Raw genomic sequence first — 576,716 nt, forward strand, 5'->3', positions numbered from 1 at the left:
AGTACAACTCAAGATACAATGGGGACACTGTCAACCTTAAAAGCAGAAAATCTTGCTAAGATGCAGATAGTACGAAATCACATTCCCTAGAGAAACAGATCAACTGGGATCTTATATTGTGAGAACGCGCAAACGATGTCTCAGAGAAACAGGAGTGTATTGATTGTACTCCAAGCAAGAAGTGAGACTGAGTATGATTAAGATAGAATGTCGGATGGATGGATCCACAATGCATCAGGCAGTGCACAGAGTGACACAACTCTGGCACAGCTGTTACTGACACAGTGCTTCTCCGTAACTTTAGTCCAAAAAAGTTCAAGTGAAATCATGTGATCCGGATTGGGATATCACATTTGCATTCCAGATCCGGAGCTTTGAAAGAGATTCAAATTGGGGGCCAGGGAATGAGGAAAGGGGAAGATGATGGTAATAGTTTTTCTGATGTAAGTAATGAAATTAATATTCCAAACACTACGTCATCCAATAAAAGTAAGTTACAGGAATAGTGTTGACCAAACGTGGTGAAGTTGTAGTATAAGGATATATTGCAAAGGATAATGAAATCACCGATAATGTGACTTGTATATCAGTCTGAGAAATCGAGAGAATAAATCAGACCAGATAGAGCACACGGAGAAAGACACCTTAGATACTTCACTAAAAGGGGTGTATTCAGAAACCTGTACAACACAGATGTAAGTAACAGTGTTTCAGTAAATTAGGACTGGAGATAAGGAGCCATCACTCTCAAGCACTGTAAACATGTAGGCACTTTCAGAGATACTAAGGATAAGTATGCAAACTGCTGGTTGTAATATTACCTTAAAGCATATTTAGGAATCTTCCTATAATGTTTGAAATAACTATTGAAAGTTATTTCAACAGTTATTTCAAACATTATAGGAAGATTCCTAAATGTATGTAGTTTGGAGGGAAACTTGCAGATGGTGATGTCAGAGGAGCCAAATGCAGTGTATCTTGTAGATAGTTTGGGCTGCTGCCCCTGGGCAGTGACGTATGGAGTGGACACTTTCGCCATTTACAATCCGACCCCACCACCCAAGACATTTTTCCATCCCCACCCCTGTCTGCTTTCCGGAGAGACCACTCTCTCCGTGACTCCCTTGTTCGCTCCACGCTGCCCTCCAACCCCACCACACCCGGCACCTTCCCCTGCAACCACAGGAAATGCTACACTTGCCCCCACACCTCCTCCCTCATCCCTATCCCAGGCCCCAAGATGACATTCCACATTAAGCAGAGGTTCACCTGCCCATCTGCCAATGTGGTATACTGCATCCACTTTACCCGGTGCGGCTTCCTCTACATTGGGGAAACCAAGCGGAGGCTTGGGGACCGCTTTGCAGAACTCCTCCGCTCAGTTCGCAACAAACAACTGCACCTCCCAGTCGCAAACCATTTCCACTCCCCCTCCCATTCTCTAGATGACATGTCCATCATGGGCCTCCTACACTGCCACAATGATGCCACCCGAAGGTTGCAGGAACAGCAACTCATATTCCGCCTGGGAACCCTGCAGCCTAATGGTATCAATGTGGACTTCACCAGTTTCAAAATCTCCCCTTCCCCTACTGCATCCCTAAACCAGCCCAGTTCATCCCCTCCCCCCACTGCACCACACAACCAGCCCAGCTCTTCCCCCCCACCCACTGCATCCCAAAACCAGTCCAACCTGTCTCTGCCTCCCTAACCGGTTCTTCCTCTCACCCATCCCTTCCTCCCACCCCAAGCCGCACCCCCATCTACCTACTAACCTCATCCCACCTCCTTGACCTGTCCGTCTTCCCTGGACTGACCTATCCCCTCCCTACCTCCCCACCTATACTCTCCTCTCCACCTATCTTCTTTACTCTCCATCTTCGGTCCGCCTCCCCCTCTCTCCCTATTTATTCCAGTTCCCTCTCCCCATTCCCCTCTCTGATGAAAGGTCTAGGCCCGAAACGTCAGCTTTTGTGCTCCTGAGATGCTCCTTGGCCTGCTGTGTTCACCAGCCTCACATTTTATTATCTTAGAAAGTCAAAGTAGTATGGTCAGGGGAGCACCAAACAGCATTTGAGAGACTGAACCCCAATTTGATCAACAAAACGCTGGGCTGCCCATACTTTGCAAAACCCTCCAAGGTGATGATGCCAGCCACTTGGGGTAGGTGCAGTCCTGCAACAAGAAGACAACTTAGGCAGAGAAAACAATGTGATACCCTTCCAAACAAAAGCCACCGAAACACCAAAAGTGATCATCGACAGTGGTAATATAAACTCTGCGTTAACTACTGGCTCTTAAACATTTTACAGTATATGTCCATTGTCGCTATAATGAAGCATTGGCATGAAACACAGTTCCTTAGTATTTGTAGAAATAAAGTAGAAAGCTAAAAAGACAGGCTGTTTCAGTGGAGTATGCTATTACAGCCCAACCGTTCATGTGGCAGCCAGGCATATCAAGAAAGATGGAAAATTTCATATCATCTTGCAACAAATATGCTATCAGTAGTCAGATTCCAGCGAAGCTATTCACATCTTTAAAACTTCTGATCTTGCCTCAACAAAGAGCATGATTAAATATATTCAAATTCAGAGGGAAGGCACTGATAGATTATTACTCCAAGGGGGCAGAAGTTCCTAGACAATCATTGGCTCTGTTAGATCTGACAGCAGCTCATAAAGTTGGGATACCGGGCAGACTAGTAGAGGAGCCAGTCCTCAGGAGACAAAATTACCATGATTGTAAATTGGTCATACACCTGAAGGAACATTCAGGAGGAAAAGTTGGGCATTGACACTCCTTGGACCAAGAAGAGAGACTGAGTATGACTATCGCAGATATGGGATGGGGCAACACAATGTCAGATATCTTGCAAAATGCTACAGGACTCACAGACATAATGGAAGACCATCACTCTCCTTCAGCAATCAGGCATACCAAGTCAAGGCAAGCAGCCAGAATCTCACAATGTCTGATTTTCAGATCCTGAAGGATGCTGGGAAGGGGGCATGTGGGCAGGGAAAGTGACAATGGAAATAATTATAAGAAATTATTGTAATTATGCAAACAAAGTAGAGAGAAACCTGGGGAGAGATGTAGTATAATGGGAAATAAATATATTAATGATGATACACATGTTGATGCTCGCCTGACATCAGAGAGATGATCTGGGCTTAAGGAAGAGAATAATGGAATCACTGTATTAGAGACATTTATTTAATGTAAACTACAGCAAAATCTGTTTTAACCAGCATCTTATTTTCCAGAACTCTCGATAAAGTGACAAAAATGAGATGCCTCAAATACTTTGTTTACTGCATTATTCTATCTGATTATTTTAGATTTTTATCTTTTTACCTCAACGTAAATATGCTTGTTGTTAAATTGAATGGCCACACAAAATGTCAAAAGTTGAATCAATTTCAAGACAATTTCTCCTTAATTACTGCAATCCACTGCAATGTCTGTGCAGTCAGCTGAGAATGAGAAGGCTCTCTGCCAGTAGGTTTTATTTAGGGTAAAGTTGCATTATTATTTCAGTGATTTATGCTGTAAATAAATTATAACAGGAAGGTGTATAGCCTGCATTATGTTTCGTATACTTAGAGTGTGTTTTTACATTGATTATGTGGACCTCTCGATCAACCATAATATTTGATCAACCAGCACATTCCTGGTCCAATAGGTGCTGTTTAATAAAAAGTTTGCTGTCCATTGAAATATTAATAAACAGTTTACAGGGCTTACTGAAGGTGAGACAAAGTTTCCCTTAGAATTTAAGGTAGAGGTAAAGATGCAGCAGGTTCAGAGTGTAGTCATCTAGCCAGAAAAAGCAGATTCAAGAGTCCAGTTCAGATGCCCAATGACCTGAGAAACCCAAGGTAGATAGAATTCTTGGAGGGTCAGTGATGCAGCCTTAAGTCAATGGCTATATTTACTGGATAAGCTCATTCTCTTAAATAGAGAGGGACAGTACCGGAGAATCTCAGCAGGTCTGACAGCATCTGTGGAGAGAGGAGCAGAGTTAGTATTTTGAGTCCAGTTTGACTCTTCTCCAGAACTGAAACATAAACCCTGTTTGTCTTTCTACAGATGCTACATGGCCTGAGCTCCCAGCATTTTCTCTTTTCACTTCAGATTTCCACCCCCTGCAGTATCTTGCTCTTATTTGAGGCTATTTTTATTCTGACTTGGCCCCTCTGCCACCCATTTGCATACTTCCAGAGAAACTTAGTAAATCTCCTACTGGTTCTGACCACATCCCCACATGCCTCCTCTCTGCCCTTAACCTGTGAGGCTCATTATCCTTTCATTACTAACCAAATACAATCTACTTTTGCTATTCTTAGGGCTATATGTGATATGCAAATTTTTCAGTGAACATTTCTCTGCTAATTCTCAGCTGCCATGATAATAAATAATTTCTCCCAGTCAGAGATTTTTTTAACTGACAAGGAGAGGGGTGGGGTTGGGGGGACCTTGTGCGAATGGGAGCTTTTTAAAAAAATTACATGTTTCAACTTGCATTTGACATTTTACTCAATTTTATTCATGAGTGTTGGCTCTTGAAACCACACAAGTCGTAGGTGCTGTCAGGCGAGCAGAGACTATGGTCGCGAATTTTTGGGCTCTCATTAAGATAAGAGGAGCCATTAGCTGATTGGTTTGGAATACTTCAGTTCACAAGGAGTCCTGCAATGACAGACACTGAATGTGAATGAAGGTCAGCACAATTTTCCACTGCTATAATGTCATTACTTTGATAAATACTCAACATTCCCATTAGAACTGGAATGTTTTTCTCTCGCTGAAATTGGTTTAAAAATAAATCATTGAATGTTAAAGTCAGCCTAAACCACCAGATTTAAAGTTAAGAAGCTGTGCATACCTGAGGACAAATGCAAGGATGTGCATGGAAATAATATTGAACGTTCATTTACGAATTAGGAGCGGCTGTAGGTCATTCGGTCCATCGAATCTGCTCTGCCATTCTGTGAAACCATGGCTGATCTGGTGGCCATCAACTCCACCTTTCTGTTTTGCCCCATAGCCCCTGATTCCCTCCCTGATTAAAAATTCGTCAATCTCAACCTTGAGTATACTCAATGACACAACTTTGACAGGCCCCTATGTTAAAGAATTCTGCAGATTCAATGCCTTCCGAGGGAAGAAATTCCTCCTCATACCTGCCTTAAATGTGTGACTCCTTACTTTGAGATTATGCCCTCTGGCCCCAAATGTGGTTTACACATCTACAGATCTCTGAACATAGTAGGGCGGTTGGATAAGGTGATTAAGGAGACATCTTGGATACTAGCCTTTATTAGCTGTGGTATAGAGCGAGGAGATTAAGCTGATTAGATTCCAGATCAGATTCCCTACAGTGTGGAAACAGGCCCTTCGGCCCAACAAGCCCACACCGCCACTTGAAGCATCCCACCTAGCCCATCCCCCTACAACCCACACACCCCTGAACACTACGGGTAATTTAACATGGCCGATCCACCTAACCTGCACATCTTTGGACCGTGGGAGGAAACCGGAGCACCCGGATGAAACCCACGCAGACACGGGGAGAATGTGCAAGCTCCACACAGGCAGTCACCCGAGGCTGGAATCAAACCTGGGTCCCTGGCGCTGTGAGGCTGCAGTGCTAACCACTGAGCCACCGTGCCGCCCTGGAACTGTTTAAAGTGCTTCTTCGGCCACAACTGGAATAGTGCATGCAGTTCCCTTCACCACATTATAGGAAGGATGTGATTACACTAAAGAGGGTGTACCAGGGCATTGAGTGTCCTGGGGCTTCTTAGCAATGGAGAAAGACTGGATAGGCTGGGGTTGTTTTCCTTGGAGCAATCAAGGTTGAAAGGATGCTTGATAGAGGAGTATATGTTTATGACAGACAGAGATGGGGTCGATAGGAAAGCATTTTGTCCACTAAAGGGGTGGTAGGGTGAGGTCAGTAGGCAGTGGATACAGATTTAAAGCCAAGAGAAGAGTTTATTTCATCCAGGAGTTGATGGGAAACTGGAAGTCACTGCCTGAATGGGTATTTGAATCAAAAATGTTTGTGATATTTGAAGCTTATGGGCAGAGAGCTGTAAATTAGAATTAGTGTTGTCAGATATTTGTTAACTAGTGTGGGTGTTGGTTTGATTTAGTATTGTCACATGTACCTGAGCAGAGTGAAAAGGTTTGTTTTACAGACATAGCATCCATACAAAGATCATAGGGTAATTGAACAGACCAAAGAATACAAATTTAAAGCCGCAAAGAAGGTGGACTAAAGGGAAGATCAACATTAGATTTGAAATTTGAGAATTCCATTGAGGAGTCTACTAACAGCAGATAAGAAGCTGTTCTTCAACCTGTTGGCATGTGGGTTTAACCTTCTTTTGCCTGACAGAAAAGGTTGGAAGAGATTATAACTTGGGTAGGAGGGTCTTTGATGATGTTGCCTGCCTTTCTATGGCAGCAAGAAGTGTAGATGGAGTCAATAGGTGGGAGGTTGGCTTGTGCGATGGACTGGGCTGTGTTCACAATCTTTGTAGTTTCTTACAGTCCTAGGCAGAGCAGTTGCTGTACCAAGGTGTGATGCATCCAGATAGAATGCTGGGCCAAATGGCCTCCGTCTGTGCTTTAAAGGTCTATGAGTCTATGACTCTATGCGTGTCATGTTGCACTTGGCACTACACATTGGGTCTTCACAATGGACACTATACAAATTAATACTCTTCAGCTACAAGTACTTTTACAGTAAGGGAGATTTTAAAGAGCTACGTAGCATAATGGGTAAGTACAATGACTTTCACCATTTAGCATTGGGTTTGGATTCAACCATCCTCTCTTATAAATGTGGGCTCTGATGTATGTGTACTTTGTATTGAACAGAATTCACCTTTAAGGACTGAGTCTGCTGTGTGCCTACTCTGCCTGGACAGTTCATCTGCTGTGGGCTTGAAAGCTGCGCACACATGGAATCAGTTGGTTGTTGGTAACATCTGTTTCATAACTAAGGATGTGTTTCACTGTTTTGAATAAATCAATAGGAATAGGTAATCAATCCTGACAAGCTTTTAGTGACTGAACTGCAAGGTAGTTTCAGTTCATTCACCAGACTTGGGCAGGTCTGGCTGCTCCACCATTTATTGCCTGTCCCTACTTATTACCTGAGAAGGTGGTGGTGAGCTGCCTTCTTGGACCGTTGCAGTTCATGTGCTGCAGGTAGACCCAAAATGTTGTTAGCGAGGGAGTTCCAGGATTTTGATCTGGTGACAGCGAAGGAACGGCGATATATTTGAATGTGAATATAGGTGGCATGGTTAATAAGTTCGCAGGTAACACCAAAATTGATGGTGTAGTGGACAGTGAAGTTCAATGGGACTTTGATCAGATGGGTCAATAGACCGATGAGTGTCAGGTGGAGCTTAATTTAGATAAATGTGAGGTGCTGCATTTTGAGAAGGCAAATCAGGGCAAGACTTACACTTAATGGTAGGGCCTTGGGGAGTGTTGCTGAACAAAGAGACCTTTGGTTGCAGGTTCATAGTTCCTTGAAAGTGGAGTCGCAGGTAGACAGGATAGTGAAGAAGGCATTTGGCGCACTTCCCTTCATTGGCCAGTGCATTGAATATAGGAGTTGGGATGTCATGTAGAGGACACTGATGAGGCCAGTTTTAGGATACTGACAGGATGCAGAAAATATTTAAAGGATATTGCTGGGCTTGGAGGCTTTGAGTTATAAGTAGAGACTGAATAGGATGCAGTTATTTTTGCTGGAACATTGGAGATTGAAAGGTGGCCTTTATAGAGGTTTATATAATCATGAGGGACGTGACTAGGTGAATAGCCAAAGTCTTTTTCCTAGGGTGGGTGAGTCCAAAACTAGGGGGCTTAGGTTTAAGGTGAGAGGGGAAATATTTAAAAAGGACCTGAGGGGTACATTTTCACGCAGAGTGTGATGCGTGTATGGAATGACGGGTCAGAACAGAAGGGTCACCGGAGCCAAAACATTAACTCTGTTTTCGCCTCCACAGATGCTGCCAGACCTGCTGAGCTTTTCCAGCAACTTTGTCTTGGTTATAATGGGATGTCTGTTCATCAAACATGTGTTGGACTAAAGCATCTGTTTCCATGCTGTATGAATCTAAGTTTCTAAGTTAGGATAGTGAGTGGCTTAGAGGGGAACTTGGAGGTGGTGGTGTTCCCGTGTATCTGCTGCCTTTGCCCTTCTAGACGGAAGTGGTTGTGGGATTAGAAGGTACTTTCTTAGGATCTTTGGTGAATCTCTGCATGCTTCTTGTAGATAGTACTCACTGCAGCTACTGAGCTTCGATGATGGAGAGAGTGAATGTTTATGGATGTGGTGCCAATCAAGTGAGAGCTGCTTTGTCCTGGATGGTGTCAAGCTTCTTGAGTGTTATTGCGGCTGCACCCATCCAGGCAAGTGGGGAGTATTCCATCACATTCCTAACTTGCCTTGGAGATGATGGACAGGATTTGAGAAGACAAGAGGTGAGTTATTCACTTCAATATTCCAAACCACTGATCTGCTCTTGTGGCCACTGTCTTTCTGTGGTGAGTTCAGCTGAGTTTCTGGTTGATGTTAACCTCTAGGACATTGACAATGATGGATTCAATGATGGCATCACCTTTGAATATCAAGGGCAGTGGTTAGACCTTTTTTTATTGGAGATTGTCATAGCCTGGTATATATATGCCAAGGAAGCTACTTGTCATTTGTCATCAGCCCAGACCTGGATTCGTCTAGGGCACAGTTGGGCAATGCTAAAATCTCTCAGATGGGGCATGCTCCCCTGGCAGAGGTACGATCCTTCCACTGACTCATCACTGTGCTAACATGAGCACATTCCTGGGATCAGGTCAGCCTGACCTTTCCAGACCAGCTCCCAGTAACCAGGATTGAAGAGGGTTGTTTGGTGGCTGGCTTGCAGAATAAGAAAAGGGGCTTGATAAAAGCTTCACGTGGAAGAATTGATAGATCTCCTTAAAATAAAACCCAAAATGTTGGCAACTTCCCCAAGCAGGCACTGAAAGGTCTGTGACTGTATCAGGTAGGGACGGTTGGAACCTATCTGTCATTTGTCAACTTTTCCATAAGGAGGACATAGGCTGGGTAGAAACAGGGGTGGGGGGAGTGGGAGGATGTTTCTTGTGGACTTTAAGGCTAAACCTTCAGGCTTGGAAGGAGCTCAGAAGCTTGTATTGTCTGAGAAGCAGTGCATTTCCCAAAAGTGGCCTAGTAAGGACTTGAGGCCATACGCCCAAGGAATGTCATGCATGAGAAGCCCACACTTTCCAGCTTGGATATATCCAGGCAAGATGCCATTGTAAGTCAGGGGAGGGACAGGATACCTCAAAAGTGAGGCTGCTGTCCTTCCAGCTACTTGAAGTTTGAAAGCAAAAATCTGGCGCAGTGGGTACGTACCCCACTGTGGGCCAGGGGGACAAAAAGAGGGAACTTGCTGCTGCATGGCCTGAACCGCCATCTGTAGCTGGGAGGATAGAAGGAAGGTCTCTAAATCTACCTGGAATGCTGAATTCCTGTTCTCTCACCTGAGGCCCACCTCTGGGCATCTACTCTGCCTCCCACCAGCTAGAAAATCTTGGTCGGCCTTATCTGATATGTCTGGTCATGTATAAGAAGGGCCACCTGACTACCGACAGCTTACTGGGTGGTAGCCCTGTTACCCCACATAGTCTCACTCTAGAGAAATGGTCCATGGAGGGAGCACTGGACCTCAGAAGAATTGGGTGATAGTGTTATTCTTAGCACATACCTGCCACTGTGCTTGAAACCAATGGACTTTGTACTTCACATTAGGACTCACTCCCGTTGATCAGGATACAACATGTTGGAGTCCAGGAGTAATAGAATCCCTCCAATGAGGAAGCAGGCCAGTTAAACCATTGAATCCTCATCAACCCTTTGAAGAGCTTCCCATCCTAGACATTACAGGAAATGTAGCATGGCTAATCTACCCTAGCCTGCACATCTTTGGATTGTGGGAGGAAACTGGAGCGTCCGGAGGAAACCCATGCAGACACGGGCAGAATGTGCAAACTCCACACAGGCAGTCGCCTGAGGGTGGGCTCATACCCAGGTCCTTGGCGCTGTGGAGGAGCAGTGCTAAACACTGAGACGCCATGTCACCCTGGCTATTGTGTCACACAGCATGGAAACATATCCTTTTGTCCAACCAGTCCATGCCCACCAAAGTCCCAAACTAAACTGGTCCCACCAGCCTGCACCTGACCCATATCCCTCCAAACATTTCTTATTCATGTACTTATCCAAACTTTCTTTAAACATTGTAACCATACCTGCATTCACCACTTCCTCTGGAAATTCATTCCACACACGAACAACTCTGTATAAAAAAATTACCCTCTCACTTTAAAAAATGCCCCTGAGTCATGAAATTCCCCAGCTTGGGAAATGATAACTACAATTCATCTAATCTATATTGCTCACAATTTTATAAACCTCTATAAGGTTACCCCTCAAACTCCTATGAGCTTATCCAGCTCTCCTTACAAGTCAAACCCTCCATTTACAGCAATATCCTGGTAAATCTCTTTTGAACCCTCTCCAGCTTAATAATATCCTTCCTGTAACAGGGCGACCAGAACTGGACACATTGCTCCAGAAAAGACCTCACTAACATCCTGTATGACCTCAACCTGATGTCCCAACCCTTCTACTCAATGGTCAGAGCAATGAAAGCGAGCATGCTTAACACCTTCTTAGCCACCTACATACAATGCGAATTTCAAAAAATTTTGTATCTGAACCCTAAGGTCTCTCTATTCTTCAACACAGCCAAGGCCTTACTGTCAATTACATAATTGTATAAATCTCAATTGTACAAGGCCTGCCCTTGTTTGTTTCTTTTACCAAAGTGCAATACCTCACATTTGCCCAAATTTAACTCTATCTGCCACTCTTCAGCCCATTGACCCAATTGATCAAGATCGCTTTGTAATCTTTGTAACCTTCTTCATAGAAACACAGAAACATTGGAGATAGGAGCAGGAGGAGGCCATTTGGCCCTTCAAGTCTGCTCCACCATTCTTCACCATCATAGCTGATTGTCGAACTCAATAGCCTCATCCTGCTTTCTCCCCAAAACCTCTAATCCCATTCGCCCCAAGTGCTATATCTAGCTGCCTCTTCGTTACATTCAATGTTTTGGCATCAACTACTTCCTGTGGTAATGAATTCCAAAAGCTCACCATTCTTTGGGTGAAGAAATGTCTCCTCATCTCTGTCCTAACTTGTCTACCCTGAATCCTCAGACTGTGACCCTTCTGGACACACCCACCATCGGGAATATCCTCCCTGCATCTACCCTGTCCTGTCCTGTTAGAATGTTATAAGTCTCTCTGAGCTTGCCTCCTCATTCATCTGAATGCCAGTGAAAACAATCCTAACCAAGCCCATCTCTCCTCAGACATCAGACCCGCCATCCTTGGAATCAGCCCGGTAAACCTTTGCTGGACTTCTTTGAGAGCAAGAGCATCCTTCTTCAGAAAAGGAGACCAAAACAGCATACAATATTCTACATGTGGCCTCAGCAAGGCCCTATACAATTACAACGAACATCCCTGCCTCTGTACTCAAAACCTCTCACAATGAAGGCCAACATACCATTTACCTTCTTTACTGCCTGCTGCACCTGCATGCTTACCTTCAGCAACTGGTGCACAAGGACACCCAGATCCCACTGCACACTCCCCTCTCCCAATTTACAGCCATTCAGATAGTAATCTGCCGCCTTGTTTCACTGTCCATGATACCACCAATCTCGGTGTCATCTGCAAGCTTGTAGCCAAGCCTTCTACATTCTCATCTAAATCGTTTTTATAAAGTATAAACAAAAGTGGACGTAACATTGGCCCCTGTGGAAAACTGCTGGTCACAGGACTCCAGACTGAAAATACGGTCTCTCACATATGTCCTAGTGATGACCCGAAGCATAACGCAAGTCCACAGAAACTATTGATGGATTCCCCGTCTTACTAAGACTGTTCTCACAAACAGTCACATAGTTTAATCCGACTGCTTAGTTACCTAAAGCCACTAACCAATATAGATCAGAAAGTCCGGCACTGGATTCTCAGTTTGGGCCTAGTTAGAGTAATATTGGGAGAATATTTGTCTCAGCCTCAGTGCCACAGGCTTAAAGAGCAGAAAGTGAAAAGACTTTGCTCCATTCTTAATTTTTCCAAACAACTCCTGATGCTCGTAGATGACAATCAGTCACATTTCTTGATGTCAACAAGCCCCACTCTCAGATTTGGGTTGGCAAAACATCGTGTTTGGGCTCACGCAAAGAACAATCGGGTGGACAAGGCAATGGAAAATGGTCATTCCTGTTTTCTCACAAGAGTTGAAGGGTCAGAGCATGAGGAAGGCAGAGAGACTGTGTCATGTAAGGTACAGCACCTGCATCAAGCAATACCCTCAAAATGCCCAATGTCAGCTATCTTTCTAAACATGTACCGGGCTGAATACACGATAACACGGTACAGAGCTGGATAATCACAGCAAGCCAAGCAGCATCAGAGGAGCAGAAAAGTTGATGTTTCAGGCCTAGACCCTTCTTCAGAAATGAAGGCCAGGGCTGAACGTATTTCAATTAACCTGCATCGAATTTACCAATGCCACAACACATGCAAGAAACAAGGAATTCCTAGCTCTAACTAGTTAGTATTTGCTTCTAATATTTAAGTGTAATTGAAGAAAGGTACATTTTGTTGAACTATTTTGTCCTGCACTCATCAGGACAATTTGTAAGAATGTCATTGTGAAGGAAAATTAACATTTATACTGTATGAAAAGATCGTGATTAGTATTTTCAACAAAATATGTCTTTATCTCATAACACTTGAGCTATATTCAATCAAACAACTGTTTGTCACGAATACATTGATGCTGGCAGATCCTAAACATTAATCCAATACCGGCTCTAACAAGGTGATGAACTTGAATGACATATTGCATGGATGACTGCAGAATAAGGGCTGAAGTCTGACTTTGTGAGATGCTAAGGAAACACGATACATGCCATCACAGAAAGTGATGTAATGTCAATGATCTTGCTCTCTCTTGCAATCTCGAGCCAAGCCAAAGCCTCAGGAAGGGGATCATTAAATAACGTTAATGCCTTCCTTATCTCAGCAGACTCTGTTAATATTGTCCAGGAGCACAATGGGGCATTGTTGGCGGCAGTGAGTGATAGAGCAATGCAGAAGGTCTTTGTCACTACCGTAAAGCTTCAAGCAGCTGCAGGTTCTGATCAAGCAGAATTGGGGCTGGAACCGGCCCTGATGGTTTGCAAGGTATCACACTGCTCTTGGCCCTACTGTGCTATCAAGCAGTGAGCAGCTCAGTACAGTATTGAATGTATCATATGGCAATACAGACAATATCCTAGTCAGGGTCAACAAAGGCAAAGCTATATATGAAGAAGTATTGAAAACTCTTGATACCCATTTTAATCTGAAAAAAAGGACTCTAGTTAATAAGTGTAAAGTCAAAAGGGACCAAATATCTTTATTTATTCATTTGTGGGATGTGTGTGTCTCTGGCTGGGCCAGTATTTATTACCAGTGCTTTGTTGCCTTTGAGAAAGTGATAGTCAGCTGTCTTCTTAAACCACTGCAATCCCTGAGCTGTACGTACACCTACAATGCTGTTAGGGAGGGAATTCCATGATTTTGACCCAGCAACAGTGAAGGAACAGCGATGTATTGCCAAGTCAGGATGGTGAGTGGCTCAGAGGGGAACTTGCAGGTGGTGGTATTCCAATGCACCTGCTTCCTTTGACCTTCTTGATGGAAATATTTAAGAAATTCCTCCTTGTCATTTTTTTTGTTATTTATGGGATGTTGGGTTATGCTGGCTGGGCCACCGTTTATTGTCTGTTGTTAGTTTTCATTAAGAGGGTGGTGTGGCAAGTTTTCTCATGAACGCTGGAGTTCATGTGCTGTAGGTAGCCCCCATATAAACATCTGTTCTAACCATATAAAAGATTGATATTATTTTCTTATTTTTAGTGGTTTACAACAGAGGAACATGATTCCAGTAAAATGTCATGCTTTAAGTGATCTGAGGTAACATTTTCATGCAATCAGGTCGCATGCTGTGACTAAGTGATGATATCATGAGCATATCTCTTCAAGATATACTAACTGTGAGACTTAACATCAAACCAGTCATAACTCAATGTGTCATGCTATCTTACAATTAACTGTTAACTCCTTTGGAACTCATATTTGTGTAATTTGGGCATTCTAAAATTTGGTTTCAAGATTTTGGGTTGGCTTGCAGGAAAAATTACAGTCACTTTAAAATCTGCTGAAATTATACAGCTGCAATGTTCAAATCTGCAATTTAAATTCATAAGTGCTAAATGTCAGGTTTAAAGGAAAAATGTGTCGTGTGTTTTCAGAACTATTTTCAAAATTATTCATAGCTGAATGTAATGTTGCAAGACAGGCAGAGTCAAAATGGATAATTAGTTTTCAGAATCTTCTGAGTCTCCTGATTGTCCCAGCATTAAGTCTTATAATTTTGTTGTTGCATATATTAAATTGTAAACAGCTAACTACTAGGTAAAATGAGACCAGGAATCAATATGCAGCAAATGTTGTGTTGTAGGTGGGCCGACAGTGTCATTTTGTTCCTATTTTATTTGTCCTTTCGCTAGCCTTATGTGCACAATATTTGTTGACTTGTTGTATTATCAAAGACTATTTGCAGAATCTCCTGAAGTAAAGAAGCTGTTTACTTTATTTAAGAAACACGCATGGTGGAGGTTACATCTCACTGTGGCCACATCTCAGCACAGGGCAGCAAGAGATTGCTAGATGATGTGACATCACCTCACTTCCTTTACAGAGCCTCATTATCCTATCACACAGTTAGCCATCATCTCTTACTCTGCAACATAGATAAGGAAATGTTACAAGGGCTTTGGTTAAATGGGTGAAATTCTGTGCCAGTTTTCAGGCAAGAGTTCCATCCTTCATCAAAATAGCACACTGAGGATGCAGTATTTTCATGTATGAACTGAACTGCATGGTAGCACAAGACTGCTAAACAAAACCTGAGATAAGGCTTCAATGCTATTTTAAATTATGTGACATTTGGGTTAAGCAATGATAGTTATAGGTCTGCTGCTAGTAAGGGAATCTGAGGTTATTAAGAAAGGAAACAAAAGGGTTCAACTTGAAAATACAGCAACAAGATCAAAAAGCTGCTGGAAAAGCTCAGCAGGTCTGGCAGCATCTGTGAAGAAGAAACAGAGTTAACGTTTTGGGTCCTGTGATCCCAATTTGAGGGAGGGTCACTGGACCAGAAACGTTAACTCTGTTTTTTCCTTCACAGATGCTACCAGACCTGCTGAGCTTTTCCAACAACTTTGTTTTTGTTCCTAATTTACAGCATCCGTAGTTCTTTCGGTTTTTATTGAAAATACAGCAAATGTTTTATTAGCTGGCACCGAAAAGGCCAGGATAATCAAGAGTTATGTATAACCACAGCAAACCCTGACCAAGCAAACCTTCAATGCAACAACACCCCCCAAATAAATCTACATAAAAACATTAACCACTTCCTAAAATCAATGTAAAAACATATAGACAGTATCAGTAATGATATATAGAGGGTATAAACATCACTATTATACTTTATTTACTGCATTAAGACTCAGATATCACAGTAGTTTGCGATATTTGAGGCATATAATTTCAGCTGTTTTATCAAGAGTTCCAGTTGACAGATACTGGTTAAAACAAAGATTGCTGCGTATTGATTTCTGGCCTCATTTAATCTAGCAGGTTTCAGGTATGCTTTAATACATACAACAATAACATTGCAAGATATAATACTGGGACAATCAGGAGCTACCCAGAACATTCTGATAACTAATTATCCATTGTAGCTCTGTCCGTCTCAGAATGCGATATTCAGCCGCAAATAATTTTGAAAGTAGTTCTGCAAATGTGCTGCAGATATGCTTTAAACCTGATATTTAGCATTTATGAATTAAAATTTCAGGCTTGAACATTTCAGCTGTATAATTTCAGCAGTTTGTAAAGTGACTAATTTTCCCTATAAGCCAACCGAAAATCTTGAAATCAAATTTGAGGATGTCCAAATTGCACAAATGTGAGTTCAAATATAAGTTAACGGTCCAATATTGATAATTGTAAGATACCATGAATCAATTGAGTTATGGCTGGTTTTAAGTCTCACAGTTAGTACATCTTGAAGAGACGTGCTCATGATAGCACCACTTAGTCGCAGCATGTGACTGGTTTGTATAAAAATCTTTTACTCTATCTTACCTCAGATCACTTGAAGCATGACACTACTGGAATCATGTTCCTCTTTTGTAAACTACTACAAATAAATAAATAATATATATCTACTATAAGGGTAGCCCAGGTATTTATGTGTCAGCAGGTGGCAATGTTTGTACATAATAGTGAGCTGTAATAACATGAGAGTGGGTGAGGAAAGATGGTGGCACTTTCACATTCTGATAATTAATTGTTCATTTTGTCTCAGAATGCAACATTCAGCTATTTTCCCATCTGCGCTGGAATAGTCCAGCAACACACTATAAGGGGCAGTTCCCAGTTTGTAGTGTATAAAAGAGTGTACAGCTCGGGTTTAAATATGGCACCGTATTATAGTATGTGTGTGAGATCACTGGCATCAATGTGTCCTTCTATCTAAATAAGAATCTATCCTAACATTTACTCCCTACCCCAGCCCACTCCCTATTTTCTTCATATAAACTGACATTTTCCCAACTAACATCAGTTCTTTGGAAGGGTCACCAGACCCAAAACATTAACTCGATTTCTCTCCACAGATGCTGCCAGGCCTGCTGAGCTTTTCCAGCAACTTCTGTTTTTGTTCCAGAGTTACAGCATTCGCTTTGGTTCTTTCGGTTTTTATATGTTCTTCTGTCTCTGCTTCTGTGTGACTGCGCAAGGAAGGAACCTTGTGGCCCAGGTCAGAGCTATGGTTGAAAAGCTACTGTGAGCCATGAAGGGACAGGCTGAAATATCACTGAGGTTAAGTATGGGCAAACTCAGCCTTGCATGTCCATGTTTTAGTAGGACAGCCATCCTCTGAAGTAGGAGGAATCCTGGATTAAATTTGAACAGTATCAAACTGTGCTCAACACAGATTAAACACACTGAATCTAACTATGAAATGGAGTTGCCCAGGACATAAAACACAAGATATTTTGAAGATATATTGAATCAAAAAGGAAGGATATGAAGGAACGCCAGTTCTGGGGATACTTGGATGACACAGTGAAATGTGATATTCTAAACTTGCAGTTTCAAAGTGTACTCAAAGAAGAAACCAAAGCACCAGAGTATGAATGTGTAATGTGATGGTAGCCTTACAATTGATATTATTGAGGCAACAAATGGTTTCAATAGGCTCCTCTATAACAGTAATTATGTAGAAACTGCACATGATACACTGAACACTGCAGCAAAGTGAGCTGTCACCAATGTTTCCTAGAGTTTTCTCAATGACCCATAAACACAAGACTGCCTGTGTGCTAACATCTCCCCAATTTATAGAAGGGACCCGATGCTGATTCAGCAAACTGCTGACTTAATTCACTTACTTGTGTTTGCTATAAACTACTGGAACACATCTTCAGTCGTCAGCTAATTTCGATAAGCAGCAGAACGTTGACCTTTCAAACTCTGTGCCTCTCAGAAATCCAGATCAACAGATTTGCAGCTCATCCTTCACCCACATAACCTTGCAATCACACCACTACAGGCCAAGCTAGGGTTGACTTTTCCAAAGCCACATGCAAAATCACTGGGCAAACTCAACCATTCTAGAGGCTGAGAAAATACTAATCAATGATTAGAATGTTGCACACCATACAACAACAGAGTCAAAATGAACTGAGAAGCCCTAAACTGGGAACTCGTCTCCAGCGATTTTCCCCCAAGGTATACTAGCTTGGTTTTCTTCTCTTTGTAGATGAAATTCAGAATGGAACAACCGACCAAATAAGATCCCTCACAAACGACAGTGTAGTTTACACAGCCACTCCTGAAGAAGCAGAAGTTGTCCTCTGGAAAGATCAAAATAATCACATCCACTGATTTAGAATACAAGCAATGACATTTGGCACAGGGAAATGCAAGACTGTGTGATTCACCACCATTTGACATCCATCAGTACCCGTTTACACAAAATGTGGTTTGCCGCTTGAAGTTATCAAAGATTGAGGTTACTTAAGTATCCACGTTCAACATAATTTGATGTGGAATGTTGTTAGAAATTGGGATTCCTTTGAAACCTAATTTCTGTGGTATTTTCTGTGTAGCATCAGCTTTGATGCAACGATGATTTTCTCTCCCTGAACATAAAAAAATCTTGGACAAAAGAAAAGTGACAATAAAAACCACAGGAATTGGCACCACATCCATAAGTACATGCTACAGCTACTGAGCATCAGTGGTGGAGAGAGTGGATACTGATATTCCCAGTGTCTGCGTGGGTTTCCTCCGGGTGCTCTGGTTTCCTCCCACAGTCCAAAGATGTGCAGGCTAGGTGGATTGGCCATGCTAAATTGCCCACAGTGTGCAGGGATGTGCAGGTTAGGAGGATTAGGCCATGGGACATGGCAAGGTTACAGGCTTGGGGAGTGATGTGGGTCTAGGTTGAATGCTTTTCGTGGGGGGTGGGTGGGGACTCAATGGACCAAATGGCCTGCTTCCGCTCTGTAAAGATTGTATGAGATGATCTGTATTGGGTAACTGTGGTGTGCGATTCTAAAAGTGAACACTGGTGCCAGAAGTGGGATTTGCGCAGAAGCAAAACCATAATTGGTGTGAATTTGAGAAATGGCCTTAGTGCTCAGTTACACAGTGAATGGGATAATTTTTAAATGAAACAGGAAGTCGCAATGAAACATTGAAATATTGATTGATAAAATGACATTAAAAATGGAAATTTTATCAATACCATTGAAAATAAAAGATAGTTTAACAGAAAGGATAGGAGCATTGCTGGTGTTGGAATTTGTACAATACATGTTATTTGTGTCCCTGATTGGCCCTCTAAAGAGGTTCTGAAGGAACAACTGAGAGAGAAACAGTCAGGAAACAGTTAGTGCACATCTGTGTGATTTACAGTTGGATAAGGAAGATAAAGACAGAGGGGGAATTGTAGATAACCTGTAACAGGAAGCTGATGGCTGCAGGAGATCACTGCCATCCTACAAAATGCAAGGTGTAGCACAAGGGAAAAGTCTGCTACTATACCCAAACTGGAACTGGATATTGATTTACAGACAAAAAAAAAATTCGTAGTTAGCGCATGAACCAAACGTCTCGCCATGTTTTGCTAAAATCAGACAGCGTCGGGTACAATAGCTCAGTGAACAGAGAGCATCTGTGACTGCAATTTCAAAAACCCAGGCAGATAAACTTAGGCTGCGTTGGAGTATGATTAAAACTGCTTCCCCTGATACTCCACCTCTCTGATGTCATAAGGCAATGTCCACCAGGTTTGGGGGAGGACAGAGGCAGATGGGCGCTGGTGTGGGGGCGCATAGTGCAGTTGCACCCCAGCATAAGTCACTTTCCGCCAGTAAGGTTAAAGAGGCCTCCGTGAACCAAAGTTATTTGCTGGGAAATCCAATGGCAGTTACTATAAGGCTATACCTTAATTTGAGTCGTTAGTACTAAAACACCAAATCCAAAATTCCCTTTGCAGACATCAAAGATTCATAGTAGTTAAACCATTTTGAAGAAAAATCATATCAGACTTGAAATCTTAGCTCGGCTTCTCTCTTCACACATGCTGGGAGCCATTGAGTGTCTCCTGCATTTTCCATTTTGATCTCAGATTTCTGGAATCTGCAGTATTTTATTTTGAGGATTCAGTGTCAGTTTGAGAAGGAAATTAAGAGGAGGCAAAGTGTTGGTGGTATTATCACTGGACTGTCAACCCAGGGACCCCAGGTAGTATTCTGGGGACCTGGGATCGAATCACACCGTGGTACATGGTGGATTTTGAATTCACTAAAAAAAATCTGGAGTTAAGAGTCTTATGATGCCCATGAATCTGTTGGAATTGTTGGAAAATTCCATCTGGTTCACTAATATCTTTTAGGGAAAGAAATCTACCATCCTTACTTGGTCTGGTCTATGTGTGATTCCAGACCCAAAACAATGTGGCTAACTCTTAACTGCCCCTTGGGGAAGCAAGGATGGGCAATAAATGCTGGCCTGGCAAGCAATGCCCTCATTCCATGAATGAATTAATAAAAAGTTTAAAAGTTTGGAAGAACTTGACAATGATCCAAATTGCTGCACAATTTCTGTGCTGTGGAAGCTACAGGCTATGTTTTCCAAAGTGTATTTCTGGATGCCAGCTGAAAGACCAGCATCCCTTGCGCTCGCACCATTTTTAAAAGGCCACTGTGCACCTGGCCAAGCTTTGGCGATCTGGTGCTGCCCTAGGGAACATTGAGTTAGTGCATGATGGTGTAATTTGAATCCAACAATTTGGTGCCTAATGGTGACCATGTAACCATTGTTGATTGTTATAAAAGTCTAACTGATTCTCTAATGTCCTTGAGCGAAGGAAAACTGCCATCTTTACCGGGTCTGGACTCCATGTGACTCCAGGCCCACAGCAATGTTGCTGAATCTAACAGAATTAGACAATAAGACTGCAACATATAGCAGCAGACTTAAGCCATTTGGCCCACTGAGTCTGCTCTACCATTCAATCATCAGGTATGTTTCTCAACCCCATTTTCCTGCCTTCTCCCCATAACCTTATAATCAAAAAGCTATCTATCTCTGTCTTAAATATACTCAATGGCTTGGTCTCCATAGCTCTCCTTGGCAATGAGTTCCACAGATTAACCACCTGAAGAAATTCTTCCTCATCTAATCAAAATTCATGCAATCTTCTTTTATATTCTCAGCTAGCTTGTTCCCATATTTCCTCTTTTTTTATTGCTTTCTGAGTAATCCCCTGATGGTTTTTTACGGGCTCCCAATCCTCTGCCTTCCAAGTAATCTTCAATGCTTTGTATGCTTTTTCTTTTGTTTTCATGCTGTTCCTGACTTCCCTTGTCAGCCTTGGTTGCCTCATCCTACCATTTGCATGTTTCTTCTTCCTTGGGATGAAATCCTGCTGTGCTTCTCGAACTACTCCCAGAAACTCTTGCCATTGCTTCTCCACTGTCTTCCCTGCTGGGTTCTGCCTTCCAATCAGCTCTGGCCAGCTCCTCCCTCATGTTTCTGGCGTTAACTTTACTCAACTGTTATACTGTTACATCTGATTCAACATTCTCCCTCTCAGACTAGACAACTATCAAATTATGGGCACTGCCTCCTAAGGGGTTCCTTCACCTTCGGCACTCTTGTCAAGTCTGCCTCAATATGTATTACCAAAATTCCAGAATTCCCTATTCCCTAGTGGGCTCTGCCACAAGCTACTCCAAAGCCATCTTGTAGATATTCCACAAATTCCTTTCCTTGAGATCCCCTAGCAATCTGAGTTTCCCAGTCCACATGCATAAATGCTGCAGTGCCTTTTTCACACGCTTTGTTTATCTCCTGATTTATTTTCTTCCCCACATCTACTGCTCGGAGGCCTGTACAAAACTCCCATCACAGTCTTCATTCCTTTGAGGGCCCTCAAATTGACCTACACAAATTCTATGCTTTTTGACTCTGTATCACTATTTGCTGTCGACTTAATTAAATTGCTTACTCAAAGGCAACCCCACCCACTTTGCTCATTTGCCTATCCTTCCGATATTTAGTTCCCAGGCCTGATTCACTTGCAGCCATATCTCTGATTCCCACAGCATCGTTCCTGCCAATTTCAGTCTGTACTGCAAGCTCAGTTGCCTTGTTTCGTATAATGCATGCATTTAAGTACAATACAGCTCACCTCTTTGTTTTCTGGCAACTTTAATAATCTCCACTGAGCCCTTCCCCTTTAACCTTTTCCTTATTGTTCCATGCAACTGAAACCGGGCCCCACTATTTAGTTTAAAAGCCCTATTTATGTGTTTTGCCAAGACACTGGTCCGACCATGCTTCAGGTGGAGCCTTCCCATTGGAATAGAATCTGTGTCAATATCCCATGAGTTTGAATCCATTTCTCCTGCACCAATCTTTGAGCCATGCATTCACTTCTCTAACCTTGATGGCCCTGTGCCAATTTGCACGAGGTTCAGGTAGTAATCCTGAGATTATTACGTGTTTGATTCTGTTTTCTAATTTAGCCCCTAGCTGCTCATATTCACTGAGCGGAACCGCTTTCCTCTTTTAACCTGTACCATTGGTACCTACATGGACCACAACAACTGGATTTTTCCCCTTCCACTGCAAGTTCCCTGCAGCCCAGACAAGATATCCTGGACCTGGTAGCAGGCAGGGGAAACACAGCCTTCAGGATTCTCTGTACCATCACTGATGAAAACTACATTTCTCTTAGCTTCCCACTCATGAATGGCTCGCTGCACCACAGTGCTATGGGTCAGTTTGCTCATCCTCCCTGCAGACCCCACTCTCACCCACACAGAGAGCAAGGCTCTCAGACCTGTTAGATAATTTCAAGGGCTGAGGTTCCTTTAGCTCTACCTCCAGGAGCCCTCGACCTGCCTGGCCACTGACTGAATTCAAGATGGTTAGTCTAAGGGGTGTGGCTGCCTCCTGAAACACAGTGTCTGATAACACTCCCACTCCCACTCCCACTCCCACTCCCATTCCCATTCCCACTCCCACTTCACTCCCTAATGTGTCACCGAGTTGAAAACTGACACTCCAGCTCTTCAGCTCTGAGTCAGAGTTCCTCAAGCAACCAACTTTCGGTTGTGGCCACAATAGGGTTTCCCAGCTCCCAAAACTACACATCATCTGGCCTGCCATCTCTACTTTAAATACTTAGTCCTTAACTTGATTTTTAAAAATTTTGTACTCGTCTTTTAATTCGTAGTGTGTAAATATTTCCCTGATTTCCCTTCAGTCAGAAAGTAACCTATAATAAGTAGTCAAATTAGTAGCTATCACCAACCAATGAGATTATGATTTACCTTTAATGTCAGTCTTGTGTGCTGGTTTTTGATTCCTGCCTTCAATGTGGAAAAAAGACTTCACCAACTATGAGCCATAAAAGGAAACAAAAAACACACACCTCTTCCCTTCAACACCGAATTTCCACATTCACTCACATTCACTCATGTCACACTTCAGGTGTGATTTCTCCTTCCTGACCATGCCTTCTGGAGAATTAGGGATTGGTAATAAATGTTGGCTCAGCCAGCAACACCCACATCCTGTGAATGAACTTTAAAAGACTGTAACGCCTTGAACAACCTTCCCATAAACTTTAATCTCTAGATCACAAAAGATTTACGAGTTGCCGGGACTGGAGGGTTTTAGCTATTGGGAAAGGTTAAATAGGCTGGGACTTTTTTCCCTGGAGTGTAGGAGGTTGAGGAGTGACCTTATAGAAGTTTAGAAAATTGTGAGGGGCAGAGAAAGAGTGAATAACTAAGATCTTTTTCCTGGAGTAGGGGAATTCAAAACCAGAAGGCATTGGTTTAAAGTGAGGGGCGAAAGATTTATAAAGAACGTCGGGGGCAACTTTTTCACAGAGAGGGTGGTGCATGTATGGTAAGAGCTTCCAGGGGAAGTGGTGGAAGCTGGTACAATTATAACATTTAAAAGACATTTGGACAGGTACACGAATAGGAATAGCTTAGCAGGATAGGGGCCAGGTGCAGGCAAATGGGCCTAGTTCGATATAGTAAAGCTAGTTAGCATGGGCAAATTGGGCTGAAGGATCTGGTTCCATGCCATATGTCTCTATGACTCTATGTTCTAAAGCATGATTTTGGAAAAGTCTGTTGACTGCCTTTCATTAACATCACTATCGTCTGTTGCCATTTTGCACCTCCTCTGAAAATTCTCAAGTGGGTGGTTATAAAGGGAAGCCTTAACAAGTACCAAGTAACAATTTTCCAAGCAGTATAAGGCCTCCTTAGTCTTCCCTACAGAATTTGCCTGTAATGAAATTCACTTTTCAATCTTCTTAAAGTTTATTAATAACATCGTTGATGCATTGTTCCTTATGCCTAGCATTGCTGGGCTCTGAAGAGAGCCACATGTGAATGAAGTTTCTATAAATTTTTGAGTATTATTGATTTAATGTAATTAGAATGAGTCCAGGTAGAGTGATGTTGAGGTGCTAGTGCTGGACTGATACAAAATCATGGTGGCTGGATGGAGTTAAAATTTGGCCATAATCGAACTGAGTGATGGAGCAGGTTTGAGGAGCTGAAAGGTCTGTTATGGTTATGTCCCAAAGAAAACTGAATAAAAAGGAAACCACTAGAAAGGAATATCTTGGCAATGCAAGATATGCTTATTTCTCAAAGCACTGAGTTCTACTTAGAGCAAATTCACTGCAAGAGTGAACAAAGTTCCAGTAACAGGATCAAAATGTTAAAGTAATAAAGTCCCCTAAAAAAGTGTTTCAAATTGGTTATGGTACACTGAAAGATTTTGTGTGGATACGGACCTGTCTTGTGGTAATCTTAGGACTTGTGTAAAGGGACAGATACTTAGTATTTGCAACCTCGTAAAAATCCAGCCACCTTTTAAGAAGCTTTCAAATGTTCTGCAGATTTGCAAATGTGCAAGATTTTCTTTATTTATGAGATCTGAGGCACCAGGCGCTCATACAGCATGGAGCTGGAGAAACACAGCAATTTAGACCTGATGAAGGGTCCGACCTGAAACATCGTCTCTCCTGCTCCTCTGATGCTGCGTGACCTGCTGAGCTCCTCCAGCTCTACACTGTATTGACTCTGACTTCAGCATCTACTATCTGCCAATGCAATGTCACTTCTTCCCAGTTTTCTCGGCAAGAGGTAAATGAGGTAAGGGCAATAGGTTTCAAATCCCCTAGACATTAGGGATTATTGTAAAAGTGCAGTGATTATGACTTGAAAAATAAAAAGATAGCGAAACCTGGGAATCTATAATTGGTTTACAAGGGCATTATGATTTAATAGCTGCTTCTTGGGCTTTAGAGAACACAAGGAGCGCCATTGCCTTTCACCATCAATTTGTTAACTCACATTTTGGAGGTTAGTTGAACTCATCAACAAAGTTCCCTCGACACTCCCCACACGCCTGATATACAGGTCACAAGGGACTGTTGTATTTTTATCTAGCACGATTAATGAGGAACATCTCAACACCAGATGGTCCTCCAACATTTAGCAAGGAGGTTTGAAACGATCGGTTTTATGGATGTGCTGAATTTCAGCAGCTTTCACCAACTTTCTTAGGCAATGGGGGAGAGAAGGCAATTCATTTACAAAGCAGCAGCCATCAGCTTTCTCTTTGTAACATTAAACAAAACCGAATCAGTCAATCCTTTCCTGATACATATGCCCTCACATTTCTCATATCATCCCTTCGGCACTGGGAACTGCACACAGTTTGCATTCTCTTCAAAAAGGAATGAGCCCCAGCTTACCCATGCCTCTCGCTAAGTGTGACCTTCAAAGTTTCTGGTATCATGCTTTCTTGCAGCTCTTCCAGTGTCTCTATTTTGTTTCGTATACTGTAGTGACCAGTATTGAAAAGAGTTGGTGGTCAGAGCTGTACCACTATGCACTTGGTTTAATTGCTTCCCTATTAATTTGAAAAACCAAAAGACCTGTGGATACCGTAAATCAGGAACAAAAGCAAAGTTGCTGGAAAAGCTCGGCAGGTCTGGCAGCATCTGTGGAGAAGAAAAGGGAGTTAACGTTTCAGGTCTGGTGGCCCTTCCTCAGAACTCTTTTTTTTATTCTTGTGGACCTTGATGCCAGAAAGGAAAAGAGAAAGTTCCTTGTTAGCACGACGAATGAGCCGGAGGATGAAGTGGAACTGCGGAGAGGTGCAGCCTTGAGCCAATGTGTTGCGATGCTGTTGGAGAGGAAGGTTGAGAGTGTGTATGTGACACCGCATGGCACTCAGCGTGGATCTCAGGATGCGGCAAGAGCAGCTGCCCATGGAATATTGAATATCACCGAGATATCTGTGATCCTGGGAGGATATAAAACAGTTCTGAGGAAGAGTCACCGGACCTGAAACGTTAACTCTGTTTTCTCCTCCACAGATGCTGCCAGACCTGCTGAGCTTTTCCAGCGACTTTGTTTTTGTTCTGATTAATTTTAATCCTTTTTAAGTCAATAAGAGTTATAGAATCCTAGAGATAAACAGCACACAAACAAACCCTGTGGTCCCACTCGTTCATGCCAACCAGATACCTTACATTAATCTAGTCCCATTTGCCAGCATTTCACTCATATCCCTCTAAAGCTTTCCTATTCATATACGCATCCAGATGCCTTTTAAATGTTGTAATTGTACCAGCCTCCACCACTTCCTCTGGCAGCTCGTTCCATACATGCACCACCCTCTGTGAAAAATTTGCCCCTTACGACCCTTTAAAATCTTTCTCCTCTCACCTTAAATGTATACCTCCAAGACCTGAACACCACTGCTCTGGGGAAAAGACACCTGCTATCCACCTTCTCTACACTCCTGATGATTTTATAAACTTCTCCAAAGTCACCTTTCAACCTCTTATACTCCAGTGAAAAAGTCCCAACCTATCCCCATAATTCAAACCCCCCATTGTAATGCTACAGAATCCCTGAGCTCGACCATTCCTAATGTCTAGCAGACCCCCTTTTTATTCTTTATTCATTCATGGGATGAGGACATCATGGCCAGGCAGCATTTATTGCCCATCCCTAATTACCTAGAGGGCAGTTAAGAGTCAACCACATTGCTGTGAGGTCTGGAGTCACAAGTAGGCCAGACCAGGTAAGGATGGCAGTTTCCTTCCCTGAAGGACATTAGTGACACAGATGGGTTTTTCCAAAAATCAACAATGGATTCATGGTCATCATTAGATTCTTAATTCCAGATTTTTTTTTTGTTCAAATTCCTCCATCTGCCGTGGCAGGATTTGAACCCTGGTCCTTAGATCATTATTTGGGTCTAAATATTAACAGTCCAGTGGTAATACACAAGGCCATTGTCTTCTCCTTGGCCACTAGGCCATAGTACCACTAGGCCATTGCCTCCCATACTGCCCTCAGACTGTGATGTGGAGGTGACAGTGTTGGACTGAGGGGGACAAGGTCAGAAATCACACAACACCAGGTTATAGTCCAATAGGTTCATTCGTTTTCAAATGCATAGTGTCATGCATCAAGATGCCCACCCACCAGGCTGAGGGCTACCTGGGCCTGTGACAGTGTACACGAGCATGGATCCTGTGAGTGGGCAGTTAGTTACTAAGTGAATGAGCACTCAGAGATCAAACAGCAAGTTAGGTCCTTGTTAGCGAGCTTAAAGTATCTCTGCTACAGCCTTTCAGTGCTGGTTTCCAGCATTTCCTGTAATGCCAGATTGTACTTCCCAAGTGGCCTGCAATTGGGTCAGGGAGTTTGTCAAATACAGGACATCAATGTTCATGCAGTTGTTAGTCACAGACTGGACTTTGGAATTCTGTTTAATCCTGAGGGGCATAGCAAGCCTGCAGATCAAGTGGTAAGCTGAAATCATAGAATCCCTACAGTGCTCAAAGAGTCCATTCAGCCCACTCTGACTCTCTGACTGGCATTCCACCCAGACCAACCTCCACTCTACCCCCTTAACATTTCCCATACTAATCCACATGGCCTGCACATCCTTGGACATTATGGGCAATGTAGCATGGCCAATCCACCCTAACCTGCACATCTTTGGACTGTGGGAGGAAGCTGGAGTACCTGCAGAAAACACACAGTCGGGGGAGAACATGTAAAATCCACATAGACAGTCCCGTGAGGGTGTGATCGAGCCCAGGACCCTGGCACCCTGTGGCACCGGTGCTAACTCACTCCTGATCCCACTCTGATTTCTCAATATCTGGCTTTTGTGGTGCCTTTGGTAAGATTTCAAACGGAATACTAATAAGACAAGTTGGTTTGTTACTAAGAGATAATGGGAACTGCAGATGCTGGAGAATTCCAAGATAATAAAATGTGAGGCTGGATGAACACAGCAGGCCAAGCAGCATCTCAGGAGCACAAAAGCTGACGTTTCGGGCCTAGACCCTTCATCAGTGAGGGGGATGGGGAGAGGGAGCTGGAATAAATAGGGAGAGAGGGGGAGGCGGACCGAAGATGGAGAGTAAAGAAGATAGGTGGAGAGAGTATAGGTGGGGAAGTAGGGAGGGGATAAGTCAGTCCAGGGAAGACGGACAGGTCAAGGAGGTGGGATGAGGTTAGTAGGTAGATGGGGGTGCGGCTTGGGGTGGGAGGAAGGGATGGGTGAGAGGAAGAGCCGGTTAGGGAGGCAGAGACAGGTTGGACTGATTTTGGGATGCAGTGGGTGGGGGGGAAGAGCTGGGCTCGTCCCCTCCCCCCACTGCACCACACAACCAGCCCAGCTCTTCCCCCCCACCCACTGCATCCCAAAACCAGTCCAACCTGTCTCTGCCTCCCTAACCGGTTCTTCTTCTCACCCATCCCTTCCTCCCACCCCAAGCCGAACCCCCATCTACCTACTAACCTCATCCCACCTCCTTGACCTGTCCGTCTTCCCTGGACTGACCTATCCCCTCCCTACCTCCCCACCTATACTCTCTCCACCTATCTTCTTTACTCTCCATCTTCGGTCTGCCTCCCCCTCTCTCCCTATTTATTCCAGCTCCCTCTCCCCATCCCCCTCACTGATGAAGGGTCTAGGCCCGAAACGTCAGCTTTTGTGCTCCTGAGATGCTGCTTGGCCTGCTGTGTTCATCCAGCCTCACATTTTATTATCTTGGTTTGTTACTAAGATGTTTCAAAGCAACAATTTTCTTTGATTGGCAAATGGTCAGTGCCTAGTGAGAAATTCACCTCCCCACTTGTAATGAGCATTAAAGATGAAAGGAGATCCTCTCAACACTGGGAAGGGGCACGCCAGAATTCTCATCTGGTTCTGCCCCAAATCTAAACATAGTTCTTGTCACTCACACTCCTGTAAGATTTTGCCCATGGGTTTTACAGAGAATTTCTTAAGTATTTTACTCAGTGCACGAAAAAGCAATTCCCAGCAGGGTGTAGAAATTATGTCGTGTGAAATTATTCGGGGAAAACCTGGCACACAACCATAAAATTCTTTGCTCTGCAGTGTTAACAGGAAGGTTAATCTGTTTATTTTTAAGTACATTAGAGTCACTGAAACAAGTACAAAGAAATTTCATGGCAACATATCAAGCATCCTACATTCAGATCGCGCTGAGTAATTTCAATCCTAATTAATTTCAAGCTAATTAAATGAAAAAGAAACTGAAGATAAGGACAGGTACTTTTGCATTTATGCAAATCTTATGTATGTTGCAAGCCTACAGAATGCCTGGCTCAAAAAAATGGACTGTTTTTTTTGTTTATTCTTCCTCATTTCTTGCTTGTTTAGAGTGTCTCCTGATTACGATGAGATTGATATCTACCAAAGCAGTTGTATAAATGGCCATTTCTTCTATGCATTTATGAGATGTGGTTGTCACCGAGGCATCATTTATTGCCTGCCCCTAGTTGCCCTTTGGAAGGTGTTGGTGAACTGCCTTCTTGAACTGCTGTAGTCCATGTACGGTGGGTTGATCCACAATGCCCTTAGACAGGCAATTCCAGGATTGCAACCCAGCGACAGAGAGGGAACAGTGATATATTTCCAAGTCAGAATGGTGAGTGGCTTTGAGGGGAACTTGCAGGTGATAGTGCTCCCATGTATCTGCTGCTGTTGTCCTTCTCGACAGAAATGAGTGAAATTCTCACCTCTGTTTCCTATCCCTGGAGTGAGGCCCCTGTCCACATTCATTGCCAGGAAGTTAACAGATCAAAGTGTTTTGACTAGCACTTGGGGTATCATGGTATAAGCGAGTTTTCTCCCACAGAAGTGATCATTTGCAAGTTGCCAAATGATTGAGGAGATGTCATGACAGAAAAAAATCTGAATAAACTTACTTTTCTAGTTTGGCCTAGCAAATAAATCCTGCTGGTTACAGGGGAGCGATCGATATCTTTTATGATTGTGAGACTACCCCCTCACTCCATTCTGCCAATCGTTGGTTACATTGACATGGTGATACAGGACTGTATGAAAATCATGGGTGTTCACTTGAAATCTGTCCACCCAGCTCAAACGGGGCTCTGAAAGACAAGCAGGTTTACTTACTATAGTGATTGTGATACGCTCAGCCAGATGGACCTCAAAGAATATGAGTTCTCTGACTGGGTAAGTTAATGCGGTCCAATCAGGGAGCCCTGGCTGGCAGATATAAACAGGAGTTTCAGAGGTTTTGCTCACTCTGCGAGTTGGTTTGGAGGAAACCTGGCTAGTGCCCAAATAGGCTTCAGATCGGTATGACAGATCGGCACAACATCGAGGGCTGAAGGGCCTGTACTGTGCTGTAATGTTCTATGTTCTATGTACTACGTATGTGTAAATAAAGGGTGACTGGGTGATGGGATACCAACCTCTGATGATTTAATTCATTTACATGCTACCAGTCCTGACTGGCCCTGATTAAGCATGGCTGGTCTCCAGGGTGAATGGTACCTCTATTTAAAGTAGGCAAGAGTCCTTTAAATCCATGTAGATTAGTGATCTATATTGTCAGTAGAATGTGATCACCAGAGGGCCCATATGGCAGTGAATGTGAACAAAGTTGGTTGTCCTGGAAACATTTGGGCATGAGGTTTAGATTCAAAATCCTCAGTCTTTGGGATGTTCCGAGACCAGTCAAAATGTTTATCTGCTGGGAAGCTGGCTCGACACAATGTAATTCTTGCTACAATCTGTTATTTGAACTCTTGGTCACCTTATTTCACAAAAAAAACAGCCTTATGCCTTGTATTTTTATGCCATGAAAAGATCAGGCACTATCCTATTGAATGGTGGAGCAGGATCAATGGGAAAGATGCTTCCTGCTGCTGTTTCTTAAGCTTGTACGTCCTGGAGGATTTACTACTGCAAGGTCAAAGGCTCTCATGCTCTTTCTTATCAACCACTCCTCAATAACACCCTATTCTGCCTCTCACATCCAATTGCAGTCCATCTTACCATGCACTACTCCCGAAGCAACTTGTCACTCAGCAACCTTCTTTAAAAGGCTGGTGTGTGCCCAGGCAAGCAGCCTGGAGCTACCCTGCCAGGTTGTTGAGATGTGCCCTGGACATGGCAGGCTGGGGAGAAGTGAGTGACCCACTTTGTGGGCGTGTTCCTGGAGGTCCTGCTGGGACATGCTCCGACCCCATGGGAGGCAAATGAAAGTCACGGCTCCACGCCAGGCCAGCTTGGATTGAGGTTGCGACCTGAATCAGTGCCACCTCAGCTGTCTGGAGGAACGCCCAATACTGTGCAATGATCTTCTCCACTCTTCCAGGGTAAATGTCACCATCTTCTCTCTCTGATACCTGATAACTTATCACGGCTATTGCATCCACTTCTTGCCAAGTCTCATGCTTCACCTCTCTTACCATTCCCTGTAGCATCTTCCCTTGCTTAATGCCACCTTCTCTAACCCTCTGTGCTACCTACTAACAGTAATAGCTTGACACACGTTTTCGTTTCCTATAATACTTGCCACTCACACTATAGGAACTAAACAACTCAGAATAAATCATCGAAGAATCTGTTTCCTTAAACAACAAGGGAGAATTGAATTAAAAATTTTAAAGGAAGATTTCTGTTGTTACAGAGCAATTAATTACAAACAGCCAATCAAATAAGTCAGAGATAATGGGAACTGCAGATGCTGGAGAATTCCAAGATGATAAAATGGGAGGCTGGATGAACACAGCAGGCCAAGCAGCATCTCAGGAGCACAAAAGCTGACGTTTCGGGCCTCGACCCTTCATCAGAGAGGGGGATGGGGAGAGGGAGCTGGAATAAATAGGGAGAGAGGGGGAGGCGGACCAGAGATGGAGAGAAAAGAAGATAGGTGGAGAGAGTATAGGTGGGGAGGTAGGGAGGGGATTGGTCAGTCCAGGAAAGACGGGCAGGTCAAGGAGGTGGGATGAGGTTAGTAGGTAGATGTGGGTGTGGCTTGGGGTGGGAGGAAGGGATGGGTGAGAGGAAGAACTGGTTAGGGAGGCAGAGACAGGTTGGACTGGATTTGGGATGCAGTGGGTGGGGGGGGAAGAGCTGGGCTGGTTGTGTGGTGCAGTGGGGGGAGGGGACGAACTGGGCTGGTTTAGGGATGCTGTAGGGGAAGGGGAGATTTTGAAACTGGTGAAGTCCACATTGATACCATTAGGCTGCAGGGTTCCCAGGCGGAATCATCCCAAAACCAGTCCAACCTGTCTCTGCCTTCCTAACCGGTTCTTCCTCTCACCCATCCCTTCCTCCCACCCCAAGCCGCACCCCCATCTAACTACTAACCTCATCCCACCTCCTTGACCTGTCCGTCTTTCCTGGACTGACCTATCCCCTCCCTACCTCCCCACCTATACTCTCCTCTCCACCTATCTTCTTTACTCTCCATCTTCGGTCCGCCTCCCCCTCTCTCCCTATTTATTCCAGTTCCCTCTCCCCATCCCCCTCTATGATGAAGGGTCTAGGCCCGAAACGTCAGCTTTTGTGCTCCTGGGATGCTGATTGGCCTGCTGTGTTCATCCAGCCTCACATTTTATCATCAATCAAATAAGTCAGCTTGCTGGAAAAGCTCAGCATGTCTGGCTGCACCTGTGGAAAGGAATCCGAGTTAATGTTTCTGGCCCAGTGACCCTTCTTCAGAACAGTTCAGATGAAGGGTCATTCAACTCAAAACATTAACTCTGATTTCTTTCCACAGATGCTGCCAGACCTGCTGAGCTTTTCCAGCAATTTCTGTTTTTGTTTCTGATTTCCAGCATCCTCAGTCCTTTTGGTTTTTATCAAACAAATGTAGAACATAGAACATAGAACAATACAGCACAGAACTGGCCCTTCGGCCCTCGATGTTGCGCCAACCTGTGAACTAATCTAAGCCCCTCCCCCTACACTATCCCATCATTATCCATATGCTTATCCAAGGGCTGTTTAAATGCCCCTAATGTGGCTGAGTTAACTACATTGGCAGGCAGGGCGTTTCACGCCCTTACCACCCTCTGCGTAAAGAACCTGCTTCTGACATCTGTCTTAAACCTATCACCCCTCAATTTGTAACCAAGCCCCCTCGTACAAGCTGAAGTCATCATCCTCGGAAAAAGGCTCTTATTGTCCACCCTATCAAATTCTGATCATCTTGTACGTCTCTATTAAATCCCCTCTTAGCCTCCTTCTCTCCAATGAGAACAGACCCAAGTCCCTCAACCTTTCTTCATAGGGCCTGCGCTCCAGACCAGGCAACATCCTGGTAAATCTTCTCTGCTCCTTTTCCAATGCTTCCACATCCTTCCTGTAATGGGGCGACCAGAACTGTATGCAATATTCCAAATGAGGCTGCACTAGCACATTAGTTTTGTAAATTAACCACAAGAAGATGGGATGGTTTATTATAATTCTCTCTCTCTCTCTCTCTCTTTATCTGTCTCTCTGGTTCCAGCTCCTGACTGAGGATTCCTCATGGAAGAACAATTTGATTCTCTCTCTGTCTCTGCATCGTCCTGAGTTTCAGCTCGGATTAAATCTCCGACAAACCAAATTCGTCAAGTAGTTGCAAAACTACAGCCAAAGGTGGATTAGAAAAGTTCTTGAGAGCATAGACAAAAAAGTCTGAAATATGGGAGAAAGTCTTTTTGTAGATACACTAATAAGGAGGCTAGAACCAAATTCAAATCAAAACAAACTATTTTTTGGGGCACTATAAGGATGATAAAAAGTGAGAATTACAAAAGCGATGAAGCAAGATAAATGAATGAAAGAGGTAATTCAAGACAAAAAAAAACTTAGCCCAAAAAAAGTATCTCACAAAAATATCAGTAAAGAGTGAATTATTAAATACAGGTTAGGATCCTTAAGATGATAATGAAGAGAAACTGAACTGTCAGTTTTTAAAAATATGTATAAGGAATATGAGTGTTGCTGACAGTTCCAGAGTTCATGTCATTTGGAGTGAATGGCTTTCTAGGCCTTTTAAGAGTTGACCACATTGCTGTGGGGCTAGAGTTGCATGTACACCAGACCAGGTAAGGAAGATCAGATTTCCTCCCCTCATGAGCAAAGAAGATGGATTTCAAATCATCAACAATAACAACATGGCTCATCATTAAGATTAGCTTTTGAATACCTGATTTTTATTAAGCTGTAGTTTCTAATGCTCTGATAACCCTGGGGTGGTATGGTGGTTCACAGCACCAAGGACCTGGGTTTGTTTCCAGCCTCGGGTCTGTGTGGAGTTTGCACATTCTCCCCGTGTCTGCGTGGGTTTCCTCCTGTGGCTCCGGTTTCCTCCCACATTCCAAAGATGTGCAGGTTAGGTGGATTGGCAATGGGAAATGCAAGGTTGCAGGAACAGGACCTGGGGTGGTGGGTCTGGGTAGGAAGCTCCAGTAGGGCAGTGTGGGCTCGATGGGCCAAACAGCCTGCTTCCACATTAGGGATTCTATGAAATTTGAAACCATGTTCAATACTGTTAATCTGTAGCCGTGTGATTACTAGCACAGCAGCATTACTAATACACCATCACCTCCTGAACAACTTCAGCTTTGTGCCAGTGTTCACAAAATGGATGACATAGATCCTGAAATGATTAAAAGCAAGATGAAAGTCATAATAATGGATTAATGACTTTAGTTAGGCCAAAGGAAAATAAAGAAGTGGAACCTGATGGGACACCTCCAAGAATCATGAGGATAATGGGGACGACATAATGAAGACTCTAAAATTCTATTTAATGATCTTGGTAAAATAGATGTGTCCCAGAGGACAGAAGAATAGCCAATATTATAGCTACTTTCAAAAGAGAGGCAGAGCAAAACACAATAATTGCAGGTCAATTAGTTTAGCATCTGTGGTGGAGAAATTGGAGAACCTTTAATGAGGGATGACACCGCTAACTATCCAAATGAAAAAGAAGTAATGAGAAGACTTCAGAGGGTACTGTACATAACAAGACTGATACAGTGATCTACAGAGAGAGGGGGAAATGTGGTGCATTTGCTGTAATTAGAGTCTGAGAAAGCATTTTATAAAACATCTCTAGGAGGATAATGGAGCGATTAGGGGGCCTGGAATGAGAGGCTGGATAACAAATTGGATTAAAAGCTAGTTAGAAGAAAGATAACAGAGCTGGAGTGAAAGCATGGTTAGACGAGGGTAGCAACAGCCCTTATTTATACCAATGTTTTGAATATAGATCTTCAAAAAAATTGATACTCCATACTGCTCATTTAGGAGGTTAATTGAGAAAGTGAGACGGATCAAAAGTTGTGACTGCTAAGAGTGCATATTACATTCATGAAAATATTTCTTAGTGTCAGGAAGCATATATTTCAAACAGAAATCTGAGAAACAGATTTTCTACCTTATCTAAATGTAAGTTATGGCTGATTTTAAAAGTTATGATCGCAGTGGGTGTATACCACAGAACCCAGTTCCCCAAGCATGGCCCTGGAGAAAGTGCTCCAGATATTTGGAGTTTCATTCGTATTTTTATTCATTCATGGAATATGGGTGTAGCTGGCTAGGCCAGCATTTATTGCCCATAGAACAAAACCGAAAGAACTGCGGATGCTGTAAATCAGGAACAAAATCAAAATTGCTGGAAAAGCTCAGCAGGTCTGGCAGCATCTGTGAAGGAAAGAAACAGAGTTGATGCTTCAGGTCCAGTGACCTTCCCTCAGAACAGCCCTAACTGCCCAAAGGGCACTTAAGAGTCAACCACATTGCTGTGGGTCTGGAGTCACATGTAGGCCACACCAGGTAAGATCAGTTTCCCTCCCTAAAGGACATTAGTGAACCAGATGGATTTTTATGACAATTGACAATGCATTCATGGTCATCATTGACTGTTAATTATAGATATTTTATTCAATTAAAATTGTACTGTCAACTGGGGTGGGGTTTTGAACCCAGTCTCCCAGAACGTGATCTGGGTCTCTGGATTAACAGCCCAGTGATAATAACAATGGAGAGGTGTCGTGATTATAACAAGGTCAGGCAGGTGGACTTCATACAGTAAGAGTTACCTGATTGGGGCTGTTAACCGGGTCCAATCAGGGAGCCCTGGCTGACAGATAAGAACAGGAGACTCAGAGGCTCTGTTCACTCTGAGAGCTGGCTCTGAGGGAGCTGGGCCAGTGTCAAGCACTCTACACATGTAAATAAAGGGTGACTTAGTGACAGGGTACTGGCCTCTGTGGGGTTATTTCAGGAGGAGTTGGATGAAGTTGGTCGTTATGGTGGGTGCCCCTGAAAATAGTTTGAAGATTGCTGCATGTGTAGCAGGGCTGTGCATAAGGCTAGCATTGCTACACTTTTCAAAAATCTGAAAAAAGAATAAAGTAAAAACCAGCCTTTCAACCCTTACCCTACTCAACCCATCCATGCAAGCCTCTGCTACTCATGCACCTGTTCAACTGAGAAAGTGTCTCATAGCTGCCAAGCCAGACAAAGCGCTAATACCCACCACTCCATGGACTGTTCATGTCAACCTATGCCATCCATTCAGACTACATTGTTATTTATATCCTGATGCCAAGTTAATGGCAACTCAGGTTTCACATCCCTTTGCCCTTGTACCCACCATGCCAACTCATTAAACATTCACAATGGGAATCATGCTGAGATTAAATAAAGTTCTTAAATATCCATTGACAAGTTCACAATTTCACAAAGGTCTCTCATTTATTGACACACTGACTACTTTTAACATCCCTTAATCCCTTACAATATCAAGCATTTGAATTCAAAAATCCACTTCAAATAGCTCAGAACTGCTCTTAGCTGTCAATCATTCTATGAGCTGACCAGTATCCCACGGTGATAATGAAACATCATGAAATGGATCATTCAACACAAATACTGTAATGATGACCTTCAGACTGATGCCAACAGGGAAAGCAAAAGATCAGACATTGATTTTCTTTTAATATTGCAGACTATTGTTCAAGTATTAAAAGACCAGGATTCTAAATTAAAATATCTAAAGAACCGAAGATGCTGGAAATCAGAAGGAAACCGAAATTGCTGGGAAAATTCACTCAGAGGTCTTCTAGCTAGTAGTGCTGATTTATTTGTGCAGAATTTCTGGCAGAGTAAAAACTAAAAAGGTGACGTAATTTTAAGAAAATGTGAAATTTACCTGGAAATCAAAGAGGCATACTGGTCAGCTACTTGGGATTGGTACATGCTGACTTTCAGGGATAAAAAAATTAACATTACAGCAGAGCCATGAGTTGATTGGTTGATAAGTGCTGGTGTACCTAAATTAGTTATTTACTTTTAGAAAATGTAAGCAAGATTATATTTTAAAAAAGCTAGTGAATTAGATGACTCATAAGTACTTTCCTTATGGGCACAGGAGAAGGAGCTAGTGTTGAATGAAGACAAGTATTATATTTTCCAATTTCTAGTCTCCAGTTTTTCGTAAATAGCCTGAACGTAAGCTAAAGGCATGGCAGGACAGATCAACTGGGTGGATTTTGTTTTCCATTTCAGAACTTGAGCACTTTCTGGAAGTCACTGTGGTGTATCCACAAAGCTGATAAATATGTTGGATAGTGCATTTAAGGATGTAGTCACACCAAGGTTAAGAAGTATGCATCAGCAAGAGCATAGGTGATCCTCAGATAGATGGTACAGGAGTTCCCCAAGTCTGTCTTGCTCAGTAACTGCTTTTCTATTTTAGATACAATCGTCTGTGAAGTACTACAGAGCACAGCATCAAAAGTCGAGTTTATGATACCACAAGTGGCTTAGCTTTGTGTGTGTGTGTGTGTGTGTGTGTGTCTGTGGAGTTGTAGGGTGTGGGGAAGGATTGTGGCAGGGCAGAAGTGAAAGGATGTTTGATAGTTCGGAGAACAGACAGGTATTTTTGCAACTGTGGATATTGGGTCCACTTTTATTTCTCATTTGTAGAAATGGTTTGTCTGAGATTATAGGAGGCATACTTATTATGTTTACAGATGACACCATGAGGATATAATAGACAGTGAAGAGGGTTATTTAAGAATCTAAACAGATCTTGATCAATTCAGTCAACAGGCTGAGGTGTGGCAGATGGACTTTTATTTGGATAACTACGAAGTATTGAATTTTGGTAATACAAGCAAGGACAGGACTTGTACAATTAACGGTAGGGCCCTGGGTAGTATTGCAGAACAGAGAGACCTCAGGATTCAGGTACATAATTTGTTGAAATTTGCATCACAGGCAGACAGAGTGGTTAAGAAGGTGTTCAGTACATGTTTACCTTCAATGTCTTCATTGAGCATAGGAGTTGAGACGTCATGTTGACGTTATACATGATGTTGGTGAGGCTTCTACTGGAGCACCCTGTCAAGTTCTGGTCACCCTGTTATAGGAAGGATATTATTAAGCTGGAGAGGGTTCAGAAAAGATTAACCAGGATTTTGCCAGGAATGGACGGTCTGATTTATAAAAATAGAACATAGAACATTACAGTGCAGAACAGGCCCTTCGGCCCTCGATGTTGCACTGACCTGTGAACTAATTTAAGCCCCTCTCCCTACACTATCCCATCATCATCCATATGCTTATCCAAGGACTGTTTAAAAGCACCTAATGTGGCTGAGTTAACTACATTGGCAGGCAGGGCGTTCCACGCCCTTACCACTCTCTGAGTAAAGAACCTGCTTCTGACATCTGTTTTAAATCTATCACCCCTCAATTTGTAACTATGACCCCTTGTACAAGCTGAAGTTATCATCCTTGGAAAAGGGCTCTTACTGTCCACCCTATCTAATCCTCTGACCATCTTGTATGTCTCTATTAAATTCCCCCTTAGCCTCCTTCTCTCCAATGAGAACAGACCCAAGTCCCTCAGACTTTCCTCATAAGACCTTCACTGCAGACCAGGCAACATCCTGGTAAATCTCCTTTGCACCTTTTCCAATGCTTCCACATCCTTCCTGTAGTGGGGTGACCAGAACTGCACGCAATATTCCAAATGAGACCGCACTAGCATTTTGTACAGTTACGGCATGATAAGATAGACTGGTGGATTTTTTTTGCTGGAGTTTAGGAGGCTGAGGGGTGACCTTACAGAGGTTTATAAAATCATGAAGGGCAAAGGTGAAGCGAATGAGAAGGGTATTTTTTCTTAGGGTGGAGGGTTTCAAGATTTGGCAGCACACTTTTAAGGTGAGAGGAGAAAGATTTAGAAAGGACATGAGGGGCAACTTTTTCACACAGTGGAGTTCGTGTGTGCAGTGAACTGCCAGACAAAGTGGTAGATTTGGGTACAATTACAACATTTAGAAGACATTTGGATAAGTACATGAACAAGAGAGGTTTGAAGGGATTTGAAGCAAGCACAGGCAGGTGGGACTAGTTTAATTTGGGATTATGGTTAGCATGGACCGGTTGGACTGAAGGATCTGTTCCTGTGATGTCTAACTCAATGACTGCAGGTTGATATGTTCCCTGCATGGTGCCTGGCTTCAGAATATCAATGAGGAGCTGCAGGAATTTTCTTCTGGGGAGCATAAAGAGTCAGAGGTCATGGTCCACGTTGACCCTTGTGGAAATGCTGTGGTTTTAAGAAGCGTACTTTGTCCCAGTTTCTTTTAGAGAGAGACTGGGAGACAGGTTACGAACAGTCTATGAGAAGATAAACAACTTGTGAGGCCTTGAGACTTTTTGTTTTGAAGTTGGAACAATTGAAGCAGCCTGAGTTGGTGTGGTCATGCTCTCATGGAACCAGGATTTTTAGTTCGCTTTCAGCAGTTGTTGCTGCGGTCACAGCAGGGTTAGAATACAGTGAATCTCTGCTGGCAACTACACTGTCTCTCTTAGACTGTCCTTGGATGTTCTTTCCTCCCAAATTGGAGAGCTGCATGTGAGACAATATGTTTTCTGAATTTGCTTTTTGCCAAGGGTGTGTTTATGGGATGTTACTATATTGGAACAGTTACTGTCTAGTAGCAAAATAATCTGTTACTCCGTTACATTTTCCAGTAGAGCTTTTATTCCAAGTTCTTTCTTCATCGCATTTTGACTACAGTGTTTGAATGAATTGTGTTTTTCTTAATGCCGAGTAGTTTGACCAATCGAATTGCATCTGGAACACTGCATCTCACACCTACCTTTAAAAGAAGAAAAAAGTTAGGGCCTAGGCTACATTCTTAATATATTTTGAGGGGTCTGATCTAGTCCATAACAACTAACATCAAAGATAAAAAAAAAGATGAGGTATTGAACTCAGAGTTTCAGAGCAGAGGGATGCAATTGACAAACAGGGCACTTGAGGCAGTAATCTCGGGAATCCTCCCAGGAATAGTAGAATAGAACAATTGTATTTGCAGCTACAGGAGGGAGGGTTGCAGACTTCTGGAGCATGGGGAGCAGTTTTGAGGTGGGTGAGGCCGAAACAAGGACTGGCCACAGATTAGCAGATCAAGGTTAATATGCTTGCAAATAGTTCTACTCGTTCTATTCTGATGAGCTAGTTAACTACACTGTTACTGGGATTTGGTAAGTGGAGGATCTGAAATCAGGTTCACCTATCCCAAAGGTGTGTTATAATTTACCAGACCAGGTGGATTAGCAACGTAAAAACATTTTCTCTCCTTTCCTGCGAGCAATCAGTGAAGATGAAAAGAAATGAGCTGATTGAGCCCGTTTCACTTGGTCATAACGCATGACCCAGTGATCTTAACGCAGGCCAAGAGAGTTTAGTATACTGGGTTATGTGAGCCTCCATATGGCATTACTAAGGTGTATTCCTTGGAAGGTTGAGTGAATAGCACTCTAGTGAGCTGACCAGTGATGGCCCAACAAGTTGGTTTGATTTTATTCTGATTTTGATTTTATTGTCATGTGTACCAAAATACAGTGAAAAGTTTTGTTTACGAGCAGTACAAGCAGATCGCAACATGCAAAGGATGTACAGATCAAAAAGACTGACAGACATACAGGTTACATTGCAGATTACATTATTCGCGGCTACAGAGTCCTTTCAACAGTCTGATAATGGCCAGAAAGAAGCTGCTCCTGAACCTGCCTGTGCATGTGTTCAGGCTTCTGTATCTTCTACCTGACAGAAGAGGTTGTAGGAAGTCATTACCAGGGTGCAATAGGTCTTTGATGATGTTGACTACCTTTTCACAGCAGCAAGTAGTGTAAATAGAGTCCATGGATGGAAGGTTGATTTCTGTGATAGTCTGGGCTGTGCATACAACTTCTATAGTTTCTTACTATCCTGGGCAAAGTAGTTGCCATACCAGGCCGTTATGCAGTACGCTTTCAATGGTGCATCTGTAGAAGTTGATTACGGTCCTTGTGGACGTGTCAAATTTCCTGAGACGCCTGAGGAACAAGAGGTGTTGTTGTGCCTTCTTGACTGTTACATTTACGTGGGAAGTCCAAGACAGTCGTCGGTTATTGTCTCTCCGAGGAACTTGATGCTGTTCAGCCTCAACCTCAATTCTGTTGATGTAGATGGTGTTCTCCTCCCTTCTTTCTGAAGTCAATGATCAGTTCTTTAGTCTTGATGACGGTGAGAGACGGATTGTTTTCACTGCACCATATCACCAAGCCCTCTATCTCCCTTCCGTATTTTGACTCATTGTTGTTTGATATCCATTCCACAATGGTGGTGTCATCAGTGAACTTGCAAATGGCGTTTCTTCAGAATTTGGTGACACAGTTGTAGGTGTACAGGGAGTACAGTAGGAGCGAAAGACGCATCCTTGGGGGCTCCAGTGTTGAGTGTTATTGTGCAGGAGGAGCCGTTACCTATCCTCACTGATTGTGGCCTATGAGTCAGAAAACTGAGGAAGCAATTGCAGAGGGCAGAGCCAAGACCAAGGTCACACAATTTTGAGATCAGTCTGAAGGGGATAATGGTGTTGAAGGTGGAGCTGCAGTCAACAAGCAGGAGTCTGATGTAGGTGTCTTTTTTGTCTAGTTGTTCAAGGGATGAGTGCAGGGCTAGGTATATGGCGTCCTTTGTGATCTGCTATGTCGGTAGGCAGACTGTAGGGGAGTGAGACAGGTTGGGAGACTTGAGTTGATGTGAGCCATGACCAGTCTCTTGAATCACTTCACGATTATTGAAGTCAGAGCTATTGGGCAGTAATCATTAAGGCTCAGTGCATATGTTTTCTTCGGTACAGGGATGACGGTGATCTTCTTGATCCAGGTGGGGACTTCGGCTTGTGGAAGGGAGAGGTTGAAGATGGTGGAAGATGTTGAGATGTTGAAATTGGTTTATCATTCATGAAAAAGATGCACAAATGTTGGGGCAATTAGCTCAGTTGGCTGGATGATTGATTGGCAATACACAATGATGCCAACTGCATGGGTTCAATTCTCACACTGGCTGAGGTTACCACGAAAGATTCTGCTTCTCAACCTCTTCCCTTTGCTGAAGAATGGTGGACCTTTAGGTTAAACCACCACCAGTTGTTTCTCTTTAATGAGAAGGCTGCCCTATGGTTCCCCGAGACTAGTGTCTTTACACTATGTCTGAATAAAACACAGCCCTCTAGGAGAAGTCTGCTCATTACAAATCATGCAGTACTGTCCCTGTCCACCTTCTGAACACAGTTACCATTTTAACAATTGTGAATGAATTTGCCCAAACCCATTGCTTGTGCAGGCTGTCTTTGTTTATACATTAACATGGACTCTTTCAGTTTCCGCTGGATAATGGAATGTGATCTGCCTGCCTCTCTGACTGTATTTTCTAAATCGCCAGATATGCATAAACATGAAAACAACAAGTTGTTCTGTGATTTAATTGACCCACAATAGGTAGTCCCCTCAGGAAGGAAGGACACGGCCAGAGTAATTTTGCTTTGTTCAGTGTCTAACATGAATGTGTAATTGGTGAGAGGGAATAGTCAATAGCTGTAATGGCTAGGCTGTCTAGTCAATATTCTGAATGGTTTGTCCATCTCTGGGAGTTGACACTTTGTAAACACAGCCTGATGTAAATGACAGCAAAATACCTATGAGGTCAATTGGCTAAAAGGCCTGAAGATTCAATTATAAGAAAAATAGCAATAGATGGTTTGCACAGGGAGGTGAGTATGTTCCAAGCCCAGGAAAACACAAAATAAAATGACTTAAAAGAAAGATAATCAGCATCTTTCTGTAATTAGATTGTAGGATTCTCTGGCATGATGGGTTGTTCAGAGTTTGCCGTTGCATGCGAAAGGTATATTGGAAGAGAGGAGAGAGGCTCTTGTGGTATGGTGGTAATGTCCCTACCTCTGGGCCAGGATGCCTGTGCTCAAGTCCCATTTGCTCCAGAGGTAACATATCTGAACAGATTGATTGGAAGGTAATCATGGGAAGCTCGGAAGGGCAGCAATCAGGAAAAGGAAGATCCCATGGAATCTGGGGGCGGACCAAGAGTGACCTGTGTTGGAGGTGGGAGATAAACTGTAACATAGTGGAGTGGACTGGAGCAGACAGACTGCAGTTGGGAGTTGGAACCTCGTGATTGCAAGTTGGTTGAATGGCGGGGGAGGTGATCAAAAGGTGCCAGCCAAAATCTGGGCGATGAGATGCTAAAGTCTTTCTCCTGGAACTGCCCATAAGCAGTGCTGGAAAATGTACTGTCAAACAGTGGGGCCATAAGCTACCAAGTTCCATTCAGTGATAATGGGAGCTGCAGATGCTGGAGAATCCAAGATAATGAAATGTGAGGCTGGATGAACACAGCAGGCCAACTTGCATCTCAGGAGCACAAAAGCTGACGTTTCGGGCCTAGACCCTTCATCCTCTGATGAAGGGTCTAGGCCCGAAACGTCAGCTTTTGTGCTCCTGAGATGCTGCTTGGCCTGCTGTGTTCATCCAGCCTCACATTTCATTATCTAAGTTCCATTCAGTGCCCAGATTCTCTGACTCTGGGAAAACTAGCAGCAACAGTCAATTTCAAAGCAGGTATCACACTGTTTGGCAGAACCTGGTTTAAATACTTCAAGAAAATGTCACATCTCTCCACTGAAGAACACTGGCATGTGCCATCACCACCACTGTTGAAAAAATACATTTGGCATACTGAGAATGTGTTTTCTGTATTGAGCATTCCCGACCATATTACCATCCATATTCAGGTGTTAGTATGAAAGCACCCTATTTTTCACTGTGTCTAGGTTAGGATTTCCCCGTAGACACGTTGTTACCCCATGTAACAATTGACCTATGCTAGTTGATGGCATGTTTAACCAGGAGAGAGCAGAACGGTACATTTTTGCTTTCCTTGCTGATTTTTCTCATTCGTCACATCATCCATCATATGGTTTCCCAGAACGATGTTAGTGCCAGTTAGTTACAATTACCTGTCGATTTGTTCTGTAGAGCACAACTGCTCGAAAATTGGATTAATTCTGTCCGAGCTCATTTTGCTTCAGAAACCTGACAGCGAGGGAAGGAATTTGTTCCATTGACTAAGCTTGCACAGGGAACTAAAAATGTCAGTTGAAACCTGTGCTACCTCCTGGATTGACAACTGTGCGATGAGAATGTTCTTGCCCAGCTAGATTGCGTTCAAAGTCCTCATCCCTGCAAAATATAACGGCAATTTTATTCCTTGAATTGGAAAATCCCCTCATTTGAGTTTCTGTGGGCACTATTCATTGCTCAGAAAAATGCACAGCTTTAGCACAATGGCTCGGCGGTTAGCACTGCTGTCTCACAGCGCCAGGGACCCGGGTTCAATTCCACCCTCGGGCGACTGTCTGTGTGGAGTTTGCACATCCTACCTGTGTCTGCGTGGGTTTCCTCTGGGTGCTCTGGTTTCCTCCCACAGTCGAAAGATTAGACGCAGGTTAGGGTGGATTGGCCATGCTACATTGTCCGGCGATGTGCAGGGTTAGCCATGGGAAATGCAGGGTTACAGTGATAGAGGGGGTGGGATGCTCTTTAGAGGGTTGGCGTGGACTTGATGGGCCACACGGTCTGCTTCTGCACTGTAGGGATTCTATGAAATCAGCATTAATAATAATGGAGTCAGTGAGCACTACAACAAAGGGATTGTTTTCAGAATCAGAGACTAGTATGGTGCAAAATTAGGCTATTTGGCCTATCATACCTATACCAGGTCTATCATATAGCCCGGGCCTATCATCTAGTCTGGGTCTATCATCTAGTCCGGGTCTATTGTCCAGTCCGGGTCTATTGTCCAGTGCGGGTCTATTACCCAGTCTGGGTCTATTATTTAGTCCGGATCTATTATCTGGCACCAATCTCCTGCTTTTTCCCTGTATCCCTACTCAATTACATTCCAAAAACAAATCCTACACCTCCTTCAACACCTCAATTGAAACTGCCTCCACCGCATTTCTAGTCAATGCATTCTAACAACTCGCTGTGTGAAAAGGGTTTTGTTTTACTCAAATCATCCTTGTTTAATTTATACATTGCTTTACGTTGCTTTTTATTTAACAACCGTTTTCCTGTTTTTGTAAATGTGAACAGTCAGATGTTAAAAGCGTAAACTGTGCACTGAAAATGTTACCGATCCTGTTTCATTTTACCCAGTTGCAGCCAATCTTTGAAGGAGACAGATCAATGCCTGAGAAAGGGAAGCACTCTTCCAGGTACAAAGTCATAGAGTCATACAATGCAGTAACAGATCCTTCGGCCCAACCAGTCCATGCCTGCCATAATCCCAAACCAAACTGGCCCCACCTGCCTGCTCCTGGCCCATGTCCCTCCAAACATTCCTTATTCATGTACTTATCCAAATGTTTTTTAAATATTGCAATTGCACCTGCATCCACCATTTCCTCCAGAAGTTCATTCCACACACAAATGACCCTCTGTTTAAAAAAAAACTTGCTCCTCATGTCTTAAATCTTTCTCCACTCACTGTAAAAATATGCCCCCTAGTGTTTAAATCCCCTACTGTAAGGGAAAGACACCCGTCATTCATCCTATCCACCCCCCTCATGATTTTAAAAATCTCATTGAGGTCACCCGCCAATTCCTACTCTCCTGTGAAAAACGTCCCAGCCTATCCAGCCTCTCCCTGTGACTCAAACGCTCCCTTTCCAGCAATATTCTGGTAAATCTGTTCTGACCCTCTCCATCCTAATAATATCCTCCTTATAACAGGGTAACCTCACTAACATACTACCTCAACTACCATGCTCAAAGGTCTGAGCAATGAAGGCAAATGTGCTAAATGCTTTCTTAACCACCCTTAGGTTCAGCTGAGTTTGAACAGATAGTTAGGACGGAGACAGGAGTTGACAGTGGTCAATGTTGACATTGGGCACATGCAGAGTGAAAGCCTTGTCTCACATCACCCACATCCTTTGTTGAATGAGCTTCAAATGGAGGTGGAATATTGTGAGAAACTTGCAGCTCACCAACAGCAGTGCAGCCCCTTCTTTGGGCTGTGCGTGTGTTCTCGTTTGGGTGAGAGTTCATACTTCCTTCCACACTGTCCTTATCAGACGGATCGGATCATTTCAATGGCGCACACTTTCCCTTTGAACAAAATAAGCAAATATCACAGTGAGTGGGAGCTGCAAACAATCGCAGAGCTTCTCCCTTCCCAATAAGTTGAGACAGAGTCTCTCAGTCCCTTTAGAACATACATCATAGAACATACATCATAAAACATAGAACATAGAGCATACAACATACAACATAGAACATTGAACAGTACAGCACAGTACAGGCCCTTCGGCCCGCGATGTTGTGCCAAACTTTACCCTAATCCTAAAGTCTATCTAACCTCCACCCCTACCTTATACTATCATCCACATACTTATCTAATAGCTGTTTAAATGCCCCTAATGAGGCCGACTCCACTACCCTCTCCGGCAATGCATTCCATGCCCCTACCACTCTCTGAGTAAAGAACCTACCTCTGACATCGTCCTGACATCTACCTCCACTCACTTTAAAACTATGTCCCCTCGTAATAGCTACCTTCACCCTAGGAAAAAGCCTCTGGCTGTCCACTCTATCTTTACGTCTGATTATTTTGTACACCTCTATCAAGTCACCTTTCATCCTTCGTTGTTCTAAAGAGAAAAGCCCTAGCTCTCTCACTCTTTCTGCGTAAGACCTTCCCTCCATTCCATTTTCATCCTGATAAATCTCCTCTGCACCTTTTCTAACGCTTCCACACCTTTCCTGTAATGAGGTGACCAGAACTGGACACAATACTGCTGACGTGGCCGAACCAGGCTTTGTAACTGTTCCATTAGCTGAGACACTGTAGATGTAATCACAAGAAGTGAAACAGAGTCACTCGATGTAATGCTGGTCTTGCTTTCTTGCAGTCTCTTGGACAAAGGCCCTGTTGGTTAGGGCTGTAGAAAGTGTGTAGGCATGGGACCTTTTTAAATGAATTGATGGTTTATATCTCAGGCCTTAAATAATATTAAACCCCAGAGGTAGAAACATGTCTCCTCCATTCTTACAACCAATCACCTTAAACCTCTGTTCCACTTATAGATACACATAAATGTTATTAATTTTGGTTACACTTGTGCATAGAAGTTAATGTTTTTAGCTGTACCTTGGTAAATTCAATGATATGCTTTAGCATTGCGATTGGACCTAAGATAAATGGTAACAGCTGACAATAGCATAAAGCTCACTCGTACCATAGCACTATAGGTCGCGACATGTGTGTCATAACAGTGCCCCTAATAACCAGTAAATCTCTTTTCACTGGGTGTCCTGGTCAATCGTGGTAAACAGCAGACATTAAAGTTTGGTTAAAAACCAAAAGGATTGCTGATGCTGTTAATCAGAAACAAAATCAAAGTTTCTGGAAAAGCTCAGCGGATCTGGCAGCATTTGTGAAGGAAAAAAACAGAGTTAACGTTTCGGGTCCGATTCGGGTTCTGAGGAAGTGTCACTGGATCCGGAACATTAAACCTGTCTTTTCCTTCACAGATGCTGCTAGACTTGCTGAGCTTCTCCAGCAACTTTGTTTTTGTTGTTGTTAAAGTTTGGTTAGTCGAGTGTGTACTTTTCTGCTCAGTTCTTTATTTCAAGTCACAAAACCAAGAATAGGGACTATATATCTGTCATAAATTCATATACCCAGTCAAATGCACACCCAGTTAATGCCAAATTAATACATGACCAGCACCCTTTTCCCAGATTCCATCTGATCTCATGCATCCCTGGCAGATCCTAGTCAAAGATAACAATTCTGCTTCCATTTCAGGGTAACAGGAGCTCTGAGACTCCTGTTTGAGGTGTTCTGACCGCACTTAAAGGGGTGAGTGGAGTCTTTGAGAGGACTGCAGACATTTCACAGGGGACGGGCATAGTGTGCCTATGGGTTAGTGTGGACCCTCAATGCCTCATTACATCAAGTCCCATTTGTAGCAAAATCTTGCCTGAGTACACGTCCCTCATCGTCTCAATCTGTACTCTGACTCTGTACGGTGACAAAATCTGTCAGCTCATAAGGGGGGCTGCTAACTCAGATCCCATTGCAATATCCTGTTACAGAAATTAAGACAAATCACCACTTTCAGTCATAGAGTCATAAATTCATACAGCTCAGAAACAGACTCTTCGGTCCAACCAGTCCATGTTGACCATGATCCCAAACAAAACTGGCCCCACCAGCCCATGCTTGGCCTATATACTCCAAGCATTTCCCATTCATGTACTTATCCAAATGCCTTTTAAATGTTGTAACTGTACCCGTATCCACCACTTCCTCTGGAAGTTCATTCCACACATGGAACACTCTGTGTGCAAAGAAAATTTGCCACTCATGCCTTTTGTGAGTTGAATCAGTACTTGGAACTACGATGTTGTGGCCATTACAGAGACTTGGATAACACAGGTGCAGGAATGTTTTTTGGATGTTCCGGCGTATAGATGTTTCAAAAGAAACAGGGAGGGAGGTAAAAGAGGTGGGGGAGTGGCATTGCTAGTCAGGGATGGTATCACAGCTGCAGAAAGGGAGGTCATGGAGGAAGGTTTGTCCACTGAGTCAGTATGGGTGGGAGTCAGAACTGGAAAGGAGCAGTCACTTTATTGTGAGTTTTCTATAGATCCCCAACCCCCGCCAATAGCAACAGAGACACTGAGGAACAGATTGGGCGACAGATTTTGGAAAGGTGCAGAAGTAATAGGGTTGTTATCATGGGTGAATTCAACTTCCCTAATTTAGACTGGAACCTCCTAAGTGCAAATAGTTTGGATGGAGCAGATTTTGCATGGTTGTCCAGAAAGGATTTCTGACTGAATATGTAGATAGGCCGACTAGAGGGGAAGCCATATTGGATTTGGTGCTTGGCAATGAGCCAGGACAGGTGTCACATCTCTCAGTGGGAGACCCATTTCGGTGATAGTGATCACAACTCCTTGACCTTTACTATAGTTATGGAGAGGCACAGCAGCAGACGGTATGGGGAAGTATTCAACTGTGGGAGGGGGAATTGCAATGCTATTAGGCAAGAGTTGCGGAGTGTAAACTGGGATCCGCTGTTCTCAGGGAAATGCACAACAGAAATATGGAAGTTGTTTAGGGAGCACGTGCTACGAGTGCTAGATAGGTTTGTCCCACTGAGGCAAAGAAGGGATGGGAAGGTGAAGGAATCTTGTTTGACAAGACATGTGGAAGACCTAGTCAAGAGGAAGAAGGAAGCTTACTTAAGGTTGAGGAAGCAAGGATCGGATAGGGCTCGAGAGTTCTACAAGGTAGCCGGGAAGGAAATGAAGAATGGACTTAGGAGAGCTAGAAGGGGATATGAAAAAGCCTTGGTGGGGAGGATTAAGGAAAACCACAAGGCATTCTATGCTTATGTGAGGAACAAGAGGACGGCCAGAGTGAGGGTAGGGCCAATCAGAGATAGTGGAGGGAACTTGTGCGCAGAGTCAGAGGAGGTAGGGGAGGTCCTTAATGAACACTTTGCTTCAGTATTCACCAGTGAGAGGGGCATTGATGTATGTGAGGACTGCATGAAGCAGGCAGATATGCTTGAACAGGTTGATGTTAAGAAGGAGGATGTGCTAGACATTTTGAAAAACATGAGGATAGATAGATCCCCTGGGCCAGATGGGATATACCCAAGGTTGCTAAGGGACGTGAGGGAAGAGATTGTTGCCCCTTTGGCGATGATCTTTGTGTCCTCACTGTCCACTGGAGTAGTACCAGATGATTGGGGGGTGGCAAGGGTTCAAGAAAGGGAATAGAGATAATCTTGGGAATTGCAGACTGGTCAGCCTTACTTCTGTGGTGGGCAAATTATTAGAGAGGATTCTAGGAGATAGTATTTATGATTATATGGAAAAGCACAGTTTGATTAAAAATAGTCAGCATGGGTTTAAGAGGGGCAGGTCATCCGTCACAAGCCTTAATGAATTCTTGAATGTTGGGACAAAACACATTGAAGAAGCTAGAGCAGTGGATGTGGTGTATATGGATTTTAGCAAGGCATTAGATAAGGTTCCCCATGGTAGGCTCATTCAAAAAGTAAGGAGACATGGGATTCAAGGAAACTTGGCTGTCTGGATATAAAATTAGCTGTCTAATAGAAGACAGAGGACGGTAGTAGATGGCAAATATTCAGCCTGGAGCTCGGTGACCAGTGGCGTTTCACAGAGATCTATTCTGGGACCCCTGCTCTTTGTGATCTTTATAAATGACTTGGATGAGGAAGTAGAAGGGTGGGTTAGTAAGTTTTCTGATGACATGAAGTTTGATGGAGTTATGGACAGTGTGGAGGCCTGCTGTAGGGTGCAACTGAGCATTGACAGGATGCAGAGCTGGACAAAGAAGTGGCAGATGGAATTCAACCCAGAAAAGTGTGAAGCGATTCATTTTGGAAGATCGTATTTGAACGCAGAATACAGGGTTAGAGGCAGAATTCTCAGCAATGTGGAGGAACAGAGGGATCTTGGGGTCCACGTCCATCGAGCCCTCAAAGTTGCTATTCAAGTTGTTAGGGTTATAGTGAAGGCATATGGCGTGTTGGCTTTCATTGGCAGGGGCATTGAGTTTAAGAGCTGTGAGGTTATGTTGCAACTCTATAAAACTCTGGTTAGACCATACTTGGAATATTGTGTTCAGTTCTGGTAGCCTCATTATAGTAAGGATTTGGAAGCTGTAGAGAGGGTGCAAAGGAGATTTACCAGGATGCTGCCGGGACTGGAGGGAAGGTCTTATGAGGAAAGGTTGAGGGAGCTAGGGTTTTTTTCATTGGAGCGAAGAAGGATGAGAGGTGACGATAGAAGTGTGCAAGATGACGAGAGGCATAGATGGAGTGGATGGCCAGAGAATGACTATTATGAGGGCGAAAAATTTTAAGGAGATTGGAGGAAGGTATAGGGGAGATGTCAGAGGTAGGTTCTGCACACAGACAGTGGCGGGTCTGTGGAATCTGCTGCCGGCAGTGGCAGTGGAGTCAGATATTTGAAAGACTTTTAAGTGACTCTTGGATAGGTACATGGATGATAGGAAAATGTAAGGTATGCAGGGTAGATTGATCTTAGTAGAATAATAAGTCAGCACAGCTTTGTAGGCTGAAGGGCCTGTACTGTGCTTGCTGTTCTGTGTTCCCTGTAAATCTTTATCCTCTCACCTTAAAAATATGGACCCTAGTCTTGAAATCGCCCACCCTAGGAAAAAGACATCTATCATTCTCTATATGTCTATCTATACCTGTCATGATTTTCTCAACCTCCATAAGGTCACCTTTCAACCTCCTACAGTCCAGTGAAAAAAATCCCATGCTAACCAGCCTCTCCTTTTCACTCAAACCGTCCATTGCCGGCAATATCCTAGTCAAAGCTCTTCTGAATCCCTTCCAGCTGAATAATATCCTTGCTATAAGCAGAACTGAGCACAAATTCTCCAGAACAGGTCTCACCAAAGTCCTGTACAACCTCAACATGACGTCCCAACTCCTATACTCAACTGTCACTGCCAGACAATTTCTGTTAGACTAGGCTAGTTAATTGGGGTTAAAAGCCAGAAACTTTCAGCTGCTTTCCACCAACATTTGCAGTTTGATACACATCTCATACCTTATCCTGAGAATGGTGCTCTGAATAACAAGAATTTCTCTGTTTGTTTTGAAGATCATGCAGAAAAATAGTCAAAAAGTGCCACATACTAAAATTGCATGACTTAAGTTGTTCATGATTGGAATGCTGTATGTTACTTTGAAATTCAACTAAGCAGTTCGCTCTGATGGGAAACACAGATTTGCAATTTTCACCTGCAAACTGCAAAGGAATTGTTGCTTCTCATTATAAATGTGTTTTGCCTGTCAGTTAGGTGTATGCTTGTTTCTTGATGCAGCAAGTTAGCTCGGTGATGTTGCAAGCAACATTAAACCAAATGTGACACATGAGGGAGGAATTCAATGCAGAGACAGAATCTAGCTTCTTTTCAACTCACCAGACATCAGAAAAACAACTTGAGAATGTGTCACCTGATTAAATCTACCTCGTTCCGTGGGCATATTGCCCGAATTTTCAAGAAAATTCATCTCCCTGGTTTAACTATGTTTTCAAAAGTGCCTTCTACTCAGTTTCAGGAACTGGTGGAGGGTTTATTTGGCTCAATATAAGGCCAGGTACTAGGGTTTCATTCCAGCCTCAGGTGACTGTCTGTGCAGAGTTTGTACATTCTCCCCGTGTCTGCTTGGGCTTCCTCCGGGTGCTCCAGTTTCCTCCCACAGCCCAAAGAAGTGTAACTTAGATGGATTGACCAGGCTAAATTGTCTCTAGTGTTCCTGGATGTTCAGGCTAGGTAGATTAGCCATGGGAAATGCAATGTTACAGGGAAAGGACACGGGGTGGGTCTGGGTGGGACGCTTATATTTGGAGGGTCAGTGTGGGCTTCATGGCCTCTTTCCACACTGTAGCGCAATCTATGAAATGCAGCAAGACTACTATGGTGTAGGGCTCCTGATGCTTGTTACAAACAGAGCTGACACACCCCCTCCTCCCGCCCGATGGTATAAATCATTGACTACAAAACAGAAGGCTGTTGCTCAAGTTTAGGAAATAAATATCTGGAGACAAAAAAATAGCCAGAATGACAAAGGAGAAGGGATAGACTTGACTGTGTAGGATGAAATATTAGTGAGGCACAGAAGATCATGATGTCAAATTAGTCTGGGTCGAGATTATCAATAGCATTAGCCAGAAAACACTGGTTGGAATAGTTATAGGCCCCTAACAATAGATGTACTGTTACAGGGAGTATTAAAAAAATGATTGGAGACTTTAACAAAGGCAGGACTTTAAATTTCAAGCAGATAGAAAAACCAAAGGGTAGTTTAGAAGATAAGCCAACTACAGATAAAGCTATTGTTACAGAGATTTGTTATTGTTATTGTTATAGATATTGTTACAGAAATTTCTGAAGAAGGGTCTGGACCCGAAATGTCAAGCTTTCCTGCTCCTCTGATGCTGCTTTGCTTGCTGTGTTCATCCAGCTTCACACCGTGTTATCTCTTATTATAGATAAAGCTATTTGTTTCAGAGATAGTAGGAACTGAAAATGCTGGAGAATCTGAGATAACAAAGTGTAGAGCTGGATGAACACAGCAGGCCAAGCAGCATCAGAGGAGCCAGGAGGCTGACGTTTTGGGCCTAGTTTTTCTGATGAAAGTTCTAGGCCCGAAACGTCAGCCTTCCTGCACCTCTGATGCTACTTGGCCTGCATTGTTCATCCAGCTCTACACGTTGTTATCCATAGATAAAGCTATGAGGACTTAGTATTGTGTAACGAGACAGCATGAATTTTGTTTCCTTATTCATTAACAGGATGTGGGCATTACTGGCTAGGCAGCATTTATGGCCCAGAGGACAGTTAGAGTCAATCGCATTGCTGTGGGTCTGGAGTCACATGTCGGCCAGATCATGTGAGAATGGCAGTTTCCTTTCCTAAAGGACATTCGTGAACCAGATGGGTTTTCCCCCAACAATTGGCAATGGATTCATGTTCGTCACCCATGCAGACACGGGGAGAATGTTCAAATTCCGACTCTTAACTCCTGATATTTATTCAATTCAAATATCACCATCTGCTGTGGCAGAATTTGAACCCAAGTTCCCAGGATATTATTTGGGTCTCTGGATTAACAGTTCAGTGATTATACCACGAGGACATCACCTCCAATTATCACCTCCATATAAAAAAATCTGTTGGGAAATAGTGATCATAATACAGTTGAGTTCCACATTAGGTTCGAGTATGGTGTGCTCCAATCACAAACAAGAACGTTTTCATGTAATTAGATACTAGAATGTGGAACTCATTACTGCAAACAGCTATTATAACTATATGAGTCATAGACCCTAGGAAGCATTAGATAAACATCTGGACTATGGGAAATATCAAACAACCTAGATAAAAGTTATGGAAATAGAATTAGAACTGATAGCTCATGCATGAGAGCCAACACTTCCACAGCCAATGATGAGCCAAAAGTCATCTCTTGCCCTGAATAATTTTAATGCAACGGAAGGCTTTGAGATCATTTGGTGACTAGTCAGATGTTATATTAAGAGTTCGAGTCATTGAGCCATACGACTTGTAAACAGATCCTTTGGTCCAACTAGTCCACACTGACTATGGCCTCAACCAAACTTGTTCCTCTTGCCTGCATTTGGTCAATATCTCTCCAAATCTTCCCTATCCATGTACGTACCCAAGTATCTTTTAAATGTTGTAACCATATCTGTATCCACTATTTCCTCTGGAGTAAAAACCAAAAGAACTGCAGATGCTGTAAATCAGGAACAAAAACAAAGTTGCTGGAAAAGCTCAGCGGGTCTGGCTGCATCTGTGGAGGAGAAAACAGAGTTAACGTTTCGGGTCCGATGGCCCTTCCTCAGAACTGAAAGTTCTTTCCAGACATGAACCACTCTGTCTAAAAAAAAATTGTCCTTTGTGACATTTTTAAATCCTTCTCTCACCTTAAAAAATACACGCCCTGGTTTTGAATTCCCCCCACCCTAGGGAAAAGCTACTTGTGTTTCATGCTGTAAACAGTTTGATATAAAAGCATTCGGCAAAGGAGGTCCTTTCAATTAATCCTATCCTTCAAGAAAATTAACCACCTTCTTCCCGAAATGGTACGTAACAATTCCTTAAATCACTCAGTTGCCCTGTGCCCAACCCACTCTTGCTGGCAACCTTACCTAGTTAGTATTTGTCTTAAACTTTGGAAAAAAGTGCATCTTTGCATCTCTCTTGGAATACACCCACTGTAATGAAAATGTGTAATTCTCTACCAGGCAGCCAATGTGGTATAACTCTCCCGGAGATCTGAGGTAGATGGGATGCTGGGGGAAAGAAAAAGATCATTCCCCGAAAAATGAATTAAGCCAAAACAGAAGTGCTCACGCAATGAAAAAGATAAATGTGGGACAAAGCAAGATACAGCTGAACAGACACTGGACTGCTTTTTGAGTGAGTGCTGGCATCTTTCACCTTGACGATAGTGTGAGTGCTGCAAAAACTTTGGTGTGGGTTTGTCTGAGTCAAAAAAAAATCAATGTGATTGATCATTTTCAATTCTGCACAAGGGCAAAAAAAAATTGGCAGGTTAAAAATGTAGCTGTCTTTCTAACGCTTGGCTACAAGAAAAAAGATAACAACAGGAGCTCATTTGCACCATGCTTGGCTTGAGGCCATGGTTTGAGAAACAGTTCTACCATGTCACTGCCAATTTTTAAAAGTTATGATTGCTCTCCACGAAAGCGTTAAGAGTGCTTTAGTCTACGGTGTGTAAGCCTGGTTTTCAAATTAGTGTTTTACTGCATCTGACAACATGGATCAATGATGCATTGAGTACAATGTTGCAAAAGAATTTCGAGTTTCCTGATATGATTTAGCCATTTGCCTAGTCAGTTTGGGCCCGTAGAGGCTGTTAGAAAACAGTTTAGACTAGGAAGTAAATATATCCATGAGATTCAGGAGCACAACTAGGCCATTCGGTCCCTCAAGTCTAGAGTTCTGAGGAAAGGTCACTGGACCCGAAACATTAACTCTTCTTTCTTCCCGCAGATGCTGAATTTCTCCAGCAATGTCTGTTCTTATTTCCGACAGTTCTTTGTGTTTTTATTTTGTTTACTATTTAACACATATGCCCACTTTGAAGATGTTCTGCTTCCCTTTCTGACAACATTTCAATTCTAATCTGTCTTTTTGTTCACCATCGATATTTCTGCTGTGGCTCCTAGTGTTTGACACGGCATTTTCCAAAACTCTCTTCCACAGCCACATCACATTCCTCAGTGACTGCCCTTGGCTCAGACTCACCCCACGTGGATTCCATCTCAAATTTCATCCTTCGTGTTTTGAATCCACCCAGGTGTCTCCGTGATGTTCAATGTTCCTCAGACAGCTGCTCTCGCAGCATCCTGAGATCCATACTCAGTGCTACGCATCACCACATGTACACTCTTGATCTCTTTCTTCACTAGCACTGCCTCACTCTGGCTAGGAGCTGCACTGCACCCTAGTTGCAACTCATCTTCCAGCTCATTTGATGTTCTCACAAGAGACGTTTTCTCTTCCTTTCAGGTAGTAAGGAGCACAAGATGCAACAACTCAGAGATACCCACACCCTTCCAGAGCCTTCCTCCGCTTCTTTTCCATCTGTCTCCACCCTCTCTCCCAACCACACCTACTTTCAAGTATTTACGCTCTGGAGAAGGGTCACTGGACCCGAAACATTAACTCTGCTTTCTTTTCACAAATGCTGACAGACTTGTTGAGTTTCTCCAGCAATTTCTGATATCGTATCAAATCTGGTTCACCGTTCGTGGCCGATCTCATAATCCTGAATTGCATTTCCTGCCTTTTCCTTGTAGCCGTTACTGATTAACCATCTGATTATCTCAACCTTGAGTATTCGTAAGATCCAGCCTTGACTGGCCTTTGCATGAAAGAAATCCAACGATTCACTACCGTTTGAGATAAGGAATTGCTTCTCATCTTTGTGGTAAATGGGCGATCCCTTATTCTGAGATTATCTTCTCTGGCCCCCAAAGCTTTCACAAGGGGAAATAACCTTTGCACATCAACCCTGTCAAGTTGCATGTTTGAAAAAGGTTGCCGCTCATTCTTCCATATTCCAATTCATACAATCTTCTCAATCTCTTCTCATGAGGCACTCCCTCTGTACTTAATATCAGCACAGTGAACCTTCTCTGAACTGCCAACGAAGGCATTATCTTTTATTAGTTAAGGATCCCCAAACTGTTCACAGTATGCCAGCTGTAGTCTCAACCAACTATGATCCCAGCTGACGTTATTACTGAACAGGTCGAATCCCATTCTGAGACCTGGCTTGACAGATCAGATTTTGGGACAGGGCAAAGAGGTCACTTGCTGAAAATGCTGCCGCTTACGATTTAACAAGGCTGGAGTTTCATAATAAAGGAAATGAATATAAAATGCATTAAACCAATTCTTTACTATCTAGTATGTGCTCAAACATTTTAAACATGCAGTGACAGTATAATCTCAGGAAACCCTATACACTCCTTTTATAAACTGAAAGCAAAAGCAGGGAATACACAGTGTGGAGCTGGAGGAAGACAGCAGGACAGGCAGCATCGGAGGAGCAGGAAAGTTGACGTTTCGGTTCAATATCCTGCTTCAGTGTGACCATCCTGCCTACCTTCCTCAGCACCATCCCTCCTCTCTCTATTTAACTTTCAGCTCCCTTTCCCTTCCCCATTTCATAAGAAGGTTTCCGTGCCGAAATGTCAACTTTCCCGCTCCTCTGCTGCTGCCTGGCCTGCTGTGTTCCTCCAGCTCTGCACTGTCTTATCTCTAACTCCAGCATCTTACTACCTCTGAAAGCAGAAGTAACTGCTTTTGGTAAAGTAAAGCCAAGAACTGAAGATACTGGAAACCTGAAAGGAAAATAGAAATGCTGGAAAAACTTGGCAGGTCTGGCAGCATCTGTGGAGAGGTGAGCATACTCTGTTTCTGTGTCCACAGATGCTGTCAGACCTGCTGAGTCTCACCAGCAACTTCTGTTTTTGTTTCAGCTTTTACATAGTACCCAAAGCTTGGTGCAGCACCCAAAAACACACCTTGTGCAGGATCCAAATCTACCGTGTGTATAGTCTTACACCAAGTCCTGGTGTGTAAGCTTAGATAAGTTTGTCACTTGTGACCTTATAAGACATAGGAGTGGAAGTAAGGCCATTCAGCCCATCGAGTCCACTCTGCTGTTTAATCATGGCTGATGAAAGATTATAGACTGGAACTGCAGGCGGCTTCTTCCTGAGCTTGAAGGTAGAGAAGGTAGAGAATAGGTAGAGAAGCCACTGTATGTACAATTAGTTGATAACCACGGAACCAGGGAAGGTCAGTCCCACTCAGTTCAATGACAGCAGAGAGCTTTGGGAGAAGGATGCACCAAAGACAGTAGGCAAGTGGAGATGGACCATTGAAGAAAGCTGACTGAGAGAAACTAGAGAATTATGAAGCATTTAGCATGACACCTGTTGTCTGAACACTAATAGTCTACAATTAAAGATACAGTGACTGAGCACGCTGGCCATTTTCAGGTATCCAAAAAGAGCTGACACGGATTTGTAAAGAGTAGATCAAGCCTGATGTATTTGATTGAATTTTTTGAAGCAGCAATGAAAATAAAGAGAAGAGCATCAATCCGTGTTATTGAACTGGTCTTTCAGAAGGTATTTAGTACAGTTCCTCACAAATGCCTGCTTGCTATAATTCCTTGAAGCTTGCATCACATGTAGTCAGGGTCATTAAGAAGATATTTAGCATGCTTGCCTTCATTGCTCAGTCTGATAAATATAGGAGTTGGGAGGTTGTATAGGACGTTGGTGAGGCCTCTTCTGGGGTACTGTGCGTAAAGTTATAGGAAGGATATTATTAAGCTGGAGAGGGTTTAGAAGAGATTTGCCAGGATGTTGCTGGTATGGAAGGCTTAAGTTATAGAGAAAGACTGGATAGGCTGGGAATTATTTTCACTGGAGCATAGGAGGTTGAGAGGTGACCTTGTAGAAGTTTATAAAATAATGACAGGTATAGAAAGGGTTAATGGTAGCTGCCTTTTTCCTGGGAAGGGGAATTTCAAGATGAGAGGCCATATTTTAGAGTGAGGGGAGAGAGATTTATGAAGAGACACAGGGCATTTTTTTTACACCAAGTTTTCCGATGGTCAGTGGTTATTCCAGTGTATGTGAGAGTTGTGCATGGGGATCCTACAGACCTGCTCTGGGCTTAACCTCTCCTTTCACAGCCCCACCTTTCACCCCATTCCCACCTGATTCCCCCAGGACCAGATCTCTGGATCCAACCCCTGGCCCGCCTGATGCACTTTCGTCCACACCTGACCCCCAACCCATGGGACCCGACCCCCCCCCTTCACTAGCTCCAAACTCATTCTACCCTTACCACTTCCGTCCCTGATACAGGCCACGTTCTGCCTACTCTGGACCCTCTCTGGGCAACTTCCGTCTTCATCCTTTTCAGCACAACTCCTTCACCTACTGTAGGCCCATTCCCTCATCCCTTCTCTGCCCCTAACATTCCCCCTCACCCCTCTGCTCCCTTCTGACCCCCACCTCCTTCCATCACTCCCACCTCCCTTTAGGAATCTATTTCTCAGTTGGGCTGGTGTTTGGTTTGGAGGAGAACCTGCGGGGGTACTGTTCCTACGTATCTACTGTTCTTGAGCTTCTTGATAGATATGCTCATGGTGTCAAAATCTTACTTCTTGTTTTCTTTTTATTCACTCATGCGATGTGGGAATCATTGGCTGGCCAGCATTTATTGCCCGTCCCTAGTTACCCCGAAATAAGTTGGTGGTCGTGAGCTGTCTTCTTGAACTGCTGTAGTCCACGTGCTGGAGGTCGACCCTTAGGGAGGGAAATCCAGGGATTCCAGTGAAGGAACAGTGATATATTTCCAAGTCAGGATGGTGAATGACTTGGAGAGGTACGCAAAGAGTTCCCATGTATCTGTTGCCCTTGTCCATGGGTTTGGAAGGAGCCTTGGTGAATTTCTGAAAACTACCTTGGAGATGATACATGCTAGGGATTGGGGGAGTGAATGTTGAAGCTGGATAGGATGCAATCAAGTGGGCTGCTCTATCTGGATAGTGCCAAGAGGATTGTTGGAACTGCACCCATCCGGGCAAGTGGGGAATATTCCAACTTGTGCCGAATCAGTGGTGGGCAGACTTTGTGGAATCAAGAGTTTACATTCTCACTGTTAAGATTTCCTGTGATCTGCTCTTGGAGGTATCATTTTTATTGGGTCCAATTCAATTTCTAACAAATGATTACCTCCGGGATGCTGGTGCATGGGACTGGGCTTTTACCTCTGGAATTATCATTAAACATCAATAGGCATGCTTAAAATGGCCCTTGCCTGAACTTGTGATGTGCAAATATTACTTGCCACTTGTCAGCCTCCGCCTGAATGTTGTCCAAGTCCAAAAGATTCAGATTGACTTTTAGTCAGTGCTCAGGCTGTTGTTGTATTGTCATTCAGTGACTTCTGATGTATTGGTTTAGCCGTGGGCTGAAGACAGTGTTGACGATTAAACAATTCACTGATGCTCCTGTTGATATAGCAAGAGCTTTTACGACAGATATTAAATTTGAAAACATCACACTGGGCTGTGTTTTCTTCTGGTCACAGATGTATTTCTGTTTCAGATAGAACACCTACTGGCTGGATTTCTCAGGTTTTAGGGAATTGGCATCTTAAGAGAAGGTGAGAGCATATGTAACAAGGTGTAGAGCTGGATGAACACAGCTGGACAAGCAACATCAAAGGAGCAAGAAGGCTAAGATGTATCTGACAAGTGGTTGTCTTTCTAGCGTGGTTTGTGGGTCAAGAGAAACAGAACAACAAGACCTTCAAGCCTGCGTTGACACATTTTGCCATTCCATACTAAAACTGTCTTCACTTACAGGATCCATATCCTTCTATTCCCTTCTCATTCATGCATTCACCCAGGTGTTTTCTGAATGCTGCTATTGTGTCTGCTTCCACCACTTCCACTGGCTGCGTGTTCCAGGCACTCACCATCCTTTGTGTAAAAAATTTGTTTCGCTCATTTCTTTTAAACTTTCCACTCTATCCATGTCATTCACAATCTTATAAGCTTCTATCAGGCCGCCACTCAACTTCCTGTGCTCCAGTGGAAACAAACCCAGTCTATCCTTCATTCAGAGCTAAGATCTCCCATATCAGACCATGTCCTGGTAAACCTTTTCTGTACCATCTCCAATGCATCCACATTCTTCTGATGGTGTAGTGACCAGAACTGTATGCAATATTTCCAGTGTGGCCAAACTAAAATTCTATAAAGCTGCAGCATAACTTGTTAATCCTTATACTCAATGGCCCTTCCAATGAAGGCCAGCACACCATTGGCCTTTATTTCAACCTTATTTACCTCTAGTGCCACCTTCAGTGATCTGTGGACCTGAACACCCAGATCCCTCTGCATATCAATACTCGTAAGGGTTCTGTGATTCACTGTATAATTCCCACCTGTACTTGACCTTCCAAAATACGTCACTTCACATGTGTCCAGATTAAACTCCATCTGCCATTTTTCTGTCCATGCCTCCAAGTGACCTGTATCCTGCTGTACCCTCTGACAATCCTCCTCACGATCTGCAACTCCACCAATTTTTGCATCATCTGCAAACTGACAAATTAGACCAGCTATGTTTTCCTCCAAATTATTCATCTAGATCACAACAGCTGCGGTGCCAGCACTGATCCCTGTAGAACACTACTAGTCACAGCCCTCCATTCTAAAAAGCATCCTTCCACTGCTACCCTCTATCTCCTGTGACTAAGCCAGTTCTATATCAATCTTTCCAGCTCACCTCAATATATCTTGTGTACCTTTCATACCAGTCTGCCATGAGGGACTTTGTCAAAGGACTTACTGCAGTCCACGTAGACAGCACCAACCACTTTTCCCTCATCAATCATCTTCATTGCCTCCTCAAAAAACTCGATCAAGTTAGTGAGGCATGACCTCCCCCACACAAAACCATGCTGTCTTCCCTCTCGGTCATGCTGCTAACCTGTCCATCTCTTCATGATTGTGCTGCACAAGGAAATATTTAACCTCTTGACTCACCCTGTTTGTGTTCACCCACCTCCATGCCCATCCCTTCCCCTCCCATGTCTCTAACACCCAACCAATTGCTACAAGTCTGGACTCCATGTAGGCCAGACCAGGTAAGGATTGCAGATTTCCTTCCCTACAGGACATTAGTGAACGAAATGGGTTTTTACAACAATCAATGATGGTTTCATGGTCATAATTCATGATATTAGCTTTCAAGACCAATTTTCTTTTAGCATTATTTGAATTGAAATACCAATAGTTGTGATGAGATTTGAACTCTGATTGTCAGACCATCAAATTGCTCATCCCTGTAAAAAGGGAATGAGCTTTGTTTCTGACTTAATACACACAGAGCCCCGGTTAACTGCTTGTATGCAAGCAGTGCGCTGAAAACTGAGAGTTGTGGGCAGATCTTCATCTGTAACCTGGAAGTAGCTAAATGAATAAATGTCAGACCTTCTCTCCTCTTGAGGAGCACACACAATGCTGTCCTTGCTCTGCTTTAAGGCTTCAATTGTGACAGATTTGAGATTTCAGTCCTCTGTGAACCAAAAATTTCCCAGACATGGCGGCTTGCTGAATTTGTGGTAACTCCTTAATGGCACGACATCCTGTTAACAGCCTTGCTTGCCTCCTCCTCCTTCCTTTCCCATCAGTTCTGTCCTACTCGGTATGACCTCTATCCCTCAACTGAGTTATGTTCAATTCTTAGTGGAAGTTGAGCTGGCCCCTCTTTGCCTGGAATCACGTCCTACCAGAGCAATACGTTAACTGACATTAAAAAAACTCAGCACATGACCAGCGAGGCCATGCCTTTTAGGCTTTAACTAAGAATAGGAAGCTCTTAAAATCTGCAAAAAGAATTGGTAAAGGCTCCATCCTATTATATCACTTGATGTTCTGTTGTATCAGCGGTGGGTATGAAGTTCCATTGTTTCTTGCCAATATCTTACTGTCTTACATTGTTAGGTACCGGAGTGCACATTAAAGACTACCTAGAAAGCTGGCCATGTTATTGGGTCACTTTTTAAGCTAGCTGCACTTTCCAAATCCAGGATATGTCCATCTGGAAGGACAAGGGCAGTTGAGGCATGGGAACCACCTGCAAGATACCATCCAAGCCACTCACAGTCCCAACTTGGAAATGTATCGCTGTTCCTTCCCTCTCACTGGGTAACAATCCTGGAATCCTCTCCTAACAGCACCATGAATCTACCTGTATCCCAGAGACTACAGAACTCAAGTAGGTGACTCACCGGGACCTTCTCAAGAGCGGTTAGAAATGGATGATAAAAGCTGGCTCAATCAGTGTCACCCACAACCCAGGAAAGAATTGAAAAATTACATTCATCCCCCATCAAAATTAAAGACAGAAAATATACTGCCCATGAAAATGAAAAGAACAGTTAAAGCTTGGGGCCGAGATCTTTCATCAAATCTTGCAAAGTGTTTACAGCTCAGAGCATGTACATTGACGCTACTCTCAGAGCTCTGCAGTCTGCTTTTCCCATTCGGATTCTGAGTGACGTTGTTTGGTCCTGCATTCCATTACTGTTGTGTTATCATTTTTTCCTTTTTTATCCAATTATTTTATAATAGACTTTAAATTTGCAAATAAATCTATTCTAAATCTTGCCTTAAATCTTATATTTCAATACATGCTCAAGATCTTTTATAAAATCCAGTGTTATTGAGTCAAATCGGCTTTGAGCATCAGATATGGTGTGTTTGCAAAGTGCAAGGATGAGATTGTTTGGAACAGTGTCAAACTACAAACTAAAGAGTGATAGTCGTTTGGGAGGCAAATACTTCTCAAGGAAGAGCCTTCCAGCTGCTTTTGTTCTCCAAACCTGTAAATCCATCTCTGAATGAGAGAAAGTCAAATTGGTATATTATCTTTTTTCAGCCTGCAGGAGGTGGCTGACCCAACCAGAAGGTTAAACTGGATCTCAAATTCAATAACATTTTGATAAAAGTACAGGCACCACAAAATCTGAGAGACTAATAAGCAAAGCAAAATGTCCATCCTCACACGGGCTATAAGCCTACAATAATGTAATTTAGCTTTAATCTTCATTAAACATCATGCATAAGTTTATTAAAGATTAAATTGCTTTCATATGACAGCGAGACCACAGGGGTTATAACGTTTCTTCATGCACTGAGCTGCCTCACCCAAATTGGGATAATGGCAAATCTTTTTGGATCTTCTGGTCTTTTCTCAGCAACTGACACCTCTGCCGCAACCGTGGAGCGCTTCCTGGATCACTTTTATGGGAGATGCCCAAATCGAAGCCCATAGACCTTAACATGCAGGAGAATAATGAAGCTGTCTGGTCCGTCGAGCCTGCTCTGTCACTTGATCATGGCTGATATGTTTCTAAACCCCATTCTTCTCCTCCTAAACCCTTTAACCCCTTGCTAATCAAACACCTATCTATCTCTGTCTTAAATACAGTCAATAACTTGGCCTCCAAAACCCTCTGTGGTAATGGGTTCCACAGATAGACTAATGCTTTGGGCTGAAAAATTGCTTCCTCATCTCAGTTCTCAAGGGTCATCCCTTCACTCTGAGGCTGTGCCTGTGGGCCCTAGTCTTTCCTACTAGTGGAAGCATCTTCTCCACATCTGCTTTATCCAGGCTTTTCAGTATTCTGTAAGTTTCAATCAGATCCTGCCCCCTAACCCTGCAAACTCCATCGGGTACAATGCCAGTTTCCTCAACCACTCCTCATATGACAAGACCCCCATTCTTGGGATCATTGTTGTAAACCTCCTCCAATGCCAGCACATTCTTCATTAGGTACATGACCCAATATTCCTCAAAATATTTCAAATGCAGTCGTTGGCCAGAGCCTTATATAGCCTCAGGAGTAAAAGAGCCTCCCTCCAAGATGGCCATCCAATTGGAGGCTGGGAGCGGAGGTGGGAGGGTGAAATGAGGAATGAGCTGCCAGAAGAAGCAGTGGATACAGGCATGGTTACAACATTTAAAAGATATTTGGTTGGGTACATGAATAGGAAAGGTTGAGAGGGATATCGGCCGAACGTAGGTAAAGGGGACTAGTTTTATTTTGGGAAACTCGGTCAACATGGATGAGTTGGACTGAAGGGTCAGTTTCTGAGCTGAATGACTCTCTGGCTTTAGGTAAAGGGCAGGGGGAGATTAAAAAACAGAAGGTTAATGTTGCAGGGAAAAATTTTGCCCTCGAGTCAGAGGGCGTAGAAAAGACTTACAAAGATACTACTGCGACTAGAGGGTTTGAGTCATAGGGAGAAGCTGAATAAGTAGGGGTTTTCTTTATAGAGGTTTAAAAATCATGAGGGGCATGGATAGGGTGAATAGCCAAGGTTGTTTTCCCAGAGTAGGGGAATTCAAAGCCAATGCCCATAGGTTTAAGGTGAGAGGGGAAAGATTTAAAAGGGGCCTGACGGGTAACTTTCTCATGCAGATGATTGATTGATTGATTGATTTTATTGTCACGTGTACTGAAATACAGTGAAGGGCTATGTCTACGAGCGGTATGGGCAGATAACATGCAAGATAAGGGTATACAGATCAAAAAGACTTAGAGGCATACAGGTTACATTGCAGCTTACATAATATAAGGCTAGAGTCCATTCAACAGTCTCATAACAGCCAGAAAGAAGCTGCTCCTGAACCTGCCTGTGCATGTGTTCAGGCTTCTGTATCTTCTACCTGACAGAAGAAGTTATAGGAAGTCATTACCAGGCTCCTTGTGGATGTGCCAAATTTCCTGAGATGCCTGAGGAACAAGAGGTGTTGTTGTGCCTTCTTGACTGTTACATTTACGTGGGAAGCCCAGGACAGTCGTCGGTTATTGTCTCTCCGAGGAACTTGCTACTGTTCACCCTCTCAACCTCAATTCTGTTGATGTAGATGGTGTTCTCCTCCCTTCTTTCTGAAATCAATGATCAGTTCTTTAGTTTTGCTGACTGTGAGAGACGGATTGTTTTCACTGCACCATATCACCAAGCCCTCTGTCTCCCTTCTGTATTTTGACTCATTGTTGTTTGATATCCATTCCACAATGGTGGTGTCATCAGTGAACTTGCAAATGGCATTTGTTCAGAATTTGGCGACACAGTTGTAGGTGTACAGGGAGTAAAGTAGGAGCGGAGGACGCATCCTTGGGGGCTCCAGTGTTGAGTGTAATTGTGCAGGAGGAGCCGTTACCTATCCTCGCTGATTGTGACCTAAGGGTCAGAAGATGATGGTGCGTGTATGGCATTAGCTGCCAGAGGGGTGGCGTAGGCTGGTACAATTACAACATTTAAAAGGCATCTGGATAGGTATATGAATAGGAAGGGTTTAGAGGGATATGGGCCAAATGCTGGCAAATGGGATGAGGTCAGTTTGGGATAACAGGTTGGTGTGGATGAATTGGACTCCAGGAAGGGCCTGTTTCCATGTTGTATGACTGTATGACTCTCCCACAAGGAGAAATATCATTTCTGCATCTACCCTGTCAAGTTCAGAAACTTACAGGTTTTGATAAGGTCTTCACTCATTCTTTTAAACCCCAACATAAGCAAAACATCAATATTGGAGGGACCGCAGCGTAAGTTTATTGGGTTCCAAGGGTTCATTACATGGGAAAATTATTTAAACTCGGGTTGTATTCCCTTGAGTTTAGAAGGTTAGTAGTTGGTTTATTGAGGTTTTCAAAATATAAACAGGAACAGGTAGGTTAGCTGCAATTTATTTCTGCTAATTAATGAGTTTAGGACTGCATGGGGGTACAGACTAAAGATTAGAACCAAATTTTTTTTGATAAAAATCACAAACACATCTACACACATAGTTGGTAGAATGTCGGGACTTTCTTTCTATAGTTGGTATTTGATACAGGGACAATTGTTAGTTTAAGTTGGATGTTGATTGGTTCTTGATTATCAGCTCCTTAACCATATAGAGCAAAAGCTAGTATACGGAATAAGGTCATCGAGTAGTCAGAACACCAACAAACAGTGGCAGAAGAGCTTTGAGGAGGTCAATGACCTACTTCCATTCACGAGATATGACAGGAAGTAGACACGGGGCTATGACTAAAAGGCAGGGAGCAGGAAAGTAAGCTCAATACAATGGCACAAGTGTTTCCTGTTGTGTTCTTCTGACTCTAAGATTCTGCCAAGTGACAAGCTTTAGGTCCTTGGGCTTGGTGCCCATGTGAGATCATGAGGCCAGCTTTCAACAGGCTTGTTGCTCATTTACAGGGAACTTTTTGGTTCTTGATCATAGTACATCAAAAATTAGGTAAAGGGCCAAGCATTTTGTAGGTTGTTGAAACATGGCACACTAAAGCCTTTCCCTTCCACGTGTTGAACCAAATTTTAACAGATAAATCAAGTAGTGAAAATGATGAAAGCCAAGTGTTCCTCTACTTCAAGGATTCTGAGCTAATGGTCAGCTGCCCTCAATGCACACAGAAACTGAAATAGACCATACAGATGCTCCAGCTCAATATTTTTAATACTCTGTCATTGGTTAGGCCAGCATTTGTTGCCCACACGTAATTATCCTTGAGACGGCAATGATGAACTTTATGTCTTGAACTGCTGCACTGCACTAGGGAGTGAGTTGACACGCAAAGCTGTTAGCAATGGAGTTTCAGGATTTTGATCCAGTGACACTGAAGGAACAGTAATATATTTGCACGTCAGAATGGTGAATGGCTTGGAGGGGAATTTGTAGGTGGTGTGTTTCCATGTATCTGCTGCCCTTGTCCTTCTAGATGGTGGAGTTTGTGGATTTAGATGGTGTTGTCGAAAGTTGCCACAATGCAATATGCAGATGGTACACATGGTTACCACTAAGCATTGGTGGTAGAAGGTGTAAATGTGGAAGGTGGTGGATGTGGTGCCAATCAAGAGGGTTACTTTGTCCCGGATGGTGCTGAGCTTCTTGAGTGTTGTTGGAAGTGCACACATCCAGGCAAGTGGGGACTATTCCATCAGGCTTCTGTATCATACTTTGTAAATGCTGGACAGATTTTGGGGATACAGGAGGTGAGTTATTTGTTGCAGGGTTCCCAGCCACTAGCTTGCTTTATTAAGCTTGCTAGACACTTTATTTGGATTTGGCTAATGTGGACCGCAGCTCCACTTACCAACTTTCACTCCTTGTCCCTTGACAAATCTAACAAGAATCACTGAATCATGGTATTGCTATGGTATAGGAGGCCATTCAGTTCATTCTGTTTGCACTAACTCTCTGATTGAACATTCTGACCTTTCCCCCTTACTGTGCACATTGTCTTCATTTAAATAAGCTTCCAATATTCCCTTAAATGTCTTGATTGAATCTGCCTTCACACTTACAGGCTGTGCATTCCAGACCCAGGCCGTTTACCATATGAATAACCTTTCTTTTGTAAATCATGTTCGCTTATTTTGCAAAGTGCTTTTCGTCTCTTGTTTTGGTTCCTTTTACAAACTCGAGCAGTTTTTTCGCGACCTCTCCTGATTTTAAAAATTTAAACAAAATCCTCTCTTAGTCTTTTCCTCTTCAAGGAGAAAAACCCCAACTTCTCCAACCTACGTTCATTACAGAAGTTTCTCTTCTCTGGAAGTATTCCTACAAATCTCTTCTGTTCTCTGTCCAATATATTCACTTCCTTCCCAAACTGCAGTGCCTAGGATTGCGCACAGTACTCCAGCTGAGGTCGAGCTAGTGACTTGTACAATTTCAATGTGACCTTCTTTCTCTTGCCCTCTATATGCCCATCTTAATAAAGCCCAGCATCCCAATGCTTTTATTATTTGCCCACTCCTATTGTTCTGCCACTTTCATGGCTTATGTACATATACACCCAGATCTCTCTGTTACTGTGCCCTCTTTAGAAATGTACTGCTCACTTAATATTGCTTTTCCACACCCTTCCTACCAATTTGAATCCCCTCACTCTTCTCTGTGCTAATGCTCTCTTCTTTCTTCTGAAGTTCTACACTGTCCTCCTCACCCCTAGGCTTTTTATCATCTACAGTCTATGAAATTGTCCCCTGTGCACCAGGATCTGGATCATTAATACATATCAGGAAAAGCAAGGCCCTGATACTATCTCTTGGTGAATTCCATTGCAAACCTTCCTCCGTCCTGAGAAACATCTACTAAATATTACTTGCTATGTTTTAGCCCTCAGCCAATTTTTGTATCCATACTGCTACTGCCTCTGAATACCAAGAGCTATGACTTTGCTCAGAATTCTATTACATGGCACTGAGTCGAACGTCTTTTGGATGTCCATATAAATAGCAATATCCTCAGCAAACCTCTCCCTTAACTCTTTAAAAAGAAATCTCTAGCTGCTTAGTTAAGCATGACTTTCCCTGTATAAACCCATCTTTATGATTTCAGTTCTAAAAGCTCCATATTAGCTCCCAGCACCACAGTGGAAGAGGACCACTTCAGAGACCTCTGGAGCAGATGGGACTTGAACCCAGGTAGGTCTCTTGGTTAAAGAAAGGGACAGTACCACTACACCACAAGAGGGCCCCAATTCCCTACTTTAACTACATTTGAGCGAATAAATACCACCTGTGAGCTTTATTATAAGATTCTGTCTGCTAGCCTTTGATTCCTGTATGAGGGGAAATAAATTTTCTGTGTTAACTTAATTGAATAATTTTCTTGATCACCCCTCAATCTTGTATACCTTTAGTCATAAACAACACATTCTCCAAGGATAATATGTATTGTGTGAATGCTTATTCAGCTTTTGCAGTGATTATCTACTGTCGTACAGTTTCATAGTCTTATATCTGGCTTAATTGAGTATAACGTATCTTTCTATAAATGGTTTGAGGGTTGGCTGCATTTAAATTGTCGACTATGTAACCTGCAAATAGTGACCTGCATCTTTCTGGGTTATCTGCTTTGTCTGTTCTATTGGTTCAAAGTCCTTGTCATTACTTCTCTTTATGTTTCAATCATAATGTATGACCGGGTCAATTTGGGTAAAATGTGCTGAGTTTTCTAAACAGATATGAAAGTTCAGGTTCATATGGCTTGCTACAGGCATGTTACTTCAGTATGAGGTCTACTTGTCTTCATAAGAGCTCAGGCTAGAGTCCTAGGTTACTTTAAACACTCTGAGGTTGCATTAAATATAGCTGCCTTGCCACAGAGCAACAAACACCAAGCAGTGGAAGTTCCAAAATTACTGCAGATTGTACATCTGCAGACGTCAACTTGATTCAGAGATTTGTCTATATTCATAAGCATTAGATTTCATCCTCACATATTTTCTCAGCTTCCAACGTTATTATTAACATTTTTGACTAAAGTGTTTCTATTTTACCAAATATATTTCCAATGTCTACTTTGTAACAGTGTTTCCACCACTGATACCTTGTTGTGATTTGGGTTCTTCATATCTTAGTGGGACCTAAGACCAGAGTTCTATGTTATTTTCAAACAACATTTATGAGCCATCTCTGCATAGTGGGAAGTATTACCCAGGAAACCTAACCAGATAAATAGAAAGCGGGACATAATACCAGCGCTTCGTCGGAGGCTCACTGATGATGTTACCTAGAATGGTGACGAAACGGCTGAAAACGAACCTTCCAGCTCAGCGAGCAAACTCACATCCTGAATCATGTACCCATCTAGATGCCTTTTAAATGTTGTAATTGTACCAGTCCCCATCACTTCAACTGCCACTTTCATGGCTTATGTACATATACACCCAGATCTCTCTGTTACTGTGCCCTCTTTAGAAATGTACTGCTCACTTATTATTGCTTCTGCACACCCTTTCTACCAATTTGAATCCCCTCACTCTTCTCTGCACTGATCCTCTGTGTTCTTGTGAAGTTCTACACTGTCCTCCTCACTCCTAGGTTTTTCATCGTCGGCAGGCTTTGAAATTGTCCCCTGTGCACCAGGGTCTGACTCAGTAATACATACCAGGAAAAGCAAGGTCCTAATACTATCTCTTAGTGAATTCTATTGCAAACCTTACTCCAGCCCGAGAACTATCTACTAAATATTACTTGCTGTGTTCTAACCATGCTTGTTTTGAACCATCTATACATAGTAGGAAAGCTTGTTCCACACACACCACCCTCTGTGTGAAAATTAATCCCCGCAGGTCCCTTTTAAATCTTTCCCCACTCACCTTAAACCTATGTCCTTCAGTTTTGGACTCCCCTGGGATAAAGACTTTGGCTTTTCACCCTATCCATGCCCCTCGTGATCTTATATTTGCAGCATCCAGAGTGTTTCAAGCAAATTACTGCTGATATTGAAATATGCTTACTAACATAACAGATGACAAAGGATGCCATATACCTAGCCCTGCACTCATCCCTTGAACATCTGGACAAAAAAGACAACTACATCAGACTCCTGCTTGTTGACTACAGCTCCACCTTCAACACCATTATCCCCTTCAGACTGATCTCAAAATTGTGTGACCTTGGTCTTGGCTCTGCCCTCTGCAATTGCTTCCTCAGTTTTCTGACCCATAGGCCAATCAGCGAGGATGGGTAACGGCTCCTCCTGCACAATAACACTCAATACTGGAGCCCCCAAGGATGCGTTCTCCGCTCCTACTTTACTCCCTGTACACCTACAACTGTGTCACCAAATTCTGAACAAACGCCATTTGCAAGTTCACTGATGACACCACCATTGTGGAATGGATATCAAACAACAATGAATCAAAATACAGAAGGGAGATAGAGGGCTTGGTGATATGGTGCAGTGAAAACAATCCGTCTCTCACCGTCAGCAAAACTAAAGAACTGATCATTGACTTCAGAAAGAAGGGAGGAGAACACCATCCACATCAACAGAATTGAGGTTGAGAGGCTGAGCAGTATCAAGCTCCTCAGAGAGACAATAACCGACGACTGTCCTGGGCTTCCCACGTAAATGTAACAGTCAAGAAGGTACAACAACACCTCTTGTTCGTCAGGCGTCTGAGGAAATTTGGCACGTCCACAAGGACCGGAATCAACTTCTTCAGATGCACCATTGAAAGCGTACTGCATAACGGCCTGGTATGGCAACTGCTCTGCCCAGGACAGTAAGAAACTACAGAAGATGGTGTGCACAGTCCAGACCATCATGGAAACCAACCTTTTATCCATGGTGTCTATTTACACGGCTCGCTGCCACGGGAAGGCGGTCAACATCATCAAAGACCTATCACACCCTGGTAATGACCTCCTTCAAACTCTTCCATCCGGCAGAAGATACAGAAGCCTGAGCACAAAAATAAGCAAGTGCAGGAACAGCTTCATTCTAGCCATCATCAGACTGTTGAATGGACTCTAACCTCAAATAATGTAACCTGTATGCCTCTAAATCTTTCTGATCTGTACATCCTTTGCTTGCTGTAACCTGTCCGTACCACTCGTAAACAAAGCTTTTCACTGTAGTTTGGTGCACGTGACAATAAAATCAATCAATCAATATCTATAAAGATGAAGAATAGTCATCTAGACATTAATTTGCTCTCTCTCCACGGATGTTGCATGACCTGTTGTGATTTACAGCACTTTTTGTTTTTGGTGCTAAGTGTTTTGTTCAGCTTGCTGTTTCTATGATTTTATTTTTGAATGATTTATTGTCACTTTGTATTTTGCAGTGAATAATACAGTGAAATGCTTCAACAGTCACCAATACCTGGTGCCATTTTGAATAGTTTAAGGATAAAGAGATATAATTGAAAGAGAGTCCATCTTCATTCTGCCATGAGCCTTGAGCTCTCTCACCAATGACACCCAGCACCCAACCCACCAAAGTTGAACCCTAATCTTCAAGTGCCATCTCTTCGCCACTGGGACCCCCCATCTCTGCCCCCAATGATGCCTGTGTTGAGTCCCATGCTGGACCCACACTCAGCCTAGGACCAGGGGTCCCTGGGTCTGTTGCCGCTGCCCTCTGGCCAGTAACAGGAAGACCCTGGCTCTGCTGCCATGCCAACATTAGGCATCCCCACTCCCGGGCTACCACAACCTTCCTGTGGGCAACACAGTCCCTGCTTCTCCCGGCTTACAGAAGTGATGGCACTCCAAAAGTATTTACTAGTCTCAAATACACTCTGGGCTGTGACATGTGTGTTATATTCCTTGTACTTATCAACACACTGTAGCTTCATGTCACTCAGAAATTATAACCTCCTTTCATTTACACCAGATTTTGGTATAAAGATATCTGCATGCTCTATTTGCTCATGGGATGTTGGTGTCACTGGTCAGGCTAGCATTAGTTGCCCATCCTCAGTTGCACCAAGAGAGAGTTCAGAGTCAATGAGATTGCTACAGTCCTGGAGACAAATAAATTAGATCAGATAAGGAGGGAAGATTTCGTCCCCTAAGACCATTAATGAGTGGTTTTATTTTACAACAATTGACAGCGGTTAACATTAGGCCAGTTTCTGTTTAAATTCCTGATTGTCTTGGTGATTTCAATGGTGAAATTTGACTCCAAGTCCCAGGGCATTAATCGGGGGAATTTAGATAACTAGTCTAATATTACTGTTCCTCACATATCCCCCACTGGGAAGCTGGAAGAGGTGGAATTACCTGGAAATTTTCTGGATTCAGCAGGATCATACGATTTCTTGGAATGGCATTCAGGCATATGTGGACTAGGACACACCTGCTAGTTATTAAACGCCGAAGCGAAATGCATGCTTTATGCTAACTTCTGTTTTTCTTTCTAGAAATCAATTCAGTGAAGCAAAACAGGGAGCTGCGAAATAGGATTCTTTGCTTTAATTATTGGGCAGAAGGGGATAACTTGTTTTCAGAAGATAAGGAGCCAATGCTAATGGTTGCCTGCCAATTGTTTCTGGCCTTAGAATTCTGTTTTAAAGATCCAGAAGTCATTCAGTGGAAGAGATACCCTGGAAACTATTGTCTCTCCTTAAGTCTTGTTTCTTTGAAGAAAGCTCTGGGAACTTCATCGAGTTTCCAAACTCAAGTATTTCTATCCACCCGGTAAAACTTCAAGCAATGAATTATGAGCAATTCTCAACAAACACAAATTGATTGGAAGCAGATCTACACTTTAATCATTAACCTACAGCAATTCAACTTCATTGACTGGAAATTCCAGCAGCTGTGGGAAGTTAGCACTTTCTTTATCCCTTATTTCCTTTAGGAGGAATTTCTTTAGTCAGAGGGCTGTGAGTCTTTGGAACTCCTTGCTACAGAGATAGCATCTTAAATATGTCTCTTATGATTTTATAAATCGCTACAATCCAGGGGAAAAAATCCCAGCCTCTTTTTAAAACTCAAAGTCTCTAGTTCTGGTAACATTGTTGTAAATCTTTTCTGAACCCTTTCCAAATTAATATCATTCTTCCGGTAGCAGGGTGACCGGAATTGAATGCATTATTCCAAAAGCCTCACCAATACCCTGTACAGTGACCGCATGAAGACCCAAATCCTATTCTCAATACTCTCACCAATGAAGACAAGCATGCCAAATGTGCTCTTCCCCACCCTGTCTCTCGAAATTGAATCAACTGTTGATATGTTGTGTGGCCATTTGTTTGAACAAGTCCGTTTACTTTGAGGTAACTAACTTACAAAAGCTATAATAATTGGCCAGAATAAAGCAGTATTTGGGGTAACAAGGTGTAGAGCTGGATGAACACAGCAGGCCAAGCAGCATCAGAGGAGCAGGAAAGCTGACGTTTCAGGCCTAGAACCGTCTTTATTCATTTCTGAAGAAGGTTCTAGGCCCGAAACATCAGCTTTCCTGCTCTTCTGATGCTCCTTGGCCTGCTGTGTTCATCCAGCTCTACACCTTGTTATCTCAGATTCTCCAGCGTCTGCATTTCCTCCTATCTCCGAAAGTATTTGGGGTGTATAATTTTTGCTGGTTTATCAAAAGTGCCAGTTCATAAGGTGACGGTCGCATCAAAGTTTACACATTTTAGCTCTTTAAGGGTGATCACACAAAGATGCATTAAAACTCTCCAGTAAACATTTGGAGTGCATGAGCTTTCAGGAAGCTTATGGCATTAAATTGTCCATTTTTGCTTAATTTAAGGGAAGCAACAGGAAAACATCATTAACGCATTGCTTAAAAGAAAATTGTTTGCATGCTAATGGACTGTAGAATCATTGCAAGCATGTCCTACCCTGCTCTCAGTCTACCAACCCACGTGTGCCAACTGGGTTTGAACAGCATTAATTGACAGGAGCCCTGACATTTTATCTCCATCTCATGCAGCTATAGGGCATTAGAACTAATTGTAAGGGTCCAACTGCAGCCTGAGATGAGAATAAACTAGCTCAGCAGAAAATGCTGGTTGAACCTGAAGTGTTTGCTGCAGTTTGATTGCATTTAAATCCCCCACCAGGGGAGTTGGGACATCGTATAATAATGGAATAAGATGAACGAAAAGACATGGAACAGAATTCCCCTACGTGTTTCTGAGAGGAGGCGGTTGTGTTTAACTAAAGTAAGGGTCATACACGTTTACCACGCAGTAATCACAACAAAGGCTTAATTAGTAGATGAGTTGTTCCTTCTGACACCTTTTGTAGTAAACCGAATCTGCAAATTGTTCATCTAGGTAAACCTATTTCACACCTCATCATTTCCTAAGTGTCTAACTGTGGGAGAAGTTACATAATTTCCACTGATTAAGAGTGACAATTTGCTCAAGCCTCTCATGTTCTGAAGGCACTTATTTAAACAAACCTTGCTAGTTCTGATCTTTAGAGTACACTGGCATATGTTTCTCTAGCTCGAGTCGTAACATAGATGCTGCTGAGCTCTGGCGTGTAAAACAATTGCTTCTGCAGTAACTGTGGTCAAGCCTGATTTAGCCTGAATAACAAGAGGCACTTACAGACTTCCACTATCAGATTGTTTGTGCTTCGGAGCCATTGCCGAGAGCTGTGTTCAACAACACTAACAATATGTATTTGGGTAGTGCCTTTAGCAAAGCAGCAGGACTTTGGAGAGAGAGGGACTTTGGAGATAGAGGTGGTAATTTGAAAGGAGTGAAGGTCTTAGGAGGGATTGAGATGCTCAAGAGAGATGACCATGAATAGAGGGCTGAATCTAAAATTTAAAAAAAAGGACTGTGGAGTTTGGAAATCAGAAATGAAAACAGAAATTTCTGAGATAACTCAGCAGGTCTGGCAGCATCTGTGGAGACAGAAACAGTGTTAATGTCCAGTGACCCTTCCACAGAACTGATAGTAGCTGGGGAATGGTTGGTATATATGCTAGAGAAAGGGTGGGGATGGGGAGAAGGAAAACACTATGTGGAGATGGAGCCCAGAGAGAGAAAAAACAGTTGGATGCACAAAGGAATGGGTGCAGGTTATCCTGGGAGAATGAATAGCTGCTAATGGGGATGAGTTCGTGGCTGACAATGGGTTGTTCGTGATAGCAGCCCATGTGATGACACGGCCTGTTGTGTGGGGAGGTTGGGGTAAGAACATGGGGGAAGATGCTCAGGCCCCAAAATTATTGAACTCACTATTGAGCCCTGTAGGTTGTAGAATTCCAAGCAGAAAATGAGGCGCTGTTCTTCCGGCTTGCTCTGAGGTTAGGCAAGAACACTGCAGCAAGCCTGAGACAGAGATGCTGGCCAGGGAACTGGCTGATGTGTTAAAGTGGCAGGCAACTGGAAGTGCAGGGTCTTTTTTGGCAGACAGAACGTAAGGGTTCTGCAAGTTAATTACCCAGTTTGTGCTTTGTTTCACCTAAGTAGAGGAGACCACATTGTGAGCAGCAAATGCAGTAGAATCATAAGATTTCATGCAGCTCTACAGTATGGGAACAGAGCCTTCGGTCCAACTCGTCCATGCTGACCAGGTAGCATAAGTTATTCGACTTCCAATTGCCAGCATTTGGCCCAAGTCCCTTTGAATCCTTCCTATTCATATACCCATCCAAATGCCTTTTAAATGGAACTGTACCAACCTGAAGTGTCTAGGCCTGAAACGTCAGCTTTTATGCTCCTAAGATGCTGCTTTGCCTGCTGTGTTCATCTAGCCCCACACTTCTGCACCTTTGGCTAACATTGATCTTTTTTTTTAACAGCAGAACTAATAACTTGGGGATCATTGTTCAACGTTTAAGCATCAATGGCATGTTACAAATCACCTTTGACCAGCATTTGGCCCTTAAGTAGTCTGTGTGCACAGTAGATGGGCAATGAATTGATTGTAAATATAACCAGGATTTTCAAATGGCTCTGGAGTCATAGTATCCCTTGGAAGCAGACTATTCATCCCATTGACTCCAAACTGACTTTCTGAAGCATAGTCCATCCAGACCCACCTCATCTACCCTAAACACACAGGCAGTCCCTCAAGGCTGGAATCAAGAGCAAATCCTTGGTGCAGTGAGCCACCGTGCCACCCCCACTTCTATCTTACTTTGATCTCTTCATGGAGAACTTTCAAAATGACATCGGCTGCCTTAAATTCACTTCTCCCCCTCGCCCAAGTTAATCTGTCTTAGAACATAGAACATAGAACATAGAACATTACAGCACAGTACAGGCTCTTCGGCCCTTGATGTTGTGCTGACCTGTCATACCGATCTCAAGCCCATCTAACCTACACTATTCCATGTACGTCCATATGCTTATCCAATGACGACTTAAATGTACCTAAAGTTGGCAAATCTACTACCGTTGCAGGCAAAGCGTTCCATTCCCTTACTACTCTCTGAGTAAAGAAACTACCTCTGACATCTGTCCTATATCTTTCACCCCTCAATTTAAAGCTATGCCCCCTCGTGCTCGCCGTCACCATCCTAGGAAAAAGGCTCTCCCTATACACCCTATCTAACCCTCTGATTATTTTATATGTTTCAATTAAGTCACCTCTCAACCTTCTTCTCTCTAATGAAAACAGCCTCAAGTCCCTCAGCCTTTCCTCGTAAGACCTTCCCTCCATACCAGGCAACATCCTCATAAATCTCCTCTGCACCCTTTCCAAAGCTTCCACATCCTTCTTATAATGTGGTGACCAGAACTGTACACAATACTCCAAGTGCGGCCTCACCAGAGTTTTGTACAGCTTCACCATAACCTCTCGGGTCTGGAACTCGATCCCTCTATTAATAAAAGCTAAAACACTGTACGCCGCCTTAACAGCCCTGTCAACCTTGGTGGCAACTTTCAAGGATCTGTGCACATGGACACCGAGATCTCTCTGCTCATCTACACTACTAAGAATCTTACCATTAGCCCTGTACTTTGCCTTCTGGTTACTCCTACCAAAGTGCATCACCTCACACTTGTCTGCATTAAACTCCATTTGCCAGCTCTCAGCCCAGCTCTGCAGCTTATCTCTGTCTCTCTGCAACCTACAGCATCCTTCGTCACTATCCACAACTCCACCGACCTTAGTGTCATCTGCAAATTTACTAATCCATCCTTCTACGCCCTCATCCAGGTCATTTATAAAAATGACAAACAGCAGTGGACCCAACACCGACCCTTACGGTACACCACTAGTAACTGGTCTCCAGGATGAACATTTCCCGTCAACTACCACCCTCTGTCTTCTTTCAGCAAGCCAATTTTCAATCCAAACTGCTATATCTCCCACAATTCCATTCTTCCGCATTTTGTACAATAGCCTATTGTGGGGAACCTTATCGAACGCCTTGCTGAAATCCATATACACCACATCAACCGGTTTACTCTCATCTACCTGTTTGGTCACCTTCTCAAAGAACTCAATAAGGTTTGTGAGGCACGACCTTCCCTTCACAAAACCATGCTGACTAGCCCTAATCAATTTATTCTTTTCCAGATGATTATAAATCCTATCCCTTTTAACCTTTCCCAACACTTTACCAACAACTGAGGTAAGGCTCACTGGTCTATAATTACCAGGGTTGTCTCTACTCCCCTTCTTGAACAGGGGAACCACATTTGCTACCCTCCAGTCATCTGGCACTATTCCTGTCGACAATGACGAGTTAAAGATCAATGCCAAAGGCTTGGCAATCTCCTCCCTGGCTTCCCAGAGGATCTGAGGATAAATCCCATCCGGCCCAGGGGACTTATCAATCTTCACCCTCTGAAGGATTTCAACACCTCTTCCTTGTGAACCTCAATCCCACCTAGTCTAGTAACCTGTATCTCAGTATTCTCCTCGACAACATTGTTGTTTTCTAGAGTGAATACTGTTGAAAAATATTCATTTAGCGCTTCCCCTATCTCATCTGACTCCACACACAACTTACCACTACTATCCTTGATTGGCCCTAATTTTACTTTCGTCATTCTTTTATTCCTTAAATACCTATAGAAAGCCTTAGGGTTTACCCTGATCCTATCCACCAACAACTTCTCATGCCTCCTCCTGGCTCTTCTGAGCTCTCTCTTTAGGTCTTTCCTGGCTACCTCGTAGCCCTCAAGTGCCCTAACTGAGCCTTCACATCTCATCCTAACATAAGCCTTCTTCTTCCTCTTGACCAGAGATTCCACCTCCTTCGTAAACCACAGCTCCCGCACTCTACAGCCTCCTCCCTGCCTGACAGGTACATAAATATCTAGGACACACAGGAGCTTTTCCTTGAATAAGCTCCACATTTCTAATGTGCCCATCCCCTGCAGTTTCCTTCCCCATCCTATGCTCCCTAAATCTTGTCTAATCTCAACGTAATTGCCTTTCCCCCAGCTGTAACTCTTGTCCAGTGGTATACACCTATCCCTTTCCATCACTAAAGTAAACATAACAGAATTGTGATCGCAATCACCAAAGTGCTCACCTACTTCCAAATCTAACACCTGGCCGGGCTCATTACCCAGCAGCAAATCTACTGTGGCTTCGCCCCTTGTTGGCCTATCTACATACTGTGTCAGGAAGCCCTCCTGCACACACTGGACAAAAACTGACCCATCTATAGTACTTGAACTATAGTGTTCCCAGTCAATATTTGGAAAGTTGAAGTCTCCCATGACAACTACCCTGTCTCTCTCACTCCTATCGAGAATCATCTTCCCCTGAATTTGGTGCTGTTCTCTCAGGTCTAACCCTGACTCTGTTATCAAACCTGCAGATAAGGTGTATGGCATGCTTGTCATCTGGTGTGCTGACCCCCCTCCTGGCAGAGACGGATTGCCAACTATCTGATACTTCCTCTGATGTCCCCGGAGCATGACTCCACTACTGAACATCAGTCTGTAGTTTCTGTGGCAGTCTCCATTGGAGACCTCCCCTCCACAAATTCCCACGTCTTGGTTCCCCCAACTATGCATAATCTGCTTCTGCCTCATTAAAGATCTGGATAATATCCAGGCTTGGGCTGACAAGTTGCCTGTAGCATTCATGCCACACAAATGCCAGGCTACAGTCATCATCAATAAGAGACAGTATAATTACTGCCCTTTGACATTAAATTATGTTACCACCACTAAATTCCTGCCACTAACAACAACCTTGGAGTTAGCATTGACCAGAAACTCAACTGGACTCACCACATAAACTCAGTGGTAAAAGGGCAGGTCAGAGACCAGGAATGTTGCAGCGAGTAACTCATCCCCTGACTCCCCAAAACCTGTCCATCATCTACAAGGCATAAGTCAGGAGAGTGATGGAATACTTGCAACTTTCCTGAATGGGGGCAGCTCCAACAAAACTTGAGGGGTTTAACACCATCCAGGACAAAGCAGCACACTTGATTGGACCACATCTGCAAACATCCACTCCCTCCACCACTGATGCTCAGTAGTGACAACATGTACTATCTACCAAGATGCACTGCAGCAACTTACCAAAGATCCTCAGACAGCACCTTCCAAACCCATGACCACATCCAGCTAGAAGGACAAGGGCAGCAGACATATGGGAACACCATCACCTCCAAGATCCCGCCCAAGCCACTCACCATCCTGAGTTGGAAATATATCGCCGTTCCTTCATTGTTGCTGGGTAAAAATCCTGGAATTCCCTCCCTAATGACGTTGTGGGTCAACCTACAGCAGGAGGACTATAGTAGTTCAAGAAGGTAGGTCACCACCTTCTCAACAGCAACTAGGGATGGGTAATAAATGCTGGGCCCAGCCAGTGATGCCCACATCCCATAAAGGAATAGAAAAAAAATCCCAAAATCCACAAGCAGGATAACCCTGACATTCCATCGTAGTCAGCATTAACAGTGAATTGAGAGAATTCTTTCTTTGGACTGAGAGGCCTATAGCTGTGAAAGAAATGTTTCCCTGTGATCTTGTTAACAAAGTGTGGAGCTGGATGAACACAGCTACCAAGCAGCATCTGTGCTCCCAAGGTGCTGCTTGGCCTGCTGTGTTCATCCAGCTCTACACTTTGTTATCTCGGATTCTCCAGCATCTGCAGTTTCCATTTCCCTAATGCATTTCTTTGTGTTTGGCTTCCAGACAGCATGCTTGCAAACATTCCCCTTCAGCCTCCATTGCTTGGGCTTTGGCCAGTAGAACTTCTATACACTACTCTCTCATGTTTCCAGGACTGCATTTTTAGCTGGCCGCACAGTTATGTTGTTCACAATAACAGAGTCAAAAATCACATAATACCAGGTCATAGTCCAACAGGTTTATTTGAAAACACAGGCTTTTGGAGCTTCACACTTTCTCAGGTGTTAGTGAGAGAGGTGGCATCAGATGCAGAATTTATAAGCAAAAGAACAAAGGATCATAGAACTGCTGTGAATGTATTGAACAAATCTAAGATGGCTGTTAAATCTTTAATCAGTTAGAAAGAAGATGCAGATTTCAACTGATTATTATGCAAATCCAAGAATTTCTTTTGAGTCACTGCCTCAGATAACAAAAGAATTTATCAGTATACCAGAGGTGACTTCTCAGGTCAGACAATGCATTTTAGGTGCGAGGCCTTGTTTAGAATCTGCCTGTGTTTTAATTTGGAGTCAGGGACCTTATCCAGCCCCCTTGGCCTGTCTGTCCTCCCTGGACTAACCTATATCCTCCCTAACTCCCCACCTACACTCACCTTTACTGGCTCCATCCCCGTCTTTTACCTATCTGTCTCCTCTCTGCCTATCTTCTCCTCTATCCATCTTCTACCTGCCTCTCCCTCTCTCCCCATTTATTTCAGAACCCCCTTCCCCTCCCCCATTTCTGAAGAGTGGTCCATTCCCAAAACGTCAACCTTCCTGCTCTTCTGATGCTGCTTGGCCTGCTGTGTTCATCCAGCGCCACACCTTGTTATCTCTCATGCCTGGTAACAGTAACTGTTTTACTGCTTTGCAGTCTGATTATTCGCCACATTAATAACGGTCAATGGGACATTGATGCTGCAGTCCAGGACTGCTTCACTTTGCAGTCAAGTATCACTGACCTAGCTCCTGTAGGAGTCTCCTTTCATCGTATAACTGGTATCAATGAGGTCCAAATTTCTGACCAACAATATAGAAACATGTACAGTTTGTTTCCAATCACAAATCTGTCATTTAGTGACATGGATGTGCATTTTATTTATTTCTGTAGCTTGACTGAAATTTTATAGAAACATGATGAACTCTCTGTGGACAGATTAGCATTTCTTATCTGGATTGAGGGTATTTCAGTCGTAACAGTGGAACAGTGAGGCTCCTGAAATTCCCTTCATCAAATCGATTAACTAGACACAATTCCATTTAATTTCAGTAATGAATTGGAATTGTCTGAACGGCAGTTGGACAATTGAGTTGGAAATAGTCCATTGTTATTATGATGAAGGTAATGGATTACATTTCCACATGCTTCTAAAAATATTCAGTCATATGGCATTGGATGACATCAAGATTTTGAGTTCTGAGCGTTGCTTCGCAGGATAGAGTCATGCGGCATGGAAACAGACCCTTCAGTCCAACTAATCCATGCCGGCCAGAAATCCTAAACTGGTCTAATCCCATTTGCCAGCATCTGGCACACATCCCTCTAAACCCCTCCTAATCATGTATCCATCCAGATGCCTTTTGAATGTTGTAACTGTACCATGCTCCACCACTTCCTCTGGCAGCTCATTCTATAAATACACCACACTGTGTGAGAAAGTTGCCCTTTAGGGCCCTTCTAAGTCGTTCCCCCTTACCTTAAACCTATGCTCTCTAGTTTTGGATTTCGATACTGAAGAAAAGACCTTGGCTATTCATCCTATCCATGCCCCTCATGATTTTACTAACCTCTGTAAGGTCACCCCTCAGCCTCCGACGCTCCAGGGAAAAATGCCCCAGCCTGTTCGGCAAGTCCCTATAGTTCAAACCCTCCAATCCCAGCAATGTCCTTGTAAATCTTTTCTGACCCCGTTGAAGTGTAACAACACCTTTCCTACAGCAGGAAGACCAGAATTGACAAGGTATTCTCAAAGTACCCTTACCGATGTCCTGTACAGTCACAACATGACGTCCCAACTTTGACCAATGAAGGCGTGCCATACACCTTCCTCGTCACCCTGCCTATTTGTCACTCCCCTTTCAAGGAACTATGAACCTGCACCTTATGTCTCTTTGTTCGGCAACACTCCCCAGGGCCTTACCATTAACTGTGTAAGTCCTGCCCTGGTTCGCCTTACCTCGCATTTATCTAAATTAAACTCCATCTGTCACTCTTCAGCCCATTAGCCCATCTGATCAAGGTCCCAATGTACTCTGAGATGACCTTCTTTTCCATCCACTACACTATCAATGTTGGTGTCATCCACAAGCTTACTAACCATACCTCTCATATTCACATACAAATCGCTTACATAAATGGTAAAAAGCAGTGGGCCCAGCACCGATCCTTGTGACACACCGCTTATCGCTGGCATCCAGTCTGAAAAAGAACCGTCCACTGCCACTGTCTGTCTCCTACCTTCAAGCCAATATTCTATCCAATGAGTTCGCTGCCCTGGAATCCATGCAATCTAACCATGCTAACCAATTTACCATGCAAGATAAAGAAAGTCAGCAAGTATAGAAATAATTTGATTTTTTTGTTTAATGACTCTGTTTCCTGATGCAAGGGACAAAGAAGGCCATTCCTACTCTTCAACAATTATAAATACTGTGATTTCTGCAAAATGGGCAGTTAACTGTTGCTTTGAACAATCCCAGAGAGGTAGGGACAAGATAAAAATTCACCAAAGACATAAATGAGTGTTTTCACATGCTCATGGTGACCGATAACATCTAAAAAGAGATTAATTCTGCAAATGACCAAGTGAGATAACAAGAGAACATGTCATCATCACATTTAAAGATGCTTCTTATAACATAAATAAATCAAATGTTAATTCATAGGCAACCAAACTACAGAAGAAAGGTATTTTATGAGCTAAAGCAACCAAGATAGATTTTAGTACTCCATTTATTGCAAATTGCCCTTCAGGGGGACAAGAGTAAATCTCAACCTGCTCCCAGCTTTCCAAGAGGATCATGTCTTCCTGCTGTGTCAGGTTTAACTTCTAGTTCCCTTGGAAGATTGTTGCACTCAGTCAATTTTATAAGAATGACTTACAGCAGCAACTCCTTTCTCCATAAATCTCCAGAAATCCTGTCTGTTCCATCATCCTTTTCAACAGATATCTAATTCTCACTCAGTCTGCCATCACATTAACTGTACTTTTCAGCTTCTCATGGTAGTAACTGTGGTCTATCTTATTCTCCAAAGTGTCAAGAACCAACAAAGAGCTGTCTCCCCTGTCAAGGTGTGAAATCTGTCACTTGGCCTTCATTAGCTTCCAATTTGGGTTTCATTGCCCGTGGTCACCAGATCACATAGGCCTGTCTCTGGGCAGGTGTTTAAGGGCTACAATCCTCAAACATCCCCCTTATGTCTCTTGTCTTCACCTTAAGTACGACATTTTCTTAGATGCTACGGACTGGTTTTACTAAAGGGTGTGCATCCACATTGTGTCTCTTTGGCTTTTGTTGCCATGTTGAGGAAAGGGAAAATTGCGCTCACTGTCTCAGCTCACAAATAGCGGAGGGTCAGTGGGTGGGGTATCTAGGATGCCTGTGATCAGCCAGTACATTGAGATGGAGAGGATGTTGAATAAAATGAGTCACCAGGCGCGAAACATTTACTCTGCTTTCTTTTCACAGATGCTGCCAGATCTGCTGAGTTTGGCCAGCAGTTTCTGTTTTTGTTTTGGATCTCCGCAATTTTTTCATTACAGTTTGAAGTCACAACTGGTTCTGCAGGAAGATCTTCTATGCTGCTGTATTGAAGTAACAGGCAGCTTATTTATTCATAGCTGTGGATGCACAGCTGTATAAAAACTGGCCTAAAAGTTATTTCCCCATTTGGTTTGATACAAATGTTCTTGGCAGGTGTCACACATACTTCGGGCTTGACACATTGCGTTGACAAGCAGGCTAAAAGTTGGCCATATTTCCGCATAATGTCTAGGTGATCCTGGCCAGTAAGCGTGACTGAGACAGTGCGTTATGTTGCCTTGTGGATCAGCTGTGGAAACATAACTGGCCACACCAAGCTCCCTGCTATGGCTCCTTCATATACTGGTAATTGTATTTACTTCCCAGTCCCCAGTTTTATTCAATATCCTCTCCATCTCAATGTACTGGCTGATCACAGACACCCTACATACCTCACCCACTGACCCTCCGCTATTTGTGAGCTGAGACAGTGAGCGCAATTTTCCCTTCCCTCAACATGGCAACAAAAGCCAAAGAGCCATAGAGTCACACAACATGGAAACAGACCCTTTGGTAGGACCAGTCCATGCCAATGATAGTGCCAAACTAAACTAGTCCCACCTGCCTTCTCCTGGCACATATCCCTCCAAACCTTTACTTTTCATGTACTTATCCAAATGTCTTTTAAATGTTGTAATTGCGTCCGCATCCACCACTGTCTCTGAAAGTATATTCCACACACGATCCACCCACTATGTGAAAAATTTGCTCCTTGTGCCTTTTTTTAAATCTTTCTCCTCTCACCTCACAAACTTATCCCCTAGTCTTGAAACCCCCCATCCTAGAGTAAAGACACCTACCACTCACCTTATTGATGCCCCTCCTGATTTTATACCTCTGTAAGGTCACCTCTCAACCTCATACGCACCAGTGAGAAAAGTCCCAGGTTATCCAGTCTTTCTTCAAAACTCAAACATTCTATACTCAGCAACATCTTGATAAATCTCTTCTGAGCCTTCTCCAACTTAATAATATCCTTCCTATAACAGAGCGACAAGAACTGGACACAATACTCCAGAAGAGGCCTCACCAACATCCTGTAGTTGGCATCTCCTCAATTAAGTATTGGGTGGGAGAGTTCATTTGGGGCTTTCTAAACCCAGCAGCAACTAAGGCCTGGAAGGGCTCAATCAGTTAAGGACTTAAAAGTGCCACTTTCTGGGTCACCGGCCTTCCTATGGAGGGACAGAGGTGGTTAGTTTCCTAACTGAGAAACCACAGAGACAAGACTGCAATGTTGGAGGGGGTGAGGCATCCATTTATGGGCAATTGATGGAGCACGGGAAAAAGCTTCTGAACACTCTGCCTTTCCTTTGCCTCTGATACCGTTCTCCCTGCGATCCCTACCCTGTGGCAAGATTTTAAAAATGGCTTAATTTCTTGCTGCTGGATTCCCCAGGGTACAAGCCTGGCATACTTTAGGACCCAGCGTCAGGGTCTCTGATTGGTTGGCAACTTTTGGTGACCCAGGATGCCAAGACCCAAGACATGCAGAGGACAGAGTAGCCAGCGTTTCTTTGCCCATTTGCTCTTCGGTGGCTGGCTGGCAAGTGGTGAATTAATTAATTAATGCTGGGAATGGCATTTTCGTCCATGTATTCTGTGCAGTTAGAGAAAGGAAACTACAGGAAATTGAACACAAAGGTTTCTTTGAGCGTTCTTTCATAAGATGTGGGTGTAGCTGACAAGGCCAATATTTGTTTCACATCCTTAACTGCTCATGATCTAATTGGTTTCAGTAGCCAGTTACAAGTTAACCACATTGCTTTGGGTCTGGAGTCACACATAGGACTGACTAGGTAAGGAAGACGGAGTTCCTTCCCTAGAGGGACATTACTGAAGCACTCTGGTTTTTGCAATTAATGATGGAGATCAGCATCACATGGCATGGTGGCACAGTGGTTAGCGCTGCCACCTCACAGCGCCAGGGTCCCGGGTTTGATCCAACCCTCGGGCGACTGACTGTGTGGAGTTTGCACATTCTCTCCGTGTCTGCGTGCGTTTCTTCCGGGTAATCCGGTTTCCTCCCATAGTCCAAAGATGTGCAGGCTAGATGGATTGGCCATGCTATTTGCCAATAGTGTTCAGGGATGTGTAGATTAGGTGGGTTATAGGGTGATGGGTCTGGGTGGGATGCCCTGTAGGTCAGTGTGGGCTTGTTGGGTGGAAGGGCCTGTTCCCACACTGTAGGGATTCTGTGATTCATGAAACTAATTATCACAGAATCCTTACTGTGCAGATTGAAACCAATTGCCCCATCAAATCTGTGCTGGCTCTCTGAAGGCTATCCCATCCCAACAATCCCACATTTTCCCATTGCTAATCCACCCAGCCTGCACACTATGGGCAATTTAGCATGGCCAATCCACTTAGCCTGCGCATCTTGGTACTGTGGGGAGAAACCAGAGGAAACCCACACAGACGCTGGGAGAATGTGTCAAACTCCACACGGTCACCCAAGGCTGGGATCGAACCTGGGTCCCTGGTGTTGAGGCAGCAGTGCAAACCACTGGGCTACTGTGCCACCCTATAAAAATTCTGGTTCCCAAATGGGAAGCAAATCAATTCCAGAATTAGTAATTAAGTAGAAATTTCACCAGCTGCTATGTAGGGACTCAAAACCAGAACATTAGCTGAGAGTTGAGGATGATTAGGTCAGTGACATTACCACTGTATTATAGCTTCATGTCTGTGGGAGCCAGTGTGACCAAGTTCAACAAAATGTTTTGAAAGACAACAGAACAGAACAAGAACAGGCCCTTCGGTCCACCATATTTGTGCTGATCATGATTCCATTGTAAACTGATCCCATCTGCCTGTACTCAGTCCATATCCCTCTATTCCCCGTCTGTTCATGTGTCTGCCTAAATGCCTCTTTTTCAATTGCAAACTTTTATTCCAGATTGGTTTGAGGACCTGCTGATCTGTTCAAAATGCTGTCTTTCAGATGAAACATAAGCCTTGCCCACTTTCCTCGGTGAGCAAGAAAGATCCCGTAAGTCAGCAGGGCAAATACTTGTCTGTCAATCCACATCAATAAAGCAGATGATTTGATCATTAGCTCTGCTGCTGGTGGGACCTTTCTGTCTAAAGATTTCAGCTTTACAGCACTTGGGTCTGGGACATTCTGATTCACTGACATACGCTAGATATGAATGGAAGATCTGTCTTTTATATGATATGAATGGAAGATCTGTCTTTTATATCTCTCCTGCCTCGCATGGGAGCTGAGCCTGCATCCTACACGGTGAAAAATGCGAGCAATTGTCTGGCTGTTGTCAGAACCCTCTTCACAAAGGGACTGATGATTTTCCAGGCCACTTGCCCAGAACAGACTGTGATCTCATGCAATAAGAGATAACAAGGTATAGAGCTGGATGAACACAGCAGGCCAAGCAGCTTCAGAGGAATTTCTGAAGAAGGCTCTAGGCCCAAAACATCAGTGTTCCTGCTTCTCTGATGTTGCTTGGCCTGCTGTGTTCATCCAGCTCTACGCCTTGTTATCTCAGATTCTCCAGCATCTGCAGTTCCGACTGTCTCTGTTATCTTGTGCAGTTGTGCTGAGCACACTGACCAACAGGTGGTGCAATGAAGCAGTCTCACCAATTCCATTTCCCTCCCCCATCGCAAAACCACCTACAACCACCCAACTCCTTTCAAGTGCAGTTTATTGTGTATTTTTGTTGTCATTATGCAGTACATTGACAACCAAAAGCAGGTGGGCGGTATTCCACATCTTTTTTCACACTTTGTTCGACATATTTGGCTGGCACAAAGCGCAAATTATTTTTTGCTGTTTTTTGCACCTCTTGACATCTGCCTGCTTCATGCGTGATAGGTCCCATCGGCTGGTCCCATCGAATTGCTGAGCATATTTTGGAAGCATTGGCACGCTTTAAAAATCTGTCACATACAGTGTTAACAAAATGATGGCTGGATCTTGGAGCAATGTGGAGTGGGGAGAGCAAGGCGTTGTCTGAGCCTGTGCCCTGGTCAATATTTAGGCCTCAAGCAACACCCGAAACAGATGACAAAGTGTGGAGCTGGATGAACACAGCAGGCCAAGCAGCATCCCAGGAGCACAAAAGCTGACGTTTTGGGCCTAGACCCTTCATAGGAGAGGGGGATGGGGAGAGGGGTCTGGAATAATTAGGGAGAGGGGGGAGGCGGACCGAAGATGGAGAGAAAAGAAGATAGGTGGAGAGGAGAGTATAGGTGGGGAGGTAGGGAGGGGATAGGTCAGTCCAGGGAAGACAGACAGGTCCAGGAGGCGGGATGAGGTTAGTAGGTAGGAAATGGAGGTGCGGCTTGAGGTGGGAGGAAGGGATGGCTGAGAGGAAGAACAGATTAGGGAAGCGGAGACAGGCTGGGCTGGTTTTGGGATGTAGTGGGGGGAGGGGGAGATTTTGAAGCTTGTGAAGTCCACATTGATACCATTGGGCTGCAGGGTTCCCAAGCGGAATATGAGTTGCTGTTCCTGCAACCTTCAGGTGGCATCATTGTGGCTCTGCAGGAGGCCCATGATGGACATGTCATCTGAGGAATGGGAGGGGGAGTGGAAATGGTTCGCGACTGAGAGGTGCAGTTGTTTATTGCGAACCGAGCGGAGGTGTTCTGCAAAGCGGTCCCCAAGCCTCCGCTTGGTTTCCTCAATGTAGAGGAAGCCACACCGTGTACAGTGGATGCAGTATACCACATTGGCAGATGTGCAGGTGAACATCTGCTTGACATGGAAGGTCATCTTGGGGCCTGGGATGGGGGTGAGGGAAGAGGTGTGGGGACAAGTGTAGCACTTCCTGCGTTTGCAGGGGAAGGTGCCACGTGTGGTGGAGTTGGAGGGGAGTGTGGAGCAGACAAGGGAGTCGCGGAGAGAGTGGTGCTCCTGAGATGCTGCTTGGCCTGCTGTGTTCATCCAGGTCCACACTTTGTTATTTTGGATTCTCCAGCATCTGCAGTTCCCAATATCACCCGAAACAGATGCGTTGGTCATTGTCATATCGTACCCGAGTTCCTCATGATGTTCCCACGTCAAAATCATTCAGTGTGTACAAACTGATTTGGAATGTTCACTAAGGGTGTAGTATAAATGAGAGCTTTGTCACCTTTGAGTTTTGAATTTGTATGGGTGGCACATTGACTAGCACTGCTGCTTCACAGCGCCAGGGACCTGGGTTTGATTCCAGCCTTAGGTGACTGCCTGTGTGGAGTTCGCACATTCTCCCTGTGCCTGCATGGGTTTCCTCTGGTGCTCTGGTTTCCCCCCACAGTCCAAAGGTGTGCAGGTTAGGGTAGATTGGCTAAATTGCCCATTGCGTGCAGGGATGCGTAGACCAGGTGGTTAGCCATGGGAAATGCAGTTACAGGGATACGATGGGTGGCTGGGTCTAGGAGGGTTGGTGTAAACTTGATGGGCCAAATGACAGACTTTCACACTGTAGGGATTCTATAATATGATTCAATGTACTTCCCTCACTACCAGCTGCAGTGACTGTAATGAGGTCAGACATGTGGACCTCGTAGACCATATATTCCCTGATTGGGCTGTTAACCTGGTCCAATCAGAGAGCCCTGGCTGACAGGTATAAACAGGAGTGTCAGAGGTTATGTACACTCTGACCTGGCTCTGAGGGACTTGGGTCAGTGTTATGCACTATGCGCTGGTGAATAAAGGGTGACTTGGTGATGGAGTACTGGCTTCTAGCATTTATTTCACCAGTTGTGTCCAGGATTTCAGTGCAACATCCAGTAAGAGCAATTTGCAGGCACAATGATGGGTACATTGCATACTCACTGTGAGACATAACACAACTGTACCGTAACTCACGTAGGCATGGAAGAAAAGTTGCAAAGGAATATTGATAGATGGCATTTGAATAAATACATGACTAAGAAATGTTTGGAAGGATATGGGCCAGGAGCGGGCACGTGGGTCTAGTTTAGTTTAGGATCATATTCAGCATGAACTGGTTGGACTGAAGGGTCTATTTCTATGCTGTATAACTTCATGAAGTGAGGGGGCAAAGAAAGTTTACTGTGGGAAGGACAAAGAGAAATCAAGGTATATTCTAAAGAGTGGCAACTTAGGAAGTTCAAAGGAACAGAGAAACTTAGTAATCACAATAGTAATCACTAAGATGGTGGTACAAAAAGAACATTTGTTTGGTGCTAGCCTTTGTGAGGTTTGGATTATGATTGATGAAAATCTTGCTCCTGTTCTGGTTAGATCATGCCTGAAGTAATGCTCCATTGTTTGGGATACTGACCTTTGAACTGAAGAGTTTAAATTTCTGAGCAAAGGTCCCTGGAACTGCAACATTTACTCTGAATTCCGTCCACAGATGCTGGGCTTTCCCAGCAATTTCAGTTTCTGTTTCTGATTTGCAGAGCCCCCAGTTCTTTTGGTTTTTATTTAAATTGAACACATCGGTCTTGGAGGGTGTGCAGCACAGATTCACCAGAATTTTGATTTGCTTAATTCTGATACCAGTTACGTCAACTAGAGTTACAAAGTTAAAGTTACTGGGATAGCGATTCCAGAGACATGACAGCAATGAAGTGAAAGCTGGGAACTAAATATTCAGGGGTATGTGACTTTTCAAAGGGACAGGCAGAAAAGAAAGGATAACTTTTTTGATGAAAATTTCAAAAAAAAAACAGGAATGTGTATAACTTTGGAGTAAAAGTTAAATTAGTTTGAGGTTTAAATAGCCGTGATCTAAGGAATGTTACCAAGATTGAAAAGCTGAATGGTCCGCTTCTATTCCTATGTTACTATCATTCTGCCATACCCTTCGCAGCCTACCCCATTCCTTTCGCATCAGCAATATCATTGACCTATTTTGCTGGATCAGAATTATAGTTCACACTAGAGCGTCTCCTGGTGGATCCCAGAGGGAGATTAGAGCCCCCATTTCTGCATCCAGACAGCTGGTGTGGGGCCAGACAGAGCCCAATGGGAGCTAAACAGAACCAGGCTCACAAGGAGAAATTTTTCCCTCCCCACCATTATCTGCCTTCTGGAGGGAGCACTCTGTCTGTGACTCCCATGTCTTCTCCACACTCCCCTCTAGGCCCACCTCACCCAGCACCTTTCCCCTTGTGCAGGAAGTGCCACACCTTTTCCCACAGATAGGCTCAGGGATTCCTTTACACAAAACCTTTACAGGAATTCTCAAGCCCAGTATGGAGGAAAATGCAGGCTGACAGACTGAATGAATTGTTTATTGTCACATATATCCAGGGAGATAACAGGGAAAAGTGTTTGGCCATCGTAATCTGGCACCATTTTGAGGTACACAAAAAGTAAATGAAAGGACTTACAAAGAGTTCAGCTTTATCGAGCTGGGTCCCAAACACGGTCCCTGAACTTCTACAAGAACCCCGCTCCAGGCCTACTACAGCCAGGGGTCCCCACAACGTGCACTGACACTGCCGCTTTCGACAACCTGCCGCTACTGCCCAGGCCTTTGGGAGCCAGGAATCTCCATGCCGCCATCGCTGTAACCGACTCCCCACTGCCACTCCGAGAGTCCATGTGTTGGGCCTATGGTTGCCAGGGGGTCCTCGATGACCACGGCTCCGACCTCCGTGCCATTTCCAGGAGGGTGAAGGCAAGAAAAAGAGAAAAAAAAAGGTGAAAAGGAGAGAGAGAGAGAGAGAGAGAGAGTGAATGTGGCCGCCCTGGAGCAGACAGGCTCAGCACAAGCCCACTCCTCGCTCACCGGGAGGCCCTGGGCTGGGGTGAGGTCATGCCTGGCTCATCCTGGCATTTCTGCTGCTGCTGGAGATGTCCTCGTTCACCTTCTACAGTCCGGGCTTTAAAGAAAGGCAAAGATAAAGTGAAAAAACAAAGAATAGATTGAGAAAGAAAAAGAAAAAAAGAAGGAAAAGGAAAAAGAAGTTAAGAAAGGAAACTAGAAAAAAAAAGAAGCAGATGGGAATGGAGAAGCCCCAGGCTCAGCTCTGCTACTGAGTCGCTATCTTAGTCCACCTCCCATTAGGGCAGCAAGCAGGAGTAGACCTTCCCTTTCCACCCTTTCTGCAGCCTGGAAATGTGGTAGAGGCAGGTCCAATTGAGGCCTTCAAGAGGGCCTGACAGTGATTCACATAGAAATAACACACAACCGTGCTTGACACTAAGCCAAACAGTGCAAACATGATGGGCCAAATGGTCTCCTTCTGCACCAGAAAAAACTTTGTGATTGTGTGAATTTGGTAAAGGATAGTCAAAGAACATCTAGACCAGAATGTTCTAGAATATGGATAACATCACGATGCAAACATGTATGTTTTTTTTAAGTGATGTTCATTAGTAGCAATGTAGTATTTCAGCAAGGTGTTCGATAAGGTTCCCCACAATAGGCTATTGTACAAAATACGGAGGAATGGGATTGTGGGAGATATAGCAGTTTGGATCGGAAATTGCCTTGCTGAAAGAAGACAGAGGGTGGTAGTTGATGGGAAATGTTCATCCTGGAGACCAGTTACTAGTGGTGTATCGCAAGGGTCGGTGTTGGGTCCACTGCTGTTTGTCATTTTTATAAATGACCTGGATGAGGGCGTAGAAGGATGGGTTAGTAAATTTGCAGACGACACTAAGGTCGGTGGAGTTGTGGATAGTGACGAAGGATGCTGTAGGTTGCAGAGAGGCATAGATAAGCTGCAAAGCTGGGCTGAGAGCTGGCAAATGGAGTTTAATGCGGACAAGTGTGAGGTGATGCATTTTAGTAGGAGTAACCGGAAGGCAAAGTACAGGGCTAATGGTAAGATTCTTAGTAGTGTAGATGAGCAGAGAGATCTCGGTGTCCATGTGCACAGATCCTTGAAAGTTGCCACCCAGGTTGACAGGGCTGTTAAGGCGGCGTACAGTGTTTTAGCTTTTATTAATAGAGGGATCAAGTTCCGGAACCAAGAGGATATGGTGAAGCTGTACAAAACTCTGGTGCGGCCGCACTTGGAGTATTGCGTACAGTTCTGGTCACCGCATTATAAGAAGGATGTGGAAGCTTTGGAAAGGGTGCAGAGGAGATTTACTAGGATGTTGCCTGGTATGGAGGGAAGGTCTTACGAGGAAAGGCTGAGGGACTTGAGGCTGTTTTCGTTCGAGAGAAGAAGGTTGAGAGGTGACTTAATTGAAACATATAAAATAATCAGAGGGTTAGATAGGGTGTATAGGGAGAGCCTTTTTCCTAGGATGGTGACGGCGAGCACGAGGGGGCATAGCTTTAAATTGAGGGGTGAAAGATATAGGACAGATGTCAGAGGTAGTTTCTTTACTCAGAGAGTAGTAAGGGAATGGAACACTTTGCCTGCAACGGTAGTAGATTTGCCAACTTTAGGTACATTTAGGCCATCATTGGATAAGCATACGGACGTACATGGAATAGTGTAGGTTAGATGGGCTCGAGATCGGTATGACAGGTCGGCACAACATCGAGGGCCGAAGAGCCTGTACTGTGCTGTAATGTTCTATGTTCTATGTTCTATACTAAATAAACTCAGTGACAGCGTTGCTATTGATGTGGATTAAGAGATATCAGATTATATAAATAATAACTGCGATGGCTGCAACTACTTCCATTTAGGATCATTTGAAAAATATATTCAGTTATCCTGATTTTGATTATAAATGATGAGACTGTGTGGTCAGGTATATCTTAGACCTTTGAGAACAGGGCTCTTAACTGTGCATCTGATGGTGTGAAATTCTTTCTGTTTGTTCTCAGCAGAGTTAGAATAAACTTGGAGATCTTCCACTCATGTCCCAGTATGCATGAGTTCTGAGCACAAAACAGTCCTTGACTTAGCCCCCTCAGCCATTTCCCAGCTGTCTGTTTAACAACTTGAATACAGCTCCCACTTTGACGTCCCCAGCCATTCCATCAAGGTCACTGGTTGAATTTGCCCGACTTCGTGGGAGCATTGTCCACAATTGAGTCATTTTGCAGTCCTGCTTGGAATTGTGCATTTACTGAGCTTTATATCAATGGATTTAAAAATGCTATCCTTCAAATTTATATCACACTCCCTCCACATTGGGATCTTCTAGTCTCACTTGAGATGAACTTAACAATTGAGAGGATGTTTCTGCGTGAACTTGTCACCTTCTGATTCAATTTGTTATCGGTTCTGTTTTCTGAATAATTAAGAGGAAAGGTGAAATAGTGAATAGGGTGTTCAAGCTTATCAGACGTAAATAATGAGTCTTTAGGGTGGCAGGCCAGTCACTCTACCCTCACAATTAGAAAAGAGATAAAATAACTTGGCAGTCAGTAAGCTTACCTACAGATAGGACCTATCTTGTAACCCAGTTTTGGGAGACTGCTAGTCTGGTAACGGTAATAATAATAATAATAATAATAATAATAATAATGTTTTGCTGCCTAAAAATGTGCGTCACTTCTAGCACATTTCAATTTGTTACCAATTTAAATGATTGCCTTCGATTGGCTGCTAGGATCTTGGGGAGCCTATAGTACCTATTGCATTCTGCACCTCGGCCGATCAGAGTTGATTTTTCCAAACAGTATAGGTAGAGGGAATTGTTTGAAACCTGATATTCTTGTACTGATGATTGTATGATGAAAAGCTTAAGTAACATGGATCTCATTTCAGGATATTTATAGGCTCTAAACAAGACTACATGCTACCTAACAATTGCCGCTGTTGATATAAAATAGACACAATTAGAACATCGATCGCTATGTTTGGGGTGTGATACAAAAGGAGACTAGGTGGCTTCCCAAATTATAATGATCAGACCCAGGTGGAGCTTATTGACTAAGAGATCCTTGACTGGGGCTATTAACCTGGGCCAATCAGGGAGACCTGGCTGACTGATACAAACAGGGGATTCAGGGACTGACTCCAAGTTGGTTGGCATCGGCCCGTGTACTGCACACATTATTTTTTTCCCTCCACAGATGCTGGCAGACCTGCTGAGCTTTTCCGGCAACTTTGTTTTTGTTGCTGATTTACAGCATCTGCAGTTCTTTTGGCTTTAATTGTTCATGTAGGGTGACTTGGTGACACGATACTGGCCTCTGTGCAGCTATTACACAAATATATGTCTATCTCCTACGTAGAGGGATATATTTTGTTGGGAGATAATGGAATTGCTGCCCCCCACCCTGTAAAAGAGTACTCGAGTGTGATAAGGATGTTAAACTAATTTTTCTCCAAATTAACAAATTTGTGTACTGTTTGGATGGTGCCTCACAGTTAGATGACCCAACATGCATGCCACTCAAACCCTACTCTTTAACCTCTTTCTGGTATTTATTATCCATCTCTAATTGAGAACAGTTAGGATTCAACCTCATTGCCCTGGCATCACATGTGGGCTAGACCAGAGAAGGATGGCAGATTTATTTCCTCATGGATTATTATGACTTTAACATCAATTGATGACAATCCCATTACTATATTGTGATCACCTCCATTTCCTACCTACTAAACTCATCCTGCCCCCTTGATCTGTCTGCCCTCCCTGGACTGACCTATCCCCTCCCTACCTCCCCACCTATTCTCTCCTCTGCACCTATACTCTTCTATTCATCTTCAGACTGCCTCCCTCTCTCTCCCTATTTATTTCAGAACCCTTTCCCCATCCTCCTTTTCTGATGAAGGGTCTAGGCCCGAAACGTCAACTTTTATGCTCCTAAGACGCTGCTTGGCCTGCTGTGTTCATCCAGCTCCACACTTTGTTATCCCATTACTATATCTCTAGTTTTGAATTCTAGATTTATTAATTAGTTACACTTCACAGCCAACCATCTCCCACAGTGGTATTTGAACCAACGTCAACAGAGCATTAGCCTGAGCCTGTAGATTACAAGGCTAAAGACATTTCTGATGAAGGGTCTAGGCCTGAAACGTCAGCTTTTGTGCTCCTAAGATGCTACTTGGCCTGCTGTGCTCATCCAGCCCCACACTTTGTCATCCCTATCACCCCAATGCTGTTCAGCAGAGCACTGGCTCCATTTACTTCACAAGTGGGTAAAGGAAACAGGACAGAACTGGACATGGCGGTGATCGAACCATAGAGCAGGGAGGCAAGGTACAAGACAAATCACATTATAACTGGCAGAGATATTGGCATATTAGATTGAAATTAGGTGAATGTACATTGCAACTGGACAGTAAATGTATGTACATATTATAATAGGAATTGTAATAAAACAAATGGATGGACACAATGATTTGCATTTAAATGAATGGATGTACTGGCTACATTACATTTAGACTGACAAATAGATATCATATATTTAAAAAATAAACAGACTAATGGAGAGCAGTGCACATTATAATTAGGTGGAAACTCAGGGCACATTAAAATGAGCAAGATATAGACTGGCAACTAATAGACTAAGGCATGAAAGTGATATATAGTGTCAAAACTAATGCGTGACCATTATGTAATACACTTAGAATAATAAATGTGGAATAATGGGTAGAAAGCTGGGTGTGTTATAGTTTGAATAATGATTTGGAACCCTCTAAAGTAAACACTGGCAAGAAAATAATCTTTGAAAGCAGAATGGAAAAAAAAACAGAGAAACCCTGATGGTTTTAAAGAAATCAGTGGATGAAATTGCAGATACTTTAGCGACAACCTTGCAAAGTTTTCCGAGTGCTCTGTTTTCTACTGGAAAAATAGATCAAAAACACTAAGAAATAGGTGCAGGACTAGACCATCTGACACAGCAAGCCTGATCCACCATACAATGCAATCATGGCTGATCTTGAATTCAAACTTTATACCCACTCCCTATTTCAATCAGTTCTCTGAGAGATGAAAAGCCTGCCTGTCCCAGCATGTTTCCAACAATTACAAATATTTTGTGACAATTTGAAAGACCGAGGAAATGCACCTGGTAAATTAGAGGCCTCTTATTTCTCACACCTGTTTGTGAGGAAATGACTGAAATCTACAGATGAAGACAGTGTGACTGAGCACTACAGGAAATTTAAACTGATTACAAAGGGCCCAGCACAGTTTTGCAAAGAATAATTCACGCCTTAATGAAACAAATTTAATTATCTATGAGGAAAGATTGAAAGTAACTGACAGGGAAATGTTGAATGTGTTTTAAAGTGCCATTTGATTGGGTTCTACAGAAAAGAGTGTTAGTTTAAAATTAAAACTCGTGGAATTAAAAGCAGTCTATTGAGCTGATGAGGAGATTGGGCCCTGCAGAATAAGGGGTAGGAATAAAGTTTAAAGATGCAGGAAAGGAGGAAATATGTCATAGTCACAGAGTCATGGAGTCATACAGCACAGAAATAGACCCTTCAGTCCACCCAGTCTATGCCGACCATAATCCCAGATTAAACTAGTCCCACCTGCCTGTTCTTGGCCCATATCCCTCCAAACATTTCTCTTTCATGTACTTATCTAAATGCCTTTTAAATGTTGTAACTGTACCCGCATTGACCACTTACTCTGGCAGTTCATTCCGCACATGAACCTCTCTCTATGTCAAAAAAAGAGTTGCCCCTCACGTCTTTTTAAAATCTTTCTCCTCGCGCCTTAAAAATATGCCCCCTAGTCTTGAAATCCCCGCCCCCCTTAGGGAAAGACACCTGCCATTCACCATGTCTCTACCATTCATGATTTTATAAACCTCTGCAAGATCACTACTCAACCTCTTACATTCCAATGGAAAAAATGTCCCAACCTATTCCAGCCTATTTTTATAACTCAAACCCTGCCTTCCCAGCAACATCCTGGTAAATCTCTTCTGAACCCTTCCCAGTTTAGTAATATCCTTTGTATAACAGGGTGACCAGAACTGGACACAGCACTCCAGAAGAGGCCTCACCAACACCCTGTATAACCGCGACATGATGTCCCAACCCCTATTCTCAGAGCAACAAAGGCAAGTGTGCTAAATGCCCTGCCATGATCGATGTTGAAGTCTCCACTATTCACTATTTTTATGAATGTCTTGGATAACAGCATGGACAGGCATTTATCCAGGTTTGTCAATGACAAAGATTGGTGGCATCATATGTAAGGCAGACAAGATCATAAAATTATAGAAAGATGCTGATAGATTTAATGAATGGGCTAAACTGTGTCAGATGAATTTTACCACAGGTTAAAGTGTGAGGTTATTTGATAGGGACCTAAAACAGATGGATCCAAGCTCTTGAAATGGTGAGTGGTTTAGAACAGTAGAGTGGGTTTCCTCCGGGTGCTCCAGTTTCCTCCCACAGTCCAAAGATGCCACGTTAGTTGGACTGGCCATGCTAAATTGCCCATAGTGTTCAGTGATATGCAAGTTAGGCAGGTTGGCCGTGGGAAATGCAGGATTATGGGGATAGGGTGGGTTACTCTTCAAAAGGTTAGTGCAGGCTCGATGGACCAAATGGCCTGTCTATGAATCTATAAATTACAATCATGAATGGTGGTATTGTGTAGTTATAATAGGGAGTAGCAAACTTACAACTGTCAATGGTAATTTCAAGGATGTTGATCGTGTGGGATTTAGTGATTGTAGCACCATTGAATGTAGAGGGGTGTGATTAGATTATCTCTTGTTGGAGATGATTATTCCCTGGAATTTTGTAGTGCAAATGTTACTTGCCACTTGTCAGCTTAAGTCTAGCCATTGTGTAGATTTTGTTGCATTTGAACATGGATTGCTTCAGTATCTGAGGAATTGTGAATGGTGCTGAACATTGTGCAATCATCAGCCAATATCCCACTTCTGACCTCATGATGGAGGGAAGGTTATTGATGAAGCAGCTGAAGATGGTTGGGCCTAGGACACTAACCAGAGTTGTCCTGAGGCTGAGATGATTGATCTCCAACAACCACAACCATCTTCCTATGTGCCAGGTATTGGCGGGGTATAGATCGTCTTATTCCTCCCCTCTACCCCCATAGCCCTGCAACTTTACTTCCATCAAAAGCCTCACAATATTTCTTGGTGAAATCATTCATTATCATTGCTTCCACCTCTCTTGCGGGCAGTGATTTTAAGATCATTACCATTTGCTGTGTAAGCTAGGTCTTCCTCATATCTCAATTCTATCTCTTATGCAAAACTTTAAAAGCATGCCACTTGTGGGAACAGATTTTCCTTGGGTCATATCATAACCTTGTGTACTTCTATCGAATCTCCTTTCTCTTGATGTGGAATTCACTGTCCTGACAAATATGTCCTCAGCATCCTCTCAAGGACCGTTACGCCTTTTCAAAAGTGTGGCTCAATATTGTAGTTAGAGTCCAACCAGAGCTTCATAAAGATTGAACATGGCTTTGTTGCCTTTGTATTTAGTGTCTCCACTTACAGAGCCCAATAGAATCCTATATGTGTCAATACCTCCTCTCTCAATATGTCCTGCTACCTCAAGAATTCCTGCAGATACTTCCCAGTAGCAGCTGGTCCTGGGAAGGAGCATTGCTGAAAGGTGAAGCAGGACTTGTGTTTTCTGCCAGTTTTAAAGGATCGAGGATGGCCTAGTGGTACTATCAGTGGCCTGCTAATCCAGAGACCCAGATAATGTTCTGGGAACTCAGGTTCAAATCCCACCATGGCAAATGGTAGAAATGGAATTCAATTATTAAAAAAAAGAGAAATGAGCCTAATGATGATCATGAATCCATAGTCGATTGTTGGAAAAAGCCATTTGAGTCTCTAATGTCTTTTAGGGAAGGAAACTGCCTTCCCTACCCAGGCTGGTCTACATGTGACTCCAGGCCCACATCAATGTGGCTGACTCTTAACTGCCCCTCTGGCCAATTAGGGATGGGCAATAAATGCTGGCCTAGCTAGTGATGCCCTCAAACCGTGAAAGAATGAATTAAAAAAAAATATTTTGAAACAGAGTGCAATTCTGATGCTTATATCACTACTCTATACTTGCAATGTCAATTTGGGCCTCTCCGAATTTGCTGCAGTCACTTTAACAGAAGAGTGACAGAGATTCCATTTGCGACTTTTCTGGGAACCTTTTTGTAACCCTTTCACAGGATAAGAGCATTAGCAGCCAGGTCAGAGCTTGTTCTTCATCCCTAATTTGGTGCCATGCTGGCTCAGTGGTTAGCACTGCAGCCTCACAGTGCCATGGACCCCAGTTCAATTCCAGCCTCAGGCAACTGTCTGTGCAGAGTTTGCATGTTCTCCCCATGTCTGCCTGGGTTTCCTCCGGGTGCTCCAGTTTCTTCCCACAGTCCAAAGATGTGCAGGCTAGGTGGATCGGCCATGCTAAATTGCCCATAGTGTTCAGGGATGTGTGGGTTATAGGGGGATGGATCTGGGTGGGATGCTTCAAAGGGCAGTGTTGTTTGCTTGGGCCAAAGGGCCTGTTTCCACAGGGATTCTAATCTTATTGCCTTTTAAGAAGCTGGTAGTGTCTTCTTCTTTTCCTGATGCATTCCGTGGGGTACAGGGGCACCCACTGTGCTATTCAGGATGGAATTCCACGATTCTTTCCCTGCAACAGTGACGGAACAGTTTTGTATTTCCGAATCAGGATGGTGAGTGGCTTGGAAAGGAACTTGCATGCAATAGTATTCTCACATGTCCGTTGCCCTTGCCCTAGGTAGTAATTATTTCAAGTTTGGATGGTGTCGTCAAGGGAGTCTTGGCAAGTGGCTCCAAATCATTTTGAAGATGGTCCATCCTTACTGCCACCTTGTGTCTGTGATGGCGAGAGTGGATGCTGAAGGTGGTGGCTGTCCTACCAATTAGCAGGTTGCTTTATCCAGGATGGTATTGAGTTATGAATAGATTCAAGACCGGCCTTTTCCCTGCTGCTAACAGGTTTTTGAAAGGACCTCTCAAACTTTAACATTAAATGTTGGTCTCGCGCTTTGTGCACCTTCTCTGTAGCTATAACATAGTACTCCTTGCTCTGTTCTATTACTCTAATGTATTTTGTATGGTATGATCTGCCTGTACGGCACATAAAACAAAATGTTCCACTGTACCTAAGTACATGTGACAACAGTAAATCAAATTGAGTCAAAGTTTCTTGAATGTTGTTGAAGCAACATCAGTCCAGTGGAGGATATTCCATCACACTCCTGACTTGTGCCTTGCAGATAGTCAGCAGACTCTGGGGATTGAGGAGTCAAGTTACAATATACAGTATTCATAGCCTCTGGCCTACTTTTGTAGCCACTGCCTTTATATGGATAGTCCAGTTAAGTTTCTGGTCAATGGTAACCTCCAGGACGTCTGCATCACATGATATGGCTAGACTTGACTGGTAGCAATAGAATGTGCTCTTCAGTTAAAAGAGCAGAGAGCGGAATTTGTTCCCAGCTCAATCAGCATCTCTATGATAACACAACTGACATTAATTCAGCCCCTGCGATGAGAGCTCCCAGCTGTTCTAACTCTAATGATAGAAAAAGGTTGCAGCGTCAATAAATACTGACACACTTCCAAGCTCGATGTTGACTGAACTCCTGAGACAGTCTTTTCTTCCCCTTCACTTGAGTGAGATATTGCAGTTGTCGTTCTGTGCTCCCATATTCCTAACGGTGTGAAACACAAGCAGCATTTTCATACACATATGTACACCAATGTACACTCTAAAATGGATGGGATAATGTGCCTACTAATTAAAGCCATCAACAAGGAAGGCAGCTCCCAGAGCAGATGTTAGTTCCAGATGTTAGCAAACAGCAACGATGGTCTGTAGAAGCAGATACATTGGCCTTCATAACTGCAGCTCACAGAATGCCTTCAGCAACATCCACATCGAAACCCTTAACTCAGGAAAGCCCGCTGAAGTCTGAAATCAGAAATGGTGTTGAAGGGTTTGTGATATTTGTAATGAATGAAGCGGTCCATGTACTTGGGCCCACATCAGCTGTTCACACAAAAAAACGGACTTAAATTTAGGGCTTTGTGCATGCCAATGGGTCAATCTAACCACACCTCAGGCTAGAAGAACACACTTGAAGTCACAGCTTTATAACTTTAACAAAGATTAGGAAACATTTAGTGTAAGCTGCTTCCTAATGTCAATTGGAGCTATTAGAGCCACTGAGTCATACAGCACAGAAACAGACCCTTTGGTCCAGCCAGTGCCAACTATTATCCCATCTGCCCATTCCTGGACAATATCCCTCGAAACATTTCCTATTCCTGTATTTATCCAAATGTCTTTTAAACATTGTAACTGTACCCACATCCACCACTTCCTCTGGAAGTCCGCTCCACACACCAACTACTCCCTGTGGAAAAACGTTGCCCCCATGTCCTTTTTAAATCTTTGCTCTGTCAACTTAAAAATGTACACCTAGTCTTAAAACACCCCCACCCTAGGGAAATGATACCTTGCCATTCACCTAAGTTAGGATGGTGATTGGTAGGTGGGGATTGGTCAGTGAGGTGGGTGGGGCAGATAGTTGGGAGAGAAGACCATCAGGTTGTGTCAGGTCAAGGAGGCGGGGATAAGAGGGAGGGTCGGACATGGGATGAGGCTGGGAGAGGGGAGATTTTAAAACTGGTGAATGCCATGTTTAGGCGATCGGGCTGTAGGCTCCCAAGGCAGAAGATGAGGTGCTGTTCCTCCAGTTTGCGGGTGGCGTTATTGGAGGAGGCCCAGGAGGGACATTTCACTCAGGGAATGGGAGGGGGGAGTTAAAATGGTTAGCGGCCAGAAGGTGTTGCCATTTATTGCGTACAGAGCACAGATCGCAGTTTTAAAATCTCCTCAATGCATGCCCAACCTTCCCTTTCAACTCGTCTTCTTGACCTGACACAATCTGTCCAAAGATTCACACCCCTCATCATGAAGAGATTCCACATCAGCTCTGGCCCTAATCCAAGACCGAGAACCCTGGTTCTAGGCTCTTCCAGCTGAGAGAAATAACCTCATGGTTAAGTGCCTGATACGTTTCATTCCGTTTAGTGAAGTTACTTACTATTCGTCTCATCAACAGAGAATATTAACCTATCCTCCTTAGTCTTTACTCTTAGGAAATCTACAAGTTCACAGGAATCAATATATTGACATTTCATTAGATCCAATCTCAGGTAATTATATCCTTGCTTGCAAATTGGGATGCGTGATCAGAAGTGGGTTCAGAAAGGTCATTTTGAATGCATACATTTATGGTTACGAAATGTTGTAATAACCTGAATACGCTGTCCAATGAAATATATTCTCTAAAACTTGCATGGGTTATGATGACGTCAGTCTGTTTCTAATACTTGGTTTAAAAGAAGCTCTTGCAAGGATGACTCTTGAGTTACGGCTTGGTTTGAAAACAATTAAAAAAAACTTGATTAGTCAATACATGGTACAGTAGAAAGAATCAGCAGTCTTATTGACATAATTATCTGGTGTCTTCTATTTGTGTTGAGAATTTGCTTTCCCCGTGTAATGCAGAGTGAAATGGATCATTTATATAGCCAGTACAAGACTGCATAGATACGAGCCAAAAATCTATTCCCTCAGTGAGACATTAGGCAGAACAGTATGGATCAGCACATACAGCAACGGTCAGACAGTCATATAGCATGGAAACAGACCCTTCGGCCCACCTAGTCCATGCCAGCCATGTTCCCAAACTAAACTAGTCCCATCTGCCTGCATTCTTATTGGAAAATTATTGGAAAGGGCTCTGAGAGATAGGATTTGTGATCACTTAGAAAGGCACAGTTTGGTTTGTGATAGTCAGCATGGGTTTGTGAGGGACAGATCATGCATCACAAACATTATTGAATTCTTTGAAGAGGTGACCAAACACGTGGGTGAAGGTAGAGCAGTGAATGTGGTATACATGGATTTAAGTAAGGCATTTAGTAAGGTTCTCCATGGTAGGCTCATGCAGAGGGTAAGGAGCATGGGACAGGGGAAATGTGGCAGATTGAATTCAGAATTGACTGACGCTTAGAAGACAAAAGGTGGTAGTGGATGGAAAATATTCAACATGGTGCTCAGTTATGAGTGGTGTACCACAAGGATCTGTCCTGAGTCGTCTTCTATTGATGATTTTTGTAAATGATTTGGATGTAGGCGTGGAAGGGTGGATTAGCAAGTTTGTGGGCAATATGAAGGTGGGTCACGTTATGGACAGTGCAGAGGGCTGTTCTAGGTTACAAAGGGACATTGATAGGATGCAGAGCTGGGCTAAGAAGTGGCAGATGGAGTTTAAGCCTGAAAAGTGTGAGGTGATTCATTTTGGAAGGAAAAACTTGAAAGCTGATTCCTGGGTTAATGGAAAGATTCTTGGCAGTATGGAGGAGCAGAGGGATCTTGAGGTTCATGTCCACAGTTCCCTGAAAGCTGCCACCCAGGTTGATAGAGCTGTTAAGAAGGCGTGTGGTGTGTTAGCTTTCATTAATAGAGGGATTGAGTTCAAGAGCCGTGAAGTTATGCTCCAGTTATACAAAACCTGGTTCTGCTACCTCTGGAGTATTGTGTCCAGTTCTGGTTGCCTCATTACAGGAAAGATGTGGAAGCATTGGAAAAGGTGCAGAGGAGATTTACCAGGATGTTGGCTGGAATGGAGGGAAGGTCTTACGCAGAAAGGTTGAGAGAGCTAGGGCTTTTCTCTTTAGAACAATGAAGGATGAGAGGTGACTTGATAGAGGTGTACAAAATAATCAGAGGTATAGATAGAGTAGACAGCCAGAGACTTCTTCCCAGGGTGAAGGTAGCTATTATGAAGGGATATGTTTTTAAAGTGAGTGGAGGCAGATATAGGGGAGACGTCGTAGGTAGGTTCTTTACTCAGAGAGTGGCCGGGGCATGTAATGCATTGCCGGAGAGGGTAGTGGAGTTGCCCTCATTAGGGGCATTTAAGCGGCTATTAGATAAGCATATGGATGATAGTATAAGGTAGGGGTGGAGGTGAGATAGACCCTGGGGTTAGGGTAAAAGTTCGGCACAACGTCATGGGCCAAAGGGCCTGTACTGTGCTGTACCGTTCTATGTTCTATGTTAGCCCATATCCCTCCAAACCTTTCCCATGCGTGTACTTATCCAAATGTATTTTGAATGTTATAACTGTACCTGTATCCACCACTTCCCTCTGGCATTTCTTTCCACACCCAAACCACTCCCTGTGTAAAAAAGTTGCCCCTCATGTCCTTCTTAAATCTTTCCCCTCTCACCTTAAAAATATGCGCCTTAGTTTTCAACTCTTCCACCCAAGGGAAAAGACCTTTGATGTTCACCTTGTCAATGTCCCCTCATGACTTCGATAAGGTCACCCCTCAACCTCCTACTGTCCAGTGAAAAAGTCCCAGCCTATCCAGCCTTGCCTTATATCTCAAACCCTCCTTCCCTGACAACATCTTGGTAAATCTCTTCTGAACCCTCTCTCACTTAAAAATATCCTTCCTATAACAGGGAGACCAGAACTGGACACTGTACTCCAGAAGAGCCTCAACAATGCCTAATACATATCAACATGACTTTCCAACTCCAATACTCAAAGGTTTGAGCAATGAAGGCAAGCATGTTAAATGCCTTCTTAATCACCTTATCTATATGTGATGCAAATTTCAAAGAATTATATTCCTGAATTCCTACATCCCTCTGTTTCACAGCACTGTCCAAGCCCACTGTCCATTAGCTGTATAAGCCCTGCCTTTGTTTATTTTACCAAAATGCATTTATCTAAACTAAACTCCATTTGCCACTCCCATTGACCCAACTGCAGTCCTATTCCTTCTTCACTACATCACCATGATACCATCAATTTTGGCGTCATCTACAAACTTACATTCTCATCCAAAGTACTTATGTAAGTGACAAATAAAAGTGGACACAGTAATGATCCCTGTGGAACACTGCTGGTCACAGAACTACAGTGACAACTCAACAAAGACATCTTGCATTTATACAGCTCAACAAAGTTTGCTCTGTTGGACTTCACTGTGGCTTATTCTGATTTGCTTCTAATCAGCTTCTAAGTTTGAATAGATTCCAGCCCAGGATGCCTGGGAAAAATCATTTCATGGAAACGTTGAAAAATCCTCTCCATCATTTTTTTATTCATCTTAAGGATGAGGGCATTGCTGGCCAGGCCAGCATTTATTGCCCACCCTAGAGGGCAGCTAAGAGCCAACCACTTTGCTGTGGGGTCTGGAGTCACATGTGGTCTAGACCTGGTGAGGATGGCAGTTTCCTTCTCCAGAGGCTATTAGTGAACCAGGTGGGTTCAGTAATAAATAGGATGCTGACCTCACAACAATCTCATCCGGAGAATGAATTTAAAAGAAAATATGAAGGAGATGATCTTTTAATGCTTCTGTGAAATGAATTTTTCAGGGATACAGGGTTTGAATGTATTCAAACTTATAAGATAATTAGAAGTAAACCAGACTAGGTCAATCAACAATGGATGCATGGCCCAAGATAAGACTTTTAATTCTAGATATTTATTGAACTTGGATTCTACCATCTGGCATAATAGGTATCGAACCTGGGTTCCCAATATGTTAGTTGGGTTTCTGAATTAATAGTCAAGTGATAATACTGCTTCACTGCAATGCTGACTGCGGGATACTCTTCCCAGACTGCTTCCCTGCGATGCTGACTGCGGGATACTCTTCCCGGGCTGCATCACTGCGTTGCTGACTGCGGGATACTCTTCCCAGAGTGCTTCACTGCAATGCTGACTGTGGGATGCTCTTGCTGGATTGTTTCGCTGCAATGATTACGTGGGATACTCTTCCCAGACTGCTTCGCTGTAACGGTGACTGTGGGAGACTCTTCCCAGAGTACTTCGCTGTGATGCTGACTGCAGGATACTCTTCCTGGACTGCTTCAGTGTGATGCTGACTATGGGATACTCTTCCCGAAGTGTTTCGCTGCGATGCTGACTGCGGGATACTCTTCCCAGAGTGCTTCACTGCAATACTAACTATGGGAAACTCTTCCCAGGGTGCCTCACTGCAAAGCTGACTGCAGACTGTCTTGCCTTAAAAGGATGACAAGAGGGTTGTTTATGGAAACAGAAATATCATCTCAAAAATGTTGAGGAACACAGAATACAGTGACAGTGAGAAACTGAAGGAAATCCATAGTGGTAGAGAAATGATCTTTTCAAATTAATGAGGTTGAAGGCTGTTAAACCTTGAGACCTGAAAGGTAATTAAGGTGTAGTGAGTACATCAAAGATCATTTTTCCAGTTTCTATAGTCTCCCAGAACAGACCCTACAGATTGCAGGGTAACTAATGTGACCTAACTATTTCAGAAACAACAGATTGAGAGGAAACCAAGGATTGGTAGTGGGGATGATGCTGGAGTCTATCATGAATTTTTAGTGGCAGGGCATTTGAAAAACAGTGACAATGTTGGACAGAGTTATGAAAGAGAAATCATGCTTGACAAATCTAGTGGAGATGATAAAGGGGAACCAGTGGGTGTGATTTACTTGGGTTTTCAGAAGGTGTCGATAAGCTCCCATATAAGCAACTAGCATGTAAAATTAAAGCACATGGGATTGAGGTAGTGTGCTGACATGGATAGTGAACTGATGGGCATATCAAAAAACAAAGAGAGGGAATAAACAGCTGATTTTCTGAACGGTTACGCACTGACTAGTGGAGAGCCACAGGGATCAGGACTAGGACCTCAGCTACTCAAAATATGTTAAAGATTTAGATGAGGGAAATTAATGTATTATCTCCAATGTACAAAGCTGGTGAGAGGGTGAGCTGTGAGGAGGGTGTAGAAGTCCTTCAGTGCGATTGGTACAAGTTGAGTGAGTGGGTAAACACATGGCAGACACAGTGTAACGTGGCAAAATCTGAGTTTATCCACTTTGGTAGCAAAGACAGGAAGGCAGATTATGATCTGAATAGTGACACATTGAGAAAGGGGGTTTTGCAATGAGTCCTGGGTATCCACATTCACCAGTTACTGAAGGTAAACTGCAGTTGTAAGGTGGTGATGAAGGCAAATGATCTCCATAACAATAACATTTGAGTGCAGGAGCAGGGATGTCTTGCTGCAATCATACAGGGGCCTTGGTGAGACCACATCTGGAATATTGTGCGCAGTTATGGCCTCCTTATCTGAGGAGGATATTCTGGCTGTAGAGGGAGTGCAACTAAAGTTTACCAGACTGAGACAAGCTGTCTGGAGTCATGCGGTGTCTCTGAAGGTCAAACCACAACAAATTTAAAATTCCGAGAATTGTCTACTCAAACAATTCAGAAAGATCCGATTTCAATCATGTTGACAAAGACCACGTATTTCAAGTGTTGATTGTAAATTGGAAGGTCATTAAATTAATAGTGCGGGTGTAACTCCGAAAACAATCGCTTTCATTTCAACATAAGGGGTTTTAATGTTTCTCTTTGTCGAGAGTTGATGTGCGTGCACATCGCCAAGCCATAGCCAAGCATGTTCAAGCTTTACTGGAAATGTCTATGCCAAGCAGGGGGTTCAGAAGCATCTGGAAATATGATCATGATATGACAGAGTAGTTAAGAAGGCATTTAGCATGCTTGCCTTCATTACTCGGCCCTTTGAGTATCGGGGTTGGGACATCACATTGAGGTTGTACAGGAGATTGGTGAGGCCTCTTCTGGAGTACTGTGTCTTGTTCTGGTCTCCCTGTTATAGGAAGGATATTATTAAGCTGGAGAAGTTTCAGGAAAGATTTACCAGAATATTGTTGGGAATGGAAAGTTTGAGTTAGAAGGCAACGCTGGATAGGGTCACCGCACCCGAAATGTTAACTCTGTTTTCTCCTTCACAGATGCTGACAGACCACTGATCTTTTCCAGTAACTTTGTTTTTGTGCTGGATAGGCTGGGATGTTTTTCACTGGAACTTAGGAAATTGAGGGGTGACCTTATAGAGGTATCTAAAATCATGAAGGGCATAGATAAGGTGAATGGCAGGTGCCTTTTCTGCAGGGTGGGCATATTTTTAAGGAGCGAGGAGAAATATTTAAAAAAGGCATGTGCTGCAAATATTTTTTATACAGAGAGTGGCCCGTGTGTGGAATGAACTTCTAGAGGAAGTGGTGGATGAGGGTACAGTTACAACATTTAAAAGACATTTAGATAAGTACATGAATAAGACATGTTTGGAGGGATATGGGCCAAGCGCAGGCAGGTGGGACTAGTTTAGTTGACGATTATGGACAGCATTGGACTGGTTGGACTGCAAGATCTGTTTCCATGATGTATGAGACTACGACATAATGTGAGCTGACTTAGCCATTTTGTGAGTGTAGGAACATTGTCCATTTTTAATACAAACATAATTCACATGCGAAATTATAGATGAGAACAACAAGGTTAGAGCTTCCAGTCTTTTCAGCATCTGTATAGCTAATTATGCAACTGTAACATCCTCATGATATGTGCTTCTGATGCAACCCCGTTACTGTAAAGCCATGAGCAGCCTGCTGCTACTTCTAATACATATATTCACACATTTATGTCCCTCAGATATCTTCTATATTGTGAGACACCATATTGTGGGGAGTGGCTGGTTATGATTTGGAATGTTCGAAATGCTTTTCAATGAAGAAAGGAGCATTTAAGCAGGTAGGCCCATATTGTTTATGACTGGAGAGGTGATGCTGTTGTAATGTACGGTGAGATGGGTTATAGGATCAACAAAAATCCCTTGTTGGCAAGATACATGGGAAAATCAATATGGCTTACCATTGTAAGCTATTGGCCATTGTGACTAATCAGCCAATAACGCTCCGACAGAGTGAATATTCCAGATTGCACGTTGCAAATCCAACGGAATTAAAAAGTGAATTTGAGCAGAAGTAAGACCAAATCACAACGGATTTTACCTGATTACAGAGCAGAACAAACTGGATAACAATAGATTAGTGAATCTAATGTTAGTGTGGACCAAATCTTAAAATCCGTGAATCAATACCAAGTTAGTGAGCACTTAAGAGTGTGGAATAATGAAGGATAGTAGAGATAAATTTATCAAAGGTGGGTGGTGTTTGGGATAGATGATAGTAATGCAGCTAATGACAACACAGCTAATGTAGTGAGTATAGATTTTCAGAAGGAATCCAATAAAATTTCTTGTAGTAGGCTTGTTGCAGCAAAACAGCTACCATACAACTAATGACTGGCTAATCAAATTGAGCAACATGTTCCTCAGTTGACTGTAATAGACCATACTCAACACTTGCAAAACCCAAAATAAAATGTCTGCTGTTCAATGTTATTCCACAGTTGGCTGATTGATTGTTATATGTACCAAGGTGCAGTGAAAAACTTTGTCTATGAGCGGTACAGGCAGATCATAGTTACCAAAAGATGCACAGACCAGAAAGATTTGACAGAGGCATACAGGTTACATTGCATAGGGCGTGCGCTAGGTGGGCTCAAAGTTAGCAAGATCAGCATTATTTGAGTCTAGAGAGTCCATTCATCTGTCTGATAACAGCCGGGAAGGAACTGTTCCTGAACCTGCCTTGCATGTGTTCAGTTTTCTGTAACTTCTACCTGATGGAAGAGGTTGAAGAAGGTTGTTACCAGGGTATGATGGGTCTTTGATGATGTTGGCAGCCTTTCTGCAGCAGAGAGCCGTGTAAAGACGGAAGGTTGACTTCCATGATGGTTTGGGCTGTAGTTATGAGATCAGTCTGGAGGGGATAATGGTGTTGAAGTGGAGCTGCAGTCAATGAGCAGGAATCTGATGTAGGTGTCTTGGTTTTTCAGATGTTCAAGGGATGAGTGCAGTGCTGGGGATATGGCATCCTCTGTGGACCTGTTATGTCAGTAGGCAAACTGTAGGGGATCGAGGCAGGTTGGGAGACTCAAGTTAATGTTGGCCATGACTCCAGTATCTTGAAGCATTTCATGATTGGGCAGCAAATGTTGAACAATCCTGGGTGTGCCAATGTATGCAATAACAACTGATTTAGCTTAATCCGTCTAGTTCACATTTATGTTTGCTGTAAGTGATGCACATTCATAAGCAGTGTGTTCCACTCTGCATAAAAAGGGTTATGTCTGAGCTTTGATAATGGGACCTGCAGATGCTGTAGAATCCAAGATAACAAAGTGTGGAGCTGAATGAACACAGCAGGCCAAGCAGCATCTCAGGAGCACAAAAGCTCTGATGAAGGGTCTAGGCCTGAAACGGCAGCTTTTGTGCTCCTGAGATGCTGCTTGGCCTGCTGTGTTCATCCAGCTCCACACTTTGTTATTATGTTTGAGCCTTTCCTGTTTGAATTACCCATCTATAAATTGACTCAATGTAAAGATCTAAGTGTAAGAATGTATCCCAGTAAATATGGACTGTCAAGGTATCTGTGCTACCTCCTGGGTGCTAATAGAAAACGAATAATACACTTCACATATAATCAGTCAAGGAGGCCAATATATTAAAAGGCACGAATAGAAGATATACGGTTATCTTACTTCACCTGATCTAGTAAGGCCACTAAATTCTTGCCAGTGATGGTTTGTCGAGTGTTGAGCGCTCTCAGTAGCACTACTGCCATGGTTATCTCCTTTCACTGCTTCTGCGGAGTTAGCAATTCAGCTCTTCATTGTTGTCATAGTCAAGCCTACCATGGAGTTGAGTCGTTGGGTCTGGAGTTGATGGAATGGGGATCAAGAACAATGGCTTTAGCCTTCCCAAGACTGAACTGGAGGGAAGGTAATCAGACAACAGGCTGATTGTTGAAAACCAACACACAGGTCGAGAGACCTGTAGAGCTGGGGGATGTCAGCACTAATATACTACACTCACACCCACAAACCCTCACACGCACACACCTACACCCACACACCCTGACACTCACACACCCTCACATGCACACACCCACACACCTTCACACCCACACACACACACACAGTCATACCCTCACACACACACCCTCACAACACACACTCACTAACACACAATCATCCCCACACAACCATACGCGCTCACATCTACACCCATATAAACTCACACCCACACACCCACGCCCTCACACCCAAAGATACACCCTCACAACCACACAACCTCACACGCACACACCCAAATCCTCACATCCACACTCCCTCACATCCACACCCACACACCCTCCCACCCTAATACCTCATACACAAACCCTCACGCCCTCACAACCATACACCCCCACATGTACACACCCACACACCCTCTCACCCACACACCCAAACACCCACACCTCCACACACCCACATACCCTCACACCCACAGATCCACACCCTCTCAACCTCATACCATCACACACACAAACCCTCATGCCCTCACAACCACACATCCTCACACGCACACAGTCACACCCAGGCACCCACAATCTCAGGCCCACACCCACAACCTCACACCTTCACACCTAGACACACCCTTGCACCCACACACACTCACACACACACACCCTTATATCTACACACCCACACACCCTCACACCCACACAGCCACACATACCTTCACACGCATACACTGACACCGTCACACCCACACACCTACACACTCTCACATCCACAGACCCACACACACTCACACCCTCACACCCATACACACTCACACTCACACAACCACACACTCAAACATACTCAGAGTCTCACACCCACACTCCCACACATCCACACCCACACAACCTCACACGCACACACTCACACCCTCACACCCTTGAACCCACAACCACACCCTCATACCCTGACACCCACACACCCACACACACCTTCACACCCTCACAACCACACACACTCACACGCATACGCTGACACCCTCACACTCACACACCTTCACACCCTCACACTCTCACAACCTCAAACTCTCACACCATCACACTCTCGCACCCTCTCACTCTTACACCATCACACTCTCACACCACCACACTCTCGCACCCCCACATTCTCACACCACCACACTATCACACCATCACACTGTCACACTGTCACACTCTAACACCATCACACTCTCACATCTACACACGCTCCCACCATCACACTCTCGCACCATCACACTCCCACAGCCTCACAACCACAATCGCACGTATTGACACCCACATCATCACACAACACCACATCTACACATCCACACCCTCACACCCACACCTACACATCCACACCCTCACACCCACACCCACACATCCACACCCTCATACCCACACCCACACATCCACACCCTCACATCCACACCCACACATCCACACCCTCACACCCACACCCTCACATCCACACCCTCACATCCATGCCCTCACACATACACCCTCACACACTCACCCTCACACCCACACCTTCACATCCACACCCTCATATCCACACCCTCGCAACCACACTCTCACATCCTCACCCTCACATCCTCACCCTCACATCCACACCCTCACATCCACACTCACACATCCACACCCACACACCCACACCCTCACATCCACACCCTCACATCCACATCCTCACATCCACACTCTCACATACACACTCTCGCATCCTCACCCTCACATCCACACTCTCACATCCACACCCTTACATCCACACCCTCACATCCACACCCTCACATACACACCCTCACATCCACACCCTCACACCCACACCCTCGCATCTACACCCTCACATCCACACCCTCACACCCACACCCTCACATCCACACCCTCACATCCACACTTTCACATCCTCACCCTCGCATCCTCACCCTCACATCTGCACCCTCACATCCACATCCTCACATCCACACCCACACATCCACACTTTCACATCCTCACCCTCGCATCCTCACCCTCACATCCACACCCTCACACCCACACCCTCACATCCACACCCACACATCCACACTTTCACATCCTCACCCTCGCATCCTCACCCTCACATCTGCACCCTCACATCCACATCCTCACACCCACACCCTCACACCCACATCCTCACACCCACATCCTCACACCCACACCCTCACACCCACACCCTCACACCCACACCCTCGCATCTACACCCTCACATCCACACCCTCACACCCACACCCTCACACCCACACCCTCACACCCACACCCTCACATCCACACCCTCACATCCACACCCACACATCCACACTTTCACATCCTCACCCTCGCATCCTCACCCTCATATCTGCACCCTCACATCCACATCCTCACACCCACACCCTCACACCCACATCCTCACACCCACACCCTCACACCCACACCCTCACACCCACACCCTCGCATCTACACCCTCACATCCACACCCTCACACCCATACCCTCACGTCCACACCCTCACACCCACACCCTCACATCCACACCCTCACATCTACACCCTCACGTCCACACCCTCACATCCACACCCTGTATGCACACCCTCACACCCACACCCTCACACCCACACCCTCGCATCTACACCCTCACATCCACACCCTCACGTCCACACCCTCACATCCACACCCTGTATCCACACCCTCACACCCACACCCTCACACCCACACCCTCGCATCTACACCCTCACATCCACACCCTCACACCCACACCCTCACATCCACACCCTCACATCTACACCCTCACGTCCACACTCTCACATCCACACCCTGTATCCACACCTTCACATCCACACCCTCACATCCCTTTTTAAATTCATCAAGGAATCTTCAAAAAATATCTGTCCATATTTCATACAATTAATTTTGGGCTTAATGAATGGCGAGTTATTAACCTACTGATGAGTTTTTTTGGGTGTTGGCGCAGGGTGGCTCAGTGGTTCGCCCTGCTGCTTTACAGCACCACAGGCCCAGGTTCAATTCCATTCTTGGGCTACTGTCTGTGTGCATTTTTCACATTCTCCCTGTATCTGTATGGGATTTCTCTGGGTGCTCTAGTTTCCTCCCACAGTCCAAAGATTTGCAGGTTAGGTAGATAGGCCATGGGAAATTGCCGATAGTGCCCGGAGACTATGTGGATTAGCCATATAAATGTGGGGTTTGGTGATAGAGTAGAGGCACTAGATCTGGGCAGGATATCTTTAGATGTAATACAAGTGTGGAGCTGGAGGAACACAGCAGTCCAGGCTCCATCAGAGGTGCAGGAAAGCTGACATTTTGAGTTAAGACCCTTCTCTGCAGGGGTTGGTGCAGACTTAATGGGCCTAATGGCCTCTATAGGGATTCTATGATTCCATCCAATCCCAACAAGTAACTCATACAGTTTCCTGAAGGAACCTAAACCCATTTGTACACCCACAAAAGGTTCCTAACACTTCCAGAATAATCACTGAAGATAAACACTAAACACGGAGGTGATGGTCTAGTGGTATTATCACTGGACTGTTAATCCAGAAACCCAGATAATAGCCTGGGCACCTGGGTTCAAATCCTGCTACAGCAGATGGTGGACTTTGAATTCAATTAAAAGAAACTGCAATAAAGAGTGTGATGATGATTGTGAATCCATTGTCGATTGTTGGGGGAAAAGTCCATCTGGTTCACTGATGTTCTTCAGGGAAGGAAACTGCCATCCTCACCTAGTCTGGCCTACATGTGACTTCAGATCCACAGCAATGTGATTGACTTTTAACTGCCCTCTGGGCAATTAGGGATGGATCATAAGTGATGCCCTTGTACTGTGAATGAAATAAAAGTAAACCCATGAAGAATTAGGTGCTATCGCTGCTGAGGACTGATGTTGACCAGACGCTGCACTCGATGCTGGAGTCACCACCTTCCCTGGCGAGGGATGCATTTTAAAGTTTTTCCTGGCTGCATGCCCCAGCCGTCTTCTTTTCTCATTTTCCCTTGTCTTTCTCAAGTCGTGTTGACTTTTTCCTGTTGGATCAGGCTAATTTGATCATCACATTGCCCCAAGCCCAAATAAGGCTTTTGCATTATCTCAGGTAACACAGTGTGGAGCTGGATGAACACAGCAGGCCAAGCAGCAACAGAGGAACAGGAAAGCTGATGTTTCCAACCCGAAACGTCAGCCTTCCTGCTCCTCTGATGCTGCTTGGCCTGCTGTGTTCATCCAGCTCCACACCTTGTTATCTCAGACTCTCCAGCATCTGCAGTTCCTACTATCTCTTTCGCATTATCTCACCTTTCTTACTTTTTTTTTGCACCAACTGGTTCTGACTGGCTCAGCCAGCTCCTAGGTCTGGGTTATCCTCAGTTCGCAAGCTGCTTTTTTCCTTACGCCAGCATTTTTTTTAAGCCCAGTATCTCCTGTTAGCAATACCGGCAATTGGTAACCACCCTGTCTCCACCGTTCCTTCTGCGGCCGGTAGTCAGCATCTCCCAGGCAGCGATGCCAGCAGCTTGCCTGCTTGCCCCTCTCTCTCTCTCTGCAGCCCCTGGCTAACTACTCCAAGTCTGAATGTCTTTCAAAAAGTGTGGACCTCTAGTTAGCATTTATCTCCTCGCCAGGGGGTTCAGATTTAAGGTGAGGTTAGAAAGTTTCTTGGAACTTTAGGCAAGTTAAACTGGTTCTATTGGAGAGGCACTGACTAGTTAGTGAGGTGAACTGGTTCAGACTAGTTCTTACACTCCTGCTCCGAAATTGTTTAAATACAGATGCCTCCTTTAAGTGAGTTTGATGGATGGTGAGTTAAGGGGGTGGTGCCTTTTCTCCCTTTTTTCACTACTTTGCTCACCATTCAAAACTTTGCTCCCATTCCGGTGCAGCAGAAGGAGCTGGTTAGCAAGTAACTGGGCAGCTGTCCCACTTTGCAACGATCCAGTTAAAGTACGGCAGGGCAGCTTGGCTGAGTGGAACATACAGCCTATGGGAGGTCCTGAGCGCACCACGTGTGCCGAGAGTGTCACTGCCCACAGAAGCTTGAGCAGAAGGTTGGATTTGTGAGACAGTAGACTTTGTGGACCACTGTACATGTGTGGAGATGTGCTCATACCACAGGCTAGGGATATGCAGGAAGATGAAGAATTGGCAAATGGGGAGAAACGGGAAGATAGCACAGGGAGACAAGTTTCCTCTGAAATCAGATTTTGGATACTGGTGAGGGCAATAGTTTCTCAGAAGAATGGAGACAGAATCAAATCCATGTCACAAAGAATTGCTCAGTTGTACAGAATGGGAGGACAAAGTTGGGGAAGCATTATTGATAGGGGTTTATTTAAGTTAGAGAAACAGTCAACTGCTTCTTTGGTCATAAACATGACAATGGGTACATCCCAGTGCCAACTTTTAGGATATCACAGAGTAGCTGCAGCACATTCTACTGAAGGAGGTGACCAGCCAGAGGCTACGGTCCATGTTGGCAGCAACGCTTTGACTGTAAAGAGCACTGAGGCCCCCAAAGCACAGCTGGAAAGGAGATTGAAACGCAGGACCTCCAAAACAGTTATTCCAGGATGACCTGTGAGCTTGTGGAGATTTGAGCAATTGAGCACATGGATGGAAAACTGATGCCGGAGGGAATGCATCAAATTCTGGAGAAATTGGGATGAGTTCCAAGGGACATCAGCATGGGAGGGGTGGCTTGCACCTTGGCAGGCTAGGGTCTAATGTCCTCAATGGGAGATTTTCTAATGTTATGGGAGAGAGTTTAACTAGATTGGTTGGGGGCGTAGGGGGATGTAGAAAACAAAGAGAGGGCTCGGATTTAAAAGTCACAGAATGCCCATTTAAAACAAAAATGACGAAAAATGTTTTCTCTCAAAGGGTTTTGAGTCTGCAGAATTCCCTTCCTAAGGGCAGTATATGCAGAAGCTTTAAATATTTGTAAGGTAGATAGATTCTTTGTTTCCAAGGGAATGAAAGATTTTCCGGAATATGCTGGAGATGAGGCTAAAATCAGATCAGCCATGATCTTATTGAAAAGTGGAGCAGGCTCAAAAGGGTGAGTGGCCAACTCATGTTCTTTGTTCATTTGTTTGTATGTATCCCATGTCTACAGCCTGACCAGGTTTGGAAAGTGAATAAGGATATCCTACATTTAGGGTAGAGAGAGAGAGAGTGAGAAAGAGAGAGAGAGGGGGTGGGGAGAGAGAGAGAGAGAGAGAGAGAGAGAGAGAGAGAGAGAGAGGTAGGGAGACAGGGAGAGAGGGAGAGACGGAGAGAGAGATAGAGAGACAGAGAAATGGAGGGAAAGAGAGAGAGGAAACAGAGTTAGAGTAGCATTCCTAACAAGAGATCATTACACCATTACATTAGAACATAGAACATAGAACAGTACAGCCCACAATGTTGTGCTGAACATGGTGCCAGTTTAACTAATCCCTTGTGCCTGCCCATGGTCCATATCCTTCCATTCCTTGTACATTTATGTGCTTATTTAAAAGCCCCTTAAATGTGCCTATTGTATCTGCCTCCACCACCACCCCTGGCAGCATGTTCCACACTCCTACTGCTCCCTGTATAAAAAACTTGCCCCTCACACCTCCTTCCAAATTTTCCCCTCTCACCTTAAATGCGTACCCTCTAGTATTAGCCACTTCAACTCAAGGGGAAAAGATTTTGACTGTAAACCTTATCTATGGTTCGCGTACTTTTATAAAATTCTATCATTCTCTCCTAAGCCTCTGCTGCTCCAGAGAGAAAACCCCTAGTTTGTACGCTCTAATCCAGGCAAAGTCCTGGTAAAACTCTTCTGGCAACCTCTCCAAAGCCCCCCACATCCTTCCTGTAACGCAGTGACCAGAATTGAACACAAGTTGATTTTCAATTGAAAGAACAAGTGTTTGAATCATAGAATCCCTACATCATGGAAACAGGCCCTTCAGTTCAACAAGTCCACACTGAACCTCAGAGCATCCCACCCAGAACCATCCCCCTATAACCTACCTAATCTATGCATCCCTGAGCATTATGGGCAGCTTAGCATGGCCAAACCACCTAACCTGCACATCTTTGGACTGTGGGAGTAAACCGAAGCACCCAGAGAAAGCCCACACAGACATGGGGAGAATGTGCAAACTTCACACAGACAGCCGCCCAAGGCTGGAATTGAACCGGGTCCCTGGTACTGTGAGGCAGCAGTGCCAACCACTGTGCCACTGTCTTGACCCTTTGGGTGGGGCTAAGGAAATCAAGTGACACTGGGGGTCTCTGGAGGAGGCTGAGATGGATCATCCACTTCTTGCTACATCCTGGATTACAGTCCTCTTCTGGAGGACTGCAACGAAGAAGCAGCTCTGCATGGAACCTTGACACAGGAACCTTACATTAATGAATGGAGCTCAAGCAATGTCAGGTTAATCTAGTCAGAGATTGTTAAGTGCTGTCTGATTCATGATAGTCCATGCTTCCATCTCCACAACACACAGTAAAGACATCATTGCCTGGAAGAGTATGTTGGTGAATGCTAGCAGAGCAAATCAGTTCCACGCACCTTGCACCCTGACATCTTTGAACATCTTTGTGAATTGTCACCCACTTATAAGAACACCTGTGATTACTTTTGTTTAATGGAGATGGCTGTAGCAATCAAGGACATGTCGAAGACGAGAGATAGCAAGAACTGCCGATGCTGGAGTCAGAGACAACACAGGATGGAGCTGGATAAATGCAGCGGGCCAGGCAGCAGCAGAGGAGCAGTAAAGCTGACGATTCGGGTTGGGACCCTTCTTCAGAAATGGGGGAGGGGGAAGGAAGCTCAGAAATGAATAGAGCGAGGAGGGGTGGGGCTGGAGAATGTAGGTGGGATGGTGATAGGTGAGTGCAGATAGGGAGTGGTGGGGATTGGTCAGTGGGATAGGTGGGACAGATAGGTGGGAGAGAAGATGGACAGGTTGTGTCAGGTCAAGGAGCCGGGGATGAGAGGGAGGGTAAGACATGGGATGAGGCTGGGGGTGGGGAGATTTTGAAACTGGTGAATTCCATGTTCAGGCCATTGGGCTGTAGGCTCCTGAGGCAGAATATGAGGTGCTGCTCCTCCAGTTTGTGGGTGGTGTTATTGTGACACTGGAGAAGACCCAGGAAGGACATCTTGCCCAGGCAGTGGGAGGGGGAGTTGAAATGGTTCACGATCGGAAGATGTTGTCGTTCGTTGCGAACAGAGCGCAGGTGCTCTACAAAGCAGTGTCTGAGCCTCCACTTGGTCTCACCGATGTAGGGGAGGCTACATCAGGAACAACGGATGCAATAGACCACATTGACGAACGTGCAGGTGACCCTCTGTCTAAAATGGAAGGTTTGTTTTCTGCCTGGGATAGGGGTGAGGGGGGAGGTGTAGGGGCAGGTGTAGCACTTCCTACTGTTGCAGTGAAAGGTGTCGGGGATGGTGGGGCTAGTGGGGAGTGTGGAGAGGATGAGGGAGTTGTGGAGAGTGCGTTCCCTACGAAATGTAGATGGGTGGGGAGGGAAATATATCTTTGGTTGTGGGGTTGGATTGCAGGTGGCAGAAGTGTTGGAGAATGATACCACCCCTGGCACCTTTCCCTGCAAACCTTCCATATCAGACAGGGGTTCACTTGCACATCTGTCAACTTGGTCTACTGTATCCAAACTGTATTCTACTGAACATGCTGCAAGATCACGTGAGAAAAAAAATTAAAAATTAGTTTCTGACATAATTTAAGTCGGCACCTTAAATGGTGACATTGTGAGTGATGAGGCAGCTAGGTTCGTGTTGGGAGTTACATCAATAACAATCAAGAAATCAAGCGCTTAAAGCTTTAAGTGAAACAAAAAGAGAGTCAGAGTCATACAGCACAGAAACAGACCCCTCGGTCTGACCAGTCTATGTCAGACACAATCCCAAACCAAGCCAGTCCCACCTGCCTGAGCATGGCCCACTTCCCTCCAAACTTCTCCCATCCATGTACCTATCCAAATGTCTTCCAAACACTACAATCTGCACCCACATCCACCACCTTGCCTGGAAGCCCATTCCACTCTGCGTCAAAAAAAAAATCGCTCCTCGTAGCCCACATAATTGTTTCTCTTCACGTGGTCTGGCTCTAATTCTTTCACTATGTCCCCGAGTTCTAGAATCCCCAACCAGTGGAACGTGTTTATCTATATCTACCCTGTCTTTGTTATTGGTCACTCAGCTGAAGATGGTTGGATCTAGGACACTACTGCAGAGGGACTCGTGCAGAGATGTTTTGGAGCTGAGATGATTGACCTCCAAGAATGGTGACCATCTTCCTGTGTGCCAGTGGAGAGTTTGCCCCTGATTCCCATCGGCTTTACTTTGTCGTTAAAGCAACATTTGGCTAAATATATCAAGATGCCAGTCACTCTCACCACACCTTTCGAGTTCAGTCTTTAGTCCACGTTTAGATCAAGATAGCACTGATTTTCGAAGCAGAAAGTCCCTGTTGGAACTGAGCAGCAGTGAGGAATTATTGGTGAGCTGTATGATTTGATGGTTGATGAATATGTCCCAACAAATAAATGTGAACATATATCTTCGCTGCAGAAAATTCTCTCTTCTGGGTCCATCAAAGGGAAACAATAAAAAGTCCATAAAACAACTTTAAAATATGCAGATCTCCTGTTCATGAGCTGTGGGAGCAAGATACAATGACTTAGCTGTGTGAGAGCCTGAATCTAATGGATTTATTCCCACTGAAATGATGTCTTCAGTGCACACTGTTCCTTAGATTCTTCCTTACACATTCGGACCACTTGCCAAAGGCCCCTTCGCCTCAGCCAAACAGGCTGTGACTATTGTAACTGTGTCAATCAGGGACTCATTTCGATTCCTTTATAAGCAGGTTGCTAAGGAAACGACAATGAAAACCTTAATGCCACATGCAACCTGACAGACTAGTACAGTACAGATGGCTCATCGCCTCTTTAAGCATTACCACTGATTTAGTGAGGCAGCTGCCAAAATAAAATAGAATTGATGTGTTTTGTATTACACCCTATTTCCTAGACCCCTGGACCAGTCCTCTCCATCTCTTTATTTTGTTTTGGCCAGGCTTTTAAAGCTTAAGCTCAGTGAGCTCTCTTCTTGAATTGCCTGAATTCCTAACTCATCCTGTCCTTGCTAGGATCTAGCTCCTCGCACATTGTTCCTTTTCCAGGGGTGCCACAGTGCACTCAGTACTCAGTAGAGAAGTGTTGAATTTTAATGTCTTGATCCCTTGTTTCATGCGCTAGCACTGCATCGAGAGGCCCTGGTTTCCCTGGGCTTACCAATAACCCAAGGCAGCTCTAATAATGAGATGGAACCAAGGTTTGTGATTAAAGCAGAGTACATTACAAACAAATGCTGGGAAGCTTATTTTCTGAAGAAGGGTCCCGACCCCGAAATGTCAGATTTCCTTCCCCCATGATGCTGCCTGGCCTGCTGTGTTCCACCAGCACCACACTGTTTTATTTGCAAAACCCTTACCTCTGCAATCGTCCCTTTTACACGGACTTAGCCAAGGGTCAGAGCAGAACTGTTGATTTGCCTATCCATCCCAAGCTCCAGCTGTTGATCGGATGAGCTGTTTCCTGAACAAACTGTGCTCTGAGGCAAATTTGTTTTACACCGATATTATGCAAAGAAGTTGCGTATTCAAATGTTTCCATTGTCCAGACTCCAACAAACCGATTAACTTATTCGGACTTGCTTGGGTTTCTTTGGAAAGAGGCTTATCTCTTGCTTTTAAAGAACTTTGACCTCATCTTTAGATTGCTCCTGTTTTATGTTGCCAAACAACTTTTTCTCATTCATTCGCAGGAGGTGGGAATCCCTGGCAAGGCCAACATTTATTGCTCATCCCTGTTAAGAGTCAACCACATTACTGTGGGCATGGAGTCACACTTAGGCCAGATCAAGTGTTGTACCTGCATGATGTGGGACCCAACTGTGGTTCAGAGTGACCACATCGGTAACAAGTGTTGGTTGCTTAAAGAACTCTGGCTCAGAGTTGATGAGCTGGAGCCCAAGCTTCAAACACTGTGATGCATCAGGCAGTGGGGAATGAAATCTGGATGCTGTGTTTCAGGGAGCAGTCACTCCTCTTAGGTTAATTATCTTGAGTTGATCTGTGGCCAGGGGCACAAGGGTGTGACAACAAGTGAAGCAGGTAGAGGGACCCTGGATTTAGCACCAGAGGAGCCTCACCTCTTGATTTTGTCCAATATGAATGATGCACTTGCTCCCTGCGTGGATGAGGAAAAGGACAAACTGGCCACTGCACTGTAGTACAGGTGGCAATTCAGGCTGGGGGGAAGCAAAAGGGAGGGCTGTCATGGTGTTTGTTCTTTAATAAATGGAACGGATAGTCAAGAGTCCCATATGATGAGTTGGCACCCTGAAGCCAAGGCGAGGATATGGGACAACTGGACAGGGTGAGCTCTGCCAGCAGGACCAGGAACAGGGTGGGGAGGGTATAGGTGTTGCTGGCAGTATCAGAGATTTGGCAAGGTGGAGGGGTTTAGGGCATGGAATGGCCTGATAATGATCAGCTCAATGAAAACCTTCCTGTTTTGTAAGACATTAATTCTGAAAGGGTTCATGTTGTCACTTGAGTCAGGCTTCAACTAAGATGCCATCCAGTTTTAGGTGGAGACTCAAGGGTCCAGCTCTTAGTACAGATGGGATCAGATATGTCATTCTTAGCTCTACAGAATGTTAGTAATTCCCTTAGTCGCCAAAGTAGTTTGTATCTATTACTATCATGCAATTAACTACATTTCGTTGTTCAAACAACTGCTTTTTCTCATTAAAACTCACTTGGAGCACCTACCGTACCACTGTTAGCCACACAGGTTCTGAGGCTCAGTATGGAATAGAGGATTTTCTGGTCATGTATTTTTGGTTTAATTTTGGTAAGTTTTCAAGTTATTGTTGAACTGGTTGATTTTAGCTTTTGTTACATGGCCCCATAATGGATTATTTAACTGAAAAGACATTGATTGGATGCCTTTTAGAATCAATCTTTTCACAGATGTGATTCTGCACCTCTGGAGCAGTCAGGGTTTGAACCTAGGACTCCTGGTTCAGAGGTAGAGACAATAGCACAGTGCTACAAAAGCCCTCAGGTCCTCATGGTAGTTGTTTTCCAATCTAGAGGTGTTATCATACCTCTGGAGAAGATGGGACTTGAACCCGGGTCTCCTGGTCTAGATGAAGTGACACATCCACTATTTAAAAGAATGGAGGACGGGTGGTTGCACTCCGCCTAAAACATCATCTGGCGTTGGATGGTTCTGCAAGCAAACAACATTCCTGATGACAATACTATGCATTGTCGATACCATTCCACATGTAGTTGTGGACTGCCTTCTCAATCTCACTAGCACTCTCCACACAACTCTCACTCACACCATTATACACCTCTTCCTTGGATAAGTGGTAGAGACGAAAATAGATTAATTTAGAGATAGTAAGAACTGCCGATGCTGGAGTCAGAGATAACACAGTGTGGAGCTGAAGGAACACAGCAGGTCAGACAGCATCAGAGGAGCAGGAAAGCTGACGTTTCACGTCTGAAGAAGGGTCCTGACCTGAAACATCAACTGATTAATTCATATCTGTTTTCACTGAGAAAGAGACAAGAAATCCCAGAACTAAATACTAAAGTATCTGTGGAGAATAAGGAGTTACAAGAGTTGCAGTGAAATGATTAAGTTGCACTGGAGAAATTAATGAGGCTGAAAAATGATATCTCCTCAGGACCTGATTATGTACAGAGCAGAATGAAGGAGCCGGCAATAAAGACTGTTGATGCATTGGTGGCTATCCTTCAAAGCTCCACAGATTCTGGAGATTAGAAATTTGCAAGCACAACCCTGCTGTTTAAGAAGGGAGCTAGGGAAAAAAAAAGGAAAGTACAGCTCAGGAGTGAGGAAAATGCTAGGAACTATTCAAAGTGTGTGATCAATGGATAAGAACGATCTGATTGGATCTGGTCAGCATAGATTTAAGATTGGAAAGTCATCATAGGGTCATAGAATCCCTACAGTGTGGAAGCAGGCCCTTCGGCCCAACAAGTCCACACCGAACTTCAGAGCATCCCACCCTGAGCCATCCTCCCATAATCCAGCTAAATCCACACATCCCTGAATACTCCGGGCAATTTTTCATGTTTGACAAATATTTCAGGGATTTTGATGACATTACTGTCGAAATTGATAAAGAGGATTTAATAGGCAGAATGTATTGGGTTTTCACTAGACCTTTGATAAGGATTCCCTGGAGGATATTGTTCAGCAAAATTAACGCACATGGAATAGAAGGTAATACAGTGGCATCGTTTAATGATTGGTGAACATACAAAAAACAGTGCAGTTGGCAGGCTGTGGCAAGCAGATGAGCTGAAGGGATCGGTATGTAGGCCCCAGCTGTTCACAATATATATCAATGTGTTTGGGGTAGGGACTAACTGTGAAATCCCTAAATTTATGAAAAATACAAAGCTAAGTGGGAATGCATGTTGTAAGGGGGATGTAAAGTCTCCTCAAGGGGATTCAGACTGGCTTAGTGAATGAGCAAGAAGATGGCAGATGGAGTGTAATGTGGGAAAATGTGATTATTCACTTTGATGGGAGGAACAGATATGTAGCCTACTTCTTAAATGCTGAGAGATTGGAAAGATGTACAAAGATGTCAACAAGTCATTGAAGGTGAACATTCAGATGCAGCAAGCTATTCAAAAGCTATTGTAAGAGGATAACCCGTGAAGAAAATCGGGTTCTTTCGACCAAACCAAACCCTCTCAAAGTACATCAAGGAGATAGCCTGGGCGCTGATCTTTATCTTATTTAAAGGCATGCGTAAGGCATTATGATCAAGATGTGAGTTGATTTGTCAAACTACTAGGCTTAAAGCAAAACACACTGTATTCTTACAACACAGTCAAAATACAAACAAAAAAGAATTGTCATAACTTTAACTCTATTGAAATACTGAACAAAATATTATATTATTTAACTTCTCATCATCTACTGTTCCAATATAGCTGCATCCAATAATCACACCCTTGGCAAAGGATTATTCAGCAAAACAGATTTTCTTCACGGGTTATCCTCTTGCAGTCCAGGAGAAAGGAAAACTGACAAAAAAAACAATCTAGCAGCAGAGAGAGAACTCAAGGCCTTTTGCTGCAGCAGAGAGAGAGAGAGAGAGAGAGAGACATCAGTATCTGGAAGCTTCAACCACCAACTCCAAACCCCAACTGAAAATAAAACCAATACTCTGAGTCTGTGTGAGCCTGACTCCACACATGCATGCTTTTTTAATTTGATTTTTAAAAAAATCACTCAGCGAGTACAAAGCTGGTTACCCACCGCTTCTAAAGCAGACATTTCTACATTACTGGCAACACCTCTCTGTAAGAGAAATAGCACAGAACAAATCCCTGTTAAATGCATAGCACAAGTTTTGAATATAAGAGTAGTGAAGTATTGCTTCAATTCTGTAGAAGCTTTGTTGGACCACACCAGGAATATGCAATGCAATTTTCATCTCCTTACCTCAGGAAATATATTATTCCTGTAGAAGCAGTACAATGAAGGTTTTTCTTAGGATGGTGGAACTGTCCTATGAAAAAAGATTGAAAATTAGGCCTGCATTCCCTGGAGTCTAAAAGAATGAGGGATCTCATTGAAAACTATTAAATACTTAAAGACATGGACAAGGCAGATACTGGTATGATGTTTTCCAGCATTGGTTGAGGAGTTTAGAACCAGGGGCACAACTTAAAATTAAGGGGATGCTATTTAGGATTAAGTCTGGAAAAAAAAAGCAAATGGAATTATTCTTTCAAAGGGAAGTTTGGTTGAATGGACTACGGCTCAACCAAACTTGCATTCCACCTTCCTCAGTGCTGATTGGTGGTTTACTGATGGATACCTTCCAAACTACATCTCCAAGCATGGCTCATGATTGGTACAGGCTGCTGTCAATTTTCAGTTGTTACCTAGAGCTGATTCCCTCCCATCTCCCAAGTGCTCATGGGGTTAATGTACAGGGGGTCAAGAGAATACATTGACTCATTACCTGCTACAAATTAGCCCCAGCAACTCAATTCGATCAGCCCCATAAAATTATTGTGTAGTTCTAGTGGCTACTTTCCCCATTATTCTTCATGAGTTACTGCTGAGTGCAAGGTGTGGGAGGGCAGGCCCTCAGTCAAAATAAGATATACTTATTAACATTTTCTGACCTATCTTCTGACATTTTGGGAACATAGCAAACTGGCAAATGGGTTGAAATAAATCAAGTTCAGCCCACATCAGAATTAAAACTGTGGACCTTCTGATCTTTTGTGTCTGGGCACAACCTTTTAAAGTGAAAGGCATGAGGTTTAGAGGGGATTTGAGGAAAAAAAAAACTTTCACCCAGAGTGTGGTGAGGGATCTGGAATGCACCTGTAAAAATTATATGGTAAAGCACTTGAAACATCATAACATTCAAGGTTATAGATCAAGTGCTGGAAAGGGGGCCTAATGTAGATATTTCGGCACAGATGGAATGGGCTGAATGGCCTCTTGTGTGCTGTGTAGCTCCATGGCTCTATCAGGAGACTCTTTAACTAAGGACTTAGCCTTCTGAATGACATGCTTCAATGTCAGTCTTTTCTGTTGCTCTCCTCAATTAGTCTTCAAGTTGCATTTGACAGATTTTGGTCATCTGCATAATTCTCTTTAGCCGGGTGCAGCATACTCAACATCGTCTAGACACTAGTCACATAGACACTGTGACTAGGTCAGAGGCTGGAATTCCTGTGGGGAATAACTCACCTCCCGACTACCCAAAGCCTGTCCTCTGTCCACAAGTCACTTGTGTGGAAGGGTGCAGCTTTAACAACACTCAAGAAGCTTGACAAAGCAGCTGATTGATTGGCGCCTAATCCAACACTTTAACTATTCTTGTCCCCCCACCGCTGATAGACACGGTTCACCTACAAGATACGTTGCAGTAACTTTCCAAGGCTCGTCTTTCCGAACCTGTGACTCAAGAAGGATAAGGTCAGCAGATACATGGGAACACCATCTGCATGGTCCCCTCCGTGCCACTCACTATCTTGACTTGGAAATATATCTTTGTTCCTTCACTGGCACTGTGTCACAATCCTGGAACCCTCTTACAAGCAACTTGGGTGCACTTGCACACAAGAGATTGCAGTGGTACAAGAAGATAGCTCAGCATTGGCTTCTCAGGGGCATTTGGGGACAGGAATAAACACTGATGTAGCCAGCATCATCCACATCTCACGAATGAAGATATAAAAAGAAACCTCCATGGTACAATGCATTATCTCGCAAACAGCCAGACTTTAATTATTAACTTAATTAGTAAGAAAAGAGAGACTAGACATTACACACTAGTACTATAACTGATATATATATGTGTATGTATATATGAAAGAGAGAGAGAGCCAATATTAGACTAAACAGCTCTTTGGTTAAAAATAATATCAATTTATCTGCTAAGATGTTTAAGATTTAGTACATGCAGTGGTTTTTGTCGTGTTTTCTAACAGCAGGATTTTATTTTTGTTCAGGGAATTAGCTTGCCTAACCAGTCATTTCAGTCTGACCTATTCAAATATCATTCCTACAGTTACTGGAGGCTGTGGAATTTAAATAACTGTTCTCGTGATTTGGAAGTAGGTGTGAATTTTCCCCGAGTTAAGTAATTCATATTATCTCCCCAAGTTGCAATTCACCTCACTTGCAGTAGAGCGAAGGGTAGACAGTTCCATGCCATAGGTTCAGGCTCATTGTCCACCACACATATTTTTGGAGCAACTTCAACGGCTGTCTGCACTCAATATGCTCTCATTCGTCACTGCGCTCAGAAAGCTAAGGTGCTGTGCAATAATCGAAGCCACTGTTGCTTCTGCTTTCTGCTTGAGCGTTTTTTTTTATCATTCTGCTCGTTCAGGACTGAAAGATGTCGAAGTAAAAGATGCCCATCTGCAGGCACCGTTGTTGTCTTCTCACACAGCACCTCCCATTGGCCGAGTGCTGGGGATGCTTGTGTAGGTTCTCCATCTCGTTAAAGAGCACAAGTGAAGCAAAAACAAAACTTGTTGGAGAAACTCAGCAGGTCTGTGGAGAGAGAAACAGAGTTAACATTTTGAGTCCGGTGCAGGTCCTCTTCAGGACATCTTCATACCGGACTTGAAACAAGGGGAAGCGAGGGAAGCCTAGTGGTATTATTGCTGGATTGCTAATGCAGAGACCCAGGTAATGTCCTGGTGACCTGTATTTAAATCCCACCATGACACATCACGGAATTTGAATCCAATAAAAATCTGGAATTAGGAGTCTAATGGTGACCATGAATTGTCAATTATCAGGGGGAAAAATCCCATCTGGCTTACTAATGCCCTTTAGGGAAAGAAACTACCATCCTTACCTGTGATAATGGGAACTGCAGATGCTGGAGAATCCAAGATAACAAAGTGTGGAGCTGGATGAACACAGCAGGCCAAGCAGCATCTCAGGAGCACAAAAGCTGACGTTTCGGGCCTAGACCCTTCATCAGAGAGGGTCTAGGCCCGAAACGTCAGCTTTTGTGCTCCTGAGATGCTGCTTGGCCTGCTGTGTTCATCCAGCTCCACACTTTTTATCTACCATCCTTACCTGGTCGGGTCTACATGTGACTCCGGACCCACTCAATGCGATTGACTCTTAACTGCCCTCTGGGCTTTAATGGATGGGCAATAAATGCTGCCCTAGCCAGTGACACTCCCATCCCGTGAATGAATTAAAAGAAATGCTATCTAAGATTACAATAAAGGGCAAATGGCCATGTGGTTGAGACTTTTTTAAAATTCAGGATAAGTAGGCATCACTGGTAAGGCCATTACTTGTGATCCATCTCTGACTACCTTGGTGGATCATGTCAAATGGCAATTAAGAGCCTACATGTAGTCACATATAGGCCAGACCAGTTAGAGACAGCAGATTTCCTTCCCTGAGAGGACATTAGCCAATCAGATGCTTTTTTATAATATTGGCTACCTCTTGACTCTGGAATTCTTCTCCTGAATTCATATTCAAATCCACATCTCCAAAGCATTAGCCCAGGGTTACCAATTACTAGCCCAGGGATGTTACCAACAGATCACCATCTCCCCAGGAAGTCTGGCATTTGTGTGACTTGTTCCCAACAGAAGCAACACGTTTAAACATTTTTTAGAGAAAATGAAATTTGATTGTCTCTCTTAACACTTTCATAAAACATGCTTGGAAACAGAGTGCTCGTTCTAAATAGGAGATGGTGCTAAACCAAGCTTGAAATGCAAATGATTGATTTTGTTATAATATATGAGGACATTTGACTAATATCAAAGAGAAGGATTCACACATTCACACGCATTGTTTATGTCAGTAAATGCCATTGCATCATGAGCACGAAACGTGACTGTGATAGGAAATGTTTGTAAATCTCTCAGCAGCAAATATTAAGATTGCATCTCAGTGTGCTCCTAGTTTAAACAAATAAAATAGTTAAGGCACTTGTGCTATTGAGGTGGGGAATGTCACTTCGAGGGAATGGAGCAATTATTCATTTCTGGCACCCAGTGCATCAGCATTGGGCTCTTCCAGATAAGATGTAGCAATCGAAGTGACACCTTCCTATAGCGCCAGAAACAAAGCGCTTCACAGAAAATCTCAGAGGGCTGTGGCACCAGAGGACATGATGGGGTGAGGCAGTGGAAGGATTTGAAGACAAAGGACAGCACGGTGGCTCAGTGGTTAGCACTGCTGCCCCACAGCACCAGGTACCTGGGTTCGATCCCACCCTTGGGTGACAGTTTGCGTGGAGTTTGCACATTCTCCCCGTGTCTGTGTGTGTGTGTTTCCTCTGGTGCTGCCATTACCTCCCACAGTCTAAAGTTGTGCAGGTTAGCTGGATTGGCTATGCTAAGTTGTCCCATAGTGTCCAATTAGGTGGGTCAGCCAAGGAAAATATAGGGATAGGGCTGGATGAGATGCTATTTGGTGGGTCAGAGTGGATTTGATGGGCTGAATGGCTTGCTTCCACACTGTAGGGACTTTATGAGAATTTTAAAATTGAGAGATTGTTGGACTGGGACCCAATGTAGGTTAGAAAAAGATTGAAATGTTAGAGGAGTGGGGCTAGCTGCCTGGAAACGTAAGCTCTCCATTTACTGATCAGAGTGGCAGTCTCCCACTTCTGGCCCATTCCACCCAGTTCTGTGGGCCCTTGATGATCCTCTTCTTGGCTGGGAGACCCCAATGAACTTTCAATTTCTGTCAACAGCTCTTGGTTGGCAGATATGACAGTGTGACGACTTCCTGTCTACCATGGGGGCTTTTGTTCGCTGTGTTGGCTGGATGACACTGCGGATTGATGCCAACAGGTTGAGTTAAATTCTTACACCAGCTGAGGTCACCATAAAGCTGTGACCTTGTGAAACTTGCCCTGGGTGGGTGGGTGGATGGTAGCCCCAGGTTAAAGTCACCATCGTTGATCTCTGTGGGAAAATTGTAACACACTTTCTACTAATGATGCTATTTAGGTCAATGAATGTAGTAATGTACCTTTGACTTCAGTTTGGAACTGAACATTGCAGAGTGGTACTATTCCAAACCGCTGCCACTCAGCAAGCCCTGTGCTCCACTTAGACTCAGATTTCAATGAGGCAGTTTCCACAAAGCCAGATAGCTAACTCCAGTTTTTAATGAGTGCAAATCAATTGTCTTTAGTTCAGTAGGTTCAATGATAACCTTCCAAACTAGAGACTGATTAGATGCTGGCAGAGCTGGAGACCGGGATAGTCATTTTTTTTTGGTGATGTTGATAGAAACATTGAAGATAGGAGCAGGAAACCTTTTGGCCCTTCGAGACTGCCCCACCATTCATCACCATCATGGCTGACCATTCAACTCCGTAGCCTAATCCTGCTTCCTCCCAATAATTTTTGACCCCATTCACCCCAAGTGCTATATCTAGTCACCTCTTAAATACATTCAGTGACTTGGCATCAACTACTTCCTGTTGTAATGAATTCCACAGGCTCACTACTCTTTGGGTGAAGAAATATCTCCTCATCTCCAACCCTTATCATCTACACCGAGTCCGAAAATTAGTCAGATTACAAGAGCTACTCCCAGGCTCAGGGGCTCCTCCAATTTGCTCCTGGGGTTGATACAATCCAATTGGTGTGCAAACACTGTGCAAGGGCTCAGACTCCATGCAATGACAGCAGAAACAAAGGGAATGTATTCCCTTCTCTGTCAAAATAGCGCCTTCGGTTTCTTCTTTATTGCAAAACATTGTAGGCAAAGCCTCTGTTTAACTTCCATTCATAGGACAAAGCTTCCAACTGCGCTGCATGCCCTACCACACTGCCCACCATCTGTGCTCCAGTATTGGGAATGGGATTTGAACCAACACCCTGCTGCCTCAGAAATGTGTATGACGCCCAGGCTGAACCTTTCCTATCTGTCACTTGGCATCACTGAATCTTACTCCCATCAGGTCAAATGGAAAAATGCCAAGATTTGAATGGCGACAGCACTTTATAGACTGGGGTGTTGATGGTGGGCTCTTGCTTGGTTAAGGTAGAGAAATCAACGGGGTAACTGTGGACTTTCTTAGAGCCCGGATATTTTTTTTAAAAAGGCACAAGTCTTGAACCTATTCCTTTTGTTTGGCAGATGCTGCTTTTCCTGTGTGGAACATATTTCCCTCCCAAATTGCTCATAGCATCCAGGGATGTGCAGGCTGTGTGGATTAACCATGGGAAATGCAGAGTTACAGGGATAAGATGGGCCAGGGGTTGGGGTTCTGTCTGGGTGGGATGCTCTTCATATTCAGAATGGGCCTGATGGGCCAAATGGCTTGCTTCCACACTATAGGGATTCTATGACTGTATATCAAGCAGAAATGAATAACATTATGAGCTTGGCTGGTCATATTAAGTAGTTTGTTAGTATAGCCACTGGGACACTCGGGATTGTTCAGCAGGTTTTACTCAATTGCAGAAGCATATTTCATAATATTCGTCTCCGGTTTTGTGGTTGTGGGCGGGTGGTAACTGTCCTTACTCCCAGCTATTGTAAACACCTGAATAAATGCATTGTTTGATTCCATCAGCCAATCACTGGTATTGACTATCAACTCTTTCTTAGACGAGTTTATTATCTCTTATTTTCTTTCGCCTATTTTGATGGAAATACTGTCAGAATGGAAAGTTATTTCACAGCGATTACTAATTGCTCTACAATCTGCTCAACAAAAAAATTATTTTACATATGACTATATTTGCATTATTCTCTACCTTTTTAGCTGATCTTTCTTCCATGCTCTAGTCCTGCTGGGGTACACATGGTCCTAATACACCCCACTTTACCAAACGTTGAACTTTATGAGTGAGCCCATCGAATCCTTGGGCAGATTCAATTGGGGCATTCAAAAGGACATTTGATGATTATTTAGGTCAAAACTAATCAGCCAGGGCATGGAGGATTTCATTTAGTCATGATGCTCAGTTGAAGAGCCAGTGCTGGTGCAATGGGCTGAATGGACTCCTTTTATGCTATAGCTCTTCTGTGATATCACTATCAAGCCTGATCCAGTCTTCAATTACTCTTATTAGCTCTCCCTTCTCTCAGATGCTGGGAGATGAGGGCACGAGGGGAATGGTGAATGATGAGGGGAGCAGGATGGAGTCAGTGCCCTTATCAGGCCATGAGGGGGCCTGTGTGCTACTTTCTGCTCAGAGCTGGAGCGATAACCTCAGAATACAGGAGCAAGACAAGGCCGTGCAGCTTCTTGTGTCTGCTCTACCATTTATTAAGATCATGGCTGACCTGACCTTACCCTTTACATTCCAGCCTACCCTCTTTACCCCTTGACTCAATCGATAATTAAAATAAACTCTGCACGTGAATATGTTTTATAACCCGGCCTCTACTAGATGGTATTTTCCCAGATCAGCACCTAATGGTATCTTGAGGTATTTGCCACCTCTACCAGCGTGTGGTCATGAGTAAGGGGTGTTTGAGGTCGTTGGCTTTGCTTTGCCTTGGCTGGTGGTAGAGATTCACTGGTGTGGAATATCAATGGAAGATGCACTGTTTTTTGATAACAAGAGGTTCATTGTATGATAACAATAAGTACAACTGTGTTTAGTCAATTACTAGGACCTGCTAATCCCTTTGAAAGCTTGATGAGAACTCATGGTTCCACCCACAGAATACGTAACCAGCAGTGGAATGGGTGTAAGCAATGCCACTCTTAGCAAGTATTTCAGGAAAGTTGAATCTATCAGTTGCGGCGCCTTTAGTGGACAGTCAGACAAATGTGTCCCCGGCAGAGTCTTGCACGTTGGGTCTAAGTAAAGGCGCAGTGACGTTTGAATCAATCCTCCTCCCTCCCTCTGTCATGACGGATCTTCGATCAGTCTGAAATTTTCGGTGGTCACCGCTTTGTGGGCACCCCAGCCGCCGCGATCCATAGCCTGCAGTTGGCAGGCAATGTGGGGCACAGGCAGGGACCCCTCAGGGACTGCTTCAGACCATCACCTGGGACCCCTCTGTTCTGTTTATCAGGGATCGGCTCTCCACCCAACGTGGTCTCGAGCAGGTGACCGTTGCCCATCTGCTCAATGTAACCCGCACGTGCAGTCGGCTGTTTCCAGGATGATCGTGTTTATGACAGATCGCTGCAGAGGCAGTGTTGCTGCATGCCCTCTGGAAGGTGTATGCAATGGTGGTACATGACCTGGCACCCAGTACCAAGCAGAGGATGGTTAGAATGGAGGTTTTGTAAACTGTGCATTTGGGCTGATCTCTGAGGTTGCCATAGCTCCGTACTCATCTGTAGAGTCTGCTAAACACGCTGTTTGCTTTTGTGGTCCACTTCCCTGCCTTTGGTGGCATCAAGTGAGACAAAAATCCCCCACTGGGGGGCACGGTGGCTCAGTGGTTAGCACTGCTGCCTCACAGCCCCGGGTTCGATCCCACCCTCAGGTGACGGTCCGTATGGAGTTTGCACGTTCTCCCCGTGTCTGCATGGGTTTCCTCCGGGTGCTCCGGTTTCCTCCCACAGTCCAAAGGTGTGCAGGTTGGGTGGATTGGCCATGCTAAATTGCACTAAGTGCCCAAGGATGTGCAGGCTGGGTGGGTCAGCCATGGGAAATGCAGGGTTAAAGAGATGAGGTTGTGTGGTATGCTCTTCGGGTGGGGGGGGGGGGGTAGCTGTTGGTGCAGACTTGATGAGTGGAATGGCAACTTCCTGCAGCAGTAGAGATTGCATAAAATAGTGGACAGGTCATTTCCCTCGATGATTATGCTTGGTGGTCCATTGTCATTTTGAAACACTTGATAACACATGGCCTCAGCCTCCTTTCGAGTAATCTTTAGTGCGCAGAGTTGTTGCTCCTCTGAAAAACAGGTCTGACTGACTGTGGATCAGGACAGCGCAGTCATCAGCTAAAGGAAATTCATTGATAGGTTCCTCTTCTGTCTTTGTACGAGCTTCACTCTGAGGGTGAAGAGGCACCCACCACCGCCACCCCCCCACCCCCCACCACCACTATCAGTCCAGATGCAGAGGTAAGCGCCCTCCTCAAGCTCTTCCATTACCTGCTGGAACATCTAGCAGATGGTGAATAAGGTTGGGGCTAGCACAAGTCCCTCCTTCAAGCCTTTGAAGAGTCAGTCTCCACGAATCTTCAGATTTTTTTAGATCTACCCGAGAATGAGGATGACAATGATGGTGCACCCAACAATGCAACATTGCCTCAGTACTGTCCCCATTGTGCAATAGGGCCTGTGACACATTGAGCCAAGCTATTGTACCCTCACCAGCCCCCCTCAGCCACTCAGCCAGCTCCATACATTTGCCAGGAAACCTGCAAGGCCAGAGGGACCTCATTGTTCTCTCTGTGACTGAGTTCAAACATTTTGGAATAAAGCCCAGACTACATTAGGTTGAAACATTCAGTTCAAATCACAGTTATAGCTCCAATTCTGTAATCACTCCCATCAGTAGTAAATGTCAGAGGAAAAAGAACACTTCAATGCATCATGAAAATCAGCCCCATGGCGTGTCCAAATCAGAGCAGAAAATAATGCTATTAAACTAGTCGAGTGACCTTTCCTCAGTTGGACTGTTAAACCTGCTGGGCTATAACCTGGCGTCGTGTGACTTCTGATGTAGTCAGGAAGGTAATGAACCCACTGAGACAAATCTGCCTTTAGCTTGGCACTAACTCTCATCAAATAGCTGACCTCAGATTACAGTGACCAGTACTTAGCAGAAAGTTGAGAAGAAAAATCAGTTGTAAAGGAGTCGGGGTGGGCACTATATGACACTATGAAAAGACTTTTAATCATTATCTAATGTCACTCCATCATGGCTAACGCTAGCTTGAAGCTATCACCTTGAGCAGATAACATTGTGTTCTCCTTGACAAACACAGCCCTCATGTTCATCAGCTGATAAAACAAGAGAAAGCATTGAAGGAATTGCTTCAAGTCACAGGCAGGGAGGAAACAAATATCTCCCTTGCTTGGCAACCTGACTGTTATCTGGATCAAACCTACCGTTTGAGAATTACTCATCACTTGTGGCAGATGTTGCTGCCTGTAAAATATCAAGAATGCACCAATGCTGCTAAGAATTTGTCACGACGAGTTAATTGAATGTAGCAGCAATCTCGTTGTAGTAATTTGCCTTGCCCTACAACTGCATTGGCAGCCAAGTGTCTCATCAACAAAGAGTTCACACATACAGAGTTCAATCTCATCGAAAGAGAAGGTGTTTTGACAACTGCATCTTAGTGAGCTCAAGCCAAAAGGGAAGAAGGGGGATATGCAAAGGGGTGCGGTGGTCAGAATAGAAGTGGGGGGAGAGAGTCAGGAACGTGTTGGGTGTTGGGATGAGAGTGAAAATCATGAGGTGCCAATTCAATGCAGTGTTGACTGATGGCTACACTCTATGTAAAGGCGCTGCCTTTCAGATGAGACTTCAACCTGAAGCCCCATCTGCTGTCTCGAGGGCGTGTAGAAGATTATGGAGCACAGTTCAGAGAAAGCAAACAGGAGACAGCCCTGCAGTGCTGGCCAATAGCTGTCTGTCAATTGTCACTAAAATGGACAATCTGGATGTTAAAATGCTGCTTTTTGAGACACCTTACTGTGTGAAAATTGGCTGCCACGTTTCCTACCACTACATCAGCAACTGATTTTGAAAAAAGCACTTCATTGGCTATGAAATGCTTCGATGTGTTGTGAGTGCAAAATATATATTAAAGCCTAACACCTAATTCACTAATAATATGCTACCAAAAGGCTTGAGTCACGGTTTACCAAGAACTGCATCGCAGTCTTCATACAAAAAAAGCCAAAGAAAGGGTTCAGAAGAGATTCACAAGGATGTTGCTAGGGTATGACCTAGAGGGAGAGACTGAATAGGCATTTTTCAGTATTCATTCATAGAGATGTGGATGTTTTTGGCAAGGCCAGAATTTATTGTCCACCCCTAATTGCACAAAGGGCATTTAAGATTCAACTCCATTGCTGTGGGTCTGGAGTCACATGTAGACCAGACAATTTCCTTCCAAAGGCACGTTAAAGAATCAGATAGGTTTCCCCCCAACAATTAGCATGGATTCATGGTCATCATTAGACCGTGACAAACCAGATATTTATTGAATTCAAATTCCATCATCTGCTGTGGCTGGATTTAAACCCAGGTCCCCAGAAGATTGCTTGGGTCTCTAGACGAACAGTCTGCCAATAATACCAGTGGGCCATTTTCTCTGGAGGATCAGAGGTTCAGGGGTGACTTTATAGGGGTTTATGCAATCATATGGGATGTGGATAGGGTCTTTTTCCCAGGGTAAGGGAGTCTAAAATGAGAGGGCATTAGTTTAAAGTGAGAAGGGTAAGATTTAAAAGAGACTTGAGGGGTAACTTTTTCATGCAGAGGGTGGCGCGTGTATGGAATGAGCTGCCAGAGGAAGTGATTGAAGTGGGTACAGTTGTAACATTTAAAAGGCATCTGGACAGGTACATCAATAGGAAGGATTTAGAGGAACATGGGCCAAATGCTGGCAAATGGGACTAGGTTAATTTAGGGTATCTGGTCCACATGGACGTGTTGGACCGAAGGGTCTGTTTCCATGATGTACATCTTAAGGACCCTATGAGTTTACATGTGAGTTGACAGTGGTTCTACTTGGCCTTTCAGTCACTAAATACGGTGCAAAAAGAAAATGCCCTCACAGAATTGAAGTCAGTTGGGATCAGGGAGGAATACTGTAGCCATGCTTGGTACAGAGAAAATAGTTAGGGTTGTGATTGCTGGAGGTACCTCCCAGGCCATTGCTGCAGGATTTCTGAGTTTTGGTCACCATGGGATTCTTCATTGAGCATCTTCCCTTCATCATCAGTCAAAAGTGGGGATGTTCGCTGATTATTGCACAATATTCAGCATCATTCGTGACACCTCAGATACTGAGAAAAATCAATGCCTGCACACTACCCGAGACCTAAGCAACATCCAGGTTTGGGCCAATGTGAGGCGCGTACGTGCTATAAAAAAGTTGACTTGTTCATTTGTGAGATGTAGGTAAGGCTCAGTGATTGCCCGTTACCTACATGCCCTTGAGTAGGTGGTGCTGAGTTGCCTTCTTAGATCACTGCAATCCATTTGGTGTATGTAGGCCCACATTGCTGTTTGGGATTTTGACCCAGCGACACTGAAGGAATGTCAATACAGTTCCAACTCAGGATGGTGAGTGTCTGAACTTGCATGTATTGCTCTGTGCCTGGTGGCCTTGTTCTTCCAGTTGGTAAAGGCCATTGGTTTGGAGGTTGCTGTTGAAGGAGGCTCAGTGAGCTGCTGCAGTGCATCTAGTTGAATGTACACACTGCGTCTACTGTTGGCCACTAGTGAAGGTGGTGGGTGCCGTGTTGTTTCTGAATGATCTTCAGCTATCTTGAGCGTTTGAGAGCTAATGTTCATTCAGCCAAGTGGAAGGTTGTCCTCCACACTCCTCACCTTCACCTTGCAAATATCATGCAGGCTTTGGAAAGGCAGGAGATGAGTCACTTGCCTCTGACTTGCTCGTGCAACCAGAATTTTCATGTGCCCAGTCTGGTAAAGTCTTCCTCGTTGCTGATCCCTAAGATGTTCATGGTGAGGTCATTGAACAATAGGAATACCATTGAATTCAAAGGATTAGTAGACTATCACTGTTTGGGACTGACCATTGCCCAGCAGATGTGTGATATGAGTGATACTCGCTGCTGAAATCTGGATATATTCAGATCTTGTTGTATTTGAATATGGACTGCTTCAATATCTGAGGAGTCACTGAGGGTGCAATTATCAGAGAACATCCCTACCTCTGACCTTATGATGGAGGGAAGGTCATTGATGAAACAGCTGAAGGTGGTAGGGTGAAGGACACTACCCTGAGGAACTCTTGCAGAGATGTCCTGAACTGATGTTCAACAACCACGACCATCTTCCTTTGTGTCAGGTGTGACTCCAACCACCAGAGAATTTGGGGCTAGGACACACCCCTGAGGAAATCCTTCTGCTGGACTGTCCCAGGATTGACATAATTGGCTTCCATTTTGTTAGATATGACTCCAGCCTGTGAAGAATTTTCTCATTGCTTTCTATTAACTGCAGTTTTATTTGGGCTCCTTAATACTGTACTCATATCTAAAACTGCCTCAATCTCAGCTCACTTCTGGAATTCACTTCCTTTCAGTGTCTTTGGACCAAGATACTGGAGACGAGTGGTTGAATCAGAAACATAACTAAGAGTCATTGAGCTGGATCAAAACCAAAAAATCTGCAGATGCTGTAAATCAGGAACAAAAACAGAAGTTGCTCGAAAAGCTCAACAGGCCTGGCAAAATCCGTCGAGAAAAAAAATCGGAGTTAACGTTTTGGGTCCAGTGGCCCTTCCTCAGAACGGGATGTTGGATTAGCGAATAAATGCCCTATAGCTGGTAGTGGTGTCTTTTTCATTGGATAGTGGCTATCCTCTGAGCTGGGTGCTGTACATTGAGTTCGGGGCGTGTTGTCCATGATCAATGAATAAAGGTGCCAGCCCCTTGTGTTCTCTGAATGTCATAGTGCTTGTTATATGGGCAACCAGAGCTCAGCAGGGCTGTTTCCGTCAGTTGGAGTGTACTGTGTTGAAACTCTGTAGTCTACTTGAATCAATTGCACTTTCTAAAAACCATTAATCACCATAATAAGGGTGAAATTTCACATTTCACACAAAATGTTTTGTGTCAGTATTGCTGATGAGACAAACATTTGTTGCCCATCCCTAATTCCTCTTGAACTGAGTGTCGTCATTTCAGAAGGCCATTAAAAGTCAACCTTAATGCTGTATGTATATTGGACCAGGGAAGGGTGGCAGATTTAGCTCCCTTAAGTGGATTAGGGAGCCCAAAGGAGCTCTAACAACAATCAGTGATAGTGTCACAGTGACTAACTAGAAATTCTGGGTTTTATTAATTGGATTTAAATTCCACCAGCAGTTGGGGTGGGATTTGAACCAGCCACCCCAGAACTTTAAGCCTGATCACAAGTCCAGTGACATTACCACTGTGCTTCCAAAGGAGCTCAGTTGAAGCTAATATTCTGACATTTACATTCACTCTAGACCAATGGTCTTTTTTTACTGCAATCATTACCAGTTAATTAATCTTTCAATCCAATCTTGGATTTCCCCTCCCTACCCCTGTAACAATCCATCGTATTTCTACTGCCATTCAGTTCTGAAGAAGAACCATAGAATCCCCACAGTTTTTTAAGCAGTCCATTTGGCCCCTCTGAAAGAGCATTCCACCCAGGCCCATTCCATCATATTCTATCCCTGCACTTCCCGTGCATAACCTGGTTCCCCCGGCACTGTGAGTCTGCAGTGGTGCCCATTGATCTGATGTGCTGCTCCATAACAATAATATCAGACGCAAAGCATTAACTCTGTTTCTCCCTCCGTAGACACTGCCAGTCCTGCTGAGTTTCGCAAATGATCTCCGTCCTGATTTCACATTCCCAGTGCCTACAGTATTTTGCTTTGTCGAAATCCAACCGTGCAATACTCATGGTTCAACACCCAGATTTGGGAGAGAGAGAAAGAAAGCAGAGACTTCTCTAGAGATTGAGACAGAAACACATACCCAACATGAGGATGATCAGAGGCAACTCATAGACCTTCATCTGAAAAACATCAGTGACAGCTAAGTTGTAAATCTATTTTGTCACACAACAGTGACCCAGACAAATAGTTCTGTGTTTGATGTGTTTGATGATACAAGGTATGTAGGAAATAGGTCTATCTTACGGGAATATTCTGTGTTCTATATTTAGTCCCACCACATAAAATAAGCCAGTTTATTGATTTATGATCTCACTCAAAATCTTTTCTGCGCAATGTCCATGAAGGCAGAACGCCTGGTCGTGCACAATATCATTGTATTCACTGCACACGATGATGGGTTTATGTTACAATCCCTGGGTGATGCTATCAGTTAACTCAATATTGAATGAAAGGAGAAAGAACAAGTGTTCATGTGTTTATAAGGCACCTTCTACCAGCTGTGGCAGTCAGCGAAAGGGTATATGAGGCAGGAGCAGTGTGTTCATGATCTGAAAGGATGCTCAATCCACTCATTCCAATGACAAGCTGGAAGAAGATAACTTGCTGCAGATCTGTACAGTTTATTAAAAGATGTTGCGATTACAACAATGTCTTTGAGCTTCAAACATTGTTAAGAGCTTGAGAACAGGTGTGAATTCAGTGAGGATAGCTGTTCTGCTTTACAGTGTGATATGTCTACTTTGCTGACAATGATAGTGCAGTGATGATGTTACTGGCTTGGTAAGTCAGAAGCTAGGACTAACATTCTGAGGAAATGAGTTCAGGTCTCCACCACAGCAAGTTGGGGAATTGGCATACAATTAATAAATCTGGGCCGTTGATAGAATCCCGACAGTGTGGAAGCAGGCCATTTGGCCTATCAAGTCCACACTGACCTTCGAAGAGCGTCCCACCCAGACCTAGCCCTGTAACCCTACGTTTCCAATAGCTAATCCACCTAATCTGTGCATCCCTGAACACTATGGGGCATTTATGGCACATTCCACCCTAACCTGCCCATCTTTGGACTGTGGGAAGAAACTGGAGCACCCGGAGGAAACCCACGCAGACACAGGGAGAACGTACAAACTCCACACAGGCATTTTGCCCACTCACTTAACCAATCAGTACCTCTCAGTAAATGAATGTAACCTTTTAAACCTGCCTTTCCACCCATTTCGGCATATTCTGCAGATTTGGCTACATTATATTCACTTCCTTCCTCCAAGTCATTAATATATATTGCAAACAGTTGCAGCCCCAGCACTGGTCCCTGTGGAACCCCGCTGGTCATAGGTCATCAACCTGACAAAGAACCCCTTACCCCCTTTCTCTGTTTCCCACCCATGAGCCAATTCTGTATCCACGCCAAGATACAAACTCCAACACCATGGGTTCTTAGCTTATGACTTCACCTTTTCCCTGTTAGGATTGAGCTTCACAGTTCTGGTTGGCACTTCCAATCCCAACTTCTTCAGGAATATGGAATGGAGCTGAAATTCAACAGTTTCCTCATCATGGAGCTAAGTCACAGAAAGTTAAAAGCCACCACCCACGCCCGCAGTCCTTTATGACAACTGTTGCTGGAGATATTTACCAATCAAAGATATTCAGGGATATTATTACACAACTCTGGAAGAGCTCTGACTTGAATCCAGTCCTCTTGGCCAAGAGGTACTGACACTACCATTGCTCCACTACAGCCCAAAGTCACCATTTTGGGAGTTTGTTCTTACAACGGCACTGTGGTTATTTTCATCAATATGTTCAGAGATGTTATAGAACATAGAAGAGTGCAGCACAGTACAGGCCCTTCGGTTATGACACACCTTTGGAGCAGGTGTGTTTTGAAGACAGGCCTCCTGGTTCAGGGGTAGGGGCACTACCATCACACCTCAAGGGCCTCCAGAACTGAAACTCCACCAGCTGCCATCGTAGGTTTCGAACCCTCGTTTCAGTGCGATAGTTTAAACCACTAGATTACAACTCTAACCATTTTACCAACACACAACCATAGAAATGTTTCAATCTGGGAGACCAATGACCTGTCAATTTGATAGCTGCTCTAAAAGAGGGTAACTATGTAGGTATGTGTGGGTTAGCGAGGTTGTTATTTCAGGGGTCAGCGATACCAAGTGAGTGCTGGAGTGCTTAGGGGAGTTTGGAGGAGGTAAGGCGGATCTGGTGGCTCAGGAAGTTGTGTTTTTTAGTCCCCAGGCTGTGGGCTGGTATTGGATCCAGAAGGAGGGTTGGGTCCAACGAGGAAAGGTGTAGACTCCAGGACTTCAGGCCACAGCAGAGTTAGTTCAGGGCCCAGCCATTGTATTGGGTTTGGGGAGTTGCTGGTTGGAGGCAGGAGTTATTGTTGGGATCTGGAAATTGGCAGGTCCAGGGGGAATATCATAGAATCCCTACAGTGTGGAAGCAGGCCAGTCAGCCCATCAAGTGTACACAAATGCTCTAAAGAGCATCACACCCAGATCCACCCACAACTCTATTCCTGTGACACTCCATTTCCTATGGTTAATGCACCTAGCCTGCACATCCCTGAATACTATGGGTAATTTAGCATGACCAATTCACCTAGCCTGCATATCTTTGGACTGTGGAGGAAACTCACACAGACACAGGGAGAATGTGCAAAGTCGACACAGACAGCGACCCAAGGGTGGGATTGAACGCAGGTCCCTGGCATTGGAAGGCAGCAGTGCTAACCACTGAACCACTGCATGTTAGGAATGAGTTCTGTATTCAGTCTAACATTTACCTTAGAACTAGTTGAGGTTTTTAATCCTTTAAAATCCCAGGGGTAGCTATTAGGATTAATTGAGTTGGAGCCCTCCAGATTCATTGGCTCTAATAGACTGTCAGAGGCTTCCGGACACAGGGAGATTGCTTATCAGAATGATCAGTTTTTTAGGCAGTTTTCATGAGAATCTGCTGAGTCTGCAGTTCTTCATGATACAAGTGTATGCTGTTCCAATGATTATCCAGCCACCTGGGCCTCAAGCCTTACCTTCCTCACAGGTGGATTTAGGGAGTCTGTCAAAATCTGTAACATTGTCAGCAAAAGAAAATTGCTAGCTCAGGCACGCTGCAGAAGCTCAGGGCTGCCTGACCCATGTCTCTGTAACATTGAAGGAAGTCAGTGATCTACTCAAAGAGCAGTAGCCACAGACTGTTCTAAACAGGCATCAAGAGGAATGAGCGTGGTCTAACATAGCTGTGGCTCAAAACTCTTGCTGGCAGCCAATTTCCTTCTGGAATTAAGCTCACTTCCAGTGTTGTTGATTGAAGGGCTCCTGGGAGAGAGGATAGAAGCACTACAGGTTACAGTTTACTTAGAAAGTGAACTTGTTAGGCCATTTGGTTACAAAGTTGGCTCAAAGTTAGAAGGCAGACTGTGGTGGTGGAGGATTGCTTTTCAGACTGGAAGCAGCTGATCAGCCGTGTGCCACAAGGATCAGTGCTGGGCCCACTGCTTTTTGTCATTTATATAAATGATTTGGATGTGAATAGAGGAAAATTGGTTAGTAAGTTTGTTCCACCAACATTGGAGATGTGGTGGACAGGAAGAAGATTTATCTCAGAGTACAACAGCACCTTGATCAGATGGGCCGAAGGACTATGAAGTGGCAGATGGAGCTTAATGTAGTTAAATGTGAGATGTTCTGATAAGGCAAATCGGGGCAGGACTTATACATGTAACGGTAGGGCCCTGGGGAGAGTTGCAGAACAAAGAGATCTAGGGGTGCAGGTTCATAGTTCCTTGAAGTTGGAGTCACAGGCAGACAGGATAGTAAGGGAGATGTTTAATATGCTTGCCTTTATTGGTCAGTGCATTGAGTATAGGAGTTGGGAGGTCATGTTGCAGCTGTACAGAACATTAGCCACTATTGGAACACTGCATGCAATTCTGGTCTCCCTGCTATAGGAAGGATGTTGTGGAACATGAAATGGTGCAGAAAAGATTTACAAGGGTGTTGCCAGGGTTGGACGGTTTGAGCTACAGGGAGAGGCTGAATAGGCAGGGGCTATTTTCCCTGGAATGCTAGAGGCTGAGGAAGGACCTTTTAGAGGTTTGTAAAACTATGAGAGGCATGGACAGCATGAATAGCCAAAGTCTCTTCTCCAGGGTAGAGGGCATAAGTTTAAGATGAGCGAGGAAAGATTTAAAAGGGACCTGAAGGGCAACTTTTTCACACAGAGGGGTGGTGAATGCATGGAATGAGCGGCCAGAGGAAGTGCTGGAGGCTGGTGCAATTATGACAGTTAAAGGCTTCTGGGTGGGTCCATGGATAGGAAGGGCAAATGCTGGCAAACGGGGCTTGATGAGTTCAGGATGTCTGGTCGACACGGATGAGTTGGACCCAAGAATTTGTTTCTGTGACTGAAACCAAAAGAAGATGAAAGAGCTACAGCTAGGCCAGTCTTTACAAAAGACAGCGAGGAAGGGAAAAGGAAGGTGAAAAGTGATGACAGACCAGAACCAGGAATGTCACGAACAAACACCGTCACTGTGAATTTAAAGGGAAATCCTCAGGGGAAATGAAGGTGAAGCCTCACATAATGGAAGAGTACAGGTGAGCTTAGAATATCCTAAACCTCCAGCTGATGATTTAAAAGAAAGTGAACCAAGGGAAAAACGTATTCCAAAAATAATAAGAGGAAAGATGAGGTTATGCACCTGACAGCAGGCACTACTGGTGGAGATCACTGGGGGCATATCAGCAAGGGAAGACCTCGGACACCCCCCGGGAAAACTAAGGAACACAATCAATCTCAAAAAAATCAATCAATCCAGTTAGGTTGATGTAGAGTTCAATGAGAGCAGGATACAAGCCCAGACATCCTGTGGGAATCAAACATCAGATTTCCACCCACAACACAAATCAATAGGTTACATTGATGAGAGAACTGGTTAAGGAAGGATTAAAACTCAGCCTGTCAGCACTGCTCAGGAAATAAGTCTGTGTGCCATTTCGAAAGCAGATTTTAAGCCCAGGTTCGGAGGAGCAGAGCGAATGTGGAATGCATACACTATTTGCTCAATTTCTGTTATTGTTATTTCATTCAGACCATATAATGGAACGTTCACTGTAAACCAGACAAATATTGTTTACATTCATTTTATGTGCTGGGGAGATATTAAAATGTGATATTGGCTTCGGAATATCATACCTGAGGATTTCCATGAACTGAAGTTGTTTTAAAAAGGAAACAAATTTAATATAACATAGTGATCAAATGACCACACAGATCACCCAAGTTTTATGAAACCAACATGGAATAAATAAAATTTGCACGAACTGAAATTTATTTTGTCAAAAAACACTGAAACCTGTCCACCGAAGCAAACATGAAAAGTGTCTGATCTCTAACTTTGATTTATGCCGATATGATAAGTTTCACATACTGGAGATGAAAGACATTACCTGTAATTATCAGTCTTGGATAAAGGAATTCAGACATGGGAATACACAAACCATTCCATACTTCAAAAAATATTTGACAAAACAGGAAGGTGGATTTTTATTGTGCAACTAATATTAGCCAGACAAAAGGCACTCAGTGTCTCAGTGGTTAGCACTGCTGCCTCACAACATCAGGGACCCGGGTTCAATTCTACCCTTGGGGGACTGTCTGTGTGGAGTTTGCACGTTTTCCCTATGTCTGCGCGGGTTTCCTCTGGATGCTTTGGATTCTTCTCCCAATTTAAAGATGTACAGCTTAGACGGATAGGCCATGATAAATTGCCCATAGTGTCCAGGGAATTGCAGGCTGGGTGGGTTAGACAGGGGAAAAGCAGTGTTACAGGGATGGAGGTGGGCCTGGGTGGGATGCTCTTCAGAGGGTCAGTGTGGACCCAATGGGTTGAATGTCCTCAGTTAGGGATTCTATGGTTCTTGAAAAGGTGAACTGCCCAGTGAAAGAACAGAGAACTCAAAGGATACTAAAATATTTGCAGCTGATGTTGATTCAACAAACCATTTGACAGTTGTGGCCTCAGGTTAAAAACTTATACCAGTAGGACACCCTGAGGTCTTTAAACCACATGTTCCTCACATCTTCCTTTTATACTGGACATTATCCCTTTCTAATTTGGTGCCTGTCTGTATGCATGCGTGATGTTGTCCCATGTTTAAGGCTTTTAAAAGGAATAACAGATCATTGAATCTGTCCGTCACCCAGGAGAACATTGTAATCTTAGTGATATGATAGTCTTAGGTAACCACATTTCTATTAGGCAGGGGTATAATGTGCTTAACAGATTGTTGTTGGAGCCAACCGAGGAAATTGAAAAGACAAGAGCACTGCTCCGCACCAGGTCGTAATATAGGTGATGCCCAAAATCCAATATATTGGGGAACCCAATGGGCAGGCACAAGAGGGAAGAAAGGACGCAAATAAGGAAATATCCTTTAAGTTTTAAATTAATGTTTCTCAAATATTTTAGCTTCATATTCGCAAGTTAAGGGCAAATATACACCAAGGATGTTCATATCTTAAATGCTTCCATTATTGTTATTGTGCATCGAGATAACTAAAATAGAGAAGATGAAATGTTACTCAGAAAGTAAACGCCATTAATATTGCCAGCCATCGTAAACTGCGACAAGTAGCTGTGTCAATTTTAAGATGTACCTTCAACCAGTGTGTTTGGGAAGGGCCCTTCAACCATGATCCTGGTGACGAGATGAATCCTGACGAGTCATCATGTTTGTGCAGAAGTGGGTGAGTAGGTGGACCAGATGCAACAAGATGATCTTGGTTGGGAAGTCTCTCTATGTTCAAATAACCAGCCAGCAACTTTTTGGCACTTAATTCTCAGATCCACAAGGGGAATGGACGGTTGGAGATACAAAAATAGACTGGAAAAACTGGGGGTCTTTGCACTGGAGTGTAGGAAGTTGAGAAGTGACCTTGTAGAGGTTTATAAGATCACGAGGAGTATATATAAGATCACTGGCAGGTCTCTTTTTCCCAAGTGTGGGGCAATTCAAAACTCGGGGGCATATTTTTAAGGTGAGAGGAGAAAGATTTAGAAAAGACATGGGGGGGCAACTTTTTACACAGAGAGTGATTCATGTGTGGAATGTACTTCCAGAGGAAGTTATGGATGTGGGTACAGTTACAGTGTTTAAAAGACATTTGGATAAGTACGTGACTAAGAAATGCTTGGAGGGATATGGGCCAAATGCAGACAAATGAGGCTAGTTCAGTTTGGGATTACGGTCAGCATGGACTGGTTGGACTGAACGTTCTGTTTCTGTGCTGTACGGCTCAATGAGTATAACTCTGTGAAAGAGACAGTAAGTTCTTAGAAACTACTGCAATCACTAAGTTGTCTTCCAAGACACAGAATATCCTGATATAATTTGCTGGTCGTTCAGTGCCAACATTTTCAACCAAACAAAACCAAACAAAACTTTGGGAGCTTTTTACTGTAGGATCGCAATTGTTCAAAAAAGTGGCTCCTGCTAGCTTTGACATAGTGGCATGGTGGTTAGCACTGCTGCCTCACAGTGCCAGGGACTTGGGTTCAATCCACCCTCAGATGATGGGCTGTGTGGAGTTTATATGTTCTCCCTGTGTCTGTGTGGGCTTCCTCTGGATGTTCCGGTTCCGTTCCACAGTCCAAAGATGTGCGGGTTAGGGTGGATTGGCCATGCTTAAATTGCCCATATTATCCAGGGATGTGCAGGCTGGGTGTGTTAGCCATGGGAGATACAGACAGACCTACAGATGAATAGATGGGTAGGTGCAGACGTGACAGACTGAATGGCCTATTCTGCACTGTAAGGAGTGTACGATTTTTGTGGACAATAAATTCTGGTTTTAACATGCCAGGAATGAATGGATAACAGATGTGAAGAGTGCTCAGCTGAAAGGAGGAGTTTGAGTATAGAAGTAGCATCCCTGTTTCAGGTCCCCGTTGTTAGGAGGAATCTGCCAATGCTTCATGGCTGAGGAATCAGACTGTAACTTTCCATTTGGCAATCTCAGTATTTCTCTTTAAATTAGAATTCGGCCATGCATTCTCACAATCACAAAGGCAGGGGACCAATTAACTTTTCTTTTCCCTAAATGCTTTTACAAACCATTATTTAATTAGCATCAATGTTTGGCAACATGTTTGAAACCAGTATTATATGCTTGAAGGGGAAAAACACTTTTGTTTCAATGTGACAATTCCAAATATAATTAAATAGTTATGAATATGTTTTGATAAACCTTGCTCAGAAATGTTCTTACGCATTTCTGGAACAGTTGGGTCTTGAATCTGGGCCTACAAGTTCAGAGGAAAGGCAGTACCACCATCCCTTAGAGGGCTATATATTCATAGGTTCCGGTGAGAACTCAGTACCTGGCAGTTTTACCTCACTGAAGGAGATTATGTGTGGATATAAGCTGATCATAGAGCTCTCTTATTCAAATGATTTAAATCAGAAAATTGATAGTACTTTTTAAAAAGCCAACAGAATTTTTGAGAGATAGTAGGAACTGCAGATGCTGGAGAATCTGAGATAACAAGAGCTGGATGCTTCGGGCCTGGACCCTTCATCAGAAATGGGTGGGGGGAAGAGGGTTCTGAAATACGTCCCCACCTACACACACCTTTACTGGCTCCATCCCCGTCTCTTTGACTTGTCTGTCACCTCTCCACCTATCTTCTCCTCTATCCATCTTCTATCCGCTTCCCCCCTGTCTCCCTATTTATTTCAGAATCCCCTAGCCCTCCGCCACTTCTAAAGAAGGGTCTAGGCCTGAAACGTCAGCCTTTCTGCTCCTATGATGCTGCTCGGCCTGCTGTGTTCATCCAGCTCCACACCTTGTTATCTAGAATTTTTGAGGATATGTAGACGTAAGATGCCTGATCATTGTATCAAAAAATGACCAGAAAATCTCTCCAAACAGTTGGTTGCTGAGTTCAAGACCCACATTTCAGAAAGCCTTGGCTGAAGCACATTGAGATGCCGTGAAGACATACAGGGAGCTTTCAAAGTACCTGGCTTTCTTTCTTTCACTTTCTCAGTATTTAATTCTCTCCCATTCAAAAATTGCAGGTCTCCACGCAGAGGCTAGATGAACTGATTTGAAGTAATTTTATATTCTGTTTGATTTGGCACCTACAGCACAAAATATGATGGGAGTTATTGATATTCCAGGAACAGTATGACGTCCATCTGGTGGGGAATGTTTAATCTGGGGCATAGCCTAGTGACCATATGTAGGGGAAGTATTTCCTGGTGCACAGTCCAGGGGCTGTGTGGTGGGGAAGGCGTTCCCTGCTGCACAGTCTGGGGGCTGTGCATTGGGGAAGGTGTTCCCTGATGCACGGTCTGGGGGCTGTGCGGTGGGGAAGATATTGCCTGGTACATGGTCTGGGGGCTGTGCGGTGGGGAAGGTGTTCCCAGGTGCACAGTCTGCAGGTTATGAAGCTTGGGAGAAATTGTCCATCTGGACCAGCAGACTTGTTTCCTTCGTCATGTTCCAATCAGACACAGCGTTCTCCCGTCTAATGGAGAGGAAAGCAATCAAAATATTTTTTGTAAGTTCTGAGAAAGATAAATTTTGGCCCATTCCTCAGAAAAGGTGTTTTAATAGCTGAATGGTAGCACTGCTCCTATTATGAGTTGGTGGCTTCTAGAGTGTTGATCGATTATTTATTTCCATTATCCAAAAGGTCTTAAGCCCTGTATTGTGAGTTTCTATCAGGAGAATAAAGAATTAGGAAGTGAAGCCTGATTTCCCTTGTTCCCATGGCCCAGGGCTCCAGTCACTGCCATTGATTGAAACCACAATGAGAGCTGCCCCACTTGTTTGTGTTGTAACAATGAGTTGGGATGGGAAGCACTGTGTGGGCAATGCACAGCAGACAAAATCTTTGCTGCACTTGATGGCAACAGGTTTTGACATTCATTTGATTTGATTTATTATTGTCACATGTACCTAGGCACAGTGAAAAGTTCTGTTATGCATGAAGTACAGGAAGACCACACCATACAAAGTGCATGAGGTTGATAGAACAGAGCGAGGAGTACAATGTTACTGCTGTAGAGAAGGTGCACAAAGACCGAGATTAACCTTTAGATTTTAAATTTGAGACGTCCATTCAGAAGTCTAATAATTGCAGGGGAGAAGCTGTTCCTAAATCATTCGGTACATGTGTTTAAGCTTTTGCATCTTCTCCCGGAAGGAAGAGGTTGGAAGAGATTATAACAAGTAGGATGGACCTTTGATTATATTGGCCACTTTCTCGAGGCAGTGAGAAGTGTGGATAGAGTCAATGGATGGAAGGTTGGTTTACCTGATGGACTGGGCTGTGTTCACAACTTTCTGTAGTTTCTTACAGCTTGCAGAGGAAGAGGAAATGCTCTGAAATGTCACCCTGTAGAAGGGGCAGCAAGTGTTGGAATTAATTGCAAAGTGAGAATGACGTGAGACACAAGTCAGGAAACGATAGCAAGAATTGCAGATGCTGGAGTCAGAGACAACACAGTGTGGAGCCGGAGGAACACAGCAGGCCGGGCAGCATCAGAAGAACAGGAAAGTTGACGGTTCGGGTCGAGGCCCTTCTTCAGAATTTTATTTTCTAACAAAGGGCCCTGACCCAAAACATCAACTTTCCTGCTCCTCTGATGCTGCCTGGCCTTCTGTGCTCCTCCAGCTCCACATTGTGTTGTCACAAGCCAGGTGTCTCCAGTACAATTTTAAAGTTGTGCCACCATTCTAAAGAATAATTCATTCATTCGTGGGGACATGAAAGTCGATGGCAGGACCAGCATTCATTGCCCTTGAGAAAAGGCTGAGAAGTTTCTGCGGGACTACTCAGTGGCTGGATAGACCATTTCCAAGGGAGGCTAACAGTCAGCTGAAATGAAAGAAGATAATGATGAAAATCATCAGCATTACAGATGGAGAGAGAAAAACAGGGTTAACATTTCAGGTAAATTATGTACGTCAGTGCTGGCAAAAGTTAGAGATGTTTCTATGTAGCGTAGGCACCAAATTTAGGACAGATCTGCCACATGGGGCTGTATGGTTAGTGACGCTCATTGACATGTAAAGAAACGAGTTAACCACAAGAGTTTTGTAGCAGTCCTGCAGTCATTACAGATGCTGTTCTGTGAATTCACTGAATTTACTTTCCCCCAGCTAGCATGGTGGGTTTTGAACTCAAGTACCTAGATTGTCAATGTAGGCATCTGGATTGGTACTGTAGGTTATAGTGTGTGGCTGATGTGAGTCATGTGTGAGCAATATGCACCAAAAATGTTGGATTTTTGAATGTATTATGGATTGGAACATAGGATGGAGTATCATTAGACCTCACTTACTGGCTGGAGTGACAGTGAGATCACCCTCCCAGTGAGCTGGGAAAGGAAGCAGCGTACAGCCATGATAGAGTGGGCAAAATCATTGCTGCACCTGATGGCAATGGGTTTTGTCTTTCAAGAAGGAATCAATTTGCAGAGGAAGAGGCAACGTGCTAAAATGCCACCCTGGAGATGGGGCAGCAAGTGTACCGAAATAATGGTGCAGTGAGGATGACCAGAAATAGCAGCCAGGAGGAATTGCTTCCAGTACGTAGCAGAATGAGACACAATGGCGGCGGGGGGGGGATGGGTAGAGGTCCTGCCCACCGAGAGATGCCAGGCCATCCCAGCCGAGCCGGGTCAAAGGTAATATTCGAGGGTGGGGTGGCATTGGCAGAGATTTGTGAGGATTCTTGAGTACAACTACTTAGGAAACATAAAATAGGAAAATAAAAAATGTCCACCATTATGGACATTCAGAAGGAAAAAAAAATCGCAGTAATAAATTAGAAAAGTAAAGAAATAAAATGTTTAGAATAACAGTCTTTCCATGATATTTTAATGAAAAAGAAAGTTTTTAAAAGGTGAGAAATTTGTCCGTTTCACTGTCCTCTGCTCGAGGGCCTGACCCCCCTTCCCGTTGGAAACCTCAAACCCCCACGATGCTGAAGAAAAGTCTCGAGCAGACACAGACCGATGCCAACAAAATCCCCTCCAGCCCCAAAGCCCTCCCCTGTGCCTGACATCCACCTCCACCCACACAGACAAGTCTCTCCACACTGCACCTTCTGACAAAGTTACACCCGCAGACAGGTGCCTGAGAGGCATAGATGAGTAGCCAAGATCTTTCCCCCGGGCTAGCGGAGCCCAAAGCCAGACAAACGTACGCCTGAGGGGAGAGGAGAAATTTTTAAAAGGTTCCAACTTTTTTGCACACAGGGTGGTGCATGTTTGGAATGAGCTGCCAGAGGAAGTGGTAGAGATACAATTACAACATTTAAAAGATATTTGGACAAGGGAAGGAAAGGTTTGGAGGGATCTGGGCCAAACACAGGCAAATGGGGCTAGTTCAGTTGAGGAAACCCGGTAGCATGGACAAGTTGGGCCGAAGGGTCCACTTCCATGCTTTTTGACTCTATAACTCTAAACCATCACCACCTCCCTCTGTGGTTTCGATCAAGCTTTGGAACCTCTTCTGCTACAGGCATGGGGCGTGTGTGCTACATGCTACGATGTAAGATCACGAAAATCAAGGCTGATAACTTTGGATCGAGAGGAGCTGAAGGTGCAGACACCTCTATTTCAGGGTCCTAGCATGCCCGTACTGCTGGCTTTGTTGACTTTAGACTCAGGCTTTGTGCTGACTCGCTGCGCCTGGAGTTTAAAGGCCAATACAAAAGTTGTTTTAGGTGAGTGGGAGGTGGTCTTGTACTCAGTGGCATTATACAGGCTGTAAACTCCATAAAGTGGCCTCTTTTGCTCGCAATAAATTCCCATGGCAACAGAAGGATTCTAAGCAATGATCTGCGTCTTACTGAAACTGGCTTTGATTTTGAAATAAAACTCCAGAGCTGACCTGAATGCTGATTTTTTATTTTGTTTCAAGCAATAAGATGACATTGCACTGTCTACATTTTCTCTTAGCTGGTCTCATCAGCCATATCCTATGATTTAAAAACTGAATCACAGACTTGTTACAGTGCAGCGAGAGGCCATTCATTCAATCAGGTGATGCGTCTCCAGATCTGCAGTTCACTTGATCCTGCTCTCCCACTTTCTCCCCCTAAACCTTGCACATTCTCCTGTCCCAGATAAGCTGCTTTCCCCACAGTCTCAGGCAGCACACTCTAAATCCTACGAATGCATTTTTGTTTTTAAAAATCCATTCACAGGATGTGGAGTCCCACTGACGGGGCCAGCATTTATTACCCATCCCTGATAGTCCTAAAACACATCGTGATGAGTTGTCACTCAGAGATAGTCAGAACTGCCGATGCTGGAGTCAGAGATAACACAGTGTGGAGCTGGATGAACACAGCAGGCCAGGCAGCATCAGAGGAGCAGGAAAGCTGACGTTTCGGGTCTGGGCCCTTCTTCAGAAAAAGTTGTCACTTGGACCATTCTCACTTACTGTGGAGATAACTTTTACACATCACTGTTGCTTGTTTTGCTGTTAATCTTCTATTAATCTGTACCAGCTTGTTCCCAATCCATTCATTATCCTACTCTAAAATAACAAAGTGTGGAGCTGGATGAAAACAGCAGGCCAAACAGCGTCAGCGGAGCGGGAAGGCTGATGTTTCGGTTCTAAACCCTTCTTCAGAAAATAATAATCTTACTCTACCTAGATGCTGGTGAGATGCAATCTTGAAACTCTACTATCCGTGTGCTGTAGGGAGACCCACAATGCCCTTGGGGAGGGAGTTCCAGGATTTTGAACCAACAAACTCTGATTGAATGGAGGTATATTTCCAGCCAGGGTGGCGAGTGGCTCAGAGGGGACCTCAAAGGTGGTGGTGATCAGATGTATCTGCTGCCCTTGCCTTTCTTGATGGAAGTGGTCAAGGTTTTGGGAAGTGCTGCTGAAGGATCTTTGGTGAATTTCTGCAGAGCATCTTGTAGATGGTACACACTGCTGCTACTGAGCATCGGTGATGGAGGGAATGGATGCTTTAGGATGTGGTGCCAATCAAGCGGCTGCTTTGTCCTGGATGATATCAAGCTTCTTGAGTGTTGTTGGGGCTGCACTCATCCAAGCAAGTGGGGAGTATTCCATCACACTCCTGACCTGTGCCTTGTAGATGGTGGTCAGGCTTTTGGGATGAGTTATTCATTACAGGATTCCTAGTCTCTAACCCACTCTTGGAGCCATTGTATTTACAGGGCTTATCTAGTTTAGGTTAATGATAGTCTCAAAGATGTTGATAGTAGGAGATTAAGTAGTGGTAATGCCACTGAATGTCAAGGGAGGATGATTAGTTATTTTCTGATCGTAATTTGTGTGATGAGAACATTGCTTGTCACTTACAGAAACATAGGATCCTTACAGTGCAGAAGCAGGGCATTCAGCCTTTTGAGTCCTCACTGACCCTCCAAAGAGCATCCCACCCAGACCCACTTCACCACCCTATCCCCCTAGCCTTGCATTTCCCATGGCTAATCCACCTAGCCTCCACAACCTGGATACTATGAGCAATTTACCGTGGCCAATCCACCTTACTTGCCCATCTTTGGACTTGTCAGCCCAAGCCTGGATATCTTGTTGCATTTGAACATGGACAGCTTCAGTATCTGAGGAGTTGTGAACGGTGCTGAACATTGTGCAGCTAACCTTCATTTGACCTTATGATGAAGAGAAGGTCATTGATGAAGCTGCTGAAGATATTTGGGCCTAGGACACTACCCTGAGGAACTCTTGCAGAGTTATCAACTCTTTGTCTGACCAACTGCTCTTCTCTCTCATTAGGCTCTATCCTATTGTTTACTCCTGGCCCCATCCCCTCACTTTTTTCTGCATATAAACTGACGTTTTCCCAGCCACCATCAGTTCTGAGGAAGGGTCACTGGACCTGAAATATTAATTCTGTTTTTCCCTTCACAGGTGCTGCCAGACCTGTTGAAATTTTTCAGCAACTTCAGTGTTTTGTTCCTGCAGAGATGTTCTGGAGCTGAGGTGGCTGACTTTCAATAAACACAGCTATCTTCATTATGCCAGGTATGACTCCAACCAGTGGAATGTCTGCCACCTGACACTTACTGATTCCTGTTTTGCCAGGGCTCCTTGATGCCACACTTGGTCGTATGTGGCCTTGATGTCAGAGGCTGTCACTCTCATCTCACGTCTGGAGTTCTGTTTTGTCCGTGTTTGAGCCAAGGTTGTAAGGAGGTCAGGAGCTGAGTGGCCCTGGTTGAACCCAAACTGGGCATCACTGAGCAGGTTATTGCTGAGCAGGTGTTCTTCGATAGTACTGTTGGTGACACCTTCCATCACTTTACTGACGATTGAGAGGACATTGATAGGGTAGCATTTGGCTGGGTTGGATTCTTCTTAATTTTTGTGTGTAAGCCATACCTGGGCAAGTTCCCATATTTTCCTATCTCCAGTAATATAACTGCATTAGAACAGCTTGGATGCTGGGGGGTGTGTTGGGGTTTCGAGCAGAAATTTTTGGAGCACAGGTCTTCAGGACTATTGCTGGAATGTTGTCAGGCCCATAACTGTTGCAGTCTCCTGTGTCTCCAATCATTTTTTCACATCTCATGGAGTGCATTGAATTGGCTGAAGACTGGTATGTGTAATGCTGGGGGACCACTGGAAGAGGCTGAAATGAATCGTCCACTTGGCACTTCTGGCTGAAACTTCTTATGAAACAGCCTTATCTTCTGCACTGATGTGCAGTGCTCTTCCATCATTGAGGATGGGGATCTTTGTGGAGGCTCCTCCTCCAGTGAGTTGTTTAATTGTCCACCACCATTCACAACTGAATGTGGCAGGACTGCATAGTTCAGATCTGATCTGTTGGTTGTGGGCTTGCTTAGGTGTGTCTATCTCTTGCTACTTTCACTGTTTGACATGCAAATAGTCCTGTTTGGTGGCTTCACCAGGTTGACTCTTCATCTTCAGGTATGCCTGGCGCTGCTCCTGGCATGCCCTCCTGCACTCTCCATTGAACCAGGGCTGATCCCCTGGCTTGATGGCAATGGTTGAGTTGGGGATATGCCAGACCATGAGGTTACAGACTGTGCTGGAATATAATTCTGCTGTTTGTGGCCCACAGTGCCTCATGGATGCCCAGTCTTGTGCTGCTAGATCTGTGCGAAGTCTGTCCCATTGAGCATGGTGATAGTGCCACACAACACGATGAGGGTTATTCTCAACGCGAAGGCAGGACTTCGTCTCCACAAGGACTGTGCGGAGTGGCCTTGTGGAGACTCCACAAGGCCACTCTTACCGATAGTGTCATGCACTTGCAGCCAGCAGATTAGTAAGGATGGGGATGAGTATGTTCTTCCCTCTTGTTGGTTCCATCACCACCTGCCACAGACCCAGTCTAGCAGCTATGTCCTTTCGGACCCGATCAGCTTGATCAGTAGTAGTGCTGCTGAGACACGCTTGGCGATGGACATTGAAATCCCCCACCCAGAGTATATTTCATGTCCTTCCCATTCCAATCAGTGTTTCCTCTAATTTTTGCTCAACATTAAGGAGTATTTATTCATCAGCTGAGGGAGGATGGTATGTGGTAACCAGCAGGAGGTTTCCTTGCCCATGTTCAACCTGAAGCTATGAGATTTCATGGGGTCCAGAGTCAATGTTAAGGACTCCCAGAGAAATACTTTCCTGACTGTCTTCCACTGTGCTGCTGGCTCTGCTGGGTCTGTCCTGCATGTGGGACAGGATACATCCAGGGATGGTGATGGTGGTGTCTGGGATACTGACTGTAAGGTATGGTTCTGTGAGTATGACTGGGTCAGGCTGTTGCTTGACTAGGCTGTGAGACAGCTCTCCCAATTTTGGCTCTAACTCCAAATGTTAGTGAGGAGGACTTTGCAGGGTCAACAGGGTTGTTTCTGCTGTTGTCTTTCCCAGTGCCTATGTCAATGCTGGGTCATCCATCCCGTTTAATTCCTTTTCTTCTTTTTTGGTGATTCATACAGAAGAGTGGCTTTTCGGCCATTTCAGGGGGCAGTTGAGAGTCAGCCACATTGTGGTGGATCCGTCAGACCAAGTGAGGATGACAGATTTCCTTCCTCGAAGGACATTAATGAACCAGATGGATTTTTCTAGCAACCAACAATATTTTCATGTTCATCATTAGACTTTTACCTCCATACAACTGAATTCAAATTCCATCATCTGTCATAGTATTTTGAGTCTGAATCCCGAGATCATTACCTGGGCCCCTGATTACTAATGCAGTCACAGAAACATTAGGCCATTCTGTCCCCCTGATTTCAAGACAATTATTATTAATATGAGGGCAAGCACATTCTAAATAGTTTCTGTGTAGAGAGGTTTCTCCTAAATTCCTTCCTGGATTTATTGCTGCTGATTTTACTTTAATAACCCCCAGCTTTGCATTCTCCTGCAAGTGGAGGCATCACTGTTTGTCAGCAGAGATAGTAAGAACTGCAGATGTTGGATAATCTGAGATAACAAGGTGTAGAGCTGGAGGAACACGACAGGGCAAGCAGCATCAGAGGAGCAGGAAAGCTGATGTTTTGGTCCTAGACCATTTCTGCAGAAGGGTTTGGGCCTGAAACGTCAGCTTTCCTGGTCCTCTGATGCTGCTTGGCCTGATGTGTTCATCCAGCTCTACACCTTGTTATCACTGTTTATCAGCAGCCAATTTGTACACAGCAATGAGCAGGGAAGGTGTTATCTTTCTGTTATAAATGTCCTCCTTTTATCAAGTGGATTTCAGAGACTGGGTTCCTGTTCATCCGAGAGCAGAATGTTCTGTCCATGTTCCAGCTGACATTTCATCTTCATTCAACACTGGGAACAAAAGAATCTCGATCAACCCAGAGCACGATTCTCACATTACCAAGCAACACAGAAGCTGGAGGTCAAACAGAAGATTTGTGTTATTGGCATTTTCTGCCTGGAAATGTCACAAGCCCTTTCCTGTTATCTAATAGCAAAACAGCATTCACTAATCAGATTACATCTTACTTTAGAACAGTGCCTACACTTCACAATAGTTCTGAAGTAGTTGGATCTTCCTAAGTTTGTAAAGGTGTTACAAAAATGAAAGAGAGTAAAGACTTGTTTTAGAATAATAATTCAACCATTCTAATAATCTGCTTTATAATGTCAAAGGAAAATATATTATTCTTCTGCATTACTAGTTTAAATACCTCTGTTTACAAAATACAAGATGTCAGGGTGTGCCATTCTCATGTCCTTTCCTGCTCACGGGATAGGCCTAGCGAAGATAGCAGCACAGTGGTATGCAGGCAGGAGGGAATTACCCGGGCAGTCCTTAACACTGACTCCAAACCCAATGAAGTCACATGGCAACTGGGCATGGAAGCCTCTTACTGTATACCACTGACTGCCCACACCCTCCCTGACGAATCAGTACAGCTTCATGTTGAACAACACCAGGAAGAAGCAGAGACAAAAGCAAGGGCAAGGAATGTACCCTGGGTGGGGGATTTCAATGTCCACCACCAAGAATGGCTCGGCAGCAGTACTACTGATCGAGCTAAAGGAAACAGCTGCTAGACTGGGTCTACAGCGGGTGGTGATGGAACCAACAAGAGGGGAAAAACAGACTGCGTCTCAGTCTCATAAACCTGCCTGATGCAGATACATTGATAATATCAGCAACCACAACATAGTCCATTTATAGCCAAGTCCAATCTTCATATCGAGAATTTTTAAAACTCATTTGTGGGGCGTTGGCATTGCTAGCTGGCCAGCATTTCTTGCCCGCCCCTAGTTGCCCTGTCTACCTGTGACATCACTTTCAAGGAACAATGTACCTGAACCCCTAAGTCTCTCCGTAACACTCCCCAGGATCTTACCATTAACTGTGTGAGCCCTGCCCTGGTGTGCCTTATCGAAATGCAACACCTCACATTTATCTAAATTAAACTCCATCTGCCACTCATTGGCCCATTTGCCTAGCTGGTCAAGATCCCATTGCATTCTTAGACAACTTTCTTCACTTGTCACTATATCACCAATTTCGGTGTCATCTTCAAGCATGCTAACCACACTTCCGAGGCTCTTATCCAAATAATTTATTTAAATGAGAAACAATAGTGGACCCAGAAGCAATCTCTGTGGAACACCGCTGGTCTCAGGCCTCTAGTTTGCAGAGGAACCCACCACCACCCTCTCTCTCCTACTGTCAAGCCAATTTAATATCCAATTAGCAAGCTTGCCCTGGATCCCATGTGATTTCGCTTTGTTAATCAGTGTACCATGCAGAGCCTTACGGAAGGCAGATGCTCAAGCGTGTTTTACTACCTAGGCACTGAGTGTAATATAAACGTGAGTTGTCTTTGATAGTCATGCTGTTCCACAAAACTTATTTCTAAAGTAGTTGCTCATTATCCTGTTATTGCAATTCACCCTGCCTCACCTATGCTAGCCCTACCTTGCCTGTTCACCTTCATACAGTCGATGCACACGACAGAAATACAAAATAATGTTCTAATTCTCATCAGCCCAAGGTGAACTTTGTAAAGGTGGATTGACACATATCCTTCGGGGAGCTCCTGCAGTGAGCTGAAGCTTAAGGAAGCAGCTCCTGATGTGAAGAAATTGGAGAAGACATCACAGTCATCTTGCCTCTCATCAGACAGAAGGCAGGAGGTTTGTTCTCCAGGGAAGTGATCTGTGAAAACCGAGGGATAATCTGTGTGAAAATACTGTTGATTTACTAAGCATCCACTTTTCATGTTGGGAGTCACATTGTTGGTGTGACTGCTACTGTCTCAATATTTATATCAGTTCGAAAAGCACAGCTTCAAATAAAGACAGACTGAGGTGGAATGTCAAATCTGATGAAGGACAACAAATGCAGCTCGATCTACATTGTCTGAATAAGGAGAGACTAAATGACAACTTTCCTCCCCCTTTTACCTTTTCGGAGAGAATATTGTGCGGTAATTAATGACAAGTTGCCGTTCCACCTCCAGTTCTGTGGATTGACCCTATCATGGATTGAAGGCTCTTTCTGATGTTCGATTTAAGAATGTACGAAGATATCAATAAAGAGCAGGAAGAGGCCACTCATTCCCTCAAGCTGCTCCCACTATTCAATAATATGGTAGATGACCTGATTACCCCATATTCCCATCCATCTCCAATCATCCCCTAAACTATCCCCATCATGCTTATTAAGAAACTATCAATCTGTGCTTCCAGCATTTTTTCAGAAAAACAGTTGCAAAGGCTCATGACCTGGTGTGTGGAAATATTTCTCCTGTCTCTGTCTCAAATCAGCAACTCTATTTTTAAATAATGACCCTTTAGTGTTCATAGAATAGAATCCCTACAGTGTGGAAGCGGGCCACTTGGCCCATTAATTCTACACCGACCCTCAAAAGAGCATCCAGCCCAGACCCAACCCCTTACCTTATCCCTGTAACCCTACATTTCCCAGGGCTAATCCGCCTGTCCTGCACGTTATTGGCAATTTAGCATGGCCACTCCACCCTAGCCTGCACATCTTTGGACTGTGGGAGGAAACCTGAGCACCCGAAGGAAACCCACACAGACACGGGGAGAATGTGCAAACTCCACGCGGACAGCTGCCTGAGGGTGGAATCAAATTGAGGTTCCTGGCACTGAGCGGCAGCAAAGCTAACCACTGAGCCACCAAGCCACCGTAGTTCTTGTTTCTCCTTCAAGACCAAACATCCTTTGGGCAGCTACTTTGTCAACAAACCTCAGGATCTTATCCATTTAAACTTCAGTAGATATTAAGTCTAGCCTGTTCAACCTTTCTTTGTAAACTAATCTATCCATACCACCCAGTAAACTTGTTCTGAATTTCTCTCCAATGTATTTGGATCCTTCCCTAAATAACTTAAAAAATATTATACACAATGGCCTATATTGGGTCCAATCAATGCCTTGTATAACTACAATGTCATATCCCTAAATAACGAAATGTGAGGCTGGATGAACACAGCAGGCCAAGCAGCATCTCAGGAGCACAAAAGCTGACGTTTTGGGCCTAGACCCTTCATCAGAGAGGGGGATGGGGTGAGGGTTCTGGAATAAATAGGGAGAGAGGGGGAGGCGGACCGAAGATGGACAGAAAAGAAGATAGGTGGAGAGGAGAGTATAGGTGGGGAGGTAGGGAGGGGATAGGTCAGTCCAGGGAAGACGGACAGGTCAAGGAGGTAGGATGAGGTTAGTAGGTAAGAGATGGAGGTGCGGCTTGGGGAGGGAGGAAGGGATGGGTGAGAGGAAGAACAGGTTACGGAGGCAGAGACAGGTTGAACTGGTTTTGGGATGCAGTGGGTGGGGGGGAAGAGCTGGGCTGGTTGTGTGGTGCAGTGGGGGGAGGGGACGAACTGGGCTGGTTTTGGGATGCGGTGGGGGAAGGGGAGATTTTGAAGCTGGGTGAAGTCCACATTGATACCATTGGGCTGCAGTGTTCCCAAGCGGAATATGAGTTGCTGTTCCTGCAACCTTCGGGTGGCACCATTGTGGCACTGCAGGAGGCCCATGATGGACATGTCATCTAAAGAATGGGAGGGGGAGTGGAAATGGTTTGCGACTGGGAGGTGCAGTTGTTTATTGGAATCGAGCGGAGGTGTTCTGCAAAGCGGTCCCCAAGCCTCCGCTTGGTTTCCCCAATGTAGAGGAAGCCACACCGGGTACAATGGATACAATATACCACATTGGCAGATGTGCAGGTGAACCTCTGCTTAATGTGGAAAGTCATCTTGGGGCCTGGGATAGGGGTGAGGGAGGAGGTGTGGGGGCAAGTGTAGCATTTCCTGCGGTTGCAGGGGAAGGTGCCGGGTGTGGTGGGGTTGGAGGGCAGTGTGGAGCGAACAAGGGAGTCACGGAGAGAGTGGTCTCTCCGGAAAGCAGACAGGAGTGGGGATGGAAAAATGTCTTGGGTGGTGGGGTTGGATTGTAGATGGCGGAAGTGTCGGAGGATGATGCGTTGTATCCGGAGGTTGGTGGGGTGGTGTGTGAGAACGAGGGGGATCCTCTTTGGGTGGTTGTGGCGGAGGCGGGGTGTGAGGGATGTGTTGCAGGAAATGCGGGAGTCGCGGTCAAGGGTGTTCTCAACCACTGTGGGGGGAAAGTTGCGGTCCTTGAAGAACTTGGACATCTGGGATGTGCGGGAGTGGAATGCCTCATCATGGGAGCAGATGTGGCAGAGGCGGAGGAATTGCGAATAGGGGATGGAATTTTTGCAGGAGGGTGGGTGGGAGGAGGTGTATTCTAGGTAGCTGTGGGAGTCGGTGGGCTTGAAATGGACATCAGTTACAAGCTCTCAGGCAACCAGCTTGGAACTGATGTCCATTTCAAGCCCACCGACTCCTCCATCTCATCAGTTACAAGCTGGTTGCCTGAGAGCTTGTAACTGATGTCCTGCAAAAATTCCATCCCCTATTTGCAATTCCTCCGCCTCCACCGCATCTGCTCCCACGATGAGGCATTCCACTCCCGCACATCCCAGATGTCCAAATTCTTCAAGGACCGCAACTTTCCCCCCACCATGGTCGAGAACGTCCTTGACTGCGTCTCCCGCATTTCCCGCAACACATCCCTCACACCCCGCCCCCGCCACAACCGCCCAAAGAGGATCCCCCTCGTTCTCACACACCACCCCACCAACCTTCGGATACAACGCATCATCCTCCGACACTTCCGCCATCTACAATCCAACCCCACCACCCAAGACATTTTTCCATCCCCACTCCTGTCTGTTTTCCGGAGAGACCACTCTCTCCGTGACTCCCTTGTTCGCTCCACACTGCCCTCCAACCCCACCACACCCGGCACCTTCCCCTGCAACCGCAGGAAATGCTACACTTGCCCCCACACCTCCTCCCTCACCCCTATCCCAGGCCCCAAGATGACTTTCCACATTAAGCAGAGGTTCACCTGCACATCTGCCAATGTGGTATATTGTATCCATTGTACCCGGTGTGGCTTCCTCTACATTGGGGAAACCAAGCGGAGGCTTGGGGACCGCTTTGCAGAACACCTCCGCTCGGTTCGCAGTAAACAACTGCACCTCCCAGTCGCAAACCATTTCCACTCTCCCTCCCATTCTTTAGATGACATGTCCATCATGGGCCTCCTGCAGTGCCACAATGATGCCACCCGAAGGTTGCAGGAACAGCAACTCATATTCCGCCTGGGAACCCTGCAGCCCAATGGTATCAATGTGGACTTCACCCAGCTTCAAAATCTCCCCTTCCCCCACCGCATCCCAAAACCAGCCCAGTTCGTCCCCTCCCCCCACTGCACCACACAACCAGCCCAGCTCTTCCCCCCCACCCACTGCATCCCAAAACCAGTTCAACCTGTCTCTGCCTCCGTAACCTGTTCTTCCTCTCACCCATCCCTTCCTCCCTCCCCAAGCCGCACCTCCATCTCCTACCTACTAACCTCATCCTACCTCCTTGACCTGTCCGTCTTCCCTGGACTGACCTATCCCCTCCCTACTTCCCCACCTATACTCTCCTCTCCACCTATCTTCTTTTCTGTCCATCTTCGGTCCGCCTCCCCCTCTCTCCCTATTTATTCTAGAACCCTCACCCCATCCCCCTCTCTGATGAAGGGTCTAGGCCCGAAACGTCAGCTTTTGTGCTCCTGAGATGCTGCTTGGCCTGCTGCGTTCATCCAGCCTCACATTTCATTATCTTGGATTCTCCAGCATCTGCAGTTCCCATTATCACATGTCATATCCCTACGTTTGTTTTCGACTCCCTCGGTAACAGCCTGTTAGCTTTCCTAGATAACCCGGTGTGAAGCTGGATGAACACAGCAGACCAATCAGCATCAGAGGAGCATTTAAATAATCTGCTCTTTGTTAGTTTTCCTGTCAAAGTGGACACTCATGCATTTTTCTGACAATGTCCTCCATTTATAACATCTTTGATCAACCCCTTGTCCTCTTGTAGCCTCCTTGTGACCTTTACACACCTTAACCTCCAGCCTATCTTTGAGCATCAACTAATTTGGCACCCATATCTTTGTTACTGATATATTCTGTGAAAGGTTTAGACCTGAACACTGATTTTGAAAGCTCACTACTAATTACATCTTGTCAACCATAATATAACCTAGTTTTGCCTGCTGTCTGTTTCTACTTAGTTAACAATATGTCTACTATCCCAATAGGCTACTCTCTATATGTTGAAATGTTATTAAGCCTACTTTGAGACATGGAAATCATGTCCATCTGCTAGATTCAAAGTTATTTCCTGTTCAATACGAAATGACATTATCAGATTTGTGTAGTTTAATGCCATCTCCAATACTAACCCTTGCAGAACCCATTGCCATAAATACACCCCTCATGCTGTCTCTTTTCATTATTCACATACACATTCGTGTACATAATTACATTTATTATTTACAGGTCCTCCGTCTCTTCCCAAGATTTTGATTTCACAAACCTAAACAAGGCTTTACAATTATTCCAGAATGTTAGCGAGTTTTGAGAAGATTTGTAGCTCAGGTTGAGGTTCTGGATGTGAGTTTGCTCGCTGAGCTAGAAGGTTAGTTTTCAGACATTTCGTTACCATTCTAGGTAAAATTATCACGTGAGCCTCCGGTGAAGCGCTGGTGTTATGTTCCGCTTTCCATTTATCTGTTTAGGTTTCCTTGGGTTGGTGATGCTATTTCCTGCATTGGTGATGTCATTTCCTGTTCTTTTTCTCAGAAGGTAGTGGTTGGGCTCCAACTCAATGTGTTTGTTGATGGAATTCTGGTTGGAATGCCAAGCTTCTAGGAATTCTCGTGCATGTCTCTGTTTGGCTTGTCCTAGGATGGATGTGTTGTCCCAGTCAAAGTGGTGTCCTTCCTCATCTGTATGTAAGGATACTAGTGATAGTGGGTCATGTCTTTTTGTGGCTAGTTGATGTTCATGTATCCTGGTGGCTAGTTTTCTGCCTGTTTGTCCAATGTAGTGTTTGTCACAGTTCTTGCAAGGTATTTTGTAAATGATGTTCGTTTTGCTTGTTGTCTGTATAGGGTCTTTTAAGTTCATTAGCTACTGTTTTAGTGCTTTGGTGGGTTGTGGGCTACCCTGATGCCAAGAGGTCCGAGTAGTCTGGCAGTCATTTCGGAAATGTCTCTGATGTAGGGGAGAGTGGTTATGGTTTCTGGGCATGTTTTGTCTGTTTGATGGGTTTGTTGCTGAGAAATCGGTGGACTGTGTTCATTAGGTACCCGTTCTTTTTGAATAAGCTGTATAGGTGATTTTCTTCTGCTCTTCGTAGTTCCTTTGTGCTGCAGTGTGTGGTGGCTCGTTGGAGCAATGTTCTAATGCAGCTTCGTTTGTGGGTGTTGGGATGGTTGCTCCTGTAGTTCAGTATTTGCTCCGTACGTGTTGTTTTCCTGTAGACGCTGGTTTGAAGTTCCCCATTAGAATTCCTAGAAGCATGGCATTCCAACCGGAACTCCATCAACAAACACATTGATTTGGAGCCCATCTACCACCCTCTAAGAAAAAGAACAGGAAATGACATCACCAACCCAAGAAAATCTAAACAGATAAATGAAAAGCGGGACATAACACCAGCGCTTCGTCGGAGGCTCACTGATGATGTTACCTAGAATAGTGATGAAACGTCTGAAAACGAACCTTCCAGCTCAGCGAGCAAACTTACATGCATCCATTCCAGAATGTGTTCTCAATGGCCCTTGAAGGCTAGTGCATGTTTGATTTGAGAACTATTGGCCATGTAATGAATTTGGCCATGTGTGGACTGCAAAATGCATCTCCGTCAGAGCACCTTTTATCACTCAGATGTCCTTTGGGGAGAAGATCACTCCTACGAATTCTTGTAGTTATTCCATTTTTGTATCTGGAGAACTATCTGCTGAATGAACTTTTTAGAGGAACGATTCCCTATTGAACCGGGTACAGGACATTTAATCTCATAAAATTTCATCATTGAAGAGGCTACATGATGGAAACAGGTATTTTCTTTTACACTGTATCCTGGGTTTCTGAGCCACTTTGAGTTCTTCTTTTTGACAGTATCCCAAACCTGTGGCACTGGTCTAGTTGCCATGTAGGTGTATGCAGCTTATCTCGCACAGTTTAAACAAATCTCTATTCTCATTCTGTTGATCTGTCTTAATAAAAGTTAGACTTGAGTACCAGATATTTTCCCATCCTTAGTCCAGGTATTGGAGGATTGGTGCTTATTTGCATTATTACTGCAATGATAATTGAAATGCTCCCCTTGATTTTATATGCTCTCACCATCTGACGTCAAATCCGAATCTGATCTCCAACAGTTTAAATTGCAGATGCTTTTAGAATCCCCCCCAACCTTGCGTGGGATATACTGCTAATTCAATGGTCAGTTTTTGCTTTGACTCATAAACTTTGCCCATTTGTATCATCTGAAGGTGATGACTAAAATGGAAAATACTCCCACAAGTCTTGTATTGTCACAAGTTTCTTAACAGTCAACAGCACAATGCAATGTTCTCTTGCCAATGTACATAATCTCAATAATTTCTTTATATTATGTCTGGATAGGCAAATTAAATCCTCCTCCAATTGCCCTCTAAACGCCAATAATTTGTCCCTGAATCAATTGTTCTCTGATTGGCTTCCCTTTCCATAGATATGGCAGTTCAGTGTTTCTCTTGATTGAAACTAATTCAACACCTTCAGCTATGCCGAGGACAGGACATACACGCATTCTTAAATGTGAGAAGAGTTGTTTATGAACCACATATAAATTCTCAATTCTGTGTTGCGGAATTATTTGCAGTTCCCTTTAATCTTGAGAATCATACCATTTGGACCATGTACTTCCAACATCTCAGACGGTAGCTTCTATTTTTTAACTGACTTGTGAAGAAAAACTGGATTGATTGGGCTTGTACCCACTTGAATTTAGAATCTCTACGCGTGGAAACAGGCCATTCGGCCCAACAAGTCACACCGCCCCTCTGAAGAGCACTCTATTCAGATCTATTCCCTGTAACCCTGCATTTCCCACATCTAGCCCACCTAACCTAAACATCCCTGGGCACTCTGGGCAATTTAGCATGGCTAATCCACCTATCCTGCACATCTTTGGGCTGTGGGAGAAACCCAGAGCACCTAGCGGAAACCCACACAGATACAGGAAAAATATGCAAACTCCACACAGGCAGTTGCCCGAGGGTGGAATTGAATCCGGGTCCCTGGCACTGTGAGGCAGCAGTGCTAACCATTGAGCATCATTCAAACATATAAAATCCTATTGGGACTAGACACGCTAGATGCAGGAAGCATGTTGGGGAAGGCCAGCACGAGGGGTCACAGTCTAAGAATAAGGGGTATGCCATTCAGGACTGAGATGAGGGAGAATTTCTTCACTCGGACAGTTGTGAACTTGTTGAATTCTCTCCCACAGGAAGCTGTTGGGGTCAGCTCATTAGATATATTCAAGAAGGAGCTGGACATGGCCCTTGTGACTGACGGAATCAAAGGGTACAGAGAGTAAGTAGGGAAAGGATACTGAGATTGCATGATCAACCATGATCATATTGAATGGTAGTGCTGGCTCGAAGGGCCGAATGGCCTGCTCCTGCAACTAGTTTCTGGGTTTTTGTGTTTATATGTTTCAGCCGTGGTATTCAACCTGATAACATAGTGACACTTGCCCCTGCACAATGGTGAGCGATGCATTGACACAAACTGCTTTTGTCAAACTTGAGTTAATTTGATCAGCAATTTTCCAGAAGAATGCATTGGATATCTCATCAAATGTTGGTGATTCTACTACTTGGTAAAAGTAGGCATGCAAGTTTGAACTGCTGTGAACCTCCATCCAAATTCTGCACATCTCCGGGAAGCAATCCGTCATTTCACACATCCAGCATTTTTTTTTTGGCATAGCTGAAATTTGCTGGTGCTTGTGAGTATTCCATTATTTTCCAGTGCTGGCACAGACTCTTAGTATCTGTTATTTGCATTTGTTTTTGCACTGGCTTGTCATGAGTGTCTTAAAAATATTTATATCTGATAATATGGTCGGTTTTGTTGGTTCCCTGTGATGAGGTTGTCCTCATCCTCTGAAGACTTCTCTGTGACTTTCCATCATTTCCATTATCCAGTACAACAATGTTTTCCTCCAATGTCAAATCTACTTTCAAAAAATCCCAAAAAACAATTCTGTCTCTTATGAGTCCTGTTTTCAAAGTTCTTTCATCACAGCTCTCTATTAATCTGAAGAGATCATGAATTACATTTTTATAAATTTCCCCTGAATGCTGAATTCTTCTCTTCTGAAAACTTTGTTTCTTTTTTCTGTGCTTTTGATTGAGGACTGTTTTAAAATCAAGGACTATGGAAGGGGTTACTGCACTTTTTAAAAGTGAGCTATTGTAACTTGTGTGACGAAAATGCAGAGATCCTTCAGCATGATCTGGACATGTTGGGTGACAATAGACAATAGACAATAGGTGCTGGAGTAGGCCATTCGGCCCTTCGAGCCAGCACGACCATTCATTATGATCATGGCTGATCATCCACAATCAGTATCCTGTTCCTGCCTTATCCCCATAACCCTTGATTCCACTATCTTTAAGAGCTCTATCCATCTCCTTCTTGAAAGTATCCAGAGAGTTGGCCTCCACTGCCTTCTGGGGCAGGGCATTCCATATATCCACCACTCTCTGGGTGAAGAAGTTTTTCCTCAAGTCTGTTCTAAATGGCCGAGCCCTTATTTTTAAACTCTGTCCTCTGGTCCTGGACTCACCCATCAGCGGAAACATGCTTCCTGCCTCCACAGTGTCCAATCCCTTAATAATCTTATACGTCTCAATCAGATCCCCTCTCATCCTTCTAAACTCAAGAGTATACAAGCCCAGTCGCTCCAATCTTTCAACATATGATAGTCCCGCCATTCCGGGAATTGACCTTGTGAACCTACGCTGCACTCCCTCAGTAGCAAGAATGTCCTTCCTCAAATTGGGAGACCAAAACTGCACACAATACTGCAGGTGCGGTCTCACCAGGACCCTGTACAGCTGCAGAAGGACCTCTTTGGTCCTGTACTCAATTCGTCGTGTGATGAAGGCCAGCATGCTATTAGCTTTCTTCACTACCTGCTGTACCTACATGCTTGCTTTTATTGACTGGTGTACAAGAACACCTAGATCTCGTTGTGCTTCCCCTTTACTTAACTTGACTCCATTGAGATAGTAATCTGCCTTCCTGTTCTTGCCACCAAAGTGGATAACCACACATTTATCCACATTAAACTGCATCTGCCATGCATCTGTCCACTCAGCTAGCCTGTCCAAGTCACCCTGTATTCTCATAACATCCTCCTCACATTTCACACCACCACCCAGCTTTGTGTCATCAGCAAATTTGCTAATATTCCTTCTAATGCCTTTGTCTGTATCGTTAATATATATTGTAAACAGCTGCGGTCCCAGCACTGAACCTTGTGGTACCCCACTGGTCATGGCCTGCCATACCGAAAGGGACCCGTTTATCACTACTCTTTGCTTCCTGTCAGCCAGACAATTTTCAGTCCAACTCAGTATTTTGCCCCCAATACCATGTGCCCTAATTTTGCTCACCAAACTCCTATGCGGGACTTTATCAAAGGCTTTCTGAAAGTCCAGGTACACTACATCCACTGGCTCTCCCTTATCTATCTTCATAGATACATCCTCAAAAAATTCCAGAAGATTAGTCAAGCACGATTTCCCCTTCGTAAATCCATGCTGACTCTGACCTATTCTGTTACTGCTATCCAAATGAGTTGTAATTTCATCTTTTATAATTGACTCCAGCATCTTTCCCACCACTGACGACAGGTTAACCGGTCTGTAATTTCCTGTTTTCTCTCTCCCTCCTTTCTTGAAAAGTGGGACAACATTTGCCACCCTCCAATCCGCAGGAACTGATCCTGACTCGAGAGAACCTTGGAAAATAATTACCAACGCGTCCACAATTTCTAGATCCACCACCTTAAGTACCCTGGGATGCAGACCATCAGGTCCCGGGGACTTATCAGCCTTCAGACCTAACAGTCCAACACCATTTCCTGCCTAATATAAATACCCTTCAGTTCATCCATTACTCTCGGTCCTTCAGCCACTACTGCATCTGGGAGATTGCTTGTGTCTTCCCTAGTGAAGACAGATCCAAAGTACCTATTCAACTCATCTTCCATTTCCTTGTTCCCATAATAAATTCACCCGTTTCTGACTTCAAGAGCCCAATTTTAGTCGTAACCATTTTTTTTCTTTTCACATACCTAAAAAAGCTTTTACTATCCTCCTTTATATTTTTGGCCAGTTTTCCTTCATAGCTCATTTTTTCTGTGTGTATTGCCTTTTTAGTTATCCGCTGTTGCTCTTTAAAAGCTTCACAGTCCTCCGGCTTCCCATTCATCTTTGCTATGTTGTACTTCTTCTCTTTTATTTTTATACAGTCCTTAACTTCCCTCATCAGCCACGGCTGCCCCCATCTCCCCTTAGGATCTTTCTTCCTCTTTGGTATGAACTGATCCTGCACCTTCTGCATTATATCCAGAAACACCTGCCATTGTTGTTCCACTGCCATCCCTGCTGGGGTATTGTACCACTGAACTTTGGCCAGCTCCTCCCTCATAGCTCCATAGTTCCCTTTATTCAACTGCAATACTGACACTTCCGATTCTCCCTTCGCCCTCTCAAACTGCAGATTAAAACTTATCATATTATGGTCACTACCTCCTAATGGCTCCTTTACTTTGAGGTCCCTGATGAAATCCAGTTCATTGCACAACACCAGATCCAGAATTGCCTCCTCCCTGGTAGGCTCCAGTACAAGCTGTTCTAAGAATCCATCTCGGAGGCACTCTACAAACTCCCTTTCTTGGGGTCCAGTACCATCCTGATTCTCTCAGTCTACCCACATGTTGAAATCTCCCATAACAACTGTAGTGATACCTTTGTGACAGGCCAATTTCAACTCTTGATTCAACCTGCACCCTACCTCCTGACTACTGTTTGGGGGCCTGTAGATAACTCCCATTAGGGTCTTTCTACCCTTAGAATTTCTCAGCTCTATCCATACTGACTCTACATCTCCTGACTCTATGTCCCCCCTTGCAAGGGACCGAATATCATTCCTCACCAACAGGGCTACCCCACCCCCGCTGCCCACCAGTCTGTCCTATCGATAGCACGTATAGCTTTGAATATTCATTTCCCAGGCCCTGTCCACCTGAAGCCATGTCTCAGTTATCCCCACAACATCATATTTGCCAACTTCCAACTGAACCTCAAGCTCATCCACCTTATTTCTTATGCTTGGTGCATTCATATATAATATTTTTAATTTGTTTCTCCCCTCACCCTTCCTATCAATCCCTATTTCACTTGGCCATACTGTACGATCCCTTCTTGAGTTTTCTGCTCTGTTGATTCTGTTGTCCTTCTTAACCTCTCTTATTCTCACTTTCCCTTTAACTTCATTCTTAAATTTCCTGTTTGGCCCCTTCCCTCCATTACTTAGTTTAAACACACCTGTGTTGCAGTGGCAAACCTGCCTGCCAGAAAGCTGCTCCCCCGATTATTGAGATGCAAACCGGCCCTCCTGTACAATTTATTCTTACCCCAAAACATACCCCAGTGATCCAAGAATTTAAATCCTTGCTTCCGACACCAGTCCCTCAGCCACACGTTCAGGTCCATTATCTCCTTGTTCCTGCCCTCTCCAGCCTGAGGAACTGGAAGAAAACCAGAGATAACCACCCTGGAAGTCCTGCTTTTCAGCCTTCTTCCGAGTTCTCTGAAGTCCCGCTGTAGAATGCTCCTCTTTTTCTTCCCGACGTCATTAGTGCCGACATGCACCACCATCTCTGGTTCTTCACCTTCACCCTCGAGGATTCTCTGCCCTCCATCAGTGACGTCCTGGATCCTGGCACCAGGAAGGCAACACACCATCCTCAAATCTCGCCTGTTGCCGCAGAAACCCCTGTCAGTCCCTCTCTTTATGGAGTCCCCTATTACCACAGCTCTCCGTGATGTCTGACTTCTCCGCTCTGCCTCTACAGCAATTTTTGACTCGCAGACCTGTCCACCTGTCGGACTGGCAGTGTCGTCTGTCTCGGCAGTTTCCAAGACAGTCAGCCTGTTTACAATAGGTGCTTCCCCTGGGGTCTCTTGTACTTCATTCATGTCTTCCTTTGTCATCGACATCGCCCTTCTCTCTTCAGGTATCCTCGGTGTAGTGACTTTGCTGAAGGTCCTGTCCAGAAAATTCTCACTCTCTCGGATGAGCCTGAGGTCTTCTAGCTCTTTCTTCAGTGCTGCAACAACCTCCTTCAGAAGCTGAATGTGTACACACTTACCACAGCTATAGGAGCCAGAAACATCATCAGTGTCCCTGTCCTCCCACATCATGCGTGCAGCACACTGAATCAGCTTGGCAGTCATGTCTTCACCCTCTTCAACAGGGGCGTAATCTCTTCACTGAGCCTCTTCACCAAAAACTCGCACTTTACTCACCAGGCACTTCCCTCAGCCCTTAAGTGTTTGCTGTCAGTCTGTGGACTCTTAACTAGGTTAGAGGAGGAGGGTGGGAGGGAGACCCTACCGTGTAGGACCTGGGGCTGAGAACACACCTACTTAAATAGCACTCCGCTGCAAAAAGGACCCGTACTTAAATAGCACTCACTTACCTTCCCAACTGCCTCTCTGCCCTGACCTCACGTCCGCCCGGCTCGCGCCGCTCTCCGCTGCAAAAAGGACCCGCTGGCTTCGAGGTAAGTACTTAAATAGCACTCACTTACCTTCCCAACTGAGTCGGCAAATCAATGGCAGATGCAGTATAATTTGGATAAATGTGAGGTTATTTACTTCAGAAGTAAAAACAAGACAGCAGTTTACTACCTGAATGACTGTAAATTGGGAGAGGGGAGTGTGCAGCGGGATCTGGGTGTCCTTGTGCACCAGTTGCTGAAGCTAAACATGCAGGTGCAGCAGGCAGTAAAGGCAAATGGTATGTTGGCCTTCACTGCGAGAGGTTTTGAGTACAAGAGCAGGGATGTGTTGTTGCAGTTGTACAGGGCCTTGGTGAGACCACACATAGAATATTGAATGCAGTTTTGGTCTTCTTTTCTGAGGAGGGATGCTCTTACTCTCAAAGGACTGCAGCGAAGGTTTACCAGGCTGATTCCGGGGATGGTGGGTCTGAAGTCTGAGGTGAGATTGACAAGATTAGGATTGTTTTCTCTGGAGTTCAGGAGAATGAGGGGACATGTCGTAGAGACTTAGAAAATTATAACAGGACTGGACAGGGTAAATGCAGGGAAGATGTTCCTGATGGTGGGTGTGTCCAGAACCAGGGGTCACAGTGTGAGGATTCAGGACAGACGATTTAGGATGGAGATGAGGAGACATTTCTTCACTTAAAGAGTGGTGAGCCTGTGGAATTCATTACCACAGGAAGTAGTTGATGCCAAAACATTGAATGTGTTCAAGAGGCGACTAGATATAGCACTTGGGGTGAATGGGATCAAAGGTTATGGGAAGAAAGCAGGATTAGGCTATTGAGTTGTACGATCAACTGTGATGGTGAAGAATGGTGGAGCAGGCTCGAAGGGCTGAATGGCCTCCTCCTGCTCCTATCTTCTATGTTTCGATTGTATGTTGTGTTTACACTGCTGCTTATTCTCCTTCAATAAGAGTGACTGCTTGTAGTTGAGTCAGCATCAGGGGCTGTACGCAAAGTGACAGCTACCCAGTAATGAGAAACTTGTGGAGTTGTGGCTAGGTCAGAAGTCACATGACATCAGGTTATTGTCCAACAGGTTTATTTGAAATCACGAGCTTTCGAAGTGCTGCTCTTTCATCAGGTCTTGACCACCCCAGTCCAACACTGGTACCTTCACAGAGCAAGTGTGACTAGTTGTGGAGATTCAAGGCTGCCAGCTTGACACCAGCTATCTGATTGGCTCCTAGGTAGCTGTACAGCTTGTGAGTAAAAATGATACTGGTAGAAACCTTTGGACATCAGGAAGGGGGGGGGGGTGGTTTAATGTGTCTTTCACTACATTAAAATACCTGAAGCCAGAACAACATCAGTCTACTTTTCCTTTACCTATTGCAGTAAGCTATAGGTTTTAACCAGTAATTGCAGTTAATATGCCCAATGCCTGTGTGTCACAAGACAGTAGAAAGAACGTTCAAAAGAGTAACACATCTTGGCAAATAAATTAATCAGCTCAGAGAACACTGTGGGCTGAGGCCATTGAGCTGCTTTTGTAGATTTTCTCTCCAAGCGAACACCAATACCTTTTGGTATCTGCTATCTGTATGTGTAGGAGAATTTTAGAAGGGGGCTAGAGTTTTAATGTGTAGAATTATTTCTTTATAACGATAGTTTATAATTGTTTATTTTTAAATTTTGCTCATTTGTAATAAGTAGTCTTCATTCTTTTTCAGTGTAGAAACCTGGTCAGTATTTTCTGTTAAACTGGATCAAAAAAGATAGAGACATTTTGTGTACTTTGAGAAAAGTGTTAGCTTTTGTGGTGGTTCTATGAACAGTGGGGCTTGATTGGCTATTCCTGTGAGGCTTAACACTGGTGGATCCTACTCTCTCAACAATTTTATTTGTTTGCGGATTGAAACAACTGTCAAAACCTCACAGATCTCCTTCCAAAGTATCTGTGCATACCTCTGCATTTTAATACTTTACTTTGCCATAAGCTGTAGGGACTGCTGAATGCTTGAGTATCACTACTCGTTCAGTTTATGATTTTGGTTTTGAAACAATCCTATATTTTTAGAGCTCTTTCCTCTAAAATGTTCAATTCTTTGTTCTGCCTGGTCCTCTTGATGTTAAATCTTGCAGATAATACTATTTCTCAAGTGGTCCTAATGTAATTACATTTTTTAAGTCAAAAACCTTTAACCTCTGTAGTACTTAATGCTGCTGTAATCTCTTTCCCATGACTCTGGAAACAGAAATATGATCTTATTTTCCTTGTCTTAAAGATTTCAAACTTTGCTTTATAGCAATATTATTTTATGTTCCTTTTAGAGCTTTTAATTTGGTTAAACAATGATGTTTTCACACACACTTATACATGATGCTAGCTGTGTGTTTCTCTGCGTTTTTCCAGTAAAAATGGATGAGTTCCCCTTTAACAACTAAATCAAGAATGAATCATATTTTTCACAAGTTTCCTGATAAAACTATATGCCTGCAGTCTTAAATTCTTGCCACTGGAACTGATTTAAGTTATGGATCTCTCACTTTTATTACAGTGTGAATTTTTTAAAAAAAATTCTTCTGTTACACTTCTGCCTGCTTTAGTTTTGAAATCAGTGATAATGGGAACTGCAGATGCTGGAGAATCCAAGATAATAAAATGTGAGGCTGGATGAGCACAGCAGGCCCAGCAGCATCCCAGGAGCACAAAAGCTGACGTTTCGGGCTGAGAAAATTGTCCCTTTTGCAGCTCAATTCAAATTCACAACATTCCTGGTGCTGTAACGCTGGTATGAAATACTTCTATAGCCCTTGTCTTTCCTATTGTACCCACAGAAGCATGGAAAACAGGAGCGAGAGTGGGCTATTCAGCCTGTATAGCCTGCTTCCCCCATGCAGTATGAAAAAATAGTTGATCATCCAACTCGGCCCCCTGTTCCTGTTTTCTCCCTAAACTGTTTGATCCCTTTAGGCATAAGAACTATATTTAATGCCTTCTTGGAAATATTCACTTTATCCTCAGCTGCTTTCTGTGACAGAGAACCCCTGCGACAGACCACAGCAAGAAGACACAAGACGGCCAGACACACCAGTCACCCGACTGGATATCAGGGACATATGAGAGATAACACAAGAATACACACACCCCTAGGTATCAGAGTAGCCCACAAACCTTCAACTACCCTGCAACAGCTACTGACGAATGTAAAGGATCCCATACCCACAACCAATAAAACTAACGTAATGTACAAAATACAAGGACTGTGAGAAACATTACATAGGCCAAGCTGGAAGAAAACTGACAATAAGGATACATGAACACCAACTCGCCACCAAGAGACATGACCAATTCTCGCATGTCTCAATACACATGGACAAAGAAGGAGACAAATTCAACTGGGACAACACATGCACCATAACACAAGCCAAACAGGGGCATGCCAGGGAATTCCTGGAGGCCTGGCATTCCAACAAGAACTCCATCAACAAACACATTGAACTGGACCCGATATACAAACCACTGAGAAACAGAACCGGAAGTGATGCCATCCACACCAGCAAACCGAGGCGTATATGTAACAAGGGGGACAGAACGCTGATGTTTCACTGGAGGCGCACTGACTATGTTACCGAGCAGGGTGATGGAACGTCTACAACCAAACACACCGGTTGGACAAGCAAGTCTACAACTACCTCCTTTCTTGGCTTTCCCATACTCTAAACTGGCATGTGCATACTTATTTGTAATACCCCTACCTCCTCAAAGGAGGGGCTCCTGATTAGCACCCACTGGCAACCCATGCGTCCCTTCACGTAGCCCTTGCAAAGGCCTTCACCGTCAGTGTATGCAATTCCACCAGCGCCCAGCATGCCTGGTGGTGCTGTTGAGCTGATGACCATTAGATTTGTCACTATGGCAAGTGGAACTCTTGTCCTAGCCTCTGAATGTCACCTGAGCATTAACCGATAGAGTGGAGGCAGAAGTCATTGCCGACTTTTTTACTCACTGGGGACATGATCCCTCGCAGCCCTGGGAATTTCGATTCTGTGTAGTTTCCATTTAGATAGCATCTTACCATAATTGAGCTACTCATACGCTTGATAGAGGTAACACTGGCCAGAAACAGACACAAACAGTAAAGGGAATGAGAAGGTTCTATCAAGATAGCTGTTCATGGAGCATTCACAGATGGAACAAGAGGCAGCCTTGGAACAAAGGAAGCTCCAAAAGCCAGGTTTAGAAAATTGAAATTCTAGTCGCTGTCGCAAGCTAACTGAATATACTAAACCACTTCTAATTATTTTTGGATTTTGGGATTTTTATTGATGCTTTAGATCACATTCAGAAACTCGTGGAATTTTCATGAAAATTGAAAGCTGTTTGAAATAGCTTGGCTTATTATAGATGAAACGCAACAATTACAATCTAACAGATGTTTGACATGAGCTTTTTGAAGGCTTAATCTGTTCATTTCTCATCAGTTGTATTACGAGGTGAAAGGAAACCAAAGAAAATTGAGGTATAGTTATTTTTGTTGTGGTGGTATTAGAAGGTTCTGAAGGCATAAATGATATCTGGTGATGAAAACCTAGTTTCCTGTTGAGTGCTGGGACCTGGCACTTTTACTTGTGGCTTTGTGGGTGTTGCTGACCAGTCCAGCACATATTATCCAGGCCTTGTCGCTATAGAGAAGGTGGTAGTGAGTTGTCTTCTTGACTTCCAGCTCTCCTGAGGGTTGTAGGCCACTCAGATTGTTGTGAGGGAGGAAATTTCAGGATTTTGGCCCAGCAACACTGAAGAAACAGTGATATATTTCCAAGTCAGGATTGTGCAGTTGTTGGTGTTCCCAGGTATCTGCTGTGCCAGTCCTTGACGTTGGTAGAGGAGCCTCAGTGAATTGCTGCAATGCATCCTGAACATTGTTGCTGCTGAGTGCCAGTGTTGGGGGCAGTGAATGTTGAAGCTGGTGGATACAGTGCCCATCAAGTGGGCTACTTTTTTCTAAATTGTACTGAGCTTTTTTGAGTGTTAGACAAATAGAGAGCATTCTGGGATAATTAGATTGTCAACACTTTTTAACATACCGATAACTTTGATGAAAAATCGGAGATCCTCGAATCCAAGCACGGTCACTTGGTGATTAACACTGCTGTCTCACAGCGCCAGGGACCCAGGTTCAATTCCGACCTCTGTTTGGAGTTTGCACCTTCTCCCTGTGTCAGGTTGCACAGAGTGTTCAGGGATGTGTAGGTTACATAGATTAGCCATGGGAAATGCAGGGCTATAGGGATGGAGGAGGAAGGGGATGAGTCTGGGTGAGATGTTCTTCAGAGAGTTGGGGTGACCTGTTGGGTTGAATGGCCTGTTTCCACACCATAGAGATTCTATGATCTATGAAGTCAATAGGATAGGTCAATATTGTAGACCAAATGAGAAAGTTGGTGAAGGAGTAGGAAAAATAAAGTTCCTGTATTGAAATCCTACAGCGTGGAAGCAGGCCATTCGCCCCATCAAGTCTGAAACTACCTGCCAAAGAACATCCCAGTCAGACCCAATCCTATCCTATCCCTGTAACCCTGCATTTCCCATGGCTCATCCACATAAATTGCATATCTTTTGGACTGTGGGAGGAGACTTGAGAACCCGGAGGAAATCCATGATGAGACAAGGATAATAGACAAAAATCCACATAGCCAGTTGCTGGAGTTTGGAATCAAACCCAGGCTCTTGGTGCTGCCAGGTAGACTTGCTAACCACTGAGGCACCATGCTGCTATAGCACTATTCTCTCATTAGAGAGACAGAAAGACAGCTAGTGGTGGTTTAAGCTAAGGGTCACCATGCCTCAGGTGAGAGGCAGGACCTTCATGGGTAACCTGAGTTGGAACAGGAATGGAAGCCATTGCAAACCAGCTGTCCAGCCAAACGAGCTAATAGGACCCCCCTTGCAAAGGGATGCTGCTGACTATAATGGAGTGAGCAAGTCTGTGGCATATTCAAGGTTGATGGAGGGAAGTGTGAGATTATCCACTGTAGATTCATAGAATCCCTACATTGTGGAAACAGGCCCTTCAGCCCAGCAAGTCCACACTGACCCTCAGAGCATCCCACCTTCTATAACCCACCTAATCTACACAACCCTGAACACTATGGGTGATTTAGCATGGCCACCTAATCTGCACATGTTTGGACTGTGGGAGGAAATGGAAGCACCCGGAGGAAACCCACACAGACACAGGGAGAATGTGCAAACTCCACACAGGTAGTCACCCGAAGGTGGAATCGAACCTGGGTCCCTGACGCTGTGAGACAGCAGTGCTAACCACTGGGCCACCGTGTCATGATCTAGAAAAAGTTAAATGGAATATTTTCTAAGTAATGAGAAGCTAGGAACTGTGGAAGAGCAGATTGACTTAGTGGGTACATAATTGCAAAACAGAAAATTAGAGAACAGCTACAAAAGTAATTGAAAAGTTAATGGAACATTAGTTTTGATTTCAGGAGGGTTGCATACGTAACAACATAAGAACTTGGAGATGAGAAGGCATTAGAGTCCCCTGGGTCTACTCCAGCTTTCAAATAATCATAGTTTAATTTGTACATCGACTTTGCATTTTGACTCCATCTCCAGATTCTTTGCTTCCCTCAGTACCCAAGAATCTATCAACAGCAAGCCTTGACTAGACTCACTGATTAAGGAGCCATAACCTTCAGGGATTAAGAATTTCAAAGATTCGCAAACCCAAATTGAAGATATTTCTCTGCATCTCAATCTGAAATGACTGACACCTTATCACGAAGTTATCACCCCTGGATTCGAACTCTCCATTGTACTCGATCTCTGTTCACCCAAGATTATAGAGTCAGAGAGTTGTACTGCATAGAAACAGACCCTTCATTCCATACCAACCAGATATCCAAAGTAATCTGGCCCCATTTGCCAGCATTTGGCCCACATTCCTCTAAGCCCTTGCTATTCATATACCCATCAAGATGTCTTTTAAATTCCACCACTTCCTCTGGCAGCTCATTCCATGCATGCACCACCCTCTGTGCGAAAAAGTTGCCCTTTAGGCCCCTTTTAAATCTTTCTCCGTCTCACCTAAAACCAATGCCCTCTAGTTTTGGATTCCCCTACCCTGAGGAAAAGACCTTGGCTATTAACTCTATCCATGCCCCTCACGATTTTATAGACCTCTGTAAGGTCACTGCTTAGTCTCCGATGCTCCAGGAAAAATAGTCTTGGCTGGCTTAGACTCTCCCTATCGCTCAAACCTTCCAATCTTGGCAACATCTTTTTTGCACCCCTTCAAGCTTAACAATATCTTTCCTGTAGCAAGGAGCCCAGAATTGAATGCAATATTCCAAAAGCGGCCTAAGCAAGTCCCATTAACCCAGTATTCTTTCTAATGGCCTTTCATTACACATCCTCTGTGATCAATATGAACATATGAAATAGGAGCGGAAATTGGTCATTCAGCCCTTCAAGCCTGCTCTGCCATTCAATACAATCGTAGCTTTTTTCTTGGTGTTTCAAAACTCTCAAAACCTTTGGTGTCTTGCCTAATGAGATGTTCAAAGTAGAGAATGATCACACCTCCAACAGCGTCTGAGGCAGAGTTCCAAATCACACACCACGCGGAGAGAAAACAAAAACCAAAATCCTCACCTCTGTCCGAGAAGGGTGGGCCCTAACTTTAAAGCAGTGGCCCATAGTTAAGAAGAGGAAACTACCTTTCCCAGTTTACCTTATCAAGGCCATTCTATGTATGTCAATAAAGTCCGTCCTCACTCTTCTGAATCCAGTGGAATTCGGAGCTGCCTATCCATCCTTAATTACCCCTACCATGCCCTTTCAGGAGGTAACTACAAATCAACCACATTGCTGGAGTAAGGATGTAGTAAGGACGGAAGATTTCCTTCCTCAAAGGACCTTTGTGAACCAAATGGGTTTCTTACAACAATCAGGGATAATTCTAAGGTCACCGTCACTGAGAATAAATTTATCTTTTAGCGATTTGTTAAAAAAAATTGATTGAATTCTGATTCTACCAGCTGCCCTGGAGGAGATTTGAAGCTAGATATCCAAGGCATTTGGATGTTTAGAGACAACAAAGTGTAGAGCTGGATGAACACAGCAGGCGAAGTGGCATCAGAGGAGCAGGAAGGTCGACATTTTGGGCCTAGACCCTTCTTCATTTGGATGTTTAGTCTTTTGTCACTATCACTGTATTCCCAACTCGCACCCTACTCTCCTAAGTGTGGAAAATTGATGGTTGAGAGGGTGATTAAAGAAACTGGTAGAATAGATAGAGAGAAACCACTTGTGCTGATAGGAAGGCCAGAACTAATGGACACAACCTTTAAATTAGAGCTCACCTGTTTTGGGGTGATTTCAGGAAGTGCTCCTTCACACAAAAGATAAGGAGGTTTGGAACGTCTTCTCCCAGAAAGGTGTTGAGGCTGTAACTAAAATTTTTTATTAGCTCAGAGTATTAAAAGTTAAAGAACCAAAGAAAGGTGTTATGATCCCCACAGGGATCAATAACTTTTTGAAAAGATATATTAATTCCAGTGACTAACACAGTAGGATTTAAAGTTTTAAGACTTGCACTGTAATAAACAAACTAAAAGCACCATTGACTAAAACCTTTACTGTAGGCAATCTGTACTTAAAGCTGTAGAAAATATCTCCACATATATATCTGACAATCCCGCACCACAGTTATACTTTAATTTGTCCCTACAATAGCTACTTTATTCTCTTGGGACCAGTCCAACATTTTTTTCTACTCCAGAGGCCTGCTTCATTTTTTTTTATTTTCCAGCTGGTTAACTTTCGACTTTCCTGGTGACTGCTACCTTGGTGATTGCCCCATCAAGTAACGGTCAGGCAAGCCTTCCATCCTTATTTAAATTCTTGTGAACGTGGCCCTTTTTAAGTTCAGGCTTCCGGCTGCCTCTGCATAACTAAAAAAAGAAGTACAGATTTTCTCAGCTTTACCTTGAAGACTGACTTCTTTCATCTCTTTGCTCTCTTCCTTAGATTCTTTCAGATTGTTTAAGGTCTGTGAGGTTCAACCATATCTAGGAAACACTGACTTTCATCCTTTCCCAAAATGTAACTTGTTGGCAATATGTATCACATGGGCCTTGTATCTAAGTTGTGTTCCGCCAGATCCTCAACTCCATTCCTACTTGCAATTAAATACACAACTCCAGGCACAACTGTTTCTGAAAGCTGACGTTGTGAACACAACCTCATGAGGCTTGGAAATGAACAGTGCGCCCACAGTCAGCATGGGTATCTTACGCTTTCAGAGGAAGTATCTTGCCTTAGGGCCCACACGGTCTCCATAGCACCCAGGCTTGTTATCGGTAGAGCAAAACAGACTGAAAGAATTGTGGGTGCTGGAAATCAGAAGCAGTAACAGAAGTTGCTAGAAAAGCTCAGGAGGTCTGGCAGCGTCTGTGGACAGAAAGCAGAGTTAACATTTCGGGTCCAGTGACCCTTCTTGAGCGCTGAAGCCATAATGTTAACTCTGCTTTCTCCCCACAGATGCTGCCAGGACCTGCTGATATTTTTTCTTCCCCCAGTAATTTCTGTTTCTGTTATTGGTTAAATTCAGAGCAGGATACATAAAAACCTTATTTCTTCTATCTGTTGATAAATTACAAAGACATTCCAAAGTGTCTTCTATAAATGTTGAATGGTAGATGGGAGTTCAACTGAAGTTCAGTCATGATTCAACTGGATGCTGGAACAGGATTGAAGGGCTGAATGGACTCCGGCTACAATTGCATTGACATCACAGCTCTCTAAAATAAATATCGTTCAAAATAATCTTGTGACGCTTTGTCATAAATAAGCAGATAATAGGAGAAATGAGATTCAGAAAGTAAGTGTGGCAGGTACTTTCCATTCTCAGCTACTTGAAAGCTCATAACTAAAGGCAGTATGGGAGAGAGACAACATTTGTTGCAAAATAAAACTCCACTCAGATGCATCCAGGTCACAGCTGGTGCTAAAAAAAAGTTATCTCTCCTCTTGTGAGCATTTATCATTTAGCTTTAGCCTTATCCTTTAAAGATAAGGTATTGATTGAGAAAACAGGATTATGGCCTGAAACACATAACCAACAAAATGGAGCATCAGTCTCTGATAAGTTGGCTTATGAAAGTAGTGGAGCGATCTATCCAGGAAATGGGCAAAAGCAACGCATGGAAGCTCCAAAAATATGCAATTGGCGAGCGAACAATTCTTAATTTCTAATTGCTTGGTGCTTGTGTTCATCCTTTGCAGCCCAGAATTGGGTTTGTCCCTATATTCCCCAACAGTCCTTATTGACACCAAGGCTGTTCTGGTTGTCATATCGAAAGCTCAACTACCAAATGCCTTTTCTCAGGTTCAGCCCACCAGTCCTGCACTGGCTCCATGAGGAATATAGCTCACTTCAAAATAGTGTTAACTCACAGTTAGAGAAAGGCTTAAGGTCATAATCCGAGTCCTTACTTGCTCTGTCTCATATGCTACTGCAAGAGTTGATTGTTTTGCCTGTAAAGCGGAATAATCAGGTAGCAAATCAGATTATTAGTTTTGATAATGAAATGTTTAATGAGTTGCAAGCAGTGAAGTCTCAGAAGTAGGAGTTCTCAGAAGTCAGGCTGTGAATTGAAGTGAGCAGATGACTCAATAAAGCTAAAGCCATTCCCAGATCCAGCAGGAGATGAAAGGGTGAAGGCTGAAAGACACAGTCAGAAAGTATAAAAAAAAAGTTTGTGATGAAGCTGGAACAAAGGAAGATGGCGAGGAGAAACAGAGGAATTTGATGGACAGCAGGAAGAGATTGTTCAAATTGAAACGGTGAGGAGAAAGGATGTCAAGTTATTTCAAGAGATAAGCAAAGATAAAGATGTTGTCACTTTAAACTCCAGTGCCATCCACAGAACTTTGTTTCTTCATTCACTCGATCCTGTTGCTAGGCATCCTGACTGACGAAAGGAATAGCAATTGTAACAGCTACCATATGTATTAAGACGAGATATAGGAGATTTTCTATTGCTTTACTAGATGTTAAATGTATTACCTGCTGAGAGCACGAATCACCAGTGCTGTCATACGCTGGCAAATTGATCTTCTAAATGATTTTTTGAAACATCATGCGCGTTGAAATAACTCCACAGAGGCTAGTATTATTTACATCCAGCCTCCGTCAGGGCCAGCTCTCAGAGAGAGCAGGACTTCTCACACTCCTGTTCATGTCTTTCAGCCAAGACTCCCTGATGGGATCAGGTTAACAGCCCCAATCAGGGAACTCATATTCACTGAGGTCCGCCTTGTTACAATCACTATACACAGCACTTTTTCCACATTGAAATATCCACGGAGGAGGCTTCCCAACCATTGATCAAGGTTACCCTATCAAAGAGTAACACTGGCCCTCTGCTGGGGCTACTGTCTAATCAAAACAAAGTCTTAGGGAGATTTGAAAAGAAATTACAGAATGCTGGAGACACTTAGCAGATCTGGCAGCATCAATTGACAGAGAAACTGAGTTAATGCTTTGAGTCTAATATCCAATTTCTAATGAGGAGTCATATCACTTTAACTCTGTTTTTATTTCCTGCACTCTGTCTGCAGTTATGCCAGACTTGCTGAGCTTCTTCTGTTTTAGTCTGTGCTTTTGCAAATGACAGTGAGGAAGTGGTCACAAGTGTAAACTGGGATGTATCCTTTCCCAACTCGGACTATTCCTTCAAGGCCTCACCTGGAGATATTCCATTAAATACTTAGAACATTGCTTTTGTTTCTTTTTCTGTTGACCGCATCCTGTCAACATCCCATGTAGAGATTACAGTCATCTCCACAGCTGCTAATGGTAAGGATGATAACAACTATTGTAAAGGAATCTGTGCAAAAGTAAACCATTAACAGGTAGCAGAAAATAAAAGTTCTTTCATAAGCAAAGATGTGGAAATATCTGTTCCTGATTTACAGCATCCGCAGTTCTTTCAGTCTTTATGTGGAAATAACAGTTAATCAAGTAGTACAATAGATGAAAACTGCTTTCCAAAAATCATTTGGTCCAAGGTGTGAGATTGGACATTTTGCAAATAGCGGCAAAATTACCTGAAATAACAGCCCCAGCAGCAACACATAAGCAACTTGAGGTGAGATCAGTTTCTTTTCAACAGCCCAGGGAACACTCCATATCCTTGTCACCATCGCTCCTTCCTCTGAATGGTGTTCAACATGGAGGAGTACTACTTCAGCAAATGAGGGTGGGAGGTATCTGGTGATCAATGGGAGGTTGCATGCCCATGCTTGACCTGATGCCATGAGACATCAATGGGTCCGGTGTCAATGCTAATGCATCACAGGAAGGATCCCCCATGACTGTATACCACTGTGCCAACAGTGCTACTGGTTTCTTCTGCTCGTGGGACAGGAAATGCCCAGGAATGGGGATGATAATATCTGAGACACTTGGGTACAAATCCCCTGATGTTAGGAAGAAGTCTTTGCAGCATCAACGGGACACCATTGACTTTTCCAGTGACTTGGCCATGTTGAGTGGTTCATCTGATGTTATCCTTTCTTGAACTTGGCTGTGACAGTTCGACACAACTGACTAGCTTACTGTGAAAGGACAATGATAACTCAAAGACATTGTGCTGGATCTATCGTCCAGGCAAGGGAAACTCAAAGGATTAAAGAATCCCACAGACTTATATAACATCCAATAGTTTCAAATGTTTTGGTTCATTCATGAAGGTGTCGCCGGCTAGGCCTGCATTTATTGCCCATCCCTAATTGCCCAGAGGGCAATTAAGAATCAATCACATTTGCTATGGGTCTGGAGTCACATGTAGGCAAGACCAGGTAAGGATGGCTCTTTCCTTCACTAATTGGCATTACTGAGCCAGATGGAGTTGTTCCCAAACTATTGATAATGGATTAATGGTCATCATGAGACTCTTAATTCCAGAATTGTTTTTAAATTGACTTCAAATTCCACCACATGCTGTGGTGGGATTCGAACCCTGGCTCCCTAAAGCATTACCTGGGCCTCTGGATTAACAGATAATACCACTAGGCCATTACCTCCTCCAGTAGTCACTATTACAGGCATTATCTTTTAATTGTAGCTTTATTATCCCATTAAGTCTAAATTCCACCAGAGTCAATTTGCGTTCTAGCACAAACCTGGATCTCTAGGCTGCATTCTAGTGCGATTACCATCACAATCCCGGAGCTGGCCTGGAATTTACCATGCTAATAAGGGTGAAACTCATCAGTCCGCTGAAACTGACAGTGACTTCTCAAGGGTCACATGCACCAAATAAAGTTCAGGAATCACCAACAGTGATTGCCTCCTCAAAAGGCAGCACATCAAAGCACCTGAGAAGTCAAACAATTCACAACAGTATCGCTTTTTGGTGTGAGAGAAGACACGTATTACAGAATTGGGGAACTCTCCTGCCAGCTGAAGATCAGGTGGGAAGCCTGAGCCACAGGAAGACCACACACCAACTGGGCACTTGCAAGGCTACTGGCCCTTCCCTGGAAACTAAACCCAATAAGCAGAGATCTCACTTATCAAGAGCGACTGGCTGATTAGAGGGTGGAAACTCTTTGTACTTGATAGGTACATGAGATGTGAGAGTCACTGGTGAAGCTCCTCTCTAATTGCCTGGAGGAAGTGGTTGGGTGCTGCTTTCTGGAGCCGCTACAATCCATGTGCTGTAGGTAGACTCCAATACCCTTACGGAAGGAGCCTCAGGATTTTGACCCAGCCAAAATGAAGGAACAGTGATACATTTCCAAATCAGGATGGTTGGTGGTTTGTTGGGGAACTTGCAGGTGGTGGTTTTCCCATGGATCTGCTGCTCTTTCTCCTTCCAAATGGTAGGGATCATAGATTTGAAAGCTGCTGCCTAAGGAGCCATGGTGAGTTTGTAGTGTATCTTGTAGATGGTGGAAGGACTGAATGTTTGTGGGTAATCCCAAGCAAACAGGCTTCTTTGTATTGGTTGAGCTTCTTAAGTGTACCCATTCAGGCAAGTGGGGAGTATTCCATCACACTCCTGACTTTTGCCTTGTAGACAATGGACAGGTTTTGAGGAGTCAGGAGGTGAGGTACTCGCTGTGGAATTCTCAGCCTCTGACCTGATTATGCAGTCACTGTGTTTATATGCCTAGTCCAGCTGAATTTCTGGTCAATGTCAATTTTCAGAATGTTGGTAGCGGGGGGATTCAGAAATGATAATGCCATTGAATGTCAAAACTGGCGTTGGAGATGGTCATTGTCTGGCACTTGTGTGATCTGAATGTTACTTATCAGCCCAAGCCCTGTATATTATGCCATCTTTACTATTTAAGGACACAGACTGCTTCAGTATTGGAGGAATCGTGAATAGAGCTGAATATTGTGCAATCATTAGTGAAAATCTCCACTTCTGACCTTATGATGGAGAGGAGGACATTGATGGAGTAGCTGAAGATGGTTGGACCTGAGGAACTCCTGTAGAGGTGCCCTGGACTGAGAAGACTGATCTCCAACAACCAAAACCATCTTCCTCTCTACCAGGTATGACTCCAGCCAACAGAGAATTTGCCCCCCTGATACCCATGGATTCCAGACTTGCTTGTGGTCGTTGATACCACACTCAGTTGAATGCAGCCTTGATGTCAAGGGCTGTCACTCTCACCTCACCTCTGAGATTCAGCTCTTTTGTCCATACTTGTGCTAAATTGTATCTGTAATGAGGTCAGGAGCTGAGTGGCCCTGGCAGAACCCAAACTGAGCAGGTTATTGCTGAGCAGGTGTTGCTTGATAGTGCTGTTGATGATGCCTCCCATCACTTTGCTGATGGTAAAAGCTTGATTTGAGGGATGTGAACCATCAGGTTGGATTTATCCTAATTTCTGTGTAGAGGACATACCTGGGGAGCTTCCTACATTTCTACATAGGTGGCAATGACGGAACCATACTGCAACAGCTTGCCTAAAGGCACAGCTAATCCCGGAGCCCATTTTCACTGTTGGAACATTGCAGGACTCGACGTTTTTGCAGTATCCAGTGTCTCCAACTGTTTCTTGATATCATGTGGAGTGAACCGAATTGGCTGAAGACTGGTGCCTGTAATGGGGGGGGACCACTGGAGGAGGCTGAGATGGATCATCCACTTGGCACTTCTGGCTGAAGATTGCTGAGAAAGCTTCATCCTTATCTTTTGCATTGATGTGCTGGGCTCTTCCATCGTTGAGGATGGGGATAGTTGTGGTGTCTCCTCCTCCAGTGGATTGTTTAATTGCCCACCACCATTCACGACTGGATGTGGTGGGACTGCAGAGCTTAGATCTGATCCTCGCACTTCGGTAGGAGTAACCGGAAGGCAAAGTACAGGGCTAATAGTAAGATTCTTAGTAGTGTAGATGAGCAGAGAGATCTCGGTGTCCATGTACACAAATCCTTGAAAGTTGCCACCCAGGTTGACAGGGCTGTTAAGAAGGCATACAGTGTTTTAGCTTTTATTAATAGAGGGATCGAGTTCCGGAACCAAGAGGTTATGGTGTAGCTGCACTTGGAGTATTGTGTACAGTTCTGGTCACCGCATTATAAGAAGGATGTGGAAGCTTTGGAAAGGGTGCAGAGGAGATTTACTAGGATGTTGCCTGGTATGGAGGGAAGGTCTTACGAGGAAAGGCTGAGGGACTTGAGGCTGTTTTCATTAGAGAGAAGAAGATTGAGAGGTGACTTAATTGAAACATATAAAATAATCAGAGGGTTAGATAGGGTGGATAGGGAGAGCCTTTTTCCTAGGATGGTGACGGCAAGCATAAAGGGGCATAGCTTTAAATTGAGGGGTGAAAGATATAGGACAGATGTCAGAGGTAGTTTCTTTACTCAGAGAGTAGTAAGGGAATGGAACGCTTTGCCTGCAACGGTAGTAAATTTGCCAACTTTAGGTACATTTAAGTCGTCATTGGATAAGCATATGGCTGTACATGGAATAGTGTAGGTTAGATGGGCTTGAGATCGGTATGACAGATCGGCACAACATCGAGGGCCGAAGGGCCTGTACTGTGCTGTAATGTTCTATGTTCTATGATCCATTGGTTGTGGGATCGCTAGCTCTGTCTAAAATTTGCTACTTGTACTGTTTGGCGTACAAATAGTCCTGTTTGGTAGCTTCAACAGGTTGACACCTCATTTTTAGACATGCTTGGTGTTGCTCCTGGCATACATTCATTAAATTAAATTTGATTCCCTATATCCCCCAGTGCCTCATTGATAATCAGTCTTGTCTTGCTAGAGATAACGGGAACTGCAGGTGCTGGAGAATCCGAGATAACAAAGTGTGGAGCTGGATGAACACAGCAGGCCAAGCAGCATCTCAGGAGCACAAAAGCTGCCGTTTCGTGCCTAGACCCTTCATCAGAAAAGGGGGATGGGGAGAGGGTTCTGAAATAAATAGGGAGAGAGGGGGAGGCGGATAGAGGAGAAGATAGGTGGAGAGGAGACAGACAAGTTAAAGGGGCAGAGATGGAGCCTGTAGAGGTGAGTGTAGGTGGGGAGGTAGGGAGGGGATAGGTCAGTCCAGGGAGGACGAACAGGTCAACGGGGCGGGATGAGGTTAGAAGGTTGGAAATAGAGGTGCGGCTTGAGGTGGAAGGAGGGGATAGGTGAGAGGAAGGCAGGTTATGGAAGTGGGGACGAGCTGGGCTGGTTTTGGGATGCAGCAGGGGGAGGGGAGATTTTGAAGCTTGTGAAATCCACATTGATACCATTGGTCTGCAGGGTTCCCAAGCGGAATATGAGGTGCTGTTCCTGCAACCTTTGGGTGGCATCGTTGTGGTACTGCAGGAGGCCCAGGATGGACATGTCGTGTAAGGAATGGGAGGGGGAGTTGAAATGGTTCGCAACTGGCAGGTGCAGTTGTTTATTGCGAACCGAGCGTACGTGTTCTGCAAAGCGGTCCCCAAGCTTCCGTTTGGTTTCTCCAATGTAGAGGAAGCCACAACGGGTACAGCGGATGCAGTATACCAAATTGGCAGATGTGCAGGTGAACATCTGCTTGATGTGGAAAGTCTTCTTGGGGCCTGGGATGGGGATTTCACAAGCTTCAAAATCTCCCCTTCCCCCACTGCATCCCAAAACCAGCCCAGCTCGTCCCCACCTCCCTAACCTGTTCTTCCTCTCACCTATCCCCTCCTCCCACATCAAGCCGCGCCTCCATTTTCAATCTTCTAACTTCATCCCGCCCCATTGACCTGTTCGTCCTCCCCGGACTGACCTAACCCCTCCCTACCTCCCCACCTACACTCACCTCTACAGGCTCCATCCCCGTCCCTTTAAATTGTCTGTCTCCTCTCCACCTATCTTCTCTTCTATTCATCTTCGGTTCGCCTCCCCCTCTCTCCCTATTTATTTCAGAACCCTCTCCCCATCCCCCTTTTCTGATGAAGGGTCTAGGCCTGAAATGTCAGCTTTTGTGCTCCTAAGATGCTGCTTGGCCTGCTGTGTTTGTCCGCACTTTGTTGCATTGCTAGAGCTGTTTGAAATGTTTCCCATTTAGGACAGTGGTAGTACATGAAAAATCCTTAATATGGAATTCTGGCTTTACCTGCTCAAAAACTATGCACTGGTCACACTCACCAATGGGCTAATGAGCAGCTACATCTACCATAGGTAGACTGGTGAGGGTGAGGCCAGATTGTTATCTTTGTCTTGTTGATTCCCTCACAGCAGTAAGTGGTAACCAGCAGGAGGTTTCCTTGCCCATGTTTAACCAGAAGCCATGATGTTTCACAGGGCTCCGGAGTCAATGTTGAGGACTCCCAGAGCAACTCCCTCCCGAATGTATATGACAGTGCCTCTACCTCTGCTGGGTCTGTCCTGCTGGTTTGAAAGAACTTTGAAAGGTCACCAGTAAAGAGGCTGGGCTTGAGGCTGGAAGATGTCCTCAGAAATTCCAGGGCTTCAGAGGACCCGAGGTAGTTGGGGCTGGAGCGAACTTACAGGGTGGAGGTCATGGGGGAGTGAAAGCAGGGGGATCAGAAGCAAGGACAGGGATAGTCTGTCATGGGGCCTATGCCCCCACACTTTTTCTGATACACAATGTCTTTGTCAGGCACTGCATGCCCTTCAGTCAAGAGATGTGCCCCACTCCCTGAGGGGACAAGCAGCCTGCGTGGTTTGATCTGTCACACGGTGACAGCATTGCATACAGTTGTGCTACTACCTGAAACAGCTGGCCGAAGCCCCAAAGTGGCACTTAACTGGCCTCTTAAATGTTTCAGTTGGCGGTGGGGCAGGAATGTTGGCCATTGGTCATCTTGCCTAGAGTTTAATTCTGGTGAAGGCCAGTCTTCCACCAACCCACTGAATTCAGTCAACATCCAGTCTCCAAACTCAGTAGGAGCCAGAAAGGAAGACTTTACTCTTCGACATATCATAGGAAACAGAGGGCAAACTGCAAATTGTATTGAAGGTGATGGCTCTGATGGGGGTTAAATGCTCAAGTTACATTAGCTCACCCATTCTACCAATGTCACAGAAAATGTGTAATGGAGACAAAGAGTTCTAATCTCACTTTCAAAGGGAGCTCTCAGTTCATCCTGATGTGCTTGTGCATATTACTGTCATGCAATAAACTAGCTTATAATCTAACACAGTGCCTCTCCTGTAGATACTCTACAGCAGTGTATCTTGTACCAATAATCTCTAGATAGACACAAAACAAAGCAAAGGAGGGTCGGCAGCAGTGAACTATCTGAAAAAATGCTTAACTATCACCACATACCGTTAGAGGCGGCAAATATCACAAGGTGCTGGCAGTGGTCATCAGGGAAAACATTAGAGTATTCATTGATCTGCAGGAGGCTTAGGAATGGCTATCTTGGGATGAAGTCTGGAGGATGTGTATATAGTCCATGAGAAGTGGAAATGACTTTCAGAGGACATGTGCATGGAGGGCCAAACAACAGTAAGAAGCAATGGGAAGGAACAGTGAAAGTTTTGAAGCCAAGATTTGATTGCACTAAGGATTAATATTGAGCTCCCTTCCTCTTCCTTAATGTTATAGATGTTTTAATTCAGCAATTGATAAGAAGTGCCAAGGACAATATTGTTAGCAGTCGTCATTGAGTTACAGTGAGGATGATGAGTGAAATAAATTCATGAAGGCTGATATCTCGTCACCAAATCACCCTTTACTTCCATGTGACAGTACACGGCACTGACCCAGCTAGCACAGAGAGAGCTTCTAAAGTGAACAGAACCTCTGAATCTTCTGTTCATATCTGTCATCCAGAGCTCCCTGACTGGAGCAGATTAACAGCCCTAATCAGGGAACTCATGTTCTATGAGGTCCGTCTGGCTGACCTTATTCCAATCGCCGCAGAGAGAAGTACGGAATATTCCATGTGCTGGAGAAAAGCTTTGGGAGACAGCTCGTCAGAGGACCAAAGAACCAACTTATAGACAGTGAGCATGAACCAAGGGAAGAGGATGAAAAGACAATAGGTGAACGCATGGGGGAAGGGAATAGTTGCAAGTCAGAATTATGGAAATAGAAATGAAAAGGTAGATCAACCCTGGTCAGTGCATTTAAAAGACCTTGTGCAAGAGAAAAAAATTGCCAAAGTGGAGAGATAGTCCTGAGACCAGCATTGTTATAAATTGTAGATGCTTGGGCAATAGAAAAGAGACAGTGGATGTTCATAAGATACAGACGCTGGAATAGGATGGGGGGAGTGATGAGAAAGGACAAAATCAATGGCTGGCATATCAAGATTTCAGTGACGATTTCAGGAGCATTGAGAAAATGAGTCAAAAAGTACAATGGCAGCTGTTCAGGAGAGAGAGAGAGACAAAAAGAGAGAGAGAAACCTACATGACATACTGCTGGGATTTCATCGGAATATTAGTTATACAATCATCTCAAAACACCCTGCTCAGAATTATTTTTATATTTGTGCAATGTCAATTTTCCTTATTTTAAAAGTTTTACATTTTATAATGTTTTGATAACATTTGTTTATTTTGATATTGTCTATTGTCATCCAAACATAAAATTTTGCTATCTGAAATGATAAATGGAAAGTGAAGGTTAATTGCTCTAACTTGTATTGTGCGTAATTACTGCTGTGTAACTTGTAGCTATCTCTGCTGCTACATGCTAAGAAATCCTTAAGCTTTGATACCATGTTGAACTTGCTGTTGGAGAAAGTGGATACCAAAGTTTCAGAGATTACTGAAACTTTTTGGGTAACTTTGACTTGAATTGATTTAAATTGATTTGAATTATTACTGTCATGTGAGCCAGGTACAGTGAGACATGTTGTTTTACTTGTTTGCTGTCAGATTGTAGTATACAGGGGCATCAGGATAACAGGACAATAATGTTACAGCTACTGAGGAGGTGTAGAGAGAGAGATCAACATTAACATGTAAAAGACGTCTATTTGAAAGTCTGATAACAGCATGAATAAAGCAGTTCTTGAAGCTGTTCATATGTGCATACAAACCTTTAATACCTTCTGCCCAACAGAAGAGGGTAAAAAAAACTAGTCTTTGAGGTTGGTTGCTTTCCCAAGGCAGGGGGAAGTATAGATAGAGTCAAGGGAAGGAATGTTGGTTTGCTTGATAGACTGGGCTATGCTCGCAACTCTCTGTCGTTTCTTTTGAGCTTGGGAAGAACAGTTGCCATACCATATTGTAATTTCATTCAGGTTTAGTGATGAGCACAGTTGCTTCATAGCTTAGAGCAAAAGGTAGCCCTTTGTGTTTCTCTCAGGGTCCATTCATGCTCATGGCAATTCGTTATGTGTGTACAATATATGCTGGTGACATACATGAGCTGAATGGTGGTGTGGAGGCTTTCCTGGTCAATTTCCAGGCTGTGTGCTCGGTATTTGAGTGTGACTGAGTTACATTCGAATGGTGGTTAGCTTCTTGACAGTGGGTATTAGCAAACTATTTAACTGTGGAGAGTACTGTGGATGTTGCCAATTTTGTTCTTACCTGTTTGCTCTTTATCCTACACTTCTTAGTCAACGTCGTCAGGTGGCAGCTGGGCGTGCTTTTCCTGATCAGACTGTTCCCTACTTTGAGACTTTCACATTTAATTCAATTTGTTCACATCCTCATCAGATCGTAATAGAGGGAGCTATCAGTTGCATGTAATGGAGAATGAACTCGGACGTCTGGATTCCTCTGTAGCTTGAGGGTAAATCTTAGTAATCCGTAGTGTTCCAATCCCAGAACAGATTGCCAAATTTCTGTTATAATCTGGCTAGGAACCAATAACCTAAAGTAGATAGAGTGTGGGATCCAAGGGTTTGACTAAGAGAATAAAGTCAGAAGATTCCATTGTTTTGAACAAAGAGCAATTTTAAAAATATATATATTTGTGGGATAATGGCATCTCTGTCTTGGTCACCATTTCTTGCCCATTCCTGATTGCCCAGAGGACAGTAAAGGGTCAACCACATTGTTGTAGACCTGAAGTCATGTAAGGGTGGCAATTTCTGTCCCTAAAGGAAGCAGATGGGCTTTTCCCACCAATTGACAATGGATTCACAGTTATCGTTAGACTCTTAATTGCAGATTTTTATCAAATTCAAACTCTGCCATAGAAAGAGACTGCCATGGTAGGATTTGAACCCAGGTCCTCATAACACTACCTGGCTCTCTACAATGACAGTCCAGGGATAATACCACTAGGCCATTTCCTCCTTGGAGCAATTTTGTCATGCAATATTCAAACAGAAGCACAATCTGCAACACCTGCGTAGTTCCTTGAAAGTGGAGTCACAGGTAGACAGGGTAGTGAAGAAGGTGTTTGATGTTGAGTCAGAACATTGGGATGTCATGCTACAGCTGTGCAGTATATTGGTGAGGCCACTTAAAGAACACTGTAAAATTCTGGTTTGCCTTCTGTAGCAAAGATGTTGTTAAACTTGAAAGGGTGCAGAAAAGATTTACAATGATGTTGCTGGGGTTGGAGGGATGGAGCTATAGGGAGAGGCAGAATAGGCTGGGGCTATTTTCCCTGGAGTGTCAGAGGCTGAGGGGTAACCTTATAGAGGTTTATAAAATCATGAAGGCCGTGGATAGGGTGAATAGCCAAGGTCTTGTCCCTGGGGTGGGGGAGTCCCAAAACTAGACAGCAGAGGTTTAAGGCGAGAGGGGAAAGATTTAAAAGGGACCTAAGAGGCAATATTTTCACATAGAGGGTGGTGCGTGTATGGAATGAGCTGCCAGAGGCTGGTACAGTTATAACAGGCATCTGGTTGGAAATATGAATATGAAGAGTTTAGCAGGATATGGTCTAAATATTGGCAAATGGGACTAAATTTATCTAGGATACCTGGTCGGCATGGACAAGTTGGACTGAAAGGTCTGTCTCCATGCTGAATATCTCTATTACTCCATACATAATGTGTTTATAATCACTGGAGACAATGTGATAAATCCAGATAATAGGCTGCGATTGAATACACATCAAACAATGAATCCTATCAAGACAGATCCCATGGTTTTGTGAGCAAATCGCCCAGACATTTACTGATACATTGGCTTATTACATTTCACAAGGAATTATGATTCTTCACATTTTGCAGATCTGGCCTTGAGACTCCCACTTGTCAGTTTATGTAGATCTACAGCACAGAAAAACACCCTTCAGCTTATCACTCTCTGTGTTGGTCAACAACCACTACCTAACTATTCCAGTCAGGATCCAAACAATCAGCTCTCTCCTCTTATAAATAATCATTAGTTTTTGCCTTAGAGATAGCAGGAACTGCCGATGTTGGAGACCCTGAGATAACAAGGTGTAGAGCTGGATGAACACAGCAGGCCAAGCAGCATCAGAGCAGCGGGAAAACTGACGTTTCGGGCCTAGACCCTTCTCCAGAAAAGGTCCTTTTGAAGAAGGGTCTAGGCCTGAAATGTCAGCCTTCCTGCTCCTCTGATGCTGCTTGGCCTGCTGTGTTCATCCAGCTTCACACCGTGTTATCTTAGTTTGTGCCTTGATTTTGTATTCTTCTGAATTGTCCTGATGAGTACAAGACAAGAAGGTGGGAGAGATGACTAGGGTTTCCACAGAGCAGTCAACGGCTCTTCAGGGCAAGATCTCATTGGTATTCATGGAAGTTACCATGGGAACACTGTGTTCTGCAAGATTATTAGACTGAGGGTAGTGAGGACAGAAGGCAATGTGTTGGAAGTCTCACTTCCTGCATATTTCTTGGAAGAATGTAAGTGTGCTGCAGACCATTGTCAGATCCAAGATAACCAAGTGTGAGGCTGGACGAACACAGCAGGGCAAGCAGCATGTCAAGAGCACAAAAGCTGACGTTTCGGTCCTAGACCCCTCTCTGATGAAGGGTCTAGGCCTGAAACGTCAGCTTTTGTGCTCCTGAGATGCTGCTTGGCCTGCTGTGTTCATCCAGCTTCACACTTTGTTATCTTGGATTCTCCAGCGTCTGCAGTTCCCATTACCTCTGATCACATTGTCAGATCCAGTTTGTTTTGGAATGCCAAATGTAAATCCCTGGGACTACAAGGAGCCTGGTGATATGTGCTTATTGGCAATGATTATAATTAATGTGTCTTTGTTTCTGAGTAACGTAGTTTGTATTGGGGACTTGAGCTTCAAATTTGCAAGATAATTGAAATAGCTAGTGGAGAATTCCTTACTGTGAGCCTTTGTTCCAGCAACTGATGGTTACTGAGAGTAATTGGGGCACCAGTTACAACACCACAATGCTGAAATCAATCAAGTCAACACAGAGTGGGGATTAGACCTTGGAGGCTCTCTGCTGTGAACCGCTTGTTCCCACCACAATACCTTAGTAAACACAGGTATTCTGAGCGTCATGGCAACACTGAAAGCATTATAATTAACTATTCATTTGAGCCCTTCTAAAATTTGGGGCAATTTATTTTTACTTTCGCAATCATTGAAGAAATGTCAAGGCATTTAATGTTGGTATGGCGAGCTGAGAGGAATGTCGAGACAGAAAACAAATACTTCTGATGCAGTTTAACAGCTAATTAATTCTGCAGAAGTGCTTCCTCTCATCTTTCCCGAAAAGTCGGGCCCTAATTCTCACAATATGTCCCCTAATTCTAAACTCCCTAAGCAGTGGAGACAGATTATTCTTACCTACCCTGTATTTTACTGTTAATATCTTGAAGACTTCAAATTAGTTCAGGCCCTAACCTTCTAAACCTCAGGAGAAAACAGGTCTAATTTTTACAAGATAACAAAGTGTGGAGCTGGATGAACACAGCAAGCCAAGCAGCATCTTAGGAGCACAAAAGCTGACGTTTCAGGCCTAAACCCTTCATCAGAGAGGGGGATGGGGAGAGGATTCTGAAATAAATAGGGAGAGAGGGGGAGGTGGACCGAAGATGGAAAGAGGAGAAGATAGGTGGAGAGGAGAGTACAGGTGGGGAGGTAGCGAGGGGATAGGTCAGTCCAGGTAGAACGGACAGGTCAAGGAGGCGAGATGAGGTTAGTAGGTGGGAAATGGAGGTGTGGCTTCAGGTAGGAGGAGGGGATAGGTGAGAGGAAGAACAGGCTAGGGAGGCGGGGACGAGCTGGGCTGGTTTTGGGATGCGGTGGGGGAAGGGGAGATTTTGAAGCTGGTGAAGTCCACATTGATACCATTGGGCTGCAGGGTTCCCAAGCAGAATATGAGTTGCTGTTCCTGCAACCTTCGGGTGGCATCATCGTGGCACTGCAGGAGGCCCAGGATGGGCATGTTGTCTGAGGAATGGGAGTGGGAGTTGAAATGGTTCGCGACTGGGAGGTGCAGTTGTTTCTTGCGAACTGAGTGGATGTGTTCCGCAAAGCGGTCCCCAATCAGTTCCCATTATCTCTGATCTAATTTTTACAATCTCCCCTCATGTGGCCAGGTATCATTCCAGTAAACCTACATTGCAGTCCCTCCAAGATTTCACTTTGTGACGGTGGCAGAGGCTTCAATGTGGTGTTTAATGTGAAAGGTGTTTAATTCTACAGCTCCGATAGCATTAGAGAGTAGAGAGAGGTGTGAGCAGTCTCTGACTGCGAAGAACAGAAATTACCCAATAAAAACTGAAAGAACAGTAGGTCCTGTAGATCAGAAATGGGAACAGAAATTGCTGGAAAAGCTCAGCGGATCTGGCAGCATCTGTGGAAAGAAATCAGAGTTAGCGTTTGGGTCTAGCGACCCTTCCTCAGAACAGAAATTTACTCGCCAATCTCGGAATTTTCTTACTTGGATCTTTAAAATGTCACAAACAGACACAGAAAATAATCACAAAGGCTAATGGAATGTTAGTCTTTCTATTGAGAACTGCAGCATGAGGTTATGCTGCACTAACTCAAAACCCTGGTTAGACCCCACTTAGAGTACGGTGAGCAGATCAAGGCATCACAGCTTAGGAAGGTTATAGTGGCCTCGGAAGGACTGCAATGTAGGTTTACAAGAATGATACCTGGCCACTTGGTGTTAAGTCATCAGGAGAGATTGTACAAATTAGATAGCAAAGTGTGAAACCTGGCTGAGCACAGCAGGCCAAGCAGCATCTCAGGAACACAAAAACTGACATTTCGGGCCCAGACCCTTCATCAGAGGAGATCTTGGCCAGAAACGTCAGCTTTTGTGCTCCTGAGATGCTGCTTGGCCTGCTGTGTTCATCCAGCTCCACACTTTGTTATCTTGGATTCTCCAGCACCTGCAGTTCCCATTATCTCTTGTACAAATTAGGCCTGTTTTCTCCTGGGTTTAGAAGGTCAAGGTCTGAGCTAATTGAAGTCTTCAAGATATGAACAGTAAAAGACAGTGCAGGTAAAAACTAAACTATCGCCATTGCTTGGGGATTTTAGAGCTGGGGGGCACACTGTGAGAATTAGGGCCAGACTGTTCAGGAGAGATGTTAGGAAGTACTTCTACACAAAGAAAGGGTGGTAGAAGCTTGGAACTCACAAACTGCAGTCGATGCTGGATCAAGTATCATTTCTAAACCTGGGGTAGATTCTTTTTGTTAAAGAATGGGATTAAGGGATAGGGGTCAAAGGCAAATATATGGAGTTAGGCCACAGATCAGCCATGATCTGACTGAACGGTCTAACAGGCTCAAGGGGCTGAATGGCTTGTTCCTATGTTCTCACGACACCATGTTTCTCAGCTGACCCAACAGCGTGGAACATGTTCGAAAAGCACATTGAAAAATCCTGGTGGTGATGAAGACATAAAGTCTTTAGATGATCTCTCATCCTTAAGGTAAGGGTGACCATTGACATTCCTTTCAAACAACTTGTCAATCCAAAATTAGCCACACCATTTCTGATACTTTTATATTCGTTAAACCCAATCATCTGCAAATTTGGTCCATTTGAAGGTTGGAAGCTTTGGCTTGTTGAATAACATTTTCACAATGGGGTCGGAGGCTTCTGTGTTGAGGTCTTTCTTAAAGGATTTCAGTCTGTAATCCTGAATGACATCGCCAGCGCTGTTTTCGGAGAGCTACATGCAAACCTGACCTTCTCTCACCTCTCAGGCAGGGGACGGAGATTGCAATGTGCAATATTAAAGTTGAGCAAGTGAGTCCACCCCTCTATCTTGGGTGATGTTTATCCCTCAATCAATGTTACCAGTCTAACTGTCTTTGGGGGCATTAGGAAATATTAAATGGTTTTTATGTTTACAATACACTTTAGGACTCCCTGTAAAAAATATGCCTTTGTCTACAAAATATAGTGAGGTGGTAGTACGTTCCAGTAGATTCGCGAAGTCCAAGTTGTCATAGCAACACAGAGACATGATTACAAAGAAGATCAAAACCAGACATTAAATATTCAGGGCTTTGTGATTTTTGAAGAGCGTTAGCGTGGTATGTGATGGAATAAATGTGAGAGCAAGACATGATCTTAGAATCCCTACAGTGCGGAAGCAAGCCATTTGGCCCATTGACTCTGCACCAACATTCTGTAGAACATCCCACCCAGACCTTCCCCCTACTCCCCCACTCTATCACCCTGCATTTCCCACAGCTAACCCAAACATCTCTGTACATTATGGGGCAATTTAGTATGCATAATCCACCCTAAACTGCACACTTTTGGACTGTGGGAGGAAACCCATTCAGACACGGGGAGATTGAGCAACCCTCAACACAGGCAGTCACCCCCGAGGCTGAAATTGAACCCAAGTCCCTGGTGCGGTGAGGTAGCAGTGTTAACCACTGAGCCATCATGCTGACCTTCTTGGGTCAGACGATGTAGCGTCCAAATGGCTGCAGGTAAGAAAGGGGAAGAGAACACCAATAGCAGTCAGACATAGCACCCCCCTCCCCAGCAGTAGAATATGATATGACAGAAATAATAAAGATATATATAAAGGCAGTACATTACTCAGAGGTGATTTTAATCTTCATCTTGAATTGGGATAGTCAGGTTAAAGTTTTTGAGAAGATTTGTAACTCGGATAGTGGATGAGGCTGTAGACTTGCTCGCCGAACCAGTCGGTTTGGTTGCAAATGTTTTGTGTCCCTGCTAGGCAATATCGTCAGTGCGTCTCTGGTGAAGCGTCAGTGTTCTGACCCACTTGTTGTTTATACGGCTCGGTTTGCTGGGGTGGTTGGCAACACTTCCGGCCCTGTTTCTCAGTGGGTTGTACACCGGGCCCAGTTCAATGTGTTTGTTGATGGAGTTCTGGTTGGAACACCAGGCTTCCAGGGATTCCCTGGCATGTCTCTGTTTGGCTTGTGCTATTATGGGTGTGTTGTCCCAGTTGAATTTGTGTTCAGACCAGTGAGAATTGGTTGCGTCTCTTGGTGGCGAGTTGGCGTTCATGTATCTTTATTGTCAGCAAACTGAGGCATATAAATAACAAGGGGGGCAGAACTCCGACGCTTCACTGGAGGCACACTGACGATGTTCCCTGGCAAGGTGATAAAACGTCTGCAACTAAACACACCAGCAAGTCTACAACCTGAAAGTCACTTTGGCAAAAGAAGCTGCAACAAAGAATTCATCAAGTTTATTCAGGGCAGGTCCCTAGAATAATAAGAGATAACAGGATGTAGAGCTGAATGAACACAGCCGGCCAAGCAGCATCAGAGGAGGAGGAAGGCTGACATTTCAGGCCTGATGAAGGGTCTAGGCCTGAAACGTCAGCCTTCCTGCTCCTCTGATGCTGCTTGGTCTGCTGTGTTCATTCAGCTCTACGTCCTGTTATCTCAGATTCTCCAACATCTGCAGTTCCTACTGTCCCAGAATAATATGTTGTGGATTCAACCAGGGATCAGGCTATTTTGGATGTCGTGATGAAAAATGAGGCAGGTTTACTAAATGGCATCGACGTAAAAGATCCTCCAGGAAACAGTAACCACAGCAAGGAAGAATTTAATATTCAGTTTTGACAGTGAGAAACCTAGGTTAGAAGCAACTGTGCTAAACTTAAATGAAGGTAATTAAACAGAAATGGGATTTTGCTACAGTGGACTGGGAAAGGAGTTCAGCAGCACAGAATGTTGAAGATACATGGCAGATGCTTCAGGAAATGGTTCATGGTTCATAAAAAAAGATATATCCTTGTGGGAAAGAGGATTTCTATGAAGGAGATGGTTAACCAGGGAGGTTTAGGAGAGCATCAAATTGAAGGAAAAAAGAAACACTTTGGTGCAGATTAAGGAGTGAAACAGCTTTAAAAACTGACAAAAGATAACCAAACAAAAATGGAGAAAATAAACTTTAAGGGTAAATTTACAAGCAATATCAAGGTGGTGAGTAAAATTTTCTTCAAATCTATCAAAGAAGAGGAAAGCCAAAGTGGACAACGGGACCCAAGAAAACAAGCCGAGGGAAGTACAATGGGGAATGAGGAAATGGCAGAAGAATTGAATAAATGTTTTGTATCAGTCTACACATTCCAAAAATGCTAAGTAACTGGGAGGAGACAAGATCAGAGGAAACAAATATCATAAGTATCACTGCCAATAGTGTACATGGGAAACTTATGGTGCTTAAAAACTCATTAATCCTCTGGACCCGATGAGATGCATCCGAGAATACTAAAGGAAATAGACACAGGCAGAGTGGATGTACCCGTAGCAATCATCCAGGAATCCCTAAATTCTGGAGAAGTTCCAAAGGATTTGAAAACCACCAATTTATCATTGTTATTGAGATAAAAACAGACAATTATAGACCACGTGTAATTGGGAAAATGGAAGAGTGTACTCTAAAAGATGGAACACCAGAGCATTTCGAAATACGTAATATGATCAAGCAGACCTAATACAGCTTCGTGAAGGGGAAACCATACCTGAAACATTTACTAGAATTCTTTGAGGAGGCAGCAAGCAGGATAGATCAAGGAGCAGCAGTTGCTGCAATATATTTGGATTTTCAGAAGGCTTTTGGAGAAGGTACCATTAGGCTACTTAATTAGGTAAGAGCTCATGTTGTTGGAGCTAGAATATTAACGTAAATAGAAGATTTACTAACTAATAGGAGACAGAGAGCTGGCATAAGGGGGCATTTCCAAGAAGGCAACCTGTAACCAGTGGAAAATCACAGGGATTGGTATGGGGGCCATTATTACTTACTACATGTGTGCACATCTTTATAAATGATCTGATGAGGAAAGTGGATGTGTTTTAAATCAGTCTGCAGATGACAAAAATTGGTGAGAAGGTAAATGGTGAGAATGACATACAGAGTTCTAAGGGGATTAACAGGGTAGATATGGAAATCTTGTTTTGCCTTGTGGGAGAGTCTAGGACCGGACGGCATCATCTCAGAATAAAGGGTCACATATGTGAGACACAGATGTGGAGGAATGTCTTCTCATGCTGTGGAATCTTTTACGCAGTGGGCTGATAAAGTCATTAAGAACATTCGAGGCATAGATAGATTCTGAATTAGTAAGGGTATCAATTAAGTGGAGAAGGCGGCAAGTTGGATTGGAGAACATCAGAGCAGCAATGATCTCAGTGAATGATGGAACAGACTCGATGGACTGCTCCTCCACTTTACGCTCTTGTAATTTCTCCTCTCGAGCTATGAATGTCCGTGATAAAAGCTCCAACTTTCTTGGTTGACCAGGAATCTCTCCTTCTTCTTCTCCTGCCTGCCTTCAGCGTGCTCTGGATGGATTTGTAAGTTGATACTCAGCCAGTTTGGTTATGTTGCATACATTGGCCATCAAGTCATAAAGTGCTACTTGAACTTGGAGATTTTGGTCGATTGATTGGATGGCCCAAACAAATTTTAACCATGCAACTGTTGATGTTGATTTTTTTTAAAGAGGCTGATTGAGTTTTGTGTAATTTTGTCCAATCCCCCCATGTGCAAAGATATCTGGTTTAATTCCTAAAGCCTTTCATTGTTTCTTGATGTCATTGTCTGATTTTGTTGCTTTGTAGCACCCCAGCAGGTTCTGTTTTTTTTAAAAAGAATTAGCGATTCTCTCCCATTCCTGAATTTCAACCATTGTACGTTGAATATCCAACTTGAAAACTTGTAGCAAAACTTGTTGCTGACCAGCTTGATGCAAAGAAAATAAAGGATTCTTTTGTTTAGGAGTGAGAAGGGTGGGCATAGTTGGCACACAGGAGCAGAGTAAGAGGGGCTATCTCCCTCTGTCTCTGAGTGGGATTCTTCATCTTCTTAGATATGTTCAGGTCTTCTCCCTTCATTGTCTTCTAAAAGGACACAATGTTGACTTCAGGAAGCAGAGAGGAGGGCACGCCGCTGTCTGAATCAACGGTGCTGAGGTGGAGAAGGTCAGAAGTGTTGAGTTCCTAGGAGTGACGATCACCAACAATTTGCCCTGCCCATCCCACATTGACGCAGTGGTGAAGAAAGCTCAGCAATGCCTATACTTCTTCAGCAGCCTCAAGAAACTCGGCACGTGCATTAAGTAGCTTTCCAATTTTTATAGGTGCACCCTAGAAACCATCCTGTCTGGATGCATCACAGTGTGATTTGGCAACTGCTCTGCCCAAGACCACAAGAAACTACAGAGAGTCCTGAACACAGACCAGTCCGTTACACAAACCAGCCTCCCATCCATTGACTCCATCTATGCTTTCTCAGGGAAGCAACCGACATCATCAAAGACGTCATCCACCCTGCTTATACTCTCTACCACCCTCTTCCATCAGGCAGAAGATGCAAAAGTCTGCACACACGTATCAACAGATTCAAGGACAGCTTCTTCCCCACTATTATGAGACTTAACGAATATTTTCAATGTTAATGTTGATCCCTCTCAGCCTGCACCTTTTCGGTAGGAGTAACACCGTATCCTGCGCTCTGTTATGTTACCCTGCTGCACTTGTATAGTACAGCCTGCCTCTGAAGCACGTAAAACAACATTTTTCAATGTACCTCGGTACATGTGACTGTAATAAACCAAATCAAAAACAGTGAAACTGGGATTCTTGCCAGTCTCAGATACAACTGACCACGCCCAAATAAAATAAAATAAAAAGACAGACAGAATTAATATGGGGCCACTGGGGGAATGAGGGAGCATCTGAATTCTGAAGTAGTCATGGATATTCAGTTACCCTGGATCCAACGATCATTGGAGACACACCTAGTGGCTAATATTTCTCCTCAGCCCCTTTTAATCAGGTTTCATGGCTGTAATGCATTTCCTTTGAAGAATCTAATTCATTGCAAAAGTTTAAAATGGAAAAGAAAGGAGCCTAATCAGTATGAAAGCAAAACCTTTGTGCTTTGCGACCCGAGACATTTTAGCCATAAAGTTGGCTGATTTATTTAAATAGCTACTCCGTGCTTCTTGTTCCAAAAAAATATTCAGCAAAATGCCTCACAGGAGACAGATGGCTAAAGTGGCTCTTGAGATCCAAGATGAAGTTATAAATTGGATTATTGACTGGATGCATAATGGAAAACTAGAAGTTATAGTTCTACTTCAACATCAGTGACCTGTGCTCCCCATACTGTTACTGTTCGTAAAATTAAAAACTGTAAATGATTGCGACAAAGTCTTTGGTAACTAAATGTTGAAGCTTATAAATATACAGGAAAGGGATATTTTAGATTTGATTTGCACACATTAAGTGCTGGATAAAACAGAAAATACTGGAGATATTCAGCTGTGTGTGCGCATGTATATGTGTCTGTGTGTGTGTGTGTGTGTCTGTGTGTGTGTCTGTCTGTGTAGTGTGTGTGTCTGTGTGTGTGTGTCTGTGTGTGGATGTGGGTGTGTCCGTGTGTGTGTGTGTGTGTGTGTGTGTGGATGTGGGTGTGTCCGTGAGTGAGTGCGCATGTCTCTGTGTGTGTGTGTGTGTGTGGTGAGAGAAACTGAGTTATTCTTCTGATCGATCTGTGTCTCAACCTGTCACCTCTGAGCTGCACTGTTCTGGGTTCAGAGCCCAAAAATCTAAGCTGGCTCTCCAGTGCAGTACTGTTGGAGGGCTGCACTATCAACGACATGGTTTATGTGAATGAATGTTACTCCCCTGGTCAAAGCGCTTTTACACGTACAAACAAATTCAAGAACAGCTTCTGCCCCACTTTGGATAGGCCTTGTTAATGTTAATGTTGATCCCTGTCTCTCTCTGCACCCTCCCAGCAGCTGTAACATTATCTCCTGCACTCTGTTCTGTTATCCTGATGCACTGGTATAGTATGATCTGCCTGTAAAGCATGTTAGGCCACACCTTTCTGTGTACCTCAGTTCACCTGACAATAATAAATCAAATCAAGAGCTATCAGCCTGCCTGGATGAATGTAGAAGATTCCACAGCAGTGAGTTGAAGAGTCAGGAATTTATCCACTGATGTCTTGGTCAATATTTATCAGCATCAGATTACGTAGTGACTATCTCATTTCTGTGTGTGAGAGCTGGCTAGACATATTGGCTGCTAAATTTTGTATCTTCCACCAGTCACTACATTTCAAAGGTACCTCATTGACTGGAAAGCACTATGAAATGTGGTCACATGCACACTTATCCTGAATCAGCTAAGGGCAATATCTCAGTTAGATGCCTCAGTTAGAGGCAATGATCTCTCTCTCTCTCTCTCTCTCTCTCTCTCTCTCACACACACACACACACACACACACACACACACACACACACACACACACACACACACACACACACTCACACACACGTGGACATACACACAGATACACATACACACACAAACAAACACGTACATAGACACAGACATGTACATACACTCACACACGACACACATACATAGAGGTCAGGCGTACACACACACAGAGACACGTGCTCACACACACACATGTGCTCACACTCACATACACGCTCACACAGACACACACACACGCACAAATATACACAGACACTCAGACAGACATTGTAGTGGCTTTAGCTTGTAATTGAAGAAGACGATAGTTTGCACAGTTTCTGAACTATTCTCTAAGTTATCTGCATAATATTGGGTAGTTTATTGGAGGTGAAGTGCAATTATTCAGAGAGGAAGATAAACCATCTGGCTTGCTAAAGTTCTTTAGCGAAGGAAATCTGCTGTCTTTAGTGAATAAATGTGGAGCTGGAAAACCAAAGCCAGTCAGACAGTATCCGAGGAGCAGGGAAGTCAGTATTTCAGGCCGAAACCCTTTGTCAGGTTTTGGCTTTAAACATTGACTTCCCTGCTCCTCGGATACTGTCTGACCTGCTGTGCTTTTCCAGTTCCACATTTACTGACTCAAGCTTCCAGCACCTGCAGTCCTTACTGTCTCCAAGCCTGCTGTCTTGACCTGGTCTGGACTCCAGACCCACAGCAATGTGGTGCACTCTCAAACTAGCCTTTGAAATGGCCGGTAAGTGAATCAGCGTGCGATTAGTCACGGCTGGGAAAGAAATTCTGTCTCTCCCACCGATGCCCACACCCTGTGAATGAATAAAACAAAATCCACCTCCAATTGTACTCGGCCAAACTAGCTACCAATGGGCCCTTCGTGAAATTGGCTCAAAATTTATTTTAACAAACTTGGAAATAAAACAAAAACTGATTTCAGTGAAAGTGATCATGAAACCTCTGAATTGTTATGAACTTACTAATTAAATAATACCATTTAGGAAAGGGAATAACCAGTCTGGCCTATGCACTACTCACTACCACAACTAATTCAGCACTATCATTTACTGCATCCATTTACACTAATAGTGAGAGAACAAAAAGACAGGCAACCATTTTCTCGGGATAGCTTGAGATGAAGATTTGAATGGGTAACATAAGGTATGTGATACCTATCTATGTCAATATCATTTATTTTTGAGTTTGGATTTTGAACTACTGGCATGTGAGTTTTGGTCTCAGTGTGTTAGATGATTCAATGATTAACCTGTAAGTCTTTTTGGAGCCATGTTTTTTTAATATCGCTGCGAGAGAGACAGAATTGCTGCAATAATTCTGGGAGGTTGTTGGTATTGTGAGAGATTTAGTGTTGGACAGAGTAAACATTGAAATGCTTTAGTCTGCCTTTGGTTTAGAAACATCAAGAATCAATTTTTTTTGCTCAGGGATAAAAACAAAAGATTGGAAAACTTTTGAAACCAGTTCAGATAGAAGTTAGATGTAAGAAAAGTTTCTCATGAAGAAAAAAGTTAGTTCAGTACAGTTAGGAAATGGGTTATTAGATTAGATTCCCTACAGTGTGGAAACAGGCCCTTCAGCCCAACAAGTCCATGCTGCCCCTTGGACCATCCCACCCAGACCCAGCCCCCCATAACTCACACATCCCTAAACACTACAGGTAATTTAGCATGGCCAATCCACCTACCCTGCACATCTTTTGACTGTGGGAGGAAACTGGAGCACATGGTGGAAACCCACGCAGACACAGGGAGAATGTGCAAACTCCGCACAGACAGTTACCCGAGGCTGGAATCGAACCCGGGTCCCTGGCGCTGTGAGGCTGCAGTGCTAACCACTGAGCCACCATGCTGCCCCTTATCTTAGTATAACGGTTTTCGTTTGAAATTCCAGGCCAGGAAAGTTTGGTTAGTCCCTTGAACAGGTTATTCGTAGCACAGAATGTTTAAGCTCAGTTGTCCAAATAATCAGCAAAAAGGCTATCAATCTCTGAAGACTGGAAGTTGAAAGAAACAGTTGCCAAACATATTGGTGTGATAGAGAAGGGAGCTCGCTCTGACATTTGAATACCATAATGGTGCTGAATAGATAGGATTAACGTTAACAAGGGAAAAATAATTTCTAACCTACTACTATGCAACATAAACTACGTCTTCAAAACTTCAAATACATTCATTCCCAATTAAGACAGACAAAAGACAAGAAGTTTACTACATACAGTACGGGTGAGAAAGAACCAGACAAAGTTTGCAACATCAAAGTGCGATGTTATATTCTCACAGTCCTTTGGATTCTAACAACAACGGCATCATGTTGCCTGTAGGGCAATGATAGTTCTGCAATTTGTTGCTTGATCCAGTGGATTTAGGTATTTTCCTTCTGTAAAGTTTCTTTTAAGCTTTATTATTTTTTCTGTCTTTTTCTTCAACACTGAATTCAGGGGAGAGAGAGAGTGTGAGAGTGATAGTGAGATTTAGAGAGAAAGAGAGAGAGCTAGAGAGAGCATGAGAGAACAAGAGAGAATGAGAGAGCTAGAGAGAGACAGAACTAGAGAGTGTGAGAGCTAGAGTGAGAGAGTGAGCCAGAGAGAAAGAAAGCGAGAGTGAGAGTGAGAATGAGAGCGAGAGAGAGCAAGAGAGAGTGAGAGAGCTAGTGAGGGAGATAGATAAATAGATAGAGAGAGAACTAGAGAGAGAATGTAACAGCTGGAGTGAGAGCTAGAGAGAGAGTGTGTGAGAGTGAGAACTAGAGAGAGTGCTGGATAGAGACAGAGAGAAAGCGAGACAGAGCTAGAGAAAGAGAGAGTGTGAGAGCGAGAACTAGAGAGAGTGAGAGAGAGTGCTAGAGAGAGACAGAGGGAGAGCAAGAGAGCTAGAGTGAGAGAGAGAGCTAGAGAGAGAGAGAGAGAGAGAGAGCTAGAGAGTAAGAGTGAGAATGAGAGCGATAGCGAGAGTGACAAAGAGCGAGAGCTAGAGAGATCAAGACAGAGCGAGAAAGAGAGTTAGAGAGAGTGATAGAGAGAGAGATTGAGAGAGTGAGAGATCCATATTGATACCATTGGGTTGCAGGAACAGCAACTCATATTCTGCTTAGGAACCCTGCAGCCCAATGGTATCGATGTGGATTTCACAAGCTTCAAAATCTCCCCTTCCCCCACTGCATCCCAAAACCAGCCCAGCTCGTCCCTGCCTCCCTAACCTATTCTTCCTCTCTCCTATCCCCTCCTCCTACCTCAAGCCACACCTCCATTTCCTACCTACTAACCTCATCCCTCCCCCTTGACCTGTCCATCCTCCCTGGACTGACCTATCCCCTCCCTACCTCCCCACCTATACTCTCCTCTCCACCTATCTTCTCCTCTATCCATCGTCAGTCCGCCTCACCCTCTCTCCCTATTTATTTCAGAATCGTCTCCCCATCCCCCTTTTCTGATGAAGGTTCCAGGCCCGAAAGGTCAGCTTTTGTGCTCCTCAGATGCTGCTTGGCTTGTTGTGTTCATCCAGCCCCACACTTTGTTATCTCTGAGCTAGAGAGTGTGTGAGGGTGAGAGCCAGAGAACGAGAGAGAGAGAGAGTGCATACTTGCAGTTTGCTGGGTCTGGGTATTTCTTCTTCTCTGTTACTCCTGGAACTTACAGCTTTGTAACCAGTCTTTAAACCAAATCAAGCAATCAGAGGGCTGTTGTCAGGCAGAATTTCCTGAACTAAAAGTACTGCTCAGTCTCAAATTTTCCCACTTACGGCTTCAGAAAGCAGCATTGTAATGCTCAGCTCAACAATATGCAATACTTAACCTCAGTTGTGGAAGCAAGGTCATTGGGAACATTTAAGAGACTGCTGGACATGCATATGGTCACAGAAATTTGAGGGTGCATACATGAGGATCAATGGTCGGCACAACATTGTGGGCTGAAGGGCCTGTTCTGTGCTGTACTGTTCTATGTTCTATGTTCTATGTTCTATCTGGTTTTCCAACTGTGTCACTACACCTTCCATTTCAGTTTATAATTTCAAGTTTTAAAAAACCTCTTATATAACCGATTGATTTTAGCGTAGGGAACCTAACAATTGAAAGATTTTGGAGGAAACCTGGCTGAGATCAGAGGCACAAAATAAGTCAGAAAAGAGTATAAACAGTTCAGAGGAAAGTAACTAACGTTTGAAGAAAATTAGTTGGAGTAACGTCTGGACTAGAAATCATTGGTTAGAATTGGCAGACTGTGAAAAGACTTTGAAAATGCAAGTTTTCAGAATTGTGAGTTTTTTCACAGATTCTGAGAAAGCAAGTCAATTGAGTCAAACATCAAGATTTAAGGTGCATTGACAATCTCTCTGGATTTGACACTGTAAATTAATGGTGTTGGGAAATGGTAAAAAGTTTTGCTTTGCAGTGTGTTTTACGATTTTTCTAAATTGTGATCTACGTTTAGATATCTTAGTTTCTTTCCTTTCATCATTTTTTCTTTTTATGTAATAAAGTTCTGTTTTACTGTAAAAGAAAATCTACAGCCTTGCGGTGAAATATCAACATTTTAAAGTAAACAAAACATGTTCTGTCAAACTAGGTTTCACTCTGGCATCTGACTTGTTTGGCAGAAACATCAGTTGGGATCATAGCATTGGTGAGAGTTGGCCACAAATCAAGTCTCAAATTGAGGAAAACTAAAAGAACTGCGGATGCTGCAAATCAGGAACAAAAACAAAGTTTCTGGAAAAGCTTAGCAGGTCTGGCAGCATCTGTGGAGGAGAAAACAGAGTTAACGTTTCGGATCCGGTGACCCTTCCTCAGAAGTTCAGTTCCAGCAACTTTGTTTTTGTTCCTCAAATTGCGGAAGCTATGGTCATCAGCACCAGTGTGGGGATTACAGGTGATGGAGGATAAAATGCGAACTGAGTAGAAATGAGGCAAAAGATAGTTCATTTGTTGCCAAGGTGTTCCACGGACAAATGAGCAAGGAGCTAAAGTTGGTCACTAGGCCCTTCCAGCTTGCTCCACCATACAACAAGATCATGGACAGCTTGAGTTTGATTGATTGTTGTCACATGGACTGGCGTACAGTGAAAACTTTGTTTTGCATGGTCTACAGGTAGACCATATCATACAAAGTGCATCAGTGTAACGGTGTGACAATAAAGCTGGTTCTAGTATTTAAAAATTCTGCATCCACTTCCTTTTATGGAAAGGAATTTGAGAATCTCACAACCTTGTGAGAGGTTCTTTTACCCCTAACTTCTGTCATGAGTAGGTGACACCTTATTTGTAAGCTGTGACCCCGTATTCTAGATGCTGCTGCGAGAATAGGTGAAATTACAGCTTCACGTGCAAAGCTGGTGGAGTCAGAGTGCTAAACAGGGTTACAATGTGCTCATTGTATAACGCAGCAACAAGACAATGGCTTTTCATGGGCTCAGCTCCACTTACCCGCTCACTTACTATAGCCCTTAATTCTTTTACTGTTCAAACATCTGACTTTGCCTTAAAAATACTCAACGAGGTAGCCTCAGATGCTTCACTGGGCAGGGAATTCCAGAGATTCACACCCCTTTGGGTGAGGATTAAATTAGCACCAATGTAGAATGGTGATTGGAGCTAAAGTGGATCTGGACGAGAGGCAAACGTGTTTGGTGTATGAGACCATTCAGGGTTGAAAGGTTCCTTCCCGCCAGTGCTACACTGTGGCATGGTTCTAAGAATACCTGAAATTGAGGAAAATTAAAATTGGGTTTGTGGAGCTATCCTACTTTTGGTGGTCCCTACAGAAGTAAAAAAAAAGCTCTATCTTTCTATTTTATTCTTATTCTTAAAAGTATTCGAAATATCGCTGGATCATGGAAAAGTTTTTCACTGTATTTTACTGTTTTTCTCACTGTAAAATGCATATGACAACAAAAACATTCATTATTCACTCACACTGTTCTTCCACAAATTCACAAACTCTCACAAAGGTGCTAGCAAGTGTTGTATTAGTAGGGAAGGGTTAGAACTCAGCACCGCACCCCCCCACCCCCCTTCACCTGACACTACTGTGGGGCTCTCTGTCACATTGCCGTTCCTTTTATCCCTGGAGAATCTAGGATCAGGAGACTCTGCCTGATTTGTTCTGTGCCCTGTCTGAGACCAGCATTCAGGTTAAAGTGGTATTGTCATGTCACAGAATATCCCAGGCCCTTTAGGGTTGATATGCCTCAGAAGTGAAATTTTAGGCAACATAAAAAGTCATCTTATGTTACTAATATTAATCATATTTTCTTTGTTCAATTTGTTCTACACACAATAAGGTTCAAGTTTTGTTTAAAAGAAGCTGGAATCTTCTGTTATTGCAGTTCAGTAAAACAAGGTGTTTGGGTCCCAATCTACTTATTAATGATTCCTACGTGGATTATAATGCTCTGCTTTAACTGATCTCTCAATATGCCCTTTTATCTTCAATGATTTGTGCAATTGAACCCAAAGTTCCTTTATTACAGTTATAAACCTGTTGACCATGGTTGGGAATTTTAAATTTCTAGATGTATCCACCATTGCATCTGCTTAGTTTTTGGCTCAATGTTAGAAGTGAACAGCAAGTTTCCTTTTAGTCGAAGAGTACCAAACGGTGCCATTTAGGCACTTCACAGAAATGACCACAGTCTGTGAAGATTACAAAAGATGCATCATTGCAGATTGATGTCCATTTCTCAACTGAGGACAGTTTCTGATGGAGTTCAGAAAGGCCTTCCTTATTTATTTGAGGTCTCCTCTCACATTACGGTAATCCTTTCTGATAGGAACAGCATTTTTCTCCTCACAGCTGGAGACCATAGGAGGTCCAGCTCAGTGCTATCCACAAACTAATCTACATACAAGTGTCGTCCTGACACACTGCGTCCTCAGCATTGTTGGTCTCAAAGTTCATGAGCCCATGTAACTCATTCAGAAAGCAATGTGTAGCTAAATAAGTTCATCTGTCAGGTGCCAAGAGTGCACAGCAAGCTGCCACAAGCAGTAGGGACAAGGCTGTCTGCTTCAGTGAAGAGTGCTCTGAGCAATGGAAAGGCAGATACAGTCTTGGTTTAATCTCAGCCAGAAAGTGAGTGTATGTCGGTGTGTTTGTGCGAGACCATTTATCTCACTGCATCCCTCTCTGTGTGGCTGCATGCATGTGGGTGTGTGCGTCTGTCTGTTGTCCGCATGTGTACAGTTATGTGTGTGTGTGTGGGTGTCTGTGTGTGTATGTGTGTGCGCGCGTGTGAGAGTGTGTGTGTGGGTGTGGGTGTCAGTGTGTGTGTACTTGTGTGTGTGTGTGAGTGTGTCTGTACGTGTATGTGCGTGTGTCTGTGAGTGCGTGTGTGTGTGTCTGTGAGAGTGTGTGTGTGTGTGTGTGCACGCATGTGAGAGTGTGTGTATGGGTGTGGGTGTCTGTGTGTGGGTGTGGATGTCTGTGTGAGTGTGTACGTGTGTGTGTACACGTAAATGTGTGTCTGTGTACGTGTGTGTGTGTGTGTCTGTACGTGTATGTGTGTGTACGTGTGTGTGTCTGTGAGTGCGTGTACGTGTGTGTGTGTGTACATGTAAGTGTGTGTCTGTGTACGTGTGTATGTGTGTGTGTGTGCATATGTGTGTGTGTGTCTGTGAGTGCGTGTACGTGTGTGTGAGTGCGTGTGTGTGTCTGTGAGAGTGTGTGTGTGTGCGTGTGAGAGTGTGTGCATGTGTGTGTGGGTGTCTGTGTGTGTGTGTGCGCGCATGTGAGAGTGTGTGTGTGGGGGTGGGTGTCTGTGTGTGGGTGTGGGTGTCTGTGTGAGTGTGTACGTGTGTGTGTGTACATGTGAGTGTGTGTCTGTGTGTGTGTGTGTGTGTGTGTGTCTGTACGTGTATGTGTGTGTACGTGTGTGTGTGTGTCTGTGAGTGCGTGTGTGTGTCTGTGAGTGCGTGTATGTGTCTGTGAGAGCCTGTGTGTGTGAGTGAGTGAGTGAGTGAGTGATTGTGAATTATTGCAATCCTTTGGCCAAAGTGCCACTACAGCACAGTTCGTTAGAGAGCAAAGATTACTCGGTTTTAAAACTGAGAGATAGTGATGAGCTTTATTAATGATGTGGATGAGAAATCCGGTCTTGTTTGTGTTCAGTTTGAAGCTGTGTTCCTGGCACAGAGGGCTGTAAAAGATTTCTTGATGGCAATAATTTTACACAGCATTTCAATCCTTCTGCAGTTTCACTAAGATTCACTCACCTCACCTCCTGCCAGGTTCTCTTCATTGTCCACCCTCTGTAGTCCATCAAGACTGGGCACTGCAGGGATTTTGTCTTTGTATTACTTTCCCCATCAAAGAGCTGAGTAAAGCAGACTCTTGTCTTCTCATCTTGTTAAATATGGAGGTGACTCATGTCAAACTCAGGACTCACCCCGTCCTCTCTCCTATCACAAAGTCCTCCCTAGAAGCTTGCTGTACAAAGGTTTGGTGTATTTTGTTTGCCAGGGAGGTGGGTTTGGATTTTGAAATTCAGCAGTGCCCATAACCTAGTTTTACTGTTACAATCTCAACTGGCTTCTCCATGTTGAAGGGGAGACATAACCCCAGATCACATGCTGTATGACCTTCATCATGAAACAGCACTTTATGCTCCCGAGAGAGTTTGGTTGGTTAAAAACACTATTTCTGAACAACTGGTAAGAAGTGGGTTCGATCCCTAGTCCATCCTGCCTGGCAAGTCCCAGGTGGGCAGAGGAAGTGCTTCAGTGATAACCACAAGACCTTACTGGTGCAGTGCGACATTCCCACTCACACCTGGGAATCACTGACCCATGACTGTCCCAAATGGAGGAGGGGCATCCGAGAGAGAATGGAGCACCGTCGGGAAAGAGTGGAAGCCAGGTGAGAACAGCGAAAGGATCGCGCTGCCTCACCAATGCTCCACCCAGCCTGTTCCATGACCATCCTCTGCCCCAAAGTGTAACAGAGCCTGTGGTAGCAGCATCGGTTTGTACAGCCACCTACAGACTCACCCTGAGAGTGGAACAGGGTCCTCCTCATCTGTGAGGGACCCCCGATGATGATGATCTTGCGTTAGTGTGTATTAATTCAGCCGGCTCCCAGGCTCTGTCAGGTTAATTGCTCCTAACTATTCTTTATCACCATCCAGTTACTCCTATCAAATGTAGGAAGGGAATGGAAAGATAAACTCGATTGTAATGTCCTGGTCAAATTCCCTGAGAACACCCTCAGTCCAGACTTGCATGAGATGGGCGAAGAGAGATCATTTCAATTCTTCTAAATTTCTCTTTTCTTGTGTGTCTCTGAGCATTTTTTCCCATTCTGTCCATTTAGAAGCAGGTTCTGGCATGTTTGTGAAAAGCAATTTTTTCAATGACCCATAATAGGCTCCATTTAGAGTTAATCAGGGATAGGGTAGTGTCAACCTTATGCTTTCACACCTTCTTGAACCACTGCACTCCTTGGAAGGATGTTGGGGGGGCGGGGTAGGTTGATCCACTATGTTGCCAGGGAAGGAATTCTGGGATTTTGATCCAGCAACACTGAAGAAACAGAGACACAGTTCCAGGAATATGTTCAAGAAAGGGAGGGATAACCATTTGGACATCAAAGGTATCAAAAGGAGGACAGTGGTAATATGGCATTGGGACAGAGGATCAGTCATGATCATATTGAATGGTGACACACTTTTGAACAGTCAATGGCCTACTCCTGCTAGTATCTATGTTGGAGGGTTCTTTTAGAAGAGGGATCCCAAACAAGCTACCTCCCCAACAGCCATTCCTAAGCAGCTTTTCCTGAGGAGGCATTCCGAATAACAATCCCCAGAAGAAGAGTTCCAATGGCTAATTCCAGTGGCTATGTCCAGAAGGGGGGATCCAGACAGTAATTCGAAACCTACCCATACAGGCCTGTTCCACACCAGGGGAACCAACAGCAACTGACCACAACCAGCAGGCCTAAGAACCACCAAACTCCGAAAATTCCTGACCTGACTGACTTCACAAGGGCTCAGACACATCCTCAGGTGAAAGCTGGCCAGCAAAACCACCAGAAAGTAAGGAAAACCAAGTTCTCACCTAAAAAATCCAATACGCATCCTACCGCAGCAGCGGGCCCAACCCAGACTGAAAGCCTACACCGTCTGAAGTCTTCATCGAGGCACCAGGAACAGTCAGCTGTATTTCAAAATCGTGCTTTTCCCTAGTGGTGAACTTAAACTTACGAGATCCCAAAGTTTCCAACCTCGCTAGCAGGAAGAGGCAGATGAGTGGTGACAGCAGGAACCCCAAGGGTGGGAAGCCTAATCAAAGATTTTATGACAGGAACTGCTGCTTGGCTTCTAATAGTGTTTAACTTGTGTCTAAGTTAATAGTGTATTTAATTAATGTCCTCTGCATAAATGATTGTGTCCATTACACTGTTTATTACATCTGCCTTTTTTCCTACATTATACTTACCATTTTGAATTTAATAAATGCTGAGATTCTTTTGCCCTAAAATACTGTCTATTGCCTTATTCATTTCACATTCCTAAATAAGTCTAGTGTCAAATCCAGGGATCTGGGAGTGATTTGAAGCAGCTAAAAATCAGCAAATTACTGACTGCAAACCAGAAGCCTACGTTCCTCACTAGTCACTGGCTGATACTCAGAAAAAGACCCCTTTATCCCTACTCGTTGTTTCCTGTCTTGCTCCCTCCATGTCTGTGCACTATCCTGATCCTTTCATTTTAATTTTGCTCTGGTTAGAAACTGTTGTTCATTGTAGTGGCTAAAAACTGGGCTCTTAGCACCATTCCAAACATAATGGGCTGTGTTCACTCCCTTTTCTTCTCTTTCCATGCTGGGGAAATGTGCCATCTGCTGGTCTTCTGCGTTTGTGTGGCTGCACTATCTGCACCACGGTGGTATGAGATTCCAGACTGACAATGGATTTGTTTTGTCTCCACTGGGATGCATTACTGAAATGTAGCTAACTTCCAAACATCATGTTCAGTTCAGCAAAATCCATTCTAAAGCAAATAAGGTGAGTAATATTTTTACTGCAATTTACGAGTTCTTCCAACTTCCATGGGCATGAATCTTGAGTGAGTTATAATGAGGGGTACTTACTGAATGATCAATACCCCAGTGAGGAGCAGATCTCCAGGACAGATAGTGAGTAAACTGGGGTAAATAAAAAAAAGAGTGCTCATAAATTCTTGATGGGGAAATGGACTCTGGAAATTTCATCATCTGAATATAATTAGATTGTGCACTGTTGTGACAACTGAAAGCAGATATTAATTTATTAATGGAGGAATATCAAATCTATTCCATACTGGAGAACAGTCTGTCTGCACATACCTTTCAATGAGTCAGTCAGATTGCATCCCCCGATCTCTGATCCTCCAAACATATTGAAACTTTCCTGCAATTCTGAATTCCCTGGTCTCTTCCGTTGTCCTGAATCCTTTGTTGATTTCAGCCCATGTCTACTCCACACCAGAATCAGTAGAGCTTAAATCCCATGAGTCAACCCAACAACTGGATTCATAAGATTTCTGAAGGTCATATATTGAGTAATTTCTAATGGTTAATGAGCTGAATAGACCCACATTGGTCACCAAATGTGGAGCTGGAATACAGAAGGGTATGGACACTGTTCTTCCTCAGAGACTTTGGTAGGAAGTGTAGCAACCCACCCATAGCAACTGGCCCACCTCCACATTTCACCGCAAGGGAGGCAGATTACCACCAAGTCAGAATTGCAATGTGTAAAGCAAACTTATTTCAAAAGGTTTAGTAACATATTGGGAAGTGCTGAATGATCAGGCACGAGTAAAATGCTGTAGTCTGGAATGTTGCTAGAACTTGGGGAGGTGGATGTACTGGAGTACTGTTCTGAAAGATATTAGACCAGTACGCATAGGTTTTACTGGTTTCTGCTTCTGAGTTTGCCAGATCTCAAGCATTCCCAATGTTATTGTTACTTGCAAAAGTTTGGTTCCCTTGACTCCTGCATTTACAGGATTGAAACAAAAACAGAAACTTTTAGAAAACTACAAACGAATCGATTCCAACAATTACCTTGAGTATACAATGTCGTCCCACTTCCTGGAAAGGGGAATCCATTGTCCCAGCTCCTCCCTCTCTGTCACATCTGTTCTGATGATGCCAGCTGCAACAAGGGAGTCTCTGAAATGTCCACCCTCGTCCTCAACTCAGGATTCTCCAGCACTGCAGTTGACAGGGACCCCATCTAGATCTGAACCATCTTCTTGACTTCCGCCATCACCCCCTCTCTTCCTTCCCACAACAGCAATAGGGTTCCCCTCAGCCTCACCTACCATCCCAGCAGCACCCACACACAGAGGATCATTAGCTGCCATTCCTGCCATCTCCAACCAGATGCCAGCATCAGATACATATTCCCCACCCCTTCCTTGTCCATTATCCGCAGGGACCGGTCCCTACAGGACGCCCTGGCCCACTCTTCTTTCACTCCCAACATCCTCCACAGCCTCATGGCACCTTCCACTACAACTAAAGTAGGTGTATACCTCGTCTGTTTCCTCACTCCCTCTTCAGTATCCAAGGGCCCAAATATACCTTCCAGGTGAAGCAGTGCTTTTCCTGCACTTCATGCAATTGAGTCTACAGCATTTCAATGTGGTCTCCTCCACACTGGGGAGACAAAGCATAGACTGGGTGACCACTTAGCAGAATACCAAAAGTCCATCCATAAAAAAAGACCCTGAACATCCAGTTACCTAACACTTCAACACACCTCCCGTTCCCAGGCCAACATCTGTTTCAGTCTTGCTGCAGTGCTCCAGTGAAACTCAGCACAAGCTGGAAGAATGGCACCTTATTTTCCACTTGGGAAAGCCTTCTGGGCTCAATATCAAGTTCAACAACTTTAGGGCTTGCGGCACCTTCTCCCGTGTCCTTACCTCAACCCCCGCACACCGGGCCTTGTTATCACATGATCTGCTAATCCACACTAGTCGCTATTTGCTCTCTCAGGCTGATCATTATCCACTCCTTTTTCTGACTGTTCTCCCTCTTGGGGCTCTATCTCTGCCAACTGTTTACTCTATACCGCCCACCCCACCCCACCAACCTCGCCCCGACCTAGCTTCTGCATATAAACTGATCTTTTCCGAGCTACCATCAGTTCTGAAGAAGGGTCACTGGAACTGAAACGTTAACTCTGATTTTTCTCTGCATACGCTGCCAGATCTGCTGGGCTTTTCCAGCAATTTCCGTTTCCATTTCTGATTTTGAGCCTCCACAGTTCTTTCGGGTTTTTTTTATTCACAGGATTGAAATGAGGCAAAACAAAAGAGTGAGTGTGAAAATTTAAAATGATTGGGAAGCAAACCAGGCTGGAACACACTGCAACTTAACATCTTTCTGATATTCATCAAAAATTCCAATGAGGTAAAATCCCAAGATGACAATCCTATAGAAGTAATGCAGGGAGTAATAACAAACATCTGCCCAGAAATCAGTTGCTTCTAGCAGTGTTGAGCCCAGCATGGATCAGGTCTAAACAAAGATCGAGCGAGTGACCATGGATTCCAAAGAAAGTATGCATCCACTGGATCTCCCAACACATCACTGAAGGAACACCAAGAATCTTGGAGTCAGTGAAGAGGTTTTTCAAGCTGTTGGCACTGAAAGATGTTTAGAAACCTTCACTGAACACGGTGTGGCTTAAAGAAAAAACTCCAACCTGCCTTCAGCATTGGTCTCCCTATAGGAGCTTTTGTGCTCCTGAGATGCTGCTTGGCCTGCTGTGTTCATCCAGCCTCACATTTTATTATCTTGGATTCTCCAGCATCTGCAGTTCCCATTATCACTATCACCAGCCTGCCTTCAGCATTGGTCTCCCTATAGGAATCTCCTCGTACGCTGTCAGGATAAAAACCTAGCAGGAGCTGAAATACGCGATAACAAGGTGTGGGGCTGGACGAACACAGCAGGCCAAGCAGCATCAGAGGAGCAGGAAGGCTGACGTTTCGGGCCTAGTGTTCATCCAGCTCTACACCTTGTTATCTCAGATTCTCCAGCATCTGCAGTTCCTACTGTCTCATGAACTGAAATAAGGAGACTTGAAAAAGGCACACTCTGTCAAGCTGCACTGTTGCACCCCCCACCACGTGTTTATTCAGCTTTATTTAAAACACCTACTGTTTTAACGATGGCTTATATCAAATCCTTTACTGGTGATGCGGACAGCTTGCAGTCATTGGCAGAAACTTTCTGGAATCCGCCCAGGCTATTGAGAATCACTCTCTCTATCAGTGATGCACAATCCTTTTGCAATGAAAATCCCTGATAAGGAAGGGGTGGCAGAGGTGGAATATTGAAACTGTTAGGTGGAGTGAGCCCTTCGACCTTACCAATTTTTTAAACCATCTGCTCACTCACTGACCAGCTCTCCTACATTCAAGTCTAAATCGTTCATATACAGCAGATCTTCGTTTTCACCGAGACCTTGTTCTTACGAAACGGCACTCTCGATAAACCGGCAAATAATACATACCTCAAAAACCGCATTACTGCACTATTCTGTCTGATTATTACAGCGTATTTTTTCATTTACCTCAATGTAAATACTTATTTGTTTTTCGATCGAATGGCCTTGCGAAATATCAACAGCTGATTCAATTACTGTGATGTCCCAGTAGTCAGTTGAGGGTGAGAGTTAGAAGGCCCTCTGCTGGTTAAGTTTTATTTAAGGCAAGATTGCATTATTTGTTTAAGTGATCTATGTTATAAATAAAGTATAATAGTGCTGTGTATAACCCCTGCACCACGTTTCTTCTATTTGGTGTGTGTTTTCACAACGGTTACATGAGCTTCTTGCTCAAGCGGATTATTTGACCAACCGGCGCTTTCCTGGTCCCGTAGGTGCCGGATAATTTAAAAAAGTTTATTTTTTAGCATACACAGCGAGGGGCGCAACACTGATCCCTGCGGAACCTGACTGGACATCGATTTCCAATCTCTTGACTATTACCCTCTGCTTCCGGCCACTCAACGTGGATTCTGGATTCAACGTGCCAACTTTCCTTGGATCCCATGAACTCTTTCAGAGAGTCTCTTATAGTCTCGACCTGAGGAGTGAGAAGAAGACACAATTAACGTTCCGGGTCCGGTAGAACACTTTGTTTTTACTTCCGATCTCTAACAGTGCTTTATTTTTACAGCAGCAGAGTATTTGACTATTTTACAGGTGTAAAGGCATTTCTAAAGGAGGGAGTGCAATGCTGCAAAAGAACTATCAAGCTCTAGATGAGTTGAGTCCTTCCTATGCTTTTGTGTGGATTTGAAAGGAACCCTGAAAGAAAAGCAATAGAGCCCCTCCTTGTCCCCGGGTCAATATTTAATCGTGTGCTAAATCAAAGCTTTCCCTGATCATTATCATATTGCCAATTGTGGGATCTTGCTGTGCACAAATTTAGCAGCGAGAATTTCAACGTGCTGCCTTTCTGCCTCTGAAATGTTTTCGAATGTCCCGAAACCGGTGCCACTTAAATGCAGGTTAAATGTAGAGCTGGATGAACACTAGGCCCGAAAAGTCAGCCTTCCTTTTTAACCTTCTTTTGGGCAAAATGATTGACCCGCAAGTGACAATTATTATTCCGGATTTAAAACTAAAGACATTGCATTGATGTATGACAGTGAGAAAGACTCCCCCCCATGTTACCGATAAACGCGAGCTGCACAAAGTGCAGTAAATTGCTGTAAATTGCTGTGTCCATTAACACCTCTATAAATGCCAATCCAAATAGGTCAGTTTAACACCTCATTAGTCACTAAGACAATCTAACCAGTGGAAATGCCATATCATGTGCATTCTGATTTGAGCTCCTCATTACAACCATAAACTGTTTTTTTAGATGAATAAATTAACTTTTGTTTTGTTGTGCACTTAATACATGTAATTGTTCTGATTAGGGCATCATCCCAGTGGCTAGGGACCCACAGGTGAACTATATCTTTTTTTGAGACTGGTATAGAGAGCTACAGAATTGACGATAATCCATTAGCCATGGTATAATGCACCAGAGCTAATCTGGGATGCAAACCACATTCTGCCATCCTTACAAAGAGCCAGTAAATATCATGCTGTCAGGCTGTTGCATTCAGACAAAAACTAATAATCAGATATATTTACAAACAAGATAATAACACAGGAGCAGTAAATCTCAGCAGGTTGCTCTCAGTGCAAATAAATTCTGAAATTATAATAGAGCAATGGCCTGTAAGCATTTAAAAATAGCTTCTTCCCCAAACTCACCTATAGAAGGTTTGTGCTCATTTCCAAACTGGTATCAAATTGAATTAAGCTGAGATGAATTGGAGTCTGAACTCAAGGCATGTGAGGAGCCTGCATATTATTTTGAAACCTAAGAAAGCTCTGAAAAAAGAGATGCCAATCAATCAAGTTCACCAGACAATGGCGTATTCTGGGCAAGACTCACTTAATGAGGAGCAAATGATAACCGCAGCATATTTATGAAGGCTCTATACCAAGTAGGCTCAGATTAGCACTTCAAACAATGCTTCAACATTCTATCCAATCTAAAGGACAGTGCCTGCATTTTCAGGACAATCAAGCCTCGGGCTCCAGCTTGTATTTTAGTAAGGAAATATGACTTCCATCTTAACTCTTGTCATCGAAATTCATTGCTGCTGTTTAAATGAAGCCAAATAAGGGGAACGAAATACAGAAATCCTTCTTTGAAACACATGAAAGATCTGCTTTCACAGTAATAATGTCCCCATGAAGCACATTCTCCTTCAGGGTAAGTGTGATGCCTTAACACTGAATCTGAAGACACAAATCAGAATATTGTTTTAAAGACTAGTTGCAGTGGGTGTTTATATGCACAGATCACTGAAAGCCAGTACATGGGCACGAAAAAAACAATCAGACCAGCCAATGAGATGTTCAGTTTATACCAAATGTTTTTGGATGTAACACGAGAGTGGAGAAAGTTATACTTTATCTTGTAAGGGTTAAATTATTTTTAAAAACTGATTCCAGAGAACTTAGCTCCTATTCTTGTAAATACAGACGATTGTTGGGCCATCTAATCAAAATGATAAAGTCGTTCAGCATAGTAGATTCAGGGAAGCTGTTTTCACCTTGCAAGGGGAAGGGAACTAAAGCCTGACAAAAAAAACTGAAAGAACTGCGGATGCTGTAAATCAGGAACAAAAGCAGAAGCTGCTGGAATGGTTCAGCAGGTTTGGCAGCATCTGTGGAGAAAAAAAAGTTCAGAGTTAACATTTCAGATCCGGTGATCCTTCTTCAGAAGCTGAAACGTTAACTCTGATCTTTTCTTCATAGATGCTGCCTGACCTGCAGAGTTTTTCCAGCAACTTCTGTTTTTGCTCATTATATATGGAACTCAAACTTTTTTTGTCAGGATGGTGGTGGGAATCTCCACATTTAGGTTGACGTCCTGCCAACTGAATTATTCCCATATCTTTCTTGCAACTCTCAAACACTGTCATGTTTACTGACACATCAATTTGCGCGCACTCATTTACCACCAGCCGTCTTTCTTCACTCCTTCCTTCCCAGACACAGTGTGGACCCATAGACGGTAAAGTGCACAACCTTCAATGCCTCACCCAAATGCTTACTTGTGCCTTATTAGTACAGCATTAGGATCCCTACTGTGTGGGAACAGGTCCTTCAGCCCAACAAGTCCACACTGAACCTCAGAACATCCCACCCAGACCCATCCCCCTATAACCCACCTAATCTGCACCTCCTTGAACACTACGGGCAATTTAGCATGGCCAATCCACCTACCCTGCACATATTTGGACTGTGGGAGGAAACCGGGGCACCCGGAGTAAACCCATGCAGACACAGGGAAAAGGTGCAAACTCCGCACAGACAGTTGCCCGAGGCTGGAATTGAACCCGGGTCCCTGGCGCTGTGAGGCTGCAGTGCTAACCACTGAGCCACCGTGCCGCCCCCATACAATTGCCACAATTGGGCAATTCATGACCTCATTCTAATCACAAGCATCCGAGATATTTTGGGTACGTTTTCCACATTATCTTTAAAAGGTCACGTGAATTAATTTCAATTCCAGGAAGAAAACGAGGGAAAACTAGTTACATTTTACCAGCAGCTTCCACAACGTTGAAGATAGTAAGACCTGCCAATGCTGGAGTCTGAGATAACGCCGAATGGAGCTGGAGGAACACAGGAGGCCAGGCAGCATCAGAGGAACAGGAAAGCTGACGTTTTGTGTCGGAACCCTTCTTCAGAAAATGAATGGCTTTAAATTGAGAGGGGGACATTCAAAGACATCTAGGTGTCCTTGTGCATGAGTTACTGAAAGTAAGCAGGCAGTAAAGAAGGTGAATTGTGTATGGGCCTTCAAAGTGAGAGGATTGGAGTCCCCACTCAAAGCGTCAGCTGTCCTGTTCCTCTGATGCTGCCTGGCCTTCCACAATGTTGAGATGTCCCAAAGTCCTTTGTAGGCAAGGAAGAGCTTTCAGATAACAGACACTGTTTTGTAATGTAGGAAACCAATTTACACCAGGCATATTTTGCAAATGATAATGTGAGCAATGTGATAATGCAAACGCTGCTTTAATGGTGTTTGTTGAGGGGTGAATATTGGTCAGGACATCTTTGTCTCTGCTCCTTTTCAAATTGTACTGAGTTATCCTTGCAACCTGAGAAGGAAGGTGGTGCCTTAGTGAACTGTCCTATCAGACTAAGGATAGACTATTGACTATGGACTAAGGATGGCACCTGTGACATTGTAACATTTCCTCAGTGTTCTGCTGGTGTCGGGTTAGAGCTCAGAGAGAAGAGTCATCCCAGTTAGGGCTAGGAATTGATTTTGGGCAGAAGAGCACCCCAGTCTGTCTTGTGTTTTGCCAGCCCAATGTCAACATTGATGGATTATGCAGTTCGACTGCTTTTTAGTCTTGGCTCACGTTCAGTAATAATTACCCTTTCATTTTATGTCTTGTGGTGATTCACAATTGAATGCACACCCAACAAATGGGTATGCTTGATATTCTTTTAATTCCCTGCTTGGGATATCATTCTTTCCAATCACGTTTTCTGTTTCATTCTTGAAGATTACCAATTGCTGATGTTTATTGATCACACTTTGGGATACTAGTTCCTTTGATGTTCCATTTCTTGTATGGAAGGTATGAGTGATAAGAGTTTATTAGTAAATGTGGGTGATTAAGTCGGTATGGGTTGTTCAGGTAAACACTGGTAATAGAATCAAGGTGACCCAGTAGGATAAGGGAAGGCGATAGGTTTATGATGACAATCTGAGATGCGAATTACAGGTTTGGCTTAATAGTTAAGGTTAAGAGGTATGGTTAGTATTGGAGTTAAGCTTAGGGTTTGGATTACAGGGATGGAAACAAGGTGAGGGTCAAGATTAGTGTTAGGGTTAGGTTAAAGGTCAGATTGGAACTAGGGTTTGGAAAAAGGGTAGAGGTCAGAGTTCGAGGTAGAGTTAGGCTTAGGTTAATAATCAATGTCAGGTCTAAGGATTAGAGTCAGGGGATAGGATCAGGATGATTGTTATAGATAAGGTTAGGGTAGGATTCAATGTCGGGGTTAGGTATTTAGTTTAGAGTTGGCATTAGATTATGGTCAAGATCAGTGCTTGGATTGGAATTAAGGTTAGGGTTGGGATGAAGGGTGAGGATCAGGATCAATGTTAGGTTCAAGACCTTTGATGGGTTAGATTAGTTTAAGCTCAGTTTTGTGGTTAGGTGTTTGGTTTAAGGTCAGGGTTGTAAGGTTGGATGTCGCTTTGATTCTATAGATAAATGGTTCAGGTTGTGAAAATCCATGGCGCGTGGTGTGAGAGCTGCTGAAGGGTGTACTGCTGGCTTAAAGACTGCCCTCTACCTGTCCACTTTCCAAGCGTTTTACAGAACACCTCCTAAACCAGTGACCTCTACCAGTGAGAAGGACAAAGGTAATGAAGATATGGGAAAGCTGTTCGTTGCTGGTTCCCCTGTAAGGGAATAGCTGTCTCTGTGACTGTCTCATAGAGTCACAGAGTTTCATATTACAGAAGGAGGCAGTTTGGCCCATCATATCTTGACCAGCTCACGAAAGGGCTACCCAGATAGCCCTACTCTCCAGCCCCATCTATGTGGCCCTCTGACTTAATCACTTTCAAATATGTCGCCTGCTCCTTTTGAAACCTCCAATGAAATCTCCTCCACCACTCTCCCAGGCAGTGTATTCCAAATCCTAACAATTCTGATTAAAGGAGTTTCTCTTCATCTCACTCCTAGCTCTCTTGCTGACAATCTTGAAATTGTGACCCCTAGTTACTGACATACCAACCAGTGGAAACTCAATATCCTCCTCTACCCTGTCAAAGTTGTTAATCTTTTTGAACACCTCAATAAGTCACTTCTTAATCTTCTCTGCTTCAAGGAGAAAAAAATAAACAATCTCTCTAAACATTCCCTTGTATCTAAAATCCTTTATTCCTGGCATCATCTCAGTAAATCTCCATTGAACTCTCTCCAGGGTTTGAACACCCTTCCCTAAAAAAGGTGCCCAGATCTGAACCCAATACTCCAAATGTGGTCTGACCAATGATTTGTAGAGGTGTAGCATGAATTCCTTGCTTTTATACTCTATGCCTCTATTTATCAACCCAAGGATCCCATAAACCTTCTTAACCACTGGCTCAACTTGCCTGGCCACCCTCAGAGAATTATGTATGTGAGCCATGAGGTCCCTCTGCTCGTATACTCCTTTCAAAGTTTGGATTGTCTCTCCATGTTTCTTCAACCAAAATGCATTATCTCACATTTCTCTGTATTGAAATTCATCTGTGAGGTGTCTACACATTTGGCTAACTTTTATAGTCAGCGTCATCCTCATAGTTCACATTCTCCCTAGCGCAGTACCATCTGCAAATTCGGATTTTGCCCTCAACACTTATCTCCAAATTGTTTATATAAATCAGTAAAAAAAAGTTCCCAACACCGATCCCTGGGGAACACCACTTTCAACTCATCCCCAGTCTGAGAAATGGCCATCTATACTTATTCTCTGTTTCCTATCCTTTAGCCACCTTCAGATCCATACTGCCACACACCCATCAATCCCAAATAATTCTAATTTGCTAACTGACCCGCCATGTGGCATCATAAAAATCTGAAGTACACAACATCCACAGCAGTACCCTGATCTACTGTCTGTGCCACGTTGTCAACAAACTGCATTATATTTGTTAGACATGACCTGCCCTTGACAAAGCCATGTTGACTTTCTAGTATGAGTTGATTTTTCCCTCTTTGTATGCTTACCTTATCCTGTATGATGGCCTCCATCAGTATTCACATTATTGGTGTGAAGCTAACAGGTCTATGGTTTCCTAGGCCATCCTTTGTCCCTCTCTTAAACGACAGTGTGGCTATTACAATCCTGTAGCCTCCTGGGACTAATTCTGTGTTCAGGGACGCTTGGGAAATTTTTGGCAGTGGCCCCACACCTTGCTCCCTTACATCTCTCAAAAATCTGGGACGCCTCCCATCTGGACCTGGTGATCACTCTACCTGGAGTGCTGCCAGCCTTTTTAACATCTCTTCTTTGTTGATCACTGCACTGCTCGGGTGCTCAACACCCACACTCTCACTGTTTCTGATCCTGCCAGTTTTCATCACAACAAGTGCCTCTTTCCACCAAACCATTTGGCCCTCATCCGATCATTCAGTGGCATCACCAGCTGAATATTGCCAATGACAGCCATCAATAGTGAAAATGTGTCCATACTCTGTTGCTGTCCAGTCTGACGTAGTTGAGGTGGAAATCCTCAATTCATTGAAAGGAACCAGGATTTGCACCTCAACCTGCGGGGCCAAGAAAAACATGCTGTTAGGTGGGATTAGAACAGGCAGCTAGTTTATCCTCTCTGATGAAGGGTCTAGGCCCGAAACATCAGCTTTTGTGCTCCTGAGATGCTGCTGGGCCTGCTGTGTTCATCCAGCCTCTCATTTCATTATCTTGGATTCTCCAGCATCTGCAGTTCCCATTATCACAGCTAGTTTATACAGCCAGTACAGACATGATGGGCTGAACAGCCTCTTTGTGTGCTAACGATCCGATACATTAGGAGCCAAACATTGGAGGGAATAACATCTGCTCCAGGACGTTCTGAAACATGAAAGCTTCTGTGTAAAGTGAGGGTCAGACACCACGTGGGGGCGCTGTTTGCAATTTTGGGTGGAGCACATCAGGAAGGATCGATTGGCCAAGCAAGTCAAAGACACCACAATGTTACTTGGTTGCTTTAATAATAAGGACAGGCTGCATAGTCTTGACTTATGAGATGGAAGAGTGATCTTTTTGAAGGTGTGGATACAGAGAAACCATTTCCTTATGAACAAGGCGATATAATCCTTAAATTAGAGCCTCGGCCATTTAGAGTGAGTGAAAAACTAGGAACCTTTTGCCATGGTAATGGATAATGGAAATTTGCAGCTGAGAAAGATACTCTGAATTCTGGGGGAGAATTGGAGCTTTCAAGATGAAACTCATTCGATGAAGAGATCATGAGATAGAGCGTGGCATAAAAACAGATTTGGTGTGCAAGTCAGTCGTGGACTAAGATATGAGAGGCTTAATGGGCTTATTCCTAAGTTTTCATGCTTTTGTAGTTTTAACAGGTCCAAATAGGATTTATTTTCCCTGTTTACATCTGCCCTCTAACACTTGTACATGTAGTTTTTTGGTATTTCCTGTGTAAAATAAACAGGCAACGCGGAGAAAATTCTACAACTGAGTGTCTCTGGTGAGTGGATCAGGAACATGCAGATGCAATTTAGCCCGCATTGTGAACAGACTGGAAACATAACCCCCTCCAGTGAGAGTTCAGTAAGAGAGACAAGCTGCAGGAGTTACAATCAATAATGCTTGTGTAATTTGATTCCCAGGCCATACTTCTTGGATAGGCAAAAATGTTCCAACTGCTCACTCCTTCACAGATTAGAAAGACATTTCTAGAACATAGAACATAGAACAGTACAGCACAGAACAGGCCCTTCAGCCCACGATGTTGTGCCGACCATTGATCCTCATGTATGCACCCTCAAATTTCTGTGACCATATGCGTGTCCAGCAGTCTCTTAAATGTCCCTGATGACCTTGCTTCCACAACTGCTGCTGGCAACGCATTCCATGCTCTCACAACTCTCTGTGTAAAGAACCCGCCTCTGACATCCCCTCTATACTTTCCTCCAACCAGCTTAAAACTATGACCCCTCATGTTAGCCACTTCTGCCCTTGGAAATAGTCTCTGGCTATCAACTCTATCTCTGCCTCTCATTATCTTGTATACCTCAATTAGGTCCCCTCTCTTCCTCCTTTTCTCCAATGAAAAAAGTCCGAGCTCAGTCAACCTCTCTTCATAAGATAAGCCCTCCAGCCCAGGCAGCATCTTGGTAAACCTCCTCTGAACCCTCTCCAAAGCATCCACATCTTTCCTATAATAGGGCGACCAGAACTGGACGCAGTATTCCAAGCGCGGTCTAACCAAAGTCTTGTAGAGCTGCAACAAGATCTCACGACTCTTAAACTCAATCCCCCTGTTAATGAAAGCCAAAACACCATATGCTTTCTTAACAACCCTGTCCACTTGGGTGGCCATTTTAAGGGATCTATGTATCTGCACACCAAGATCCCTCTGTTCCTCCACACTGCCAAGAATCCTATCCTTAATCCTGTATTCAGCTTTCAAATTCGACCTTCCAAAATGCATCACCTCGCATTTATCCAGTTTGAACTCCATGTGCCACCTTTCAGCCCATCTCTGCAGTCTGTCAATGTCTCGCTGCAGCCTACAACAGCCCTCTACACTGTCATTGACACCTCCAACCTTTGTGTCGTCTGCAAACTTGCTGACCCATCCTTCAATCCCCTCATCCAAGTCATTAATAAAAATTACAAACAGTAGAGGCCCAAGGACAGAGCCCTGTGGAACACCACTCACCACTGACTTCCAGGCAGAATATTTTCCTTCTACTACCGCTCGCTGTCTTCTGTTGGCCAGCCAGTTCTGTATCCAGACAGCTAAGTTCCCCTGTATCCCATTCCTCCTGACCTTTTGAATGAGCCTACCATGGGGAACCTTATCAAATGCCTTGCTGAAGTCCATATACACCACATCCACAGCTCGACCCTCATCAACTTTTCTAGTCACATCCTCAAAGAACTCGATAAGGTTTGTGAGGCATGACCTGCCCCTCACAAAGCCGTGTTGACTGCATTTAATCAAGCCATGATCTTCCAGATGGTCATAAATCCTATCCCTCAGAATCCTTTCTCACACCTTGCAGACGACAGACGTGAGACTTACTGGTCTGTAATTGCCGGGGATTTCCCCATTTCCTTTCTTGAAGAGAGGAATTACACTTGCCTCTCTCCAGTCCTTAGGTATGACTCCAGTGGAGAGCGAGGATGCAAAGATCTTCGCGAGTGGCGAAGCAATTGCATTTCTCGTTTCCCAAAGCAGCCAAGGACAAATCTGGTCCGGGCTTGGCGACTTGTCAATCTTAATGTTTGACAAAATTTTCAGCACATCAGCTTCCTCTATCTCTATCCGTTCCAGCATGCACGCCTGCTCTTCAAAGGTTTCATTCACTACAAAGTTCGTTTCTCTCGTAAAGCCAGAAGCAAAAAACTCATTTAGGGCTTCCCCTACCTCCTCAGACTCCACACACAAGTTCCCTATGCTATCCCTGATCGGCCCTACTCTTTCTTTGACCATTCTCTTATTCCTCACATAAGTGTAAAATGCCTTTGTGTTCTCCCTAATCCGTTCTGCCAAGCCTTTCTCGTGCCCCCTCCTGGCTCTCCTCAGACCATTTTTGAGCTCCTTCCTCGCCTGCCTGTAGTCCTCTAGAGCTGAGCTTGACCCTAGCTTCCTCCACCTTATGTAAGCTACCTTCTTCCTTTTGACGAGAAGCTCCACCGCTCTCGTCATCCAAGGTTCCTTTATCTTACCCCTTCTTGCCTGTCTCAGAGGGACATATTTATTTATCACTTGCAACAACTGTTCCTTAAACAGCCTCCACATGTCTATAGTGCCTTTACCATGGAACAATTGCTCCCAGCCTGTCCTGAATGTTGGTGAATTGTGCTGCACCACAAAATTACAGGCAATGGTTTGGGATTCCTTACAGAGCTTTAGAGAAATCCAGGGGTGTGAAATATTCAGTCACAAAGAAGGCACATTCACAAAGCCAAAGGCTTAAATTATAACTTAGTTAAAAGTACACAATGAAGGACACCAGTTTACAGTGGGTGGCCAGATGACACTAAACTTTTTTAGCGTCTCCTTTCTGGTCACAGAGTCATAGAGATACACAGCAAGGAAACAGTTTCTTCGGTCCAGCTCGTCCCTGCCGACCAGATATCTTAAATTAATCCAATCCCACTTGCCAGCATTTGGCCCATATCCCTCCAAACCCTGCCCATTCATATACCCATCCAGATGCCTTTTAAATGTTGTAATTGTACCAGACTCCACCACCTCCTCTGGCAGCTCATTCCACACATGTACCATCCTCTGTGTGAAAAAGTTGCCTCTTAAGTTCCTTTTAAATCTTTCCCCTCTCACCCTAAACCTATGCCCCTCTAGTTTTGGACTCCCCCACCCTAGGGAAATAACCTTGTTTATTGACACTATCCATGCCCCTCATGTTTTTACAAACCTCTATAAGGCCACTCCTCAGTCTCTGATGATCCAGGGAAAATAGCCCCAGCCTATTCAATCTCTCCCCATAAATCAAACCCTCCATCTGTGGCAACATCAGCATAAATCTTTTCTGAACCCCTTCAAGTTTCACAACAGCCTTCTTATAGCAGGGAGATCAGAATTGCATACAGTATTCGAAAAGTGGCCTAACCAATGTCCTGTATATGATGTCCTAGCTCCTATACTCAATGCACTGACCAATAAAGGCAAGCATACCAAATGCCTTCTTCATAATCCTACCTACCTGTAACTCTACTTTCAAGGAATTATGAACCTGCATTCCAAGATCTCCATTCATCAACACTCCACAGGACCATACCATGAAGTGTATAAGTCCTGCCCTGATTTGCCTTTCCAAAATGGAGCACCTCACATTTACCTAAATTAAACCCCATCTTCCACTCCTTGGCCCATTGGCTCATCCCTTCACGATCCTGTTATACTCTCAAGTAACCTTCTTCGCTGTCCACTAAACCTCCAATTTTGGTGTCATCTGCAAACTTACCAACCATACCTCCCATGTTCACATCCAAATTATTTATAGAAATGAAAAAAAAAAAGCAGTGGATCAGCACTTGACTTTTCAAACATTAACAGTTGGGATTCCTATAGCACCTCCACATAACAACCAAGACTGAACAACCAAGGATTACGGTGAGAGGGTGGGTAAGTGGAGCTGAGTCCATGAAAAGATCAGCCATGATATTACTGAAAGGAGGAGGAGGGTCAATGATCCAGATGGCCCACTCCTGTGCCTGTTTCTTATGTTCTTATTTACCGTGAAAACATTGGTTCTATGTGCTTCACCATGAACATAACCATCAAATTAGGATGGGCAGGTTTAAGGGGTGAGTTTGAGCAGATTTTTAGAGGTGAGGGCTCTCAGGAGGGAGTTCTAGAAAGATCTCAGGCTGACGTGGCTTCTCACCAATCAGCGACAAACCACATGCTTACGGTACTATCACTGTATCAGAAATTATGACCTGATGGTACGAAGTTCTCAGACTCCATCTTACTCTGCACTCATTTGTAGCATGGCACCCTACTGGAAGAAGCTTAATCTTAGCCCTGACACTATGTGCCTTAGCAGGGTTTTTTTTGTGTAAGATGGTTAATATCTGGGAAGCCTCATCATTTGTCAGTTCCTTGCAGAAGACCAGGGTATCCTTGTGGAGCATGTAGAGTGAGTATACTGAGGAGAGATTTCTAATGGCAGCTTGGAAACATGAAAGGATTGGTCTTGTTTTTTCTCTTTGGCATTATTTTCTACATTTTTCTTTCCTCAAGTCTCACCAAATGGTGATGCAAGCTGCCTCACTGAAGGATAAGACTAAGTAAAAGCTATTTCATAACAGAACTGTAGTGATTATAATGCATTGAGAATAGGAGCCCACTTCTGAATTTGACCAGTAGACAAGGCCACGCCACCTGATCTTCTGATCGAATTCAGTGATGGGCCCTTATTCTGAGTGAGTTAACATCACTACAAGAACTGCCCTAACATTTCCAATGCAGGGGAGCCCTCAACTGAAGCATTGCTCTGCTTTGTAATGTTGTCTTGCAGTCTCTTGCAAAAAAATACAAGGGTCTCAGGAAGCCAGAATGGTCAGGCAGGATTGTGAAGTCGGAGCTCAAGCAGGAATCTGCTGGATAGGAATTCTCCTAAATTCCAAAAAGCTGGAAGAGCAACTTCCTTGTCATGCCTCTAGTCTCACAGTTTGTCCTGAGAGTAGAGGGCGCTGTGCTTATATCTGTCATGAGCCTTGGAACATATCAGATCCATAGCCTGTGTAATAAAATCCCATCCACACTCTATAGCATCCGAGAGTCTCTGCTCTGGGAATCCTACACCCACTAAGCTTCAGCCATTTCAAACTTATCACAGGATTAACTCTCAGTCAAAGTTGGAGTAAACACAGTCTCATAGATTGTCATTCTGCTTGTCAGAGAGCCTGTTCTGGATAGGCAGAACACCCCTCCACTTAAAGATTGGGAAAATCAAAGCTGTTGGTTTCAGTTCTGTCGTGATTAGAATCAGGACCAAGTGGATCTCGTTGACTATAAGATCCTTGATTGGGGTTGCTAACCTGGGCTAATCAGGGAGCCTTGGCTGACAGATACAAACAGGAGATTATAGGTGGGCACTGCAGCGAATAGAATGCTTTATTTCCCCATCCAGCTGTATTTTGATTTCGCCCTTAACCTCCCCTTTCACATTGTTTCACAGAAGCGTTGCTCTTAGCAGGCTTTGTTTGTTAATGTTTCACTGGCCACGTGGCTGCTTTCCTGGTGGTGGCAGATGTAAAGTTTTAGCACAATGGTGCCTTTTTACCATTTCACGACACATTCACTTACAACCACACAAATGATATGGGGAAGAAAAAGAATAGACGTTACTACTGAGCCCCCTTTGGGTACAGGGGTAGCAAAAAGAAAAGAAAACAGTAGATTCAGATAGCCTCCAGGGACTGGCTCTGAGCTGGCTGGTCACAGGCTGTGTACTGTGCACAAGAAAATAAAGAATGACTGGGTGAGTGGATGCCAGCCTCTGTGCAGTTATTTCAATTTTCCATCGCATTCCTGCGAGCTCTTATTCCCATCGAAAGCTATTGTTGGCCTTTCCTTATCTCCTATTTTGTAAAGTGGATGCTGAAAGGGTGTTTTCCTACCTCAGGGTGTGGATCTCAAACTGGGGAACACACAGCTTCTGTGCACGATGGAGGCGAAAAGGAATTCTTTCCTCGGAAGGCCGATAGTGTCTGGAATCCTCTGCCACTGGGAGCAACGGGAGGCTGGGACATTCGGGATTCAGTTAGATCCATTTCTGACTGACAAGTCGGCCAAGGCTGTGAGAGAAAATAGGGGTAAGGTCACACACATATCAGCAAGATCATATTGAATGGTGGAGCATACTTGATAGTGTGGATAGTTTATTCCTGCTCCTATCTAATGTAATTATCAGTCTTTGGTAAAGGACCTTGGAAGATTTTAACCCAGTAAGGTCATTGTAGAAGTGATGAGTTTGAGTTAATTTTTTTTTCTTGTGTTTTTCATATTTACACAACAGCTGGAACAAGCCCTGCTATTGCTGATTCGCTGCTCTCTGTATCTGCGATCATCAGAGGATCTCTTTGTCCCATGTGTATAAAACAGGAAGCTTCAGAATTGAACAGCAGGTTTGCCAAACTTTGCAGAATCTGGTAAAAGCTTGGCACATTGTTGCCTCCATCATCACTCTCCATCTCGTCAATCGCCTTAGCAACAATTGTTGGGCCATCGCTCAAAATGTGCATGGGGCTGGAAGGAATCTGAAGGGTTAATATTTGACTTGTGTGCAATTAGCAGCACCCACTATGATGATGACAAGAGGACGTTGGTGGGACACCTAAGTACATCATGAAGGTCAGATCTATGGCTAAGTCCTCCAATAAGTCATTATGGTAGAGCTTATTCTGTGAATAGTTGCAGCAGAGATGCAATTAACAACAGCTTATTTGCTCTTCTTGAACTAAAAGGTGCCCGGTCTCAGAACTATACAGGCCCCTAAGGGGCCCACACACTTAGAAGCTGTAAATCACAGCACATACCAACAGCTCTTATTCCCATCGAAAGCTATTGTTGACCTTTCCTTATCTCCTGTTGCCAATAATTTTGAAATTGAATGCTGGCAGTCACTTAGTTAATGGTATGGCCAATTGCCTATTGAACTTCAAGGGAGCTTCAGTTCCATCTTAAAGTATTTTAATGTGTTGCAAGTAAAACATAATCCACATGGACAGTGGGGTTAGGACGGTCACTGAAAAATAATCATATCATTTGAAGATGGCATCTGTAATGAATACAGAGAAGCTGTCTGCCAGGAACTGTTACAAATGCACATGTGTGTGGGGACATCCACATGGTTTGCTCAGTGCTGAACATCTGCTTCCAGTTACTGACTCTAATTTCATATTATTTGTGCAACACCATTTAGCTGAGGGAAGAAACGTTTGAGCACATTTGACAAGTTGCTTTGCGGCAGTTACATCTGTTCAGTGCTTCCTAAATTTTCCAGCAGAAATGACAATTCTTAGGGGAGCTGAAATCCTTCGATTATGGCCCACCTTCCAACCATAACATCTGCTACACGAGGCAGTTAGGACCTGCACGGGGTTAACTAATATCCAAGATAGGCTCCATCCATCAGGGTAGAAAAGGACTGTTGCCAGGGTGAGCTAACCAATGATTAAGCAGTGTGTTCAGTTCAGGTATACTAGTGCTAAATCAATGTACTTAACAGAAATGTACACTTATTCTTGGTAATTTTGCATTTTTGAAGGTCTGTAATGCTGAACTTTCTATTTCTTGATTTCTAGCTTGTTTTCCTAAGAACTTGTACTCAAGAATATGTATATAGACACCTTTGCACTTAAGATGGTACAGTAAGTGGTGACTTGTAAACTTTTCACTGTATTCATGTGACAATAAAGCTAATTGAATTCAATTCGAGTTGAGTCTGATGTGTCACAAGAGACTACTACGTATCTTAGATACCATATAAGTAGTTATTAAGTACTATGTAATGAACATTTACTGTTTATCAAAATTGGTCTTATCTTCTGTGATTAATATTGCTGATTGGCAGTGCCAGTGACCAGAGTTCGATTCCACTATCAGGTGCCTTCTGTGTAGCGTTTACACATTCTTCCCACATCTGCGTGAGCTTCCTCCATTTGAGAGACTATGCCATACACAAAATGGCTGCCGTTTTTCCCACATTACAACAAGGACTTCACTTCCAGAAATTTTCACTGTCTGCGAAGCTCTGAGTTTGTGACAGACATTTGCTAACTGCAAGCTTTTCTTTTTCTTTCTTTAATGTCTTGGGATTAGTCATAAGTTTGTAAGTGATTTGGGGTGGCACAGTGGCTCAGTGACCCACATTTGATTCCACCCTTGGGTGACTGTGTGGAGTTTGCACGTTCTCCCCGTGTCTGCGTGGGTTTCCTCCGGGTGCTCTGGTTTCCTCCCACAGTACAAAGATGTGCAGGCTAGGGTGGATTGGCCATTCTAAATTGCCCGTTAGTGCTCAGGTATGTGCAAGCTGGGTGGACTAGCCATGGGAAATGCAGGGTTATAGGGATAGGGTAGGTGGGGTAATATCTGGGTGGAATACTCTTTGGAGGGTCTGTGAGGACTTGATGGGCTGAATGGCTTTCTGTGGGTTTCTATGATCCTTTCTCTCCCATTGTGCCTCTGAGTTTTCTTGGCTCTCTCTATTTAATGAATGCCTCTGGAGGTCACAGACTGTGTTCACCCTCTTGTAGAGGACAATTTGAGAATTTTTTTTACATATATGATTATTTGAACATGGAATGCTTCGCCACAGCAGGTAGCAAGAGAGGCAGGGATTGTTAACTAACTTTAAAGGTTATTAGATGAGAGTTTCAGAAAAAGTATATAAAGTGTAAATGGCATGAGCTGGGATAAGGATTGATAATTACAGCCCAAGAAGTCAAAATGATGTGCATAATTATAGTAATATCTGTGGAATTCTCTGCTCCAGAAAGTGATCAAGGTCAAAATGTTGAATGTTTTCAAGAAGGCATTAGATAATGTTCTTAGGGCTTAGTTCTTAGAAACTACAGAGTCGTGAACACAGCCCAGAGCGTCAGGCAAGCCAGCCTCCCATTCATTGACTCCACCTACACTTCTCGCTGACTTAGAAAGGTAGCCAACATCAGCAAAGACCTGACGCCCCCAACCCTGTTTGTAATCTCTTCCAACCTCTTCCATGAGGCAGAAGGCACAATAGCTTAAGCACGCGTACCAACAGATTCAGGAACAGCTACTTCCGTGTTATTACTCGGCTTCTGAACGTACCTCTCAAATGTCAAATCTCACGTTGATGTTGCTTTTTGTGCACTTCCTCTGGAATTTTGTACTCCTCGCTCAGTTCTAACACACCCTGAACTTTGTACAGTATGATCTGCCTGTACTGCACACAAAACTAAATGTTTCACTGTACCTAGGTGCATGTGGCAGTAATAAATCAAACTGAATCAGTAGGGCTAAAAGAATCAAAAAGTATGGGGAGAAAACAGGAAAAGGGACAGAGTTGGATGATTATCCATTATCATATTGAATGGGGAAAGCAGGCTCAAAGGACTGAATGGCTCACTCCTGCTCCTATTTTCTATGTTTCAATGTAATTGGTTGGATTCTGTTCTGCTATGCTGTAAATTTAATCTTTCCATTCAACAATAGGCAGTTCTGTCTATGTCACTTGCTGCTTCTCCTAATTTCCAAAGTGATTACTTTCTGCCACTCTAGATCCTCAGTCAAAGTTCTGCCTTGTAATGTTCAATCATCCATGAAGTTAAAGGCCTATATTTAGCCTCCCACCCATAAACTCAAATATTTAAAATTCCCACCTTCATGTTCAACTCCCTCTATGAAAAGACACTGACTGCCTCTTCTAACTCCTCCAGCCCTACAACCCATTGCTCCCCGTGTTCCTCCAGTCTCGACCATCTGTGGCATCCATGGGTACCCGCATGGACACCGGTTATGCCTGTCCCTTGTGGGGTATGTGGGACATTCCTTATCCCAATCCTACTCAGGCCCCCGCCCACAACTTTCAGCCCAATATATTGACAACATCATCGGCGTTGCATCCCTCTCTCATCGGAAACTGGAAAAGCTTTTTTCTTTGCTTCTAATCGCCAAACTACTTGCACCTTCACCTGGCCCATTTCTGACTCCTCCCTTTCCTTCCTCAGCATCTCTGTGTCCATTTCTGGGGATAGACTGGCCACTAATATCCACTAAAAACCCTCCGACTCCTACACATATTGATTATACATCCGCACACCCTGCTTCCTGTAAGAACTCTATCCCATTCCCCAAGTTCCTCCACTTCTGCCACATCTGTTCTGATGATGCCAAAGGGGCCTCTGAAATGTCTGTCTTCTTCCTCAACCAAGGATTCCCAAGCACTGTAGCTGACAGTGCCCTCAGCTGGGACTGACCCATTTCCTGTTCTTCGGCCCCATCTCTTCCCTCCCACAACAGCAATGTCCTCACCTACCATCCCACCAGCATCCACTTCCAGTGGATATTTGATCACCATTTCCATCACCTCCAGTGGGATGCCAGCAAAAGCCATATATTCCCTTCCCCTTCCTTGTCAGCCTTCCGCATGTATCTTTTCCTCTGGGACACCCTGGTCCACTCCTGCTTCATTCCCAACACCACCCCCGCAATATCCCCATGACACCCCAATTCCTATACTTAATGCACCGAAGGCAAGCATATCAAACGTCTTTTCCATTACCCGGTCTTACTGGGATTCCACCTCCAAGATTCCACCTCATTAGCAATGAGCAACCCCTAATTATTTAGAAATGGTGTCTCTCCGCTCTGGGCCACCCCATAAGGGGAGCCATCTACTCAGCAACCAAGATCCCCTCTGAACGTCTGTGTTTCAGTAAGATTTCTCTGAACTCATTCCCCATTTTTCTAAACGTCAGTAAGTAAAGGCTGTGTTTAATCAACCTTATCTCAGGAGAAAAGCTTCCCATGTTTGGAATCAGTCCAGAGCGCCCTCTCTGAACTGCTGCTAGGTGCCTCCTTATGTAAGGTGATCAACAAGAAAGCCAGGTAGTTCTCCAGGGTGATTGTAGCCCATAAGGGTTAAACAATGAGTGCCAAACACGGTTCTTTCTTTGTGCTATTGACGGAAGCCCCACAGCATGGTGTAGCCTATGAGTGTAGTTGCAGAGGCATATCTGGGGTTTAAGAATCTGAAGATTGTTAATGCAATCACAAGTCCACTGTTGTAGTTGATGAGACAAGAAAGTCCATAGAGTTTCATATAAGTCACTCAAATGGGAGCTGTTACTTCAAGTGATTCTAAGGTTAGTTCATAGCACATTTGAGAATTTTGAATCCTAGATCTGCATCTTTTTCATTCTCTCAAGGGACATGGACATTATTGCTCAGCGTTTATTGCAGTTGCCCTGGCGGTGAGCTAACTTCTTGAACCGCTGCAGTACACCTGCTGATAAGGAGGGAACTCTAGGATTTTGACCCAGTGGCAATGCAGGAATGGTATTTTCAAGTCAAGATGGTAAGTGGCTCAGAGGGGAACTTACGGATGATAGTGCTTCCATGCATCTGCTGCCCCTGTCCTTCAAGATGAGGGAGTTGGTTAGCTCACTTGGCTGGATGGCTGGTTTTCAATGCAGAATGATGCCCAGCAGGTGAGTTCAATTCCCTCACTGATGAGGTCACCGTTAATGTTGCACTTCCTCAAACTCACTCCTCACCTGAGGTATGGTGACCCCTCAGGTTAAATTCACCACCAGTCATCTCTCACTAACAAGATGGCTGCCATGGTCTTCTGGGACTTCGGTGTCTACCGTCACCTTCCAGATAGTAGGTGCTGGCTAAAGATCTTTGGTATCTTGTAGACAGCAAACACTGCTGCTGAGCATCGGTGATGGAGGGAGTGGATGATTGTGGATGTGATGCCAGTCAAATAGCTGCTTTGTCCTGGATGGTGTCAAGCTGCTTGAGTGTTGTTGGGGCTGCACCCATCCAGGCAAGTGGGGAGTATCCCATCACACTCCTGACTTGTGCCTTGGAGTTGGTGGACAGGCTTTGGGGAGTCAGGAAGTGAGTTATTTGTTGCAGTCTTCCTAACCTCTGACCTGTTATTGTAGCCACTGTGTTTATGTGGGGTGAGTCCAGTTGAGATTCTGGTGAATGGTAACCTCTAGGATGTTGTTAGTGGGGGATTCAGCGATGGCATCACCATTGAATGTCAAGGGGTGGTGGTTAGTTAATCTCCTTCGGAAACTGACATTTGTATGGCATGAATGTTACTTACCTTTTTTGATTAGATTCCCTGTAGTGTGGAGACAGGCCCTTTGGCCCAACAAGTCCACACCACCCCTTGCAGCATCCCACCCAGACCCATCCCCTATAACCTGCACACCCCTGAACACTGTAGGCAATTTCCCATGGCCGATCCACCTAGCCTGCACATTTTTTGGACTATGGGGGAAAACTGAAGCACCCAGAGAAAGCCCACACAGACACGGGGAGAACGTGCAAACTCCGCACAGACAGTTGCCTGAGGCTGGAATTGAACCCGGGTCCCTGGCGCTGTGAGGCTGCAGTGGTAACCGCTGAGCCACCGTGCCGCCCCAATGTCTGCCCAAATATTTGTCTGCCCAAATACTGTCCAGGTCTTGTTGTATTTGAACGTGGACTGCCTAAATATCTGAGGTGTCACAAATGGTGTTTAACATTGTGCAATTATTGTTGAACATCTCCATTTCTGACCGTGTGGGAACAGCCATTGATGAAGCAGCTGAAGATGATCGTAGCATTCTGTTTGTTAGGAGTAAGGTAACTAAACTGCTTTGATTTATAATTTATCATTTTTTCCCAATCAATTAAATCTGTAATTAATCTTGTTAGCATTTTCTTTTTTTAAATTTTTCATTTTAAGCCTGTGCTCATTTTAAATCTGAAACGGTGAGTTGAAATAAACAACCCCGTTGAGCATAAAAAGAAGCTTTTGAGTGAGTCATCAATTTATTCACATGTAATTCTCCAGCAAAATAAATTATAAACCTGAGTGAACATTTTAAAACAAAACAGAATCATTTATCTCTTTGACCCAGCTCTGATTACCTGTTCGAATGTCTGCTTCATTTGCTCAACCTCAGTTTCTTCTCATCTGATTTCTTGTTCTGCTTCAGGATCCCTACATAGAGGATGTTATATAAATGCAAGTCTTATTTGTTGAGCTGGAATCAAAGACAAAAGCCAGCAGGTCTGTGTTGGCATATTTGAAAGGAATTTTGCTTGGAGAATCTGAGCTGCAATATTAAAGCTCAGCCTCAGAGCTGGACCTCTTCAGGGATAATTTCAATTCTCGACTCACTCACACTGCCGTACCTACACTACCATTCTTTCCCCAGACGCCTAGACTGTTATTCCTCAGATTTCCAGGCTAATATTAGCTTGGCTTATATCAACACTTTCACCTCCGAGCCAGGGTCGCATAATATCCACGAATAATTCAGTTGTCCGCCTCCACCCCCCCCCCCCCCCCCACCAACCACATTGGGACTACTATTTTGTGTCTTGCAAATTGCTTTGTATTAGATCAAACCAGCTGCTTTGTGTAGGATGCTGTTGCAGTTTTTCAGTGTTGTTGCAGCTCCACTCAGTGAGGCAAATGGAGAGTATTCCAGCACACTCTTGACTTGTGCCTTGTAGATGGTGGACAGGCTTTGGGGAGGCAGGAGATAGGTTGGATAAATGCAAAGTGTTGCATTTTTGTGAAACAAATAAGGACAGACTTGTGGTTAAAGCAGGGCCTTGGGTAGTGTTGTAGAATAGAGAGACCTAGGGGGTTCAGGTACATAATTCTTGGAGGTTTGTGTCACAGTTAGACAGGGTGGTTAAAGGGTCATTTAGCACGCTTGCCTTCATTGTTCAGCCCTTTGAGTATAGGAATTGGGATGTCACATTGAGGTTGTAGAGGACGGTGGTGAGGCCACTTTGTGGAATGCTGTATTCAGTTCTGATCGTCCTGTTGAAGGAAGGATATTATTAAGCTGGAGAGACTCTAGAAAAGAATAGAGGATTTGAGTTGTAAGGAGAGGCTGGATAGGCTGGCACTTTTCTCATTGGAGCAGAGGAGGCTGAGGGGTGACCTTATAGAGATTTACAAAATCATGAAGGGTATAAATAAGGTGAACGGTCTTTTCTCAAAAGTGGAGGATTTCAAGACTAGTTGGGCAAATATTTAAGGTGAGAGGTGAAAGATTTAGAAAAGACATGAGGGGCAAATTGTTTCACACAGACAGTAGTTTGAGTGTGGAATGAACATCCAGAGGAAGTGGTGGATGTGAGTACAGTTACAACGTGTCAAAAGCATTTTGCTAAGTAGAAGAATAAGAAATGTTTGGAGGAGTGTGGGCTAAGCACAGATAGGTGAGATTCGTTTAGTTTGGGATTATGGTTGGCATGGATTGATTGGACTGGTTTCTGTGCTGAATGACTCTGTGGCTCTAATTTACTTGCTTCAGAATTCCCAGGTTCTGACCTGTCCTAGTACTAGCAAACTTCCAGACCTGGTTTAGTTCAGTCCTGGTCAATGTACATTGATGGTGGGGGATTCAGTATGGTGATGTAATTTGTTGTGGGCCAGATGAGATCTTTCCCTAAAATACAGTAAGGAGATAGCCTGGACCCTACCTTTCATATTTATTTAAAAGCAAGTGAAAGGTGCTATGTTCCGGAGGTAATCCAAATGGTCCACCACTAGGCTTCAAGCAAAACACACTTTATTCTTACAACATAATTAAAATACAAACAAAATGAAAAATGAGCATAAGTTTATAGAAATACATAACACAATAATATACGATTTAACCACTCATCATCAACTGTTCCAATATAGGCAGCATCCTGTAACACACCCTTTGGCAAAAATGCAATTCAGCAAATTGGTTTTGGTTCTCATGTGCTGTCTCTCTCCAGTCCAGAAGAGAAAAATGACCTGCCCCCTTTTGATTTTTAAGAGGAAGCCTCTCTGCCTAAGATTTCACTCTAACAGTAAGCAATTCAAGCTCTGAGCTCAGCAGCACAGAAAGCATTCACACTAACTGAAAACAAAGCTAGAAACTTTCCTGGGTCTGTGCAAGCCCTGGCCCTGCCTACTCTTTTAAAGAAAAAACTACCAGGGAGAACTCAAAGACTGTTTACCAACAGCCTATTTGACATTCCAGCACCACTGTGGCAACCACTCTGTGTGAGAGAGATAGCACAAACACTTCACTCTTAAAGCACGGCACCGTAACACATTGAATAAGTAGAGCTTGTAGTGAAGTGATAATATCCTTATGCTTGGGCCAGATATTCTAGGATCTAAGCACCACTTTAAGACCTGTTGGCCATCGATGTACATTCATAATATGGTGTGACAGGTCATTTATCAGCCTGTAAATCCTTTCGATATATTTCATTGCAGGCATTATTAATGGGAGAAGCTACTCATCAGCAATCTGCAAAGACAATGGCAAATATATGCAAAACGTGGGCCTTAACAAGGATAAATCTAATGGATAACCAGGGCTAAACCTTTGGAAAATAAGGCAGGAGAAAAGAGAAATAGAATACTATTGAATGTCAAGGGGTAAAGGTTAGGTTCTCCCTTGTTTGAGTTACCAAGTACTTGGCACTTGTTTGGCATGACAATTGGTTGCCAGTTGTCAGTTCCATTCTGGATCTTGTCTGCATTTGGATATATATCTGCTTCAGCATCTGAGGAGTCATGAATGGTGCGGAACATTGTGCAATCATCAGTGAGCATTCCCACTCTGACCTTATGATGGAGAGGAGGTCATTCATGAAACAGTTGAAGATGGTTGGGCCTAGGACACTGCTCTGCTATATTGCCTAGGACTGAGACAACTAAATTACAATAACCATATGCAACTTTCTTTGTGCTAGATATGCCTTCATGAGACAGAGTTCCCATGTTTCCCATATGGTGTCCTTGATGTCACACTCGGTTGAATGCAGCCTTGATGTCAAGGGCTATCACTCTCACCTCACCTCTGGGATTCAACTCTTTTGTCCATGTTTAAGCCAAGGCTGTATCATGGTCAGGAGCTGAGTGGCCCTGGCGGAACCCAAACAGGGTATCACTGAGCAGGTTATTGCTGAGCAGATGCTGCTTGATAGTGCTGTAACTGACACCTCCCATCACTTTACTGATGATTCGTGGGAGACTGATGGGGCTGTAATTGGCTTGAATTTGTCCTGCTTCCTGTAAACAGGACATACCTATGCAATTGTTGGGTAGATGAAAGTGTTGTAGCTGGACTGGAACAGCTTGGCTAGGCATGTGGCAAGTTCTGGAGCATAAGCCTTCAGGACTGTTGCTGGGATGTTGTTAGGGCCTGTCGTTTTTGCAGTATCTGATACCTCTGATCTTTTCTTAATATCACGTAGAGTGAATCAAATTGGCTGAAGTCCCCTATCTGTGATGCTAGGGACCATTGGAGGAGGTTGTGATGGATCATCCACTTGATATATATATATGATATATATGATAATTGTGAGAAGGTATATACATCTTCATATCATTGAGGATGGAGATGTCTGTGGAGCCTCCTCCTCCTCTGAGTTGTTTAATTGACCACCACCATTCACGGCTGGATGTGGCAGGACTGTAGAGCTTAGATCTGATCCGTTGGTTGTGGGATCGCTTAGCTCTGTCTATCACTTGCTGCTTATGCTGTTTGACGTGCAGGTAGTCTTGTTTGGTCGACTCGCCAGGTCGGCCCCTCATTTTTGGGCATGCCTGGCACTGCTCCTGGCATGCCCTCCTGCACTCTCCATTGAACCAGGGTGAACCAGCATTCTTGACTGCCCTTCTCCCAGACACTGCTTCTCAGGTGAAGCAGTAAAATCCGTTCAGTTTCTCAAGAAAGAAGGAACCCGTATCACTATTCAAAAGGAGAACAACAGTTTACAAAGTGTCATGATCAATATTTATCCTTTCTCCAATATTCTTAAGCCAAAGTAAGGGCTGTTTAATTTAATTTCGTCTGTTTATGGGATCTTACTGTGTGTAATCTGGCCACCGAACGGCCTAGCAATTCGGAAACAAAACATTAGCTGTGCATCAAATTGCAGTGCTTTGCAGCTGTGTAAATGCAAGCTTCATTTTATCTCTCTGAATCCATTTGGCTCTTTAAACTTGAGGTTTCAATCACATATCACACCTTCCAGTCTTATTCCATTTCAACTCGACTCAGTTGGCAGCGTTTCTGAGTTTTTTGCCAGCGTGCCGAGGGTGCGAAAACAAAACCTTGTTTTAACATCTTGCTTGCAGTGGATGGGGAAAGCTCCCTGTTGCAACTGATGCTGTCTCAACCAGTATTAACATCTGATCGCTGAACCGCTAATTGCCTGCAAATTGGCAGCAGCCCTAGGTAAAGCGTCATGGGCAACAATGTCCAAAATGCTTCGGGAGAAAATCTCACCATCACGATGTAGACCTTGTAAGAAGTTCGCCAAGATTTTGACGCGTTCAGCAGCGACAATCACATCGCTCAGAGCTAACTGCCAGTTTCAAGCGTCTTTTCTCTTGAGATCATATTCACCCCATATCACCAATCCTGCTCTGTACCAACATAACATTTGACCCCAACCTATAACCTTTTACCTAGCCAACTCACAGTTTAGCGAGATAACACAGTGTGCGGCTGGAGGAGCACAGCAGGCCAGGCAGCATCAGAGGAACAGGAAAGCTGATGTTTCGGGTCAAAGAAGAAGAAGGGCCCTGCCCTGAAACATCAGCTTTCCTGCTCCTCTGATGCTGCCCGGCCTGCTGTGCTCCCCCAGCTCCACACTGTGTTATCTCAGACTCCAGCATCGGCAGTTCTTACTATCTCATGGTTAAGTGAGTTCATTCTTTAGTTACATTAGAGCCAGGAGGTTAGTTAGCTCACGCAGCTGGATAGCTGCCTCTCTTGTAAAGTGACGTCAGCAGTGTGGGGTCACTTCCTACATTGGCTGAGGTTAACAGGAAGGCCTCTCCACCTCAACCTCTTCCCTTGCCTGAGGTGTGCTGTTCCTCAGGTTAGACCACCCCCTCTTTAATGAGACAGCAGCCCTATGGTCTGGGAGGATTATGTTAACTTCACCTTTTGCAGCTGCGGAATAAAGAGCCTGCTGGAATTTGTGAACCGTACACAGACTTGCATAACTATTCAATCATGACAGGCTATAAATGAATTGCCTCAACTTGAATAAAAAAAATTACATTCTTTATACGTTGAAACGGTGGGAGCAGGGCTGGCTGAAAGCAATTTGCTTTGCTCAAATTTACTGGACAGTGAGATGTCTTGTGAACGAATTTTCCACATGGGAGCCCGACTGTTATGAGGATAAGAGACTAAAAACAGACTCTGAAGCTGGAAAGCCAGATCCGTGTCAGTCAATGTTCCCCACGATGTGGACTGATCCTTACATTTATTTATTGGTCGTTTGTGAGTTACACCGAGTTTTCTGGAGGTTTGCTTTTGTTGTGAGAATTTTCTTGCCATATCTTAGCAAATGTACCTCTTTAATGTTGTACCATACTGCCGTGGTAGCCCTCTCATCCCATTTTAGCCCCATCCTGTCATGGTTCACTTCTAGAGGAACTGACCACTCACCATGTGTCTGCCCAAAGACCATCATGCTTTGCATCTGGGCCATCTTTAAAAGATGGCTAAAAACCATTTTAAAACAGAGAAGTTTGTCACATTGCCGAGATACCCAGTCCAAGCTTGACAACAAATGCGGGCCCTGCTAGATGTGTAGGAGTCAGAGAGGAATGAATAAATTCCATGCACACTAGTGAAACTGGTGAAGTCTCATAAAACTCTGAACGATAAAATATACAACAATGCAAGCTAAAATAAAAGCAGTTGTGATTTAGTTGTGCTCAAGTTAGGATCATAAAACAGATTAAAGTTCAGGGAGAAAGACTGGAAAATCAAATTCTGTTCCCTCAAAATAACTGAGATGCAACCAGCAGAAGCCCCAAAATGGACCTTATTCGAAGCTGTTAGCAAAACATTGGGAATTAACACTTTACCTCTTTGCAACTAGTTGCAGGCAAAATCAAACATCTTTGACAACCAATAAATTTGTGCTTGTACACAATCAGTTGGGATCAATATGAGGGTCATTCAAAGCTCTCGATGCTTCTTTTCTTGATATTCATAATTTTAATAGCAGGGATCTGATGGCTATTGAGGAGCAGGTATTACAGAGGAGCTGGGCCTGGGCAAATCAGCCATGATCTTGTTGAAAGGTGGGGTAAGGCTTGAGGGGCAGAGTGGCCTACAGTCACTCCTATTTCTTATGTTCCTATGCTTCTATGACGAAACCAGACATTAGCTGCTCTTCCTCTCCATCGGGATCTGGAAACAAGATGCTTTCTGACTTTGATCCAGCTGAAAATTACTAGTCATCTGCAATGAGGAAGTGCTGTATTGTCAGGTTTGCTTTCTTTTTAATAGGATTATTAAACTGTAACTCCATCTGTCTGATCAAGTGTCAATAAAGATCCCATTTGCAGACTTGAAGAAGGGAGCGGGACGTTGCTATACTGGCCAACATTCACTCCCAACTAAAGCCATCAATTATGGGTCAAATAGTTTCTTAGCCAATCAGTGTTTGTCACAAAATGGCCGCTGTGCTTGCTTGTGCTACAGCATTGACTACAATCCAAATTTTATCCATCAGTCATCCATCACCTGTGATGCAGTTTATGAAATCTTGAGGATGTAAAAGCTGCAATAAAATCTCTTAGTCCCTCCATCTATCCACCCCTTCCTCCCTATCTCTCTCCCACCCTTTTGCCCCTCTTCCTTCCTCTGAATTGTCACCATGATGTGGGCTCTCCCATCACCAGGGTACTTCCATCAGAAACACCAATGCTTATACTGGCTGGCATAGCATTGGATTGAGATGTGGACAAAATGGTATTGAAAGATCCAACAGACATTGAATCCAGCTGCTGGCATATATAACGATTACAATCCCAGGCACTCCAGAGACTCGGCTAATGCCAAGCTAATCAGTTGCAAACAGTAGCATGCTTCCTCCACCATGTCATGTTTCAAGAGACCCAAGTTAAGATGAAGTCTGATACCTTTATACCCTCAGGTCCCATGTTATGATGCAGTCGTGCTCTGTACTGGCTGCAAGACATAACAAAACACTTTCTTTCTCTTCGTCATTTCCTTCCTTTTTACCCCCTTTCTATACTCCCTGCTTCCTTCCCTTTCCTTCCTTCTGTGTCCTTCTCTTTCTTCTGCCCACTTTGTCCCTCACCCTCATTCCCCGGACTCAAGGCTAAGACTAACGGATTTTCCAACTCTGTGGTAATCAAGGTTGATGGGAATTGGCAGAGTTGAAGCTGAGGAGTGGCCATTATGAAAGGACACAAAAGGGGTGACATTACACGCTTTTCTTCCAGTTTTGATACCCCCTTCAGATTATTGAGGTTTCCCAGTGTCTGCTCTGTTGGATATGATCTGCTCTCAATGTGTTCCTGTATTGTACATTCTCTGGGGGAACTTGTTTTGTTTTATTTTCAATAAGGTTAACCTCCTATTTTTGCACGGTGTTATACCCTGCTGGCTTCATCATCTAATTTGCCTTGAGTTCACCAGGGATATCACTTCTAATGATTCTTCCATAATACATGAATGAATGTATTCCCTATTATCTGAATACATGTTGAATGGAAAACATCTTGAGACACAATGCCCATTCATCTGTGGTTATTTCCTTACCTGGGAATCTTTCTCAATGGCAGTATATTGACAGATACCTGTTACAGAATGTGTACCCACATCAGTAATCTTCTAAAGTCAATCCCTTAATTTGTTTCTGTCCCATGAAAGTACACAGCTTGCATTTAGGTAATAGAGATGCTTGGGTTGCCTCTAAAATTCAGCTTCGAAGCTCAACGACACAGTACCTTAAATGGAGTTGTGCAGTGCAGAACAATATTCTGTTTGTTCCAGCGTGCCTGTGCCAGTGCTTTGAAAGGTCCATCCATGAGAGTAGTCTCATTCTCTACCTTGCTCCTGAATACCTGAAAAAATATGTTCCTTTTCCACTTCCCTCTGATGAGAAATGGGCACCCTCACAGGGAGGTGTATTTATAGTCATAGAGTTGTAGAGCATGGAAATGGACACTTTATTCCACCTCGTCCCTGCCAACCAGATATCCTATATGAATCCAGTCCCATTTTCCAGCATTTGCCCCACCGGGGCGGCACGGTGGCTCAGTGGTTAGCACTGCAGCCTCACAGCACCAGGGACCTGGCTTCGATTCCAGCCTCGGGCGACTGTCTGTGTGGAGTTTGCACATTCTCCCCGTGTCTGCATGAGTTTCCCCCGGATGCTCTGGTTTCCTCCCACAGTCCAAAGATGTGCAGGCTAGGTGGATCGGCCATGCTAAATTGCCCATAGTGTTCAGCGGTGTGTGGGTTATAGGGGGATGGGTCTGGGTGGGATGCTTCAAGGGGCGGTGTGGACTTGTTGGGCCAAAGGGCCTGTCTCCACATTGTAGGGCATCTAATCTAAAAGCTCTTCCTATTCATATACCCATCCAGATGTCTTTTAAATGTTGTAACTGTAGCAGCCTCCAACATTTCCTTTGGCAGCTCGTTCCATACACACCACCCTCTGTGTGAAAAATGTGCCCCTCAGGTCCCTTTTAAATCTTCATCCTCTCACATTGGCAATGGTTCCATGGTCATCATTCGACTCTTAATTCCAGATTTTTATTGAATTTTTGATTTTTATTTGAATTATTCATTTTTATTTGAATTCAATAAAAATCTGAAATTAAGAGTCGAATGATGACTATGGAGCCATGCCAATTGTCAGGAAAAACCCATCTGGTTCACTAATGTCCTTGAGGGAAGGAAACTGCCATCCTTACCTGGTGTGGCCTACATGTGACTCCAGACCCACAGCAAAGTGGTTGACTCTTAACTGCCCTCTGGGCAATTAGGGATGGACAATAAAGGTTGCCCTAGCCAGCGTCTTCCTCATCCTGTGAATGATATTTTTTTTAAAAAATTCAAAATCCCTACCCATGACCCTCATGATTTTATAACCTCTGTAAGTCACCCCTCAGCCTCTGACACTCCAGGGAAAATAGCCCCAGCCTAGTCAGCGCCTCCATATAGCTCAAACCCTCCAACACTGGCAACATCCTTGTAGTTTCTTCCTGAGCCCTTTCAAGTTTAACAACATATTTCCTCTAGCATTTGCAACAAGTGGCTTGCTGAGCCATTTTCAGGGGATAGTGAAAATTCGGTCACAATGCCGTTGGCCTGGAGTCACATGTGGACCCAGCTGGATAAAAACAGTAGATTTCCTTCTCTGAAGGACATTAATGAACAGATAGGCTTTTACAACTATTGATGGATATACGGCTGCCATCACTGAGTCTAGTTTACGATGCTAGCTTTATTCATCCCATTTAATTGCAAAAGTGGGGCAGGATTTGAACTTTAAGCACCAATTTTAGCTCAGACTTCGGGTCTAGTGGTTACTGCTACTCACTCTGCACCACCATTTCCCCAGGAAATAACTAATCCGTGCTCCCCATTTGACAACAGTGACGTGAAAGAGATTCCTAACAAGTAAACTAAATCCCTTGGATCCAGAAACAAGGTGCAATGAGAGATGTTAGGAAAGAAGCCTCTGAAAAGTCTCATTCTCACCCACATTGCGCAAGGGGTTATGACTAAAACTCGCCATCACATTGACGCAACGTTACCTCCTCCTTATTGCTGTCCTGCACCTATTGCTAAACTCACTGCTCACACTAACTCTGTTGTGCTATGGCCAGTCCCAGCTGGCCCCTACAATGGGAGCCCATTGAGGGACCAATGGCATGGATAACATTGGACAAGGCACAAACGATTAGCACCAGTAACTGTGAAATACATTATCGGAACCACTGGCTCAAAAGATAACACGTGGCGAGTATTGTTAGGTGCTTGGTAAGCGAGAGGGTAAAACATTGTCGGGATAGATGGGAGCATGAATGTGAGGTTGCAATCAGATCAACCATGGTCCTTTTGAATGGTGGGATAGGCTCAAGGAGCTGAATGGTGTATTCCATTTCCAATTTTTGTACTTTAGAATGAGTCTCAAGATTTGTGGAAGTCCTGTGCAAACAGGCACTGTTCTGAATATGCTCCCACTGTGAGATGTGACTGCCTGGGTTTGTAGCTGAGAGGAGGAAGGCTGGTGACTGGGATAACCCCCAGAAATACCTCCCGTGGAGGCCTGACTCTGGTCACCAAGTTACCCCTTATTTATACACATACAGTACATGGATTCTGACTGGGCTAGCTTAGAGCCGGCTCCCAGAGGCAGTAGAGCCTCTGAATGAGTAAAACTTTTCTCTGAAGCATCTTCCAAGAATGCCCACCATGAGGAAGCTCTTCCTCCCTCCGAATTGGCCTCAGTGGATCTCTCTCCCACAGCAACCTGTGGGCGATCTCCTTCGCCCTGGATCTCTTCCACCTATCTTCCCCCAACCCCAACCTGCATTTGTTTCTGAGCTCTCTGCCCCCTTCCCGGTCCTGATGAAGGGTGTGAACCCAAATGTCAACTTTCCTGCTCCTCCGATGCTGCCTGACCTGCCGTATTCCTCCAGGTCCACACTGAATCAACAGTAACTTCCAGCATCTGCAGTTCTTACTATCTCTGAGAGCCTCTGACACTTCTGTTTATATCTGTCAGCCAGAGCTCCCTGATTGGACCAGGTTAACAGCCCCAATCTGGAAACTCATGTCCCATATGGTCCGCCTTGCTGACCTCGTTCCAATCACTACACCCCCATCCTTGGCTATGATTAAACATGGCAATTTTCCTCTTGCTACATGAGGCCTCCAGACCTCAACCCTTCTGTCACCATGGTTACTGGAGCCGCTGGGGCCATTGGAAGTGATTCTCTTTATGATTCAGGAATTCACTTTAAAAGGGAGACCCCTCTGTTCCACCCATGGCCATACTCAGAGGTCCTTTACAAAGCCAGCAGGACCTGCCTATGCATCAGCTGGTGTTGGGATTGGCCACAATATTCGAGTGATCCCTCCTCACCCCCTCACTAGGGCATTGATTGGCTGGCCACCATGTGATCTGGGGAAGTGCTGGCCTATTACGTAGTTCCCTTAGCTAGTGATTAGCAACAGCTGACCAGCAGCCTGTGGTTACATGTTCAAATCACATCACGGCACATAGTGGAATTTAACTTCAACTTATAAACCTAGAATGTCACACAATAGTCTACGGTGGCTCAGTGATTAACACCGCTGCCCCACAGTACCAGGGAACTGGGATCAATTCCACCCTTGGGCGATGGTCTGTGTGGAGTTTGCACATTCTCTCCATGTCTGTGTGGGTTTCCTCCCACAGTCTGAAGATGTGCAGGCTAGGTAGATTGCCCAATGTATTCAGTGGTGCGTGGATTAGCCATGGGAAATGTAAAGTAATGGGATCAGGTGGAGAGGGGGCTGGGATGCTCTACCAGGATTAGTGCAGACCTGACAGATCGAATGGCCTCTCCCTCCCTGCACTGTAGGAATTTTATGATTCTATTCCAGTCTTACTAATGGTGCCATGAAACTAACATTGATTGTTGTCAAACCCATCTGATTCGCTAATGCCCTTTAAGGAAGGAAATCCTCCATCCTTGCATGACCTGGCTTTCATGTGACTTCAGACGCAAAGCAATACAGCCAACTCTTCAATGCTATCTGAATGGCCCTAGCAAGCCAGTGAGTACAAGATCAATTATGGACCGGAAATAAATGCTTGTCGAGCCAGTGATATCCACATCCCACAAAAGAATATGAAAAATATTTAGTTGTTTGTTTCTGGGGCCTAAGGTGAGATGGCTATTGTGTGTACTGAATCTAACACAACAAATTTACAACCAGACTACAGAGTGTTTTGCACAATTTCCTGGGTTCGACATTTGTCTGCCTAATAATAAAATATAGTTTCTTCATTTGAAAGCAAAACTAATTTGATTGTTTTTAAGACCATAAGACCATAAGACATGGGAGTGGAAGTAAGGCCATTCGGCCCATTGTGTCCACTCCACCGTTTAATCATGGTTGATGGGCATTTCAACTCCACTCACCTGCACTCTCCCCGTAGCCCTTAGTTCCTTGTGAGATCAAGAATTTATCAATCTCTGCCTTGAAGGCATTTAATTTCCTGGCCTCCACTGCACTCACCACTCTCTGGCTGAAGAAATATCTCCGCATTTCCGTTCTAAATTGACCCCCTCTAATTCTAAGGCTGTGCCCACGGATCCTAGTCTCCCCGCCTAATGGAAACAACTTCCCAGTGTCCATCCTTTCTAAGCCATGCATTATCTTGTAAGTTTCAATTAGATCTCCCCTCAACCTTCTAAACTCTAATGAATACAATCTCAGGATCTTCAGCCGTTCATCATATGTTAGGCCTACTATTCCAGGGCAATTTTCAGTGTTACTTGGAAATAAGGACTAGATGACAAATTTCAAAAAGATTTATTCAGCTCAGATTTGATTAAGTCTTTCTTTTCTTAAGATGAAACAGGAGTCTGCGCCTGTGTTTATGATGGTCTAAAAATAGACATGAATTCTCACATTTATCAGTGGGCGAAAATGAACGATGATAAATTGATTGTCACTCTACAACAAACCTGATTTTCTTTCCTATTGACTTCGATTGAAGAACAGTCATAGGTTGTTGATTTGTCTTGTAATAAAAAGGAAAATTAAGCCACAGATAGAGAAAAAATAGCAGTTTCCCTTCATTTAAAATTAGAAATGCACTCTAATTCTCAGAGTGTGATTTAAGCTGAGAGGGGAAAGAGAAACAGGCTATATTTCTTCATTTTAATTTCTGTGCAAATAAAGATTTGTATATTGAACATAAGTAAAGTTCTTTTTGCATTAAATGATGATTTGTAAAATTGTACTAATAGTTAGTGAGGATAAACATTCTCATTGTCAATACATAAGAGCAGAAAAGGCACGGGTAGATAGAGAGGCAAACAGAGAGACAAAGAAAGAGAGAGAAAATGTCGGAAGAAGATAAAGGGATTGACATTTTAGAGGAACAAACATCTAACGCAACACACTTTCCGAAATTTCATAGAGAGTTCTGCACATGCTTAATTCCAGAATATTCCATGGCTGGTCTTTGTTGCTGACAAACATCAATCATCAACTAATAAGCCAACCCTACTTACTACATCAAACTAACAAATATCAAATTCTGAAGAGGAGTCATATTCAACTTGAAGCTTTAACTCTGTTTTTGACTCTATAAATGCTGCCAGATCTGCTGAGTTTCTCCAGCTTTTTGTCTTTGTATTTCAAATACCTAGTTACAACTGTTATCACACTGCACTTCATGGCACAGTGGTTCAATGGTTAGCATTGTGCCCTCACAGTCCCAGCGACCTTGGTTTGATTCCAGTCTTAGTTGACTGTCTGTGTGAGCTTTCATGTTCTCCCCGTGTTTAATTTCCTCCAGATGCTTTGGTTTTCTCTGACAGTCCAAAGATTTGCAGGTTAGTGTGGATTGGCCATGCAAAATTGCTCATAGTGTCCAGGGATGTGCGGGCTAGGTGGATTAGCCATGGGAAATGCGGGATTGTAGGGTTAGGGTTGGGGGATGGGTCTGGGTGGGATGCCGTTCAGAAGGTCAGTGTGGACTCAATAGGCTGAATAGCCTGATTCAACACTGTCAGGATTCTATGATTCTACATTTCAAAAGTGGTAAGTAATAATAATTAAACACAGATGGAAGAAGTATATATATCCAATTTAATTAAATTTTCACTGACAATACACACAGGGGATTTCCTTCCTGACTGACTGCAATCCTTGTGGTTTACTGTTGAACAGACAGAGGTATGCGTTTCTAAACCTCTGAGAATGTGTGATCAATTTAAAATTACCAGCAGCAGATTTTGTGGGCTTGGACTAGATTATTTGTTTGAAAGATATCTCATTATGTCAGTCATGTACCACACGTTCAAGAAATGCACAATTATAGAAGATAAGGCATGATTACAAGAAAATCTGAAATAACTCCACAGAGGCTAGGATTCTGTCGTTGGGACACCCTCTATTTACATGTGGAGAGTCCTTGCCACTGATCCAGCTCTCTGAGAGAACAGAACCTCTCACACTCACAGAGTAGAATCCCTACAGTGTGGAAGTAGGACCTTTGGCCCAACATATCCACACCAACCCTCAGAACATCCCACCCAGACCCAGACCCATCCAAATCCCCCTATAAGCAACATAATCTACACACCCATGAACACTATGGCAAATTTAGCGTGGCCAATCCACCTAATCTGCACATCTTCGGACTGTGGGAGGAAACTGGGGCACCTGGAGTCAGTCAGTCACCCGAACCTCCTGGAGCTGTGAGGCAGCAGTGCTCACCACTGAGCCACCATGCCGCCTCTGTTTATATCTGTCAGCCAGGACTCCCTGATTGGACAAGGTTAATAGCCTCAGTCATGGTACTCATATTTTATGAGGTCCACGTGGTTGACCTCATTACAATCTCCGTAGAAGCTACTTTCCACTGTTCACCTATATATTTCAGATGAGTTCAGATAGCCAGTGCCAGGTGTATGGATTGTGTAGTCTATTGAAGAGTTGACTGTTCAGCAGGCCATGTGGACAACCAATTGTGGTTCTTGTATTAGGAGACAGGTCCAGTCTTTAGAATCAGTCTGGTAGCATTTTCTTCTTGAAAGGCAAAGGTGGAACAGGCTGTGTTTGCAGCTGTTATATTACCCCATTGTTTCGCTGCTGTCAGCCCTACATCTCTGCTTCGATAAAAGTATTTCAGTATCAGAATACCAGCAACACTTACATGATTGACAACATCAGCGTAAATAGGATGTGGATGTTGGTTTTTCACACTTGAGGATAATTAGATGTGCCAGCTTTCCCCCATGACATTATAAACCTGAAGGCCTAATGTACACGAGCCCATTGACTTTGCATTTTAGAGTGAGCTTTGAACAATGACAGGTGCAAATTCTGAAAAGGAGTGCTGTCTGAAATAACTCCACAGAGGCCAGCATCTCATCACCATGTCACCGTTTACTTACACGTGGAAAGCCCTTGACGCTGACCCTGCTAGCCCAGAGCCAGTTCTCACAGTGAAAAGGATGAAGGGTCTAGGCCTGAAACGTCAGCTTTTGTGCTCCTAAGATGCTGCTTGGCCTGCTGTGTTCATCCAGCTCCACACTTTGTTATCTAGGGTGTCTGACACTCCTGTTTATGTCAGTCATCCAGGGGTCCCTGATTGGACCAGGTTAATAGCCCCAACCAGGGAACTCATATTCTATGAGCTCCATCTGGCTGACCTCGTTCCAGTTATTACAGTGTCTTTGCCTGTTCATTTAGGAGAAGATACCCTCTCCCCTACTCCCAAGTGTAGAATAAAATTGAACATGGAACTTTATGGAAGGTTGTCAGTATATATTGAAGTTATAAAGGTCACATGAGCACATGGCAGCCTTATAAACCATCAGTTTCCATTAAAAAAATGTGGTTTTTAAATAAATAAGACTTTCATGCCTGAATTGGGAATGGCACACATTATCCTAAGTGTTGGAATGTAATCCCCAAAAGCAATGATGAAAACAATTTCAGACAAAACTGTTAAATTTAAGTGGGTTTTGAGTCCTTGTCACTTAATTTCCTGATCATTTACCACGAAAGGTATAAAACAGCCTCTAGTAACGAAGAAGCATGCTTCCTGTGTCACCAAATAGAAAGACATCAAAGCAACAAGACATCAGTTTGTATTTTTTAAATATTTAGAGCAACAGTGAGTCACGGAACTATTAACTTGCATTCTCATGCATTATTAAGCGATACCAGTTCATTGAGTTGCCGGGACCGAAGGAAGAATTGGAAAAGGCGAATCAGTCTTATCTTAATAAATTATGAACAAACTCGTTTTCTGGGAAGTATTTTCACAAGCTCAGAGCACCCCAAATGATTTCATATCCCAGGAGCAAACGGTAGTCACTGTTGGAATTTAAAGATGTGCAGCTGTTGGTTTGTACACAGAATGGTTTGCTCAGTCAGCAATAATACAAATGACCAGATATAGCAGGTTTTGTTCATCCTGCTGTGTTCGTCCAGTTCCACACCTTGTTAATATTATGGCCAACTATTTATGGTTTCAGAAGTCGATTACAGGTTCATTATTATAGAGGATGCAGTGAGAATTCTTTTCCCCATTTTAGTAGATCGGGGATATATTATATCCTTGCTACCTCACCTTCATATCAGTTTGAGAGGCAGCAATTGTAAGGGTGCAGTGCTCCCTCAGTAACATGCTGGGAGGCTCAGCCAGGTTTTGTGAAGAAAACAGTGAAACAAGCTGTGCACATCAGCAGGTCACTCAGTTTCTGAGAGAAAAATGCAGACAATGGATTGATTCTTTGGAGAAAGAGCTGAGATGAGCAGCTCCCTGATGCATTCCCACCACTAGAGATGGTTCCAAGTGAGGCTACGAGAGAAATCTGCGACTGCTCGGTTTTTAATCGCTTGAAGCCCCAAGTAAGGGCAGATTTTTGGATTTCATCAGCTGCAGACTTGACATAAATGGAAGCCAGCAGCTAAAATGGGCCATCCATGGTATTCAATTCAAAAACACCTGAGGTCACATGTGATTCACAATCTAAACACATACTGGGATACTCAGGAATTTATGGACATTTATAGGGAGTTTATGGGATGTGACAATCAGTATTTTCACAGAATCCCTGCAGAGTATGTCAGAGGGTCCCTGGAGAAGGGAGTGTGTCGGTACTTAATAGGGCGTCCTCGGCGGTGGGGGGGGGGGGGGTGTCAGTATTTGCAGGGAGTCCCCGGGTTTGCGGTGGGGGGGGGCAGTGTGTCAGTATTTACAGGGGGTCACCAGGGGGAGTATGTCAGTGTTTACAGGGGGTCCCTGGGGGGAATGTGTGAGTATTTACAGCGGGTCCCTGGGGAGGGGGTTGAAAGAGGGGTGAGGATGTCTGTAGTTACGGGGGACCCCGAGGCAGGAGTGTGTCAGTAGTTACAGGGGTCCCCAGGGAGTGTGTCACTGTTTACAGGGATCCTGGGTGAGAAAGGAGTGGTCTCAGTATTTTCAGGGAGTCCTGGGGGTGGTGTCAGTACTTACAGGGTCCCAAGGGGCAGGGGAAGTGTGTCAGTATTTGTAGGGAGTCCCTGGGGACCATCTCAGTGTTTACAGGGGATCCCTGGGGAGGGGAGTGAGAAGTGCGCATCAGTATTTATAGGGGGGTCCCTGGGGGGAGGGGGTGTCAGTACATACAGGGGGTCCCCAGGGGGAAGTTTGTCAGTGTTTACAGGGAGATCCTGGGGACCATCTCAGTATTTACAGGGGGTTCCAGGAGGGGGGGATGGTGGGGTGTGTATCAGTATTTACAAGAGGGTCCCTTGGGGGAGGGGGGGGGTGTCAGTACATACAGGGGGGTCCCTGGTTGGTGGGAGTAAGAGGAGCCTGTCAGTACTTAGAGGAGTGTCCCCAGGGGTAAATTATGTCAGTAATTACAGGGGGTCCCTGGGGATGTGTCAGTAGTTACAGGGTGTTGCTGAGGAGTGTGTCAGTATTTACATGGAGTCACTAAGGAATATGTTGATATTTACAGAAATTCTCTGGGATTGTTTCGGTATCAGAAGGTTTCAGTTTTTAGCGAATCGATAGGAACAGCTTTTCCTGTTGATTGCTCACTGAGAACCTCCAGCTCCACACTTAGGTCTGTTACAGGATTCTACTATATGTGCATCAGTCATTAGAATGATGCTGTCCTTTTAGTTATTATTTAGCGGCCTTCTCATGGAGTAGATTCTCAGTGTTTTCAGCATATCCCTCGAGAGTGTAGCAATGTTTACCTGTGTCTCTGCTGGGGTGTAACAGTATGTGAGCGATATTGATCAATGTCAAGATAGTTGCAGTGGATCCCTGGTCTTCCTTACATCAGAGCGACATTGCCACTGCCAAATTAATAGCTATGTACAGTATTATCACGCGCAGTCAAATATCATCATCCTTTCATCTTATTCAGACTTGTTAGAAAATCTGCACGCATGGGCTGTGATCTCTGGAATAGAACAGGCAGTAGGTCCGCAATGTCAGTGATAATGGGGACTGCAAACGCCGGAGAATCCGAGATAACAAAGTGTGGGGCTGGATGAACACAACAGGCCAAGCAGCATCTCAGGAGCACAAAAGCTCCTAAGATGCTGCTTGACCTGCTGGGTTCATCCAGCTCCACACTTGGTTATCTGGGAATTGTGGGTACTTGGTTCATTGTAATAGACACTACCTGTTGCAACAATATCACAGAGACTTGGTGGGAGAGTAAAGTAGGATCGCATGGAAGACTGAATCAATGCTAGGTTTTCACAGCAGACTTTGTACTAATGGTGGTGGTGAGTTGGCTTCTTGAACCACTGCAGAGGGAGGGAATTCAGGGATTTTGAGCCAGTGACAGTGAAGGAACAGCGATATATTTTGAAGCCAGGATGGTGAGTGGCTTGGAGGGGAACTTGCAGAGGTTGATGTTCCCCTGTGTATGCTGCCCTTGTCCTTCTGGATGGACACGGTTTTGGGTTTGGAAGGTGCTGTCTGAGAATCTTTAGTGAATTTCTGCAATCCATCCGTAGATAGTACCTGCTGCTGCTACTGAGCATTGGTGGTGATGGAGGGAATGAATGTTTGTGGATGTGGTGCAAATCAAGCGGCTGCTTTGTCCTGGATGGTGTCAAGCTTCTTAAGTATCGTTGGGGCTGCACCCATCCAGGCAAGCGGGGAGTATTCCATCACACTCCTGACTTGTGCCTTGTAGGTGGTGGACAGGCTTTAGGGAGTCAGGAGTTGAGTTGCTTGCTGCAATATTCCTAGCCTCTGGCCTGCTCTTGAAGCCATTGCATTTATGTGGTGAGTCCAGTTGAGTTTGTGGGCAACGATAACCCCTAGGATGTTAATAATAGATGTTTCAGTAATAGTAACACCATTGAATGTCAAGGGGCATAAATGATTGCAGAGATCCAACAAACTACACCTCATGCACTCTGCAAAACGGTCCTTGTTAAATCACAATGTGGCTTTCCATACACCTTGAGAACATTTAAGCTCCTAAAGAACTTACTCATTTGGAAGACAGGGTTGACATGGACACAATGTGATGATCAATGTGAGATCTGAAAGTTTGACACAGCAGCAGCAGTCCAGATGGGGAAAACATGCTGTCCACATAGGAGACCTCAAGGGAAACAGATTATTGATTACTGAGGAAAATAGGCCCTCATCATAATTATTATCTTGCGAATTACAATCAATTATTAACCTATTCCAATCCTTTCAGACACATACACAATATTGGCAAGATTTTATTTTTGCTAAAATACATTTCCAGCCCTTAGTTTTCTTTAATATCACGGTCGGGACATTCTGTCTCACATAAAATATTTTCTGTTTGCCAACATTTTTCAGTCTGAGCAGTATCTATGAGGAAATAATAGAAGACGGCATTAGAAAATTTGCACATGGGGCAGTTAAGCTGCAATACGAAAGTTACTTAGAATCTGGAGCTCAGAAACAGGCCGTCGGTCCACTTGGTCTATCCTTAATCTTATATTCTATTAAAGCCTCCTCTCACATTAATTACTTCCTTTCCCCCTGCCTCCGTATCCTTCTGTTTCTGTCTCTCAAACATATGCAGCTAAAGCTTAACTGTATGCGACTCTAATAAGTTGCCTGGGATTTGTAATTTAAACAATAATTATATCCACCATTCACTGGCTCAGAGGAAAATATAAAGCTAAAAAGATAAAACTGCTGATTCAGAACTAGCTTCAATACAAAAGCTGAAGATTTCTTATGAATTCCAACTAATGCTGAGACTTTGTACGTTTTGCAATCAAGGGACAAAACATCTAGAAAATACAAAAAAAATGACCTGATTGTTTCTTTCTACTCCAATTCCTGGCTCCAGCTCCTTCACCAGAACACTGCTCCAGGCTCCTTTACCCAATGACTGTTCCTGAACCCTTCATCCAATCACTGCCCCAAGACTATCCATTCAATTGCTCCTCCCAAGATTCTTCATCAAAATATGCTCCTAAGTTCCCTCATCTAGCCTTTTCTCTAAGTATTATCACCCAATCACTGCTCCCTGTGTACATCCTAGTACTTCTGGCTTCCTTGTCCCCTACATTATGATCCTGTTTCTGATCCCTTATGCTGCTCCTCATTTACCGCTTTATGCCTGTTATGGACCAGACCGAACACCCTTTCAGATATATCAAGAACATAGCCTGGACCTGAACTTTTACCTTATTTATAGACATGTGTAAGATACTGACTTCAAGTTGTGGTCCGTTTGGTTATACCAGTTGACTTTAAGCAAAACACAGTTTATTCTTACCCCATACAGTTAAAATATATACAAAAGGAAGAGGAATTATTATCACTTCAACTCTATTGGAAAACTTAACAGAATAATAGACCATTTAACTACTAAACAACTACTGTCTCAATATAGTAACATTCCATGTACATACTCTAGGCAAAGGCAAATTCAGTTAAACAGATTGTCTCACATATGATTCTGGCAAAGGGAGAGAACCCAAGTCTTTAGCTGTAGCCAAGAGGAATTTAATAGCTTCCACAGCCAACTTCCAAACCCCAACAACTACTGAAAGCTAAACTAAAGCTTTTCTGCTCCTCTGATGCTGCCTGGCCTGTTGTATTCCACCAGTTCCACACTGTGTTATCAAGGCCTCACAAGCTGCTTATTTTGTTAGGCTCAAATAGACAGCTCAGTGCCTCTGCCTCAATCTCTCTCCAAGAACTAACAAGGACAATTATACTTCTTAAAGCTGTAGTATTGTCACTCCTCACTGCTGTCAATCCTGTCCTCCCTCTCCCCTTTCCTGGTCTAACCTGGCTAACGTGCTATTTAACTAAGGTGAACTTCCATCTAAGCCTTTGATTTTGCTCAGAATGTAACATTTCAAAGATCAAGCAAGGCAATGCAGAATGTTCTACTTTAAGTAAAGTGTTTTTCCTTATAGATACCTTTTCACTGTCGAGAGCCTTTGAGACAAAGGGTTAATGCAGTTCCTTGACCTTGGCAGGTAGAAAGATTTTTCTCTGTTTTGCTCTGATGTTACAATACTTGACTCCTTCTGAATGCGTGCTGTGTTTTAGTCTACAGTATCTGCTTTTTGTCATAATCAGTAGATGAATCAGTTTTCAAACCAAGATCTCGTATCAGATCCACAATTCCTGCTTTCTTATCTCTACCATTGTTTCCTTTGCCCATGTTGTGCACATCTTAGTCTTGTAGTTTGCTGCCTTGGTCACTTATATCAATGTTATAGGAAACACACTCATGATTTATTCAATGATCCTTTACCCCACCATATTGCTTTCATTCAAATGAACAATTCTGAAGCCCTTATTGAATAATCAAGATCTCAAATCCACTCTTTCACTCTTCTTTAAAACAACAAGGATTAAAAATCTCTACTGCAAAATCCAAAGCATTCACTTCTTCATTCTATCATTAACAGAAGACATTGTAGCTGTTGTGTGCTGTAAGTGGGAATTAGTGGCCTCCTCAGAATTTGCAGCTTTAGTATGTAGCTGCTGGAACCATTTGGTGTTGGTGGTGAGAAGAGGGACGCGCCTGGGTTATTAGCATCCAGACCGGGGCCAGAGAAACTATGAGGGATTAGAGGCTTGCTCTGAAGAGGCTCTCCCAGAGCATTCTCGAAAGACTAAAAGCATGTCTGAATGTCCTCTGCTTCCCAGATGTCTGCAATAATCACATTTTAGGCTTTGAAATCTTGGAGCACCTAATCTTTAATCTATCTTGGCATTCAGCCCGACCACGTCGGCAATTGTCATACATGAATCTGATTCCCCAGTGCAGCCATGAATGTAGTCCCCTGGAACACTTGCACATACAATTTCTTCCTGGTTAATTAATTCCTAGGTCTAGATTCAGGATCTCAGGATGTAGAATTGGTATGGATGGAGATGAGGAATAAGTCGGGAAAGAAATCACGAGAGCGAATAATCTATAGACCCCAAACAGTAACAACAATTTGGAACAACAAAGAAATACTGGGTGCCTGTGATAAAGAGGCAACAATAATGAAGGTTGATTTTAGTGTACATATGAACTGGAAAAAAAACATGTTGGCAATAGCAGATGGCTTGATGAGGAATTCATAAAATACTTTCCAGATAGTTTGTTAGAGCAGCACACTCTGGAACTAACCAGAAAGCAGGTGATACTAAACTTACTACTGTGTAATTTGACAGCATTAATTATTCACCTCAGACTAAAGGCACATTCACGTAGCATCAATCATAATATTACTGAATTTTACATCCAGTTTGAAAGAGGGGCGATTGGTGCGGACAGCTGATGTTGAAGATTCTCTGGCCTCATACCGAGAGGATACCTCCAAAATGCTGCTGACCTCCGTATCTAGTAGGAAATTTATGCAGGTCTAGGAGAAGGCTGGGCGTGTGGAAAATGGATGTTACATGGCTCTTTGTTTCCCTGGGAACCACTCCCCACCACACCCGCTTCCCCAGAAGGAACAACATGGGGCAGCTGCCCTAATGAGAAATCCCAGCCTCCAAATCCCTCTCTGTTCATCCAGAAACCCTCGAGCCCAAACATTCAGGGAGGAAATTTGAATAATCTTAGCCATTAGTGACTGATTCTCAGATAACAAAGTGTGGGGCTGGATGAACACAGCAGGCCAAGCAGCATCTTAGGAGCACAAATGCTGACGTTTCAGGCCTAGACCCTTCATCAGGAAAGTAACTGATTCTCTACGCTTTCGTTGGAGAGCGTATCGGAGTGGGGTGATTCCTGTGAATCACTGTTGTATTCCCAGCACTCACTCATTGTTTCTGAATTTCAGCCCCACATCCTCTTGTCCAGAGAGCTTTCTGATGGATTTGCGCTGACACAACTCAGAATTTTCTCCTTCCAATTCATGTTCAGATGAAGACGTTTTTCAAGAGAGGGACATTTCTGAAAGGTTGACATGCTGTCATCTAGATACAATACCATTGTCTGTTCTTGATTCCTCCATTATTGTGCTGTAAAAATTCTGCTTTAGCCCTGGCATTGATACTTTAATCTCTCTTTTGGGAGATATCACCAGTTGCGTTTTGGCTTTTAACACAGAGCTGTCTCTATAGGAGCTGGAAGATGCTAAGATACCTTCCAAGCCATGCCGTATAGCCTCTGGTGTCCAGCCCCAGCAGACAACGTTCATCTGTCATCCAACTGAGCCAATGTTAGACAATGGACAGCTAAGTTGGTCTGGCATCATGGGTAAGGAGTCTCGGATAAGCTCTAGAAACTGGTAACAGACTGCAGGAGGTCACCAATGCTTCTTCCATCTGAAAAGACAGAGTCAAGACATCCAAATGACTACCTCTGCTCCTGTTATAATTCATCTGCTGCAGAAAACTTTATCAATGGTTGGACTCTACTATTCTACGGCACCTCAGACCTGCCTCCTAGCCTCCTGAAAGTGGAATTCATCCAGAACTTGGCACCCTTAACCATGCACCTAGTCCCAAAGCAAACAGCAATTTCTTTGCCCTTGTATTGACTTAGCTGACTGTATTCGCTGCTTGAAACGCAATCTCCTCCACGTTAGGAGGGCCAAGTGTGGGTCGCATGAGTTCTTTGGGGATTTTCTCTGCTCAGCCTGCAAGTATAACCCTGTGGCCCACCATTCTAATCCTTCACCACACTGCCTCACTCACATCACTGTCCATGATCTACTGCAGTGTTCCACTTTAAAAATAATACACTCCTGCCAGTTGTGTGACTGCAGTTTATATCATCAGTTGCCAACACTCCTGTCACATCAACCAATTCATGGTGCAGGGTAAGGATGGCTTCATGTAGTTCATCGCCACCAATTACCTTTCTCTTTGCTCTGTCTTGGTCCCATTTAGCAATTAATGGCAAAGGATACACCACCACAGATAGTCTAGAAGAGACAACAAGAGGGTTTGCTGCATGATAGCAATAAGTACAACTACAGTTGGTTAGGTATAATGGCAAGCATTGTAAGCAGCTTGTAGAGATCCACCAGCTCCCGAAGGTCCTTGTTTGTGTCTGCATGAGAATGGGTGGAGCCAGTGTAATATGAATATTAACCATTCGCTTGTACAGCAGCATTGTTCCCTCTGGTGTCTCTCAAGTGTTGATCCTTGCCTTGTTTTGATTTCACATCCCCTTGCTGACATGTTCGAAAGCATGGCATTAGTTTCCATGTGAACTTGGATGACATACAGACCGAGCTCCCCATTACCTCCCATGGTTCCTCTGCTCTTGTTAAATCATCTGATGCTTATCCGACATCCCGTACAGATGTGCAGAAATTCCCTCCAATTAATAATTGGGAAGACTGGCTGTTTTCAGTTGTTCGCACAAACTCTGCCCACTCCATCCCTCTTCCTGGGAACACATTCAGATGAAGCAAGTCTGTTCACCACTTTGGCATCACATTGGATTCTCAGATGAGCTTCACATTTGCATCATCTCTCAAGCTGCCTTTTCCCAACACTGCAATGTCTATTTTGACTTCACCTCTGTCTCAGCTCAGCTGAAAGCCTTGTTTACTACCTTCAGACTCAAATAGTCCTGACTGCCCATTCTTGACTAATCTTTCACATTACACCCTCCATAAACTTGAGATCATCCAAGTCAGGGTGGTGGGGTGGGGGGGGGGTGTGGTGGGGGTTGCTGGTGATGGCCTCTTGATGTTATTGCTGGTCTCTTAGTCTGGAGACTCAGTTAATGCTCTGGGGACCCAGGTTCAAATCCTGTCATGACAGATGGTGGACTTTTAATTCAGTTTTAAAAAAATCTGGAAGTAAGAATCCATTGTTGTTTGTTGGAGGAAAACCCATTGGGTTCATTAATTCCCCTTAGGGAACAAAACTTCCATCCTTACCTAATCTGGCCTACATGTGACTCTAGACCACAGCAATGTGGTTGACCCTGAACTGCTGTTGGGAAATAAACCCAGGCCTAGTCTCATCCTGTAAATAAATAAAGAAAAAAAAATCAAAAATCTACATCCTGTCTTTCAAGTCAGATCAAGTCCCAATCCTCTGTCATATTTGCGTTTACAATCTACACAAACATAATGAAGACTAAAACCGTGGTAATCCCAATTTTCTGCATTTGTCCTATATCCTTGAAAGCTATAATACTTTATCATCCAAATGTTATCAAAGGTTGTAGTATTTCTGGCTCCACAATCTTCCCAGGCAGTGCATTTCAGACTCCCATCACCTGCTAAAAGTGAAAAAGTTTTTTTTCCCCAAATCCCCTCTGAATCTCCCGCCCCTTACCTTAAAGCTAAAGCTGAACAGGAATGCCCCTCACCTTCAACTAAAGGGAGTAGCTGCTCTGCATTCACCTTGTCTATACCCCTCATAATCTTATACACCTCAGTCATGTCCCACTGTCAGTCTTCTCTGCTCAAAAGAAAACAATCCTACCCTATGTAGTGCCTCCTTGAAGCTCAATTTCCCCATCCCAGGAATATCCTGGTGAACATCCTCTGTACCCCCTCTAGTGCGATCATATCTTTCTTGTAGTGAGGTGACCAGAACTGCACACAGTACTCCAGCTGTGCCCTGAGCAACACTCTGTACAACTCCAACATTACCTCATTGTTATTATACTCTACTTATCTTCCCATATGAAGTGCTCACAAATTTCCGAGTCTGTCCTTCATGGAGAGCGGAAAATTTGATGGTTCAGGTCTGGGTTGATATGTAAGTTTTGTTTCAGCAACATTCAAGGACAGTCTGAACAGATACAAAGAGATTGTGGGCGACTTTCAAACCTGATTCAATTACACAGTAGTAGATTATGTACCAGTGGTCATGCATGGCCGTTGGGCTCAGTTTGAACCACAGACGTAACAGAGGTTTCAGACTTTTCCATCCAGATGGTGTTTAGCACTAATATCAGAGGGCGGTTCACCTTTGACGAGGTGAATAGATACTGTCCAGTTGCCTATAGATAGTAAATAGCCTTGTCTTTCACCTCTCTCAAAAGACCACCATTGATCAGGAGATTTAATGTTGATCATTGCAGCAAGTCAGTCTCCTACAAACTACAGCAAGGAGTATTCAACAAAAATATGAACATAGAAAATAGGGCTGGACATAGGTCAGTCAGACTTCCAGGCCTGGCCTACTGTCTACTCTCTCTGCCACCAATGCTCAGTAGCAGCAGTGTGTACTATCTACAAGATGCATTGCAAAAATTCACCAAAGATCACCAGACAGCACCTTCCAAACCCATGACCACTTCCATGTAGAAGGATAGGAGTAACAGATACATGGGAACAGCATCACCTGCGTGATCCCCTCCACCAATTCACCATCCCAACTTGGAAATTTATTGCCATTCCTTCATTGTCACTGGGTCAAAATATTGGGACACCCTCCTTAATGGCATTTTGGGTCAACCCACAGCAGGTAGACTGCAGTGGTTCAAGAAGGCAGCTCACCACCAACCTTCTCAAGAGGCAACTAGGGATGGGCTATAAATGCTGGTTAGCCAGACACACCCATAAATGAAAAATAAAAGATTGGATTATGACTGATCTGTTTGTGCACCGAATTCCACATTCCTGTTCAGTTTAGAATCCCTTGCCTGATCAAATAGCTTTATCTCTGCATTAACAGCATTCAAAGATGTCCATCTGTATTGTCTCACAGTGAAGCACAGAATTTCAAAGGCGCACAACCATCTGAGACTGAAAAAGGAATTCCCCACATCTTGTCCAAAATGGGGAAGTTCTAACTGAAAAAAGAGACAACAGCGAATACCAACATCCCTCTAGACTTCAGAATTTGGCAATCATTCTCCATTGAAGCAATATTCTGTTGTTTAGTTCTCCTTTCCATAGTGAACATCTTCACATTTTCCAACTTTATACTTCACCTTCCAACTCCTTCCTCACTCAACTTAAACTATCTGTATTGATTCCTTGTTACGTCACCATTACAATATAATTTCCCACCTACCTTAATATCTTTGGCATTGTTAACCACCCTGCATTCATTCCCCCCATCGAAGCCATTGACAGTAACTTTAAGGACTTAAGTCTCCAACACAGACCCCTGAATGGTCTCACTTCATATAGTCCCTACAATGTGTAAACAGGCCATTTGGCCCAACAGGCCCACGCTTATCTACCAAACAGCACTGCACCCCACTCAGACCCAGCCCCTAACCCTATATTTCCCATGGCTAGCACGTAACTTCTAGATCCCTTGACACTACAGGGCAATTTAGCATGGCCAATCCACCTAACTTTCCCCATCTTTGGACTGTGGGAGTAAACTGGAGCAGCCGAAGGAAACCCATGCAGATCTGGGAACGAAGTGCAAACTCCATACACACAGTCGCCCGAGGGTAGAATCGAACTTGGGTCCCTGGCGCTGTGAGGCAGCAGTGCTAACCACTGAGCCACCGTGATGCCCCTGGCACTTACCATGTCTTACCAATGTGAAGTAAACCCATCTATATGCAACTCTCTATGTTCTGTAGACCAGCCAAACTTTTATCCTGCTTGTACGTTACCCATAGATCACAAGCTCAAATGTGTGCAATGTTGTTTTCTGTGGCACCTTGTTGGATCCCTTCTGGAAATTCAAGTACATGACATCAATAGTCTCTGCTTTATCACAGCATTCATTATTCCTTCAAAGAACCCCAATAAATTGCTGAAACACCATTTCCCTTTCAGAAAACCATACTGATTCTTACCAGTGATAATGGGAACTGCAGATGCTGGAGAATCCAAGATAATAAAGTGTGGAGCTGGATGAACACAGCAGGCCAAGCAGCATCTCAGGAGCAAAAAAGCTGACGTTTCGGGCCTAGACTCTTCATCAGGTCTAGGCCCGAAACGTCAGCTTTTGTGCTCCTGAGATGCTGCTTGCCCTGCTGTGTTCATCCAGCTTCACACTTTATTATCCTGATTCTTACCAATCAACTTGGATTTTGTCAGGTGCCCAGTTTGTTAATGTTCATTTCTAATTCACTGTCAGATATCAAGTTAACAAGCCTGTGATTTTAATACTTCCTTTAAATTCTTTGGTTAACTACAGTTGATGGGTCCTTCCTTTGGAATGGTTCTATGGTAGGAATGTACTTATGCTGAGGACTCCACATTATCCCATTATTTGTCAACCTATACTTTTCTACTAGCCTAACATCCTAGTTCACTTCCGTTAACTCAGCTTTAAAGCCAATGTAGTTGCCCTTATTTAAGTTTAAAATACTAGTCCTGTACCAGATATTCCCTCTTTAAAACTGGATATAAAATTCAATTATATTGTGATTGATGCTACATGGAGTTGCTTTTACACTGAGGTCAGTAATTAATGTTGTCACATTGCACAATGCTAAGTTTAGTGTAACCTGCTCTCTGGTCAGTCCAAGAATGTGCTGTTTGAATAAACTATCCAGAGAGTATTCTATGAACTCCACATTCAGGCTACCACTATTGCCAGCATGATTTTTCTAGCCTTTGTGTAAATTAATATCAGTCTAAGTTATTGCTATCCCTTTACTGCAAACTCCCAACATTTTTACTTTGCTCCACATGATGGTCACTTTTGTGCAGTGATTTCTGCTTAATTTTTTCCTACATTATTATTCATCTCCATCTATATCAATTCAGCTTCCTAATTTCCTGAACCAAATTCGTCTGTAACCCATGCCATCTTTGATTAAGAATGTTACCCCTTACACCTTTATCTAGCCTTCTATTCATGTTGAATATCAATTCTTCCTCTTCAAGCCTCTTACATTTGCCATCTAGTCTAGTAATGGCTACCATATCAAATTTATTCTCTTCATTGTGCGCTATTGTTACAAAGTTGAGTAGAGTTCTTGTGGATTGGGAGACAGGAAGTTAGAAGTTGGTGTTTGTAAAATACTAGGCAGGGTGGGGGTGGGTGGAAGGATTGCGTGGCCCCTTTAAAAGACGATGTGCCTTTTCTATGCTGACAGATGGATGTCGATGAGCAGCAGCTTAAAAGTTTGCAAATACACAGAGAGCGCCTGAATTAAAACATTTGCATCAAAAGGCTGTACAGTTAGCAGACCAAGCAGCATATTTTTTTAAACAAGGTTTGAATTTAGCCAATCAACTTGAACTAGGCAGTTAGAAATCAGAAACCAACTAAATTTACTTCTGATGGTTTTGACGATATAGGACCAATCGTACTGTAAGAAATTGATATATCATCCAAGGTATAATAGAAATGGACAGCTGGAGAAAGACAGGAGAGCTAACTACCACCTGCCACTGATAACAGCTCTCAAGAGAGACTTCCTGGCTCTCACAGACTCCTCTGTGTCTTAAAGAAAGTACCATTGAAAGAACAAAGCATCCTTGGCACTCCTAGTTAATATTCCTGACAGAAAAACTGACCGAGAAGGCACGGAGGATTCTGGAAGACGTATAACCTGGCTATAATTTTAAGAGACTAAAGTTTATTTCTTTTAATGATTTTATTTTATGTAAGTGGGATTTGTCTTTATTGGAAGAGCATACCATGATAATCTTGTTTCATTCGGTAATAGTTAGTAGTTGGAACAAATTTATTTGGTCTGTTAATAGTTTGGTTAATTTGTTCACTATCACAGAAATAGATTGTTATTTGTTGATTGTAAAGGGAGTGTTGGGGATTTTGTTTTATTTAATCACTAGAAGTTGCTGAAAAGCAGGTTTCACCACTTTTCAGTGATAATGGAAACTGCAGATGCTGGAGAATCCAAGATAACAAAGTGTGGAGCTGGATGAACACAACAGGCCAAGCAGCATCTCAGGAGCACAAAGGCTGACGTTTCGGGCCTAGACCCTTCATCAGAGAGGGGGATGGGGTGAGGGTTCTGGAATAAATAAGGAGAGAGAGGGAGGCGGACTGAAGATGGAGAGAAAAGAAGATAGGTGGAGAGGAGAGTATAGGTGGGGAGGTAGGGAGGGGATAGGTCAGTCCAGGGAAGACAGGCAGGTCAAGGAGGCGGGATGAGGTTAGTAGATAGGAAATGGAGGTGCGACTTGAGGTGGGAGGAAGGGATGGGTGAGAGGAAGAACAGGTTAGGGAAACGGAGACAGGCTGGGCTGGTTTTGGGGTGCAGTGGGGGGAGGGGAGATTATGAAGTTGGTGAAGTCCACATTGATACCATTGGGCTGCAGGGTTCCCAAGTGGAATATGAGTTGCTGTTCTTGCAACCTTCGGGTGGCATCATTGTGGCACTGCAGGAGGCCCATGATGGGCATGTCATCTGAGGAATGGGAGGGGGAGTTAAAATGGTTCGCGACTCGGAGGTGCAGTTGTTTGTTGTGAACCGAGCGGAGGTGTTCTGCAAAGCGGTCCCCAAGCAGCCGCTTGGTTTCCCCTGAGAACGCCCTTGTCCGCGTCTCCCACATTTCCCGCAACACATCCCTCACACCCCGCCCCCGCCACAACCGCCCCCAGAGAATCCCCCTCGTTCTCACATACCACCCTACCAACCTCCGGATACAACGCATCATCCTCTGACATTTCTGCCATCTACAATCCGACCCCACCACCCAAGCCATTTTTCCATTCCCACCCTTGTCTGCCTTCCAGAGAGACCACTCTCTCCATGACTCCCTTGTCCGCTCCACACTCTCCTCTAATCCCACCACACCCGGCACCTTCCCCTGCAACTGCAGGAAGTGCTACACCTGCCCCCACACCTCCTCCCTCACCCCTATCCCAGGCCCCAAGATGACCTTCCACATCAAGCAGATGTTCATCTGCACATCTGCCAATGTGGTATATTGTATCCATTGTACCCGGTGTGGCTTCCTCTACATTGGGGAAACCAAGCGGAGGCTTGGGGACCGCTTTGCAGAACACCTCCGCTCGGTTCGCAACAAACAACTGCACCTCCCATTCGCGAACCATTTTAACTCGCCCTCCCATTCCTCAGACGACATGTCCATCATGGGCCTCCTGCAGTGCCACAATGATGCCACCCGAAGGTTGCAGGAACAGCAACTCATATTCCACTTGGGAACCCTGCAGCCCAATGGTATCAATGTGGACTTCACAAGCTTCAAAATCTCCCCTTCCCCCACCGCATCCCAAAACCAGCCCAGCTCGTCCCCTCCCCCCACTGCATCACAAAACCAGCCCAGCTCGACCCCTCCCCCCACTGCATCCCAAAACCAGCTCAGCCTGTCTCTGCTTCCCTGAACTGTTCTTCCTCTCATCCATCCCTTCCTCCCACCTCAAGCCGCACCTCCATTTCCTACCTACTAACCTCATCCCACCTCCTTGACCTGTCCGTCTTCCCTGGACTGACCTATCCCCTCCCTACCTCCCCACTTATACTCTCCTCTCCACCTATTTTCTTTTCTCTACATCTTCGGTCTGCCTCCTCCATCTCCCTATTTATTCCAGTTCCCTCTCCCCATCCCCCTCTCTGATGAAGGGTCTAGGCCCGAAACGTCAGCTTTTGTGCTCCTGAGATGCTGCTTGGCCTGTTGTGTTCATCCAGCTCCACACTTTGTTATCTTACACCACTTTTCATCCTCCTTTTACAGATTATCGGGTGAGGTGCTTCTCTTTGGGTATTTTGTTTGTAGTTCTCGGGAGGAGGGATTCATCCTCCACATTATAACATGAACAATTCTGTTTGCATTATTATGAATGCCACGTGTGTTCAGATGCATAGGCCTCTGTGAGTGTCTACAGCAATTATTGTCATCACACTCCCATTCTGTGGTGTGATATGGGCTGTCACAGAACCATAGAGTCATAGAGTCATACAGCATGGAAACAGACCCTTTGGTCCAGCCGGTCCATACCAACCATGTTCTGAAAATAAAATGGTCCCACCTGTTTGCACTTGACCTAGATTCCTCCAAACCATTCCTAATGATGCACGTGTCCAAGTTCAAGTTTTAAACATTGCAAATGTACCCAATTCCACCACTCTCTCTGTGGTATAGTAATGGTATCTGTTACCTCTGGGCTGGGAGGCCTGGGCTCAAGTTCCACCAGCTCCAAAGTTGCATGGAGCAAAGTTTGCAAAGTAGCAAATAAAACCAAAAGAACTGTGGGTACTGTAAATCAGGAACAAAAACAGAAGTTGCTGGAAAAGCTCAGCAGGTCTGGCAGCATCTGTGAAGAAAAAAAGTCAGAGTTAATGTTTCAGGTCTAGTGGACCTTCCTCAGATGGGGATTTCAGCAGTTTAACAGATTGTCGATGGTGGCACACTGCAATAACGAGACAGTGTCGAATATTGGCAGCATTCAAAAGGGGAGATCTGACTAAATCAGAAAGTTCACTAGACAGGTGAGTTTGTCAGTGAACTCTAGAGAAACTTCAGCAACAATGCCTTCCCCACATTCTCCTGATTCAATGGGAAGACCATCGAACAAACATTAGTGTCCTTCTTGAAGCCACGTTACAATCATTCAAACAAAACTCTTTCAAAATAAACAACAAATCTGCCCAATGACCGAAAGGTGTTGCCTTAACAGAGGTCCTGTTTCCTCAACTCTCAAATGGCCTGCTTTTCAAGACAGTACTGAAAGAACAGGCTACAGAGATGCTCTGAAACTCACCTTGAAACCAGCTGCATTTAACAATAATGACCGGGAGATGTTCCCTACCCTTGCTTCAAAATGGTGACAACTTGCCCATCAATCTGCATCATGTTTTGAGAAGAGACACCTTAATGATGAGGCAGAAAGGCAGCAGAGGAGAAAAGAACATGAAGCAGATCCTCCACTCCAGATCCTCCTTCCCCCAGGACCATTTTTCCCATGCATTCTGAGTCAAATCGAGCCTTGAATCAAGTGACATCCAGGCACATTGATAACTGTACTCTGGAGAAATTGTCTTCTTCCATTGGGACAGTTTCACAGTCCCTTATCATTTCCACATATTACAGTTCTACAACACTGTCTGTGTTGCCATCTCTAACCTTTACTTATTTATCAGTTGGTAGTAATTCATGTCCAAATCTAATAGAATCACTTGAGACCCATTATTCATTAGTTGGTGGAGCAGTTTGATTTAAAATTAATTCGGAGCTAATTACGCTGCTGATTTATTATTTATGCATAACAGGTACTCATTTAGTGCAAATTCAATTGCTTCAATATTGCTTTGCTTAGCTTATTAGATGTAGCGACCTTTTTTTGCTGGCCAATGTTGTAACCACTCTGCACGCAGTGCTGCCCCATAAACAGCAAGAAGTAATACATCCAGCTGTGTAATTTTAGCTCACAAAGGTGTGTTCCTATGAGAGCCGAAGTTCTAGGAATGATTTTCATCTGATATCTCAGGCTCAAAGAGCCTCTGAGATAGCCAATGTAGCAGTCTAGGCTGTGTTTAGCTCAAAACAGCACACTGGTAGAGAGCTTTGAGCTTGCAATAGGTCAGTCCCAGAAGAACAATAAGAAAATTGACCACTCTTCTTCATTAAATGCTTTACATGTTTTTTTTTAACTCTGGATAGTGCTTCAACTAATGACAGGAGTAAAGAAGCCGTCATTAGTGAGACCTCTAATGCCACACTGTAAGCTTGTGTTCCTAATAGATTGCAAGAGATGACTGGCCATAGGCAGTGTTCAAGATAAAAACAAAGTTAAGGATTGTATTCAGGTTTAGACTTCAAAATAACACTATTTATTGCACATAAATATTAAATACAGTGGTACATGACAAAAACAGATATACCAGGGTCTGATCGTATGATGACTTCTATCTATCTCCTTCACATGCTCATGTTCATTTGCCCTCAGTGTGTCTTTCAGAGAGTATCACATGTAGCCTGGTGGCTACATTGTGTACAGTGTGTTCTAACTCCATCCATACTGTGACATTTATTCTCAGCAATGTGCGGCTCTGTGACATCATCATAAGGTCGCTCCGAGGCCCTAATGCCCATATAAGACAGTGAGGATTCTGAGTACTTTAGCTGGACATTTGCTACTCTGTATACATGACACTATATTGTTCTTGAAAACGGATTTCTCAGATACCTTGGAAGATTTTTGGGACAGTTCATTAAGTTTCCCCAATACCCATGCAATATTTTTATCAGTAACTTTCACAAACCTTCTCTGATTCTCTGGAAAGCAGAAATGTACCACAAATCCATTTCAATCAGCAAATCCTAGTCCTCCTCATCTTCTGTTGCAAAGGTTTTGACATTCCATTGAAAGTGGCGTGATGTAGAGATTCTGGCTTCAATTGTTACACTTTGCCGTCATCACAAATTGGGCATTAGAAGCTTGACTTAATCACCAAGCAATGTACAGGGTTTGAACTTTACAAGTCATCATCAGGAGGTGACCCATATCTCCATACTGGAGAAGCGGGAGTGAAGATCCAGAGGAGAGCTAAATACTTTGCTGGCTTGATAACCCCCTTTGATAGCTCCAATGAGTTTGACAACATAGTTGCATTTATCCACATTTTATCCATATTTATGGCTACTTTTAATTCTTGCAAAAGACACTTGATTTCTCCCAAAGTGTATTGACCTCACCCAAAGGGTACCCTACTTTTCCAAAGACATTGTTACGCTTCTTCCACTAGGTCTGCACTACAATGTGTTCTGCGCGGCTTGCTATGAAAGTACAACCTGACTGAAGAAGTTGCCCTTAAACACGAACAATGGATGTGTAAATTAAAACCTCTCCTATTTCCTGCCCCATGAAAGGGGCAGGAGCTGCCTTCTGGGTCAGGACTTCTAGATTTATATTACCATTGCCATTTCCAAAACTTTTTCATTGACATGAAAAGTCAGGCTGTTGTCACATTCTGGATGGAAAGGGAAATGTCATTAGTCAACTAATCCAATTTAAAAAGGATAAAACTTTGGGCTCAGATGGATTATATCACTTAAACTAAAGGACATTAATGAGGAGACAACGGTTTCTACTGGTTTAATCAGGATAGTCTACAGTGTTAGAGAGCTAACAGACAGCTCATATAATTCTTGTATTTCAAAACAAAAAGAAAAAAAACGTTCAGTGACTTACAGTCAGGATAACTTTCCATAGGTGGCAAGAAAGAGCATGAAAATTTATAGAAAGGTGTAATCGATCTGCAAATTGAAAATATGGTAAGCTTCAAATGGCGGATTTTTGAAAAGAAAGGTTTGGTATGACCAACTTTACAGCTTTATTTGAAAAAATAGGAGCGGGAGAAGGCAAGGATCATTTAGTAGATATAAAATAGTGCAGAAAAATACGATGACAGGGGATGGAAGAGGATGGAGGATGTTCAAGAGGAGAATAAGTACCAGCATACACAAGTTGGGCCAAATGGCCTGGTATGGTGCTACAGCACTAATGTACAACTTCTAGACAATTAACTGAATGCTTTCGCACTTGGGGTGATGCATAGCCTTATCAAATGAAGGAAATGTAATTTTAGATCCTGACAAAGATAGGAATGATCCAGTCTTAGTGAAATTAGCACCAATAATTCCCAGCAAACTGGGACTGGGATCGTCGGCTGATTTTGTTCCTCTCCAGCTTTAGAGGACAGCTCAAACCTCAATATGACCATGATCATTGAAGGCTGGAATTCCACCTACAGTAGTCCTCGTGCTTGATGGGAAGTTACATATGATCTTAGCAGATCTTGCAGAGCCTGTGAAGAGAAAATTAGAGTTAATGATTTCAGTCCAGTAACTCAGAACTGCTCTGACGAAGGGTCACCGGACCTGAAAGGCTAACTCTGATTTTCTCTTCAGATGCTGCCGGACCTGCTGAGTTTTACCGGCAACTTCTGTTTTTGTTCCTGATTTTCGACATCCGCAGTTCTTTCGGTTTTTATCAGGTATGATCTTTTCTAACTCCAGTCGTGTGGGAGTTTCTGGTCAGCTTTGGAAGAGCTGCTCCATTTCCATGGCTGCTGCGTGCCATTGCTCCATGGGTAGAATTGGGGGCCTTGGCAGGGTCAGTATCTGGCAGTGCCAGCAAAGGGCATGGTACTTGCTGGATCTTTCTGTGCCCGGCATTCCCTGTTAGATTCAGCGTGGGATGGGGAGAAGAGCAGTGCTGAGAGGAGGCTGGCTCTGGGTGCCGTTTGCTTTCTATATTGGGCTTGTAGCAGTTTCATCTTTTACTCTCTTTTGAATAACTTTGTTCACTGAATATGCCTGGCATCACTGGAATGAAGAATTGTCACCCTCAATTCAAATTCCACCAGCTGCTCTGGTGGGGTTCAAAGCCAGCTCCTCGGAATGCTATCTGGGTCTCTGGATTAACAGTCAAGCGATAATACCACTAGGCCATTATTGCTCCTTATGTTTTAACAGAAGTTCAGGCCAGTATTATCATGGCTGTTAAGCTACGTTAACTGTTACACTGCACAGTATGCTAAGGCTACAGACTAATATGCACAAGGTCCACCTTCTTTGTAGAACCTTATCAATGAGGTCACCATGACACTATAACTTACCTCAGAAGCTCACGTATGTAATCAGAAAGCTTTGTTTCTCCTGGACACATTGGTTAAGGATGAGGAGTACAGTTCAACTGTCAAAAGCATGCTTTGCAAGAATACCCCTGAGATGGGGGCATCAGGCGTATTATATATCCATATCACAGTAAAATGCAACGCCTTCAAGAGATGTGTGCAGAAAATTGAAGCTTTTTTTTTAAGTATCTCCATAAATAACATCCCTGCCACTGCTACTATAGTCTTACCTTGGAAAATGAAGAGTTGAAATGTTCATCTTGAACTTGCATCATCATCCGACATGCACAAATATCAATGCTGTTAAAATAAATGTAATTGAAGCCAGAGATAGACTAATACTTGATGACTGCAACAGTTATGTACTCAAACACCATCTCAAAAATCAAGCAGATCACTGAACAGGAACTACTGGAAGCAAATATTTCATGTAAGAAATCTCTTACAAATGAGGCAATGGAAAGCTATTTGTCCCTTTTTAAATGAAGTTGAAGCTTAATAGGAAGAAATATCTCTTTGAGATATTGTTGTTCAGGATCACTGACACAAAGTCAAGAATGAGGAGAAAGAACTCAAAAGTTGGCAAGGCAAGAAATGCTAATTTGTAGTTAGTGACTATATTATTGTGTGCTTGGAATGAGGGCAGGTGAATCGCATCAACTATGACTTCCTGCATTGGAGCTGTTAACCTGGCTCAGTCAGGGAGCCCTGGCTGACAGATATAAACAGGAGTTTAGAAGGTTTGCTCAACCTAGGGACTGGCTTTGAGCTGGCCAGCCAGAGCCCATATACAGTGCACATATAAATAAAGGGCAGTGTGGGATACCAACTTCTGTGCAGTTATTTCAGTTGTGCAATATAGGTTCTTCAAAAATTGCTTGTGCAGCATTGAAATATTGGACAACATTGGTTTCCAAGATCAGAGATAATGGGAACTGCAGATGCTGGAGAATCCGAATAACAAAATGTGGAGCTAGATGAACACAGCAGGCCAAGCAGCATCTTAGGAGCACAAAAGCTGACGTTTCAGGCCTAGGCCTAAATCAGAAAAGGGTGATGGGGAGACCGTTCTGAAATAAATAGGGAGAGAGGGTGAGGCAGACCAAAGATGGATAGAGGAGGAGATAGGTGGAGAAAAGAGTATGGCTGGGGAGGTAGGGAGGGGATAGGTCAGCTCGGGGAGGACAGACAGGTCAAGGGGGCGGGATGAGGTTTGTAGGTAGGAAATGGAGGTGCGACTTGAGGTGGGAGGAGGGGATAGGTGAAAGGAAGAACAGGTTAGGGAGGCGGGGACGAGCTGGGCTGGTTTTGGGATGCAGTGGGGGGAGGGGAGATTTTGAAGCTGGTGAAATCCACATTGATACTATTGGGCTGCAGGGTTCCCAAGCGGAATATGAGTTGCTGTTCCTGCGACCTGCGGGTGGCATCATTATGGCACTGCAGGAGGCCAAGGAAGGACATGTCGTCGAAGGAATGGGAGGGGGTGTTGAAATCGTTCACGACTGGGAGGTGCAGTTGTTTATTGTGAACCGAGCGGAGGTGTTGTGCAAAGCGGTCCTCAAGCCTCCACTTAGTGTCCCCAATGTAGAGGAAGCCACACTGGGTACAGCGGATGCAGTATACCACATTGGCGGATGTGCAGGTCAACATCTGCTTGATGTGGAAAGTCATGTTGGGGCCTGGGATGATTCTCTTTTGGCGGTTATTGCCCCCCTCTGCAGCGGCCGAGGCGCCCTCGGCCATATCTCCCACATTTCCCGCACCTCATCCCTCACAGCCCGCCCTCACAATAACCGCCAAAAGAGAATCCCCCTAGTCCTCACATACCATCCCACCAACCTCCGGATCATGCTCCGACACTTCTGCCATCTACAACCCGACCCCACCACTAAAGACATTTTTCCATCCCCACCCTTGTCTGCCTTCCGGAGAGACCACTCTCTCCGTGACTCCCTTGTTCGCTCCACACTCCCCTCAACCCCACCACTCCCGGCACCTTCCCCTACAACCGCAGGAAGTGCTACACTTGCCCCCACACTTCCTCACTCAGCCCCATCCCCAGCCCCAAGATGATTTTCCAAGTCAAGCAGATGTTCACCTGCACATCTGCCAATGTGGTATACTGTATCCACTGTACCCGCTGTGGCCTCCTCTACATTGGGGAAACCCAGCAGAGGCTTGAGGACCACTTTGCAGAACACCTCCACTTGGTTCGCAATAAACAGCTGCACCTCCCAGTCATGAACCATTTCAACTCTCCCTCCCATTCCTTAGACGACATGTCCATCATGGGCCTCCTGCAGTGTCACAATGATGCCACCCGAAGGTTGCAGGAACAGCAACTCATATTCCGTTTGGGAAACCTGCAGCCCAATGGTATCAATGTGGATTTCACCATCTTCAAAATCTCCCCTGCCCACTGCATCACAAAACCAGCCCAGCTCGTCCCCACCTCCCTAACCTGTTCTTCCTCTCACCTATCCCCTCCTCCCACCTCAAGCTGCACCTCCATTTCCTACCTACAAACCTCATCCCATCCCCTTGACCTGTCTGTCCTCCCCGAACTGACCTATCCCCTCCCTACCTCCCCAGCCATACTCTCCTCTCCACCTATCTCCTCCTCTATCCATCTTCGGTCCGCCTCCCCCTCTCTCCCTATTTATTTCAGAACCATCTCCCCATCCCCCTTTTCTGGTGAAGGGTCTCGGCACGAAGGGTCAGCTTTTGTGCTCCTAAGATGCTGCTTGGTCTGCTGTGTTCTTCCAGATCCACACCTTGCTATCTCAGATCGGCTTCCAACCTTTCTTTGCCTGGGTCCAATCTCTATTTTGTTTACGATGGTAGAGAAACACCAACTACTGTGTCTTAACTTGCAGTCGCTCTTGTCTGAGCAAGATGTATTTATTGTATGATAGCAATTCAGTACAACTTGCATCAGCGAGAAAATTATTGTTACTAAAATCATGTGCAAACTTATGGATACAAGATTGTTGTCACTGAAATCCTGAAAATTTATCAGGATGAGTGGAGCTTAATGCAGCTCTCAAAATTAACCCTATCTTACACAGCATCTCCTCCCAAACTTTACTTACATAAGAATATAAGAAATAGAAGCATCCAGCCATCTGGACCATTGAGCCTGCTCTGCTATTCAATAAGATCATGGCTGAACCTCTTGCAGGCTCAGCTCCACTTACCCATCCTCGTGTAAGCCTTTATTTCCTTTACTGTTCAAAATGTATTTTCCTTTGCCTTAAAAAAAATTCAATGAGGAAGCCTCAACTGCTTCACTGGGCAGGGAATTCCACAGATACACAACCCTTTGGATGAAGAAGTTCCTCCTCAACTCAGTCCTAAATCTGCTCCCCGCTTATTGTGAAGCTGTGCCCCCTAGTCCTAGTTTCACCCACCAGTGGAAATAACCTTCCTGCTTCTATCTTATCTATTCCCTTTATTATTATATATGTTTCAATGAGATCCCCCCATCATTCTTTTAAATTCCAATGAGTACCGTACCAGCCTCCTCAATCTGTCCTCATCAGGCAACACTCTCAAGTCCAGAATCAACCTAATAAACCTCCTATTCTTCCGATTGCTGCATTATTTACAACTCCTATTCCCCCAAGACTCAGATTTCACCAATTTCCGTGGTTTGGTGTTTCAAAATTCCTCCAGGACGTAATTCCATCATACTTGAAAGTTTTGTCAGGCTTGAGGCCTGTTACATAAACAAAGTGGCTGGAAAAGCTCAACAGGCCTGGCAGCATCTGTGAAGGAGAAAACAGAGTTAACGTTTCAGGTCCGGTGCCCCTTCCTCGCAACTGAGTTCTGAGGAAGGGTTACTAGAGGTGAAACGTTAACTCTGTTTTTTCCTCCACAGATGCTGCCAGACCTGCTGAACTTTTCCAGCAGCTTTGTTTTTGTTCCTGATTTATAGCATCCTCAGTTCTTTTGGCTTTTACTTGAGGCCTGTTAACCTGCTTCTCTTCTTGACCTTGAGCTGACTGTCAAGTCTCTTTCTCCTGGAGGACAAAACATCTCGAGGAAGTCCTTTGTTCAGGATGACCCGAACCTTAATGATGCTAAACCACGTGCTCAGCGCATTACCTGGAGGGCCCTTAATCTTTTGCATTTCTGCCTACTGAGTCAGATCATTCCCCCATAACAACCTCCACTTTCATGAATTCCCAGTATGTAAGATCGCTCAGTGGTGGAAATAAATATTTTCTTCTTTAGCAGTATGCAGTATTTCTAAACCTGGAAGTTTATTTTTTAATTTCAACCCGACCTTGAATCTACAAACATTGGTCTGGCTCCCATAGAGACATGGGCAGCTCATCTTCATTTTGTGCAGACAGTTTTCTGTTCTCAGCATACTGGTAGGTCTGTGCTGAATTATGTAAAACTCTTTATGTTGGCAATTAGATTAGATGTCTTCATTTGCTGTCTCTTATTGTTCTACTGTACCAGGTATTTTCCCATCTTCAGTATTGGTATTGGAGGATAGATGTTCAGTTGACATTATCCGTGTCACTGGTACTGATAAATGTTCATTAAGAGCTGAAACGTCTCCTCTTGAGCATGCACCATCTGACGTCAAATTCTGATCTCCTGTAACAATATCAGGATCAGTGTATTTACATCAGGTTAGACCTAATCTAGACATTAAAGTTCTACATTGAAGTAAGGCCAATTTTGATGGTATTAGGCAGGAACTTTTAAAGGTTGATTGGAAGACACAACTTAACAAAGTGTGGAGTTGGATGAACACAACAGGCCAAGCAGCATCTCAGGAGCACAAAAGCTGACGTTTCGGGCCTAGACCTTTCATCAGAGAGGGGGATGGGGAGAGGGTTCTGGAATAAATAGGGAGAGAGGGGGAGGTGACATTCCATATATGCATCACCCTCTGTGAGAAAATGTTATCCCTTAGGTCCCGTTTTAAAGCTTTCCACTTTCACTTTAAACCAATGTCTTCTAAGTTTTGGATTACGTTACCCTGAGAGAAAGGCCTTTGCTAATCACCCTCTGCATGCCCCTCATGATTTTGCAAACCTCTAAAAGACTCAGCATCTGACGCCCCAGGAAAAAGAGCCCCAGCTTATTCAGCCTTCCATTATGACCGAAACCCTCCAATCCCAACAACATCATTGTAACTCATTTATGCGTCCCTCTAGTTTAACAGCATCTTTCCTAAAGCAAGAGCTCTGAATTGTGTGTAGTCCGCCTGCCCCTCTCTCCCTATTTATTTCAGAACCCTCTCCCCATCCCCCTCTCTGATGAAGGGTCTCAGCCTGAAACGTCAGCTTTTGTGCTCCTGAGATGCTGCTTGGCCTGCTGTGTTCATCCCGCTCCACACTTTGTTATCTTGGATTCTCCAGCATCTCTGGAAGAGGCAATTCGCGGGCAAGGGGATAAATGGAAAGTGAGGGGCGTTCAAAAATGAGATAAGAAGAATTGAGAGATATCTGCTCCTATTAGTCTGAAGGGCAAAGCTGTTAGGTGCTGGAGTCGCTGGATGACTAGAGATAGTGAGACTCTGGTCAAGAAAAAAATAGGAGCCATACATCAGTTATAGCCAGCTGAGATCGAGTGAATCCAGAGAGGAGTATAAAGGTAGTAGGGGTGTGCTTAAGGGGATGATGACGGGACCTGAAATAGCTTTGACAATTGAGATAAGGAGAATCCGAAGAGGTTCTAGACATATATAAAGTCAAAAGGGTAATTAGGGAGGGAGTAGGCCCCTTAAAGATCAACAAAGCCATCAATGCTCTGAACCATAGGAGTTCACTTTAAAGACAGACACTTTTTAAGTCTAACTTGTCCGCGCCCACTAGATACCCTAAGTTAATCTAGTCCCATTTGCCAGCATTTGGCCCAAATCCCTCTAAACCCTTCTTATTCAAAGATCCATCCAGATGCTTATTAAATGTTATAATTGTACCAGCCTCCACCACTTCTGCTGGCAGGTCATTTCAAACAACCGTCACCCTCTGCATGATAAAGTTGCCCCTTAGGTCCTTTTTATATCTTTCCACTCTTGTTTTAAATGATACCCTCTAGTTTTGGGGACTCCCCTACCGTGGGGCAAAGACTTTGGCTATTCACCCTATCCATGCCCCTCACAATTTTATAAACCTCTATACAGCCACCCCATAGCGTCCAATGTTCCAGGGGAAAATAGCCCCGGCCTATTTAGCCTCTCCCTATAGCTCAAATCCTCCAAACCCGGCAACAGCCTTGTAAATCTCTTTTGCACCCTTTCAAATTTCCCAACATCTTTCCTATAGCAGGGACACCAGCGCTGAATGCAGTATTCCAAAAGTGGCCGAACCAGAGTGCTATACAACTGCACATGACCTCTCAACTCCTATACTCAATTCACTGACTATTGAAGGTGTGTACCAAACCCATTCTTCACTGTCCTGCCTACCTGCGATTTCATTTTCAAGGTACTATGAACTTGCACCCCAAGATCGCTTTGTTCTTTCTAAGCTCTTTCGAGTCCGCACTGCTTCTGTTGCACTTCTTACCCAGTCTGAAGTAAAAGTTTTAAGTCTGAAGTATTGTTTCTCACTGACTGATCTTTGCAAGTTCCTGCTGGCTGCTTAAATAAACCAAGGAATTGCAGACAATGTAAACCTGAAACAAAACCCGAAACTCATGATGCTGGCAGCATCTGTGGAGTGAGAAACAAGAGTTAACCTTTCTGAGTTGAGTGATCAGAGATAATGGGAACTGCAGATGCTGGAGAATCCGAGATAACAAGGTGTGGAGCTGGATGAACACAGCAGGCCTAGCAGCATCTTAGGAGTTTAGTGGTGCCTCTTTATAATTCTGAGGAAGGGTCACACGACTCAGAGAGTTAACTGCAAGAGTGGCTGTTTTTCTCCAGCAATTTCTAATCTTCACTGCTGCCTGCTTTATTTGTTCAAGTACTTATAGCTGTTGGCCGTATGAGTAAGTTCTTAAAATAGTAGTCTTTAAAGCTATGGAATTATTTTTGTAGAGACTTTTTCCCTGTGTTCAGTGGATTACTCACTGCTGTACATTAAAGAATGATGCTCATTGCTGGTCACCATGTCATATTTGCAGTTAGAATGATGCCAGCATCAATCACTTTGTCATCTTCACTGAGACCAGTGACCTATTTGACTTTCAGTGATAGAGGAGCAAGCAGCAGCGGATCTCAAGAAGAAGAGTCTCTTGCATGAACCGTTATGTAATTTACTGTATTAAAGCAATCACATAAATACCAAGCTAACAAAAAGATCCGTATCTATAGGTATGGATGCCATAAGTTCCTAGGATTGTCAGCTTTATTCCCCACCCATTTTTGGAAGACCTCATCAGAGTGGGTGGAGCATAATGCAGTGTCCAGCATTAACCCTTTCAGAAACAAAAACAGGAGTTTCTAGAAAGGCTCAGCAAGCCCGGCAGCATCTGTGGAGAGAAATCACAGATCATGTTTCGAGTTTGACGGCCCTTTTTCAGAACCCTTTCAGGATCATTGCCTCATATTATATTTAAGATGGAAAATTAAAGGCCGATAAGCCTAACCTCGGTAGTTGGTAAAATTCTAGAATCCGTTGTCAAGGATGAGATTTCTAAATTCCTGGAAGTGCAGGGTCAGATTAGAACAAGTCAGCATGGATTTAGTAAGGGGAGGTCGTGCCTGACAAACCTGTTAGAATTCTTTGAAGAGGTAACAAGTATGTTAGACCAGGGAAACCCAGTAGATGTTATCTATCTAGACTTCCAAAAGGCCTTTGATACGGTGCCTCACGGGAGGCTGCTGAGCAAGGTGAGGGCCCATGGTGTTCGGGTGACCTACTGGCTTGGATTGAGGATTGGCTGTCTGACAGAAGGCAGACAGTTGGGATAAAAGGCTCTTTTTCGGAATGGAAACCAGTGACGAGTAGTGTCCCGCAGGGTTCAGTGTTGGGGCCACAGCTGTTCACCCTTATACATTAATGACTTGGATGAAGGGACCGGGGGCATTCTGGTGAAGTTTGCCGATGATACAAAGATAGGTGGACAGGCAGGTAGGACTGAGGAGGTGGGGAAGCTGCAGAAAGATTTAGACAGTTTAGGAGAGTGGTCCAGGAAATGGCTGATGAAATTCAATGTGAGTAAATGTGAGGTTTTGCACTTTGGAAAAAAGAATACAGGCATGGACTATTTTCTAAATGGTGAGAAAATTAGCAAATCAGAAGTACAAAGGGATCTGGGAGTGGTGGTCCAGGATTCTCTAAAGGTTAGCTTGCAGGTACAGTCTGTAATTAAGAAAGCGAATGTAATGTTGTCATTTATCTCAAGTGGGTTGGAATATAAAAGCAGCGATGTGCTTCTGAGGCTTTATAAAGCTCTAGTTAGACCCCATTTAGAACACTGTGTCCAATGTTGGGCCCCACACCTCAGGAAGGACATACTAGCCCTGGAGCGTGTCCAGCGGAGATTCACACGGATGATCCCTGGAATGGTAGGTTTAACATATGATGAACGGCTAAGGATCCTGGGATTGTACTCATTAGAGTTTAGAAGGTTGAGGGGAGATCTAATAGAAACTTACAAGATAATGTATGGTTTAGAAGGGGTGGACGCTCGGAAGTTGTTTCAATTGGGCGGGGAGACTAGGACCCGTGGGCACAGCCTTAAAATTAGAGGGTGTAAATTTAAAACTGAAATGAGACAACATTTCTTCAGCCAGAGAGTGGTGGGCTTGTGGAATTCATTGCCACAGAGTGCAGTGGAGGTCGGGACGTTGGATGCCTTCAAGGCAGAGATCGACAAATTCTTGATTCAGAAGGAATCAAGGGCTATGGGGAGAGTGCAGAGAAGTGGAGTTGAAATGCCCATCAGCCATGATTTAAATGGCGGAGTGGACTTGATGGGCTGAACGGCCTTACTTCCACTCCTATGTCTTATGGTCTTATGGCCTTATACAATAAACATCGGCACACGTGATTTTTTTTACTGTTATAATTATTGAATAGAAAAGAAAGGTGTATTTGCCAGTGATCTCCAACAATGCACTGCCTGTTGTAGAGTAAAAGATTAACTGTATCAATATTCTGACAATAGTTAGCGAGTGCATGTATAAATGCTCTGTTAGCATGCTATCAGATCATGTGGACTGGATCCTGATGGAAGAACGCACTAGTAAAGCATGGCTCTACAATGTTTCTGTAAATCAAGTGTAAGCATTAGTTATGAACAGTTTGTACTAAATTTGAGCTCAGTCATCATCCATCTCAAACTCCAAGAAGTCCCAACGATATTCCCACATATTGGAGTACCAGTCCCAGACCACAGAACTAGCCCCAGGCTCCACCAGACCAAAGCAGAATCTTCTTCGTATTGTTACTTTTTACTCTGTGTCCAGGGTGATTCCCCTTTTATTTCCGGATTGTTTTAAAATTATTTCTGATGTAGTTAAACATCATTCATTACTATGAACCTGTTTTGATTTAGCTCGTGTGCAAAATTTAACTTTTCTCTGCACTCATGTTTAATTAACATGCTTGAATCCTTTGTCTTAGACCTTCTATCAATCTCGTGCTATTTTATTAGGCTCCTATTTCTTACTGCCTAATCTTGTATCATTCACAAATATTGTCAATGTGCACTCAAGATAAAACGTTAGAATGGATCAAACTATGAGTCTTCTGTGCTTATTAATTCCTTTCATGTTGGGTTGTATTTTCCGTAAAACCAAAAGATATTCAAACAAAATTAAGCCAAATGACCCATCTGCTCCACCATTTGATCTTGGTTGATATGCTTCTCAACCCATTCCCCTGTAAATCTCGATGTCCTTACTAATAAAGAAACTGAGTCCAAACTGTAGTGCTTCATTTTTTGTGTGACATTTACTATACAACATCATGTTGTATTAAGTCAGGTATCTAGACATTTATGATCAACTAACTACATACAGTATTATGGACTAGACCAAACCTCCTGAAAATATATTAGGAAGAAAGACCAGACCCTAACTTTTTCTTATTTTAAAAGCAAGTGCCTTGTGTTGTGTTCCAGATATAAATCAATTGGTCAAACTACCAGATTTGAAACAAAACACGCTTTATTCATACACTATAGTTAGAATAGAACAAAATAAAGAAGAAATTGAATAACTTAACCCTATCGGAAAACTTCACAGAATAATAGGCTACTTAACTACTAAACAGTGACTGTTCCACTATCATAACATCCCACAAACACATCCTTGGCAAAGGAAAATTCAGTAAAATAGCTTGTCTCACATGCAATTCTAGCAGCAGGGACAGAACCCCAGCTTTTACCTGTAACAGAGAGAGGGATAACAGCTTCCACATCCAGCTTCAAGGCCTCAGCAACTGCTGAAAGTTAAATATAAAAGAAAAATCCTGGTTATGGGGGAGCTTGACCTACCCATTAAAGCTACTTCTATTGTTCCAACTTCAAAAAAAAATCCCCAAGGTCCCACAATCTGTTTACTTTATTGGATTCAAATAGACAACTTGTTGCCTCATCTTAAAACCTCACTTCAAAAAAAATCAGGACTAAATATATCTCTTAAAGCCATAGTACCATCAAAACAGTAATATGACATTTCAGATTTTTCTATGCGGTCTTGCTTTTGAAAATTCCATTGCGAGAAAATTCTAGTTCATTTCTGGATGACCAGAAAGAATGTGTTTGGTCAGGAAAATGTTGAATGTATTTGTGGTCATCACTTGATGACAATCTGCTTGAGTTGATGTAGCAAGATGTGACCATATCCAGATTGCAGAATCTGTTACACTTGGCGATAACCAAAATGAATGAGGTTACCATGGATACTTCCTTCAAACTCCAATTTGACAATATCCATGTGTAGACACAGGACAATATAATTGTTCCAAGTTGGATTTAGAAGCCTGTTAACAGCTTCAGGAACAGTTATCTGTGAGCCTAGTACACATTGAATTTGCATGCTTGGGTTTTTAATGTACTTATGAGATGTGCACTTGTAAGAGATTTTTGATGGCTCATTTCTAACAGTTTGTGGTTGGCAAGAACAATGAAATGCCTGCCAAATGGAAATTGCTTGAAAAACTCAGCAGTACCAGTGAAGAGAAAGCAGAGATAATGTTTCAGGTTCAGTGACCCTTCTTCAGAACTGGACCCAAAATGTTAACTCTGCATTCTTGCCACATTTGCTGCCATATCTGGTGAAATTCTGCAACAACTCCTGTTTTTGTTCCTGATTTCCGGAATTCACAGTAATTTGATTATTTTCCATTGTTTGGTATGCATGGATCTTTGATATTCCAAAACCTAGAGCAAGAGTTTTCCCTTTTTATATTGGAACAGTTTGCCTGTACTGGGATAAAGGCTTTAGAACCAACGACTTTTTCTGAAGAATGATCCAAACCCGAAACATCAGCCTTCCTGCTCCTCTGATGCTGCTTGGCCTTCTGTGTTCATCCAGCTCCACACCTTGTTATCTTAGAACTTAGAAGTACAATTGTCTTCTCTTCCTGTAACAGGCATCCTCTAGGCCCATTCTGGAATCTATTTCCTCCCAACAGGGTAGGTTTGGAGAAATCATGATATCAAAAAATATGCTTCTTGGAAGATAAATCTTTGTCGATGAATTGAAAGATCATCCTGCCATGTGTGATGCACCTTCAGTAGATAAAGGGCTTCCTCTATGATTCTAAAGATTTTTTGTTCACAAACCACAAAAACACAATGATATAAAGTTGAAGAAACTGCAACACCTTTGTATATCACCTTTGTCTTGTGGTGAAATCATTTCTTGTATATCCTCTTCTTTGGTCGAATCAGGTCCAATACCATTCGAAGAGTATATTGATTTGAAAAAGTTGATTTGACATATTTTTACAGTTGGTAAAATTCCAGATGATAGTCCTACAGTCAAATCTCTGAATGAAACCTGCTTGATAGATTTTTTTTAAAAATTAATCATTTAACATGATAGTTAGTCATTGAGACATAGTCACGTGAGGCTGCAGATTTTGATTCGATTTATTAGTTCACATGTACCTAGGTACAGTGAAAAGTTTTGTTTTGCATGCAGTGCAAGCAGATAGCAGCATACAAAGTGCACTAAGGTAATAGGACAGAACAAAGAATACAATGCTACAGCTGTAGAGAAAGTGCACAGAGTGCGAGATCAGCATTAAATTTGAACTTTGAGAGATCCATTCAGAAGTCTAAGAAAAGTGGAGAAGAAGCTGACCTTGAATTGGTTGGTACATGTGTTTATACTTTCGTATCATCTGCCTGATGGAAGAGGTTGAAAGAGATTATAGCCAAAGTGGGAGGGATGTTTGATGATGTTGGCTGCATTTCTGTGGCAGCGAGAAGTGTAGATGGAGTCAATGGATGGAGGTTTGGCTTGTGTGATGGACTGTGCTGTGTTCATAATTCTCTGTAGTTTCTTCTGGTCCTGGGCAGAGAAGTACCTGGATAGAATGCTTTCTATGGTGCATTTACAAAAATTGTTAAGAGTCTTTCTGAGCATGCTGAATTTCCTTCATCTCCTGATGAACTAGAAGTATTGTTGTGCTTTCTTGGCATCAATGTGGGTGGAGTAGGATTGTCACTCCTAGGAACATGACACTCTTGGCCGTCTCCACCTCAGCACCATTGATTCAGGCAGAGACTTGCCCTCCACATTTCTTCCTGAAACCAATGACCAGCCGCTATCTTTTGCTGACGTTGGTGTTTTCTTGAATTGCTGCAGTTTATTACACCAGAAGAAAACATCTAAATATCGAAATCAATTAGAGTGATTCTTAAACACAGGAGAACCAAGTGTCAACCAGTTTCCAAACACCATCTTTTGCAGAAAGTTAAGTACGAGAAATCATATTACCGTCTCAAATCTTTCAATTTCTACTTCTTGCAATTTATTTTCCTTGCATTGTGGGGGGCTTTCAATAAATTTTTTCCAAGTTTGCTGAGATGAGCTCTTCACAAAGCTGAGTGTCCAATCTTGGTTCTAATAACCATTGGTTTCTAAGCAAGCTTCCTTGGTCTGGAAGCTATACCAACTAAACCCTTCTGCAAAATTAACAAGGTGTAGAGCTGGATGAACACAGCAGGCCAAGCAGCATCAGAGGAGCAGGAAGGCTGACATTTCGGGCCTAGACCCTCCTTCAGAAAATTTTCTGAAGGAGGGTCTAGGCCGGAAATGTCAACCTTCCTGCTCCTCTGATGCTGCTTGGCCTGCTGTATTCATCCAGCTCTATGCCCTGTTATCTCAGATTCTCCAGCATCTGCAGTTCCTACTACCTTCTGCAGAATTGATTGGTATCCTGAACTCCTTCTAGGAGAGAAACTAAACTTGATTTGGATGCCAACTCTGGTATTTTCTAAACTGAACTTTAAAAGAAAATTACTTAATCTTAGACTCTTTGAAACAGAAAGCAAAGCTTATGGCCTTAAATGTTTACCCTACCTATTACAAACCCAACAGTTTAAACACAATTCCACTAACATCTCAGAGGTCTCCACTCACCTCCTTTCTGATAAATATTGGATTCTACCAGGACTCCCTGATATTGTTTTAGTTTTGAAAGAGAAGTTAGCAACAGTCATCTGTCTCTACTTTGAATTGCAAATTGCAAAAGTTAACACATATATATGTAAATTATACACACTTCATGTCAATTTTGAAAGATAAACTTCCTTTTATTGCTGTTTCCATGAGCTATTGAAGGTTAGTGTTATGCTTATTTTAGCTTTCCCTAGAACTGTGCTGTCATCTGTGATATAGAGACCATCTGATAGACTCTCTGTGATATGGCCCCAGGGGTGTTGTTGGAAAAATTTTGATTGATGCATAATCCAAATGGTAATCAGTACCTACTGAAAGGTGTTAAAGTTTTCAGTGTCTGTGGCTTTTGGGGCAAGGAGTATGAACCAACATCCACTTTTGGAAAATGCTTGGCATCTGAGAATTTGAGGTCAAACTCTGCCAAAGTGGGAAGCTTGTGTGGACATCATTTTAGTGCAGTTTGCTTGTAGCTGGATACACAGTAAGTATGCCATCTTACTTCAAAACGCAAGGGATAGAACTGTGCCAGTCAGTGTGGTGCTTAACTTTGTGAAAGATATTGTTTGTACAATGGAATCCATTTGCAGTTTGAGTTCATCCTGAACGAATGCTACATGTGTAAGGAAGTTGGGTGCTGGGCTGGTGTTCATCTTTCAGATGTAACATTGTGATTTCTTTAAAGTTACCTGCGCAATCAACTCTGTCTAAGTAACGGTTAGTCAGGTCATGGAGAGATTCAATGTTGTGGGCTTGAATCTTTAGTATTGAAATTGATGTATAGGTCAATTTGTGAATGACACACTGATCTGTGAATGTCAGTAAATGTCTTTAAGTGTCCATCCCGAGGAACTGTTTTGATGTTTAAGGCGGATAATGCCAGTGCAAAGTAATGCCAAACCCGTTGTGAGTAGTTACAGTACATTATGTCAATATCCTGAGTACATCTTGTGTAAGGCACATAAAAGAGTGATATTTGCAAAACTGCAGTGTTGATTTTAGCACTACTCACGTGATGTGCATTTCTTGTGACAGTTACAACTTGGTTGGAAGTATCTTCAGTTTTCTTTTAACGTCTTGCTGCAATTGCACAAAACCTTGTGGAGATCACATCTGGAGTGCTATGTACAATGTTGATCTCCTTATCCAAAGAAGGATGTACTGGCTATAGAGATAGGGCAACAAAACTGATTCCTGGCATGGCAGCACTTGTGTATGAAGACAAACCAGATAGATTATGACTATATTCACTAGAGTTTAGAAGAGTGGGGAGTGGGGGGCATCTCATTAGAACCTATAAAATTCTAGCAGGACTAGACAGGGCAAACACAAGGATGTTCCTGATGACTAAGGAGTCCTGAACCAGAGGCCACAGTCTAGGGAGATGGGGTAAGCCTTTTAGGACGGAGATGAGGAGAAATTTCTTCACCAGAGCATGGTCAGCCTGTGGAATACCCTGCAACTGAGGCCAAAACAAGAAGGAGTTAAATGTAGTTCTTAGGTCTAAAGGGGTCAAAGTGTATGGAGCAATAATGAGAACAGGGAGCTGTGCTGAATGGTCAGGCATAATCATATTGAATGGGGAAGCAGGGCTGAATGGCCCACTCTTCCGATTTTCCATCATTCTATGTTTGCCATTTCACTGTTTGTTTTTATGTTTTACTTATACCAGTGTTTTTACAGCCATTTTCATTCCTTGGAGCCATTATGTTTATGCTAACCTGCGGTCCTTGATTTTGTACATTGTTGAGGCCTGGGACTTGATTTTTTAAACAGAGGCAGGAAGCCAATGCTTGGATAATCCCAGTATTCCAAGCTGTGCCACATCTGCTCACCGACACCATTTTAAAACTGAAACGTCTTCATTGAGAAGAGGGCCCCGATATGCAGACAAGTGGCATTGTGAACGTCCAGGGGGGAATTGTTCTTACGCTGTGCATTTTTGAAGGAAGGAGCATGGAGTACCTGCACCGAGGAGGACTGAGGGTGGCACGGTGGCTCAGTGGTTAGCACTGCTGCCTCACAGCACCAGGGACCTGGGTTTGACTCCAGCATCGGGCGGATGTCTGTGCGGAGTTTGCATGTTCTCCCCGTGTCTATGTGGGTTTCCTCCAGGTGCGCCAGTTTCCTCCCACAGTCCAAAGATGTGCAGGTTAGAGTGGAATGGCCGTGCTAAATTGTCCGTAGTGTTCAGGGATGTGTAGATTAGGTGGGTTATAGGGGGATGGATCTGGGTGGGATGTTCTGAGTATCGGTGTGGGCTTGTTGGGCCAAAGGGCCTGTTTCCACACTGTAGGGATTCTCTTCTGAGCATGTCTCTACTGGAGGCTTTGTGTGCCCATTGGCTTGAGTATGCAATCCCACCTCTGCAGGTCATACAGAAGTGAAATACTCCCGGTGCTGGAAATCTGATGCAAGAATTCTGGAGAAACTCAGTAGGTCTGGCATCCTGGAGAGATAAACTGAGTTAAAGTCTCGAGCCTGGTCTAAATCTGAGAAACTGACAGTGTTATTTGATTCTGCATAGGACAGCTCCACTGTTGTCCACTTCACCAATGGGCAGCCTGGTGTTCATTTAGCAGCTACAATGAGGTTATTTTCCCCATAACGTTCTGAGGAGCAACCCATCCCCTACCCTGTAATCTTGCATTTCCCACAGACAATCCACTAGCCTGCTTATGCTTGGGCAATTTAACAAGGCCAATCCACCCTAACTTACACATCTTTGGACTGCGAGAGGAAACCGGAGTATCTTGAGGAAACCCACTCTGGCACAGGGAGAGCGTTCAAACTCCACACGGTCACCTGAGGGTGGAATTGAACCAGTGTCCCTGGCGCTGTGAGGGAGCAGTGCTGACCTCTGAGCCAACTGTGCCATGTTGAAGCTGTCCCATTCCTGTAGATGCTTGTGTCTCCAAACCCATTCATCCATTTTTTATTTCTGTCCTTGTACCTCTTTTCTCTCTGTCTCAGGTAAGGTAGGAGTGCTCAGCAAAATCTTTCGCTTTAAGTGGTCATGTCACTCTCAATTTGCATTCAGCTAATCCAGTGCTCATAACCAAAGCTCCACAGGGAGCAGTGTGTAATTATGCAAATGACATGCCCGTGGATGAATCAACTTGCTGCCCTGCTTTGCAGCTACATGCTAATTTCCAACCATTTGAGACCTGTCAGTAACACTACAGTAAAAAAAAACAGCTCCCTCAGTTGTGTTGAAGCCATGTCAGCCTGACCTGGGAATGTTGATTACAACAGGGGCTAACTGAAGTGAGATGTGTTCAACTGCCTGGCCACTATCATCCCTCACATTGAGAGCCATAAACATTAATTGCACAAAAACACGGCCATTAAAGCAAAAGTGTCTTTATTATTTCTAGCGAGGCAGATACAAGAGCAGTTCATTTGCTCTGTAAACTGAGAAAGAAAAAATAGCATGCTGTTTGCCAGCTCATTAAGGCTGAGATTATTGCAGATCATAAATCCTTTCCCATTGTTGAATCAAACCTGCCCTCCCTTATAACACGCATACAGACCAACGGACCGCGCGACTGCTTAGTTTCTGAGAAAGTGAGGCCCAAGTTTGCGTAACTTAGACTAGCCTCAATATTTGCAGATGCTAGTGTGAAATATTCAAAAATCTATGAGTGGGACTTCATTACAGTGGCTTAGCTAATGTCTTCATTCAAAAATGCATAATATTAACTGTTGAAGGTTTAATTCAATTCCCCGGTGCCCATTACCACAATCCAGTGTAATTACCTCAAAAGGAAGAGACCGGTGATCGGTGTGGAGGTTAAGACCTGAAATGTATTACAATGATAGATGTGCATCACACAGACTTGCCCTTCTCCAACATTTTTCTTTACTCCCCAGGACAGATTTGTTCACACAGCACCTGCTTTTCCCTCGAATGCAGCCACTCCACTCAAGACACCATTTTTTATGCCTGAGCCTTGAGCATTATTAATGACCCAGCCTTGACATCCCTCTGTGGGAAGGAATTTTGCAGATTCCCTTCCCCTCTGGGAGAAGAAATTCCTCACCTTTCTATCTTAAATGTGTGACTCTTTACTCTGAGATGATGCCCTCTGAACCCTGACTCTCCTGCAAAGGAGCAACAATCTATTTTGTTAAAAGTCTCCCAGGAATCTTGCATGTTTCAATAAGTTTACCTCTCACTCCTGTTTTTTTTGAACGGAGGCCCGATCTACTCAATCTCTCCTCATAATACATCAGCCTAGTGAACCTTCTCTGGACTGCCTCCAAAACCAGCATTTCTTTCCTTAGATAAGGGGACCAAATCTATTCACAGCATACCAGCTGTGGTGGCAAAACCTTCCAGGTTTTATACGCCATTCCCTTTGAAATGAAGACCAACATTCCATTTGCCTTCCCTATTGCCCATTGAGTTTGGTTGCTAGTTTTTTGTGATCAATAGACGAGGAACTCCCCCGGGAGGCAGCTTTTGATTACCTTCGGTCACTTCAGACTACAGCTCTTGCAAAAATTTGTGTGCAAGTATGGGACTGAACATCAGCTAGCAGCAAAACGGCACAGTGAACTTTCCTTAATATCTGCACATTCAGACAAGGAAGGCCATCAGTTTAACTGGGACAAGGTAACAATAGTAGCCCAAGCCAAACATAGACACACACGGGAATTCCGATTGGCATGATTCTCCACCAGTAATGCAATCAACAAATATATAGAATTGAACCCCGTGTACAAACCCATACAGATCTAAACCAGAAATGACACTACTCACCATAATGCACCAGATAGTATAAATTCCAAGTGGAGTAGAACAACATCACTTCATCAGAGGCCTCACTCATGATGTTATCGAGCATGGTGGTGAAAAGTCTGAGCGAAAACAAGCCAGCTCGGCGAGCAAGTCAACAACCTCATGGGACTGCAGTGAGGATGTATGATTGACTATGGTCATTCAAGTGCAGGGAATCAACAGGAACACTATAGTGGTCGGGGGCAGTATAATTAGGGAGGTAGGTAATTAGTTCGAATGATGACAAAAAGAAAGAGTTAAATTGAGTCACATTTGACCAAATGTGGCATCAAAGAGCCCCAGGGCAGAAATGAGGATGTTCACTAATGCTGTTCAGCAGCTTTTGCGAATGAAGCAGTCTGTGTTCAGGAGGAGCAAGACCTCGGCAATATTCTGGTTTGTGCGGCAAACTGGTAAGGAGCACAAATTCCAGGCAGTGGCCATCTCCAACAAGGGAGAATCTAACCACTACCCCTGAACATCCAATGGCTTTACCATTTCTGAATTCCCCCACTATTAACTTCTTGTGGTTTACCTTTGACCAGAAATTGGTTTGGTTATAGCTGTGGCTGTAAGGGCAGGTCAGAGGAATACTGCAGTGTGTAACTCACATCCTGACTCTCCAAACCCTTTCCACCATCTACAAGACACAAGTCAGGAGTGTGATGGAATACTCCCCACTTGCCTAGATAAGTGTAGGCCCAACAACACTCAAGGAGCTTGGCACCACCCAGGACAAAGCAGCCCTCTTTATTAGCACCACATTCACACCCTCCACTGCCGATGCCAAGTGGGAGCAGTTCAGAGAGAGGATAAAATGAGCATGGTAAACAGTGGTGCATTGATACAGCACTTTATTAATAAAATAAAATGATCCAAAGATGCTGTAAAAAGACACATGTAGAGATAATAGTCAGCCAACCAAAACGGTTTTCTTAATTCTTCTGTGGAATGTTGGTGTTGTGAAGTATTAGGCCTGAATTTATTGTCCACTCCTAGGTAAAGTCACTGACTTCTCCTCTGTGGGTCTCCCGCACAGCTCCTGGTGTCAGGCCTCCTATGGTGACCACAACTGCCAGTGACGCTCCTGGGACTGAAGTGCTCCCAGGTGTTTGATTGGCCAGCAATGCCTGGTCCTGAAAGCTCGGGAAACTTCAATGGAAGACAGCTAATTGAGACCCCCAGAAATGGCCAGCACGGAGTTGCAAAGGAAACAGCACTGCAGCAATCCAATTCACTCCCTGGTTGAACATACTTGGAATATTGCGTTCAGTTCTGGATGTGGGTGCAGAGGAGATTTACCAGGATGCTGCCTGGACTGGAGGGCAAGTCTTATGAGGAAAGGTTGAGGGAGCTAGGGCTTTTTTCATTGGAGAGAAGACCGATGAGAGGTGACTTGATAGAGGTGTACAAGATGATGAGAGGCATAGATAGGATGGATGGCCAAAGGCTTTTTCCCAGGGCAGAAATGACTATCACCAGGGGGCATAATTTAAAGGAAATTGGAGGAAGGTATAGGGGAGATGTCAGAGGCAGGATCTTCACACAGAGTGGTGGATGTGTGGAATGTGCTGCCTGCAGCCGTAGTGGAGTCAGATGCTTAAGGGACTTTTAAGCGAGTCTTGGATAGGTACACGGAGGATAGTCAAATGTAGGGTATACGGGGTAGATTGATCTTAGTAGGATAATAAGTTGGCACAACATCGTGGGCCGAAGGGCCTGTACTGTGCTGCACTGTTGTATGTTCTATATTATAAATCCATTCCTCCGTCAGCAGGCCTGTTGTATGTTCCAGCTTTTTCCATTCTTTGTTCAGAACCCAGCAATTGCTGCATGTTGCTTCTGCACAGATCTGACTAGAATGCTGTGTACAATTCCAATCTAATTGCTTCATCCAAGTCTAGAAATCAATAGGTCTGCCAGCGTAGGGAAGATCTGTGAGACAAGGTGAGGCAGTAGCAGACGGACCTTTGTAAATGTACACAGGATATTTCAAGCGCTGAATCTGCTGGTTAAAAGCTGAACACAGGGCAATGTATTTATTTCGGTGGGACGTAATATGGTAATTCTTGAGCTCACACTCACTGCATCAAAAGGTCATTAAATTTTGTGATCTTGTGCATTCTGTGGACCTGCTGGGAATGATTTTGTCAATGGTGCTGGATAATGGAGCAGTGAGGGGAAACGCTTGTTCTGTGTGAGGGTCTGACAGGGTTAATACAGGCAGTTGCAAATCCGAGATAACAAAGTGTGGAGCTGGATGAACACAGCAGGCCAAGCAGCATCTTAGGAGCACAAAAGCTGACGTTTCGGGCTCAGACCCTTCAGATGAAGGGTCTGGGCCCGAAACGTCAGCTTTCCTGCTCTTAAGATGCTGCTTGGCCTACTGTGTTCATCCAGCTCTACACCTTGTTATCTCGGATTCTCCAGGATCTGCAGTTCCTATTATCTCTGTTGCAAATCAGTTCTGTTCTAAAGTGCACTCTTAAGTCAAGTTGGAACACAATACAATGTAAAGGAGCCGTTCCTATACACAGGAAATATTCCCTTGTCCGATGGTATTATCACTGCACTGTTAAATCAGAAACCCAAATAATGTTCTGAGGACCCAGGTTTGAACCACTCCATGGCAGATGGAGGTGTTTGAATTCAATAAATGTCTGGAAGTAAGAGTCTAATGATGACCGTGAATCCATTGTCGATTGTCAGAAAAGCCCAGCTGGTTCCTTACCTGGTCTGGCCTACATGTGACTCCAGACCCACATGGCCTACATGTTGACTCTGAACTGCCCGCTGGGCAATTAGGGATGGACAATAAATGCTGCCCTAGCCAGCGATGCCCTCATCCTGTGAATGAATAAAGGAAACAAAAGTCAGATCTTTAAAATTATACCCTTGCATGAGATCACGTTTTTCCTTGAGTCAGAGGCTCATAAATGGGGGACCCCCTTGCACTGAGGTGTACTGTAAGCACCATCTACTCTGGTAATAGGCTTGAGGGCAGGATGCTTACAATCTCGAAAGAGTGAGACTTCAGATTCGAGACGGTGGTGGAATAGGACGCTTAAGTCAGAGCTTTTCGCTTCATCCATTTCTTTTTTTGTGTATTTTTCTTTTGCAGTTCTCTTTTTTGCTTCTTTTCCTCTCTTCTTCTTCCTTCCCGACGACATCCTGAACTGCCAGTCTTACCCAGTGAGGTGGTCTCCTGGCCTGGCGCGGCCTCAGCATGGACTTCCAGCCTTGAGGTGATCCCAGAGCAGTTTCCCAGCCTTGGGGTGAAGCCTGGCACAGTCTGGAGTCAAGGCCTGGCGCAGACTGGTGCCTGGGTGCCAGTGCATAGTAGGCTGGAAGGAGTGTTGTTCTGAACTTTTTATTTCTTTATTTTCTAATTTCTTCCTATGATCTGGAATTATGAATGTTTTATTTCTTTATTTTTCCAATTCTTTTTCCCCAAGAACTTGCACTGAAGAAGCTGTACCTGGGTACCTGTACCGAAGGTGGCACAGTAAGTGATGAGTGGTAAACTTTTCATTGTCCTCACTTGAGTACACATTAACAATAAAGCTAATTCCATTCTAAAATCTGCTTTCGGCCACTTATATAAATTGCTTGGATGTGAATGTGGGAGATATGGTTCGTAAGTTTGCAGATGACAACAAAATTGGAAAATAGTGAACAGTGAAGAAGGTTACCTCAGATTCAAAAGGACCTTGATCAGATGGAGCAATGGGCTGAGGAGTGGTAGATGGAATTTAATTTAGATAAATGTGAGGCGCTACATTTTGGAAAGGCAACTCAGGGCAGGACTTGTACACTTAATGGTGAGGTCCTGGGGAATGTTGCTGAACAAAGAGACCTTTGGGTGCCGGTTCATAGTTCCTTGAAAATGGAGCCCCAGGTAGACAGGATAGTGAGGAAGGCATTTGGAGCACTTATCTTTATTGGACAGAACATTGAGTATAGGAGTTGGAGGCCATGTTGCAGCTGTACAGGACGTTGATTAGGCTGTGTTTGGAACACTGTGTAGAGTTCTGGTCTCTGCGCTATAGGAAGGGTGCTATGAAACTTGAAAGGGCTCAGAAAAGATTTACAAGGATATTGCTGGGGTTGGAGGGTTTGTGCTACTGGGAGAGGCTGAATAGGCTGGAGCTATTTTCCCTGGAGCATCAGGGGCTGAGTGGTGACCTTATAGACATTTATAAAATCATGAGGGGTATGAATAGGGTGAATAGCCAAAGTCTTTTCCTTGGGTTGGGGCGAATCCACGAGTAGAGAGCAAGGGTTTAAGGTGGGAGGGGAAAGAATTGAAAAGGAACCTAAGGAGTAACATTTTCACGCAGAGGGTGGTGCGTGTTAGGAATAAGCTGCCAGAGGAAGTGATGGAGGCTGGCACAATTACAACATTTAAAAGGCAGCTGAGTGGGTACAGGAATAGGAAGGATTTAGAAAGAAATGGGCCAAATGCTGGCAAAGGGGACTAGATTAATTTAGGATATCTGGTTGGCATGGATGAATTGGATCGAAGGGTCTATTTCTGTGCTGTACATCTCTGTGAATCTATTGGTTGCTCCTCAAGGTTTCTATAACAATACTGATTGTGACATTGGAAATATACAATAATGGATCGTATTAACTACAAAGAATCTTCTGGTTAGATAAGGAAGTGTTCTCCCCATACCAAACTAGACAATACAGTTCCCTACACCAAAGCATGGTGGTTGGAACCTGCGTTGTGAAAATAGCTCAGAGAGAGCAGCCAGTTGGCAATGCTCACGTTCTCATTTGAGCCCGACAGATCTCATTCAGGTTTCTTAAGGAAGGTCTTAGACATCAAGGTAAACATCAACTGCACCTGGAAGACATCAACTCGGTGAAAGACACTCTTTGGTCTACACAAAATGTATTGGTGTTCCAGAGTACAAGGAGCTGACCTTGAGTGAGTGCGCATTCCAAGGTCCAGAACTATGTGCTGAGGGGCGCCCTAAAGCTTGGGGCAGCTGCTGCTGAGGTGCAATGGAGAAAGACCACTGTCTGAGGTCTTTCTGCCAAAGTACAACGGCTGTCCACTCAGTTATTGGATACTTCAGATACATGTAAATAGTTCCTCATACCTAGCATAATTAAGAAATGCCTTTAGTTTAGTTGTAACTATCGAGAAAGTCAAACCCCAAAGTTGGTTTTCTTCTCACTGTGCAAAAACTGTGTAGATCTGAACTGCTTTCCTAACAGTGTATGTCCACAAAACTTTTGCCTTTTATGAATAAAGTACATTTTTGTCAAAAAAAGGACTTAGATTTTATTTCAGTGCCACTGCCAGTGAAATTTAATGAGAAGTAATGAATCTGTCTTTATAAAGCTAATGGAGTGTGTAAAGGTTATCACTTATAACTGTGGTTACCCCTTCCTGGGTTCACAAATGTCCTTTTATTTTCAGGGAAAGGGAGTCTGCTGACTTACCTGGTCTGGCCTGCGTGTGACTCCAGGTTCACTTCAATAGGATTGGCCCTCAGCTGCCCTCTGAAATAGCTAAGTAAGCCACTCGGTACAGGAGGAGCTGCTCAAGCCAACCTTACCAGTGGTGCACAATTCAAAGAAGGAATAGGATCCTGCAATTGCAAACTTCACATCAATGCTTTGCATTCTGTGTGAAGAACCTTTCCTTGCAAAACTCTGATTCCTCAAGGTTACCCTACTTGGAAATAAGCCCTTGGGATATCTATTCATAGCTCTCCATGAGTTATCTTCCTTCATGACTTGTAGCTGCTTATGCTTCATATCCAATAACAAGTTGCTTCAACTCAAGCATGTTCTCACCAGGAGACAATGCAAATTTATATCGCTGAAGTGTTACTTTTCCATTTCTAAACGTTTTTGTCTGATTGTGTTTTTAAAATACTAATTCCTCTGTCACAGTTGTTGCATCCGGGCTATTATTGTGAGTCTGATGCAATAACAGCTGTGGATTCCTGCTTTAACACTGCGGAGTGCTGGAAAGGCAATAGGAGATTGAATTCTGCAGAAAGTGTAAAAAGAAGCAAAGCAGGATATTCAAAGTTGTGACTGAGGCGCTCAGTTTGGAACAGAAAACTGGGAAGGTGGATTCAAGAAGCTGAAAGATTTTGGTAAATGATTCAAACAGGGATGAAACACAAATGTGGGGCTCAAGTAACAAGAATATATTCAACTCTGAATTTATCTTCATTGAGGAGGAAGTTGTGGAGCTGGGTACAATTACAACACTTAAAAGATATTTGGACAGATACATAGATTAGAAAGGGATATGGGCCACAGGCAAATGGGATTAGTTTAGCTTGGGAAAACTGGCCAGTGTGGACGATTTGGGCTGAAGGGCCCACTTCCATACTGAATGACTCTAAAAGATGATTGAAAGAAGGCAGAATCCAAGTTTTAAATGACTTCTAATCCACTGATTCAGACAGACTATGCCACACCACTAGAGTGTGTGGGACTTGAATCCTGCTCCAGAGTTGGGATCGCTTCACTGCAACACAGGAGCCCCTAACTTATAGAAAATAAGTCAACCTTTCATCTCTTTTATTCGTTCCTGCCCTCCACTAAATTGCAGGCAAACATGTCTTTATTTGTATCACCTCTCCACTTCCCACTCCCCATGCCCCAGTCACTTGATTAAATGCCATTCCGTATCTGAGCCTGAGATAGTAGGGACTGCAGCTGCTGGAGAATCTGAGGTAAAAAGGTGTACAGCTGGATGAACACAGCAGGCCAAGCAACATCAGAGGAGCAGGAAGACTGACATTTTGGGCCTAGACCCTTCTTCAGAAATGGGGGAGGCGAAGGGGGTTCCGAAATAAATAAGAAGAGACGGGGAGGCGGATAGAAGGTGGATAAAGAAGAAGGTAGGTGGAGAGGAGACAGACCGGTCAAAGTGGTGGGGTTGGACCCAGTAAAAGTGAGTGTAGGTGGGGAGTTAAGGAGGGGATATGTCAGTCCAGGGAGGATGGACGGATCAAGGGGATGGGTTGAAGTTGGTAGGTAGGAGATAGGCATGGGACTTGAGGTGGAAGGAGTGGATAGGTGGGAGGAAGGACAGGTTAGGGAGGCGGGGATGAGCTGGGCTGGTGTTGGGATGCAGTGGGGGGAGTGGGAGATTTTGAAGCTTGTGAAGTCCACATTGATACCATTAGGCTGCAGGGTTCCCAAGCGGAATGAGTTGCTGTTCCTGCAACCTTTGGGTGGCATCATCGTGGCACTGCAGAAGGCCCAGGGTGGACATGTCGTCTAAGGGGTGGGAGGAGGATTTGAAATGTTTCACGACTGGGAGGTGCAGTTGTTTGTTGCGAACTGAGTGTAGGTGTACAACAACTATACCTCCCAGTCGTGAACCATTTCAACTTTCCCTCCCACCCCTTAGATGACATGTCCATCCTGGGCCTCCTGCAGTGCCATAATGATGCCACCCAAAGGTTCTCACCCAAAGCATCTCATATTCCGCTTGGGAACCCTGCAACCCAATGGTATCAACATGGCCTTCACAGGCTTCAAAATCTTCCCTCTCCTGACCGCATCCCAAAACCAGCCCAGCCTGTCCCCGCCTCCCTATCCTGTCCTTCCTCCCACCTATCCCCTTCTCCCACCTGAAAACGCACTCCTATCTCCTACCTACTAGCCTCATCCCGCTCCCTTGACCTATCCCCTCCCTAACTCCCCACCTACACTCACCTTTACTGGCTCCATCCCCGCCTCTTTGACCTGACCGTCTCCTCTCCACCTATCTTCTCCTTTATCCATCTTCTATCCGCCTCCCCGACTCTCCTTATTTATTTTGGAACCCCATTCCCCACCCATTTCTGATGAAGGGTCTAGGCCCAAAACATCAGCTTTTGTGCTCCTAAGATGCTGCCTGGCCTGCTGTGTTCATCCAGCTCCACACTGTGTTATCTTTGTATCCGAGTCTTGATGGTTCAGATGAAGGCTCATTGATTGGAATCACCAGTGGGAGTTTGTCCACGACCTTCTCCCTTTTGGGTGAGTTTCCTGGAGCGACAGGGATGCTGGAATGAACCACTGGTGATCGGGGGAATTGAGGTGTTAACCCCTGGCTTTAATAGAGTGCTCCTAACATCACAGCACACGGTCGCCAGTTCAGCGGGTTGCCTAGCGACAGCTTGGTGGAGATGTATCGGTGGGTGTCAGTGATGGTGCCAGGGTAATATTACGGGGCCATGAGTTTGAATCCCACTGTGAATAGCTGGTAGAATCTGAAAATTGATCAGAAATGAAGACCTGCCATAGATAAAAGCGAGTCTCGTGGTGGCTGCGCAGCCATTGTTGATTTTCGTTCAATAAAAAGTCATCTGGTTCACTGACTCCCTTCAGGAAGGGCAATCTCTCATTCTTGGCCTACCTGTGACTCCTCAACCACAGCAATGTGGTTGACTATTAATTATCCTCTGGCCAATAAAGGCAGGCCTAGCCAGTGACACCCACATCCCATGCATTATTCAGGGATAAATATCAACGAGCAGTGAATAAAATGGGAGCATCTGTAGTGACCACAGGCTCAATTGTAACTGAATGTGATCTTGAGAAGGAATTCTCCTTCCAGACTGTCTACAGGCACCATTTTGAGGTGTTGACTAGCCCCATCTCTCCTTCAACAATGCTCACCTTTACTGGTAGATCTGATCACTGGGGCTTCATAGAATCGCTGCAGTGCAGGAGCAGGCCATTCTGCCCACACCGCCCCTCCCAAGAGCAGCCCACCCGGAACCATACCCCCACCCTATAATCCTGCATTTCCCATGGCTAACCCACCAGTTTGCGCATCCTTAGACACTTGAGCAATTTCCCAGAGCCAATCCTCCTAGCCTGCACATCTTTAGAATGCGGGAGGGAACTGGAGCACCCAGAGGAAGCCCTGAGAAAGCATAAAAACTCTGTACAGACAGCCACTTGAGGTTGGAATTGAACCCAGGCCCCTAGCACTGTGAGGCAGATATGCTAACCACTGAGCCACTCCTGCTGATTCTTCCAGTAGCACCATGCTCCTGCCCTGACCTCACTTTTGCTCTCCATTAGATGGTAAATATGAAGGTGGCCGGTTAATTGTTCTGTAGTAGAGCCCTGGATAGTGTTGTCGTACAGAGAGACCTAGGGTTTCAGGTACCTAGTTCTTTGAAATCTGCATCACAGGTAGGCAGGGTCGTGAAGAATGCATTTAGCACACTTGCCTTCATTGCTTAGACCGTTGTGTGCAAGAGTTAGGATGTCATGTTGCAGTTGTACAGGAAGTTAGTGAGGACACTTTTAGATATGCCTACAGTTCTGGTTACCCTGCTATAGGAAGGATATTATTAAAATGGACTGGCTTCAGAAATGATTTACCAGGATGTTGCTGAGCCTCGAGGATCTGACTTATAAGGAGAGCCTGGACAGATTGGGAGCTTTTTCACTGGAGCCTAGGTGGTTGTGTGGTGACCTTTTGAGGTTTACAAAATCATAAGGGGTTTGGATAAGGTGAATAGCAGGTGTCGTTTCCCTAGGGCAAGAGGATATCAACACTAGAGGGCATATTTTATATATCGCTGGAAACTTGCCACCAGGATACATGTACATCCACTCGCAGCAAAATGGCATGACCAACTCTCCCTTATTTCAATACACTCTGACATAGAAGGATATCATTTTGACTGGGACAAAGTTACACTACTAGGACAAGCAAGACAAAGACAAGCGCAAGAATTCCTGAAGGCCTGGTTTCCAACGATCGATGCAATTAACAAATATGGTGAAATAGACACCATCTATGTACCACTACGGTACAAAACTGGAAACAAGACTGTTCACCATGAGAGACTCAACCATAAATTCAGAGTAGGACAGAACAACAGCACTTCAATGGAGGTTACACAGCACTGATGTTGTTAGCTAGAAGAGAAACAAAATGTTTGCATGAAAATCAACTAACTCAGTGAACCGACCAACAGCTGTCTTAAAGGTACAGCTGCCTCTCTCGTCTAGAATCTTTACATTAAGATAATGGTATGGTTCCTGGTTTCGCTCTCCACTGCATCTGGGAACTTCAGTGTGAGCCCATTTATAATTTACCAGGAACACCACCAAGCTTCTTCTATTGCAAGGAAAGTACCCAGGCTATAGAGCCTTACCCAGTAGGTGGTGTAGGCAGGTTGTATTACCAGTGTCTAAGATAAGAATACTGACCAAACTCTAGCAAATATAAAGAATTAGAGAAACCATCCCCACATCATTAAGCTATGGATATGCAGACTGAATGCAATTACGATGAGATTAGGCAAGATTTAGGAAACATAGAATGGGGAAGGAAACTGCAGGGGATGGACACATTAGAAATGTGGAGCCTATTCAAGGAAAAGCTCCTGTGTGTCCTAGATAAGTACGTACCTGTCAGGCAGGGAGGAAGCTGTAGAGTGCGGGAGCCGTGGTTTACGAAGGAGGTGGAATCTCTGGTCAAGAAGAAGAAGAAGGCTTATGTTAGGATGAGGTGTGAAGGCTCAGTTAGGGCACTTGAGGGCTACGAGGTAGCCCGGAAAGACCCAAAGAGGGAGCTCAGAAGAGCCAGGAGGAGACATGAGAAGTTGTTGGCGGATAGGATCAGGGTAAACCCTAAGGCTTTCTATAGGTATTTAAGGAATAAAAGAATGACGAAAGTAAGATTAGGCCCAATCAAGGATAGTAGTGGTAAGTTGTGTGTGGAGTCAGATGAGATAGGGGAAGCGCAAAATGAATATTTTCAACAGTATTCACTCTAGAAAATGACAACATTGTTGAGGGGAATACTGAGATACAGGCTTCTAGACTAGGTGGGATTGAGGTTCACAAGGAAGAGGTATTAGAAATCCTTCAGGAGGTGAAGATAGATAGGTCCCCTGGGCCAGATGGGATTTATCCTCGGATCCTCTGGGAAGCCAGGGAGGAGATTGCTGAGCCTTTGGCATTGATCTTTAACTCGTCATTGTCTACAGGAATAGTGCCAGATGACTGGAGGATAGCAAATGTGGTTCCCCTGTTCAAGAAGGGGAGTAGAGACAACCCTGGTAATTATAGACCAGTGAGCCTTACCTCAGTTGTTGATAAAGTGTTGGAAAAGGTTATAAGGGATAGGATTTATAATCATCTGGAAAAGAATAAATTGATTAGGGATAGTCAGCACGGTTTTGTGAAGGGAAGGTCGTGCCTCACAAACCTTATTGAGTTCTTTGAGAAGGTGACCAAACAGGTAGATGAGAGTAAACCGGTTGATGTGGTGTATATGGATTTCAGCAAGGCGTTCGATAAGGTTCCCCACAATAGGCTATTGTACAAAATGCGGAAGAATGGAATTGTGGGAGATATAGCAGTTTGGATCGAAAGTTGGCTTGCTGAAAGAAGACAGAGGATGGTAGTTGATGGGAAATGTTCATCCTGGAGAGCAGTTACTAGTGGTGTACCGCAAGGGTCGGTGTTGGGTCCACTGCTGTTTGTCATTTTTATAAATGACCTGGATGAGGGCGTAGAAGGATGGGTTAGTAAATTTGCAGACGACACTAAGGTCGGTGGAGTTGTGGATAGTGATGAAGGATGCTGTAGGTTGCAGAGAGACATAGATAAGCTGCAGAGCTGGGCTGAGAGCTGGCAAATGGAGTTTAATGCAGACAAGTGTGAGGTGATGCACTTTGGTAGGAGTAACCGAAAGGCAAAGTACAGGGCTAATGGTAAGATTCTTAGTAGTGTAGATGAGCAGAGAGATCTCGGTGTCTATGTACACAGATCCTTGAAAGTTGCCACCCAGGTTGACAGGGCTGTTAAGAAGGCATACAGTGTTTTAGCTTTTATTAATAGAGGGATCGAGTTCCGGAACCAAGAGGTTATGCTGCAGCTGTACAAAACTCTGGTGCGGCCGCACTTGGAGTATTGTGTACAGTTCTGGTCACCGCATTATAAGAAGGATGTGGAAGCTTTGGAAAGGGTGCAGAGGAGATTTACTAGGATGTTGCCTGGTATGGAGGGAAGGTCTTACAAGGAAAGGCTGAGGGACTTGAGGCTGTTTTCATTAGAGAGAAGAAGGTTGAGAGGTGACTTAATTGAAACCTATAAAATAATCAGAGGGTTAGATAGGGTGGATAAGGAGAGCCTTTTTCCGAGGATGGTAATGGCAAGCATGAGGGGGCATAGCTTTAAATTGAGGGGTGAAAGATATAGGACAGATGTCAGAGGTAGTTTCTTTACTCAGAGAGTAGTAAGGGAATGGAACGCTTTGCCTGCAACGGTAGTAGATTTGCCAACTTTAGGTACATTTAAGTCGTCATTGGATAAGCATATGGCTGTACATGGAATAGTGTAGGTTAGATGGGCTTGAGATCGGTATGACAGGTCGGCACAACATCGAGGGCCGAAGGGCCTGTACTGTGCTGTTATGTTCTATGTTCTATGTTCTATGTTCTATGTTCTATGTAACAGGCACTTAAGTGTTCATGCCAGCAGACTGAGATGGAACCTGGTACATTCTCAGGCTCGTATCAGCCTTGAGACCAGACTACAGAGTATAACCAGATTCCTGCTGTCATGACAAGAAAAATTCCAAGAAGGGAAGATTTCAGTTTATAGCGCAAAAATGAAACATAAAAAATCTGTGTATATCACCTGGGTGGCTTGGTGGCTCTGTTGTTAGCACTGTTACCTCACAGCACCAGGAACCTGTGTTCAATTCCAGTCTTGGGTGACTGTCTGGGTGGAGTTTGCACATTCTCCCCAAGCCTGTGTGGGTTTGCTCCAGTCTCCTCCCAAAGGTTTGGGTGGATTGGTCATGTTTAAATTGCCTGTAGTGTCCAGGGATATGCAGGCTGGGTGAATCTGCCATGCGAAATGCAGGGCTACAGGGATAGGGCAGGCTGCTCCATCCTGGTCTCCAAGCAAAGTGTGGTCTGTGGAGGGTTTTAGCTCATAGGCCTCCCAGCAGTGGTTCGAAGGGTGAAAGGTGTGCCATTAAGTAGAGAGCTTTCATCCCAGATCTCTCAACACTTTAAATAGAATTGGCAACCAAAATAGAAAATATTAACTCTTTTGTTAATGCATCATTTCAGTGAGTCCAATGAACAATGGGCATCATAGCTTCCATCAGTCACTGAGGTACAGGATGTGATCTCGTACTTTCAATCAAACTCAAGACAGGCCAAGTCCCAAGATGCTCCAAATTTGGAATAATTAGCTTTGAAAGGTCTGATGTCCTAAAGCTGGTTCTGTCTGGAAGGTGGCAGTGTTGGTTATTTCCAGAGATCGGATTACCCACGGGTAGCTCAGAGTTGGCAGATATCCATATTTCCTGTTGCCAAGTGACATTAGTTAAAGCAATACAGGACCGAGACCCCCAGGACAGAGGTCCATTTACAGGAGGTTATTTGGAAACACTGCTGAGTCAGCCTGCTAATATATTGTATTATGTTTGAAATCGGGGCAAAGAATGAGAGACAGAGGCAGGGTGGCCTACTCGTGTTCCGATTTCATTCAGTCGCACTGACTCTAACGAGTTTTCGGGGGGTGCCAGGTCTTTTCTGCCAAACCTATCGCTGGACTCAGTTCCAGAACTCTACCTGGATCCATCCTCTGAAATCGATGTAACACTGTCCCATTTATTCCCGTGCTCACCCAGTTCTGGGAGCAGCACCCAGATGTCCTGAGAGTAAAACATTTGCTTTTCAGGCAGTTCTGGTTTGCAGACGATCAGGTCTTGGATCAAGCAATGGACCTTTGGTGACTTAGGATTGTAATAATGAAGACACAATCTTTTTCCTTCCACTATCGGCACTTAACCCATATTGAAATGGCCATTGATGCCCATTGCAAAGTGAAATGGCGTGAGTTACTCCTAGTGGGCCTTTTTACCCTGGCTGCCTAGTGAAAGTGCAGAGGAGGCTACATCACATAAGACCCATTGATGAGGACTTTTATATCTCCTTGAACCCAGCCACTCAGAACCAGGCTACGTTTTCCAGGCAGCTGGCACCAGCTCCTCGACCATCGTTGATTCGATTTACTTATTGTCAAATGTGACTTGTTTCAAAGCACAGTGAAAAGTGTTGCCACTCTCCAGCCCCATCCTAAAAAGCAGGAAAATAAATCATAGAATATAAAGGCAGAAAAATAAAGAAATAAAGAGAAAGCATCCAACTTTACAATCCTACCTTTTGGGCCGTGGGCCTAGTGGCCAGGCATGAGCCCCTGTCACCATGCTAGCGGTGAAATGAAAGTCCCCAATTTTCAGTGCCATCTTGCCTCCACCAACGCCCTCGCGGTTATGAGCCCTCGGTGGACCTCACCAATGCAGGTGCTACCCATGCTACTGGGTACCCCACAAGCCCAAACTCACCTCCATCGCCACCATGAGTCTGCTTCGGGCCCACTTCACCGATGCAGCCAATGCCTCGTTCTAGGCCAAATCCGCTGCCTCCATGAATCTGTGCTGGGCGTTGGGAACCCAAAACTTCATTTGTCAAGGTACTTTGGAGCAGGAGAAACTGAGAGCGATCTGAATCCAAGACCTGGAGTTTCAGCTCTTACCTAGGCGGGGATCCGGGAGTTAACGTTCGAAGCTGCCTGGCTGTTTCCTGATTTCCAAGCTCTGCCTCCAGAGGAGCTTGGCATTGGGAGATGGTAGGGATTTTCCAATCCTGTACCTGCATACCTGGAGTGTCCCTCCGGGGGAAGCAGTATATCCAGGCAGAAAGAGCAAGAGACTGCACTGTAGAGGGTCTCTCTCCTCCCATCTCCTCCCACAACCCAAGGAGGTTGAAAGCTCCAGTCTGTTCTCTCTCCCCTTCCTGAACAATTCTGCTTACTGGCAAAAACCAAAGAACAGCTGATAAAGACCAACCACTGGGGAAGTGTAACAATAATGAATGGGAACATAATTATGATGGAGCTGAGGGAAATAATATCATTCACCAGAGATACACATCAGATGCTCTATTATTTCTGGAACATTCCTGGAGCATTTTGGGGCACAGCAGTAATGTTGCTTTCAACCCCAGATGCTCCAGTGATGTGTCGTGGCATCTCTGAACAGATTGATTGGAAAATATCTCCTGGTTCATTCTTAAAAGGACTAACATTCACAGCATTGGCAATAGAGGAATCCATCCATTGACTTTTTTGCTCTCCCTTTCAATTGTTCCGCATCATTTCCAAACTCCCAACCACCAACTCTTTGAGCCACCATTCAACCTGCAGTTGGTCTATTCAATCGCTCCTCTGTGTTCCCTTTGTAGTCACTTCCCCTTCCCCCCACGGGGCAAATCTTTAATATTTCCTTCCCTTGATTTTCCCTGTGGTACAACATGTCCTGAGGGTGTGGGAGGACATTAGCACGCTGTTATCGCCTAATCTCACCACATTCACATACAGTTTCCCATTCTCCCATCTTAACCCCTCAACCGAGTAGAGACTGGACGTGAAAGTTGGCAACAGTCTTTGGAAGCAGTGGCTGCTCACGGCTGCCCCATCCATAGAACGTTGACATGTTGACACCAGCCTCACCAACCACCCAGTGGCAAATGTTGTTCCCTCTTAAAATACAACCTCAGCTTCCTGTGTGCCAGGTATGGGTCCAAGCAGGGGGAGTCTGCTCCTCGCACCAACTGATTCCTGTTTTGCTTGGACTCCTTGATACCACACCCAGTCGAATGCAGCCTTGGTGCCAGGGGCTGTGACTGTCACCTCACCTCTGCAATTCAGCTCTTTTGCCTTGTTTGCACCAAGGCTGTAATGAGATCAGGAGCTGCGTGGTCCTGGTGGAACCCAAACTGAGCAGGTTATTGCTGAGCAGGTGCTGCTTGATAGTGCTGTTACTGACACCTTCCATCACTTTACTGATGATCGTGAGGAGACTGATGGGGCAGTAGTTGGCCGGGTTGGAATAGTCCAGCTTTTGTGCACAGGACATACTTGGGGCAATTTTCCACATTGACAGGTAGATACCAGTGTTGTAACTGTACTGGAACGATATGGCGAGGGAAGTGGCAAGTTCTGGAACACAAGACTTCAATAGAAGTGCTAGGATGTTGTCAGGGGCTGAGATAACAAGGTGTGGAGCTGGATGAACACAGCAGGCCAAGCAGCATCGGAGGAGCAGGAAAGCTGGCGTTTTGGGCCGAGATCCTTCTTCAGAAATGGGGGAGGGGAAGGGGGTTCTGAAATAAATAGGGAGGGAGGGAGAGGTGGATAGAAGATGGATACAGGAGAAGATAGGTAGAGAGGAGACTGACAGGTCAAAGAGGTGAGGATGGAGCCAGTAAATGTGAATGTAGGTGGGGAGTTAGGGAGGGGATAGGCCAGTCCAGGGAGGATGGTCCAGAAAGATCAAGGCGGCGGGATCAGGCTAGTAGGTAGAAGTTGGGGGGTGGGGCTTGAGGTGGGAGGAGGGAATAGGTGGGAGGAAGGACAGGTTAGGGAGTGGGGGACAAACTGGGCTGGTTTTTTGATGCGGTTGGGGGAGGGGAGATTTTGAAGCTAGTGAAGCTTCAGAGGAGACAGAAGCACCCAGTCCTACTGGGTCTTCACCAACCCCCAAGACCTCCCCCTTACTGAGGATGAACGGTCAGTCCTCAATAAAGGGCTCTCCTTTGACCCCTCCACCCACACATCAGTAAATATTGCTCATGTTTGGATGTTGAACATGTTTTCTGCCACCTCCGCCTCCACGTTTACTTCTTTAACCGTGAGCCTAACCCTCCCTCTACTGAACCTTCTCCCACCTCCAACGCACCCCCTCCTCCTGGACTCCACCCCAAGGCCTCCTCCCCTCCCTCGACCTCTTCATCTCCAACTGCCGTCACAACATCGATTGCCTCAAAATCTCCACCCCTCTCACCCACTCCAACCCCTCCCCACAGAACATCCGCTCCCTCCGCTCCAATCCCAAACTCACCATCAAACCCACGGACAAGGGAGTAACAGTTGTACATCGCCGAGGCCAGCCGCCAGCTCTCCAACACCTCCTCCTACCCCACCCCTGACTACCAAAACATCATCTCCCAAACCATGCACAACCTCATCACCTCAGGTGACCTCCCACCCACAGCCTCCAACCTCATCGTTCCCCAACCCCACATAGCTGGCTTCTATCTCCTTCCCAAATCCACAAACCTGACTGCCCTGGTCGACCCATTGTCTCCGCATGCTCCTGGCCCACCGAACTCATCTCCACCATGAGCCCAGTCTATGCCTGCCTCTTTGTAGGTTACATGGAACATTCCCTCTTCCGTAGCTACACTGACCTTACACTAACCTTATCTCCAATACATCGCTTAACTTCCCGGACCTTTCTGCCTCCATCTCAGGCTACCACCTACAGACCGTTGTCCATTTCAAGCCCACCAACTCCCACAGCTACATGGAATACATCTCCTCCCACCCAGCTTCCTGCAAAAATTCCATCCCCTATTCCCAATTCTTTTGCCTCCGCCGCATCTGCTTGCAGGATGAGGCATTCCACTCCCATACATTCCAGATGTCCTCGTTCTTACCGATACTGTCATGAACAGATGACACTGCAGATGGCAGGCTTCCTTCCATAAAGGACATGAATGGGCATTACCATCAATCAACAGTGGTTTCGCGTTCATCATTAGCCTCTAATGCCAGGATTTTTAAAAAAAATTAATTTTCACCCTGACGGAATGTACAATCAAATCCCCAGAACATTACCTTGGTCTCTGCATCACAAAGCTAGTAAAAATACCACTGATCCAAGTGTCCCCTTTTCCAATCCTGTGAAAATTACACTGTGTAATGTCTAATGCATTCCTTCATGCCAGCATGAAATTTGGATAAAGTTAGTAAGAACTGCAGATACTGGAGTCAGAGACAACACAGTGTGGAGCTGGAGGAGCACAGCAGGCTGGGCAGCATCAGAGGAGCAGGAAAGCTGGTGTTTCAGGTCAGTACCCTTCTTCAATTTGGTGCAAAACCTTTGAATTGTAAGTCAACTCCTTAACCCATCATGAAACAAACAAAGCCAGACCTGGAAAATTGAAATTGGAATTGGAATTCTGAGCTGTAAGATTGCTTTTGAGAAATGATTTGGGGACTTGACTTTGCGAGGAAGCGAAGAGCTAGATAATATAAAAGGCACATGGGTATCAGCTTGGTTTGCGGTGTGGATAGTATGCGGAGTTCTGTATGAAAGAGGATGGTTCGGGTAACTGGAAGAATGCACAGAAGGCCAAGAGATTGTTTTGAAGCAACATTTAAATCAGCTAAAAGGGGGTGAAAGTTGTATGAATGGCACGCTATCGTGTGGTGGGTTTGTACGGGCGAACTGAATGGGTGATGATTTATTATCACTTGTATTTTGAAGTGAATAATTCAGTAAAACATAATGAAAAGCTTCAACAGTCGGCAAATTTTGAACAGCCTAAGAATAAAAAGATGTGACAAAAGAGGATCCATCATCATTCTGCTAGCCTTGAGCCCTGAGCCCTGAGCCTTGAGCCAGCTCACCAGAATTGGAGCTGCTGTTCCTCAGGTGCCATCTGTGCCTCACTGCCACTGCCTTACCAATAACCAGGAGTCCCTGGCACTGCTGGCAGGTTCTGGCCGCCCTCCTCCATCATGTCACCTCCTCCATCGCAGTTGACAGGAGTAAGAGAAAGAAGAAGAAGACAAGGAATAAGAAAGAAGACAAAAAGGGCAAGGAAAGAAGGGAGGAAGCAGCTGGTCTGGAGTAGATGGGCCCTGGACCCTGCCTACCTTGAGGGTGCTGCCCTCTTGTTCTGGGGATATGCTGGTTGGTTGAAGCAGACCACTGGAAAGTTATGAGATTAGGACCTTGATAATGCAAAGAAGAGAAGATTTGTAGAAGAATTCCTTCCTTGTTGATGTTATTCATAAGTGGGAACCTTCCATGGAATAAAATTGCTGACATAAGTGACTCAAAGGCCAAATCCAGTCGCTGGGAAAAAGTAGCAAATCTTAAGTATTGAAGGCAGAGTTTGGAAGGCTTTGAGGCTGGATCCACAAACGGAGTAATGCTGAGACACTTGTGCAAGTTATCATTTCTGAAGAAGGGTCCTGACCCGAAATGTCAGCTTTCCTGCTCCTCATGATGCTGCCTGGCCTGCTACGTCCCTCCAGTTCCACACTGCATTATCTTTGACTCCAACATTGACAGTTATTACTCTTATCTCCTTGTAAATTTTTTTTTGTGTGTGCATGTACGTGCGGGACACAGTAGAAACACCAGGCGTGTGAAGAACTTTATTGATACTCCACCAACAGGAAAAACACCAGTGTCAAGCAGATCCCCTGTAGGGGCAATGTCAATGTAAGAGAAAAAGTGAGAGGGAAGGGTAAGGATCAAACTAAAATGCAATTGGAGGGGGAGACAGGGCACTCCACACCCTGCGATGCTCACCTCTCACGAAAGGCATCGAGGTTATTGGTGGACACTGCATTTTCCTTCTGACCCCTAGCCGCGAATGTACCCATGGAAGAGGGGCAGGCAGTCGGCCATAGTGAACCCCTCCACAGCTCGCTGCCTGGGTTTATTAATGACCAGCTTGGCCAGGCCCAGGAGCAGACACCTCCCACAGGAGATCCTACAACTCGCCCACTCCCCTCTGCACCAGGTGCCCAAAGATCAGGAGCATGGGGTGGAAATGCCCTCTGCCAATGAGTACTTAATTTGATGTTGATGCTGGGTTTACTATTCCAGTTTTCAAGGTGAAGTTTTGCATGTTGGAACATTTGTAGATTCTTTCTTTTTTCAGGATTTTGATCGCTACGGGAATCAGAGCAAATCCAGTTGCAAACTGTTGGCTTTCTAGATTTAACAAACACAACAGGGACGACTTAAAGCTCATCGAAGGGTCAGGAAATAGACTAAATGAAGTCACAACAAGGGCTAATCTTAAAATCCGGGAATCTGGGGAATGATATGGCACAAACGCATTGTTGCGAGAGAATTCCACACGTTGTAAGCGTAGCGATTTCATTGCAAATGGCATTTTTACATCTCCTCCCACCCACCCTCCTGCAAAAATTCCATCCCCTATTCCCAATTCCTCCGCCTCCGCCGCATTTGCTCCCACGATGAGGCATTCTACTCCCGCACATCCCAGATGTCCAAGTTCTTCAAGGAACGCAACTTGCCCCCAGCAGTGGTCGAGAACGCCCTTGACCGCGTCTCCCGCATTTCCCGCAACACATCCCTCACACCCCGCCCCCGCCACAACCGCCCAAAGAGGATCCCCCTCGTTCTCACACGCCACCCCACCAACCTCCCGATACAACGCATAATCCTCCGACACTTCTGCCATCTACAATCCGACCCCACCACCCAAGAAATTTTTCCATCCCCACCCTTGTCTGCTTTCCGGAGAGACCACTCTCTCCGTGACTCCCTTGTTCGCTCCACACTGCCCTCCAACCCCACCACACCCGGCACCTTCCCCTGCAACCGCAGGAAGTGCTACACTCGCCCCCACACCACCTCCCTCACCCCTATCCCAGGCCCCAAGATGACTTTCCATATTAAGCAGAGGTTCACCTGTACATCTGCCAATGTGGTATACTGTATCCATTGTACCCGGTGTGGCTTCCTCCTCATTGGGGAAACCAAGTGGAGGCTTGGGGACCGCTTTGCAGAACACCTCCGCTCGGTTCGCAATAAACAACTGCACCTCCCAGTCGCGAACCATTCCAACTCCCCCTCCCATGCTTTAGATGACATGTCCATCATGGGCCTCCTGCAGCGCCACAATGATGCCACCCGAAGGTTGCAGGAACAGCAACTCATATTCCGCTTGGGAACCCTGCAGCCCAATGGTATCAATGTTGACTTCACCAGCTTCAAAATCTCCCCTTCCCCCACCGCATCCCAAAACCAGCCCAGTTCGTCCCCTCCCCCCACTGCATCACACAACCAGCCCAGCTCTTCCCCTCCCCCCACTGCATCCCAAAACCAGCCCAGCCTGTCTCTGCCTCCCTAACCTGTTCTTTCTTTCACCCATCCCTTCCTCCCACCCCAAGTCGCACCTCCATCTCCTACCTACTAACCTCATCCCACCTCCTTGACCTGTCCGTCTTCCCTGGGCTGACCTATCCCCTCCCTACCTCCCCACCTATACTCTCCTCTCCACCTACCTTCTTTTCTCTCCATCTTCGGTCCGCCTCTCCCTCTCTCTCTATTTATTCCAGAACCCTTACCCCATCCCCCTCTCTGATGAAGGGTCTAGGCCCGAAACGTCAGCTTTTGTGCCCCTGAGATGCTGCTTGGCCTGCTGTGTTCATCCAGCTTCACACTTTATTATCTTGGATTCTCCAGCATCTGCAGTTCCCATTATCTCTGATGCATTTTTACATCAATTTATTTTGTCAAGACTGTGAGCTTTCACACAAACTGATTATCCGAATTAGTTGACAACCCCTGCATTGCTTTACAACGAAAAAAATCGCTTGGGTTTCGGCTCATGCAACAAGGCAACTCAAAACATTTTCATTATTGTTTCAGTTAACAAAGTGTGGAGCTGGATGAACCCAGCAGGCCAGGTACCATCTTAGTATTGTCTGGACTAATTACCTATTTGCTTGCTGCTTACTGTGGTCATTTTTAGTTTAATCAGTCTTTTTTTAACCTAATCAGTTTTTATCCATTAGTTTTACCACTGCAATTTTCAATGTTTTGTCATTCAGCGCTGTTGGCCCAGTCATAGTCTTTTTTGATGATGTTTGTAATAATGGAATAACTGGTCAGACCATGTAACTGGTGTTTTGCATGGGTGAAAAGGACGGCAGATCACATGTGAGTCTTTCAGCTGTCTAGATCTTTACTCCCTTCGGTAATTGTGATCAAACAGACACATCTCCAACTGTCTACTCTGGTTAATTCAAAGTCATTTATCACTCCAAAAGGAAATCAAATTATCAGCTAATTTGCATGAAATAATTGAAATGAAACATTGCTGGAGGTTTTTTTTTGCGTGGTTCTTAATCTAAAGTACCTGTACTTCAAATCAAAATCACAGAAGGCAGGAATAGACCACGTACCAATAATTATTTGTAAACTGTGCATGAAACATGGTTGGAATAAACGTTTTTCTGTGGAGACTAATGTTCTGTGAACCCAGAATACAGCTTGTTTGGTCCTTCAGGCCCCACCACTAGCTTTTGTATTAGTTTCAACTTTGAACAATGTTTTGGATGTCTCTTCAGATAACTTAAGGCCCATTCTATTAACGATTCCACCTACATAAGAGCAACTGAAAGGTTATGCTGCTACTTTGGTAGGCTTCTGCAAAACTCCTTCATTTGCACTGCAGTCCATTCAATACTTCAAGGTAAACTCATTTTTCTCTGTTACAGATCATTCCTTGTCTGTCTTTTACACTCACTAGTGGATACAAATAATCTTACGGTGTCATCACATACATCCCAATCTCATTCCTCTGCGATGGTCTTGAACAACAGGCAGCCCAAGGCCAACTGAGGGGTCCTATCTTGCCACCAGAGTTACAGAACGTACACGTGGAAGATTCCAGAAGAAGACGCTCCCCAAACAGAGGCCATTTCCCTCCCTCTCTTACTTAGTGAGCCTATCCGCCAAAAACACAGAGCAGGAGTGGCATCTTTCGAGAAGACCGAAAATGTGAGTGAGGGGGAATAGTTGGAAAGTGTGATAGAGGAAGGATTAATGTGAGAGAGGGAGACAAAGGGAGAGATAGTGTAAGTGAAGGATGGCATGTCTGAGTGTGTGTTTGTGTGTGTGTGTATTGTAAGTGGTGTGTGTCGGTGTGAGTGAAGAATGGAGAGTGATTGAGTGAGAGAGTGTGTGCATGTGTGAGAGGTGGATGATGAGTTAGCGAGGGAAATCACATAGTCAGTGATAGACGGAGAGTGAGAAAGCATGCAAAAACCTGGGAGAGAAGGGGTGAGTGTGAGCAGGAACTCAGAGTGTTATAGGGTGTGGTCTCTAATTCTTCCCCAGCTCACCTGTCCTCTCCCAACAAAGTTTCCACAAAGCAAACCATGAAACAAAGTTCTGATACCATGTGGTTTGATGCCACACCATGAGTTTGGGTTGATGAACGATTACTTAAGGAGAAGGAAAAGTCAGGGACTGTCTTTAGGTTTAGACTTCAAAGTGATATGATTTATCATACAGGAGTATTTAAAAACCACTACAAATTGGTATAAATATATGCCAGGCTCTGATCCATTTGTTACATTAATTACAGATCAATCTATCTTTTTCTTTGTATATTTATGTCCCTGTGCTCTGAAGTTCTAAAATGTTCTAACTCCGCCCACACTGTTCTATTTATACTCAGTGAAGTACAGCTCTGTGATATCATCGTGGAATAGCTCCAGGGTCTTGAAGAACTTTATAAAACACCCTTCCCCAAACTTTATTCCGCTATCTCACTCAATGATTAACAGTCGATGCATTCTCAAATGAGTTCCTTTGGTTGTCCTTCTTACAACATTAACTGTATATTTTATCCTTATCTCTCTCAGCCCTCCCCAAGGCTTTGATTTGCTTCAAGTGTGTCGACAGGTGGCTCAGGAAATTCTATGATAATAGATAGAAAAATCGAGATGAAGTGAGCAATCTCTTTTGTTCTTATTGGAGCAGAGACTTAATCAGTCCGGCCGATGGGACTTGTGGGCATGTAACCACAGTAGCACATGAGAATTACAAGATGGTTACATGTCCTCTAAGCTGTTATTAACATCAGATACTGTTAGTTCCCTGAGGAAGAAATGAAATACTCTGTCCATGTGTAGTTCTTCTCTGTGTAAAATATCTTGTTCCCTTGCAGTATTGATCGGATCTTCAAGGTTCATTCAAAGGCACCAAATGTTATTGTGTTGGGAAAGTTTTGATTTGTTGTTTGGTATGTATGTTCTTTAGCCTGTTGCCCAACTTTCACAATTGACTGGTTATGCTACAATGTTGGTGGAAAGTTGCAAAGATTTGTCTTCACCGGTATATGTTATTAGAAACTCAACCTACGGTAAGTCACTGTGGAAATAGAGTGCCCAGGATTTCGTGTTGATGGTACCTATTGTTCAGATGAGAGGCTGTCATTTCGCACCAGATAGTTTACATGCTTACAATAATCTGTAACTCTGATGTCCTGTATTAAATTTCGGTTTGGTTGGATAATGCTTCTTGAATTGTTTCTATACTCTGTATCTACAGCTATTGGGATTATTTACTCCACAACCAACTCCTCTTGATTGAAGGAGATCAATAATCACTTTATTTAAGAGTCAAAAGAGAATTCTATCACAAATGACTTTATTGTAAGCTTCCATAATAATATTGTTCAGAAGCTTTAATCGGCAGTCTGTATGATACAACAAACTCTCCTGGGTGTTGACAGCTGAGACTGAAGTGTAATCTCTCCAGAGTCCTATTTGTCCTTGAAATGAAATGCTGGACAAAATCTGTGAGGAGGTTTTGGAACATAATTTGTACCTCATCAATCTGTTGTCAGTGCAACATTTGATCTGATATGCTTCCAGTGTAATAGAGCAGTATACCAGCCAGTTCTACATTTAATTTAGAGACCAATCCAGAAACTGCTCGAAATCTCGGATCAATTCCACCCTTGGGTGACTGTCTGTGTGGAGTTTGCACATTCTCCCTGTGTCTGCGTGGGTTTCCTCCGGGTGCTCCGGTTTCCTCCCACAGTCCAAAGATGTGCTGGCTAGGTGGATTGGCCATGCTAAATTGCCCCTTAGTGTTCAGGAGTGTGTAAATTAGGTGGGTTATAGGGGTACACATCTGGGTAGGATTCTGAGGGTCGGTGTGGGCTTGTTGGGCCGAACAGCCTGTTTTCTGCAGCGATTCTATGGTTCTGTATGGAAGAAGTAGGAGTTGGAGCAGGCCATTCAGTCTCTTGAGCCTGCTTCACTGACCTTATCATGGCTTTAACTTCATTTTTCTGCTCTCTCCCCTTGGCCCTTCAACCCGTTAAAGTGGGTGGCCATGGGCCCCCGCATGGGCCCAAGCTATGCCTGCCTCTTTGTAGGTTACATGGAACAGTCCCTCTTCCGCACCTACACTGGCCCCAAACCCTACCTCTTCCTCCATTACATTGATGACTGTCTCCATGCTGTCTAGTGCACCCATGAGGAGCTCGAACAGTTCATCCACTTCACCAACACCTTGCACCCCAACCTCAAGTTCACCTGGACCATCTCCAACACATCCCTCACTTTCCTGGACCTCTCTGTCTCCATCTCAGGCAACCACCTAGAAACTGATATCCATTTCAAGCCCAATGGCTCCCACAGCTACCTAGAATATACCTCCTCCCACCCACCTTCCTGCAAAAATTCCATCCCCTATTCCCAATTCCTTCGACTCCGCTGCATCTGCTCCCAGGATAAGGCATTCCACTCCTGTCCATCCCAGATGTCCTCATTCTTCAACGGCCACAACTTGCCCCCCGCAGTGGTTGAGAACACCTTGACTGTGTCTCCCACATTTCCCGCAACTCATCCCTCACACCCCATCCCTGCAATAATGGCCAAAAGAGAATCCCCCTCATCCTCACATACCACCCCACCAACCTCCAGATCCAACGCATCATCCTCCGACACTTCCACCATCTACAATCTGACCCCACCACCCAAGACATTTTTCCCTCCCCACCCTTGTCTGCTTTCCCGAGGGACCACTCTCTCTGTGACTGCCTTTTCCGCTCCACACTCCCATCCAACCCCACCTCACCTGGCACTTTTCCCTGCAACCGCAGGAAGTGCTACACCTCCCCCCTCAACCCCATTCCAGGCCCCAAGAAGACTTTCCACATCAAGCAGATGTTCACCTGCACATCTGCCGATGTGGTATACTGCATCCGCTGTACCTGTTGTGGCCTCCTCTACACTGGGGAAACCAAACAGGGACCTGGGGACTGCTTTGCAGAACACCTATGCTCGGTTCGCAATAAACAATTGCACCTCCCAGTCGCAAACCTTTTCAACTCCCCCTCCCATTCCTTATATGACATGTCCATCCTGGGCCTCCTGCAGTGCCACAATGATGCCACCCGAAGGTTGCAAGAACAGCAACTCATATTTCACTTGGGAAACCTGCAGCCCAATGGTATCAATGTGGATTTCACACGCTTCAAAATCTCCCCCTCCCCCACTGTATCCCAAAACCAGCCCAGCTCGTCCCCGGCTCCCTAACCTGTTCTTCCTCTCACCTGTTCCCTCCTCCCACCTCAAGGTGCACCTCCATTTCCTATGTACTAACCCCTTCCTGCCCCCTTGACCTGTCAGTCCTCCCTGGATTGACCTATCCCCTCCCTATCTCCCCACCTACACTCATGTCGACAGGTTCTATCCCCGCCACCTCTTTGTCTAGTTTGTCTCCTCTCCACCTATTTTCTCCTCTCTCCATCTTCTGTCCGCCTCCACTACTCTCCCTATTTATTTCAGAACCCTCTCCCCCTCCCCCATTTCTGATGAAGGGTCGAGGCCCGAGATGTCAGCTTTTGTGCTCCTGAGATGCTGCTTGGCCTGCTGTGTTCATCCAGCTCCACACTTTGTTATCACTAATTGAAAATCTGACTGTCTCATCCTTAAACTTACTCGAAGTCCCAGTAACCACCACACTCTGGGATAGGAGAAAGAACTACCCAATTTCATCCCATGCTGAAGTTATATTGAAATGAATTTTACCAGATCATGTTAATCCCACTGGAAAATTCTCTTTGTGGGATGGAACCCGTTTTATGGAGTTAGAGAAACAATGAAGAACCGTGTATAACTCACTCCGTGATGTGTTAACAAGACCATTCTGAACAAGTAACTCCTAATGTTAGGAGTCAATAAATATGGAGCTGGAAAAGCACAGGTGGGTCAGAGAGTATGCGAGGAACAGGGAAGTCAACGTTTCAGGCTTGAACTGTTCATCAGAAATTGTTCACATGTGGGCACAGGGGAATGAAGATGAGTACTTGGCTGAAGACTGGGAGGTGCAGGGGCGGGGGGTGGGGATTGTGAGTACCCCGGCAGGGATTGGGGCTGGGGCTGGGTGTTGAGCTGGAGCCCGGAGCAGGGTTGGAGACTGCAGCTGGAGTGGGTGCGTGTACAGGAGCAGGCACGCCAGTGGGAGCGGAAGTAATGACTTGGCCAATGGTCGCCATGTGGTCGGCAGCGTTGCCGGAGGTGGTCATCACGTGGTGGCTGGAGTATAAGACCATAAGACATAGGAGTGGAAGTAAGGCGGTTTGGCCCATCAAGTCCACTCCGCCATTTAAATCATGGCTGATGGGCATTTCAACTCCACTTCCCTGCACTCTCCCCGTAGCCCTTGATTCCTTCTGAGATCAAAAATTTGTCGATCTCTGCCTTGAAGGCATCCAACGTCCCAACCTCCACTGCACTCTGTGGCAATGAATTCCACAAGCCCACCACTCTCTGGCTGAAGAAATGTCGTCTCATTTCAGTTTTAAATTTACACCCTCTAATTTTAAGGCTGTGCCCACGGGTCCTAGTCTCCCTGCCTAACGGAAACAACTTCCCAGCGTCCACCCCTTCTAAGCCATACATTATCTTGTAAGTTTCCTCAACCTTCTAAACTCTAATGAATACAATCCCAGGATCCTTAGCCGTTCATCATACGTTAAACCTACCATTCCAGGGATCATCCGTGTGAATCTCTGCTGGACACGCTCCAGGGCTAGTATGTCCTTCCTGAGGTGTGGGGCCCAAAAGTGGACACAGTATTCTAAATGGGACCTAACTAGAGCTTTATAAAGCCTCAGAAGCACATCGCTGCTTTTATATTCCAACCCTCTTGAGATAAACGACAACATTACATTCGCTTTCTTAATTACAGACTGTACCTGCAAGTTAACCTTTAGAGAATCCTGGACCAACACTCCCAGATCCCTTTGTACTTCTGCTTTACGAAATTTCTCACCGTTTAGAAAATAGTCCATGCCTGTATTCTGTAACCTTGTGGTAAATGGTGTCGGACAGATTCTGGAGCAGGTCGAAGATGAGGTTAGGATCCTGAATAGTTGTGAAGGTCTGTGAGAGAGAGTTTGGTGTACTTCGGGTTTTTGATGTCCGCAAGGGCAGAGAAGACAAACTTTCTGATGAATGGTTTTGGCCTTAAACATTGACTTTACTGCTCCTGGGATACTTTCTGAACCGCCTGTGCTTTCCCAGCTCCATATTTATGGACTCTAGCTTCCAGCATCTGCAATCCTTATTGCCTCCGAACCATAGCTTGACATTTTTATTTTACTGGTTTGGTAGTCAAAAGCATAAAGGCAGCATATGGCATCCACCACGGTTATAACTCTTTCTGTGCCAGGATCTGCCAGTATTGAGTTTGCCAATGCCCAACGATTGGGCATCAGCAGTTGAGTTCCGTACCCTGAGTAAGGGTCTCCTGTAGGAGGTGGGCTAAGTGAATCTTTGTTGAGACTAGCAGTGGGATTTGCTCTGATAACCTGACAGGAATAAATGTCAGAAATCACACGACACCAGGTTATAGTCCAACAGGCTTATTTGAAAACACAACTTTTGATGCTGAGGGAAAGACTGGTTGTCCAAAACCCCAGCTTGCAAACCAGGAGGAAGCTGGATGCACGTTATGATGAGCTGAACCAGGAGAGATGGCACATTTAAGTTAACTGGAACTGCAGCATCCAATCCCTGTTCTATCCCTTACCAATGTTGATGTTTGAAAGATGGTGCAGTGAGCTGGGAACCGTGGGCAGCTCAGAAATGAGTGCTGACTGTATATAGCTGTACCTATCTGAGTGTGAAGAGCGGGTAATTCCATTGGAGCTGAGCACAACAATGTGGAAATGTTATACTACATAAACCTACATCAGGGTGTCCTTGTGCAGCAATTTCTACTTCTGTTGTGCATAAAGATTCAGTGTCAGTAACACATTTCAATCTTCATTCACTGGAAATCTCACCATAAATCCACGGTGACCCTGCTCAGTGATCCAGTGTCTTTACTGATTGACTGTTTCTTCTGTTAAAACACTGCTCTAGCTCTCTCTCTCTTTCTCTTCCACTACAAAATCTCTCCTTCTCTGTCTAAATATATATCTTTACATCTATCTCTCACTTATCAGGATTTCTCTTTCACACTCTTTCTTTCTCTCTTTTTCTCTCTCACTTTCAGGATCACTCTCTCACTGTTTCTCTCACTGAGAGATCTCTCTCTCTTGCACGTTAAAGATCTCTTTCTCACTTGCATTCTCTCTCTCATTTTCTCTCTTTCACACTATCAGGATTTCTCTCTCCCTCTCTCTCTCTCTCTCACTCCTTCTCTCACTTTCCATCACTCTTCCCTTTCTTTAACTGTCTGGATCTGACTGAATCAGTATCTCTCTCTCTCTTTCACATGTTCATTCTCTCTCTCTGTGTCTCACTCTGCACCAAACCCCCCCCCACTCTTTCTCTCTCTCTCACTCTCACTCTCCCTTTCTCTAACTGCCTGGATCTCTCTCTATCAGTGTCTCTCTCTTTCTATCATCTTCTCTCTCTTTCTCACTCTTTCTGTCTCACTCTCCCTCTCTCTCACACTCTTTCTCTCTTTGTCTCTCTCTGTCCCTCTCTGCGTCTCACTGACAGGGCCTCTCCCTCACACACTCTCTCTCTCCCCCCCTCTCTCTCTCTCTCTCTGTCCCTCTCTGTGTCTCACTGACAGGGTCTATCCCTCACACACTCTCTCTCTCTCTCCACCCCACCACCCCCACCCCCTCTGTCCCTCTCTGTATCTCACTGACAGGGTCTCTCTCTTGCTTTCGCTCTCTCTCTGACTATAACAATGCATTCTGAATGCTGCATACTCACAGTATTACTGTTGTGCTTCTGAGCTTTAAATTGGGGGTGGTGGGGGGGGGGGGGGGGGTGGGGGTGGGATCCTGGGGTGTGCACCAGACAGACAATCTGAGCTGTGCTGTTTGGAAATGAGTCTGCTGGTTGTGAGGCACCTCCATCTTGAAGTGCGGAAGAGTGGTCTGAGTAAAGTGGGTCACTCTGCAGTGTTACTGCTTACTCCTTCCAACAGCAGAGTAGATTTCTTCACACAGAGTAAAAACTTCTTTCTTCAATGCTCATCTCATTATTTGCACTTCACTGCGTTGAGGAAGCAATGTGCCATCCGCTCACCTGGTAAGATATGAATGGGCGAGTGACAATGCACACTCTGGAGTGCCTGTGTAATGGGGTCAGCTGGGCTGCGAGCTCCCTGACTGGGGCTGTTATTGGGGAGCCCTGGCTGACAGATCTGTACAGGAGGGTCAGACGTTCTGCTGAATCGGAAAGCTGGCTCTGAGGGAGCTGGATCAGTGTAAAAGATTCTCCACATGTAAGTAAAGGGTGACTTGGTGATGGGATACCAGCCTCTGTGGAGTTATTTCAGGATGCACTGATACAATACCCTCAGTGTAAAGACAGAAGATCTAGGAAGCCTTGAGGAGGTTGAGATATTCTTTTTAACACATTTTGGTATTGCCCCCTAGGGGTGAGGCACCTCCCTGTGCTTGTAGCTGAGCTGGGCCAGGCTGATGATTGGCAGCTCCTGTGCCCCTCTGAGACTCTCACTGGGAGCGCTCGATCTGTCTGAGGCCTACAGGTTCCACCATGTTCTTTGGCTGCTACACCGATAGAGGATATTGGGATGGGGACCTGGCCTAGACCCCCTCCACCATCCCCACTCTCTTGAGTTTCCATAACTGACCAGCGTCCTGCATTGCTCAGACTCTCCGAGAGGGAACAATTTGAGGTTAAGGTCATCTCACCTCCTCATGGCTGATATGGAACTTTGAGGAGCCGTGGTGGACCCTTATAGTGCTGAGCAATCTCACTCTCCTTGGCTGAACTCTCCCAGACTCACCATCTTCAATTCTGAGGCCACTCCACAATCCCAAAGTGCCGTGGTGAGAGATCGAACTCTGGCAATGTCCTCTCATTATTGCCCATTCCCCATTTTTGCCAGCGTACACACCCCAAGAGCAGAGGAGGGACAAAGTCAGCATCCATGCAAAGACCAACACAAAGCCTCATGCCAGTAGAATTCCTTTCATCCCTCGGTGCCCCGTCCATGCACCCGTTTGCGGGGGGATGGTCAGCAAAGATGGGAGCCTGGTTTATCACACCTCCCCCCACCCATGTCACACAGCATCCTGCAGCGCCACTGGCGAGGCCCTTGAGATGTGGAGCCGAGTGGATGGTGTACAAAACAGAGGAGTTCTATTTCCCCTTTGACCCTTGACCCCCTGGTCATGGGAAGAACTGGCACCAAAGGCATTCAGGTTGCTGACTCCCTTTGCATCCAGGCCGGTTTGGACTTCTTATCATCACTTGTGGTGTTATCAGCTTTTCCCCTGGGTTTTGGAGAGGAGGAAGCCATGGGCCCAGCTGCAGTCTTTACAGAATCATAGAATGCCAATAGTGTGGAAGCAGGCCGTTCAGCCCATCCCAACAAGCATCCCACCCAGGCCCAGGCCCCTACCCTATCTCTGTAACCTTGCGTTCCCCATGGCCAATCCAACTTACCTGCACAAATTTGTGCTGTGAAATGAAACACACGCAGACACAGAGAGAACATGCAAACTCCAAACAGACAGTCGCCCGAGGCTGGAATCGAACCTGGGTCCCTGGCCCTGTGAGGCAGCAGTGCTAACCACTGAGCCACCGTGCTGCCCCAATATTTCTCCAGGTTTTCTTCATCATCCCGCTCATCCACTCCTGGCTGAGGGTCTGGCGTCTGTAAATGCAGTGGCAGAGATTAACAAACACGTGGTTTTGAAGTCATTTGTAGCGCGACATGTTGGTGTTCTTCTGAGATGTCGGATCCTGTCCAGTTTAGGGCGTGTTGATCTGCAGCTGTATCATCATGTTTACTGCAATGATAAATATAGCTGAACCGTTAGTCTGACCTGAGCTTGTATGGGGACTTGAAGAGCCAACTTTAGAGCACGATTAAACATGGTGACCGCAATGGAGACATCAGTCTAACATAGAGAGTCTTTCCTTCTCCAAAGAATCGGGACAACCATATACTGAGATTGAACAGCAACAAGGCAGGGCTGGATTGTGAGGCCTGGAAATCCTCAGTGGATTTGTCTGATGGGTTACCTGAAGTGATTTGACAATGTTGAAGCCCTATCCAAAGTGTCTGGGGAGTACGATGAGGTGAAGAAAGCCATCTGAAGCACATATGAACTAATACCAGAAGCCTACAGGCAACATTTTTGGTATTCTGAGGGAGGAGGATGCTGGCGAGATATACATAGAGTTTAAGAGGATCAAACAAAGTCATTTTGATAAGTGGAAAACATCATTGAAAAGAAATTAGACATATGGTAATCTTAGAGGGATGATTATTTTGAAGGAGTTCAAAAGTTCACTTACTGAAGCAGTCAAGTGGAAGAGCAGGGAGTTAAAACAACAAGATTAGCAACAGAGATAATGGGAACTGCAGATGCTGGAGAAGCCAAGATAATGAAATGTGAGGCTGGATGAACACAGCAGGCCCAGCAGCATCTCTGATGAAGGGTCTAGGCCCGAAATGTCAGCTTTTGTGCTCCCGAGATGCTGCTGGGCCTGCTGTGTTCATCCAGCCGCACATTTCATTGTCCAAGATTAGCAACAGAAATGGCTGATGATTGTGAGTTGGCCCATAAATCAAAGTTTGGCTTTTGACATCAATGCTGACTGCCAGATCTGTGAACAGAAGTGAATTTGCCAGCTTGGCACTGAGAGGACTGGACAGCGTCGATTCAGAAAGGTTGTATCCCCTTGTGGGAAAGTGCAGGACATGAGGGAATGCTCTTGAAATAAAGAGTCATCCATCTAAGACTGAGACAAAGAGGAGTTTCTTCTCTCAGATAGGAGTGAATCTACAGAATTCCTTACAGGGGGCTGTTGAGGCTGTTTCATTATCTATATTCAAGGCTGAGATTAATTTTTAATCAGTGAGGAAATCAAGGGGAATGGGGAAAAGGCAGGAAAGCAGAGTTGAGGATGAACAGATCAGCTCACTGAATGGCAGAGCCGATTCGCTGGGCTGAAGGGCCTACGTCGTATGGTCCAAAGGTACTATCTAAATGCAGGTCATGCATTTTGTGCTAAAATTGAACTGTCCCAGTCATGATGACTGAACCCTATTTCTAGCCTCACTCCACTTTCCCTCCTTTCTCTGTTGGGAGCCAGTTTAGAATTGTGAAGCTTGATTCTCAATCTCCCTGAGCAGAACTGCCAAGTTCACTGAAAGCAGACTAAAAGAAGCTAATTCTAACAATCTTGAATCTCCGAAGGTTTGTCAGCGTGACCTTTTACACATCAGAGTGAGAGGCCTGGCTGCCGATAAATTTGATTCAAAATTTACACCTGTACAAAGACTGAGTGAGGGCATCTGCTAACGTCAGTGACTGGGCTTGACAGTGACACGTTGTCCAAATGTTCCATTTCACCGTGACTCATGAAAAAGCTCCCTGACAAAGGCCTCATTATTTTTCAAGTCAATGACGCTCCTGTTTGTACCGCTCCATCTTCATAAAAACGACAACCTATCTAAAGCCATTCTTGTAATGGAACACCGGAGTCTATCGGATAAGGTTCAATGTTTCCCAGGCTTTTAAGTTCTGCTGGAAGAACTGACAAAAATAGCCTTTTGTCTCTGTCTCAGGTCACTGACTCCCCACCAGCCCCTTAAAGCTCTCAAAGTGAAAGATCCATGAAATGGTTCACTTTCTCTCAAGCGACTAGATTTCAGTGAGGGTTGAAAGGACTCATTAATAAGCCTCAGATTCCAGTTGAATTGATTCGAGACTCTCCCTCAGAAATGTTCTTTCATTTCCAGTTGGTGATTTACATGTGATCACCGACTGGTACTCGGATATCTCACTGGCAATGATTAACAGGGTGGGTCTGGAGAAACAGTTGCCTCTGATGAGGATATTGAGAGTGAGAGGAGATTGTCATTAAAATCAGGGTCAGGTTTACGTGAAGTGCGGTGAATGGAGTATAAACAGCAGCATTGAGTGTTCAGACAATCCCTCATGAAAAAGCTTTCAGGGCCTTTAATTATTGCTCACTAAGGAAATACAAAGCAAAGATGGGAAGTTAAAAGGATTTGAGGAACAGTTCAGTTGTGACCTTAATGGCATTGGGATTAAATAGTCTCCTCCTGTACCAATGATTAGTATCTGTTTTATTGTGTATTTTTAAAATGCATTGGGAGAAATCTTACTATGGTTGGCAACGCTTTGTGTAAATTTATCTGGAGGGGTTTTCGTCTCGATTCTGTGTGAGCATTCTGGCTGTTTCTCTACCTAGCCCACTCCAGTTGAGTTCCTCACACCTGATTCTAGCCCATCTTACCACAAGTTGTTTCCAGAACAACTTGCCACTCAGTGGAGAGCTATGGAATGACTGGCATCCCATACATCCACCCCGTGCCATCTTTGAAAGGTCACACTGTGCACCTAGCCAAGCATGGACAACCTGGCACCATCCATCACTGGCAGTGTCATGGCACAGCAGATACAAAGGTACAAAGCTGGCATGGCTGACACTTCCTCACACATACAACCCCATTCTCTCAGCCTGGCCAATGTGTAAACGCCAGTCCACACACTTTGTCCATCCATAGTGGCATCCCACCTGAATACGCTCTCTGAGTCACCATGACTTGGTTTCCCAATGCCCATTGCTTTTAGTCCAGTTAGGAAATCCCAGCCTGGCAAATGTTTGGACAATTCCAAACCTGAGCTTTTATTTGCAGCCACCAATAGTGAGCACAAACTAAACCGTTAGAGGCTAATGTTTGACCTCACAATACAAACAAAATGGTGGCCCGGTAACTAGCGTCTATTGAACAGGCCATGGTGGTCTGCATCCAGTTTCTGCCTGTTGGGAAGGGCGTCAATCCAGTTCTGTCTGCCTTGTTGGGTCTGGTACAGCTGAGTTCTGTCAGGGAGGGTTTCCTCTAACCTCAATGCCCTCATCCTTCCCAGATACATCCTACCCTTCCCTTCGCTCCTCAGCATCTACCTCATTGACTGCTCCACATGGAGCTGAGAACAGCATGAGGCGGCACACTCTACCCTGTTAGTAATGGAGGGGACTTCCATGCCTCTCCAAGCTGTGGAGCCATGTTGTCTGCTCCACCACAGTCCCATTTGCCACAAGGGTTTGACCTCGCGGAGATGCTGCATTAGCTGACACACCAACACATTTCATCCAAAAATGTGTGCTCACTACTGTGTGACTCCTTTCCAACCTCAGAGCCAACACAAGCATCCTACTTCCCACTGTAGTCATTAGAGCCCATTGCCGCACTTTTTAGGACAACGATGCAACAACGTCCCCCTCATCTCACACAGCACCCTCAACATTTCACAAGCGATCGGATGCTTTTGTTCAACATTCACCTCCTTTATTTACAGTCGTTGCCACAAATATCTGCCTCACTGAAATGATCATGTTAAATTTCCAAACAGCAAAGGCAAGGTGCAATCCATCATCAAGCAGGTTGTGATCTCTTCACAGAGCACCTATTTTCTGTCCTCATTCTCCTAATATCCAGGCATAGGCATTGAATGCTGACTGTGCTTTGATCCTGCTACCTCACTCGGCCTCAGCACTCCCATCCTAACTATCTCCATTAAGGTAACTGTGGTATTTTACCAGCAGAATTCTCGGTTCCTTGTGCTATTACCATTTCCACCCAAGATGTGGCACTGGGTAAGGGCCGTGTTCAGTAATTCACTGCCAATTGTCCTCCTTTGTCTTACCTTTAGTCCTGTTGATTAGTAGTAGGGGCACACCACTACAGTGTATCTATAGAATGATTATAGCATGACATTAATCAATTAAGCCACATTTGATCAATTGTTAGGACCTTAAGGAGCTGGTGCTAACGTGTCAGCTCTGATTGAAAGAAAACAATGATTTGAAATTATTTCTGATGAAGGGTCTTGACCCGAAATGTCAGCTTTCCTGCTCCTGAGATGCTGCTTGTCCTGCCGTGTTCATCCAGCTCCAAGCCTTGTTATCTCAGATTCTCCAGCATCTGCAGTTCCTGCTATGTCAGCTCCAGTTGAAAGCTAGAGTAGGATTATTTGCATCCACCAACAGCCAGTGTGTGATATCAGTAGAACAGGTAGAGCTAATGTAATAGAACATTAAACCCTTCAGAACCATTACCTTATACAACAGCAATCTCTGTTCTTTTCCTTGTTTCGATTTCCCTTTCTCTCCTTATCTTTCCGAACTCTACTACCTCCTGTGCTCACTCCTCCAATTCTAGCCTCTCAATGCCTCCACCTTTGGTAATTATTCTTTCACCTTCCTAGTTTCTCAGCTCTAGAATTCCCTCCCTAAACCTGTAGGCCTCTTGCCTTCTCTTTTCCCCTTAAAACTCATAGTTCGAAATAGGCTTTTAGACTAAGTTTCTAATCATTAGTCCTGGTGTCACCTTCAGCAGCTAGGCGTTGAAGATGTTTCTGATGATGCACTAGTTAAGAATTAGGAGACATTTTTACATCATTGAAGAGGCTACCTAAAGGCAGGTTACTGCTGCTAGTTGCCAGTGCCTCCAATATCCCAATAATTCCCAAGAAAAGAACACGACCACCCTTGAAATATGTCAGTCTATTGGAGCCGTGTCTTCTGGGTTTACAGGAATACAGAGTTTTATTGTTGACATTGACTTCGGATTTCTTACAGGCAAAAATATATTAAGCTTGAGGTATTCTCGTATGCAGTGCTTGCTCAGTACCAAAGGACAAAGGATTTGTACCCTAATATGTAGAATGCAATCTTTGCTTAAATTACATCTCTCCTCTTCAAGAGACAGAATTGGTTTGAAGATATATCCACAAGTAAATAATTTGGACATCCTGCTGATTCATTCCCGGAAACATTCATCATCTAACAGGTAAATGAAAACACTGTCGACTAAAGTATGAAAAGCCCACGTCTATGTAGCAAATGTTCAAGAATCGGTTGCTACGCTGCTTTTTAATGTATGCAGTAAGTTTTTTTTGCTATTTTTATGCAATCCAAGAATGCTTTTCTTCATGTCTTTTTATATTGTCATAAAGATTTTAACTGGCTTTAGCCATTTCTGTAAAAGATGAGTTATTCTCCTCATTACTGGAAAATTGATTAACCGAAACACTTTCACAATTTGACTTCATTGGTCAAGTAAAGTGAACTCTTCAATAAAGATCAACAAGGCATCAAATAACAATTGCAAGTAATATTTGCAACAACCAGACAATGATCATCTCTACCAAGATGGCATCCAGGCATCGTCTCTTCTAATCGTATGGTATTGACCCATAATACCCCACCATCTTCTTAGGTGTTACCATCAATCAAGCACTGAACTGGACCAGCTATTTGAAGATACTGGCCAATAAAACAGGTCAGAGGATGGAAATTCTGTGAACACCAGCCCACACTACTCAAATCCTAAAACAATACATAAGCCAGGAGTGTGTGATGGAAGGCTCTCCATTTTCCTGGATGGAGCTCTAATAACACTCAAGAAGCTTGACACCATCCAGGACAATGTATCCCCACTTCATCAACAACACTGCCACCATGTTAAATGTTTACTCCTGTTACTACCTGTGCATAGTGGCAGCAGTGTGTAGTATCTCTAAGGTGCACTGCAGCAACTTATAAGTCTCCTTTGTGATGAAATGTGTTTTTAAGAAGGCTTTGTGTGTGTTGGTTCTCTTGAAGGGCAGTGTCATAAACCTAGTGCTGAGGTGTTTGCTTCAGGGAAGGCAAAGTAAATAGCTTTGGGTTTTGTTTAAATCAGAAAAAAAGAAGCATGAGTATGTGGGATCAGGATCACATAGCCTCAGGGTATTTGTCTTTTGCTTTTAGTTATTAAGTTGGGGTTTTTGGAGTTAAATCTGCTGGAAATAGCACTTTCTCTTCCTCTCAGCTGCGAGATTCATTTAGTTTTTTTTTTCTCATTCTCCTGGGCTGAAGGAGATTGCAAGTGAGGGAAATCTGTCTTGCTGAATATGCCTTTGCCAAGGGTGTGTTTATGGGATGCTGCTATATTGGAACAGTTGATGAATGGTAGTTTAATAATATATTATTTTTTATTGAGTATTTTAATAGAGTTAAAGTTATGTCAATTATTTTTGTTTGTATTTTAATAGTAGTGTAAGAAAAAGGCGTGTTTTGCTTAATGCCTAGTAGTTAGACCAATCAAATCCCATCTGGAACACAGTGCCTTACACTTGCCTTTCAATAAGATAAAAGTTTGGGTCTAGACTATCTCCTAGATATGTTTTGAAGGGAATTTGGCCTGGTCCGTAACCACCTGGCTATCCTTTCCCAATTCTGGGACCTCTGCCACCTAGATGCCCAGGGTCATCATTCCACCCTATTTTTAACAAAAATGTTTTCATAGGATGTGTGCACTGCTGGTTCTGGCAGGACTTACTGATTGCCATCGAGAACACTGTGGTGAGCTGCTTTGAACCACTGCAGGGTCCATTATGGCATAGGTCCACTCTCAATGCTATCAGAGAGAGAGTTCCTAGATGCTGAACTAATGGCAGATAAGTGACAGTGATTCATTTCCCAATCAGGATGGTGAGTGGCTTAAAGTTACAGAGGGGTCGTGTTCAGCAATTATCTGCCGCCCTTGCCTTGTTAGGTGGTAGGGGGTCACATGTTTAGCAGATGCTGCATTGATGATTCGCTGCAGTTAATCTTGATAATTTTGTCCTAAATGGATGACTTTGAGATGATGTCCACTGATCCTAGATTCTCCCACAAGGGGAAACAGCGTCTCTGTATTTACCCGGTCATTGCCCTGAGAAACTCCTATGTTTCAATAGGATCACCTCTAACTCCTCTAAACTCCCGGAATAAGATTACATCTCTGTGAAAAGGAGTCAGTAGTGCAGTATCTATATCATTGGACTAGTAATCCAGGGTAATGCTCTGGGAAGATTGACTTAAATTTCGGCTTGGCAGCTAGTGGAATTTCAATTCCATTAATAAAAATCTGGAATTGGAAGCTAGTTTGTATGAGCCTGACAATGAAACTATTGTGGACTGTCACACAAACCCATTTGCTCTACTAATGTCCTTTAGGAAGGAAATCTGCCATCCTTACTTGGTCTGGCCTCCATGTGACACCAGTCCCACAGCAAAGTGGTTGACCCCTAACTACTGATATGAACAATTAAGTAAGGGCAGAAAATATTGGTATTTCCAAGTGCCCACATTCCATGAAAAGGTATGGCAAAAACAAAATCTTTGCTGTCCCCAACCTAGTTAATTAATTCCCTTTTGCACCCACACCTCCAGTCTGGGAGGCTAATGTAGCATTAGAGTTTGGATTGCTAGAGACTGGGTTACCATGCAAGGCTGAAGGTCATTAGGTATTAACTGCCGTATGGATAAGGTAATAATTTATCCTTCAACAAACTCTTCCTCCATTCCTATCCTATAATTATTGGCAATCCTTCCAGCCCATATCTTCAACGTTACAGGACTCCATTGAGATTCAACTTTCTGTGCTACTTTCTTTGTGGCCCAAACTGTTTCCTGATTAATGTATCACGCTAAGCCTCATAGCGCAAGTCTATTTAACATGTTCTCAGAACTCTGAGACAAATGTTGTGAAGTTATAGTTTTGTGCTTGAGCTAAAGAGAGAAGAAGGCATTGTAAAGAACAAATGGTGTTACATCCCTGGTGCTGAGTGAGCAGTGATACTACTGAGCTCTTCACATCAGACTGTCAGCTGTGCTCAAAAACAGACTTCCATGTTCAAGCAACTAGAACTGGGTCAGAACTAACCTTATAATTGTGTGTGAAGAAGAAATTACAAACTAAAAAAATCATTATTGTAGGCCAAAGGGCACATCACTCTTCTGTGACCAATAGCGTTCAAATGGCACAGACATATACATATGCCACACAACATACAGAGAGAGACAGACACACACATGTACATATATGCCCAGAAACATACACACACACATGGGCTCACATGCACACACACACACAACCATGCACACATGCACGGACATGCAAAATGTGGTTGATTTTTAAATTTTCTCTGAGCTGCAACCCCCATTTGTATTTAACTATACAAAGTCTGATAAAAGGAAAAATACCATATAGTCCACAACTTTTTTTCACCCTGGTCTATGAGCTTCACTAGCCAGGTCAGCACTAATTACCCATTGCCACTGCTGATGAATCAGTGCTCCTCCATGTTAAAGACCACTCGGAGGAAGCACTAAGGTTGGTAAGACCACAGAAGAGGGACTTCAGTGGCCATCACCAAGAATGGAATGGGAGAGATAGCTGGGCTCCACCAGCTCAGGAAACAGGAAACCCGCTGAAGCAAATCATGGACTTGATCTTGACCTCATCACAATCACCGTGGAGATGGAGTTCTATCTTCATATTGATGATAACTTCCATCATATTGGCACTAATATGATGCTAAATAGTATAGATTTCCATCTCTAGTCTGGGATCCATGAATTATATTCTAATACAATCTGACCCACACACCTCATACAACCTTTACCATCAACCCTGGTTCAATGGAGAGTGCAGGAGGGCATGCCAGGAGCAGTACCAGGCATACCTGAAAATGAAGTGTCAACCTGGTGAAGCCACCAAACAGGACTATTCGCATGTCAAACAGTGAAAGTAGCAAGTGTTAGACAGAGCTAAGCGATCCCACAACCAACAGATCAGATCTAAGCTCTGCAGTCCTGCCACATCCAATCGTGAATGGTTGTAGACAATTAAACAACTCACTGGAGGAGGTGGCTCCACACATAACCCCATTCTCAATGATGGAAAAACCCAGCATATCAGTGCAAAAGGTAAGGCTCAAACTTTCACAACAAAATCTTCAACCAGAAGTGCCAAGTAGATGATCTATCTCACCTTCTTCCAGTGGTGCCTAACATTTACAATACCAGTCTTCAGCCAATTCAATTCACTCCACGTAATGTCAATGGTTAGAGACACTGGAAAATACAAAGGCTCTGCCCGCTGACAAAACTCTGGCAACAATACTGAAGACTTGTGCTCCCAAACCTGCCACTCCCCGAGCCAATCTGTTGAAGTACAGTTACAACATCTACCCGATAATGTGGAAAATTGCCCAGGTGTGTTCTGTCTACAAAAAACAGGACAAATCCCACCCAGTCAATTATTACTCTGTCTGCCTACTCTTGATCATCGGTAAAGTGATGAAAGGAGTAAACGACAGGGCTATTAATCACCAGTTGCTTAGTCACACCCTCCACCTCCGAGACAGACAGGGGCAGCAGATGCATGGGAGCACTACCATCTGCAAGTCCCCTTCCAAGCCACACACCATCTTGATATGAGAACATATTGCTGTTCCTTCGCTGTGGCTGCGTCAAATTCCTGGAAGTCCCTCCCTAACAGCATTGTGGGTCTAGCTGCATTCCAATGACTGGTGCGCTTAACCAAAGCAGCTCACCACCACCTTCTGGGGGGCATCTAGGAATGGGGGGGGGGCCCACATCCAGTAAACGAATAAAAGCACAGTGGAGAAGAGAGTGAATGCATCAACACATGCTGTGCAGCAGGGGATCTGCAGTACACGACTATATAATTTCCTGAACCACCCACTTTGTAGCTCTTTTCCTTAAATTATCATTGCGAATGATCTCGTGATCGGAAAGCAAATGCATCTAGGAGTCTGGTTTAATATCTGGAGCAACAACACTTGGCAACCCAGTCGCTGTAGAAATTTCCATTTTTAAATGACACCAGAACAGCTCATTGTCTAATTAATTTTCAGACTCTGCTTTTCAACCAGAATATATCACAGCCTCTCTTCATTCTTTTTCCATTCATCTTTGAATTAATGGTAGAGATGAGCTGCCTTGAGCTGTGCATCATTATTCAGTGACTTGATCATTCTCATTCTTCAAAAGAATCTGGGGATTAGTGGATGGGGATGTTGGGATTAGGCCTGAAAGCATGAAGGGGAATATTAGAAGAACTGTTTCTATCCAAAAACTTATTAGGATACGGACTGCATTTCAATGAGTGGCTATTGGAGCTGAGTCAACCACAACATGCCATGGGGAATTAGGCAAACACAAGAAAGAAGGGAATTAAAGGAATAAGACTGAAATGGGATTGGATGGAACAGGCTTTGGGTCGAGTTAGTACGAAGACAAGAGACAAGGGTTGAATGGCTTCCTCTTATGTTAATATTTCGACGATTTAATCTTTGCCCAATTCCTCTAAACCTGTCTCCTTAAAAAAGACTCTGGAAGTCTTTCGAGACAATTATTTGCTCAATTATTTGTTAGAGCAGGAAGTGGAGCAATTGGGGTTGAAGTATATTATAAAGCCAAGTGCCAGAACAGTATCGAGCAGCTGAATGATCTGCTCCTGTTCCCGTTTCCTCTTTCTCTCACCCACCAGTGCTTGATGTAGCTATCGCGCACATCGCCTGGGCCATTCTCCATACCATTACACAGCAAGTGGTTCGGAACTGGAGTCTCAATGTGTGCTGGAGGCTGACTCTATTGCAGCTCATGGGACAGTCTGACACGCTGAGTATCTCTGACAGAGAAGCCAGGACAGACACGACTAATCAAATAGCTTCATCCTGTCCTGTGACTATTCCATCGAGATGCTTTCTAAAAACTACAAATCAATCAAACCTATTTGGATGTGTTAAGGCACACTGTTGTAGCTGAAATAGTAGGACTTGAACTAGGCTCTTCTGACCTAGCAGTACAGACACTAGCAATGCACCACACTCTCCCTAAAAGTACTTTTTTATATTTGTGCAAATATTCAATTAATTCATAAACTATTACCAGGGAAACTGACTAAATACTATAGAAACTGCTGCTTCAGTCTCAGGGACTGAACAACACTCCTACTGTATAAAGTAATGATTGTGCAGGGGGGAATGTTCTCATTACATTTGCTCCATCCATGACGTTGCACACAGTCTGTGTGAGGACGTCGACTCTAACTTTCAGAGGAACCAGATATATTTGGACGATCTCTCTAAGATCCTAACCACGAAGTTGCAGTCAACATTGTCATGCCATATATCTCCCAGTTGTTAAACAGAAATGCCTCTTCTGTAATAATGGGACCTGCAGATGCTGGAGAATCCAAGACAATAAAATGTGAGGCTGGATGAACACAGCAGGCCCAGCTGCATCTCAGGAGCACAAAAGCTGACGTTTTGGGCCTAGACCCTTCATCAGAGAGGGGGATGGGGTGAGGGTTCTGGAATAAATAGGGAGAGAGGGAGAGGCGGACCGAAGATGGACAGAAAAGAAGATAGGTGGAGAGGAGAGTATAGGTGGGGAGGTAGGGAGGGGATAGGTCAGTCCAGGCAAGACGGACAGGTCAAGGAGGTGGGATGAGGTTAGTAGGTAGGAGATGGAGGTGCGGATTGGGTTGGGAGGAAGGGATGGATGAGAGGAAGAACAAGTTAGGGAAGCAGAGACAGGTTGGACTGGTTTTGGGGTGCAGTGGGTGGAGGGGAAGAGCTGGGCTGGTTGTGTGGTACAGTGGGGGGAGGGGACGAACTGGGCTGATTTTGGGATGCGGTGGGGGAAGGGGAAATTTTGAAGCTGGTGAAGTCCACATTGATACCATTGGGCTGCAGGGTTCCCAAGCGGAATATGACTTGCTGTTCCTGTAACCTTCGGGTGACATCATTGTGTCACTGCAGGAGGTCCATGATGGACATGTCATCTAAAGAATGGGAGGGGGAGTGGAAATGGTTTGTGACTGGGAGGTGCAGTTGTTTATTGTGAACCGAGCGGAGGTGTTCTGCAAAGCGGTCCCCAAGCCTCCGCTTGGATTCCCCAATGTAGAGGAAGCCACACCGGGTATAATGGATCCCAAGCCTCTGCTTGGTTTCCCCAGTATAGAGGAAGCCACACTGGGTACAATGGACCCCAAGCCTCCGCTTGGTTTCCCCAATGTAGAGGAAGCCACACCGGGTACAATGGACCCCAAGCCTCCGCTTGGTTTCCCCAATGTAGAGGAAGCCACACCGGCTTCCTCTACATTGGGGAAACCAAGCAGAGGCTTGGGGACCGCTTTGCAGAACACCTCCACTCGGTTCGCAATAAACAACTGCACCTCCCAGTCGCAAACCATTTCCACTCCCCCTCCCATTCTTTAGATGACATGTCCATCATGGGCCTCCTGCAGTGCCACAATGATGCCACCCGAAGGTTGCAGGAACAGCAACTCATATTCCGCTTGGGAACCCTGCAGCCCAATGGTATCAATGTGGACTTCACCAGCTTCAAAATCTCCCCTTCCCCCACCGCATCCCAAAACCAGCCCAGTTCGTCCCCTCCCCCCACTGCACCACACAACCAGCCCAGCTCTTCCCCTCCACCCACTGCACCCCAAAACCAGTCCAACCTGTCTCTGCTTCCCTAACCTGTTCTTCCTCTCACCCATCCCTTCCTTCCACCCCAAGCCGCACCTCCGTCTCCTATCTACTAACCTCATCCCACCACCTTGACCTGTCCGTCTTGCCTGGACTGACCTATCCCCTCCCTACCTCCCCACCTATACTCTCCTCTCCACCTATCTTCTTTTCTCTCCATCTTCGGTCCGCCTCCCCCTCTCTCCCTATTTATTCCAGAACCCTCACCCCATCCCCCTCTCTGATGAAGGGTCTAGGCCTGAAACGTCAGCTTTTGTGCTCCTGAGATGCAGCTGGGCCTGCTGTGTTCATCCAGCCTCACATTTTAACGCCTCTTCTGTATATTTTCTTTGTATATGTTCACTACTCAACTAGATAGACTCCAAGATAAAAGAAGACGGATAGCAGCAAACGCCCTCAACCAAGCTTCACAAAATATTGCATATTGATACAGGTGATGTATCCCACAATGCACCAGCAGTGGTCACCTGGGCAATTATCATTGTATTCTGTCTGGACTGGGGCTTGGACCCAGAGTCTTATCATCCAGACACAGGAAACTCTCAAATCATTGCTTGCTCCAGTGTCAGTTTGGTTTCAATCCTGGAAATCCTTCAGAACAGAAAGTGATTGAGATTATTGTGATTGGAACCAGGGCCAGGTGGATTGGGGATGTTAATATGGTCCAATCAGGGAGCCCTGGCTGACTGATATAAAATGGAGAATAAGGGAGTCTCCTCACTGTAGGGACTGGCTCTCAGCTCACTGGTCACCACCCATGTACAGTGAATGAGTAAATAAAAGGTGACTTGGTGACAGGATACCAGCCTCTGTGGAGTTATTTCGGACAGAAGGTCATTTTAAGGTGATATTGTCTATTCATAATGTGGCACCTCGCCCACTAGCTAAAACTCTTCACTCTTCCTGGAAATCTTTATTCCTGACAAAACATCCTTGTCTTCACTTTACATTACCTACACTCGCAAAATCAACAACAATCTTATTAATTACATAACCTGGTGAAAAACTGGTGCGTAAGAAATGATCATTTATTTTGTGCCTTATCCATCCTTACTCCATACAGTTCTGTTTGGTGAGAGAAAGGCTGTCCAGTCATTCCAATACAAGTTATTTTACCACTCTTATTTTCTCTGTATGATGGTGGGAGTAAATATGTTTCCCACTGTACTTGCACAGCAGTGTAAAGGCAGAGAGCTGAGAGAAATCCTTTGAGGTATCTGCTCTCATTTAATTCAGGGTCTTGAACATCCCCAGTTTCAATACGCCCATTGGCTGTAACCATGCATTCTGTTGCCTATGACCCAGCCTGCAGAACAACCTTTCCAGTTCTCATCTCGTCTCCACCTCACTTGCCTACTTTTAAGGTGTGTTGTAAAATCTACATTCTGAACAAACTTTCGGCCTTCTGTCCTAACATCTCCACTTTGGCCATACACGTTTCGTAATCTGAAGGATCTTGGGATGATAGAAGACAATAACGGTGCAAAATAAAGGTAGGGAGTTGTTTTCCGCATTAAAACGAATTGTTACTGCAAGGCAACAAACCAAAACAGTAGCTGAAGCTGGTACTAGTGTTGAACTGGCAAAGGTGCATTGATGGTGCCATGCCTTGTTTTTTTCCCAGCTATTGCTGGCAGGTTTTTCTCATGTCTCTGCTGCCATTTCTACAGCTGCCTTCCTAAAGACCTGCACTGCTTTATTTCCTGCTCCGTCGTACAGAGCCTCCAAAGCCAATCTCTTTGTACAAGTCTTTAGCCTCTGAAGTCTCAATAAAGATTCACCTTTCAATCCTCCATTAAGTATTTTGGAATGTTAAATTCTAAAGGGTTCAGGAAGGATTTTCAAGGATGCTCAGAGACAGCAAGAACTGCCGATGCTGGAGTCGGAGACAACACGATGTGGAGCTGGAGGAACACAGCAGGCCAGGCAGCATCAGAGGAGCGGGAAAGTTGGCGTTTCGGGCTGGGACCCTTCTTCAGAAATGGGTGAGGGGGAAGGGAGCTCAAAAATAGAGAGAGGAGGGGTGTGGTTGGGGAAGGTAGGTGGGATGGTGATAGGTGAGTGCAGCAAGGGAGGGCTGGGGATTGGTCAGTGAGGTGGGAGAGAAGATGAACTGGTCACAAGGATGTTGCTGGGGTCAGAGGGTTTGAGCTAGACGAAGAGACTGAATAGGTTGGGGCTATTTCCACTGGCGCATCGGAGGCTGAGGGGTGGCCTTATAGAAGTTTATAAAATCATGAGGGGCATGGAGAGGGTAAATATTCAAGGTCTTTTTCCCAGGGTTAGGGAGTCCAGAACTATGAGGTCACCCCTCAAATTCCTACACTCCAGGGAAAGAAGTCATAACCAACCCAGCCTCTCCTCATAATGGGACAACCTGGTGTGCTAGTGTGTGCCCAGCAGTGCCACAAGATCCATGTAAACAGTTTTGTACTGCAGGTAAAACAAAGGGAAAGTCTTTCATTCTGAAGTTTGGAATTCGGTCACGTCAAGAGTAATCAAAACACCATAAATTCCACTTTAATGAAGGTATTCTGAGCAGGACCTCAGATATACAGAGCATTGCAATTATTCAAGTTCAAATGATAGAATGACTGTGTTCTCTGGATATGTGCTTTCCTGTGTTCCTGGGGGAATAGGGGTCTGATAGAACCGTACCGGGATGTATCAGCATCAAGGTAGTAAATCAACCTCAATTAGGGTACCCTGCTCAGAAACAATGCAATCGTCAGGTAAGTCTGGAGCATTGGAGCAAAATAAAACAATATTGTTGCCTCGAGCATGCTACCACCTGTACTGTCAGGAAGCTGACTGACGTTGAGTAATAAGTGAAGATCTTTTAAAAAAAACAACCTCAGATGACTTAATGCCAATCAAAAAAGTACAGCGCTTAGCACACACCATAGACTTCAGGAGGAAAAGAACAAACCTGTCCGTTGATTATGACAGAGAGTGATGGGTGACCTTTACATCTATCCCCGCAGCTTTTATGTTTGACTAAAACAACCCTTTCAAGCTACAAATCAAGTTGATGTAGCCGTGGGTGTAATGATTGGGAGAACAAGTGCAACGCCGCGTGGAAACTCAGCACTCATTGTAATTCCGAAGCAAAGCCGAGAGAGCACAGGACACCTGCTCAAGCTTCTCGAAATGTGGGAACCATATGCAACATCCTAGGCCCCATCACTTTGGTGAAGGAAGCAATTAAGCATCTGTTTGTCATTATCATAGCATTTGATCACTGTGGCACCTTTTTATATTTGCCAACACAACCAGTATGTGACGTTGGTAAATATCCTTTGAGGAGGGCCGCTGCCTTTACCTTTGCTTTGGCCCTCAGGTAGTTTGGTTGCTCAGTAGTCAGCACTGCTCATCACAGCAAGAGGGGCTTGGGTTCAATTCCACCCTTAGGCTGCTGTCTGTTCGCCTTTTCTGCTTTAGCATTTTTAAAGTTTAGTTTACAAATCTGAATGTTATTCTGGCTGTTAAAAATTAGTTTCCCCAAGATGACATTAAATCTTCCCGACAATCATATTTCTGATGCTACATTTTCCTCATGTTATTATTTAATTGTTTTGTTTAAAAGGTTTTATTTCTGTAACATCACAACATTGCTTCCCTGTATTGCTGTACTGATTGCTTTTCCCATATTACTGTGGTCAACGTAGCGGATTCCCACATGCTGTATGTAAGCTGGAGCCTCTCTCCAGGTCTGAAATACTTTTACCACCGACTCCAGATCCTGTCTTGTTGAACCTTGCCACATTAGTTTTATCTGCAGGTTTCTTCAAATGCTGGTTCCTTCCTGTTGCTGACTGTCTTTATGAGCAGGATTCAAAAATTTACAACTTCACCAAACGACTCAACTTTTGAGCTTGTCATTTGGATGCAATATTAGTTTGAAGGTAGGAGACAGAGGGTGGTTATTTTCTAGACTGGAAGCCTGTGACTAACGGTGTACCACTAAGATCGGTTCTGATTCCATTGCTTTTTGTCACATATATCAGTGAGTTGGATGTGAACATAGGAGGCATGATTAGTAAGTTTGTAGATGAGACCAAAATTGGAGTTGTAGTGGACAGCAAAGAAGGTTACCTCAGAGTACAACGAGAGCTTGATCAGATGGGCCAATAGGTCAAGGAGTGGCAGATGACGTTTAATTCAGATAAATGCGTGGTGCTGCATTTTGCAATGACAATTCAGAGCAGGATTGTTTAGTCCTTGGGACTGTTGATGAATAAAGAGACCTTGGGGTGCAGGTTTATAGTTCCTGGAGAGTGGAGTTGCAGATAGACAGAGTAGTGAAGAAGGCATTTTGTATGCTTGCCTTTATTGTTCTGTGCATTCAATAAGGGTTGGGAGATCATGTTATGGCTGTACAGGACATTGGTTAAACTACTTTTAGAATACAGTTCTGCTTTCACTCTGATAGAAAATATGTTGTGAAACTTGAATAGGCGCAGAAGAGATTTACAAGGATTTTGCCAGGTTTGGAGGGCTTGAGTGAGAGGGAGAGATTGAATAGGCTGGGGTTATTTTCCCTGGAGTGTTGGAGGCTGAGGGGTGACCTCATAGAGGTTTATAAAATCGTGAGTGGCATGGATAGGGTAAGTAGCCAAGGTCTTTTTCCCAGGGTAGGCGAATCTAAAACTAGAGGGCATAGGTTTAAGGTGAGCGGGGAAAGATTTAAAAGGAACCTAAGGGGCATCATTTTCATACTGAAGGTGGTGAGTGCATAGAAAGAGCTGCCGGAGGAAGTGGTGGAGACCAGTACAGTTACAACATTTAAAAGGCATCTGGATGGGTACTTGAATCAGGAAGGATTTAGAGGAATAACAAGATGTGGAGCTGAAGGAACACAGCAGGTCAGGAAGGATCCAGACCTGAAACATCAGCTTTCCTGTTCCTTTGGCGCTGCTTGGCCTGCTGTGTTCCTCCAGCTCCACACCTTGTTATCTCACATGCCAGCATCGGCAATTCCTGCCGTCTCTGAAGAATTTAGAGGGATATGAGCCAAATGCTGGCAAATGGGATTAAATTAATTCAAGTTATCTGGTTAGCATGGATGTGTTGGACTGAAGGGTCTGTCACCACATTGTACAGCTCAATGACTCTTGTCAGAAATGCGTTGTCATTAGCAACAGTGTACAAATCGCCTTAAGCTGATAGAGATTGTTAATGAAACCATGACGAAGCAGCAGATGGTAGCTCCTCTAAAACCCATATGACATCGTTGTCATCAGGTGGCGTTGAATGCTCTCCATGGCGTTGACCCTTTCAGACCCCAACATACTTCCTTCCTTCCTTCCTGTGCTTCCTTCACAGGCTTTAGTTCTTGGGTGTGAGACCTGTTCCTACCCTCCTGAATCCTGCTCCCCGCCCCTCCCCCTCCACTTAACTCAGGGGCATAGTCAACCCTTCTGAAAAGTTTATACAAAATGCTCAAAAGGTAAGGCAGCTCTTTATGACATTTGCAAGGTGCTTAACAACTTTTGGCTGGAGTTGGATTCAAACCCAGATCCATAACACCTGCTGACTCCTTGCACCACCTAATCCCCACTAGGGAACAGCACTTAAGCAGAATTGTCTTTGAATGTCTCTGAAGTAACTCAATTAAGCAAGAAAAATGCTTGATTTAATTTGGACCCATCCCTCACATTCACCCCACTGGCTACGGGTTGGATAAGAGGGTAATGTAAAAGGGATGATTTCAACCATTATTGTTCTCCCCTCACTGTCTGTGTGGGTCTGTATGACAGAACACAAAGGAAAATCTTCCTCACTGAGGTATTCTCAGCGGGGACTTATGGAGTTTCAATTTACCTGTTCTTCTGTGAAGAATACTGTCAGTGAGGGAACTCTAATCCGGCGCCCCATTCCCTGATGAAAGCAGAACATCTATGTTCTAAGACAGCACTCGCCTTTAGAAGCACCTTGTTTGATGTGCAGCTAGACAGACTGAAAAGTAGGGAAGGGATAGAAAGAGAGAGACTTTACCTCAGCAATGAGTGGGAGAAAGCCACCAATGCTAACAAGGAGAGGCTGGACATGATTTAGGAGATGTGCAATAGATATCACTATGACCTGCTTGTGGTTTCAAGCCAGTAGGTTCTTCAGTGATTTGACCTCACAGTCAGTCAGCTCTTCAGTGCATTCTTCCACCATTGGAGATTCTCCCATCTCAGAACTGGTAGCAGCAGACAAGGAACATTGGGGAAACAATGGGCAGATCGATATCTCTGCTCTTTCACAGTGGGGACATAGGCCTCCCATGTTCCTGGTAATGCTACTCAGTACCAGTGACCGGCATAACGCTTTAACTGGCATACCTGGCATGTCCTTAGACACGGGTGAGGTCCCAGAGGACTGGAGACTTGCTAATGTTGTCCCCTTGTTTAAAAAGGGCAGCAAAGATAATCCAGGTAATTATCGACCGGTGAGCTTGACGTCAGTTGTAGGGAAGCTACTGGAGAAGATACTGAGGGATAGGATCTATTCCCATTTGGAAGAAAATGGGCTTATCAGTGATAGGAAACATGGTTTTGTACAGGGAAGGTCATGTCTTACCAACTTAATAGAATTCTTTCAGGACGTGACAAAGTTGATTGATGAGGGAAAGACTGTTGATGTCATATACATGGACTTCAGTAAGGCATTTGATAAGGTTCCCCATGACAGGCTGATGGTGAAAGTGAAGTCACATGGGGTCCATGGTGTACTAGCTAGATGGATAAAAAACTGGCTGGGCAACAGGAGACAGAGGGTAGTCGTAGAAGGGAGTTTCTCAAATTGGAGACCCGTGACCAATGGTGTTCCACAGGGATCTGTGCTGGGACCACTGTTGTTCGTGATGTATGTAAATGATCTGGAGGAAGGTGTAGGTGGTCAGATCAGCAAGTTTGCAGATGACACTAAGATTGGTGGAGTAGCTGATAGCGAAGGGGACTGTCAGAAATTACGGCAGAATATAGATAGACTGGAGTTGTGGGAGCATGGAATGCGTTGCCAGCAGCAGTTGTGGAAGCAAGGTCATTGGGGTCATTTAAGAGACTGCTGGACATGTATATGGTCACAGAAATTTGAGGGTGCATACATGAGGATCAATGGTCGGCACAACATTGTGGGCTGAAGGGCCTGTTCTGTGCTGTACTGTTCTATGTTCTATGTTCTATGGAGAGTTGGGCAGATAAATGGCAGATGGAGTTCAATCTGGGCAAATGCGAAGTGATGCATTTTGGAAGATAAAATTCAAGTGCGAACTATACAGTAAATGGAAAAGTCCTGGGGAAAATTGATGAACAGAGAGATCTGGGTGTTCAGGTCCATTGTTCCCTGAAGGTGACAATGCAGGTCAATAGGGTGGTCAAGAAGGCATATGGCATGCTTTCCTTCATTGGGCAGGGTATTGAGTACAAGAGTTGGCAGGTCATGTTGCAGTTGTATAGGACTTTGGTTCGGCCACATTTGGAGTACTGTGTACAGTTCTGGTCGCCACATTACCAAAAGGATGTGGATGCTTTGGAGAGGGTGCAGAGGAGGTTCACCAGGATGTAGCCTGGTATGGAGGGTGCTAGCTATGAAGAGAGGTTGAATAGACTAGGATTATTTTCATTAGAAAGATGGAGATTGAAGGGGGACCTGATTGAGGTCTACAAAATCGTGAGGGGTATAGACAGGGTGGATAGCAAAAAGCTTTTTCCCAGAGTGGGGGACTCAATTACTAGGGGTCATGAGTTCAAAGTGAGAGGAGGAAAGTTTAAGGGAGATATGCGTGGAAAGTTCTTTACACAGAGGGTGGTGGGTGCCTGGAACGCGTTGCCAGCGGAGGTGGTAGATGCAGACACATTAGCGTCTTTTAAGATATATTTGGACAGGTACATAGATGGGCAGGGAGAAAATGGACAAAGACCATTAGAAAATAGATGACAGGTTAGACAGAGGATCTTGATCGGCGCAGGCTTGGAGGGCCGAAGGGCCTGTTCCTGTGCTGTAGGTTTCTTTGTTTGTATATTCTGAGGTACCAGCACGTCGTACCTCCTGTGTACCCATCACTGATGGCCTGTGGCTGAAAGAATTTTCTGGCACAAATTGTCTTTACTGGATTGTTCTCTAATCCAGCCTGTTCGGGGGTGTTATTACGCACCTCTGGAGCAGGTGGGACTTGAACCCTAGTCTTCTGTTATCAGAGGTAAGGACACTACTAATGTGCCACAAGAATCCTCCTTTCTGCCTTGCAATATTCAGTCTAAGACCCTACCTAATTAGGAACAGTAGAAGATACACCACTGTAAAGCCTTAACAGGAAGCCTTACATGACAAGCTGTGATTATTGTAACTGCAGCAATGTATCATTGACATTAACTAGTTAACCATAAATATAACTATTAGGAGTCATGTATGACTCTATTAGGAGCTCTTGCAAGGCTATTTCTATTCACCCAGTTAACAATGATACACTTCTGAATCTAACTACATTCAGTTACCACAATCTTATCTTCTACAAGCCTCTGTCTTTGCAAATTCAGTTGGTCTCGAAGTTTCACGAGTTCAAAATCAATTATTTTAGGATTTGGAAGATTGATACCTTGTCAGCTTGAGGACTGTTGATCTTGATTCTAATTCTTTGTGAACTATTGTTCCATAGATACCCTCTCCGCCATCGATATGCTTCACAGAAATTGTTGTTCCTCCAATACCCAGTACACGGTCCTTTGGACTATCTAGAAAACCCATTATCTACACAATGTACCTTTCAGGTGAACTGTTTATCTCAAGTACTTGTCCTCTAGCATCATGTGGGGTGGGTGTAAGGGGCTTTAAACCCCATGAATGTCCATCAGACAAGATAGCTGCTTTATTGAAGCAAGCACTTTCTTGTAACTTGGATTTCTGGACAAAGTAGTTGCTGTTTGATTTGAACAGGTATCCCCATTTTATTTCAGCTCCCTGCATGCTCATACCAGTCCATTTCTGCTTTGTGACAATGTCCAGACTCTGTAGAAATTGCTCTGGCTTTCTTGGAGCTAATATGCAGCTCATCTCCAGTTTGTTCAAGCAACTTTTTTCTCTCAAACCATAGATGCACCTATGTAGAAACAGTTAGGCTCTTAACTACAATTCCTTGCTTTGATTACACATCAGCACTTGCCCTCTGTGGGATGTAGAGATAGTATTTTCAAACCCTCAGTCATTGTTCCTGGAGAGTAGTTGCCCGCTTTGTACCAACTGTCTCTGGCAATTCCGCTTTGAGAGGCATCACCTGCCAAAGTTCTTTGATGATGATGCAAGTGGAAAACATTTCCACCACTCTTGGAAAGTCTAACTTTTGTTAGTATGAAACAATTATATTATGTTAAAGCACTGAATTCTTGATCTGTAGAGATCTGCCATGAGTGTAGGAAGCCCACTGAAACCTTCTAACAGTTTTTCTGTTACAAATTGGATGGTAGTGATTCATTCCTCAATCAATTATTCTCTTGGAACTGGTTGTATCATTTAGATAAATGGCTGAATTTTTACCTCAACTCACAGGTCACAAGACAGCAAGAACAGACAGGAGCAATTAGGGCATTTTTTGAAAATTACAGCATAGAAACAGGCTATTTGGCCCAGCCAGTCCATGCTGGCACTTCACTCAGGCCTGCTCCCAACTTCTTCTGAATCTATAATAATAACCAACTCTTCCCATCTGCCGCATCTGTTTGTGTGGATTCCTCTTAAAAGCATTTATGTTACTTATTTGAAGAACTCCGTGTAGTCATGAATTGCCATCTCTCATGGGACGAAAGCATTTATTCTGCAAACCCAGCTCAATTTCTTGGTGACTAACCTGGATTGCAGACCTGTCGTTTTCACCATCCCCAAAATAGGAAACACTCTCTCAAAACCTTTCATCACTTAAATATCTTTATTTGGGCACTACTAAGCCTTACTTTTTCGGAGAGAAGAGATCTAGCTTCTGTTTTTTTATCAGTGGAAGACAGAGTTCTCTTCAGCTGTGCTGAGCTGGATACAGATGCTTTGGACAATAATGATGATACTGAGTGTCAACAGGTTACCGCTCATGTCCCTGAAGCTCCTTCCACGTGCAGTGATCTGGATTATCGAGAGTACGAACTTTGATGCGTGGATACCTCCTGCTTTGTGAGGAGAAGGCTGCAAACTTATAGGAGCTTGGAGTTCGTACCATCCCAAAGATTTATTTTTAGTTTATTCACTTGTGGTAAATGGGCGTCGCTGGCTGGGCAGCATTTTCTGCTCATCCCTAGTTGCCCTTGAGAAGGTGGTGGTGAGTTGCCTTCCTAAACCACTGATGGGGGAGGGAAGTCCAAGATTTTGACCCAGTGACAGTGAAGGATCAGCAATATATGTTGAAGTCCAGATGGTGAGTGGCTTGGAGGAGAACTTTCAGAGGGTGGTGTTTCCATGGGCCACCATTTTCCTTGTAGATGGACTTGGTCATGGGTTTGAAAGGTGCAGTCTGAGGATCATTAGTGAATCTCTGCAGTGCATCTTGCAGGCAGTACACACTGCTGTGGTTGAGCGTCAGTGATGGGAGGAATGAATGTTTCTGGATGTAGTGCCAAACAAGTGGGCTGCTTTGTGCTGGATGGTGTCAAGATCCTTGAGAGTTGTTGCAGTTGTACCCATCCAGGCAAGTGGGGAATATTCCATCACATTGCTGATTTGTGCCTTGTAGATAGTGGACTGGCTTAAGGGAGTCACAAGGTGAGTTGCTCGCTGCAGTATTCCTAGCTTTGGCCCACTCTTGTAGCCACAGTATTTATGTGGTGAGTTCAGTTGAGTTCTTCTGCAATGATAACCCCCAGGATGTTGGTGGTGTAGGATTCACCGATGGTAACACCATTGAAAGTCAAGGGGTGGTGGTTAGATTGTCTCTTATTGGAGATAGTCATGACCGAGCGTTTGTGTGGCACTAATGTTGGAATGTAGAAAAGATATTGTTAAACCTGAAGGGGTGCAGTAATGATTTGCAGGGATGTTGCTGGGGTTGGAGGGTGTGAGCTATAGGGAGAGGCTGAATAGGCTGGGGCTATTTTCCCTGGAGCATCGGAAGCTGAGGGGTGACTTCACAGAGGTTTATAAAATAATGTGGGGTATGGATAGGGTGAATAGTCAAGGTCCGTTTCCCCAGGATGGTGTAGCCCAAAAGTAGAGGGCATAGTTTTAAGTTGAGAGGAGTAAGACTTAAAAGAGAGGTAACTTCTTCATGCAGAAGGCAGTGCGTGTATGGAATGAGCTACCACAGGAAGTGGTGGAGGCTGGTACAATTACAGCATTTAAGAGGCATCTGGATGGGGACATGAATAGGAAGGGCTTAGAGGGATATGGACCAAAAGTCAGATTGGGATGTCTGGTTGGCATGGACGAGTTGGAATGATGGGTCTTCTTCAATACTGCACAACTGTATAACTCTATGTACTGCAGTCACTCACCAAGGCTCCTTCCAAACCCACGACTATTATCCTGCAGCAGAACAAGGGCAGCATGTACATGGGAACAACACTACCCTCAAGTTCCCCTCCAAGCCACTTACCTATCCTGACTTGCCACTACATATTGGTTTCTTCAGTGTTGCAAGATCAAATTCCTAGAATTCTCTTCCTAACATCATTGTGGGGCGTACCTGTAGCACGTGGGCTACAACAAACACTGAAGTAGCCAACAATAACCAAATCCCTTAAATTTTCTTGTGCGAACCACCTTGTAGTACGACTTTCTTCCTAAAAGGTGTAGAGCTGGATGAACACCGCAGGCCAAGCAGCATCAGAGGAGCAGGAAAACTGAGGTTTTGGGCCTAGACCCTTCTTCAGAAATGATTTTGCTCTGATGTTGCTTGTCCCGCTGTGTTCATTCAGCTCTGTTCCTTGTTATCTCAGATTCTCCAGCATCAGCAGTTTCTACTATCTCTTCTTCCTAAAAGACCTGGTCTGCCCCTCACCAGATATTCAAACTGCCAGGCAATATGACAATCTCCCGGATATGTATCAGAACAATAAATCTCACCTGGCACCATCTTTTTTGGCCAAATCACAGGCACGGCAAAGCTTGCCGTTGAGATTCCTCCCTAGAAGTGTGTTAGTGAGGGTAAGAAATGGAGGACATGGCCGATGAATGTGTGGTTATTGAATTGTTGCAGGGGTCAGAGATTCAAGATTCCGGGAGGATTGGGATCTTTTCTGGGGCAAAGGTGGCCTGTTCAAGAGGGACAGGTTGCACCTGAACTGGAGGGGGACCAATATCCTGGTGCACAGATTTGCTCGTGCTACAAGGGAGAGTTTAAGCTAGATTAACAGGGAGATGGGGTCCTCAACAGCAGGGAGGCAAACGCGAAGCTGGAGGGAGATATAGCAATCTAAAACAACAAGTTTAAGAGACAGGTCGGGCTGGAACAAGACAGAGAACGAGGAATGCCTGTTGGATTAAATTGCCTCTATTTCAATGCAAGAGGGCTGAGAGGTGAAGCCAAAGAACTCAGGGCATGAATAGGTACATGGGGCTGGGATATTATAGCCAGGATGGGCATTTTCATGTGCCAGGGTACAGATGCTTTAGGTGGCACAGAGGTGGAGGAAAGTGGGGGAGGGGAGTTGCATTTTTGATTAAGGGGAGTATGACAACAGCAGTCAGGGATGAAATAACTGAGGGATCATCCAGTGAGGCTCTGTGAGTGGACCTAAGAAATAAGAAGGGGATGGTAACTGTTTTGGGGTTCTACTATAGGCCTGCAAATAGTCAACGGGAATTAGAGGAACAGAATGGAGGGAGACTGCGGAGACTTGTCGGAGCAATAGGGTTGTCACGGTGGGGGATTTTAATTTTCCTAACATAGACTGGTACAGCCATAGTGGAATTTGCTGAATGTGTTCAGGAAAGTTTCCTCAAGCAGTGTATAGAGGGTCCTACTCGGGAATGGGCATAACTCAAAATACTGTTTAGAAATAAGGCAGGACAGGTGACTGAGGTAACAGTGGTGGAGCACTTTGCTACCAGTGGCCATCATTCTATTAAGTTCAAAATAGTTATGGAGAAGGGCAAAACTGCTCCACAGGTTCAAGCTGTAAACTGGTGAAAGGTGAATTTTGATGCAATTAGACAGGAGCTAGGGGTTGATTGGAGTAGCTTGTTCATAGGCAAATGATCCTCTGGCCTTTAAAACTGTAATAGCTAGAGTTCAAGGTCTATATGTTCCTGTGAGGGTGAAGGGCAAGGGTGGCAGGAGTAGGGTACCCTGGATGACAAGAGGTATTGAGGTTTTGACCAGAAAAAAGAAGGAGGCATGGCTCAGGAACAGGATCTGGAATCAAGGGAGTCCTTGGAAGTATATAGGGGATACAGGGGTTTACTGAAGAAGGAAATCAGGAGGATGGGTGAATCCAAAGAGATCCTTTAAGGATATTAAAGGAAAAGAATAACTAGGGAGCGAATAGGATCCACCAAGGACATAAGTGGACATATATGTATGGAACCACAGGAGATGGGTGAGGTCTTCAATGAACATTTCTCTGCTGTGTTTGTTGTGGAGAAAAACATGAAAACTTGGGTGCTTGGGGAAGTTAGTGGTGATATCTTGGGGACAGTCCATGTCAAAGCTGGGAAAGCGTTTGGTGTATTAGAAAGTTTGAAAGTGCATAAATCTCCTTGTCCTGATCAGATATATCCAAGAACACTGCAAGAGGCAAGAGAAGAAATTGTGGGGGCCTAGCTGATATATTTGCATCATTGCTAGCCGCAGATGAAGTCCTGGAAAACTGGAGGGTAGCAAATGTTGCGCCTTTATTCAAGAAGGGCTGCAAAGAAATACCTAGGACCAATAGAGCAGTAAGCTTAACATCTGTGGTAGGTAAGTTACTTGAGAAGATTCTGAGGGATGAGATATATCATGCACATGGAAAGACAGAGTTTGATTAGGAATAATCAGCATGGCTTTGTGCATGGGAGATCATATCTCTTAAATCTGTTAGAGTCCTTTAAAGAAATGACCAGGAAGATTGATGAGATCAGGGTGTTAGACATAGTCTATACAATTTTAGTAAAGTCTTTAATAAAGTTCCACATGGTTGGCTGGTCTGGATGGTCAGATTGCATGGATTCCAGGGAGAGCTGGCAAATTGGATACACAGTTGGTTTGATGGTAGAAAGCAGAGAGTAATAGTGGAAAGATGCTGGTCAGACTGGAGGCCTGTGACTAGCGGTGTGCCTCAGGAGTCAGTGCTGGGCCCATTGCTGTTTGGTATCCATATGAGCGATTTGGATGAGAATGTACAAGGCATGCTTAGTAAGTTTGCGGATGACACTAAAATAGGCAGTATCATGGACAGTGAGGTAGGTTATCAGGAATTGCAGCAGGATCTCGATCAGCTGGGGAAGTGGGCTGAGAAATGGCAAATGGAGTTTAATAGTGATAAATGTGAGGCGCTGCATTTTGAAAAGTCAAATCCAGGTAGGAGTTTCATGATGAATTGTAAGGCCTTAAGGAGTGTAGTGAAACAGAGGGACCTTGGAGTGTGGGTGCATGGTTCTCTGAAAGTGGGGTCACAGGTAGATAGGACAGTGAGGAAGGTATTTGGCACACTGGCCTTTATCAGCCAGGGCATTGAGTACAGAAGTTGGGGAGTTATGTTGCAGTTGTACGGGACGTTGGCGAGGCCGCACTTAGAGTATTGTGTTCAGTTTTGGTCACCTTGCTACTGGAAGGATGTTATTAAATTGGAAAGAGTGAAGAGGAGATTTACAAGGATGTTGTCAGGGCTCAAAGAACTAAGTTGTAGGGAGAGGTTGGACAAGCTGGCACTATTTTCTTTCGAGCGCAAGAGGCTGAAAAGGTTCTTTTAGAAGTGTTTAAGATCATGAGAGACATGGACAAGGTGAGTGCACTCAGTCCTTCTCCCAGATTTGGGGGATTGAGAACTGGAGGGCATCAGTTTAAGGTAGGAGGGGAAAGAATACATGGGGAACCTGAGAGGCAACTTTCTTTTACAGAGGGTGGTACACATATGGAATGAGCTGTCAGTGGAAGTGGTTGAGGCAGATACATTAACAACAATGAAAAGGCATTTGGACAAATATGTAGATGGGAAAGGTTTAGAAGGATGTGGGCCAAGCGTAGGGAAATGGGGCTAGTGTATAGTTATTTTGGTCAGCGTTGGGCCAGTGTGGGCTGAAGGGCCTGTCTCCGTGCTGTAGGACTTTGTGACTCTAAGTCTAGACTCCAATCCTGGTGGCAACAATCAGGGCCAGAAACAGGGAAGGCAAAGATAAAATAAAGCTTGTGCAAATTCCACTGAAGTTTAATCATGAGAAAGCATCAGTCCGAAAGCTAATTAGCTAAGGAAGCTTGTTCTCAATCTTCAGCAGTAGGTTTTAACAAAGCGATCTCTAATGAGAAAGCTCAAATCATTAGAAGTAGCAATAACCTTGTTAAACTTAAATCTGCTTCCTGTCCAGAGGTGCGTGTCTGTATATATACATATAAATAATTTCCTTAATTTGCAACCTTAATCACTTCATTTCTTTTTCTGGTTTTCGCTTCACCAACCACCGAAAGAATAGGTTGTCACGATGTTCTTGGTTCAAGGCTTAGTGAAGCTGAGCATCTTCAGTTGCCAATTCTGTTTCACGTGTTATTGATACTTCAGAATAATTGCTTCAAACTGCACTTTAAGTCGTTCTCCCAATTGCTCTGCCACCTCTGCTCAAGCTGAAGGGGTATGACCCCAGGAGCTGTCTGTCATCTGGGATTCATCTGAAAATATAACAATCCATTCTCCACAAGTCTGGCCTTACTCTCACACATCAGAATTGCAATGTATTCACCGCTAGTGCCATTATTTTAACTTCTCTCTTCCCAACCCAGAAAATGCAAATTCTGCTCTGATGTATAGAACTATGAGAGGCTTAGATCAAGTGGATAGGGGGAACTGATTTCCCTTGGCAGGCAGGGGACAGATTAATTAACCAAAGGAATAAGGAAGAATTAAGGTTCAAAGAATTGTTACAAGTGTGGAAGGAGTCCATTCGGTCCATTATGAGTGCACTGGTTCTCCAAATGAGCATTTCACATGTGGCATTCTCTTGCCCCACCCTAAAGCCCTGCACCTTCTTACTTTTGTAAAAACAGCCTGATCACTGCATTCTGTTGGCCAGGAGCAGCTCACGAATAAATACAGCAGCGAGCGAACTGACGTTATCCGAGTCCCGGCCATTGGTTTGGGCTGCCTGGAACCAGATCAGCTCTGAGGGATGGTATAAGGTGGAAATCCTTATTTGGAAGAAAAGTAACAAAATAATCCTAATTGTGTCCTCAGAGTGAGCCTATACTGGAAAGAAGCTGGCTCGTCAGGTGAGCTAAGAACCAACAAGCTCTCTGATGAAGGGTCTAGGCCCGAAACGGCAGCTTTTGTGCTCCTGAGATGCTGCTGGGCCTGCTGTGTTCATCCAGCCTCACATTTTATTATCAAGAACAAGACATTGCAGTTTGGAAAGTTAAGGAAAGAAGGCCAAAACTCTTAGAGCGACTTTCTCGAAGTTGTGAATCCACACGCTTGGAAATGTGAAGGTAACCCCAAGATCTGGGATAAATCAGATGGCCAGCATAAGCTATTCTTGGGTATTAGCTCTTATTTCTGTTAATTGGTCGGGAGGGAATGTCATGGAAACCAGTGGGAGTGCACTCAGTTTCTAGCCTTGTACAAATTGAATGCCTGCTGCTGACCTTTTCCTAACCGCACGGTTTGAACCATATGTCTGTGTTAATGAGACCAGTAAAGTTGGTGGTTAGTTGATACAGACTTGAATCTCGTCCTCTTGGTGCTGGGCCAGCAACTGCTGTCAACGGCAGTAACTGAGCAACATTTCCAAACCCTCCCTTTGTCTGAAACAGATTTTCCTCATTCCACTTTTCATGCTTAACACTAATTACGTTAATTGAGTCCTTTCTTTCATCCAGATGTAGATGAGGGTCTGGATGCTTGAAAATTTATGGAGGCAGCAACTTTCATATGGTTTAGAATTTGCGCTGTAAGCCAGCATTCTATGAAAATGGTAACATTTAAGGAAGAGAATCCTAGGGATTTGTTACCTTTGACTGCTGTAGGAAATGAGTTACATTCAATTACAGGGAGGCAATGGCCTAGTGGGATTATTGCTGGACTGTTAATCCCAAGATCTGGGTTCGAATCCTGCTATGGTAGCTTTTGGAAATTGAACAGAATCGATATCTGGAATTAACAATCTAATAATAACTCTGAATCCATTTTTGGGGGAAAAAACCCATCTGGTTCACTAGCGGAGGTAATGGGAACTGCAGATGCTGGAGAATCCGAGATAATAATCCGTGAAGCTGGATGAACACAGCAGGCCAAGCAGCATCTCAGGAGCACAAAAGAAAAAGAAGATAAGTGGAGAGGAGAGTATAGGTGGGGAGGTAGGGAGGGGATAGGTCAGTCCAGGAAAGACGGACAGGTCAAGGAGTTGGGATGAGGTTAGTAGGTAGGAGATGGAGGTGCGGATTGGGGTGGGAGAAAGGGATGGGTGAGAGGAAGAACAGGTTAGGGAGGCAGAGACAGGCTGTGCTGGTTTTGGGGTGCAGGGGGGGGGAGGGGATGTGCTGGGCTGGTTGTGTGATGCAGTGGGGGGAGGGGGTGAACTGGGCTGGTTTTGGGATGCGGTGGGGGAAGGGGAGGTTTTGAAGCTGGTGAAGTCAACATTGATAACATTGGGCTGCAGGGTTCCCAAGCAGAATATGAGTTGCTGTTCCTGCAACCTTCGGGTGGCATCATCGTGACACTGCAGGAGGCCCATGATGGACATGTCATCTAAAGAATGGGAGGGGGAGTTGAAATGATTCGCGACTGGGAGGTGCAGTTGTTTATTGCGAACCGAGCGGAGGTGTTCTGCAAAGCAGCCCCCAAGCCTCCGCTTGGTTTCCCCAATGTAGAGAGAGCCACACCGTGTACAATGGATACAGTATACCACATTTGCAGATGTGCAGGTGAACCTCTGCTTAATATGGAAAGTCATCTTGGGGCCTGGGATAGGGGTGAGGGAGGAGGTGTGGGGGCAAGTGTAGCATTTCCTGCGGTTGCAGGGGAAGGTGCCGGGTGTGGTGGGGTTGGAGGGCAGTGTGGAGCGAACAAGGGAGTCACGGAGAGAGTGGTCTCTCCGGAAAGCAGACAAGGGTGGGGATGGAAAAATGTCTTGGGTGGTGGGGTCGGATTGTAGATGGCGGAAGTGTCGGAGGATGATGCGTTGTATCCGGAGGTTGGTGGGGTGGTGTGTGAGAACGAGGGGGATCCTCTTTGGGCGGTTGTGGCGGGGGCAGGGTGTGAGGGATGTGTTGCAGGAAATGCGGGAGATGCGGTCAAAGGCGTTCTCCACCACTGTGGGGGGGAAGTTGCAGTCCTTGAAGAACTTGGACATCTGGGATGTGCGGGCGTGGAATACCTCATCCTGGGAGCAGATGCGGCGGAGGCGGAGGAATTGGGAATAGGGGATGGAATTTTTGCAGGAGGGTGGGTGGGAGGAGGTGTATTCTAGGTAGCTATGGGAGTCGGTGGGCTTGAAATGGACATCAGTTACAAGCTGGATGCCTGAGATGGAGACTGAGAGGTCCAGGAAGGTGAGGGATGTGTTGGAGATGGCCCAGGTGAACTTGAGGTTGGGGTGGAAAGTGTTGGTGAAGTGGATGAACTGTTTGAGCTCCTCTGGGGAGCAAGAGGCAGCGCCGATACAGTCATCAATGTAACAGAGGAAGAGGTGGGGTTTGGGGCCTGTGTAGGTGCGGAAGAGGGACTGTTCCACGTAACCTACAAAGAGGCAGGCATAGCTGGGGCCCATGTGGGTGCCCATGGCCACCCCCTTTGTCTGTAGGAAGTGGGAGGAATTGAAAGAGAAGTTGTTGAGGGTGAGGACGAGTTCGGCTAGGCGGATGAGGGTGTCGGTGGAGGGGCACTGGTCGGGCCTGCAGGACAGGAAGAAGCGGAGGGCTTTGAGGCCATCTGCGCGTGGAATACAGGTGTATAGGGACTGGACGTCCATGGTGAAAATGAGGTGTTGGGGGCCAGGGAATTGAAAGTTCTGGAGGAGGTGGAGGGCGTGGGTGGTGTCACAGACATAGGTAGGGAGTTCCTGGACCAAAGGGGAGGAAATGGAGTCCGGATAGGTGGAGATGAGTTCGGTGGGACAGGAACAGGCTGAGACAATGGGTCGTTCGGTGGGTCAGGAACCATTGTCTGCTTTCCGGAGAGACCGCTCTCTCCGTGACTCCCCTGTTCGCTCCACACTGCCCTCCTTCCCCACCACACCAGACACCTTCCCCTGCAACCGCAGGAAGTGCTACACTTGCCCCCACATCTCCTCCCTCACCCCCATCCCAGGCCCAAAGATGACTTTCCATATTAAGCAGAGGTTCACCTGCACATCTGCCAATGTGGTCTACTGTATCTATTGTACCCGGTGTGGCTTCCTCTACATTGGGGAAACCAAGCAGAGGCTTGGGGACTGCTTTGCAGAACACCTCCGCTCGGTTCGCAATAAACAACTGCATCTCCCAGTCGCGAACCATTTCAACTCCCCCTTCCATTCTTTAGATGACATGTCCATCATGGGCCTCCTGCAGTGCCACAATGATGCCACCCGAAGGTTGCAGGAACAGCAACTCATATTCCGCTTGGGAACCCTGCAGCCCAATGGTATCACTGTGGACTTCACCAGCTTCAAAATCTCCCCTTTCCCCACCGCACCCCAAAACCAGCCCAGTTCGTCCCCTCCCCCCACTGCACCACACAACCAGCTCAGCTCATCCCTTCCCCCCACTGCATCCCAAAACCAGTCCAACCTGTCTCTGCCTCCCTAACCGGTTCTTCCTCTCACCCATCCCTTCCTCCCACCCCAAGCCGCACCCCCATCTACCTACTAACCTCATCCCACCTCCTTGACCTGTCCGTCTCTCCTGGACTGACCTATCCCCTCCCTACCTCCCCACCTATACTCTCCTCACCACCTATCTTCTTTTCTGTCCATCTTCGGTCCGCCTCCCCCTCTCTCTCTATTTATTCCAGAACCCTCACCCCATCCCCCTCTCTGATGAAGGGTCTAGACCCGAAACGTCAGCTTTTGTGCCCTGAGATGCTGCTTGGCCTTTTTCACCGAGATACGACCTTATCGAGGTTTATAAAATCATGAAGAGTATAGATAACGTCATTACTAAGGGTCTTCTTCCTTAGGTTGAGGAGTTCAAAACTAGGGAGTATATTTTTAAGGTGATGTGAGAAAGATTTTAAAATGTTGAGAAGCAACGTTTTTTAAACAGAGATTGGCTCCCACGTCGAATGAACGGCCAGAGGAAGTGGTAAATGCAGGTTCACTTAGAACAGTTAAAATACAGGCATATGGCCAGGAAATGAGGAATATGTACCAAACATATGCAAATGGGACAAGATTAATTTGGGAAACTTGGTCAGCGCGGAACAGTCAGAACGAAGGGTCTGTTTCTGTGCTATATGGCTCTATGGCTTGAGTATTTTTTTGTTGATGAAAGAAATCAGGCTGAATTGTTGCTAACATGAAATCAGTGGGGATGTAAAATCTATAATTGGCTATGTCAGCACTCTGGTTAAATCTAAAATTTGTTATGACTGATGGAGGAGTGGGACTACAAAGGAAAAAGTGCAATCCTCCAATCTCAGTTGCAACAGCATTCAAAAAAATGGATGCATCTTTGAAGGACCAAAATCTGCAAGGCTGCAGACCATGTACAGCAAAGTTGGTTTGGATCAGATGGCTGTTTTATAGCCAGCACAGATACAATAGGTCAAATGGTCTCATTTTATATTACAGGTTTCTATAATTCTAGGCAATACATTCCCCAAACAGCACAGGGAACAAGAACTGTGCACGTGGAATATCTGAACCAAAAGTAGAAATTGCTGGAGACTCTCAGCAGGTCGGGCCGCATCTGTGGTGAGAAAGCATAGTTAATGTTCTCTCTGCTAAGTATCTCCAGCAATTCCTGCTTTTGTTCCAGAAAATCTGGTCTTGTTTTTTTTAATTGCTTAGTGATTAGTAAGTTCCGTTCTTCGCTTTTGAACAGCATTGCCAAATCTCTGGGAATGTGCCTCTCAAAATGCATCACAGTTTTAAGTGAATGGAGGTAACACAATTTCAGTATCAGCCTCGATTATACACTCTTGTACTGAAGTTGTATTTTAACCCACAGTTTTCCAATCTAAGGGTGCGACTGCTGTCAACTGGGCTATAAAGGCATGTGACAAAAAAGAATTCACGCCTGTCTCAACCACAAGGGGTCCAAAAGCATTTTAAATGCAATGAAGTAGGGTTATAGTGTCATACAGCACAGAAACACACCCTTTGGTCCAACCAGTCTGTGCCAAACATAATCCCAGACTAAACTAGTCCCACCTGCCTGTGTTTGGCCCAAACTTTCCTATTCATGTACTTATCTAAATACCTTTTAAACACTGTAACTGTACCCACACCCACCACTTCCTCTGGAAGTTCATTCCACACACGAATCACTCTCTGTGTAAAATGTTGCCCCCATGCATTTTTTAAATCGTCCTGCTCTCACATTAAAGTATGCCATGGCTTGAAATCCTGCACCCTAGGGAAAAGACACCTGTCAGTCACCTTATCTATACCCGTCATGATTTTATAAACCTCAAAATGTCACCCCTCAACCTCCTACACTCCAGTGAAAAGAAGTCTGAGTCTTATAATTCAATCCCTCTACACCTGGCAACACCCTGGCAAATCATCCCTGAATCCTCTCTGGATTAAAAATATCCATCCTGAAATAGAATTTATGTTTGAATTTTTTCCCACCGTTTCAACCGAAGAAAGTAAAGCCAATTTTCACACAGTGAGCTCCTACAATTTCAGTGTAAAGTGGCCTGATGCTTTACTGTTCCTCTTCAAACAGCATATAGAATCTTTGGCATTTACCTGAGACATGACCATGAGTTCACGTTGCCTTCAAGGTCTGGCACCCTCCTTCAGCGTAGAACTCATTTAATACTGTATAACAACCGAAGGAACTGCGGATGTGATAAATCAGAAACAAAAACAGAAATTGCTGGAAAAGCTCAGCAGGTCTGGCAGAACCTGTGGAGAGGAATCAGAGTTACAGTTTCAGATTGAGTGACCCTTCTTCAGTTCTGAGGAAAGAATACTCGACCCAACAAGTTAACTCTGAGTTCTCTCCGTCAATGCTGCCAGACCTGCTGACCTTTTCCAGCAATTCCTGTTTTTGTTTCATTTAACATTGTATTGGATTAGAAGTCTAGATTTTCAGCTAAAGCATAGGTTAGATGTCATTGTATTACCCCACAACACAATCTGTATCTCACATCATGCTGTACTTGTGGAGCAATAGACTTTTGTCTTCTTCACTCCAGCTTGTCGAAGTGAGGTACATTTAGTTACAAATTACGAGCTGCTTTATGTATTCACCAGTGGCTACCGGGCTATTCTGAGTACTGCAAATATCATGATATATTATCTTTATTACCTTTTGATGAAACTTAATGTGATTATATGCCCCATAAACATTAGATACCATTGGCATTCAGATGAATAATTGTAGAACTTCCCAGAGCACAGATAATATGAATCCACTGGTTCAGATGCTTCCAATGATAATTATCTGATGGATTAACTTCTCTTCTGTTCTGATAGCCTTCACCTGAACCATTTTGAGACCAGGGCCATGGCAAATTAAGCTCTTAGCCTTTCCTTCACTGATGTTAACAGCTCATGAAAAATCACATTGACCCTAATCATTTGTGGCGTGGGATGAGGCAGGGAGGGAATAATCAGTCTAAATGTGAGTGTGAAGGGTAAATCTCTTTAGTGATGACAATCCAATCTTTTTATGCTCCCAATCTATCTACAGTATGGTGGCTCAATGGTTAGCACTGCTGCTTCATAGCACCAGGGACCTGGGTTCAATTCCACCCTCATGTGACTGTGTGGAGTTTGTATGTTCTCCTTGAGTCTGCATGGGTTTATCCCAGGTGCTCTGGTCTCCTCCCTTGCTTGCCCAGTTTAGGAGGATTGGCCATTCTAAATTGCCCATCATGTCCAGGAGTGTGCAGGCTAGGTGAATCAGCCATGGGAAATGCAAGGTTACGGGGGGAGGGTGGGGGGTTGTGTTTGGGTGGGAGGGTTGGACTTGATGGGCCAAAGGGCCTGCTTCCACACTGTCGGGACTCTATGATCTCCATGTGGAGAGAATTTGAGAGGAGATGCTAAATTATGGAAATGCCACAGGATGAGTGATCTTGCAAATGCCCATGGTGAAATTTAAATTCAGTTCATAAATCAGGAATGTAAAGCTTGTCTCAGTAATGGTGACCACAATGAGCATTGATTGTTGGAAGAACTCCTTCAGTTCATTAATACCCTTGAGGGAAGGACATCTGTCTTCTTTATCTTGTCTGTCGCCCACGTGACTCCAGATCCACAGAAATGTGGTTGACTCTGAACTATCCTCTGAAATGAACCAGAAAACCACTCAGTTTAAGGGCAATTAACGATAGGCAACAAATGTGGGGCTTGCCACATCCCACAAGAGAATAAAGAAAATAATTCTGTATCATTGTACAGGAGGTTGAGTCCAGATCTTCAAAAGAACATGCAAGCATACGAAACAGGGTATTGACCTCAATGATCAGCCATGATCGTAATAAGTGGCTGTGCAGGTTTGAGGGGCTGAATGGCCTTCTCCTATCACCTATCTTCCTACTGTGAGTCAAAGGGACAGATTACAGTGTCAGGATAGCAATGGGTTGGAGAAGGGCTTGGAATAGAACATGGGTTTATGAAATGGTTATGGATGGTAAATCTAAACCCAAAGTAGCGCTCACAAAAGTAAGTGACTCAGCACGGTGGATCGGCAGTTAGCACTGCTGCCTCACAGCGCCAGGGACCCAGGTTCGATTCTAGCCTTGGGTGGCTACCTGGAGTTTAAATGTTCTTCCTGTGTCTACGTGGGTTTCCTCCCACAGTCCAATGATGGGCAGGCTAGGTGGGTTAGCCATGGGAAATCCAGGGTGACAGGGGTAGGTCTGGGTGGGATGCCCTGTGGCAAGTCAATGCAGACATGATGCGCCAGACAGCCTCCACCTGTACTTACAGGGATTCTAAGTGTTGATACAAAGAAAAGAGATTTTAAAAAACTGTAACCTTTGCCCCATTTTAATGGCCAATTATATGCAGGAAATGTAACCTTTTAAGTTTTGAAAATACTGTCACCCTTATTGAGAAATGGAAACGGTTTCCCCTGCATTACGGTGAAGAAGCTACACTGACCAGCTCTATCCCCTGCTGAAATGCTTCAGTTTGAAAATATTTAGCAGCTTTTTGAAGATGAAATAGAATACGGCTAAGTACCTAGACACTACTTCCTCAGGTTCCTTATTGTTTCATTCTTAACAGAAGTCACTTGGAGAAAACAGTAGGTCACTGCTGACCCTCTGAGAAAGCCAACTATTCAACGAAGCCACGATGGAACTCCCAAAATCCCAAGGGCCATTGATTGACTTTAGGACTGGGCATTGATAGGACTCTGCTGTGCTACTGAAACAATTGAGCTGAACAATTGCCTATCTTATGGATTCCATGCACTTTGGCTAACGCAAAGCAGTGGTATCACATCATAGTCAGCAGGGGTTGGATTTCATCCTTCTCACATGTTGGCTAGCTTGCATTTAAAAGACATTCAGATATTCTGATCAATTTAAATAACATGTGGGTCTCGTTTCAATTTCTCAGCAGCAGTCCAGGATTTGGAATTGTGAATGGTTGGTTGGACTGGACTGACATTGATCTCTGTGAAAAGGGAATGTGGTGAGAGAATCAGGCAGTGGCTTCATCACTTGGAAGTTCTCAATGCAGTCTTTTCAGCACATTTGCAGAGTCATTAGCGTGCCAGCCTCTTCCCAGGCACTGACAGAAAGGAGCAATGATGCAAAAGATAATTAAATTTGCGGAGGAAGTGGTGGCAGAGTGTGAATGAGAGCATTAGTGGGGGAAATCTGAAACCCCCGAAAAGAATTCCTGTATCAGAATAACTCAAAGGGAGAAGTCTGCACTCTCGCGCTGTGAATTGAAATGGAGGCTCGGTTTTTGGTATGAAAATGTGCAAAAGTCTAATTCATAATCAAAGAGTCACAAAATTGCTATGATGCAGAAAGAGATCATTCAGCCTCCTGCATCTATGCTAGCTCAGCAAACACGCATCATGACATAGCGTCATTCTCCAGAATTTTCCCCATATCATATTATTTCCAATGCTCCATATTATACCACAGTTAAATGCTGCCCTAATGATTACTTGTTTCTCATCCTACAGCACCACTTAATAAATATAGACTCGCTTGAGCTGGTAAGTATAAAATAATACTTTTAAAAAAGTGAAGTAGGTAGGATATTGAACAAGGTGCTTGGTACACTGTTCTGAGGAAGGGTCACTGGGCCCAAAACGTTAACTCTGATTTTTTTCTTTGCAGATTTTGTCAGACCTGCTGAGCTATTCTAGCAACTTCTGTTTTTGTTCCTGTGTTTGTGTTTGGTACGCTGGTCTTTATTAATCAGTACATTGAGTACAGGAGTTGGGATGTCATGTTGCAGCTGTGCAGGATATCGGTTAGAACACTTTTGGAACATTCTGTTCAGTTCTGGTCTCCCTGCCGTAGGAAATATGATGTTAAATTTGAAAGGGCTCAGAAAAGATTTACAGGGGTATTGCTGGGGTTGGAGAGTTTGAGCAATACAGAGAGGCCGAATAGGCTGGGGCTATTTTCCCTGGCATGTCAGGGGCTGAGGGATAACTTTATAGAGGCTTATAAAATCATGAGAGGGGCATGGATAGGGTAAATAGACAAGGTCTATTTCCCAGAGTAAGGATGTCCAAAACTAGAGAGCATAGGTTTAAGGTGAGAGGGGAAAGGTTTAAAAGGGACCTAAGGGGCAACATTTTCATGCAGAGGGTGGTGCATGTATGGAATGAGCTGCCAGAGGAAGTGGTGGAGGCTGGTACAATTACAACATTTAAAAGGCCTCTGTATGGGTGAATGAATAGGAAGTGTTTAGAGGGAATATGGACCTAATGCTGGCAAGTGGGACTGGGTTAATTTAGAATGTCAGGTCAGCGTGGGCGAGTGGAACCAAGTTGTTTCCATGTTGCCCAACTCTCTGTCTTTAAAACAAAATGTCCTCTGAAGTCCAGAAATCCCTTGGAGCACTCCTGATCCCAACAAAATGAGTGAAAACACTTCTCCTCATCTTTCTTCCTGATTGTTTGACTCTGATTTTGAATTGATACTCTTTGATTGTTGACCCGCTCACCATTTTGAGAATAATTTTTCTGATATCGACTCTATCAAAATCTCAGTTCATTTCAAAAGCCCCTATTAAGTCACCTCTTAGTCTTCTCTGCTCCAAGATACAGTAACACTAACATTTCCAATGGTGTTTATAACTTAAGCCCCACAGCCCTGGCCACAAAACATGTAGAATCCAACTCTTGCGCGTGGAGGATTCTGTTTTTTGCCAGGAGTCTTACTCACTGGCGTGCTGACCCTTCAGAGCAAGGCCCAACACTATTGGGATAAATTAGTGCACCTTGGAGTGGTCCTTTCTTGGAAATCAAAACCCTGGGGACCATTGTTCCATCGGGTAAGAGCTGCAGGCCAATTAAAGGTCAGAAACTCGCGCACCCATGTGTCCCACTAGGCAAGTTAGAAACACTTTCCCCCTGACCCCCAACCCCTCACCCTCAGACAAACAGGTGCTCTGTCGCGGTGTAGGGGGCTAGTTTCTGGGGTTAGTGGTCAAGGAGCGAAGTAGCTTATGGAATTCACCGCCTGCCATACGTCCATGTAATCAGGTGCACATTGCTGAGTGCAGATGGAGGAACCACCACTCCTTACCTCTGATGGGCAGGCCAGTCTGGCAGGTTGTCACGTACCTATCCCACCAGTAGCAGTGAAACTTTATACCCTAGGCAGGAATAAGCTCCTAACTGCTCTTCAAGAAGTTGTTAATTGACCACTTGAGGGCCTTAAGTGCAAGGGGAATGGGAAGATCACTCACAGGTCTTCCCAGTTGGAATGTACTTGGATAGAAGTGGGAAGGTATCTGATATTTGTCCCAATGGGAATAATTCATCTCCCTACTGTCTTTGGACTCCTGCGAATTCCCAGCAAATGGGATTAGATAAATTTAGGAGCAAATTACTACAGATGATGGAATCTATACTGAAAACTACAAATGCTGGGAATCACAGTGGTCAAGCAGTATCCATGGAGAGAGAGCAAGCTAATGTTTCGAGTCTAGCTGACTCTTCATCAGATAAATTTAGGATATCTGGTCAGCATGGACAGGTTGGATTGAAGGGTCTGCTTGCATGATGTACAACTCTAAATATCTTCACCTAGGGAGTGGTGAGCCTGTGGAATTCTCTGCCACAGAATGCAGTCAGAAAGACATAGAATGTTTTCAAAAAGGCATTGGAAGTATCCTCAGGGCTAAACAGGGTAATAGGTATTGGGTGAAAGCAAGAATGGGGGACTGAGTTGGATCATCAGTCATGATCATATTCAATGGGGAAAGCAGGCTCAAAGGGCCAAGTGGCCTACTCCTGCTCCCACTCTCTATGTTTATGTAGGCCTGGAATATTCCTCTCACTATTTCGGCTCCATCTGTTGCAAGCCCTGATTCCCTTCAGCAAAGTGGTCTTGCATTGAGAGAGCATTCAAACTCATCACTAATAATCAGCCTCTGTTTGACAAACATTCTTACAGAGGCCTATTTGAACCGGAGCCTGCTCAATTAGATGCATTTAAGAGGTAATCATCCACATTTTTTAAACGCATCTAACACAAGGCAGTGAATTAATGATCTCACTCTCACCTTTGCAAAAGCTAATCTTCCCACTGCCCAAAGATATCTGTGAATGTATCAGTTTAACAACATCGAGTGACTACATTAGGACTTAGATTAATCAGATGTTCGGAAACTGTACTTTGCACACAGCATTCTCCTCAAAGCAGCGTTGTACTGGGAGAAGAGCATTAACAGACATTACAGTAATAAAAGTTCATTTGAAACAAATTGAGCAAGTATCAAAATCTAGGATTAAATTGAAACAAAATAATTATCTTTGTCAGAGATGAATTGGGGAGGACTCTCTGATTGTTTGCAATGGAGCTACTTGCATTGTTTAAGGCCGATTGGAGTCTGCACCCCTGTCTCATTGACTTTAACATCCCTGACTGACCAGCATGTTGTTGCACTACTATCATTTTCTCCAGTGACATAGACACACCACCCTCTGTGTGAAAGAGTTGCCGCTCAGCTTTCTTTTAAATCTTTTCCCTCTCACCTTAAACCTCTGCCCCTAGATTTGGGCAAGAACTTGTAAACATTCAGTTGGAACTATTCAGAAGAAGGGTCCAGACCCGAAATGTCAGCCTTCCTGCTCCTCTGATGCTGCTTGACCCGCTGTGTTCATCCAGCTCCACACCTTGTTACATCAGTTGGAACTATTATTGCTTTGGAACCCACAATTCAAGAATTTTGTCCCACTATCTCCGACGGGAGTCATAGAATCATGCAGCATGGAAACAGGCCCATCAGTCCAGCCAGCCCGTGCCCACCATATTCTGAAACTAAACTAGTCCCACCTGCCCGTACCCCTTCAAACCTTTTCTAATCACGCGCTTATCCTATTACTTGTTCTGTCGGCTTTAATAGCCCCTCCTGAGCCTTTCCCACCTTTAACCAGTTTAAAGTCATTGTGACTAAAGTTCTGCAAGCCTTTCCACAGGACCCTGGTCCTAGATTGATTCGGATATCATCTGTACCTTGTTACAAACTACAGTGATAAGTTTTGGATGGTGTCGTCACTCTCCTGTACCATCTTAAAAGGCAGGAAAAGAACACAAATTATAGAATATAAAGGCAGAAAAATGAAAATATGAAGGAAGTGTCCAACTTTACAGCCCTTCTTGTTAAGTGCTCTGATGTGGGCCATGGGCCTGGTGACCAGGCACAGCTCCTTCATCGCACTGCCACCGCTGGAACAAAAGTTGTAGCTCTTTGGCACCACCTTGCTTCTACCGATGCCCTTGCCACGATGTGTTTTTGCTGGATCTCATCAATGCAGGCACTCCCAATGTTGCCAGGTGCCCCACCAGCTCAAACTCACCACCACCACTGCCATGAGTTTGCTTCGGGCCCACCTCACAAATACAGATGCTGGCGCCGCCAGGGCTCATACTGGGCCCAAACTTTCCTTTGCTGCTGCCTCCATGAACCTGCACTGGATGCGGATGCTACAAGGAACTAAACCCACCTCTATTGCTGCTGCCACGTGTCCGTGCTGCTGGGGCCTATTCGAGTCCGTGCTGCTGGGGCCTATTCGAGTCCGTGCTGCTGGGCCTATTCGAGTCCGTGCTGCTGGGCCTATTCGAGTCCGTGCTGCTGGGCCTATTCGAGTCCGTGCTGCTGGCGCCTATTCGAGTCCGTGCTGCTGGGGCCTATTCGAGTCCGTGCTGCTGGGCCTATTCGAGTCCGTGCTGCTGGGGCCTATTTGAGTCTGTGCTGCTGGGACCTATTTGAGTCCGTGCTGCTGGGGCCTATTCGAGTCGGTGCTGCTGGGGCCTATTCGAGTCCGTGCTTCTGGGGCCTATTTGAGTCCGTGCTGCTGGGGCCTATTTGAGTCCGTGCTGCTGGGCCTATTTGAGTCCGTGCTGCTGGGCCTATTTGAGTCCGTGCTGCTGGGCCTATTTGAGTCCGTGCTGCTGGGGCCTATTCGCGTCCGTGCTGCTGGGGCCTATTCGAGTCCGTGCTGCTGGGCCTATTCGAGTCCGTGCTGCTGGGACCTATTTGAGTCCGTGCTGCTGGGACCTATTTGAGTCCGTGCTGCTGGGGCCTATTTGAGTCCGTGCTGCTGGGACCTATTTGAGTCCGTGCTGCTGGGGCCTATTTGAGTCCGTGCTGCTGGGGCCTATTTGAGTCCGTGCTGCTGGGACCTATTTGAGTCCGTGCTGTTGGGACCTATTCAAGTCTGTGCTGCTGGAGTCCTTTTGGAGTGCACCAAACATCTTGCTGATGTTCTTTACTGATTACGCATGGCACTCTAATTGTTCATTCAGCTGTCTCTGCTTGAATGGTTCCCTGTACCGTGGTGCAGTGGTCAGCTTAACCATCCTCCCTACAGTCTCTTTCCTCAGTCAATTACCTCGTACTCCTTATTGGACAAGATCACAAGCCAAGGCTCCTCCAGCACTACATTCAGGATTCCTGTACATGCCATACTTCTTGTCACACCCTCCTATCCCTGGCAGGGGCCAAATTTGACATATATAAGCTGCAGGAGGTGGCTGCCTGGAACAAAGTTGTAATATGCCTCTCCAACCTCCAGGACACGCCGCAGTGTCTGAAGCTCAGAATCCAGCTCGTTGGTTCTGAGCCAAAGTTCCACAAACCGCAGACCTTCACCACAGATGAGATTCGTAAGAAATAGGCTCTGATGTAGGCCAATTGTCTAGTGGAGTCCACTCTGTCATTCAGCCTGACTTCATTGCAGCCGTAGCCCCACTTCCTGGCATGCTTCCCACAATCCCTTGTAGACCATTGACGTTTTAAATTCCTCCACGAGAGAAACCATCCTCTCAGCACATGTCCTGCACTCAGAATTTTACAATTTTTTAAAAATCAGATCACCCCGCGTTCTTCCAAACTCCAATGAGTATGGGTGTAATCTGCTAAACATTTCCTCTCGTCACCCCAGGAATCAGTTTGGAAAATCTGGACCACAGCCAATGCAGGCACATTGCTCCTTAGGTTCGGAGACCAAAATTGTACGCAGGACTGTAGCTATGGTCTGAACAGTGCCATGTACATTCGTAGCAAGGCTGCCTTACTTTGATACTCCAAACCCTTTGCAATAAAAGCCGACATTTTTACTGTCTTTCCAGTTACTTTCTGACCCTGCATGCTAACTTTTTTGTTTTGATTCATGTGTAAGGACCTCTAGATCTCTCGGCACTGCATTGCCAGTGGCCTCTCTCTATTCGAATAATATTCTGCTTTTCTACTCTTCTGCCGAAGTGCAAGACCTCGCAATTTCCCATTTTATGCTATTATCACTGTAGTCACTATTTTTTGCCCAGTCACTTCATGCTCCTGCGCCCCTTTCCAGATTCTTTATTCCCTCTTTCTAGATTGTCTCCTCAGAATTCAGCCAGTTATCAGACATTGGACTCCTCTTAGTTATCAGCAGGGCCAAGAAAGAGTACTGTCAAATGACATTGATGCATAACACGCAACCAAATGATCAGTTAGGTCCCACCAGGTCAGCTGGCCTCAGTAACAGGCTCGATCCAAAGATGGACAAAGGAGCTGATGGTGAGAGCTACTGCCCACGACATCAAGTCATCAAGACATCATTGCCCTGTTATAGTGTGGGTAATATTTGGCTGGACAGGGTTTGGAAGAGGTTTGCTGGGGATGGAGAGAGTTTGAGTTATGAGGAGAGGCTGGACAGGTTGGGACTTAGTTTCACTGGAGTGTAGGAGGTTGTGGGGTTGACCTTTATAGAGGTTTATAAAATCATGAGGGGTATGGATAAGGTGGCATGCAGGTCTCTTTTCCCAATGGTGGGTGAGCTTAAAACCAGAGGGCGTATTTTTAAGGTAAGAGGAGAAAGATTTAAAAGAGACATGAGTGGCAACTTTTTTTACACAGAGTGGTTTGTGTGTGGAATGTACTTCCAGAGGAAGTGGTGGATGTGGGTACAGTTACAGCATTTAAAAGGCATTTGAATAAGTACATGATTAGGAAATGTTTGGAGAGACATGGGCTAAGTGCAGGCAAGTGGGACTAGATTGGTTTGGAATAATGGTTGGTACTGTGTGTACAAATCATTCCTACCACGCGACTTCCTACGTAGGAGTTGAGACCAAAGGGTCTGTTTCTGTGCTGTATGACTCTATGTCTGTGCAGGTCCTTACAAAATTCTGCACGTTGTAGTCTCAGTTTCTTTTCCCCATTACTATGCAAATTCATCATCACATACAGTTTGGAAATTTTGATTCCTGTGGAATCTTTCTAACTAACCTTTCAGATAATTCATTACAAATTTTAACTACCATTTTGGTTAAAAAGAAGTCTCTTAATTGCCCACAATTTAGTTTCCTAATTATCACTCACCAGGGGAAATAATTCCTTAATACTTACCGTAGCAATCAGTCACAGTGAATATGTACATTTAGGTATCTGCCCTTAAACTCACCTTATAATGGTATCTCGCCATGCTGCTTCCCCTAAAGTGCATAATTTCACATGTATCCATAATAAACTAAAGTCATAGATTCATTCAATATGGAAACAGGCCCTTTGGCCCAACTAACCCATAAAGGGAGGCGATGGCCTCGTGGTTTAATCTGCTGGCCTGTTAATTTGAAGACCCAGATAACATCTTGGGGACCCAGGTTTGAATCCCACCACAGCAGATGATGGAATTTGAATTCAATAGATATCTGGAATTAAGAGTCTGATGATGACCATGAATCTGTTTTTGATTGTCAGGGGAAAAACCCGTCTGGTTCACTAATGTCTTTTGGGAAGGGAACTGCCATCCTCACCTGGTCTGGGCCTACATATGACTCCTGACCTACAGCAATGTGATTGACTCTTAACTGCCCTCTGGGCAATAAATGCTGCTGAGCCAGTAACACTGTCATTCCGTGAATGAATTTTTAAAAAAAGCCAACCATGCTCCCAAACTAAATTGGTCCCACCTGCCCATGCTTAGTCCATATCCCTCTAAATATTTCTTGTTCATGTACTTATCCAAATATCTTTTAAATGTTGTAATTGTACCCACATCCACTACTTCCCCTGGAAGTTCATTCCACGCACAAACCACTCTGTGCAACAAAAAAAAATGCCCTTCATGTCTTTTTAGAATCTTTTTCCTCTCACCATAAAAATATGCCCCTTAGACTTGAAATCCTCCAGCCTATGGAAACGACACCTGCCACTCACCTTATCTGTGGTCCTCGTGATTTTATAAACCTTTATAAAGTCACCCCTCAACCTCCCGTGCCCCCGTGATAAAAGTCCTAACCTATCCCGCCTCTCCTCACAACTCAGACCCTCCATTCCTGGCAACATCCTGATATATCTTTTCTGAACCCTTTCCAACTTAATAATATCCTTCCTACAGCCGGACAACCAGAAATGGACACAGTACTCCAGAGGTGGCCTCATTAATGTCTTGTACAACCTCAACACAACTTCAATACAACTTCTGAGCAATGAAGGCAAGTGTGCTAAACACCTTCTTAACCATCCCTTCTATATGTGATGCAAACTTCAAAGGATTATGTACATGATCTCCAGGTCTCTGTTCTACACCACTACTCAAGGCCCTACTTTTATTGATATAAGGCTTGCCCTTGTTTATTTTACCGAAAAGCAATGCCTTGTATTTATCCAAATTAAACTCTGTCTGACACTCCTCATCCCATTGACCCAACTAATCAAGATCTCTTTGTAATCTCAGATAACCTTTCTCACTTTCCACTGCACCGCCAATCTTAGCGTCATCTGTAAATTTACTAATCATGCTTTCCATATTCTCATCTGAGTCATTCATATAAATGATGAACAAAAATGGAGAATGTAAACATATCTATTCATTATATCTGTGTAAGTCCTGCTGAAGCCTGCAACTATCTTGTTCATTTTGTCATTGCATAAAATTTAATATCACCTGCAACTTCTGTAACCCTTGTGCCAAAATTCATATCATTGTTATAACAAAAGCATTTAGCCTTCTACCAGCCCCTGAAGGATTCCATTATATACTTTTCACCCTTCTTTACCCCATCAGAGAAATAACTTTTCAACACTATTATCCACTTCTTAACCTTTACTCAACTACCATTTATTTAGTGCATGTCTTTTCATTATCTGGTAAGTCTCATCGATGAGTACCTTTATTGAATGCACTTTGAAAGCCCATATATACAGCATCAACCTCTGTACCATCAATCCTTTACTATTTCCGACACCCTAACCTGTTTAGTCTTGACCCACGCTTTGGGAACACTTGCCTTCGAGGCTACCTGCCACTCTTCGAAGACTGTATTGACTGAAAAAGTGTTGCAGCTAAGTGCCGGTCCAGCAATTGGAGACAAGGAGAATTCATGGCTGGGCCGCATAGAGGCCTCCTGAGCTCTCAGATTTGGTGTTGGATGCTTCAGTTGCAAAGAAAGGCAAGCACAAGGAGGCCATGTTCCTATGGAGACTCGCTAGATCATCTGCAGTGCCCTCCACTGGGAGCAAGTAGCCAATGTTTTCAATTTCTGGGGACGAACAACAGTGCCAGAAAAGAAGTGGGTGGTCTTCAGTGATTCCATACTATCACAGCACCAACCATCCACACTGCTCAGCCCACGTCAGCCCCAATAGCCACGCAACAACAGGCGAATAGTGGAGAGATTTTACATTTGCATACTCCACCGCAAACTCAGGCCCCTTCTAATGCTGCTAGACTCATACCTGCCTCTGCCTGCCTCCACAAATCTTCACCTGTCCAGCCGTTAAGAGCATTCACCTAGACACAACGACTGACCTCATGGTGAGAAGGGGAAAGTTTAGGGGGAGAAGCGAAAACTCTTAACACGGAGGGTGGTGGATCCTGGAATGCATCGCCGATGGAGGTGATGGAATCAGACACTTTAGCAATGTTTAACGTACATCTTGGTAGACACATGAATGTGAAGCGAACAGAGGGATAGAAGCCACTCTAAATTTATGGGCCTAAATAAGAATTAGGAGTTGGCAGCAAGATTAGGCTATTGAGTTGGATGATCAGCCATGATGGTGAAGAATGGCAGAGCATATTCAAAGGGCTGAATGGCCTACTCCTGCTCCTATGTTCTATGTCTCAATGGCACGGGCTTAGTGGGTCAAAGAGCCTATTCCTGTGATAATAGGAACTGCAGATGCTGGAGAATCCGAGATAACAAGGTGTGGAGCTAGATGAACACAGCAGGCCAAGCAGCATTAGAGGTGTAGGAAAGCTGACATTTCGGGCTGAGGTCCTTCATCAGCAATCTGTTTTGCATTGTATTGTGTAATAAAGTGTGTTTTGCTTAAAGCCTAGTGGTGGGCCAATTAAATCATGACAGGACCACAGCATCTTACACTTGTCTTTAAATAGATATAAATGTTAGGATCTAGGCCATCTCCATAACATACATTGGGGGGTAGTGGTTTCTAGTCCATAACAGTTGCCTACAGCGACACACTGTCTCCTGTGAAATAAGACTGAAAGGTGGATATACACTTGCCCTGTAGAAAGGAACAAAGAGTTTTCATGTGTCACGTACCTGTTCATTGCTAAATCGAATTCAACAGCGTAGGAGCTGCAAGGCTTGTAGACCAGCTGCTCATCTCAGCGTTAGGACTCCACACAGTATTTAATAATGGTTTCAGCCGCAGTGTCAGATTTAAGGAATCTTATTTCAAAATTAACTTCATCCGTGATTAGTTTAAGAAATATAAATAAAATTTACAACCCACTTGCAACAAAATGGCAGAACACCATTCATGTGGTTGCATGTTTGTGTGATTCAGAAGATTGCAGGTTGAAGCCAAAGTCTAGAGATTCAAACTCCTAATCTCAGCTGTTGTTGCAGCTCAGTCCTGAGGGATTGTTGTACTGTCAGAGGTAACATCCTCAGGATCTTGTTAAACTGATGACCAGTCTCCCAGGTGAGTAAAGAAGATCCCATGGCTATATCTGAAGAACATATCTCTTTGATCACTCACCAATGATAGAACCAAAGAAATGACACAACACAGAAGGGAACAATTCAGTCTGTCTTGTCCATGCCAAACCAAAGACACCTAGATACTTTTTCTAATCCCATCTTCCTGCACATAGCCCATAGCCCTGCAGTTTACAGCAATTGAGGTGCAGATCCAGGTATGGGTTTCTGAAAGAGGTTAGGGCCTTTGCCCCCATCATCATCTCAGGCAGCGAATTCCAATCACCCACCATCCTTCGCATTAAAAAAATGTTTTTCCTCATGTCCTCTCTAATCCTTTTGCCTCTTAGCTTGAATCCATGACTCTTCAGATTTGGAACTCTCTGCTAAGGGAAGCAGGTTCCTCTTGTTGGCACTATCTCTATTCCCCACAATGTTGTGTCTCTTAATCATGTCACCCTTCGGCCTTCTCAATTCCAAGGAAAGCAGCCCCAACCTCTCCAATCTCTCCTCGTGGCCACAATTCTCCAGCCTTGGCAAGATTCTGGTTAATCCTTTCTCCAGAGCAATTATGTCCTTCCTGTAATGTGGTGACTGGGACTGCACCCAATATTTCAGTTGTGGCCGTACAAGAGTCTCGTCCAGTTTTATCCTTGTTCTTGTATTCTGCTCACTATCTCTACATTGTTACTTGGTGGGATCTGCTATTTAGAAATGAGCAGTTGTGTTTCCTATATTACAGTGACTGCACTTTAGATGTATTTTGTTGGCTGTCAAGCTCTTTCAGAGGCCTGAAGGGAATTGCAATAATACCAGTTTTATTTCTGAACTGGATGACAGACACTGAGGTGAACCAAGTGGAATGATCTGTGTTAACTTCGATCAAATGCCTTTGAGGCTTTTGCATTTTGGTTTGAGTTAGAAGGAGAGGCTGGATGGCCTGGGACTTTTATCATTGGTGTGTAAGAGGTTGAGAGGTGACCTCATGGGGGTCGAGTTAGTGTTATTGGCAGGCGTCTTTTCTCTAAGATGGGGGGCTTCAAGACAAGGGGGCATATTTTTATGGCGAGAGGAGAGACATTTTAAAAAGGTGTGAGAAGAACTTTATTTTACACAGAGGGTAATTCGCGTGTGGAATGAACTTCCTGAGGAAGTGATGGATAAGGGCACGGTTGGAATGTTTAAAACTCACCCAGATAAGTACATGAATAGGAAATGTTTGGAGGGTATTGGGTCAGGAGCAGGCAGGTGGGACTAGTTTATTTTGGGATTCCGGTCGGCATGGACTAGGTCTGTTTCTGTGCTGTATGACTCTATGACTCTATGCAAACCAGACTCTTGAGTGTCTTGAGTGATTATCAAAGGAAGTTATCTACTCCGTTCACCAACACCAACCACTAAAATTACATATCCGAGCATCAGCTCATTGCTCATTGTGAGCAATTATTCTTTCAACATACATCATTTGTATTCAAAACTAAGTGGTCAATATTATACCAAGAGCTGTTTTCAGGCTTAAACTTCACAGTAACACTATTTAATGTATGTTGAGCCGATATACTGTGATATATATGTTAATCATAGGTATACCCGTCTCTGAATTATTGTCAAATTAAATAATGACTATCTTTGTCATAGGTTTATGTCCGTTCGAGTCTTCCAGGGTATGTTAACTCCACCCACACTGTACTTTTTACACTCAGTGATGTGTAACTCCAGGACATCATCACAAGGTTACTCCAGGCCTTGAGGCTCCTTACGGAACAACAATCTCACAGTTTCCTTACAGAAAAAAACTCTGCGTATCAGTTGTTCAATGATTGTGCGAGAATTCCAAGTATTTTTTTGAACTGAAATGAATGAAATAAGCCAAAAAAGGGTTTGTACTATTCCAAATCTCTTTATTCCTGTGTTTGGAGTGTTTATGTAGTGTATGTTTTCATTGACTAATTCAACATATTCTTGAAAAACATATATGTTGATATTTTTGTATGTTTTTTTCCCATTTCTTCAAAGGTTAGGCTTTATCCTGCATCTATGATGCAGTTAGATTGGAAATCAATGTGTAGCTAAGTGAGGAGAACTGCATTTCCTCTCAGTCTCACAGAAAGTAAACACTGCAGTAACATCTAATGCTGCTATACTTACAAACTGCTTCTCTCCCTCGAGGGTAGTACTTGCTATTTATTCAACAGTGTGGAAGTTAAAAAAAATCTTCAGAATTGCGCTATACCAGCAGCGAAAGCCATGCACAAAAGTTATTCAAATGCACCACACAATCTTGGCTGCGGGTTTTCAATTTTGCACGTACACCAGGGAGGTCTCTCTGGCATTTCAGTCAACTGGCCTTTTCAGTTCTACGAACCTGTGCAGTGAAAGCTATCCAACTGTGGAATACATCACTGCTGAGCTTAGTCCTGCACTCGTCTGATCAGGATGCGTGCTCCACTTCAGCTTTGGCACTGGGAGGTCATTAGATGTCCATCAGAAAGTGTCAATTTGGTGAGGATGCCTATCAGAACTATCAGAAGCATTAATACATTAATACATAAATAGAGACTCCTATCTCTGTATGGCCTCAGTTCTCATCTATCCACCTCCAGCACCTTCTGATCTGATCGAGTCACAATTAAAGATAATTTCAGTTGAACTAGGTCATTCAGTCCATTTGAACTCATTTATCCAGAGAAATCTTAATGTCATCTTCGCTTCAACCACTCTGTTGATGCTTCCACGCCGATCAAACTAACATGTTGGTTGGCTTTTCCTATACCTTTAGCAATCCTACGTACCTCCTGGGATCATGTCTCAGATGTAAAACCCAACTTTCCCATAACTGGCACCCCGGGAGTCAGCTTTGTCTCTGTTACTGCACAGCCTTCGGGTTTCCTGATGTCTGCGTTAGTTTGGGAAAATCGGTCAGTATGGATGGGTTGTAATGAAGGGCTCTTTCAGTGCTATATGACTCCATGACTAAAACTGGATCCAGTATTGAAGATGTGGTCTACTCAGAATGTTTCCTTAATGCCCCCTTTGACTTATATTTCACTGTTAAAACTTATTGCTTCACCTCAGTTGACATTGAGTTGATGTTCTGTACAGGTTAGACATTTATAGGAAGTCTCCATCTTCCATTTCCTTCGATGTTTCAGTGTGTTTTGGAGTGCATTTGCCATCTAATTTACCAACACATACGGGGCCTGCTATACTTGGCTGTATTAAATTAAATTTATTGCGATGTTCACTGCCATGTTTTGTCCTACTCATTCTGTAATTGCTGAGTTGCACCTTTTTATTATGCTGCATCTGTTACTTTGTGAAGAAACCACTGTTACTGTGATTCGCATTTGGCTTGTGGCTTCGTAGGTTCTCATGGATTTGAGCCTGAATTGGTCTTACACAGAACATAGAACAATACACCACAGGCTCAAGCCCTTCGGCCCACCATGTCTGTGCTGATCATAATGTCATACTAAACCAATCTCATCTACCTGCACACAGTCTATATTCCTCTCTTCCCAGTCTGTTCATGTATCTGTCTAAATGCCTGCTAAATGTTGCTATTGCATCTGCTTCTATCACCTCTGCCTCCCTAGCAAAACATTCCAGGCACCTATCACTCTCTGTGTAAAAAACTTTCCTTAAACATCTCCTTTAAAATTTTCCATTCTCACAATAAACCTGCGGCCCCTCGTATTTGACATTTCCACACTGGGAAAGAGGCTCTGTTTATCCCACCCTACCCCTCTGTCTGTTATAATTGTATAGACTTCTATCAAGTCACCCCTGAGCCTCTGGCACTCAAGCTAAAACAATCCAAGTTTGTCCAAACTCTCCTTACAACTAATGCACTCCAATGCAGACAATATCCTAGTCTTGTATGTGTTTTATTCCCCATTTCCTCAAAGTTTAGGTTTTATCCTGCATCTATGATACAGTTCGATTGGAAATTAATGTGTAGCTAAGTGAGGAGAACTGCATTTCCTCTCAGTCTCTCAGAAAGTAAGGCCGGCGAAACACAGGAATAAAAAGATTTGTAATAGTAAAAACCCTTCCGTTGCTTATTTCATTTGTTGTAGTTTAAAAATCTGTTTTGCACTGCCACCAAAGCCTTCACTTCCTTCCTCTGGTATAGTGACCAGAACTGCACACTATTTTCCAGATGTGACCTGACTAAAGTTTCCCATAGCTGCAACATGAATTGCCAACTTTAATACTCAATGAAGTCAATGAAGACCACAGAAGTCAAACATGTTGTACAACTTCTTTGGCAGTTTATTCACTTGTATTGCCACCTTTAGGGAGGTTGGGGAGGCAAGATGCAGTTCAAAATTACAGAATGAATAGGATGAAACAGATAAGTGAACATCACAATCTTGCCCAGTCATGTCTCTCTATGAGTAGGCAGTATGCCTTTAAGAGACATGCTCATGTCATCATTACTCTGTCAGCATTGCATATGACCTGATAGTATAAAAGTCACAGTCTCCATTGTAACTCAGGTCACTTGAAAGCTGATGGAAAGTTGCTAGAGTTTGTAACCAGACAGAGATATACGTTTGAATATAATATTTGTATATATTAGTGAGCTGCATTAAATGTATGTTAGATCTTTCAATACCACAGTGCCCATGTGGGAGTGGTGCAGTGGCTCAGTGATTAGCATGCTGCCTGACAGAACCAGGGACCTGGGTTCAACTCTACCCTCACGCGGCTGTCTGTGTGGAGTTTGCACATTCTCTCTGTGTCTGTGTGGGTTCCCTCCGAGTGCTCCAGTTTCCTCCCACAGTCCAAAGATGTGTAGGTTAGGTGGATTGGTTATGTGTAGGTTAGGTGGGTTACAAGGGGATGGGTCCAGGTGGGATACTCTGAGGTTCAGTGTGGACTTGTTGGGTCAAAGGGCCTGTTTCCACACTGTAGGGATTCTACGACTATGACATCTATGACTATGCGCAGGTTAGGGTGGATTGGCCATGCTTAAATTTTCTGTGTTGTCCAGGAATGTGCAGGCTGGATGGGTTAGCCATGGGAAAAATAATGTTGCTAAGTTTGAGTGGGATGATGTTCAGAAGGTTGGTGTAGACTCGAATGGCCTGCTTCCACACTGTAAGGATTCTATGTCTAGATTATTATTTTTACCAAGGGATAGCGTAAATATTGCTGCACTAGGCAATGATTCTTTTCTGGATACAAAATGTACTTCAATTCTATCCTTGTGGAATCTGCCTACCATGAGGTCTGGTCGTTGGGTGTCTACACTGCAATATTGAACCTTCCTTACTTATCTAGACTTTTCCTACTCTCAATCTTCTGCATTTCTGTTACCTAAGAACCGCTATTGTCTGATTGAGGAGCTTTCAGTTCATGCTTGATTTACATCACAACATACAGATTACCACAGGGTCTCCAGTGTAGTTCTTCCATTCTGGAACAATAATGAAGTGAAAATGTTAGAGAAGGAATTTTGGGGATTTAGGGCCAGGCAAAGGAGGGCCAGTAACGGAAATCAGATAAGTTCAATAGACCACACAACTACAAGGGTGAAGAGGTTTCAGTGGAGTTAGAGATGGTTACTGAGATCGGGATGGGTAAAGCCATGGACGCAAGGGTGAACATTTCATAATTTAGGAACTGTTGTACCAGGAATCAGTGTGAATCAGTCAACACAAGGATGATGGGTAAAGAGGACTTAGTCCATGATTTGGAAATGAGTAGTAGAGTTTTGGATGAGTGAGAATTTAGAAAGTATGTTGGATTAGGGATCACTGGACTATCCAAGACATCTTTGTCTTGAGAAGAAAGCATCATTTGTCTCTGTTTTTAGAATCTGTGTTCTATGTGGAAAGAGCTTCTGCAAGCAAATAGGTGACAATTATGATGTGAGCCCCAGAGAATTAAGATATAATTTCAGAGGCTGGAGAAGTAAACTTAAGGGGATGCATTTTCTCGGGCATAGAGCAATAGTAATCAAGAAAGCTGGTTCTACAATGAAATTGGAAAGTGTCAGCTCACAAAATCTTCCAGCCAAAGTAATTTTGAAGTGAATAATATTAACTTTAAATGGACATTCTGTTTCCAAATGATGTGGAGGCAGATAGACAAATCAAATGTGACATGTGCCTTTGATGGTGGTGTATATGGTGCACAAATTAATAAAGTTTTCAACTATTCTTAGAGATCTCAAAACCTAAGGAAACAAAAATGCTACTCTCTCTCAGCCTCTCTCTCTCTCTCTGTCGAAGTTAGGCCATCACTCTAAATATAAATAAAGTCTAAATATAAATAAAGTCTGTTCCATGTCAACTATGGAAGGATGAAGTGTGACTGTCAACAGGAAACATTGTGTAAGAGCACATTGGAATTGGAGCAAAGCAAGTAAGCTTGTTGGCAAAGAGATAGAGTTGGAAGCTTGAATCTAGATCAAACAGGACTCTTGCATTGCGAACAATCCTGCTCGAGCACAGCCAGTGACCAGGAATAGGAGTGGAATTCCTGGCGTGGGAACAAAAATTAGAGCAGGAGGAAGGGCGTACCCTGGTGGTATATGTAATCCAGAGACCCACATAATGTTCTGGGGACCCAGGTTCAAATCCCTCAATGATGGAATTTGAATTCATTAGATGTCTAATAGCAACCATGTTGATTTTTGTAAAAATCCTTCTGGCCTATGAGTCAAGAGAAATGGTTGACATGTGTGTCATCAGTCTACACGTGAGAACTCACAATGTGTTTACAAGTGATTACACTGGACGATGTAGGTGAAAGATATAAAGTAGCAAAGGATAGATCCTTGGTAGTTACGGACTCATACAGCATGGAAACAGACCCTTTGGTCCAACTAGTCCATGTTGACTACAATCCCAAACTAAACTAGTCCTGCCTGCCTGCTCCAAACATTTCTTACTCACGTAACTATCTAAATGCCTTTTAAACATTGTAACTGTACCCACATCTACCACTTCATCTGGAAGCTCGTTTCATAGGCAAAGCAGTCTCTGTGTAAAAAACTGCCCCTCATGTCTTTTTCAAATCTTTCTTCTCTCATGTTAAAAATATGGCTCCTGTTTCGAAATCCCCCACCCTAGGGAAAAGGCCCCTGCCATTCACCTTATCCCTACCCCTCATGATTTTAGATATCTCTATAAGGTCACCCCTTAACCTCTGATGCTCCAGTGAAAAGAAAATGTCCCAGCCTATCCAGCTCCCCTTTGTAATCAAACCCTTCATTCCCGGCAACATCCTGGTAAATCATTCTTAACCCTTTCCAACTTAACAATGTCCTTCCTACAGCAGGACAACAGAGGTAAAGTTGCTGCAGTGGGGAGAGAGGCCACGTTCTGGGCATGGTCAGGCATTAGAACAAAGTGAGAACCAGATAAATGATGGTGGTTGGTCAACACTGATGGTCAACCATGTCACTGGCCACAGACAGGCCAAGGAAGGAAAGGTTGCCTTTTTCATAGTCATGGCGATGGGCACCATTCATGATATTGGTAGGGTAGGAAATTGGAGCCATTTTAAGCATGGATAATATGGGAAAGATGACACTAACTTGTGAGGCAACACGTTCAAAGACTTTTGGAGATGACAAGGCTAGTCGTAGCTGGCAAGGAAATTAGGGGGAAATGGAATGGGCATTGGATGCCCCTTTTTCATGGGGAGGGATGGTGGGTTGGCAGCTGGCTGGAAACTAAGAGGCACCTCAGTCGAGAAATTGACATCATTTGTAAAAATGGTAGGTTCTAGAAAGAATGTTGGGAGGTCGACAGTTCATCCGGAATACGTTCGAGGAAGCGGGAATTGCAGGTTTCAGAAACAAGATTAATTTGGAGAAAGTAAGGTGGGAGATGGGATTAAAAGCAAAGAAAAGTGCAGGCTCCATTTGAGGGCAATGTAAAACCTTCGAGGGAGTTTGGGGAAAGCCAGCAGTGAGAAATGAGCTGAATAAATTAGTGAAAAATGTATTCGGTGCTTGTGCGTTAAGTGACTTATTTTAGTAGAAAGAAAACGGTGAGGCAATAGAAAATAAAACACACCATACTGAAGGGAGCAGAGGGAGCTGGGTGAATGTGTACCGAAATCAGTGACAGTGGTCCGGCAGCTTGAGAGCTTGTCAGCAAGACTTTATCAATAAGGATGTACATTACAAGAGCAAAGAGATGATGTTGCATTTGTTTAACTCTCGTACATCTTCAGTTAGAATATTGTGTATGGCTCCGGGTGCCACAGTATAGGAAGGATTAAAAACCGAAAAAAAAACTGCGGAAACTGTAAAGAAGGGCAGAAGATTCGTTTTGAGAAAGGGTCACTGGACCCTAAACGCTAACTGCTTATTCCCTTCACAAATGCTGCCACACCTGCTCGGCTTTTCCAGCAGCTTTTGTTTTGTTCCTGATAGGAGGGTTAAATTAGGAGCAAGAAAAGTTTGGTTTCGGAGATGAGGAACTTCAGTTGTCAAAATAGCTGGAAGAAGTTAGGACTTTTCACCTGGGAGAAGAGAAAGACAGGTGTCACAGGTATTTCTCCTGCAACACAATAGTTGCATTCTTGTTTGGCCTCGTGCTGTGGAAAATTGAGTACATAATGCATGATTTGTTAGCATGACCTGGCTGTAATACAGTTGATGAATAGCAGATGCTTTTTGGGTAACGCTAACTTTCTGCTGTACAGTGTAGCAAATTTCTGCAGTGATTGTCCTATAATGCAATTTTCTCTGGCAATTTCTCGTAGTGCGATTCTGATGGCACAGGAACACAACTATTATGTTATAGGGGAACTACCTGTCTAGGGAAATCGCTGCAGAAAACCACTATATCTGTAGAGCAACATGTTAACATTATCCAAACAGTGCCCACTATTTGTCAATCATACTACAGCCAATTTGCATTAACAAAACACATGTTGTAGCAGAAATGCCTGTATTTAAAATCAACGAAGGACCTGGACAGAATAGGTGAGAAAGAATTGAGCACAAGAGATCATCCGGTTAAAGTGACAGGTATCAGAAGCTAAAACCTCTTCACAGTGGTGAGCAACATCAGTCTGGAATGCACTGCCCGAGAGTGTGGTGGATCAAGGTTCGATCAAGAGTTTCAAACGAGGTTCAAATACTTTTCTATGAAACAAGAATCTGTGCTGATATGGGGAGTAAGTTGCAAAGTGAATTGTTCATTGTTTGGAGTCGATTTGGACATGATGGGCTCCTTCGGCGCTAGTACAACTCTGTCATTCACAGTTGATGGCGAGGGAGGAGGAGGAAGTGACAGAGGGTCGGGTTTTGAGCAGACTGCCCATAATGGAGAGCTGAAGATGGCAGTTGACTTTGAATTCCAGGGTGGTCCTGGAATAGTCAATAGTTCCAGCAGATGTTTGCACAGCTTGATAGTTAGTTCTGGTGGTGAAAGGAGAGACCAGTTAGCTGTCATATCCATTTAATCCTTGGTCTAATGTGAGTGGAGATGGTAAGGATACTGGGGGCAATGGCCAGAGCTGGAGAGAGTTTGGGTTTTACCAAGAGTAAGGGTCTCCAGTGAACCATTGAATAGTTTAGTAAGGAAAAAATGATATTGACTTAAAGCAAGCATCATTAATATCCGAGCAGTGACTTTTGAGGCAACCCTTTACACAAGCATGTCACCTTGCAAGAGAGAACAAGGTGCAGAGCTGGATGAACACAGCAGGCCAGGCAGCATCAGAGGAGCAGGAAGGCTGACGTTTCGGGCCGAGACACCTCAAAAGCACTGTTTCCTTTCCTACCTCCAGTGGTTGGAATGCGGGCGGATGGATCTCATTGACTATGAGTTCCCTGATTGGGGCTGTTAACCTCAGCCAATTAGGGAGCCCTGGTTGTCAGATATAAACAGGAGATTCGGAGAGGCTCTTCACTCCAGTGACTGGCTCTGGGCTAGCTGGCCAGAGACCCCGTAGTGTGCATTTGTAAATAAAGGGTAACTTGATGACTGGATACCAACCTCTGTGGAGTCATTTCAGTGGTGACGAGAGAAAACAATATGCTCCTGAAGGAAATAACAGTTGTCTTTGAGTTGGGGTAAGCATTTCTGGCATCACGCCACTAATTGGGAAGCTTGACTCGTATGATTCTGCAGTCAAAGACTGGACCCAGTACATGGAAACAATGTGTTATTTTTTTCTAAGCAAATAACATTGTGGCAGATGAAAAACAGTAAGTAATCCTTCTGACTGCTTGTGGAACTGCAGCATTTTCAGTTATTCATAGCTTAACTTTCCCTAAGGCACTAGATACTTAAACCTTTCAAGAGTTGACAGCTAAGGTTTGGCTACGGAGCATTACAACTGCGAGCTCATCTTCCATTTCTACCACCGAAACCCTACAGTTCTAATCTTGCAAACAGTACCTGGCATTGATGCTTGAAACTTCCTTAAAAGCAACAGAACTGCCCATGGAGAAACTTTGTGCTTTCTAGCCTATCAAATGAAGTGAAGCTGAAGGAATTTCAATAGTAAAGCAATCAAAATTATTGGAGATTCGAGTCCCTTTAAAATAGGGACTTCACTGTGTGGCATGAAATTTTATGGAACTAGCAGTAACTAACTTTCCAAAGTGCAAGAACATGATATCAAAAGTTACGGCCACAAGAATCTCTGTCATCACAATGTCCCCCAAAATGAGCATCAATGACTGATCTGGTGCCATTTCTATTCAAATATCAGGGCATTGTTTGAGAAAATGAGGACTTTTGATCTGAGGAAGGCTGGCAAACTGTCCCCCAGATGAGACGGGCAATGTTTTTTCCTGGCATTGTGCTGAGCTGCCCCTGGTGATGAGTTAAAAGGTGTTCAGACAGGGGATTAGCACAAGTTCCCTCCACACTGCCCTCCAACCCCACCACACCAGACACCTTCCCCTGCAACCGCAGGAAATGCTACACTTGCCCCCACACTTCCTCCCTCACCCCCATCCCAGGCCCAAAGATGACTTTCCATATTAAGCAGAGGTTCACCTGTACATCTGCCAATGTGGTATACTGTATCCATTGTACCCGGTGTGGCTTCCTCTACATTGGGGAAACCAAGCGGAGGCTTGGGGACCACTTTGCAGAATACCTCCGCTCGGTTCGCAATAAACAACTGCATCTCCCAGTCGCGAACCATTTTAACTGCCCCCTCCCATTCTTTAGATGACATGTCCATCATGGGTGTCCTGGAGTGCCACAATGATGCCACCCGAAGGTTGCAGGAACAGCAACTCATATTCCGCTTGGGAACCCTGCAGCCCAATGGTATCAATGTGGACTTCACCAGCTTCAAAATCTCCCCTTCCCCCACCGCATCCCAAAACCAGCCCAGTTCGTCCCCTCCCTCCACTGCATCCCAAAACCAGCCCAGCCTGTTTCTGCCTCCCTAACCTGTTCTTCCTCTCACCCATCCCTTCCTCCCACCTCAAGCCGCACCTCCATTTCCTACCTACTAACCTCATCCCACCTCCTTGACCTGTCCGTCTTCCCTGGGCTGATCTATCCCCTCCCTACCTCCCCACCTATACACTCCTCTCCACCTATCTTCTTTTCACTCCATCTTCGGTCCGCCTCCCCCTCTTTCCCTATTTATTCCAGAACCCTCTCCCCATCCTCCTCTCTGAAGAAGGGCCTAGGCCTGAAACATCAGCTTTTGTGCTCCTGAGAAGCTGCTTGGCCTGCTGTGTTCATCCAGCTTCACACTTTGTTGTCTTGGATTCTCCAGCATCTGCAGGTCCCATTATCTCCAAAGTAGACAGCCACACCATTAAGCTTCTATCATGATGACTGGCTCCATTTTGCACTCTATCGTCACAGCAAACTGGTTGGCACAATGCTGGAGGGGGTCAGATGGGTGGAAGCGAAGATTCATGTTTGCTGGACACTGGGGCATTTTCAATTACTCCTTCACTCATTTGTTTAATGACCTTTCCCCTATGACCTGTCAACTCTGGAAACCAGCCACTTGAGAGCATTGGGTTCCACAACACTTGCTTCTCTCAGTTTGATGAGCAAGCAGTTCGTGTACAAAGTGCTCATGTTTCACAGATACCTTTGCTAAAGGAGAGAAGTACTTTTGGGAGTACTTAATCATTTCACCTCAGTCCTTGATCATTGATAGTCATGCGAGGTGAACGCAATGTTGATTTCACTGAACTCCCATCTCTTTGTTGGCTGAGCCTGCTGTGAGCAGAAATCCAAAAGGGATATGAACCAGTGGGGTTATCAAACAGATGTTCACATTCACATCTGCGAATTTAGTATACTGCATCTGCTGTTCCCGTTGTGGCCTCCTCTATACTCGGCTCGCAATAAACAACTGCACATCTCAGTTGCAAGCCATTTCAACTCCCCCTCCCATTCACAGACGTCATGTCCATCCTGGGCCTCCTGCAGTGCCACAATGATGCCACCTGAAGGTGCAGGAACAGCAACTCATATTCTATTTGTGCAGCCCAATGGTATCAATGTGGACTTCACAAGCTTCAAAATCTCCCCTCCCCCTACCTCATCCCAAAACCAGCCCAGCTCGTCCCTGCCTCCCTAACCTGTCCCTCCACCTATCCAGTCCTCTCACCTCAAGCCCCACCCCCATCTCCGACCTGCTAACCTCATCTCACCCCCTTGTCCTGTCCATCGTCCCTGGACTGACCCATCTCCTCCCTAACTCCCCACTTATACTCATCTTTACTGGCTCCATCCCCACCTCTTTGATCGGTCTGTCTACTCCCCACCTATCTTTTCCTCTATCCATCTTCTATCCACCTCCCCCTCTCTTCCTATTTATTTCAGAATCCTCCCCCATTTCTGAAGATGGGCCTAGGCCCGAAACAGCAGCTTTCTTGCTCCTATGATGTTGCTTGGCCTGCTGTGTTCATCCAGCTCTGCACCTTGTTATCTCAGGGTCATGAACCAGTTCTTAATCCTTTCACATAGCAGAGATATGTAATGACATGATGACATGGCACCTCATTGGGAGACAGTTTTGTAATGCTGCACTTCATACCCTAATACCTGGGACAGCATGGTGCCTCAGTGGTCAGCACAGCTGCCTCACAGTGCCAGGGACAAGTGTTCCTCTCCAGCCTCGGGCAACTGTCTATGTGGAGTTTGCACGTTCTCCCTTTGGGCTTCTTCCAGGTTCCTCCAAAGATATGCAGGCTTAGTGGATTGGCTGTACTAAATTGTCCATAACTTCCCAAGATGTGCAGGCTAGGCATAGGAAATGTAGGGTTACAGGAAAGGGGTAGGTCTGGGAAGGATGCTTTTCAGAGGGTTAGTGTAGACTCAATGGGCTGAATGGCCTGCTTCCACACTGTAGGGATTCTGTGAATGCCAAAAACATGGGATGCTAGTCTATGGGAGGAACTAATGCATACCTTGAGAACATGGGAAGAGGGCTTGAGCATCTTAAGAATGTTTTACTATTCCATTTGATCCAGGTTAGGGAATGATAGGCTACAGGAGTTGTGGCTGTGGTTATAGACAGTGGCCATTACTGTGCGAGTGTGGAGGATCAGGGCAGGTATTGTTGAGGTGTAATGTCAATATTCTGGGACAACCATTGAAGGAAAGATTCAACATGGTGGGTCTCCACATGGGGAGCAATGAGTAGAGTTGAGCTGTCAGGGTAGAGCGAAGTACAAAGGGGACTTAGGGCTCTTGGAGGGGTGAGGGGTACTATCAGGCGATTAGGTGCAGCTCAGTGCTGAGGGTGCCCATGATGAGTTATATTCCCTGCCAACACTTGCCGTTCTCCCAACACAAAGTACAAACAACAAACTGGTTGGCAAAATGCCCAGGCTGATGTGGCTCAGTGCCACTTTGATGGGTGGAAGCAAAGGATTCATGTTTGCTGGGTGCTGGGGCATTTGTAATTACTCCTTCACCCATTTGCTGTGCATGCTGGGTAAGGGTACTTAGGGGTCAGATGGAAGTCAAAGGCGATTGGAAACATGCCATTGGTAATTAGCTGTAATGACATTACAACTATCTGAAGGGGAACCATTATTCCCACAACTTCTAATAATATCACTTCTTATGTCAGTTGAGCAATGACCTTTCTTATCAATTTATTTTGTGGGACATGAGTATTACTGGTTGGCAGCATTTATTGCCCATCCCTAGTTGCCCTTGAGAAGGTGGTGTTGAGCTGTCTTCTTGAACCGCTGCAGGCCATGTGTTGTGGGGTGACCCACAATGCTATTAAGGACAGAATTCGAGGATATTGATCCAGTGACAGCTAGCATTATATTTCCAAGCCAGGCTGGTGAGGGGCTTGAAGGGGAACTTGCAGGTGGTGGTGTTCCCATGTATCTGCTGCCCTCATCCTTCTCGGTGGAAGGGGGCATGGGTTTGGAAGGTGCTGTCTGAGGATTTTTGGTGAATTTCTGCAGTGCATCTTGTAGATGGTACACTCTGCTGCTACTGAGCGTCAGTGGTGGAAGGAGTGGATGTTTTGTGGGTGTGGTGCCAATCAAGTGGCTGCTTTGTCCTGGATGGTGCCAAGCTTCTTGCGTGTTCTTGAGGCTGCACCCATCCAGGCAAGTGGGGAGTATTCCATCACACTCCTTACTTGTGCCCTATAGCTGGTGGACAAGTTTGGGAGAGTCAGGAGGTGAGTTACTCACCACAGTATTCATAACCTTTATTTGTTTTATTCATTCACCGTGTGAGGGCATTGCTGGCTAGGACAGCATTTATTGCCCATCCTTAATTGCCCAGAGGGCATTGTCTGGAATCACATGTAGGCCAGACCAGGTAAGGGTGGCGGTTTCCTTCCCTAAAGGACATTAGTGAACCAGATGGGTTTTTCCAGCAATTGACAATGGTCATCATTAGACCCTTAATTCCAGACTATTTAAATTATTGAATTCAAATTCCACTATCTGCCATGATGGGATTCCAACCCCGGTGCCCAGAACATTATCTGGGTCTCTGGATTACCAGTACAGTGATTATACCACCAGGCCATTGTCTCCCTGTGCTGCAGCCTGTACTGAATGCAGTGTGAATTCGTGCATGTCTGGGATTCCTCAGATCACTGCAGGCTATCCTTTCCTAATGTCACTGGGTGGTCACTCTGTCAAAGTGGCACCTTCACCAGGTTGGTGCCCATGCTGAAGCTGAAGCTGGCTGAATGATGGAGACACAGGTCCCTCATAATTGGGTCAACACAACTCATGGTGCAGAGAAGTATGCTCAGCCCTCATCTCCAGGGTATGCCACCAATGGCTCTTCAGAGATCTTCCTCTTTCTTCTGCTCTACCAAAACTCCTGAGCCACTTAGTAAAGACCATGTCTTTATCATTTTTCTGCAGCTTTGTTTGTAGACTGAAATTGGAAAATGACTTTTTTAAGAAATAACAAGGAACGTTAAAATATTGATCCATATTTTGATAGCAAACAACTTGACAAGCATTATTTACACAGCTACTGGGTAAGTAGTTCAAACTATAGTATAGATGAAGGCGCAAATGATCTGGAGCCAAGGTAATGTACCAATAGAAGTTCAGCAGGCCATAAGTAGTTGATTGGTCTGTGGATTAGTGACTGTTCTCAATGACAAAATCCTTCTGCCTGCCAACAGTCATATGATTGGCTCCCAGGTAGCTGAACTTTAAGACGAAAGAAAAGTTTATTTTCCCTCTAGTGGTTGTAAATTGTAAATTATAATAAACAAGTCAGAAATATTTTTGTAGGAGTGATCAGCCAGCCTGTGCCTCATGCAAACAAGGGAAAGTCTCCAGCGAAAGAAGATCGAGAAGCACTATTCTGATCAACATGAGAATAATTTCAACAGATCATATGATCAGGGATCACTAAACTGCTTGACACAATCTTCTATCTGTCATCGAGTGCTGCAGCCCATGGGAACAGGCCCTTTGGTCTAACCAGTCCATGCCAACCATAATCCCAAACTAAGCTGGTCCTGCCTGTCTGTTCCTGGCCCATACTCCTCAAAACATTTCTTATTCATGTCCTTATACAAATATCTTTTAACAATTGTAACTGTACTCGCTTCAACTTCCACTGGAAGTTCATTCCACACCTGAGCTGCTCTCTTTGTAAAAAAAAAGTTGCTCCTCATGACTTTTTAAAATTTTTCTCCTTCCTCTTAAAAATATGAACCCAGTTTTGAAATGCCTCACCCTAGGGAAGGGGCACCTGCCATTCACCTTACCTATACCCCTCATGATTTTATAAACCTCCATAAAGTCACCGCTCTACGCTCCAGTGGAAAATGTCCCAGTCTATTCAAACTCTCCTTATGATTCAAACTCTCCATACCCATCAACATCCTGGTAAATCTCTTCTGAACCATCTCCTGCTTAATAATATCCTTCCTATAAAAGAAACTCAACACAACACTGCCAAAGAAACCTCACCAGTGTTTTGTAATATCCATGTCTTCATCTGTGTGTGTGTGTGTGTGTGTGTGTGTGTGTGTGTGTTTGTGATCTAAAAATCAGGATCTTTGTGCACTCCTTTAAGTTTTGCGATGACTTTGGGAGTAGTGGATTTGAATCCCAATGCATTACCCTAGTGAGGAATAATACTGTCCCCAAGTGGGTTGTGGTCACTGTGATTACCTTCCTGAGATGGGGAAGAGGACGAGCCTCAACAGGGAGCCCAGGAACAGTGGCATAACATGGGCTGGATGAGGAGACCCAGCTCAGGGAGAGAGCAGGGTCTCTCAGGATATGTGGGATCCAGAGGACGTCTAGAGATTTTCAGCCTGGACTCCATATCCTGGGAATGAGCAAGCGACACTGGCTCCTGGGACAAGTTGGGAGAACTTTACCGGGGTGCCGCACGGAGACACGAGGGCTGCTAGAGATGGTGGCCATTTTTTCCCTGTGGCTGTGAAGGTGGTGGCCATTTTGAACTTCAGTGTGACTGGCTCCTTCCAGGGAACAATGGGTGAGTTACGTATGATCTCACAGTTGGTGCACCCACAGGTCCACCAGGATGGTGACCGATGATGCCTGTGCAAGGTCATGCCCGTTCACTTTGTGCCCTCATTCCAGGTTCGGCACCGCAGTCTTGGGGCAGGACTGTAGCTGGCTTCCCTGAAACTGGCAGAGTGCCATCAATTGACTGTATGCCTACCTGTCCCTGAAAGGGAAGTATCAGAATGCTGCACAACTCATGAACAGGAAGGCGTTCCATTCCATTTGGACAACCAGTGATCACCATAGTCCTTTCCTGGTGTTGTGAGCCCACTAACGTGGCGGCTGCCCATCACTGGAGCACTCTTATACCAAAGAGGAACTGGTTGTGGGCACTGGAGGGGAGGAAGCTCTGTCCATGACAGGGCTTAGCTACATCAGGCGCTGCAAAGCAGTCAGGACCAGACTAACTATCGACAAGATCAGGTGGCAATATGGATTGTAAAACAATCTTGCCCGTGACACTGAAATTGATCTGCGCTCTGCATCAAACGTCAGCCTCTACAGATAACAAAGTGTGGAGCTGGATGAACACAACAGGCCAAGCAGCATCTCAGGAGCACAAAAGCTGACGTTTTGGGCCGAGACCCTTCATCAGAAAAAGGGGATGGGGAGAGGTGTTCTGAAATAAATAGGGACAGAGGGTAAGGCAGACCGAAGATGGATAGCGAAGATAGATGAGGAGGACGGACAGGTCAAAGGGGTGGGATGAGATTAGTCGGTCTGAAATGGAGGTGCAGCTTGAGGTGAGAGGAGGGGATAGGAGAGAGGAAGAAAAGGTTAGGGAGGCGGGGACAAGCTGGGCTGGTTTTGGAACACGGGGAGGGGAAATTTTGAAGCTTGTGAAATTCACGTTGATACCGTTGGGCTGCAGGGTTCCTAAGCGGAATATGAGTTGCTGTTCCTGCAACTTGCGGGTGGCATCACTATAGCACTGCAGGAGGCCCAGGATGGACATGTTGTCTAAGGAATGGAAGGGACAGTGAAATGGTTCGTGACTGGGAGGTGCAATTGTTTATTGCGAACCGAGTGTAGGTGTTCTACAAAGCAGTCCCCAAGCCTCCGTTTGGTTTCCCTAATGTAGATGAAGCCACAGGCTTTGTTTGTGTTCACTGTTGGTGGGTGTTGGTAAAATCTCATGTTTGGAGTTGTCCAAACCTTTACCTGTCTGTGATTTCCTGACTGGACTAGACACTGGTACACAGTGAGCATTGAGATACAGAGTCATGGCGACCGTGAGACAGAGTATTTAGATGGGACGTTGCTAAGGATAGGCAATGTATGCGTTTAAACAGCAACTGGGGTGAGAGAATGGGGCTGTATGTGTGTGGGAATGTCAGCCATTGTGGCTAAATACCGCGGTCAGCATCGCTCAGAGCTGCTGAGCCATGATACCGCTAGTGAGGGGCAGATTTCCGGGAGCACAGTGTCATTTTAAAGACAATATGGCTGAAAAGGTGCCAGTCTTTTGGCAGATATCTGGTAAATTGTTGTGGAGGCATTTGGGAGGGTTTTCCAGCCAGTGATGTACTTCCTGCAATGTAGTTATTGTGGGAGACCCAGTTCGTTCGTATTCCACAGGCTCCTACAATCAACAGTGTGGTAACAATGAGGTATTCTTTATTTACAATGTTGATTGAGTGATAAATATTGCCAGGATACCAAGAATGGCTCCCACACTCTTTAATATCATGGTATCTCTTCTGCGACCACCAGAAATAGCCAGCTGAGACCTGGGTTTAGCATCTCTCCCTTAAGTCCAGAATGCTCTTAAGACAGCACTGAAGCTTTAGAACCTCTACAGTGTAGAAGCAGGCCATTCACTCCATTTAGTACACACTAACCCACTGAAGAGCATCCCATCCAGACACATACACACCCCCTACTCTATTCCTGTAACCCTACATTTAGCACAGCCAGTCCATCACAACCTGCACATCTTTAGACCGTGGGAGGAAACCAAAGCAAGCCGGCACAGCCACGGGAAGAATGTGCAAACTCCAGTCAGACAGTCGCCCAAGGGTGGGACTGAACCTTGGTCCCTGGTGCTTTGAGGCAGCAGTGTTAACCACTGAGCCACAATACCACTCTAATAGCAACCTTGATTATAGTACACCAGAATGGGTCGTGACCCCACAGCCTCTGAGTTAGAGACAAGTGTGTTGCCCAAAACTGAGCCATGATATGACCTGAAGGCGATGATGTGGGATCTGGGGGAGGTTACATGCTGTGAGCTGGTCCCTCACATGGATGGGAGGAATGATAAAACCTAGGCAGGGAAAAGGTCATCTTCTCATTCACTAATTCTTGTCTCACCTGAAGGAACTGGCTCATTTTCAATATATTCTGCTCAAGAAAAATTTGCCTCTTTTCTTTCAGATCCTGTCTCGATCTGTCCCCAACTTGGAGTTGTTTAGGCTAAGGGTTTGCAACAGAATTGGCAATGCTTTCGAACATACTGTTGTAGTCTGGACACACATATATAAATCAGAAACAGACTAATGGGTACCGTTGTCACCTTTGCAAGCACTAATCTATTAATTCCTCATCTAAATGGCTCATTCTAGCAGCCCATTACTCATTATCTAACCCAAGCAAATGCCATCGCTTGCAGATTTAGAGTGAAATCCATGGTTGCTGGAAACTGAATTTTGAGGAAGTTAGAAAAGAGGTTTAGTTCGAGGTTTCACCTTTGCCTGGTATCCCAGGTGAGTGAATTAATTAGTACTCGGAGAACTCACCCAATTTTCATTTTAAATATCGTGAAAGCTGACCATACTCTACAGTAAATGCACAATTCACTGCATCAGGACAATGTCCAGGCAGCAACAGCATAAGGCACACCATCAGGGAAACTCAGAATCTTGAAGTGTTCTGAATGTGGTTGGGAGACTTCACCAGAAAAGCTGCATTTCAACGCGGCCTTAACTTTCCTTGTCAAAACCTTGTCAAACCTCTTTGGGCGGCACGGTGGCTCAGTGGTTAGCACTGCAGCCTCACAGCGCCAGGGAGCCGGGTTCAATTCCCACGTCAGGTGACTGTGTTGAGTTTGCACATTCTCCCCGCATCTGCGTGGGTTTCGTCTGGGTGCTCCGGTTTCCTCCCACAGTCCAAAGATGTACAGGTTAGGTGGATTGGCCATGCTAAATTGCCCGTAGTGTTCAGGGGTGTGTGAGTTATAGGGGGATGGGTCTGGGTGGGATGCTTCAAGGGGCGGTGTGGACTTGTTGGGCCGAATGTCATGTTTCCACACTGTAGGGAATCTAATCTTACAGTACTAGGTCCTGACCAGCACTGGCGCCTAGTCCAACAATGTCTCAGCATTGAAACACAGCCTTGTTTTCAAAGGTCGTAAGAATGGCCGATGCTGGAGTCTGAGATAACACAGTGTGGAGCTGGAGGAACACAACAGGTCAGAAGGGCCCCGACCCGAAACGTCAACTTTCCTGCTCCTCTGATGCTGCCTGGCCTACTTTGTTCCTCCAGCTCTACACTGTGTTAAGATAACAAAGTGTGCAGCTGGATGAACACAGCAGGCCAAGCAGCATCTCAGGAGCACAAAAGCTGACTCTTCGGGCCTAGACCCTTCATCAGAGAGCTCTCTGATGAAGGGCCTAGACCCAGAACTTCAGCTTATGTGCTCCTGAGATGCTGCTTGGCCTGCTGTGTTCATTCAGCTTCACACTTTGTTATCTTGGATTCTCCAGCATCTGCAGTTCCCATTATCTGAACACTGTGTTATCTTGTTTTCAAAGTCTCAGTCTATTGTTATAATCTCCTCCAGCTCTGCAGTCCTCTGAGATATCTTCATGCAAAAATTCTAGCCACTATGGGTAAAAAAAACTATAAATGTACATAGGTACTTCAGAAAATAATTGAACCAATTTTACTTATTTCCCTGAAGAAATAAGTGTTGTCTCCAGACTTCTCAGGGACCTAAGAGTGATGATCACCAACAATCTGTTTTGGTCCATCTACATCAAGAAAGCAAAATAATGTCTCTGCCTCCCTGGGAGGCAAAGGAAATTCAGCACAACCACACGAACTCTTACCAATTTTCCCTGCTGTTATCAGACTTTTGAACAACCCTCTCAAATGTTAAAGTTGATCTCTCCCTGCATCTTCTCTGTGACTGTAAAAATGTATTCTACACCTTGTTCTGCTACCCTCATGGGCTTTCCATTTCTGATAACCTGCCTGTATAACACACAAAACAACACTTTTCACTGTATCTTGGTACATATGACAACAATAAATCAAATCAATCAATTATTCCTGGAGCCTTAGACAGTTACTGAAGATGATTGACTGACCACAGGGAAGTAGCCAAGACTAAGTTTAAAGTGCTCGTCTCAGTCTAGAAGGGGCCTTTCCAAAGTCTTGAATTCATCTTCCCTACAAGAAAGAAAGCAAGAATTGTGCTCCATTTGATACCAAAGCAGTCCATCTTCAAGCGCAACACGATCTGGACAATATTGAGGCTTGGGCTGAGAAGTGGTAAGTACTATTCTTGCTACACAAATTCCAGGCAATGCCCATCTCCAATACGAGAAAATCTAACCACCATCCTCTGGCATTTAATAGTGTTACCATTGCCAAATACCCCACTATTAACATCCTGGGGGTTTCTATTGATGAGAACCTGAACTGGATTTGCCACATAAACGCAGCGGTACAAGAGCAGGTCAGAAGCTAGGAATACTGCGGCAAGTAGCTCACCTCCTGACTCCCCAAAGCCTGTCCACCATCTACAAGGCACAAGTAAGGAGTGTGATGGAATATTCCCCACTTGCCCGGATGAATGCAGACCCAACAACACTCAAGAAGCTCGGCACATTACATCCATAAGCATCCACTCTCTCCAGCACCAACGCTCAGTAGCAGAAGTGTTTATGGCCCACAAGGTCCACTGCAGAATTCCACCTGCTCAGACAGCACCTTCCAAACTCATGATTTCCACCAACTAAAAGGATGGGGTAGTAAATGAATGGAAAAACCTTGGCTTACAAGCTTCTTTCTAAGAAAAACAACATCTTGATGTGTCACTGGCTATCCCTTCCCAGTTGTGGAGTCAAATTCCTGAACTTTCAAACTGCCTTCCTCACAGAGCTCTGAGTGCCCAAGGGCTGCAGTAGTTTCCGAATGTAGCTCACCACTCCGTTCTCCAAGCCGTTAGCGATGGACCATAAATGCTGGCCTAGGCAGCGATGTCCACACCTCTTGAAAGACAATGATAAAAGATGGGAAAGATGAACGGCATGACGTTTTCAGGCACCACGCCCCGTGCTCTGCATTTCCCAGCATTCTCTGGTGCATCAACTCTCAGGATAACTCCTGGCAGCTTCCCTCATTTGTCTCTTTCCAGGCACCTTAAAACGCCATTGATGTCGATAAAACTCACAATCATCCTCAGTCTATTTCCCTCTCAAACTCTACACCTCCTGGTAACTTGTCCATTTCCCTTGTCTCCCAGAAGGAGGCAGTACACAACCCTCAGGAGAGACAGCTATCCCTAGGCAGTGTTCCTCCAACGGCAGGCGACTGAGCCAGCCAATGACTGCCGGGGGGGGTGCAGAGGGAGGGAGGGGTGGTTCTTAATGCAGGATGCAGGAGTGGTCATCAGCTTTAACCTCCTGCAATCATATGACTCAGACACTGTGCCTGGATAATTGCCTCCTTCCTTCAAGAACTCAGAGCACATTCCAGTTGCCCCTTGGAGCTAAATGAATGAATGAATTTATTTATTGTCACATGTATTTTGCTGTGTCAAAAATACAGTGAAAGGTTTTCATTGCCACCATGATCCACTGCCATTTTGAACCGGGCATTTAGCTGAATGGAAGCAGTGACAGCTGGTACTCCTCCTTGTCCCTCAGAACACAGTAATCCAATCTCCACAGAGGCTTCCTGACCTGCTCAGCATCTCCCGAACTTTACAACCAGCATTAGCCGTACTTTGAGTCATTTTGCTCTTGCCTGCGAGCTGCTGCCTCCAGGTATTCTACATAGAGTGAGGCTGCAAGCTCTCAGCCACCTTCCCAGCTGGGTCACCACACTCCTGTTTGATTAATGTCCTTGGGGCTGAATCCCGACTTCGTGGGAACTGGCAAACAATTACGATGGAATTCAAACCCTGCCTTGTGAAGGAAACACCCTGGCACCTGCTTTTCCTGAATGCCTGGTATCAAACTGGAGGTCTTTCAGTGCTGTCATGGTAACCCTGTAATCTCTGAGTACAAGTCCCACCCCAGGACTTTACAACCAAGATGAATGTGTTCAGAATGCAGCCAACCAAGCCGAATATCAACCACAAATTCTCCCAACGCACACTAATCACACTCAGTAAGAATGAGAGAGACAGATTCCTGGTCAACCACATGAGAGGATGAAAGTTGGAACCACGATGATCACCAACTACAGCTCCAGCCTGCAATGTGCTTGTAAAATTCACATCGCCATAGCAACCGCGTGGGAGCTGTAACATCTCACAGGAGAGTAAAGGGTTAATACCCAAATACACAAATACAAAGCTATACAAATAGTAACTTAAGAAATCACAAGACAGAGAAATTGTAGTGAGAAATACTACTGTGTAGACCTCATGCTATGTCTAAGAATGTAAAAAGTTCACTGAATACTGAATAAACAGTAACTGTAAGGAAAGAGTCAACTCTCTGAAGCAATATAGTCTTCTTTTTCTCTTTATCCATTGGTTAAGGGCAGAGCAGCTACACCAGCATTTATCGCCCATTCCTAATTGCCCAGAGGGATGTTCAGAGGCAACCACATTACCGTGGGTCTGGAGTCACATATAGGCCAAACCAGGTAAGGATGGCAGTTTTCTTCCCTAAAAGACATTAGTGAACCAGATGGGTTTTTCCTGACAATCAATAATGGATTCACAGCCATCATTAGATTCCTAATTCTAGATATTTATTGAATTCAAATTCCAACATCTGCCATGGCAGGATTCAAACCCAGGTCCCCATAACGTTACTTGGGTCTCTGGACTAACAGTCCAGCGATAATACCAATAGGCCGTCACCTCCCATAATGCTCCAGTTTCATCTCACAGACCAAAGATGTGCACGTTTAGGTGGATTGGCCATGCAAAATTGTCCATAATGTCCAGGGATATGCAGCCTGGGTGGGTTAGCCATCGGAAATGCAAAGTTATGGGAAGGGGCTGGGTCTGGGTGGGATGATCTTTGGAGGATTAGTGCGAATGGGCCAAATGCCCTCTTTCTGCACTGTAGGGACTCTGAATATAATCTCTTCCGAGTCTACCATCACAGTAACACCATCACAAAGTGAAAGAGACCTTTATCATGGAATCCCTCCAGCATGGAAGCAGTCTATTCGGCCCCTCAAGGTGGACTCCTGTGTGCTGTCCAGTGTGTCAAAACTGGACGAAAAGTAAATGACGGCAGTGAGGAGTTCTGTGTATTTTAGACTCAAACCCATACAGCAATGAGTGGTTGAGGGCTCTGTACATTTCTCTACCCCGTACGAGACGGGGGAATGTTAACAGCTGACCGTGAGTGATGGCAAGAATCTGCTGCAAACAATAGCAAGACAAAAAGAAAAACCTTACAAAGTGAAAACTTCTAACAAGTTCCAGAGTGTATTCTTGTTGAGGATGTGTTGCTAGACCAGCAGTTTTACTTGGCTTATTGTACATCTCAGAATATCAGGTTACCTCTGCAGAGTCCCTTAACAATGGATCTAAAATTGAACTGGTGCCATCCTTTCGCAATCTCTCGTCTAATCTGAAGGTGCCAGTAATCTGTACGTGTCTGTGGATAATGCATTTTTCCAAAATGATGTGAAGTCTGGCCTTCAGGGGGTGGGGGGGTGAATGGCATGTTTAATCACATTTCCAATTGAACACTCATGAACTAAATCACATCTCCTTCAAGCTGTATTGCGACTAGAGGAGTGTGCGTCCATGTGTTTGCCCAAAATTGTCCTTGGGAAATGACGAGGCTTCAAAGCAGAAGCTGCTGAGTCAAATTTAAATTGTACAAGCTTTTTTTCAATTGAGATAGATAAGGGACACCTCAACTGTTGAGCAATGCAAGCGGTTTTTGCTTTGAGTTGTGGGCAGATTGAAGGCTTTTTCTCAGGATATCCATGCAGCACATATGAACCAGTGGGGCTTAACCAATAACATTGTTTTTAGGGAAGTCGAGTGGGATTCTGTCGTTTCCTGATGGGATAGAGGAGAGGGAGAGAGAGTGTAAGTCTTTAGAGGTGGACGCCTAACAGGAGACATGGCCGACGAGGGAGCAATTAGATGCTCAGTAGATGTTATCCTTTAGGTGGAATCTACCACACCCTAACAGACTGGTGACCTGTCTACTTTCTCTATTTCCTTCGTGAAAGATTTGTCAAAGGGTCTGGAAGGGTGGTCTCTCTTTGTTCTCTCAATTACTTACCATTTACTGTAGCCTGCTGCTTCCCTTGAGCTGTAAGGCCTCAAAAGCAATCCTTTGAGATCTTGCAATTAGCCATGGAATTGTATGAGAAACATGACACTGGCCAAGCTGGAAGAAAACTGACAATAGGATACATGAACACCAACTAGCCACCAAGAGATATCACCAATTCTCACTGGTCTCAATACACACTGACAAAGAAGGACACAAATTCGACTGGGGCAACTCATCCATCACAGCACAAGTCAAGCAGAGACATGTCAGGGAATTCCTGGATGCCCGGCATTGCAACCAGAACTCCATCAACAAACACATTGAACTGGACCCGATATACAAAGCACTGAGAAACAGAACAGGAAGTGATGCCACCCACACCAGCAAACCCAGGCGTATAAATAACAAGCGGGACAGAACACCAAAGCTTCACCAGAGGCACACCGACAATGTTACCTGGCAGGGTGATGAAATGCCTGAAATCAAGCACACCAGCTCGGCGAGCAAGTCTCCAACCTCATCCACAACCCGAGCTACAAATCTTCTCAAAAAATTTAGTACTTTTAAGGTGAGAGGTGAAAGATTTAAAAAGGACAGATGGGGCAACTTTTTTACAACGAGAGTGTGTGAAATGAGCTTCCAGAGGAAGTGGTGGATGTGGGTACAGTTACAACGTTTAAAAAACATTTAGATAGGCACATGAATAAGAAATGTTTTGTAGGGGTATGGGCCAAGAGCAGACAGGTGGGACCAGTTTAGTTTGGGATTATGTTCGGAATGGACTGGTTGGGCCGAAGGGCTTGTTTCTGTGCTGTAGGACTCTATGACTCCATGATTTTCAAGGGGCCATGTGAACAAAATTCTGGAGAGAGACTAAAGCCCCCTCCACTGCCCTCATGTACTCTGGGGGTGGCAGGCACAGGACTCAGAAATAATGATAACACTCTTTCCAGAGGCTGCAAAAGGCTCTTCTGAAATAAAAGCCTTTTTCTTTGTTCTTGCAAGCAGAAATGAGGTGAATCTGGAACTCTGTATTATTGACAGCCTTGTCCTTATACAACAAAGCTCTTCTAACTCCGAGCTGTTACTTATACCGACTGCAACCCTCTGACAGGAGCCAGAGGCAATGACATTGAGTCCCTACTCACCATCACTCCTCATAGCTCTCCATATTAATCTATACTCCCCCCATGTCACATTATACTTTTGTTCCATCTAACTTCCGTTAACGCTTTATAAAAACAAGCATTTGAATTTATAAACCCACTTCAGGGCTCTGAGGAAGGGTCGCTAGACCCAAAATGCTAACTCTGATTTCTCTCTATCGATGTTGCCAGACCAGCTAAGCTTATCTTGCAATTTCTGTCTTTGAATTCAAAACCAATCTAGTCCCACGTGCCAGCATTTGGCCCATAGCCCTTTAAACCCTTCCTGTTCAGTGAGATTAAAAGTTTCAATCAGTTTATGCATGTATATGCACATCCGTATCTAATTTTATTCATCACAAAATACACTTGAACTTTCCCAAAAGGTATCTGAGCGCATCCAAAGATTCACTAGTGCCCCATCCAGAAGGGGCCCCTATCTCTCTGAAGCACACTGGTAAGGTTATAATTTTTCTGATAAGGTCTAAACTGTGCAAGTCATGTTTTGGACCTCCCAATAATGAAAATCAGAATTGTCTAAGACATTTGTTTAATACATACAGTCGCCTCAATGAGTGAAGGGTGGGCAAAGTAGAATGTATTACCATTCCCATTTCCTACCTTGCAGAATTTGTGGGTGTTATGTTCAGTGGTAGAACATTTAGATTAAGAATTATGTCACTATTTTGGTAAAAATGGAGAACTTCATCTGTATGAAAATGCAGGTCAACCTCTTGAGTGAAGTGCCGACAACACTGGTTATTTCTTAAGTTGTCAATGAAAAACAAATTGATCCATAAGGAGCCTATGTAGAGATGGTCTCCTTCTGAGAGCCTTTATCTCCATTCTTCTCCTCTCTCTTCCAGCGGTGTGTCCTACTCTGTGTAACCTCTCTTTATTCTTCAGGTTTTGTTCCATTTCCAAGGACCCCAAATGGAACCCCATCTCCCCTACAGCCACCTCAAGAGCTTACATCAAGAAAATAGTATTTCAAAACCAAGCAGACGTCTCCCAGAGACGATCCAAAATTCAACCAAGAATAACCAAGCTCTAGAAGTGCACACGTTTTCACCAACAGAAAAAATAACAGTAAGTAGTGTATAACATTGATAAGGCTACTTCATTCTCCCCAGCATCGTGATCGGATGTACATGATTAACAATGGTTGACTGAAGTGTGGAGTTTGAAATGGTAGTGCTGCTGTCAAGTTAGTGTTACCATTGATTTTGCTCATGCCAAGCCCGATCTGCATGTTAACCACAATTGTAAAGCACATGGAAATGCTTCCATAAAGATGGAATTCAGCAAATAGTCCCTCAGGCGTACTACCCAGAGTCCAAAGTCCACAGCTAGGAAACGGTGCAGCATTCGGAAAATGGGATTTACAGCCTGGTTTCTCCTTCTTAAATGGAAATTCTGGGCAGACTCTTCAAATTCATAGAGTCAGACATCATGGAAACAGACGCTTTGGTCCAACCAGTCCATGCCAACCGTAGTCCCAAACTAAACTAGTTCCACCTGCCTACTCCTGCCCCATACCTCTTCAAGCCCTTCCCGCTCATGTACTTATCCAAATGTCTTTTAAATGCTTTATTTGTCTTGCCCCAGTGCCAACACTTTCGAAATAAGGCTGGCATCCTTATCAATGGAGATGTTACCTGTTCAATGTGGAAAAAATCCCTCTGCCGAGTACCCAAAGCTCTGGCAGGCACCTTTCACTGGAATGATTGCGGCTGAGAGGAGACCTGATAGAGGTCAACACCAGAGAGGCATAGATAGGGTGGATAGTCAGAGACTTTTTCCCAGGGTTGAAGCTTCAATTACAAGGAGGCACAGGTTCAAGTTAAGAGGGCAAATGTTTAAAAGAGATGTGCAAGGATAGTTTTTCATGCAGAGTGTGGTGGGAGCTGGAATGCACTGCCTGAAGAGGCAGTGAAAGCAGGCATATTGGTAACATTTTGGAGGCATCTGGATGGTTACTTGAATAGGGAAGAATAGGCGTATATGTACCGAATAAGGGCAGAAGGTTTGTTTTTAGTTTAGTCGGGGCATAATGATCGGCACAGGCTTGGAGGGGCAAAGGGCCTGTTCCTGTGCTGTACTTCTCTTTTGTTCTTTTTTGTTCTTTGCCCTTTCACAAGATGCACATTGAGATGCAAAAGGACATAAAGAGGACCCCATGATTTTCATTCCTCTTCATTTAGCTCTTCAATCCACTCTTCGTTCAAGCTAACGATGGAAAAAAGAATGACTGCGAAATGTAGGACCTCCCAAAAGTAACCTGGGGCAGCTGCCACCATTGGGCATTTCCATTTCTTTCCTCCTACCAGGGGGAGGAAACCATTTATTTACTGCTTCCAGAATCTACCCCTGCGCTCTGAAACTACCCCCATGCCCCATACCTCCATCCCTTCAATCTCAACCACTTGCAGCTACTCAGCTTGTGTCTTGCCTGCTGTCCCGAAACCACCCTGAGGATTAAAGGTAAATGGAGCCCGCTGCTACAGAATGGCGGACATTAGCTTTCACAACCAGAAAATGGAAGTCTACCAGTGCACCCGGCCAATTGATCCTTCATAAGGCCAACTGAAATGGTGCGTGCCCAATTCACCCTTTATTCGGGAGTCTGACGTCCAGTGGCTCTGCACTTGAATATCAGACACTTTTTATCTCCACTTTCTGTGCTTGATTGGTGGTGACTAGATGGCTCCTCAACAAAAATGAAGAAAGCTGTTGAAGTGGCAGGTTGGAGCCAAAACATGGGGCTGACATCTTAAAGCACTGGGAAAAAGGCCTTGTTATGCAGATAGAAGCTCATGCCACATCTGCGGAGCTCTGATCTCTTTACAAAGAAACACAGAAGCATAGACGATTGAAGCAGGAGGAGGCCATTCGGCCCTCCGAGCCTGCTCCACCATTCTTCACAATCATGGCTGATCATCCAATTCAATAGCCTAATCCTGCTTCCTCCCCAGAACCTTTGATCCCATTCACCCCAAGTGCTATATCTAGCTGCCTCTTGAATTAATTCAATGTTTTGGCATCAACTACTTCCTGCGATAATGAATTCCACAGGGTCACCACTCTTTTGGTGAGGAAATGTCTCCTCATCTCCATTCTAAATGGTTTACCCTGAATCCTCTCACTGTGACCCCTGGTTCTGGACACACCCACCATCGGCAACATCCTCCCTGCATCTACCCTGTCCAGTCCTGGTTAGAATGTTATAAGTCTCTGTGAGATTGCCCCCTCATTCGTCTGAACTCCAGAGAAAACAATCCTAACCGAGTCCATCTCTCCTCAGACATCAGACCCGCCATCCCAGAATCAGCCTGGTAAACCCTCAGTGCACTCCCTCGAGAGCAAGAACATCCGTCCTCAAAAAAGGAGACTAAAACTGCACACAATATGCTAGGTGCAGCCTCACCAAGGCCCTGTATAACTATAACAACACATCGCTTCTTCTGTACTCGAAACCTCTTACAACGAAGGCCAACATACCTTTTACCTTCTTCACAGCCTGCTGCTCCTGCATGGTTACCTTCAACAACTGGTGCACAAGGACACCCAGGTCCCACTGCACGCTCCCCTCTCCCAGTACAACAAAAACTGATCCTTAAAATCCAGACGAAACATTCATAATCAACATAATCTCATATTGGGATAAACCAGTTTATGTTGGAAAAACAGACACACACACACACACACACACACACACACACACACACACACACACATGTCCACACACACAGACACACATGCATACGCACATACAGACACACACACACACACACACAAATGTACACAGGCACACACAGACACACATACATGCACACATACACATATACACGTGCACACACACATGCACATGCACATATGTACACATACAGACACACACATGCCCACTGACACACAAACACACACATACACAAACACACGCTCACACACACACACACACACACACACACACACACACACACACACACACACACACACACACACGCGGACACACGCACACACGCTCACACACTCAGAATGGCCTAGCAGAAGGATAGTTTATGGTAAGACAATGATTTGTGGTAATTCATAACAGCCACAGAATTGAGGTGAGGAATTTCTTTCCAATGCAATGATCTGGAACGCACTGCATGATAAAGTGATTCCACGGTAACTTTCAAAGGGAAGTTAAGAGAATACCTACAAGGGAATTCCAGCATTGTAAGGAAATAGCAGGGATGTGGACATGTTGGTGTTGGATTGGGGTGGGCAAAGTCAGAAGTCACAGGTTATAACCCCACGGGTTTATTTAAAATCACAAGCTTTCAGAGCACTGCTCATTCGTCAGGTGAAGAGCAAGGTGATGGGACTGATTGAACAACATTTTCAGGGAGCTAGCAGTTGGCATGATAGGCTGAATGGGCTCTATGTGTAGTGTAGGATCCTACTTATCCTCCAGTCCTGAACAGGCATGTAAAAGCGACTACAGGTGTGATGTAAAACTGAGTTTCCATTTTCTCCCACTCATTTAACAAGGTCATAATGACCAAACGCAATCTTGTTTGAAACTGAAAGAGCAAGTGTAAATCTCAATGTAGGTTGAACAGGGAGAATTGGACAAAGAGATATTGCTAATGAGGACTAAATTTAGAACTGACGTCAAGAGATTCTTGTCTGCACTGACTAAAGAGGAACCTTAGAATCTTTTCATACAACAAAGAATGGTGGAGGCTGGAGATTCGAAACAACAGACTGAAATCACTGGAGAAACTCAGCAGGTCTTGCAGCACCTGTGGAAAAAAGTACAGGTAATGTTTTAAGCCCATGAGAGAGAGAGAGAGAGAGAGAGAGAGAGAGAGAGATGTGAAAGGATCCCCACACTCCAGGCCTTGTTATCACATGGTCTGTTGTTACACAAGACCCATTGTTAGCCACGAGCGATGCCCATTAATAAGTGTTCACCCTCCTAGCCAGGTCATTATCTATCTGTCCAACTGTTCTTCTCTTGCTGTTTAGGCACTAGCCCCACCTACTGTTTACTCCTTACCCTCTCAAGCCACCCAATTTTTTGCATTAAAAACAACATTTTCCTAGCTACCATCAGTTCAGGGGAAGGGTCTCTGGGCCCAAAACATTAACTCGATTTCTCTCCACAGATGCTGCCAGGCCTACTGAGCTTTTCCAGCAACTTCTGTTTTTGTTTGTGTGTGTGGGAGATGTTAAAGGAGGTTGGTAAGCCAGGAGATCAAGGCTACTTGGGGATCCTGCAGCCTAGAGGACTCGACATCAAGTTCAATAACACTTGAGCCTGATTCCATCCTTCCATTCTTTTTTGTCCACCCCCACACCCAACTCTGTTTTGACATGTGATAATGGGAACTGCAGATGCTGGAGAATCCGTGATAACAAAGTGTGGAGCTGGATGAACACAGCAGGCCAAGCAGCATCTTAGGAGCACAAAAGCTGATGTTTTGGACCTAGACCTTTCATCAGAGGAAAAAGTAATATTTATACTGAAGAGATAGCAAGAACTGCCGAGGCTGGAGTCTGAGATAACACAGTGTGGAGCTGGATGAATACAGCAGGCCAGAAGGGTCCTGACCCGAAACGTCAGCTTGCCTGCTCCTCTGATGTTGTTTGACCTCCTGTGCATCATGTATTTATGCTGAAGCCAAATTTGGAGGTGGGGGAGTTGGGAGATGAGTGGATATGTGGAGATGGAGCCCAGAGAGGGAGAAATAAGAGGGCTAGGTAAACAAAGGGATTATGGAGATCTGTCCAGTACAGAAAAAATGCTGAACAAGTGATCGTAAGAGTTAAGAGTAGGAGAAAATGGGTGAGCTGTACTGAATGCAAGCTGTATAATGTGATTAATGGTCCTAGGAGTCCATCGGAATGGGTGATTGTGCTAAAAGCAACACATGTCAAAACAGGGATAAGAAAGTGTGGAGAGATAATGGGAACTGCAGATGCTGGAGAATCCAAGATAACGAAGTGTGGAGCTGGATGAACACAGCAGGCCAAGCAGCATCTCAGGAGCACAAAAGCTGACGTTTCGGGGGGTCTAGGCCCAAAACGTCAGCTTTTGCGCTCCTGAGATGCTGCTTGGCCTGCAGTGTTCATCCAGCTCCACACTGTGTTATCTCAGATTCCAGCATCGGCAGTTCTTGCTATCTCTTCAGCATAAGTATTACTTTTTCCTACCTCTTAATAATTCCAAACTCAAAACGTTATCTCCACCTTCTTCCCCCGGAAGCTGCCAGACTCTGCTGAGTTTCTCCAGCAGTTTCTGAAGCTGTTCCTTTGTATCTTTTATTTGGAGGCTGATTTAGGAGTTTTTCTCTGTGAGAGACGGGAGATGGGGGGAATACCTTCCTTTCAGTTCACAGAACACTTTGTAAACAGACCGTTTATGCTCTCTCTGAACCTGAATCCTGTCTGCTGCAAACCCACAAACATTTGGTTAACTATGGATCCCATTCAACTGATTTTTCTTGATCCTGTCTGATATGGTGAAAATGCTGATGGCACATTATGGGTCTGGTGCATTCATCCCTTGAATGATGCTAGCTGGCCTTTCATTTCGGATTCCCTACAGTAATTTGTTCTTGTTATGCTGCACTTGTTAATTTCTGCACACGTAAAGGTAACATCACGCAAAACATTAGGACTGCTCTACTAGAACTTGTCTCTCAGAATAAGTATTATACTCCATAAGTTCCAGACCTACAAAAGGTGCTAATTCAATTCAAATCTTCATCGAGTAGTATATTGGGCTGAAACCTTTCTCTGGGTTAGATGCATGGTTATTTTCAATACATCTAATGTCTAGTTATGCTTGGCCAAGTGCATCTCACTCATTACTCTGCCTAGGGGCACAGGGACAATGAGAAACTCTTAACTGTTACCTGCAGCTGTTAATCATAGACTCCCTACAGTGCTAAAGGAGGCCTTTTGGCCCATAAAGTTGACACTGAGCCTAGCAAGACTTTATCCCCATGACCCTGCATTTAGCGTAGAGGCAATGGCCTAATGGTGTTATCACTGGACTGTTAATGCAGAGACTCCAGGTAATGTCCAGGGGACCTTGGGTCAAATCCCACCAGGGCAGATGGTGGGATTTGAATTCAATAAAATATCTGGAATTAAGAGTGTACTGATGACCATGAATTGGTTGTTGGGAAAAACCCATCTAGTTCAGTAATGCCCTTTAGGGAAGGAAACTACCATCCTTACCTAGTCTGGCCTATATGTGACTCCAGACCCACAGCAATATGGTTGATTCTTAACTGCCCTCTGGGCAATTAGGGATGGGCAATAAATGCTGCCTAGCCGATGACGCTCTCATCCCGTGAATGAATAAAAAAAAACTCCATGGCTAATCCACACATCCCTGAACACTAAGAGCACTTTAACATGGCCAATCCACCCTAACCTGCACATCTTTGGACTGTGGGAGGAAACCCGAGCACCCGGAGGAGACCCATGTAGACACAGAGAGAATGCGCAATCTCCACACGGACAGTCACCCGAGGGTGGGATCAAACCTGAGTCTCTGGCAACATTTGGCAGCAGTGCTAACCACTGAGCCACCGTGCCACCCCTCAATGCCATGTGAATTATATTGCTGAGATACTGGTGAAGGACGCTGTTCTATTAATCACTTAGAGCACCTAGAAAGAGAGACTGCTGGGACACTGGGTTAGTAGAAAAGTGGCAGACAAATGCAATGTTGCATCCTGTGAACAAATCCACTGTAAGGAAAGGGATTTGTGGTTTTTGCAATAGAGTCATCTTCTGTCTTGGGATCAATTTCTTGGAAACCACCCATCCACAGGCTTCAGTAGGTGCAATGGGCAAGGGTGGCTTGTAATAATGAGGAGCATCTCCTGGTGAAGACCAGGTCTCATTACAAACAGACAGATGAGGTGCAGGCAACCAATGGGTATCCTACAACAATTCCCCAGCCTCTGTGCCACCTGTAACTCATTTGGTTGCACTGTCACCTTCAGGTTCTCGAGATACCATGCCCAGCGAAGGATGGGGAGGCTCTGGGCAGGACGCAGAAGAGCTTGCATCTACAGTTCCTGCTATCTCTGCAGAAGAGTTTTACCAGGATGCTGCCTGGATTAGAGGGCATGAGCCATAAGGGGAGGCCAGAAAAACTCGGGCTATTTTCTCTGGAGGAGTGGAGACTCAGGGGAGACTTGGTAGACGTCTGTAAAATTATGAGATGCACAGACAGTGCTGACAGTCAGAATCTTTTTCCCAGAGTTGAAATGCCCAATACCAGTGGGGTATGCATTTAGCGTGATTGGGGTAAGTTCAAAGGAAATGTGAGAGGCAGGTTTTTTTACACAGAGAGTGGTGGGTGTATGGAACGTGCTGCCAGGGCTGGTGGTGGAGGTAGATGAAATGGGGGCGTTTCAGGGGCTTTTAGATAAGCATATGGATATGCAGGGAATGGAGGGATATGGACCATGGGAAGGCAGAAAGGATTAGTTCAATTTTGCGGAATATTTAGCACAACATTATAGGCCAAAGGGCCCATTCCAGTGCCATACCGTGCCTGATAGAGGCTATGAGTTTCATCTATAGTGCCTCTGTGGTTAATAGCACAGAGTCAGAATGATCCCAGTTGACCTTAAGGAACAGCATTAGAGTAATACAGAGCTGATAGCTGTTTATGTGCCCTCAGATGAGGGTCACGCAGATGAAGGCCTGTAGACCTTGATGAGTCATACACTCTGCTCTCCTTTCTGCCCAGTGGAGGGAGCGAACTGATGAGCAGAATGCATTTGAAACATTTGCTCAAAGTGCTTGAAGCAGAAAGCTGACAAAATCCCTGAGGAAATTCCAAGTAATACATTTTTAAAGATCTGCATTCATGGAACAGAAGTCAATTATTTATTCCTTATGACAGAAAGAAATTGGAACACCCTCAGTTCCATTGTCGCCACTAGATCAGTTTACGATATCGGGTTGGTGTGAATGAACTGGACTAAAGGGTCTGCCTGCATACAACTCTACAGGGGCATGTGGCCTCAAAACAGCATTTTCACCTCTACGGAGGAATGGGCTGCTTTAATCAGATTTAATCTCCACTTTACAGCATTCCAGCATACAGAGTGGGAAGATTTCCTTTGGGACTAGAGGTCACTCCCAGTTTGCTCGGGAGTGAAAAAGAGTAATGAATTTTAATCGATGGCAAACTGTTGAATGATGGTGGGAAACAACAGCACTGCGAAAAATAATATTCAATAAGGGTTAGCCCATGGGCATTCCTCAGAAGTTTCTTAAAATTCAGAATGAATATAAAATAGCTGCAAGAAAAGCACGATTCACATTAATAGCAGCTGCAAAAAATGTTGCTGACCCCTGAGCCACTTGAATCAGATGTTTCATCTATTTTTAATTCCACCAGGCAGGAAAATCCTTTTGGGAAACAACTGATTCTGCAACCGGAAAAATCCACTTGGGACCTCAATCACTGCAGCTTGTTCGAGGCTGCAGGGCGTTTGGATCTGAGTGCCATGTCCTATAATCTTTGCAACTAAATCAAGCCACTATCTCTCTTCCACTTCTCCTGATTTCACTTGACTATTTATAGCCTCCAGTGTTGGAATGATGGCAGGTCCGACACACTGGACTCAGGACACGACAGCGGTCGGATCACCGCAGCCAAACTCTCCAGAAATGGCTAGGAGTCAAAGCTGATCTGAGCACTGCAGCAAGCAGGCCTGGGAAATTCAAGCATACAAAAAAATCTTTGAACTTTTCAATTTATGGGCAGAAAACGTTGCCCAGATAAAATGCTAGTTTTGCAGGTGTGAAAACTTATGCTGTAATCTCCGAGGCCAGAGTTGGCGATGTCCATTCTAAAATACCATTGCAATGCCTCCAGCCTAGGCATTTGCCATCATTAGGGCAGCATAATGGTTAGCACTGCTGCCTCACAGCGCCAGGGGCCTGGGTTTGAGTCCAGCCTTGGGTGACTCTGTGTGGAGTTTTTACGTTCTTCCCTCATCTTTGTTGGTTTCCTCCCATAGCCCAAAGATGTACAGGTTAGGGTGGATTGGCCATGCCAAATTACCCATAGTGTCCAAGGATATGCAAGTTAGGTGGGTTAGCCATGGGAAATGCAGGGTTACAGGGATAGGGGAGGTGGGCCTGGGTGGGCTGCTCGTTGGAGGGTCGGTGTGGACTCAATGGGCCTGCTTCCACACTGTAGGGATTCTATGACTTGCTGAAGTTTCAGCTTAGTCTTGTGAAGAAACAGAGTTTCACTCACACCCCAACAGAGCTTCCACAAGCTGGGAGCTCCAACGTTAGGGTTTTGATCCTTCAGTGACGTTGACTCATTTCACTCCTGATGCCCTGCAACTTGAGTGACGAGTTCTGGAATTTTGAGGCGCTTTGAAAACCGGCTGTAGTGTTTTCTTGTTCTCAGGTGTTCAAAATGATCAGATTGCAAATGGGCTGAATGGCTATCTCTGACTACTAAGCTTCAAACTTCAGCCTCAGCTACTAACTTTGGCTAGGAATTTCACAGTGTCAATATCTTAAATAAAGCTATCCATTCAAAACCTCTTCCCTTTATAGCTATAATCCCTTCCTCTAAATCCTTCAGTGATAGAAAATGTATATTTCTGTTAAACTTGCCCATTGTTTCATTAGAACAGACATTTCTGCCCCATCAATAACTTATACTTTCGTACCGCTTATAATTTTGGAATGTAGTTAGAGAGGACTTGTCTTGGAGGTGGAATAGGTGATGGTATTATGTTATGGACCAGATCAGACCCCCTCAAAATGGGCCACTCAAGAAGATAGCCTGGACCCAAACTTTTTCTTAGGGTGGCACGGTGGCTCAATGATTAGCACTGCAGCCTCACCACAGACTACCCAACACCTCTCATTCAATCTCTCTCTTCAAAGAAACAGGGCAAAATACACCTCTTAAAGCCACGGCATCTTCACAAGTATAGTGTTCATACCACTGGTTCAAATAATTCGAATAGGCCCATTCTAATACATGATGTACAGGATTGAGAGTTGTATGCTTGGTGCTGGTTACAGAGTTGGTTGGGGATAATGTCTGTAGGGATTGATCAGGGACTTAACTGGACTCACCACATGAACACAGTGGCTACAAGAACAGGCCAGAAGCTAGGAATACTGCAGCAAGTAACTTAGCTCCTGACTCCCCAAAGCCTGTCCATCATCACAGCGCCAGGGACCCGGGTTCGATTCCAGCCTCAGGTGACTGACTGACTGTGTGGAGTTTGTACATTCTCCCTGTGTCTGCGTAGGTTTCCTTCGGATGCTCCGGTTTCCTCCCACAGTCCAAGGGTGTGCAGGCTAGGTGGATCGGCCATGCTAAATAGCCTGTAGTGTTCAGGGGTGTGTGGGTTATAGGGGGATGCGTATGGGAGGGATGCTCCAAGGGGCAGTTTGGACGTGTTGGGCCAAAGGGCCTGTTTCCACACTGTAGGGAATCTAATTAATCTAATTTAAAGGGAAATATAAAGTGCCTTATTCCAGATGCAATGTAATAGTCAAACTACTCCGCATTAATCAAAACACAATTTAATCAAACGCTGTACTTGAAATACAACAAAAGAAAGAAAGCTTAAGATAACTTAATTCTACTGGAAAAATTAACAGAATAATATATACAGCAACTTTTGCTAATTCACTGTTCCAAAAAAGTAACATTTCATAAGCACACCCTTCGGCCAAAAGATTTTGGCTCATGTGCAATCCAACAGCCCAGGAAGAGAACCCCCTGCTTTTGGTTGGAATCAACAGAGGGAAAAATAGTTTCCACTTCTTCAAGCCCACAACAGCAACGGCTGAAAGCTAAAACTGAGAGCTTGACAACACCCAGCCAGGCTGCTTCTTTTGTTGCAACTTTTAAAAAATAATCCAAGGCCTCACAAGCTATTTACATTACCACAGACCACTCAACACCTCTCATGCAACCTCTCTCTTCAAAGAAACAGGGCAAAATACACCTCTTAAAGCCACAGCATCTTCACAAGTATAGTGTTCATACCACTGGTTCAAATAATTCGAATAGGCCCATTCTAATACATGATGTACAGGAATGAGAGTTGTATGCTTGGTGCTGGTTACAGAGTTGGTTGGGGATAATCTCTGTAGGGATTGATCAGAGACTTAACTGGACTCACCACACGAACACAGTGGCTACAAGATCAGGCCAGAAGCAAGGAATACTGCAGCAAGTAACTTAGCTCCTGACTCCCCAAAGCCTGTCCATCATCTACAAGGCACAAGTCAGGAGTGTGATGGAATACTCCCCACTTGCCTGGATCAGTTCAGCCCCAACAACACTCAGAAGTTTGATACCATGCAGGATGAAGCAGCCCACATGATTGGCACTACATCCGCAAGCATTCAAACCACTCACCACTGACGCTCAGTAGCAGCAGTGTGCACTATCTACAAGGGGCATGCAGCCATTCACTGAAGGTCCTTGGGCAGCATCTTCTAAACTCACGGCCACTTCCATCTATAAGGACAATGGTAGCATATTTATGGGAACATCATCCCCTCCAAGTTCCCCTCCAAGCCACTCACCACCCTGACTTGGAAGTACATTGTTGTTCCTTCACTGTAACTTGGTCAAAACCCTGGAGCCCACTCTCTAATAGCATTGTGGATCAACCTACAGCAGGTGGGCTGAAGCAGTTCAAGAAGGCAGCTCACCACCAGCTTCTCAAGGGGCAACTAGGGATGGGCAAAAAATGCTGGTTAGCAAGCGACACCCACATCCCATGAATGAACAGAAAACATAGTTTCAATTTTAAAATGTTGGATCAATAGCAAGCCACCACAGGAGTGATCAGACGAATGAGATTCATGTGAGCCATATGTGCGCAGCAAGTTTTTGAATAAGTTCAGATTTATGAGCAGTGTAAGGTGAAAGTCCACCCTGGAGAATGTTCGAATGGTTAAATCTATTTGCGATATTACTCAGCTTTAGTGAGGCCTCTTCTGGAGTGCTGTGTCCAGTTCTGGTCATAGAAAGGATATTGTTGAGCTGGTTGGGAAGAGATTGACCGGGATGTGGCTGGGAATGGAGGGCTTCAGTTATAAGGAGAGGCTGGATAGGGCTGGGACCATCTTCCCTGAAGCATCAAAGGCTGAGGGGTGACTTTATGGAGGTTTGTAAAATCATGAGGGGTGTAGATAAGGCAAAGGGCAGGTTTTTTTTCCCCTGGGGCAGCGAATTTCAAGACTAGGTGACACACTTTTAAGGTGAGAGGAGAAAAATTAAAAAAAACACAAGGGGCAACTTTTTTACACAGAGTGGCTCATATGTGGCATGAACCTCCACAGGAAGTGGCTGATATGGGTACAATTATGTCTGAAAGAGATTTGGATAATTACATGAATAAAAATTACTTGGAGGGATAAGGGCCATGAGCAGGCACGTGGGACTAGTCTAGTTTGGGGTTACGTTCAGCACGGACTGGTTGGGCCAAAGGGTCTGTTTCCATGTTGTATGACCCTCTGATTCTATTATCCTCTTTCTTCCTCTCACTCTTGATCAATTCAGCATTCATCTTCTATCCAATGCATTTCACTTTGGTTAAGGCTGATGTGAAGTATTCACTAAATAATTCTTCCATTTCTTGATCACCTTCTACAAATTAGAAATCCTCTCCTCTTTGAGTCACAACCCAATCTAAACAGTTCACTTTTAAAGCTGTAGTTGTGAAATATCTTAGTATTCTTTTCAAATTTCTGTCATTCACCCCTCCCCCGACATTTGTTCAATGTTTCCTCATGATTTGTAAGTTCTTTCCTTTCCTCTCTGTTTTCGTTGTTATTTTTATTATTATCATTGTTGCTCTTCAGTGATCTTTAACAATTTCTTGCCTCTTTTGCCCACCAGTCGTTTTCCTTTTTCAACAGAATTTGAAATTTGCTTTATTAAGAATATCAATCCTAATTATTACAATGTCTTTTCTCCATTCTAGCTGACCTTGACTAACTAGCTTCTCACCTTTCTGAATTCAGCACAAATTCAATGTTTTTGTACCACCTTGCTGTTTACATCCTAAGTTTATCATGTTACATTCCATATGCCCAAGAACCAAACCCATGTTCAGCATATCTGATTTATTTCATTATCCATAATCTGTTTCAGAAACTCCTCCGTATGTGGGCTAAAAACCCACTGGAATCGAGAGACCTGCATGTGATTAAATCTCTCCCTCCTTCCCACTCCCAGGCTCTTTGTCCCAATCCTCCTTCATTGTGAGTCTTCACCCCATTAAACACTAGCAGGTGTTTGATGCAATTGTTCCCTGTCAGTTTAATTGTCTCGTAAACATATCCCCTTGTGCGGCTAACAGGTTCTGGTGTGGGATTTGGAGCTTCCGACCCAGAGAGTGGACACTATTTCTGCATTCTGCACCAGGAGATGTCCCTCCACTCGCAATTGAAAACCAGGAAATTAAAATCTCCTGAAACCATCTATTTTTTAATGCTACATAGTGTCATAGAGATGTACAGCATGGAAATAAACTCTTCTGTCCAACTCGTCCATGCCTACCAGATATCCTGCATTGATCTAGTCCCATTTGCCAGCATTTGGCCCATATCCCTCTAAACCCTTCCCATTCATATACCCGTCCAGATGCCTTTTAAATGCTGTAATTGTACCAGCCTCAACCACTTCCTCTGGCAGCTCGTTCCATACATGTACCACCCTCTGTGTGAAAATGTTGCCCTTTAGATCGCTTTAAAGTCTTTCTCCTCTCGTATTAAACCTGTGCCCTCCAGATTTGGGCTCCTCTACAGTGTGGAAAAGACCTTGTCTATCCACCCTCTCTCTCTGTCCCTCATCACTTTATTATTGTCAGTAAGGTCACCTCTCAACTTCCGGCCCTCCAGGGAAAATAGACCTGGCCTATTCGGCCTCTCTCTAAAGATCAAACCTCACAACCCCGGCAACATCCCTGCAAACCATTTTTGCACCCTCTTAAGTTTCACACCATCTTTCCTGCAACTGGGAGACCAGAGTTGCATGCAGTATTCCAAAAGTGGCCTAACCAATGCCCTGTACAGCCACAACATGACCTCTCATTGCTTCTATCCTTTTTAATTAACTGTAATTTTCCTTCTCATTTCTGGGAGGCTTCAATACAGATCGACTAAGGGAACAAGTCTATATCTTGTTCATCTTTAAGTTCTATATTAAAGTCTGTTGACCCTTTCCTAGACAACCTCTCCACTCTGTACATGTCTGTGATCTTTTATAACCTTTAATAGTTTCGATTGTCCTGAAATATGATTTCTATCCCTGGCCTTTGCGCAGTTTGTAAGTACAATTAAGTTTAGATCTCCTTGTAACATAATTGATTTTACTTCCCTCAGTTTGCTTCTCCCACATTGGACATCCCAAACATTTGAATTTATTTCTTTGTGCTTTTATAAAGCTCTGTTTCTTTTGGACTAATTCACTCTCTTGGCTCATTTCGGCTTTATTCCCTCCATTTGTTATGCGCCAAATGTTTTATCTATTTACTCCCCACTCTGCATTCTTCTGGTTTCTGCAACCTTCGCTCATGTGTTTCTCCATAATTCATCCTTGTTTTTCTCAGCTCCTCTTTCACCGTTCAAACATTTGTTTTGAAGTGAAAGATACTGGTGGGTCTGCACACAGCAATCCAACTCAAAATGCAAGGAAGAAGATGGCACACTAACTTGTTTCTTTTTGGGTGATGTTTACTCCAAGATTTAGTGGAGATTTTAAACTGAGGGAGAAGGGAACTCATGTGGTAGCTGGAAATGAGTTCAATGGTTTAATATAGTCTATCATCCACTTGGTAATTCCACAAAGTCAAGTTACTTTGGAGAGGCAGCCTAACTAAGCTTTTAGAGAGATAAAAGATAGGTTTTGTTGCCCAGGTTTCCTGGAAAAACTGGCTTTAGAATAGTCTATTGGGCTATTGTGCTAATGCTGGCCTAGCAAACCTTTTTGGACACGATTTTTGTCTCAAACATTTAGGAGTTTGGTAAAAAGGAAAGATTCCAAACATGCAGTAAAGTTGTAAATCTCCCTTGCCCTACCTCTCTCTCTCTCTCTCTCTCCTTGACTGAAATATTTGGGAGTGTGATAAAATTTCTATATCTCAGTATTTTGACTACTTGTAAACGCTGAGAGGTGAGCAATGACCACTTGCTAATGTCGTGGAAGCAGCTATATTTCTGTTCAAACTGATGCTCATTTGGAAGGACTTTGATTGGTCCTTTTAGTTAAGGGCCAGACCAGGTCACTTCAAAACATTTTAAGGAGGTAACCTAGATGCTAACTTTTTCTTATTTTCAAGTTAGATGTGAAGTGTCGTGTTCCAGATGTAATGCAACTGGCTATACTACTTGTTGTTCAGCAAAGCACAACTTATTTAAACACTGTAGTTAAAATACAATTTAAAAAAGTAATTTATAAAACCTTAACTATTGGAAAAATTAAACCAAATAATCAATACAACAACCACTACTAATTAACTGTTCCAATATGGTAATATCCCATAAATACACCCCTTGACAAAAAGGCAACTTCAGACACAGATTCCCATTTGCGGTTCTCTGATCCAGGAGACAAAACAAAATCAAGATAAGATTCAGAAGGAGTAGCAGCCAGGAGACGTTCACTGAAGCTTCCAACTGTGTTGTGACCCCAAAGGCTTCTGCTTAAAACAAAAGCTAAATCCAAAAAAAAGCTGGAAATCCTGGTCTGTGACAGCTGGCCACACCGAGGCTACTTCTGTTGTTCCCACATTAAACAATCAACCCAAGACCTCACAAATTCTTTACTTTCTTAGGGACAGCTCTGAGCTTCTGCCTTACAACCAATCTTACAGAAAGGAAAACCAGGACAAAATAACCTCTTAAAGCGACAGCATCATCACCATAGGCATCAGCAATTCAATTTCATCAACATGAAACCTGATGTAACAGACGAGTTAATCAAATCCTAATCTTTATTGCCAGACCATTGGAAAATAGGGATGTTATCATTTCTTTTACTCCTTTTTAAAAAGCTATCACCTCTGTAGTGTCTTTGTTGTCTTTTGTACATTGTGAGATTGTTTTTGGAAGGTGTCCTACAGGGAATGGTTGTGGTTCCTCTTTAGTTTGTCATTTCTATAAACAATTTGAATCAGAAATCAGAAGTCACGGTCAGTGAGTTTGCAGATGATGTCATTGTCGGTAATGAAGGAGGTTTTCTAAGATTACAATCAGATCTTGATGAAATGGATCAATAGGCTGAAAAATGATGGATGGAGTTTGTTCTGGATAAATGCGAGGCGTTGCATTTTGGTAAAACAAACAAAGTTTATACAATGAATGGTAGGGCCATGGGTAGTGTTGCAGAACCTAGAAGGACCTAGAGGTATAGGTACATAATTCTTTAAAGTTTGCATCATATATCGACAGAATGGTTAAAAAGGCATTTGACTTGCTTGCCTTCGTTGCTCAGTCTTTTGAGTTTAGGAGTTGAGACATTATGTTGAGGCTGTTCAGGGCATTAGTGAGGCCTCTGCTGGAATACTGTGCCAAATTCTGCTTGTCCAGTTATAGGAGGGATATTATCAAGCTGGAGAGGGCTCAGAAGAGATTAACCAGGATGTTGCCATGTATGGAAGGTTTCAATTACAAGGAAAGGCTGGTTAGCTTGGGATTTTTTTCACTGGAGAGTAGGAGGTTGAGAGGTGACCTGATAAAAGTTTACAAAATAATGAGAGATATAGGCAGAGTTGGTGATAGTTGTCTTTTCTCTAAGGTGGGGAATTTCAAGACTAGGGGGCACGTTTTTCAGGTGAAAGGAGAAAGATTTAAAAAAGACACCAGAGGCAATTTTTTTTACAACGAGGGTGGTTTACATATGGTTGAGCTTCCTGAGGGAGTGATGGATGTGGGTACAATTACAGTGTTTAAAAGACATTTGGATGGATGCATGTATAGGAAAGGTTAGGAGAGATATGTGTCAGGGGCAGGCAGGTGGAACTAGTTTAGTTTGCGTTATGTCCAGCATGGACTGGCTAGACTGAAAGGCCTGCTTCTGTGCTGTGCGACTCTATGACTCTATGTAGTTCTATTGCAGGATTATAGCTTAATCTTTTAACTGTTCTGAGGAAGAGTCACTCAACCCAAGATGTTAGCTCTGATTTCTCTCCACAGATGCTGCCAGACTTGTTGAACTTTTCCAGCAATTTCTGCTTTTGTTAGTTTCTTGTCATTTGTTTTTATAAATGAGTTTTTGCTTTATAATAGATGTTTCACCCCTCAATTTAAAGCTGTGCCCCCTTATGCTCGCCGTCACCATCCTAGGAAAAAGGCTCTCCCTATCCACCCTATCTAACCCTCTGATTATTTTATATGTTTCAATTAAGTCGCCTCTCAACCTTCTTCTCTCTAATGAAAACAGCCTCAAGCCCCTCAGCCTTTCCTTGTAAGACCTTCCCTCCATACCAGGCAACATCCTAGTAAATCTCCTCTGCACCCTTTCCAAAGCTTCCTCATCCTTCTTATAATGCGGTAACCAGAACTGTACACAATACTCCAAGTGCGGCCTCACCAGAGTTTTGTACAGCTTCACCATAACCTCTTGGTTCCGGAACTCGATCCCTCTATTAATAAAAGCTAAAACACTGTACGCCGCCTTAACAGCCCTGTCAACCTGGGTGGCAACTTTCAAGGATCTGTGTACTGTAGTTTCTTTACTCAGAGAGTAGTAAGGGGATGGAACGCTTTGCCTGCAACGGTAGTAGATTCGCCAACTTTAGGTACATTTAAGTTGTCATTGGACAAGCATATGGACGTACATGGAATAGTGTAGGTTAGATGGGCTTGAGATCAGTATGACAGGTCGGCACAACATCGAGGGCCGAAGGGCCTGTACTGTGCTGTAATGTTCTATGTTCTATGATCTATGAATTATTTTTGAGTTTGTTACAGAAGCAAAGTGGAAGTCTCTTCTATTCTGGGCAGCGGTATCGAAAGAGAAACAACGGGTCTTCTTCTGAGATTGAATAAAAACTTTATACTAGCGGTGCAACTTGCAGAATATTGTGACTTGTTAACCAGCGCATTCCATCGTTTGCCCTTGTAACAGCATGTCAGGTCATTTCTCAGCGGTCAGAGTATACTTTTGCTGTGTGTGTGACAACAAGTCCTTCAGATAGGGAAGTGGATGACGATGGTGCTGAGATCTAAGGACTTGAGATAGAGTCTTAGACTTGTACAAGTACAGAAACAAACCCTTTGCCCAACTTGTCCACACTGATCAAATATCCTAAATAAATCTAGTTCCATTTGCCAGCATTTGGCCCACATCCCTCTAAACCCTTCCTATTCATGTACCCATCCAGATGCCTTTTAAATGTTGTTATTGTACCAGCCTCCACCACCTCCCCTGGCAGCTCATTCCATACACGCATGAAAAAGTTGCCCCTTAGATCTCTTTTACATCTTAACCCACTCATCTTAAACCTATGTCCTCTAGTTTTGGATTCCCCTAACCTGGGGAAAAGACCTTTACTATTCACCCTATCCATGCCCCTCATGATTTTATAACCTTCTATAAGGTCACCCCTCAGCCTCCAACACTCCAGGGAAAATAACCCCAGCCTATTCAACCTCTCCCTAAAACTCAAACCCTTCAATTCTGGCATCCTTGTAAATCTTTTCTGAACCCTTTCAAATACTTCATATAGCAGGGAGATCAGAACTGAATACAGTATTCCAAAAGTGTCCTAACCATGTCTTGTACAGCCGTAACATGAACTCCCAAGTGTGTGATTAACTGGGTGAAAGTCTAAATCTACATCATAGTCTCTCATCAGAAGGGGAAAGGTATCCTTATAATCACTGCCATTGAAATATGCTGGATTGCTCACTAGCAAGTGCTCCATGTTCGACTTTGCATTGTTCCAAAATGAAACCTTGGTATCAGATAACTCTTTAACCTCCTTTGGACACTTTGTGTAAAGAATGGTATCATTCCATTGGATGTAGTTCAGACTGACTGGGATGATCCTGGTAAGGGGGGATTGTATTACTAACAAAGTTTAAACAGATTGGGACTCTACTCTCTGGTGCTTGGAAGCACTAGATGCGATCCCGTTGAAGCATGTAGGATTGTGAAGAAGCTTGACAGGATAAACGCTGAGAGGTTGTTCCCCATCATGAGACAGTCTTAGACCAAAGGGCATAGTCTCAGAAGAAAGGGGCACCAATTTCAGGCTGAGATGTGGAGGAATTTCTTCTGTCAGAGGGTTGAGAGTCTTTGGAACTCCTTGCCACAGAGATCTGTGGGGGCAGAATCCTTGTGTACATTTAAGGTTGAGATAGATTCTTGAGCAGTAGCAGAATCCAGGGTTACAGGGGAAGGGCAGGAAAGTAGGTATGAGGAGCAAGGATCAGTCATGATCCTATTCAATGCTAGAGATGGCTCGAGGGGCCGAATGGCCTACTCCTGATTCTATTTCTCACCATCTAATGGACTTGGTAACGATGATGTGTGTTTGTGGTTGCAAGTTGGCTGTTTTATGCGAGCGCCATCTGTAATTTCAAACTGTGTTTGACTTGCATGTGCATTTTGCTGTTTCATTGCGCTTTCCCTTTACCTTGAGGCTCTGTGAATCCCTCAACTTTTGGCCTCAATGGACAGAGGCAACAGATTCAGAATGGGCAGCAGCCTGCAAACATTACGAGCTGTTATAAGTTCAGCCAGTGTCTTTCCAGTCAGAGAATATGGGGTGAATTGATACATGTGAACAGATTGTTCCAATATCTTCCCTCCAACAGAACAGCTGTCAGACCACCCTTAATCTCCCTGTTGAATCTTTCCATTGTGTGTCGTGTAGCAATATCAGATGGTGGGAGCTGGGAGCTGGCTGGAAACAAACTGCAGTCCATCATTATCTGTTTTGATAGTCAATGGTGACCCCATTTTGTAAACCACACCCCTCTCCCCCCCCCCCCCCCCCCCACCCAGTATAACCTGTTTGTAGTTACAGGGGCGGAGATTTCCTTCAGGCAAGTACTCATGGGAACTTGTCACTGAAACTTGGCTAAATATAACTTGGTAATGTGGGCTGGAATATCTACCGCATCTGTGCAACATTCCAGCTGACACATTGAGTGGCTTGGCTCTGATCACTTCATTGAATGTCTCCAGTTTGGAAAGGAGCCATTCGGTCCATCAAGTCTACATCAACTCTCCAAAGGAAATCCCACCCAGACCCCCACTCTATTCCCCTAACTCCACATTAACTACAGCTAATGCGCACGTCCCTGGATGCTGCAGAGCAATTTAGCATGGCCAAACCACCTAACCTGCACATCTTTAGACCGCCAGAGGAAACTGGAGCACCCAGTGGAAACCCACGCAGACACGGGGAGAACTTGTGCAAACTTCACACAGACCAAGGTGGTGGGAGCTGGGAAGCTCCCAAGTTTGTTTCCCTTTGGTTACCCCAAATCCGGTAATAAACTCAGGATTGAGTTGTACAATCATTTTATGTAAAGAATAAGTACTTAAAAATAAATTGTAAGAGTTTCTCTGTATCCAGCTAGCTTTCTCCAATACTCTTATTTTCTTCCGTCTTATTAACTTTTCGGTCATTCTTTGCTGTTCTTTGCAATCTGACCAGCCATTTGACCCGACACCTATCTTTGCACACAGAGATAATGGGAACTGCAGATGCTGGAGAATCCAAGATAACAAAGTGTGAAGCTGGATGAACACAGCAGGCCAAGCAGCTTCTCAGGAGCACAAAAGCTGACGTTTCAGACCAAGACCCTTCATCAGAGAGGGAATAGGGAGAGGGTTCTGACATAAATAGGGAGAGAGGGGGAGGTGGACCGAAGATGGATAGAGGAGAAGATAGGTGGAGAGGGGATAGGTCAGTCCAGGGAGGATGGACAGGTCAAGGAGGCGGGATGAGGATGCTAGGTGGGAAATGGAGGTGCGGCTTGAGGTGGGAGGAGGGGATAGGCGAGAGGAAGAACAGGTTAGGGAGCAGGGACGAGCTGGGCTGGTTTTGGGATGCATTGGGGGGAGGGGACGAGCTGGGCTGGTTTTGGGATGCAGTAGGGGAGTGGGAGATTTTGAAGTTAGTGAAGTCCACATTGATACCATTGGGCTGCAGGGTTCCCAAGCGGAATATGAGTTGCTGTTCCTGCAACCTTTGGGTGGCATCATTGTGGCACTGCAGGAGGCCCATGGTGGACATGTCGTCTAAGGAATGGGAAGGCAAGTTAAAATGGTTCATCACTGGGAGGTGTAGTTGTTTATTGCGAGCTGAGCATAGGTGTTCTGCAAGGCGGTCCCTAAGCCTCCGCTTGGTTTCCCCAATGTAGAGGAAGCCACACCAGGTACAGTGGATACAGTATACCACATTGGCGGATGTGCAGGTGAACATCTGCTTAATATGGAAAGTCATCTTGGGGCCTGGGATAGGGGTGAGGGAGGAGGCAAGTGTAGCACTTCCTGTGGTTGCAGGGGAAGGTGCCGGGAGTGGTGAGGTTGGAGGGGAGCGTGGAGCGGACAAGGGAGCCACGGAGAGAGTGGTCTCTCCGGAAGGCAGACAAGGGTGGGGATGGAAAAATGTCTTGGGTACCTCCTTCCACCCACCCCCCGCAAAAATTCCATCCCTTATTCCCAATTCCTTTGCCTCCGCCGTATCTGCTCCCAGGATGAGGCATTCCACTCCCGCACATCCCAGATGTCCGCATTCTTCAAAGACCGCAACTTTACCCCGCAGTGGTCGAGAACGCCCTTGACCGTGTCTCCCGCATTTCCCGCAACACATCCCTCACACCCTGCTCCCGCCACAACTGCCCCAAGATGATCCCCCTCATTCTCACACACCACCCCACCAACCTCCGGATACAACGCATCATCCTCCGACACTTCTACAATCCGGCCCCACCACCCAAGACATTTTTCCATCCCCACCCTTGTCTGCCTTCCGGAGAGACCACTCTCTCCGTGACTCCCTTGTTCGCTCCACACTCCCCTTCAACCCCACCCAGGCCCCAAGATGACTTTCCATATTAAGCAGAAGTTCACCTGCACATCTGCCAATATGGTATACTGTATCCACTGTACCCGGTGTGGCTTCCACTTGTGTCTGCTTGGGAAACCAAGCGGAGGCTTGGGGACCGCTTTGCAGAACATCTCCGCTCGGTTTGCAATAAACAACTACACCTCCCAGTCGTGAACCATTTTAACTCCCCCTCCCATTCCTTAGACGACATGTCCATCATGGGCCTCCTGCAGTGCCGCAATGATGCCACCCGAAGGTTGTAGGAACAGCAACTCATATTCCGCTTGGGAACCCGCACCCCAATGGTGTCAATGTGGACTTCACAAGCTTCAAAATCTCCCCTCCCCCCACCGCATCCCAAAGCCAGCCCAGCTCATCCCTGCCTATCTAACCTGTTCTTCCTCTCACCTATCCCCTCCTCCCACCTCAAGCTGCACCTCCATTTCCCACCTACCAACCTCTTCCTGCCTCCTTGACCTGTCCATCCTCCCCAGACTGACCTATCCCTCCCCACCTCCCCACCTATACTCTCCTCTCCACCTGTCTTCTCCTCTATCCATCTTCGGTCCGCCTCCCCCTCCCTCCCTATTTATTCCAGTTCCCTCTCCCCATCCCCCTCTCTGATGAAGGGTCTAGGCCCGAAACGTCAGCTTTTGTGCTCCTGAGATGCTGCTTGGCCTGCTGTGTTCATCCAGCCTCACGCTTTGTTCCCCATCTTTGCTCAGGTTGCTTAAGTTTGATGGTTTTCTCAACTACTTTAGTTAACAATGGATGAGACTCTCTACTCAGAATTTTTCTTTAAAGTAGGAGTATATTCTGAATATTCTGAAATATTTTGTTAAATGTCTGCCTCTGTGTTTTCACTTTTCCTCCTGCTGGCCTAGTGTGCAAATTCATTTCAGCAAATTCAGTTTTTGGGCTGTCATTATTTAAATTGAAGTTCTTAGTCTTAGACTAAGTTATGAGCTGCAATCTAATCCTAAACCAGTGTTTGTTTAATGTCATCTCCCACTCATGAAAATGGTTTCTGCCTATAAAATCGATGGATTGATACATTTATCCTCCGTACTATCTTGCTGTCCACTTTCCTGAAATTGTATTTCCAAATTGGCCTCTCCTTTGATGCAAAAGTGTTTGGGTCTCGATATTTATGCACCTGTTGTTAAGTGCAGATGTTGTGGGTAGGACAGTGTTGCCTCTGGTCATAACTGAACATTTTTATAGTTCTTCTTTTGCCCAGTTGATCTTGAAGTGCGCTTTTGACACAGTGTTGAAGAGTTATCAATATCCCGTATACCTTAAATGAGGAAGGGTCACCGGATCCAAAATATTAACTCTGATTTCTCTCCACAGTTGCTTCCAGGCCTGCTGAGCTTTCCAGCAACTTCTGTGTTTTGCTTCAGATTTACAGCATCCTTAGTTTCCAGCAGTTCTTTTGGATTTTGCTTTGTTTCTGTGTAGCTTTAATTAAATTATTTGTTATTACCAATATGCAAAATTCAATTACCATTACCAAAAATTAAAACACATTTGTCTATGAACTTTCTTTTATACATATGCCTGCTGCTAGATCCATTACAAGCAAAGAAATTATAGTAGTTAATTTTAAGTGCTATTGCATTATTACAGAACTCTGAGGTAGGGTCTTTAAATAGAGATCTACAACCTGTTCTGCCACACTTTTTGTACTGATTATGTATATTTTAATTAAAGATTCTGTTGTCCGGTGGAATGCATTCCAACTTGCACTCAAACTGAGTCTATGCCATTGATGCAGCTGTGTCATTTAACTTGTTTCACATTTTATATTGAAAAGTTGATGGTTGTATTACTGATTTGCAATCACTGGCTGTAGAAGTGCCTTTTAGACTGTTATGAGAATGTAACGCTACCTGAAGAACTGTCTGGATTGGTAGCCATTCCAACAGTGATTCTGACTGTGAAAAATTTAATGATGTAAAACCAGACAAGATTATTTTATTGTGGCTACATAGAACAGGATTCTGTTTCGGGTGATGTTTATTGCAGCATTGAAATTGGGATCACTCCCAAAATGAACTCATGGAGTTCTTATGCGTATGAGGAGTGTCTGTCTGGACTTGTGAAAAATAAGGTCGGTAAAGTTTGTCGCTCACTGCTTTTGCGCCAACATCTGTAAGGAGCGACGCTGAGATACTTACAATCTGGGCTGAACATTCTGTAAAATGACCTGGTGTTTTACTATCCCAGACAGTTGAAAAATACTGTCCCCAAGATTTTGTACTGATAAAGTCCTCCTCTTCAATGACCTTTACACCTTTGGGAAGTGATTGCAATTTCAGCATTTGTTCCCATAACTTCATCAAAAGATAGTTATATCCAAAATCAGAGGGTACATGACCCCAATAGGCATATTGCAAGAGAATTCTAAAATGGCCGTCAAGGCAATATGACTCACTTGTTCTTGCGAGAAGCTACACTCTTCTGATGACACTCGGACTAGCACACCTATGTCATGCCAGTACACAGAATCTGCAGAACATTCCGAAACTTAAAAACATTTAATCTCTCACCTAAGCCATTCTGCTCTTCAACGCTATTCTACTACTAACCTCCACTCACATGCCTTAGTCTCTGTTCCTTGTGGCTAACAAAATTCTTTCAATCTCACATTGAAAATTAACAATTGAGTATAGGAGTTGGGATGTAATGTTGAAGTTGTACAAAGCTGTCAGTGAGGCCTCTTCTGGACTACTGTGTCCTGTTCTGGTCGCCCTGGGGCAGGAAGGACATTATTAATTCAGGGAGGGTCCCCGAAAGGGAAAGGGTGGACAGGCTGAGATGTTTTTCCAATGGAGCCTAGGAGGTTCAGGGGTGATCTCAGAGAGATTTATAAAATCATGAAGGATTTAGATAAGGTGAGTTGCAGGTGTCTTTTCCCCAGGGTGGGGAATTGCAAGACTAGGAGGCATATTTTTAAGATGAGAGGAGAAAGATTGAAAAGAGGCATGAGAGGCCATTCTTAACACAGAGAGTGGTTTGTGTGGAATGAACTTCCAGAGGAAGTGGTGCATGTGGGTACAGTTACAACATTTGAAAGACATTTGGATAAGTACATGAGATAATGGGAACTGCAGATGCTGGAGATTCCAAGATAATAAAATGTGAGGCTGGATGAACACAGCAGGCCAAGCAGCATCTCAGGAGCACAAAAGCTGACGTTTCGGGCCTAGACCCTTCATCCAGGGTCTAGGCCCGAAACGTCAGCTTTTGTGCTCCTGAGATGCTGCTTGGCCTGCTGTGTTCATCCAGCCTCACATTTTATTATCTTGGATAAGTACATGAAATGTTTGGGGAGACATGGACCAGGAGCAGGCAGGTGGGACTAGTTTAGTTTGGGAATAGGTCAGGTCGGGCTGGCTGGACCGAAGGGGCTGTTTCTGTGCTGTGTGGCTCTGTGACTCTAATTGATCCAGTATCCATTACCATTTCCAGAAGAGAATTTCGGTCTTCTACCACCCTCTCCATGAAGAAGTTTTTTTTATATAAAATTTCAATCCCGGTAAATCTGACTCTGGCGTCACTTGTATTTCAGAGCAGCAATATTGTTATGCAGCCGTTATTTAAAACTGAGCCTTTCAAATGAATGGTTAGCTGTATCCCATACTAACCAACAATGTTATTATAATGTTGGGGCCTAGTACCTGAGTCAAATCCCTCTTGCTGGTGTTAGTCTAAGCTACTGATATCATGACAGGGAAGAAATCTTCAGCAGAAAATATTCTCAGTGTCGATGAATAGTAAACACATTTATATGATTTAATAGCCAGTTAATTATATCTGATGCATATGATTATCTCGAATATAGAACAGTACAGCACAGGAACAAGCTCTTATGCCCATGATGTTGTGCCCAACATGATGCCATATGAAACTAAGTCCCTCTGCCAGATGTTGGTCCATATCCCTCCATTCCTTGCTTATTCATGTCCTTGCTAAAAGCCCCTTAAATGCCCCAAACGTATCTGCCTCCACCACCATCCCTTCCAGACACCTACCACTTCCTGGGTAAAAAATCTTGCCCCTCACATCTCCTTTGAACTTTCCCCCTCTCACCTTAAATGTCTGCACCCACCCCCACCTCACCCCCAGTATGCGACATTTCAGCTCCAGGAAAAAGATTCTCATTGACATCCATTGCGAGACTTAAGAGCGAATTCACACGAGGGTCACTGAAGCACTCTCACACAGATTCGGTGACACAGAGCTGTTTAGCAATTTCCAGGGGCAATCCTTTTGTATCCTGCTGGGCAGAGTTTATCTTGAACCACCAGGTCATCCTTCCAGGACATCAGTGCCAGCAGGGCAGTAAGCTAGCTGTGGTCAGCCAATCAGAGTAGAGATTCAGGCTGCCAATAGTGTTGTGCCCAGCTGCAAGTTGGCTACTTGTGACCTCTTCGAAAGCAAACATCAAAAAGATTTGCAAGGCAGCCTTCCGGAAAGAAAGAGCAGGACTAGGCCATTCAGCCCCTCAAGCCTGCTGCGCCTTTCAATAAGATCATGGCCGATCGAACACATATCCACATTCCTGCCTACACCTGTTAACTTCTCACCTTCTTGTACGCCAACAGTCTATCTATTTCTGCTTTGAAAATATTTAAGGACTCTGCTTTCACCAATGTTTTAGAAGCAGAATTCTAAACACCAGAAACCCTCTGTGAGAAAGTAAAATGGCCCCAAGTCTGTTTTGCTGTGATCATAAGTTGGGGCGGGGGGTGGCACGGTAAAAATCTTTGTTTCTATAGTGATTGTAATGAGGAGAGCTGGGTGAACCTCATAGACCATGAGTTCCCTGCTTGGGCCTGTTAATCTGGTCCAGTCAGGGAACCCTGGCTGACTGATACAAACAGCTCAGTCAGAGGTTCTGTTCACTCTGAGACCTGGCTCTGCAGGAGACTCATGACTTGGTGATGGGATACTGGTCTCCATGCATTTATTTCAGCTTCAGTCTGTAACCTTCTGCACAATTGATTCTGATGTAATGGTGACCCTCTCCCTCCAACTGTTCCGATCGATTCTAGCAGGCTCAGTCCTGCTCCCTTTTTCAACGACCCACTGTCTGATTTGCTTTAGTCCTGCCTGCTAAACTATCCAACTATCTTTCAACTCACCTGCAATACACTCTCGCATGATCTGCAGTTGAGTGAGAGCTGATTTTACATGAGAACCACTAACACGCTGACAGAGAGCCACCCCAACTAGCCGATGAGACACACAATCAATTTACCTAACATCACAATGTCACTGAAACTCACAGAGCTCTTTATGCATTGGTATGCTAGGTAGAATATCTTTTTGCCTTTTCTCTGTGCTTACAAAGCTCAGAGTGTAGGTCCAGCATTTGACGTTCTTCTGCCACTAAAGCATATTTATCTAATTGTACAGAGGGCTGTGGAAGCCTAATTGTGGAGTAGATTCATGACAGAATCCAATAGATTTCTGGAGACTGATAACCGTATGGCGTATGGAGCTGTTTATGGGGAAATGACATTGAGGAGGTGACCAGCCAATAGCTAGAATGTTGGAGGTTGTGGGCAGAATGGTCTACTCCACTTCCTGTGTTCCCATAACTTGCCAAATGCAACCTCATGCGATTGAGCTTAGTGGAAAAGAGTTCCAGCTGAGAAAATGCTCATGTGTTTGGCCACGAGTTAAACTCTTCCTTGGAGTTGGTTGACAAGACATCACTTTTTAAGCGTTGATCCTTATTTTCCATCTTATCAAATATGTATCTGCTTTTTAGTCTGTTCTTTTGGACAGCTCTTTGAAGGTCAGAGATGAAAGCAAGGGATTACAAATGAGTCGAGCTGCCTGCTGCGGCTTGAACTCTGATGGCCTGTTAATAGCTCTCTGTTGTCGTATGTAATTCATTCGCCTCATGTATATTGAATGAGGTTTGAGTGCAGCAGAGGGGGTGGGAATGGACTGGATTATTCAATTGAAAAGATAAATAAGATTTCAGACAATGCCATCAACAACGTTGCTAGTCTTCAGGCCAACTAGCCTTGTGCCAATCACACTGCAGTTTAGAGGGATGTGAGCTTCTGAAAAATTTGTCGTTTTGTGTTTATTGCTCCTGAAGGCATGGGTTCCCAACTGCGCCCTGCTGCAACTCATCCAAGTTTTAGTTCCTCACCTGTGAACTGAGCCATTGAATCTCAGCAAAGCTGCTCGACTCTGCAGTGCATCACAGACAAACTTGCGTAATTTCTCAGCGAGTGTTGGTATAGCGTCATGCAACATGGAAACAGACCCTTCGGTCCAACCAGTCCTTGCTGACTATAATCCCAAACTAACCTCGCCTGCCCCGGCCCATACCCCTCCAAATATTTCTTATTCATGTACTTATCCAAATGCCTGTTAAAAGTTGTAGCTGTATCTGCATCTATCACTGGCTTTTTCAAATCTTTCTCCTCTCACCTTAACGAATGCCCCCTAGTCTTGGAAGCCCCCACCCCAGGGAAAAGATACCTGCCATTCATCTTATCGATACTCATAATGATTTTATAAACCTCTATAAGGCCATTTCTCACCTCCTACACTCCAGTGAAAAAATGTCCCAGCCTATCCACTCTCTCCTTATAGCTCAAACACTCCATCCCGGTAAATCTCTTCTGAGCCCTCGAAAGGTTAATATATCCTCCCTACAATTGGGCGACCAGAACTGAACGCAGTACTTCAAAAGAGGCCTCACCAACATCCTGTACAACCTCAACATCTGCACTCAGTGATCTGAGCAATGAAGGCAAGTGTGTTTAGTGCTTTCTGAACCACCCTGCTGTCGCCTGCATTCACAAAAGTGCTGATCGGCTGAACATTGGACAACACTGTGAAATCCTCCCCTGACCACCACCTTCAGCATTTACTCACTCCATCAGTGACGAAGCAGAGTATACCAACCCCAGGAAACATTGCAGTAACTCACCCAGCATTCCAACAGCACCTTCCATACCAGCACAGTCTACCATCTACAGCAAGGGCAGCAGATGCATGGGAACACCACCACTTGCAAGCTTCCCTCCAGGCCATTGGCCATCTTGAATTGGACGTGCATCTGCAGTGCTGCTGGGCCTCATTCCGAGAACTCCTTCCTAGTTGTGCAGTGGAAATGCCTTCATTCTATGGTGGTCAATAATAAGACTCAACACATCCAGGGCAACTAGGGACAGGCACCAAACATTTTATTGAAAAAAACAAACATTATTCATTAAAAAAATATACACACAAAGGATTCTCAATCCATTCTCTACAATCATTGCAGAGAGAAAAGGGAAACGTGTCCCATGGGAGTTTCACATCCCACAGAGCCTCTGCGTACCTAATTGTAAACCCAAAGGCATTTTTGTTACATTGCAGGAAAAGTACGCATCTTATGCTGTAATGGAGTCCAATAACTGAATGGACTCTCGTTACACTCTGGAAGAAAGACCTCACACGGTGGTCTTTCCCCACTGCACCTTGTCAGCAGCTGCCCCAAGCTTTAGTGCACCCCTCAGCCCATAGTCCTGGGCCTCTGAATGTGCCAGTCTGCAACACTCACTCAAGGTCAACTCCCTGGTCTGGAAAACTCCCTGGTTTCTGGCAGACCAAAGAACATCTTTCAATGAGTTGCTGGTACTCCAGACACAGTTGATGTGTGTCTGACTGTGCTTCCCTGGGAACAGACCCTAGAGCACAGAGTCCTGCATCACGGAGCTGCTAAGAATGAACTTTGAAAAGAGGCGATGCATCTTTCTCCAGACATTCTTTACAAAGGCACATTCCACTAGGAGTTATATGATAGTCTTTACCCTTCCACAGCCACTTCGAGGGCAATGTGCGGTAGCAGCGAGAATCCGGGCATACATGAAGAGTCACACCCTTCTCACCACTAGACAAGCAATGTCTTGGCGCATGTTGGAAAGTTCTAACAAGGTCACATTCTGCCAAATGACTTTGGCAGAGGGAATAACCCAACAGGATCCTCCTTTTCCCATGGGATCTCAAAGACGCTCCGTGCTGACCACTGCCTGATGGACTTGTGACTTTCCTTTGTAAATTTCTCCACAAAGGACATGAGTTACAGAATGGTCCAACTACTGGGAGCAGTCCACAGCAACAAGGCCAGACCCATCCTACACAACACTGGAGACAAGTAGAACTTCAGGACGTGGTGACACTTGGTGTTCGTGTATTTTGGGAGAAATTGTTTTAATTTATTGTCACTTAAATAATTAAGAAACAAATTAATTATTGCATTATAAAGCTGGCTAAACAGGTGAGTACACCAACTGCAGGAATGTGGAAGCTACCAGAGGGGATGGGCTTAGATTAGTTCACAGGTCGGCGCAACATCGAGGGCCGAAGGGCCTGTTCTGCGCTGTATTGTTCTATGTTCTATGTTCTATAATTGAAATATTGCAGAATTCCAAGGGATCTGGGAGCCCTGGTACATCAATCACAGACTGCTGGTATGCAGATTCAGCAAGTGATTAGGATTGCAAGTAGGATGTCAGTATTTATTACAGGAGAATGGAATGTAAAAGTTGTGGTGTATTGCTGCAATTCAACAGGGTGTTGGCAAGGCCACGTTTAGAGTACTGTGGCATAGTTTTGATCTCCTTATTTAAGAAAGGATGTAAATGTATGAGAACCAGTTCAGAGAAAGCTCACTCGAGTAACACCTCAACTGGAGTGTTGTCTTATAAGGAAAGTTTAGAGTTTCAAAGGATGATAGGTAATCTCACTGGAAGAGCTAGCTTGAGAAGTCAACAAACTCACCGACAACCCAAGGTACAGATCTTTGCCAAAACTTTGAACTTACTGGGACATCGTGTGCGGGCACTTGGCAAATAAAAGATGAAAAGGTGTTTCCCTTTGTAGGTGAGACCAGATTTAAGGGACAGAGCTTAAAAATAAGGTTTCTCTCATTTATGATGGAGATAAGGAGCTACCCAAAAGTTCACTAATGTTTGGAACTCCATTGCCTAGAGAGTGGTACATGTTTGTGAGGCAGAGGTAGATACCTACCGGAATGGATTCCGACCCACGCTCTGACAGACGTTCTGATGCTGTATTTGGGCAGAGAATTGAAGCAGAATTAGCACTGGGCTTGGCCGCACTTACTGTGAGCACCTTGAGAATGAAGAAAAGTCTCAAGACCAAGGTCCATCTAGATCACCTTTGACTATCCAAGAAGTGACAGGATTTAGTAATAATTGAGTTGTTGATGAATTATAACAATCAGAGTCCAAGAATGAGTCTACAACAGAGCGTGACAAGGTGAGATGAAAGCTTACAGCGACGGACAGTTTTGGAGATGATAGACCAGGGTGAACATTTTGTTACACTTTGTCTCCTGAGCTGTATCCCATAACGTTACTTTCTTAGTGAAATGTATCTGATTTGCATTTGAATGAATGCATAAAACTGCTCTTTCAGATTAGTTTTGGATGTATTTTCATGACAAGCCATGTCGAGATAAATATGTTTATTCAGGACATTTATTCCAAAGCCTATTAATTCTGGGCTTGTTAATGAAAAACTTCTCTGGCCCCTGTTGGTGACTGGAAATATTTTGCTTGGCAGATTTTATTATTTACCACCTGATGTTTGGTGCTTCCAATTGATCTATTAAAAATAAACTCTGCTTGTAAAGTACGAACTACTTACATACTCCAAAGCTAGATCAGAGGAATTCCTAAAAGTAGGAATTGCAGAGGAGCTGCTTCTTTAAGACTCCATAGAACATAGAACAGTACGGCAGAGTACAGGCCCTTCGGCCCATGATGTTGTGCCAAACTTTTACACTCAACCTAAGGTCTATCTAACTACCACCCCTACCTTATACTATTGTCTATATGCCTAGCTAATAGCCACTTAAATGCCCTAATGAGGCTGCCTCCACTGCCCTATCTGGCAAAGCATTCCATGCCCCGACCATCTCTGAGCACCTATCTCTGACGTCTCCCCTACATCTACCTCCACTCACTTTAAAACTGTGCCCGCCTCGTAATAGCTACCTCCACCCGAGGAAAAAGTCTCTGGCTGTCTATTCTTTCTATACCTCTGATCATTTTGTACACCTCTATCAAGTCACCTCTCATCCTTTGTAGTTCTAACGAGGAAAGCCCCAACTCTCTCAACCTTTCTTCATAAGACCTTCCCTCCATTCCAGGCAACATCCTGGTAAATCTCCTCTGCACCTTTTCCAATGCTCCCACATCTTTCCTGTAATGAGGCAACCAGAACTGGACCCAATACTCCAGATGTAGCCGAATCAGGCTAAATATAACCGGAGCATAACTTCACGGCTCTGGAACTCAATCCCTCTATTAATGAAAGCTAACACACCATATGCCTTCTTAACAACTCTATCCACCTGGGAGGCTGCTTTCAGTGAACTGTGGACATGAACCCCAAGATCCCTCTGCTCCTCCATACTGCCAAGAAGCTTTCCATTAACCCTGTAATCAAATTTCAAGATTTTCCTTCCAAAATGAATCAACTACACTTTTCAGGCTTAAACTCCATCTTCCACCCCATGTACAGAATATATAAGCGTACAAATCAGAAGTAGGCCATTCAGGCCCTCTAACCTGCTATACTATTCCATTAAATCATAGCTAATCGAGATGAAAGCTCAACTCCATATTATCGGCTTTGCCTGATAACTTATCAGCTGCTTTCTTAACAAGAATCCATCTCCCACCCCTTAAAGATATGCAAGGAACTTGATTCTAAGACTTTTTTAGGAAAAGAGTTCTAAAGGCCTCTGAGAAAACATAAAATTCAACCAATCTCTGATTCAAATGGATGAGCCCTGTTTTATAAAAAGTGGCTGCTCATTCTATATTCTCCCATGAGAGGAAACATACCCTCCATATCTACCTTGCAAAACACTCAGGATTTCATATTTTTCAATTAAGTCTTCTGAGCTCCATTGGATACAAGTTGAGTCTGTTCAACCTTTTCTCATAAGACAACCACTCATTCCAGATATAATCTAGTCAACATTCCTCAAATTGCTCCAAAGTATTCATAACCTTCTTTGAATAAGGAGACCAATATTCTAGCTAGTACTCCATATGTGGTATCAACATTACCTGGGATAACTGAAACACAGCCTCTCTACTTCTGTATTCAATTACCCTTGTAATAAGTGATAAATTTGATCAGTTTTCCTCATTACTTGCTGCAGTTGTATACTAACCTTTTGCCTCATATATATGGACATCCAGATCTCTGTGCATCTCAGAAGTCAGTGATGTCTCACTAATGAGAAAATATTTCTTTTTATTCCTCTTTTCAACATGGTCAATTTCACATTTTCCCACTTAATACCACACCTGTCAAATATTTATTCAGTTTGCTTCACCTATTAGTATTTGTTTACAAGCCCCCTATGTCATCCACAGAGCTTAAATTCCGACCTATCTTTAGGTCATCAGCAAATTCGATAATGACCACATTCTCCATCATTGAAGCCATTCATAGAATTTACAAATATCTGAGATTTCAACATCAATTGTTGTATGAAATCTCGCCAACCTGAAAAAGACCCCTTTACACACTTTGAGATTTGGCATTCTTGCAAATTTGCCCTGACGAGCACAGCAAAATCTTCTGGCAACATGTCTCTCTTCTTCCTTGCATTTGTTGCTTGTGTTTTGAATTTTTCACGGGCTAAACTGCAGTGGGAGCCTATTCAAGTGATTATAATGATCTGAACAGCACCATTACCCTGAGCTGACAAGAGCTTGCTGAGATAGGATTCATTGAAAGTGAAACACAGGAAAGCTTCAGAAAAATTTATACTAAGCCATGTGAAAATACTTTATGACAGGTGCCAAGATGTTGGCTAAGTAGGTAGGCTTTGAGGAATCGCTTATAACGGAGAGGAGAGCAGAGATTCTTCGGATAGAATTCCAGACTTGAGATGCAGGAGGCCAATTGGAGCACTGAAAGTCAAGGAGGAGAGTAGATATCTGAGCACACTGTGTGACTGGAGGAAATTGTAGTGATAGTGAGGGATAAAGATCTGTGTATGTGTGTGTGTGTGTGTGTGTGTGTGTGTGTGTGTGTGTGTGTGTGTGTGTGTGTGTGTGTGCGCGCGCGTGTGTGTGCGCATGCATGTGTATGTGTGTGTGTGTGCGTGTGCGTGTGTGTGTGTGTGTACGTCTATGTGAGTGTCTGTATGTTTTTGTGTGAGCCTGTGTGTATGTATGTCTGTGTATATGTGTCTGTGTGTATAGCAGTGTGTCTATGTGTGTGTGAGAGATTGCCTGTGTGTTTGTGCGTGCCTATGTGTGTTTGTCTGTGCTTGTGTGTGTGTATGGTGTGTGTGTGCATGTCTCTGTGTGTGTGTGTGTGTGTGTGTGTGTGTGTGTGTGTGTGTGTGTGTGGCTGCATGTGTCTATGTGTGTGTGCACGCATGGTGGATAAATTAACTCCACAGAGGCCTATATTCCATCACCGGGTTGCCCTTTATTTTACATGTGCATGGTACATGACACTGACCCAGGTAGCTCAGAGCTGGCTCTGAGACAGAACAGATCTTCTGACATTCCTTTTCATTTCTGTCAGCCAGGGCTCCCTGATTGGACCAGGAAAACAGCCCCAATGAAGGATCTCATATTCTATGAAGTCAAACTGGCTGACCTCATTACGATCATTACAGTGGAGTTAATATGTGGGGAAAGATTACAATTGTAGAATTAAGATTTTACTGTACTCGGAGCCAGTATAGCTCAGTGAGCATGAGGGCGATGAATGAACAATTCTTGATACAGATATATAACTCTTGCTACAAGCGGCACATTGGCTCTGCGTTCAGCACTGCTGACTCACAGCTCCTTGAGCACCTGTGTGTAGAGTTTGCACATTATCCCTGTGTCTGCATGAGTTTCCTCTGGTTTCCTCGCATAATCCAAAGATGTGCATGTTCATGGATTGGCCATGTTGAAATTGCTCATAGTTTCCAGGGATGTGTGGGCTAGGTAGGTTGGTGGTTGCAGGGATAGGGTGGATTCAGTGGTCTGAATGGCCTGCTTCCAAACTGTAGGGATTCTATTCCATATTTTCCTTCTAGTTGATGCAGCCAGCAGACTGAAAGAAGTGTGGAATCTTGCCACAGCACTAATTGTGATAGAAACCAGGCAGATTAAGGATTTGAAGAGAGAAAGATCACTTGAAATTACTGCAGTAGATCAACTCAGAAAACAGAAACAACCACAATAGATCTTTTTATGGAAAAACATTACAGGAACACTCAGAAGCTTTGATGTTTGATATAAAGCAGGAATGAAAATGCAGTCAAGACTTTTGGCAGCAGGAATGAGAATGATATTAACCGAACTGCTCATTTACAGAGCTAGCACAGAAGTGATGGGATGAATGGCCTTAATTTTTGTTAAAACCTGAAGGTAATATTGAACAATTCAGATGTGTGACCTGGCTTGACAATCAGAAGCTTTAATTCTTTCTTTTCATTAGCTTTAAAGGTTAGTCGCTGAATATAAGCTTTCACAAGAGGCTGCCAATGTACATTTCACAAAAGAATAAAAAAGTTTAATACACATAAGTTAAAGCATAAGCTATGTTTTAGTAGATCTACTTGCAATGATCTTATTACAAGTATCAGGCAGAAAAAAAACTCATTTACCCTAACAACTATTCAGACATTTAATGAGGTGCTAGCCATTTTTCCACGATGAGTCCTCTTGCTCAGGTTAGAAGGATGTAATTAGCCTGAGGGGTTATTGTTTTATTGAACTCTGGAGTAATACAAGGGTTTTCCATGCACCCTATCTTCACGATTGCCCAGTTGGACACACTCTTCAGTAGAGGCCATTGATTTCAATTCTACATACTAACTTTACTAATTTTGTTCACTATAAACTAATTCATTTCTGTGCTGCAGGGTTTCTTGCTGAATTAACAATGGATCCATAAACTGCTGAAATCCAAAAATCAATCCCAATACTTTTTCCTCTCTTTCTCCAAACATTCTATACCTTCCTTAGCTTTAAATAGGTATCTGATCTTTTCTTAAAAGTTCCCATTGTCTCTGCCTCAAACATCTCTGCAATTCCGATAGCTCTCCCTATAAAGAATATTTTCCTAACATTCTCTGTACCAATTTTAAACAATGATCCTTTGTTGCTGTACCCGTAACTAGGGGATACGGTCTTTTCCTATCCATTCCATCAAAACCCTTCATAAGTTCATAAACTGTCATTAAATTTGTTCTGATGTTATGGTATATTCCCTGTGGCCCTGAAGTCCCCTCATGTCTACGTTTTCCCAGCATACTGTTCAACCTACATTGCATCCTTGACTTTAATTGCCTTTCTATGGTGTACTGACCAACACTGTACTCAAAGTTCCAACTTTGGTCACTCAGTATTTGCATACAGTTATCAGTACTGCTTTGTTGCCATGGTTTTATCTATTTGTCCACATTTATTCAGTGTTTAAGTCATTGTTCTCTCTGTTCAATGTCCAATGCATTTCAATGGGTGAACATCACTATTCTATGTACCACTTTCACAGTTTTCACTAAATCATTTAATTTGTTGCTGTCCAAATCAAATTATAAAGTTTTTCTAAGTGTGTCACCTTTTACTCAGGAGGATGTGAGAATTGTCGATCATCATTAACTGGCACATTCTCTATGCCCACACCTCGACCTGTAAGACTCTACTTGCTAACAAATAAAGTGTTCTCTCCTGCAGTATACATGATGGTTATCCCCTGAATTTGGTATTCTTGTACATTATCCTGATAAGTGCAAGACAAAAACTTTCAAATAAATATGCCTTTTCTCAGCAACAATTAGAAAATATTCTCCAGCTATCTGCCTGCCTATCTATCTACCTATCTATCGATCCACCTGTATGATATCTATCCATTTATCCATCCATCTGTATCATATCTATCTATGTATCTACCTATCTATCCGTCCGTAGCATATCAATATATCTCTCCGTCCACCAATCTATATTATATCTATCTATCTATCTCCCTCCCTCTTTAGACAAGGGAAAAAAAGGGAGAAATGGAGTCTAATTTTTTTTAATATTCTCAGTCAAGAGTAGAGCAGGACCTGTGCTGTCAGGAAAAGGGATGATTGATATTGGGTATGATCCATTTACTCCTGAGCCTTGTCCATTTGAGCTGCATCAAGGTTCTTGGGTATGTGAGTGGCTTGATAGCAAAACAGCCCAGATGCTGTTGGGGCTAACAAGAAAGATAGCAGTACGTGATGGTGGTGCAGTAATTGGAATGAGGTCAGCCAGCTGGACATTGTTGACTATGGAGCTCCCTGATTGGGACTGCTAACCTGGTCTTATCAGGGAGCCCTGGCCGACAGTTAAGGATGAAGGTCAGGGATACTGATACTCCAGTGCTTGATTCAGTAACAGGCGGTGCTACAGTCAAAGACTATGTATTTGTAAATAAAAGATGTTTGGCAATGCCCTGCTGGCCTCTGAAGCCTTATTTCTGGCAGACTGTATGAAGGACCTGAAACTTAAAAGATGGTATTTTATTCTACCAGGTACAATACAGGGAGGCGATGGCCTAGTGGTATTATCACTGGACTGTTAATCCGGGGAACCCAAGAAAAGTTCTGGGGACCTGGGTTTGATTCCTGCCATGGCAGATGGTGGTATTTGACTTTTAATTAGAAACTAAGAGGCTGACGATGACCATGAACTGCTTGTTGAAAAAAACCCAGCTGGGTCACTAATGTCCTTTAAGGAAGGAAATCTGCCATCCTTACCTGGTCTGGCCTCCATGTGACTCTAAGCTCACCACAATGTGGCTAATCCTTTACTGCCCTGTGGGATTAGCTAAAAATGTTGGCTTCGCCAATGAAGCCCTCATTTTGTGAATGAATTAAAAATATACATACACAGAACGTATTTTGCTTAAGGTTGCCGACTTGTTCTTGCTCTTCCCCATGGCTGTGCCTAAGTTGAATTAAGCAGTCGTCACGCTCACTTACATTCTAATCCAATCCATTCTGAAACCAGTGAAACGTTTTCTCTATAAGTTAACAAAGTGTGAAGTTGGATGAACACAGCAGGCCAAGCAGCATCTCAGGAGCACAAACTTTTTCTCTATCTGGTTTTCCTGCTACCTTCTGTCTTTAGATTTTAAAACTTCCCATCAGACCATGGATAAGTATCAATTGTGGCTTGGTGTCGAATGCACTCCCCTCTCAGCCAAAAGTTTGGGAGCACAATTCTTCTTCGAGCAACACAGATGCATAATTTTAGTTGACATTCTATTACAGCGCACAGGGAGTGCTGCACTGCCTGGCATAGAGCAGAGAACAGTACTGCACAGGAACAGCCCACAATGTTGTGCCGAACATGACGCCAACCTAGACTAATCCCTTCTGTTTGCCCATGGTCCATATTCCCAAGATCCCAAGATGTTCTTTGTCCAGATGTGAGGTTAAACCTGGATCCTCTGAGGTGGACTTTGACAGAAATGAGGTAAAGGAAGGTGTGGAATTGGGTAAATAAAACAGGAATTTGACGAGAATAGGCCTGCTCTGTAAAAGTGCGTCATCTTTTCCGTGGGATGGAGGGTCTAGGCCCGAAACGTCAGCTTTTGTTCTCCTAAGATGCTGCTTGGCCTGCTGTGTTCTTCCAGCTCCACACCTTGTTCTCTAGGTAGAAAGAAAGGCTGGGTGATGGGGAAATAGTTCATTTTATATCCAGAAATCAAATGAGGATGATTTTTTGGATTATCTTCATAGCAGCAGAAATATATTCATAGAGGGAGCAGAAGGCTGCTTTACAACACAACATGTACACTGTGCAATGAGATCAGATGCTGTATTTGATGTACTTCTTAGCAGTGAACCAGTAGTGATTCATCTTCTGCTGAATCAAATATATTCATAAAGCTTCTACACAACAGCAGAATGCCACAAAAATGTAAACAATGTAACCAAATTGGATGTTCCATTATATCAGTGTTTAGCAGTGAAACAAGAAGGGGCAACTAAGTGGTAAGCAGGGCAGGAGGAGGCTAATTGCAGATATATCATAATATTAATAAATTAGATGTTTCAGCGCAAAAAGGGGAAAAAAACCTATCTGCGCAGAAAGAGGCGACTTTACATATGGAGGAGGATCTGGTAAAGGTCAATTGGGAATTTGAAGCAGGATTGAAAACGAGAGCAGGAATATTGAATGTGTTTTAGGGTGAGGTTTGAAATTACACTGTTCTAAGTCTGACATTGAAAATGTTTGCAAATGCAGAGCAAGTGGTAACTGCAGAATATAAACATTTTAATTTGACCACTAAAAGAGAGGCAGGGAGCTCAAATAATTCAAGGTGCAAAATAAATCTTTGGATGTAAGATAGAGTGGAGTCATACTGTCATACAGTACGGAAACAGGCCCTTCGGCCCAAACTAATCCATGCTGACGTGGAGGTTTGTATGGAGGGAGGAGGGTAACTTCCCATTCAGCTAGTTCCAATTACCTGCATTTGGTCCAGATCCCTCTAAACCCTTCCCATCTACGTACCTATCCAAATGTGTTCTTTTAAATGTTGCTGTTGTACCTGCCTGAGCCATTTTCTGTGGCGGCCCATTCCATGTACACATCACTCTCAGTGTGAAGAAGTTGCATCTCAAGCAGTACAAGAAGAAATACAAAGAGGTTTCCTGATAGTGAGGCTTTCTGATTTTTGCTTCATCTTGTGCTGTGAGCTGGAGCGCTTTTCACTTCAAAATTTCAGGAATTTAAACAACCACAGGTTTGGGGAGATTGATATCCACCGGACTGCCTGGTCTGGACTCTGCCCTCAGAATGTGTTATGGCAAAAGATTCAGGTCACCCATGATGCTATGACTGGCCACATGATTCAGACAGCAGTAAAGATGAAGATACCTGTTAGAATGAGAATGTGAAGGGAGAAGTCCCAGGCACTACTCTAGAGAGTTGCATTTGAGGGCCTAATAGGTAAAGTTGCAAATTTAAGTATACAGTGTTACAGTATATCAGACTTTGAAGAGCCTTACTTAGAGATATAGAGCAAGCAATCTCAGGGCCAGTACATGTGCACAAAACAAGATACCCCGCACTGGTTTCTGAGTCTGCATGGCTTAAAGATCAAGATGGAGCGAAACGTAGAATGGTTAAATATAAATGGCCTAATTCTCTAGGTGGCCAACTAGTGATGCTAAGCACCTGCAGGGGGTAGGAGCTGCAAGCCTGACATTAGAGACAGGGGCTGCTGGCAGCCATATTGGTCATTGTTGCTGCTATTACTTCTGGCTGCATTAGAGTAGGCAACTGGTCAGAAAGTCATGGAGCTGAAATGAATTGGAACACAATTATGGACAAGAGAATTAGGAGCAGGGATTGTGACAATGCTAGTTGGCACCACAGATTATGTTTAAGAACAAGCCCACCCAAATTTCCTTAGGCCTCACAAGTAATTCAGATAGGACGAAAACAAAGTCGCTGGAAAAGCTCAGCAGGTCAGGCAGCATCTGTGGAGGAGAAAACAAGTGAACGTTTTGGGTCTGGTGAGCCTTCCTCAGATAGACTTGGATAAGACTGCTTGGGCAAACCAAAAACAAACTTGAAAATTTCTATCCCAAGTAATTGATAACCTGCTTTAAGAGATTGAGCAGATGTTAACTGGCACTGAGCGCATTTCTCACTCCCTCCTAAGCCAGCCCTGATTCTCACACCCACCTCTGATAATCGAGGCCTCGAGATTTGGAAAAGCCCGGCAGGGATCCTCACCAAGTCTTGATGCTTTTGAAAGTCTGAACGTTGGCTTGGTCAGTAACCAGTGCTACAGACTACAATATCAGTTTAACCCTCATCAACTGAAGGGGTCCTACAGCCCCAAAGCTCAGAAGATCACCTCCTCCCTCTTCTCCTGTGACAAGGGGCAGTGTGAAGCCAGGAAAGGGCTGGGAGTCCTGGAAAATGATCTTCAAGATAGGTACACCACACATCCCAGCTCCACACCAGCAAGTTATAGATTCTTGGAGTCATATGGAATGGAAAGGGACCCTTCCGTCCAACTGCTGACCAGGTATCTTAGTTCCATTAGCCTGCATTTGGCTGATACCCCCTAAGCCTCTCCCATTCATGTACCCATCAAATATCTTTTAAATGTTGTGACTGTACCCGCTTCTACCACTTCCTCTGGCAGGTAATTCCAAACACGCATCTCCCCCCGTGTGAAAAAGTTGCCCCCCACATCTTTTTAAATCTTTCCCCCTCACCTTAAACCAATGCTGTCTAGTTTTGGACTCCCCCACACCGGGAAAAAGGCCTCATCTATTCACCTTATCCAAACCCCTCTATAAGATCACTCCTCAGCCTCCAACTCTTGGGGGAAAGAAGCCACTGCCCCAGCTAATGTCTCCTTCTAACTCAACCCCTCCTGTCCCGGCAACATGCTTGCAAATTCTTTTCTGAACCCTTCGTAGATTAACAACATTCTTTCGTGTAGCAGGGTGACCAGAATTGTACACAGTATTGACCCAATGGTAATGTCCCCACCTTTGCTCATACTCTGAAGGGGTCATTTAGCAATCTCTTAAACGCCTCTGTTCCCACATGGGCTGCCATTGCCTCACCCCCAGGCAAGCTGTCTCTTAGCTGGAGGGAGTGGATAACGATCTGCCATACTTTTTATGCGGACATAGGGGCCTGGCTAGAGTTTGAACTTCAACAGCACCACCCTCCAAAAATGACCCCAGCCCTTCCCAGTACAAACCTGCCCTCATACTCCCCTCCCCGTATCTGCTGCACCTATCTTTGTCCTTGGGTGCCCCTCCATCCTCAGAGTGTTGGTAGCAGGTGTGGTGTAGGCTTTGACATCAGCAGCTGCATTCTCCTCCATATCGTTGTCAAGTTCTGGAGGTGTCAGCTTTCTGATTGGCTGATAACACCGGACAGTGTCACCAGGTCCTCGGTCAGGTGGAGGGCCTGCTGGTGCCTACGTAAGTGCCTGATGCGCTGAAGATCCAGGAGGCCTATCTTCTAAGAGTCAGAGAGGGTGCCTTAATATTTGCAGGCACAGGGGTCCAATTCCTACGTATTGTGTGGCCTGTGCCTGAGGTTCCCATCTCTGTCCAAATGAGTCCCGAACTAGGGTAGTCTTGAATGGTGGGTGAGTTACTTATTCACCATTGGATTCAAGCTGGCCAGGAACAATGAAAACAGTGAAAGACTAACCCAGGTATAACAAAAATTTGCCATTTCAAAGTGCCTCCAAAGCATAGAAGAGTTAGCAATCAGAATTTGACACTAAGCCAAGAACAGCATCGGACAACAGGTAAGGATAGGTTTGAAGGAGTTTTCAGGGAAAGGAAACGTAGAGCCAGACATAGGTCAGGGACACAGCTGAGAGATGGGGTCCTGGTCAGCTGAAAGCACACCTGGCAATGGCAGTCTGGTGGAAACCGGGGGATATTCCAGCAAGAGAACTGAAAGAGAAACAAGGATCTCGGATGCTGGATCAGGTAATGGTAATATGGATGGGAGGTTGGTGAGGCCAGGAAAGGATTTGACAATATGCCCGAGTTTTGTACTGGAGGCATTGCCATCTGAGTGCTCAACAAGGCCGTGAGAACGAGGTCAACAAGTCTTGGAGTAGTGCAAGATTCCAGATTTATGGTACCAAGTGTCCAGAACTGTATCGGTACATGATCAGAGCCAATATTCCATAGAACATAACAACATAAAATGCAGCACAGTACAGCACAGTACAGGCCCTTCAGCCCATGATGTTGTGCCGACCTATAATCCCACTAAGATCAATCTACCCTGCATTTTATTATCCTCCATGCGCACTCTTGCTAACATACGGGATAGTACTGTACATCTTTGAACTTAATTTGACAAAAATTTTTCTTTGTTGATTAACTGGCCTATGTAGAAACTGTCATTGAGAAATTAAGAACATACAAGGTCAATAAACCCTGAGGCTCAAACTGGCATGGAGCCATGAATATTAAAGAACTCAGGGAGAGAAATATAGGGAACATTGCAAAGAGATTCTGTAAAACTGTTCACTTCAATCCCCAGGATAATTCTTTTCAGTGTGTATAAATGCATTTACATGCTAAAAGCCTACTGCTTAACATTGTTACAAGATGAGGTGAGATTTTCATAAGAAAACATGCCGAGTTATCCCTGGGTAAATAGGACGCTGGTGATTTTGTTTAGTGTGAAAATACATTGTTTTAGACATTGCAGGAAGCAGTTCCGAAGCTGTGCTAATCAACCAGGAGCGCAAACATCACAAGAATTGACAGCGGAATTTTTTTAACAAAGCAAACGTTTTGTGCAAATGATGCTGAAAGTTGCCTTGGAATAAGCAGCTAGCTGGGAAAAAAAGCAATTCACAATTAATTTGCGCAATTAATAGTTTCTAAAGGAAATTGGACAGGCACTTGAACTTGCAGGGCGGTGAGGATAGAATTGACACTCTGGGCTGAATGGCCTCAAGTTGTTACTACCTGACTTTATGAAAAGGTGACCCTTCTCCTCCTTTCCAAAAGTAGAAGATGCTTCCATAAAGACAGAGTCCTACGATATGGAAACAGACCCTTCGGCCCAACTTGCCCATGCTGATCAGGTTTCCTAAACTGAACTAATCCAGCTTTCCCCTGTTTAGCCCATATCCCTCCAAACATTTCCTGTCCATGTCCCTGTCCAAATGTCTTTTGCATTTTGTAAATGCACTCACCTCTATCACCTCCTCTGGCAGTTTCTTCCATACACGGACCATGCTCTGTATGAAAAAGGTGTCCCTCAGATCCCTTTTAAATCTTTCCCTCCTCTTTAAATGTATGCTCGCTAGTTTTGGACTCACATACTCGAGGGGAAAAAAAATACTTATTCACCCTTTCCATGCCCCTCATTATTTTATTAACTTATTGAAGGTCACCCCTCAGCCTCGAATGATCCAGGGAAAATGGCCCCAGCTTAAACACCCTCTCCTTATAACTCAAACCCTCTAATCTTGGCAGTGTCCTTGTAATTCTTGTTTGCACCTTTTCCAATTTAAGAACATCCTTCCTAAAGGAGGGCAGCAAGAATTTACTCAGTGCTCCAAAAGTGGCATTGACAATGTCTTGTACAGCTGTAACATGGCACTCTAATTCCCGTACTCAATGCTCTGACTGATGAAGGCAAGTGTGCCGAATGCCTTCAGGTTAATTCTTCACAACCTCCAGTCCTAGCAGATGCTGCACATATATGTTTATATTTTTACCTTTCTGCTACCTCAGTTTGGGAGTCAGATCTGTTTATAGGGCCCAGAGATAAGATCAGTGAACTGAACCTGTACTCTGCATCAGTCAGAGTTTTTCTGGCTTCATGGCAATGACTGATGCAACTTGGATCAGCGAGCTGTCATTATCCAGCTAAGACATCTCGGGACGCCTTTGTTCAAAATGTTAATGGCAGAACTGGGAACATTGTTACTATTCTACATTTCAAACAGGCTTTAAGCTCTGTCCTGTGACCGGCAGAGTCTAGTTCGATAAAAAAGCGTGGGACCATGATTGCATGGAGCTCAATGGAATGCGTTACCAATTTCTTTGCAACAATGTAGTGCTGTAAAGATGGGCATAATCACTTAGAAGGACAGGGACCACCCTGGAATTAAGGGTTAAGGTTTAAATTCATTGGAAACTGAGAAAATGACAAATGAGTAGAGAATCAAATCATACAGGCACATCACAAACAACATTTAAATGTGTGTAACAATCTCTTTTATTTCCAGTATTTCTTAAAAACATTTCTTTCTGAAGAACATCTCTGTCAGAAAATGGACTTAGAGTCATTGAGCTGTTCAGCCTTCAGCCCAACTCATCCATATCAATCAGATATCCTAAATTAATCTCATCTCACTTGCCAGCATTTGGCCCATATCCCTCTAAACCCTTACTATTCATGGGTCTGTCTAGACGATTTCTAAATGTAATAATTATAACAGCCTCCACCGCTTTCTCTGGCAGCTCATTCTATACATGCACCACTCTGTGTGAAAAACTTGCCCCTCATGTCCCTTTTATATCTTTCCTCTCTCATTTTAAACCTATGCCCTCTAGTTTTGAGGACAAACTAGAGTGAAATAGATCTTGGTCATTCGCATTCTCGATATCCTTCAGGATTTTATAAATCTCTATAGGGTCACCCCTCAGTTCCAGGGAAAATAGGCTTAGCCTAATCAGCCTTTCCCTGTAGTTCAAACCCTCCAGCCCTGGTAAAATCCTTGTAAATCTTTTCTGAACCCTTTCAAGTTTAACAACGTCTTTCCTACAGCAGTGAGACCAGAACAAAATGCAGTATTCCAAAAGTGGCTGAACCAATGTCCTGTACAGCCACAACATGACATCCCAACTTCTATACTCAATGCACTTAGCAACAGAAATGATTTATTGACATGAGAGGTAAGAATTTGAAAATGACCTTGAGATGGAGCAAAAGATGAATGGGGAGGTACCGATGCGTGTTTATTCCCAGACGGAAACTGTTCGGAGAGTGTCATCTCTGGCTGCTGGCAGGAAGAGATTTAAATGGAGGAGGGCAAGGTCAAAGTGGAAAGCCACCTGGACAAACTGACCAACTTTTTGGCATCCCATTGGTGAGTAGTGTTCAAAGGCCTTCCTGTGGGCATGTGAATGCCAAGGGCAGGGGGCAAGGCAGGGTACTCACCCGCGGTGCCCTGCACATCTGAACAGCTCAGCGTAGGGCATGTGGGTGCCATCAAAGTCAGGATGGAAGCGAGTGGGGGTGGCCTAGAAGTGCTGGCAACCCCTGGCAGGCTGGTGCCCTGGTCTGTTCCTAGTGATGGCCATTTTAGGAGGATGCATCGTGAAGAACTGGATGATTTCACCGTCAAGGAACCAACGTGAGCTTCCATCGGCTGGAGGTGGCCATGGAGTACTCAAGGTGAGCCAATGGGGAGATCCAAGCTGCCTGGGTAGGGCTGCAGCCCAAGGCTTCTCTAGGGAGGAGTTCCAGGCATTCAAATTGTACCCCTCCCGTCCCCCACACATCCCCATCCACCATAGCGGCTGTCTGGGCACTTTGTGGAGCTTGAATTTGGAGCGGAATTGGTGAAGGGTTTCATCTCCACCTTGCTTCCCCTTCACTACTTCCTGCTGCTCCTCTCAGGCTGGAGGAGCCCTCCAACTAACTGTCAGGAATGGGGGTAAAGTCAGCATTTGCCGTAAGGCAACGACGCTCGTTTAACGAGATGGTACAGGCACGATGGACTGAATGGCCTGTCCTGCATGACAACTTTTCTGTGATTCTGCAAAGTGCTGAGAAGCCCCTGCCACCGCCTCAGGGAACCTGTCTGCCTACCAATAATCAAAGGGTTCGCCTCATGAGAACCCCAGGCCATTAACTTTTAGCTCTGGGATGGGGTTAATATTTAGGACTATGGCTCCTCGTTCCCATCTCTGGGGTGCACATTCAGCCCTGGGTGTCTGCGTAGGAAACCTGACCCCAACAATCAAGGGTTTCTTTGGCAAAATGTAATTGCAGTTCAACATTAGCATTTGAAGCACACAGCTGCACTTAATACTGTAACTCATCGTTATGTTTTATTAGCTGTCATGGTTTAGATGCCAACTAATGCCAGGATTAACAGCCAGGCTGGCAAAACAATAATTGAATGATATCTGTAGCCTTTCAGCCTGAATTAGTATTCTTAATGCGAGGGGTGGGAGGACTGAAGGAGGTCTAATGTGTGTGAGATTGACTAAGGTCTGTGGCCATTGTAACAGGATCTTTCTGCTTTATAATGGATTTCTCAATCACATTGTAAGCTATAGCTCAGACCTTGAAGAGTTGACTCATTGCCAATGCTAAAAGCTTGCCTTGTGTTGTAATGCATGAGACCAGCATGCTGTCTTTTGGGATCAGTTCTTGATACTCCTTCCTCTGAGTCAGGAAGGTAATGGGTTCAAATCCCATTTGAGGGGTTGAGTGTCCCCAAAATGATATTGGCGCTTTGGTGCAGTGGTGAGGGAGGGATTATTGGTCAGATAGAGCATTAAACCCTATCTGGTTGCTCAGATAACATTTTAAGTTCCCTGGGCTAGTTCTATCATCTTTCCCAAGCTATCAACACCACCAAATTACATCAGCTGGCCAGTAATGCTGTTTACTGTCTGTGTGCAAAATAGATGCCGCATTTGGTTGTCTTCAAGCTGGTCCTGAATGAAAGTGGGACGGGCTGGAGAAAATCAATACATCTCGCAGCATCTGTGGAGAGCGACACGGTGTTTACATTTCATGTCTTTTCATTGGCCCATGTCTGATGAGAGGCCACTGACCTGGAAATGTTAACTCTGTTACTGCCATATCTGCTGAATATTTCTAGCGTCCTCTGTTCTTAGTGAGAGTTTCTGCCCGCTTTCAGAGTGCCGAGTTACAGTTTAGGCAGAAGGTGTTTTTCCTAGTCACTCACAAAAACAGGACATATACAATTAAATGCAGGGCACTGGGTAGAGTTGTAGAACAGGAAGGCACAGGGGTTCAGGTACATAATTCTTTAAAGTTTACATCTCATGTAGACAGGGTGGTTAAGAAGGTATTTAGCACACTTGCCTTCATTGCTCAGATCTTTGAGTATAGGAGTTGTGACGTTATGTTGAAGTTGCACCGGACAGCGGGGCCTCCCCCCTCTCCCTATTTATTTCAGAACCTCCTTCCCCTCCCCCATTTCTGAAGAAGGGTCTAGGCCTGAAACGTCAGCTTGTCTGCTCCTCTGATGCTGCTTGGCCTGCTGTGTTCATCCAGCTCTACACCTTGTTACCCAAGATTCTCCAGCAGCTGCAGTTCCTACTATCTCAGGTTCAAAAGAGATTTAACAAGATGTTGTTGGGTTTGAGTTACAAGGAGAGGCTGGTTAGGCTGGAACACCTTTCACTGACGCTTTGGAGGGTGATGGGTCACCTTATAGAGGTTTATAAAATCATGAGGGGCATAGATAAAGTGAATGGCAGGTGTCTTTCCCCTAGTGTGGGGGATTTCAGAGCTAGGGGCATATTCTTGAGGTGAAAGGAGAAAGATGAAGGGCTTATTTTTAGACAGAGAGTAGTTTGTGTGTGCAACGAATGTCCAGAGAAATGGGTGGATTTGGGCACAGTTCCAACATTTAAAAGTTAAGTACATGAACAGGAAAAGTTTCTAGGCATATGGGCCAAGCACAGGCTGGTGAGCCTGGCTTAGCTTGGGATTATAATGATGGGTTAGACTGAAGTATCTATTTCCATTCTGTATGACCCTTTGCCCCTAAAACATCAAATGCATGTTTATGTTTAATCGAGCTGTTCAGAGTAGCGCACACCACAGACAACGCTTTCCCCCTGCCATTTGACTCTGGTAGGAACGATTATCGATTGAGAGATCTAAACAGTTTTCTGGAAGTTTTCTTAAGTCTCTCCTCCCGAAGAACATTTATAACTTTCAAAACGGGAAGGGGACACTGTGGTGAATACTTACACTGTCAGCCACAGTAGGTAATGCAGACCAAAGTACAAAATGTTAATTCCAATACAAATAAGAAATTTTCTGAATAACTTCAAAATGTCTCAGAGATTGGTTGCACTCAAATCCATGAGAATATAATTTTAATCGTATTTATTTCTGTTCTACAAGCAGATGATAAACTTTGATAATGCCGAGGCACTCAGTTTTAATGGATTGAAACACTGCTCTGCAAATGACTTCTAATATTTCCTGGTTTTATTGTTAAGGTCCCAAGCTAATGACAATGATGGAAATGCATGTCCTTAAGAGGTTGGTTAAGCTTTGAACAAGCCAATGAGCATGAATCAACATTGAATTGTAACAAACACATCAAAAAGCATACCAAATAGGGTTGGGAGCCGAGATGAAAACAACGACAACAGTGTGAAATTAGATTGTGGTTTCAATACAACAATTGTTTCAGACTGTGCACTGAGAGGACCATAACAGATGAATAAAGGGAACAGATATCGAGCGATAATTGGAAGAGTCGGAAGATGGAATTGAAAACAGATTTGGCCTTAAAAAGGATTTCACTTAAAGAAAAGGAACTTAAGGAAGAAGGAACAAAGGAATAGAGAAGCAGGAGTAAACTATTAGCCCTTCATAAATTATGCATTTTCTGATTTTATGTTTGAGGGGTGTGTTTTCTGAAATGACCACATGACATATTTGCTACCCCTACTGGGTAAGAGCTGTCCAAGGTACCCCAACCTCCAATGTCTTTCCATAGAATCATAGAATCCCTACAGTGTGGAAACAGGCCCTTTGGCCCAATAAGTCCACACTGAACCTCAGAGCATCACACCCAGACGCATCCCCCTATAACCCACATAATCTACACATCCCTGCACACTACAGGCAATTTATCATGGCAAATCCACCTAGCCTGCACATCTTTGGACAATGGGAGGAAACCGGAGTGCCCAGAGGAAACCCATACAGACACAGGGAGAATGTACAAACTTCACACAGTCACCCGAGGCTAGAATTGAACCCAGGTGCGAACCACTGTGCCACCGTACTGCCCCTCTTTAACTGGTGTCTATCTAGTTGTTAATGTTACAGGATACATGCTATAGAGTATATACAGAAAACATGCTGTTGTTTGATAACAAGAAGATTTATTGCATGATAGCAATAAGTATAACTACATTTGATGAGGCACCATCACTGGAGCCTTGAAGCACTGGTACAAAGACATAGAATCCCTACAGAGTGGAAGCAGGCCAGTCAACCCATTGAGTGCTCATCAATCCTCTCAAGTACATCCAACCCAGACTCTTCCCCATCCGCTAGCACTCTGCATTTCTCATGGCTAATCCACCTAGCTTGCACATCCCTGGACAATGGGACAACTTCCCATGGCCAACAACAGCACAACAACATCATGTTTTCTGTGGATACTAACTCGCACATGTTTGGGCTGTAGGAAGAAACCCGTGCGCTCACGGGGAGAATATGAAAATTCCACACAGACAGTCACCTGAAGGTGGAATAGAACCCAGGTCGTGGGGTGCTAACCACAGAGCCACCATGCCACCTTGCTCCTTCTGAAAACAAGAGTAGGTCTCCATAGGCTCAATATCCTCACTGTTTCATATCATGTTGTTTTGAGTGAGATTTTTAACGCCGAGTCCTCCATGATCCATGTTGACATTTCTCATGTAATCTTCCACTTCCCCCCGTCAATAGTTATGCAAGCGGTCCCTTCAGCGCCCGTCTTGTGGAATCGCACATTGGAGGGACTGACGTATTTGTTGGAGCTAGGATAATGTAATGTTTGCTCCCCCAGGCACCACATTTAAAGCCAAGCTCCACAGTGCTTCAGTAAACAAAGAACAGCTCCTCACACTGCAGTGTTTGAACATCATTGTGAAGACATTACCCAGAAAGGGAAGTTGCCAGCAGGGGTTTCAACGTCCCAATACAGTGGAGGTCCAGCTTTTTATACGTGAAACAAAAACCCACCCTGCATTGTCCAAAGGAACACACAGATCTCCAGTGGCTCTCAGGAATAAGAGTTACCATCTTCTCCATGCTAATCCCAACTCAGGGGGACGCCGCTCAGCTGAGCTCTGTCACTATACCAAGGGTCATGGATTGCATCTCTCATTATTATACATACTGGGGATTGGTTTGTGAAACAGTGTGAAGCTGCCAGCATGAGTTTAACCCCTGCACTGGCTGGGGGAACCATAAAGGACTCTCCTTCTCGACCTCTCCCCTCGCCTGAGGTGTGGTGGCCGTCAGATTAAACCACTACCAACCATCTCTCTCTCTAATGAGAAAACAACCCGTGGTCTGATGAGACTATAGTCACACAATTACGCTTTCGCAACAACTCTCATCCTCCCTAATTATGGACTGTTGCTGCCCTCTATGCTCCCCACTGACTCACTGTGGACACCTCACCACATCTCCTGTGTCATACCTTACAGCTTTCAACTCACTCCCTTCTATCTCATTGCAGGAGAAAATGTCCCATATCCCAGATGGAGAGTGCCCAGACTGGTACAGGCAGGGATGGAGGGAATGGGCAGATATAAGGCTCCAACAGCCCTGTGTGAAAAGACATTGCGCATGGCTGAAGAAGAGGAGAGATCAGTGATCTGGGGATGGACGCAACTAACTGAGTGAGATTTCATTGTGCCGTTGTACTTTCCCATTGCCACCAAAGCTAACTCATTGTGAACTCATTGCAGCTGTTCTGACTTTCACTATCGAATTGGTGCCCTCGAATTTCTCGGGACAGGAGATTTGGGAGCTGTGTAGAAATAAGCTTAAAATAGCCTGTAATTGGATGCAAATGCATGGAAACAAGTTTGTCTCTGTTCGTTTGCAAGATTCAAAACCCGCTGTTTAAGAGGAAGATCAGAAATTATTTTCTTTATGTCAGGTTCTGATTGTTTCCTTGCCCTGTTTTAACGTAAGGGCATAAGAAATAGGGGATAACACAGTGTGGGGCTGGATGAACACAGCAGGCCAAGCAGCATCTTAGGAGCACAAAAGCTGATGTTTCGGGCCTAGGAGCAGGAGTAGACCATCTGGCCCATTGATTCTGCTCTGCCATTCAGTAAGACCATGGTTGATCTTTCCCTGGACTCAGCTCCACTTACCTGCCTGCTCACCATCACCCTTAATCCCTTACTGTCAAAACTCTATCTATCTTTGCCTTAAAAACATTCACCAAGGAAGCTTCAACTGCTTCATGGGCAGGGAACTCCGCAGATTCACAACCCTTTTGGTGAAGAAGTTCCTCCTCAACTCAGTCCTAAATCTGCTCCCCCCATTATTGTGAGGCTGTGCCCCCAGTCCTTTCACCCACCAGTGGAAACAACCTCCCTGCTTCTATCTTATCGTTTCCCTTCATAATTTTTATATGCTTCTGTAAGATCTCCCCTCATTCTAAATTCCAAAAAGTATAGTCCCAGTTTACTCGATCTCTCCTCATAAGCCAACCTTCTCAACTCCAGAATCAACCCGGTGAACCTTCCTTTGTACCCCATCCAGTGCCAATACATCATTTCTCAAGTAAGGAGACCAAAGCTGAACACAGTACTCCAGGTGTGCCCTCACCAGCACCCCATACCACTGCAGCAACGTTTCTGTCTGATTTGATCTGATTTATTATTGCTACATGTACCTAGGTACAGTGATTTTTTTTTGTTTTTCATGCTGTACAGGCAGATCATATCATATAAAGATCATAGGGTGATAGGACAGAATGAGGAATACGTTACAGCTACAGAGGATGTACACAAAAGCAGGATCAACGTTAGATTTGAAATATGAGAGGTCCATTCAGAAGTCTAATAACTGCAGGGAAGAAGCTGTTCTTGAATCTGTTGGCCAGTGTATTTAAACTTTTATATCTTCTGAAGAGGTTGAAAGAGATTTTAACTGGAGTGGAAGGGGTCTTTGCTGATGTTGGCTGCCTTTCAAGGCAATGAGAAGTTTAGGTGGAGTCAATGGGTGGAAGGTTGTTTTGCTTAATGGTCTTGGTTGTGTTCACAACTCTCTTTCTCAACATTGTCCACATGCTCACGTGATTGGAAAATTCTGAGGAAATGGGAGGATCCAATGTAACATGAACATTCACCCTTCAGAACCATTACGAAGGTTAAGGAGATGTGCTTCAGACAGAAAGACCGAAGCAGCCGATTGCAGAGTGTGTCAAAGCCAGTGGTGGATGCAAAGAAGTTGACAGATAGAAGTATAATTTTGCAATTCCAGAACTGAGGGAGATAGAGACAGTGGGAGGTTGTGTGGATAATGGCGAGGTTTTACAGTTGCAGATAGAAAGCTGGGTGTGAGTCAGCAGCAGTACGCTCTCATTGAAGGGTGGAACAGAAAAAGAAATTGTTGGAAAAGTTCAGCAGCATCTTTGGAGGGAAATCAGTGTTAACGTTTCAGGTGACCCTTCCTCAGAACTGATGGTAACAGTTTCTTCTGCAGAAGTCGAGTTGAAGGAGGGGTGGGTGGATGGTGGTGTGGGTGGTGGGTAAGGTGTAAATTACAGATGGGGATACAGCCCAAAAAGAGAGAAGATCAGTTGGGCAGACAAAGGAGTGCGTAAAGGTGAGCTTGGGAGAATGTATAGCTGTTAATGTGAACTGTTATCGTGGTTAACAATGGGTTGTGTGTAATAACAGACCAAGTGGTAATGTGTAAGAATTGGGATAAGAACATGGGGGAAGGTGTCTCAAGCCCTAAAGTTGTTGAACTTGGTATTGAGTCTTGAAGGCTGTACAGTTCTTAAACAGAAAATGAGGCACTGATCTTCCAGCTTAAATGAGCTTCACTGGAGCACTGCAGCAAGCCTGAGACAGAGATGTTGGCCAGGGAACAGGGTGGTGTGTGAAGTAGCAGGCAACTGGAAGGTCAGGGTCAACTTTGTGGATTAAGGAGTGGCACTGGCTAAGGATCAAGATATGGAGATCTTTGTGGAGAATAATAGCCAGAGGGCTGGAACAGGATTTCTGCATTGGTCATGTTTGAAGGGTCTTCTAGCCCGGTCTGAAAGAGGGGCTTCAAACTTTTGTCCGAATGCAGTTATGTTAGCATGTTTTAAATATAATAAACACTAACTGCATATATGCCAAGTCTTCAGTTCCACTCTAGTATCTCCTCATAAGCATCTGATCTTACACCAGTTCCTCAGAATGAGTGGTTATGTCTTCATGTTAGCCCTAGAAATGGAAAAGTGTGGGGAAGTGGAGGTTGGAATCAGCAATGAATGACCTTGATGGATGAAATGAGAATTTTTCTTTATGTTAATTTTTGTAGTGGGTGCACAGACATTGTAAGCTCTGATTTAGCCTGAGAGAGAAAGCTAAGCTGAGAAAGTGAAAAGGGGAGAGATTGGTTTGAGCTGTGTGGAGAAGAGACAGTGAAAAAAAACTGATGGATTCCATTGCTCTGCTATCAACTGGTCTCATTGAAGAAGCAGGCAGCACCAATAATTTGGGCATTGAGGCAAGTGGTACTGTGGTAGGTCTGGATGAAGGCAACATTTCTAAGATAGTGAGCCATTGCCATGCAATGAGAGAAGGAGAGTATGGATGAGGATGAGGAGGGCCAAGAAAACAAAGCAAGGTTTGCAATCTGCGAGCCCTGGCTATGCAACCAACAGTGCGGTGAAGAGGAAGTATTTTACAATGAAGGAGGGGGGGAGTCTTGGTGTTATTGGGAGATGTTGGTACAGCCATAAAATCACTGCAAATGGCTCATAATTCAGCATATTGTATTGTGGTGTGAACTGTGTGACATCTATATATGAACATTTATTGTAAGTTTGGGTTTCTGGCTTTATGGGCTAGTCATCAATGGGTTTTCTATACATCTGAAGTTAATAGCTAACATGTAAGCATTTCTGAAGCTATGGTTATTTCTTTGAAAAACAGTTTTCAGATCCTGTTTTGTGCAACACCAGTGGACTTCTGTTTACTTCAGATTATTTTGTAAATAATGGAGCCTCATGTTTTGTTCAAGACTTCTGCTAGTTTTTCTTTATTTTAAGGGAAACTCCTACAGCTTAGAGAGGGGGCCATTTGGTTTCAGTTTTCTCCTGAGTGGTATGCCCTGTGATGTCTTTGGTTGAAGCAGGCATGCAGACTCTTCTGAGAAGGAAAAGATATAATGAACTAGGTTATCTTGGAGTGAAGAGTTAGTGTTCGTGCCAGACCAGAAGTGTTTGGAGAAAGCCCTGAAGCAATAATTTAAAGCTGAGTACATTTAAACTCAGTTGTTTAATAGCTCTAGGGAGTACCCATCTGCAGTTCCAGTCAAAATGTTTAAGTTGCAAATTATTTAAATATACAGATGTGGTAGATGCAGGGACTCTGCTGTAGGTATTGTATGAGTCGTTTTGGGTAATGTGTATATTTGGATACTTTATGAAAGATGATTACATTTATTTTTAATTTACAGGTATGTGCTTTTTGGGATTAATGGGATTATACTTCCACAGTGTGTTATAAATCTTTGGCGTTTATTACATAAATGGGCAGTTTGATTTATTTCATTTTATCTTCATTTCTTTTGTCAATTATCTTCTGTTTTATGCTAAAGTAAAATTGTGCAGCATTATGTGTTTGTGTTTCAGTAAGAGATCACTCGTTAAAACTGGAACACATCAAAATATGATCTAACAAGCCAGGTTCCTTTCTGGGATCTGAGTTGTCAAGGAATCACAGCATGGCAATATGAAGTACCAAAGCCCGTTGCATGGCATGGGTGCCATCGTTTCTGTTCACAAGAGTTCATACCTCAGTTCAGCATTGGACATGATGAAGATAACAGAGTGTGGAGCTGGATGAACACAGCAGGCCGAGCAGCATCTTAGGACCATGTGCTCCTAAGATGCTGCTTGGCCTACCGTGTTCATCCAGCTGCACATTTTGTTATCTCGGATTCTCCAGCTTCTGCAGTCCCCATTATCTCTTGGACATGATGAAGTTTGCTTCCATTAAAAAAAGTTCCCAGAGTTTTGTTGTGTGCCGCTGTTAGCTACAACAATTTTCAGGGAGAAATGCATGTTCAAAACACATCACTTCAGGCTCCCCATCGATGGCTCAACAATTTACTGCTCACTACTTGGCCCGTTTTGAGAGAGAGCTTCTCTCGAGTTCAGTAAGCTTTCGACAAGCAGCTTTCGAACAAGATGGCAGCAGAGCAGCAGGGCTGTGTGTGGACCCCCGAGCCTGGGGCTTGTCCACTCCTGTCTGCATTCCTTGTTTTCTTTTAGCTGAACTCGCTTCCTCTTTCTTGTTTTTCTCTGGTTTTCTTTTGAGAAGGGATAAGCAGCGAGGTTGGCATGGTGACAAGCGGAGGCCACGTGTGGATAGGCAGGCCTTTGAGGTGCTGGCAGACACGGCTCCTCCCAGTAACTGTAAGCGGTAGCAGCGGCAGCGACAGTATCAACAGCAGGAATAACGGGGCTCCCCTCAGCGATCGATGCAAGGCTCGCAGGCTGACCGAGACATCAGGCTATGGATAGACCTGCGAGCCTGCCTCGGTGGTTCCAAACATCTTTGTGGAGCCTGAAACTTAGACTTTGAGATCTGGACACTTTTACTGCCTTCTGGTTTTCATTCATTTGTACCGTTGCTGTTCTTTTTTTGAGGTTCTGGTTTTGTAACGAAGATGGCACCTTTGGTATCATCCATATGGCGAATTTGTACACTTTTCCCTGTGCCCCTATACTTGAGTACAGGTGACAATGAAACCTAATTCCAATCTATGCCATTTCCTACCTTTAGATCAGTTTGAGGGCTTGACAAACATGAAGATTTGCTGCTATTACTGTTACATTCACATTGCTATATTGAGGGAAACCAAAATTAACACTTTGGATGTGTTCTGATCCCACACCCAGTCCTTGGGTTACACATTCTTATCTGACATTCCTGTGAAATATTATAAGCAATCCTGCATTCATTCTTCAAACAACATCCCCAACCAGTATGGCCACTGATCTCATTGTTGCTTGTGGGGTCTTGCTGTGTGCACATTGACTCCATAATCTTTTACATTACAGTGGCTGGATCTCACTGGCTTTGGGGCGCCCATGGTTTGTGAGGGGTGCTACAGAAATTAAAATCAAATAATATGATAAAAAGAGGAGATGACTGGGATTGTCTGACAAAATTGGGAAAGAATGAGATGATGAATGTTTCGAAACTATGATAAGTTTTGTTCAGCCAACAATGAGGGGAATAACTAACCGTCTATCAGCCATGGCAATTTTCTGCTCTCATGTCCATGTTAGCAGCAAGACCCGGACAGTATCCAGGCTAGGATTGAAAAGTGGCAAGTAACATTCACTCCAAACTCCACTCCTAAGCAAATGACCACCTCCAGTAAGAAGATCATCCCTTTACATTCAATGGCATTACATTCACTGGACCCCCGGCTATCAAGTGGTTTACCATTGAGCCAGAAACTCAATCGGACTTGACCTATAAATGCAGTGGCTACAAGTGTAGGCCAGAAGCTAGGAATACTGCAGTGAATAGCTCACCTCCTGGCTCCCTAAAGCCTGCCCACCATCTACAAGTTGCAAGTCAGGAGTGTGATGGAATACTCCCCACTTGCCTGGATGGGTGCAGCCCCAACAACAGTCAAGAAGCTTGACACCATCCAGGACAAAGCAACCTGCTTGATTGGCACCACGTCCACAAGCATCAACTGCCTCCACCATCGACGCTCAGTAGCAGCAGGGTATACTGTCTGCAAGATGCACTGCAGAAGTTTGCTAAAGATCCTCACACAGCAACTTCCAAATCCAAGACCACTTCCATCTAGAAAGGCAACGGCAGCAGATACACGGGAACTCCACCATCTGCAAGTTCCCCTCCAAGCCACTCACCATCCTGACTTGGAAATATATCGCTGTTCATTCACTGTAGCTGGGTCAAAATCCTGGAAATTCCATCTCAAAGGACATTGTGGGTTAACCAACAGCAGATGGACTACAGATATCCAAATTCTACAAGAGTGGGATTTTTTAATTCATTCGCAGGATGCGGGTTTTGCTGGCTAGGTCAGCATTTTTTGCTCAACCCCAATTGCCCAAAAGACAGGTAAGTCTCAACCACATTGCTGTGGGTCTGGAGTCACATATAGGCCAGAACAGGTAAGGCTGGCAGTTTCAAAGAACAAAGAACAAAGAAAATTACAGCACAGGAACAGGCCCTTTGGCCCTCCAAGCCTGTGCCGATCCAGATCCTCTATCTAAACCTGTTGCCTATTTTCCAAGGAACTGTACCCCCCTGCTCCCTGCTCATTCATGTATCTGTCTAGATACATCTTAAATGATGATATCGTGCTCACTTCTACCACCTCCGCTGGCAACGCATTCCAGGCACCTACCACCCTCTGCGTAAAGAACTTTCCACGCCTATTCCCCTTAAACCTTTCCCCTCTCACCTTGAAATCGTGACCCCTAGTCATTGAGTCCCCCACTCTGGGAAAAAGCTTCTTGCTATCCATCCTGTTTATACCTCTCATGATTTTGTGGACCTCAATAAGTTCCCTCCTTCAATCTCCGTCTTTCTAATATAAATAATCCTGATCTATTCGACCTCTCTTCATAGCTAGCGCCCTCCATACGAGGCAACATCCTGGTGAAAAGGACATGAGTGATTCAAATTAGTTTTTGCAGATAATCGTTTCATGGTCATCATTAGACTTTTAATTCCAGGTATTTATTGAACTCAAATTCCACCAAATACCATAAAAACCAAAAGTACTGCAGATGCTGTAAATCAGAAACAAAAACAAAGTTTTTGGAAAAGCTCAGCAGATCTGGCGGCATGTGTTAAGGAGAAAACTGAGTTAACGTTTTGGATCCAGTGACCCTTCCTCAGAACTGACGGTGGCTGGGAAAACGTCAGTTTCTATGCAGAAAATAGGGACGTGTGTGGGGTGGGGAGTAAAGGATAGGATAGAGCCCAGAGAGAGAGAAAGACAGTTGGACAGACAAAGAAGTTGCTAACGATCAGGCTGGGAGGGTGAGTAGTTGTTTATGGGGACTGTTAGTGGCTAACAACAGAGGGCGTGTAATGGCAGGAAAATGAGGTGCTGTTTCTGGAGGAACTGGAGCAAGCTGGAGGAACAACACCCCATTTTCCGCTTGGGGACCCAACAGCCCTCCGGACGCAATACTGAGTTCAATGATTTTAGGGCCTAAACTCTCCCATGTCCCAGCCCCCCTACCCCACACGCCAGGCATTGTTACCACATAGCCTGCCACTACACACCCCCTGTTGTCTTTCTCTCTCTGTGGGCTTTATCCTATGATTCACTCCCAACCCTACCCACCTTCCTATTTTCTGCATGTAAACTGGCGTTTTCCCAGCCACCATCAGTTCTGAGGAAGGGCCACCGGACCTGAAACATTAACTCTGTTTTCTCCCTCCACAAATGCTGCCAGACCTGCTGAGCTTTTCCAGGCACTTTGTATTTATTCCACCAACTACCGTGGTTAGGTTTCCAACCCAGATCCCTAGAATATTACCTTGCTCTCTGGATTAATTGTCTAGCAATAATACCACGAGGCCATCACCTCCCCCCATTCCCAAGTCATACAAGTTATCCACAGTGAGACAGATTACACAAGTTAGGGTACACAGCAACTGTCTGCATCCACCACCATTTGGTATATGGTGGATTTAAAAGTCAAAAATGAAAGGCAGTACACACAGGTAGTTAAAAAAGTTTCAGAGGTAGTAGGAACTGCAGATGCTGGAGAATCCGAGATGACAAGGTGTAGAGCTGGATGAGCACAGCAGGCCAAGCAGCATCAGAGGAGCAGGAAGGCTGACATTTCAAGCCTAGACCCTTCTTCAGGAAAAGGGTCTAGGCCAGAAGCGTCAACCTTCCTGCTCCTCTGATGCTGCTTGGCCTGCTGTGTTCATCCAGCTCCACACCTTGTTATCTCAGTAGTTACAAAATGTCTGTTAGCTTGTCTCACCCGGTCACATCTTCTTCGCTGAGACATTGAGAGGAAAACCCTTACATATTCTGATAGTTTAGTTTGGGATAATGGTCGGCATGCACTGGTGGACCGAAGGGTCAGGCCCCATGGAGAATGACTCTATGACTCTATAACTTGAAAGATGTCAGGCAGAAGTAACATTTATGGGCTCAATGAAATGATGTGTAAATCAAAACAATGCTTACATCACGTCTGATTGAATAAGCAGATCTTGGAAATACACACAGCCGCAGTTCACATGGAGGGGATCGGAGTGTTTTCTTGGTGAAGATTAGCAAGTGGCAGATGCTGACACTAAGCAGTTGTTTGTCATGACAACTGCTTATCAGGCTCAGTAGGACAGACCAGTCACTTAAGAACATTACTCCATTTCCATTCATCCGCTGCCTTTTGAGGACTGCTCTCACTCTTCCCTTCTCACTATGCTGACCGGATTGTGACAGTTCCCACTGGAGTACAATTCCACCTGAGCTTCCTTATCCCAAGCTCCCAGACGTAACAACAAGCCCTTCCAGGCCTTTTCTATCAGAGGCATAAAATGCTGTCTGCTCAGCTCCAGCATTGTTATTTTAAGCCCAGAGGAGCACTTTATTGTGTCATTTGTTCTGCTTCTATTTCAGCCATTCCTGTGATTTCTCAGAGCGAAACATGAAAAGTCTTGCTGCATTATGCATACTGTGTTCCAGTGCCTATTAAGAACTGACCTGAGACGGCTGCAATAGATCTCGCAAAGAGAGGAAATGGATCATGTCAGTCTCAGGTTAATCCAAACCCCAGTATGAGTTGGAAACACACATCCTTGCAACGTCAGCTTCCTGTAGTTATGACACAGTCATGCACATGTTCCCTTTAACAAGAGCAGTGGGGAGGGCAGGTGTAAACTTGTTTTCTTGCGTGCGCCACTCACCCATTTAGATTTGATCTGATTTATTATTGGCGCATGTACCTAGGTAGAGTGAAAAATTTTGTTTTGCGTGCAGCACAGGCACCATACAAAGATCAGAGAGTGATTGAACAGAGCAAGGAACACAAAGTTACCACTGCAGAGAAAGTGCACAAAAAGCGAGATCAACATTCGATTTGAAATATGAGAGGTCCATTCAGAAGTCTAATAACAGCAGGGAGAAAGTTATTCTTGAAGCTGTTGGTATGCGTGTTTCAACTTTTTTTATCTTCTGCCTGATGGAAGAGGTCAGAAGAGATTATAACCGGGGTGGGAAGGATTTTTGATAATTTTGGCTTTTTTAAAATTCTCCTTTCCCCATGACTTTCAGGTGTAGTCCCTTTTGTATCCTCTCCTGGACCCAACAAAGTGGTCGCTGCTCCCAAGGTACTGAGGAAGGATCACTGGACCCGAAACGTTAACTCTGATTCCTCTCCATAGATGCTGTCAAATCTACTGAGATTTCCTAGTAATTTCTGTTTTTGTTTGCTGCTCATGAATGCGAGTTCGTGAGGATATTTATGCACTGCGTACTCAAGGGTCTGGGAAAGACCCCACCAATCTTGAGGAAAGGAAAACGGGCTGAATTTTCTCTCATTCTGTATGGGTATTGAAGATAATTATGCAGCCCCTGTCATCCCTTTTGGTCAGAACGGGTAGTTTGGCTCGGGAGTTGACCTGTGGCACTTCAGATCTGGAACTGCGACCACGCACTCCACCATCGGGGGTGCTGTCTGTTCAAATTGATGCCAGTATGTAAATCCCTCTGACCACACTTGTCAGAGAATAACTACAAGCAAAACACTGCTGATGCTGGCAAACACGAGTACAATCAGAAAGTGCTGGAGAAACTCAGTCAGTGTGGAGGGAAAACTGAAGCAAGTCCAATATTCTTCAGAACTGAGAGGGAGGTAGAAAGGGGGTGGGTTGGGAAAGGCTGTGCAGGGTCGGATGGATTGAAAAAGCAGGTCAAGGAAAGATTAGAGGCAAAAAGAGATTAAATGACAAAGTTGACATGGAATAAAGTACAAACAGAGTGGTAATGGTTGCAGTAAAGAAACAAAGCTTGGTTCAGAGTCAGTGTTAATGGCAGAATAATGAACTGCTCTGTTCATCAGCACAGACAGGAAAGCAAGATACAAGCTGATACATGACTAAGCAAAAGGAATCAAAAGGGAGGATAGAATTCACAAAACTCACTCAATGTTGAGTCGAGAAAGATGGAAAGTGATGAATCAGAAGATGATTGTACTGTTTATCAGCCTAGAGTTGGACAAATCTGGAAACCCACAGTAGACTGAGGATCTGGATGTGAGTATGAGAAAATACCAGGTGACCAGAAGGTCAGCGATCACATTATGGACTGAATCCTACTGTTCCACAATCTGGTCACCTATGTGCGTTTAGCTCCCGCCTCAGTGTAGGGAGGACCACACTGACAGTAAGAAAAATAGATTAAATTGGAAGAGATAAGTCACTGTTTCACCTGGAAGTAATGGTTGGGAGCTTGGGCCATGATGAGAGAGAAGGTACAAGATTGAATGTTACACCACCTAGGATTGCATGGGAAGGTGCCATGGGAAGTGGCTAGTGTTCAAGGCGTGGACCAGGCTGTTTGTGAGTGAATGGCCCCTTTGGAATGTGGAGGGGAATATGTGTTGAATAGAAGTCAATGCCCCAAAAGGAATACTCAAACCTTTTAACCAGGTGTTTTCCCCTCGTGTGACAGACAAAAGACAGGGAATCAACTCTAGTTAAACAAACAATACTTTCTTTTAACTCTTTCGGAAACACCACTCAATATAAAAGATATTTTTTGCAACATTTACATCTGACTTAATCTAAATTAACTTCAACTTTAACTCAATTCATTTAGCTCCACTTTACCTTACTGTAACTTAACCCACATTTAACCATAACTCTGACGTTACAAGGTTGGCTCGAAACAAAAATTGACCTGACTTAAGTGAAATGCCCAACTTTGCTCTCAGTGAAGGTCTTGCCTCATGGTTCTTTGTCTTCTCTAGAGACGAATTTTGATAAAGCAAACGAAGGCAGGATGTATACTATTAAAAGTAGGGCCTTGGTTGGTGTTGTAAAACAGAGAGACTTAGGAGTTCAGGTACATAATTCTTTACATTTTGCTTCACAGGTCGACAGGGTGGTTAAGAAGGCATTCAGCACACTTGCCTTCATTGCTCAGACCTTTGAGTATAGGAGTTGGGATGACATATTGAGGTTGTACAGGACATTGGTGAGGGCAATTTTAGACTTAAGTGTCCATTTCTGATTGCCCTGTTATAGGAAGGAAATTATGAAGTTGGAGAGGGTTCAGAAAGGATTTATCAGGATGTTGCTGGGAATGGAGGGTCTGACTTATGGGGGGAGGCTGGATAGATTGGGACTTTTCTCTCTGGTGCATAGGAGGTTGAGGGATGACCTTACTGAGGTGATAAAATAATGAGAGGTATAGATAAAGTGACAAATAGGTGCCTTTCCCTAGGAAGGGGGATTTCAAAACCAGGGAGCATATTTTCCAAGGTAAGTGGAGAAAGGTTTGCAAAAGATATCAAGGGCAATTTTTTCAGACAGAGACTGGTTCTTGTGTGGAATGAGCTTCCAGATGAAGTGGTAGATGAGGGTACAGTTACAACATTTAAAAGACATTTGGATAAGTTCACGAACCGTAAATGTTTGGAAGGATATGGGCCAAGTGCGGGCAGATGGCACTAATTTAGTTTGTAATTATGGCTGGCATGGGCTGCTTGGACCGAAGGGGCTGTTTTCTGTGCTGAATGACTCTATACTTTATGAATGAATGCCTTCGGGGTGTGTGCTTCTCAAACGTTGGTCTCCAAGGCTCACTCACAAGAAGATCCTTTTATTCTGCTAACTTTTATCCCATAATAAGATCGCCCTTCCAGAAACATCTCTGGCACTCAACCAATGAATTCACTGAGCCCTAATCACAATGTCTGGATCTCAGCCAATGGAGTTTTGTGGTAAACAACTCCCAAACTTTTACATCAAATGAGAAACAGCCACATACCGTGCTCCATAGAAGGCAGCATGGTGCCAGTCTGTCCAGCAGAGCACCATATAACCTGCCTTCTTTGGAAACTGCCAATCACAAGTCACAACATGACCTGGCTGCGGTTTTAACCTGAGGTCAGAGTTTAGACTAGCTTGGCCAAACTTCCCAGCATGCTTGATTGTAACCCCTAATCAACCCAGTAGCCATTCCTGCTGCAGGCCACCTGACCACAGTCAGTGAACAGGTTCCTGTGAATTACCTGGGGCATTCTCCCACAGTTTGACTCTTCGAGATTTGTAAATTACTATCATAGAGTCACATTCTCACCCTGGGTCTACCTACAGCTTGCCCCACCATCTCAAGCACAACTAGGGATAGGCAATAAAGGCTGGCCCAGCTGGTAATGCCCAAATCTGAAGAGAGAACTAAAAGAAAAGACTCTCAAAAGGCTTGCCGAACCTTTATCAAACAATCGTTAGGTCTCACTTGGAGACTTGAGTGGAATTTTCGCATTGATTGATAAAATGTTGTGGTGACTGATACTTTTGGTTTCCAGTGCACCTTGGCCCAGGGTGGGCTTTCTCACTGCCTTCCTGTCAGCTTTCCACTTCATTAGTTACGGAGCAGAGTGCATTTCCCCAGGAATCGTGGCAGGGACTGAGGGAGGAAACCCTCTCAACTTTCAGGACCCTGCGGCTTACACCATTAGAGCTGCTGTAAGCCGAGAACGACCTCCCAAACCGCGCCGTCTGAAAACGTCTTGGAGGGAAGACAAGCACACTGCTTATTTCCAGGGCCGGAGGCCTGGCGGTGTGACAGAGCAGAGGGCAACCCTTCCTCCGGCTGACCAGACAGTCAGCTGTGTTCTGACTCAAAGAAAATACCCAGTAATGCCTCAAAGATCACCAATGATCTTCTGCCCCCACCGCCCCCTCCCCCCCCCCCCAAGGGTAAGGGACACTTTTGTCTCTCTGCTGCTTTGAACTCGGGGTAAGGGGGTTGAGGGTAGCTTTCACACGACTCTGAGACATCTAACCAAGGCTCACCATGGACCACTTCTTTCACTGTTGCATGTCTCACTCCTCCCAAAACACTAACCCTTCATCCTGTCTGCACGTCCCATTCACTCACTCCCATCATTCCCTCTAAACTGTACAGTTATTCAGACACTTGGAGGTCCTGCAAACGTCAATCCGTGCATTAGTTCCACATGTGGATGTTTCTGCCATGCCTGGAACCCACAGGTTTGTGCAGCGGAAAAAGTATTTATGGGGAGTGAAATAACCCCACGAAGGCTGGTATGCAATGACTAAGTCACCCTTTATTTACATCTGAAGAGTGCTTGACACCGATCCAGCTCCCTCAGAGCCTGGTCTCAGAGTGAGCAGAACCTCTGACATTACTGTTTATATCTGTCAGCCAAGGCTCCCTGATTGGACCAGATTTATAGCCCCAACCAGGGAACTCATAGTCGATAAAATCCACCTGGACTGCTCTTGATATAGTCATTACCAAGAGATGTTGGTCACAGGGGACACCTCACCATCTCTCCTGCAGCTGCATCACCACCTCATGTTCTTATGTCCCCTTTGGTCATACTCTGGCCCTCTTTGTGTCTTATTGTAGGAAAATCCAGCCCACCTCCTGGGCGGCTGTCCTCTAATCACCTGCCTGCTTGCATTTCAGCTGCTGGATTGACAGTGGTCAACTCTCGGTGTAAAGTGGACAATCCCAATGATTGGCTGCTGTGGTGCATCCTGATTAACTTTATAGGCAGATCCCAAGTTCCATTCCTGAGTCCATTCACACACGTGTTTGTATACAGGTCAGAACACAAAGAGGGATAATATAAAGAAGATGTTCACATGTCACATCCTCAATTGTGTTTGAAAGTTACTTGCCGGTTAATTGGAAGTTCACAATTAGAATCCCTGTTGTGCAGAAAGAAGCCATTCAGCTCATCAATTCTATGTCAACCCTCCAAAGAGCATCTCACCCAACCCCACCCCAGCACCATAGCCCTGCATTTCCCATGGCCAATCCATCTGCACATCCGTCAGCACTAGGGGAATTTTAGCATGACCAATCCACCTAACCTGCACATCTTTGGACTGTCAGAGGAAATCGGAGGAAACCCACGCCGGCACAGGGAGAATGTGCAAACTCCGCACATACTGCTGCCCGAAGGTGGAATCAAACCCGGTCCCCAGCGCTGTGAAGTAGCAGTGCTAACCACTGTGCCACCGTGTCACCCTGTAGTCCCAAATTTAGTCCGTTAAGCACAGCTTCCCTTTTATGTTCACTTATGGGGAGGTGATGGCCTAGTGGTATTACTACTGGTCTGTTAACCCAGAGGTCCACTTAGCATTCTGAGGACCCAGGATTGAATCCTGCCATGGTAGATGATGTCATTATAATTTAATAAATATCTAAGTGTACAAAATGATCAAAGGTATAGATAGAGTGAACAGCCAGAGGCTTTTGCCTAGGGTGGAGGTAGCTATTAAGAGGGGGCATAGTTTTAAACTGAGTGGAGGTAGATGTAGGGGAGACATCAGAGGTAGGTTCTTTACTCAGAGTGTGGCCGGGTCATGGAATGCCTTGCCGAAGAGGGTAGTGGAATCGACCTCATTAGGGGCATTTAAGCGGCTATTAGCTAGGCATATGGATGATCATACAAGGTAGGGGTGGAGGTTAGATAGACCTAAGGTTTAGGGTAAAAGTTTGGCACAACATCATGGGCCGAAGGGTCTGTACTGTGCTGTGCTATGTTCTCTGTGCTATCTGGAGTTAAGAATCTAATGATGATCATGAATCCATTGTCAATTGTTGGAAAAACCCATCTGGTTCACTAATGTCCTTTAGGGAGGGAAACTGCCTTCCTTACCCGGTCTGGGCTACGTGTGACTCCAGACCTTCGGCAATGTGCTGACTCTGAACTGCCCTCTGGGCAATTAGGGATGGACAATAAATGCCGACTATCCAGCGATACCCTCATCCCATAAATGAATGAAGGGTGAGTGAATAAATCTACCTGGAGCATGTGCAGTGTAATTGTTGCGTAAGCTGTGGGTACATGCCCTGGTTCTGACAATGACACAGCACAGTGCAATACAGCGGGATGACCACTCCCTGTCCTTGTTCAGTGCTCCTCACTGTCATAGACTGTCTGATCTTCCCTCCACAACTAAAAGCAGGGTCAACCTTAAAGACTGGTAGCCTGTATCTCGGTGCTAAAGTCAGTCATCACTAAGCAAGCAAGTCATAATACAAGTGAGAGCCATAAAATAGGTGTCATCGTCAGCACAAAAGCATGTTGTGTAAATGTGTAAGATGCATAAGGGTCCCCCAGAGCAAAGAAGGGGAAGTGATAGCCTCGTGGTATTATTGCTGGATAGTTAATCCAGAGATTCAGGCAAGGTCCCAATACACCCGATAGCAAATGGAGGAACTTGAATTGAATCAAAAGCCTGGAATTAAAAGTCTAATAATAGCCATGAACCCATTGTTGGAAACAGCCATTTTCTTACCTAATGCTCTTCAGGGAAGGAAACTGCCATCCTTACCTGGTCTGATCTACATGTGACTCCAGACCAGACAACAATGCGGTTGAGTCTCAATCACCCTTTGGGCAATTTGGGATGGACAATAAATGTTGGCCTAGCCAACGATGCCCTCATCCTGTGGAATGATTTTTTTAAAAAGTGATCTGGCAGAAGATTGCAAAGTGGGGATGTGCATCAACCCTGAAGGAAAGTGTCAGAGGAGTGAATTGGTGCCTAAGTTGCTCTGCGAGCTGACACGGTGATGTGAAAGCACACAAGATGGGGGAGGATGGTGGCATGAGGGACACTCTGGTGAAGACGTAGTGGCATTGTAACCCAGGACCGGCATTTGACGAACTTCAGCAGAGCGCTACCCTCCAGGGGTTTGTGCCACCTGTTATTTTGGTAGGGGTGAAGAGAATTAGATGTCGGACATAAATGGGGAGATGAAGTAAAACATGGCGGATGCTGGGAATCTGAAACAAGAACAGAAAACTCAGCAGGTCTGGTAGCATCTGTATGGAGAGAAAGCAGAGTTCTGAAGAAGGGTCACTGGATTTTAACTCAGCTTCCTGTCCTAAATAGGGAGACATTGGGCTCCAATGAGATAGGCACCACTCAAAGGCAGAGTTCTGAAGTCACCATTTAAGGCTTGAGAGGAACATGGTGAGAATTTTCCTCGATACCGAGAATGTGACTTATTTTCATCAAGCACTATTTTGTCTACTACTTGTCCAAACTGGGGGGGGGGGGGTGTGTGTGTGTGGGTAGGAGAAGAAATTTCACCGAATGTGTTCAATTCTGGATATTATCCCTGAATAAGGATATTGGCCAATGCCCTGGAGGGGTTGCAGTGAAGACTTAATGGAATGGGAACAAGGATAGAGAGCAATGGCTTTGTGAGAAAGACTGGAAATGTCAGGATAATGTACTCCTATATATTGTATACACCTGTAAGTATAGAGGTTAAACAGGGATATGCTAGAGGCATTTAATACCATCAATGGCTTTGATTGAGTAAATGAGGACAAACTCTGGGAACAGTAAGCAGGGGTCACTGATTTAAGGTAATTATCCGAAGGAACACCTTTTCCGTAAAAAGCTGCCAGGATCGGGAATATCGTACCTGTAAAGGTGGTGGGCCCAGAGTCAATAGCAACATTCCGAAGAAACTGAAAAGGTAAACATCGCAAATAGGACCAGGAATAGGTCATTCAGCTTGTGGAGCCCGACATTCAATGCGATCATAGCTAATCAGGCAAAACAAAGCCTTTCCTGCGTTCTCCCCATCCTTTTCAATTCCTTTAGCCCTCAGAACGATACCTATATTGAGAGAGAATGAAATAATAAGGCCACAGGGAAAGAGCAGGCCTTTGTAGGTAATTAACTAAGGAGGCACCACCAGAGGAGCAGCTCACATGACTGCGTCTCTCCAATCACTGCTCCATTGTTTATCAGAGTTGGGCCGAGTTATTTGTGTGTTTTTGCCTTTGAGTGGGTTAATCTTTTAAGTATCCTTGGGGTGGCACGGTGGCTCAGTGGTTAGTACTGCAGCCTCACAGCACCAGGGGCCTGGGTTCGATTCCAGCTTCAGGCGATTGTCTGTGCGGAGTTTGCACGTTCTCCCCGTGTCTGCGTGGGTTTCCTCCGGGTGCTCCAGTTTCCTCCCACAATCCAAAGATGTTCAGACTAGGTGGATCGGCCATGGGAAATCGCCCATAATGTTCAGGGGTGTGTGGGTTAATAGGGGGATGGGTCTGGGTGGGATGGTTCAAGGGGCGGTGTGGGCTTGTTGGGCCGAAGGGCCTGTTTCCACACTGTAGGGAACCTAATCTATTCTAATCTATGTTGTGTGTGTATGGCGTGGTGCCTCTGCCTGACGGTTAGTCTGTTGCGAGTCTGCAAGCTGGGCACTCAGCTGACTTGCTGTAGTGTATGTTTTCATAACTCACTATGTGTTAAACAAACTAACTTACAGAGTGAATCAATCCCTAATGATGATTAGTTATGAGACCGTTATCAATAAACATGACAAGCAGCACATCAAATCCAAGCAGACGAGGCCTCATATATATATACTGATTCAAGTACTCCACATTGCAACCTACCCCCCAATTTGATTTATTATTGTTACTAGTACGGAGATACAGGGAAAAGTATTGTTTTGCATGCTATCCAGACAAATCACACTTTACGCACTTATATCAGGGTAATAGAACAGAATGCAGAATATAGCATTACAGCTACCGAGAAGGTGTGCAGAGAAAGATTAACTCTCTCATGTATGAGAGATCTGTTCATAAGTCTGATTACAGTGGGGAAGAGGCTGTTCCTGAACTTGTTAGTAGGTGTTTTCAAACTTGCTTATCAAGATGTTCACAGGCGCAAGGATTTACCTCTGTCACTGGATTCCTCCAGGTGAAGGGCACCATCAATTGTACCCAGGTGATCAGCAAAATGCCAGTGACTGAGCAGGGACAAGTCTCTCCAGGGCGTGAGCATTAAGCTGATGGTTGAGCGCCAAGTGTCCAGAGTCTGCTGCACTGGTGGGGGTGCCATCTGACTGATTACGCACCAGCACCATGACCAAGTGAGCAAGTTCATCCCTTACTTAGGCAATCTCACTCCATCCACAACGCTGCTATGAAGCCAAATACCAGGTCAGGAATGGACTTTTCAGAATATTAAGGAGAATTTGTACTCCACAGATGTATTCGCACTCTGTAGCCCAGGCTAGTGTTGACTACGATAGCCACAGACACATTGCCCATGTGTCTAACAGCAATCCTTATTCAGGTGCAGAATGATAGAACAAGGAAACTTGTGTTCAAGAGGATGAATGAAAACTGAACAGGCATGTTCTCCAACTGAAAAAAAAGAGCATTGCCTTTTACGCAGGGACTTGAAGAATTTGGAGATTTTCTTGTAGTATTGAAATTCCAAGTCAAAATGGAGGACTCTGTGAGTTTCATTATTGGGATCAAAGAAGTACCACAAAAATTCCATTATGAATTCACATGTTCAGACCCAGAACAATAAGATGCAACTACAAATAACAGCAGGTAATCTGTTGACAGAAACAGCTGAAAAAGACGGTTTAATTCTTCCCAAAGAAGTGGCATCATATTCTACTGCAGTTGCCAATACATTAACAGCCAATAAAAGGAAAACTCAGAGAAACTGTGCAGCTCAGAACATGATGAGGAGTGCATAATAGTTAGACGGCTTTGCATGGAAGGGTGGTCCAGATATGCAGCAGATCAGAGAACCATCATAGAATCCCTACAGTGCAGAAAGAGGCCATTCGGCCCATTGTGTCTGCACTGACTCTGCAAAGAGCATTCCACCATAACCCTATTTTTACCATCGTTAACCTACCTAGCTTGCACATCACGGACTATTTAGCATTGGCCAATCCACCTAATCGTTGGCCTATGGCAGAAAACTGCAGCATAGAGTAAATAGAAGCAACAAGTCACATTTGTGAAAGACCTTTGACAATGGATTATCCCAAAGTCTATGAGACAACAAATTCCACACTGAATCTATGGTGGAAATTTAGGAATCACAAAAAGCAGAACAAATGTTCTCCAGCCCTAAACTTGGCCAGATTTTATGAAGGAAATGGAACTGTTTGAGATTGTTGACTTGCTCGCTGAGCTGGCTTGTTCTCGTTCAGACGTTTCGTCACCATGCTAAATGGTATCATCAGTTAAGCCTCCAGCAAAGTGATGTTATTCTACGCCACTTGGAATTTATACTGTCTGGTCTGTTATGGTGAGCACTGTCATTTCTGATTTTGAACTGTATGGGTTTGTATATGGGGTCCAATTCCGTATGTCTGTTGGTTGCATCACGGGTGGAGAACCATGCCTCTGTGAATTCTCGTGCTTGTCCATGTTTGGCTTGGGCTACAATAGTTACCTTGTCCCAGTTAAACTGATGGCCTTCAGTTCCTAGAATTCCTAGAGGCATGGTTCTCCACTCCACATATAATCACCAAACATATAGAATCGGACCCCATGTACAAACCCATACAGGTCAAAACCAGAAATGACAGTGCTCACCATAACGAACCAGATAATATAAATTCCAAAAGGAGTAGAATAACATCGCTTCATCGGAGGCTCCACTGATGAACAAGAACAAGCCAGCTGAGTGAGCAAGTCACCAACCTCACTCACAGCCCAAGCTACAAGTCTTTACCAAAGCTTTATAGAACCATTTATTTACTTTTTCCACATGAATGTCATCAAGTCAAGAGCCAAAAGACCTATTAATGTCTTCAACATTTCTGGAAAATCCATAGGAGAGGCTAGTAGTGGAGTTATTCAATTTCATAAGGATGAGGTACTTTGTCCTAGTTAACTACTGTTCAAGACAGATCAAAGTCCCAAGAGTTCGAACAACCACAGCAGATTCAGTGACAACAGTGTGGAACTGGAGGAACACAGCAAGCCAGCCAGCATCAGAGGATCAGGGAAGCTGGTGTTTCGGGTCGGGACAGTCCTTCAGAAAAATCCAGAGTGGATCAGTGATTGGAACACTGAAATGTGTTCTTGTAACTCCCAGAGGAACTATTTTCAGATTATTGACTGACTGATTGATTGATTTAATGTTGTTACGTGTATCGCGATACAGTGAAAAATGTTGTTTTGCATGCTGTGCAGGCAGATTGTACCACACAAAGTGCATCAGGGTAGCAGAACAGAGTGTAGAATATAGCATCATAGCCGCAGAGAAGGCGCAGAGAGAGATCAGAATTAACAGTTGAGATTTCTGTAAGTTTCTTGCAAAGATCTGTGGCTCAGGTTCTAGATGAGGTTGTTGTCTTGCTTGCTGAGCTGGCTGGTTATTGTGTGGGTGTTACATCAGGTCAGGGGGTGAGGTGAAGGCACTGCAAACAGTGCCAGCCTGGCTAGCTACCAACTCCCCTGGAAGTAACATTGGGAGTTGGTTACAGACCCCTGGGGAGTAAAGGATGGTGGTTGAGCTATGTCTAGTAGTTAAAGGCAGGTATCATTCACTTAATAAATTAATTGAGTTTTATAGCGCTCTAAGTGTCTCTGCTGTACCTTGTTAGATGTTGTCTCTTAGAGATGGGCAACACTAGTAAAAGCCAACAGCCTCAAAGGCACCTGTGTCAGAGATACTACACTACATTGTTTGTTGGTGTTTGCCATATGCCATATATTTCCCAATTTATACATGGAGCTACACCTCATAAAGCGCTTTCATCAACATTCCATCAATGAGCAAAGTGCCATATAAATGCAAATCCGTCTTCTCTTTCTTCTTCAGCAGTTTTGCCATTAAAAAACTGAAAGCTCATTCGGCCTGGATCCTGAATTTATCTGCCCCTAGCCCAGTTCAGCCCCTGGGTCAACGACCACTCCCAGAACGTTGACAGTGAACATGACTCGGCACTGCTTCGGGAAGTTCTGACACATCCCACCTTGCCAAAGTCAAGCCCCTTTCTCGTGGCTGGCTTACTTATCCTCCCCTTAATGGTATCATTATGCCACTGCTGCATGACTCTATAACTGCAAATGAAAGTGAGTTCCCCATTCTCACCACTCTCTTGCTAAAGGTGCTTCTCCTGAGTTTGCTATCAGCTCTACTGCATGTAGCTTTCACAGAATGGTTTTAGAGTTGCCGCTCCACTTACCTTTTAGTGAATAATTTGGAGATCTTTTATTTTTGTTTTAACCAGTCAAGAATAATGGAGTAAAGCCTGCAGGGGGTCAAGAGCCCTGTATGTTGCATTGACTTGGTACATCGACTGAAACCTGAAAACAAACATTTCTAAATTCTTCCTATTCTGCTGCAAAAATAAAAATGCTCAGCTGATGACGTGATAGCTTCTTTGCCTCAGATTATTTCAGCTCCTTGTGATAGTTGTCTTCATGGGAAGCTGTGCATCTCCCTGAGTTCCGGGGCACGGCTGACCTTGAATTAATATTGCATGAGGTAAAAATGGTAATAACCCGCCTTTGAAGGAACTGAGGAGATTATACACCTTTAATTGACACCGCAATAAATGTCCAACAACCCCGTGTTGGCTGGTGATTTATTTTCCTGGAGGGGGTTATTGTTATCAGGGATAGCTTCAGTAGTCGGAGACACACATGATACAATGAATGGAAGGCATTTACAATGCGGCAACGTTAAGCTTGCTTCGATGAGCAATTTCTGCTAATAGGCACTGATGGCTTTGACAAGTAGTATCTTCAAAGCTATCCTTTGTGAGCCCAGAGTCCAAATTGTTCTTCACCCTTCCCCAGTCTTTCACTGAAAGTGTGTTACCTGATTCGGAAGGGGATAAAAAAATACTTACACTTCATTATCTTTATTCCCCGTTGTTGTGAAAGAGCCAATTAACTAGTTTTCGCAGAGTTGCCTGACAAGCAGAACTGTCAAAATGGAAGAAAAAGAAATCTTCTGTGTAAAATTTCTAACTGCAACTGGTGACTTGAGGCACACACCTTGCAAAAAAAGCCGAAGGAGTTGCCAAAAGTATCAAGTTGACTTTAATCTATTTCTTCCTGCACTACTTGGGCTATTTCCTCAATTCTTTCCCTCTCTATATTTCTAAGCCCTAGCTTGGGAGGCACGGTGGCTCAGTGGTTAGCACAGCAGCCTCACAATGCTGGGGACCTGTGTTCGATTCCACCCTCGGGTGAGCAACTGTGTGGAGCTTGCCCATTCTCGCCGTGTCTGCGTGGGTTTCCTTCAGGCGCTCCGGTTTCCTCCCACAGTATAAAGATGTGCAGGTTAGGTTGAATTGACCATGCTAAATTGCCTGTAGTGCCAAGGGATGTGCAAGCTGTGTGGGTCAGCTGTGGAAAATGCAGGATTACAGGGATAGGGGTGGGATGCTCTCCAGAGGGTCGCTGTGGACTCGATGGGTCAAATGGCCTGCTTCCACTCATAGGGATTCTATAATTCAGTAGCTCTGCAGTGGGAACAATGTGAGGTTAGGTCAGATGCTTAAGTGGCAGAGGTGGGAGGGTGTGGGAGGGTGGTGAAATAGAGGTATGTGTAATAAAATATCACCACCTCACCAGACCTGAGTCCCATTTGGTTACAAACGAGGTGCTAGATTCACAGCCCTTTTAGCTGCAAACTCTTGGCTCTTCATTTGCAGCTCACCAACTTGTGGATCTGCATGTGGCCCCAGAGGCAGTTGACCCAGGTTCTCTCTGGCAGTCCAAATATTGGGACTGCAGTATCAGTTAGAACAGAGTGTACTGTGTCCTATGGGTGACTGCCGCTGAGCTGGGAAGACCCTCTCATGAGGAGATCCTGCTGCAATTCCCACTGGCAATCTGCACTGCGCTGTGAATCCCTTTGGGAACAGATCCTCCAGCAGTCTATTCAATCCCTACAGTGTGGAAACAGGCCATTCAGTCCATCAGGTCCACACCGACCCTTCAAAGAGCATTCCATCCCCTAACCTATCACTGTAACCCTGCATTTCCCATGGCTAACCAACCTAACCTGCACATCCCTGGATACTATAGCAATTAAGTATGGCTAATCCACCCAACCTGCATATAGTCATAGTAATTGAGAAGTACAGCACAGAAACAGACTCTTCAGTCCAAGTCATCCATGCCAACCAGATATCCTAAATTAATCCAGTCTCATTTTCCAGCATTTGGCCAATATCCCTCTAAATCCTTCTTACTCGTGTACCCATCCAGGTGCCTTTTAAATGTTGTAACTGTACCAGCCTCCACCACTTCCTCTGGCAGCTCGTTCCATACATTCACCACCCTCTGTGTGAAAATGTTGTTCTTAGGTCCCTATTAAACCTTTCTGCTCTCGCTTTAAACTTAAGCCCTCTGATTTTGAACTTTCTTACCCTGGGGAAAAGGCCTTGGCTATTCATCTCATCCACGACCCTCATGTCTTCATAAACTTTGGACCATGGAGAGGAATCCAGAGCACCTGGAGGAAACCCACGCAAACACAGGGAGAATGTGCAAACTTCACACAGTCGCCCAGGGGTGGGATTGAACCCAGATCCCTGACATTGTGTGGCAGCATTGCTAACCACTGCACCAATGTGCCATCCCTATTGTCCTCCAGCTCTTCTACAATTCCCTGTTAAAATGGAAAGGGATATTCTCCTGGCCCAGAGGTGGGAACACTACCACAATGGAGGGAGTGAAGGTGGTGCAAGTGGGGATGGGGGAGCTGAGGAGGGGTTGCTGGTGGAGAGGGCCTTCACCTATCCAGTAAAATCCCATCCTGAGGTTTTTTAAACACAGAAAGGTAATACTGGGCTAGCCAAGGGAGCTGTCATTACTATAATGGTGGGCATCAATTTCCCATTCCAGTTGCATCCAATTCTGCTTGCCACATTACAGGAAGGATGTGGAGGCTTCGGAGAGGGTGCAGAAGAGGTTTACCAGGATAAGTGAGAGGTAGTTGAAGCAATGATTAGGGTTGATTGCAGCTTAAACTCAATGACATTTCCTGCGAATGAACTGGACATGTCGTTAAAGACTGGAAACTGGAGTAAGTGGACGAGGTACAAAAGTGTATATAGAGGTGGCACAGTGGTTAGCACTGCTGTCTCACAGTGCCAGGGACCTGGATTTGATTCCAGCCTTGGGTGACTATCTGTGTGGAGTTTGCACATTCTTCCCACATCTGCATGTTTGTCCTCCGGATGCTCTGGTTTCCTCCCACAGTCCAACAATGTGCAGGTTAGGTAGATTGACCATTCCAAATTGTCTCACAGTGTCCATGGATCTGTACGCTAGGTGAATTAGCCATGGGAAATGCAGGCTGATGAGATGGGTCAGGGTTGGATGTTCTTCGGAGGTTGTTACAGGCTTAGAGTCAGAGAGGTGTACAACTGACCCTTTGGTCCAACTTGTCCATGCTGACCAGATATCCTAAATAAATCCAGTCACATTTGGCCCATATCCCTCTAAACTCTTCCTATTCATATACCCATCTAGGTGCCATTTAAATGCTGTAATTGTACCAGCCTCCACCACTTTCTCTGGCAGCTTATCCCATACACCCGCTGCATGAAAATGTTGCCCCTTAGGTCCCTTTTAAATCTTTCCCCTCTCATCTTAAACCTGTGCCCTCTCTAGTTTTGGACATCCCACACTGGGGAAAAGACCTTGTGTTTCAGCAGCAGAGAAGTTGAAGCAAGAATAGAGTGGGCTGATGTGGAAGTAGGTGGTCTTAGTAATGCTGTTAGTAATTGATCAGAAGGTTAACTCAGCATCAAATGTGGCACCGGTTTGCAGTTTCAGGTAGCTGTCGGGGAGAGAACTGAAGTCTGTGGTTAGCGAATCCAGCTCGCTTGTAAGTTGCATCAGAAGACACTGCTTTCTCTCCACGGATGTTGCTAGACCCACTGAGTTTCCCCAGTGATTTCTGTTTTTGCTACAATATTGAGGTACATGTCTCAATATTGTCACGGGGACGGTGGGGGATGCGGGAAGCACTCAGCTGAGAAATCAAAGAGGCCAAGGAGACACCAGAGAGAACAGTGCAGAAACAGGAAGAGAGGCCATTTCGGGTAATTAAAGAACAACGACAAGACCAAATCTACCTTAACCCTTACTGCACTGAGGAAAGGAGCCTTCCAGACAACTCAGGACTAGCAGGTCTGGATTAGTATTCCCATCTTATGTTTGGAAAGTATTTTCATTTGGTGACTTAATGATATATCCAAAACATACGCACAGATTATTGACAATTTCTGGATACTTAAGTTCACCTGGATATCTGTTTTTTGGTGATTATTGGTGATCATTTCTACTGCTTGCTCTCTCTACCCTGAGCATTTAGAAACAGGAGGGAGCATTGAGCAGTATAAGATTGTGATGCTGTTTGATAGGATCGTTGCAGGCTGTATCTGAGCTTCATTTATCCAGCGTGGTCCCAATTAACCCTCATAGCCCGACTTGGCAAAAACTCTGCCAGCCTCAGTTTTAGTCTTTGCAATTGACCCCTAACTTTTAAAGCCTTATCAAGGGGCAGTGTTTCAGAATTCTGCTATCGATTGTGTGCTAAACATCACAGCTCAGTAGTTCAGTCTATTTTTAAGGTTATGCCTACATATTAATGTATAAAGAGTAGGAGTAGGCCATTTAGCCCCTCTGGCCTGTTCCATTATTCAGTACATCCAGAGCCTCAAAGAAAAGAACAGTAAATCTTATGGATGAGACATATTCATGTTTTAGATCAAGGCAATAATCATGTATAATTAATTCCAGCAGGTTCGCAATATTTGCAGCCTTATGAAAAATAGGGACTAAAGCCTATCCATCCAAGTGTACAACTGGGAGTTGCAATCTATGCCGTGCTTAAACTCAAAAAGCAGACAGCAACTCAAACATCACTCTGCTTTCTCTTTCCTGTTGACAGCTGACCACACCCCACGCTGCTGGCTTGCTGAACATTCAATTGCGATCCTAACGGGACTAGTGAGGTCCTGACAGTCTGTCCCTCTTAAAAGGACTGTATCACAGTCAATACTGTGAATTCAGTTCACCACAAGGGAATTTGAACACCAGAGAGAGAGAGAGAGAGAGATGGTTCTCCAGTTCGCCCACATAGCGCTAGAGGCTGAAGTCATGGATTTGCAGAGAAGGAGGCTATGGGCTAGAATTGAGTGAATGCCACTGGAGTTTTGTTATAACCCCTGAAAGCTGGGAGAGAGAGGCAGGGCCAGCGGCCAGGGAGAACTGCACCTCATCAGTAACTATCACTTAAGTAGGGCTGGCTGCCCACCCCTGCCACCATTGTACAAAAGTGATGAGTTTGCCACCCACCCGGAACTAATCTCCCCCCTCCACTTGCAGCCCATCCCTGGAGGGCTGATAAAATCTGACAAACTTGTTTCGGGATGGTCCGTCATGGCAAACAAGTGGAAGGGAATGGGAGCTACCGGCCAGAGCCGCTAATGTGAATCTGGTATCAAGGACTTGAACAGCAATGGTGAACTTAACATGTGTAAAGCAACCTATCTTCCCAGAGAAAGGAGGATGTAATTGATGGAAATTGACCAAGCTGAATAGAATCACGTGGAATCATAGAATCCCTACAGCATGGAAGCAGACCATTCGGCCCATTGAATCCACACCAATCCTCCAAAAAGAATCCCACCCAGGCACGCCCTATCCCTGTAGCCCCACATCCAATCCACCCGAACCTACACATCTTTGGACTGTGGGAGACATGGGGAGAATGTGCAAACTCCACACAGACAGTCACCCCAGGGTGAAATCGAATCTGGGTCCCTGGTGCTGTGAGGCAGCAGTGCTAACCACTGAGCTACCATGTGTGATCAAGATGTGTGAAGACATCTTCACATCTCCTGCTGTACCCACTACACCATTCTGCTTGATGGATCACATCGTCACCACTCACTCCATAAAGGTCAGGGCTCACCTCACATACCTTCCAGTGATACCAGCCTCACACCCGGATCTCAATGGCTCCATCGTCCTCCGGCTACAGAAACAAAGGGGACGCAACCACTGACATTTTCAACCTCTCTCACAGGGAGCAAGGCTACTGTTACAAGAGCAGATGAGAACCAGCAGTGGACAGGACTTATAAAAGACTTGGTGCTCAGTGTAAAGGTGTTGATTGTGACAGGGCATTTCTACCTTCAGCTGTTTTGGGCTCCATCTTCCCCATCATCCTGCTGTCTGGCTGGAAGTACAAGTCGCTGATGGTGTGACCATGGGCCTCTTATGACCCTCTGCTTTCAGAAGTCAGGAACCACTGTCTGTCCTGACCATGGTAGCCTCAGGGAGGGAGAAGAGAGAACATCACTGTGGCGGTGATGAGGAAGCATCCATCTTTGGATCCAACTCTCACAGCCCCCAGCTCAGGTACCAGCCCTGCATCTTTCTTCATGGTTATTTCAGCGTTGGCCAGTCACGGACTTTTACCCAGGATACAGGGAGATTGGGTGTCACATCAGCCTTGTGGTGGGGCGGGACCGGTGAAACGGCCAGAGTGAGGACCAACTCTCCAAAAGCACCCACAGCGCGGTACTTTCACAAATGCAGCCCGTAGGGAAAAGTAAGCCAAACCTGAAGGGTGGCACGGTGGCTCGGTGGTTAGCACTGCTGCCTCACAGCGCCAGGGACCTGGGTTTGATTCCACCCTCAGGCCACTGTCTGTGTGGAGTTTGCACATTCTCCCCGTGTCTACATAGATTTCCTCCAGGTCCTCCCCATTCCTCCCAAAGTCTAAAGGTGTGCAGGCTAGATGGATTGGCCATGCTAACTTGCCTGTAATGTTCAGGGTTGTGCAGATTAGGTGGGTTATAGGCCAATGGGGTCTGGGTGGGATGCTCACGGGGTCAGTGTGGACTTGTTGGGCTGAAGGGCCTATTCCACACTGTAGTGAAAAATTCCACTGAGGGTTAGCGCATTAACTTGCATTAATAGGTACCTCAGTTGAGAATGATCAACATTAGGCATCTGTGGATCCTTACGGGTTATTATTGAACCAGTCCTGGAGCAAGCCTGCTACATTGTAGCCAGTTCTCTTGCCAACATGGAGTAGTGTGTGTATGGGTGATGCCATTATTTTGCTAGCAAGTTTCTGCAGCACCAGCTCGAGCCATACAATGGAGTCCAATGTTGCCCTGTTGTTATTACAGATATATATAACTCTGATGTCATGTCAGACACTGTTTTGAGCTCAATCACTCCTGTCAATTGCTATCCTCAAGTTGTAATAATGGCTCACTCATTTATACTGTTCCAGCAATAATCACTCACTGTAATTTCCATAAGCTCTTTAACCATTCTAGTGCCAGCTCAAAGGTGTCCTCAGCTCGGTAAAAGATTGAGGTTTATGAGATTGTTCTGTTTTATATTTGCCTGTTTAATTTGGGTGAAGAAGAAGATTGTGTGTACAGATCAGAATTCAACTTGAAAACAAGCCTGCTGCAGTACGTATTCTTAGACCCAAACAGACAGAGTAGCTCTACAGTGCTGAGGTGTTATCTCTGGAACTTATGTGTGTGGAAAAAAAATTAGACTGCGGCCATGCCGCAGAGATAAAAGGCTGCTACGTTTTCTGAGCTGCCAGGCAGACATAGGAAGGAGAGAGTCTCTGGTTGGGGAGACACATCCTACAACCCTCTAAGGATTCTGGGAAATTTATCTTGGCGTGAAGAATCCCTGGGATGTAGGAAATTCTGAAAACTGAGGGAGGAGCCTGGAATCAGTCACTCAAGTTCACTGCTTGGTGAATAGCCCCTGTTTGCTAAAAGGACCATCATTCCATGGTGAAAAATATAAAGTCAAAATACCACTTTCTGTACTTTAAAGTATCCAATTGCCCACAAAAGGAACTGTTTAGTCAATAGTGTTTCTCATCATATTTTGCAGCAAACATTTTAACATGTGGAGTCATTGTTTCAGCTAATAACTATAAGTTCAAATATTTTATAAAAGGTTCAGATCGTAGCCAAATGTGATCCCAGTGTAGTGCATTTGACTTTTAGAGGCATAGAGTCATACAGCACGAAAACAGATCCTTCGGTCCAACCAGCCCATGCTGACCACAACCTGAAACTAAATTAGCCCCACCTGCCTGCATTTGGCCCATACCCCTCCAAACATTTCTTATTCATGTACTTATCTAAATGTCTTAAATATTGTAACTATACTCACATCCACTACTTCCTCTGAAGGTTCATTTCACACACGAACCACTCTCCATGTGAAACAGTTACCCCTCATGATTTTTACAACATTTTTCTCCTTCCACATTAAAAATATGGCCCCTAGACTTGAACTCCCCCACCCTAGGGAAAAGACACCTGGAAATCACCAAATCTATATCCCTCATGATTTCCTCAACCTCTATAAGGTCACCTCTCTGTGCTCCAGTGCAAAATGTCCCCATCCTATCCAGCCTCTCCTTATAACTCAAACCCTTCATTCCTGGCCATATCCTGGCAAATCGCTTCTGAGCCCTCTCCAGCTTAATAATATCCTTCCTATAACAGGGAGACCAGAAACTGGGCACAACTGACATGGCTAACAACAAAAAGAGAGCCTAGCCTCTAGTGGTAATGTTTCAGTGACTATAAATGTAAACATGTCACTTTAACTGGGAGGATGCTGCAGTAATGCTTGATGACAGATATAATGACAGTCTTACAAGCAACTTTCAACTTTCTAATTAATCATTGGCTGACAAAGATTATCGATAATGGAGAATGATCAGTAATGTACGTTTTTATGTAACTGTGTTCTAAGAGTGTTTCTCAACCGTTAGTGATAATACATCAGTGATGTTTAAAAAGAAATAGACTGAATCAGTTACAAAAATGTATCATTTTATCTTCTGCTGCCAAAAATCTGCAGCACCATGAGGACTCCTATTAGTGAGAACAGGTAGATCAGTCCTCACTGATCCAGGGGAATAATTATCTGTAGCACTCTGACTGCTACCGCCACTGTGAGTAAAAGTGTATAAATTTGCTGCACAATTATAGTTTTAAATAGTCCTTTCGGGCAGCTCGTGATTTGCATAAAACTTCAACCAGCAACGGGCATGATATTTGAATGTGTGGTTGACAACTAACAAACAAATGGTTGAATTAACCATGGTTTGTCCAGGGTGAACAGATCATTGTTGTAGAGATTCATAGACCCTGGCTGCTGAGTATGCTGGAGTGCTTTACGTTCACTAACTGATTGCTTCAGTCAAGTTCCATGCAGGGTGTCTCACCATAACTTAAATGGAAGGTTTCCCCTAATCAGGCAATATTCCTTTGCTGAAATTTTGACGGTGCCTGAACAGGATACTTGTTTAGTTTGAAATTACCGGCCCTTAAAACAAACAAAAAAGTGAGGGTCCAGGTAACAACTGCAGTGAAATCTGCTCTGGGGTTGAATGGAGTGTGATGCCGTCAGGGCCAAGAGATTTTGGACGAACAGTGTTCTCCACGTGAACCTCAAAGAACTCGGCAGGCCTGGCAGCATCTGCGGAGAGAGAAACAGAGTTAATGTTTTGAGTCTGATAGGACCTCTTCAGAACAGAGTTGGTCCCACTTCCTCATCCTTTTCCCTGGAACACCTGCAATTTTCTTCCCCTGAGGTTGTTCATTTTGGAAGGGAGAGCAAAAGAACAGACTATATTGCATAAATGGAGAAAAGCTGCAACACAAAGCGACTTATGCACAGAACGCGGAAAGCTATCACACAGGTAATCAGGAAGGCTAGTGGAATGTTGGCCCTTATTTCGAGGGGGTGGAATATAAGAGTAGCGACATCTTACTACAGCTTTACAAGGAGTTTCTGAGACCACATCTGGAGTACTGTGAGCAATTTTGGCCCCCTCATTTAAGAGTAGGTATCATTTCATTGGAGATTACAAAGATTTCTGATGAAGGGTCTAGGCCCGAAACATCAGTTTTCCTGCTCCTATGATGCTGCTTGGCCTGCTGTGTTCATCCAGCTCCACTCCTTGTTATCTCGGATTCTCCAGCATCTGCAGTTCCCATTATCTCTGATCATTTCATTGGAAGCAGCTCAGAGAAGGTTCACTCATTGATCCCTGATATGGAGGGTTTTTTTTTACTAACATAGCTTATAGCTGCTCACTGGAGTTCAGAAGAACATGAGGTGATCTCATTGAAACATGTGGGATCCTTAAGGGGCTTGACAGGGTAAATGCTGAGAGAATGTTTCTCCTCACGGGAGAGCCTAGGACCAGAGGGAATGGTCTCTGAATAAAGGGGCACCAAATTAACACTGAGATGAGGAGGGGTTTCTTCTCTCAAAGGTTTGAGAGTCTTTGGTAGACAAATAGGAAGCTGGAAGAACACAGCAAGCCAGGCAGCATCTGGAGGAAAGGGGCAGTCAATGTTTCAGGTATTACCCTTCCTCAGGACTGGGCTTTGGAATTTCTTGCCACTGGGAGCTGCGGAGGCAGACTCCTGGTGTACATTTAAGGTTGAAATAGATTTTTGATCACTTGGGGAATCAGGGTTATGGGGGACAGGGTAGGAAAGTGAATATGAGGGATGTTGGATCAGCCATGATCCTATTGCATGGTGGAACAGATGTGAGGGATCAAATAACCTACTCTTACTTATTCCGGTCTCAAGTACTCCTGCAATTCCCTCCCAAAGTTCATGACTAATCTGTTTTCTCAAAGTTAAAAATAAGGTTCCAAGACCATAAGACCATAAGACGTAGGAGTGGAAGTAAGGCCATTTGGCCCATCAAGTCCACTCCGCCATTTAAATCATGGCTGATGGGCATTTCAACTCCACTTCCCTGCACTCTCCCCGTAGCCCTTGATTCCTTCTGAGATCAAGAATTTGTCGATCTCTGCCTTGAAGGCATCCAACGTCCCGACCTCCACTGCACTCTGCATCAATGAATTCCACAAGCCCACCACTCTCTGGCTGAAGAAATGTCGTCGCATTTCAGTTTTAAATTTACACCCTCTAATTTTAAGGCTGTGCCCACGGGTCCTAGTCTCCCCATCTAATGGAAACAACTTCCTAGCATCCACCCCTTCTAAGCCATACATTATCTTGTAAGTTTCTATTAGATCTCCCCTCAACCTTCTAAACTCTAATGAGTACAATCCCAGGACCCTTAGCCGTTCATCATACGCTAAACCTACCATTCCAGGGATCATCCGTGTGAATCTCCACTGGACACGCTCCAGGGCTAGTATGTCCTTCCTGAGGTATGGGGCCCAAAATTGGACACAGTATTCTAAATGGGACCTAACTAGAGCCTTAGAACATAGAACATAGAATATTACAGCACAGTACAGGCCCTTCGGCCCTCAATGTTGTGCCAACCCGTCATACCGATCTCAAGCCCATCTAACCTACACTATTCCACGTACGTCCATATGCTTATCCCGTGATGACTTAAATCTACCTAAAGCTGGTGAATCTACTACAGTTGCAGGCAAAGAGTTCCATTCCCTTACTACTCTCTGAGTAAAGAAACTACCTCTGACATCTGTCCTATATCTTTCACCCCTCAATTTAAAACTATGCCCCCTCGTGCTCGCCATCACCATCCGAGGAAAAAGGCTCTCCCTATACACCCTATCTAACCCTCTGATTATTTTATATGTTTCAATTAAGTCACCTCTCAACCTTCTTCTCTCGAACGAAAACAGCCTCAAGTCCCTCAGCCTTTCCTCGTAAGACCTTCCCTCCATACCAGGCAACATCCTAGTAAATCTCCTCTGCACCCTTTCCAAAGCTTCCACATCCTTATAATGCGGTGACCAGAGCCGTACACAATATTCCAAGTGCGGCCGCACCAGAGTTTTGTACAGCTTCACCATAACCTCTTGGTTGCAGAACTTGATCCCTCTATTAATAAAAGCTAAAACATTGTATGCCTTCTTAACAGCCCTGTCAACCTGGGTGGCAACTTTCAAGGATCTGTGTACATGGACACCGAGATCTCTCTGCTCATCTACACTACTAAGAATCTTACCATTAGCCCTGTACTTTGCCTTCCGGTTACTCCTACCAAAGTGCATCACCTCACACTTGTCTGCATTAAACTCCATTTGCCAACTCTCAGCCCAGCTCTGCAGCTTATCTATGTCTCTCTGCAACCTACAACATCCTTCGTCACTATCCACAACTGCACCAACCTTAGTGTCGTCTGCAAATTTACTAACCCATCCTTCTACGCCCTCATCCAGGTCATTTATAAAAATGACAAACAGCAGTGGACCCAACACCGACTCTTGCGGTACACCACTAGTAACTGGTCTCCAGGATGAACATTTCCCATCAACTACCGCCCTCTGTCTTCTTTCAGCAAGCCAATTTCTGATCCAAACTGCTATATCTCCCACAATTCCATTCCACTGCATTTTGTACAAAAGCCTATTGTGGGGAACCTTATCGAACGCCTTGCTGAAATCCATATACACCACATCAACCAGTTTACTCTCATCTACCTTATAAAGCCTCGGAAGCACATCGCTGCTTTTATATTCCAACCCACTTGAGATAAACGACAATATTACATTCGCTTTCTGAATTACGGACTCTACCTGCAAGTTAACCTTTAAAAAATCCTGAACCAACACTCCCAGATCCCTTTGCACTTCTGATTTGCGAATTTTCTCACTGTTTAGAAAATAGTCCATGCCTGTATTCTTTTTTCCAAAGTGCAAAACCTCACATTTGCTCATGTTGAATTTCATCAGCCATTTCCTGGACCACTCTCCTAAACTGTCTAAATCTTTCTGCAGCTTCCCCACCTCCTCAGTACTACCTGCCTGTCCACCTATCTTTGTATCATCGTCAAACTTCGCCAGAATGCCCCCAGTCCCTTCGTCCAGATCATTAATATATAAAGTGAATAGCTGCGGCACCAACACTGAACCCTACAGGACACCACTCGTCACCGGTTGCCATTCCGAAAAAGAGCCTTTTATCCCAACTGTCTGCCTTCTGTCAGACAGCCAATCCTCAATCCAAGCCAGTAGCCCACCTCGAACACCATGGGCCCTCACCTGCTCAGCAGCCTCCCGTGAGGCTCTGTATCAAAGGCCTTTTGGAAGTCTAGATAGATAACATCTACTGGTTTCCCTGGTCTAACATACTTGTTACCTCTTCAAAGAATTCTAACAGGTTTGTCAGGCACGACCTCCCCTTACTAAAACCATGCTGACTTGTTTTAATCTGACCCTGCACTTCCAGGAATTTAGAAATCTCATGGATTCCAGAATTTTACCAACTACTGAGGTTAGGCTAATCGGCCTATAATTTTCCATCTTTTGCCTTGATCCTTTCTTAAACATGGGGGTTACAACAGCAATTTTCCAATCATCTGGGACTTTCCCTGACTCCAATGACTTTTGAAAGATCACAACCAAAGCCTCTGCTACCTCAGCTACCTCCCTCAGAACTCTAGGATATAGCCGATCGGGGCCAGGAGATTTATCAATTTTTAGACCCTTTAGCTTTTCTTGCACTTTCTCTTTTGTAATGCCTACCGTACTCAACTCTGCTCCAAATGCACTATTCGATGATAAACAGTGTCCTCTGGTTACTATGGTGCTTCTACACTTAACCATCACAGTTAAAGCAGGGAGGCAATGGCCTAGTGGTATTATCGCTGGACTGTTAATCCAAGGACCAAGGTTCAAACCTCACCACGGCAGATGGTGGCATTTGACTTCAATAAGTATCTGGAATTTAGAACCTGATGATAACTGTGAATCCCTTGTTAATTGTTGGGGAAAAACCCATCTGGTTCACTCACGTCCTTTAGGGAGGGAAACTGATCTTACCTGGTCTGGCCTACATGTGAGTCCAGACCCACAGCAATGTGGGTGACTCTTGACTGCCCTCTGAGCAATAAATACTGCCGAGCCAGTGATACCCTCATCCTGTGAATGAATACAGGAAAATATAATTATCTAGCTGTTTATCTCACTGCTGTTTGTAGGGATTAGCTGTGTGCAAATTTGACTTTCCAAACATCATTGTGTGAAGACACTTTGGAAAGTAATTCATTGGCTGTAAAGCATGCTGGAACATCCTGAAATTGAGAAAGCCATGAGTAAAGTGCGAGTCTTTTTTTCCTGTTTTCACTGATGTAACTGTGATATTGTAAACCAGCTTTGTAACTACTGAACTGCTGCTGGCAATGGAGGAGGGAAAGGGGTCAACCAGGGTTCCTGCTCAAGATGGCTACTCTAAGGCACAGGGGAGGACCACCTCTAATTGTGTCTACCAAGCTGCCAATGATCGTCCTGATGGATGGTCGCATTGACAAGCTGGAACCAAGAACAGCAAGTGTAGGTGAGAACAACAGGAGAAGGGAGGGCAGAGGGAGGAGACAACATTGTAGTAATTGTTATTACAGTAAGGGGTATCAGCACTGAGCGACAATGCTGAGTGCACGATAACCAAGCATGGAGATTGAATGCAGCAGGATGCCTTTATCTTAGGTAGAGGGTGACAGCTATAAAGTGCTTAAAGTGCACTCTTAGAGCTAATGGTGTCATTCTGTGTCCTGAATTATGGTGTTGCCTTGCAATCAGTCCCAAAGATCCATTATTCAACCTCAATTCAGTGAACAGAAATGCTTAGCGTTTAAACTGAATCCTTGAGCAGGTTCCAACAGTAATGCTGTAATGGGTTTAGCCAATGAATTCTGTGCCACATAGCATCCAATACCCTTGTTTTAATCTGCTTTGCATCACTGACTTGCTCCTCTTGTCTAATTGCGCCTCCTCAGATTGATTTGCAGAACAGAATATGTACTGTCACGGAAAGGGATTTGAACCCTGTGTCAGCCAGAAGAGGAATGTGACATGGTACTGGATTGCTGGGGACGGGAGGGGGAAGGTGGTGCAGAGAGAGAGAGGGAGAGGTAGAAAGTATGTACTAGAGAAGAAGATTGTCACCACAATGAGCCATAAAGAGAAATGAACCAATCATTACAAAACTCTGGTGCAGCCTCATTTGGAGTATTGTGTACAGTTCTGGTCGCCACATTATAGGGAGGATGTGGATGCTTTGGAAAGGGTGCAGAGGAGATTTACTAGGATGTTGCCTGGTACGGAGGGAAGGTCTTATGAGGAAAGGCTGAGGGACTTGAGTCTGTTTTCATTAAAGAGAAGAAGGTTAAGAGGCGACTTAATAGAGACATACAAGATGATCAGAGACTTAGATAGGGTGGACAGTGAGAGCCTTTTTCCTCAGATGGTGATGGCTAGCACAAGGGGACATAGCTTTAATTCGAGGGATGATAGATATAGGACAGAAGTCAGAGGTAGGTTCTTTACTCAAAGACTAGTAAGGGAATGGAATGTCCTGCCTGCAACAGTAGTAGGCTCGCCAACTTTAAGGGCATTTAAATGGTCATTGGATAAACGTATGGATGATAATGGAATAGTGTAGGTTAGATGGGCTTCAAATTGGATTCACAGGTCGGCGCAACATCAAGGACTGAAGAGAATGTACTGCGCTTAATGTTCTATGTTTTATATGCTCTATGCTCTAATCAGAGGTGAATGGCCATGATAGGAAGCACGAAGGAGACCATGCAACAGGAATTGGCCATTCAGCTGTTCGCTCTTGTTTCACCAGTCGATACCATTACAACTGATTGTTGGCTGCAGTGGTCAGCTGTAGCGCAGCAAACCGGGTGGAGCCTTGCGGGTGGTACTGAAGCCTGGTGTGCACACTGTAAGTCTCAGCCCAGTGCAGGTGACATCATGCCCAATGTGGGGGCAAAAGGTGGTTATAAGTGAGCCCCTTGGTGCAATCCCAGCGTGGAGCATCTGCAGGCCTGTGGTTCAAGGAAGGACTGTAATGTTTGACCTTTCAACTTTATTTAGAAACGCAGAAACATGGAAAGTAGGTGCAGGAGTAGGCCATTCAGTTGTTCGAGCCTGCGCCACCATTCAATACGATCTTGGCTAATAATGCAATATTAGTATTCCATCCCCACTTTCTCTCCATACCCCTTGATCCCTTCGGCCGCAAGGGCCACATCAGGTTCCCTTTTGAATATATCTAACGAACTGGTCCCAACAGCTTCCTGTGGGAGAGAATTCCACAGGTTCACAACTCTCTGATGGAAGATATTCTCTCTCATCTTAGTCCTGAATGGCTCACCCATTATTCTTAAACTGTGACCCTTAGTTCTGGACTTCTCTGACATTGGGAATATTCTTCCTGCATCTAGCCTGTGCACTCCCATCAGGCCTTTATGTGGTTCTGTCCCTCTCATTCTTCTAAATTCCAGTGTGTACAAGCCCAGTTGATCTAGTCCTTCTTCATGTGCCAGTCCTGCCATCCCAGGAATCAGTCTTGTGAACCTTCTCTGGGCTTCCTCAATAGCAAGAATGTTCTTCTTCAGACTAGGAGACCAAGACTGCACACAATATTCAAGGTATTTCCTCACCAAGGCCCTGTATAACTGCAGTAAGACTTTTTGTTTCTAATTTCTTTATATTTCCACTTTTGCGCTTAGAAGACTGTAGTGCTGAATGTTTTTTCTTTATTTCTCTCTTTCTGTAACGCAGCTTTTGTACTTAAGTACTTTTTATTGAAGGTGGAGTTGTGAGTGTTGAAATCATACACCTTTCGCATACTTGAGTACATGAGACAAGAAAACCTAAATCTAAACCTGAGATCTCCTCTCACAAATCCCAGGTGCCTCGTTGCCAACAAAAACTGAAAATCTTGACGTCTGCCTTGAATATTCCCCAGGATTGAGATCCCATGGCTTTCTGAGATGGAGAAGTTTAAAGATTGGCCACCCTCTGAGTGAAGGCATTACTTCTGCCCTCAGTGCTAAATGGTTGATGCCTAAGGTTTGACCATGACCCTCAGAGATAACTCGGTGTGATTGGAAAGGCTGGCAGAATAGACAGTGAGTGTTATAATTGAGACTTTTTAACATGTGACTGCCAGACTGATGCTGCTGCTAGTGTGTAAGGAGCAGCTTTACTGCCACAGTGTTCCAGCGAGGCTAACATCTCATTGTTTCGCTAATGATGGCATCATTCTGCCTCTCTCAAGCTGCCTGGGAGTGAGAGGGGTTTGTTGTTAGTGACGCTTACAGCCAACACATCCTCCGCACACTGGCAAATTTTATCCAAATACTTTTAGTCAGCGCAGGATAAATATGAAAACCATATTTTGTTTTTGGAAAATAAGCAAAGGTGTTACTCCAGCATGGAGACAGTCTCTGTGGGAGATGCAGAAGTGAGTTTTAAACGGAGGACAAGGGAAAGATTTTGAGAGTGGTATACATTGGTTTAAAGTTAAGGAGTAGCTCAATAATAAATTTATATTTGGACCACTCAGCTACAAGAAATTGGCTCTGAGTAAATTTGAGTCGAGTTAAACGTGTCCATGAAATCCTTAGATTCACAGATTCACACAGCACAGGAAAGGCCCTTCAGCTCATTGGGCCTGCCATAACTACCACTAAATGTGCACTAATCCCAATCTCCTACACTTGTCCCATTTCCTTCAGTGTTATGCTATTCGAAGTAATCATCAAATTTTTTTTTAAAGATCTCCAGCTGCCACTACCTTCCCAGGCCTTCCATCCATCTGCTGGGTGAAAAAGATTTTTTTATTGCCCAAATCCCGTTTGAATCTCCTGCCCTCTTGTGATTGACCCCTTGACCAAGGGGAACAGATGCCCTCTGTTCACCCTGTCCCTACAGTGTCATTGACATGCAATCTGAAAGTCCTAAGGACATGGGATCATGCATGCTTCTCCCTCCAGCACTCCCCTTGCTGGGTAAATGAGTTGCTTGAGGGGGGGCGGGGGGCCACCCTCATTGATATGGGTCAGGTATGGCTCCTCCCGACTCCCCAAGTGGTGCCTAATCCCTCGGATCACCCCTACAAGGAATCCAAACAATCTTTCATAGAATTGACAACATAGGCACAGGACATTCGGGCTGGCAGGTCTACGTGGAGGTGATTGCCCTGTGATATTATTGTTGGACTATTAATGCAGAGACCTTGATAATCCCACCACAGCAGATGGTGGAATCTGAATTCAATTAAAAAAGAAAACTGGAATTACTAGTCTAAAGATGACCATGAATCCAGTGTCAAATGCTGGGGGAGAAACCCGTCTGGTTCTTTCATGTCCTTTATGGAAGAAAGCAGCCATCCTTACCTGGCCTGGCCTATATGTGACTGCAGGCCCAGTGGATGACTCTCAGCTGCCCTCTGGGCAATTAGGGATGGGCAATAAATGTTGCCGTAGCCAGTGACGCCCCCATCTTCTGAATGAACAAAATACTTCATATTTTGACACAAGCCCCCTCCCAGTCTGTTTCATATCCTTTCTCCCAAAGGTATTTTTCCAGCTTCCCCTTAAATATATGTATTATATTTGTTTCTGCCAAGAACTACGTTCTGCCCACCATCTGAATAAAGAGACTTTTTTTTCTGAATTCCTAGTTGGATGTAGCAGTGGCTATCTATTATTTATGAGACTCTAGCTAGATTCCCCACAAATGGAGATATCTCCGTCATGTTTACCGATATCAAACTCTTTCCTAACCTTAAAAACCTCTATTTGAACAGCTCTTCGTCTTATATTTGTTAGCGATTTCTGTAAAGATTGAGATTCAAAACTCAGGATGAAGTCCCTAGTGTGGTTTCATTTTCTCTTCCTTTCAGACATAGATTTACCTGGAACAAATAAAAGGTAAAACATTTAGAGCTGGGATAACTGGATCAAGGCAAATGGGCATTGGCCAATCTCTTAATCAAATGATGTGGAGGTGCCCGCGTTGGACTGGTGCAGGCAATGTTTGAAGTCACATGACACCAGCTTATGGTCCAACAAGTTCGTTTGGAATCACACAAGCTTTCAAATGCAGCCCATCATCGGATGCAGTGAGAGGGGACAGCATAGGGCGCACATTTCATTGGCAGAGACATCAAGGGCCGAGAGATCAAAAGATCATACAACTCGTGTGAGTGTCAGATGATAAGTCTCTGCAGGTGCCCAAGAGTGTTAGACGGTGAACAAAGTGTGAGCAGCTGAATAACCAGTGAAGGGATGGCCTATAATCCCAGCTGCTGGCGTTTTACTCACTCTAACACTCCTGGTCACCTGCAGAGATTGATCATTTGACACTCACACCAGTTGTATGATCTTTTGACCTCTCTGTCCTTGATCTCTCTGCCTGTAAGCTGTGTGACCGTGTGCTCTCCTCTTTCTGACAAAGGGGCTGTGCTCCTAAAGCTTTGTGAGATTCCAAATAAACCTATAATTCCCATTATAAACTCATTGCTTTTATTTAAAAGGGCAACTGGCCTTAGAAACCAGGCACACTGCAATGATAGCTTCCAGCCAGTGTGGCACTGCATTGCTTTCACTATGGGATTGTGAATTATAATGTGACAACCTGACACAGACAGATAGATATAAAAATACAGTGTGTGAGTTGGTAGGGTCAGCTATGTAAAACAGGTAACAGCAGGAGCTGGAAGGCATGCAAGATCTGCGAACCTTTGAGGATGGTACTTTAACTGAAGCTGCCTGTAGATGCTGCTCGGTTAGAACCCAACCCAGCGACATCACATCTCAAAATATGTTTAAATGTAAGGTACGGTTTTGCTTGGGACTGATGTTGTCGTGGTAACAGAACATCTCTTAGAGAAAGAAATAAATACTTCAACAGCAGCCATAGCATGTAGCCGGATGACAGAAACAATACACCAGAAAACCTTTGATCTCTCGTTTCAGAGATCTGCACTACGCAACCTGAACATAGCAAACATGATATAGTTCTCTGCAATGATTGAGATCCCCACTCTCTACCACTGCCATTTGTGACTGTAGTGACTGTAATGATGTCAGCAAGGTGGCCCTTACAGAATATGAGTTCCCTGATTGGGGCTGTTAACCTGGTCCAATCAGTGAGCCCTGGCTGACAGACATAGACAGGATTGTCAGACATTGTGTTCACTCTGAGAGCTGGCTCTGAGGGAGCTGGATCAAAATTAAGGAATTTCCACATATAAATAAAGGGTGGCACGTTGACAGGATACTGGCCTCTGTGGAGTTATATCAGTGGTCCAGTTGTACCACATGGTCATTAGATGTGGAAGTAGACCTTTTCTACCGCGGAGTCTGCTGCATCATTTAACAAGCTCACGGTTGACCTGATTGTAAACCTAAGCTCTACATTCTCATCTACCCTTGAAGGCCTTTCACCTTATGTACCAACAATCTATCCACTTTAAAAATAATCAAAAACTCTACTTCCACAATCTTTTGTTGAAAAGAGTCCCAGGCACTTGGAACTTTCTGGGAGGGAAAAAAAACATTTTGTCTCATTTCTCTGTGAGTGGGAGACCCCAAGTGCTAGATTTTTCCACAAAACCCCCTTTCCACAGCCACCCCGTCAATTACTCTTGGAATCTCACATGCTTCAACTGAGTGTCAGCTGTTAAACTTCTAATCTCCACTGGATACAAGCCTATCCTGCCAAACCTTTCCTTATAAGACAACCCACCCATTCTAGGTATTCGTCCAGTAAACCCTCTCTCAACTCCTTGCAACACAATTGCATCCTTGCTTAAAAAAGGAGGACAATACAGTGTACAGTGCTCCAGGTGTAGTCTCAATATCTGGTAGAATTGAAGCCTAGCCTCCTGACTTTACTATTAAAATTCCCTCACAATAAACAATAACATTCTGTTAGCTTTCCTAATTACAGGCTGTAGCTGCATACTAACACTTCGCGATTCATACACTATAACACATAGATCCTTCTGCGTCTCACAGCTCTGCAATTTCACCCCATTTGGGTTATGTGCTTATTTGTTACACTTTCTGCCAAAACAACTTCACATTTTCCCATATTATACTCATTTTCCAGATCTTTTCCCACCCACTTAATCTACCAATATTCCTTTGTAGCTTTCTGATGTCTTCTTCACAATTTACTTATTGATCTCAATTTGTGCCAGCAATAAACTTATTGACCTAACCTTCAGTACCTTTAGTACTTTAGGTCAGGAGCTGAGTGGCCCTGGCACAACCCAAGCTGAAGATCATTCCTTTGCAAGTTCTGGTAGGTAGCACAGTTGATGACCACCTTTCATCACTTTACTGCCGATTGAGAATAGATGACGTAATGATTTTTAGCCAGATTGGATGTGTCCTGCTAGACAGGACAACCCCAGGCAACTTTCCACATTGTCTGTAGATGTTGGATTGAGATGAAATAGAGTTATAGAGTCACACAGCATGGAGACAGGCCCTTTCATCCATCTCATCTATGCTGACCAAGTTTCCCAAACAAAACCAGTCCCAGTTGCCTGCAATTGGCCCATGCCCCTCTAAACCTTTCCTATGTAAGCACCTGTGCAATTGTCTTTTAACTGTCTGATTGAAGCTATGACACCTTTGCTAAGGATCATCACACAGTGTTAATGTCACTGGAAATATGCAGAACAGGTAGACCATAATTAGCCTGGAGTTAATTGTATGAGAAAATAAAGGCCTAATATAATCTCCAATTTAATGATATACCTTCTCGTTCTTGTAATAATGTTTGGTTTGACATTTTATAATTATACAGTTAGCAGAAATATTGTTGGTCTGAGCATATAGTTTTTTTTTTGCAATCCAAAACAAGAAATTGGAAGTTGCCAGACTAAAACATTATGAAACCTCACTGGTAGGAGAACCTCATTACAGTACAACACAGATGCACAGAGCTGTACAGCACAGAAACCCTTCAGTCCAACTCATCCATGCTGACCAGATATCCTAAACTAATCTAATCCCATTTGCCAGCATTTGACCCAAGTCCCCTAATGCTGCTTTTTAAATCTTTCCCCTCTCACCTTCGACCTATGCCCTCTAGTTTTGGACTCCCCAAGCCTGGAAAAAAGACGTTTGTCTATTCACCCTACCTATGTCCCTCATGATTTTATAAACTTCTATAAGGTCGCCCCTTAGCCTTTGACACTCCAGGGAAAATAGCCCCAGCCTATTCAGTCTCTCCCTATAGCTCAAACTCTCCAACCCTGGCAACATCCTTGTAAATCTTTTCTGAACCCTTTCAAGTTTAACAACATCCTTCCTGTAGCAGGGAGACCAGAATGAAAGCAGTGTTCCATAAGTGGCCTAACCAATGCACCCTATAGCCACAAGATTACATCCGTAATGGAAATTATTGGCTCAAAGTGAGCATGGAGAGGAAGTTCGCATAAGGGAAGGCAAGACCAGATGAACCAGGCTATGAAGGCAGGGGCTGCTACTGGCTCAGATCACACTTCATTTCGTCTCTGGGGTCTAAAGCGTCTGCAACAAATTTACTCTCAAATGAAACAATAAACCAAGGCCCTGCCTGATCTTGCCAGTAAACGCCAAAAAATACCACGACAAAATTTGAACCAGTACATGTATAGGAAAGGTTTAGAGGGATATGGACCAAAGGCAGGCAAATGGGACTAGTTCAGTTTAGGAAATCTGGTCAGCACGAATGAGTTGGGCAGAAGGGCCTGTTTCTGAGCTGTACGATTCTCAACGTAAAGTACAGCATGGGGGTTTCATTGGGTCTCTTGGCAAATCGTCCTCCTTGAGCTTTCTTGTGCAGCAATTAATTGTTGTATTCCTCATATTGAAAGAACCACTACACTTAAAACTGTCTCAAAGCACTTCTGGACGTTGTGAAAAATGTAAGATAAATATTGGTTCCTTTTCTTTGCTCACCATTTCAAGCTCCTGGGTATTTGCTATGACATTTTATTACAGTGTCCTAAAGCTTTCAACTATCCAGGTACAAAGCCTGGTTACTTTGTTATGGTGAAAGTACAAGTGTATTATCACTGGTGTGTCAACTCTTGAGGGGGATTTGATCCAAAGTTCTGAATGCTGCTTCTAAATGAACATTTAGATCACAAGATGCTGAGTCTATTCATTTTGTATCTTGTGTTCTCTCAGTTGTTTTGATCCATTATCAGGAAGAGGAGGTTTTTATTATAGAAGGCACACGCCTTTCTCCTGTGACAGAGGTGGCCAGGGATTGTGATTCACAGGCAAGATGTGAAATTGGAAAATTGTTTGAAATACTAATTGGAAATTTGGATGCAGCAAATTTCAGTCCAAATGAATGGCATCATCATTTGTATAGAATATCTTCACGAACGGTAAGAATTATGCATAAAAAGCTCATAGAGGTGGCTGTGAGAAATGGAATAGAGTCTTTTGGTTCAGGCCTCATGATTGGATTACAGCAATCTCCTATCAGACAGAATGTGGCATAATAGCTCCAACTGTTAAAAAAATAGCATTGGACTGGGTATGATTGCACTCACATTCTCTCAATCATTAATTCATGTAGCTGTGCAGGTGGAGCTTACAAATGAGCACCCACTGTCATAAGATTTTCTATACAGAAGCATGTACTAGGAATAGCCATCAGAAAAGTAACATACCCCTAAGAGGTAAAGTGGTAATGTCACTGGGCTGGTATTCTAGAACTTCAGGTTAAAGATGAGTGGTCATAGGTTTGAATCCCACCAACGACTGATGATTAAAATTTGAATTCAATAAAAAACAGAAGCCAGTCTGATGTCTGTCGCTGTCAATTGTTGTAGGAACCCATCTGGTGTACGTGTGATCAGAGATAATGGGAACTGCAGATGCTGGAGAATCCAAGATAACAAAGTGTGAAGCTGGATGAACACAGCAGGCCAAGCAGCATCTCAGGAGCACAAAAGCTGACGTTTCGGGCCTAGTCCCTTCATCAGAAATCTGCCATCCTTACCTGGTCAGGCCTATATGTGACTCTGGACCCCCTGCAAAGTGGTTGACTCTCAACTGCCCTTTGGCCTATGAGAAATGGGCAATAAATACTGACATATCCAGAGACACCCACATCCCATGAATGAATAAGAAAATGCATTTTTAACCTCTGACACCAACCTCTTTGCATGCGCTATCATTGAGTGAAGCTTGGAATTGCTTGTTCATTAGGTCTGCCTTGAATTTATCAAAGGACACCAGCTGTACAGTTTATAGTTTACAGTTGCGATGCATCCTAGGTTGACACAGGCTAGCATCACTCCTTGATGAAATTGTCTTATGAGCAAAGCTTAACCCAGTTGGTACTCCGTTCTCTGCAGTTTAGAAGAATGAAAGGTTTTTTTTCCAATGGAAACATATTGGTTTCTTATGGGGCATGACAGGGTCAATGCTGAGAGGATGCTACCCCTCATGGGAGTGGTTAAGACCAGAGGGTATAGTCTCTGAATAAAGGGATGTTAATTTAAGACTGAGGTGAGGAAGAATTCCTTCTTACAAAGGGATGTGAATATTTGGACATCCTTGACATAGAGAGATTAGGGGAGGAATCTTGACTATGTATAAGGCTCAGACTGATAAGTTCTTGATCAGACAGAGACTAAAGGGGAGTGAGGAAAGGGGAAGAAAGTAGACATGACAAATGCCACATCAGCCACAATCCTATTGGGTGGCAGAACAGGCTGAAGGGGCCAAACGGCCAACTGCTGTGCCTGTTTCTTATGGCCTTGTGCACGCGAAAAAGAATATAATACAGTAGTTATCAGTGAATGCATGTGCCTTGTCGAGTACCTTACCCAATCGCTCTGTATGTATATCTGCATCCACTGACACAATCCCTCCGTATATATACACCCACTGACACAATCCCTCTTTATGTATATATACACCCACTGACACAATCCCTCTGTATATATATACCCACTGACCCAATCGCTCTGTATGTATATATACACCTACTGACACAATCCTCTGGATATATACCCACTGACACAATCTCTCTGTCGATATACACCGACTGACACAATCCCTCTGTGTATACATACCCACTGACCCAATCTCTCTGTACGTACATATACACCCACTGACACAATCCCTCTGTATATATACACCCACTGACACAATCCCTCTGTATATATACACCCACTGACACAATCCCTCTGTATGTATATATACATCCACTGACACAATCCCTCTGTACATATACATCCACTGGCACAATCCCTCTGTACATATACACCCACTGACACAATCCCTCTGTATATATACACCCACTGACACAATTCCTCTCTATATATACACCCACTGATCCAATCTCTATGTATAAATACACCCACTGACCCAATCCCTCTGTATATATACACCCACTGACACAATCCCTCTGTATATATACACCCACTGACACAATCCCTCTGTATATATACACCCACTGATATAATGCATCTGTATATATAAACCCACTGACCCAATCCTGCTCTATATATACACCCACTGACACAATCCCTCTGCATATATACACCCACTGACACAATCCCTCTGCATATATACACCCACTAACACAATCCCTCTGTATGTATATATATACCCACTGACCCAATTCCTCTCTATATATACACCCACTGATCCAATCTCTATGTAAGTATACACCCACTGACCCAATCTCTTTGTAGATATACACCCACTGACCCAATCCCTCTGCATATATACACACACTGACACAATCCCGCTCTTTGTATACACCCACTGACCAAATCCCTTTCAAAATATACACCCACTGACACAATCCCTCTGTATATATACACTTACTGACCCAATTCCTCTGTAAACATACACCCACTGACACAATCCCTTTCAAAATGTACACCCACTGACACAATCCCTCAGTATATATACACTTACTGATCCAATTCCTCTGTATATATACATCCACTGACCCAATCTCGCTCGATGTATACACCCACTGACACAATCCCTCTGTATAAATACACCCACTGACACAATCCCGCTTTATGTATATATACACCCACTGACACAATCCCTCTTTATGTATATATACACCCACTGACACAATCCCTCTGTCGATATACACCTACTGACACAATCCCTCTGTATATATGTACCCACTGACCCAATCCATTGGTATGTATATTTATATAACCACTGACCCAATCTCTCTGTACGTACATATACACCCACTGACACAATCCCTCTGTATATACACACCCACTGACACAATCCCTCTATACGTATATATACACCCACTGACCCAATTCCTCTTTATATATACACCCACTGACACAATCCCTCTGTATATATACACCCACTGACCCAATCTCTTTGTATATATACACCCACTGACCCAATCCCTCTGTATAAATACACCCACTGACCCAATCCCTCTGTATATATACACCCACTGACATAATCCATCTGTATATATACACCCACTGACACAATCCTGCTCTATATATACACCCACTGACACAATCCCTCTGCATATATACACCCACTGACACAATCCCTCTGCATATATACACCCACTGACACAATCCCTCTATATGTATATATACACCCACTGACCCAATCCCACTGTATAAATACACCCACTGACCCAATCCCTCTGTATAAATACACCCACTGACCCAATCCATCTGTATATATACACCCACTGACACAATCCTGCTCTATATATACACCCACTGACCCAATTCCTCTCTATATATACACCCACTGACCCAATCTCTTTGTATATATACACTCACTGACACAATCCCTCTGCATATATACACCCACTGACACAATCCCTCTGTATATATACACCCACTAACACAATCCCTCTGTATGTATATATATACCCACTGACCCAATCCCTCTGTATATACACACCCACTGACACAATCCCTCTAGATGTTTATATACACCCACTGACCCAATTCCTCTCTATATATACACCCACTGAACCAATCTCTATATAAGTATACACCCACTGACCCAATCTCTTTGTATATATACACTCACTGACCCAATCCCTCTGTATAAATACACCCACTGACCCAATCCCTCTGTATATATACACCCACTGACACAATCCCGCTCTTTGTATACACCCACTGACACAATCCCGCTCTATATATACACCCACTGACACAATCGCTCTGCATATATACACCCACTGACACAATCCTGCTCTTTGTATACACCCACTGACCCAATCCCTTTCAAAATATACACCCACTGACACAATCCCTCTGTATATATACACTTACTGACCCAATTCCTCTGTATACATACACCCACTGACACAATCCCTTTCAAAATATACACCCACTGACACAATCCCTCAGTATATATACACTTACTGACCCAATTCCTCTGTATATATACATCCACTGACCCAATCCCGCTCTATGTATACACCCACTGACACAATCCCTCTGTATAAATACACCCACTGACACAATCCCTCTATATGTATATATACACCCACTGACACAATTCCTCTGTACATGTACACTTACTGACCCAATTCCTCTGTATATATACATCCACTGACCCAATCCCGCTCTATGTATACACTCGCTGACACAATCCCTCTGTATAAATACACCCACTGACACAATCCCTCTGTATATATACACCCACTGGCACAATCCCTCTGTACATGTACACTCGCTGACCCAATCCCTCTGTACATATATATATACCCACTGACACAATTCCTCTGTATATATACACCCACTATCACAATCCCTCTGTCGATATACACCCACTGACCCAATCCCTTTCTATATATACACCCACTGACACAATCCCCCTGTATTTCTACATCCACTGACCCAATCCCTCTATATATATACACCCACTGATCCAATCTCTATGTGTATATGCATCCACTGACACAATCCTTTTGTATATATACACTCACTGACACAATCCCTCAGCATATATACACCCACTGACACAATCCCTCTGTATATATACACCCACTGACCCAATCCCGCTCTATGTATACACCCACTGGCACAATCCCTCTGTAGATATACACTCACTGACACAATTCCTCTGTATATATACACCCACTGACACAATCCATCTGTATATATACACCCACACACCCAATCCCTCTCTATATATAGACCCACTGACCCAATCCTGCTCTATGTATACACCCACTGCCACAATCCCTCTGTAGATATACACTTACTGACCCAATCCCTTTCTATATATACACCCACTGACACAATCGCTCTTTATATATACACTCACTGACACAATTCCTCTCTATATATACACCCACTGACCCAATCCTTCTCTATATATACCCTCACTGACACAATTCCTCTGCATATATACACCCACTGACACAATCCCTCTATATATATATATACACCCACTGACCCAATCTCTATGTGTATATACACCCACTGACCCAATCTCTATGTATATATACACCCACTGATCCAATCCCTCTGTATATATACATCCACTGACCCAATCTCTATGCATATATACACTCACTGACCCAATCCCTCTGTACATATACACCCACTGATCAAATCCCTATATATATATCTACCCCACGACCAAATTCCTCTGTATGTATCTACCCAATGTCCCAATCCCTTTCTATATATGCACGCACTGAGATTAATGGCATGGCCCCAGTATTGTTTCCACTGGTATCAGCCAATCTAGAAAGGCAAGATAATGAAATGTGAGGCTGGATGAACACAGCAGGCCCAGCAGCCTCTCAGGAGCACAAAAGCTGATGTTTTGCGCCTAGACGCTTCATCAGAGAGGGAGATGGGGTGAGGGTTCTGGAATAAATAGGGAGAGAGGGGGAGGCGGACCGAAGATGGAGAGAAAAGAAGATAGGTGGAGAGGAGAGTATAGGTGGGGAGGTAGGGAGGGAAAGTTGCAGTCCTTGAAGAACTTGGACATCTGGGATATGCGAGAGTGGAATGCCTCATCGTGGGAGCAGATGCGGCGGAGGCGGAGGCATTGGGAATAGGGGATGGAATTTTTGCAGGAGGGTGGGTGGGAGGAGGTGTATGCTAGGTAGCTGTGGGAGTCGGTGGGCTTGAAATGGACATCAGTTACAAGCTGGTTGCCTGAGATGGAGACTGAGAGGTCCAGGAAGGTGAGGGATGTGCTGGAGATGGCCCAGGTGAACTGAAGTTTGGGGTGGAAGGTGTTGGTGAAGTGGATGAACTGTTCGAGCTCCTCTGGGGAGCAAGAGGCGGCGCTGATACAGTCATCAATGTAACGGAGGAAGAGGTGGGGTTCGGGGCCTGTGTAGTTGCGGAAGAGGGTCGAAGTTCTTTAAGGACTGCAACTTTCCCCCCACAGTGGTCGAGAATGCCCTTGACCGCGTCTCCCGCATTTCCTGCAACGCATCCCTCACACCCCGCCCCCGCCACAACCGCCCAAAGAGGATTCCCCTTGTTCTCACACACCACCCCACCAACCTCTGGATACAACGCATCATCCTCCGACACTTCCGCCATCTACAATCTGACCCCACCACCCAAGGCATTTTTCCATCCCCACCCCTGTCTGCTTTCCAGAGAGACCATTCTCTCCATGACTCCCTTGTTTGCTCCACACTGCCTTCCAACCCCACCACACCCGGCACCTTCCCCTGCAACCACAGGAAATGCTACACTTGCCCCCACACCTCCTCCCTCACCGCTATCCCAGGCCCCAAGATGACTTTCCACATTTAGCAGAGGTTCACCTGCACATCTGCCAATTTGGTATACTGCATCCACTGTACCCGGTGTGGCTTCCTCTACATTGGGGAAACCAAGTGGAGGCTTGGGGACCGCTTTACAGAACACCTCTGCTCGGTTCGCAATAAACAACTGCACCTCCCAGTCACGAACCATTTCCACTCCTCCTCCCATTCTTTAGATGACATGTCCATCATGGGCCTCCTGCAGTGCCACAATGATGCCACCCAAAGGTTGCAGGAACAGCAACTCATATTCCGCTTGGGAACCCTGCAGCCCAATGGTATCAATGTGGACTTCACCAGCTTCAAAATCTCCCCTTCCCCCACCGCATCCCAAAACCAGCCCAGCTCTTCCCCTCCACCCACTGCATCCCAAAACCATTCCAACCTGTCTCTGCCTCCCTAACCTGTTCTTCCTCTCACCCATCCCTTCCTCCCACCCCAAGCCGCACCTCCATCTCCTACCTACCAACCTCATCCCACCTCCTTGACCTGTCCGTCTTCCCTGGACTGACCTATCCCCTCCCTACCTCCCCACCTATACTCTCCTCTCCACCTACCTTCTTTTCTCTCCATCTTCGGTCCGCCTCCCCCTCTCTCCCTATTTATTCCAGAACCCTCACCCCATCCCCCTCTCTGATGAAGGGTCTAGGCCCGAAACATCAGCTTTTGTGCTCCTGAGATGCTGCTGGGCCTGCTGTGTTCATCCAGCTCCACATTTCATTAGCTTGGATTCTCCAGCATCTGCAGTTCCCACTATCACTGATACAATCTAGAAAGGCAGTTGGGACTTTATTGCTCGAGTTTAAAGGAAGACAAACTCGGGTAGGTGACCTGATTTGACAGTCAAACAAAATATTGGGCATAATTTAATGCCCTCCTTTCTGGCAACTTTGGAGTCGGGGTAATCAAACAGTTTGTGGGGGAAGGAAGCTAATTTTCCTGCCTCCGCACCAATTGAGTCTGTGGCAGGAAGATATTTGGATAATTTCCAGTTGGCCTTCAACTGAGGCCCTCATTTAGCAACTAAGGCCATTTGGGTGGTACACCCACAGATCCATGCAGAGTACCTCACTGGTTCATCCTTGTGTGTGCGGTGTTGATGTGGTCCCAGTGGTTGATTGAATGGCCTGGCTTCGAGAAGGAGAAGAAGAGGTATGGTTTTACACACTACTGACTACACTAACCCCCACCTCCATGTAACTCTCCCCATCACCATTATTGCTGAACACCTTCACCTATTCCCATCATCGGTCCCTCGCATCCAGCAATAAGAGTGGCTTTGCCTGGGTGTCATACCAGTAGCAGCCCCCACTTCACTGGTGGTGCTGCTGTTCAATGGAGCTGACTGACCAGCTCCTCTCCTTGAGCAGGTCTTCTCTCTCAGGGGATCGTCTATACCAGGGTGTCCCAGGGTTGTGCAGTGTTGTGTCTTTAAATGGCACTTAATTCTTCCCATGAAGACCCTTCCCATGCATGGCTCCCAATGGGTCCCCAGTCAGTCAGTGAGACTTTCCATCATCTCTTGTTAAATCCAGGCCAGAGCCTGCTACAAATCTGGGTGCTTGAAGATTAGCTTTTGATGATAAAAGAGAGTGTTTGGTCAGCTCATTACAATGACAAAAAGGCACTGCTCTTCATCATTTCACTGGTACGAGCAGTTATCTGCGCACGGTTAACATTTCTTTGCAGATGAAAGTGCAGTAATGTTGTGAAAGCATAAGCTCGTTAAATTTCAAACCCTGGTTAGTTTCATAATTTATGATTAATTGCTTTGATTGATCATCCATTTCTAGCTCCATCAAACAAAATAAGAGATTTTAATAAAGTGGTTTTGAGATTATTTAGAACTTGCTGAGTATTCATCTGTAACATGCTGATTCTGTTTAATGCTCCAAAGATACGCTCAAATAGTGAAATCCCAGTGTCTAATTACTTGAAGCGGTTGATAATGCTGAGTGTATTTTGAGTGTTGTGTGGTATATGGGGTGTTGTGGCATATGTTTGTGTTATAAATCATACTTTGGTGTGTGCTGCATTTTTAGTGTCTGTGTTATATACAGTGTGAATGTGATTTGTGAGTGGGCGTTTGTGTCAATGTGTGCGTACATTTGAGTTTGTGTGTTTGTGTGTGTGCATGTTCATATGTTTGTATGTCTCTGTGTGTGATACAGTCATATAACATGGAAACAGGCCCTTCAGCCCAACTTATTTTCAGGGAAACCTATGCAGCCTTTCCTAATAACCCAAACCTTCCCGTCTCTGTGACATCCCTGTCAATCGTTTTTACACTGTTTCCAGTTTAATAACATTCCTCATATCACAGGATAAGTAGCATTGTATGCAGTATTCCAAATGTGGACTTACCTATATCTTGTACAACTGTAACATGACAGTCTTACTCCTGTACTCAATGCTCTGACTGATGAGGGAAAGCGTGCCAAAGATCTTCTTTATCACCCTGTTCTCCTGTGTTGCCAGTTTCAAGGAAACATGTGCTTGCACCACTAGCTCCCTTCATTCGACAACACTTTTCCTCAGGCGTGTGTGTGTGTGTCTGTGTGTGTGTCTGTGTGTGTGTGTGTGTGTGTGTGTGTGTGTGTGTGTGTGTTTGTGTGTGTGAATGGTGTCACCAAGCATGCCTCGCTATTTGAGGATTCTGATTCAGGCCCCTGGGTGGGGGAACATCTGTATGAAGCCAAACGCTCCATGTCCCTATATAGCCTGGGGTGTAGATCTGCAACTTTCTTGTTACACTGCATTTCTAAGCACTACCAGATTTTCAACAGCAGTCTCAACAGCAGATTGATAATTATGGTGAAATAGGTGCATTTGTAAACCGTTCCATTTAATTTCCCCAGAGAGACAGATCATTCAGTCTGATGAATATTTACCTTTCAAATATGACTGATAGCGAATTCTATTTCAAACACTATTGTTGATCATTCTTCCTATCTGTTCTATGCTCCTTGTTTGCCTTTATCCTCATTTGGCCCACCATCTAGTGTTTAATAATTTGGAAGAAATAAAATCCATAATTATGAAAATTTCCTTTGCCATCCATCATCTCACATTTGCTGTGTTGCAGTTCTCTGATGAATGGAGGCTACAGTGCATTGTCGTGATGTGCTGTTGTTCGCTGGAGTGTAAATGACAATACACATCATCCCAATCTTCAAATATTTAACTAATGTCAAACAGTTGGATAGAGGCACCTCCTAATGCACTAATATATCATTCAGGCCAGGAAATCTGTGCTGTGAGAATAAAAATAGATGGCGTATTTTGTCTAAATGGAGAAGACATTTATTAAACAGACGCTGCACTGATAAGTCCAGTCTGTTTGAAAGTCTGGATTTCGGATCCTTATCTGCTGGTGGCCAGAATGTGCACAGGCTTGGAGTTACAGCATAGCATTCAATGTGTACTTTCATGGGACCTTGCACTAAGGATGAGAAACCTTCCGAGTTTGCTCACAATGGTGAGCATCAGGACTAAGGGAGAGAGCACTCAGATCCTCAGATGGTTCAGAGAACGAGAATGTCTTGTACCTGCTGGTTTTGGGATGCAGTAATGGGAGGGGAGATTTTGAAGCTTGTGAAGTCCACATTGACACCATTGGGCTGGAGGGTTCCCAATCCCAAGTGAACCATTTCAACTCCCCCTCCCATTCCTCAGATGACATGTCCATCCTGGGAATCCTGCAGTGCCACAACGATGCTACCCGAAGGTTGCAGGAACAGCAACTCATATTTCGCTTGGGGCGGTACGGTGACTCAGTGGTTAGCACTGCAGCCTCACAGCACCAGGGACCCGGGTTCGTTTCCAGCCTCGGGTAACTGTCTGTGCGGAGTCTGCACATTCTCCCCGTGTCTGCGTGGGTTTCCTCTGGGTGCTCCGGTTTCTCCCACAGTCCAAAGATGTGCAGGTTAGGTAGATTGGCCATGCTAAATCGCACGTAGTGTTCAGGGGTGTGTGGGTTATAGGGGGATGGTTCTGGGTGGGATGCTTGAAGGGGCGGTGTGGACTTGTTGGGCTGAAGGGCCTGTTTCCACACTGTAGGGAATCTAAACCCTGCAGCCCAATGGTATCAATGTGGACTTCACAAGCTTCAAAATCTCCCCTCCCCCACTGCATCCCAAAACCAGCCCAGCTTGTCCCCGCCTCCCTAATCTGTCCTTCCTCCCACCTATCCTGTCCTCCTTACTCAAGCCCCACCCCCATTTCCAACCTAACAGCCTCTTCCGACCCCCTTCACCTACCCATCCTCCCTGGACTGATGGAGGGTCTAAGCCTGAAACGTCAGATTTAAGCAGGCTTGGGGACTAGTGTCCTGGGCCTTTAAAATTCTTAAGTGAGAAGTGGAAAATCTGTTTAATTTTGGTTGCTTATTGTTGGTGAAATCACAAGTGGGGAAATGGCACTTAACATTGCTAAAGAGGTTCTGGGGGTCAAAGAAGCTCTCCAAATTTGCCAGGCAAGTTGAGAAATACAGAAAAAGGTGACACTTTTGGAATTAGCAAACAGGTTAAACTTAGGTTGAACTAGGGATAAGAAGAAAGCTGAAATTGTAACAGATAGCCAACCATTTAGGTACATCAGAAAAACAGTCGCCTGTAGTACGGTTAGAAAACATTGAATTGCAGATTGCAATTGGAGTTAGAAGATAAAGAAGGGGAAAGAATGTTCCTAAGCTGAGGAAAAAGAAAGGATAGCCAGGGCAGAAGGGGAAGAAGGGGACACAAGATTCCTAGCTGAATGAAAATAAAATAATTGCTGAAGAAACAGAAAAAAGAACGCTCGCAGATGCAAGGGAAAAAGAGATGGAATAAAGGGAGAAATAGAGGGGGTTTGAATTTCAGAGATGCCAATTAGACAGGAAAGTTGACCGAACTGTATGGAGATGAAGGTAGATGATAGGCTTAATAAGGAGGATAATGATAATGAGAAAACGCATCACAGCTGACAGCCCAGTCGACCTGTACACAGATATATCAAAACGTTACCAAAATTCAATGAAAAAGATGTAGAACTCTTTTTTTCAGAGACAGTAGGAACTGCAGGTACTGGAGAATCCGAGATAACAAAGTGTGGAGCTGAATCAACACAGCAGGCCAACCAGCATCTTAGGAGCAGGAAGGTTGACGTTTCAGGCTTAGACTCTCCATCAGAAAAACTAGCCCCGAAATGTCAGCTTCCCTGCTCCTCTGATGCTGTTTGGCCTGCTGTATTCATCCAGCTCTACACCTTGTTACCTTGAAGTCTTTTTCATTTCCTTTGATCAATTGGCTAAACAAAAGAATTGGCCATAGACTGTGTGGGTAATGTTATTTCAGACCAAGTTGATAGGCGGGGCTAGTGTGGTGTTTGCAACACTGTCAGAGGTGGTGTCACGAGAATATGAAGAAGTACAGCAGGCTATTTTGAGTGCCTATGAATTGGCACCAGAAGCATGTAGACAATGGTTCAGAAATGTAAGGAAGGAACCAGTTCAGCCTTATGTCAAACTTGAAAGAATTAAACAGTGCAACTTCAATAGATGGATGAGTACATTAAAGATAGAAAAGACATATGAGGCTCTCAGGGATGTTGATCTTTTGGAGGAGTTTAAAAATTCACTTCTGGCAGTGGTAAGGACTCATGTTAAGGAACAGAAAGTTGAAACAGCGAGATGAGCTGCACAGATGGAGGATGAATACACATTAGCGCATAAATGGAAATCTAGCTTCCAACAGCAAATTCATGCCGAGACGGATAGAAATTGGGAAAATGGGAGATCCTTCAATGAAAAACAAGAAGTATATCACACTAGGAACTGTTTACCGTATGTAACACAAAAATCCAAGAGGGTGAAAAAGAGATGAAAGACCTCAGGTGTTTTCATTGCAATAAGGTGGGACACACAAAGCCACAGAGCTTGGTTTAAGAAAAGCACTGGGAAAAAGGATGTGATAAAAGAGACTAAAACGGTGGGACTAGTTGAGGTCGTGAAGTAAATCCCAAGAGAAGTTGAGGAGCTGCAGGAGAATGCACAGCCTAGTCATGGGCAGGATAATAAGATAGCACCCAATCTTTTCAAAGACTTCACCCATATTGATAGCATTTACTCAGGTGGAACAGGCAGAGAAGGTAAAGAAGTTAACCAGAGAAATACGGAAGCTAGTCCGTGCCTAGTAGTAAGAGATGAAAATATTTGCACTCCTTCTGAAATGTTGCCTGAGAGAGTGGTATTCTGTGGAATAAATGGAGAGAGGAGTAGTGTTCCCCTGTGTAAGATAGGGCTAGAAAGTCCCATCGAGACTGGGGAGGTGATAGTGGAAGTGATAGAAAAATGAGCTTTTCCAGGGATACACTTTGCTCTTGGAAACGATGTCACTGGATCACAGGTTTGAGTGATGCCCATTGTAGTGGAAAAGCCGAAAGAAAACCAGCGAACCGAGGAGTTAAAAGGAAAATCCCCAGGAATTTTTCCAGGCTGTGTGGTGACAAGATCCCATAGTCATAAGGGAAAACCAGAAGGGAAAACAAAAGAGAAAGATGAAGGAGTTGAGATCCAGTTAGCTGATGGCCTGTTTGATGAGATGGTAAAGGATCAGGAAGAGGTGTTTAGTTCTGACAGACTGATGGAGCTACAAGAAAAAGATGAGACAACAAGGGATTTATATCATAAAGCCTGATCGAAAAAGGAATCGGAATGTATTCCCGAATGCTGTTAACTTAAGGATAAAATCTTGAGGTGAAAGTTCACCAGATTGTGTTGCCGATAGAATACAGACAGGAGATATTGTGGGTAGCACACAGATTACCTGTAGGAGGTCATCTAAGAGTGAGGAAGACTGAAGCTCAGATACAGAAGTATTTGTATTGGCCTGGATTACGTAAAGATGTGGTTGAATTTTGCCATTTCTGCCGTACCTGTCAGATGGTAGGAAAGCCACAGACAGTAATAAAACCAGTGCCTTGGAAGCCAGATCCTGCATTTGAAGAATCCTTTACACGGGTTATAGCTGCCTGTGTAGGCCCCCTCCCTAAAACCAAGTGGGACCCAATATTTGCTAAGCATATTGGACGTGTCTAACAGGTTTCCGGAGGCAATTCCATTGTTGAATAGCAAGGCAAAAATGTTGTAAAGGAGTTGCTTGCTTTTTTTACCCATTGTGGACTACCCAGGGATGTTCAATCAGACAAAGGGTCCAATTTTACTGTCAAATTATTTATGGAGGCCATTGATAGTTTCAGCACCAAACACTTTACATCAACTGCATACCATCCTGAATCCCAGGGAGCATTGGAAAGGTGGCATCAGACCCTAAAGACCATGCTGAGGGATTAGTGCCAGGATTACCCAAGTGATTGGGATAAAGGTATTGCATTTATATTGTTTGCCATTAGAGATGCCCCAAATGAATTGACTCAGTTTACTCCAAATTGATATTCAGACATGAAGTAAGACAGCCTTTCTAATTAATTAAGGAAAAATTGATAGGTCTGAAATCAGGAATCTCACAGTTGGTTTATGTTCTTGAGGTGAGAGAAAGATTAAACAGACATGGTGAATTAGCTGGACAACATCTGAAGATGGCACAGCATCTAATGAAGCAAGATGCAGGTAAGAAATCTAAAATTTATACATTTACCCATGGGGATAAAGTGTTGGTGCTGTTGCCAGTGGTAGGAGACCCCTTCAAAGTAAGGCTTAGTGGTCCCTATCAGATTGAGGAGAAGTTAAATCAGGTGAATTGTCTGGTAAAAATGCCAGATAGGAAAAAATTATATCGGGTATGTCATGTGAACATGCTGAAACATTACTATGATGGTTAAAGGGAACTGGAAAAACAGATTTTATTTGCCACCCAGAGTGAAGAATCAAATCCAGTTGATTTGAATTTTGAGGTGCCTCAAAATAATCTGAATAATGAGGAAGTCCTGAAAGAATGGGATAGCTATCTGTCCCAGGAACAGAGAACTGAATTGAAAGACTTATCATAGTGCTATGGGGAACTATGTAGAAATAGAATGGGGCGGACTAATACAGCAGTACATGAGCTTGACGTGAGGAATGCTGTTCCGATAAAACAACACCCCCAAAGGCTTAATCCTCCCAAAGCAGGTTCAGAAGGAAGTGGAAGCGGTGCTCCAAGAAGACATTATACAGACAAAGCAAAGCAAACGGAGTTCGCCAATCATGTTGGCTCCCAGACCTGATGGTACTCAATGATTCTGCGTAGATTATCAGAAGGTCAACACTGTGACCAAATCTGACTCATACCCAATTCCATGGCTGGAGGAATGTGTGAAAAAAAAGTGGGACAAACCACATACATCACTAAGTTGGACTTACTTTTCGGTTACCGGCAAGTATCTTTGTTAGAGAGGGCAAAAGAAATTTCTGCCTTTGTAACGCCAACTGAGCTGTATCAATTTATATTAATGTCCTTCGGAATAAAAAACACACCAGCCACTTTTCAAAGGCTTATGAACAGAGTTGTGGCAGGATTGACTAATTGTGCAGTCTACATAGATCATGAGGTGATCTTTAGCTATTCAAGAAAAGATCAAAGGGAACATTTGGCAGAGCTTTTTGAGAGACTACAGACAGCAAAGATGGTCATAAATCTGGCAGAAACAGAAGTTGCTTGGGTTGAAGTGACATTCTTCAGGCACAACATTGGAAACGGACAGATAACACCAAGAAACATGAATTCAAAGACAATCAAGGAATTTCTCAGACCATCCTCGAAGAAGGAAGTGCCAAGCCTTTTATGAACAAAAGACAAAGATTCTGGGAAGTTGCTATTCCAGCAACTTCTGTTTTTGTTCCTGATTTACAGCATCCTCTGTTCTTTCAGTTTTACTTAGAAAGATTTTTGGGAACGAGTGGATTCTACAAGAAATTTGTACAAAAATGTATTAGCTTGGTTGCACTGTTGACGGATTTGTTAAAAAAAAACACAAAATTTTGGTGGACAGAGCAATGCCAAGAAGTATTTGACAATATAAATCAGTGTAAACCACTGCACCTGTTTTAGCAATGCCAATTTTTTAAAAAATCTTTTAAAGTCGCCATTGACGCGAGTGATGTAGTTGTTGGAGCTATATTTTTACAGGAGGTTGTTTATGGCATTGAAAGCCCAGTCAGTTATTTTTCAAAAAAAAACTCAATATCCATCAAAAAAAAATTCAACCGTTGAAAAAGAGTTATTGAGTTTGGTACTGGTCTTACAATATTTTAATATTTACGTTGCAAACAATTCATCACAGACAATTGTGTATACCAATCACAATCCTTTGACATTTCAGAAAATATTTAAGGACAAGAACACCAGGCTATTTCATTGGAATCTCATATTGCAAGCATTTAATTTATAGATCATACATGTTGTGGATCGTCAAAATATTATCACAGATGCTTTATTGCAAGTTTATAAGAAAAATGGCAATATAAGAGAGAAATGATAATGCTCAATGCTTTTTATATATCAAAAATTAGCATGAAATGTGTAACTCTGGACTAATGAGCTATGGATCCAGTGATATAATGGAATTAATGTTCTTAAAAATAAAGAGAATAAAGCCATCTTTTCATAATGATGGATCATTTCTTCTTAAGGGGGGGGAGGTATTGAGAAGTTGGGTGGAATGCTTGTGACTTAAGAGGCAGGAAATTAGAATTTGGTGTTTACAAAATGCTAGGGGGTTTAAGAACATTGCATGGTCCCTTTAAAAGATTATGTGTTTTTTCTGTGCTTAGAGATGTAAAATGGATGCCTGTGTGTAGCAAATTGAAAGTTTGCAAGTATACAGAGAGCACCTCAGTTGAAACATTTGTATCAAAAGGCCGTCCAGTTAGCAGGCCAAGATGCAGTTTTTGTTTTACCAAGACAACAAGCTTTTGAGTTTATCCAAGCAATTTGAACCAGGCACTTATATACCAAAGACCAATTAAATTATATCTGATAGTTTTGGCAACATAGGACCAATCCTATTGTAAGAAACATTTATATGTCATCAAGAGTGTAAAAGAAGGGGCAGTCGGGCAAAGACTGCAGAGATAACTTCCATCTGCTAGAGTTAACAATCCTTAGATCTTAAGAGAGAATCACTGGCTCTCATAGCCTATTCTATAAATTAGAGAAAGCACCATCTGAAGAACAAAGGTACCCATGACATAGCTAGTGAATACTCCTGACAGAAGAATTGATGGAGAAGGCACAAAACATTCTGGAAGGCACATAATCTGGCTGCAATTTCGAGAGGCTAATTTCTATTTTTATTGTAGGTAAGTGGGACTTGTATTTATTGGAAGAACATACCATTAGAATCTGTTTTGTTTGAGAATACTTACTAGTTATGGGAGTTTATTTGGTTTGTTAATAGTTCAGTTAATTTGTTTACTGATAGAGTTAGATAAATAAATTGTTACTTATTGATTTTAAAATGGGTGTCAGGGATTTATTTTGTTTTTCCAGTAGACGTTGCTGAAAGGCAGGTTACACCACCTTTCACACTCTTTTTACAGATCATAGGACGAGGTGCTCCTCTTGAGTGTTTCAGTTTTAGTTCTTGGGGGGAGGTCAACCTCACCTTTATAATAAATTGTTTCATTCAAAATTGTGTCCAGAAGGTTGTCAAGTGACTAATAATTGAAAGCATGATCATACGAACATAAGAACCAGGAGCAAGAGTAGGCCATTTGGCCCTTCGAGCCTGCTCCGCCATTCAATAAGATCATGGCTGGTCTTCTCGTGGACTCAGATCCACTTACCCGCATTTCACCGTATCCTTTAATTCCCTTATTGTTCAAAAAATACCTACCTTAGATTTAAAAATGTTTACTGAAGTAGCGTTAACTACTTCACTGGGCAAGGAATTCCACAGATTAACAACCCTCTGGGTGAAGAAGTTCCTTCTCAATTCAGTCCTAAATCTGCTCCCTCTAATCTTGAGGCTATGCCCTCTTGTCCTAGCTTCACCTGCTAGTGGAAACATCCTCTCTACTTCTATCTTATATCTTCCCTTCATAATTTTATATGTTTCTATAAGATCACCCCCCCAATCTTCTGATCCAAGTCGCTTTGGTGCTCATCATCTGAATTCGCAACCTTTTCCCTTTCATTTCAGTCCTCGACTTTGCTGCAATGTTTCAGTGAAACTCAAGACAAGCTGGAGGACCAGCACCTCAACTTGCAATAAGGCATTTAACTGTCTCAATATTGCATTCAATTTCAGCCATGACCTCCACACCCATATCAAACCTTTTCTTCATCAGTCTAAAGTGAGTGAGTGAGCAAATGCATGGCAGATGTCGTATGATGTGGATAATCGTGAGGCTTTCCATTTTGCTGGCAAAAGAAAGTAGGCAGATTATTGTCTGAATGGTGGTGTATTGGGAAAGGGGGAGGTGCCTGATGCCCTTGTAAACCAATCACCGAAAGTAAGCATAGAGGTGCAGTAGGTAGTGAAAAAGGCAAATGATATGTTGGTTTTCATCATGAAAGGGTTTGAGTAAAAGAACAGAGTTTTCTTCCTGTGGTTGTACAGCAAGAGAAATTGCCTTGGTAAAACACACCTGGACTATTGTGTGCAGTTTTAATCTCCTGATCTGAGGAGAGGCGTTCTTTCAATGGAAGGAGGGCAATGTAAGTTTACCAGACTGTCTCCTGGGATGGCAAGACCAACATGTAAAGCGAGATTCGATCAGTTAGAATGATATTCACTGGAATTTGTCAGAACGAAGGAGGGTCTGATTTATGGCTGAGGTGAGGATTCAAGTCAAGCGTGACTGCTCTCCAGAGCTGAGCAATGATTGAAACCACAAAAATGCAACAGTATGGAAGTAGGCCATTCGGCCCATTGAGCCCACAACGACACTCTGGACAGCATCCCAGCCAGACCCACACCTGTACCCTATCCGCTGCATTTCACATGGCTGACTCACCTAGTCTCCACATCCCTGGACACCATGGGCAATTTAGCCTGTTCAACCCACCCTAACCTGCACAGCTTTGGACTGTGGGGAGGAGCCCACGCAGACACAAAGGGAGAACGTGCAAACTCCACACGGATAGTCACCCAAAAGTGGAATGAAACCCAAGCCCCGAGTGTTGCGAGGCAACAGTGCTCACTACTGAGCCACCGTGCCACTCATGATGGGCTTTATGTTGAAAAGGAGGGAATCTGCGATAAGGCTGAGGTCAAGAGAAATTAAATAGGGGTAGTGTCAGATGCGGAGATATCGTAGAAAAAAATTGCAAGGGGATTGGAATTTATCGAGGTGAAGAAATAAAGTGTTGGTGAAACAGGGAGTGTTAATGGCAGGATAATGGATGGGGGCTCCTTCACCTCTTCATCCATGACAGATTTTATGAACGTTGTCCTCAGAGCTACATTCAGAATCCAGTCAGTGAGCTTCATTTCACTTGGAGGTACTGTATTGCTGCCCTGACCTTTCACCTTTATCTATTTATCCCCACTTGCTGGGTATACACCGATGTGCAGCAGCTCTCCCATCCTTCATTCTAAAGAAATGCACAGCTCATAACTATCCAGGGGGCAGTGAAGATAACTTTTAGCCAATAAAGTGCACCATTCCAGCTGAGGCACCTGTGTATCTTTTAGCAAGAGTTGGCTAGGCAATTGCCATGACCTTTTTTCTTTATTTTTCTACTTACTCTGTGAAGGTAATGCTTAACTTTTTAACTCTGCTCCCCTTACTACTTCGTGCTTACGTTTTATGTACCTCAGTACCTTTATACCTACAATTGCAAGGTGTGTGGTGACATTACACACTTTTCACTGCACTCCTGTAGTTCTGAAACGTGACAATAAAAAAAATCCAATTCTAAATGTAAACAGCAACCACAGATTGGATCTGAAAGCAGCCTGGTCTCTATTCCCCAATGGCCTTGCGAGCTGTGTCAACCATCAGCTCCCCAGTTTGACGTACTTATGCAATATTAATTTTCAAAAGTTGATGAAGGGGAAATGAAGACCCCAAGTTACATTCTCCTTTAGGTTAATGATGCATAAAACATTTTTATGGGGTATTCTGAAGCATGCTGTTTAAAACTTTAATCACATTATGACTGCCTTTAAATTTATTGGATGTAGTTTTCTTGGAAACCTGGTGTGGGACTAAAGCAACGGGCAAAACATAGAGTTCATCCGGCAATGATACACCAGCAAAATCAAATTTGCAGTTGTCTGATCTTCCTGCAATGTAAGAGAGGCTACCCATCATTGAGTTAACTCCCAACAGTCCGGCTGCAGTGATCAGGGGAGAAAAAGATGAGTCTATTAGCATAGTGAAAGCCCAGGGGATGTGGGCACCTTCCGATATTAGCACCCAGTCCCTCTTTTAAGTAGATCAGTGTGCTGGTTTTAGTTGGCATGGACAGGTAGACACCTCAGCAATGGGAAGGTGGTCTCTAAGCTATAATCAGGAACAGAAGGGTGTTGCAATCCCACATTTCCGCTGCTCCTAAACCAGATGGGGATTAAAATCACACAAAGTTCTGGAGTCTACTCAGCAATTTCCCATCCAGTCTGCCCCTCCCATCACCACACTTTGATCTTCTCAAACCCACAGGAGAGTGGACATGGCTTGAAGTTATTACCCTGTCAAAAGAACATAGGAACAAAAAGAGATTGTTCACCCTTTGACCTTTGTCTGCAATTTGGTCAGATCATTATTATTCCACGCCACTCCTTGGAAACATTACATAACAAATATTTCCCAAAATCCCTTTTGACATTTCCAAATGACTTACAATTTCAACGGTTTCTTGACAGAGAGAGTTTCAAATTTCCCCTCCCATTTGGCTGATAAAGTACTTTCTGTGGTCATCCGAAAATGGTCCAGCTTTAATTTTACTGTTGGAGTTTTGGTCTGGCAATGACCATCTCCAGTAAAATACATTCAATTATTGCTCTGGGGTATATGGCACTGCAACATTGATACAAAGATGGCTCAAGCCGGAACAGGGCTGGATACTTAACATCCAGATGATAAGGGTTTTAGTAGAAACAAAATGGGTAGAAATGAGGGAGATGTAGCAGTCTTGGTCAAAAATAATATCATCATGCCTATACCAGATAAGCCCCTGAATTAGAATCTATATGGTTAGAGGTGAGCAGCAGTAACAGGGTGATGACCTTGTGGGATAGTTATTACAGACCTCCAAATAGTTGGGAGGAAGTAGAAGAGAGCATTTGTAGGCAGATTATGGAAATCTACAGGACAAGTCAAGATGTAATAGCTGTTCATTTCAATTACTCGAGGGTAGACTGGGAGAAAAGTAGGATCTGGGGCACGGAAGGGGAGAAATTCCTATAACTTGTGCAGGAAAACGTTTTGGAGTGGCATATTTTCAGCCTTACCAGGGATGGACTTGTGCTGGATTTGGTCCTAGAAAATGAGGCAGGGCCAAGTGGAGAACGTCGGAGTTGAGGAGCATTTGGGAAATAGTGATCATAACATAATAAGGCTTCGTATTAGGTCAGAAAAGTATAAAAGTCAGTCAAAGATTAAGATTCTGCACTTGAAAAGGGCAGAATTTAGGCACAGAGTTGAACTGAAGCGGGTTGATTGGAAATGCATTTATGTAGATGAAACAGCGTACCAAAGCTGGGAGAATTTCTCAAGATAATAAAATGTGAGGCTGGATGAACACAGCAGGCCAAGCAGCATCTCAGGCTGCTTGGCCTGCTGTGTTCATCCAGCCTCACATTTTATTATCTTGGAATTCTCCAGCATCTGCAGTTCCCATTATCTCAGAATTTCTAAAGAGTTTGAATAAGGTACAAGCTGGATACCATGTTAATGATAGCTGCAAAAAATAAATACGGGGTATCCTAAGCTAGATTACCCTGGACAAGTAAGGATATTGAGGACAATTAAGGACAATTAAGAAAATAAGGAAGAAAAAGAAACAAAATATATAAACTGGAACATGATAACAATAGAAATTCGGGAGAGTATCTCAAATACAGGAGACAGGCTAAGGCTGGAATAAGGAAAGCTAGCAGGAAGCATGAGGAAAGGATGGCAGGCTGCACTGAAAAAAATCGGAAAATGTTCTTCAAGATTAGTGACGGACGGAATGGGGTTATAAGGAACAAGCAGGGTAAGCTCCTCTTTGAAACAAAGGGTATGGCAGAGGTACTAAAATGAATATTTTGCACCTGTCATTACCAAATTATGAGATGGTGACAATGGTCTAGTTTAAAATGTGGGTGTTGAGCACCCGAGCAGTGCAGTGATCAATAAGGAAGAGATGTTGAAAAGGCTGGCAGCACTCCAGGAAGGGAAATCACCAGGCCTAGACGGGATGCATCCCAGGTTACCAAGAGACGTAAGGGAGCAAATTGCGATGTCATTGGCAGAAATTGCCCAGGTTCCTCTCAACACTGGATTAATCTCAGGGAACTGGAGGATTGCAAATGTGACCCCATTGTGTAAGAAAGGGTAAAAGGATAAATCAGGAAGCTATAGGCCTGATAGCTTGACAGTGCAATAGAACACTCCCCATTTCCCTGGATGGGTGTAGTTCCAACAACACTCAAGAAACTTAACATGATCCAGGTTTAAGTAGACTGCTTGATCCACCACTTTTAACATCAGCTTCCTCCATCACCAACACACAGTCTCAGCAATGTGTACTGCCTACAAGATGCACTGCAGTGACTTAGTGACAGCAACTTGGACAGCACCTTCCAAACACACCATCTCTAATACAAGAAGGGAAAGAGATGCAGGCCCATGGGAACACCATCACGCACAGCTTCCTGTCCAAAACTGATGTGAAAATGTTTAATCATTTCTGCAGCATCATTTGATCAAATTCCTGGAAGTGCCTCTCTAACAGCACTGCAGCTGTCCTGACAGCACATGTTCAGCAGCAGCTCAAGAAGCCAATTCACCATTATCTTTCCAAATTATTTAGAAATGGCTCAACCAATAATGCCTGTGACCCATGTATGAATAAATAAAACTTTCCCACCAACTGTCAGTTCCTCTGCTCACCTCTAATACTTCAATAATGCCATCGCTATGACGTTAGAATGAAAGAAATTCAAGTCTATCTGTGCAACCATTGATTCTAAGCACTTATCTAAGGCCAAACTTTCATTCAGTAAGCGCCTTATCACAATGATCAGGACATGCAAAACCACCAAACTACTTTTAAAATGCGATCACTACCACGTAACAAGCGAAGCCACCAATTTACACACAGTAAGATCCCACGACCAGTAATTGAGATACTGCACCAGATAGTTGGTGGTATTAGTTTGTTGAGATAAGAACATTAGCCTGACACAATTGCTCTGCTTTACTCACACAAGGGGATTAATTACATGGTATGATTGAATAGATAAGGCTTCTGATTGCCTGTTTTTGTGAAAGTATCTCCAATAGTGCAGCACACCCTCACAACTGGACTGTGGTCAGCCTAGGTCACAAGCAGCTATTAGAGCTGTCAAACCATTAAAAATGAATCATAATCAATGATTTTAGTCTCAATTAACCTTGCTTTTAGTCACTTTATATACATCTACTTCAATCTCAGAAAAACACAGAATTGGCCCTGGTTCCAAACCTATAAGTTCATTTACTGTTCTTTAAAATATCTCAGAACTTACGAGACTTGGGTTCGATTCCACCCTTGGGGAACTGCCTGTGAGGAGTTTGCACATTCTCCATGTGTCTGCCAGGTGCCCTGGTTTCCTCCCACAGTCCAAAGATATGCAGGTCAAGGTGAGTTGGCCATGCAAAATTGCCCATAGTGTCCAGGGATGTGCAGGCTGGCTGGGTTAGCCAAGGGAATTGCAGGGATGCAGGGAATAGGGCAAGGGGCTCGGTCTGGATTGGGTTCTCTTGGGATGGGTGGTGTGGACTCGATGGGCTGAATTGCCTCACTCCACTCTTTAGGAATTCTGTGATCATCCCACAGATTTAAGCAATCAATTACAGTTACACAAATCATAGAATGATTTCATACCACAGCTGGAAACCTCCCAGACCCTGAATTAGGAAGTAAATCTGGAGGAGTCACATGAGAAGCCAAGGCAGGCCTTTCTCAATGTTGTTATCCACAAGTTCCATTTTCCAACTAGTTTCCAGGTGTCAAAACAGGTTTCTCACTAGTGAGAGGTGAGAGACCTCTTAATAGGGATTATCGCTCATTATCACCGTCATTATTATTTCATCGTATCTCTCAGTAAAATGCACCCTATCATGACTGGATAGAGGGAAAATGCTGAGAATTCCCAAAGTGATAAATCAGAATGTGCACCTGGAAACTCCATCTTTCTCCTTGCTCTTCTGACCTTCCATCTTTGGCACCTGGAGGTTCTGCCTGAGGATGGGCTCCATGAGCATCTGACATGTGCTAGCTCCCCTCACACCATCATGGCACATCTCTGATCCTCCAGCGACTGGCAGGAGCACAGTCAACAGCAAAAAGAATGTGTCTCCTGCCAACAAATGAAGCGAGACTCCAGGCCACGACTAGGCCCCAGTGCCTCCGTCGGTGGTTCCAAGCACCTCATGGAGATAAGACTTAGACTTTAAGAAATCTGGACGTTTTTCTTACCTTTTGTCTTTCTTTCATTTCTGCCATTGTTTAGTTTTGACATTCTGGTTTGGTGACCAAGATGGCGCCAGATAATGGTGAATTTGTACACTTTTGGCCATACCCATGCATTCCTATACTTGACCATATTTGGCAATCAAATCTAATTTTAATTCTAATTCTTCCATAGTCCATTTCAGCGTGACCACACCACATTTTGCACTTTCGATTGGCACTTCTCTTTGAAAGATTACTGTAAAAACAGTGGGGTACACAGGAGTAGGCACCTGGCCCACAGAATGGACACAGCTGGCATTCTGGAGTGGTCCCTTGCTCTCATAAGTCTCACTGTTCGAGTGCCTACCTGGATGCATCCATCTACGCTACCTTCCCTTGCCCTTTAGTGCTTTTCCCCCTCAGCCAAATGCTAAAGGATCATCTTGGCAGAGAGGCAAAGCCATGTAGTTTGGTGTGGTTACCAGCATTCATCAGTCAAGGAGGTGTTAACATTCCTGCCCAGCTCCATGCCATGTCAAACATCTCAAACCTGCGCCATTAGTGTCCCTCTCCAAACACTGTGTGTGTGTGTGTGTGTGTGTGTGTGTGTGTTTTTGTGTGTGTGCACGCTACAAGCTAACAGCGATGTCTCAAAGTCTAAGGTGAGAAGTCAAGTTCAAGGAGATACATTTAGTCAGGGACGTAGTGAGTTTACGGATGGCATCAACAGTGGTGGCATCGTAGGCAGTGAAAAAGGTTATTTAAGATTGCAAAGAGATCTTGATCAATTGGGTCAATGGGCTGAGGAATGGCAGATGGAGTTTAATTTGGATAAAAGCAAGGCATTTCATTTTGGGGAAATGAAGAAGGGCAAGAAATACTGCAATTAAGTAGGGCCTTGGGTAATGCTGTTGAAAGCGAGATTTAGAACTTCATGTACATAATTCTTTGAAGTTTGGAGGGTGGTTATGAAGGCATTTAGCACAGTTGCCTTCATTGCTCAGATCTTTGAGTATAGGCATGAGGAACATTATTTCAAGGTTGTACAGGCATTTGAGAGGCCTGTTCTGGAATGCAGTGTCCAGTTCTAGTCTCCCTGCTATGTGCAAGGATATCATTCAGCTGGAGAGGGTTCAGAAAAGATATATCAGGGCATTGGCGGGAATAGTGGGATTGAGCTATGAGGAGACACTGGATAGGCTGGGACTTTTTCCACTGGAGTATAGGAGGTTCAGGTGTGTTCTTATAGAGGTTTATAACATCATGAGGGTTATAGATAAGGTGAATGCCAGATGTCTTTTCCCTGAGGGGGGGATTTCAACACCACGGGCATATTTTTAAGGTGAGAGGAGAAAGATTTACAAAAGACACGAGGGTCGTTCGTGTGTGGAATGAACTTCCAGAAGAATTGATGGACGCAGGTGAAGTTACAACGTTTAAAAGACATTTGGATAAGTACATGAGTAGGAAATGTTTGGTGTGGTTATCAGCAGCTATGGGCCAAGTGCAGGCAGTCAGCGTGGTCTGTTGGACTGAACGGTCTGTTTCCATGTTGTATGACTATCATTCTGTGAGTAAAGGCTAGCCTCCCATATTAGTCCTGGGGCTTGGGCATGGTCAATCTGCTTACGGGAGCGGCCATGGTTCAGGAATCAGTACCTTTGCACAGCCAGCATTGAAGGTCCAGTGCCAGGTCTGGTCACTGCCATTTGGAGACATCTAGCCAAATCAGGGGATGCTGAGGTTCTGATGGAATTATGTCAATAGTTGGTCAGGAAATGTTAGACTGCTAAATGCATAATTAAGACCTGAGCAACCATTTAACAGACTCCATATTTATCACACACACATCCTCCCTACCCACACCTTCATCAGATTCCTTACTCCCTCCCAGGACCTAAACCCCTGCTCCCACACTCACGCCTGCCCTGCCGTTATCACCTTCCCAGGATCCAACAGTCTACCCCACCAGATTGTGAAATGACATTTTGTTCTGTATTTAGCTGCCTTCTATATGGATCGGCTTTATCTCAGAACTTTACACATGGCACTCATTCCAAATTTCAACTGCTTATTTATAATTCTTTAAAATATCTCAGATCTCGTATGATTCGCTGATCTTAGATGTGTTTGTTACCGTCTGGCTTTAACAATCAGTTAGAATTACAGGCAACAGAGAACTAACAAAAATCAAACACACATTAATCAAACCATCGAACACTACATTGAACCACTTGTCAACCAATCAGCTGAAGGCAGGAGTGGGACCTGAGAGTCTCCAAATTCATGACTAAAGGTACAACAATAACTCCCTATAAAAACAAACTTATTTCACCAGAAAATGCTATTACTGGGTGACAGTTAGACAGCATGAATTATGAATCAAAATCAACCCCATTTACTTCCAACATTGCAGATCCCATGAATGATTGTGACAGAATTTGTATCAATCAGCTCAGTTCTGGCTGGGACTTCTTGTCCTGTGATTTGCAGCTCTCATTTCCTTCTTAAACACCTGCTCTCGCACTTCTCAGCATTAGATAGGGGTTCGAATTATGATAGGCAGAAGCAGAGCATGGTCAAATTGAAATAATTTTATATCCTTAACTTGAAAGTGCTACAACAAGGTTATGTGATCTTTGCAAGCAAAGTACTGAACAGTGAAGCTTCTTATCTCTCTGGAATCTCATGTGATATCTCTGCCTTCTGCAAATTTAATAATGTCAACAATCAAAAAGAAAGCAAATAACTTGACTGTTTAATTAACTATTGCACATGTTCCACACTAAGAACAAAACAGAAAATGATAGCTCAATGTTAAATCTTCTTTCCTGTAACATTTCCTTATTACTTGGAACATAGAACATAGAATGTATAACACAGTACAGGCCCTTCGGCCCACAATGTTGTGCCAATCTTTTATCCTATTCTAAGATCAATCTACCCTGCATACCCTACATTTTACTATCCTCCATGTGCTTAACCAAGGGTCATTTAAATGTCTCCAAAGTATCTGACTCCACTACCACTGCCGGCAGCGCATTCCACATGCCCACCACTCTCTGACATCTCCCCGATACCTTCCTCCAATCACTTTAAAATTTTGTCCCCTCGTAATAGTCATTTCTGCCCTGGGAAAAAAGTCTCTGGTTATCCACTCTATCTATGCCTCTCATCATCTTGTACACCTCTATCAAGTCACCTCTCATCCTTCTTCGCTCCAATGAAAAAAAGCCGTAGTTCACTCAAACTTTCCTCATAAGACCTGCCGTCCAGTCCAGGCAGCATCCTGGTCAATCTCTTCTGCACCCTCCCTAAAGCTTCCACACCCTGCCTATAATGAGGCGACCAGAACTGAACACAATATTCCAAGTGAGATCAAACCAGAGTTTTATAGAGCTGCAGCATAACCTCACAGCTCTTAAACTCAATTCCCCTGCCAATGAAAGACAACACATCATATGCTTTCTTAACAACCCTATCAACTTGGGTAGCAACTTTGAGGGGTCTATTGATGTGGACCCCAAGATCACTCTGTTCCTCCACATTGCCAAGAATCCTGCCATTAACCCTGTATTCTGCATTCAAATTCGACCTTCCAAAATGAATCACTTCACACTACAACAGGGTCTAACCTTGTTCATCATATCATGTGTCCACATTGGCTTAATGCCAAAGAAATGTAAAACCAATCTCATTGCCTTCCTGCCTCCTGCCAAGGCTCTCTTTGTAACAAGCTTGTCACTTAGTCAGAGGTTATGTGCTCAAGTCTTACTTCACAGAGTTGACTATAATAATCAACATTGACATCCCAATCCACTCGCTTAGAGGCACTGCCTTTCATTTCTGCTATTAAACTGTGATCCGACCATTCCTTAGAGGTGGATGCAGAGCTCCCATTTTGAAAAAGAGCAGAGGTGCCCTGGCCAGCACTTGTTTCGAATAATTTGAATCTTTAGGGCATTTGTTGTTTGTGAAATCTTGCCGTGCATTGATTAGCTGCTGTGTTTCCCGCACGAGAGCAGCAATTGCTTTTCAAAAGTGGCCACGAAGCATTCAAGAGGTGTTACATAAATGCCAGCCTTCCCTTCATGCCTGCCCTAGCTGTTTTCACTGGCTTGTGTGGGACTTGTTCCATGGAGGCAGTGAACGCTGAGTGACAGTCCAATCTTTGTGCTAATTTGTAAGTCTGATAGGCCTGTCTATCAGCCCTGCTCGTTAAAAGAAAAGAATTGGAAGGTTTGGTTTTACTTCTTTCAAAAATACACTTTATTCAAAACAAAATCTTTCTGTACGTACATAGTCACTGAAGCAGTTCGATTCTGTACAGTAGCATTTGAAGAAACAGACATTGGAGTTTGACTCTATTCAACAAGGCATTCCTTACTCGTACAAGACTATATTTACACATATGTCAGAGGCATTGGGAGGGTCCCATAACTGAATGGATTTAACTTCAGCAGAAATACCTCAGACGGTGGCCTTTCCCCAAAACACTTTGGCAGCAGCTGCCCCAAGCTTCAGTATGTCCCTCAGCACGTAATCCTAGGCCTGGGAATGTGTCAGTCTGCAACACTCGGTTGAGGTAAACACCTCGAAAGACCAACAAGTTTCGGGGCAGAGCAGAGAGCATCTTTCTCCAAATTGATGGTCTTCCAGCTGCAGTTGATGTTTGTTTCGATGTGCATCCCAAGTAACAGCCGTAGAGCACAGAATCTTGCATAACGGAGCTGCTCAGGATAAACCTCAACAAAAACCATTGCATCCTTCTCCAGGCTTCCTTCGCAAAGGCACGCTCTAGCAGGAGATGTCTGACAGTGTCTACACCCCTGGAGCTGCTTTGAGTTCTGGTAGCATAGAGATAACAGGACGCTTGAGCTGAGCTCTGTCATTTTTGCGCTATCTGACCTAATAAAAATTTTGCAGTTTTTATAAGGTTGACCCTTTCTCGGTGCACTCATCTCATGGCTGAGCTGAACTCATTATTCCAGTGCTGCCATCAATTCTGAATTGGAAGCCAAATAGGCTGTTTACTTCTAATTAATTCCTGTATCAGTGAATTAATAACTAGTTCCTGTCGTGCTGAATAAAGAAGGTCTTATGATTAATGTGCTGTTGCAGGTAATTATGCAAACAAGTTTACGTTCATGTAGTGAGAAATGTTGGAACATGCCAGCAATGGAAATAATGAGATAAGACATGGCTTAGGATTCAGAATAAGTTAAGTGAAGCATTGCTTTGTGCCCTCTGTTATCAGCTTCACTACCAGGGAAACATTGAAATTGCCCTGACACCAACATCTCTTCTGAGAATGTGTGCAAGACAGTATTTTAAATTCACATCCTTCCCTCCCCTGGAGAAGACAATTGTCTTGAATCACAGTATGAAGTGTAGCTGTTCATGGAGCGGTTGTTTGGCCATGAGTGATTGAACCAGGGATAATGAATGAACAATGTGAAAGGCAAGGTGTGACTCAGTTTGGGGGAGACTTTGGTGGTACTAATAGATTAATTCTGATAGCTTGGAGCAGAGGGGGACCAGTGCTAACTGATGGCATTTATCAGCTTTGAGCCAAATTTGAGCAGGACTTCACCAGTGCCTTCTCCCATCAGGGCTCAGCCCCTAGTCATGTGGCATAATTGTGACACAGCTCCCTGTATACATGCTCAGTAGTTACTTCCAGCATATTAATAGTCAGCAGGGACAGAGAAGTCACTGCAGTAATCAGAGACAAAGGGTATTGTTGAATTAATTTGGTGAATTGCTGCACTGAATCCAAATTTTAATCCAATATCATCACTAATGGGAATGATAGCGGCCCCCAAAGTTTAAATTTGGTAGATTTCCTTTCCTGAAGGACATTAGTCAACCAGATGGGTTCTTAATAATAGTTGTCATAGTCACCTTCACTGAGAACAGTTTTCGAGTCCAGTTTTCAAGTCCCTATATTCTTCCCACAGCCATGGGTGAATGATAAACCCAAATCATTAACCTAGGCATCTGGATTGCTAATCCAGTCAAAGTTTCACTATGCTACCATCTCCATCATAATGTATCTCTAAATTAGATCATCTCTAGTTTTGCCAAAGCTTTGGAATCCTGATTTTGATTGCTAGTTTTATTAAACTAGTCATCTCCTTTACTCATTACACTTAACTCTGTAAACTGATTGCAAGTTGTAGATGGTGAATGTGTGTGTGTGTGTGTGTGTGTGTGTGTGTGTGTGTGTGTGTGTGTGTGTGTGTGTGTGTGTGTGTGTGTGAGAACATGCAACGAGATGCTTTGTTTATCTGCCTGAAAGAACAAGTACTTGAGATTTCTTGAAATATTTGCAGCAGCCCATTGCCTTGAGACATACCTCGTTGAGCAATTGGCAAAGTTCTTTGGAAGTTGAAGAGCCATTTTTCTCACGGTCTCCTTATTCTGCACAGTGACTCATATTGAAATTCTGTGGGCTGGTTCAAAATTTCTAGAATCCAAACTGGTCATCACAGTCCAGCTTCCAAAAAAGGAGCATTGGTTATGCCGCAACCCAAGCCTTTGAGTTTGGTTCTGCGATTCTGGTGGGGATGCTGAGAGCAGAACTATGTGTACGTTCATCATGGCACTCCATCACTAGTTCATCAAAAGGAGCACATAGTGTCATCTCAGGAATGTAAGAAGGGGAAAGAGCAAAGAGCTTGCACCACAGTGGCTGCTTAAAGGCAGGAGCTCCTGATTCAAGCTCTCCTCCAGGACTTGACAGACGAAGAAAGTGTGTTTGTAATGTGAAGATTGACCTCTAAGCCCTTCTGATACACCCATGGCAGTGGACAAAGCTGAAGAGTGACTTCTAGTTGGCCTTGCTTGGCAGAATGCTGCCCCTCAAGCTATTGCCTCTAATGGCACACTGGCGACCTGTTCCAGGCAAAGCTATCAATGGAAACAGACAGCGTTGTCTGCCTCATATAGCCCACACTCAACATGACAAGAAAATGCTTTATGAAACTAGTTATATGCTCTCTATCTTCTTGATCTTTACTAAAAGAAATTCCACCCTGAGCTGTAGAATTCAGGTTGCAAAGTAGTTGCATCAACCAAACCCAATCGGTCACTTAAAATGCTCGTACCCTTGGCGACACCGGCGCTGTAGGTCCATCCGCAGTCTCACGTCTTTCTCACTCTCCTTCTCGTCTTTTCTTACATACCTCCTGGATTTCTGGCGAAAAAGCAGAAGAGGGAATGGCACCGCAGGGAGCATGTCAGCGGCTGTGGGTGTGGAGTAGTGTCAAACGGAGGTCTGGTCCAGGGATGTGGCTGTGGGCCTGAGCCCAACACGGTGAGAGCAAGCCTGAAGTTTCGGAGAGGGAAGTCCCCTGGCATCTGCAGCATCGAAAGCAGGAAGCCTGAGGTTTTCTGGAGAGTGGGTCAAAGCAGAAGAGGCCAAGCCCCTGCAGAGAATGCACTTAAGAAAGACCGTTTAACTTTTATCATTATTCCTTTTGTTTTCCACTTAACACTAGGACAGACTGTAATGTTAACTTTCAACCTTATTTCATTATTTTTCTACTGAAACTAAGAGCAAAAGCAATGATTTACTCTTAACTTTGTTTCTCTATGTTACTACATGTACCTTCCAAGATGGTCTCAGGAATGGCAACATTGTGCACTTTTCACTGCACTCCTGTACTTGAGTATACATGACAATAAAGCTTAAATCAAACAAGTTCCAGATACACAGTGAAGTATTTCAGAAGGAATCAGTCAATAAAAATATTCTACTCCAGTTCAACAAGAGTCAGATGATTGCCAGCAATAACTCAGTTACAGTAATGCCCAGGGGCAAATCTCAGTTCAGGTCATGAAGTTATCTTAGAATCCCTACAATGTGGAAACAGGCCCTTCAGCCCAACAAGCCCACACCGACCCTTGGAGCATCCCACCCAGACCCACCCACCCTTAATCTACACCTCCCTGAACACTACAGGAAATTTAACATGGCCAATCCACCTATCCCGCACACTTTGGACTGAGGGAGGAAACCGGAACACCCAGCAGAAACCGGAACACCTGGAGGAAACCCATGGAGACACAGGGAGACCGTACAAACTCCACACAGACTGCCACCCGAGGGTGGAATTGAACTGAGGTCCCCGGCGCTGAGAGGCTGCAGTGCTAACCACTGAGCCACCGTGCCGCCCATTATGGTCCTCTAGCCCACTCCAGCATTCAAAATGATCTTTGGCCTGAACTACACTTTACCTGCCCACACCCCCTTTCTCCTGATGTACTGACTGACCAAAATACAGTCTTCAAAATACTCAAGGATGGAGTATCCACTGGCATAGAGAATTCCAGAGTATTCCAAAATCCTCTGAGGGGATAAATTTCTTCCCTTCTCAGTTCTCGATGTGTATTGTGACCAACCGCGCTCCCCCAACCCGGGTCCTAGAAACAGCGTCTCAGAGTCCAGCCTTCCAAGTTACTTCAAAATCTTTTATGTTTCAGTGAGATCCCTGTCTCTGAGCCCTTGTGAATACAGGACCAATATTCACAGCCTGTCATCATGTCCCAACCAGGCACTAACCTAAGAAACCTTCACTCTACTGTGTCCAAGTATATATCTATTTATTTCCCCTTATAAATGTGTATAAGTAAATATATCACTATATACGAAACCAAAACTACACACAGTATTGCAAATGTGGTTTCACTAAAACACGGTGCAGCTGTAGCAAGGCTCCCTTATTCATCCACTTATTTTTGTCCCTCAGTAGATCACTTACTGTGAGATTACTCCTTAATCCTATCTCCTGGTGCAACACTAGTTCTCACAAAAACTTTAGCACCATTTGCTTTCATAATGTGTTATTCCAGGAAATAGTTATGAAAGTACTCTTGTACTCCTGTATCTGACTATCTTTTTCAGTTTGACATATCCAGCCTACATGCGGATTAAAGTTCAGCACAATGATTAAATTGCCTTTGCAATAAAAGGCCAACATGTCATCTGCCTTCCTAATTGCTTTCTCACCGTACAGTAACTTTCTGTGTTCCTAGTACAAGCACACTTCTGAACATTGACAGTTATTAGCTTCATGTCTTTAAAACTATTCTTTTTAGTTCTTAAGATCAAAGTGAATTCACACAGAGGCATATTACTCTATTGGCCACGTTGTTGTCCACTTAATTAATCTGCCTGTCTCTTTGAAGTCTCTTTATGCCCTTCTACAGCTTACATTTCAACATAGCTTTGTATCATCAAACCTAGCAACATTACTCTTAGTCTCATAACCTGTATCATTAATGTAATTGTAGACAGCGAAAACCCCAGCACTGATCATCGTAGCGACCTCAATGGCACTAACCTGTAAGCCCTAAAAATGCCCCATTTAATCCCATTCTTTGCTTCCTGACTGTTAACAAGTATCATGTTCTGATATATTACCCCAACTCACACTCTATCGTCCACACATTCTCAAAACTTACAAGAATAAATGTATCAAACGCAATTTCTGTTTCATAAAACCATCTTGACTTTGTCTGATCATACTACATTTTCTGAGTACTCTCTTAAAACTTTCTGAATGAATGATTACAGTACATTACAATATGTTGACAGCGAAAGCCCCAGCCTGCAGTTCTTTGTTTTCCCTTTCCAACTCTTTTTTGATTTGCACAGCTACATCTTCCAGCTTCCGGCCTGCTGGGACTACTCTACAATCTGGGGAAATTGGAAAATCATAACCAGAGTGCTCACTGTCTCTGTGATCACATCTTTCAGAATCTTAGGATGTTAGCTGTCAGGTCCTGGGGATTTTAGAGTAGATTCCCTGCAGTGTGGAAACAGGCCCTTCGGCCCAACAAATCCACACCGCCACTTGAAGCATCCTACCCAAACCTATCCCCCTATAACCCACACACCCCTAAACACTGCAGACAACTTAGCATGGCCGATCCACCCGGAGAAAACCCACGCAGACACGGGGAGAATGTGCAAACGCCACAATCCACCCGGGGGGGAACCCACACAGACACACTTAAGTCTACAGCGGGTCCCTGGGGGTGAGAACAAGAACGTTTCAGGCATAAACCACTCTGTTGTTTAGTTATAGAACCAGGGGAGAGTGCGAACGCAGATTTGTTAGACTTTGGTCCCTTAAGTTCCTCCAGTGCTTTTTTCTTTCCCATTGATTCTAATTAACTTCTGTTCCTCACTCGTAGCTGCCCTTTCCTTAATCTAGTTTGTCAATGTGTATTTTCATAGATCAGAGTGTGGGAGTAGGCCATTTGGCCCGTCGAGTCTACACCAACCCTCTGAAGAGCATCCCACCAAGACTCAACTGCTACCCTAGCCCTGTATTTCCCCTGGCTAGCCCACCTAGCCTGCACATCCCTGGAGACTATGCGCAATTTAAAGTGGTCAGTCCACCAAATTTGCACATCCTTGGGCTGTGGGAGGAAACACACACAGACACAGGGAGAACATGCAAACTCCACACAGACAGTAACCTGCTGGTGAAATCAAACCCAGATTCCTGACGCTGTGAAGCAGCAATGTTAGCCATTGAGTGACTATGCTGTTCCATTTTCTACAGTGAAGATATACACAAACAATAAATGTTCAAAGCCTCTGCTTTTCCCCATTCCCATGATAATTTTAACTGTCTCTGCCTCTAAGGGATTAGCATTTACTTTAACTACTCTCTTTTCTACATATTTATACAATTCTTACAATCTATTTTTATATTCCTAACTCATTTATTCATACATTCTTCTTTTGTTTCCTTTGTTTAAGGTCTTGGTGGCTGCTTTGTATACAGCACTCATCCTCAAATTCACTATTATTCTTTGCCACATTATAAACTATCTGTTTGAACCTAATGCCATACTTAACTTCTTGAGTACACTAGGGAGTATTTTAATGGAATGCATTTTTGTTGAATGTTTTGAATTGCTTCTTTAAATGTTTCCCATGTTCCCCACGCCTTTTAATGTATGCCCACAATCAAGCCTAGCCAGCTCTCCATTCTTGTTCGTACATTTGGCTTCGATTAAATTAAGAATTTTTGCCTGGGCTGGGAGGAAGTCAATTTCAAACTTAATAACAAAATCCTTATATTCTGGTCACCTTTTTTTTCCAGTGAATCTTTTACAAATTAACCCTGTCTGATTGCATTATCTTAGATCTCAAATTTCCTTTTCCTTGGTTGGCTCCTCTATGTATTGTTCCAGAAAACACGGATGAAAACGTTCCAAGCTACGTTTACTAATATGAATGGTGTAACTAATTAGAAGATTAACGTCCTCCACAAATATTACATTGTCTTTGTTATGAACTCCAATTGTTTCTTGCCAAAATGCCTTGTTGCACTAATGCGTAACTATAATGCACAAACTGTATAATTACAGTTTAGATTCCAATAAACTATTCCTACCAGCATTTTCTGAGCCTCGTCATTTGTGATCTTCATCCACATCATGTGAACTTCATGATCACCAATGTCCAGATCCTTTCTCACTCCTGTCATAGAGTCATACAGCACAGAAACAGATCCTTCGGCCCAATCAGTCCACACTGACCTTAACTAGCCCCACCTTCCCATGCTTGCCCCATATCCCTCCAAACATTTATTATTCATGTACTTATCGAAATGATTTTTAAACGTTCTAACTGTACCCACATCCACCACTACCTCTGGCAGTTCACTTTACACATGAACTGCTCTCTGTGTAAAAAAGTTACCCCAAGCGCCTTCAAAATCTTTCTCTGCTCACTTTAAAATTATGCCCCTACTCTTGAAATCCCCAAACCTAGCTGTCATTCAACTTATCTATGCCCCTCATGATTTTATAAATCTCTATGAAGTCATTCATCAATCTCCTATGCCCCCATGACAAAAGTCCCAGCCTATCCGGGGTGGCACAGTGGCTCAGTGGTTAGCACTGAAGCCTCACAGCACCAAGTACCCGGGTTCGATTCCAGCCTCAGGTAACTGTCTGTGTGGAGTTTGCACATTCTCCCCGTGTCTGCGTGGGTTTCCTCCGGGTGCTCCGATTTCCTCCCACAGTCCAAAGATGTGCTGACTAGGTGGATTGGCCATGCTGAATTGCCCACAGTGTTCAAGGGTGTGTGTGGGTTATAGGGAGATGGGTCTGGGTGGGATGCTGCAAGGGCCGGTGTGGACTTGTTGGGCCAAAGTGCCTGTTTCCACACTGTAGGGAATCTAATCTAATATAATCTATCCAGCCTCTCCTTATAATTCAATCCTTCCATTCATGGCAACATCCTGACAAATCTTTTCTGAACCGTCTCCAGCTCAATAATGTCCTTCCTATAAGAGGGCGACAAGAAACTGGGCACAATACTGCAGAAGAGGCTTCACCAACATATCATCCTAACCACTATACTCAAAGGTCTGAGCAATGAAGGCAAGCATGCCAAACACCTTCTTAACCACCCTGTCTACGTGTGATGCAATCTTCAAAGAATTATGTACATGAACCTCTAGGACTCTCTTCGTACAACACTATCTAAGGCCCTACTTTTAATTTTATAAGGCCTGCTCTTGTTTGTTTCACCAAATTACAATACCTTGCCTTTATCCATCTGCCATTGCTCAGCCCAAAGATCCCATTTTCCGTTATGTCACTAATTTTGTTGCTGTGCCATTCTTCACCCTTCAGGCTACTCCTCTTCCTTTTCCTTTCAGTGTCTCTTTTCAAACAAGTGATGGATGCTAGAATATTAATTTCACAATGTTGGCCATCTTGCAGCCATGTACCTGAAGGAGTAATTTAATCTAAACTATTTTTATTTGGGCCACGAGCTTATCTATCTTATGGCAAAGGTTTTCTTTGGCATCTAGATATAGAACCAAGTGCTATGTTTTGGGTTGAAGTACAACCAGTTGGGTTGAGACTGGGGGAGGGTGTCTCCTTTACACTGATTTAGATAGTGCCATGGGATCTTTGATACATCTGAGAGTCAGTGTGGAATCTCAAACCTCTGACAACGCCGCAGTTGAGTATCAGCCAAAGATACATACACAAGTGTATGGAACTTGGACTCACAGCCTTCTGATTCAGAGACACAATGCTACCACTGTAGATTCACTTTTGACATTCTGAAGCTTTGAAGGGAGACTGTGCCTTGTCACTATAAAAATATGACGGTCGCTAATAAATCCAGAAAGAAACGAAGAGTTGCTGAGGAGAATAGCATGGATAGATTTAAAGGGAACTCAAGTGAGGACAATAACAATTCTATTTAAGTTGGAATTTGTGGGAACCCTATATGCTCCAATGCTCAATGGCAATAATCGTGAAATTAAAGAGCTTAAATATCACTGCCCCTTCTCCTGTACTGATGATCGATGGAGTGAACATCCTATTATCAACTCCTTTAAAGTTGAACAGTATTGGAGAGCAATTATCAAAGTTATTGGGCTGTCACAAATGTTTCACTAATGTTCTTCACGGATGGGAAAATGTCACCAACACTAATCTTAATCCTTAACACTCTCTGAAGTGGTCATTCCACTGTAAAATCAATGCTCCAGCTCAGATCAGATTAAGATCGGACAGTCAAATAATCATTGATCCAAACATCGATTGCAGCATGTAAATCTCTGCTCCTTTATCATGAAACTCCCTTACCAGCATCCCTATAGAAGAGATTTCACTGTCAGGGATCAAAGCAAATCTAGGACTGTCATCAAGAAGTGCTAGAGATCACAACATCCATGGGCAGAAAACAAGCTAATGTTTCTAGTCTGGATGACTCTTCATCAGAGCTGACTATCCAGGACATTGCTCACCACCACCTTCTCAGACCAGCTGGGAAAGGAGGTTCATGCAGCTTCATCGGGGTTACAGCATTTTGGGAACGGACAGTAATAAAATAACAGTGCTTACCTATTCTGGTCTCCTTCAGTTTATTCCAGATTCTCAAAAAAGTGCTGGACGGCCAGAATTTGAGGGATTCATCTAACAATTGTAATGGGTAAAGAATGGAAATCTTGACTTGGACCTTGGTGAGTTTAAACTAATTTAAATCCGTGAAATCAAGATAACTCAGACCTACCTACATACCTTTGCTTTTCTCTCTTGATTTGAGTACATTTTACGGTTAAGGTTTGCAAGTGATGGCATGGCTTCACTGTCGCTTGGACTGATCTTATTTGGAATATCAGTTCAGTTCGCTCCTTTGGGCTGATACATTGACCTTGGAGGTGGTGCACACAGGCAGATACTGGAACTAAACATTATGAGAACAAGTTGCTTGTGTTCCTTTGCTTACATGGAAAAGCTCATTCCATACATGCACCACTCGCCGCATGAGAAAGTTAACCCTTGGGCCTTTGAATCTTTCTCCTCTCAACTTAAACTCATGCCCACTAGTTTTGGACCCCCCTACCCCTGGAAAAAGACCTTGGTTATTCACCCTGTCTATGCCCTGGTGATTTTATAAACCTCTGTAATGTCACCCCTCAGCCTCCAACACCCCAGGGAAAATAGCCCCAGACTATTCAGCCTCCCCCTATAGCTCAAACCCTCCAACCCCAGCAACACCCCTGTAAATCTTTTCTGAACCCTTTCAAGTTTGACAATATCTTTCTACAGCAGGGAGACCAGAATTGAATGCAGTATTCCAAAAGTGGCCTCACCAATGTCCCATAGAGTTGTGCATAACCTCCCAACTCCTAATCTCAGTACTCAGCTGGTGGGTGCTGGTACAATTATAACATTTAAAAAGGTACCTGTAGGGGTAAATATATTGGAAGGGTTCAGAGGAATGTGGCTAAATAGGACTGGGTCGAGTTGGGGTGTCTCGTTGGCATGGATGGGTTAGTCCGAAGGGTCTGTTTTCCTTGACTCTGTGAGGAAGATTATGAAGCGATCTTATCAAAGTGTTTAAATTGATTCAAAGACTTTGATAAAGTAGAAAGAAATAAGCTACATCCCCGGTGGAAGGATCCAGTATAAGGCTGCCATAACCTTAAAAATTAAGTTTAACCATTTAAAGGGTCAAGAAAATTCCTTCATAAAGCTTGTAGTACAAACCTGGAACTCTGCTAATCAAGGTTCGGTTTTTTTCCCTGAAGATTATGGTGTTAAAGACAGCATAGTAATGCTTGAAGAGTACCTTGGGTATTGTTTGTACTTCAGCCAATGCCAATAAGTTTTGTTAATAACACTATCAGATTTCGCTGTGCACAAATTGGCTGCTGCATTTACGACAGTGACTACATTTCAAAGGTACTTAAATAGCTACAGTGGTCATAGAGTTGTGTAGCGCAATATAAATGCAAGTCTTTGTTTTCCTTTGAAGGAAACTAACTTCATTCCCATTTTATGGGAGTTAATTATGAGGAGGTATATGAGTTAGCATTATAAATCTACCAAAACTATATGAGGAGGAATTCTTTGATTTGGGAATTTGGTGAGTGCAGAGATGAGCCAGTAATGTCATTGGCCATAAATAGCACATCAAAAGACGATAAAATGTATCAAGTCTGGGAGTTGCACCGTGGCAAATAAATCTTTGTGAAAACCAGCTTCCTAAAGCCTGAGTTTCCTGGCATTTAAACTTACTGGTTATTCAAAGGATGTTGTTTCATGGAACCAACCATACAAGCATCAAATTTCACAATGTCAGTCAAGTTCATAGTGCGGGTCGCTTGCAGGTTTCGGCAGCTACAAATGTCAAAACAGAAAGACTCAGTTTGTTTGCAGAAATTAAAAAAATAGGGATAGCTCTTCAACAGCGACCACCACACCATGCTAACACTCAAACCAAGCCTGGTTCACCCAAGAACATGCAGCCCCACCAGTCATCTCCAGTAGAGTTGAAGCTACCTTTCAAATCTCTGTCCCTTTATATTACTGGAGGGTAGGACAAACTGCTCTACAAGAGGTGATTTTCTGATGACAGAGAGGAGATAGTTAGCCGCCTCTTCCTTTTAAATCTCTCCCCATTTCAACTTTGACAATTTATATCGGCAGGACTCCATTGGCTTCATACAGGACCTCACCAGACAGTTACTGAATTTAAATCTGTAGTTTTTCTGTACAATCCTCCATCTAAAAAAAACACACACATGGTTTAATTTAAACGTTATAAAAAACAAATATTTTGTATGATCGATAATTATAATAAATTTCATAGCAAAATCAGCTCCTTGACTTAAAACTTTAGTTTGTAAAATCTCCAAACTCGGAGTGTTTGGTTGTTAATCTGCAACTTATTAAAAGACCGACAAAGTTCAAGCTTTCAATTTCATAAGTATTCATGCAAGAAGATTTCACAGTTTGCCATAAGGCCAGAAGATGTAGCAGCCTTCGTAGGCTGTTCTGCCCATTGAGTCCATTCTACAGTTTAGTGAGATCATGGCTGATCTGATGATCCTCAGCTCCACTTTTCACGTTTTATCCCCATGCATCGTGTTTGCCTGTCTACTTCACCCTCGATCATATTTAATGAGAAGAACTTGACAGCCCTCTGCAGCAAAGAATTCCACACACTAGGAAACATTTGACAAAGTATGACATCAACAAGCCCTGTGGAACTATTGATTGGAGCCATTCTTCATAAAAAAGAAGATGGTTACATTAGTTTGATAACAATCATCTCAATCCCAGGACATTGCTGCACAAGTTCCTTAGGATAGTGCCCAGGGTCTTCAACAATGACTTTCCCCCATTGCAAAGCCAGAAGTGGGATGTTCATTGATGATGGCTCAATGATTAGGTACCATTAGATACTGAAGCATTTCCTGTCCACATGAAGCAAAACCTTGAAAAGCAACAAGTAACTGCAGAAGTATCTGGCAATGACCATCTCCAATTAGAGAGAATCACACCAGCTTCTTTTGAAGCCCAGGGGCATAACCGTCACTGAATCCACTGCTTTCAATACCCTAGGGGCTACCATTGGCCAGAATCTGGGCTGGACTAGCCACATAAGTACTCTTGCACAAAAACAGATCAGAAGTAAGGAATACTAGAGCGAGCTACTCACCTCCTGACTCCCCAAAGCCTCTACCCCATCTACAAGGCACAAGTCAGGAACGTCATGGAATACTTCTCATTTTTCTGGAAGGATGTGGCTCCAATAACGCTCAAGTATTTCAGCATTACCAAGATAAATCAGCCTCTCTGAGTTGCATCCCATCCATCTCCTTCAAAATGAATTCCTTTCAACATCAAGAGTGTGTTCCATCTCCAAGATATACTTCATTAATTCACTAAGCCTCCAAAAGAAGCTCCTTTCAAATGAAGTAGGACAAGGGTAGCAGATATTGGCGAGAACCACCAACTTACCCTCCTCACCACTACCGTGCTGAATTGAAACTGTATCCCCATTCCTTTACTGGGTGAAAATCCTTAAACGCTCTTCTAAACAGGCTCATGGATCTCTTTACACCCCAATGGTTCAAGATGGCAGTTCACCGACACCTTCTCATTGGCATCGAGGAAGAGGTAATAAGCGATAACCAGCCAACAATGCCCATGCTCCAATGAACAAATTAAAAAAAAACACACTCCACCTCGAGTAGGCATTTCTACCTTAACATAAGACCAAACCTCTCATCACCAACTTGTTTCTCCTTTGTAACATTTCAAAATATCATGGATCAATCCATCTTTTACCCCCACCACTGAGATTTCGGTCTCCAGGCCTAGGTCTACAGACTCCATTGGGTTCCAATTCAAGCTGGTGGAGCAGGGAAGGGAGGGCGTTGTCTGGGTAACAGCAAGAATTGGACACCAGAGCCTAGCCACCTAAGAATGTAGGCACAGTGTGAAGTTTACTTGTGAGGCACTTGGCTGTAGCCTTTACATTAAGGGACATGCATCTCCCTGAGGTACCATGCACAAAATGTTTCAATGTTTCACATCAGGTCCCAGCCTCTAAGAACATTAGGAACTTCCTTCCATTTGGACCAAAACACCTGCTCTGTAGAGACACATGTTGGCCAATGTGCCATGACCACTTTGTGTTAACTGGAATGACACACAGGAATCTTCCACCAGTTAGAACAATGTAGCCATGATGTGGAGGTGCTGGTATTGGGCTGGGGTGGACAAGGTCAGAAATCACATGACACCAGCTTTCGGACTGTAGTCCCTTCACAGATGAAGTGACTTTACCTGTCAAATCTCCAAAAGCTTGTGGTTTCATATAAACCTGTTGGACTATAACCTGGTGTTGTGTGACTTCTGACTTCAATTAGAACAAGTCTTGGAGTCTCGGGGACAACTCAAACACTGGCTGACCTGAGCACCTTCCAATCACCCTGGCTCAGGAACTCAGGCTTCTTAACCTCACTGTTGTTGAGCTGGCTCAGCACACAGGAGAAAGCCAACTAAAGGAAGAAGGCAGTAGAGCCTTCCAGAACAGGAATGACAAGGTGAGCTTCACCATCAATGATTCCATGACCGTCTGGATTACCTTAATGAGGAATTAGTCTGGTAACAAGCAATGGCTGCCTGACAAAAGGCCAGCTTATCCATCCTACCATCTCCATCAAACAAAGATGGTGAAGAGCGTTAACATTGAAGGCCTCAAAGATCTCACCAAGGTGGACAGTCTCGGTCTCTTCCTGTCTGCCAACCTCTCAAAATCCAAACTCTTAGTAGTTACTGCCTGTCCTTAGTACCTGGTAAATCCTGAAGTCCACCTTATCAAGAACTTGCAAAGGAACTCCTCACCCTTTCTATGAGTCTGACTGATGTTATATTAATGAGCAAAAGATACAGTCCCTAAACAAACATAAGCACCAAGCTTTCTCAGACAGCACATTTCTTCCGAACTCAAAATAATACACACTACACCCATTAAAACTCTTGACTTGAGCAATAAAAAACAGATAGAAAGATCACTGGAGAACTTGAAAAGACCAACATTTTGTACAGTTTCTTCATGTTGGCAGAATCATTTATAGCTCAAACACTCAAGGGCTTACCTCACTGAGGGACATGCATGGAGGGGACCCCACTGAGGACAGGGGTGTTGGTCAGTGCTCACCAGAGAGCACATTTTGAAGAACTCCTTGACTGAAACTCTGCCTTCGAACTAAACATCCTCAATCCCATTCCTCAACAGCTGGTAGAGCTCGTCTTTAGTGTATGTCTATTCCAGAGGTTGAAAAGGCCATTTGACAACCAATAAACAATCTTCCTAAGCGAATGGAATCCTACAAATATCTGAGACACAGTGAAGCTACACTCCCAGCATGAATGCACAATACTGTTGGAAAGAGGAGCACGTGATAGGGCATCTGAGGGGCATTGTTATCATAACTACTTTCAAGAAGATCCAAAGGCCTGAGTGAGATAACTACAGAGAGGTTTCCCTGCTGTATGTGGCAGTGAAGTTCATTGTAAGGACCCTCCTCAAACTAGACCACCTCCTAGTGGCTGAAGATTTACTTCCAGAATAACATATCTGAACATTACTGCTTTCAGTCTCACAACATTTTGCTGCTGTACAGGACATTTGTTGGACCGCTTTTGGAATTCTTCCTTCGATTCTGGTCTCCCTGCAACAGGAAAGACATTAAACTTGAAAGGGTGCAGAAAAGATTTACAAAGATGTTGCCGGGGTCAGAGGGTTTGAGCTACAGGAAGAGGTTGAATAGGCTGGGGCTATTTTCCCTGGAGGGTCGGAGGCTGAGGGGTGACCTTATAGACTTTCATAAAATCATGAGGGTCATGGATAGGATGAATTGCCAAGGTCTTTTCCCCAGAGGAAGGTGTATCCAAAACTACTGGGCATAGATTTAAGGTGAGAGGGGTAAGATTTAATGAGGGGACTGGAGGGGTATCCTTTTTCATGTAGAGGGTGGTGTGTGTATGGAATGAGCTGTCAGAGGAAGTGGTGGAGGTACATTTAAAAGGCACCTAGATGGGTATATGAATAAGAAGGGTTTAGAGGAATATGGGACAAATGATGGCAAATGGGATTGCATTAATTTTGGATATCTGGTCGGCATGGATGAGTTGGACCAAAGGGTCTGTCTCTGTGCTGTACATCTCCAAATCTATGACCCTACATACCATGTTGTTCCCTGTTGCCACTTGAATGGAGAAAATGTCTCACCTTCCCAAATATGACAGGCAGGGAATGTTTGAACATTTCCATCCACAAGCTCATTGCCACTACATCTGCAAAAAGTGGCAGCAGGTAACACGCACCAGTATTGGATGGAAATTAAGCTCCTCAATTTCTTGGCCAGCTGTGTTCCTAATTTTTGCGCTTCCCAGCAAACCAGCTTTGCCATCTACAATCCGAGGTCTGGTCAGTCCCCTGCAGCCAGTAATATTGCTGCCCAACCTTCGCTATTTACTCTCTAACAGTGTGAGCTCCTTGAAATGAAGCACTTCACTGAAGTACCTGATTGCTGCTCAAGCATTTGGAGAAATCTTGACACTGATGAAGGTGTTTTGAAAATGTGAGCGCCCTTTTCAGCTGTTCAATGGGCCTTGATCAAGGAGTGTCAATGCCCTCAAGAAGGGAGAAAGATGGGAAGCTCACTCACTTCTTGTAAATCAGATCCAGGAACTTTGTGCCTCATCATTTAGCCTTCTGTACCTGAATGCCAAAGCCAAGAATTGCAGATCCCAAGAATCTGCTGTGAGTTGCTAACTGGGATGCGCAGCGTCTTTTTAATGAGATTGGTTTTTCATGGCCAAACAGAAAGCGAATGAATGTTTCGGAGTTGACTACACAAACCCCTGCTGCTACATTGCATTTGAAGAGACATTTATGCTTAGCTTTTAACTCTCTTGAACATAATCTACAACAACACCCATTGTTTCATTATTGCAGTAGATAGGAATTGACGTATTCTGCAGCTATGAAGAAAGCAATAATATTTTAAAAAACAGGAAATACTCCAGCGCAATACTCAATACAAAATAAGTCCATATTTTCACTGTGTGCAGCAGGAAACTTTTAACTTCATCATGTAAGAGGCATTTTTCTGCGGGTTTAATAGAGCATGAAGATTTTTGAGAACTCTGTGCCTTTAGAGGCAAACAAATCTCAATCATTTTAATGATGCACATTCCGTAAAATCCACAAAGTTAACCCCTTTCTTCTCACGCTAACAAAACAGACAGTGGCACAGTGGAGCAATTGGTTTTCGAATATTTTATTCTCCTTTCATAGAGGGTCATTTGTGCTGGCACTGACTACCAGCAGGACATTCAGCTTTGGAGCCATCATGTCCTTTTCTGCACAGCCTCCAAACAATCACACAGAAGGAAACCACTTTGATCTTACAAAATGATTGTTTCAGAGCGAAGATGTTGACTGTACAAACCCCTGCTGCTACACTGCAATTGGAGATACATTTACGATTAGTTTTTAAATCTTTTGAATATAATCTGCAACAGCATCCATTGTTTCATTTTTGCAGCAGATAGGAACGGACTTATTCTGCAGTAAGGAAGAAAACAATAATATTTGAGACACAGGAAATACCTCTAAAGTAACAGTGACTACAAAATAAATGCATATTTTCTTTGTGTACAACAGATCTTACATAAAAAGCATAGAGCCCTTTGAAATAACTCTACAGAGGCTGTTATACCATCACTAAATCACCCTTTATTTACATGTGCGTAGGACTTGACACTAGTCCAGCTGTCTCAGAGCCAGCTCTCAGTGTGAACAGAACCCCTGAAGCTCCTATATACATCTGTCAGCCAGAGTTCCCTGGTTAGACCAGATTAACAGCCCCAATCAGGGAACTCGTACTTTATGAGATCCACCTAGCTGCCCTTGCTACACCTTTGTTGACTGGACGGCTCATTCAGATCTTTGAGCCGTACTTTCAGCCAATCTTATAGGACTGTTCTCAGGGTTTAGGGTCTGTTTCTCCATGGACACCGTAGCACATCCTGTGGTTTGGAATGTAGCAGGTCTTTTGATCTTTTCACGTGTGAATTTGTCCACTCTTACTTTCAAACAAATCCTGCCCTCGCAGGATCAAGTTAGCAAACAAAAAGAGGAGACATCGCCCCCAATGAGCCCCTTGAGGCAACAGAGATGAACCCTGTTTAAATAGAATTATGGAAATGTACAGCTCACAGAGAGGACACTTGGCTCATCAGACCCATTCTGGAACAGATGACCAGAGCGTCAAGATTTACATACACTCATGTCATCATGTGCACAGAGTCCTTCGGATTCTCGTCAGCTGTTTCTATAACGAGGGACCAGGGATTGGAGGAGAGTGATGGGATCACCCAGGTTTTGGAAAGGCTGGCCCTTGCAATGTATCAGTATCCCTTAATGTTGCACATAAAGCTCAGCATGCAGACTCTCAATCAAAAGGAGCACATTAAACATGCTGAAGTGTAACGAGGCTAACGAGCTGTCAATGCTGTAAGCCAGGACTCCGCTTCATGTCTTTGCAGCCAGACTGAAAATGCTGTGTGTGCCTCAGATGTCAGCTTCTCTGCCCAGACTGTTCTGAGGAGCCAACCTTCACAGATTGCAAACATGCCTCATCTAATTGGCTTCACAGTCCCTTTGGTTTAACTGAAGCAATTAGATTAGTTAAAGATTTCAATTGGAGTAAGGCAAATTTTCATGGCATGAGATAAGAACTTTCAAAAGCTCATTGGAGTAGAGTGGAGGTAAAGGGATGTCTGACAGGGGCAAGGCTTTCAAAAGTGTGATAATGAGAGGCCAAGGTGTGGCAGATGGAGTTTAATTTCGATAAATCTGATGTGTTGCAATTTGGAAAGGCAAACCAGGGCAGGACTCATACACTTAATGATAGGCTCCTGAGGAGTGTTGCCGAACAAATGGACCTTGGGGTACAAGTTTCTTGAAAGTAGAGTCACAGGTAGACAGGATAGTGAAGAAGGAGTTTGGTATGCTTGCCTTGATTGGTCAGATCATCAAGTACAGGAGTTGGGATGTTATGTTGAGATTGTGCAAGACATTGGTGAGGCCTCTTCTGTTCTGTGCCCAGTTCCGGTCGCTCTGTTATATGAAGGATATTATTAAACTGGAGAGGGTTCAGAAAAGATTAACCAGGATGTTGCCGGGAATAGAGAGTTTGAATTAGAAAGGGAGGCTGGATAAGCTGGGATATTTTTCACTGGAGCGTTGGCGATTAAGGGTGACCTTATAGAGGTTTATAAAATTGTGTGTTCCTGATATTCTTTCATTGATTTTTACCGTTGAATTGGCCCATTACAATTAGTGTGTCAGTGGATTTAATTGGATCATAAGACTTCAGGCTATGTGATGGAGTGTTGGCGCTGGAAATGAATTGTAAAATGAGAATGATGCATGAGAAGGTGAAGCCCTTGACTAATAGGAAGAAAGGGATAATAATAGATGGTGGGTACTTAAATGAGAAAAATGGTGAAATGTCATTTGAAAAGAATGCAGTTAGAATAGGATTGTCAGGGCATACAGTAAGGTAATCTAAATCATGGAAGCCCACAAGGTGTAGTGGCAAACAATGGACCAAACGATGTGCTGTCAGAGGGAAAGAATATTTCAAACTGATCAGTTAAGGAACAATTGTGGGACATAGATAAAATAAGAATAGGACCGTTTGATGAAGAAACCGAATAATGAGCAAAAGCTGAAATTTGTAACCAAATATGCACTGAAGTGACTTTAGGCACTCATTAATGGTTAAAGCGATGTACAAGTTTAATGAGTTGTCTCATTAAAGTGATATTGAAATTCATAACAAAGAGAAATGATGCAAAATTTAAAGCAGGAATTGGTGATTGCAGTCTGGGTTAGACCTAGAGTGGGACCAAAATAGGGAATATTTAACCAAAGTACTATCTTCAATAAGTACCTAGAAGTAAACAAGGACATATGCTTTGCAGACTATGAAAAAGTATTCGATCATGTTTATTGGCAAAAGTTAATTGGTGTATTGCTGAAGTGTGACATTGACAGTAAAGATGTGAGATATATTCAGGGGATCATATAGCGAGCACTAGATGAGAAGAGGGTCCAGCAGATTTATGTCAAGTGAAAAGAACAGTATGCCAAAGCTGTGTACTAATGCTAGAGATAACGCGGTGTGGAGCTGGAGCAACACAACAGGCCGGGCAGCGTCAGAGGAGCAGGAGAGTCGAAGTTTTGGTTCAGGACCCTTCTTCAGAAAAAAAGAAGACCCTTCTGAAGAAGGATCCCGACTCAAAACGTCAACTTTCCTGTTCCTCTGATGTTGCCTGGCCTGCTGTGTCCCTCTAGCTCCACACCACATTATCTATGACTCCAGCATCTGCAGTTCTTCCTATCTCTGTGTGCTGGTGCTATAAGTATTCATCTTGTACACAGAACAGAAACTCAGACAATTGCTTTAGATCCAAGGCTTAAACCTGGAGGCAAGACATAGAGTGTGGGTACTGTAATGACACAATGTTACTTGCAGAATGAGGAAAAGGCCGACAAAGTGTTACAGATCAAGTGAAGCCTATGTCTAGGTGAGGAGGGTGGGATGATTCCTCTGCTGTCCTGTCCCTGGTTTCCTTAAAGCTGAGCTTGAAAAATTTAAACTGAATGTAAAAGCCAATTCAGTAAGTTCATGACAAAGACCAGATATGTGGAAAGGCTTAGCCAGCTGAGTTTCCTTAAATTAAACAACGAAGGTGTTAGTTTTCTCGTGCTAAAGCTCATCCAAGTAAAAATTTTAAAATGGAATGAGGCTTCCACACCTCATGCACAAACACACGAGCGCAAACCAAGCTTGTATACATACGAAGGACAGACCAGGAAGTTAACTGTGGCTAAACTAAAATCCAAAGGGAAAGGAAAGATAACTAAAAGTTCAGCGTTGCAGAGCAGGATACTTTGGTCCTCTGGTGACCAGCAGGAGGAACACTTTTTGACACTGAAAATCCGGCGCATAGTTATGATTTAGAACTCAGTTTCTAGATTTTATTCCAGAAACTAGAGAAAGCACATTGATTAACATTGGGGGTCTTTGAGACAGCTGATTAACAGCCATTCAAAGTTCTTTTAATAAGCATTTCTCCCTCCATGTAATAAAGCATTGAAGAGGTGCAGTAGATCCTCATCATGACAAGGTTCTGCTGAGTCCAGCATTTTGCATGCGTGTGTTGTCCACAATACATTAACTTCGATAACAAAATCTATTCGCCACAACAGAATTATAATGGAAGCTATGGGCTCTTCACTTTGTAAATTCCAACAAAATGAATAAAAGTTAGATGTTTAAGTGGCTCCTTGATCCTTTTAAAGTATATTTGTGCATGAATTCATTAACAAGACTTCCTTGAGTCCTCGGTGTGTGTTTACACAGTAGCTGAGCTACATGAATTGAGACTTGAACCTGGCTATGTGCTGAGCCAGCAGGTCTTGGCTGACAGTGGAGGGTCAACTTACAGCCGAGAGAAAAGCAGGAGCTTCATTAACTGAAGAGTCTTGACTTTCAGACGGAAAGAGGACTGAGCTAGGCTTTAGTACCTTCCATGGTGCCAGGCGCTGAACCGAGCTCGCGTGTGAAGGCTGGGCGCTAAGGAGATTCAGCGGCTTGGAACGGGGTCACAACGAGAAACACAGACACCAGGAAAGTACAGGGGTACGAATAGCCGAGAGCAGAGAGCTGGCTCCAATATCAGGTATTTGACTTCGTAGACAATTCTGAGTTTATAATTTTTAATGGGAAGCGTCAAAGAGGTCATGATCTGTAATGTACTTTTTGAAAACTGTAATAATATTCTTGTGTTTTCTAAATATGGCATAAATGCAGTTTGTGGATTCCAGTTAACTGAAGATCTCTGTTGGATTTATTTACAGCTAAACTAATACAATCTCCACACAGCCTGTACCTCAAGTACTACAGTGCACCGAGCTTGTAGCCTGTGATCATTGTGAATATCTGCTACTTGGCTTATTTACATTTTGCACTCTTAAAGGGACAACACTTCAAAGGTAATATCGCTAAGAAAGTAGTAATTGACAAAAAAGCACTGGATAAATACTTGGAAGTGTTAAAGCTTTTAGGGGCCTTTGGTAAAAGTGGGATGGCTCAGTGGTTCGCACTGCTGCCTCACAGCACCAGGGACCTGGGTTCAATTCCAGCCTCAGGTGTCTGTGCGGAGTTTGCACATTCTCCCTGTGTCTGTGCGGGTCTCCTCTGGGTGCTCCGGTTTCCTCCTGCAGTCCCAAGCTATGCAGGTTAGGGGTAGGTTAGCCATGGGAAATGCATGGTTACAACAATAGGGTGGTATGCTTTTGGGCGATTGCTGTGGGCTGAATGGCCAGCTTCCACACTGTAGAGATTCTGAGTGAGATACAGGATAAATTGGGTTGCACTGCAATTCTGTTAAACTGGTTGGCCTCCTTCTGAGCTGCAGTATTTAATGGCTTGTTGAATGGACAATTCTGTTGAAGGTATTTCATCTTAACATGTTCAGATATGTTATGTCTCTGAAGCAGGTGGGATTGAACCCTGGTCTTCTGACTCAGAGGCAGGGATGCATCCACTGTGCCGCAAGAGCGCTCCAGCTCCTGGGATATGAGAATCCTGTTAGACGAAAGTCAATGCAATCACTAAGCACTCAATTCTCAGAGCCTTCACCCTGAGTTAGGTTGCAAGGTTCCCAATTAGGTTTCTACCACCTAACATCCCATTCTGAATGGTCTGTTGTCTATAGCAATGATTCCACCAATGCCTCTGACCATTCTTCCCTTGTTTATATCATTTCGTTCAAATCTCCATCTTTAAACTTGAGCTTAATCTCAGATCCTGGAGCACGTGAATGAGTGTGGGTTTAGCACTGGGTTTGTGATGGATGTGGCTAGTGCAAGTAACTCTCCTCATGCCTGCTTAATGTTCTGCGTCATCCCTTCATCTTACAGCTTTAGAGTCATAGAGTCATGTAGCACAGAAACAGGCCCTTCGACCCAACAAATCCATGCCGACCAGATATCCTAATCTGAACGAGTCCCATTTGCCTGCATTTGGCCCAGATCCCACTGAATCCTTTTTATTCATGTACCCATCCAGGTGCCTTTTAAATGTTTAAGGTTTTAGTAAAGATCTGTAACTCGGGTTGTGGATGAAGTTGTTGAAGTTGGTAGGTGACATCATCAGTGAGGCCTCTGATGAAGCGATGGTGTTCTACTCCACTAGGAATTTATACTGTCCGGTCCGTTATGGGGAGTACTGTCATTTCCGGTTTTGGTCTCTACGCGTTTGCCTCCAGGAATTCCCAATGGTGTCTATGTTTGGCTTGGGCTGCTATGCTTACATTGTCCCTGTTAAACTGATGGCCTTCATTGTAGCCCAAGCCAAACATGAATTGCTCTCCACCTATACTTCAATCAACACACATTTAGAATTGGACTTCATATACAAACCCATACAGATCAAAACCGGAAATGACAGTACTCACCATAACAGACCGGAAAGTATAAATTCCAAGTGGACTAGAATAACATTGCTTCATCAGAGAATCCACTGGCGATGTCACCTAGCACAGTGACGAAATGTCTGAACGAAAACATGCCAGCTTGGTGAGCAAGTCAACAACCTCACCTTTCAAATGTTATAATTGTACCCACCTCTACCACCTCCCCTGGCAGCTTGTTCTGAATACGCACCATCGTCTTTATGACAAAGTTAACCTTCAGATCTCTTTTAAATCTTTCCCCTCTCACCTTAACTCTATGCCCTCTAGTTTTGGACTCCCCTACCCTGGGGAAAAGACATTGGCTACTCACCTTACGATTTATAAACCTCTACAAGGTCATCCCTCAACCTCCAGGGAACTAATAGCCCCAGTCTACCCAACATCTTCTCCTCATTCAAACCCTCCAATCTCAGTATCAGCAGACTTTTGAATGGAGCTCTTCAATGTTAACATTGATCTCTCTCTCTCTCTGCAACTTCTCTGCAGCTGTAACACTGTATCCTACATTCTGTCCTGTCACTCAGATGCAGTTGCATAGCATGAGCTGCCTGCAGAGCAAGTAAGGCAGCACTTTTCGCTGAACATCTGTCCACATGATGGTAATATATCAAAGCAAATCAAAAACATGTTTGCAAACCTTTTCTGTACTATTTCCAGTTTAATAACATCCTTCCTATAGCAGGAGAAGCAGAACTGTATGCAGAATTCCAAATGTGGCCTTAGAAATGTCCTGTATAGCTGTAACATGACTTCCCAAACTCCAGTACTCAATCCTCTGACCAATGTAGGCAAGTGTGCCATATTTTTCCTTGACTTCAGTACATAGCCTGAAGAGTTTATTAAACATAAACACTTTTGCCAAAACTTTTGTTTATTGAACAATAGTAAAATAATTAACTCCCCTTTTACATTGAGCACTCACACAGAGAGAATTGCTCTGCTGTGTCAGCTCTCGGCAATTCTCATCTGAGAATGGTACCCACAGTCAATCTTTTAGGCATGTCAGCCATGTCTCAGCTGGTCACACCCTTGCCTCTCAGTCATAGCATTCTGGATTCAGGTCCCATATTCAGGGTGTGACTGTACAATCATAGAGTCATAGACATAGAGTCATATTATGGCAACATTTCAGGGCAGTAGCAGGGTGTGCTGTATTGTTGGGGATGTTGTCTTTCTACTGTGAGATTAAACTGACACCTCACCTCTTAGCCCAGGTCCCATGGAACTGTTTGGAAGAAGGGCAGGAGAATGATCACCTTGGCATGGCAGCAGAAGATGGGCATGGAATGTGCGTACACCCCAAAACCAGGTTAAAGCAAGGTCACGCACAGCTTTCCTCCCCCAGCCCAATTGCGTATGTCTGCCAAGTACAATTCAAGTTTGCTTTTATCTGCTGAACTGTTCCAAGGGTAAACCAATGAAGCAGTATAGCACCCTTCGTATTGGCAACTTTCAACCATAGGCAGCCTTTCCCTTATAATATTTAGAAACAGTTACTTCAAATAGAAATCCCAATTGTTTGGTACAATTACTTGTGAGCACTTCAGTGATGGAGTTAGATGCAGTCATCAGATTTCCAGAGCGTCTGGTGGCTTTCAAAACTGTTTTTAAGACAAGACAGCCCATAATAGTAACAAGAAACAGGGAAGGCGCTATGGACTCACAACTCTCCATCCTCACATTGTCAGCTACCGGTACTGCAATCCTTAGCTCTCATGAAATGGTGCGCATTTGTGTGTGACTGATCTGAAAGAACCCATTTGGAATGAGTTTATGTGTGAACACTCGTGGTAGTTATGGCTTCCATGAGGAGGGCAGGGCAGGGCAGTGCTTGTGCTGAAGCTGGGTCATAGCAATGCAGACTAATGTGGCAACAATGAATGTGAAGCTTAACCTCTGGGACCACTGACTCTCAGCGAGTATGACCAGGAGTGATTCTGATTGTTTATTCTATTGTAGGTATTGTGCCCACAGGTGATGCCAGGGCCCAGTATCGGTGTGAGACACTGACCGAAATTGCTGGAGAAACTCAGCAACTATGGACAGGAAGCAGAGTTAATGTTTCAAGTCCAGTGACCCTTCTTCAATGTGAAATGCTGTCAGATTAGCTGAACATTGAAGCTGAACTGATCCAGTCTTCAGCCTCAATAGAGGCCACCTGTAGCTTGGTTGGCAGCACTCCTGCTTCTAAGTCAAAATGTTGTGGCTTGCCCACAAGAATCAAGGCTGCCATTCCATTGCAGTGCTGTGGGAGTGTTGCACTGTTATAGGAGCTGCCTTTTCAGGAAGGATAATAAGCTGAAAGATCTGTCTTCCACCTCTCCACCCTTCTTCAGGCAGATGCGAAAGATGCCACAATACAAGTATGAAAAAGTTCTGGCCAACATTTAACCCACAAGCAACATTTAGGATAACAGATGAGCTTGTCAGGCTGGCTTCTACCACTCAGAGTCTAATATTTCTTTACCTGTAATGCAGGGGTGACTAGTATCTGGTTCTTCAGCTGTGCGTTTCACTGCAACTAGTGTTCGAACCAAGGCTACCACACATGAGTATTTTAGATCACCAGACACACCTTCCTTAACAAGAGCTCATAGAATAGAGCTCAAATGTAGTTTAACTCATGCTTCTGTACATACTTAAAAGGGGGACAAACAAAACAAATGTTTTTTTCAGACTGCTTACTTTTCTCCCATTGTGTTCATAGTCTGGGAAAACTTTCAAGACATTACTGTTCAGTTTGTTGCACATTAATCCATTTTAAATCTGTCACTTAGAATTTCCCTTCATCTGGTATGACATTCTAGGATCTCTCTCTCTCTCTGACTGTCCCTCCAAGGAGCTGCTGGAATTAAATCCAGTCCAGGCTTCTTTTAAAGAAACACTTATTGGAGTTAAAGCTTCATCCATGCATAGATAGTCTGGAGTTATGATCATGGCCATGATGCGTGCATGTTGTGAAAGACACTACACAAATTAAAAACCTCCTTTTCTCTTTCCAACATCAGGAAAAATTAACACAACTTAACTCTGTGATACCTCAATCCCAGCTATTTCTGCCTCGTCTCTCTGAGTGCATTCACCACAGCCAAATTCTGCATTGAATGGTCTGCCATCAACCTCAGACTCAACTCATGATAGCTCACAGGGGTTTGTTTCATCCCGCATCTTAACAGAGGCTTGTTTCATCCTGTTGGGCCATGGGAAAGGTAAAGCAAGATTGAAGGGGCGGTGCGTGCAACGTCACAGCAGCCTAATGCCTCAAAGAGATGTTTTGTCATTCAGTCCTCCTTACTGGGATACGACATTAACAAACATAGCAACAGCAACATCACCATCACAAACACATCAACACGAGAGAGCTATGGCATTCACAACATATGCTCACACCCTCTCTGCGCATAATTAACATCTTCTTCAGTTTGGAAACATTAATATTTCATGTCTTTAGCCCGGTGTGCAGGTATTGAATTGTTGAACTTTTGCAAAGTATATGTATGCTGTTCAATTTTCACAAGTTTTCGGGCATGATTAACATTCATCTATCATATAACTCTTTGCTATCTCTGTTATCACCAGTTTTACTTTCCCCAGTTGGTTTTCAAAATTTCTGTCATTCCTGGCATCTAAGCATCATTGGCAGGGCCAGCATGTCCCTTTCCCTGGAGAAGGTGACACATTTACACTGATAATAGGCTGGTTTGTGACTTGGCTTGGTTTGCAGATTAGCCTTCAGTAAGATGCCTGCACTTAAAGAAAGAGATAACTTTAATTGGAATCAATAGAAATTGTAAATGGTAAATGGTCTTTACAAATGATTTTTAAAGAATTAAATAGATCAAAATTTAGCCTTAGTTTACAATTCAGTCATTTTTCCAAATCTGTTTTAAATGTTTCCAGTACGATATGCCTTAAATCAGTTCTTCTATAGCTTATATACAATCATTACAGTTGAAATTCAAATTCAAATTTATATAAACACTTCTCAAAATTCCTTCTGTCTGGAGCAGCTGCAGCCCAAATCCTTTGCAGACAGCCACAATGTTGTTGGGAAAGGAATTCTCGGATTTTGACCCAGCAACAGGGAAGGAACGGCGACATATTTCCAACTCAGGATGGTGAGTGGCATGGAGGGGAACTTGGAGGTGGTAGTGTTCCCATATGTCCGCTGCTCTTGTCCTTCTAGATGGACTGTGGTGGGTAAATGCCAGTCTTGTACGAGAACGGCTCGACGTGGGATTCAGCTTGATCTAGAGCATGAGTCCTTAGTAGGAGAGCTGGAACATTGTCTGTAGGTCCATAAGCCAGCAATGTAAGTGCTGTGGTTGGACACACTTCCTCTGCGACTGTTCTCTTGAAAATACCTATCAATATCTGACATGATCATTTGGCAGATCTCAAGGAGGAACATATTAAAGTTTAACACCAGGAGTCTATGGTGTGTCTACGCTGTTAATGTGTCTCTCGCTTCTCCATCCAATGCTTTTCCTTGTGTTTCTCACCTTCTTTCCCTCTCTCAACGTTTGTCGCACAGCAGCTCATAGCTGTCCATATTATTCTGCCAGGGGAGACCAGGGAGTGAGCGGTTGGTGGCTCGGTTTGTTTGGGAGCACTCCTCTCTTAAATCCAGAGGCACGGTCAAGTCAGAAAGCTGAGGGCAAAAGCCTCTCTAAGGGTCCTCAAATAAACTGGAGAAGTGCAGGCAGAGGTAGTTTCTTTCTGGTACCCTTCACACAAATGCAATTTCCTCCTTTGCAGCGGAGAGCTGACTGAAACACAATCTGATTAAGTGTGTGATCCAGCCAGTGTGGTTTATGCCCTTGAATGTGCTTCATTTGTTTCGCCTTCCTGAGTAATGTTCCTATTTGTTTCTGACACCTAAAGTGCTGATCCTGTGGCTTTAAAAGGTATCTGTTGTCCTGGTTTCTTTTAAGACAGAGATTGATGGCATTGAGCTGTCTGTGGTAACATAAGCAGCCTTGTGAGGCATTGGGTTTTTATTCTAAAGTTGGAACAATAGGAGCTGCCTGGCTGGGTGTGGCCAGCTCTCACGGACCAGAATTTCCAGTTTTATTTTCGCTTTTAGATTCAGCAGGAGCTGTTGGAGTCTTGCAGAAGTAGAAGCTATTTTTTTTTCTTCTCTCTCAATTGCAGCTAGAAATTGGAGCTTTTCTTCCTACTGTGGGCATTAAATTAGCCTTTTCACCAAAGGGTGTGATTACGGGATGTTACCAAATTTGGAACAGTTAACTTGTAATAGTCACTGCAACTATTATTCTGTTAAGTTTTCCAGTAGAGTTGTTATTCTAAGTTCCTCTTTCTTTTGTTGTAGTTTAACTACACGATTTGAATAAATTGTGTTTTGCTTCGCACCAAATAGTTTGACTGAGTTGCAAGTAGAATACAGCACTTTACACTTGCCCTTGAAATAAGAAAAAGTTAGCGCCTACCTTCTTAAAATAAGATCTGGTGAGCTGTGGCCTATGAACCAAGCTGACTAGCAAGTCTCAGCTTCACTTGGTGCCTACTGGCCATGACTGGAAAGGGTAACACAATTGCTAGCGGTGCACCAAGTTGAGCTAAGAGGTGGGGGGCAGAAATGGATAACAAACTTCCCCTGACAAAACCCAGTGATGATACTGGAAAGAATGTAGGTAAAGCCATAGTTGGGGGCTTGGGGGTGGGGTTGTCCCTGCTAGCTTCTGAACTCTCTCATCAGCCAAAAATCAGAAGCCCCATTCTGTTTGTGGGGAATGGTCACCCTCCTGTGTTTCTCCCTGAACTTTCCAATTCAGCGGGTAGAGAGTGGATCAGCTCCGAGCTCCAGCGGGTCCTTGGTGAGGGAGGAGGGGGATGGGAGCAACCTGCTCTTCAGGGAGGCCTGTGACTACAGGTGAAGCTTTGCAAGTACAAAACCTAAGCCTCAGGCCTAGTTGCTACCTCCAGGCAGCTAACCTGTTTACTGCTATCACCTAGGGGACTTGAAGACCAACTGGAAAATCTCAGGCAGCCTCCAGCAACAGGCCTTGATCTGAAATGGCCATCCGCTGTCTAGAGGCAGTACCGGAGACGCAGCGTGAGTCAATGACGTGACATTCCGAGCCCGGTTACTGGACTCGGCCCTCAGTCAGAAACGCCAGTGGTAGCTGTGGAACTGCTCTCCGGCAACAGTCTTCCTGTCTGGTTGCAGATGTTCCAGGTGGTTCTGCCACCACGACTAACGTCCACAGCCCATCATGCTCGCCATTGGCCAACAGCTCACCCATTCTCATTGTGCACCACATTCAGACAGTGAATAGAGCATCCCATTGACTCTCAGAGCACAGATAGTTTCCTACCTTGGATACTCATGCAATGAATTCATGGGCATACTGAAAGTAAAAGAAGCCTGTGTTATCTTCCAACCTATCTTTCCTGGTTACTCCGCAGCAATGTCCAAATGATAAACCTCCACTTCCTGTGTCAACCCGGAAAGCTAGTTACTCCTGCCCAGCAGGGAGCTGTGGTCTAGAAAGAGTCATAGACTTGTACAGCGCAGAAACAGTCCTTTTGGTACAACCCATCCATGCCAACCAGATATCCTAAATTAATCTAGCCCCATTTGCCAGCATTTGGCCCATTTCCCTCTAAACACTTCCTATTCATATACCCATCCAGATGCCTTTTAAATGTTGTAATTGTACCAGCCTCCACCACTTCTTCTGGCAGCTCATTCCATACACGCACCAGCCTCTCTGTGAACAAGTTGGCCCTCATGTCCCTTTTATATCTTTTCCCTCTCACCTTAAATCTATGACCTGTAGTTTTGGGCTCCCCTAACCTTGGGAAAATGACTTTGTCTATTCACCAGACCCATGCCCCTCACGATTTTATAAACCTCTATAAGGTCTCCCCATGACTTCCAAGACTCCAGGGAAAATAGCCCCAGCCTATTCAGCTGAAACCTCCGGCTGAAACACTTCAACCCCAGCAACATCCTTGTAAATCTTTTCTTCACCCTTTCAAGTTTAACAATCTTTTTCCTATAGCTGGGAGACCAGAACTGAATGCAGCATTCCACAAGTGGCCTAACCAGTGTCCTATACAAGATCTCCCAACTCCTGTACTCAATGCACCGACCAATAAAGGCAAGCGTACCAAACACTTCCTTCACTACCTTGTCTACCTTCAATGAACTGTGAACCTCCACTCCAAGGTCTCTTTGTTCAGCAATACTCCCCACGACCTTACCATTAAGTGTATAAGTCCTGAGATAATGGGAACTGCAGGCGCTGGAGAATCCGAGATAACAAAGTGTGGAGCTGGATGAACACAGCAGGCCAAGCAGCATCTTAGGAGCACAAAAGCCAGACCCCAGGGCCTAGGCCTGAAACGTCAGCTTTTGTGCTCCTAAGATGCTGCTTGGCCTGCTGTGTTCATCCAGCTCCACACTTTGTTGTATCAGTGTATATGTCTTGCCCCACACTTTGTTGTATCAGTGTATATGTCCTGCCTTGGCTTGCCTTTCCAAAATGCAACACCTCACATTTGTCTAAATTAAACTCCATCTGCCATTCCTTGCGCAGCAGTCCATTTGGTCAAGGTATTGTTGTACTCTGAAGTAACCTTCTTTACTTTCAACTACACCACCAATTTGGGTGCCATCAGCAAACTTGCCAACCATGCCTTCTATGTTCAAATCCAAATCATTTATATAAACGACGGAAAGCAGTGGACCCAGCCCCAATCCTTGCAGCACACCGCTTGCCACAGGCCTCCGGTCTGAAAAGTAACATCACCCTCTGTGAATCATGGAAGGAAACTTGGCTGAAACACTATGGGGTAAATAATTGAAGAAAGATTGAATGCAATGAAACCAATCTATGAACTGATTCTTCGGCCAATACCGTCGGTGTTTTATTTACATTTCCACTGGTAATAAGTTGATGTGTGACTTGCCTTGTTTTCAGTGGGCTATTTTTCAGATTAGTCTTCAACAAGGAGGCTGTGTTCAGTGAAGGGGATAACTTTAGTCGGAATGAAGGAAATCGACTGGAATAGCCTGCCAGAAAATGTAGAGTTCTCCTGCGTGTTGGAGTATTGTTGTCTCTGTTCTATAAAACTCCAAAGAATTGGATGTCCCTGTATGTAGGCGCTGACAAAAGAATTTCATAGCATGCCCCCTCATCCTCCATTTCCCCTGAGTCCCAAATTTCTCCCCTTCTGTTCCAAAAAGGATAATACTTATTAAGATACAGTTCCACAGACTTCCCTGCATAAAGTTATACAGCGCAGAACCAGATCCTTCAGTTCAACCTGTCCACGTCAACTATAATCCCAAACTAAACTAGTCCCACCTACCTACTCCTAGCCCATATCTCTCCAAACCTTTCCAATTCATGTATTTACCCAAATGTCTTTCAAACATTCTAATTGCATTCTAATTCTAATTCTAAGTACATCCATCACTTTCTCGGGTAGTTCATTCCACACATGAACCACTCTCACTGTAAAGAAAACCTTACCTCCATTCTTTAAAAATCTTTCTCTCTCTCACCCTTAAAAATATGCCCCCTTGTCTTGAAAAGGGAAAAGACACCCATCATTCACCTTATCTGTACCCCTTATGATTTTATAAATATCAATGAAGTCACCGCTCAGCCTCCAAGCCCCAGGGGAAAAAAATCCCAGCTTACCCAGCCTCACCTTATAACTCAAACTCTCCATTCCCAGCATCAACGTGGTAAATCAATTCGGAACTCTCTCCAGCTTAATAACACCCTTCCTATAAGAGGGCGACCTGACCTTGATACAATATTCCAGAAGCAGCCTCACCAACGTCCTGAACACCCGCAACATGACATCCCAACTGCTATACTGAATGGCCTGAGCAATGAAGTCAAGCGTGCTAATGAAAAGACCTAACTTCATACAGTGCCGTTAGAATAATTGAAGGTCCTCAGCTTCTTAATGATTGAAAATCAAGCTGAAATAGCCATCAAAATAGGATGGCACGGTGACTCAGTGGTTAGCACTGTTACTTCACAGTGCCAGGGACCTGAGTTCATTTCCACCCTCAGGCGACTGTCTGTGTGGAGTTTGCACATTCTCACCATGTCTGCGTGGGTTTCCTCCGGGTGCTCCGGTTTCCTCCTACAGCCCAAAGATGTGCAGGTTAGGGTGGACTGACCGTGGGATATGTGGGGTTACAGGGATAGAGTAGAGAGGTGGGGCTGGGTGGGATGGTCCTAAGAGGGTTGGTGTGGACTTGATGGACTGAATGGCCTGTTTGCACACTGTGCATTCTATGATTCTGTAACTGGCTTGAGGAAGATGGTATTTGATGAAAAACACAGAACATAGAACATAGAACATTACAGCACAGTACAGGCCCTTCGGCCCTCGATGTTGGGCCGACCTGTCATACCGATCTCAAGCCCATCTAACCTACACTATTCCATGTACATCCATATGCTTACCCAATGACGACTTAAATGTACCTAAAGTTGGCGAATCTACTACCGTTGCAGGCAAAGCGTTCCATTCCCTTACTACTCTCTGAGTAAAGAAACTACCTCTGACATCTGTCCTATATCTTTCACCCCTCAATTTAAAGATATGCCCCCTTGTGCTTGCCATCACCATCCTAGGAAAAAGGTTCTCCCTATCCACCCTATCTAAGCCTTTGATTATTTTATATGTTTCAATTAAGTCACCTCTCAACCTTCTTCTCTCTAATGAAAACAACCTCAAGTCCCTCAGCCTTTCCTCGTAAGACCTTCCCTCCATAACAGGCAACATCCTAGTAAATCTCCTCTGCACCCTTTCCAAAGCTTCCACATCCTTCTTATAATGCAGTGACCAGAACTGTACACAATACTCCAAGTGCGGCCGCATCAGAGTTTTGTACAGCTTCCCTATAACCTCTTGGTTCCGGAACTCGATCCCTCTATTAATAAAAGCTAAAACACTGTATGCCTTCTTAACAGCCCTGTCAACCTGGGTGGCAACTTTCAAGGATCTGTGTACATGGACACCGAGATCTCTCTGCTCATCTACACTACCAAGAATCTTACCATTAGCCCTGTACTTTGCCTTCCGGTTACTCCTACCAAAGTGCATCACCTCACACTTGTCTGCATTAAACTCCATTTGCCAGCTCTCAGCCCAGCTCTGCAGCTTATCTATGTCTCTCTGCAACCTACAGCATCCTTCGTCACTATCCACAACTCCACTGACCTTAGTGTCGTCTGCAAACTTACTAGCCCATCCTTCTACGCCCTCATCCGGGTCATTTATAAAAATGACAAACAGCAGTGGACCCAACACCAACCCTTGCGGTACACCATTAGTAACTGGTCTCCAGGATGAACATTTCCCATCAACTACCACCCTCTGTCTTCTTTCAGCAAGCCAATTTCCGATCCAAACTGCTATATCACCCACAATTACATTCCTCTGCATTTTGTACAATAGCCTACTGTGGGGAACCTTATCGAACGCTTTGCTGAAATCCATATACACCACATCAACCGGTTTACTCTCATCTACCTGTTTGGTCACCTACTGAAAGAACTCAATAAGGTTTGTGAGGCACGATCTTCCCTTCACAAAACCGTGCTGACTATCCCTAATCAATTTATTGTTTTCTAGATGATTATAAATCCTATCCCTTATAACCTTTTCCAACACTTTACCAACAAGATGGAGAGCCAGGATTTGAGAGGTAAGGAGGCATGGCAGTTTTAGTTTCTGCAGTCCATGCCAGGGTAAAAGGAGATGGTGATGTATATGGACCAGAAACAGGACACCAAAAGTTATGGCAGGATATACAGTAGGAGTGTGGGGCAAAGCCAGAGATAGACCTGAAAATGGCGACAAAGATTTTAAATTTGATGCCCTCAAGACAGAATTAAACTGAAAACATCACTCGGGCAGGGTGGGAGGATGAGTAAAAGTTAATGTCGTACATTTCCTTTTGTTGACATAAAACAAGATAACTGCGGATGCTGTAAATCAGGAACAAAGACAGAAGTTGCTGGAAAAGCTCAGCAGGTCTGGCAGCATCTGTGAAGAAAAAAAGTCAGAGTGCATCTATGAAGAAAAAATCATCGAAGTTAATGTTTCAGGTCCAGTGACCCTTCCTTATATCCGAAATCATTGACTCTGATTTTTTTCTTCACAGATGCTGCCAGACCTTGCTGAGCCAACCCAGTGATTTTGGTTGTTGTTGTTGTTCTAAGAAATTGAAATTGGTTGTCTACTTCTGATGCCACTGTGCTGTCCTCTCTGTTGGGGATGTGCAAACACAGATATATTTGAGCAACGGGTAGTCTGACTCACAACAGAGTTCCTGAAATGGGTGGAGAGTGGATGACGTTCAATTAGAGACGTGAGTGACAAAACCTTGTTTAGGGGGTTCAGATTGGAAGTCCACCTCAGCTTCGGACAACTGGGGCTAATGCATTGCAGTCACTCACAGCAGGAGATTACTCAGGACCTTGGCCAGGTCTGGTCTTATACTGTCACAAGAAGGAGAGCTGGAAGAATCCAGAGCAGGGAACATTGTAGAAACCCTGTGCGGCATCTTGCTCAAATGGCGACTGACATTAATTATTAGAGCACATGCGAAACTGAGAGAAGAAAAGATCTTGTGGCGATTTCAGAAGAGAGACTTTGTAGCCTCTGTGCATTTCAGCCTCCCATTTTCCATCCATGTGGTCAACAGAACTCAATGTGGAGCGATATTTGCTACCAATAACTAACTTCCCTAACATTTGTCCTCTTCCTCTAAGACTAGGTGTCACTAAGTCCAGCTGACCTTGGTGATTTAGTGAATATACCCATTAGGACTCATAGATCTCTGTCCTGTAGCAGAAGCTGTTAGCTGCATCTCATTGTGTTTGAGTGCCTATAAGTTTGTTGCTTTACCCTGATTCTTGAGGTCGCATTTTTCTCTATGAAAAATCACCCACGTGTTGACCCAATTTCCCAATATGCCCCAATCCTATTACATCAGGTCTGCTGGTTCATTGCCATGTGTGCCCCATCCTAATTCAGTATCATAAACTAATCAGGAAGTTCTATTTTTGGCTGTTCCTTCCTAGATCGTTAAACTGCATTGAAAACACAGCAGCCTTGGAACTAGTCCATGTGGTGCCAGCTAATGACCTCTTTACATATAGATGCTTCTCCTTGATAACTACCCATTAGCATCCATTGACTCATTCAGCTAATTGTCCACTTGAAAAACATTTCAGCTACTCCACACCTTGTAAAACAAATTACTACCTGCTCCTCTGTCATAAAGCTTTGCAGTAGCCACAGTATATTCAATCTGAGTGTGTCTCATCAACTCACTCCATTAAATTGTCAAACAGCTCCGGCAAATTTGTCAAGAAAGGTCTGTAAAGTCATGCTGACTCCATGTTCTCTAAATTTCCTTGGCCATGTTGTCTTTCAGGATTCTTTAAATCATTGTTAAAACTTCCAGTGACAAGCTCAGATTGTCAGAGTTATACTCCTGGACTGTTTCAAAGACCATCGTAGCATTTTCCAGCAATGTCGCGAGGTATAAATGCTCGATATCTGGCAATTCCCTCAGGATCTGCCTTTTACTGACTCTTCAAGCAGCCGAAGGGAAAGGAACTGATAGATGTGTGAACAGGTTGAACATATTGGATTTGCAAGTCTCCTTGTAGAGAAGATAAACAAACACAGGCATGTTAGAATCAATCTGGTACTGTGTTATACTGGTTATGCAATGCTCTGTGACATTGTTCTTAATGATACAGTGCTGTGCTATCATTTTGTGCACTTTACCTCCTCTTTGATTACATCAGTAGCCCATCAATTTAGTTCACCTTTGTCTCATACTCTAATCTTACATAAGAATACCAGATCTAGTTGCGAGGATTGACATAAAGGAGCCAATAAAAACCCTTCCTTCCCTTAAACATCGTTTAGCACATCCCTTCAGAGCTCAATGAAGATCAAAATCTGCCATCATTATGTGGTCTGGCCTGTATGTGACTCCAGACCCAAAGCAGTGGCTCTCAACTGTCCTCTGAAATGGCCTAGCAAGCCATCCCATTCTATCAATAACAACAAAATCTCATCAAAGCAGTGAAACTAGGCAGACGACCCGGCATTATCCTAGGCACTGGAAAAGACAATGGCAGAAGCAGCCCTGGTGACCCTGCAAAGTCCTCTTCACTAACATTTGGGAGTTAGAGCCAAAATTGGGAGAGCTGTCTCACAGCCTAGTCAAGCAACAGCCTGACACAGTCATACTCACAGAATCATACCTTACAGTCAATGTCCCAGACACCACCATCACCATCCCTGGATGTATCCTGTCCCACAGGCAGGACAGACCCAGCAGAGGTGGTTATACAGTGATATACAGTCAGGAGGTGCCCTGGGGGACCTCAACATTGACTCCAGATCGCATGAAGCCTCATGGCTTCGGATTAAACACAGGGAAGGAAGCCTCCTACTGATTACCATTGTCAGTCCACTCTCGGCTGAGGAATCAGTACTCCTTAATGTTGAACAACACTGGGAGGAAGCACTGAGGATGGTCAGGGCACAAAATGTATCCTGGGTGGGGGATTTCAATGTCCACCACCAGGAGTGACTGGGCAGAAGTACTACTGATCGAGCTGGTCGGCTCCTAAAGGACATGGCAGCTAGACTGGGTCTGCGGCAGGTGGCGAGGGAACCAACAAGCGGGAAAAACTGCCTCATCCTTAAAAATCTGCCAGCTTCAGGTGCATCTGTCCATGACAGTATTGGTAAGCGTGACCATCGCATAGCCCTTGTGGATACAAAGTCCTGCCTTCACATTGAGAATACCCTCCATCATGTTATATGGCACTATCACTGAGCTAAATGGGTCAGACTTTGGACAGATCTAGCATCTAAGGACTGGACATCCATGGGCTGCTCTGGGCCATCAACAGCAGAAGAATTGTACTCCAGCACGATCTGTAGCCTCATGGCCCGGTATATCCCCAACCCAACCATTGCCATCAAGCCAAGAGTTCAACCCTGGCTCAATGGAGAGTGCAGGAGGGCATGCCAGGCGCAGAACTAGGCACAGCTGAAGATACGGTATCAACCTGGTAAAGCCACCAAATAGGACTAGTTGCATGTCCAACAGTTTAAGCAGCAAGTGATAGACAGAGCATAGAGATCACACAACCAGTGGATCAGATGTAAGCTCTGCCACATCCAGTCATGAATGGTGGTGAATAATTAAGCAACTCACTGATGGAGAAAGCCCATAAGTTATCCCATCCTCTATAATGGGGGAGCCCAGCACATCAGTGCAAAAGATAAGGCTGAAGCAGTCACAGCAATCTTTAGTGAAAGGAGCTGAGTGGTTTATCCATCTCAAGAGGTCTCCAGAATTACAGAGAAACAGAGATGAGGAGAAATTACTTCTCTCAAAGGATCCTGAATCTGTGGAATTCACTACGCAGAGTGCAGTGGATATTGTGACTTCAAGTAAATTTAAGGTGAGGTAGTCAGATTTTTAGTGCACAATGGGTTAAAGAGTTATGGAGAGCCGGCATGAAAGTTAACTTGAGGACAAGATGAGGTCGGCCATGATTGTATCAAATGGCAGAGCAAGGCTCGAGGGGCTGAATGGCCAAATCCTGCTTCTAGGTCTTATTGCAGATACCAGTCTTCAGGCAGTTTGATTCACTCCACGTGATATCAAGAAACAGTTGGAGAGACTGGGTCCTGCAAAGGCTACAAGTCCTGACAACATTACAGCAATAGAACTGAAGTCCTGTGCTCCAAAACTTGCCGCTCCCCTAGCCAAGCTGTTCCAGTACAGCTACAACACTGGTATCTAAACAACAGTGTGGAAAATTACCTACACACAATGCAGGACGACTCCAACCGCCCCGTCAGTCTCCTCTCGATCATCAGTAAAGTGATGGAAGGTGTCAGTAACAGTGCTATCAAGCAGCACCTGCTCAGCAATAACCTGCTCAGTGACGCCCAGTTTGGGTTCAGCCAGGGCCACTCAGGTCCTGACCTCGTTACAGCCTTGGTTTAAACATGGACAAAAGAGCTGAAATCTTGAAGTGACCTGAGAGTGACAGCCCTTGACATCAAGGCTGCATTCAACCGAGCGTGGCACCAAAGTGCTGTGCTAATAATGTAAACATCATCTTGTCATTGATTACCGAATGTGCATTGGCCATTAAATGGTACTCAGCTAGGATGCTGTAAGGTACACTCTGTGCTTTGTACAGGGTACCCTGATCAGTCAGTTGCAGATGTGAGTGAAAATTCTGTTAAGTCTTTGCTTAACTCAAATCTGTAATTTTTCCATTTTATTCCTTCAGCATGATGTGTGACATTTCTGACATTCAGCGACTACATTTCAAACGTTTTGAATTACCTGCAGACCTCTTTACGATATCCTGAGGCTACAAAAGGCGCTATAGAAATGGAGGTTTTTATTCTTTGTACTGCCCTGAGTCAGTGGAAATCTGCTTCCATTCTCTTATTTGAATTGAGGTAAATGCTTCCTCAGCATTCCTTGAGAAAGGAATTTTTTTCGAACTTGTTCGGGGAGAACTTTGAAGGTTCAAGATATGAATGTATGAATGGCCATCAAAAAGGGCTGGATCACATCCAAAACCTAATTAAACTACACTAAGTTGCTAGATGGAGCATCACATCAGGATAGCTTAGTCCAGTCAGTCATGAAGTAGTCTGTGTTCCAGGCTGACTGATGGTGACAGCACTCCCAATAAGTGACTCATAGAAAGAGATATAAAAGATTTATCTTTTCTATAAATGGAAAGCTTTTAGAGAGCTCAAAGAAATATCTGTTCCAGAAGCCTTCTGGAGACTGGAAGAATTTGATTAAGGCATGTTAACAGGCTCCCAACAGCTCCATCTGTGGGCTAGATAGGAGAGACATGGGGAAAGTTGAGGCCCGGTATTTGAACAGAACTGTAGAATCTCTACACTGTGCAAGCAGGCCATTTGGCCCATTGAGTCTAGGCCACCCACTCCGAGGAGCATACCACCCAGACCCACCACCCTTCCCCCACCCTGTTCCCGTAACCCTGCATTTCCCATGGCTAACCCACCCAGTCTGCACATCCCTGGATACAATGGGCAATTTAGCATGGCCAATCCACCCTAACCCGCACATCTTTTGACTGCAGGAGAAAACTGGAGAAGTGAGAGGAAACCGATGCAGACGCAGGGAGAAGGTACAAACTCCACACAGACAGTCACCAGAGGCTGGAATTGAACCCTGGGCCCTTGAGCCAGTCGTGTTAAACATAGCTTAGGCACGACTCAACACTGGTTGAGTAGTCCAAACAATATAGGCTGGTTCTGGTGGGAAGTGCAGAGCCTGAGTTGATCGGACAAAAGGGTGAGAGCTCCTGTGTTACCAACACGAAACAATAAGCAATTCCTTTTAGGGCATCAGTCACATGCAAGCTAAGCGATGTAGGTTCAATCAAACTAAAGGATCAGTAGAAGTTTTATGGTCCTGAAGTCAATGTTCATGTTTCATTCAGCTCCACCAAGTCTGATGGTATCACACAGTCTTAGAGTGCATGGAGGCATTTGTAGTCTATACAATTACCAGAATGTATTCTGTAAAGGTCCTACCAGCCATAAGTGATCATGCCTAGTAAGTTAATAACTATTGCTACAACACATTAAGCCATCTTGTTACTTAAGGCAATTGCCTCTCCTGTTTTGATTCATCTATGGTTTATTGTCTATCACTGATAATTAGACAGGCCTCAGATTCAGCCTAAAAAAAAGGAAGACTGGTGGCAACAAACAATATAAACCACAATTCCCCGTGGTCACCAGCAGTGGGCAGTCAGAATCCATTTGACTCTGGAGAAAGGTGATTCTGCCACTTTAAGGTCATCACCATTTTAAGAAGGCAATGGGCTACATGGCGCCTCAGTGGTTAGCCTGGCTACTTCACCGTGCCAGGGACCCGGGTTCGATTCCAGCCTCGGGTGACTGTCGGTGTGGAGCTTACACGTTCTCCCCGTGACTGTGTGGGTTTCCTCCGGGTGCTCCGGTTTCCTCCCACAGTCCAAAGATGTGCAGGTTAGGGTGGATTGGACATGGGAAGTGCGGGGTTATGAGGATAGGTAGGGTGGGGTGAGTCTGGGCCAGATGCTGTTCCAGGGGTTTAGTGGGCCGAATGGCCCAATTCCACACTGTAGTGATTCTATGAAGACACACACACACACACACACACACACACACACACCCAGGACAAGAAATGCTAAAATGTGGCAATTGGGATCATCAAAGGGTGAGCGCTGTATTCGAAAGACATACTTTCACTAAGAGGTTGGTAAGAGGCGCAGAGAGAATAGTGTGGATGAGAGAAAGAGAGAAAGAACGGGAATGTTGGGTAAAAGATGATGGCCTTAGCAAAGGGGATTCTGTAAGGAATGAATGAAGGCTTCAGGATTAAAGATCTTTGAGAGAAAAGGGGAGATGCTTCTTGCAAACAGCACAACACTCTGTGATAACAAGGTGTAGAGCTGGATGTACACAGCAGGCCAAGCAGCATCAGAGGAGCAGGAAGGCTGACATTTCGGGCCTCGGTCCTTCTTCAGAAAAAACAATCAGAAACAGAAATCATGGAAATTAACTAGATAGTTCCCAACTCTCAAATATAAGCTGCCCTTGTGAGTAGGTTTCTGAGGCAGAGCTGCAAATTACAGTGAAAGGGTTTGGAGCGTAACTTATAGCAGAGCTGTATAACAGGAGATGAGGCCCTTAGAATTAATTTCAGATGGAAAAGAATAAATTTAGGAACAAATCCAAGGGGAAGAAAAGCCAGAGGAGCATCAAGACTTAAGAGGGCACGAGCTCAGTAACTATACCATGATTTTGACTGTGCTATTTATAAATATCACAGCCGGAAAACTTCATTAAAAAAATTATGTTGAAGGAAGTACTTTGTGCTTGGACTGTTAGAGGTGGGGAACATTTTTATTTATTTTATTCATTCACAAAATGTTAGCATCACTGGCTGGCCAGCATTTATTTCCCATCCATATTTGCCCTAGGGAAGGTGATGGTGAGCCGCCTTCTGGAAACCCTGCAGCCCATGTGCTGTGAGTAAACCCACAATGCCCTCAGGGAGGGAATTCCAGAATTTTGACCGAACGAAAGTGAAGGAACGGTGATGTATTTCCAAGTCAAGATGGTGAGTGGCTTGGAAGGGAACTTGCAGCTAATAATGTTACTGACTATCTGCTGCCCTTGTCGTTCTGGATGGAAGTGGGCGTGGGTTTGGAAGGATGTATCTGAGGATCTTTGGTGAATTTCTGCAGTGCATCTTGTAGAAAGTACACACTGCTGCTACTGAGCGTCAGTGGCAGAGGGGGTGGATGTTTGTGAATGTGGTACCAATCAGCTGTGCTGTTTTGTCCTGGACACTGTTAGAGCTAGACCTATTCTTTCACACTTTTGACTTGTGCCTTGTAGATGGTGGACAGGATTTAGAGAGTCTGGAGGTAGAGTCATAGAGTCTTTCAACACGGAAACAGACCTTTCGGTCCAACCAGACCATGCTGACCGTAATCCCAAATTAAACTAGTGCCACCAGCCTGCTCCTGGCCAATATCCCTCCAAGCATTTCTTATTCATGAACTTATCTAAATGTCTTCTAAATGTTGTAACTATACTCTACATCCATCGCTTCCTCTGGAAGTTTATTGCATACACAAACCACTCTCTGTATATAAAAAAAATGCCCCCCCCCCCGTGTCTTTTTAAAATCTTTCTCCCCTCTCCTTATAAATATGTCCCGTGGTCTTGAAGTTCCCCACCCACACTTGCCATTAGCCGTACCAACACCCCTAACTATGTTACAAAGCCCGATAAGGTCACCTCTCAACTTCCATTGCTCCAGGGACAAATGTCTCAGCCTACCCAATCCCTCCTTATAACTCAAACCTTCCATTCCCAATAATATCCGGGCAAATCTCTTCTGAACCCTCTCCACTTAATAATATCCTTCCCATAGCAGGGCAACCAGAATTGGGCGCAGTACTCCTGTTACAGTTGTGATATACTCTGCATGATTCCTAACCTCTGACCTGCTTTTGTAATCATTGTGTTGATATGGCTCATCCTGTTCTATTTCTGGTCAGCATGTTAGCATCAGAACAGGGGGTTTATTAAACCAGGAAGCCACTGGATTGTCAGAGTCATTCCAATGGAGATAGTGGATGTATTCCACCAAGCGATTGCCCAGTCTGGATTTGGTATCACCAATGTTACAAGAGACCTACATGCTGAGCAGTGAATTCAGCATAACAAAGTGTAGAGCTGGATGATCACGGCAGGCCAAGCAGCATCTTAGGAGCAGAAAAGCTGATGCCCAGGGTCTAGGCCCGAAACGTAAGATTTCCTGCTCCTAAGACGCTGTTTGGCCTGCAGTGTTCATCCAGCTCTACACTTCGTTGTCTCGGGTTTTCCAGCATCTTGCAGTTCCCATTATCTCTGAGTAAATTCAGCAGACTTGTTTGAAAGGAGTACAGGTAAAATGTTTTGCAGAACACCTCCGCTCGGTTCGTAATAAACAACTGCACCTCCCAGTCGCGAACCATTTCCACTCCCCCTCCCATGCTTTAGAGGACATGTCCATCATGGGCCTCCTGCAGTGCCACAATGATGCCACCCAAAGGTTGCAGGAACAGCAACTCATATTCCGCTTGGGAACCCTGCAGCCCAATGGTATCCATGTGGACTTCACCAGCTTCAAAATCTCCCCTCCACCCACTGCATCCCAAAACCAGTCCAACCTGTCTCTGCCTCCCTAACCTGTTCTTCCTCTCACCCATCCCTTCCTCCCACCCCAAGCCACACCTCCATCTCCTACCTACTAACCTCATCCCACCTCCTTGACCTGTCCGTCTTCCCTGGACTGACCTATCCCCTCCTCACCTCCCCACCTATACTCTCCTCTCCACCTATCTTCTTTTCTGTCCATCTTCGGTCCGCCTCCCCCTCTCTCCCTATTTATTCCAGAACCCTCACCCCATCCCCCTCTCTGATGAAGGGCCTAGGCCCGAAACGTCAGCTTTTGTGCTCCTGAGATGCTGCTGGGCCTGCTGTGTTCATCCAGCCTCACATTTTATTAACCAGGTAAAATGTTGTTTCATTTGGGATCTTGGAGGATGACAAACAAAGAAGGTTCCCCTCAATCTTCTGCTCCGGTCAGCCTCATCACTTCTTCCACCTGCTTCCCAGCCCCTCCATCAACACCATAAAAACTATCATTTTCCAGCTCTTTTCTGTCCTGAAAGAAAGTTATACTGGACTCAAAATGTAACTCTGTCCCTTTATTTCTCCAGATCTACTGAGTTTCTCCAGAACTTTCTGTTTTTATATCAGTTGCTTCTCTTTCTGATTCGGTTGAATGTTTAATTACTTGTCTCTGAGAGGAAATATGACAACTTCCACTTCGCTGTCAACAGGAAGGAAATCGCAAACCCCAAACATCTGATGGAACTGTTCAATCTTCTGTCTCTGAAATAGAGCAGTCAATGTGAGCAACAAAGTTAGCGCTGAGTAAGTAACAATCTTCTGCGAACGTGAAAGAGTTTGTGAAAAAGTCTCGTTCTCCACTCAAACACACACAGAGGGCAACTGAAAACAGCTAACTAAATCAAAAGAAGTTCAGGTAAAATAATATTAACCATCAACCCAGACATATGTGCAGATTGAGAGGAAAGGTTTCCTTTTACACATTGGATTTTCTCACATTTACTTAATAAACTCACCTCATTGATCATCTACGCTACCCTCTGGCATTCCTGACTGAGAGATACACAGCAGTTATTCCTCTTGTGGGACGGCCTAAGGCCAGAAAGCATAATCTAGGAATAAGAAGTCGCACATTTAAGACAGAGATAAGGAGGAATTTATTTCTCTCAGCAGGTCGTGAATCTTTACCATAAAGAGTGTCATTAAATGTGTTCAAGGCTGAGATAGGCAGTAAGGGAATCAAAGGTTGGGGGGAAAAGGCAGGAAAGTGGAGTTGAAGATTATCAGATCAGCCATGATCCCATTGAATGGTGGAGTAGGCTAAATGGGCAGAATGGCCTACTTCTGCCCCTATGCTTTACAGAAACAAGGGCTTTGAATGTTCTGCCCCCCAATGGTCTCAAGTGCGCTGAGGTTATTCATTTCTTTTAGTGCTCCCAGAAGAATCCTGGGGCGTTTTCATCATCGCTCCCATACTTACTGTTAATGCTGTCAAAAATTTCCACTCCTTTCCGCAGATAGTTCAGCATTTGTCTCTTGAGCTACGAATCAGGTCATTATCTGCTGCACGCTCTGTTAGGTTGCTGGTGATTTGCCTAAAAGCAGCTCTCAACAGCATCCTCAGATGAGCTTCCTCTCTCAGTACTCTGCGTGCTCATGTGTGTTTGTGCGTGTGCCTGCTTACAGCAGCCGTATCCCTCCGGGGACGAGTCTGCATTGCCAGGGAAACAATGAGAACTTTTGTGCAGCTGATTAACTCCTTTACAAGCTCCTGTTTGCAACTAGCTTGGGGATAGCAACCGATAGAGTGTTGCTGAGTTTTAAGAGGATCGTGAAAAATACTAGGGTGAATTCCTTGGTGGGTTAAAAACTCCTCAACAAGACCTGAATAATCTGTTGTTCTCCATTGTTTTAAAGCACATTTAAATTACCCTGACATTTCCCCAAAGGGAAGAGAAAAGCAGAATGTGTTAATATGTTGTGCTTTTTCATTTTTGTTGCTTTCCTTTGGGCAAATCTGGTCATTTTCACAAGAATACTGTTTTTGCCTGTTTAGCAATAAAAGGTTGATTGACGTCTTACCCCGGCCAATGTTGCATGAAGCACGTTCATGTAATTCACACAAGAACTATGAAATCAGTGGAAGTTTGTTGCGCTTTCAAAATCGTCTCCCTACCTACTTTTTTCTTTGTAAACCCAACATCAGATGATCAAAATAATACCCACCGAGCAGCAAAGCAATAGCAAGGAAAGTAAAGGAGGGGTAAATGAACCGAGGATAATGGGCTTGGAGAGTGGGAGGTGGAGCATTCCAGCCCCAGGAGTGACCCCGCTCCCTAAAAGGTTTTGTGAGGGTATTGCTGGAGGCTGTATATTCCTTCTCTAAAGACATCCAGGCAATGAACATAGCCACAGAAGGGGGGCAGGCAGTTAAAAATTATTGCCCCCTCCATAGCCCTGGCTACTCTAGCCAGGAGCAGACCCTGGGGAAAGCACTTGCTGTCTTTATGAATCACATTTTGTGACATGAATTTTAGGACAATGTAATTGTCAGCAGTGCGTCAAAGTTGATATCCCTTCCTGTAGCCAGAAATGTAGCTTCTCAATCAACACTATGAAAGGGGAAGGACAAAGTGGTACTATGGTTGTTGGAAGGAACAGCACCTCAACTGCCAGCTGGTTACTTTACTCCATGGTGAGTCAGCAATTCTAAATCAGAGTGGCCCCTATTTTGGTTTGGTTTTCTTTGCCCTTATGGCAGCTCTTATTATTTATTTGCTTTCAGACTGCAGCCATTTAGGATCCTGCTATTCACACCTACTCTCCATACATTCTTTGCTTGTCCCCTGACCACTCGCTTCACAGCACAAAACCTTCTGTCATTTCATCCATCCTGCCCTCCACCCCATCATGGGCCTTCCCTTTCGCTCCTGTACCTACCTCTTCCATTTACTCAAAATGTCTCAACTTCCCCCATGTGGATGAAAGGTCATAAAGCTGACACTGGGATTGGAATCTTACAGGGGCATGTGTTTCGGGGAAATTTGTGGCAGAGCTGGGCGAGATGTGTAACCAGACCCATCTCAACATGGGGAGTATCTCACTTTCATCCATTTGCTGAGTGTTAGGGTGAATTTCTCACTTGGCTGCCGTGAGCTGCCAGTGGAGGGTGTTTACAGTTTGTTAAATGCCTTATCAATGCCATGCCACATCTCATTAATACTCAGCTTCCTACTTCAACAAACAAAAATTCTCGATGTGGAAGTCAGAGCGGGGTACCTGACTGTGAGGAGTTTCCATTTTGTTCAGCAGCAGACAGTGACTCAGACCCATAGGCACCAGCCAAACACGGTCCTCGTCCACAGACATTGGCATTCACCA

The sequence above is a fragment of the Stegostoma tigrinum genome, chromosome 18 (genome assembly GCF_030684315.1).
Source record: "Stegostoma tigrinum isolate sSteTig4 chromosome 18, sSteTig4.hap1, whole genome shotgun sequence".
Classification (NCBI taxonomy): domain Eukaryota; kingdom Metazoa; phylum Chordata; class Chondrichthyes; order Orectolobiformes; family Stegostomatidae; genus Stegostoma; species Stegostoma tigrinum.